Source organism: Aquila chrysaetos, chromosome 11, assembly GCF_900496995.4.
Source record: "Aquila chrysaetos chrysaetos chromosome 11, bAquChr1.4, whole genome shotgun sequence".
In the NCBI taxonomy this organism is placed as follows: Eukaryota; Metazoa; Chordata; class Aves; order Accipitriformes; family Accipitridae; genus Aquila; species Aquila chrysaetos.
Genome location: NC_044014.1, coordinates 12,643,861 through 13,220,576, shown reverse-complemented (window position 1 = coordinate 13,220,576; position 576,716 = coordinate 12,643,861). Strand labels below are relative to the sequence as shown.

General features: G+C 40.7%; 1 protein-coding gene across 1 annotated transcript; it reads right to left on the bottom strand.

Annotated features, from left to right (window-relative positions):
• Positions 1–261,614: 261,614 nt before the first annotated feature.
• On the bottom strand, positions 261,615–571,936 carry SORCS1 (sortilin related VPS10 domain containing receptor 1). Its single transcript, XM_030030553.1, is given in 29 exon segments — positions 261,615–262,003; positions 263,319–263,437; positions 264,783–264,943; positions 265,119–265,224; positions 269,981–270,080; positions 280,509–280,640; positions 283,763–283,875; positions 284,861–284,984; positions 286,942–287,075; positions 291,852–292,038; positions 303,538–303,709; positions 304,729–304,842; positions 313,090–313,220; positions 314,995–315,112; positions 316,135–316,242; positions 317,258–317,349; positions 318,580–318,656; positions 319,130–319,232; positions 325,942–326,088; positions 330,547–330,726; positions 335,712–335,801; positions 338,807–338,925; positions 348,302–348,366; positions 363,174–363,247; positions 380,901–381,059; positions 439,431–439,530; positions 478,271–478,338; positions 571,042–571,455; positions 571,457–571,936. Coding segments are annotated over 29 exon segments (3,795 nt in total). The 5' UTR covers positions 571,688–571,936; the 3' UTR covers positions 261,615–261,946.
• Between the last annotated feature and the right edge of the window lie 4,780 nt (positions 571,937–576,716).

Sequence of the window (576,716 nt, the reverse complement as noted above, 5' to 3'; positions counted from 1 at the left end):
AGGTATGCCCCAATGTCTTATTTACTAGTTGGTTTGGATTTGTGTGGTGGGGTTTTGGTAGCGGGGGAGAGGCTGCAGGTGTGTCTCCTGTGAGAAGCTGCTAGAAGCTTCCCCGGCTCCAAGTCTGACCTGCCTCTGGCCAAGGCCAAGCTCATCAGCGACAGTGGTAGTGCCTCTGGGATAACAGATTTAAGAAGGGAAAACCTGCAGTGACTGGGGGATTGGAATGTGAGAGGACACCAGTGCAGACACCAAGGTCAGTGAGGAAGGCAGGGGAGGAGGAGCAGGGGAGAAGGGGCTGCCCCTGCAGCCCTGGTGAGATGGCAGACTGTCCCCCCCCAGCCCATGGAGGGGATTGGGGGAGCAGATGCCCACCTGCAGCCCGGGGAGGGAGGAGCCCACGCTGGAGCAGGGGGATGGCCCCGAAGATGGCCGGGACTCCATGGGACTCCTGCTCCACACTGGAGCAGTCTGTGACTGAAGATCAGCCTGCGGAAAGGACCCACGCTGGAGCAGTTCACAAAGAACTGCAGCCCATGGGAAGGACTTATGCTGGAGAAGTTTGTGAAGGACTGTCTCCCGTGGGAGGGACCCCATGCTGGAGCAGGGGACGAGTGAGGAGTCCTCCCCCTGAGGAGGAAGGAGCGGCAGAGACAACGTGTGATGGACTGACCCCAACCCCCATTCCCCGTCCCCCTGTGCTGCCGGGGAGGAGGAGGCAGAGAAATTGGGAGTGGAGCTGAGCCGGGAATGAGGGAGGGGTAGGGGAACGGGTTCTAAGGTTTGGTTTTACTTCTCTCAGTATCCTTGGTTTGATTTGATTTGTAGTGAATTAAATTGATTTTGTTTCTTCCCCAAGTTGAGCCTGTCTTTTCCCCATGACCATAATTGGTGAGTGATCCCTCCCTGTCCTTGTCTTGACCCAGAAGTGTTTCTTTATATTTTCTCCTCATCCCACCGGGGCCTTGGGGGAGGAGTTGAGCGAGCGGCACGACACTAGTGAACAGTAGAAATAATGCAGAGCCACTGCCAAAGAGGAGAGCACTCCTAATTAAAAGATCTTTTCTTTCTTCACCTAAAATACTTTTATCCAAAAGTTACAAACTACTGGGATAGTTTTGGGTGACCATACACCTGGGACAGGCTGGGTCTCCTTAGGTCAGTCTAGGCCTTTCTACAAGAAGATGACACATTTCATAATTCTCTGAGGCCTGTCCTCTATTTCCTGGCTAACGTCAGCTGAGCACTTCTCCAATTCCATTCCTCTGGAGTTCTTTTGGAAGAGGCTGCTCTTTACTCCATATGTCTAAAGGCAACAGATATATTCCTGGAAAATCATCCAGAATAATCTTGCTTGCAGACTGCCACTATTGGACAGTTTTGGTTTAAATAATTATTCTTCCTTTCTTGTATCAGCTGTCATCTCCAATTGTATTGAAACCACTAAAAATTGTCATAAGATTTTTAATATATGCAGATTTATCTTTTTAAAAAACCCAATATGTTATTAGAATATGTTATTCTAACCCAGCAGATTTCACAAACGTGTTGAATTATATCTTTTCTACTTTCCTGGACAATGCAGCTGGCAGTTCAAGTGGCTAAAGTGGAAGGGACTGTTAGACCACCACAGATTCATCATAGGCATGAAAACTAAATGGAGTTGTTCTTGAGCTGAACCCACTAACCAGCTCTAATTTGAGTTAATCTTGTCTGGAAAGATACCGAAGTCTTCAGACAAAGGCTTTCCAGAACTGCAGAATGTATCACTTACTTACCTTCATAATTTCTACAAATGGCTACTCAGTTTCAGTGCTCAAAATCTTTGCCTTGCATCTCATTCAGATATGTCCAGCTTTAAACTGCCAGCTCTCAGTTCTCATTAGACTTTTTTTGGATAGATTAAAGAGCCCTTTAGGACCTCGTGTTTTCTCCCTACAAAGGTATTTACACAGACAATCAACACAGTGACCTCCCAATTTGGGATGCACATTTAAAAGTTTTACTGCTTAATTACTGGAGACAAGCAGCCAGGGATTTCATTGACTCAGGTGACCTTGTCATGGATCAGAGGCAATGGTAGTACAGCTGAAAATAGAAGCAAGCCTTCTGGGCTCTACTTATGTGCATTGATCATAAGCTATCTGCCCGATAATATTCACACTTTGCTGGAGTACACAATCACCAGTGTATTGCATGAGATGTAATATGTTGTGGTAACTAATGGAAGATAATTTCAGGGGGATGCGGAATTCAGCCAAGAGGAAACTTAGAAGGAAGTTTGTCAGTTCTGCATTGAATTCCTCCGCTGCAACAGACTTCTGCTGTGATCTTGGACGTGTCACTTAAATTAGTTGTGTTCCACCTAAAAAATCTAGCCCTGACAGTCCGGTGTGGTGAGAAGAAAAGAGCATGAGACACTGATTCACCCTGCTGTAACAGCAGTAGTAACTTCAGAACAGCTTCAGTGCAAGGGAGGTGAAATAGCCTTTGTAATCCAAATTCATGTCATCTGGCTGGATCAAACGCCACTGCTCTGAGTATTTGCATCACAAAGTCTGGGTTGCTGCACGTGCATAAATATGAGACTCTGCTTTTAATTAAAAATAAGTGTTTCAATCCTTGTGTCAAGAACATGTGAACCATAATAGCTTAAAAACCAAAGCAATATTAATAAATACAGTTTTGTAGTTTCATTTGCTTTTTGCCTCTGAATCAATTTTTGATGGATATGTTTGACTATGCCAATCCCCAAGTAAAAAAACCCTGAAGCTCACCCATAAGCAACAATTGGTTTTCAATTGACTGTTACTGCTGAGGGTTTGTTCCAAGTAAGGACTTGCAGTAGTACATCAAACTAGGGGTTTTCAAGTGTTTATTTTATTTTGTGTATAGAGATGCTGTTAATATTTAAACGTTTCTCCTTTTCTTAAATAAAGCCCATAGATTTTTGGATTTTATTTTCAGATTGGTTTTGGCTCATTCATTGTCTCTGAGCTTAGAAGGCATTACCTTCAAATTCATGTCATGCACAGGGCAGATAGTTCTGAAAATGCAAGTGAAAAACATATAAAAAGCAGACCCTGTGTTTTAAAAGAAAACATATCCTTATTAATCAGAGATGTATCTATTTTGACGGGCTCAGTCTGAGATAGTGAAAGAGGCAATGTTTTTTGTTTGGGTTTTTTTTAGTGTTCTTTTTTTTAAGAGTGCCCAACAGTGAAAAATAAGCTTCTAAGATGCTAAAGCTTGCATTTAGAAAAACATAGCTATTTTTCAGATACAGATATAGATGCTCCATGTTAAATCACATATTTATTTTTCTATCCAGATTAAGCTTTTGAATATCCTATGCTTTTCTAGTTTAACAAGCCCTATGCTGCATTATGCAACTGCTCAAGCATGTCTCTTTAATGGACAAGATTTATTTCAAATAACGACTTCCTGGAGAAAAACAGCTTTAAACAAACCCTGATGCAACAGCTGCTTCTAAATTTCAGCTGAATTGTGTCTCACACTCCACAGCGCTGCGTTGCCAGGCGTGAAGGAGCGACTGCCTTCTGAGTGAGAGCCGTGCAGTTTGTCTGCTGCCTTCACATACATTTGTATATCCAAGATCATATTTCAGAAAAAATACTGAGTAACAGCTTCCCCTTCCCTTGTCTGGGTCAAGGTTATGCCATTCCTGCACCTAGGCAGAATAGTGACATGTTTTTTAGGAGGATTTTGTTACTCACAAGCTAGTGTTTATTTTGTGGTGGTAGCGGCACAGCCACTGTCACCGTGGCTTCAGCAACCTGCCCTCTGGACGTGTTTCAATTAGAGCTGTGCATGCACACAAGTATGTGCATTTGCAAATTAGTCATGTTAGCTAAGAATTACAAAGCGCACTAGGTATCGGATCAGCTAATTATCTTAAAATAACCATGAGGAAATCTCCGTGGAGCAGGGCATCCCACCAGCTGTGTCCCAGCCTGGGCTGATAGCTCACTGCTGGGGAGCATCAAGGCCTTTTCTTCTGGGGACAGGAAAGTGCTTTACAAATGATAAGTAGCTGCAGATCACAGCCATCCCTAGGAGTAGCCAGATATTAACATCCCTGTTCTGAGCTCTGAGTAACAGGAACAAAGGTCTTCTGTAAACTTGATACGGGTCAGATAGAGGGCAGAAGCAGGAATGGCCCCCACTGCAGGGTACTCCAACTTGAGAAGATGATTGCTCAGCTATAAACCAGTGGCTCTAGAGATGTTTGAACTTCTCAAAGTGAAATGTGTACGCTGTAAGAATATAAGATGCATTACTGGAGGAGCACAGCTCAATGAGCTATCACATGTATGCCAGTGTGAAGCCACCGAGGTAGTATGTCGTAGTTTACATCTGTGACAGGAAGAAAAAGGACCCTCCATCTACTAACAGTGTCCAGTGGGTATCTGATAATTCACAAAGCTGTAGTAGTGTAATACATTTTGAATCCAAAGAAACAGCTTTTGTACCACGGGGGCAAATGGACAGTTATCACCTTTACCTGCAGAAACACAGCCAGCTGGCAGCACAGCTAGGAGCAGAAGTTTCTGTTTCCTACACCGGTGCTCTGAGGAAAGGCATGTACTATTTGCAAGTACACAGCAGAGGAAAGTAAGGATTTACATCGATAACTCAACTGTTTAAAGTTGTCATTAGGTCACATGGGTAACAACTAACACCATTTTCCTAGTAATGGTTTGTGTCCAGTTGAGTCTCAGGGCACTCATAAGTATTAGTAACAGGATATTCCTCTTACGGTTTTTCCTACGCATGTTTTTTTCCTGGTTCAGAAATGGAAAATATTTGACTTCTGATTTAGAAGCACCTGCTCTCACACTGGTCTTGACAGCCTTGTTAGCTGTACCTGAACTGCGAGGAGATTATCAGGGCTGGAGCAGACCATTGGGGTGAACCTGCCCTGTGCTGCAGACACAAACGTTCATCAGAGCTGAACGGGGACTGACCTGAAATATAGCACTGCTGTTGTGATAGTTTCCCTCCGATCTCATTTCCATTCATTCTGTGATCAAACAGATGAAGACATCTTGTTTGTTGTTAGAAAAAACCATTAAAAAAGAGCAGAAAATATCTTAAAATTTAAATACTAATCTTTGCCATGGTCAGAAACCTGTGATAAATTATAACTTTGTAACTCTAGTTGCCTCCATATTTTCATCCATAAACATTTATGTTTTCTTGAAGCACTACTAACAGAGCAGGTTGAAAAACAGTAACTTTTTTCACAAAGAGTGCTTGCAATTTCACAAGATGTTCCAGTATGGAAACTGGGAAATGTAGTAGCTGTTAATTCATTCAGATATTCTCCTGATTATTTCCCTATGAAAGTATAATTTTTTATTATTTTTTTATGGTGGTAAGGAGAAGGAAGAGAGATATGGTATGCATTTTTCTCCCATGATTCTTCCATTTCTTCTGTCATCTTTCATCTTGCTACTGAAAACAGAGGAAAAATGATAGAGAATATGCAGAGACAGCTCTGAGGGAAAAAAAAGAAGTGTTCCTTGGAAGTTTTCAATCTAGGGAAAAAAGCTATTGCTGGGACGGGGCGGGGCGGGGGGGGGGGGGGATGTGGAAAGGCCCTAAAAAATGTTAAATGGCTGTTTCACAATTTGACATTTCAGATTTTTATGTCTATTGCTGTAGGGTAAACACTCAATAAATAATGCATTGGAAAATTTGTCAAGCATAAATCTTAAATTAGTAGTATGCAAAGGTCATGTATAGATTTAAATAGAAGTGTTAGAGACTATTGAAGGGGTGATTATTTGAATTTTAGGTTATAATAGTACTGTGACCTACACATGAAAAATTAGGCACAGAGAATTATTATTGTATTTAACTGTAAAAACTTTGTAACTTGCTCAGTAAAGGTAGAGGTCAGAGTTAAGGCAGTTTATAGGATATTAAATTAAGAAAACAATCACTTTGAGGTCAATGGGAGAGAAAGATCTTTTCAGCCTGGGATTGTGTAAAAAGAGGCAGAATGAGAAACTAAGTAGATGAAAAAGAAAAAAGAGTTTATGAAATCCAGTGGGAAAAACACAAGGGAAATCAGTATGAGGACAGCCTGCGGGATGTGAGCACTTCTGTTCCTGCGTGCAGCCATTGCTTTGCTTGGTGATCACACTCTGCAGGTTCTCAAAAAATTAAGGTTGGAGCTGGTTAGCCTCAGAAATGCGATTATCAGTAATGGGAAAGCATTAAGAAAGGACTACATGTAATGAATAGAAGGAAAAACTTCCAGATGGTGAAATTAATTAGAAAGTGAAAAATGAATGTGGGGAATTTATAGGAGCCTCATAGCAAAGGTCACTGAGTATAGGGCTGAACCAAGCATGGCAGATATCTGCTGAGGGATTTTTCGTGGCCAGCCATTGTTTGCTCTGTTACTCCTAAAGAACCAGTTTTTCTTTGAGGGGTGAAAAATCTATGCAGAGTTGATATTAATAGTCTATTTCTACTAACACTACTCAGATTCACTGAAGGTCCCATTTTCTTTAAGTAGCAACATGTAGGCAATTCGAATCATTTATATACAACAGCTGATACATAAGCATACGTTAAATGCAAGGTGGCAGAAAGGACTTGATTACTTTGTATGTATAACAGGATGTTTTCAATTGCCAATCATTAGATTGCTGAAACATGAGGAGAAGTTAGATGTTAGTCTCCCAAAGATCAGCAAAATTTTTCTTTGAATTATCCTTTAGCAGAGGCAGTGATTTTCCTGCAGTGTAACCTAGAGTATGACCACAGAACATGATTTATTAAGAAACTTGTTCTTGGTGCATATATTTGTAGCAGGTGAGAAGTATCTGAGCGAGGCAAGGTGCTATAACATGAATAGAGTGCTTTTCTCATTCTGCAGTTAAGCTCATAATAAGCCCCGGGCCAGCTCTGCCTTGAGTCAGAATGATACCCAAAGTCTTCTGATGGCAAATGACACTGCACTAATGCGCTGCATTATTTACTTTGCAGGGGGCAGAAGGGAGATTTACAACAGCTAAATATGTTCATGGACTAAGAGGATATCCATCCCTTTAAGTACCCTGTGTTTACAGGGACTTCTGGGAATGCTTCTGAAATACAGTGATTTCCAGCATTTGTTTCCTGCAAACTTACCTATGTAACTTACTTATGTCTCACTCTCTTTCTAAAAAAACCCACAGAAACAAATGAACTACACCATGAACTTTAAGTGAAGAGTAAATATTTCTCCACAACCAGAAACAAAGATTTTGGGGGAGAATCTAATGATCCCAGGAAAAAATCAATCATTTCAATTTAGTTTCAACATGCACTACCTTTATTGTATATTGATTTTCTACCTTCACAATCAGCTTCACACCAGAAAGTGAGACAGGATGGTGACCCACGTCCCTGCTTTACCACTATCACCCTTTACAAAAATCCATGCTGTGCCACATTACTGAAACAAATGTTATATATGCATGCTTACCAGAGAAACTTTATAACTAAAAAACTGAAAGACTTGATATTTTTTTCCTAGGAAAATTTTCTCTTTAGAGCACTATGGTTTATCTATATGGTGAATACAATAGTGGCAGTGTTATGCTTCTTGGTGAAAGGGTTGATCCATTCATGATTTTGGAGCATGACAAGGTGACAGAAAATACAGTGTTTCTCATTCCTGAGAAACTCTCAGAGGTGAAACTGGAAGTGCGAGTGGATGGATTCTGTCCTGCTTAAAAAAAAAAAAAAAAAAAAAAAAAAAAGCTTTCCCCAAAAGTCAAGGTTGCTCTGAATCTGGGACCTGAATTTGCCCTGTCAATAGCTTCAAGAGATGCAAACCAAATTTTGAAGTAATTCTGAGTGAGTTAGCAAGAGCAGTGTTACTTCTTGCTGGCTTGTAGATTTAGCCTAATCAAAACAAAATTCTTTACCCAGGAAGGCATGTGTAAACCAAGCATGGTGAGAAGTCACCAGCCCAAGAGAAATGCTGTCTTGAGAGCTGAGAGATAGAGTATTCTAACACTGCAGGCTGCAAGGGCAGTCAAACTTCTACCTCTAGAAGGAAAAAAAAAGGTGCCTGCTGCACATTGGAATAAGTTTTAAAAGGTTTTAGTTGCAATACAAAAAAAGCATTATGTATTATGTAATTACATTACTTGGAAAAAAGCAACTGCGTAGTCTATATTTTATGATCAGAGACAATGTGGAAAGAGAAGCAATTAACAAACAGCCAATAAAACTGTAAGGCAGAAAAGACAGTTTTAAGTGACGTGGTGGCCAGCAATGCATCCGGAGGGACACAGGGGTGCTCCTTGAAAGCTGATCTGACTGCTATTGAGTTGTGTCTAGAACTGAGAAGTCAAAGCTAAGATGTGATAACAGCAATTGTGCAGGGTGCCTGTAGTTACATGGAAAAACTAAAATTAGCTTCTGACACCCATAGCAAAGGACATAGTGGAAGCCAAGACAACTCTTCTGGTCTTGGTCAAGTTATAGCAATAACGTGAATCAGTTCATGAAAGTTAGTTCTGTTATCAGCTATCAATCTTTTCTATTCAGCTGCAGTACACAGATATAAGACCAGACCAGATTCTCTTTACATTTACATCTCATTGTATACCAATTTTTTCATGAACTGACTTATGTGTAGAGTGCGAATGGGAAGAATCAGCTGGTGCAGCTTGGTCTGGGACACAACTGGCTGAAAACACAGTGCCTGAGCGCCTAATTCCTAAGTTGTTAATCAACCTACTGAATTCATAACCACTTGCCAGGTTTTAATAGTATTTTGGGGCAGTAACTGCAGTAAAAAAAAACCCAAAACAAAAAAACCCACCAAACAGACAAAAAAGCCAACACAAATTTCTCTAGCAAGCAGTTCTATGCAGAAACAGTAAATCTGTGCTGCATTTCTGCAGAACTTGACAACAAGATTTGTTGATGTCATGCCGAAAATCAGATAATCATTCATTATTTATTGCTATTTAACACAGTGAAAGGTTTCCATCAGCCACATAATAAAACTGCTAAATTAATGGACACATGCGAAACTTTGCCAAAGATTTACTTCCTTTATGCTCTTAGTAAACTTTCTCACAGTTTTCCCAAGCTCCATGCTTTCCTCCTAAATGATCATGACAGAGGTTACTCTTATTTCTAACAGCCTTGTGCCTTGTAAATCACTTCTTTACGGAAGCACTATACAGTCTGCTCAAAATCTCCACAAACTTTCTTCTAACCAGAACAGCACTTTGGGAGCCAAGTTAGTTTTCTGCCATTATTCCTCTCCTATCACAATGCCTTTTGAGCATTAAAAGTTAGATGAAGAAAAAACACAAAACCTATCTAAAACTACTGATTTTTAAGATATTTGTACTTTAGGGGCTTACAACATGATTGTTGAAAACTGAGGTTGGCAATGTTAACTCCTCCAAAGGTGGATGATTAAAATAAATGTGGCTATAAATAATCTCTGTATGAGAGCATGCCAGGATTAGAAAAAGAATAAGAATGAAGGTGTGCAGATATGTAACGTAACTAATGGCCTAATGCAAAGTAAATTTTCTAAACTCATTTCTCAGGATATGAAAGTGAAAAGTGTTTGAGTATATTAAAGTGTCATGAATTTTAAGTAGTAAAAAATAGGAAAAACAGATATAGTTTATGATATTTATTATGTGTACCTAATATATGTGTGTGTGTGTATATATATATGTACACAGACATATGTATATCTGAACAGACATTAAATTTGGAGAAGTTGGGTAAAACACCCTAGACAGACAACAGGCAGGCAGATTTCATGGCTGATGGGAAGATTTTTCCCTGTAGCTGTGAATCACTTTGAGTTTGTTAGAGCATAAACACCCAATCTATTTTCAGGGTGACAAGGAAGAACAAAGGATGGAAAGAAAACTTGCAAACATGAAAAAATTAAATGAAGCTGACCAAAAGAGAATAGAAGTCTGGGGTAAACTTCAAACTTTCTGTCCTATGAAGCGTATAAGACACACTTGCCCCAGGCCTCTCTATTTGTGAGACAGACACTTGTGTTGCTGCAGATTTTGGAAGCGTTACAGCCTGGGGTAAAATCTTCCAGTAGGATGAACAATCACTGAGCAATTCTCTTTAAGGTTTGCCAGCCAGCCAGATTTGCTTTCAGCAGTATGTACAGGGATCTCTAACTTACCTGTGACTGTTTCTAACTCTTCAGCTTTACAGTTTTCCTTTTAGCAGCTGGACTTCTCTCATTTGAATTTCAGCCTAATTAGGCTACAAGATTTTGGCAAGCTCTGACCATTCTTATTATTGCAAATGGGCCTCAGTGTATTACAGAAGCCTGTCTAAGTCAAAGAAAGGAATATTTGCTGTATTTTCTTTACTGGAAATTTTACAGGCTTCTACATGATCTCAAGATTGGCTCAATTAGTAGATCACCCCTACTCTCTTAGCCTGAAATCCACTGGTCAGCTTTATGCTTCTGGAAGCCTTGTTGAACGTTTGGGCAGGAAGCTGGCTTGATCATTCAAAAATGTTCACCTTCCAGAGAAAATTCACAATCTGGATTGCTTTAGAGCCATTTAGTATAGTTGAAAATTAGAATCTGGGTGGTGATGGATGATCCATAATACTGACCTAGCTGTACCAGCAGCACCTTCTGCAGGCTTTGGATCAAGTTTGTGCCAAAATTCTCTTTGGACACTGAACAAAATTAAAGGTGGATGGATGTGGGTTATAGCAACAAAATGGCAACAGGAAGCCACCTAGGATGTGGTTTTGATTACTTATCGGAGAAAGTTCTTTCCTGAGGAAAGGTCTATTTCTCAAAATAAAGAAATGCTAGTTGATCAAATGAGAATGTAAACAGTATTATGTGGCCTTTGATAAAAAACACTAATTATTATGTATTCAGAACAGGATGCTGAGATTTACCTAAAAGGAAAACCAGACAAAAAAAACAACAGCTTTGAGCCTTACACTAATAGACATGTTTTTCTTCATAATAAAGAATGAGACTAAGCTCCTTTTCAACATGAGTGCAAGTGTTAGCCAAAAAAAAAGCTCTTTTGCATAATTTATTACATTCCATTATTAGTCTTTAATATTATTCTGATTTTGTAAAACAATCACCTTGCATTTGCCCAAGTAAGTGTCTAATAAAGCAAGTGCATAATATCCCAGAGTGCATGCCTTTGCTTAGTAAAGCTTTTTTTTTTTTAAATGCTGAGTTAACCACAGTAGCCTGAATCAGTCTGTTGGCCGCTTTATCCTATCCAAGATTCCAGCACTCCTCCCCCTTAAAACCCAGCCTCATTAACCTGCTACATTTGCATATAAGGGAACCCATCAAGTCATGTAGCTCAAAATAAGAATCACGTTTTCATGACAGATCACTCAGAGCAAGTATTTATGTATAGTAAGTGGGAATACAGGCAAACAACCTCAGAGTACCCATGAGGGAGAGTTGTTTGGAACAGCTGTAACTTGATTATTAAAAAAATAAAATTTAATGGGTACAGAAACATAAAAGCCACAAAGGCTACAGTTTCTTTATGCATAAACAAACATTGGCAGCCTTGACGATTATGAATAGCCTTCCATGCCTAATCTGTTCTGTTTAACAGGTGGTATTTCATACTCAGACTTCATCAATGGGATAATTTTCTTGTTAAAGAAAAAAGATATTATCTTAACAAATAACTGCTACTTCCATGCATAACTGGCTTAGTAGGCTAAGCAGCAGGGGTGAAATCCTGGCACTATCAATGCAATACACATTTACTCAGTATGGTGTGTGAGAAAGGCTGTCATGGGCTGCATAAAGGAAAGCTTCCGAGTGGGCTGTCTCTTATGTTCCCAGGTAGGTGTTCAGCAGCAGACTAATCTAGTGATACAGATGGCCAAGTCTTCATCCAACAATGCTGTCTTTTAACTGGCTGGAATTAGAAGAAATACAGAACAATTTTTAAAGTCATTTGCAGTGCAGCACCATCTCTAAGTCCAATCTAAACCTCAGAACTCTTTGCTGTCAAACATGTAGAAAAAGAGTCAGTCTCTTTCCCAGAAAGTTTACTGTCTGAATATGCAGGAAAAAGAATGAGAAAAACATATTTGGTGTATTTTGCAGGTGCAAGAACTATGTGGAATACTGAAGCCAGATCTGCTGAATGCTCCTCTTGTCTTACAAGAGCAGAACACTTTTTCTTACCTACTATACTGTTTAAGTGACATATTTTGATTGAAATGATTGTATCAGATGCAGACTTAGACTCAAAAGCTTTGCAGAACTCTGCTTAGAGCTAAAATGCTAAGCAGTTTAACCAGAAGGATCACCCATCCGCTTGTTTCCAAGTTTCAGATGACTCAAACCATCATCCTAAGAAGAGAGGTCCGCTCTTGTGATTACTGATTGTATATAAATATTCACAACTTCTGAAAAGGACTATCAGGAGGAAATATTCTTTTCATCTCATGTTGCTTTGCTGCCTGCTCTCTGACAAGCAATAACATTGTGCTTGAAAAGCTCAGTGATCCCCCAAACAACTAGATAATCCCATGAGCTAGTTGCAGCCAGACGCATGATCCTCCCACAGCACCTTCATAAAGGTCTTAGAAGTCCAGCAGCCAGCACTCAGTGCTCCTGATACCAGAGTCCCTTCTCTTTTAATACTTCCCCTGTCACAACACCACCCACCCACGCAGCTCTGTTCAAAAGGTCTTTTGTTGTAGAAAAATTGGAGTCAGCAATCTCAACAGTTGCTAATAAAGCTGCTTGGATGGACTTGCCAGAACAACCAGTTGCTTCTGTTATCCATCACTGAGCTCATTGGTTTTAGCTAATCTTCTGCATTAAAACTGTTGATGAAAACTCAGCGGTTGCCAGGGAACAAACATTTGGGAGAAAGTTGAGCAGTTTTATGCTGTGTGTTTAAAAATAAGGGGAAACTTGGACAGAACTATGCATATGTAGCAGAAATCCCCAAGACTGCATAGATGGCACACAGTTGCATCATGCATGTGCTATAGCAGCAGTTTTTTCAGAGACTGCATTTATTTATTTACAGAAGAGGAACATGGAGAAACACCTATTTCCAAGGGTATTAGGAGGAGTGGTGATTCAATTTGACATAAATAGGTAGAATAAAATCAGAGATTGTTCATTAGAACAGTGACCATTAGCAGAAATCAATTGTTGCCCAGTCTGCATTTTCACTGCAAGGTTGTCTGATCCTCGTAATGGGAAGGGCACTGGAAACCTAAGTGCCTCTGCTAATTTGAAACCCAGAAGTGTAAAGTAATTGAAAACAAACAAATACTGTCGTTAGCTGATTTTTTTTTTCCCCTAGTTCAAGTCTGAAACATTGGTTTTCTAGTTTGGCTGGAACTTCAAGGAGGAATTAGGAGGTAAAAGAAAAAAAAATCGGAAGATAGCATAAGCCTGTTCTTAGTGGAAGTCACTCATGATTTAAGATGTCACCAGTGTATCAACTACAGTCTTCCCACATAATAGAATTACATCTAGTTTCTTTGTATTCTACCCAACATAGGAGCTATACGATATTTCAGTAGATGTCTTTTAGGTTTTGGACTGGCACAGAAAACAGGTGAGAAAAAAAATGTGGAGGGAATTTTTAAATTTCATAATGAATAAGTGTTAACTTCTAAAGCGAAGATATCAGTTTTGCTTTCCTCACTACTGATGAGGTGGGTGCTTTTTGCTTTATCTTTTATGTCACCTTTCCAGACCAAACACTTCATGTGACAGAGAAAAAAAGGCTACAGTAAGCAAACTCCCTATTGCTTCTAAGCAACACACACAGATCGTAAAAAGAAAGCTAGACTTTTACTTGCTTTGCTCCTCTTCACATTGTCAGAAATGAAATTTTAATTATCATGAAAATGGGAAACTTTTATACCAAATGAAGTATAATTGTGTGCTTTTGTATTTTGGTAGGAAAGAAAACATAGCAGATTTTTACACCCACTTATATATCGTTCATTCTTTCCATAGACACACACGCACGAGCGAGTGCGCACATATGAACAGATTTTTCCTGTTTTGTCCTTAGTCAGGTAAAGGGATATACCTTCTGCCTCTCACCCAATTTTGCCCATTATTCACTGTGACCTGTACTTTAAGGATGGAGAAAGCCACAACTTCATCACTTGTTTTACCAGTGCTATGAAAGCAGCTGATATACTACAATCCCAAAGGCACAAAGGTCACTTCAGCACTTCCCAACAGAGCAGTTAATAACAGCCAATACTCCCCCAGTTCCCTTCATTTTCAGGAGACTGCAGATAATCTCCCTGACCGTCAGATCAATACCTCCTGCTCCACAGTGCCAGCTCCACACCAAACAGGATGTGTATGCCCGGCATGGGTCTCGGAGCTTATTGCCAACTTCAAGCTAGGAAAGTTTAATTAATTCATCTCTGAGGCCACAATGTAAATTAGGGACTGGCTCGGTTTGACTCTACAGGATGTTCTCACAGCTGTCTCCCCCTTCACAATCTGTTTCACCTCAGAACAAGAGAAGTGCAAGGCTAGCCAGCGTGCATGCTGAATTATGCATTCAAATTGCTTGTGCTTAAACCCCTAAAAAAATCTTAATGGCTTAATTAAGCCAGAAACTGCACAATGCATTTCCTTAAATCTTAACTTTCAGATTGCTCTCTCTGAATGAGCCAGCAGTGTGACAGTCAGTCCAGAGCATAACTAAGATGATGGGAACCTTGGTGACATGTAATTTCTCACTTTCCCATTTAAATAATCTAATCAGACCTTGGTCAGGGAAATACCTTGACATAGCAGACCATAGGAAGCACCCACTAGATTAAAAGAAATACCACTGTGTATTCCCTGTGTGTGTGTGGTAGGAGAACAGGCTTTAGCTAAAATCTGTGGTCCCCCACAGGTCATACTACCTTGCTCAGAAGAATGGTAAAGTAGAGGTCCTGCTCATTAGAGAAGTAATGGCCATTTTCAAAAAAAGAGCATGAGGTCTTGGTTTCAGAACAAAGTTACAAGTCAGGAACCCAAGATAGCATAATTCCCTAGATTTTTTTCTTGTATTTTCACACAAAATTAAGAATTTCTATTTTTTCTTTTAGAATACCAGTTTGGGTCTTTTGTTTGTTTGCTTTGGGTGTTTTTCCTTCTGTCCAGACACAAGAATATGACTGTCCTATGTCAGTGCATGTTCTGGAACTGAACAGGTCATTCCAAATGAGAAACATATTTTTGTTCTGTTCAAAAACTTAAATTTGTGTATTTATGTAAAGGTTTGCTCTCTACAATAGATCTACTATATGCTGTGTTTCTTTGGCTGCTCAAATTTGGTGAAGGATGGGGAAGGAAGGCAAATAGTTCAACCTTTTTTCAGTGAAATAAAAAAACATATACTCAGAATGTTCATTTTGTGGCTATAACTCCCTCTCTCCTAACACTTCTCTATAGTAGGAAAAACCCCCACCCAACCCAAAATTCAGCAGTTTTCTGTCATTTATATCACACACCATACACTTATGTGTGTTCATAACACACATACATGAGTTGCAAAGTTTATTGTGTGACAATGGCAGCTGTAACTAGCATGAGAGTGTGAGCTCCATCTTGTTATGCTTAGCAGCTGTACTGAAGCAGTCGTAACATATATCTGTCTGTCTTGGCATCAGAGCCGAAGGTTGCCTCATTCCCAGTGAGTCTCAAGGGAAGAAAGTGACACCACAAAGTGCACCATGCAAGAAATCAGCACATCGCACTTCAAGAAGGGAAGTTTGCAAAGTGATGTTTTGTTAAGATCTGGCTCTTCCTCCACACATCAGGCCTGTCCTGAGAACCACAGTGTCGAATGGGACCTCTTGTTTTTCTTTCTCCCATCACACCTTTGCCCAGATCTGATGCTAATTTTTCTCTCTTCTGGGATTTCAACTGCCAGCTGCCCAACCCTTTTGGAGGGTTTCTGGGAAAGAGACCTTGATAACTTGTTATTGCTGGCTGAATATGCTGTTAGAGGGTACCTTCCCCAGACACAGCTGTCTCTGAAGTCCTCTGCCATGACATCTTTGGCACCTGGGTGCTTGGCTTGGTTGTCATGACATCCCCCACATAACAGTATAGCCGTCACATGACTGTATATTAAGGTTATATAGGACTGTCGTGGTTTAACCCCAGCCAGCAACTAAGCACCATGCAGCCACTCATTCACTCCCCCCCCACCCAGTGGGATGGGGGAGAAAATGGGGAAAAGAAGAAAAACTCGTGGGTTGAGATAAGAATGGTTTAATAGAACAGAAAAGAAGAAACTAATAATGATAATGATAACAGCAATAATGAAAGGATTGGAATGTACAAATGATGCGCAGTGCAATTGCTCACCACCCGCCGACCAACACCCAGCTAGTCCCCGAGCAGCGATTCCCCGCCCCCACTTCCCAGTTCCTACACTCGATGGGACGTCCCATGGTATGGAATACCCCGTTGGCCAGTTTGGGTCAGCTGCCCTGGCTGTGTCCTGTGCCAACTTCTTTTGCCCCGCCAGCTTCTTCGCTGGCTGGGCATGAGAAGCTGAAAAATCCTTGACTTTAGACTAAACACTACTTGGCAACAACTGAAAACATCAGTGTTATCAACATTCTTCGCATACTGAACTCAAAACATAGCACTGTACCAGCTACTAGGGAGACAGTTAACTCTATCCCAGATGAAACCAGGACAGTTCCATTTACATTCATGACTATTTCCTAATAATATAAATTATGTGGCCTAATAATTGAGTTTCAGGTGTCAAATTTCTGGGTATTTGATGGAATGAGAATGCTCCCCAAGGGGTAGCTTGTAGAGGAAAGGGTCTAGGATCAGACTGAGCTTCTTAGCTGGATCTAATCCTGAATTGCCTCTGCTCCCCCAACACATGCTTGCGTTACTGAAGCCATTTTCTCCCTCTTCTTTTCTAGCTTTAATAATTTCTCTCAGAGTTGTTTTCTCACAAGAACACAACAATCTGACTTAGGCTCAGAGAAAAAATGTGGTGATGCTTGTGTTATCCGTGGGAGCCTGCATAAGGGGAGACAGGATGGGACGGGATGTGTGTTGGAGATACTAGCTGTGAATGCAAAAAACAGAAGAAAAATAGACAGAAAGTCCTTGGTGGAGAAGAGAAGCCATCACAGGCTAAGAACTGAAACTCAACATTTACCCAGTTCCCCTGTTGGCTTTTTTTTAAACTTGGATTTCTTTTAAACCATTGGTTCAACCCCAAAGTAGTTTATTAGAGAATTCAAAACATGCTCTTGGGTTTCAAGCCTGTCTGTAGTGATTACCTAGGACAGCAGGGTCAGGGCCAGGACAGGAAGCCCCTGGTGGCCACCTGAACCCGGCTCTCTTATCCCATTCAGATGTTAATGGGATGCACAGGACGTTAATCTGCACTCCTATATCAAGTTAGCAAATCAAAATGCCTTGTGACAACATGAATACCCCATAGTATTAGTGACTTTCTGAAATGTCTCATTAGATCTTCGTAGCTGTGTAAATTAAGCAGGGTCAGGTCTGGCAGAAGTGGACGTGGCTCCCCTGAATGCTGATTGCCTGTAGTCACAGCAGCAAGGCTGGAATGCAGCATCTTCTTTGCAGCCATTTTGCTGGTTTCCAGAGCTGTCTTATCCAGGTCGGATAGGTACGTGCATGCAGGCACTGAGCATGTCCATGCAATGGAACGAATTTAGGGAAGAAGTGAAACAGTAAGAAAGTCAGTCTGCTGGATGAGAGGCTAGGCCTGTAACATTGTTCCCCCATCCTTTGCAGAGATCTGCCATGACCCTTTAAATCAGTCCCTTCTTGTTTTCTTTATTTCCCCCAATCAGCTTTGTCTTTCTAAAAGTCTTGACAACTCATTTTGCAATGCAGATCCCCCAGCATTTTATTTACCCATCTAGCTAACTATCTGTTTTGACAGTTAAATATTCTTTCCTTGTCAGAGCAATATTAAAGGATTCCCACAGAGACCAGGTTGACTTCAGTACTCTGAACCTACCCTGGACTAATCTAATACTGATGTGCATCAAGTCAAAAAGTTCTTCCAGTTCCAGGACCATGAAGGGGGTGGGACACCAGCTGGAATTGCAGCCACTAAACCTGAACCATCCTGAGTAGATTTCAACCTGAATCTCTTGCAGAACTGAAAAGCAAATGCACTACATCAGAGACTGGGCTACAGGGAGGGAAAGGGTCTGAGTGAGCCTAGGGGATGGTTTCAAGTCCAGAGAATGGAATGTATCAAAGATGGTCCAGGGGCAAAGGAGAGGATGGATTCAGTCACAGTGTGGAAACTGGGAGTGAAGAGAAAGGATAGGTAGATGAGGCAAACACATGTGTGATCCATACCAACATACTCTACCTCTCTTTCCCTTTCTAGTGACTTAAAAATGAGCTATGGACAGCCATAAACAGGAACAACTTATGAACACTTGTATACTACCTCAACTCATGTAAGTGTGTGTGTCTTATCTTAAAAGTCACAAGTTCAGTCCCCTAATAATACTCCATTATCATGATACAGGAAAACACAATGGGTTTTTTTCCTACATAGGCTTGTGTCATTCTGCAGCAGGGAATATATTCTAATAGGAATATCTACAGCAGTCCTGATAATTACAGTGTGTTGCACAATGTCCCAGTGTTTCCTCTTCTATCATTGCTTTGGTGTATTCTCGAGAAGCAGCCTCTCCCTCTTATGGAAAGTGTCTGGCATGAACTGCATGGCGAATTACATGGTGTCAGTAGGTAGACATTTTTCATAACTCTCCATTTAGTAACCAAGGGCTCAGCAAGTTTGGAGATAAATAATTCCAGGGTTGGTGGATTATTGATGTTCTCCTACCAAGGAGACAAGCAGCTCGACAAGGTAAATGGTCCTGGGCCTTGGCTGTGCTGCTAAAGATAGAAGAGAAATGTCTCAAGAAAAATGGGAGTGTCCTGCTGAAAATGGCTACCACAGCAGCAAGTCATCATGAGAGATGAGCCCTTTCCTCTTGTCAACAAAATGAATTGTGCAGGTGGCTTGGTTTAAAAGGGAATCTGCACCATAGGGTGAAAGAATTTCCAGTTGAGACACCCAATTAACAGAGGTGACTGAATCATTTAACATATTTTAAACATGGATCCTCTGTTTCCCTTTTAAAAGAGTTGACAGGTAATTAACTACAAAACCACTCATCTTTTTCTATCAATGTAGATTGTGACATGGTAAAGTTCTTGTTTTAAATTAGGAAACAGATATAGACGATGGGGTCATGAAGTACAGATCTAGACCTACACATTCAGTTTGCCAGCTCAGGCAGGAATTTGGCTTGAAGGATGAATCTGAATTTTGGCATCTTCTTTTAAATGTAGAGGAAAGCTGTGTAATTCAAGTCAGTTGCTGAACTTTTACAGAGCTCTGTAGGTGCATGGATCCATCTGCCAAAGGAGGGCCACCTTTATTTCAAGCTCAGAATAAAGGTATGTATATTAAAATATTAAAAGTGTAACAGCTCTGAAATTTGCTTTCCTGAACTTAATGACACAGTTTTACACATTCAAATTTAAGTTGAATAAGCCTGAATATTTTCACTGAAATCAACTCAGGTTGGTGTTTAAGAATATCCCTTAAAACTTCCCAGGACTGAAGTCTTGTCTGGCAATTCCAGTGAGACTTTCACATCTCCATGCATTAAGCCAGAAAATTCATGGAAAGGCCAGCACAGCAGTCTCCTGTCCAGAGCTGTGAAGCTCCTGTGAAAGCTAAGAGGTGTCTGAGCCAGGAATGAAAAACATTTGCTTAAATAAAACATAATTTCAGAAACTGGTAAGAGCCCATACTGTTTTTTTAATTTTTTTTTTTTTTTGCAAAGTTGGAGCAGAGTACCTCATATATCTGTCAAGACTGAACAATGAGGGGAATGCCCCAGATATTTGCCAGAACTGAACACTGCATCTTATGTCCTTGTCAGAAGCTTTGATTCCTTGAAACAAGTGAGCTCTCTTAATGCTTTGATTTACCAGATTTAGCTAACTTACAGACCTTTTGCTGGTAGAGGCACAGGAATCTCTACAACTTCAGCAATTGACTCAGAAAAGTACATTTAATACATTACAGTAATGGCTTTCTTGGTAGTTGTTTCTTTTTTTCTCAGAGCAGTTCTTCAGGAAAGAGCTTAGGTGTAAAAGCAAGTACATCCATTGCACTTATAACTGTATGCAACAAACAAAAAAATCCTACTCTTCTGCTGGACTAGCACTTGAAAAATGCCACCTAGGAAACTTGGTACAGCATCAGCACAATGAAGGTGTCCCTGTTTCTGCGACCTGTGGGTATTAAGATATCTGCTTCTCTATTACTGCACTGTCCAGCAAATGAAAATCCTGGCCAAGTGACCTTTTTTTCCTTTTATCTGAACAAAACTTTGAAATAAGTGCCTGCCCCACTCTAAATGCTCAGGTAAAATCTAAAGCCAGCAGAACATTTCTGCATTAACTAGAAAAGATCTCCTTTAGTACCATAGAGCTTTAAGTGCATCAGTTAGGAAGGGGAGCTTTGCACACACAGACCAACACGCACTGTGAGGACAAATCCTAAAAAGAATGATTTCTTGAGGACAGCCATCATAATACCAATAATTCTTTATACATTTGCTTTGGTTTTTGCTATGAAAGTGCAAAGTGCAGCAAAAATAATTCTGCAAAAGTTGGGTTCTAGTCTGATTCTCCTAGAGGTGCACTGGACAGTAGACTGTACTGTGTATTTTGTTTCCTTGCTAAACAAAATGGAATCAGATTTTGGTAGGGTTAGTGTTTATAATAGGAGGTCTGAGTTGTCACTCACCTCATACAGCATTGGCCTGGCTGCAGCTAAGCCCTTAACCTTTCGAGCAGCGTAACTGTGATTTGACATATACCCTTTCACACACACATGGAGGAAGGTTTCTAGTAACTGAAGGAACTAGATGAGAATCATGTATTGCAAAAAGCACGATGAGATCCAGCTGGTAGATCCAGCTAACAGACGTTTAGGCTAGGACTAAATTACTGATTTTTACAGTGAGGCTGGTTAACCAGTAGATCAACTGACAGAGGAAATATAGCAGCTTTTCCAGTGCTAGGAGCCTTTAAATCAAAACTAAGTGCCTAGAAAATGCTACAAGCATAAGAACTAGAATCAACAAAGAATTTCCCTAATAAAATTGAAATGCCTGTTTTACATATAGTAGCTATAGTAGTCCTTTATGGTTTTAAAATACACAACTATTTAAGAGGAATCATACTTCAGGCCCTGATTCAGCAGAGGGGATATTTGAACTGCCCTTAAACTACATATTTCAATATTGGGATGGCCCATGTAGAGCCCTCTTTTGCCTCAGCTAGTATGCTGCTTTTGCTTAATCCAAAGCAGCGATTCTGCTGGCTCTGGCCCAGACAGACTACAAGGGATTTAGAAACCTAGCTCCCCTGATGTTCAATTTTGTTTCAGTGTCCAGTTTCCTAAAGCCCATTAAAAAGTTGCAGACTAAAATAACTTGGTACCTACAGTGGAGGAAATAAAGGAATAAATACTTCCAAATAAACTGCGCACATCACTAGCTTCCAATCTCTCTCATGCTGACTTTTTTCCTTTGTCATTCAAAAAAAAAATCAGAATCTGGCCCAACAGGTCTGTAGCAACAAACGCTGTAGCAGACAATTCCTGAAAACACGAAAGGACATCCCTGCTTGACAATATCATTTCTCATCTCTATCAATGTAGTTTAAAGGCAGCTTGATCTTTTTCACTCACCCCATGGCCATTTAATTGTTATGAATTGTTACAAGTTGCTTCAGCAAGCCAAGTTTTCTAGATGAATGTGTGTTGGCAAACATATTTAAAGAAACTGCAGCATATTCTGAAAGGCACTAGGCAGAAATAAAGGCAGTGGGAGGTCTGTATTTGACTCCCCGTTTCAGAAATCTTTTGGTGCACAAGCTTACAATCAGCTCCCTATAAGTTTTCATTCAGACTGCAATCTCTGTCCAAAGTCTATCATGCAGAAGAATATTTGGCATGAGCAAGGGGGTTTCTGTTGACCTGTGAGGATTTTACTGTGCATAGAAATTAAAAAAACAGCTACCAATGCAGTAACTAGCAATATAAATAAAACTGAGGATAGAAAACAAAGCCAGGGTATCTAATAATTTCAAAGCTTTGTGACAGTCACGTCCTGAAATGAAAATTACTTCAGAGTAATGTGTCTCTGTCTTGTACCAAAGCAAAATTTTGGAGCTGAACCATCCTGAACTCAGGGTCTCCCCTAAACCAGGATGTAACTTTTAGATGGTTTGGCACTCCGTAGGGTAGTAGATTAAGAAAGCCTTTCTGTGGTAGGAGAGGATCCATGAATGCAGTCACCCCTTCCTGACAACTGCAGGTAATGGGACTCTTCCAGTAAAACATTTTTCATCATCATCTGGCTGCTATTCTGGTCCCAGCTGTGCTATTGCAGCTGCTGTAATAAAAAGTGAATAGATTGGGGGAAGATTTTTATTCCATAATATTGTATTCCAGCTCCAGTCTTGAGCGTCAGTATTTAAAGTGGTATCTAGCTGCAGCCCTGACGTTCATTTTATGACAGCACAGCAAGTTACCACCCATCAGCTGACTGCAGATACCTTAACTTACCCCTAGGGTCTCATAAAATGCAGTAGTTTCATGGAGGTTGCTTATACTTTCAAGAATTGAACTGTACTATAATAACCGCAAGCATTTGCTGATGCTCAGCTGAGGATAACATGAAAGTAAAATGTTATGTCACAATAACTAAACTTGACCACACTAATCCTTCCTTCAGATTCCACTTTTGACCATTGACAGAAACAGGATACTGAGCTGGAGGTGCCTTTGGTTCGGAGAGTTTGAACACAGAGAGGAGTCAAGTCACTTTGCCTAAAATTACAGGTACACACCCTAACAAAGAAAGGAGCTAAGACCACTTATGAAAGAGAATATTCACTGGGAAAGGGGAAAATGTAAACATAAATTATTTTAAAGTTGCTAACTAACCATCTGCTGATCCATCTTAGCATTTTCAGTTCTCTCTGCTCTAGGTCAGCCCTGGGCTAGAGAGCTCATTTAACGCTTCACATTTGTGATGCTGCTGCAGACAGCACTGCACTGCTCTCTCAGTCCTGCCGGTTGGAGCACAGGATTTATTCTGTGCAAACAGATGGGTTAGAGATTTGTTGGGCTTCAGTGAGACTGCTATTGCTATTCTGTAACAGCATCAGTTAAATAAGCATTAAGGCAAATGGCTGTGTTTTAGAGAGGAAGATGGGAAAGGCAGTCATTTAACACTTGTTAAGAAAAAGTCTCCCCCCCCCCCATATTCTAATTGCTAAATCTAGCACAAATATCCTAAGAAAGTCTTTTGGCCTCTATGGGGACTTCACTGCCCTACATGCAAAATGGAGTTTATGATTTGAAACTCTGCTATGAAAGGTGGTAAATCTAAGTCTCTAGCTAACACTCCTTTCAGCTTTCTGAGGTCTCATCACCTCAAGTGTTTAGCTTAAAGCAGTCAGGGCACTCATTACACAAATATTAGATTTATGCTACACAAGAACAGTGTGGGAATACAAACTCTTTGCCCTGTGCATAAAACAGTTACATGAAGTAGGGGTCCAGGTTAGCTAGAGAATTTTCCCCGAGTTTCTTAATGGGATACGATGGTTGGTGTATAAAAGGCTTCAACTTTGCCTTTCCAAATGCTTCAACTTTTGCATTTCCAGATGCTCTAGGACTCCCAGGCTGATTTGTCTGGCTGAGATACTCAACCTGGCTCCACCCCTTCATGTTTAAATTCACTCCCCATAATTCTAAAAATCCACCGACATTCATCCAAAGAGGAGAAAAGAACAAAATCCTCCTCCACAATTTTTATCAGCTAATAAGGCCACACTATCTGGGCACTTGCAACCACCACAACCCAGTTTTGGGATTCAGAAAACACTGTTACCCCCTTTATTTCTTATCAGATCAGCTTCCAGAGGATTTGTATTAAACAACCAAGAGGAATCCTTGGTGCTAGGGGCTGTATACATGCAAACTGTCAACATGGAGAATTTACAAGTCAAGTATGCCACAAAAGACAGCTGGAGACAGTTTCAGCTATTTCATAATCTGGACATTTAGGTAGAATAAACTCACCCTTCTTCATTCCTGTCAGTGAACTGGCAGCACCTGTGGATTTTGGGCAACATTCAGTTTGAAAACTGCTTCTTAACTAGTTTGTATTAACAAACTAGGTAGATGCATTTTTTTAAACCAGGTAGAAGAGCTCACTTTTAGGGGCAATTACTAGCATATATTCTAGGCATACAAGCTTGTTCCAGGCAGGGGAAAAAAATTAAGGAGGAGAAGCAGGCAGACACTGTCTGAGATCCCTGGCCACTCATGGAGTGGTCCAGTGGACATCTCCGACGTGACGGCATGGGCAGGATTTGTCATGACCTCTGCTTCCCACGGAGATGCATGGACGTGCAGTGTGCAGTTAGGGCAAGAAACGTCACGTTTCCCTTTAATGTTTATTTCTATTTTAAAAGGAGGGAGGGAAAGAGAGAATTATAGGTTGTATGTTATGTATTAGATTTAGAAATTTTATAGTCAGTGAGCAATCATCAAAATCAAGAAGGGTTAAGACAGCCCAGAACACCTGCTTTTCTCAGTCAGAAATTCATTCAATAGGGAAAAAAACTTTCGTGCACCCCTCTGTCCCATATTCTGCCATAGAAACTGTTGATATTTCTTATGTAGCAACAAGCAGAATGTTAATCTGATTCTTACTCTAGCTTTAAAAAGTCTTGTGTTTCAAGAAAAACCTTTGCTGACAGCTCCCTGGCTGAACTCAGCTTCTTTTTTTGTACACTGAAGTCTCATAAAGATGCTGGCATTTCAGAGGAAATTTAGCTCGCTGGGGGTGCATTTCATCTTTCTATTATTTCATCTCACTGTCTCCTTACTGGATTCCATCTGCTGCACTCTCTCTCTCTTTTTGTTTTCTCACCGTGGCCATCTTTTGCTCCATTTTTCATCCACATGCTGATTATTATATGATTTTGCTTTTGCTTAGCCAAAAAACCCAATTGCAGTGACCCCAACATCCCAGAAGTCAAGCCATCAATATAAGTTTGGAATGAAAGCAATATTGACTGCCAGCACTTCTATAATTCCTAGCAATCAACTCCAGTATCTTCTCTTTTAATGATAGATGGATAAACCATTTGACTTCACTTTTCCAATCTATACAGAGGCCTTCACCATCCTTTATAACCCTCAAATTCAAGACAATTAGGACTTGATTAAATCCTGTCATCTCTCAGGTCTCTTAAGCCGAGTAATGGCTTCTTGGAGAAGCCAAGTAATTTTGCAGCTTCTCCCATTCCCTCTCTCTCTGTTCTGGTCCATGTGCACTTCTGGCTCTAAGCATGAGTTTAATTAAATGTACTTGACATCCAAAATAATTAAGGAGATGATTCTAGACCTTCAGTACAGAAGCTATGTTTTGATTAGCAATTTGGCTAGAAAAAATATATACATACTTATACATATATTTATATATACATTTACATTCATATTTGCATTTATATTTGTGTTTGTATTTATATATACACTGTATATATAGACATATATATACAAGTAATACAAATATGCAGGTCTCCTCTTTGTGTTGGTTTACATCTCTACACTGGCTTCATGCATGCAAACTAATTTTCCTGAGAAAAAAAACTAAATAGAAACCTTGATCTAAATGTGTTCTGTGCCTACTAGGGTATGCCCCAAACTATGTGGCAGACATACCACAAATAGCTAACACACATGCACCTTCAAAAATATGGGTTGAGATTTCCGACACCTTCAGGACACAGGCTTTATAAAAGACTGAATACGTGAGTGCTTGCGTCCCTAAACTGGCAGCTCCCTACAGACTTTTCACTCTCTGCTTCTTTGACATCCCAGCCTTACGTCCTCAACCTTCCTTACTTCTGGTTTTAATCCATTTCTACTTTTTATTCATGCTATATTATTTTGGCAGCACCCTTAATAGACAACTTTAATCTTTTCTCTCTTTACACCTTTTCTGTTTCTATAGTTCTTTTACCCTTGTGTGCCATGTTAACACTTGCACCTTACACTCAGCACCAATATAAGGGTGGTATGAGCTCAGATCCTCAGGTAGTAGTCTTATGTGATGGTTACATTGGGATGTACAGGATCTGTCTTTTCATCATGGCCAGGTACAATTTCCACATCCTAAAGGAAGAGCAATATCTGCTCATGATCTTCAAAACCTTTGTCAATGGCCATCATCATGGCTGTTGATGGTGCCCTGGTCTTGCTCATGCTGAGGGGAAAATAGGTTCTTCTATGAGCTCTGCTCAGGTAAGAAAGATACTCAGAGTTTTGATCTGTTCAGAACTGTGCTGAAAATGAAGGCATAGGAGGGGAAAGTTGGACACAGGCAGCCTCTGAAATTGCGATGAGAAAGAGCACATCAGTTCCCAGGTCCTTTTGGCTCAAATAGCAAGAGGACAATTTTGAGGAGACAGAATGATACACCAAGCCTCATAAAAATGTGATCTTATTTCTGTTGCATGGAAATGAAGAGAGAAAGATAGGCAGAATTAGTTTCAAGTTGTGCCCACATAAACAGAGAACTTGGTCCTCATTAATCTGAGAACACGCTTTGATAAGAAAAGCTCAAAGAGCCCAGCTGTGCCTTGTGTTTGCCCTGCAGAACAGCTGTGGGCTTCTCCCCCCTGTTCTGCTCCTGAGAGCTCCCCACTGCTGAAATGTGGTCATTTAGGGCTAGCCCAGCAGAAAGAAAATATGGGAGCGGGGCTATTTTTAGTGAGCAAATCATAGGCTGTTGGTCTGCAAGGTAGAGGCATCCATCTAGAAATCAGAGGAGCAACATTATCAGACATGAGAGTGGGTCAGTTTACAGTCAGGTTCCATTTATAAATTGTTCAAAAAGAGCTGACAAATGACTGAACAAGGTTTTAATAAGTGATTGTACTTCACTAATAAGATTAAGCAATCATGACATGGGAACATTAGTAACAAATACTAATTGAATCTCTGACATGCTCCTAACAATATGTATTATAAATGGGATAGACTTAAAGGGATTCAGCATTAAATAACACCTGGTAAACTACATGTTGCTCCTCACTTCTCCAATAGGTTCGGTGATGTTACTGTTTTATCCTATTAGGAATACACAGCAAGGTAAGAAGGTTGAAGAAATTCCTTTGTCTGTCCTGTACTGTAAAGGAGAAAATCTTTGCTGGCTTATCTGCACCTTGAGACACTTTGCTTTTCCAATAGTTATCATCTCAGGGACAAAGTGTGGTCCAACAGTCAAACGTGCCCTTTCGGGTCATTGGAAACATAGGTCCAATTCCCTGCTCCCCTATAGACCACTTGTAAGATCTTAAGAAGTTTGTGATCTTTCTGTAACATCTAAGATACCATTTCTCCCAGGTGAATCTGCACCAAGATTTTGAAGTGGGGACCAAAGCAAGGATCTTGCTCGGATGCAGCACTATGAGTATCTGTTGAAGAGAGCACCTCAGCAAGAAAAAAAAAAAAATCTTCATTTCAGGGGGAACTGTGTTGCTGTTCTTATTTGAATAAGAATCAGCATGCCATATTGAAACCAACATTATATTTCTTCTTTTATCTTTGTTAAGAAGTGACAGAACTATAGCGGTAAAAAAGTGAAAGAAGGTGCAAGCTCAGTTTTCAGCATGTCAGAGGACTGTGGGATGATTCTTTAAATAAAAGGTCAATTAAAACCAACCTGGGTAAGAACTATAAGCAAGTCTGTTGTCTAAAACAATTCTGCATTGTCTCTAGCTGCGCCTTGGGACCAGATTATGTATTTGTTCTTTTCCATCTCTGGTTACTGTGATGCTATAGAGAGTCCTGAGACAAAGCTGTGAAAGCTTGATCTAAAGCCAAATTGCTCTGGGGTAAAAAATCGCCTTTCTCTTTGACGCAAAATAGATGTCTCTGAGAAGACATAGGAAAGGATGAAAAAAACATCAGTAATTGCTGCTTTGCAAAGGAAAGCTCCAGGGCCAACTGACTTAATTATGCTAATCACCCTATCAATCTTAATGGTAGAGAGACTGTAATCCTAAAAATACAGTCAGTGAGGTGCCAAGAAAATTCCTGGTTTTCTTACATTTGCTAAGGCCACTGATCACATGGCATCATTATAAAGGTATCACCTTGCTCAGAGACAAACTTTAACTAATTCAGATCCATTCAAATGGTCAGGTAGGTGTCAGTGGAGATGGCTTGTACTGACTGCCACATGAGATAATGAGACTGTTCCTAAAGCTTGTTATGCAAAAATCTCATGGAGGAGAGGAGAGCCAGAGCCAAACTTTTGTTAAACTTTAAAAAGGCTGTGAAATCCCTCTCTTCTCTTAGTTTTTTGTCACTTTCTGGCTCTCTTGTTAAGTTTTTCCCACTTTTGTGCATCTTCAGGTAGTAATGTAGTTCAGATCATGGAATGAATATGAAGCCTGAGCCTCTTGAAGAATGGTGCTTTTACTCAAATCACAAACCAAGAATTGTTATTAATAATGGAGGTGGATTTTTCTGAAGGGGCAGAATCTCAGGTCTCTTGCAAGGTAAGAAATAAGGGAAATAGCTGTGAGCATGGAGAAGTTGAGTGCTGCTATTCCCACCTAGTACTGGAGGAGGAATGGGAATCTGATTTCACATATGATCAACCTTGAGAGATATACTATAGCTAACGTATATTCATTCTCCAAAGGGATCACCCAGGTTTACTACAAATACTTACACAGGACAGTATCTCCCCAATGGAGCCTATACAAGGGGGAAAGAATCTCCCCCACACTTTGAAAAATATATTTCCATCTTAGTCGCTTTCTGCAGCCGCCTGATGAATGCAGATGGTACATGAAGCTTTCGCATCCAGCTGATTTGTTCCTTTTTCTTTCACCTTTCAGAAAAAAACCTACGGCTTCCCATCAGCTCAGATTTGGTCATGTTACAGACTACAACACAATTTTAGCAAAAAGTGACCCGTCTTTATAGCTTTATAGTCTGCTTTGGGAAGCAGCACAAGTCAGTTAAAATGGAAGGTGACCAGAGAGTATGTGGATGAAGGGGTAAGTGATAGGTTATGCTATTCTTCTCTCAACATGTTTCAGATTGGATGTTGAGCAGAAGCTTCCTAGCTCTTTTTCCCTGGAGCCTGTTTTCCCAGATCTGTTTTCAATGATGTCGATCTTTCCCAAAACAAAATCATCCAACAGCTTTATTTTGAAATTTGAGTATCTCCAAAATTCAAGTCCCACCTGGGTGGGAAAACTTGGCATTTAAGCTAGAGCACTGGAGTATGTATAGGAACACTTCATTTTCAGGTTTAGAAAATGTATCTGCATCTCCTACTACAATGATGATAATGTCATGCGAACTGCTCACAAATACAAAGAATTAAAATTTAGTATAGAGTTTTCTGAACAATTAATATTCTGTTTGCTGTCTTGCTCCACCTACATGAATCAATTTTGTGCCAATTTAAAACTAAAATAAAAACCTTGGTTTTTTTAACAAATACATCCTTTATTTATGTATAATAAACTCCAGTGACCACATTCTCATTTTAATAGGGAAGGCTGATGCTTTCAGAAATGTAGGGTGATTTCTAAACAAAGATAAATTTTAAAGTAATTCACATTTTTATACTAAAAACCTCAATGAAAATATGAATGAGAAATATATTGATATGGGCTGAAACTGTTCTAAATTCTGCACAAATTAATGAATAGTTTTAGTTGTCTTGAAATGGCTCTTTATTGAATATACAATTCTGAAAAGAAACAAATAATGATGGATAGTATTTCAGAAAAGCACATTTTCTACAATGTAAATTCAGAGATTAACTAAATATGTTATTTTAAATTGTGCGCTATTGCATGGATCTGTGGAGAAGATGTAAATCATAAACAGATACTTGATTTTACTTTCAATTGTTTATACTATTTTTTAACTTTTTTCAAGTTGATATTAATTTGCTGAGTTTGAACCATTTGACACAGCCCAATCAGATCATCCTACCCTGTTATGTAGGATGTGCCAGGGTAGCAAACAGCAAAAAGGGGTTTTTATCTCCAGTCGCAGGAAAGACTCGTTCCTGACTGCTAATGCTGATGTAACATCCTGAAGGCTGGTATCAGGTTATTTGATCTAAGGTACTGAAAAAGCACAATGATTTCATGAAATTGTTCAGTACTTCAATAAATCTAGCCATACATTTCTGATTAGATGGTAATCTAACATCCTGAGAGCTACAGACACCTCTATACTGTTTTAAGTAATAGATAAATTTTCTACTTGTTCTTAGCTAGTTTGGGTTTTTTTGGAGTAGATCAATTGCTATTATTGCAATATGTGACACTTTACTTGTGTCACAAGACAGCATAGCAAATAGAGAGCATCCAATTTCTATGTCCTTTGTGGTGCAGAGTACTTAAATCAAATCTCTACTTGCAAAAGTCCTCTTTGACTACCGTGTTGAGGTCTGGATGGAGAAAAGAATATGGTTACTGGAGTTTATTATACATAAACGAAGAACATTTTTTGTTAAAAAACAAGGCGTTTACACCCCACTGTAATATTACTCTAACTTTAAAAATTCTATGAAATCCATGATAGGAAGTGTCACTGAAATAAAAAAAAAGATATGAGACATTGGATTGTGGAAGGCATTTCCTATGGCAGGCCTTCTGCTATGTCTTCAGCTACCTTTCTAAATATTAGTCATACTACAAGCTTTGCAGGTAACAGGGCTTTTTGTCACAACAGAACAAAATTAAGCGATTAAAATTCACACATCTAGCAAAAGAAAAAAAAAAAGAACATGCCTACTTGCCTACTTAAGGAATGATTTATCTGGGTGGATTAAAGCTGATCCCTTGGAGGGTGTAACTAGCAGACAGCTGCACATGAGTATGAGACAGAAAACGATTTCAGCAGGAAATCAAACTGTCCAGGGCAATCTTTGCTGGGGAGATGTGGGGAATGCCAAAGAAGCTACCATTTAACTGCTAGGTTGATTGTACAATGGAAGAAAAATATTGGACTGTATGAAGCTAAATACAAACCCAAATAAATACAGAAGTTAGAGCTAGACTGCTTCTGAAGTTCTTCCAGCTCAAGCCTTCCCAAACAAATATTCTGAGTCCTGTGCCCCCCCAGAAGAAGAAAACAGTTCTGCACAAGTTTGCACCCCCTTTGCACGGAAATAATTGTTTTATCCCCATCTTGTAGCTGAACCCAAAAAGCAAGTTAGTATCATGCTAAGAAAAGTACAATTGCAGAGGAGAGATTAGTACAAGAAAAGCAAAAAACAAACAAAAAAATAGAAAAAAAGGAAGCTTGTAATACTTGAGCACGTTCCTGCCTACAAATATTTTATAATGGAGAAATGTTGGGTTAGTGAATCTGCATATGGCACACACATATTGATTGCCTGGGGATTCACGTGTGCATTTGATTTTCAGTGTCATCTGGTAAGGGGAGAGATCAGTGACTGGCAAGCCAGTAGACCTGAGTAGGTGGGGAGAGGAGACATTTGGCAAGCTGACTTAATTCCCAGGAATGAAGGCACCAGCGGTGCGCAGAAGGATAGGCTGCAGGGCGCAGCCTGGAAAACGGTTTAAGAATCAACTGTGATTACACTGAACCAGGCTACCACCAGCCCAGCTCTGAAGGGGATCAGGGCTAGGAACGGCTTGTAAGACCATGGTTCCTGAGCTGTGCAGGGACCCTCAAGGTGCTGGGAGGGCAGGGGCAGAGCGCATTGCAGGGCAGTTCTGCCACCTCCTGTGCCGTGGGGCTGGGTGCAGGTGGCAGTTTTCCAGGTGGGGTCCGCAGAGGTGTCTCTGTTTGTATTGTACAAGAGAGAATGTAGTAGGGGAAACTGAAGCCAGCGGAACTGAGGGTGCAGAGATCTTTTGGCATAGCCTTAATAATACCACCTGTGTGAAGAGACTGTACGTAGCTCTAAAAGAACTGTGAACTCTGCAACTGTCATACATGTCAGCTAGTAAAATGGATGTTAAAGCAACATTTATGAAATCCTGGCTTTCAAGTCTCAGGAACGGCATGTCCTGATCATGCCTGTCCTGTTTGGATCCTTTTCAGGTGGCTACCTGCACATAAAGCAGGCCAAACAAAAACTTTGGTGAGATTTACAGTGGCCTTTGGAGCAACAAAGACATACACTAAGTTCTCATCCATCGAGTACTCTGAGCCTAGTTAAGTTAGATCTGCAGAGCACATAGTCCTATACAGGATATATATAGAGAGAGGAAACACCTTTGTTTCCTTTGGTGCAATAGCAACAAGTTCAAGGTATGTTTTACTTAAAAAGGAAGAATATTTTCAGAAAGCAACACCTCTAAGAGAGCACTCTCAGCAGAATCCACTTTTCATGTATAGTTGTAAGCTGTGCTGATGTGCTGACCCAAACACCCTCATAAATTTAGACTATATGGAAGGCGCTGCATGTAATTATCTGAAGCAGCTAGAACATTTATTATGATAATTAAAGTCAATTACATTTATGACAGGATCAAAAAATAAACACCACCTCTAACACTTCCCTCGTTTTCCTATCTCTTGCACAATATTGCCACAGTAATTACTGTATCTCACCACCCTCCTAGCAAATTCCAAAGGCAGAGACATCTTAATTCACTTGGCTAGGTTCCTTCCACATGACTGCTTCACTCAGCAGCAGTAGATGGATATGTTCCTTAAAATGTTTATAGCACTCCTGACTTGGTTTGCTTTAAAAAATGAGTAGTTTATTGTTGTCAGAACACCTCTGGATAATGAAGGACATGGTTTGAATTATTGCTAAGAAATTATTAGCTCATAAGCAATGCTAGACACATCCTAATGCACTCTGAAATGGAATGTTATTATGACTATGGGAACAATACGAGACTGAGAATATCTTATACCATTCATTTCTGTGTAAATGTCTGTTCTGTCTGGAGCTGGAGTAGAATGGAAGTCTATTAAAATAATCACAAACTACTTTTCCTCTTGGGATTATATTCAGGGCCCAATTAATAGATTAACAAAGTTATTGACAGTGTTTAGGAAGTTTGATTTTCAAACTTCTACTGAAATTTATTTCAGTTTTAAAGCAAAGGATGCTCCATTTAAGTCAAACAAGGTACCTTAGGGAAACAGAATGATGCAATTTGTTACCAGCTATCCTGTTCAACAGCAGCTGTCTCTTTCTCTTTTCTTTTCTTGGCTCCTCTTTGCAGTAGAAACAGTAGTTATCCATATCACAACAAAGCCTTTTCCAGGCCTCATGTCTAAGGTCACAGATCTTTTGTGCTCTGGGCTGAGCCTGCACTTTCTGACAAAAATTCCCTCTCTCATATTGCTTGTGTGTTAAAAAAAGACATCTACAAAAAAAACCCCAAACCAACAACCCCTCAGTACAGTGAAGCTTAGTTTTGATTCACTTTCAAATAGGAGAAACTGAATAAAAAAAGAGCTATTATAAAGAAATGTTTACGGAAAAGTTCACCCATTGCAATGGGACGAAACCCAGGAAAACTAATGGCTGTTCTTGCAGCTCTCAAAAGTAGTTCAGAATCATCAAAACAAGTAGGATACTGAGCAAATACTTGCAGTTCTTAATGGCATACGTCTTTCAGGGAAAACCAAACAAAAATCTGTGCCAATGTTGAGAATGTCTTGCACAGCACCACAGAGGTGTTTGAGTTCTCCTGGAAGTCAAATAATAAAATTAATAATATGACTCAGACAGGATCTCAGGCTGCTTATGTTATTAGTACTGATATAACAGAACATAGTTTAAAAAAAAAAAAGTTGCCTATTTTAACTAAACTAAGCTGAATAACCAGCCAAGACATTGAAATATAGAAACATAGAATGGTTTGGGTTGGAAGGGACCCTTCAGGGTCATCTAGTTCCAACCACCCTTGCCATGAGCAGGGACATCTTTCAGTAGATCACGTTGCTCAAAGCCCCATCCAACCTGACCTTGAACACTTCCAGGGATGAGGCACCCACAACTTCTCTGGGCAACCTGTTCCCAGGCAGTATTTTTTAAGACTAAAAATTTGAACTGTTCCTTGGCCTCCTACCACCAACACCATATCTCACACTGCCTCCTCCCCCACCATTCATGGTAAGCAGGGCCCCTTTCTCACTCTCACAGGGAGTCAGTGTTGGCTAGTTGCTGCTTTGCACAGGTGGTGGGGCCTTCTACTGTGATGGGCATCTCAGGCCCCGAGAAGCTTCATGAAAAAGCCTTGACAGTCTCAAAGGTGCAGCAGCACCTGAAGAAATAGAGAGAGAAAGACTCACTCCACTGATCTCCGAGGGCCTTATTTTAAAAGAGAAATGGACACAAAAGGCTGTGTTGTCAAAACTGGCTGATGTTTTTTTTCTATAGCTCCCTCCTTGCTTTCAGCAGGGAGTATAAAACACATTGTGGCAATGATGGCATGGACAGGGTATGATCAGGAGCTGGAGATATTTCTGGGGAGTTGGGTATTGTCGTGTTCTTACAGGAGACTCACACTGGGGCAGTCAACAAGCCCGCCTGGCAGCTGAGATATGAGAATGGGTTCTACTGCAGCTCAGTGTTGGTAGCTAGGATTTGATTGCCAGAAATTTAATACCATCCCTGGGAGCACTGGATCACTTGCAGAAAGAAAAGCATGCATTTCCATAAGGTCAGCACAGGAGGGAGAAGATGCATACCCACCTACCTTGCTATGGTTGCACATTATTAGGGCACAGGAGTGAGGGCCTTGCAGAGGGTTGTGGTGATGTGGGGGCTGGACCAGGAAACCTCAGCTCTCTGCCCCAGCAATGCCACGGGCCATGAACAAGAGCTTGAACTGAGATAAATGTATTGGGTGTGTGGAGAACCTTCTCCTCCAGGGGTTGGGCTGCATTTACAAAAAAAAAAAAAAAAAAAGTGTGTAAAAAATATTGACAAGGCCTGGGATCCTGGTGCAGACAACACCAGGAATATATGCAACTGCTGTGAGGCCACGTGAGTTGCCTACATGTTACACAGCAAAAATTGGAGTGGGGTCTTCAGGGTCCAGTGCTAATGTCCAAAGTTAACCAGCGTGTCCTCCTACAGGTTAGTCTATAGCTTCAGTGATGCCTTAATGTACTTCACCTTGTGGGCCATTTTGAAGACAGAAATGAACATATTGTAATGGATAGTGACCCTTAAAATTCTCTCTAATTGAGTCCATGTGTCATTCCACAAGCATCCATGCAAGCTGAGCTGAAGATAAAAATAATTGGGTAAAAGTCAGTGTGCAGTGCAGTAACTGACATTAGATGATGTAAGATTCTTTTCTTCCCTTGACCATTTTTCTCTTGCTCATACCCTGTTAGTCTTTTGGTCCCATTATGTTCCATACAGGGGTGTCTTAATTTGAGTCTGTTCTTCCCTGAAACTCCCCAGCATTTCTTAGGAAGAACTTCTCGGTGAATTAAACTATTCTTTGCTTATAGATCAATCATTTTAAAAAATAATAGGACATTAACTAAATATATCTATGTCTCTATTAGTAATGCAAGCATGTTGAAAAAAGGTTTTCAAACACTGATTAATGAATTTAATCATTTCCATAGAAAATGGCATAAAGAATGAAAATAGCTCATTAGAAAAGAGTCTGTGAAAGTAAATATTTAGCCTGGTAAAGTTTCCTGAGAACACTCAAGATGTTAAAGACCAAAAAAGTCATAAAATATACTTAACTCCAATTACAGTGCTGGTTTTGTTTCTGTTGTTTTTACTATTACAAAGCTGTGTTATTCCAATGAGTACATATGGGAAAAGCTACAGCTAGAAAGTGTTATTTATTTCATCATTGTAAACTTGTAAACCACTAAGGACAAACCTGGTTTGACTCCCAGCTGTCAAATATTTTCAGTCAGTCACAGCAAAATGGTGAAAACCACTCCCTTTTTACACTTACTGATCTCCTATATTTATCACTGTTCATGGGGACAACTAGCTCAGGTTCAGCACTTCCAGCAGTCAGCTATTACTACAAGGCAACCACTCTAATACACATACCTATCTATCTGGGGAATTCTCCTTCATATTTGTGTGTTTTATTCCAAGGTAAGTGAAAAATTAAGCAAACTAATTAGGGTAAAAAGGAAAGCAACTATCATTTCTATATCGAGTTGTCACTTGCTGCACAGCAACAAGATAACAAATTGCATGCCAAGGATAAGAAAAACCTGAGTCTTTCATCCTTCACCACATGGTGACCTGGACTTTCTGATTTCAATGAGCTGAGCCAAAGAGAATGTACGAAGTGGGGAGTATCCACATTCGCAAAAAGTTTTCCAGGTGACAAGGTTATGGAGAGATAAGTAATAAAAGTTTGTTAGGCTCCTACCATGCCTGCACAGAGAATATTTTGCCTACTGCCTCATTCCACAGGAATGTGGTAGATTTTTGCTGTTTCTCAGGCTCATTCTTTTTATCCCTTTCTTCTCACATTCAGGTTTAACATTTACGTGGTTCTACAGGGCAGTAACAGTTCTAACATCAAGTAAAGGAACAATGTTCAACACCAAATGGCACGTTAATACCTGGTCAAAATGCAGTTATTAGAGAAATTAGATCCTTCCTGAAGAAGTTGCAAGAGCACACCAAGTTCACAATTTACAGTAGCAGCTTGATGGAAAAGGTATCATGAGTTCAGCATTTAGCCAATAGTGTTGCCAACATTGTACCCTGTCAAAAAACAGGTCATCTGACCCATTGCAGTTCTTACTGCTTTTGGACTCCCTGTTCCAAGACATTTATAATCCATATCCATGGCTTTAAAATTAATCATCACTGATATTATTTTGAAGACAATTAGAACATAAGACGATTGTAGAGTCCTAATGGATTTTAAAGATACTTTAGCCCCTCTCTATTTACAGGGGCAATGCTTGAACTGAGCTAGGATACTTTTGGCAAAAAAACCTGAATAAGTAGAGGGCTGGCAATAGACACCTTTGAATTGCATGTAAGGTTTACCCACATCCCTAGTGAGCTTCATCATTGAACTTCCAAACTCTCTTTTCCCCTAGGACAGCAGTGGTTGTAATGGTTCATAAAAAAAAATCACTGAAGGTTGATCACTCAGTCTTAGACATCAAAAATGGGAAGAAGAGACTGCAGATGGCACTTGGCAATGTGCTGTAGTTCTAGTGCTGTAAGAAAAGGTTGTAATAACATCAGGAACCTAATTTTCTACTTAACTGGTCATTGTCTTCATAGGCATTTTTAGATACAGTAGATCACTTTATCATTCACTCTAGAGGAAGACATTCACTATGGAGGAAATTTAATTCAGATCTTCAGTCACAAGGATGGGAAGATGTTTCCCAGGTAATGGGGAAACAAAGGTATTTAGGGGACATATAAGTAGGGGATCTGCCATGTTTTGAAGGCTTTTTCCCCTCTTCAGCACAGAGTGGGTTGTACATCCTCAGTGCAAAGTGAAACATTTCCCCTCAAACATTCATCTTGCCTGGATTGAGGCTCAAGCTGCTCTTCACCAAAGAACAAGACTTCTGGTGCAGCCCAAAACCTGAATAGTGATTAGCCTGTATAAACTGGTAAAAGTCTTTTCTGATAAGAAATTAATTGTATAAAAATCACACTAAAAAAAAAAGTTGAAAGAGGGGTAAAATTTCACCCCCCATAACTTGAGGGGAAAAAACCCCAAACTGCAGGGAAGCTAGGCGGGGAACACGCAAATAATTGGTTGGCATTTATGCAGGATCCTGGGATGAATGTCCTTTTCAGGGTCTCTTCCAGTACTGTACAGGTTATTTCTGTTTGAAGGACTTCATATTCACAGGGGCTGAGAGTTTTTTTTTTTTTTACCATTTTCATGCAGTCAAATAATGATGACAGAAATGCCAAGAAACAAGATCAAATGTATTGTGGGTCACTACTGCTCTTTTACCAAAGTGCTTCTGGTGTTTGGCACCTAGACCAGCTCATCAAAACATGTCAGAGGTTAAAAAAAATAATAGCCTGGGCACTGTAGAAAATGATAAGAAACAAGTAGCAGGGAGGCAGATAGTGCTGTCTGAACCCAATGTTATTTCCAAAGGTTAGGAGAGAATGAATATTTCTCCTTTTTTAAAATGTCAATTTAATCTGAAAGACACTGAACCTCAAATAACATTTCAAACTAATGTAGAACTTCTGAAAACAAGGTAATTGCTGATCTAGCATCCAGGGATTTCATCTTGAACTGACTGTTACTTTCAATACCCTTGTTGCTTTACAATGTAAATACATATATCGGGAGGAGAAAAAAAGGTGTAGGAAGGGAAAGGGGAAAAACGATTCAAGGACAGCTGCTGAGTCCTTATTAATGGTGAGCTACTGAAACTGATGTGCTGAGATTTAAAGAAGGATGTACTACTATCTGTCTGGATATTTTGTGATCTTTCCTCACCAAACATAGAGGCTGCTACAGTAAACACTTTGTGCCTTTTTGATAGAAAATCAGTCACTTTTAAAGGTGAAGGGCCTTGCCCAAGGCTACACAGGAAATCCACAGTACATCTGAGGAATCCAAATGCAGGGTTTTAGTGTTGGATGTTTCTTCTAAATGTTGTTACACCATAGTCAACAATCATATAACTTCTTAAATCTCTTTAAACATACTCTGCACCTGGCTTAAGACACGGTAATACGCTTCAGGTTTTGCTGCCTATGAATCAGAACATGACAAGTTACAGGAAATTTTACTAGCAGCTGATGCAGCCAGAGATTTTCAGCTTAAACATTACAAAAAATTTCTTGGCTAGAGGACTGCTGCAGCTCAGGGACAGGCCACCCAGAGGGACTGTGGAGTCTCCATCTGAAAGTTTTCTAGACTCAGGTCGACAAATATCTCTGCATATATACCCAATTATTCCTACAGGTATGGACAGGTACAGTAACGGATCAATGGATGGCTCTTTCAAGTAATAGTAATAACAGTACTCTGGGAGCAGAGTTCAAAGTGCTCACTGTGTAACTGCATGCTCTAGATACCTGTCTAGGATTTAAAGGCTCTAGTTTTTTTTAAAGCTCTAGGCTTTAAGATCTTTCTTTGCAGAACTGCCATCTGATTAAGCCAATAATTTCTTTTCTTTTTTTAAAGATCCAAATCAGTACAGCGAGGCTAATATTTAATAATTAAGCCTGGCTGTAACTTAATTGTTGGAAAGGCTTTGAGATCACAGCACAAATTTAATATCAAATCAGTCGTTTAAAAAAAATAAATTAGCTGCTGAGAAAAATGAATAACATACTACCCATACAGCTCTGGTGATGTTGTAGAATGATGTTTATTTTGAATATGATCTACAAATTAATGGCTTGCAGTAGAGAATCCAGGATTCAGAGCAGTCTACTTGCAGTGATCTTTTCCTTTTCCACAAAGTAAAATGACCTTTATATGAAAATTAATGTAACAGTTTCACCAAATTGGTCCTGCTGCTATTTATGCCAATAGCGTGATGAAAGGAGCTATTTCTGTTTAGGAGTATGGGGGAAGGCATGTAAAGAAGATTCAAAAGAGAAGAGAGATGCATAATGCATTGTTAGAACTTTGATGTATAACTGTGCTGCAAACTCATCTGAACTTTTTTTTCTTTCTGTATTAATTTAAGTGCTCTGGAAGTGTTGATTGTCAGCTTTTATAGAAAAAAAAAAAAAGGCCCTGTCTTTATCCACAAATCAATGCTGTGAGAAGAGTAACAGTGCAAGGTTCTGCACAAACCATTATCATTCAACATGGTCTAAGTCCTGAACATCCCAAGAGGAAGAAATCATCTATTGCCATATTTTAAGAGAATAATCTGCATAATAAATGTGGCAAGTGATGATGGCATTTTGTGATGTATGCACTCCCTCAACAGGAAATATGCTAGGATTCCAGATCCAAAATCTCATATGAGTTTTTAAATAGTCCTCACTCCTTCAGGTACCCTGCGCTGGATTTAGAATAAAAATTTAAAATGTAAATGCAACTTCTCTTGCATCTTCTTTAGGTCTTTGAAGATGAATTTTCTTCTGTGTTCACATGCTTGCGAGTATTGTTTTAGAACTGCACATCCACTGAAAAGAAATCCTGATAATCTCCCTTGATCAGAGATGGCAGTGATACACTAAAACCCTTTGAGAAGTAAAATGAGTATAAGATCATCCAAACACTCACCCTTCCCTCTTTTCTCCCTCCTACATGCTAAGTAGTATGAGAAAGTGAAATACTTGTCTTTCGGTTAGTTGGTAAGACTAAAAACACTCCTGTGTGCTGTCAAAATGCGCTTTTTTGCCAAAGACATTTTCTAACAAAGACTACATGTACCTTTTCAAAGTAACTGGTGGTCCTCCAAGAATTATTTTGAGGACTGTTTGCTCAAGAATAAATGCACATTTGTCAAATCTGAAGACCAGGAACCTGATCAAAGTTCCACAGTATCAGGAATCTTCTTACTGTCTTCCACCGCAGTTTGGAAGTTGTCCTAAGCACATGTCTCCTAGGCATGGCAGCCTACCTGTAAAGTTTATGGGAGCCTAGATTCATTCAGAATCTAGTCTAGATTCATTCAGAGTTAACCTGAGCATTTTTTGGATTAAATCAGGAGTGATCTATTCTTTTACACTTGGAACAATCTTTACTCCCAACCACGTGTTTAGGAAAACTGATGCATCAATTTTGGCCACAGGTAGCCAATTCTGAAGAAGACAGGCCTTCAGCGAACCACAAAATATAGATTGCACAAACAAAATAGGAAAACTCTTTAAGGTGAAAAAAATCTGATTTCCTTGCCTTCTAAACATGACCTGACTTTTCTGATCAAGAATTCACCATTATAAAATAACACTTGTGACAAGAGTAAATTAAATCCATAAGTGAGTCATGAACCATACGCCTACAGACAAGCTATGCAAGAGAAGTACACACTTAATCAGATAGAATCAACTGTCAGCAACTGGATCCCATGACGGGATTTTAACAAAAAGGCACCTACACTGTAAGTAGATAGTATAACACATTGTGTAACACATGTTACAGTTCACTGTAGGAGTCAGGGAAGTATTTCTGAAGGGATAGGAAACATCGCCTCTGGACCCTGCAGTCTGAAGAGCTGACGTTTGATAGTACATGCCTGACATGACTAGCTCAGACTTAGATCAGATCTTTAACCATGTTTGTGTTTTGTATCCTATGAGAAGCATGCTTGCTAAGTACTTTATTTACACTGTACAGCAGGATACAATGCGTAATAAGAATTGGATATACTTGGCACACATTGATTTGTGAACATGCTGTCTATGCAGAATATAGCTACAAAGTCTGCACTGTTGTATTTATACCAAAGAAAAAGCCAGCTTCTATTTATTACTTAGGCTGACTACTGAGAGCTTCCCAGGTTAGACCCACTCAGCTGTAAATTATAAAAGGTACAATGGGAATGAGTTAAAGCATTATGCCAGCACTGCAAAAACTTTATTGGAAGTGAGTTAGCAAGATGTCTTCCATACATAGTTTATTAGATGTGTATCAATGACAAATGTGTACTGCTGATAGACTTATAAATGAATCCAGCCTGCAAATTCTTTATCTCTATTGAGATTAGCATATCTCATCAATACTTTATCCATGTATACGTACGTGCTCATTAATAACTGCCAGGAAAAGAATTAGATTATGTTGTCTTTTTGTACAGAGAAAATATTCCTGGAATTAGTCAGGTTTGTGTCAAGCATTGGTCAAGCATTTCCTGCTCCTCTCCATGTAGAACAAACTCAGCAGCCGAAAGGACATCCAGCAATGTTACCAAAAGCTTTCTTCCTGCGTGAGAATGCCTGGTGAAGGGAGCAGCTGTTTGCCCTTCTTTTTGTTTTGAACACACCCCCTTCATGTCACAGGTGCTATTTTTAAAATCAAACTTCTTCTCAAAATACCCGTTTTCTGGTTAAATAATCCACATCTCTCTTTGAAGATCAGGCCAAGGAGCCGGGGTTCCAAAGCATTCACGTTTCAGACATCTTAGTGAACTACTTTTTCAAGGGCTACTTCAACCACAGTGAGGAAGTTCTGATAAGCCAAGAAAAAGCTTTACCCACATATGGGTTTTTTGGACGCATTTCCAACAGAGGCTCAGAAGTTGCTTTTGTTCATTGTCCTGTCCAAGACCTGAACTGAGAAGTAGCAAACGTCAGCAAGTTCCTGTCTCCAAATCCTACAGGTATTCGGCAAACAAATCAGAAAGAAATGTTTAACCCACAGGCAAAGGTGTAGTCCTCCATGAAAGTTAAGGAGAAACATTTTATGGAATCGGCAAGTAACTATTTTTCCCCTTTGGAGTTTTACTTACCAGTAAGAAGTCTGTAGAGTACTGTTCTGTTTTTCACCCATGCCCCAAAGCTTAAATCTTCAGCTAAGAGGACTGGATATAAAGCTTTTAGGAAAAGCTGTTTCTGTGGTTTTCCTCAGGAATACCTTTGAAAATATTCTTTGCTTATTGGTGACTTATACTTACAAATCTTCATCAACTCACTTTGCCTTCAAACTAGTGTTAGATACGTTTGGTTTTTTTTCCTTGGGACAGCTTTAACTCTATCTTAGCACTATTCCTGACATCTCAGTTTTCATTATATTTTCTCAAAATAGTTAATAAGGGCAGGTAAAGGGAAAACTGTTCCTGGAATGCTACATCTTTCAGTGTAGCTCTTGGATGAGTTACCAGTTCCTTCTTCCACTGCCTATCCATAATATTATTCCAAATCCCAGTCACCTCCAAAGAAATAGGGATTGGGACAAGCTATGCCTTCATTCTGCAATTATTTTGAAGAATAGATGATAAAAAAAGAATATAATGTTTATAGGGACTATTCATTTTTCAACTTTTGAATTATTTTACCCAGACTGGAAGCAGGACACTTAAGAGCCACCCATGAGCAGATTTCATTTCTGTTTAGACCTAAGAAAAATAAATACTTATGCGAAAAAATACCTGGAGGTGGCTAGTGGATTTCTGACAAACTCCAAAAATACATAAGTGCTCATATACCCCAGAGTTCTTGTTGCAGATATCTCCCATGGACTGCTTTCACCTGTGCTTAAAGTTATTAATCTTGGCTCTCATTGCCTTGTTTCAGAAGGACATAGAACCACCATGAAGTAGTGACTGGCTATAGCTATGTCTGACAAAACTTCCACTCACACTGCAAAGGTTCCCAGTGTCTTCTTCATAGGTTATATTAACACTGGTGAACTGTCTGGCCAGAGAAAATAGGTGAAGCATGAATGTAGGTTGTTTAGATGAATATTTACACATCTGAGCGACAACAACAAAAAAAAGAAAACCTATGATCACACAGTTCTATTTATTTCCATGGTAAATAATGGCATGAGAACAAGCATATCTAGTATGGCTATCCAGGAACAACATACAGAAGAAATATATTGAGACCAATTGCGATGGGTTGACCCTGGCTGGTTGCCAGGTGCCCACCAAAGCTGTTCTATCACTCCCCCTCCTCAACTGGACGGGGGAGAGAAAACATAACAAAGAGCTTGTGGGTCGAGATAAGGACAGGAGAGATCACTCACCACTTACTGTCACAGGCAAAACAGACTCAACTTGGGGAAAATTAACTCACTTTATTACAAATCAACCAGAGTAGGGTAATGAGAAAGAAAACCGAATCTCAGAACACCTTCCCTCCACCCCTCCCTTCTTCCTGGGCACAACTTTACTCCCGGATTCTCTACCACCCCCCGCAGCAGCACAGGGGGACGGGGAATGGGGTTTACGGTCAGTTCATCACACGTTGTTTTCTGCCGCCTCATCATCCTCAGGAGGAGGACTCATCACACTCTTCCCCTGCTCCAGCGTGGGGTCCCACCCACGGGAGACAGTCCTCCACGAACTTCTCCAACGTGGGCCCTTCCCACGGGCTGCAGTTCTTCACAAACTGCTCCAGCATGGGTCCTTTCCACAGCGTGCAGTCCTTCAGGAGCACACTGCTCCAGCGTGGGTCCCCCACGGGGTCACAAGTCCTGCCAGAAAACCTGCTCCGTGGGCTCCTCTCTCCACAGATCCGCAGGTCCTGCCAGGAGCCTGCTCCAGTGCAGGGTTCCCACGGGGTCACAGCCTCCTCCGGGAAACCCACCTGCTCCGGCGTGGGGTCCTCCACGGGCTGCAGGTGGATATCTGCTCCACCGTGGACCTCCATGGACTGCAGGGGGACAGCCTGCCTCACCATGGTCTTCACCACGGGCTGCAGGGGAATCTCTGCTCCGGCGCCTGGAGCATCTCCTCCCCCTCCTTCTTCACTGACCTTGGTGTCCGCAGAGTTGTTTCTCTTACATGTTCTCACTCCTCTCTCTGACTGCCGAATCTGCCTGTCCCAACCTTTTTTTCCTTCTTAAAAATGTTATCACAGAGGCGTTACCACTATCGCTGATTGGCTCGGCCTTGGCCGGCGGCGGGTCCGTCTTAGAGCCGGCTGGTATTGGCTCTCTCTCTCGCGAACACAGGGGAAGCTTCCAGCAGCTTCTTACAGAAGCCACCCCTGTAACCCCCCCCGCTACCAAAACCTTGCCACACAAAACCAATACACCAATTCACAAGTCCTTGGTGGTAATTTCTTCCTACATGTAAAAGGAAAGTTTGGCTAGAGGACTTCCAAAGGAACAGCACTGAGGTGATTAACAAGAAAACAAAAGTAATTTTTTGTCTTTAGTGTTGGTATTTTTGTGACAGCTTTATGGCCATTCTAGACTAATGTGCCTGATTAGTCTCTTAAATGCAATATAGTCCCAGTCCCCTGCAATACTTGTGTAGTAGATTTTGTAGGTAGATTTTGTTCCTGTAGTCTGCATAAAGCTGAGAAGTCATGGCTGAATGCAAGAAAATACTGCATCTGAATGTTAAATGAACTGGAAAAAACCATATTTGAACCTACTGTCACACGGTAGGAAGGTAGGCACATTTACTTTTTGTCCTGTTATTCTACAAGTTGTTGCATTCATGTTGAAAGAAACAATCTATACTCCAGCTAGCTTACAAAGGTCAGAGACTGGCAGATGAAATAGTGGAATGGAGACAGCAAATTCTTTTACTCTATGACAAAGAGGACTCTTGAAGAGAAAAGACAAACTCGTGTTTACATACCTCGTTGAAATATAGACATTGATATTTGAAGCTCTAGAGACTGACTTTAGGAACGGAAATTCAACATGGTAGCACATTTCCTTAAGAAAACCCACAACACCAATTCTTGCATCACAGCTAGAAACCCGTGCAAAAATCCTAGAAGTGGCAACCTGCCTATATACGAAATAACATCTGACTTTGGATATTAACACTTGCATATTTTCATCTATTTATAACACTATCAGAAGATTTCCCTGGTATCTCATTAGCCCTTTCATCATTATCACAGAAGCATACGCTCTCTGCTACTCTGTTTAGATCAGAAAACCAAATGAGCTACTTAGAATTCTAAGAAGAAAAGAATTTTTAGTAAAACTACTGCCTAAAGTTGCCCTCTGCTACAACAAAAAGAACAACAGATAAGCATATTTTTTTTGTTGTTGTTGTAGTAGTAAACACTACTATAGGTAGCTAATTTAAAGTTAGCAACACACCCTGGATCCAAGTAGCAAGAAGAATGAGATGTAAATAAATAAACCCAGGAGGCCAACTGACTGTGTCACTCTAGGAAATTATATGATTTTCAGAAAGAAATACCTGATTTCAAATTAATGAGGTTATTATCCTCAAGATAAGGATCCTCAAAGACATCCACAGCTTTCTTATCTCTTATGAAAAACCATAACCAGTTCAGAGGGTAGATCACACAATACCAATTAGGAGAATGGAAAATTTCCAGGTCTGCCATAATTCTGTTAGAGTTATGAGCAACAACCCTATGTATTTCATAGAACTATATAATACACTGAGGACGATCCTTTTCGGCAATTTTTATGGTGCCTTTTCATCATGGTGGCTAGCCACTACTCTTTCCCTTAAGCAAAGAAAGCTATGTCATTCGATCCATTTGCAGCTGTAAGTCTGGTTTCTTGAGAGGATTGTGATTTTATCCTCTTCATCAAACACTGTCAGCACCTTAATTTCCCTGGAGTTTGACACAAGTAGCAGCAGGCAGGCAATGAAAGTTTTGATTCATTAAACTCATTAGCATTTTTTTGAGTTTCTGTTGAGCCTGAGCAATTACTAATAAAAGCAAAATGGCTGTCCTTGACCAAAATTCTCCTGAAATACTGATGCAGCGAACAAACCAATCGCATGGATTCTATAATGGTACTACATACAAATAGTCTATTCTGCCCACTTCTTGAAATTCTTCCCATAATTATTGTTGTGGAAGCAGTCTTGTGAGAGATACATTTTTGGAAGTTGGCTTAACAACCATATACCTAGGTTAAAATATCTATTTAAATGAAAAAAATCACAATAGAGAACTAAATTCAGGCAACCAGTAAGTAGGTATTGCATTTGAATATAATTTTCAGAAAGCTGGATTTCTGTGGGGTTTAAACACGTAAACCAATTCATAAAGTGCACATAGAAAATGGAAGACACTTTATTGAATCAGCTTTTTCATGAGCAAGAGACAAACATTTCTGGATTTTGATAGGGAAAAAAAACACAAGATATACCATGTCTTGCAATTTGTATAACTAACTACTACCTGTGAATTTGCTGCTTTGGAAAAGGGGCTAGCACACCTCACCACCCCTTAAAGTATATGGCACCATACAGGCAGCTCTTAATCAAGCAAAGACTTCTGGCTTTATGAGGATTACCTTCTTACATGAAGGTTTGCAGGCCCAAGGCCTTTTAGTTCTGGTAGACTTTAGGGCACAATAAGATCCATTACCTCAGACTGATGTCTAGCCTTACACTTGAACAAGTTCAATGATGGAAATCCTACCCAGCTCCCCTTGAGAGCATCATACATTGTCCTGATTGTTCTTCTACCCAAAGTATATCCTAATGTTAAACTGACATTTTCCCTGCAACATCCTAAATCCATTAGTCTTGTTCTGCCCTTGATGACTTGAGAGAATAATTGGTCCCTGTTCTCTCTGTAATATCCCTTTATGTATGTATAGACAGTTATGTCTCCTCTTCTCTAAGTGCTAGATGGTCAATCCTCTTTATCACCTTTGCAATTTCCATTTTCCAAGTCTTTTATCATTTTTCTGCTGTTCCCTTCTGGACTACCCTCCATTTGTCTGCAACATCCCTAGTAATCCAGCATGAAGAAAAGAACAGCCCTGACACCTTGTTCTTATATCAAGCGATGGCTACAGGAACACGCAATCTTTCCCTTGCAAGATGGAAACTCCCCTCAAGTGGGTATTTTATCCACATTTTTTTTATAAGCCATAAAGATATTCCTGTGGAAAATAGAAGCAACACCTCTCCCCAGAACAAAAGAAACATGTTGAAGAGATTTACTGACTTTCTCTCTTGTCAAACAGAGGTACTATGATGATGTCCAGGCAAGCCAGCTCAGGCTCACAAGCCCTCCTGGTACAAAATGAAGCTTTACAGTAAGCAAGAAAAGAACAGGAGTGATGCTCTCCCACTGAAAACAGAAACACTGAAAGCAAATATGCTTTATTAAAGAAGCAATTCTGTTTTGTTTGTGAGTGGCTAACTAGGAGTTTTGGTGCAACTCTTTCCCAGTTCTGAAGTTCAAAGTCTTTGGTTCAAGTTGCCATAGCTGAGAAGTGCAAGCAAATGCATTAACCCACATAAATGAGTTAAACTGTTCACATCATATTTCATGATCATACCATAATGAAAAGCAACGGGATTTCAATTTTAAAATATTACTATTCCAGCATTATTCCCACCATTTTCTCTAAAATAACTCTAATCCTAGGAAGATGTTAACTTCTAATTCCTCCCCAGTGTGAAATACAAGTATTTATCTGCCATACAATTAACAAAAAAAGACTTTTCTGAATTGACAGTGGTTTAACTATTGAACAAATAGGCAGAATGATGCATATTTACAAGCTATTCTTTAATTTCAGTGAACCATGCACTAACAAGCCATTCAAATGATTAGTAACACCCACCTATTAGTGGCAAAGTTATGCTAGCATGAAAATATACTGTTTTACTCCTCGCATTCTTATACCAGATCTCAGAACACACTCTCCATATTTTCCAAGTCATGTTTCAGTTCAAATGTCATGGGATCTAAACTACTCCAATATTATCTTTGGTTATGTTAGAAAGGCAACCATTTGGAGCAAATCTTTTTTGAAGAATCATTGTATCAGTCAAAGCATCTGTAGCATCCGAAGCACTTAGTGAACAACCAGCCAAGACACAGAAACCTATTTAAAAACATTTCAACATTTTCCTCTGTGCTGTGCTTCTCCCCCAATTCCCCCAACACCCTGATTTGCGTCTAGATTTCTCTGTGCTTTGTGTTGTAGGCAATGATTACCCACCAAAAGGGTGGCTTTCAGCATTTTTTCAGATGTAAAGTTACAGCAAGAAGAATTTTTAGAGGTATATATCAAGGTCTGTAGGGTCTTTAAGCATTCCACTGAATATGTACACCAAACTTCTCAAACCTTATTTCAGTGTGCATTCAAGGAGAATGTCGTTCCCTAAAGCTCATTTGTTTACTGATGGCATGTCTTCACATTTCCTTTTGTACTACCACCCCCACAGGGGCCAACAGCTTCTTGGTATTTTCCATGTGCAAAATGTGAAAGGTGCATCTTGCTGTACTTCAGGCTGCCCAAAATAGCCTTGACAAGCTGTTTGGGTGTCCACCACTGCTCCTGTCAGATTGTATATCCATAGCTTAGTCCAAAGAGATGAACTGCTTGCAAGGAGAAAAAGCTACTATCTGGTTGTGGAACTGCCAGGTGGACTTAACTGAAAGTCCACCTCCATCCCCAGAGTCTTGTAGCAATGACGTTATCTCACATTTCAGGCAGGAGGGCTGAGTGTTTTGTTCATGGGTTTTACAGATTCCCAGAGGCTCTGAAAAAAACAGTGTTTTGCCATGTGAGGAAGGACTGCTAATCTCAGCCTCCCGTTCAGCTACAGTGATCATTGCTACTGTAGTACATAGACATCAGAATAACATAACAGGGGCGACTGAAGCATAGAAGATGAATAGCACTTGCCAAAACACATAGCTTCTCTAGTCCCTGTTGGACAGTGAATTCAACAATCACACAAGGAATGATCTGCAAAGCTATAAATCAACGGAAGTTATATTCCTTTAAAAGAAAGTGAGAGATTTGCCTTCCAGCCACAAGGAAATAATGGAGGGTGTCTCTACAATTTGCTTTGTATTTTATAAAAGACATTTGATGATATAAATAATACATTTGCAGTATTCTGAAACTGGCCAATATTCACAGTTATTGCAATAGGCTGTGGCAGGACATTAAACATGGTTTAGCAAAATACAGGAGTGCAGTGGGACATAGCATTAAGAAACTTGGTCCCTAGCTAGTTTTGCTCATCATATCTCTATTAACATCAGTGGAACTGCTGCCATTTTCACAAGCTGAGACTCAGACCAATGCAAATATTTCCAATGTGTTTTTCAGGGTAAATGGTCAATGAAATTGACACTAATATTGAAGAAAAGTGTTGGGAAAAATACCAGCTGTGACAACTGACATTTACTCTCATATAGCACTAGTAAAAAATATCTGCCAGTTAATGTTGTAAATTGGTGAGCTTCTCATTCATGTTAGATGAGACTATCAGAGAAGAAACTTCCTCAGAAGAGCTGGGGACTAGCTACATTTTTACAATCGCTATATCTTCAACATTTTCCTCCTCCTAAGTTCTGCAGAGATTCCACACTTCAGTATCAACCTTGCAACTACATGGCAGCCAGAGCTGAGAAAGTATTTGCATATATGTTAGAGTTCTGCTGCAATGACTGGAGTTTGAGTGTTACAAGTTTTTTGCTCTGTTACAAACAAAAAAAAACCTAGGTAATTTTTATTTTCAAACATGCTTATGACCCTCAATTACATAGGATTTTTTTTACCACAAGAGTCCCATCAAAAGATTTAAAGGCAGTATCCAATGATTTTTCTGATACTTTCAGAGCCAAAATTTATTGCAAATAGCTTAATGTAAAATAGTTAAAGATACTAGATTTTACTCTCTGAACTTTACTTACCAACTCAGCTTTTCAATAGTTTTATGGGTACCTGGTTTCATAACTTTCCATATCCGTAGGCAAAAAGTAGTGGAAAATATAAAGCCTCTAAGTTACATATATGAGGAGAAACGGTCTGCTTTTCTGAATAGATTCCGTAACTGATGAGCTGACAAAATTCTATGACTAACAAATAGCATCATAATTTCACCACTAGTTTGTTGAATCTAACTACATGGTTTTATCTGTTATGGACTAACCTAGCACCCCTTTTCCAGGTCCCTCCCAGTGCTGACTTGTTTTAGGTGTGGATTGAAGCATGTGCAGCCATCTACAGCATCAACTATTTTCAAGATTTTCTTTCAAATTACAATGAATAACTTAAATGGAGAGCGTTACCTTATCAAACACTTGTGTAAGGCCTTCTGAAGCCTAGAGCTATGATATGTTTGCAATATGTTTCCAGAGATGGCAATGTGGCCTTTGAGGCTCAGATTTTACACACTTATTTCCAGTTAAAGGGGTTTGGTTCCAGAATTAAATATACAAACTAAAAAAAATAGGGCCACTATATCCTGTATTTTGTGTAGTCAACTCAGCATGTCATACTTTCAAGTTAAGTTCCTGCATGTTTGACCTTCATATTAATTTTAATTGCATTAAAACTGCAGGACAACTGAAGTTACCATACCTCAAACGGTCAATACACACAGAAATAAAGTATTCTGAAAAAAATATAGGCTGTTTGTTTTTTTTTTTTTTTTTTTTGGTAAGTTGCTTTGGCAGAAGAAAAAAAGAATTGCTAACATAACAGTAGAACTTATGAACCTTGCCAAAGATTGCTCCTTGAGTGAGAGTTTGTTTCTTTGGGAACATGTGTATATTTTCTTTACTGCAAGCATGGCAATAAATCATTTTACACTGAATTAATTTATACATTTGTGGAATAGCTCGTTAACGAGATGCTTTATCAGAGGCAAAGAAATGAATATTTTTAGCACATTAGATTGATAATAGCACTTCACATTTGTAATAGCCCCTTTCCTGCCAGAACCTCCAACCATGTTGCAAATATTTATTAAGCCTTACACCATGTATGGGAGGCAGGTACAGTATTTTATATCCCTCCAGGCTAATCCACTACAGACTACAGAGGATTCCTGTCCCCAATGAGTGCTTGCTGAGGATGCTTAGACTATTATTGCTAAGCAAGATACAAGTGTAGTTTATCCTGCTGTCTGTACAAAGTCACTTACCTCAGTTATGTTAGGCTGTGGATTTGTGTTTGTCAGTTTTCCCTCCTATTTCTCCAAATAATCTGGTCATAAGCAATCTGGCACTGCCAAGTGGCATATGTGTGATAGAGATTGCAGTCACTGGTCTCATTATGTTTCTCTGCCACATGAAATTTTGGTTGTGAAGAAGTCATGAAAATGGAGACTCTGATTATATGGATGGACATCTGCCAAACCTAAACACACAAAATAAGTCCCAGAAACCCTTGGGTTCAAGCACAGAGGAAATGAGTATGACGATGTACTTACAAAATGGGTATTACCCAGTCTCTCACTTTCAGCATATCACTTCACACCCTTGAAGCTAAATAATAAAGAAAAACAGCATGAAGATTCCCAAAGTTCTGCCAGATGCAACCAGATACCAGCAAGAGTAAAAGGGCTCTTTTTTTGCCTCATGTACTAGAAATGTACTTGCTAAAGCTTGAGAACCAGTCCTTAACCCCTCCACAGGGAGCAATATTCCTGACAAAGATCCCTGAGGCTCCTCTTGTGAAAAGAAACTGCAACAAACCTAATAAGAAGAACCAGTAGAAATAATCAGTGATGAACATTTCAATTCCCTAAACATAGAGACTTTTTTTCTAAGCCATAAAATACCAATTCTTAAACAATCACAGCTGCAACCTCACTACAAATATCAATACTCTTTATAGGAAGCTGTGAGAAACCCAGATCACCGCTTTTCCTGCAGTAATACACTACTATCTCTAAGGAGAATAGGCAGCATCAGTAGTCTCTAAGGATAAGACTACAGATTACCCTGCTGCTAGGTAAAGCACCTTTCTAGTAGTAACTGGTATGTAAGGTAGATTCTAGCCTAAACTGTGAGATTTTCAAAACAAGTTGATATGTATTTATGAGATCACTTGGTACCCTAAAATCAAGATTGAGCTTTTCTGAGCTGTTCATCTCTTAACATCTTACAGCTGAACTAAATAGCTTCTAGTCCTTTTCCTTTCCACCATCCCTTAACTTACTCCCTTCAGCATTTTCTGTAAAACCTCATTGTCTGAAGTGTTGAACTTTAAAAGATCCTACAAAACTTGCTGTAGTCTTAACTCAAAATAACACATACCATTCCTTCAAACATACCTTTCTCTCTAAAAATAGAAAAACACTTAAGAAAGGAGACTTATATAGCTTCCTTGCCTTGTGTTCCAGTGTATTATGGGAACCAGGAGGCTATAAGTTTCAGGTGTTTCTACCTAATGCCTTTTGTGCTTGGCTACAGCTGAGGGAGGGAGGAAAGAAAGAAAGAAAGAAGTGGGGTAGGTACAAGCTTAGCTAGTCATAATTCTAGGTTGGGAGAAAGATTGATGTCTGTTAGAGTGCTGAGGTTTTAAAGTAAAGGAGATAGGTAAGGGTAAGCAAGTGGATTTGATAAGTAAGAAATATTCATAAAAGGGACATATGTGCTTTCATGTAATGTCAAGGGACTGTTTGATCACTTATTGTTCTTTGTAAGCTTGTGTTTCAATTTACTTCAGAGATTTATGAACAGTCTTACCAACACTGTACAGTACTGCTAAATCTTTGAAAATAGATGGATTATCTTAAGAATCAGGGCCATAAAAGAAATGCACAGTGATGTCACTTATACATTCTCAGTCATAGCTCAAAGAAGCTGGAATAATTTCCCCCTCAAAAGAGGCTTTATTATAATGAATGTTGAGGAAGCAATCTTAAGGAGTTTTATTTCTATTTGCCTTACTCTAAGCTATAGCTAGAAGTTGAGGTTGGCTCTTCACTTTCTCATTTATACACTTTTTACCTTAGCTTTCCTGTCTATACAATGTAGAAAATAATATGTTTCTCTCTGAGGACCAGCTCCCAGGTGCCTGGTGACTGCTGCTCCCAAAGCATATGTTTTGGGGTGCTGCATTGTGAGCAGGAAACAAAGTGTATGCACTGTAGCGTGTTGACTGGACTATTTTCTTTTTTTAGAATAGCTAGGTGTGCACAGACATTATATATGCAGGTCAACTGCATAAGATGTGGGTAAGTTTGCCACAACTCAGCTTGAAATGGGAGCCTTTCTTTCCTGTGTGGAAATGGTTACTTAATGCTATTGTAATAAGAAAATATTTGCCAGGTGAGATGTATCCTTTGGAAAGCTGATTTGATCAGGCTCCCTGTAAATTTACCTTTAACAACTTTTTCAGCAGGCAAGCATACAAAGGAATTGGGAAGAAGAGTTAAAAGGAAAAAGGCAAATTCTCCAGTTGATGGCTCAGAAAAACAAAGTTCACTGTATTCCTAGCATAGCAATTGATGCTGCAGAAGAGTTAAAAGGCAAGCTGCTACAAGAAAATAGCTTTAATACACAACCGCCTATATTTTCTGCAGGATAATTGCACTTGATATTTCACCCGTTCCACTTGAAGCATGATTTCCTGTTCCACAACCCATGATCAATACCTTTTACAATGCAAGAATCAACAAACCCTAAAATGCTCCTTTATTCTGTCGTGCAAGATACTGTAATTTCTGCCTTGACTTAACAAGCTATCCTGAACTTAAACCTCCCTTGCTAACTACCTGCTTAACCTTGTCATAGGGATGGAGTTTGGAGGGAACGGCAGGATGATGGAGTGTGAGGTGAGAAGGGAAGACTCGAGTGATGGCAGGAGCCTTCCAATTTATAAGTGGTGGTGGTCATTTCTAGCCCTGAAGCAATGTATTTCTGTAGTAGTTTATTATTACCTGTATCTATACAACCTTTCCATTATCACAGTTCTAGGTGGTTACCCTCAGTAAAGGTGAACAATGCTCTTCTGCAGGAAAGAGCCCCGTTCCCCCAGTGTCTTGGAATGGAGCAATCTAATCTTGTTACCAGAAACTACATGCTGCTCAGAAAATATTTATGCAGACATGATTTCCATGGCTTAAGGAAGACCTCTCTGTGGTGCTCATATAATTCCCATTGTATTTCCCACCTGCTGTCTCTTCTCTGACATTTGGATTGCAAACCCCTGCGGACAAGAACCCACTCTGGTTTTTGGTGTTTGCACCAGCTAGTGCAAGGGGGCCTAGTCTTTAATTAAGTCACAGGTGCTGCAGAGACATAAGTATATAAATACTTGGCCTATTTCCTTTTTGGATATGTGACCAAACTTAGAGTTAACAGTGGTACCTGATGACTTTGATGAAACAATAATTGTGTGTAAATATATTAATTTTCAGACAGGACCACAGCTGAATGAGCTGTAGCATGAATGGAGGGGCCGAGCTACTCTTCCTGGAAGCACAAGGAAAGGGAAGGATTGATGTGTCCCAAACTCTCCCTTCCAGTAAGCAACAAAACAGGACCCCCAGAGCTTTCTCAAATCAGCTTTTTCTCCATTCTCTTTACAAAAGATCTAGTTCCTCTTGTCTCATCCACTTTCTTCTGCTAAAATAAGGACGTACAATTTGGCTGTTGTCTTCAATATCTGTTTTTAGAATAAACCCATTATTATGTAAGTTCTAAACTTAAGAGCTGTTTCTTTAAAAGTTTAACATGCTATATATTCCACTTTGAAAATCTAGCTGCAGCTATTGAGATATGATGTGCAGAGTCTATTGTGGGTGGGGAAATGAAATTTTAGTTCATCTTTGGAAATCTGGTTTGGTTTTAGAGCGGGATGGGGGGAAGTGAAAACAAAACCCAACAAAAATTTCTGACTTTATTCTGAGGATAAAAAACAAGAGACTGACTAAAGAGATGTATTTTGTCACTCCATCTGCCCTAATCTGAAGCAAAATCATGACTACCCTGAGAACTCTTGGATTCAGATATTTGTCCCTAAGATCCATTTTTCTGAGCAGCAGTGCCAGAATGCAGAGATCGCTGGGGTCGCTTGGTGGAAGAACAAGGCTCTGGTACACAATGTAGATCTCCATGTCTACAATTACATTGCATTTTTAACATCCTACAATGCAAATCTTTACTGTCTAGCTTGACAGACAAAGTTAGAAGCTCTTTCCCAGAAACATAAGTGAAACAGTAGAAGGCTTAACAGAAATGTTAATGCAGGTGATCAGAATAGTTGGGCCAATGCTGGAGGGATGCACTGGAGATACAGCTCTGAGACTAGCCATCAGGAGTAATTTCTGCAGCATCAAATAATTGCTGTGAAATATTTTCCTGTATGTTCCCCAGGGTGTATTTGCAATAGCAAACAGTTTAGCGCAACAAGAGGTATTGTAGAGTGAAGCAGTACAGTTCAAGGACCTGTCATCCCTAGTGATCATTTTTGTCACCTAGGACTAGACTGGTAATCTTATTTCAAAGTCTGATTTTACAAACGGGTTTGGGATATTGCATTCATGATCTTTGCCTGACTGGTAGGTTTGCTGGTGTGTAGCTTCCACATGGGTTTCTCTGGGAAAGGTCCAGCTGGGGGAGCTGCAAAGCACGATCTAAAGCACTTCAAAAGTAGACACCAAAAAGCTTTGTGTCAGAAAAGCACTGACATTACACAATAAATTGCTAAGGAAGATGCACCCTCATTCTGACAGTTGTTTCAGTTCTTTTCCTGGCACATTGTAAGAAAAGTATTTTATTTCATGTGTTTTAAGGCTGTGTGGGGGGCCATTCATTTGATGTGGTAGTTGAAACTGCAGCTATTTTCTCAAAAGCCTTTTAAATGTTGCTTGCTGCTTTGACTGATCCTCTGGAGCTGTGTCAGCTTCTTTTATGCAGCTACTGGTTCTCCCACTCAGGCTCTCTCAGTCCCAGGAAAAACCTGTCCCTCGCTTCCATATGTGTGGAAAGGTAAAACTGTATCCAGGTCTTGACACTGTCCCAGATCATATCAGAAGAATATAAAAGCCTGTATTGGCTTATAGGTACAACTCTGTATCAGAGGCTAAGGTGCAATTGTGTATTAAATCCCTCAGAACAAGTGGAAGTACTAGCAACCTACTAAAGACTGAGGTGATAAAATGCTGTGGAAACATGGTCATACCACTACGATAGAAAAAGCTTCTTTGAAAAAAGCCCACACTATTTGTTAATACTTCTTTCAGGAACTGCACACCCAGTAGTGATGCAGTTGGCTATAGTACCTTGCTGAACTTGGGCCTTATTTAGCATTATTAGTGGCTACTTCATTACTTTGATGTTTAATTCACTTGTCATTATCACTTAGCTTAGAAAATAGCATGGACTAAACAGAGAAGACTGATTTTTGTTTCCAAACAATGAGCTATGCAGTGGTGAGCTGTATCTCTTTAGCTATTCAGATGTTTGCTGGGTAACTCTTGACATGTCAGCCTCTTGTTCTGCTTATGGGTGCAGATCTGTACTGCCACGTTACACTCAGATCAGCAAATGCTGCTATCATATCACAGGATTAGTCAAAGGAAATATTCACGACTGCTTATTACTTTGTAGATTTGCAAGCTGCTATTTATGCAGGGATGGGTTATCTGTTACTGCCAGAGCGGGGACATGGTGATGTGGGATGCGCACAGAGTTGCCTGTCAAAAACTGTTGGGCTGTGGCAGTGTCGGCTAGTCGCTGGGTGGCCAGATGGCTGCTGCTGTGCTGATGAGTCCACATGTTGTCCAATTTGAGAGGTGCTGGCTGAAACCCACTCTCGCTTTTAGCCGCCCTGACAAATTTTTCGTAATTGCATGCTTGGTCTGATTCCTGACTGGACTTGTTAACAGACTCTCAGGCAAGACATTCAACGGTCTGTTATTTTGTCATGGTCTTTTTAAGAGCTGTAGCTCTGAACCTGCACTTTATTGTGCTGACTGCTGTACAAGGAGACCAAAGGAAATTGCCCATACCTCAACCAATTTATAGATTACATATAAAACAGGATGCCCCTTGAGTCTGTGTATAATATCAAAATGCAATTGCAAGTTTAGGGGTTGGGGATTAAAAAGAATAGTTTATCTTGTACACCTTTTCCATGTAACTTATCCTCCACAAAAAGAACTGATGTATCTTTAAAGTGCAGTGTGTATTCTACCAATACACGTATTTGACTATGTGTCCCTTTATAAGCACTACTTACTTTCATATCCTGTGCTTGGCATTTGAAATCTTAATCTATAAAGTTAATAAGAACCATTGCTCCACAAGGCTTAACTGAATACTGGTTGTAGAAGCTGAAGGCAGTAGAAAGGATGTGAAGAGCCAAATATAAAGCGTGTCACAAGGAACAACACTTGTTCCCTCTCTCGTCCCTTCCCTCCCTCCCTCTCCCCAGTATCTCCTATGCTTCATTGAGCCCACCTGGAAAACTGGGTCAGGTCTATGTGATCAAAAGGCAGATTTTGCTCAGGTATGGGGAGATCAGAGGAGTTCTTGCTGAATAGGCTTGACAACATGCAAGACTGCTATGAAGCTCAGACAGAAAATGCTTGTTTTGGTCTGTCTGTGCCCCACCTTGGCTTGACTGCATGTGTAATTCCCCGACTTGACTGATGAGTGCTCTCCTAAGGCCAGACCCTGCTGCTTTGAACCAAAAGCCATTGCACAAATGAAGTCAGTAAGACTCTGATGTGCTGTGTTTACTCCAGCAGTTACCTCATACCTGCCTGTACGAAAAGATGCAGCAGTTCATTTTTGGTATTTTTAGGGAAGAAGGGTCAATCTGTATTTAGAATTGCCTACTGTGGTGCTGTGCATTTGCAGTATACAAGTGGTTTGAAACTTGTTTAAATGAAGCTATCCCACAAACTTTTGCTTCCGTAGCTGCAAGCTTTGCTACGAAACCATGCTCTTTTATCTCCAGTGCTTGACAGTGCTGGTTCTTGCTTTTCTGATCAGGCGGGGAGAAGGAGAGGGAGACTGCAGTCACTTTTTAAAAAATACAGTTTGAAATTCCAAAGCAGGATGCTTTTAATGACATTCCTTGCCAGGGCTAAGCAGACTCCAAGATCAAAGTTATCCAGCCACCCATGTCTTTTTAATAGCAAACTATAACCACTTTAATTCTTCCCTGAGCATTGATTAGATGCGGTATAAACTGCAGTGACAGCCTCTTGCCTCGTAAACACTGGCAGAAAGCGCAGTCTTAAAATTCACATAGGATTTGTCTCTAGGACTCTGCAAGATGAACTGGAAAGAGAGTGGCATTCCACATACTCAACAATATGCAAATGCTGACTTTGCAAGCTGTTTTTAAGCAGAAATACAGACCAAACTTCAAAAAGATCTTTATATCCAGATCTCACTACCCCAAGTGACTCCCAATTAGGCCTGGAAATAGGTGACCAGATGTTGCATTTGCAAATGCTGGAAGCTGATGGCTTCTGGGCATTTTGAAAATCTGCTCTGACATAATTTGAGAACAGTTTCTTCACTCACTTCTACCTGCCAAGGGTTGTGGTTTTGTTTTTTCTTTTTTTTTTTTTTTTTTTTTCCTTTTCATGGGCTCTGTTTATCACTTACCTCGATGATAGCTGAAACATAAAGTAGTGCAGAAAACTCAGAAATAAAGTCTTCACACAACTGCTGCTTTTCAGCGTAGCAAAGAAAACAAATTTCCTGAGCATCTTGTTTTGAAAGATGAAAAACTTTTTAAAATACTCATTTAAAAGGAAGACTAAACATTACTGAGAAAATAATTTAAATCAGTTGCTTGCTGTACAATTCAGCTCCAGAAATGAGATGCAATTAAAAAAGTTTAGATTTTAGTATTTGGAATAGATTAGCCATTTAAATTAATGGGAACTCTAGGACTAAATTTTTCAGCTTTGGAAATCTGTGTTTTGGTTCTGTCAGTTTTTAAAATTCTGAGGTTATGAGATCTGGGAAACTGGTTCCTTAGGTGGGATGCAGAGATGTAACTGAAATTAATATATCCTCCCCAGCAATAATGAAATCCACTAGTGATGGGGATGTTCTAGTGAATATATTTTCAAGGAGTGGAGGGAGAACGATGTTCTTTTTTTGTCCTGTTAACAAGACCACTCCCTGGCCCGCATTTGCAGAGTACGTGTAAGGTCAGGCAGATTGCTATTCACTAAGCAGAATAAAATGTGCAGTTAAATAAATAAAATCTGTAAGTGAATTTTTATTCTGACTGCATAAACAACATGAAGTTGATTTATGTAACAAAGGATTCATGCTTAGCCAAATCAGCATTTGTCATATGTGGTTTCCTTCTCAGTCGCCTGCATCAGGAGAAAAGCCATCCATCGTGACTCCTTTCTTCCCGAGGGTTCAGCCATGCACTCTGAAAGCTCTTACACCAAAGACCTAAGGAGAGAGAGGAGAGGTAACTTCAGTACATTGCCAATAAACTAATCAGCTACGCATACCTGACGTTTGAGTTGACAAGCTTTTCATCGCCTTTGAGATTGGGAGGGGTAGCGAGAAATACAGAGGTAGAGTACAATTCCCACAAAGGCTGCTCACAATTATGGCGAGCTTTGCTGATTATGCACTTGGGGTGCCCGTGTTCTAGGGTTGGTAATGCTTTGCTGACGTTAGCTTAGTCTTTCAACCAGGCTAAGCCTGGGGGCCGGGGAGGGCGGTGCTGTGCAACCAGAATGCAATGGGCTGCACTCTGCAAAAGCAGCGATGCTATTGCTCATTGCTGTACGGTCCAGTGTCTCTGGTAAAATGGGTACGAGAAAGAGAGGACTTCAGGGCGGACTAAACTCTGACCTCAGTTTTTATGTTTTTCTTTCTGTAGATAAAAATTCCTGTTGTGTTCAATAGTCAGCTTGTAATGTTTTAAATACTGTGCTTTAACTTAAAGTCAATTTTATTGAAGAGAAAAGAAATACAGACTTTTAAAAAGTATTCTGTTGTGATCCCAAATCTTCTAGAAGATCAATTTCTGAAGGCATAAGTTTGCCCGCAATTATTGCGCTACATGGAAATTTCACATAATGGCATTTATATGGACTTTTCCTTCAAACACAAAGAAATAAATTAAGTAAGTAAATTACTTGGATCACTAAAACCTGCCAGTTAGGATGATTCACAAAGATTAATCTATTGCTTTAAAACAGCAAGCAGCAAATTAAAATTTTCATTCAGCTATAAGCTGCTGCAAAATTAAAATTTAGCAATCCTAATTCTGTGGATAGTTCAACCAGAAAATAATCAAACAATAACGAGTTTGTCATGACCATGATTATGTTAAAACAAACAAACAAGAAGTTCTGTTTAGCAGCTTTTTTTTCCAGCATCACTCACAAAGTAGGGGAAAAAATGCAGGACTGTAAGCTTAAGCAGTAATTAGCTTAACAGATGCCTGAAGGAAATATGCTGGGCCAATTATCAGCACCTTCCTTCCAGTGACAAAAACATTCCTTTAATATTAAAGCAAAATGGACCGTGTCTATTTACTGCAAGCATAACAATGCTCCATATTTTAGCTGAACAGAGATGCATATGTTTTCTACTGATATAAATAAGTTCCACTCTTCTGGTTAGGTAAGAGGAGTAAGAAATCATTGTTAGGTAAGAAATCATTATGTTATGTTGGAAGTGAATGGACATCAGGACTGGGTTAGAGGTGGACCGAAAATGCTGACTGAACTCCATGGAAAATACAGATGTTCCAGATATTCCAGTTAGATGCAGAATGAAAATGAATGACAGTCTCATTAAAAAAATATATAATAAAAAGTTCTGCCTCAATATGAAAGGTTGTCTGATGGTTAGGTCACTCTTCAGAGATGACAGATTTTAGAATTAAGTCATGAATAAGGTCTTAAAAAGTCATTAACGTTGCATGTACCTAAAATTTGAAAGGAGGTCTCCCTCAGCCTGGTTTGGGCAAGTCTGTATAGATGCACAACTTGTTACACCGTGAACTCCAGTACTGTTTGTTAAGCAGAAAACCCCAACAGGTTCTGGGGACAAAAGCTCTTTTATGGGATCAGTGCTTTTTGCTTTGCATATAAAGGCTTCAGCACTTTAAGTAGCAGCAGGAGTCCCTTATTTTGCAGCAGTATTTTTATCCTATTGACACGTACATGTTTCTGATCGCGCCTGAAATACAAGTTTATCTGCCTTTGGTGTGTCTTCCTGCGCGTGATATCAAGTGACGTGATTGTGGCCCTGTTTCAACTCCCCGTGTCAGACAGCATGACAGGATGGGGCTGAGCACCAGCAGACCTCTCCTGAGTTCTGCTGACTGAGGAGGTCTGGGAAGGGAAGGAAAGAACGTGCTTGCTTTACCTGGTGGCAGAGCTGGCCCGCTGCAGGCGCGGGGCTGGCTCTAAGAGGGCAGGAGCTCCCTGGATTTTGCCATGGCTTCACCCTTCCTACCACAGAGGTCTCTGTGAGGGTTTGCTGCATGTAACAAGCTGCAACACTTAACCCATTTTCCCGGGTATACTCTTTTTTGCTAATGCTTAAACACATTGTAGAGCAATGGTGCATTCCTGCACTTGTGCGTTAGTCCTTAGCGGGGATTTCTCTGGTCACCCTAAGCTCGCAGATATGGGCAGGTGGTAGTTTATGCTAAACAGTGTAGGAAAGTCACAAAAGTCTTTTGCAAGGTATGATGTGTTTTGGGTTTTTTTGTTTTTTTTTTTTCCCCCACTGCATAGCAACTAAATGTTCTAATTTTCTTAGGATAGTCTTTATAATGAATAGTTTCTGCTTTCTTTTTTCATACAATATCATTCTCTTAAATCTCTGTCGTGCTCCCCACTGCCCACAAACATGTCTAATACAAAATTTTCTGTTTAGATCCCCAACAGATAAAAAATGTGGGAGTTGCCACCACCTACAAGTTTATGTATTCTGCAATGGTGTGATGTCGGTTGTTATAGGCAGATTGCATGTTCCCTACATGGTAAAGAGAAGGTATCTGAATCTGTTCTACTAGTGGGTGGCTCTGAGGAAAGCATTGTCCCCTTGACCTGTCTGGAACCTTGCAATGGATTTAATATGTGGGTTTTTTTCCTAACAACTAATTGTCAAATTAAGCTATTCTGCATTTTCCTATAGTAGTTATTTCCAGTCACTTTTAAACTGGAAAAGAACTTATTGTTGGGTCATTGGCTCAGTTTGAGTTTCAGCTGTTACTTGTGTTTTTCTTTGGAATAATCTCTAATTTGTACACATCTGGGAGCCTTTACCAAAGGTCATTCCTATCCTTATTGAAATCCACTGCGTATTTTTTCCACTGAGTTGTCAGTGACTTATCTCCTTCATTGCAAAAACATATTTTAATTCTGACTTCAAAAGATCAGTGCACTGATCAAAATAATTTTCAGCTTCTGTGGTAGGTGGCCCATATAAATATAAAATGGTATATGATGGTGGGAGAATACTGGCTAAGGAAAAATAATGATGTTATCATCTTGTAAAATACTCTGATGTGTTTTTCAAACAGGGGTGGGATTGGCTGGGGTGGAAACACTTTCAAAATATTTTTCTCTAATTTTTCCCTATATCCTGCTTAAAAAGAAAAACCCTAAGGAAGCTGAGGAAAAAGGGAAGCTTTTCTAGGGAAACACTGCCTTTTTATTTCAAAACAAAGGCTGAGAATTGCACATGGTTTAGAAACATTTTACACCTCCCAGAATTTTTGACCAACACTGAGAATGTGTTTTCATTGCCTTGTTTAGCAGAGCAAATAAGTGTCTTCCTCAGTGTGCTCTGATGCAAAGAGCGGTGTGGGGAGCCATGCCAGGAATTACTTGCTTCTCTTTTCTAAAGAATGCCTTTTTTTTCCCCCTTCTTTTTTTCCTGGTGTGTGGTTTTTGGGGGTTTGTTTTGTTTCCCTGAACAGAAGGTTGAAGCAAGCTAACCCCACTTCTGCTGGTGGGAAAGATTTCTTGATTATTTTTCTGCCTTTTCATCCTACTGAGTGTGACCTTCCTGCTCTTGCCGTGGAACTGTGAGCCGGGACCCTCTCCTGCTGCTGCTTCCTTTGCTTTTAAGATATTCACTAGAAATTGTAAAATTCAGTTTGTAGCTCCCAGATCTTTGCAGTGATCTCCATTTTGCCTTTGAGCCATCCTTCATGCCTTTGACATATATTATCTTTGCAGACTTGCATACGCTACTTATCTCTCTGGGAATCCCTTTAGGTATGATGGGGACTAATTCTAGGTGGACATAATTGTTTGACTCCAGCTGCAGCGGAGCCATGCAGAGCTGCTGCCATTAGGAAACACCATCTTACTGTCTTTAGGGAAAAAAACAACTGTTCTGAAGAGCTGCTGCTGCCTTGGTGTCCCTTTCGTTAGAGAATAAACAAAATTTGCTCTGGATTTTGGAAGCCTGTTGCTCTTTTACATTGTTTCTGCTCACCAGGACTTCTTGCCTAAGGTCCAGGAATTAAATGAGTTTCTACTCAGTGGTTGATACTTGATAAAAGCTCTTCCAAATGATTGCTGCAAACCAGATAGGCCAACGGCAGCAGTCCATCCAGAAGTGACTCAGTATGTCACTCAGAAATGACCTAGCAGGTGGAAAATCCTCCCAGGATCAATGTTGTATGGTGGCTGAGGAGCAAATAGCACTGAGTTAGGTACAGCAGGATTCAACCGTAAAACGAATTAGTTTAAAGCACTGTAGAGTATTCAGTGTTGGTTATGGAAAATGCCATACAAACAGGGCAAATCTATTTTTATTTTAGGAAAAGATCTTTGTTTTTCTTCCATATGGAGTATTCTTTCAAACACAGTACTTCTCCCCGTACAGATGCATTTTTAGCTGACAGTTCCACTCTCATCTGTTCCTAGTAGACTTCACCCTCTGGTTTGTATTTATTTGGGTTGCATGGATGGCATAGACAATCTAAAGGAAGGGAATACATCATCATACCTGTTGCTGAGTGAAGGAATAAGGGGGGTTTAGTCTTTCCATGTTTTTGTCTATCAAGAAGATAATTAGCTTCTAATTGGCTCCCCCTTGAGACAAGGTGGAGAAAGAGCAAGAGCTGTAACACCTTCCTGCAGTCCCAGGAGCCTGCTAGTTGCGCAAGAGGTGGAAGGTCTGTTTCAGGACCAGTAATAATTTCAATATTACAAGACTGGATGCATTTGGGGAATCAGTTTGACAATTCATTCCTTGCTCTTTTCCTGGGGTGTTGCAGAGACGTGCATTCTCTTTAGTCATGGTGGATTTCAGCTCAGTTCATCACCAAGTCAAATAATAAAAAAGTGACGGTTTGCAGAACTCTTTAGCATCCAAATCACTTTTTGGAGAATAAACCATGTTGATGTCTCCTCAAGAAAAAAGAGATTTTGAGGTGAATAAATGTGCAGGGAAATTTTTGCAAAATACTGTTTGATCTTCCAACCAATTCTCCATAGACCTTTATGATTCTGAGTAGGATTGTGGCTGCTAAAAAACTCTTGTGTTGTGCCAAGGTCTGTTTTTCCTTCCTCAGGACTCTTGATGTCATTTCACAGTGAGTAGGAAACTTTTGAAATTTGTATGACTTTGATATCATTGATTATCAGGCGGAAAGATTCTTTTTTGTCTTTTTGGTTCTTCCTGGGTTCGTGCTGCCACAGGAGCTAGCATATTCTTGTCACTGGTACTGTAGTGATCAGAGCTCTGCTTTAACCATGGAATGTAGTAGGAAGATGTTATCCAGGCAATTAAAAGAAAAAAAAATAAGCCCCTTACTAATATTCTAGTTAGCAGACCAATTACTCTCTTTTTAAACTCAAGACTGCAATTTTAGTCAAGGAAAAAACAACAGGTAGCTTGTCTTGTCACACAAAATTAATTGCAAAGTGTATATATAGAGAGAGATGTATATTATATGATATTTGTTCTGGAAAAAGTAAAATGAATTGGTAAAATATTTATTGTCCCGTTCTTCCACTTTGTGTTCACATAATTCCCATTATCATTAATTGATAAATGCTTATATTCAATAAAGAGGAGATTCCCAAGGAAAGTAATATAATTTCTTTGTTTTTCATTGAAATTCAAGGTGGTATTTTTTTATTAAGATAGATACATTTGCTTTGCATGTGTCACCAACAGGTCTGAGTAATTGAGTCATTCCTCACCACTGTACTCTCAGATCACTGTTTCTGAAATAGCTGAAAATGGGACTTTCTATCTTGAATGACTGAGAAGGAAGAAACTACAAGACTACCAAAGTCATTATCAGCTCAGAGGAGGTCTACAGCTCTGCTCAGCAAAGGGCAACAGGTATTAAACGCAACCTTTTCATATCCAGCAAATAGTGAAAGAACATGTTCCAACTTTCTTCATGAGTTCTATTAAGAGGAACTGTTGTTTCTACTATATACCCTTTCCCCACTGCTTGGGGTACCTGGAAAGCCCTATGCACTCACAATACCTACTCCACTTAAAGCAAAAAATCACATGTAAAGAACCCACTAAAAAGGTACCAACCAAAGCAATCCTGGCAGCCATACTGGTCCTTTTCAACAGCTTTTTTTTCTATTGACAGTAAAATTTTCCATGCTGGGGTAATGAAGATTTGAATGCAGGGATAGTTTATAAAGCAGTACCTAATTCCGACTTGCCCAGCCAAATGTAACAGAGAGAGTTTGTGAGAAACTGGTTTAACCTTTTTCTGCTCCACTTAAAGATCCACAGTGCTTACAGCTGGGAAAAATTAATAATGTGATATCAGTGAGCATGCCTTAAATCAACAGATAGGATTTTGGCAAGATTTTTTAGGTCTGGAATATGACTACCTGGTATAATTTAGCCAGTAAGCTGTGTCTTTTTTTTTTGAAATGTTATTCATAGGAGACAAAGACATGCTGTATAAGTATTCATATTTTCTTTACAGTACATTTTTGGAGGGAAGAAATCATAAGATGAGACAATCTGTGTTACACATTTGATAGGTCCTTGGAAACTTTGCTCCTGTTTTGGTCCTCTAGCACAGGAAAGACTATTTCTTCCCATCCTTTCAAAATGTTGACAATTATGTACTTTGTAGTAGAGAGAGGCAACAAGCATGATATTAGAAAGTGTTCCAGGACAGCTTGTAGGTCTGCCCGAAGTTATCTTCAAGTTGATCTGGAAAAGAGGTGTCAATTCTTCCTCTGCCCCGCCAGGTACCCCTGTGTCAAGGAAAGAGAGTAGCAGGGGTAGGAAAATCTCATCTCCTCCTCTCTGCTGCATCTGATGTATTTATTTGCCCTGGCAGTGCTTCCCTCTTGTTTAGGGCAAATACAGGGAGGCAGTGTACTGGGAGGCTCTCAGCATCCCTGTTTTGTTCAAACTGAAAGCAGCCCTCCTGCCAGTTGAAAGTGGTCTGAAGGTGATGAGCAGGGGCCAACACTACCAAATGCTTCCCAACTCCCCTGGAAATATCCTTGTCCAGCTTTGCTGAGAAAATGATGTGTGAGTGATTCTCTCTTTACTTGAACACCTGGTTCCTGTTCAAGTTGCTTCTAATTTTTTTTTCCATAGTCTGATCTTTTGAGATGAAAATTTTTCAGGAGGTTAGTTTTCAAGTGTAGCAAAAACCAGTTTATCAATTAATACAAAAGGAGCCAATTGTGTGAAAATGTTGCTTCCCAAGATACTAGTCTCCACCTCTGCCCAGGATGTTGCCTGTGAAATTAAAATCCTATTGCAGCTTTGCTTCTGACTGCTCAGGTGACGTATGGCTTAGATATGTCCTTCAGTCCTTACTTACCCACTCTGCTATTCAAAATAACTTCAGCATATTGGGAAGATGTATTATCCATTGGTAGCCCAGTGTCCCTGCCCCAGAGAGCAAGAGAAATGCCAAACATCATGTTCAAATGATATGGTACTTTGCTGTCCTGCTTTTCCCTCTACATCTCCAGCAATTCCCTGTTGGGTAAAAGGAGAGCTGCATATGTTACCTCTCTCTTGTAGTGTTGCAGATTTTCCCTTCCAGTTCCAAACCTACCAATACTACAAGCAATACTTTTTATATAGACATATTCCCCTGCCCCTCCTCCCACCCTTTTGAAATACTCTTGCATGCCACCTTCCCCCTCTCAAGGGTAATTTGCAAGTGCTTGCAAGCACAAGTGCAAAACGAGACTATTTGTGAAAATGCATTTTTCTGGAGTGGCTGCTGGGCTGCACCTTTGCGTTTCTCTCGTGTTGCCTTCATTTGGCTGTGAATCTCTGCATCCAGAAAGACAGCTATGGTCTGTCTTACAAAAATGAGAGTTTTCTAAAGACATTCTTTCCAGTGTTTTTTCTTTCTTTCTGAGCTCATTGGGGAAAAGTAGGTAGAAAAAGACTGGGCATTGTAAGTTGGTGAGCTGTCAGCGGCAGGTGTGCTATGTACACATGTATAAGCCAGGGGTCATTCTTATAAATGCTGTTTCTCCCCCTTAAGTCTTGCATTCATATTCAATTTCCATTGTTAACTTTCAAACCTTTTTGGCTGCAGAGAGAACATTTTCCTGCTGATTTAATGCTAGCACAGTAGAGACTGCTCTGTGTAGCACTGCAAGCCTCTGCAGTGCACCCCAGCCAATCTGTCTTTCCACCTTTGGGATACTTACTTATTTCCTCATTTTTAAGAGTTTTTTTTATCACATGTTTCTAAACACATGCATTTTGTGGAAGATTAGGTTGCAAAAGTACCCCTTTTTGTTTAGATTTTCTTTTGAAAAGGAAAATGTAAATTTCTCCATCCAGGAGTAGCTGCTGCCATGTTGCAACAGGATAAGCCTTCAGGATCCTACCTGCTACCTTCTCCAAGTGGAAACTGGGAAGAAATGGTCTCTTTTATGAGTTAAAACAGCTTCACCATTAAAAAGAGAGAAGTGGGATGCTAATCTTATTCTGCATAAAGTGAAGATTCAACAGAATTGAGAAATAAAAAGCAAGGACTTTTCCTGTGTTTTGCTCATAGAGTTTTCCTTTTTTTGTCTGTTTGGATTTTTTTAACATTTAAAATGCTAGAAATAATCTCTAGCATTTCCACATATAATGTTGTTCATGCAGGTGCATGAGATCAAAGCAAAAGGGACATGCATTTTTTCAGAGTTTTGAAACCTCATGGCCTCTTTTTTTTTTTTCCTCTGAAGTTAAGAGGTTGTTACTGAAAACAACAACCAGAAATATGAAAGCTAGATGTGATTGGATCCCTTTTTACCAAAAATAAAATTTCAAGAACATGCTGCTTGAGCCAAATCGTGGAACCCTGTGGGTGTGAGTTCGGGATTTTGAGAGATATTTTTGTCAATGACATTTGAGAGGCCAAGGACTTGGTGCTCACTTTTGCCTATCAAAGAGATTTTTCCAATTGCAAAAATCTTTTATGCTTTTTAGCAAGAAAACAGGTGTTTCTGACATAATTAACTCTCATGGAAACATTTGAATGAGAGTTTGAAAGACAACTGCTCCAGTGTGGGACAAGAGCAAACTGACATCTCTACACTGTCATAATTTGGGCTACCTGGAGATTTTCATGAACTTCTCCTAAACATTTTGGCTTTCCTGATTATTATTTTTTCAGAACTCTTTTTGTACCGTTTCGCACAGACTTACTCTTGGTAAGTTGGTGAAGTCTCACTGCAGTAAATGAAAGAAGATAAGGCTGAGTGAAAAACAGGCTGTCTTAAATGCAGAAGATTTTGTTTATTAATTAATGAGCACAACAAAAAGAACTACAAAACAGCCTGTGAAAGGTAAATGGATTTATGCTTGAGTCAGAAATATTTGAAAGACAGTTTACTCCAGTAGAGGAAAGTCTCTCTTTTAATATATAACTAATCCTTCGAAAAGTGCTGGAAGGACTTTTCATAAGAAGAGAAGAAAATTGCTGAGATTTGAATTGCAAATATTTGCTGCAACCATTGTTTTCCTGAAATATATGTTAAGGTGGTTTCAAATTTTGACTGTTCCTATTTATTTCCAGGTATGACACATCAGCCTACCCCTCCTCCTACCAAGTCTAAACAATGCAAAACATGGTTTTTCACAAAACCTGTATGTTTAGCTGTCCTAGGCTATTGAGATTAGAAAACCCAAGGGGTGTGGTTGCTGAAACTCAGACAATTATAAATTAACTCACAGTACCTAGTGAGAAGAGACAACTGTAAAACATTTTTCAGAACTAATGATACTTTATTTGTTCTCACATAATCCCTTTTTTTTTTTTTGGTCACAATTCACATTTATTACACCTGTTCCATTTAACTACAAATAAAACCTGACGAGCTGCTGTTCTGCTGCTGGATTTTTTTTCTTTTTTGCCAGTGGGCTAGGTATGGCTGATGTTTACTTCTATCTGAATCCAACAGTTTCAGTCGTGTTATATTCAAGGGATGTCATCTTTATTTTCATGATAAATGAATGAAAGCTAATTTAATCAAAGCAACCAGACTATGTGACATGGGAGCTGAAGTGAGCTTGCTACATCCAGTTTTATTTTGTCAAAGTCAATGGGCAGCCATGAAACAAGTGGGAGATACTAATTTAATTAATCCCTTACTGGGGAACAGGTGATTGATTGTGTTATTTTAGATACTACTATTCACAGACCAGTGGTATTCACTTAAATACCCAGTGATTGAGGTTTAACAGGCTATTACCTTGGAAAACAAGGCTCACTGGGGTAGGAACCGGTATTACAGAGGAGGAACAGGGATGTGGACATTCAGCTCAGTGACCTGCAGGCTGTGTCTTGATGAGCAATTTGGGTTGGAGTAGTGTCGCGTCCCAAAGTTGAGGCGACTCAGGTTCGTGGATTTCCTTTGTCAGAATTAAGGTGAAACGACACCGGGGGAGTTCAAACAACAATTAACATTTATTCAACCTAGATAACCTTGCCCGAGTACAAGTGAACTTATCAATACGAACCTTGCAACATGTCTTTAAGCTGCTGTTTGAGAAGAGAAGGGAGGTGTAGAAAAAGAAATGGAAAAAGGAACATGAAATGTATCAGAAGGAGAGCCCTCCCATTGAGTCACGAGGTTCAGAGCAGACCCCCTTGCTTTCTGGATTCCTTCTCAAAGAGGAGCCCAGGGGCGGCTAGATCCACTCCTAGTCTCAGACTTGGTCAACGGTTTATGTTTAAAAGGATGAGGCGTAGGGACTGTGGAAAAGAGAGAAGGAAAGAGGGAGAGAGAGAAAGAAAGAAAAAAAGAGAGAAGAAAAGGGTTTCACCAGTCCTGGGTCCAGCGTTGGTCCAGCCAGCGTAGAGATCCAGTTCCGGAGGGCGCGTGCTGAGAACTCGTTCTCCCTTCTTTTATAGCGTGTTAGTTGATGGTCTCGACATGCGCAGTCCCATTCCCGGGGTTCTCTGGAATCGGTCGGAGAGCTTTGGGGGGGTTCATCGCAGAGTTGCCTCTCTTTTTCTGCTGGCATGACCGCTTAAGATAGAAGCACAGTCCCATCCTCTGTGGGGCCTCCTCCTCCAGGCTCATATGCTGTGCTCCTTCTCCTGGTCACTTAAGATAAGGAATTGTGGCTTTGGAGAAGCGCGGTCCCACCCTCTGGGGGGGCCTCTCCTCCGGCCACATTGTCCTGTTCACAAAACTCCAGCATTTTTACAGAGGCCGTTTTCTCCACTAAAGTTCTTTAACGAATGTTTGAGACATTGAGTATAATTTGTCAGACCGTCACAAGTAGGAAGGTGTTTTGGGGAAGTGGCTGCTTCGCCTAGGAGATAATACTGAACCAGGATGCCAGCAGGGACCAGCAGCAATTTCTAGTCCACCTAGAGACCAGTAGCCACCAAATCTTACCAGACATGAATTGCTAGAAGAGAAGGGGAAGTACCCAAGGAAACATGGGGTTTGTGAAGCAAAAGGTATGAACAGTGATCTGCAAGGTGGAGAGCAGGTATGGTATCAGTGCCAGCTGGGCTTATTTCACAGGCTGGATTTACATGATAAGCCTGATGCTAATGCCTTCCCGTTACCTGGCCACTTACAGCTTTTGTGACATGAAATCTTGATTTTCCATACTGAAACCAAAGTCCATGAACCATTCAGATAATGACCAAAGTGTATTGGTTTTGCTGGCAAGGTTTTGGTAGCGGGGGGGGTAACAGGGGTGGCTTCTGTAAGAAGTTGCTGGAAGCTTCCCCTGTGTTCGAGAGAGAGCCAATACCAGCCGGCTCTAAGATGGACCTGCCGCCGGCCAAGGCCGAGCCAATCAGCGATAGTGGTAAAGCCTCTGTGATAACATTTTTAAGAAGGAAAAAAAGTTGGGACAGGCAGTATTCAGCAGCCGGAGAGAGGAGTGAGAACATGTAAGAGAAACAACTCTGCGGACACCAAGGTCAGTGAAGAAGGAGGGGGAGGAGATGCTCCAGGCGCCGGAGCAGAGATTCCCCTGCGGCCCGTGGTGAAGACCATGGTGAGGCAGGCTGTCCCCCTGCAGCCCAGGGAGGTCCACGGTGGAGCAGATCTCCACCTGCAGCCCGTGGAGGACCCCACGCCGGAGCAGGTGGGTGCCCGAAGGAGGCTGTGACCCCGTGGGAAGCCCACGCTGGAGCAGGCTCCTGGCAGGACCTGCGGATCTGTGGAGAGAGGAGCCCACGGAGCAGGTTTTCTGGCAGGACTTGTGACCCCGTGGGGGACCCACGCTGGAGCAGTGTGCTCCTGAAGGACTGCACGCTGTGGAAAGGACCCATGCTGGAGCAGTTTGTGAAGAACTGCAGCCCGTGGGAAGGGCCCACGTTGGAGAAGTTCGTGGAGGACTGTCTCCCGTGGGAGGCACCCCACGCTGGAGCAGGGAAGAGCGTGATGAGTCCTCCCCCTGAGGAGGATGAGGCGGCAGAAAACAACGTGTGATGAACTGACCGTAAACCCCATTCCCTGTCCCCCTGTGCCGCTGCGGGGGTTGGTAGAGAATCCGGGAGTGAAGTTGTGCCCAGGAAGAAGGGAGGGGTGGAGGGAAGGTGTTCTGAGATTCAGTTTTCTTTCTCATTACCCTACTCTGGTTGATTTGTAATAAAGTGAGTTAATTTTCCCCAAGTTTGAGTCTGTTTTGCCCGTGACAGTAAGTGGTGAGTGATCTCTCCTGTCCTTATCTCGACCCACAAGCTCTTTGTTATAGTTTCTCTCCCCTGTCCAGCTGAGGAGGGGGAGTGATAGAACAGCTTTGGTGGGCACCTGGCAACCAGCCAGGGTCAACCCATCACACCAAAGGAACAAGTAAAAATTTGTCAGCAATTTAAGTGTTTGCTCAGTGTTAATATCAGGAGCATTAAGGGCGCTTTCATTTACATTGCAATGTTAATCCAGCTTCCCAACCCGTACAGTAATTATGTTTCTTATAACTGAGTCTATTACATAATTGCATTTAAATCGTAAAGTAAAATCCAAAGAAACTGTATATTTAACTTATAACAAGATGCAACTTACAATATAAATAGTCCTACGATTAAACAGGAAACAGTTACTCTCTGTATGAACAGACTTTTTTGGATACTGAGAAAATGTAATTTTAATGCATTATCATTTTATTGTTATGCCCTTAATTTTTAGGGACTTTGAAAAGTCTGTTAGCCAGGTCTGACAGAAATGGATGTGAATGTTAAATAAAATCCTGTTCTCAATAACAGTGCAGCAGCTTTTGGACTTCTGCTCCAGATTTTCTATGCTCCCTTCAGTATACCTGTACTACGCTTGAAGCAGCTGTGCCCTAATCCAGTGAAAACAGAGAATGTCCTCAGCTGCTTCACAGTTCTTTTAGCCCACTGCTAATTTTCCATTAAAGGTATCAATACAACTACTTCTCAGCATGCAGTGATTTTCACACCTATTTGACTTAAATTGGTATTTATTTAGGGAGGATGAAATCTACTGGTAATTCATTTTCTGAGTGTAATTGGTAATCTGCTGCTGTATCCCAGCTATGGAGTTGAAATAGCTTTAGTTGTTATTTTTCATCTACTACCCTCAGGATCCAAATTAGATGGCTAATAGACTGGTCAAAATAATAGAAAATTGGTCATAGTTGCTTAATCAGATTAAAAATCAGCATATTTAAACCCAAATAAGCAATTGGGAAGTTATTTAAATATTATATTATTATCTAATTATATCTAAAAGCATAACCTCCTCATTTTTAGAGAGAAGTAGTATATAATAGATTCATTGTACAAATATTAGTTTATGAAATTATCTAAATGCAAAATTGTAACTTCTCAGGTACAAGACCACTGCTATTTAGAGACACATTCACTGTCATTAGATCATATTAGAAGAATTAAAGCCTGATGTTAAAGTTTCCTCTCTTTTATTGTTGCTTTGCAAATGCAAGGATGTTAATATCTGAAGTGGTGTAGACTTAATTCTGTTATACTTGTGTTCTAAAAAATTTTAGTTTCTCTCTAATTACCTTATTTTCAACTCAATCTCTGCTTGCTAGGGTTAACACTTTTCTTTGTCTGTTCAAGTCAGCTAGCAAGAATATTTTCTCCTTAAGCTTTTTAAATCCTTTAGTACTTCAAACATATATGCAGTCACTGATAATGGAAAAATGTAGATTTCCACCACGCGAAAGAGCCAGACTGAAGCTGTTTGCTTGGCAAAGGGACGTTGAGTTAACGTAATTGGTGTTAACAGTCAAATACCAACAGTTAAAAGCATTCTCATTAGGACCTAAAAATGATTGACTGAGAGATGGAGCTATCAAGTGTTTACTGGAATGTGTGAAGGTTTATTAACATTGGCATGGGGATGGTCCTATTTGTCTAGACACTTACAAAATCTAGTGTGTCTGGACTGTGATTTGTGGGAACCTTTCCCTTTTGTAAACAGTATTTTGTTCAAAGTGATAGACACAGCTCCAAGCACACTGCAATATTGGCCTGGAGCATCAACTGGCTTTGACAGAAACCTGCTAGTCACAAATAACAGGGTAAAACTATTGCCTTTTTTTAATTCCCTTTGAGCTAGGGTTCTGGAATGGTGTTTCAGAAATTTGCTGCCTCCTTTATTCCTTATAAAGCATTGCTTTTCTGATGGTATCATTTCAGAATTTTTTAATTTTTTTTTTTTAAGAGTGTTTGGGATAGCAGTGTCTGGAAGAAAGGGATGTGTATACCTGAGGGAAGAGCATTTCCTAAATTATTGCAGAACACTTTGTGTCCTGGGCACAGATGTTTCTAAACCTATCTTTTTCACAAGGTCATAAAAGGGTTAATAAATACAGAATGCAGAAAAAGTCCAGAACGCCTTGTTCTTTGTCATTCATCTTCTTCCTTGATTTAAATTCTGCATGCGTCCTCTTGCTAGTCTTTACCAGAAAATGACTGCTTTCAAAACTTCTGTACACCAAAAGACTACAAACATATACTCTCACTTGCTATGTAGGTATTTAATGCTATTGTTCTAAGCCAGACCGTAGGACAAGTGCTTTCCGGCTTAAATATAGTATCCATGATTGATGAATGTATTGCCAGTGCCTATTAAAGTAAAGTCATAATGTCATAGCAATTTTGTCACAAACCAGTACGGCTCATTTGACAGCAAACCTTTGACTGCAGAAAGCTGTGATGTAGGTTTAAGCCTGGCTTGCACACAGCTTGAGGGGGATAGTCCCGTAATAAAGCAATGCAGCCATCATTCTAGGATGTGTGTCTCAAAACAAGATGTGATCTCAAATAATAGGGCTATGCCTGTTGCTTGCTTTCCACTTTGAAATCAGCATGGAGATATATAGCAATACTAATATAACTGTATTTAAATATACATAGGCCAGAAAAACAAAAAGCAATTTTCCTGTGATAAATGGACCACTTTCAGAGCTGTGGAATACCCATCACTCACCTTACCTTTTGCTGTACTCAGGTGGGACAAACAAGAAGGAGGATTTTACTAGGTACCCTATTGCATCGATTTGGAAAACAAACAAACAAACAAACAAACCCCAACAACACAAAAAAAACCCCAACCCTTAGATGATTTAATAGATAAATCTCTTTAAATGATGAAAAGAGGTCATCTTAAGTTTTTTTTTCTTGCTAAGCTCCCAAGAGAAGTAAAAGCTGCGGATGATTTGTGTTGGGTTTGTTTCTGGAAGTTTTTTTGGTTTTTTTTTAATGCAAATGAATAGAATTTTCTCTTAAACACAAAACCAGGTTTCAGAAAATTGGATGTTTTCTGGCAGGTTTCTCCCTCCCCACAGAACTGGACCCCTTCATTCACTAGAAACATTTTCAGTTGCTGTGTTTCAGCCAGCCCTACTCACCAGCTTTTCCATCATGCATAGACAGGAGCATGCTCCTGTGCCAGTAAGAGACTTCAGCAAGCTTTAGGGAGGCCTTACGTCATGATGAGTTTCTTTTGCTGTAACAAAAGCTGCAAGTGTTAAGGAAAGATCATCAGAGAGATTTTTAAAATGGCCACTTCATTACAGCCTCCATTCTTTGAATGACACCTGGTAACACATTGTGCTTTTGCAATTTTGCTGTCAGAATGGATGATGGTTTATGGATAGTATATCTCATGGAAATAGATTGCATAGCTCGCTGTAGCAGCAGTTAGTCAACAAAATGCACTCTGGCACTTGGTGTAGAGACTGTAATTATTTGACTGGTGGCCAGCCTAGGTAGCACTTGGGAGCCATAAATAGTATTTAGAGGTTGCTGTAAAAGCTTTTTAATTTGTTACACCAGAGTTCATTTACATTGTACACCATATGTCATGGCAAAAGCACCCTCTCTTTGTTGAACATTATGCGCAACACAGTATGTTATAAACACTACTTTTTAATGGCCTCCAGAGTAGCTGTAGATAGCTCATCCAGGAGGCTGTTTAAAGATGAATCTGTTACATGGCTGGAAATCCGAGGTCACTTCGTTTTAGCTAATGAAATGAGTCAAGATTCACTCTGCATTTCAGATGAGAACATGGCACACCAGCAGTTTAATCTCAATAATGTGAAGCCATTTGTTACAGGCTAATGCAGGAGTTGTTACTGTACTCGGAGAACACATCCTCTGGAAGCAGAGGAGAAAGACCTTGGTTTCGAAGGGAGGAAGTCTCTGGATGAACCTGAACCCGCTGCTGTACAGCTGACGTGAAACAAGACAAACGCAACTCCAGTAGTGTACTGGGGAGAGGTTACCAGCATGTATAAGGTAATTAGCTGTTGTCCAAGGCTACATGAATGTACTGTATAATTCTGTCACTTAAGTTCAAGAAGCTGAAACGGGGAGAAGGGCAAAGAGATACTACCAAAGAATCGAGTGCGTGTTTTCAGGAGAAGATGAAAAGAGCTTAGCTGGCTTAGCCTGCAAATTGAAGGCTGAGAGGAGATAGGATTATTCTAAATAAATGCATCAGAGAGGATTAAGCATGGGGGAGGAAAAAGAACTATATAAACTGAAGGACAATGATGGTAGGAAAAAAAAAATATTAGGCACTGTACATTAGCGAACTAAGTCTGGCAATTGAATGATTACTAATCATTAGAGGAATAATTTCCACCTGCCCCCCCACACCCCAGAATGCTGATTATGTGAATGAGATGGTAAATTCAGAGTATGCACTAACCTGATAAAACACAGGTGGCACAGTGATGATCAAAACCTGAAACAACAGGGAATCTGAAACAGCCCTTTGCTTTATAGTCCAAACACAGATTACTTTTCTCTTTCTCTTGCAAAAGAAATTCCAGTTCACCCAGAAACTCTGGACTACTTAGGGTCTATTTCACTCATCTGCATCACCTCAAGCCAACTGAGGAAAGAAAGAGTTAGAGACTTCACTCTGGAAATTTGATCTCAGTTGGTTTTCTTTTTTTAGGATCTCACATTGGTTTTGTGCCTTTTTTTTTTCCTCCCCCCTTTCTGCCCAGTTATTTCTAAGCTTTTACAGGCAGAAACAATCTTTTTTTTTTCTTTTTTTATGTATTGGTGCAGGGCCCAGACTTGGTTGGGGGCTACTATAATGTTAATAAGCATCCTTCTTTGCTGTCAATATGTTTCTATGTACTTGTATTTGTCTCCATCTTTGTTAAATGACTCTTATTCTCAAGTCAACTTGATTTTCAGAAGATTGGTAACTTTCTGAAGCACTGAGGGTAGAAAGAAATATTGTTCTTTTAAAGTCAGTATTTCTTTCTTAGTGCAATTCTGCTGTGGCCTTTGTTAGAGAGAGAATCGTGCTCTTTGGCCCTGCCAAATAAGACATCAGGGGGCTAAAAAAGAAAATTATGTCCAGTTTACACGGAATTACATCCCTCCATGAGCTTTAGCAGTTTTGAGGTTCTTGCATATGAATTGCAGCCAGACTCATGAAGCTTGTAAACATGCTGTATGTCTCAGAAAAAAATAAAATCTGTTCCTGAAGTCAACGCACTATGTCAAGATGGATATTCTGGTCTCAATGTCTTTTACTTTGTGTTTTAGCCTTGCTATCACTACTCAGCTTCAAGTTTGAGCGTTAGCTGGGTTACTCTAAGAAATGGTGAGAATATCATTCTCATTTGCCATCTGTGGCACTGGGCAGTATCTCCATGGAAATGGAACTGGATAACTTCACTGGAGAAGCTGTCTCCCTGCCTCCAGTCTTACATGTTTGTATGTCTTGCCACCAAAACTCTTGCTGGCTCCTGAGGTGAGGTGATACCCAGAAAAGAGAGGGGAAATGCGCAGACCTGAGACAGTGACAGTAAACAACCTGAAGGACCCATGTTTGCTACTCTACAGTCTCCTATATTGCTTAAATCTTCCTTTTAGAGGGACAGACTCTCTACCTTTCCAGAGCTGAGTAGGAGGCAGCAAAGGGAAGGCTGTTTCTATCAGCCTTAGTGTCTTCCTATGGCTAGAGGTGGCCCTGCCTATGACCCATCCTCTATTGCAGAGTGCATGTTACAGCCATTATAGCTTTGGGTTTGGATATTTCTAAAAAAACATTTACCAGGTGGTAGAATGAGGATTTGTACCATAATGCCTCGCCAGGACTGACTGTGCCTTCAAAGGTAGAAGTGGCTCTGATCATCCTGGTATGTTAACCAACTTATGCTTGTAAAACTTCCCTCCCTGTAGAAAAGGCTTTTGTTGAAATGCAAGGACTCCCTCCAGGGATGTGTGGCTCTCTTCTTCTGAGGCAGGGAAGTAATTAACTGCCACGATCTCTCACCCATGCTGTGCTTCTCACAACACTTCGAAGGAGCTTGTTAGATGCACATAACTTACCGTGCTCATCCCGTGTTAAACCCATCAATTGCTAAATCCACCTTTTCAAGCTGGGGCTGGAGCCAGTGGAGTGAGTCAGTCATGTGGAGCAGGTGTGGCTTCCTGATTTCATTAATTTAGATAATTGCAGCTCTTCTTCAGCAGCATCAATCTCTTCTGTGTCTTATGCAGTAAGTCCCTGGTTTATAAATCCGATTGCTGGGGCTGCTTGTTGATCAGTTTTAAAAATTCTTCTCTTTCCCTCATGCATGTTGACTCTGTCTGACTGCCCACTCGACCAATCAAGTCCAATTTCTGTTATAATGAGCTTTTGGAGATGTGATGAAGTTTGAATGCCAAGGGCTGGCAGAATTACGGTAGTTCCCAACTTTACTCAGTTATTCTTTCCTTCTCCAAAGCCCTTGTTGCTGCAGCACTGCAAGTGGGATCAGCTCTAAAGAGATTTTGATTGTGTAAGGAGGGAACATGTAATTTATAAAAGTAAATAAATAATTACTGGGGGAATATGAGTGTTAAGCTGATTAACAGTGGTGAAAAGGGAATGTTGCGGTCTGATTTGGAAAAAGGGGAATGGTATATTTGGGGGCCAAGTGCATTTAGATCAGGTTTATGGATTATCAAATAACTACCTCTGTTTTCATACAGGGCACAGGAACACCTTTATACCCTGGTTTCTCTAACAACTTCAGCAGTCCTCAAAATTCACAAGCATGGAGACTTTTGATGGATTTTTTTTCTTTTTTCCCAAATACTTATGAAGTCCTGAAATACTATACTTAACAAAAGTTCTCACATCTGTAAATTAGAATTCTGAGCTGGAAATCCTGTAGTGTCAATAGCTGAAATCTAGCTGTTGAAGTCAAAGGATTTGTGTATGCATAACCCAAATGTGTGTTTGTTTGTGTATGTAACATCAAACAATTTAAAAGGAAAGTATGATCTTATGTGAAACTTTTTGAGGTTTTTTGTGCCTTGGAACTCCTGATCACTATACAAACATGTTCATTCTAACAAGTTTATAATTTTTCATTGCCGGTGTTTAATTTTGGACTTTTTTCTTAGTCTTTTTGTATGGTTTGCAAATCATCTTTGTGGTTTTTAGACCATTTTCAGAGGTATGCCTACATTATCTGTGTGCTTGGAATCAGGCAAATCTGTTACATAAATACAATTCCTGAGTTTATTTGGAGCAATTTAAAAATAATAATAATTAAAAAGCCAATAGATATACGGAACATTTTTTGTAGCTTAATGAACTATCTCTTTCAGTGACATTATTATTTTATCATTTTTAGGATTCTTGTGTCATGCTATAGCAGTGACACAGCCATTCCAGAATTCAGCCTTTATCATTGTTCTATTTAAAGGTGAATCTTGCAACCTCTCTGAAAACATACAGATATAATCAGAGGAGATTTAATCTGATAAATGAAGTAACAGACCTAGGAATATTTTGATCAATATGATTAGCTATTCCCACAATAAATAAATGACAAGAACTTAACTGTCAGCTGTCTTTGCCAAGTGTCTAATTTCCAAGCTGGTGATTTTAGAGGTAAGCACGATGTTCAGAAGTCTGCAGCCCTGCTTACCACAAGAAGCACTCCTTCTCCATTTCCATGGATCAAATTATATGCATTGAAACCAGCTGCAGTAGTCTCATTGCAGCGTAGTGGATCGTGCCTTACGAGGCCATAGGAAAACTTCTACTGACTTTAGCAGCTTTGTTTACCGCTGGGGTCTGATCCAGACAATGGTGAGTAGCATGGCTTGGTGAACTGCACTGTTATAGTGAGAAATAACAAATCCTCTCAGGTGCTCGATCAGCTAATGTTCAACTCGGGGGGTGATTTCACAAATGGAGGCCAAGGCCTTTTGCAGGCGATATGACAGGAAGCGAGATAATGTAATGTGGCAGATTCTGCATGGAGGAGAATTGGGGTCATTTGGTATGCCCATGTATAATGCAACCTTATGCCATAATTAAGATGCTGAATAGAAGCTGTTGAGAAGGATTAGCTACTGATCCATACATTTTATGTTTCTGTTTATTTAAGATAAAGCCTCATGCTAGAGGGCTGCTTTTTTTTTTTTTTTTTTTTTTTTTAATATTAACCCCCTTAAAAGCTTTAATTTTCTTTATTTTCTTCATAGATTTCTGGGGGTTTTTATGTCTTTGTCTCTGTTTAGGTGAAAAGAAGGATTTCTAGAAGGTGGTCTGGCTTTAGAAGCTGGCCTATAAAGCAGGACAGAGATCCATAGAATTGAACTATAATTCCCATGATTCATCACAGCACTACCCAAGGGGAAGTATGTCGCTCATTTTCAGGGAAAAGTGGAGAAATCTCATTTTTCAAGTATATGGAGGTGATTGTGTGTGCTTTCTTTTTACATAGTGAAATTCCCCATAAAAACTGGGCACTCCTGCTGAAATAGTCTTTCCCCAAAAACCCCTATTTTCTATCAGTAGACAGCTATGACTGAAAAATATCACCTGCTCAAATTCTGGAGAGAGAGACAGAGAGATGTGAAATAATTCTGTAGAAGGAATTTGTGGACTGAAGGCCAGAGTGGACATGAGCTTTTGGACCCCTGTTAGAAGTCAGCTTTGATAGCGGAGAGGGGGGACAGGCAGAACCAGGTTACGTTCAATTATTCAGTTCATTTCTACCACTGTTTTTTTCCAATCTTCAAGCTGGTGCTTAGGAACAAAATGTTGGGGCAACCATCTGCTTCGAAAGTGTGCCAGTGAAAATAAAACAATCAATTAGGATCAAAGGTAGACTTTTCATCTGACATGGAAAGTGGAAAAAATGCAATGGTACAAAACCCTGTGAACAGATCCCTTAAAGTCTAAGGTGTTTGAAAAGGATCTGAGTTTTCCTAGCTAAAGAAAAATCATCCTGCTTTTCTCTCTTTGCTTTTCTGTGTTATTTTCTTGCTCTCAGCAAATCTTCCAGTTGATTTCCAAGTTAGATTTGTCAGCTTTATCAATTTTATACTTGTTAGGCCCTTTGCAATTCCCATGATACTTCAGTGGAGCTGAAGGTCTTTGAAGGCCATTTCTGCAAAGTTCAGAAGACAATTATTTCAGGACATTTAGCCTGGAGATGATCTTTGTCCCATTTTGGAAAAAAATGGGGGAAGAAAAGTCCCCAGAAATTGTGTGAATCAGTTCTTGAGGGCTACATCAGATCACTGCCAAATTCCCAGATCAGACAATTTCTACTTTTCTATGGTGGGTAGGACCAGAGGCCCATCTGCTCCATAGAAGAAGATGAGACACAGTACCCCCTTTTTCATGGATGATTTACCTGTAAGGGAATTAAAAGTTTGCCTATATTATGGTATATGTTTCCTTTCGGAGGTTGCATAGCTATGGTTAGGCAAATTCACCATCTGGGGAAGAGTCCTTCTTGTCACTCAGCTGAAACAAGGCTTAGGAATACAAACACACCCCAGGGTTCTTCCACTGGGAAAACTGCTCTCAGAACCAAAGCTGTGACCAATAATCTCACATGCCGTATAGATTTCACCAAGAACAAGCAATAGGTACAAAATGCAAGACTTCTGAATTTAAAAAAAAAAAAAAAAAAAAATCTTGTCTGCTGAATGCATTTGTATGTCTCAGTGTCTCCAGATCACAAAACGGAACATAATTCATATTTATGAGGAGTCATTTGTATCAATTTATAATTATCTTGTGTAAAATTAATACTCTCAGTGCATAAGTAAAGTAAAATATCCAAAAGGCAAAAGGAAATGGCCATCATAAAAACATTTGTAATAGACACATGCACACTGCAGTCAGTAAACAATTTTTGGATCCTTTTGTAAGACAGTGGCACCCACCTGAACATCCTGCTGCTGTTCAAAAAAGGAAGCCTGGTCTTGTCTCCATTTGCCCCTCCTCCCACACTGCAGGGGCTCATCTAATCTGGACTCTTGAGCTATAAAACTAGTAACTGATTTTCCTATGGATAAAAGTTCAAGGTTTGGCTCTTTCCAATGTAAGCCTTTTCCCGTTCCTGGATCCTTAAAATCATTTGGCATACAAATTTCTCTCAGTGTGATCTTGAGTCCACTTTTTCTAGGAAATGCAGGCTGAGAGCTTCTGGGATCTGTGTAAAGGCCAAATTTGAGAATAAGCAAGCAGATATACTTCAGCTTTTGCATCTACTCTTCCCCTTGTCTCTAGTGTAATAACTATGTCCTGCCATGATCACTGTTTCCAAGCACTACTGCTATTAGTAGTGTTTTCCAACAGACTAACTCATTTCCCCACCCTGGTCATTATGGGCAGTCAGTGACCTTTAACAGATGAAAGGCTGATGCAGTGCTGAATGAACTTGTACCCTGCAATCAAAGCAAATTCAGAGGAATAATTGCTGCATTAAGCCTTAACTAATGTTTTTAATGACGAATTTACTTTGTTGTTGTTGTTGTTATTACACCCAGTAGCACCAATGAGAGAAATGTTCTGTTTCGAGCTAGTAACAGTCCTTTTTTTTTTTTTTTTTTTTTAACTCTTCACCTGGATCCCAAGGGATGCTGGACAAGGTCCACTAAATTTGGTGGGTTTTTTTAAATTGAATTTAAATTTTTCTCACCTCTATCCAAGTCATGGAGTTGGCCCTGAAGAGTTGAGTAATTATATCAGAGTCTGTATTAGTTTAGTAACTTGGGGATATGCAGTGTGTGTTATGCATGCTATAAAAATGGGTGTCTCCCGGTATGGGTTACTGTACAATAAGATGTGCAAGGAGATGAATTTATGAGTATGATCCAGCTGGGACAAATGGCCATCAACAGGTAGAGTGTGCCAGGGCATCTTTCTCTGGAGACTTTCTCTGGGGATGTGATGAACTCACAGCATTCTTCTGAAGTAGAAATACAATTCTGTACCCCTACCATTCTTGGCAAAAGCAAAAATTAGGGGAGTAGGGAGTGGAGAGAATGCTTCCACAATGACTTTGTTCAAATGACTGAGTACCTCCATTTGTAGATTATTTTTTATGTACACCTTAAAACATCTTGGCATATGAAAGCACACATTCAGACAACTGAAGGCAGACAGCCCCAGAAGGAAGGTCCTTAAAAATCAATATGGCCCATTGGAAAGCTCAGGCCACTTGGTTGCTTCTAGCTGAGTCAGTGGCTAAGTGGGAATGGAAATGGAGATTCCCAATTTTCAGTGACAGTAAAATGACACTAAGTGGAAGTTTACCTGACAGGGTGGTTTTACAGCCAGAACAGAGGAAATGTTTGCAGAGGATTCTGTATTTTTGAGAGTCAATGTGATGCACTGAGATGTTCATAGTCTCAGTCCTTCAAGATTGTTCCTAACATTTAAAACTACTTTGTTTTTAAACTGTTACAACTACGAAGTTAAGCCTGTGTTTCAGGCACTCTCCTCCTAGCCCACTGCCTGCCAAGGTAATCTGCTTAACATTTTCTTCTGGGAGATGCCCTTCCTCCTCTCAGCTGGCCAAACAAGGTGTCTGTCCCCAGCCAGGACATTGAGTGTCCTGAAAGTGTGACTGTCTACTGTTGGGTGTATTTGATCCTGGTTTAGGGAGTTTCATGTTCAATGATTCCTCCTTTGATAGGAGTAAGGTGCATGCAATGTGCCATCTCCAAATTATTTTTAGTACCAGGCAATTTAAGGTAAAAATAAAGACAGCATTCATTTCATCTTAATGCAATGACTATTTAAACAGTTACTATATTTAGTAGTACAAAATAAGAGACAAATGTTTTATAACTAACTAAACAGTAGCTTAGCTCCAAGAGGTTTGCTGTCTGGTTCATCCATTTAAAAAGTTAACAGGATATTTATATCACTGTCTATTTTCCTCTACACAGTCTCCAAAGAACAGGCTCTTGATATGGGGACAAACCTATTTTCCATATGTATCTGTTTTTCTCTGGGATTCCATTCAAATCAAATTTCTCCTTCTCTGCTTAGGGATATACATAATACAGCTCATGAATTACTGGAATAAAAATATCAATTGTCATATTTCCCTAACAGATTAATGGTTACCAGTTTGTAAATGTTACTGTTGTCCCTTGTGTGTTGACAGATAGTAAACAAAAACCTTTACTGAATGCAAATGCAAAGTCTAAGGACTGATTTTGTAGTTAAATGGACTATAAATGGGTAACTGATCCAGAGTAAGTGCAGTGCTGTATACTACGTTAGTGGGGCTTAAAGCTCCTGTAGCCGGGCAGGAGTTTTTCAGAAGAAAATACAGTAAGAAAATGTTGATTGATTAAAGTTATTAATGAATCTGGATATGTTTTGAGAACTTTGTCTGGAAAGGTTTCTCTCAGCTCCAGGATGGGAAGAGTATTTTGAAAAGGAATACAGCTCAGTAGAAACAGACCAGTGATTTTTCTCACCAGCTTTGTAGCAGCATCAGGTTTTACTTCCCACTGTGCCACATATCTTACACTTTTGGTTATTCCAGACCAATTCTACTACAAATGTTCTCACTCTCTGAATAAATACATATTCAATGGAGGAGAGAAAAACCCTGCAGGATTCCTGTAACCTTATGACAGTGACTGGACATGCCTTCTATGTCATCGTATGAAAGACAACAACAACAACAACAATAAAATGTCTTTGAAGGAGGAGGAATTCAGACACCCCAGCTTTGGTCATGTGGTGAAAATGCATTTTTCCTCCACAGATTGAGAGGCACCTCCAGAAACATATTGAGAGTATGAGCCTGAGTTGTTTGCTGAACTCCCTGGCTGCTGGCGGTGCCTCTATCCCCAGGGACTAAAGTCAGCTTTGATTAACCTGCTCAGTTAAGTTCCTAAAGTCAGATGGATTCAGTCTTCTTTTTACATAGCACCTACTGCGGGAGAGCACGAGGCTCAGATCTACAGAGAGAATTCAATATCTAACTTTCTTGTTTAAAGAGACAAGCCCATTGATACCTGTAGGAGCGGGGCACATAGATATCTCTGGATCTTCAAATTTGCTGGGTAGTGCTAACATCAAAGCAAATGACAATCATCTGTCTCCTCAGATTTTTGTTAATCTATGAGCTGTCTTTATCACATGAATGTAAATTCATTGTGGAAATAGATGTTCCTCATTATTTCTTTTTCTGATTGAAATGCTAAAACATTAGGTGCCTGTCTTGTCTGACTTCCACAGATGCCTTTTAGGTGCTGCTGTAGCTTGCTATCCCTCTTCTTTATTAGCATTCTGTTTGTCTGTGTTTTCTCTGGACCTCCTTGTGGCTCTCCTCCTTGGCTAATAACAGTTTGGGAATCCAACAGGACTCTTCCTGCCTCACGGAGTCTTGTGCGTGGCAGTCTGCTGCCAATGTACCTGCAATTACCCATTGCCGATGCACTAGCAGAGAAAAGCTGTCTGGGATTATTAGCTCAGGCATTGCTTCCCCTCCTGTATTAATTTAAATGTAGGTGTTGCATTGAAGGCCCTGAAGCTGTGCTGACAATCCTTGTTTTGTGAAATAATTCATTCGAATGTTTGTTGTTGCTGTTTTTCAGGGATGGTGGTGATGTCAGTTATCAGGTTAGGTAAGTAAATTGCTGCCACCTCTCCAGAAATATTGGATTCTTAAGAAGTGAATTGGGCTACTTCTATTATTTACAAGAAAGGAAAGTGCAGAGACTCCGACTCTTTCACTCTTGTTAGCAATGAGTGCCTCAATAAGGAAAGAGAATGTCCTGTTTCCAAGTTAATGGGTTTCCCTAGCAAATACAGCTGTTGCTAGGGGAAAGTGAGGAATGGATTTCCTAACACAAGGCAAGACTTGTGCTTTTAAAATATTATTTTGATCTAGAGTGAATAGCTATTTTAGGAGAATGTGTCCTGTGAAATCAAACTTTCACCCATGAAAACCTGAAAAGGTTTTATTTTGATAAAATGGGGATATTGAGTTTTTGTGTCCACTTTATGGGCACGTGCACAAAAATATAAACGTGTATAATCATCTAAGCATTTTACTCAGAGAGGTTGTTTTATATAACATGAAAAAACATTTTGGAATTTGTAAAGATAAGGTGGTGTTACATTTTTTAAAATGCTGTTTTAAAAATAATCAGAATTGCTTCTAAAACATTTTGTCAGGAGGAAAGCTGAATGGGTTTTGTTATATAAGCAGTAATGGAATTTTCTGTCTTATACTCTAACTTGTAGAAACTTATCTAAACAGGATGAATAGCATGTCCAAGGTAACATTAGAACCTTTTGGGTAATGTCGAAACTATGTTAAGATATTGTGAATTTTAGTCCGTAACCGCTATAATCAGAAAGCTTTTTCTTTCCTCCAGCACCTGCTAAGGCATTTATCTGCCTGGCAGAAGCTTTTCTAATATTTTCCCCTTCTGTTTTAGACTGGTCCAAACCAAAATTATATAGATATACACGCAGGAGATGTGGGGCAGCCCAAATTCCAGGCTCAAACTTTGCAGCTGGGTTTGCAGTGCTTAGAAACAACAGATCTTGGACTAAACACCCAGAATGTTGGAAATATTGTGCTTTCAGTGAAAGCTCATCCCTAGTTCTTCTTTGATGTCAGCTTCACTCGGAATTCTGTCTCTTCTTTTGATCCTTTCGGTGCTCAGATTTGAGAAACTCGGTGCAGAATCGCCAATTTGGCTAGAACTTCCTGCTAAGGTGGCTGTTAATTTTAACTAGTAGATGCAACCATAAATCACCAGGAAAAACAATACTTGAAAAAATCAGACTGCATCAGCATCTATCATTAGTTCTACTACATCACTGAATTAGCAGCCAATCCCAGCTCTCTTAGGCAGATCAATCATACTGTTAGCAGGTTCCCATGATACCATCCCACAGCAACCAGTCTCTATCTGTTATATCTTGCACAAAATATCACCAACTTTTCCCTTATCTTCATACTAATCCCCAAACGTTTAGCACACCAAAATCTCTAGAACAATCTGCCCAGAACAAAGAGGGACACCACCAGCATCAGGGCTGCTTTTCAATTATCCGGACAATCAACACTGGCTCGTTTCAACACATGTGAATTGGCTTGGAAAAAGAGAGACAGTCTTTGCTCCCGGGCAACCAGCACTGCTAAAGCCATCATGGGCTGATTGGTAGTGAATCTGAGACTGTCCTGTCCGTTCCCATTCTCAAAACATTTATATGAGATTGTGGCCATCTCACATCTGGCCACTTAGGGAATATGCAATAAGCTAAACCATTTCCCTTGCAGATGACAGATGGGACTTGGGGAGAGGGACTGACGAATATCACAAAGAGCTCTCCATGACTATCCTTACATCTTATTGATTCTAGAGGTAAAGCTGGTATAGCTTGAAGCAGAGGAAAGGCTGTTTCTGAAAGCATTAGGGAAGCAATATGGAGGGAGCAAGATATTTTCACCTTAAACAAACAAAAAAAAGAATTTAATAGATTTCAAATAGGGAGAGTTGAACAGCCTCTTGAAAGAATTTAAGGATGATAGAAAATGCTCAGATATCCTTGGGATGCCATTGAGAATAACAGACACAGAAGGGAGGAGTTAATGAGTGGCATATCCATTTTCCTGATCAGCAAGAAGAGAGGCTCTCCAAAGTCGTGGGTCCTAAGTCTGTAAGGACTGATGCTGAGGCAAGTGAATAATTAAAAGCAATTACCCTGTGCAGCATCAAGGTATCAATGCCTGTTTACATGGTATGAAGGTACATTTATATCAGCTGGGGCTTGGACTCAGTATGTGTCAGGGGAGCGTATCACTCCAGTGCTCAGAAAGCTTAGACCATGGACATGGTGGCTTAGGACCCTCTATTTTTACATGCAAACACTGCTTACTGTCTGCACCATCAAACCGATGCACTGTTAAGGTGGTAAAGTATTGCAGTTGTCCTTCTCTCTTGTTGATTTTTGCTCCTCTTCATCTCCTGTTTAGCCATCTGGGATTCAGTCTCTTTCCAAGAACTGAGTCACACTGAATAACTGGGGTGTAGCTGCCACTTTTGCAGCCCCGAGGACTTCTGCAGCCTGCTTGAGGCTTTGTGATCAAGTTGGCAAAGGAGGCTATCAAGTGGATTGCTTCTCTGTTCTCACTGAAAGTCAAAGTACAACACTTCACCCCACTGGAAGGTGGTAAGTCACTGCAGATTCAGTGAAATAAACATTCGTGCCCGTGAGCCGAATCTCCTCTGGAGTTCCCCAGGTCTGGTGGTGGTCTGCTTGGCTTTTGCAAGGAAGGATGAAAAGCATGAACTCTGCTCCTCCAGAGACAGAAAAACTGGCTTTTTTCATGGACCTGGGAGCAATTTTTATTTTATTTTGACACTGAATTCAGCAGGGTTCTGCAGAAGCAATTCCTCCTAGCCTCTCACCCAAAGGCAGGAGCTCAGAGCCGATGGCTGATTTAGCTGAGGCTTGCAGCCTTGCCCTCGGCAAATACAGTTCAAGTTCAAAATGCATTTGCTCTTCTGTAGTCTGCTGGAATGGCAGGACTCCGACTCAGAAAGCTGTCTGCAGCTTTAGAGAAAGTTTAATGCTGAATGAAATGGGTTTTAAAGGGGAGAAATGTGGTGTTGCTGGAATATCTTCTACTGTACATCCACTGTGGGGTTGGCATCTCCGTGACTAGGTGATTAAGGGTGCCTGGACGTGCTACACTGAAGTTCTATCAAACCAGATCTCAAACTGAAGACATTCTTTTCACATGTATGTTTTCTCCTAGCAGATGAATGTTGTCACCAAGACAAAAAATGCTATAAAATTTGGAGGGAAGGTTGACATGTAAGGAAGAGGGTACATCTCCTATTTGCATTCTGCAGTTGTCTTGTCAATTAATGTTGCTGCAGTTAAATTCACAGCAAATGGACCTTGGGTCTCAGCTAATGCAACAGTTCTTGAAGTTTTAGCAGTTCAGTTTTATCTGAGCAAATGCAGGCTCAAACCATGTGAATCATCTCTGAGTTTTTAAAAAGCAGCTTTATTTAAAAGAAATGAAAGGTAAATGACTTCAGATGGCAAACTGCATCAGGAGAACTAAATAAGGAAAAAATATTGTTACAGTGACAGTAATATTAGCTGCCACAAACAAAATCAGTCAATAAAAGCACTTTGGAAATTTAAAAAGCCAAATGAATGAATAAGCCTCTCCCTAAATTCAATATTCCCTTGTATAAAATATTAGCACTCGGACTAAAATCACCTCCTGAGTATAGTATTTTTTTCTGTTTTATCAGCAGTCTCTCTCTTCCACCTAGTAAATTCATTTATTTGTTCAAAACTGCAGTGTGTTGCCAGCACTTTCCAATACACGTATATAAGATAATGCACCTTTCATCCACCCTAAATCTCTCATTCCACAGGTTATTGATTTAGCCATACTGCTGTAAAGACAAACAGCCAAATCCTCTGCCTTTCTCTGACTCAAGTGACCAAAGCTTCTCTTGCTTGATGAAATCTGCCTCTGATAATGAGGGCATTGGGGACTATGTTTGCACGTGGCCAAGCATGGAGCCTGTGTTGAGAGTCACTTGCCCACCACCCCTGTGGCTCACAATTAAGGTTATGCTCTGATGCAGGCTCACTGCGAGCTGCAGAGGCTTTCTGAAGGAGGAAAAGCCAATCTTTGGCCTTGGTCTGTAGACCCAAGAAGTTCATCACTAAGAACATGTAGAGGCAGGGAAGAGCTCTTCACCTGCAATCTATCCCACCTTGCCTTTTCCTAAGCAGCTGAGCTAATGAACTCGAAAAATCTGTTGGCTAATAGTCAGCAATACGGGTAATGAAAAACACCCCGGGGACTGAAATGCTTACATTTGGGTTTGGGTCCTGTGTTTCTATTAGGAACATAGAAATCCCAGCTAAACTATCAGTTCTGTGAAGAGTTAACACTGTCTACAGGAAGATGAAGATTTTCTGTCATAACAATGGGGAGTGATATGTGTGACCCTTCATGTTGCCAATGGCTGTCCAGGACTGTGAGCCAGCCAGCTCATCTCCTTTCTTGAATAAAGCCTCATAAGTTTCATTACCCTTAATTCCTGGTCTGCAGGAGATTATGAGGTCTGTATTTTCATGCACTTTTGAATGTACTTGGATCAACAAGGCTTACCCTGCACTTTCTGTCTGCAAGACACACTTGAATTTTGAGCTAAGTTTGACCTAATTGATTGGGAAATTTTGGCCCTGCCTTCCAGTTAAGAAGCCAGGTCAGTGATCCAGGCTTCTTCCACCTCCGGGGAGGGTTTCTGTGGCTCAGTGTGTCAGAAAGTAAGTTCAAAGAAGATGCCCAAATCTCAGTAACAGAGACTGTGGCTGCTTCTGCAGGGCATCTTCCTTTTGTGAGCACACAAACCCTGCCTATGTTGTCCAGCCAACCTCTGCTGCTACTTACAGACTTCTGTGCTAAGCCTTTGATTTACAAACTCTCCAATAGTTGCCTAAAATTGTCACAAATGTGTAGGAAGAAGTAAGAACAGAACAGTTCCTAGTTGGCAGCTGTGGCTGTGGTTGGCCTTTTCCACAGGCAAACATATAGCCTGAATGTTTAAGAAATACCTGCACAACGTTCTGGGGTCAGGAGGGAAAGCCGGGAAGATAAGAGGCCATGGCACTTTGCTTTTGCCTCTCGGCATGACCTTTTTCATACCTCTTACAAGACAAAATTCAAACGAAGCCACACAGGAAAGGTTGACTTTTGACTGAGTAGAAGGAGCAGCAGCTGGTCCTCTGGCACACACCAAATGCCCTGCTGCCCAGGTCCTTCACAACCAAGGAGATGTGTTACTTTCCTTTATTTATCAGCATGTCTCCACTCTTAGATCCAGTACCACATCAGCCCATTCCTGCAGCAACCCAGCAAACAAAAGGGAAACTGTTTGCAGTTCACTTCCAAATACCAGATAGTACCAAATTTGATGGGTTTTTGTTTGTTTATTTTCCCTGACAAGGACATCTGTTTACTAGAATTCATCTCCAGCTTTAGTGAACATCAAAAGGGATGTCTGTGAGACTGCAGCTGGATTTAGATGGTACAAAGCCCTTCAAGTGACTATTTAAATCTCTTTTTCTCTTCTGCATCCTTGGTCCCCAAATAGAGATGGGTTAATTTTAAATGCATCTCCAGCTTTTGCAAATTAATTTGATGTGACTGTCCTAACTTGTGCTTCAGGAGCACCTTTGCGGTTAAGTGTAGCATTTATTGATTTAAAAAAATACAAGCAGAAGAGAACATGTATCCTAAAATACATACATGTATTTTTTCTTCAATAAAAGGAGGTATCTGGAGGTGGGGTGAAAGTGAGTAAATTGGGGAGCATTCTCCTTTGTTATTCCTTTCCTCCTAATAAAAAACCAGCATACTCGTAATCTTAGGAAGATCTGACTTAGGAGTACTGTGCTTTCATGTTGTATGCCTGTATGACTGTTTATTTAGTTGTGAGTTGATTGATTAGGAAATAAGTGCTTTTCAAGTTGACAGTATAAATAATGAAACTTTATTAGTGATATATGTGACACATTTAACAATGCTAATTTTCTGTACTGCTCTGTGTAATTCACTTGCCTTTTTCAGTAGGCTGTAAACAATAGAAGGTTTGAGGGAAATCGCTAATTTTTTGGCTTTTTAAAAGCCAATGCAAAGGAATCCAGAATTTAGAAATATTTCCAGAGTGCCACCTAGTGGAAAAAGAAGTGAAGCCACAAGAAAATTGAAAAATACAGCTTTGGAGAGTATGTCTTAATACATAGAACTGTCTCTTCATCTTCCTCTACAGCTAAACACAGGCAGCTACTAATGGCTTTTATGCAGTTTAGTGATAATTGCAAAACTTTATTTATTCCTTTTTTATTTGCATTAAAAATATATGTGTAGAAATAATGAAAATAAATGCCTTCTCTTCTTTCAGCTTTTTGAAAAAATAACAAACGTCTGGCCTGAGCCCATACTTAAGATTTGATTTAATCATCTCGTGTTCTCATACCTCAAAAGCTTTGCCATTAAATCTTAATTTCATTTTCACTCTTCTAATTAAAATATAGACCTTTATATTTAAAATGGTGATATATATAAATTGAAGACCACTGTTATGAAAAAGGCTTTAAAACAAAAGACCTTCAAAAAATTGGGTTGATGCCTTGTTGCTTCCAGGTGTGGTTTTATCACAGGCGGCGCTTGGTGCCTCTTAGCAAAGCCACAGCTCCTGTGGTCCTGTGGTTATAGCAGACTCAATGCTACCTTTAAAGCAGGTTTCTGCTACTACTTAACGTCTCATTATACAGGTAATCTTGAAGATGTGCAAAAACCCCCAATTCTGCTGTCTCTGTGGATGCCAATTTTGCAAGCATGGCCCTAGGTTTTATGGGGGAAATACCAGGAACTCACCAAATTCTTCTCGCTTGAAGGTGGCTGGGTGGTGAGCAAGGTTTGGCTGGGGCAGGCTGGCATGGCTAGAGGGCAGGGGAAGCAGGGCAGACCAGCCTGTGCATGCGAATGTTCTTGCATCCGTCTACCTGTCCACTGTGGGTAGATTGAGTGTAGCATTTCATAACCCAGACAGCCCCTTGTCATTGTTTTTGTGAGATCCCAGACTTTTACAAGTAAGCCTTACAAATTTGGCAGCCTGAATAAACCTGGGGCTGCAATCTCTACTGCCTTTAGTTCCGAGGGTATGGAGCAGGGCTGAAGGAGGGATCACATCTGGACAGGTGTGTGCATCTCTTCTGTTGTTGCTGCCTCCTGGGAGGGGAGTTTGGGCATCTTAAAATAACAATTTCTGCTCCTACAGTTTACTTTATGAGCAATTCCTGCCAAAGGATGTTGGTGGTGCGTTGGAAGTGTCCCCTAGCTTCATCAGTTTGGTAAAGATTTACAGCGATATAACTTCTGAGAAGTGCATTTTGCACCAGATACTTCTGTGGCAGATGTTTTTGTCTTTCCAGTCAAGAGCAGGAAAATCAAGTCTACTTCACTTTCATTTCTACCTGCTTCTTGATTAACATTCCTCAAATTTCTCTTCTACCTGTGGCATATTGCAGGGAATAACTTACATCAGAGAAGAGCCATAGTTACATTCATAATGTCTGGCTTTGGGATTTAGAAATGTTTTCAGTAAGCATGTCATCTGGGTGGGTTGTGTGGTTTTGAGAGAGAGATATTTTTTGACTATGGTAAAAGTAATATTTACATTATGGAGGCTAAGTGTAGTGTATTGTTATGCTCATTTGGTATACAACACTGGTAAGTTTATTGATCTCAAGATAAGATGAGGGGAATGATGAGAAAACTCTGATGAGAAAAGCAATGTGAAACTGAGGCAGGAAGATTTGGGTTTTTTTTTAATTCCTCCTGAATTTTGTATAAGCTGCGAAGGTGAAGACTCTTACAACAGTGCCAGTGAGCAATTAGCAGGGAAAAGGAGAAGGTACAATGTGGTGTGCAAAGTACTGCTTTCTGCTCGCTTTAATCCAAGCTCTGCTTTTACCCTTCTTGAGTAAAATAAACTGCAAAATTATGTAGAGGCCTTCCTTGCAGCTTGCATGTTTACAAAGCCAGAAGAAGAACAATGTGTCGACTAAAATGTTTAATGGCAGCATAGAGAGTCCTCTTTCCAAATGTGCTTTTAAGCTCTTGTTGTCAATAGGGGGAGAGAAACAGGGGTGGAAAGGGAAGGAGCAGAGAGGAAGTACTTGGGTACTTTGATACTAGGGGAGGCTGGGTTCTCTAATGAGGTCAAAAAAGAAGATTAAGTGTTGTCTGCACTAGAGTATATCATCAGCTTTACAGGTAGGTATTTTCCTGTACCTAAGGGCTTTTAAATTCTTCTGAGAAGAACTTACTAATCATCTGTTTGGAGATGTAGTGTAGGAGATGTTTTCCTCTAGTGGTATTGTTTTCTGAAAGAGGAACTTTAGCATAAATACTCTCTATTTTTATGGTTCTCAGTATTGTGTAGAGTGGGTTTGAGGTGTGTGTGACTGAAATCTGGAAGGAAAGAAAGGGATTGGAATGGCAGCCATGAATGGTGCAGACCTGTATCCATGAGATACCACTGCAGGAGTACGGATAAGCAGTAAGGATCATGAACTTCTGAGAGTCACAGGTTGGATCCTACTTCCATGACTGATGTGTCTGCATGCAAACGACTGCAGGTGGGCACCATAATAACTTCCATGTCACAAGCACAGCTCTCAGAGACAGTGATAATCGGTAAAGTTGCACTTTTCCTGCATTTTTTTTTCTATTTCACTTCTCTTTCCCCACTGAAGTTGATTCATTCTGCTGCAGTTTCAAACCGATGCATTAGATCCTTTTAGGTTGAGTTTTGAAACCAGCTTGTTAGAGAAATGTTTTCAGTTTTCACTCTTACTGCCAAATCACTCCTACATGGATCTTGCCATATTCCCGAAGGAGTTGTGAAGGCTGACAGACAGTGGTCTTGTAGAAGCAGGAACTCAAACTTTATGCCCTTGAAAAAAAGAGAAATTTGTAGCTTTACCTTAGTGACAAACAGTTCCTCAAACTCTGGAAGATCCTCTGGTGTTTGACTCAATGTATTTGATGTTTTTTCTATAGAAAGAAAACATCCTAAATCATGTCTGGAGATGTCTCCAGTTGATTAGTTGTGGGTATTTTTACTCCCTCCGAGCCCAGTTTTATTTCACTCATGGGAACCATTTATACAAGCAGAAGAACACACATGCTCTTGAATTATTTTTGTTTAGCTAATATCTCTAAAATATTTTTTTAACTGTTTAAAATATGTGACCCTCACAAAATACATGTGCGAGCACAGTGTGATAAAAAGGTTTGTGTGTTATTCTTGCATCTTAAAATAACCGAGCAGGACAGAAGACGCTTTCTATTGCATCAGATATTCTTACCTTCCCCCTTCACCTCGTTGGTCACTGTCAGTGCAGATCAGTGCTACCTCACTAACTGTTGAGCCTGGGATTTCACTTGCACCTCTCAACATGTTGCTTCTAATCTGGTATTTTCTAACATCCTGTTTTTTCTTTTTCTTACTAAGGTGGTCAACGTTGTATTTAAGAATCTGTTACTGACTTGCAACTCTTCATAGTTGTCATTAAAGAGTGATAAGTTCAGGCCAAAATACTGTGAAGTTAATGAAAGTCTTTGCATTGATTTTCATACTTTCCAGTGCCTGTGCTATGTATTCATTTCACTGGACATTGGATCAATCCCCTCAGAATGCTCTCTAAGATTAGCGAAAAGTGGAAGTGAGGTACCATGGAAACAAAAGGCTCAAACATAAGCCATAGATGAGAATCTTCTCATCACAGGTGAATTTACTTGGTTAACTTTCATACAAACACAAACATAAGAGGTGGCACATTAAGCTAGGTGTTAATATAAGGGTTGTATCTCTTTACTTACTCTATAGTGTGTAAGAAAATTAGTCTGGTAAATATTTCATTAGCAACTGTAATAAAATATTGATTCCAATTTCTCCATTAATCCATATTACTCTGATTCTGTACCTTTTTCACTTTTAATAATTTAGCAAAATCTTCTGGTGGGCACTTCCCCCTCTAACTACCCCAGGATGGGGGAAAAAAATCACTGTGGAAACATAATTTCCCCTATCCTGTGCCATGTCTTCTAATTCAGTTAATTACACATCATGTCATAACATCTGGTTGGTTTTTTTTTTTTTTAAGATATTAATATAAACTAAACAGTTAATCTTTTCTTGAAGAAAACCTTCCCCACACACTTTTAAGCCTCCGAAATGACTGTTCATAACATGAGGCAATTAGCATATAGTAATATTTCTGAATGGAGGGTATGCAAAAGAATCCCAATCCCTTTTCATGGGGAAGAGGAAGGCACTCTTATTTCAGAGAGAGGCTGGCCTATTTTGGTGAAGCTAGAAGCTTGAAAGAAAAGCCAAAGCAACAGCTAGATACAAAGGAGGATACAGAAGAAGTAGGATATCAAAAATCTTGTTCCTTTGCCTGTTACCTTGTAAATATGGTTATGCATTAAGGTTAACAATCATCTATCCTCATACTATAATAACTTAAGGTTAACAATAACTATCCTCATACAAATCTTTCCAATAATAAATAGATATTTTCTTCTTTAAAGCAGCTGAAGTCAAAGCAGTGCTTTGACTAAATATGTTAACCATTTACCACTATTTGTAATTGCAAAGTATGTGTTTAATCTCATAATATTTTCAGTAGTACATTAACACAAAATCTGCTCATGGCTTCCAATTTCTTTTCTTCTAGAAAGTCAGAGTACAGGGTGGCTCTACCAGTTACTCAGTCGCAACTGTGTAATTGCATGTTAATAAACACATAATGGTTAAATACTGAGTAAACGCCCGGAAAACACATATTCAGCTTGATCTCCTAAAATCTGGTCTAAATGACCAGTGGTACTTCCCTTGCATTTAATTTCCTTAGAAGTATTGAGCTTGTTCTTTAATTCCTCTTAGTGCTGAAGAAACCTGCTGGCATCTGAAGTATTTCCAGTAGAAGCTTCATAAATATGGAAACAAAGACATTAACTATACCAACGTCGAACTGGCAGACTTTTGGCACAGTGTTTATGGCACACTCTTGGTCATCAAACCAGCGAAGGTAGTAGTTAATGCCCAATGTAGCAGCTAATTTCTGTCACATGGATATTTGTCTGAGAAATTAGCCTGGGACTGAGCCAGCCAGTATCGCACAGTTTCACTAACTTTGCAGCTCTATTAGTTTGAAGTCAGGAGTGCAGACATGGCTTTGACAAGCATATGATTCCATGCTGCACTGCCTGTCCTGGGAAGCTGTTCAGTTTTTCTATATTTAACAGATGAAAATGTCTCCAGAGTTCATCAAACACATACTCAAGATATCACAAGCTGCAGCTGGCAGCTGTGAGCTCTGTAGTTCAAGGTGAATGGGACACTAATTAGTAAGTATATAGGGTTATCAGCATGTGCAACACCCACTTTTTAGCAGACAAGGAAAATGAATTAATAGTCAAGAGAAGGAGGGCCCTTCTCCAGCTGCCTCCAGCTCCGCTGCGGCTCTGCCTACCCACAGACTTCCAGGGTAAGCATTAGAGCGAGCTCCTGCAGAGACAGCTGTGAGCACCAGGGGAGCCTTTCAGGGTTGGTTGGCATGGGGGAAAGCCAGGTTACCCCTGGAGAAGGTAAGAGTCAGACTCTGGATTGCTTTGTCCCTTTCCAACTACGTCAGACCCTGTGAAAGCCTGGTAACGTGGCAGGCTCCAAAAACATGCGACAGCCCCAGGTTATGGGAACCATCCTAATGCTAGAGAAAACCAGCAGGCAGCATCACCCAGCTGACAAGCAACCTCTCTTCTGGTGTCAGCAGAACTTGAGGGTAGAAGAGAAGATAGGACTGAAAATTGCTGGAGCACCGAGTTGACTAATAACCAGGGAATGATCCTTCTTAAAGTGGGAAAGAGCAAGATTAATGTGCATTTTACCAAGAGATAACACTTTCGCAATTACTATTAAGTATCTAGAAGTCCCTAATTCAAAATACAGATAATTTACTGTAAATGTTTCCACTGACTGCCATATTTTCAGTAACTCTTGGCTGTAAATTTAACAGCTGCAGGAAAAATTCGTTTCAATGTATGTAGAATCACACCCTTCTCAAATCTTTTCTTCAGGACTCAGAAACACATTTCTTTGGGTAGAAATCCCGTCTGTATAATTTTGAATTATCCAAGATAAGCTTAGGGGATAAAATTAAAGTCAAGTTTGATGAGGTTGGTTCTTAACTTTCTTGTCATTTGGCTATCAGGGACATTGATTCTTTAGATGCCTTTAAGTCTGACAGCCCATATTCCTAGTAAATCCAGAATTAGTAACTCAGTGTTCACAGAGATCTCAAACTAATTTTTGTCAGAGACTTTTGAAAATGTAGGTTACACAAACTCGCGTAAAGGTTGACCTCTGGAAAGGACCACACCTACGTTCTTGTGGCGCTACAGCACATCCACATGCCTGAATTATGGAGCAGCTAACACCAGGTACTCTGTCACAAAGAGATGAAAGGGAAAAGAAAGGTCAAAAAGGGTTTCATATGATCACAATGAGCCTGTCTTAGGATACACAGTTCTGGATCGTGAAGGTCCTCTTCAGCTGTGCCTGTGAGCAGTACAAGGTAGTGTGCAGAGACTGGTGGTACTGAGGCCCCCACCACTGTCTGAGGTCTCAAAGTCTCCAAGGCTGCTGATGCAAATGGGAATCCTGATAAATTGACAGACATGCCATAAAAGCTTTATTCGTGGACCTTGCATCTCACTTTTAGTCGCAGTCAAAAGTACCAGAAGGTCTGTCTCTCTTGTGGCCCAATCTTAGCCTTTCTCACCTTTCTGCATCACTGAGGATTTTCACTTTTGTTGACTGTCTGATAAATCGATTTATACAGTCATAGGCAGGAGCAGAACTAAACACAGGGACTGTTATCCTGCTGGCATCCCAGAAGCATGGTGAACTTCAGATAGAGCCACGCCATTCTCTGTGGGATGGATGTGGCTTTGAGCTTGAGGTGAAGATGACTTTTAGTCCAGTTGTTGCAGTTCAAGCTTTATCCTACTGAGGTTTAATTAGCTTCGCTGAAATGCAAGCAGTGAAACTGCAAGCCTGAGATGGTTGCTTGATAAACCTTTGGGATGCTGGGATTCGATAACTAGAATGACCCAGCGACATTACAGCAATTTTCTTTGTTAGAAAAACACAGTCATAGTATTCTCAACTTATAACACTGAGTTGCTTTTTAGAATGTCTCTCTAGTTAATACCAAAGTGCAAAGTGATGTTAACCATGATAATAAGATAGCAAATACTGATGGAAATTTGATTGCAAATGAGCGATTTGTGTAGCAAATAAGAATTAGATACCCTAATGTGTTAACCAAATAAGAATCAGGAAACACTTGGGAAATTAATGTGTAAAGTAGACAAAATAAAGCATTCAAAGCATGCTGGTTCCTGGAAGTTTCTTTTTCTTTCCCAATTGTCAAGCCATAGGATGAAGGTTATAAGTAAGGGAAGAGAGCCCACTTCTTTTGCATCAACTTTGTTCACAGGAAACGGTTTTTAATTTTAGAAATCAACTGTGCCTGAATTTCCAGAGTAAGCCTGTGGTTCTTGTAACCACCTCAGACAGATGTATTCATTCATGCACTAGCAAATGTCAGCCCCACAGCCCTAGCTGCTTCCACAATGTTTCCAGCTACATTACCCAGTCTAGTTTAAAATACACTGTCACATCTGAACACCTGAGAAACTCTTCACAAACACGGTGTTCTTGGTTAGAGATTTCGTTACCTGAATATTTTCTTTGATAACCATCTTTTTTACTAACTTTGTCTTGTTTATGTTATGGCTATTTTGAACCCTCTGAAGTACCTTTTCTCATACTGTTATTTGTATCTTCAAATAGCAGAATCCTGTCATCTTGGTAGCTAAGCAAAGCCAATGTCCTACTGCTGTAAGCACTGAATAAATGCTTGAAATGAGACCCTGACCTCCCCAAACAGGCTGCAATTTGAAGGGACCAGCAGAAAGTAAATCTTACCTTTGTCTTGTCGGGTACAGGATTAACTGCATGAATACATAGACTAACCGCTTCACTGCACATACGAAACCTCTGGCAAGACAGACACTGCATGTAAACCTCCTGAGCCCCAGTCCAACATCTTATCTATTCTTCCGTCATGCATCTCATGTTGCCCTTTATCAGGGGTCTTTGTTCCTTAGACAAAAGCTGGGAGGAGTTTACTTGACAAAGAAGGCAAGTCATAAGGTTTAATTTGTAGTTTCCCATTCTTTTCTTCTTTTACTTAATAGTATATAAAAATTGTTTTAGAGCCCCTTAATGAATCTGATACTTTATATAGTGCTGTAATTACTTTGATGTAAGTGTCTAAAAACACAGCCAATCTGTCTTTTACATGGTTTAAATGCAAGTGAAGCACTTATTTCTCCAGTAAATCTTCTGCTCCTCTAACAGAAACCGATTTTAAAATAGGGAGGGGAGGGAGAGAAAAAAAATCATTTATATTCTTACAAGCTGTCTGCAAAGTATTATTTAAAAATAATTGCATTTTCAGCTAATCAAAGGTGTGTTTAGGAGTACTTGGGCTGCAGGGATTACACATTCAGAACTTAGGCGGAGCTTTCAATAGCTGTATGCCTGAATCTTTCAAAGAGGTCAGGATATGCTATTCAGTACAACAGATTCTTATTTTCTGAGCATGCTTAGACTGAAGAGTTGCTTTATGAGATAACCCAGTCCTTTCTCCTCTACACCTCTCTCCTCTCACTGCTAGTATTCAGGGTGCTGGGGGAAGTTAGTGATGGATAAACAATAAAATTAATTTAATCCCATATGATGTCTGGCAGATGTTGATCAGCAGGTAGACAACCCAAATTTCACACTGAGTGACTCTTCCATTTTTAATGTTTTTTTTAATGTTCTAGATGGTAGAATGATGTCCTCCCAAAGCCACCAAAAATGATCTAGAGAATCTTCACCCAGAGTTGTTTCCTTTCTCTCCTCCTGGGACCAAAGAGATTATTTCAAAGGAAGGGCAATCAGTTCATTGACAAACTCAGCAGAAGTGTGACAGGGAAGTACCATGGTGCTGGGCAAGGCAGAACTATGAGACCTATCTACCTCATTGTGTTTAGCTCCCTCGACACTTGCACACCAATAAATATCAGGATAGTCCAACAGAGAGAAACTCTATGTTTCCTGGGCCCATCTAGTCTTCAGGATCATGCTGCCACAGGATTTTCATGACAGTAGCTCTGCAGTTACTTGTTCATTAATATTACTCAGAGATAAAAATGTAATATATGCTGATCAGAAGTTCACTTCCCTGTTGTTTGCTCTCTGGCAGTTTAACAGCAATGATAATCCTAGTTTAGGCAGGCATTACAATGGAAATCCTCCAAATGAAACACAGAGATTAGTGACTCCTCAACAGATAACAGTACAGCTATTTCCTATGATCATTAAAGCGACACTTTCTATGTAAGGGGGAATATACATTAAAGTGCAGTATTGCAACTTGCTTCCCTCAACAGTAAGCTTTGCTGACAATTTGCTCAGTCTGAAGCAGTAAATTTTATCTTTGTCATCATCATCGTCAAATTAGCTTCCTTAAGCAGTCTTCTAAGATTTGTGTTTTGCATGTCTGAAGGGCTTTGGAGGTGATGTCCTTTGCAGTGCTACTGGAGCTTTCTTGCTGTGCTGAGCAACACCCAGTGTTTCAAAGAGGCTGGAATATCTAATTATTGAATTGGAAAAACCCCTTCATGTGGTGTTAGCGTATGAAGCAGGTTCTTCTTCAGAGACAATGTAATTTAGCAGAATTTGAACCTCTGGACTGTTACCTCCTTCTAGTACAAGAGGGGAAGATTCATATTTTGTCTTCCCTTTCACATGAGGCAAAATATGAGGGCAGTGAAAAACAGGGTGAGCATTTCCCAGTGCTCTGCTCGCAGTATTGTGAGAACTATAGAAATGCTCCTCCTGGTTTTGCAGGAACTATATAGCCACTGGAATAATTCCAGCTGAGACTGGTGCCTTATGGAGCCACACTTTTCCATGAGCTGCAAAGGAACCATCAAACAATCCTGAAAGGATGATCCTTCCTTTTCTTCTTCATGGATAAGGCAAAAGTCACCTCTGGAATCAAAGAACTGAAGACTAAAGACATAAGGAAGTGTTAAGATGAGGGACTTCTGCACCCTCTGAAGTGTCTCCAGTGTGCTACCTTGGCACGCTGTGTGTTGCTGGCACATCTGGAGGCACATGAGCAGGAAGGGACACACGCAGGGCTCTGCCCTGGTGAATGTGCAGCCCCATGCGCACATGTCCTGGCTGTACCACCGCCCTGCCCTGCTCCGGTCTCTGTATGGCTGTTTAGTGGATCTGTTGATCCACTGGAACGTGAAGCTGTGAAGCCCAGGAAAGAAAATAGAAACAAGCAAAATTTCAGGTGGTCTTGGGGGGAAATCAGTTGTGAGCCACTTCTTTAACATCTAAGATCCTCCAGGTCTGGTTGTTGGCATTTTTGGGGTTTTTTTGGTTTTTGGTTTTTTTTATCATACAGTTCCTTCCATTGCAGAGGGACAACATCAGACCTCAAAGACCTGCTTCACGCAGCTAAGCTTAAGGAAGTATCTGCATGAGTGTAGATATCTCCTTACTGGTTTTCAAGACACATTTAATCAAAGTGGGTGGCAGGAAATCAGAAGATTATCTGTTCCAGCTTTAATGTTCCAGCTCATCTCCCATGGTATGAAGGATTTTATAAAGAACATTCATGAGTCACCTTATTCACATTTCACTTGTACTTGCTTATAAAAATACAGGATACATTTATTGCTAATTAATTAACAATGACTTTATTATATAGAGCTAGTTAAAATTTACTAGCAGTCCAAAAATATATTTTGTAGATAATTATTGAATAACTATTTTCTTTAGTAAAACTTAGCTAGAAATGAATTTCAAGTGCTTTACTTGGGGGGGGGCAGAAATGGAAAGACATAATGTTCTCTTTGAGTGTTCTGGTCTCAAGATAGCTTTTTCAATAGCAGGCAATAGTAAAGAGTAAAAAATTTTGAAAGTATTAAAAAGCTATGTTCTTTTTTACCGTATGAACTCACCCACAGAGGCTGTATAAGGTTATAGCAGGAATGATGAATGATCTTGCTTTTTATTTCTATATAATTATTTTTTTTAAAAAAGAGATGATTTCCCTTTGTTATGAGTTGACCAGCATTTAGGGCTTGCAGGGCTATTTCTCTTAAGTGGAAGCACTGATGATATCAGTCAAATAGCCTTTAGATATTTCTTTTTTTATTAACCTGAGTACAGCATGTGTGGAAAAACAATGGTAGGCAATATCTTTGTGCAGAAATCCCCACCTGTGCGACTCTGGTGAGCTCTGTGCCAGACAAAGCATCCTCCCTGCTTCCTGTAATGTTCTTCCTCACAGCTTTTTCTCTGTCATCCAACCTGTTGCTACCTCCGAGATGTTACCTGAACATTTCAGCCCACCCACATAACTAACTGTTCACGCCTTGAGTGATGATCTCCTCTTTGTCTGTAGGTTTTTCTACTGAACATGGGCTTTTTGAGCCTGAAAGCAAGAGCTTACTCAATTCTTTGATGAGTTAGTAGGATCTTTGATTCTCCAGCTGCTGTCTGCATAGAGGTAAATGACTCTTATTACTGAATAAAAAGCAGTTGTTGTATTTAGCACCTTCCACCATAACAAGTTTTTTTTATGTATTGGCTATCCTACCTGTGTAAGGCAGGGTTATAGATCTGAAAATATTATTCTGATCACTGAATGTGAAAAAGTTGGTTTGAAGGGTGTTACCAGGGTACCACAAATATCTATGGGACAGTTCTTGGGTGTTTGATTATTTGTGCTGAGAAATAGAACTGAATGAATAAATGAAACAACAGTTATTTTGATAATGGTTATCTAAGATTTGAACCTATTTGATCAAAGACTAAGGTTAAACAGGGTGGGGCATGACCATGTTGGACGTAGGTCTGGTTTCATATGGCAATAGAATGTCTCTACTGATTTCTCCTGAGAAGTCTTTTTGTTGGTGGTGCTGCTGGTGTTTTGTTCTTATATATTTCAGTTACTGCATCTCTAAATTTGCTGATCTGATCTATAGTTTTGGAGGGAAGCTGAAAGTTTACAGTTCTCACAGAAAGCAATGATTTTCCTGGTGGGCAAAAAAAAAAATAAAATAGCACAGCAGCTCTTATGACAAACACAAAAATTTCAAATTCAAGAAGAGCTTGCTTTGACCTGTATGCTCTTAGTACAGTTTAAGAGCCTTGGAAGCAAGAGAAGAGGCCTTTTCTGAAAACTAAGCACCTGAGTTAGCTGAAATGCCTTGAGTTTTGACATTCTCAAGTAGAAGTTCACTGCAATACTTTTCTCAAGTCTCAGTCAAAGGAACATCACAGCATAACACTTAGTCTTCTCTATCATCCAGTAAAAAAGAATCTGTGTCATTTTATGAGTGGAAGAGGTATTTTTAGCTTTAAATTATCTGCCCCTTGTATCCCCTTCCTTGTATATGAATCAATAAGTAATTTGAAAACTAAAACACTAGATCTGGTTGAATGGTTTGTATACAACAGCTGTGACAAAAGACAAAGAGAAAATGGCCTGGAAACAGTCAGCTCAGAAAACCCTGAACAGCAGTTGCACCTAATTGATTCAGCCAGGTCTGTATCTGATATAGGTTAGCACTAGAACTGATCCCAGGGAGTTTTTCACCTTTCATAGCATGTATTTAACCTTATACACATGATTAGGTTGCAAAAAGACAGGCTGATGTGCAGAGGCTGAACAGCAGGACAGAAGAGGAGTTCCCTTCCACAGGCAGTTTCATCCATTACCTGCTCCCCAATGCATATTGCATTTGTTACTGGCAACCTTTAGGTCACAAGGCACCTAAAAGGGGCAGGGATATGGATTAGTTCTGGGACTGCAGCTGTAACACTTTGGTGTTGCAAATCACAAACCTTCCAGATGATGGAGGAGCTTCTATCATAAAGTGGCTTAAAGATCATGAGTTTTAAAATGTGACAATGGATTCAAAGTCTCTTTTAATTTGTCTCTGCCCAGTATAAAGTGGATGAGCCTTCTGCTGATACTGTTTCTTTTCAAGTGTTTTTTTCTACAGGTCAAGCAAGCTTCAAAACACTTCAGTGTTTTTTTGTTTGTTTTGTTTTTTTAAAGAGGACAAGGTTAATGTATTTAATCACATAACTCAAGGAACTATTGCTTTGGGGAAAAAAACACAACAGAAAACAGAAGACCTCTATTTCACAAAGGTAATAAAAGTGTTGACTAGATTGTGGCAACTTTAGCTCATGCCAATCTGTCTCAGTCATATGATTCAAACATTTTTACAAATAACAAAGTAGGAAAGTACATTGCAAAAACTTCAGTAACACAGAGGACGGAAAAAAATAAATTAAGCAGAAGGGATTGCAGTGATATTTCTGTGTTTAACCTGACAACTTTTCAGAATATCGCTGAAGTCTCCCATAACTAAAAGTGATTTGAATTAGCATAATCCCATTTGATCCGTGAGTTTACTAGTCTTGTTACTGTCAGCCTGTCATTCATTAGTTCTGCTTAGAAAGATCTGAGTTTGGGACACCTGATGCTGGGTGGTGTTGGATTATGCCACTTTTTCTTGTTATTTTGGTCTGCCCATACCTTATGAAAAAGAACATGGGCATGTGTGATGACAGAAAGTAGCTACCATCCTTGCATGGCCCCAAAGCTCTGCCAGTATGGGGTGGTGGTTAGCCTTGCTTGAAAGACAGGGCATGGATATTAAAGTTTGTAGCAGTGTGGACTGCCTTGAGAGGTTTCAGGTAAAAAGCTGCATAGAGGAAACCACATCACATTTTTATCTTTTGTATTGCTCCTACAAAATCCTGTAACTGGAATATACAATCTGGAGTGGAGTCTATTGGCAATTCATCTGCAAATGAAGTACTTACTTGGAGAGATACCTCTCATGCAGACCACACTTGTGCCCTGTGGCAACAGTGAGTACATTTTTTTTCCTAAGCTTCTGTGGAATTTTCTGAGGCTTGTAGATTTTTTTTTTTTTAATAAAAATACATCCTGAGCGATATTAAAATGTTGTCCAGAAGAGACTGGATGTATGTGTATGGTGCAGGGTGTAGGCTGCTTTCTAGTCTCTCTGTTCTTCGCTGGGAATCCATATGGTAACTTGCAACATTTAATACCAGAGCTTTATCTATGCCTTGACCAAGATGGTGACAGTACACATGAGCATATGGCTGAAGAGGTAAGAAGTGAATGCACCGCCTTGATTTTATTGAACTTGAAAGAGGTTATAAACAACAAGGTTGCGATCCTCATTATATATGAGACAGAGGCTGAATTTATGTAATAGGAAAGCACTATCAGAGACTGGAGATGAACATGTTGGTCTGCAAGATCACCTTTCTCAGTTTTTCTGCCTTCCTGTGACCTTCCCTAGTCTCCTCCTTTCATACAGGAACATACTCAGTTCAGAGGTTGACTGATGGGGAAACAAAGGTAGGGGTTACAGAGCTGCTAATATTGCAATGGCAGTAAGCACACATGTAACTTTGATATGGCCACCCGAAGTCAAACCCCATCTTTGGACTGCAGTGGTCACTGCAGCAGAAAGAAGGACTATATTTGTCTAGAATGAATGGAGTTGACAGGTGGAGGAAATTTATTCAGTGATATTTGTCATTAGTGACCTTGTAGAACTGTGTGGGGGACCATGGCATTCTTATATTCTCTAAAGAAGGCAGTTGATGCATCCTGTTGGTGTGATGGATTCAAGGGACAAGGAATTTTCAGAGACACTTCAGTTTTCTCTGCTGTAAGAGGTTTTAAAGAGCCTAGCTGAAACCTGGCATAGTTCTTGATCTGCATTATTCTGGGGAGGGAGTAGAAAGGGATGCTTGATCTGGTATTCTTTATTGTAGGAAATATAGGTACTGTAATTTCAAAATGAGCTAAAAGTGGATTTAGGGTGGTAAAAATAAATAATGCTGTTGTCCCACAAGCGGGGGTCGGCACCTGGTGTGCAATAAGCCGATCTTACACGCAGAGCCGAGAAATTTGTTTATTTCATGTCTGCGCAGAGATGGGTGCTGGGGGGTAACTCCACAAAGCTGGCACACCACACCAAAGAACTACAACATATTTATTCTGTCACGTCGTTAGTAAAAACCCACCTAAATTTACGTTCATTGGTTAGTAGTCACTCTCTCATCTACTATTGGACAGTTATATTTAAATTAGCCTCGCTTGCTATGTAAATTAGCACACATGCTCCATGCAGGTAGGGGAGCAAGTTCTTCCAGCCTTGAATTGAGTCGGAGGTCACGATCTCCCCCTGCTACCTCTCCCTTAGTTAATGCTTCTTTGGCAATCATCCGGCCTTCGGTGCCTTCTGGGGCTGGAGGTTTCCTTTTATCAGTCTTCAGTTCCCTCTTCAAGAGCATAGTCGTTAGCAAAGCCTGCGTAGTTTATACAAAGTAATCAGGCTTGCATAGTGAAGCTATGGAGTACTGGTCTTCCTTAAGGACAACGCATCACGTTTAACCCTGAATTGAGCAGTATCCCCACGGCTAGGCCGTAACTCTATCATATGGCTACAATGAGGGTAGGCTGCTGTTACTGCTTGTGTCAGTCTCATTCCCATTTCATTTTCAAAAGAATCACATTCTCTTTGTGTTTTGTTTTCCCTCTTCTGTAAGCTTTAACATACCATTTTTCTCAGGGTCCAATTCTGTCAAGATCTAGGGAATGATTATGCATGTAGAATTTCCCTTCTCATGGTTCAAATATAACAATTCACAAGAACCATTCCCAAAAGAGAGGACACAGCTGGGACACATCAGGATGCATTTAAAATAAATATGGGGCAAAACTCCTTTGCATGGAGGAGAAGGAAAATAAATCATGTAATAACAAATTTCAGGTGTTATTAGAGTGTCCACAGACTGCATTTGTTTTCATTTTGTTTTTCCCAATCAGTACTATTCTGTGAATCCAGGAAGCACTTATGAGACAGACTTGCTGTAGCTAGAAATCACCTTCTGTTAAGTGTACAAGTGGCTACTCTTTGCTAACAGGGATGGTGATAAACAATTGTACTTCTCCCCAGGGAGTTTAATTTCTCTATTTATTTATTTTGCAAGGAATTAGTATTTCAGTGGCTTCATTATAAACACAGGCCTGTTTGAACAATCCATGCTGATTAAATGAAACACTGGGAAACTTATTAGCATAACTGGCATATATTAGTTGTGAGACTCTTTTGGCTTTAGGAACCTGGATAAGTCTTGTTTGAGGTGATCTGTTGTTCTAGTAGATGAAATCTTTCCCTTTGTAAGGCTGATGTCAGAAAAGATTAAATCTGTGAACAGACTAATGAGGTTGAAGAATTATGACCAAGATTAAAACCAGGTCAGAAATGAACCTCTGGCTCCCTTTAAAAAATCTCCTTGCAGAGCAGTTGTAGAAATGTGAAAATGCTCTTTGTTACCTCCTATGTTGGATTTTGTTGCCACCTGCCACCATGAAGTGGTAAACACTTTTTTTTTCAGGAGGAGAGTGTCATGGTTTAACCCCAGCCAGCAACTAAGCACCACGCAGCCGCTCACTCACTTCCCCCCCACCCAGTGGGATGGGGGAGAGAATCAAGGAAAAAAAAGTAAAACTTGTGGGTTGATATAAGAACAGTTTAAGAGAACAGCAAAGAAGAAAATAATAATGATAGTGATAACACTAATAAAATGACAATAGTAATAATAAAAGGATTGGAATATACAAGTGATGTACAATGCAATTGGTCACCACTTGCTGACCGATGCACAGTTAATCCACGAGTGGCTATCCCCCCACCCCCACTCCCCCCAGTTTATATACTAGATGTGACGTCACAACGTATGGAATACCCCTTTGGCCAGTTTGGGTCAGCTGCCCTGGCTGTGTCCCGTCCCAACTTCTTGTGCCCCTCCAGCTTTCTCGCTGGCTGGGCATGAGAAGCTGAAAAATCCTTGACTTTAGACTAAATATTACGTAGCAACAACTGAAAACGTCAGTGTTATCAACATTCTTCTCATGCCTAACTCAAAGACATAGCACTGTACCAGCTACTAGGAAGACAATTAACTCCATCCCAGCTGAAATCAGGACAAGAGATCTGTTCATGATTTCCTTAACACACTTATCCTTCATAATCATATATTCTTTAATCCCTCACACTTTGCATGTCCACCTGTATTCTCCATCTTGTTGAATTCAGCACAACCATGACTGGAAAACAATTGTTTTGGGAAAAGACTACTAACACTTCCCTCAACTCAACACTTGGATAGCTCTTCTTCACCCACAGTCTTCGAAGCCACAGAAGTATGTCATTGTTAGGACTTTTGAAAGCCAAACTCTTCTCCTGGGTAGGCTCTTTGGGAATGACTTGGCAGCCATCAGTTTCCAGAGCTAACTGAAACCAACATTTCAAGGGTTTCTGTGATTACTGCTGGGGCAATGGAGGATGGACTTGGTCTCCCCAGACTCTTGCTTCAAGATGCCAAGCTTGAGGATGAATGTTAACATTTTGCTTGCTGATGTTAAATCCCGTCTTTGCTTGAGGATGGAGTTACACTCCAGAAAGCATACCGTTCAGCCTCTGAGACTTGTTTGCAAGCTTGCAGCCTAACAAAAGAATTTTGGTCGGTGAGGAATCCACAGGCATTACTCCAGCATAATTTATTTTAAGCACTTCTCTCTCCTTACTGTCCTTAACTCTTAACACAGGTGGGCAGCCCATCTTCAGTTAGATCAAAGTCATTGTAACTGAGGCCATTTTTTCTTGTCCTTCCTTTAGTTTATTCCCCCTCCCCGCCTTCTTTCTTCCTTCCCCAGAGTTACTAGCTGGCAGCCTGCCTCCGCTCCCTTGTGCTCTGGGTTGAAGTTCAAGAGTGCCCTAGAGCTACTTAGCTGAATTAATGACATCCAATATGACCTGTTAGTTTGAGGGTGAGAGGGGGAATTTTCCAAGATGATGTATACCAAGCAAGCTCTGTTCTTTTGTAAGTGCGTGCCCCATTATTATCTTAATTAAATGGTTATAACATCCTGGCTTTAAAAAAAAAAAACCACCACCAAACCACAGTACCCCATTACTGTAACTTAAAGATTATTCCTTCTTTATATCCCTACTACTGGGAAATTCTCAAGAACTTCACTGTTGTTGACCTTGTAGGTTTATAATGTGGAACTTCTCATGACTTAAGGGAAAAGGTGTAAGCAGTGAGCCAAGGAAGGAATTGGTTCTGTCCCATTTTAGCATGTTCTTCTCCTCTGTGTGAGGTGATGACATATTGTACATTTTCAGTATGACAGGTTAGGCACTGGAGAGGGGTGCCAGGTGTCAATCTTAATGTTCAGAAATGACATACCTTGTAAAATGTAGGAAAAAAAAATCAGTAAAAAGAGAGAGGGAGATAACTGAGAGTTTTAAAATACATGGCATTCAATGCAATGGCAGTAGATGATTAGGAAGCCAAGACTTCAATAGGAATCAAGGTCCCAGCTTTAGAAGAAGTATAAATCTATCAGGGGAATGCTGATCTGGAGTCTTTGCATAGACATTAGTGACAGTATGATGGTCTTGCTCGGATAATATTGCTGGCAAGCTATTCCACCTCTACTGATAACAGACAATTGCAACACCTACAACATCTACCTGCTTTCTTAAACAAATTCATGTATGAATCACCCCATGCCAACATCAGAGGAAAGGCTTGTTATATTGCTGGCTTTGGGGTTTTGGGAGATTGGGGGCAGGGAGGTGTTGTTTTTCTTCAGTCACCTTTCCTCCCTAAGAGAAGGGGTTTTAAGTGTCTTCAAAGCTTGGGACTCAGTTTTTGTTTGTTTTTTTAAATTTTTTTTTTTTTTTTTTATTCAGTTGGGGCCCTTTATATCAGACTTCCGTGTTGGGAGCTGTAAAATCAGTGGTGAAATGGGTTGGTGGAAGATACTACACCAGACTCTTCTCAGAGCATGCAGCCTATTAGCAGTTTATGTGATACCAATTTCAAGATGCAGAGCTTTCATAGAATTCTAAGTTTCCTCCTGGCCAGTGTATTCACAAAAGGAAGGAGTGTAGCGTTGCTACATATCAAGGTGCCGCGATTAGATCACTGGTCGGCCCGGACCAGGGAAGAGACGGATAACACACACAGTGCGAGTGCCAACTTCCTCTTTTATTGCGCAGTTAATTCCTTTTATACTAACAATGGTAGGTGGGATCACTGGTACGTCACAGGGAGGTGACGACTAGCCTTCTACCTTTCCGTGACATTGTGAGATCTTCTGAATGCCGTACCCTACAAAGGAGTTTCTTTCAAAAAGACTGCTTCTATTTGTTGCAGGGATTTAAATAGCCTCATCACAGAAAAATATCAACATATCAACAATGAAAAAATAAGAAAATATCTCTGAATAGTATCTTTTAGCACCATCTATATTCTGCCCCAACAAGATTCTCCATCTTATCCCATCTACAAATGAGAAATGTCTTTGTCTTCAGAAGAATGGGTATCACTCCCCTGTGGTTTGAGACTGATCACACAGTGCCTTTGCAACTGAAAAATCAGTCCTTCAAGGCTTGTTGTCACAATGCGTTATAAATATTCTGCATGTGTTTCATGAAGATGAAGATCATCATGAAGATGTTTGCCTATGACACCCTTGGAAGGACTCTATGTGCAGCATTTGGTCAGTGTTGCATTTGGTTGTATATGATCCTTGTTTCCACAGTGCAAAAATTACAATCTTGGGGTACAGGCCAGTAGACCACCTGGTCTAATAACTTATCTGTAGCAGCGGATGATTTCACTGGCTTCCTCAGATATTCAGGGAGAAAATATTGACCTAGCGTGTGCACGAAAGACGTAACCCTGATATGCAGTTAGGATGTGAGGGGTCTTCAAATCCCAGCACTGAGACTAGCTAACTGTGAAATATGCTGGTGGAAGCACAAGTCATTCTTTTCAATCCTTCTGGTCCTACTGTGTGTTTTGTACTTGAGCTAAGCTACAGCTTAGCTACCAGTGCTGGAGCACTCTTTCTTCCTGGTGCAGTAGTTCTGCTGCATGACTGCCGCTAAAAAGTACTGATCCCAGCTATCTAACACACATAAGAAAGGGCTATTCAGTGTATGTATTCATTTGCATGACGATTTGTAGAGCTATTAATGAGTCAGTTATTTCCATGGGAAAAATATTTCCTCATAAAAATTCCAGTCAAATCTAAGGATTTTTTTCTTCTTAAGACTTAATTGTTCCTTGATTGAGTCCTTTTAATAATAGCATCAAAAATGTATTGATCACAGGTAGTATAGAATTTCAAAGAGAGATCAGAGACTACTCAACTTAAGCTGATAGCACCAAGCAGCTGTTAAATGTCCAGGTTGTCTCAAGCTAGTCTGTAGCTGTTCAGATGAGAAGAATCTAGAAAGACAAACTTCTGCCCAACTTTAGATTCTTTCTTACAATGCAACATTAAGCTGTGGAAATCATGGATGCGAGACATCCCAGAGAAAAAGAACTTGAAAAGGAAATTGGGCTTTTATTTGGGTAACGAAAAGTAACACAATGAAATATAACAATCTGATTAACCTATTAAATCAGATAAGTCACAGATTCACTGTGTCCCTGAAAATTTTTAAGATGGTGGGGCAGACTTTGAGCCTGACACAACAGGCCCAGTTTTATCTTCCACCACTTCCTGTGAGACCTTTTTGCAAAGTCACCTGCAACTTATTGGCGGTTTGGTTCTAAATCTTTAGAAGTGCTAAGATTGATCAGTTACATTTTTCTGTTTGGGAGGACGTTAATCAAATCTGCTTGTATCAGGTGTGCATGAAACAAAAGAACATAAAAACATGCTCTGGGTAGGCAGGCATATGGCACTTTTATTCAATTCAGCGGAGAAGGACTAGAATTTGCAGTTGTGGAAGAGACCTTTTGTGAATTGCTGACTTTTTCTGTGTGGTCAAGTGACACAAACTCCATTGATCAAAGGCAGTTTCTGCTGCTTGGAAATGCTCTTTCATGTCCTGAGGAGGATGAGCCGATGGCAAATCACAGGAGTGGAGGAGGTAGTAGAGTGCTGCATATTAGAAGCAAGCAAATCCAAAGTCACTCCTACTTTTATTTCTTTATTTTTTATTCTTTTTTTTGTGTGAGTGAATGCTAACAAATTATAGTAAATTGAAGAGGGTTTAGTAGGTCACAGTTTTCCACCTGGCAGATAATCAGTCTTCTACCAGGACCGTCATGCTAGCAAATCTTTGTTATTTTAAGTGACAAAGATTTGATTTGGTACACCAAGAGGTTTACACTATCTGCTTAATGCACATGTGGAAATAACATGGTTAAAGAGCAGGCACATGACTGAACACAGTATCTCACATAACAGATACAAATTTGATTCTTTCTTTTTGTAATATCTAAGTTCCCTGTGTCCCTTTGTTTTAGTTATTTCAAAAGGTATTGAAGTAGTTCTGGTGATCTATCTTTTCATCTGCCTACCTATATTTTCTGACTCTCATCACAGTAATATTTGATTATAGGATCTGATTCAAAAGCTCCCTGATATTAAGAGATCTTTCCCTTGGCTCAAAGGCTTCCTGATCAGCTCCCGCAGCCACCTCTGAGGACTGCAAAGTCCCGATTCCTGTAATTAGAGCAGAGCCAGGGAAATAGATCCACCCAGAGTCCCACAAAGCTCAATGTCAGTCAGGTTGTCAAATTCAAGCATGGGAAAGATTGTTAAAAACCACCAAGCTCTGCAGATCTCAGGTGAGCTCACTGTTTGTGTGACGGTGTTGAGGTTTCCATATTTCCTATTTTCCTATCCTTAGTGGATAAAAAAGGATTTTTTAAAAAATCCTTTATAAAATAAAATTGCAAAAAAACCCCTATAAGAAACTCCACGCTATATATCCAAACAAGCTTCACTGACCTGCTTCTACCCTCCCTTCTCTTTTTTAATCATATAAAGTAAAATGTAATGATGAAAATTAAATTCAGCAGAATGTTCTTTTGATAAAGCAATCAAATTATTTAATGTCAAAACTGCTGAAGCAGGACACCTTGAGATTGTTAGACTATCCTCTGCAACACACACACAAACATGCATGCACATCCTTATCCAAAATGCAGTTCTGGAAAAAATCTAGCTGATTTTGCAAACCATTGTTGTGTTTAGCAATAGTAGATAATTCCTTTAAGGAAAGTGGGTTGGTTTGTGGATTTTTTTTCTCCTCTTCTAACTAGCTCTACTCAGACTGTGCAGGAAAAACTTGTCTTCCCTTTCCCTTGAGTAATTCAGGTTGTTCCATGAGATCAAGCCCAACATTTCTGAAGACCTAACATTTATCATCAGTTTTAGACCTCAGCATGGATCTGTGTGTCATTTCCTTAGAGAAACAAAGCAAAGGGAGATCTGAGGAACTCACGAGAAGTATAGGCAAAAGGCATTAACATTTCATTCACTGGCATGCATGAAAGGTCTGACCTCGGAGGTGTATCTCCTTGCCCAGCAACCAAGGGACATTCATGCTTGTCCTCTGGGGCACAAGGGCTCCAGAATGAGCAATAACATGTGAATCCCTCCACCTTCTATCTCCCAGTGCAGCAAACATTCACTCCCTACAAATTTTCCTTAGAAAGCCTCCAATGTGCATACTCTCCTCAGCTCCAGTGGCAGAGATTTATTTCTTCATGGCAGGGAGTTACGAGATGCATTTCCACCACCATACATGTATAGCTAGCTGTGGTCTGTAACATCTTTTTTAATGCATCCAAGAATGATTATGTGCCATGGCTTCCTTGCCAGCTCCATGGGCTGGGAGTAACAACAATTAAAACATGACTAATAGGTGTTTCATTTTACAGCTTTTTGGTCTCAACTGCATGATTGGGATGACCATCTTCTTTTCTTCCTTTTAAAAATAAGTCTTTAACTTGCCCTGGACTTAAACAATTTTATTTCTGAGGTGCTATGTATTTAATGCATGCTGTTAAGTGCTCAATGCAGAGGAGTGGCAGTGTGTGTCCCTGGAAGGTTATGGTGTCATCTATAGGGCTTCTCCTTTTACTCTCTGTGTCTTGTGATAATTTATAACGCATATGGAAAAGCTTGGGGAACAATTAAGCTACTCCATTAAAGTAAATAACATAGATTGTGTTTGTGTATCTTATTTAAATCTTTGAAATGTAAAATAAAGTGACAGCTTAATGGTTACAGTGTAGTTTGAACATAAAGCTCAACTAATAGTACATCCCCTAATCTCTGATTTTAAAGAGAATTACACCTGGCTATTAATAAAGTAAAAGAGACTTTAACCTGGCTCGATGTGGTAGAAATCACATTTTGATGGCAATCCAATACACACAGGTAATTTTTGCTTCTTTTCTTGGATTTATTTTGAGTAGCTGAATGAATTTTCTTTTCCTCTGATCAGAGCATTCACATTAAACAAAGCAACTTCCTGAACTCCAGAATTTTGAATCTGTTTCCAAAAGAATTGATTTTTTCCAAACCAATGCATTTAGTCTGACTGTGAAATCGAAAGATCATTTTATTCTTGCAGATCTAATTTGGGCTGCTGGTTGTTATTACCAAGGTATCTTATCACTAATCTGTCTAAACTGGGGCTGATATGGTTGGCAGCTGTTACAAATGTCAAGAGCTTCCATACGTACATATAGAATACGGGGTCCTGAAAGAAGTCTTAGAAGGAAGCTCTGACTGCCTCATTCACTTTCATTTCACCTCAGAAAAGTTTTTAAGTACATACTTCCCTGTAAATCAAGGGAGTCATAAGCACTTTTTTTATTACGGATGGGTTTATAAGCATACAGTTGCTTTCCCATAGCATGGCGGTTTTGGGGTCCAAAAAGTCCATTAGCATTTCTGTTCTTTCAGAGGCATTTTCCTCTATAAACAAGATTACTTCCCTATCTCCTAGTGATTAAATAAATATGACTTAATTCACATATGCCTGAGATTTGGAGCATATTAAATAAAAGATGCTGTGAACTGCCAAATATTATGGGTTAACGCTTTCAAAATCTACAAAGGGTTAGAATAAATAAATAAATAAAAATCCACCAGGAACTAAGTTCTTTGCCACCTTTGGTTTCTCCTACCTGCATCAGCTCATCCTGGGGACAAGCAGAGGGTTGGCCTTTTTAAGACCTGAAGTGGCTGGGCAAGAGTAATAAAGGTTAGAAATTAAAAGATTAGCCAAACTCCATGAGAACTGTGATGAGTCATGCAGATCAATTTTATTAACAACCAGCTTTGCTTTGCCATCCAGGTGTACCTGGTGGGTAAACTCCACCCTTGTTTCCATAGCCAGCCTGATGTTGAAGCTTTAAAGGAAATCTATTATAGAGAAAGGCTGAATAAATACCTCCTTTGCCTTCTGTGGATCTCAGTTTATGTCCAAGTGAGAGGAGGCTAAGTTCGGCCATTTCTAATACATTACACGTTGTTTTCAAGTGCCCTTGTGATCACTCACATTGCAAACAAAATCTAGGCATCATTCCAGATTGGTATAAATCCTGAAGTGCCTCCTGTTTAGCTAAGGTCTCTGTCTCCTGATTCCCTCCCTCCCCATCCCTTCAGAGGGAACGCTGCTCCTCCGATGAGCCTTCTGCAGGTCTGGCGAGAGCAGGACTGCAGGCAGGGCTGGGGCAGGTCCCTCCAGGGACACAGGTCCTGCACCGCTACGGTGGCCACCAGTCTGAGTGTCCTTTCTGCAGAGAAGGAAGCAACATCTAACGAGAACCTAGGGAACTTTAACTTTACATATCTGAGATGTGCTGTACCACCAGACAGCTGGAGTCAGTGGTCCTTGAGCACCAGGCAATAGCCCTGAAGTTCTCGATGGGCTGGTCCTGCTGAGGAAGGGGTGAAGCAGGGAGGGCATACAGAGAGACGTAACTAATCCCTCACCCACGCTTAAAATACTGCCTTGAGAGGGGATTAGAAAAGTTTGGGGCTATGTTTTCCTCCTCATGTTAAAAATCTCTGCACTCTTCCACATAACAGCATTTTCTCCATTCGCCTGCATTGCTTCTCTTCTGCTTGGGTGTTGGTGTATTTGAAAGTTAATGGGATGTTGGGTCTGAAAGAGAGGAGGGGGAGGAAAAAGAAGAAAGGAAATAGGGCAAAAAAATCCAGGGACAGATTTTGAAATCCAAATCCTGTTCTCAGACTGATTTTTCTCTTTGTTTGCTCAGCTGCTTTTCACAGCCGCCTTACTGGCACAGACAAACCTGAACAGCTTGCAGAACAAAATGACAGGAAGATGGAAGGATAATGTGTGTTTAAATATCAGTGACCAGCCTCTTTCTTGGCACTGTCAGCATGGGGAAAGCTTGTTATATACTGCCTCCTTTAATCATTTCAGACAGGGCTTTTCCTCCTGCCTATCTATCAAGAGGAGTGAGGATCTTCCTCCAATTGTTAGTTGGAGTGACGGACAGGTGAATTATTAATATTGTTTGCCACTGACTTTCCTTGTTATTCTTATTTGTTAAGTCCCCAGCCGATGTGACCCCCATTTTTTTTTAGTCTGCTGAAAGCCTGACCCACTCAATCACTTACAAACTGCACGTGATCACCAAACGGATTTGAATTTGAGAGGTTTTGAAAAAGCATGGAAAAAAGGAACAGCTTTGGTACCTGGAGCCTAGTGAAACAGAGTGGAGAGGAGCTGGAGGAAGGCTGATATTACACAGCCTCCAGTTAATGAACTTGCTGCCAAGAAATTCAGCGTCTACAGTCTCCCTGGGACACTGATGTGTGTCAAAATAAAAATCATACACCTTCAGTAAAACCAGACCTTTGTTACAGCTAGCATCTGAGATGATTAAAATTTAAGCACATCAAGGATTGAGATAAAGAGAAAAATGGCTCTACCCTTAATTGGACATTGTGTTTGTCTCTTGCTTCCTGATGAAGGAGGTTGTTTATTTCCTTGGGCAGATTTTGCTCTGTGTTATGCATGTATGTGTGTGTGTATGGATATACAAGCTTACTTGTGCAAACATATACAGACAAAAAAATCCTATATGAAAAGTCGGAGTGCTTGACTGTAAATCAGGAACCACTGGCTGAAGGTTGCACAAACAAGTATAATTTCACTTCTTTCAGACCAACATGAAGGTAGGGTTTTTTCTTATTATTTAGTATTGGAGCCAGTTAAAATTATAAAGTGCTTATTTCCGTGTCACATTTCTGGAGTAAGAGATGCTGTAACATCCATTTTACTGAAAAGAAATTGAGGCATGGGGAAATTGTTCATAATTTCATTTTTAAAATAAATGAAGCTACCGATTTTGAGTGCTTATGCATTCAGAGCTGGATTCAGCCTGCCTACCTGTAACTTGCTTCTGAGGCCCTGGTCTGAGCGCTGAGGCTCTGTGTTTACCAGGAAAGTGCTCCAAGAGGATGACTGGTTTTGCCATGAACTAAATCATCCTCCGTCTATCCCAGGGGAATCCCCGGCTCCTCTGGGCAGGAATTAAGGTAACTGTGCAAAAATACAAGTGCTTTTCCAGAAGTTGGGGTCACCACAGTTTCCTACCTAAGTGGTTGCCAGAGTTACTGTATTTTATTTTTACACTAAAAGAGTGAGCGACTGTGTGTATGTGCATGTGTCTGTGAAGGGGGAGGCATTTTTTCATATTCTTTTTTTAATCAAATAATTAATCAATTTTCCTGACTCTTTCCCCAAAAGGATCAGTTCGAGGTAGATGCCCAGCCTTAATTTTCAACCTAAAGCACTAAAGCAGCTGAACAGAGGTTGTTTTACCTCTGTGTACACTAAAGCAAATATTTTAGATAAAAGCATCAGCCAGCTTTAACAGCTATCTCCATTTAGAAAAGCACTTAAGAAGCCTAATGTTAAGCATATGCTTATGTAACTTGCTGAATAAGGGACCGTATGCTGTTAAAGGCATGTGGAATAGGGATGTGGAGTGGGTAATAACAATAATGAACATTTACATAGGCTTCTGCACTTTCAAAGGGATGTAGGAGCTGTAAGTACAGAGCATCAGGGACAGGAGGGAGATATGAAAAGGTAAGGTTGTATATTTAAGCTTCCCTTTTTGCCTGGCTAAATCCTACCTTCTGTTACAAAACTTCCAACCTCAGTAAATGCAATCAAGCTGGATTTACTAGCTAGGCAGGAAGAGTAATTCAGCCCAGGGTCTAGTAATGTTGGCAAAGAGCTGTTTCAAAAATGAAAACCTCCTCTCTCTTATTATTAGTTATTTCCATTTTCCTATTAACTTACTGCAGAAAATATTGCTTTACCATGATAGTGTTCTGAGCTCTAAAACAGATCGATCAAATCAAGTCAACCAAAGATGGTATTCCTGGCCCTGGAGAGTGATTTACACAAATCCACAAAAGAAAAAATCTGGAAGCAAAAGAGGGAGAATAAAAAACAACAGAGATTTTTAAGGATATAGACACATAAATTAGCTCTCTTCTGGACAAGTGACTGTATGCACCAAACCTTAGAATCAGTATTTAATTAACCTCTTTAAAAAAAAACATTAAGCTCACTGGTGTGTGACAAAGAGGCACAGGAATGAATGTTTGGCAGGATGCCAGGCAACATCAGAGAAGCTTTAGGAAGACGAGGTTGAAATTAAAGGGAGAAGTTTGCTTTGGGAAAGTATCTCATTCATGGGTCCTATTTCATGGGCATTGTAAACAGGAGCCTGGGAGGAGTTTCACTGAGCCAAGCCCTGGGAGGTTCATAAATTGCTTCTTAGTCTAGCTGGATGCTGTGACTGACTCTCCTTACGGAAATTAAATGAGGCAGCTCACAATATCTGCTGCTGGCCATGGCTGAAGGCAGGATACGGCGTGGGTGGACCAGTCAAATTTATGTGAAAGCAAGGGCAATGAGGGCTTGAAACAGAGGGACCAATTCACATGGCTCCTGTTAGGAGGAGAAGCTGAGCTCCTTCTTGATCCCCTATCAAACTTGCCACACTCCCTGGTGGTAAAACTGCTTTTGGAAAAATAGAATGGATCTTTTAGTTTAAATCATAGTTTAAATTCTTTGTATGGCTTTCTGGAGCAGCTTCTGCTTCTCTCTCCCATTCTGCTTGAATCTGGTTTCCTAACCTACCTCCCCAAACTATATGCTTTAAGTTCAGCAATACCAAAATGAGGTAGTATTTGCACTTGAGGCATTAAAGTCTCAGTTGCACAGTGGAGCAAAAAAGAGAGTCAGACCATTGCTGACAGCCCACCTCTCTGCCCAGCATCCTTGAGGGCAATGAGGCTTTCTGATGTGTGCCCTGGCTCCTGGTTGAAGGACGCTATGGGAGGCGAAGGACTACACAGATTCATGCTGTGCTGGGCAAGTTCATGAAAAATAAATCCACTGATTGTTATTAAATACACAGAAACTATCTCTGGCTCAAGAAGGCTCCAGCCCTCCAGTGGTTAGAGACTGGAGATTATTTTCGGAAAGCATTCTATATCCTTACCTTGCTCTTTTGCTCTTCTCTGGGCTTCTGGCCAGTGTCAGCGACAGGAGAGCAGTCCGCACGGACCCTTGCATTTGAGGGCTGCTCTTTCCTCTTTCCTGTTCTAGCCTTAGGGTCCACCTCAAAATACTACATTGAATTTATCAAATAAAATCTGTTTTCTTTTGTAAAGAACGGGCTGTGTCTATTCTGAACATTAGCCTGAGGTGTTACTCTGGAAAGTGAAAGGTCTTGTAAGTAGAGACATCAGGTTCAGCAAAAGTGTGAACTAAAGTCACGTCTCTGGGGGAAATTCCCCCTTCTGGACATGCCCTGGGAAAGAAAGGGGGTCAGCAATTGCACAGGAGAGGAGAAATCTTCAGCTGCAGACCTGTAGCTCTCCAACATTGCTGTGAGTGAAGCTATGTAGTTCACAGCAACTGAGCAGAATGGAACGCAATGCCACGGACTCCATGTCCCCAGAACAGGCTATTCATCCAGCCACTGCTATGTTTTAGATGAAACCACCACCAACTGCATTTGACACATCGACAATGCGCTTGTCCCTGTCGAGCAGAGACCCTTTCTGCTGTGATTTGATCTTTTGTCAGCATGGAAGGAAATTTTCTAAAGGAGGTAAATTAATTAATCAAGTTAACCCTGAGACGTCTAACGAGCATTATTGCGTTTAACCACCAGTGAATCTGGCAAATACTAAATAGCACTTGAGTTCTGTTTCTTTAATGACTGTTAAAAAAAAAAAAAACAAAATAAGCAGAGTTGATTATGTCAGGTTAACAACATTTAATTAAAATGGAGGGAAGGGGTAGCTGTAATTTGCAGCCACCACAGAGGAAACAGATAGGAGAGTATTGTGCAAACCTGTGAAGTGCTCCAGCTTTTAATTAAAATTGCAGTTCTTTAAGATAGCCCTGTGTCAGATGGATTCTGGTTAATTGCTGTCACTCCTATAATATTGCCAGCACGATTCTTCAATGGCTTCATGTCCTTAATAGAAATCTATGTGTCAGGGGACATTTTTATGTCAGGGTACATGCCGGATCTGTCATGTGAGGTCCCCATCCCTCACTGTGGGTGATACTGCACATAAGAATAACGATACTGCAGCTGACTGTATCTCTCAAGAATGTTCAATCTATAGATGGGACTAAAGAAATGCTGCTAGTTAAGCAAGCTCCGTGTCCCTTCATTTGAGGACCAGCACTTTAGTTTGTACTTTGTTCTGATACTGATGCTTATAGAGCTATTGGAAAGCTTTTGGCAGTCATCTGGGAGTCAAGAGACCTCAACTCTGTCATGGTTGTTCTATTAATTAGCTGTCAGCTCTTGGTCATCTCTCTTATCCACATCCCTGTATTATCTGCTGTGAAATAATGATCCATACAACCTTATAGTGGTGTTTGAGATCTACGCGTAAAACTATCGTATTGGTAAAACTGGCACATCTGCAATGTCCTGCTGGCACATACACACACACAAAATGTGAGGTAATCAGGTAAATTCACTGGAGAAACAAATAGTTCATGAACAATTTATAGGGTCTAGAAAAGTCAGAGATGACTAAGGTACTTTTCAGAAAGATATTCACAAAGCAGTAACAAAGTGCAACCAAGCAAGAAAGAGATGACATCTACTTAGTGCCAAGAAACAGAAAAATGACAAAATTCACTTGTTAAATTCACTGTCATGCACATATGTATATACTTACTTGTACTAATACAGTTGGGTTTGTTTCTTAAACTACAAACATACACAAACACACACAAATATATTTGGAAAAAGTTAATTTGGGATTTGGAAAAGAGATACTCAATTTGTTAATATGATTGTGCTGATTCAAACCGCGTCAGGAAAAATTTGAATTTTGGCTCATGGTATCTTCCTTTAGAGGTGACTGCAGCCTCTCTTGAGTTGTCCTCGGTAGTTTGGTGGGGTTTGACGTAAAATCTTGTAGAAGTTTTAACTTTAGCTGCCCTAAACCCTAGTTCTCTGTCTGCTGTCTCTGCGCTCTCACAAGTTTACCTCCTTGGTGTCCAGTTATGCCCAAAGAAAAGAAGGTGGGTTTTTACAAAGTTTCATACTCTTCAAACTATGCTGGGACAAAGGAATTTTCTTATTTCTAGAGACAGAGGATACGTGAGAAGTATATTCAGTCATTGCACTACCAGGCTGACTTAATTACTTTATTTCTCTGGGAATCAGTCCACATCTGTGAAACTATGATGTTAGGGTTACCCCCATATTTTCTCTTTTGTCATTCTAGGCAATAAACTCTTCTAGGCTATTATTATATACAGATAAGATACTTAGCTATTGTGGCCTTTATCTCAGTTCACTGCTGCAAAGAAAATGAGTATTTCCTACCGGCTAACGCTTTTTGTTTAATAAACAGCGAAACAACAACAGCAAATCTAATGATTTTTACCTGTCAATTAAATTATGAGAGCATAAACCATAAAGAAGTCTTCAGCTGCAGAAAATTATTTTCAGGTGTACTATTTCACATGTTTTCAAAGCTTTTTTTCTGTTTTTAGAGCAAATTTCTTTGAGGTAAACCTAGGCCTTTGTTGTTTATCATAAAGAAGCCAAAAAGCAAAAATACAGCCACATCTATCTAAATTTAATTTGCTTGTCCCTTTCTAACCAAAGATTTTATATATATTTATTTAAATAATACATTTTCTAAGGAGCTAAAAATTCACACACTGCTCTGGGATAACTTCATTAGACTCCACTTTGAAATCCCTTGGTCAGATTCTGCTCCCACAGACATGGCTGTAAACATGCTGTAAATCCACTGAAGTCCCTGTTCGTTTAACTCAGTCTCAGAAAGGTGGAACTGGCCACCACATGATTTATTTATGGATATCACAACCCCATCGTCACTTAAAAGTAGATGTTTGTATTTCATGTTCTTGATTTTCTTGACTTTTAATCATTCATAGGACATCATCAAATATTGATGTTCTGTCTATTAAAAATGCCATAAATAAATAAGCTATGTACACAGGCCAGACCAGAAACAGCATGGTCCAAGATACTCCAGTTCTGTACACCAGAAACTGTCTTCTGTTTGATGAAGTATTCAGCTGAGCCTGGAAGGTTGTGGGTACATAGCAGACCTCTACCTTCTTGGCTGCTGTACCATAAACGTAAGAAGACATTTGTCTTGCTTCTTGGTTAAAATAACCCAAGGAATCTCTGGAAGGGAATATGAATAAACATACCTGGTTTTCATCTCAAAAACAAAAAATGAAAAAGTACTAATGACCTTTTCTTACTGCCTCCAGACTAAATGCTGTTTCTTGACTCACATCTTTGGGGAAAGAGAAATCTAAAAGCAATTAGATCACTGAGGCTACTCGAATACCCAATTCTGATCTGTTATTACTTTCTGAAATTGAAAACAGAGAGGAAAATAAAATCTTAGTTAAAAAGCAACCTTTTTACATACAGTCTTTTTACATCAAATGATCCTCTTTTAAGGAAAAGGTTTATTCCTATTTTCAGTTCAGAAGTCAGCCTTTTTTTAAAAAAAAGACTAATTATACACTCAGCACAAACATGTAGGTTAAGTTCTTTATTCCTTGAAGGGGTGTTAAGAAAATGGATCCACTCATAGCCCTGGTGTTTTATTATTTGATCGAATTTTTACGTCCTGCAAGCGGCCATAAGCCAAAGGACCTGCCTGCCTCTAAACCAGCTCATGTCAAGGTGTAACAAAGTATGCTGACTCTTTTTCCTTCTCCCTAAAACATGTTTTTAAGCAGAGTTGGCTCCATGCTTCTTAGAAGAGCTGTAGGAGAAGGGAGATGCTGTTTTGTCAAGCACATAGTGCCTGGCCTGGGGAACCCCTGCCATAGCGAGGGGCTTGGGGAAGGTCTGGTACAGTCAGCAGGGCCTTGCAACGTCTGCTGGCACTATGTAATGGGGGTACATGCTCACCCGTTGCAGTTAGCAGGGGAATAAATTGTCACCTAAATGGCTGTGGTATAGCTGCTCGCTGTGCCTGCATCCAAGAGGCAGTACAATTTGAAGTGGGGAAAGCCCATCGCCATGGGTTCCCTGTTATTTCAGACATGGGAGTCAGTCACACCCCACCATTCGTATGAGATCACCTGAGAGCCTATGTTGTTGGCTCTTTTGCTATTTGATGTTTTAGGTAAAGCACAGGCTGTTGGGGGAAACTTTGTGGCTGCTGGGTCTCAGTTGACCTAAAAAGGGTCTAGATCAAAGGAGTATCTACGATTGCAGTGATCCACTTGACTTTTAGGGTTTTGGCCATGGAGTCCTCCGTCCTCAGTGGTGTGCCCGTGGTGTGCCCAGGACCATTCTGACAGTGCCCGTGGTAAGTGGGCATATGGGGACAGAAGACGGGCTCAGCTGAAGGGATTCACCAGAGAGAGCAGGCTGATAGCCCCGTTTCCTAAAGAAGGAGGCTCATGCAGTCACTCAGTGCTTGTGGGTATTGTTGTTTTGATATCTTTCTTGACTCTTCTTCCCTCCTGCCCTTCATTTTTTATTAATGAAGCTGCTGGGCAGTTCCAACCATGCTTGACAAGTCTCAGAGAATCAATTTCTTATAAGTTTAATGCAAATAGACAGCTGGGCAAAGAAGAAAGTCCACAATGTGTCTTTCCATCCCCTGCCCCCAAGGTGATCACAAACTGGGTCACCCCTGGAGTGGCACATCTGCTGATACATGGCTTCATGAAAAAGCAGTGCCACAGGCTTTGATGTGCCCTCAGTTTCCCTCTCCGTGGGCTGGCTCAACTCAAATGGTGGTGAGAAACTCTGGACACTGGGCTTTTCTCTTCGGCAGGTTCTCTGCCTTCACGAGAAAATAAATTAATAAATTCATTAAAATCTAGGCAGCTGGCTATGTGGACTCTGGTTGTGCCCTTTGATCTATGCACCCATGGCTCTGTGGTGATGCTTACAGCTGCTGACAGGCGATTTGCTGGGGTGTCTGTTCTTTGCCGTGCTTGGTCTCGGCATGAAAATTTCACAGCGGTTAATGAGATCCATTGGCCACTGCAATCCATCCCCTGTGCATCGAGTGCTAATTAGTGTCAGCCTGTCACAATAGCAAGAGGAGTTGCAAAATAAAACCATCAAGTGCACTCTGATTCTGATTTATTACTTATTTTCCTGTCACTGTGGCTGAACAATAATACCAAAAAAAAAAGTCAGTCTGGCCTCTTCTTTGGCTTCATGTGCTGTGGTGGTGATTTCCCTGTAATTAATGAGGTGCATTATCTAACTCCCTCACCTTGCAGTAGGAAAAAAAGTCCTTTTCTCACTCTTTCGTTGTTTCCAAAGAGAAACTCTCTGAAAGCCTTGGGAAAACACAATCATGCGGAGCAAATGGCCTAGAAGGCAGGCTCCATTCATGGTTCTGCACACTCCAGGGTCCTTTTGTTCATCAATTTAATTAGATTTAGTGTGGACTCCCTACCCACACCAGTAAACACAGCACTGATGTTTCAGGTCGATGCAAAGGAAGTTGTGAGATAGATTTTGGGGGCCTGATTCTTTTACATCTGGGCCCCTTTCCACAGCTCTGTCCTTACAGCATTGAACGAACTGCTGCAGTTTTCTAAGGTGGCACAAATTTTCTCATATTAAAGGTAGCTTTAGAAACAAACTATGTGTGTGGAAGAATTCTAGAGAATGGATCTTTATCACAATTTTACCTGGAACAAGCCTGGTGACAGCAGTCTTGCTCTTTCAGACTTGAGATACTGAGGCTGAGATCCATCTCCCTTGGTCTATGCATTTCTGTGCCAGACATTTTTTCTCTAGGAATATTTATCCACCTCCAGCAGTAAATTTTTGCAAATGGCTTGATTCATATTTATTGTATTTTGTAGACTCTGTCTAGAGAGTAGTGATTGTGATTAGAGTAAGTATCCTACTATTAATAATGAAGCAGCAAAATGAGAGTTGGCATAAAACTCATGTATGTCCATTCATCTGTGTGTGACTTGAATTATCCAGTAGTAGTGGGAGAAATACTTTCTTTAGTGGCATCTCTTTTTTTTTTTTTTTTTTTGAGCAGTATTTATGAGGTGATAAAGTTGTACAAATGTTGTAGGAGGGAAAATAAGAATTATCTAGGTCAGGAGAAAATGGTGAATTATCTTTTAATACCTTTCTCTAGTCTCTCCCTCAGGTTTCTTTCCAGTGGGATTATGCTTAGCATCATTGAATAATCAATGTTCTGGCTGCTAATTATACTCATAACTGAAGACCGCTTCTTATATTGGTCAGTACATTTTACACCACCAGCTTTTGTACTCAACTCAGTAGGACTAGTCACCAAGGTACTTTCTCACACACTAGCTTAGAATTATCCTGACCAGCAGTGCTTCAGCTGTAATACACTTGAAATAAAGCAATAATAAATTATTGTATAGGATAACCTATTTCAAAGCAGATCTCTTAGACTAGGAAGCTTTTGACTTCCTCACGGCATTCCAAAGTCAAAACTAATGCTACTAATTTTTTTACTTCAAGTGATTTAATTTGGTGTGGAGCCTTTTCACTTGGATAGAATCAGGCTTTTTGTTCAATAGTTTGCCTTCTCTGCTATCTTCATTGGGTAATTGGGTATGATTTAGACCAGTAGCAGAGACACCATTCCTCAACTATTGCTTTTTTGCAGTTTACTGGTCTCTTCTTTGCAAATAGGTCACTTCTCAGTCATGCATCAGCAAGCTGTCAGCAGTAGCAAAGGGCTGTGTTGAGCATCTCACATGTAAACTACGGAGACTGTTGAGAAACCAACCTCTCTGAAATGAAGAGATTAAATGAGCACAGCAGAGTGGAAGATCCTCCAACTCAGCATACTGTTTCCACCTTGCTCCCACTTCCCTCTTTGGTCTCCTCCAGCTCCTTTGTGTTTTGTTCTGGGTTTTTTTTGTCTCCAGTTCTGATCAAACAACATTGGATGCGCTGTTCTTGTTGTTACTGATGATTTGGGAGGGGTGGTTTGGTTTTTTTGTTTGTTCATTGTTTGTTTTTTCCCCACAAAGTGCAGACTCTGTTAACAACTTAACATCTCACATAACAAGGCCGTAACTGGAAGTGCTAGAGTGTCCATTCGCTTTTTCTTTAATAAGTTATTTTTCTTCTTCATGCTGCATACTGCTGCTACAGTAGCAACTACAGCAGAGAAAGGTTTGAACATCTGGAAGCTCTGTTGCTCACTGCTGTGTGTCTCTGCTTTAATATGGAGTTTTATTTATTTAAGGACCTAAATGCCTTGCCGAGTTCCTTGAGTTTTCCTTGGTGTAGATAAAGTTCTTCAGGAAAGTTTCCTAAAACTTCCTGTCCCCTGCAGGAATTGGCTTGCGATGTGCTGTCTTTTGTTTTCTTTTATTAATTGTTTTATAAATAAATAAATTGGAGAAATTATTATAAAGTGGGAAGGTGAAGTAATAGGTGGAGTAATTGTAGAAGAGGCAGATTGGAAGTTGAATATAATCATCAAGATCAGACAGTTTTTATGTAACCTGATGTAGGTAAGGTTTCAATAGGATTAAGTTTTTAAATTTGTTTTAATCTATTACCTCTTAGCCTTAGAAAAATACCATGACCAAGGTCACACAGGATCCTGTACCATAGCTGGGTCATGAACAGGGAGCTCTTGTGTCCCTCTCCAGTATTTGATCTACAAATTCACCTGCCTTCAACTGTATTATGCTATTATGCAACCCCTTACGATCCTAATTTTTAAGATCTCATTAGATAGATAGTTAGGTTTTAGTTTAGGGTGATTTTGTTTGCATCATCTTGAGTCTTAAAATGCTCCCTCAAGTGTCCCTCTGAATCATGATGACCCATGTGCTGAAAAGCCTACAAAATGGGAAGTGAATGACAAAAGGCCCATGCCTTTATTTTTGTCTGAATTGGGATATATTTTAAATGAAGGTCTGGTCACCCTGCAGGTTGCGTGTACTAGTTATTTTATATAACCTTTCATATTCAGAGCTTCAGGGTGTGTGACAGATAGGTAATTTTATAGAAGACATCTGTGCAAAAGCATGAAATGATACTCATTTTCCCCACAAGTAGGTCAGAGTAAAGAGCGATCCAATGTGACAGTGTTTGTTTGTTTAAACGTCTAAAAACAATCTAACTGATTAAAAGAATGACAGCATACAACAAAAAATTCCACATGATGGAATAAACAGCATTTGAAAGAAGGCAGTTTGTTTTCTAACATGCGCTTTAGTTTTTATCAGTTATGGCCCCCAAAATTGTGTCCCTTTGAGTTAATTTAGTTTTGAAAGAGCATAACTTGTTTTGTTAATTCAGCATGGAGTTAGTCTGTTTACATAAAACACTCTAGCAAAAGAGATTGGCAGAGTTTGTGTTGTAAATACAGGGATCTTTTCAGTTAATTATATGCAAATCAGCTTTGTTAACAAACACCTAAATAACTCTGCCTTGTCTTCATTAGCCTGGGAGATACAGTACATTTCTCAAGGAACTAGACAAGGAATATTAATCAAAGCAGCTTGTAAGTTTTAATGAGCTTATTAATTGTTGACCTCTGTATTTCCAAGAAGTGGTATTAAAAGTGAAAGATAACCGAGATATTTTTGTGGGGAAATATTTTGCAGATACATATTGGAAAAAATGTCATGGTCAAATTTAGGTCATGCAAAATAAAACCTCAGTCTAGCTGCTAACATATTGATAACATGTTTTTCTAAAAAACTGTATGCTGGCTGAGAGTTTAATGGCAGAAATGTCCTTCTTGTGCTAAAAGAACATTCAATATTGTAGAGGAAGACAAGAGACAATAGAATAAAGTTCAGTGTTGTAGTTTCCCAGATCAGGTTTTTTAACTTTCCAAGCCAATAGAGATGTAGTTCTGAATTTGCTTTCTAAATGGATCTCCTGAATGTTAGGTGATTCTAGCTATTACTTCTGGGTTTGGACATTCTCTTAAGGGAAAAGTAATCTTGAAAAATAAATACAAACAGAAAATGAACATGGGAGCAAGGCTGGGAAAGATGTCTGTCCTCCATGGCCGGCTGACCTTGTCACACTGTGCACAACAAAACCATTAACGATAAGTGGGAGTGTGGTGGTAAACTTCATTGATGCCTTCCTTGAGGGAAACCTTTAAGTCTGACCCTCAGCAGTGATCAACCCTCACTATCATCCCTCCTAAACAGAGGAATATACTGCTTCACATGGCTAATTCTAATCTTGTGGAGAAAGATGAAACCCTCTTGATTTTCCTTCTGCTGTTTTTCTGACCTCAGCTCTGGCAATAGTCTTTAATGCTGTGTGCAAGAGCAGACTTTGGTGTAATTAATCCTCTAATTCATTTCTAATAGCTGTCTAGCCATGTGTCAATAAACAAGGAGGATACATGACAATAAAAACATCTGTCAGAGTAGCATGCAGTGTTGTTTCAGAGAGATACAGACAAGATGGGAGGGAAATGAGTAAAACAAGAAAGAAAACAAGGCAAACCACGGACTGAGATTAAATGGAGTCTAAGCAGGAGAGACAAATTTTGTGTTGCCAGGTGATCTTCCCTAATTTGATTCGGTCATTTCCAATTCTGAAGGATAAGTGAGTTTCCAGGGTGGAAGGATGGATAGCTGATGATGACCTTCTGGTACATGAGTTGCTCTGGTCTTCAGCTCTGACCCTTCTATGGCAACAACAGTTGATGGCATCTATTTACTTTCTACCACTGCTGTCCACATGAGGCCATTGTAAATCTTTATAGATTCACTCATCCAAGACACTGTACCTGTGTAGCAGTGAGTGACAAAGCTGGCCAATGAAAATACTGGAAACTAGGCTGTACCTCATTTGGTGCAGCAGAAACAAGGATGAAACTTAAGAAAATGTTCTGCTATCAGTTGTAATCTGTTCCAGAACTTTTCCACCCAAACTTTTATGAGGTGGGAAAGAAATTAAGATCAAGCAGTTCTTATGACCACATTTCAGTTTTGATGAGAGATAATGTAGTTGGGAATATTTTGACCACTTCTACTAGGCTCTTGATAGATGAAAGGAAAAAAGGATTGAAGAGAATTGTTTACTGAGACATTTCTAAATCCTGGAACATTAGAGACCCACGAAAGCTCAGATGACCGTCTGTCCAGAGATCACACTGCTCAGGGGGAACAGAGCTGCAATACAGCCCATCATATTCTTAATTGGCCTTTGTCTTCTGTATTCCAGTTCTCTCAGGATTTAGATATCTCCTTGAATTTTTGAGCCAGACAGTCATAACAACTGCAACCCATCTCAGTTTCACATCTGCAAAGTGCTTATGGCAATGCAATAACTCTGAGCGACAGAAAACAAAGCAGTTGCATGTGGTGGTGGGCTTGGGTTTTTTTTGTTTGGTTGGTTGATTTGGTTTGTTCTGTTTTTCCCCTGTGAAAAAACTTTCTGCCTTCAACCAGTCACAGACTCTCTGGAAACTTTAAAAGGGCAATTCAGTCTCTTCTTTTCCATTTTAAATCTCTTCAATCAGCTCTTTCTTCCTACCATCCTTACCGCCATTGATTTATTTCAATTAGGATTCTTCTGTTCAAGTACCATAATTAGCCCCTGTCACTACTAATTCTCATCCCCTTGGATTATATAGATAGAACTAAAATCCATGTGGACTAGTTCAGCAACATTTGCTCACCTGCAAACTAGAAGAGAAAGAGCCCCAAAGTCCCCAGTGAGGCATACTTGGGACCAGAAAATGCTTCAATACCTATCTCACTGAATTAATGGGTCTGTGTGTTTTGATTGGGTTTATGTACTTTCTTTCCGATGTTATTTTCTACAAATCTTCCTGCAACCTTCTTTAAAGGATAGAAATTAACCAGAAAACAGCTTTTTCCATAAGGCCCCAAAGGGGTCTAATATAGATCCATTACTCAGAAGTGGCTGTAAGTTTCCAAAAAGGTGGTTTTAAACTGAGTCATTAAACATGCTTTTATCCTCAGAAGTAAAGAATATGAATAATACAAGTTACCTTGGGTAGTTGTTTGTTATGCTACGTCAACTTGACCATAACTTCACTACATGCCAGACCTTCAGTAGTGCTATGAGATACCCATCACATGCTAGATTTCTCTTGGTAACAGTTTCCCTGCTTTCACTCCTTGCTTTAGGGAGTTGCAGTTTGATGTACCCATGCAGCTACCTTAAGTCTCCTGAGAGAGGTGGCTCCTACTCGCCCATGCAGTGTGCTGGAGTAGTGTTGGTATGCAACCACATCAACCAAAGCCAAGCCAAAATAGAATGCACACTAGTATGATGTGCAGAAGAAACACACAAAATTTGATGGAAAAAGACAATAGGTACATGTCTGCTTTTATTTTTTTTTTCTGGGATATTTTTAGAGCTTGATGTCCATGTACTGGTTCCACTAGTTGGTGTTTATCTTCTTTGCTTACAAAAGCCAAGAAATAACACCTAGAATGCCATATTCAAACAAAGAGGCAGGAGCTGGATGCCTTGCCTGGTGTGAAAGCCCACACTGTTTGAGATGAGACCTTTTCACAGTTAATATGAATACATTGCCTCTCCGGCCCTGTAAGGAAAAGGCAGTAGAAGGCAACGTGGGAAAATATGTACCTCAAACTCCTCGTACTCATACACACAAAGTTCATTTTAAAATCTGGAGTAAGTTGTTGTCAAGCTTGTAAACATGGAATTCAACACTGTTACATCCGAGTCTTGCTTAAAATGCTTGCAAAAGGTTCCAGTAGTCTTTAAGGGGAAGGCTGTATACATTATAAATGGTTAATGGTTCATAGGATAGAAACTTAGTGAAGCAGGAAGGTGTTTGATTACTTTTTGTAGGTTTTTTGGTTTGGGATTTCTTTTTTTTTTTTTTTCGTGTGAGGCTCTGGAGGCTCATTCTTTCTGGGAACTAAGGAAACTAGAGTTTGCTGAACAGGAACCTAAGACCTTGAACATTCAGGTTCAGTGCTGCCAGGGTCTGGGATGCCTTTTACTTTAGCTGAGCAGGTGGGACGAGTCTTGCACCTCAAGATATTTTTCCAGACCAGTGACTCACTAAAGAGATATGGAAACCTGTAATATTGATTAGATTAAGAAAGCGTCAAATGACCTTTCACCTCTATCTGATCAGCTTTCTGTATCAAAATGTGAACATGAAAATAAGAGCATTAAACTCTGAGCCTTTCCATGCATGCACTAAAGAGGCATTCTGCATCACAGAAAGCAGCTGTGTTTGAGGCCTGGGATTAGGCATCATTTGGGAATATTTTAATCCAGGACAGAATTTTTGCTTCTCTCAGTGTACAGAGATCTGATTTTCTGATTCGGATGAGGAGAAAGACTCAAATTTTTCCCTAAACACAGCAATCTTTAAACCAAAATAATGGAAAAGGTTCTCAGTTTGACATGTTTCAGTGTAGTTTTTCAACGTATGAAATAAACTGAAATTAACTGGAAAATTTAGTCAGGCAAGAGAGGTCTAAGTGCCTGTACTGCTTATATGCCAGTTTCATACTGAAGTCTTTTATTAAAGTGAATACATTCAAAATATACATATTATACATATACACAAAATATCTCACATTTTAAATTGAGAAGTTGTCCATCACAGTGAGTCAATAGGCACAGGCTAGACTGGGCTTTGATTCAACCGGAGTCCTTTTTGTGTGAGAGCAGTTCAGTGGTTAGAAGGGAAGAGCAAAGCATGTCCTTAGCCATGTGGCCAAAGAAGGGATTGAGCTTTTTTTGGTGGCTATGGTCAAGTGTACAAGGACACGGGGGTTTAAAAGGTATCAGGGTAGCCACAGGTGAGAAGCCAGGAGATCTTCTACTAGTGGGAAAGATGGAAATCAATTCCCTGGGAAGGCTGGAAATCTCCTTCATTGCAAGCATTAAAGAACTACTCGCAATGATAACTACCCAAAATGCGTTACACAGAGTTGATTCTTATTTCCTGAAGCTGGGTGGGTGAGGTAGTCATCCTGAAGTCTCTTTTGACTCTATTTTCTATATTTTTCGTAATTATGTTATAGAAAACGACTCATTTTCTGACAGTTAAATGTGAGTCCTTCTGCGTGTACACACGCACAGGTGCACAAACACGAAGAACGTGAACACAATGCCTGTAGTGTTAATTGTTTGAAATTTAGAATGGAAGAAAAAGCAAAACATCCTTCAAGATGATGATCAAATTAGGCTGTCTCATCAAAAGAGCAGCTTGGTGTCCTGCATCAGCAAACTACTGGTAGGAGTAAGTATTAATAAAGGAACCACGGGAACTCCAGGGCTACTTAAAAGAGTTAAAAAGCCTTGGAAAGCTCCTACTTTTGCTCTGCCGCGTTGCAAACGAACGCAGTGAGGAAGAGGGCAGAAAAAACTCTATCTGCCACAGCTGCGTGCAGTTCTTTTTGAGCGAATGCCCGGAGCTGCAGTTGTCGCTGGCCTCTGGGGGCTGAGGGCGTGCGTTTGCGTCCTGGTGCCGGCACAGCGTGTGCCCGGCCCGGCCAAGGGAGCAACCTCCGGAGCAGCCCGGGGCACAAGCTGCGCTACCGCTGGAGTCGCTCCCCCCCCGGTAAGGTTCATAGCTCAGCCCTGTTCTGCACCGGCACGGAGAGGGAGCACGTCCTCCGTGGCACTCTCCCGGGTGGGGTACAAGAGGATGTAACACGTCCGTGTCCTTCTGGCCTCTTCCTTAGTTTGTCTCCATCAAACCGGGCGGAGCTGCCAAGCCGCCCGCGGCATCGCCCACCCGCGCCCGGGGCTCGCACGGCGCCGCGCCTGGCGGCCGTACCCGCGGCTGCGGAGACCCCTCGTGGAGATGCAGCATACACCAGGAGAAGGAACTGCCGCCTGGATTTTTTTACGTGGTAGTGTTTAGCGGTGTTAATTCCTCCATGAGCTTAGTGAAAGGGGAAAAGCCCTTCTCCCTGGGGAGAGAGCAGTCCCCCGGGAATTCTGCAATGTGACCCCGTGGGTGGGGCATCGCTGGGTTTTTTCTAGATTCATCGTAAAAAAAAACCACACCTGCAGAAATGTGTTGTGAAGGGGAATTTAATTTTTGCTCTCTAGCCCAAACCTGGATCTTTTTTTTTTTAGTCTCTGATGACAATGAAATTTCAAAGGGAGCACCTCAGAGCAAGCAGGTTTGCATTTTACAATACAGGCAGAATTTCCAGCATTTCCCATCACTGCACCTGCCTCAAGATTGTATCTTTAATCCTGCCGGTTTGGAAGTAGGACACAAAGAGCAGATTTCTCCCATTCATGGAAGGTTTGATGCCTTCTTCAGTCTTTTACCTGGTTGGAAACAGAAGGAGCTGCAGAAAGCTCAACACTGGCTCCAGACAGTAACAAAGCATCTGTACCAGGACTTCAGGATCTCTCTCCAAACTCTTGCCCAGAGTATCTGAAGTCCTCCATCTTCTCCCTCAACCATATCCTTTCCTGCAGCACCATGGCACTGATTTACCACTTAAATTTTCTCTGTAGTGTAAGGTATGAACAGATTCTAGTACTGGCTCCTTTTTCTATTTAATCACTCTTGAAAAGAGTGTTTATCTGAGTCTATGGGAGAGGCAGTCAAGGCTAATTAGTTTGATGAAAATTCAAACCCTGTCTTTCATGCACAAAATCTGTTTTTGTCTGAGCCTGGTATAAAACTAGAAGGTGCCAGTTCAATGATGGCTTTTGCCAGTTATGGACCAGTGCTCCACATGTGCTTTTCCCTCACTGTGTGTTGTGTCCTATGCCCTCTCTGCATGGACATGTACAACCCCGATTCTTAGGAAATCTGCTTTTCTTTGCTGCAGGTGTTGACCTGTGAATCCCTTTGCTTCCAAAACAAAACAAAAAAACCCAAACAAACAGTTCAGTGCAGCAGTCCCAAGCCTGATGTATGCAGGTGCCTTGGGCTAAGGTCCACATGTGAAAAATCCAGAACACACCAGTACCCTATATACAGCCTTTGGTATAGCATCTGCTCCTTTCCAGCTAAGGAAACTAGACTTGTTAGTACAGGACGCGTGTGTTCCTGTTTACCTTTGAACTCATGGGCTAATTTTGATCAGATGATGATGGAAGCGGGGTGGAGAATGTGCTGGTTTTGGCTGGGATTGAATTAATTTTCTTCACAGTAGCTGCTATGGGGCTATGTTTTGGATTTGTGCTGAAAACAGTGTTGATAATGCAGAGTTGTTTCTGTTATTGCTGAGCAGTGCTTACCCAGAGTCAAGGCCTTTTCTGCTTCTCACCCCATCCCACCAGCGAGTAGGCTGGGGGGGAACAAGAAGTTGGGAGGGGACACAGCTGGGACAGCTGACCCCAACTGACCCAGGGGATATTCCAGACCATATGATGTCATGCTCAGCATATAAAGCTGGGGGAAGAAGGAAGAGGGGATGTTCGGAGTGATGGTGTTTGTCTTCCCAAGTAGCCATTAGGCGTGATGGAGCCCTGCTGTCCTGGAGATGGCTGGACACCCACCTGCTGATGGGAAGTGGTGAATGAATTCCTTGTTTTGCTTTGCTTGCATGTGCAGCTTTTGCTTTACCTATTAAACTGTCTTTACCTCAACCCATGAGTTTTCTCACTTTTACCCTTCTGATTCTCTCCCCCGTCCCACTAGGGGGGAGTGAGTGAGCAGCTGTGTGGTGCTCAGTTGCCGGCTGGGATTAAACCATGACAAGGGGATATCTTAAATACATCGATTTTTACCTGTTTAGATAGTACAAGCAGCCACAAAGAATACAGGAAATTCCTTTCAAGATGTGAATCCACAGGCCACCCAACTGCAATAGTTCTGCCAAATCACAGGAACTCCTCTAAAACCTTTGGTGTTATATTTGGTCTATGTTCCTTTGCATGGGGGAAATAGGTTTCACCCTAACTACAGAGCTTTTGTGATAAAAATAAATATAAACTCTCATTGTAAACTCCATATTCTTTGCTACCCTGCCTTGGGATTTGAAATATATGCATACACAATTTCCAGAGGAGTTTCCACAAAGCTGATGCAGATGGGCACCTGTATAGATCTTCTGGTCTTCTTGGAATATAAGTAACTGTCACTATTGCCTAATAACATCATAAAATCTGCCAGACAGTGCTGTGAGAAGAAGCAGAAATGTTGTGGCGTTTTTGGTTTTGTTTTTTTTTTTTTTCCCTAATCTTATTCTGAATGTCCTGTCTGGTTGCAGTGCAGTTAAAGACAATGGGAACCGTGAAAACTGTGCATATCTGAATTTCTGCCTTTGCGGTTCTGAAAATAATAAATAAAAGGTTAGCATGACTGAGTGCGATACCCCAAAATCCAGAACAGAAAGAGAAATAGCTCTTCTGAAAGACTGCTGGACTGAAATTAATGTCAGATTCCCATAGTGAATCCTTAGTAAAAGGTAACATGAAAATCTGTACTTCTGCCTCTAATCCACGGTTACAATAGTGGTACACTTTCATTTCCTTCTTTTCTCTTCTCTCTTGGCTTGGACCTCAAGAAGATGGTCCTGTCTGGGATTTACTGGCAATTGTAAGAGGTGAAAGTGTTTTAATTAGCTATTAAAATGCATACTAATGTCAGGGCTTTAGAGTATGTGCTCCTGTGATGTGTTAATTCATTTTTAATGTGGAAAATTAAGGTTGGTTGTGTGTGTTTTTTTTTTTTTTTTTTTTTAAAGGGTCTGTGGAGCATTGCCTAATGAGTTGGCTGGATCTGCTTGGTCATCATATCATTTCACCTTTCATGTTGCTGGACCCTTTTCACAGGGCTGAATCTGAATGATGGAAGTTACAGGTGCATTGCCCTCATAATGCAAAGTTCCTGGGTTTTATTCCCTGACTCCAGCCCTGTATATTGCAGGCCAGGTTACATGAACTGACCTAGGGTTTGTTCTCACCCAGGTGCCACTAGTTTTATGTGATGAGGAAGAAGTGAAAAGATCAATCCAGGCTTGTTAGAGGTGTCAGTAGCAGCCAGAGAAAGATGAAGATTGATTCAAACGTTATGCCTTGCTTTAAGTGCTTCTTACCACTGCTCAGTCCACAGTGTGGATCTCTTCTCTCTGAGGTTTCTATCTGATCATGATAATGATTTAAGTAACAGCAGAAGATACTTTGCACTTTCTCAACATCACCAAGCTCTGCTCTCAAGATAGGCTACTGCAGCTTGATTTATTTTTCTTTTTTCTTTGTTATTGGGCTTTAGAAATGATCCCTATAGAACACCCAAGCAATTTTTGTTGTCTTCATACTCGTGAAGTTGAGACTCCTATATAGACCACTGAAAGCCATAGGCAAAGTCTGTCCTTAGGTGAACCTACCTAGTTGATGCTACATGCAGTTCTTTCCATATGAAAGCAGCTCTCTGGAACAGAGAAACAACATGCCTTCAAGAATTGGATACGGCAAGTCATAAACGAATAATATAACTTTGATTGATGCTCAGTGTTGCCCTAAGAGTATGATTGGGTGCATTTACAGCATAAACTATGTTTGATTAGGTTTGTACCCTTTCATGCTATGTAAAATTTCTTTAAACTTCAGTGTTGCAAGAAAAATGCTCTAAAATATTTCAGTAGCATGAAAAACAAAGCATAATGTACAGAGCTTATAACAGAATGAAACCCAGTGCTATGGCATTATTGGTTTGATTATTAGATTTGCTCCATTTTAACTCATGTCCTATTCCCCCTCCCAGTGATGCATCCATTGTCAAATGTCAATATTAATATTGTTTCAGCTGAAGTGATACAGTTGTGCAAAAGGATTATAGCTTTGTCAATAGAACTGGAATTTGCACTCTCATTCACATGCATGAAAACCTCAGAGATTTAATTTTCAGATCACATGTGATTCTACTGATTGAAGTCTACAAGGGTGAAAGAGTAATCTGCAATTCGTGTCTCCTGTGCCTGTGTTAGAGGCCTGTGCACTGCAGAGACGATAGTGGGGGGGGGAAATAAATACAGCAGCTGGTGGCAAATTTGTGAGATTCTTCTCGGAGTTTCTTGTTTGGTTGTTTTTTGTATGGGTTTTTTCACCCTTAAGTTTTATCAGTTCCAACTCTGAAACTGGGAGATATCGATCTTTTCCAGGTAGGTAAGCTTTCTGATTCTTTCAGAACTGTAAATGGTTTGGTAATAAAACTACGTATTTAGATTGGCCTTGTGTGAAGAATTATGTCAGGCAAGAAAATTATTTTCTTCCTCAACAAAAAGACTAAGTTACCCTCTGAGGCTTTAAATCTTATCTTTGCTATAGCAAAGATGCAGACCATAAAAGTTTAGATTCTGTAGCTCTAATTGCTCCTGCTGCATTCTCACCCCGTCTCACATGTTTAAGTTGAGTCAGAAAGAGTCTGTTCCTTGTAATGGAGGAACTGAAGGGAAAATCTAGGTGATTCAGAGGTTGTTTCTCTTCTCTCAAGCTGATTGCTGAACTAAGATATTAGCCTGCAGAACTGGAGGCCCCTGCAGGAAATGGTATTTATCTGACAGACAGATGTAATACTGCACCCCTGCCTACCTCCAACTATGATAATCTCGCTCCACTATCTTCTTCCCAAACTAGACTTCTGCATTTGGGGTAATGGCAGAACTAATTTTTCTTTCCCATTCAGTTTCAGTGATATGTCTTCATTCCTGCTACTTTTTACATATACTTTGCTACTTAGTTCCACCCCAGCAATAGCTGCATTTCTGTTTCAGTTAGAGCTTTGTATCATGATTTTTCCAGTAAAGACTGTGTATCTATCAGTATCCCAGTGAATAATGTGACTCATTGGTTCTGTGTTGTTTCTTCAGCCTCCTACTGGGTTTATGTCTTATTGTCCTATTCTGATAGTGATTTGAAGGAAAAGGAAAACTCTTTTTTTTTTTTTTTTTTAATGAAAAACATCCATGTGGCTCTCAATTTGTGTTACAGGATTATAGTGTGAGACAGACAGTGTGAAACTGGAGGAGAAGAGGGGATTGTTTCTGGCAGTCTTCAGTTTCTAGTATAGTTCATTATGCAGTCTTGGGACAGGACCTAAAATAATTAAGTTCTGTGCAACAACAACCTTTGCCCTTTTGAAAGAGTCATTGCACTAGAGGAAATGCTGCTGTAACTGTTTGTGTGTGACATCTATTAGCTGTTTCTCTCTCTTAGAGCTAAAGTGGTGGACTGAATTGTGACTTCAAAGGATCAAAATATAGGAACAGCTACCCGATTTTCCAGGTGCCAAGAGAAAGCCAAGTTGGAGAGATATTTATTTGGAGTTGCAATTTTACTGCGTCCGTAGTATAAGTTAAACTTGTAGTATCAAAGAATAGACTAGGACATGCCAGCAAAGCTTCAGTAACTTTAATAACAGGGACCACAGTAATGAGTGGGAAATCTGGAAAAGTGTTTGTCTTTGTAGATTTCTTCCCTGGAAAAAGGAGGTCTTAATGATTCAGGTATATTCATTTGATTTTGCTCTGGGAAATGAGAAGGAAGGAAGACTGAAAGGTGGTGGTGTACCTGGGGAGGAGGTCTGAATTGGATACTGGTCTTCTATGGGTTGGAGAAGACTGGAGCTGGAGGTCCCTGTCATAGAAGAGATAGAAGGTTCTGTGGCAGCTTCCTTTCTGCTAAAACATAACGAAAGCCTCATTTCATCTTTGAGAAAATGCATTTTGTTCAGTTTCCAGATTTTAAAGTTGTAGAGGTCTCAGAGTCAATGGAGGTCTTGGCCCTTCTGTTCAATTTTTTTGTTTCTTCGAAGGGGTAAGGAAGAATGAAAAGGAAAAACAGGGATCTTGCTTTGTTCCTTGCTGGTGCTGTCCTAGTCTTGGGACACAGTGGATTGAGGTGGGATTCTTGAAGCATGGGACTAGTCTGTATTCCTATCTCCCCAAAATCAGAGACAGCTAGCCTGGGGCTGAGAACATGTTTGAGCTCTGCCACTTCTTTAGAAATAGATTCCCCTAGCTCAGTGAGGAGATGCAATATGAATGTACAACCACTGATTAATATTTAACAAACTACATTCCAAGACTGGAAGATTAAGAAAATCTTTCCATATCTTTCCCACCATCCTTAGCCTTAACTAGGAAATAAATAACTCCAGAACATATTTTTGGAATGAGTTTCAATATGTTTTTTGCTTCTTTATATTCTGAGTCACATCTTCATGAAAATGTACCGTCATGGCATTCTAAGAGACTCTAGTGGCTTATCTTATTTAATGCTGCTCCATCAAGGTTGCCACATGAACATAATCTTGTAAATGAAGGAACCAAGGCAAAGACGATCAGTGTCAGACTTTGACATACATTATATGCTTTTCTGATCATCTTTCCCCTATGGAGATCAAAGGCTGGAATATACTGCCAGATTAGCAAGGACCATCAACATTTTATTCATTTATTTACTCACGGAGATCAGCAGAAAATGAAAGGTTGCTTAAAAAATGGCTATAAAAGTAATTTGAGTATATTTTTTTGGTTGGTATTTGGAGTTTGGGTACCTCATTATGAAATGCTAATACAGGAATCCCAAGACATGGGGAATGTTGAACACGAAGATATTTTCTCTCTGTATCAAAATATTTCTTCCCTGTGTGCAAGAAAGTGCTTCAATGAGTAACTGCAAGAATCATGCAGCAAATGGAATCTGTAGTCCTCAACACTCCAGTATTTGCTGGCTCAATTTCTTTTTTCATTAGGGATATGAATGTTATTTTTGCCAGCATGTTGACCAGTCACTTCAGATTGGGACTTGCATAATGAACTCTCACCTCATACCACTGTGTGTATTTGTAGTCCAGTTTGTTTCTCCGGGAGGAAGAAACACAACTGGTCAGTCTGACCTGTGATCTGGTGACCAGCTCTGTTGAGGGAAAGTGTGGATAATAGTGATGGTGAGACCCCTGGGGTGCTCATCTGATGAAAACATCACCTGCAAAGGTCAGTCCAGCCGTCATCCTGTAACCTGATGTTACAGCTGCCGGCTTGCTGCAGGATCTGGAAGTTTTCTTTGGGGCACTCTCTGACATATTGAAAAGGAATATACTTTAAATACTTGGTTATATCTACACTGGTAAATATAATAAATTTCTTGCAATTATGTATGCAAAAAAATTGCATATATGTTGCACGTGTAATGGCAAGAAAATCTTTTTACCGGCACAGCTCAGAGAAGTGCTATTAGCTGTTTCTGTAACAGAACAGAACTGCTGACTTGGATTGTCTTTCTCTTCTTGTTTTCTTTCTTAGGATAAATTTCATCTATGCTGAGAGAGTTTTTTAGCATCACTTTCTTTGCAAACCTTTTAAATTCAGATAAGACCTTAGAGATGCATCAAAACTGGAAACTGTGAAATGTACAGCTTGTCACGAAATCAGATAAATTAATAACAATACACCCAATTTATACAATGTCTCAGATATTCAAAACTCTGTACAGACATTAACTCATTAAATGGGACAATGATTACAAGTTGCCACAGCTTTGATTTGTAGAACTTGAAGCCACACTCAGTTTAAATCTAAATAGATTAGCATTTCAACTTCCTTGCTCTGTGGAAAAGTTTTGTGTGTGTGTATATATGCGTGCGTGTGTGTGTATGAAGGATACAAACAACACATGATTGTGTGTGAGAAATACGACCAAATGTTAGTAGACTATGAAAGGGAAAGCTGTAAAAATAATATCCATAGCTCTTTATTTCCACATCCACACATAATTGTTGGAGGGTCACAACATAAGAAGCCCAGAAGTCTCTCTCTGCTCACTTTCTGTGACTGGAACAGAGGAAGAAGTCAAAGCACCATGTTCCTGAATGATCCAGAGCTGGTTTTGGGGGGAGAACTTGATTCTGTGGTTTGCTTTTTAAGTTCAGTTGGTTGAAAATTCTGAAAATCAAAATTCCAAAATGTGATCCCAGGACCTGTTTTAAAAAAAAAAAAAGTGTGGGAGGAAGTCTCAGATGAGTTCTCTCTCTTAATTTGGTTTATTCGCAGTACAGATATCTCCAACTGAGCTAGTCTCCTCAGATTCATTGGTAGTCAATGAAATAAAATAATGGATTCTCTGGACTCTTGCACGGCTTCATCTGGCCTCTTAGAAACATCTGTGTTTTTTGGTTTTTTTTTTCCAAAGAGTTGCTCCTTAGGAGATTCATTTGTCTATTAACTATAAATGGATCTTGGAAACGCTCAGGCAAATGTCTGCTTATCAACCTCTGATGTTGGGTGACACTGATCCCACTTCTGCTTAACAGAACTTTGAAGGTTATTCCCTATTTCCAGTGAGACCCTAACATGAAGTGCACTGAACAAAACCAACCTGTCTTTCAATGAGTTTTGTGACTGTTGTGTGGAAATCCCAATAAGCCTTCTTCTCCATGTTGTTTATAAGCCTGACTCAATTACCAACACAGAACAGCACCTTCACCCCTGCTGAAAAGTTACCTGGTGTTTGAGAAGACTAAGAAAAGTAGCATGCGTTTTTTCCTAGTGCCAGTGGTATTGCTGAATAAGTGGGATCCTGCCGGATGGTCCCTGTTAGCCACAGACTGCCCTTACCTGCCCTGGCAGCTGTCATGTAGAGATCTGGAGGCCGTAGTGATAAACCCTCTATGGTGCTGAGGTCTGTTGAATGACCTGGGGCAAGTCATGTCCTCTTGGTTTGTCCGAGAGAGCTGAGCATATCCTGCTGGTGACTGCTGCAAAGCAGGTTATGGGAGAGGTGCCAAGAGGAGGCGAGAGATATGGCTGAAAAATGGAGGTGTTTGGGTTGGGGGCTGAAGGGCATGGGAAGAGGGAGCAAAACTCAAGATTAGTCAAACTGAAAGGCTGTTGTCCCTCAGGCAAGAAATCAACAATGAAAAGAAACAAGGCTGCTTCTCATCACAAATCTGCTGTCTGCTTTCTCCAACTATAGGCTCTTCACAGCTACTGGCCTTTCTCATGCGCTGTCAAAAAGTCAGTGAAAAGATGTGTCCACAGTTTCTTAAATCCCACTATCTCCATTATTGTTATTATTTTTAACCTAGTGACCACCTAAACCTTTCCTGGGAAATAATAGTCATCCTGCATGGAGCATCTTGTGAAACACATCCCTAGAAATTTTCACTTATAGTTAATTTAATTTTTCAACATTTGATTCTTCCTTCTGTTTCTTCTCTTTATGTCTGTAGGCCTACTATACATGGACATATGGTTCCTGTGACAGCCTGATGTATTAATCATGCAATCATCCTGTGAGCAACTTCTTAATGTCTGACAGGCTGCTGGTTGTTCAGAAACTGAGCTGAGATAATCTCTAAATAAGCCTCTAATACAAATAAATGACAAACATTGACAACACAGTTTGACCCCAAATGGCAGGAAGACATGGCAATCTGTCTATGTCTTATCAGGATTCTTTTTTTCTTGCCCTTTTGCTTTCCAGTCTTTTATCTTCAGTTGAGAAATCTCAGGAATATTTGATTTTTAAAGAGGCTTGAATGTTCATGTGAAGAGTAGCTTCTGACTACATCTTTCTTCAGCATGTTAGGCAACCTGAAAAGCATTAAAAAGTAAAACAGTCCTAAGACAACTATTAGCACACTGTCTCACCAGAAGCTTCCCACTGTATTTTGTGGGGAAGCATTTTTTGGCAAAGACAAGTACTGTTCCCTACTAGCATCACATGCTTTTGGAAACAAAGCTTTCTTATCAAGCTGCATGTGATAATTTCACAACTGGAGAGTAGCTTCTCTTGTATGTCAGTTTTGGTTAGTGTGGATCCAGCCATAAAATACAGGATTTCTATTCTGCCTGATGAACAGTCAATGTGACAGTGTTGTTTGAAGGAGCCAGGGGGGAAAAAAAGTGGTTTTGTCTGTTCAAGGTATACCACCAAAAGTAGGTTTTTCTGTGGGTCTGCATCCTGAAAAAACATTGTGATCCCTGGGGATTATTCTATGAGAAACAGGAAAATTATAAAAACCAAACAGTTACTGATATTGTTCCTATTGAAGAGAACAGATGTGTATTTCAGCAACATCTGAGAAAATAAATATGCCTGATACAAATAAAATAGCTTTTTTCCTTCTCCTGCTCAGCTCAGTCAGGGAGGACTCATCTACATCAGACAGGACCCATCTACATACTCGTCTTGAAACTGCTTTTCATTTCCTTTTTCCTGCTTGGAGGATAAACTCCTTTAACTGCCTTTGTTTCCTGAGTTGCTTTCAGCAGTTGATAAGAAGTCCCCTAATCTCCTGTTTTAAAAGCACTCAACACTGCCCATAAGCAATGTGATTCCTCTGAAGTTCTGTCTTCTCATGTGCACCTCATATCTCGGCATCAGTGAAGGGGAACGTGTTATCTGTGTTATTTTCATCCAGATGACTTTGAAACTTCTGGCTATAGGGCACAACAGCTCAGATACCATGAGATGCATCCATTTTACTGGGCTTGTTTTGCTTTGAAGGAATAGCAGCTTTGTGATCATTTTAATCCTCAGAATTATTTGTTCCTCCTGGCTGCAGGAGAATGTGGCAGTGGGGAATACAAAGCCAGGTTCCCCTTGCAGCAATGAACTGTTCGTGATCACTGCTATGGAGGAAGGATTTTTCCCTCATATTTACAGCAGACACAGGAAAGATGGTGGAGAAAGGTAATTCATACTTTTTGATTGTCTCCCCGTTTCTGCCGATGATCCAGAGTGTTACTGTGGACAGGTCCCATGCAGACTCTGCTCTGCAGCTCGCTCCTGGCACCGCAGAGCTGCTGCCCTCAGCCTGCCTGACAGCCTTTCACCCTGCCCAGAAATGCCCCGAATGGCACTGAAGGGAATGGACAGTGTTACTCCTGGACTGGCCCTTGCAAGAAGTGGGGAAAAAAAGTGGTGAAGGTGAGGAAAGGAAGTCTCAGATACGTAAACAGGGCCAGAGACTCCTCCATGTACCCAACCTGTAAACCCTCCAGTTCAGTTAAGAGGAGTAAGATTGTAGTGTGTTTTGGTGCCTAGCTAGTCCATGTTTTCCTTGCCCTTGGGGTGAAATGCACAGTAAAGTGAATTTGCAGTTCTTCTTTTTCTGTCCCTTTTGGGTGATGATCACTCTTGAAAATTTGCTGTGTAACTGGTTGCTTCAATAAAGTCATATGTGTTTTGAATATCTGGCCTCAGCAGTGGGATTTCATAATGTGGAAAGCTGACCCTCAAGTTTTCAGAGAGGTCAACCCTCTGTGCATATGTCCATTAATAGTTCATTTGATCTGTCTGTGTTCCTTCATTAGGTGTTTAACTGCTGGCTATTGATCTGTGGTCCGTTCATAGTTGAAATTGAAATAAAAAAATAAAATGAAAAAAAGAGAGCAAGTAGGGGAAAAGAAAGGATGTGCTTATATTGCTCTCGCTTAACGTGCTGGAAGTTTGTGGTGCTACAGGGTTTCCACACCATTTGACCTAGCGGTAGGGAATTGAGATGACTCAATGGCCTAAAAATATTTACAAAAGGCTGCCCTTGCATTTCAGGCTTCCTTACAATAATATTAAATATTAAAACATTAAAGCCAGAGTACAGCAAAAAAAATGAGTTCTCCCTCTCTCTGCTACATGTTGTCAGACCCGTCTGTAGTCTCTCTCCTAAGCTACCCTGACCCCTTCAGGCGGCTTTCCACAGCCACTTGGCGTTTGCAGAATAAAGCGAAACATATTCCTGCTTCAACATGGGTTGGTCTTTGAATATGTATGTGTGAATGTGTATGTGCCTCTCTGGGGTATAGCAGCAACACACAGCCTTGAGTGTTTGTTTGCCAGTGATGCCTGCGTGCTGAGAACTGAAAGTTCCCACCGCATTCATTAAAATACATGTTTTGGGCTGAGGGCATCATTAACAGCTTGGTATTGCTTGTGGCTCCGAGTGGAGCCGTTCACCGCCATACGGTGTGTCAGTGGGGATCACGCTAATGATCTGGAACAGCAAGGCGAGCTGGGCACTTGGAGGGACGTCACGCTTTTCGGGCAAGGCTTTGGGGAAGACTTGCTTAAAATGGAAACATCGCTGCAGCAGGACTCCTTGAATTTTGATAAAAATATATACATTTCAGAAGTCTGTTTTATTGATATTTACTTTCTTTTTAATATGCAATATTGTGATTCGTATATGAAATGTATACTTTTCTTAGTGTAACAATTACTTAAGAGCTCCTTACCTTAAAGTCCCACATTTTCTCAATATTTTAATTTTGATGGAAAGTGTCTTATAGTGTTCATTTACATAAGTTTTATATGAACTGGATTTCTTTGCTTCCAGCAGCCTAGAATGATGGATAAAGCAAGTGTGGATTTCAGTGTGGCTGTTGCCTGTCATTCAGGGCTCCTACGAGGAGCCCCAAAGATCAAAGCTAATATTTCCCCATGTCTTCAGATGTGTAGAGTTCTAAAGAAAGTTACTTGATATATTAGAAGTGGAGATGGGGAGAGAGGAACAGTGCCAGGGAAAAGTCTGATGATTTATTTTTTTTCTTTCTTTTTTTCCCCAGTAAAACTGATACTTTTCAACCAAAAATTTAAAATAAAATCCAAAGTATTTCCACTTTTAACCTATGTCTTCTATCTTTTTGTGGGTTGGGTTTGTTTTGTTTTTCCTTACACACTAACAGGAAGAAAGCAGAACCAGAAAGAAACTTTCCCATTCATCATTTCCTGATTTCTTGCTTTGCGAAAGAAAATTTCAAAAGCATGCACATGAGCACACACACAGACACTAACAAACACATATGTACAAAAATGGCGCATTTCTGGAGGGTTGGGTTTTTTTAATTTTCTCTTTTTTTATCAATGAATTTTTAAAAATAATCTTGGTTCTCAGCAGCAAATAGTTAGCAACTTCCAACTATCTCTGTGTAACTGAAAAACTCATCAAATTCATACCTGTCCATTGCAAGCCAGACAGTGAATCGCGTGTGAGGCAAAGCTTCCCTGCTCCAGCCTTTCAACCAGGCCAGAAACAATCAACTCCAGATTTTTCTGTCCTGTTCTCTCCATAATGTGAAAAGGCGAATGGGGAAATAATGAAACAAATGCCAATTTCCCCTAAGCTGTGTCAGCCTGGTTTGAATATGAAGCCAAAATTTGTACCAGAGCTAGCTTCTGAGGTAATGCAAATCCAAATAGCTTTAATGAGTTCAGTTTACGATCTGGCCTTCAGTTATTATTTAATCTGGAGAAGCCAGCTTGTCTTTACTAATTACACGTTACAAATACCTTGCCATGCTTTGTTCATTAAAGCAAAGTAAGAAGTTCAATACGTGTAGGTTAATGACTTTTGGATCTGTTCAAAAGCTTGTCCCACAAATGCTTCTAGGTCAATGGGAAGTTTCTCCATGCAATCAAATTTCTTGAGCTTGGACTCTGTGAAGCAATAAGCAGGAAGAGTAATTAACAGATTATCTAAACTAGCAAAATGGGAGCAGGTTCTGAATCTGTCCTTTTCTATCAGACCAGGAGTGATTTGGCAGGGGCTGGAGGCATCAGAAACTGGTTCCACTTTGTCATCCTCTGCTGACGCTTTGCCACATCAGACCTGCAGAGCAGCAGGCTTGTAAACAAACATGTTTACATTGTCACCTTGCAAAACAAAATGCTACTGGCTTCAATTTAGATACCATTAAATCTTCAGCTGGAGACTGCTTTGTGACACTTTTGATTTTGCATGCATAACATACTGTAACTCAATGACAATGTCTGCTCTCCATATCATTCCTGAGTAAAATAGCTTTCTTAGCCATGCGGGTGTTGATGACAGATGTTTCAGATCAATCACTGGAAAGAGATAACAGGAGTGTCTTGGATCATTACAGGACATGAATCTTTAAAAGTAATTATAGGTGGTAACAACCGGTATGACAATTGAGTCCCTCCAGCCTGTGTTTCACCATAGAAAACAACTATGTGTGATATTTCCCTGTAGGAATGTGCTGCTGACTGCCAGATCCTGCTGCTTTTTGATGTGAAGTCACATTGTGCATGCTAAAAAGAAGACATGTTCTTAGTACAAGTTTCTTGTTAGCATACCAGATCTAATTGGAATCTAAGGAAGCTGGCAAAGCAATTGGATGCTAATTTTCTCCTTTTTGCATAATTAAAAAAGAAATAGTCTTCTCTTTGTGTGCTATGCTATTGAACTTTCATATTTAGCACATCATACACCCATGGTGTATTTTATATAATCTTTCTTAACAAGGATATAATCTGTACTTATTCTTTGAAGAGCTAAATTCTTGTGGGCTTCAGCTGGAGCTGAATATAGACAGATTAAACAATAAGGAAAGACTTTAGGCTTTGGCCTTATCACTGGAAGATATAGAAAGATAGTACTGAATCAAAATGGCGCTTCAGATTTTAAATTCAGAAATTGTTCTACTTCAGTTTGATCGTTTCAATTTGATTGAAATACTGTAGCATCTAGTTTGTTTGTGCACCTCACTAGAAACCACTTATAAATCCTGGTTTGAAAATGGAGGTATCCTGGTATACCTCAGGGCAGGTAGAAGCTATGGCTGGAGTCTTCTGTTCTGCATCCTTCTTTTCTTATAAATACCAAGTTCAAGCAGAAGCACCTTAGGGTAATGAGTTTGCTAGAAGATGTCCATTGCTCCAGCATCTCTGTAATGGGATTAAACTAAAGTGAAGATGCTCAAATGTAGAAGTAGATGTCAACTTTCAAAATCACAGAGGGATTGGGATTCACATTTGAACCGCATGGGACAGGGAAGCTGCAGAGATATGTAGGAAGTTTGGATAGTAAAGAGAAACATGATATTGCAGTGGGGGTGTATGTCTTAGCTGTGAGACCTACTGTCAAGGAGTAGTGCCTACAGCAGTTTCCAAGCCAGTATTTTTTGCAGAGACCAGGACCAAACTGGTGAGTGTTACCTTCACTCAGAACGTGGGTGCACACACCAGTACACACCACTTGGAACCGAAAATGCAGAAGCTGATTTAGCATCTAGTAGCTCAGCTACCAACCCTTTTTGCAACAAAGGGGACTTTGCTGCATTTCATTATACTAATTTCAGCTTAATTTGCCCAATGGTTGAAGTCATTTTGGATTTCAGTCTTCCTGAGCCTGGATGCATCCATGAAAGTTTAGTCTATCTTCTGTTCAAGGCATTTAGAAGAGTGTCACGTGGCACTGGTGGGACAGATCACTTTCTGTTCTGTTTGCAAACCTGTCATAAGTGCTTTCTGAGAAGTATTTTTTAACTCTTTGTGCATCTGTCTCTTTATAATTTTAGTCTGACCGTATTTCCTTAGGTCCCCGATGAGAATGTCATATGATACTGAGAAAAGAAACTTCATTAAGGTCCATGTGTATTAGATATACTGCCTGCTACTTTTTCACTAACAAGAATATTCCTGACAAACAAGGAAATTAAACTGGTCTGATATGGTCCAGTTTTGATAGAACCATTAGGACAACAAGGTTTATTTTATTATCTTCCAGGTACTTGCAAATAGATTGTGTAATATTTTGTTCCAAAACTTTTCCAGATTTTCCAGATTCTACCAAAAATATCATAACCAGTTCCCTGAAAAAGTTACTCAGTTGCCCTTAATCAGTCTTGTGAGATCTTCTCTGCTATCCATGGTCTCTCAGGGTAATTGCTGAAGATTCATTCAGTGAGTCCCCCAGATAGTTTAAGGTTATTTTTTGAAGACCTTGATGACATGCGTGACTGCCAGTTAGCTAAAATGGTCTTGAATATTTACTGTCTTCTGGCCTCTCTTCTTATCTGCTTCCTGTAAATATATGATGGGCAAACTGCCTTCTAAGTTAGCCTCAGTTACTGTTAGCTAATATCCTCCTTCTCTTTTCATCTAGCTGAAGAGTACTTTAGCTTAAGAAAAAGTTTTTGCCCTTTCAAGAAGTCTGCACGTTATTGCAGCCCTCTTCTCTTGTAGCATGCCTAGCATCTGGAGCAGCCTTGTTTCCATCTCTGCTTCATCAACTCTTCTTTCCCTTTTTTCTTTTTTTTTTTTTTTCCCCAGCTTCCCTGGAAAGCTGTTTATTGCTTCTCTGATTACTCTTTGCTTTATATCCCTCTTTCTTTTATTATGGTGCTTTCAAACAGTCTTATTTAACATTACAAAACACAATGGATTTTTTTTCCTCATGACGGATAACAGGATAAAGCTGTACTGCCTGGTGAACACTGTCGCTGGGGATCTGCTGATGTCTCTCCCTTCTACTCACATAAAGCTTAATGTTAAACATAGAATATATCAGACAGATTTCACTGAAGGAGCATCTTAGCTGAATTAGTATAAATATACCAATCTTCTCACGAGACAACCAGAATGGGCGAGAGAGCATAGTTTGGGGAGCCCTATGCCTCAGAGAGATGCAGAAATGGGGGGAAACTGTTGCTTTGCCCAAAAAAGAAACATTCCTGAGAGAAGAGACAGGCAAAATAACCTTACTCGAGTTGCAAGGAAAGGCATTCAGAACATGCTGGGGATCAGGGGAAATCATATACAGCAATAAAATACCCAAAGCCAGGGGCACAGCTGAACTTGCATCTTAAAGAAAGCTGAGGTAATTTCAACTTCTGTAGGATAAGGATAAGCTGGATCTAGTGATTTTTTTACAATGGAGCATATGCTGGCACAGGCTGTTTGAGTAAGGAAAATCCTGAACAAAACAGAAAGGGGAGATGCTCATACAATGCAAATTGGCCTTGCTCTATAGAGAGAATGGGATCTATGGAAAGAGGCACAGCATAGTCTCGAAGTGAAATCCCCCACTGCAACAGGTGCCACGAGCACAATGCACACATTCTCTCTTATATTGTCCCCTTCTTATATATGCCTTATGGCCACAGAAATCAAGGTGCTGTCTTAGCTTTCTCTAAATAAACAGGGTTTCTTCCTCATGTTTTAAAAGCCAGTTTAGTGTCAGTCAAAAAATAGACTAGTTTCCTGGAAATTTCCCATGTATACATTTACATGTGTGCTTTTTCCATTTTCAGTGTTTCCTTACTTCCTTCTGGACTTGGATCCATGTCCTACAGTGAATCAAGTTTAAATCATCTACCTAGTTTAGATTAATTATACTTCAGTTATCAATGCCAAGCTTTTAATTTAAATTAGAAAAAGAGAAAAATAAAGTACCTAGAAGAGAAGCTTTGCAGCAGGCTGCATACAGGCAAAATTGCTAAAAGGCAGCCAGAAGGCTTTAGAAAATATGTCTGGGCCTAAATTAATCAATTCTGCTCATTCCCAGTGAATTCACACCATCAGGAGTCTGATAAGGGGCAGTTTTTTAAGTGACTCCTTAATGAAGTTCTTCAGCAAGTGACTAATAAGGAAATGGGAGAGTGCTGCCTTAGCTTGCACAGGCTGACATTCAGTGACACAGTATCTGCAGGAAAATGCACTGGTTTCAGGTCAGGAGAGAAGAGTCTGTGAATGTTTCTGGAATGGTCTCTATGCATTGACCTTATCCTGAATAAATGCTGTTGTTTAACATTAGCATGCAGGAGCAGTAGAGGTATCCATGGTGCTCTCTGCATGCTGAGAAAGACAAAGACCCTTCCCTTAATAAAGTAAAGTGGAATAAATTTTTGGGTGCTGGGCAAACTCACTGTGGGGCTGGATTTAGTACTAAATTACCTTGTCACAAAGGGCTTTATGTGTCAAGGTTAACACTAAGTGCCAGGCTACTATAGAGTTGAATAAAAAACTTGTAACGAATAATTTGTAAACCCCCTTTCTTTCTGGCCTACCGGAAAATCTCATAGCTTGACAAATGCCTCAAGCAGGTACTATTAATTTAGTCATTCTATTCAGCCAATAACATTGTCCAATAACTTTTGTTCTGAATCTAACACCACCCCTGGTAAAATGGTCCTATTTTTGCTCGCTGACTAGACTAAGGGGATTTTCAAAGTCCATATGAATACTTATGTTTGCCAGACTGATGTTTATGTTCTGTGAGATCTTTCTGTAACTTAGCTTAAATGCTGTAAGAGAGGTTTTGCTGTAAACCCTTTACCAAACAACAAAAAATCAAGCCAGCTGGGTAACCAACAGAAAAAGCCCACAGCCTTTTAATAATAATAAACTATAGTTGAATGAAATTAATTTGAAACATGTAGATATAGACTGTAGAATGTAGGATTCCCTCATTGTTACACATGCATATTTTAATGAAGTGTGAATCAAACACATATTTAGCAAGTCATGTTGCATATTCTACAAGAAGGATTATCTGTATTTCTGGCTCTTATAGAGATAGCAAAACCAGTTTGCCTACAGTGAAAGCATTCCTTTCCATATCTCCTGTGGTGTTAAGAAGTTGTTTTGATGTGATTTTCCAGGTGCTATTTACAGCACAGGTATCACTAGGAGGGAGAGAGGAAAAGCAAGAACAATAGAAACAAAGACAGGAGACAGAATACACAAAGGGAGAGAAGAGAGGAAGAAGACATAGGGATGGAAAACACCATGAACAGAACAAGGAACTAAATTGGGATACATTTGCTTCTGAACCCAAGCAGAAGGCAAACCTCAGTTTCATCGCTTTGTGCATTGATAGCTTTCGAAATAGAAGGGAATATATTTCCTATCTATATGGGAATGTCCACTCGGAGTACTCTGGAAGACTTCTTGCCACTTCTCTAATTTAGACTACCTTTGAAATCTAATGTTAAGTTTCTGCCTGGAAGTGGTGCATTTTTTTTTTTGTTTCAGGTGTCATTTGTTGTTTTATTTGATTTTTCCCTAACTCTAGATTATGTCTACATCTGTGATAGGTATCTGGTGTACTCTGTGAGAACGCTGTACTGTGGTTGTTGTTAGCGCTGAGTGAGAAACAAGTTTTTTCTAGTTCCCAGCAGCCATAATAGTTTAGCATCATGTGTTTGAGTTCAATACAGCATTGCTTAAAAGACAGTGGCCTTATAATTTCCACACAACATGGCGACAGACAGGGTGTGGAAAGAGCAGCAAAAGTTGGTTTGAGATCCCGGCCTCCAAAAATGTCAAGGTGTTCGTATTCCTGTTCAGGTCCGTTTCTTTTTACCAGATGCACTGTCCTTGGAAGATAAGGAAAGATGATGGTGGGCATGTCATTATACACCACTGTGTTGGTGGTTATGCAGTAGCCAGGTTATAATGGCCAAACTGAAACAGATCCCTCAAAGCTGGCCGTTCCCCTCTGGCCAAAGAAATTAAATAGGAAGAAGGATGGTCTTAAATCAGTCTGATTCTGCCCGACATACAAGCGATTTATTCCAAAACTCAGAAAGATACTTTACCAAAACTCTGTACCAAATCTCTTCGGTCACAGTACCCTTTCCTTGTTGCTCTCACAGTAGATACATGTCACCTCAGGATATATTGTAAAATAATGAGTTAGCCTGGAAGGAACAGTTTCCAAGAAAATACAGCAAGCTGATGATGGACAGCAAATCAAGCCTCTATTGGCAGCACTCCCCTGAGGTGCTCTGAGATCTAATTGTCCTAAGGGCTGATCTCTAATGAAAACTTTCGAAGTTCTGTGAGAATTTTCCCTCTCCTTAAATGACATTTTACAAAACACTTCTTTGGGGTGTTATGTCCAAGTTTGTAAGGCCACACTGGCCATAGACCTGCAACCTCAAGCCTGTTTACGGCTGTCCTTGTGAGAGAGGTTTCCTGAATTTCACTAAGGTAGGGTTTTCCTTTCACTAAGTTGGGGATTTCCTTTCTTTCTTTGCTGATTCCCCATGATACGTAAGGTACAGAATCTGTTAAAATAATCAGTTCCATGTAGTTTGGCTCTAAAGCTCAGTGGATATTTTATTTTACCATTCAACCAACATCAACTGAAGATCATTAGTGACCTAATACAAAATGCAGGAAGCAGTAGGCCATGGAATAGCAGTTCTTATCGACTTTCCCAGCCTCTGGCTCAGTCTGCAGTGCTCACCCTTTAATTTGCTTCCTTGTTGTCAGAGTGAATCTTCTACTTTCCATGTTCCTGGGTGAGCTTTTGTAGAATCATGTTGCTCAAAACCATCCCCTCCTCCCCCCCCCCCCCCAAAAAAAACCCCAAATAAGCAAGGACAGCTGGTAGCACAGCTGATTGGCTCAATGTCAGAGAAGAGCTCACTGTCCATTTCATTTTCCAGGAATTTGCAGACACTATGACCAGGAACAGAAGCGCTACAGAAAGGTTGTATCTGGAAATGAAATAAGTCAGCTCTGAAACAGGATGAAAAAAGTGTTATTCAAAGTTGAGAGCATATTTCTGGTTAAGTTGTTGAGGGAACCTGAGTTCATTTAAATTGATTGCCAAGTTCCAAAGGCTCCTATTATGGTGTCTTCGGGAGACAAGGATAGGGAAAAAAAAAAGTGATATTGGATAAGTAAATTAATCCTAATGCAGTAACTTACTTACAAAATTGGCTTTATGACATAGTCAATGTTTCTTGCCCACTCAACACCCTGAGTCTCTTGGTCATTGAGGTCAGGGCCTGATGCCTTTTATTTGTATTCTTGCTTCCAACTTCCTTGTGTCTTACAGAATGAAGTCCTGTTTGGCTAAAGATGTGACAAATACAGACTGCACTTAAATTCAGTAGAAAAGCATTCTGCTTTGACATCTGATTAGAAATTAGGGACAGAGACAGAAGCACAAAATATATTAATGGTAAAATATAGGCTTTTCACAGCCCAAGACCATCTTGTTCCATCCCCTCTGGGTGCAAGCCATGTTCCAGGTCAATGTCTGGCTACTCCCTTCTGTGCTGGACTTGAGTTAGTCAGCCCCTGGGTGTATTAATTTGTGTGGTTGAGTGTATTATTTGGGGATTAGCATCGGATAAGAGTAGGTTTGTACATTGGGGCTTGCAAAACAGGCAGATCAAACACAGGATTAGAAATAACTGGTCAATGTAAGAAGCAGGAGCTCCACAAAACAATTTCAGGGATAAAGTCAGTGTAGCATTGAATTATTCTGTAAAATGAATCTGAAAGCCTCAGGAGATTGATAGTGAAAGGCAGTCTCAGCTTAAGTTTTTAGAATTATTTGAACATATTTTGTTTCTTTTGTTCTCTTTATTTGAATGTCTGTTTTCTAAAAATAGAGTTAGAAGAAGTCATTATGAGACAAAGAACAGTATAATCCCTTTTATTCCATATTTTTTCCTAAATGAAATTTCAGTTACCTTTTCACATCTAAGGAAAATTCTGATGTTGCTGGTCAGTTCTCTCCAACAAAGAATAACTGAATTTAAATAAAGGCAATTTTGACTACTTTAGAATTTAAATTCCTGTTGTAAATACCATGCCTAACACCTGTTTGGATGGAGCGCGTGACAACACACTGAACAGAAATGCGAGTGACTTTTGGGATTCATGCCTATTAGTGGGCTTCATTCCTTTTGTTTTTGCTGAGCAGTTGCAATTTCCTAACTCTATTAAGATCTAGCGTAATCTTCAAATGTGAAGATCAGTGCCAATAGGGATGTCATTTGGCTTCAGTGTAAGAAGTTCTATTGGATTTTTAAAAATGCTATGAGTCTGTTTAGTATTTATAATTAGTTGTGCTCCTGTACATGCACTTCTTTATGGAGTTGTTTTAGAATATCCTTGTTCTGTGTTTGGTTATGGACAGAGCGCTGTAGCTCATTGTGGCATCATGTGTTTCTGACAGCTCCCTGGATATGCCCTGTTTTGTTCTACTTAACTGATAGGTGGGTAATTTACAGCCTCTGGGTCATCTGTGGCTTGCAATTTTGTTTCACAGAGCCTGTGGCAGATGATCATTTTATTCTGGATAACACCAAGATGCATATTAATGGAAGGTCTACCAAAGACATTTGAGAGGCCCGTCTGGATGAGGAAAAATGTCCTCATCCTAATCCAATGTAGCATTCAAAGGGGTAATAATGACAGGAAAATAAAAAATTTGTTTTGTGCATCACTGTGTTTAGATGTGGACCAGGAATTTCCAAGTACAATCTCCATGGTAATTTAGTCCAGCTTTCTTTCTGCTATGGGACTAGAAATCTGCCATTAAAGGGAGTTTTGAGATGTCCTTGAAGCTATTAGCTGGTATCATAATGACAAATGATAATGACTCTGATGGCTCTCGGGTTGTGTTGCCATAGCTGTGTCTCTGGGAATGTCCCTTCTGTGGACTAGATGTGCTGTCACTGCTATCTGGTAAGGGAGCAACGTGTTTAGCATAAATGCCCCTCTCTTTTCTAATTGTCATAGCACACGAACTTCCTGCAGATATAAAAGGTGCCCAAAGAGTCTACAGTAAGATTTGTCCCCGATGGGGTGAAAGGATAAAGAAATGCCAATTAGCTCCTTAAGTCAATACTGGGAGAGCAGGGCCATGAATATCTGTGTTAATCCCCATGAAAAGCACATGTAGGAACAGTCAAATACCAGTAACACCACAAGGAACAGTCAAATGCTGCGACACTTTACCTGTTTCACATACCCCCAGACCAGGCTGTGGTCAGAGCGATATCAGCTCTTCACGAAGTCACTTGCCCTCTCAGTTTTGCCTATTTTCTTTTCCCTGCCCCCACACTTCTCCCTCCCAGCAAACCCACAGAGGGGAAGCTGCATCCTCTGCACAGCCTCCTGTGTGGGTTTCAGGTGACAGCAGAGCAGTAGGAAAGAGCTCTCAGGACTGACACATGGCATCTTCCCCCACAATGACCCCGTGAGAAGGTATTTTTGGAGCAAGTATAGTGATAAGGACAGGAAGACTTCAGTTCAGTCCTCGCTGCTCAGAGAAGGAATGGCTATTATTTTTTTTCCCCAGCAATTTCTAATTGTAGTAGCAGTTACAACTTCAACAGATGGTTTGGCTCACAGAAAATCTCTGAAGAAATTAAAACATCACAGGTTGTTGAAAGAGGTAACTGTCACTAGCAGATGAGCATTAGGAGACTTAATCAAGTTTTTTTTCCTAGCATTCGTCACAACACTTGTTTTGTCTATTGCAACAGTTCTAGAAGTTTCTTAATCTCCTGGCTTTATCCATTTTCCTGACCTGAAACCCTTAGAAAGACTGGCACCTCCCTTTCTCACACTGGTCTTGTTTTTTCCACAGTGGTGCTGCATTTGCCATTGGTGGGTTGCAAAGCAGAGTGCTGTAACTATCTGTGCTCAGGGCCTGAAAACAGACAATTTGGTGCATTGCAAATCAGTTTCAAACTTCATTTCGTTAGCAGCACCCTTGGACTGCAAGTTATAAATAATTCCAACAATTCTAAACATCAAGAATGCTATGAATGATGAGCTTTTCATCAGAATAACGTGTAGGATCAATAGAAACAGAAGGTGTCTAGATAAGCACATTTCATAATTACTGCTTAGATCTGCATAAATCAATTTACTAGCACACTTCAGGAAAAAAAGTTCATTTTTTTTTAAGATGTATTAAAATAATGGTATCTTGATGGAAGGTTACATCCCATCTCCCTTTTAATAATACCTCTTAAGAAAATTTAATTTCAACTTCAAAAGGAGCTACATTAAATATCAATCCTGTATAAATGGATCTGACACATTTATGTTTCATTATTTTATTTTATTCCCTCCCCCCCCAAAGGAAATGAATCAATCATTTTGTTACTCTTCAGTTCATCTTACTCTTTCTTGTACAAAGCTATCTCCTTGAAATAATCAGGCCTCTTTGACAATCAGTTAATAAACAGACACTTAAATATTCTTTTCTTGCAGCCTAGTAGGCAGGCAATGAGGTTGAAAGACATTGCATAGTGCACATCGTACTTGTTCCTTTTCTCAGATTAATCTAATAAACCCTCAAGCTCTCTAGTACTTTAAAGATTTATTTCAACTCTAATCCATCAGTTAAAAACAAGATATGAAAATTTAGTAATTTAGATGCAAAGTTTCTTGTGTTGACAGATTTGATCGTTCTTTCTTGGGAAAAGTTCCATTTGATTGTGTTCAAAATGGGGAAACATCACTATGGAAGTGGCCATGAATAAGACTAGTTTTTCCAAGGAATTTTAATTTATAGAAAGTTATTTTCATTAGTCTATTGTGCTAGGAGGTGGTAGTGTAAGACTGGAGAAGAACAAACAGTGCATATTTATTTAAGAAGTGGGAAATGATGCAGGCCCATTTGTCAGTTCTTTGTAGCCTTCAAATGTTTAAAACACTTTGGCAGAAAGAGTAATTCAAGACGTCAGAGTAACTGAAAAATGGGCTCAAGTAAAATATGGGTTTTGCAAAGGTACATCACACAAGACTAACTCAATAACTGTATTTGATAAGGGAATTTCCCTTCTAGGAAAGACAGGTGTTCTTGTCTTAAAAAAAGCATGATCTATGTTCCAAACGGGGGAAAAAAAAAATTAGAGAAAGGAAAGAAAAGGGGAAGATTAAAAAAGAGTATTATGATGGAGGAGTAAGAAATTAGAAGATAACAAGCAGTGTTGAATGGAGGTATATGAAACTTGAAAAAGGTAACTAATACAGTTCATAAATGACACATTTTGGAATTGATTGTACCTAATATTTTCAATAATAAACTTGTATTAACACACTCCCACTTCTTAGGCCAATATGCTGATGAAATGAAGATGAAAAGTATTGTTAACACAGATGGTCAGGTTATCCTACAGAAAGAATTCAAGGACTAGAGTCTTAATGTTGGGATGGAATCAAGAATGTGAAATCTATTAAAAAATACATATGAAATGTATGTGTTTAGAAACAAAGAATGGGAAAAAAATCGAGATTGTCAGCTGGAAAAAACACAAGGAGGATATGAATACACTCGAGTCAAGTATGACTGTTAGCCAAAGTGGTGCTGCACATTAAGAAGTCAAACACAATCCTAGGAAGTATCGAGCTAGGTATCAATGATGTTATATAGAGATTGCTATCTAGTCCAGGATATAAAAGTAGTTCACAATGTTTTCCTTTTTCGCATATGCAATATAGAAAAAAAACTGGGGTTTTTTCTTCCTTCTTTCATTCCAGACTCAACAAGTGAAACAAGCTGTTTCACTGATGCTCCTTTGCAGCTGAATTCACAACTGCTGACCCCCTGAAGGGAAAGGATTGTGAGAGGTTTTTGGTGTTAAACCAAACTTTCCCTCCTTGTACAATACACTTCACTACTAGAAGTGAGAAATCCTCTGAAGAGGAAGAAAAAGGTCTCGGCCACCATATTTTGTCCTCTGGCTATGATGCCCTATCGGTCTTTGGTTTTGGCTTGGCAAACAGTTCACTTGGCCCTTTGAAGTGTGCTAAGTGTTTCTCAGGATCAAGAAAGAATCAAGACCATACGATAAATGTCAGGCAAAATATATTCATTTAGATAATAAGAACAGAGGAGAAAAAGGCCCAAAACAATTAGTTTTTCATGATCTTTTTCTCTTTTTGTCTTTGCCTGTCTGCCTGTCTGTCTTTCTCCTACCTTGCACATTAACTGCTTGGAGTAGGGAAATAAGAATCTTATTAAATCTCCCCACAGGTATATGCCTATGGTTTATGACTAATATTTACAGGTACATATAAACTAGGACTAAGAGTAATAGTTCAGACTATTCTTCTTCAACTTATGCCTCTTGGCAACATGTTGTCCTGAGTCTCTCTGACAACACCTATGGCATTAAGAAACAATCAAGTTAAAATTGAGATTGGCAGGAAAAGCAATGTGATACTGCCTGTGGGGTTATTTGTTCAGTATTATTATTCCAGTGAAGGTTGGCAAGCAATTGGATTAGACTTATTTCCAGTCAACCAAAGTTGAAGTACAGTTTATGAGTTGCAAGGCCCCAGTTCAGCTATGAGCTGTATGGTTTTTTTGAAAGGCTTCTTGAGGAAACTGCAAGATAGAGATAGGAATAATTAAAACTTGTAGTTAAGTCACTTAGAAGTGTGCATAATGAGGTTGCTCCAAATCTGAAAAGATTATCTTTAAATTATCATTCAGAAACTTCCTTATCATGCAGTAACAGCCTCTTCTCCCTTACCACTTGGAAAGAGCTCTTGAAAAAATGCACCCCTCTCGAGAATTACACACTCCTTTCAAATAAGGAAACACCTTGTGTAACTGTGAGTGTATCTTGGCACCCTTAAAATGCATACATTTCCACATGACTGCTTTGAGACAGACAGAAGGAACACATCCAAGGCATTGTTCATGAGGCTCTGGTTGTACACTTGCAAAGTCACAGGGCTACTGTGGTGTAAGACCTATCCCATTTTGACAGTCTATGGCATCTTTCTGCCTTTCTCTGCCACTCTGCACAGCCATGCTGACATTTCCTGCCACAATGGAATCCACCTCAGTGGAATCAGGACCACCATGCCCTTCCCATGGACACCAGCAGCTGTTCCTTCTTTTACACCCTTAAAGCACTTCATTTTTCATGCCTGACCAAAACACATCTGCTGCCTTTCCTTTTCCAGCCCATAGTGCCTGTAAAATACTGCAGGCTGGGGAACATAATCTTCCAAGACCTGGATTTAAAGCATATTTGGTAGGAAGCTTTCCCTCACAAAGATACAGCCTGTCTGCTGGTGGTGTCCCCTTGATGTATGTTCACCTCAAGCTTCACCTTTGTGACATTTGTATATGGGTGCTTTAGCAAGACAAATTCTTTTGAAGGCCCTCTTGCAGGAGGACTCCTTGAAGGATGGCTCTGGTTGGGACAAAGCATGTCTGCAAGCCTTGGGGAGGCTTCCACATGCATCTGCTGTAGGAGAGTCTTTTTGGTGTTACTGCCTCCCTGCTGTAACTCTTCTGAGCACCAAGTAGACTGAGAACCACATGGTGCTTTGGGTACTGTCTTTGAAAGAGTTGATCCAACCCCTGTGCATGGTGAGCATTGGGGGAAGAGGACTTGGGGCTAAATCAAAAGTACTCTAATTTGACAATGTAAACGTACCTGAAGAATCATGTCCAGAGGCACTAGATACTTTGGTGTCCTTAAAACAGTGGTATAAATTATCTAAATACATCTGACAGTCCCAGTCATAGGATCAGTTTGGAAAGCTTGTGCTTGTCTCACAAACTCAGGCTACTGCTCAAACCACAGGACTGTTCTTCCTCTTATGAGTCTCCTTTTCTACAGAAATCATGTTTTTGTGGACTGGGTTTTATTTTTCTCTTTTTTTCATTTGCAGTGGGCAGAAATGGAACCCTGTTTTACTCAGATTTAAGAGTGTAGAAAGGCCATTAATTTCCCCATGGACTGTAGCTCAGTGGCACAAGCAGTGAACCTGATTTTCAAAGGCTTCATCACTAGTATTGACTGCCTGCAAGCACTACTCAAAATCAGTGTTCTTTCTTGTCATCTATATCATAAAAAACGCACTACAGAGAGAATTGTAACTGTTCTCTGCAGGTGTGGAAATAACGAAACTGGGCACTACCTTTCCTAAAAGGGACATTTTCCCCAAGGATTCAGCTCCCACCATATTCGTCAATGGGCAGTATGTGATAATGACATATCCTGTGGAAACTAAAGTCAGAGCAATTACAGAACAAAGAATTTATGCTCACTTCATGTCAGGCTTTGCTGGTGTTTTTTCTAGGGAAGGATGATTTTTTTTTTCATTTTAGCTCTGCAGAACACATGTTTTATTTGACTGGCATTCAGAGCAAACCAACAAACATCATGATGCCTTCACAAGGGGAGGGAAATGGTGGAGATTCTAGTATGTCTATTTAGGGGGGGTCATTTTCAGACAGACGGGGAAGTTTGCATTCATGAAACATTGCATTGCTTCTCTCCTATCACCTAATGTTTTCCTCATTCCATGTGGAAAACGACCTTCTCAAATAGCTCCTGTTGATGACTTTCATGAAAATCACACAAAATGGGGGAAAGGGGGAAGTTACTTGCAGCATAGCCAGGGAGGAATACATTTGGTTGAGACTTGTTGGCACCAGTGTGTTTTGAAAATATTCTGGCTAAGCAGGTCTCAGCCTCCAGAAGACTTGAGAGATGGAAGAAAAAATTGAATTTTGACTCTCAGACATTCTGATACCAGAAATTGGGGGTAGGAGGAAAGAGGAGAAGGAAGGAGAGATAGGGGAAAATGAATAAAGCTGAATAAGAAAACTAGTAAGGTGATGAGTGAAGCACTCAGTGTTAATGCACTGAACCCCAGAATCCTCAACCAAGAAAGAAATTCTGCAAGCCAGTCAACAAGTTCCTTCTCTGAAACCCTGTTTATGTCAGACAAGCCCATCCATTTTTCATCAGCTACTTCAGGCATCTATTTGTCAGGAATGATTTAGTCTTACTGAAAGACATGCTGAGGCGGTGGTCTCAGATTGTAACTATCGGCACGCCAGGATGTGCCAGAATATGAAACTCTATAGCTGATGCTGATTTGATGTAATATCAGCTGTGGTGACTAGAAAAAGAAATGCCTGGATCTCTGTGACCCAGGGCACAAAACTGACAGTCAGGGAAGGCTGTTCAGCTACTCTGTGGGATGGCGATGCCTAAAGGGGTAGGGGGCCAGGCTGGATAAGTGTATGGCAAGGCCTCCCTTGGAATTGCAGCCCATCTAGCGTCAGCTCCCTGGGGACAGAACATACCTGGGGGAGTGACCTCTCTGAATCATTTTATGGTTCATCGACTCAGGACCCAGGAGAAAAGCATGGTTCCTTGCCTGTCTCTGCTGATTTAGATTAGGTTAAACCTTGTGGTCCCTCAGCTAGCTGGTTTCTCTAGTATCAAGCAGAAGTAATGTGTGTACACCTGTGCATGCTCCTATGTATACATTTATGTGTATGTGTATATGCATGTACATGTGTATTCCCATCTTTATTTAGACTTCTGGGATACAGACTGTTGCCTACTGTGAATTACCAACAGTATTTTTAATCCAGTGTTTTCTACAAGGTCCCTTGAAAGTCTGTGCAGCTTTAAACCTATTCTGAAACACAAATGACTGTTTTGAAATGGTTTCATTAAAACTGGTTCTTGAATATGCTGTGTCAAGTAGAGGCTAGTAGCAATGGTGTCTGCAGATGGTATGCTCAGTGGGTGGAAAGAGGACTTGAATCTCCAGCACTGTTCAACAGGTAACTTTGATTGCAATTGTGAAGCATCTGGAGAATTTGGATCTCCCAATTACCTGAATCTTAGCTTTGTCTGGGACTGTGTTCATCCACAGTTTTATGAGGATGAGCAAGGCAGTCACTCAGCCCTGGGATTGAGGCCAGAAGATGCCTGAAGAGTTTTATGGAAAAGGCACATCTATCCTGCATGCCCAGCCCAGGTCTGAGCCAGAATTTGTGCTGGCTGATCCCGCTTTTATACAGTTGCTCTTCCCTTAAGTAGGGTCGTGGCACTGTCATGATCTCTGCAGTCAGAGAAGCACTAATCTGCTGAGTTCAGTCATGGGTCTTCCTGGGAGTGAACAGGTTATGCAGACCAGAGCCCTGACAGGGCAAGTAAAATTTCTTTTAAGGTTAACGTAGATTTTAGCAGGTCATTCACTTCTTTGAGAGAAAACTTCAGACTTTGCCACTTCCCAGAATAAAAGTGCATTCCTATGTCCTTAGTGGATGGGACCACGCAGGTTTTCTGGCTCCTGAGGATCAAGGCCAGAGGTGAGATGCTTGCTACAGCTGTGGAGTGCTCATCCCCATGACCCTCTCTGCCTGAGCATTATCCACCAGCAAATACAGACTTTTGCAAATAATTGGGCTTTCAGATAGGCATCAAGTCTGACAAGGATAAATTTACCCTTTTCAGCTGACTTCTGCAGAAGAGAAATTCTTCCTGGCAGAGAAATTCCTCCTGGTGTTGCAAAAAGCTGCTGTCTGTGGGCGGCTAAATCACAGTCAGTCCCTCGGACTTGATTCCGACATGGGGACTGTTATTACACAGATTAGAGAACTCCTTTTAGCCTTAAGAGCATCGCTGTATCTGGTTCTGGCCAACATTTTATCCTGAGCATGAGGACATAATCAGAACACGTGTGTAGTAGTACTTACTAGCTGTGGCAATGAGTCCTTCTGAAATCACAGGAATGTTCCTGCAAATAAAGGTAAAATGGCTTATATTGTTGGTGCAACCTGTTGAGATACCAATGATTTTCTATGACCAGATGAATTTTAATTTTTATTAGCAATTCAGGTAGATAGATAACTTCTTGACTATTACAGTTCTACAGCTTTTTCAAAATGACACATATAATATATTTTATCTAGGCACATGTGCAAAATACTAAAATTTAGAGTACATATCCAGTCTAATTTCACTTGAAAATTATAACCTGCTATCTTTACACTAAGACAGAACTGTCACTGAGGGAAAAGTCTGCAAGGAAAATGTGTTCAAATGAAGCACAAGTCTTTTTTCATCAGCAATCTTCAATCCAGACACGAATTCTGCCTGCCTCTTAATTTTTCTTTTATTTATTTATTTTGCCCTTCAGATATTGAGGAAGGGTTGCCAAAAACTTTGTTAATCGTTGGAATGTGAGGAGCTAACCTTATCAGTCTGTTTCCTGTGTTCAGAAGAGATATCATACGACTGAAGTAATGATGTGTTATAGAGTCCATTTCCCTGGATTGAAATATGGTATATAACCACTGAAGCAGATCAATAAAAACATAGTGATTTTGAAGAAAAATGCCTTTTTAACAAAACAGATTATTGCTTTTCCAGTAAATCAACTTTTTAGCTAGGAATTTTCTAGTTTCAATCAAAACCCTCACAACAATTCCTCTTCTTCCCTTCATCCAGAAACCAATCTTTATGTGAAAGGAAATGTCTTCAGAAATTGTTGATAATGAAAACTATCTTTGGATATAATTTTAATGATGAAAAATCACAACAATTGCTCAAGTAGTTCTAAGGAATTCCCTTTATGCATCAATATTCATGCCAGTGATGTAGGCAGTAAGGAGAAAGCAGTCAACTTAAAGTACAACCTGAATTCAAACAGTTACTGAGCTGAATTTCCAAACTAGGGACCATATTTTTCAGCTACAAAATTATGATTTACATACAAATACAATGCAATTTTTTTGTAATTTAAATACCAAAGTGAAAATTCTGTATCAAGAGGTTACAAGACAATCCTTGAGTGTAAATGAGGGAAAATTTTTGCCCATTTAAAAAAAATATGAAAAAAGAGTGTTGATAAAGTCCAGCTGAACTGTTTAGTCTGAGTTTCAAGAGCAGTCCAAGATATTTTTTAACCACATGTCCAAAAGAGTTTGGAAATAAAGGTAAGTGTGCAGTGTCCTTGATAAGACACATTACACCTGTAATACACCCAGGTAACCTCTTGAATTACTGCATCAGTTATTCTGCCTTTTTAATATTGGCTAGTCCATTTCAGCTATGTTATGCTGTGTCCTGAAGAGATTACAAAGACATAAGTTGTCTATGTTATCTTTTGCAACAAACTGTGGCTCATCAAAATGCTGATTTTATAATATGACTAGCAGAGGCAGAGGCAGGAGCTTGAAAGTCAGCTCTCCCTTGCTTGTGGGCTACCACTAGCAAGAACGAGCCAAAGGCCTCCATTGTCTCTTCTGTAGTCTAGCAGGACAACTCAGGGCCTGAGCTCTGGCAGCCTGATCCTCTGTGAAGATGAGCACATTTCTGTTTACTCTGTTTTCTGCTGTCCATCACTGTAATGGAAATGATTAGGTTAAAAACCATCAAACTAATATTGTTTTCATTCATTCTTGGACTGGGTGGAGAAGAAGATCGCATCCAGTAGTTTTTGCACCTGTAAGGCTGAGTTCCCTCAGAGGACTGGCAGAGAAAAAAGTCTGCTATAGCTACTTTTTTTTCAATGGCAGGTGAAAAATGACTTACAAGTGAGATGAGTGGGTTGGCATCATCCCAGTTTCTTGCAGCTTTGTGTTTGTGTAAGAAAAAGATGTAAGAATATCAAGGTGTGATTCATTATCTCAGCCAGGAAATCATTAGCTAAGGTGCATCAGTCTAAACGAGCTCTGAATAGCATTTCTTAATACTAGCTCGCAAGTGTTTCATCTGTTTTTACTGATGAGAAATTGAGTTAATGAGAAATTTTTGTTTTCCTCTATCTGTTTCCCCCTCTGAAAAACTGATAATATGAAAACTCCTCACTGGGTAAAACATAAAATATAGATAACATTCTTTCTTTCAACAGACAAAAGACATCCATGGCATGTTCTGATGATGGTGACAGTGACAATTCTATAAAACACATGTCAATAATTATAATGCAGCGTCTTTAGTTTACATGACATGATATGGATAAATAATGACCCATCTTACCACTGTGACCCTGATATAGGGCTCAACTTTCTGTGAATATAGTGCAGTAAGGACTAAGATAATTCCAGTAGTGGTATAAGAAAAAGAACACAACATAAGAATAGCTGCATTAGGTCAGGCAAAGTCCCAGCCAGTCTCTTCCTTGGTTGCTAACAGCAGATGATGCTGGATGCTTTTGAAAATATTTGCGTTATACCCCTCTAGTTTCTGACAACACTCAACTAGAGGTTATATCCCAACAAAAGAATTTAACAGGTACCAGTGCGGCTATATCTTATTTAACTTCTACTTTAATCCATCAATACTTTGACCATCTACAAAATGCTGTGTCAACAAGGTCCATGATTTAGTTGTGTGTTGTTGGGAAATGTTCTTCTGTTCTGAGTTTTATAAGCTCTGACACCCAATAATAGTTCTGTGTGTGTCCTCTGCTCTTAGACTGTGGAAAACAGCAACTCATCATCTCTTTTTCACTGTCTTTACATAATATGTGATTCTCGAGAATTGACTGTGTACCCATGGACCCTGTTATCTGTCTCGGAAGCTGAAAATTTCCATGCCCTTTATTGTCTCCTTGCATGGTTGTCATTCTAACTTTCCTGGTCAAGTTGTCATTCTGTTTTGTGCCCCTTTGAGTGTGCCCCTTTTTTGGCATAGAATGAGAAGAGCTCCTCTCCGGAGTCAGGATGATGGTGCACCATAGATGTATGAAGTCGCTTAATAGGGTTTTCTGTTTAGTTCTCCATGGTTTTCTTAATAATTACTCCATTGTTTTCATCACCAATCTGATGTTTTCAGGGAAATGTTCACACGTACTCCATAATTTTTTTGCTGAGTTATGAAAAATTTTCATTTCAGCAGATCTATTTTGTTACTCCCTTCACGACCCCTTTCCATCAGTTTTCATTCACCTGTACTAGAAGTTACCTCTTGTTGGTTTTGCTGCCTTAATTATTCTTCTTTCTGTGCTCTGACCCAGGTCTATGAAATACTTGCAAGTTAAAAAAAGTCACAAAAATTCTACCATTAAACAAGAAAACATAGGTTTTTAGACTGACAGAAGTGAGGAGGTGGATATGATTAGCTGGGGGCAGGCTTAAGGCACTCAGATTTGCCACAGCCAAGATAATTTGTCAGAAGCTTCCTGCTGAGCCCATCGCTAAATATATATAGCTAGAATTAGTGTTCCCAGGTGCATTATTTTCGCTGTCTGTTTTATCGTCTCGCTCACTATCATGATATACTCTATAGTTCTTCCTGTTCTGCTCCAGTTTTAGCTACCTTAGTTTTGTCTGTCCAAATTTTTCGTTGTCAGCAAACTTTGCCCCAACATTATTCACTCACTTTTCCAGATCACTTATGAAATTGTTAAATAATGGAAGTCCCAGCACAGATTCTGATGGGAATGACAAGGTAACTTCTGCACTCTCCTTCAAAAATTAGCATCATATTTATTCACTTGAATCTTCTCTTGATTAATATAGGAGAATTCCCTTTCTTATCCCATGAGAATTCAATGATTTGTAGAGGACTGAAAAGCTTGATTTAAGCCACCAAGGGTATGACCTTCCGGGTGCTTCCTGTAGCCATAATGAAGAAAGAGTATATAGGTGGACTCGATGGATCATGGACTCAATGATCCTTATGGGTCCCTTCTAACTCGAGATATTGTATGATTCTAGGTTTAACTAAGTTAAAGGATTAATGTCCAACCTAGAATATGTCTTTGATATGAAGAGTCTATCACCTAAATAGGCATGCAAGATAAAGGAAAGAGAAGAGCCATCACCAGTTCTCTTCTGTAGAAATGGAAATAAAGGAAGTGATTTAACCAAATTCATCTGTCGTGGTTTAACCCCAGCCAGCAACTAAGCACCATGTAGCCGCTCACTCACTTCCCCCCCACCCAGTGGGATGGGGGAGAGAATCGGCAAAAAAAAGTAAAGCTGGTGGGTTGGGATAAGAACAGTTTAATAGAACGGAAAGGAAAAAAAATAATGATGATAATAATAACACTAATAAAATAACAATAGTAATAATAAAAGCATGGGAATATACAAGTGATGCACAATGCAATTGCTCACCGCCTGCCGACTGACACCCAGTTAGTTCCCAAGCAGTGACTCCCCCTAGCCCCACTCCCCCCAGTTTATACACTACATGTGACGTCTCATGGTATGGAATACTCCTTTGGCCAGTTTGGGTCAGCTGTCCTGGCTGTGTCCCGTCCCAACTTCTTGTGCCCTTCCAGCCTTCTTGCTGGCTGGGCATGAGAAGCTGAAAAATCCTTGACTTAGTCCAAACATTCCTTAGCAACAACTGAAAACATCAGTGTGTTATCAACATTCTTCTCATCCTGAACCCAAAACATAGCACTATACCAGTTACTAGGAAGACAATTAACTCTATCCCAGCTGAAACCAGGACATTATCTAAGACATGATCGATACCTGAAGCCTAATCTCTCTGTTTAGATGTCTCTCTCCTTACAGCATGTCCTAAAAGTACATCCTCAGCTAGCTCAGGTATAGATGTCTCCATTATCAATATCTGGAGATAGTATGTTATATAGTGTGTGGTAGGTATATCTGCACTTGAGACTCATGCTATATACTAGGCAATAGCAGAAACTAATGGATTTCAGGAGGGTTTTTTTAGACTCTTCCTACAAATTTTCCAGGGGAGATTCAGATTTCTGGATTAGGTAGATTTCTGGAGAAATTACAACTTGTTTTTAATGTCACCTTTCATGAATTGCCTAGAAATAATGGATCATGGGCTGAAAGTTCTTCTAGAGAAGACCTATGGAAAATGTCATAGAGAATGGAGTATTACTGCCTCTTGGGTCATGATACCTTGAGACACCACATTTACTGTATTGCAACACAAATCTTTATAATATAAGCATAGAATCTGAATATGGGTCAATGATGAACTACAAGAGGTTGAGAACAAAAAGGGATGTTTAACTCCCACCAAAGCTTCAGGGCTTCAATACTGACAATTGTCAGCATCCCTAATTTTATTTCATTTTTATTGTTTAATGAAAACTAGAAAAACAGAAGGAAGTCTAGCCTGACAATGCTATCTGAATGCAATTTTAGGCAGTGACATTTGTTTATCTGCCTCTCAAGACTTTTTAGTCTCTTTTTTCCCTCCAATATTATTTCAAAGATACAACAGAAACATAACTTCCAAAGAGAGGAAATTTAATTAATGTACACAGATTTGCTAGGCCAAGTATAATTTCATTATGTACTTCCAAATGCAAATTTAAAATACTTAGATAGAGATGGATGGCCAGATTAGACACATGTGACAGACAGACAGATAATTACTGATAATGACTGCAGTGTAGCAATGAACAATTTAGCCAGCCGCTGTGTGACAATTTTGCAGATGAAGTCCTGAACTTGCTTTAGAAAAGTAGTTTTCTTGTTCCCTCTCCCCTGCTTCCACCATTGCCCTCCAGTTTAGAACCAATGGGCATGAAATGATGTTCCTTGTCTGAAATGAAGCCAGAGCAGCTTCATCCTGGAAGCTACTCAGAAGTAAACATTTAAGATTTAAACTACATTTACCTTGAGAATTAGAAGTAGTTAACACAATTTAAAGACTTGAAATAGAAACCAAAATTAAATGTACTGCTTAAAGGATTAGACAATCATCTTCCTGTACAAACAGCATAAACAAGGAAATCGTATTAGCTCTTAATGTAATTAGCTGAACCCAACAGTCTATGGATAAAACCTCTCTATGCACTTCTCAGAAAAACAGGGCAATCTTGGGAGGATTTAGAACTTGACAATTTGCATGAATTTCTAATGAGGCAAAATTCATTGAGCTTATTAAATGAAATTCTTCCTATTATCTAATCCACATAACTGCTAGCCCAGAAGAGATGAAAGCTTTACCTGCTTCCACACTGAGAAAAAGCAGCAAAAAAAGAACAAAAAATTCATAACCACAGCATGACCTCGTTTTTTTTTCCCCCTTCTGCTAAGCTACATAATATCTGGAATTGAATTACTTTATTTCTCATTCAGGGCAGCACAACCTTGGGAACATTTTCAAGCTAGATAAACACACCAGGGACCCCATCCAAAGGCCACTGAAGTCAAAGAGAATTTCCAAAGATTTCAATGAGTTTGCATCAGAAACACATTTCATGATATTTCCTCACTTGTAAGTTGGCATCATTCATTAATTGTTATAAAGAGATTTGTTTGAAGAGGATGATGTAGGTTATGAAATTATAAATAGGCAGATATAAAGATGTGATTTTTAAGTAACTATATAATCACAGCTAGACTAATTCAGAAACTGGATATCTCCTTCCATATAAAATTCTAATATTTTGATTCATGTTTTTATCCTAATTGGGAAGAAATGACAAAGCACGGAACCTCTTTCCTGGAACAAAATTTTTTTACATAATTCCATTTAGAAATGTTTAATTTTTTGTTTGGAGTAAGTCCAAAAATAAATTGTCTTAGCTATAACAGTGCAATATGTGGGGACATCTCAGGAGCACTGACTATTCATGAGACAGGTAGCATGGCCATAAAATTAGCTCCATGGAGGAGAATGTGAGGAGCATTTATGTGAAATACACTTTCCATTAGCTTAGGCAAATTTAACCCAAATTAAAAAATGTTTTGTTTCCATTTGGCTCTCCTGCCCAAGGGGAAAATTGAAAATAGTCGTAACTAATAACATTGTCCAAAATGAAACAACAATTTTGCAGAAGCCAACATTTGTAATGAACTAGCTGTTCCTATAAGCAATAGACCTAACAAGGTCTGTTTTTCTGAGCTTTGTATTTGATTGTATTACATTGGATTTCCAACTATGTTTTCTACAACCCCACATCCTCCCCAAGCCAGCAGCTTTATCTCCCTTTAGACCATTTGAATGCCTTTGGTTTCCCTACTTGATATGAAAAAACTACCTGTACTAAACAGATTTGTATGGATGTTCAGGGCCCACATAACTGTCCCTTGAGAGTATTCTTGACCCCACACCCTGTAGGAGTGCTGAGTGTAAGAGTCCTATGTCTCATCAAATTAAGTTGAAGTTGGCCAGCTGATCAAAACTTAGGTAGGAACAGCAGAAGTAGATGCTCAGTCATATAGTCTTCCTAATCCCTTAACCCTTATCAGGTTTGGCGTACTGAAGTAAAAAACAGATTTTGGTGAAAAATTCCTAATCCAACAAGACAGTATTATCAACTGCTATCCACTGACTTGCAGAATGTACACATTACTCTTCAGGAAATACTGAAGTGAAGAGCAGTACTGTAACTCAAAATAGTGCTGAAACAAATATCATTGTCTTAAACAGGATTCCTTCCTCAGCAGAATAGGCTGGAAACTGCATGAGCCCAAATTGCAGGGAGACTGATGGTCATTTTGTTTAACTAGACAGTTGTTGAACTACCATTGCCTAATGCATTGCTTTTGTAAAGTGCTTGGAGTAGGAGTGAGACAAGGACCACTCTTGTTTTATAGGGTTGGGGATGTTTATTACCCACCACCAGGTACAAACATCATATTTCAGGAAGCCAACAAGTAGCCCAGTGTTGCGTGAACACATGAGAGAGAAGAAATAAAGTGATGGAAGCACATTTTGCCTTTACAGTCCAGTCTTGTGTATTTGACTGTGGACAGTCAACGTGACACAAACAAACTCTTCAAATTTACTTCCACTTCCAGTGTATTATTTCCCTTTATAAAGTGGGGTTGGACTTGAATCAGCGTAAGGAGGTTACTTCTGCATCTCTGCAGAAGCAGAAAATGAGAAAAATCAGTAAATTCCTCTCACAGTGGTAAAGTGGTGCCAGGGGCTACTGTTACATCTTTGGATGAGAGGGAACATAGCTGGTGGTGGCTTAATGCCAACAACCCCAACATGTCTACCTAAACATCCTGGGCTGGCCCAGATCGGGAAAATGCCCAAGGTAGTGGAGTAGTCAGTGAGGTGGGTTTGCCTCAGCAGGAAGGGGGATCTGGGAGCAAGGGAAGCAGGGAGTAGAAACGAAGCCTGGAACAAATAGCCAAACATGATGTCTGACACTGAACAGGGAATCTGTGGACATTGCAATGTCTCTTGCAAGGTGGGAGAGAGGCTAGGCAGAGCTGTGGCTGGGAAGGATTGCTTAGTATAGCAACTGCAACACAGGGATCCCCTGAGTCCAGAGACTGATGTAATTGCCCCGCTGCCATCAATCCCGCTTGGGGTCTGTAAAGCTCATTGAGCCCAAATACAAGGACTGAAACCACAGGGGAGCACCTACCATTCCCAGGTTTGCTGCCTGGCATGCATTTGGCCTGAGAGAGTCAAGTAACAACTAGCAGCTTGCTCAATTGCTATGCAGAGCTCAGTTCCTCACTCAAGAGTGACAATGTGTTACACTTCACTCTTTCATAACAATTCAATTCAGCCCATAAGATGGAGCTCTAAATAGACTTGACACTATTATTACATGGAGGTGAATGTCTCCCTCTTATTTATTAACCCTGTTGAATTTCCTAAATTTGATCTTAAAACTAGCATGATAAGGAGCCTCTTGTTATGACTCACTGAAGATTATTAGGTACTCTGTAGACATATTACAGGGCAATCCACACAGTGCTGACTGTAGCACTGAGCTATTGCCAAGCAGAGTGAGATAAAGTATACTGTACCTCCTGGATACAACCCTATGGCTTGTCATAATCTCAAATCTAGCATGGCTGGGGACAGCTGCTTTTTCTTCCAGTGAAAATCAGTCTCATCAAGTGAAAGAACTATTAAAAAAGATTCCATTCCAATGAGTAATGACTAATTAAAAGCATTATGACAAGGGTGTAATTCCAATTGCTAACTTAGCATTGAAGTAATTTTATGCTCTGTGGCAACTGTTGTGTGAGAACAGTAATTCCACATCTAAAGGAAGTAAATACATATATTTTAGAAGGGCAGGAATCTTCCCCAGTTGAAGTGCCACTGTTTTTTAAGTAGCATTACAAATTGGATTCCAATAGGAAAAACACAGAGGGATAAAATAAAATAAAGAAATCAAATGGAGTCCTTTGGTATAAAAGTATGTAAAATCACAAAAGATGCAGCAGCTGTCAATTGTGATGGAAACATAAATCTTTGCAAAGATTTAGCTCTGAGCAAAAGCAGAAAGAAGCATGCACGAGCACTCTTCTGTCTGTGGGTAGCAAAACATTAACTTGCATGATTATATCAGATTTTCCATATTTCGTTCTTTGGGGTCCTTTCCTTCCTCTCTGCAGAAACACATAATGGGTTAAAGAAGATTTTAACAACAGTGAAATCTTGTCACTGCATACCATTAAAGAAAGACGTTGGGTCTGATAGGCAGAAGGAATCTCCTGTGTGATTTTCCTTCATGATGCAGAGTAACAAATTTCATCAGGTAATTTCTCCCCTCTCCCATGCCGCTGAAGCATGATGCTGCCAGCTTAGTAAATACATGTCATTGAAAAAACACTCAGACTTGATTTAAAATTTTCAAGTGATGGAGTAGCTGCTTTGCTCCATGGTAAATTGTGCAAATGATTAGTTATCATGACTGTTAACAAAAAATCAAGGCCTGTTATGAGAGTGAATTTGTCTGGCTTCCACTGCCAATCTCCAGCTTTTGCTCTGCCTCTTCCAGGATATCTTAGAACTCTCTCAGGTATGAGAAATATCATCTCTGTATGTGGCCCAAATTCTTGAATACTTACTATGTGACCTAGCACTCAGATATACCAAAACCACACAAACTTTTAAGGGAGTCTAGCCTGTCTTGCAGTTCAGATCAGTCTAAAGAGCAGACCCCTTTGGAACTAAACTTGTGATTTTATTTAATAAAAAGAAGAAAAAAAAATATATCAATACTATTTAACTGGGTTTTGTTTTTCTCCTATGAAATTATTATTGAACTAACAACTGTTTCTTTCCCAATTGAACTTCTCCTCAAGCTCATATTTCTGCTCTAGGTTTTCCCTACTGTTCCAGCTAAGAATATCAATTGTTCCAGCTAAGAATATCAATTCTTCTGTCAATTCTTTTAAAACTCTTGAAAGCAAATCTCCAAAGCCTGGAGAGTGAAGCAAGGATGAAGCATTAGGGTTTATCTCTTCTGTTACTGGATCTCCCACAAATATCATCTATAACCTTGGACTGATCATATTATTCCTTGGTCTCCTCTGGTGTATGAAGATAATAATTTTTCACTACCTCCTGAAGTTGTTATGAAAACATTTCTATAATTAATCCAGAGCTATATATTAATGAGGCTCATAAGGGAATCTAATCAGAGATGCATTAAGGAATATTTCAGATTCAAACAAATAAGTAGTTATTATTGTATACATTGTATTGTGTACAAACTCTTTAAACTGTAATTTCTTCATAGCCTAGGTAATTCTGATGAAAATGGAATAACTATTGGCTACACATTCAGTCCACTGGCAAGTCTTGGAGAGGTTTTTTTGCTTCTTGCAATGGATTAGCAGTGGAAAGCAACTGGAGAGCTACAAATTAATGTAGCTCAGATGCAGTAGAACAGCATGTCTAAGGACACCCTTGAGCCCAGTGTCTTGTCTGAACTAGGCTGAACAAGGCCACGAATTTGGGTTTCTCCTACCCTGACCTCTCCCTGAAATTCTCTCGCAAATCCTAGAAACCCTTCTGTCCAAACTGAAATGAATATCCTTGCACAAAGTTTTAACTTCAGTGGCTTTGCACACTCCAACAGCTAGAAAAATGTTCCTAATGGAAATTCCCAATTAGCTGTATCCATAGACATACAACTCAGAGGGAAGGTCTGAACAAAAACTACCTAGAGACTTAAAAATTACACAAAACCAAGTTTCTACTCCTTTAAAGGTAACTAATGGGAAAAGGAGAAAAATCTACTTCTGACTGCTTTTTTTGAGAAATATTCACATTTTGTCAAGCTCATACTGTATTGTAAGAGGATTCTCATGTTATCAGAATTGAATAATTCACATCCTTGTTCAGCACAAGTAGTGAAGAGTACTGTCTATAAATCCCTTTGGATTACCACATGGCTTTGAGCATGCAATAAATCTTTTCGCCTATCCCATCACCTCCTAATCTGCTAAAAGTCTTCCAAAAGATCAGAACCATTAAGATGTCATTTTATAATGGAGGAATTACAGCCTAATTTTAAAAACCTTGTCCTGAGGTCTATAAACTAGGATTCAAAAGTGAGAAAGAAATCCTGTGCTGAATTCAGTCACTGCTTGGGATTCATTGCCATGAGAGCCCATTCATTGGCTGACTAGCTGCCAGCCTTGCAAACTGGCTGATTTTCCTTGCCAGGTTTGAACTGTTCTGTTCCAATAACTGTTGTTCCTTATCTTATTGCTTTTTCTTTTTTTTGGGGGGGGTCCCACAAGTGAGCCAAAATGTAGAACCTCCTTGCAAATTCATTTCTATTAAAAATTAATAATAATTCCCTGTGTAGGTTAGATTTGTCCTTTCTCTACAGGCTTCAATGTCCAAAACTTGTACACAAAGGTTTGTAATTCTAAAAATGGCTGTTAAACCATCAACAAGCAGCCTTCCGGCTTAGAAATTCATAAATCTGACCTTTCTTCTAGTGCTTTGTCACTTGAGCAGAAGGAGGTACATCAGTTCACATAAAGGTATTTGTATGGCATACAGTGCTGGCTGAGCCCCAGATACATTTAGTGTATGTAGCACTCCTTACAAATAATTAGCTGGGCTCGTACGTACTTCTACACACTGTGATTTTTGTGCAATCTTTACCTCTGTCCACCTTTCATTTTCATTAGAGTTAGTTGACTGGATGGGAGTGTAATTAGGATGAAGGTATTAGTGGCTAGTAAGGGGGTTAGCAAGCCCCTGAGGAGCTTAGAAAAACAGATTGCTCCAATATCCTTTTCCGATACTCAACATTTTCATGTACACTGGCATGTACAGTCTGGCAATTGGTCAGGTTTCCATGGAAATGATGGAAATTGGACCAGCAATAGCTGCTTATCAAGTCTGATTTCTTGCCATTTACAGATGCCTTTGCCTAAGGTAGCAGAACAATAAAGGTTGCCCTTTTCTTCTCTCTCTCTGTCCTCCTGTTCAGCACCTCCCTTGCACTTCAAGAGCCTGAAAGAAACATGCGCATGTGTGAGAGGACTTTCTGCTTGAGGAAAATCAAAAGAAAACCTTTGGTGACTTCATGAAGGACTGGGTCATGGCTGTGGAACTGCTTACCAAATCGGAGGGTGACTCCGTTCAACCCTCAGCATCAGTAGCATGGAGGAGGCAGTTTTAAATGCCTTCTCTTTACAGTGGTAGCTTTTTTCTCCAAAGTATGAAAATTGATTGCTCATACTTAAAGTCTGCATAACTGTAAGCTATGGTAGGGGTCATATATTATTAGTCCCTTCCCAGATTTGAGCTACTGTGTTTGACTAGCTGACCTCCCGTGAGACAACAGCAAATTATTACAGGAGCCAATGACACACGGCACAGCAAGTCTCTCCTGTTAACCTCTCCTAAATTTCCCAGCCATTAATTCCACTGAATAACCTCTTTATTACAGTATAATCTTTCCTTAAATTTGTAATAAAAAGTTCTAGGAGCAAAGGTAGAAAATGAAATCACAGCTTCAGCCTAAAAGTAGAAGTGCCTGCATTCCTGCAATCTCATTTTTGTTCAGGTCCTGAATGAAGCCTTACATTACTTTATACCCACTTTAAGGAGGGAAACTAAGGAACACTACTTAGAGAAATAGCTCAGGAGCTGAGGATCCTTGGAGTAATTCCTCTCTGTCCCACTGGTTTTTCTGTGGTCTTGTGATGTGCCAAAACCTTTTATAAGACCATGGGCCAAATGGGATTAGTCCGATACGTTCCCTTTAGAGATGCTTTCTCTCCACCTTATTGATGCTAGGGCACTTGTATCCTGGTGACACACCTTTCCTGCAGTGCTTTGCACTGTATGACACTGAATCCTTCCGTATTGGAGCACGAATAACTGGCATGCCCAGTACAGGCCATACAAAGTAAGAGCAAAGCATCATAGGATTTACTGTATGCTGTCAAAGCAAGGAATGCAAATCAGAACCAGGTTTTGGGCGTGGGAAGCAATGGCATGGTCAAGTGTATGTGAGGGGGCAGTGCGAAGTGTAAAGGGGGGCATGATACGTAATTCTGTTTTCACACTCAGGACAAACTGCCAATAGCCACAGGAAGCTGGAGCCACCTTCTCTGCTGTGATCAGCATGGGGGGGCTTGGTGGCGTTAATGAAAGTCTTATCCATACAGCATGACTGGGTGGTATTTTGAATTTATTGTGTGCTCCCTGTCTCCTCTTGATTCCATCATTTCCTTCCTTCTCCCAGAAGCTGTCATCAGGAATTGTTAATGCCCATGAGAAACTCATTCACTGAATGATGTCATTATAATTTTTATTATTTTCTGACAGGGACTTTAATTGAAGTTTATGGATCTAGTCACCATATTCTCCTGCCATGTGGCTCCTGCTTCTCTGAGTTCATGCTTCTATTGTTGGTGTCTGGGCAATTAATAAGAAATACCATGTATACTATTTATTCAGTATTCTCAGTGCAGCTGTCTGGCACTGCTTGATGAAATGCCGGTTACATGAGACAAAAGTACATTTTTTCATGCAATAAAATGCTTATACCCATACATATATATTTTATATATATATATATAAAATTGTAAAATAAACATTACCAACAACAGGTGGTTTCATGCAATTCCATTAAAGAAGTGTCACTACAGTGTAGGGTTATTTTACCCAGTGTCTGGAGTCATGTTTGTGGGCTTAACTCTTGGGAACTATTTCCACCTTCCCTATAGGCATACATGCAGTTCAAATCTGTTTTCCACCACTAGTTATCCTCAGCAACAGGCTTCAGAACCTTTCAACCACTGTGTTCAAACAGGACTCGCTCTTGTGATGCGGTCATAAGCTTGGCTCTATGCACTTTAACCATAAGAGTAGTTTCTTGCCTTCAAAAAGCACTTCTATATTTTCCCTATTTCTGTAAATATCTTATAAATTTAAAAAATCTATTGGAGGGCAGATACCTTCTTCAGTTTGATTCTTCTTCTTCAAAACACTTACGTGTATCTGCCCTTCCCTCAGTACCACCCTTAGTCCTGCAGATATCCACTCTTGTATTAGATGGGGAAGTCTAATTGAATAACTTCTGCAATGGTGTTTTAACTTGAGGTACACCTTCTGTCTCACACTTCCTTCCTGCATCTCAGTATCTGAATAATTCTTGTGTATTATACTAGACTGGAAAAAAAATCTATGGGTATCTACAAAATAATAAAGGCACTTTCAAACAAAAGCTCAAATGGGCTAAGGCAGGTGCAATAAAAATTTAGCATTTGCATTTGATTCCTTGATTTGTTAGCAAACACAAATTATACCTCCTCTTCAGGAATGAGGTACTGCCTTTGAGAGAACTGCCCACTAGGTTTCTTGGGTTGCCTGTGTCAATCTTCCTCAGCTCTTATAAGGCAAGTGAAACAATTTAGATTAGCCATGTCTGAAGGTTATTTATGCTATCCTGCATGACTTTAAACACCATCACATTAAAAGCATTCACACAGTCTGTCCTTTTCAGGTTTTATAAACCAATTATCAGCAGAAGATGACAAGAGCATAGCTGCTCGTGAAGGCAGAGTTAAAATTAATGAAATACACAGAGTAACTGGGTGAAGTGTGGTGTCTTCTAATGTACAAACAGCAAACCTAGAGTTGACCTTAGATATAATTTCTGAATCTGTCCTATAAACTGTGCACTATTTACTACCTATGGAAAGATCCTACCAGAGTAGTGGGAAAAGCAGGTTTACTGCTGTGTGTAGGAGAAAACCAAAAGTAGGCCACAATTGCAGCATATCATGAAGACTGGTGAGAATTACAGAGCATGAGAGACATCCTTGCTGATCTTCAAGGATATGACATGCCTCCCAGGTGAATACATGTTGCCAGCTGTTGCACGTCTCAGCAACAGTGCAATAGTCCCTAGGCAGCAAACTCATGGTACATATTAGAGGGCTAGGAGGATGGCTGGCAATTGTATGCAAGTAAGGGTCTTTAAATTGGGGTTGGAAGGAGATATTTGTTCCATTTTCTTCTCTACATTACAAAACTCACTCCGGTACTTCTGTAAAAGTTCCTGGAAGCCACCCATTATCTCTTCATTTTCAAATTGGCCTTTAGGTCTTGAGAAATCTGATTTTCTTCCTATCCCATGGATTTCAGCCTGGCCAGGAGTATCATGAGAAAAGACCATGGTCCCAGTTCAACTGCCCCGTACAGAAATCAGCAAGCACTAATCAAATTAAATAATCTGATTTTCCACAGTGAACTAAACTGACTTTCCACAATGTCTAAAAGAGGTTCAGCTTTAGTCTGAATCTTAACTAGAGGTCTTGGGTTAGTTATTACTGAGAGTGGTCTGACTTATCCTGTTACAAATAATCACTTTGCTGCTTCATTGGAAAATCTTTAAATTTCTGTGGAAACCCTTTTGTTTTCCTTTTGCCCAACAGATGACAGCAGCAGTGCAGCATAAAATGTCACGTGAACTCCAGGCTCCTGTAGTGAAAATAGCATCATAAGAGATGATGGCAATGCTGAACTCGCCTTTCAGATAGGTCAGAAAGGGATGGCAAAGGCAATATTCCTCTCTCATTACACCTCATCAGGTCACACAGTACTTAGCTTGCAGGCTCTTTCTGATAGCAGCAAACCAGGTCCACCTCAGAAACCTGAATTTTGATTGTGAGGAAATCTGACATACTGCGACAGAGGTAGGTAACCCAAGAGCACTGAAGTCTTCCAGCTCAGCTGCGCTGCTGGGACATTTCTCTCCATGATGTCTCGTGTTCTTTTTCTGACTTCTGAGGTTTAATGATTTTTGCTTTGCTATTGGTGGATTTTTGGTTTGCTTTTTTCTCTCTGAGTCAAAAACATTTGAGACATGAAAAAAATTTACATTCTGACAGCATTTTCTTCCCCTTTTGGTGGCACTGACTATAAGAAGAAATGAAAGCAAAGCTATTCATCCCTGTGAAGAGTTTTCAGATGAGGATATTACGCAGCAGGATTGCCAGCAGGCTGTGCGTGAGGTAACATTCAACAGCCGGATCTGGAAGAAAACGGATCTTCCAGGAGATGGAGTTCATCTTATGCTTTCTCACAGGACTGAGGGTGGGAGAGTCTGAGTTTGGCAGAGAGTGGAGCTAAGGGGTGGGTGTTCACAGCTCAGGAATTCCCTTTATCTTCAGCTCTCTCTAACTTAATCTTTCCCTGGCCTGGACCACTGGAGCAGGATCCCTGGAAGCCAAAGACCAAGTGCTTTTGCAGAGCACAGCACCCACAGACTAAAGTCCACAGGAACTGCTTTCCTCTGCCTCACTCAAGGTCCAAAGAAAGGAGAAAAGCCAAGAGCAATTTTTGCTAGGAGAAAGAGAAAGGTGAGGGACTGGGCCACTCCTAAAACTATTACTTCTCTGTGTGCAAAGTAATATGTTATAATTAGGACAGACACCATTTTGCTCAGTGCATAGTGAAAATTCATGGGAGACAACATTCACATCACAGCTTACTGGCAAGCTTTAAACAAATGCATCTAAAAAATAAAGACAAGAGCTTGTAATACTCTTCTTAGCAGTGTGAAGAGTAGAGTCTGATCCTGTTTTCACAGCAGGAATTTGTGCAGGGCTTTGTTTAATTATTGTCAGGAGCTGCAGGGTTGTTCTTCCAGAGAATTAGCAAAAGAAATGTCACAGCCGGGGAGTCACATTGAGAGTTCGATGAGGCTCCTTTCACCACTCTAGTCTTGAAAAAGTACATTTACCATAATGAACATAGAATGGCTGAGAACGGATTAGATGGCAAGGGGTAAGAGAACCAGATTTCCTCTTCCCATGGAGAGAGTTGTAGGTCTATAAGCTTACTTTTTATTAGTATTTGAGCAGCTTCCTAAAATAAAGAGTATTAGCCCTTCCCTGCCTCCCTAGCTGTAATGAGGAATTCAGTCTGCAGAAATGTACATAGAAAACTCTCTAAGATTGGGTATATGGCATATGGAAAGATATGAGGGAAGTCACAACAAAGAATTAATATAAGAAAATCTTCTCTAATGTGGAGTTTTCAAATACTTCCTCCAATGTTGGTTTTAATGTGAAGTTGATTTTTCTCATGACTTGCAGAAAATTACTGCAAAAATTGTCAGTTTTCTGCAAAAAAATCTCTTCCCCTTAAAAATTCCTTCCCCAGATTACTTTTTTTTTTTAATTTAAAATGCTTAATGAAAATAAAAATCATTCTTGGGTACATCTAGCAGAATGAAATGAAAAAGACAAGACTGATCCATCTCCCCATCTTCCTAGCATCTTTATTTACTCAAAATGAGCCAACTCATGAGAGAAGTTTGTAAACACAATCTAGTTAGTCACCTTACTAGGATTCTCCAAATCATGAAATAAAATTTTCCAGTAACCATTCAGGCCTCTGTCTTTCATTCCAGCAAGCAACTTCTTTCTTCCATGAGGATGTGGAGGTGGATCTAGAGGCTAAGTGGCTGCGAGTAGAGAGATAAGACAGTCCCTTATCCTGAGCTTCCAGCCTCGTGTTAGGTCATAACTAAAATAATATAACAGTAAGCCAGTTTAAATTGCCCCACAGGTGGCATGTTGCCTGTAGAACATCCTTCTGGTGCAAAGGCTTAACAGGAGAACAGTCAAAAGGGCCTATTTTTTCATATTCTATACAATCTAATACATAACACTGTCCAAATTCTGCCAAAATAGCTTTACTAGAAGCATCTCGGTAGTGATAAAGAGCAGCAACATCAGCTGAGAAATTGCAGGGGAATTCAGGAAACATTTCTGCAGCAAAGGGTGGAGGTACTCTCCTTGTTCTGACCTGTTCCATAAGTATCTAGAGCACCCATTAAAAATAAGTCTCAAACCTGGGAGTGCTGCATATGCCTAGAAGTCTTTGTCTTATAGATCTCTAAACAGACAGGACAAAAAAAAAGGACTACCATGCCTGTCTAACAGATATCTGAAGGATAAGCAATGGCCTGCCTGTACCACCCAGGGAGTGCACAAGATTTGAAGTGAACCTAGACTGCCTCTGAGTCACTGTAACCACAGGACCACACTCTGTACATTTGAACTCAGGGGTGAACTCTTTTTGATAAACAGGAATATGATGGTTTGCATTTACTCAGGCTGCTGTCCCACTTGCTGGATGATTTTTAGGCCATCTAGGAAGCCCAGACCATGGAAATTCCTTGCACTGGTGACAGATAGATGAGAAGATGTTGTACATCCAAGACTTTAACATTTGTGGCTATATTTTCCTCAGTGGGCTGGTGGTTCATTTTACCCTGGACCTAAAGAGTAAGGTGGACACTTTGTTAATTTTGTTATGATTACATGATGTTATTTAATCGTGATCCCACCAGGTCTTCCATAGCCTATTTTAGAATTAGGAAGCTCACAGAGAACAATCAATATCATCTCTCAGAAAAGGCAGATGAATCCAGCTGATCTCTGTATCTCAGGGGACTCAGGGACACACTGGAGAAGTTCCAAATTCCTTATCTTTTCCTCAAGCTTTCTTCTTTTATTATTTTTTTTTAACCTTCCCATTTTGCTGCTATTCCAGATAAGAGATTCTGCTATCAGATATGTGCTGGGCTGAGATCAAATGGTGTTTTCCCTCATCTGTCAAATGCTGAGGTAACGTGATTAAATTATTTCTTTTCTTTATAAAAAGACTAGTCAAAAGACTTCCAGAATGATATTATTATGAAAACTAGTGGGAACCAGGATGAGAATCTGTTTAAAATTGGCGGTGATATGAGTTTTGCATGGGACTAGATCCAGCCCTAGGGTAGAGGATTCCTATTTCCCATTTGTGCATGTACAGTGCTGAGGGAGAACTTGTTCATACATGATGATGACAGAAGTCCTGTGACAAACTGCTTTTACTATGCTGCATTTGCCTGAGGCAAGGAGTGTCTTGCATTGTAACCACTTTTTCCTTACACCTCTGTACTTCCAGAGATTAAAGCAGTGTTTAGGGCCAAGCACTGCTCACACAGTTGAGACATGAGTGTCTTTACTTCATTATACCACCAAATAAATGGAATTTCCTAAACCATAGCAGCTAAAACCAGTAACTACAAATATTCCCATAATCCCCATTTAAAACACCCCAAGTGACCTCTTGCTGCCACTGCTCATAAAAGGAAATTAACATGGAACTGTCTTCACCCTACCCTCTGCTCAGACACCAGGAAGACTCCTCTTTCATGGCTGGCTCAGTGCCATTGGCTGGGATTATTTATTTGGCTGTCTTTGGCATTAGCCAGTGGCCATACCTCCTGATAAATATCCTGAGTTTGTTCTTTTCAGCTGTCTTGATCAAATGTTCAGAAGAAGAGAAAGGGAAAGCAGCACTTTCTACAGTTCTTTAGGTCATTTTGTAACATTTAGGTACTCACCTTAACAATATGAGAGGAGGATGTGTTGTTGGATCTCCTAATGGAAGGCAAACCAGCCTCATCTTTTCCTATGTAATCCATGTTGTAGAAGTATCTGGATGAAGGTGAGCGCAGGGAGTGCCACTTTCTTTTCATGAATACAGGGCCTCTGATATTGAGACTGTGTCCATCTAACTCCACCTGCTGTCATGAAATTTGTCTTGAAAATAGCAATAACTGCAGTGGTATATCAAGCAATTTAAACTGCTCTTAACATGGAGTTGTAATCATGTGACTCCCACACTGCAACACTGTCAGAGGAGAATTTGCATTATATCATTGTAGATACAGGCCAGGCAGTGAAACCTCCCTCTTGGAAAGAATTTAATTCGAAACAGGTCCACTATGACTCTTGTGGGGCTTTGAGATATCCTAGACTGCCTTTTCCTCATTGGAAACTGTACTAAATGTGTTAGTACAGTTCAGCTAATCAAACTATTACTCTCTGAGAAGTTTGAAAATACATTCTTTTTTTTTAGTACATTAAGTTTAAAAAAAGAAGAAAAAAAACCCTTTTCTGTAGGAAAATACTGACTTATAGAACCTTTTCCATCAAAATTTATTTTGTCTCAAATTTTCTAGCAAGTTCTATTGCTCAAGATCATGATTTAGACTCTTACCTAAGCCTTTCTCAGCAGTTGTAAGGTTGTAAATTAACTGTGAGTTCCTCCTGGAGAAGGTCCCATTACGAGTTTTACTCTGACAGTACTTTGTTAGGAAGGTATTTTGAACCAGAATCCTAAGTGGCATAAATCAGTGTAACTCCAGTTGGGATCCTACTAATGACGTGAACTTGGGCCTGCTGTCATACACTACGCTTCCTGCTTTAAATTCTTCGCAGAAAGCTGTTTTCACTTGTTTCTCTCTTGCAGAAGCAATAGCATCATCTAAGTGCCTTGACCAGAACATTTCAGTGCATTTATCCTAAATCCTTAGTCTCCTGATAGTACTACAGATGTAAGCAATGTGTCCACAGATCATGAAGTCATTTGCTGGGATCCTCCCTCTTATCCCTTTTGCTTGTATTTGAAATCTGGAGTACTTTGTTCCCAGTTGCAGAAGAAAAAATATGTGCTGAGAATCTAAGCAGCTGGGGTAATACATTGCAATGTTTGTATCCAGTCAAAGCAAACTCCTCATTGCTACATGACTGCTTCTTGTTGATCAAGACTTGAGCGTGGTGATGGGCTAAATGACCTCTCAGAGTCCTGTTTGTTAGTGGTCTTTTGTGATTCTAGACTACTTTCTGCTTCCTTTTGACTTTATATTCCTCCTTTTCTCTCCTTTGCTACCATATTTCTTTAATTACTTTGCACTATTCTATATAAATGATATTAACTATAACAGAAATTTAAATATTTTTATGCTGTTCCTTTGTGGTAAACACCCAAAAATAAGTGTTATGAAACCATCCTCAGACTCCCTCAACAGCCAACAGACCAAAACAAGGACTTCCACCCTAAGGTCCTTGTTCAAGACAGAAGGAACAAATGACCCTGTAGGGATTCCTAGTACCCTCACTGAGTATGTAGGGAGTATAGGTGTTTAACTCCTAGATAGCTATGGTTAGATGAAATGAATCCTCACCTAAACTTATCCTCTGCACTTTCTCTGTAGCTAATGGAGGGGGAAAAGGAAGGGAATATATGTCAAATGACTCAGTCTTAAGTGAGTCCTAAGACAGGAATAATTGCTTTCTGCATGTGCTCTCCTCATTGATTGTAGAAGCCCAGGTCTCTGGTTCAGACTAGCTACTCCCTGTTTTGGTGGCTGAGCTAAAATGAGGTGAATTGTGTCTGAAGAGAAATACAAAACCACACAACAAGCCAATTACAGTGCTTGTAATTGAGCCAACAAATGTAACTCTTAAATGGTTGTAGGTACTGGACCATGACTTACATTGCCTAATACTTTTTTTTTCTGCAATGCTGACTCTTAAGGACAAGAGAAACTTTGTGACTCAGAGAGAGGTTGAAAAGTGGCTACCGAGGGCTGTGAGAGAAGAAAGTCAGATAAATCCTCTGGCCAAAAAACTGAGACTGACAACTGCCTTTAAAGGCCCCTCAGCCCTTCATGAAACTCGATGTTTGACTCTCCATCCAGGCAGTGCAGCAGAGTGAGAAGTGCTGATAATTTCACTGCTCTGCAGTGGTAAGCGGGAACACATTGAGTGGCTTCTCCCTACAGCCCCGCAGATCTCAATGGTGTAGAGCTGAAAATACTTTATCTTGGGGGATTAATGGTTCCCTCACTTTTTAATGCTGGTGAACCCAGTTATTTCAGCTCTGTTCCTGCTACTTTACTTATTGTTCTCCAAGGTATTATTCATTCATGGCTTTCTATAGAGCTATAATGCAGTCTCAGAAAGCATTTCAGGAGGATAGGGATTTGATTAGGGTGATGCATTTGAAATGTCAGAGGTCTCTCCACCTCATCTAGAAGAAATGGATAGAGTTGACAGATGTGCTCTGTGATAATGGGAACAGCATTATTCTTACAACATTCTATAAACTACCTCTGTTTATTCTTTTCCTCCCCCTCTCCCTTTATTTTTCTCTCTCCTGGAATAAACACTAGAATAATACAGGGAAATAAATAAGGAAATAGGCTTGACCTGGGTCACGTAACTTAGTTTTTATTATTATTTTTTGTTATTTACATAATCTTTTCCCCAACCATTCCTCTGGTAATTCCACACAAACATCCACATGCATTTTCTGGAACATTTGTTGAGCTGCATAGCCAAAATTCTAAATTCTTCATGAGATGATAGTAATATTTTTTCTTACTGTTCCTCTGAATAGCCAAAATCTGGCTAGAAAGTAAAGTATCAGGCCAGAAAAACTGGTACAGTTTTGCCAGAAAAAGATGCAGCCTGGAATATCTGTGGAGAGTATAGGGGATGGCTGGAATCTCAGAGACGAAAGCCAATTGTTGTGAAAACTATGTTGCCAAAGCAAAGGGAAGTTTCTGCAGCAAGAAAAGCTCTAAGGAGCTCCAGTTTTTATTTTCTCATTTGATTTTCCAAGGGGACTCCAGAGCCCAGCTGATGGCTCTGAAACTTCTAGTACAACAATTTAATCTGCAGGACCAAAGCTGCATATACATTTAGACTCCTAATTCCCTCTGATTTTTAAATATCTACATACCACCAGGGACCTGGGCTTAATAGTCTAGCACTAATTCTCTTAGTAGTTTATTAGGCTCATTTGTCTTTCAGGCACCTGCCAGTGGCTCTAGGCTTCCTGCGATTACTTGGCAAGGTTATGTCTGGGCTTCGGCAGCATGTCATTCTCTGCAGCCCTGCAGAGAGGACAGTCAGAGGATACCAGTGATCAGGGTGAAGGCTGAGACTCTTACCTTCTCTGTATTGACTGATACCATAAAGTAACATTGCTAACTTTTTAAAAGAGTAGACATGGGACCAGCTGGTTTGTCTTTATACCCTTTCTTCCTCCCAACCCCGGGGACCCGTGCCCAGTAACAGAACATTTTCATGTCATCTTGAAGCCTTTAGGTAGCTCAGAGGAAGCAGGCTTCACTTAGGTTCAAACATAGTGGGGGGAGTTGAGTAAACGTTGACTAATTTCCAACACTGTGTTGCTGATATAACTGCTAGCCAATAGCCTTTTTTTAAGGCTCAGAATTCCCCATAACACTGTGGCCTGCTTTTCCGAGTCATTTCTCTGGTACCATAGAAAATAAACCTTAATTATTATCTGTTTTCATAGATTTGCCACATCAACTCTTCACTTTGAATGCTGACCATGATACAACAACATTGTAAGAAGTGGGCTACAAACTGACCAGACATAACTGTTTTGCATCTACATTAACCAGTTCCATAGGTGTGTGTTATATGAGAAGTGAAAGTCTTAGGAGAAACAACCTTTTATTAAGGCAATGAACTTTCATTCCAGACTGATGTATAAGAGGGAGCCTCAGCCACTAGCAAGGGGCTTGGTAAGGACAGACACTTACAGGCAAAGTAAAATGGAGCAAGTGTTTTAGAGAAGAGGGACTTTTTAGGCCACCAAGTAAGCAATAAGCTATTGTGTAGTCCTCATTTTGGAAGGTTTCTCATCTATTACTGTGGACCAGCCTGGCTAAAAGCATAATGTGCTGCAGCTGGAGGCTGTAATTTGTTTGATAATCAAACAGATACAGTCATCCTTTCATCTTGCTCAGGAGGAGTTCCTTATAAACATTTGCAAAACTGCCTTGTTAACCTTCCTCAGGCTCTTTCCTAATCCTTTCTTCTTGGGCTTTAAACAACAAAAATATAAAAGACTTAGTTCCTAGATTTTCATAAGCAGCCTGTTTTAGTACATCACAGTGAATCTTGATTTACATCTAATGTTTATTGCCAGAGCTGTAATAAAACATTTGGGCAATGATAGCAACATTTATCCCTCTCCACCTGCTCCTTCTGCCTCTCTCCTTTTCCTCTCTCTCCTTTTATTAGCTTGGCTACAAGCACCTGTTGTAAGAGGGATTTTTAAAGCCTAGGAAAAAGAGCACTGTCTTCCCTGACTTGCTCTGGTGCTCTGTGATTGAGTTCCTGTTGCACCCCTAGCCCTTATGGGACTGAGACTTCACTCTGTATTTTATTCCTCTCCTGGCTACTATGCTATATTCTGGTGGTTGGGGGAGTGGTGTTTGGGTTTGGTTTTGTTATGTTTTCAGGTGAGAACTTCAATTGCTTTACCCAGACATGAAGTTTGGGTGTGACAAGAAAGGTATGTTTTCACCTTCCCTTGCTTCTATCTCTTTAAGTCTGTCCTGAAAAGAATCCTCTTGCCTTGTGTAGTTGTTACAAATCTGTGAACTGGAGTCTTTTATAGTTTAATATTTAAAATGCTGGGGTTTTATTAACACAGTAGATGACAAGATTTCAAAGGGAAGCACATTTCCTCTCTGGAAAGCAGGGTGGTGATAGATGCCTTGCATTCAACTACTAAAATACAAAGACTCAGAAATACCTATGTACATTTTCAATGTTATTTTAAAATGGGTTTTGACCTGTTCTTTGTCCTTGCTTTGACCAGCTTTCCAAGTTAGTAAGAATCCTGTACTATACCTGGCACAGAGACTATGTGTTGTGATAAGATGGTCTTTTCCCTCTCAAAAGTCTTTTCCCTCTCAAGATTTGCTTAACTTAGCATAAAATTTAAGTAAATGTAAATATTCTAGGAGCTTAAATAATAGTGTTACTGTAGCCACGATCATATGATGGTATAGGCAAACAAAGTCTGTCAGTAGAAGGAATTCTGCTGTTAGACTACCTGGTATAGTTGAAATAACATACAAACATTTGGGTGTACAAGCATTTCTTCAGGCCTTCTAGAAATTCAGGTATTTATTATGATAAAATGTTTCTTAATACTTGTCCTGTATTCCTTTCTTCATTTATTTACATTGATTTGACTTTGGGGCAGATGCTGTCTGTTGGCACTGAATCTTACAAACTGTTCAGCAGCGGTGTTGGTGAGGTTCAGATAATAACAAAAGCTTGTACTTTATGTGCCACTATACTTTCAAAACTTATGCTTTCCCTGGATTTTCATCTATGTGGCTTGGTAGTTATGCAGGCTGCTTTAATTTGTAAGGTTTTCTGGAGGTTTGTTGCAGGGTGGGGCAGGTATCTGATACTTTAAAATTGAAGGAGATTTTTAAACCAGGAGTCAAGCTGCTAGGATGGTCCAGAAAAATGTGCAAGGCTGGTCAGAGAGAACATTTGCACTTCTCTATTCCACCAGAACATACAACACTTCATTAGATAACTGCAGCCCTGGGCCTTTCACTCTGCCCCCTTTGCACATTAAGTGCAGCTTGAGCGTGTGCTTCCCCCCTACTAGAGCACATAAAATTGAGCAACAGTATGTAACATGCAATAAATATCTAGTAGCCATTTCTGAACTAGCTGCGGGCCAATTTAATACATAGTTAACAGGCAGGAAATGGGAGAACAGTACTAGTTCCATATTTTAAAGGCAAATTTGGCTTTTTTATTGGTCTCTCATGTGACAGCACTCTAATTATTTCTGTACCACGTGATCTTTGGGGAGGCTTACTTACATAGTGTTTGCTAATGGAAAACAAACATGAAATGCAGTGACGGGAGATGACATAGTGACAAATGAAGGATATTTCCCTTGGAAAAGGGGGGGGCAGGGGGAGAAGCTTCTACCCCCTCTTTTGTCAAGTGACTCCTTGATCAGCCTCCCATCTTGTCATGTGAAGCTGACTTTGGAAAAGGAAATCTCTTCCTGCGGCAATATCCAGACCTTCATCCAAGAAGGCTTTGGAACAGAGGACCCTCAGAGTTTAATGACCATATCTTTTTAGCTGTTTATCATCAAAGGCATTTGAATCTGGTTTTGCCTCCAGAGTGGAGGTAAAAAGACAGCTAAAACCAGAGCTTAATATTAAGTCTAAGACAATTTACAAGGAACTGTTTAGAGCAAAGGGAGACTTTAAACTGGGTGTGTACTGCATTCTTTTGTTACCACTGGGATGACAGATTACTGTGGTTACAGGGTTACTTGTGGGGTGTTAGAAGGTTATCATGCACTAACCCATAGTGGTGCAGTCTATGTGGGGCTGATGAGTGGCTTCTCCAATCTCCCTTAACTGTAGGGAGCAAAAGAAAGCTAAAAAACTCATTTAAATGAATATCTTCTGGATGTTAGTGGCTTGACAAAGATATTGGAGTAAGCCCTATGGAACACACAGAAAAACAGGTATGGAGTGTTTTAGGACACCAAAAAATTGGTTAGATTGGAAAAGGAACAACTAATAGGCATTCTCAGTCTCTGAAACTCCCACTGTGTACAGGTCAATACATTTGAAATGAGATTTTTTTCTTTTTTTTGGTTCGGATGTTTATTAGACAGGCCCAAGTCTTCCTCTGCTAAAGACTAGAACAGAAGAATGAGCAGAAGACCATTCTGCCTACAGATAATCAAATAACCTTTTTCACCAATCCAGCCTCCAAAAAGCAGGAAAGATTTTTTTGTTTGTTTTGATCATCCCTAAGATGCCCATTAGTTAGAAACTCTTTTGAGAAAATGGATTTAGGATTTTTAAATTGCCTAAAGAGTGCAGCATTTCTCAGAATGAGAGTGTAAGTAGAGCAACAGGTCAGCCACTGACACAAACAGCTACTATCAAAGACAAGCCCTAAATCCCTTCATCCTCTCAGGAGGTGCTAGGTGGACTGCGATCCCTGAGGGCTAGATCTGGAGGATGCTTAGTATCTTGGTATAGTATCTGGAAAAATGATAACATCAAGCCCAGGGAGAGCTGGCTATACCGCAGCTCAGCCCGCTTAGCAGTGGTCAGCTCTTCCACTGCACTGCATGGACATCTTGAGCCTGTTCTTCAAGCAGGACAGAGCTAATAGCATGAGAAGCAGATGGACAGTTGATGGGATACATTACACTCAGTTCCTCTTTTCAGAACAGATTTAATCTTAGTGTTCATATAAACATTAAGGTAATTCTTCCAGCACATAGGAACTGATTAATTTTGCCCTAGGGGAAAAGAAAAAAGAGGAATAATGCAAGGCAGTTTCAGAAGGCTTGGCTTTTAAGACATGAGGAGATATCTTAACTAGATGGATGAAGGCTAAGAAGGCATTTTTGAATTCCCATCAATGAACATCATACTATATGTAAAGCCAGACATATGGAACTGTGCACCTAAATCATCCTGTGAGTGAACTCTTCAAAGGTTTCTGTGGTCTTCCTTTCCTGATTTTTGTGAGCTGCACAGTCTGCTGTGCCTCATACCCTGGTTTGGGAGTGCAGTTGTGTTTGTAACAAAATGGGAACCATGTAGGAAGCTAATCATAACACCTAGCTTAGATGTCAGCCAAAGACTTTCTGACAGAAGGGAAGCACAATGGTTTGGGTTCTGTCATGATGTTTTTCTCAGCCTGCATTCGTGCTGGTCAACAGACACTAAATGTAAGTGTGAGCAAAAGGTGCAACCAATTCTAGATGTAAGTCATAAATGAAAAGGCAGTTAATAATGTTTCTGTTGCTGATCTCTGTAAAAGTGGTGGTCTTTCATCCATGTCCCACTGTACTTTTAAACTTATATGTTTGGCCCCTACGCAGATCCCAGATACCAGAGAAGGCAACCCATCAAATTGAATTGACTGAAAAAAGTGGGTCACTTGTTTGGGTTTTTTGCTTAACTGCAACAAACCAGCTGCAAAAAGGAAACAGAACTTACTCTGTTTGAAACCTCCCTTATTTTTTTCCCCTCCTACACAGGGAGTCAGATGGCTTTGAAAAATATATTATTCAACTAGCTACAGTAGAAACACAAATGAAACCAAGCAACTGTCAGTTTTCTAGCAGAGCAAAAAAGCAAAATGTCACAGAACCAGCATCAAGCCCGATAAATGCATTAGTTTGATTACATCCTTTCTACTGGGGTAATGGAAAATGATGCTAGCGTAACAGGAATTAAAATAATTTAGGTCTGATTCAATGATGGATACTACTGGGGATGATAGAAAGTAAATCTAATAGGTGTGTCTTCAGAAAAAAGAAAGGGATTTTGATCATGCATATTTTTATTAAATGTGTCTATTTTCCATGATTTTTCATTTAAAAATCTAAGTGCCCAAAAACTCTAGTATTTCTTTTTATATGTGCTTCCATGGATACCATCACCAGTTTCTTAATACTGAGCAGTTCTGTGGCCCAGCTGGTGCTGCAGCCCCAGAAGTAGTTGTGCTCTCACAACTGAGAAGGCAATAAATGTTGGGAGAGTTGCCCTGTTGGTTAGGGTGATGGGGGGTCCAATATTGCAGGTTGTGAGATCCGAGAGCTGACAACAGCTGCCTGCAGTTTATAGTGAGCTCCAGTACTGTAGGAGACTGTGACTAAATAAGGGTCCAGAATACCAGGCTTCTGTGCCTTGGAAAGACGGACAATGTAGATGTGAGGAAGCGATAGACTTGAGTTCACTATAAATTCAGTGCTTGCATCTTTTGGTGTGCTTTGTGATAAATATGTCTCTTTAAAGCTTGTAGACCTCTGTTCATGGTTGCCAACTGAGGATTTGCCGTTGAAAATCTCTGCACATCAACATTTGGAAGTTAGAAAATAAAATCTGCTGGACTTGAAGAATACTGGTGTTTGGATTTCTTCAGGCACTCTGGGACCAGCAAACTTAATGTACCATCTCTTACAGCTATAAAGCTGGATAGATTTATTCAGCTTCCTAAATGGTCCTATAGGTAGGAGGAAGATCCTAATGATGTATGACAAAACTTTCATTACAAAATAATTTCATTTGCTTCATGTGTGTTAAAGCACCTTATAACTGCTCTGGAAACTTGAAAATGGGTTTTAAGCAGGTTTTAAATTAAAACAGATGGGGGCATGGGTTATTTCAAGTGTGGAGGTTATAGCCCTAATCCCAAATGTCCTGAATTTTTCTTCAATTGATGGAATCCCTTATGCCAGGAAAGGAGAAAACATTTGCATTAAATACAAATTGCAGTTGTACTTACTTACATGTAGTATACAGAAGGCAAGTTTAAGCAAAGATAGTGTGGAAAAATATCATACTCGGCTGTAGTAAAATTTTTTCAGCATCTTTCAAAATAGTCCATGAAGGAGGCAAGTGTAGCTGCTACACCTGTTTAACTGAAAGAAAAGGAGAAATGCAGGGGTCTGCAAACTCATGTTGGAGACTAGTAGCAGCACCAGGAACAGTACTCAGGTCTTACTGCTGTGAAATGCCAGCTCCGCTGCCTGTTGCACACTCTGCTTTGTGACGTTAGTACGTGCCAGGGAGGTGGCGGTGGGGTGTCATTGCACAGTAAGTACAGTTAGGATCCCATACCTGGTCCAAAGAGCTAAAATCAAACAATCATGTAAGCAATAAAGAACACTTTGATCCAGTCTTACTAAGAGACTGAAAAAAGAGCATTTTTTAATCAAAGAAAAATGGCTACTTCAAGGGATGATGATGTCCTACACTGGGTAGGTTTTATAGGGAAGAGAAACATTTTGGAAAGAGGATGTTGGCCTAAGAACAAGCAAATCTAAACTGTCCATAATGAGAGATTATTTTTTTCCTAAACACTGGACCAGAGTATACATCCCATAATGCAGGAAAACACATCTTTAAATTAAAGATGAAGTTGGTCCACAGATGTTACCTGTAACTGCAGGAACTAGGCTAGGTGTGCCATGAGGTGATCTTTTCTCTGAACTTAATTGAATAATTGCAGCCAACATATATATGGTGCTGAAGAAGACATGTCCAGACTATCCATGAGGGTGACATGCCTCATCTCTGTTCCCATGGCTGCCCAGCTAATATAGCCCCTGTGGAGAGAAATTCCTAAGATGTTAACTCACCTTGTGGGGTTTGGGTATGTGGGACCCAGCTGCTGCCCTAAGCATGTGCTCTGGAGGCTGGATTTTTAGGCTGGCTGACTGTTTCCCGTGAGGCTGGTCCAGAGTGCCTTTCTGCGGCTGTCCTTGTGAGCCAGTGGGGATAAACCTGAAAGGAACTGTACTGATCCAGCATTTCAAGACTGCGGGGTTTTCCAGTCAAATGCTTCGGAGGCAGGGAAATAATAACCTGGCAATGGTGTCATCTTGACTAAGGAATCTCATAGACAACTACTAGTTAGCTTTCTACGTACAAGCTCTGTGTGCTGTACTAGATCAGCATAGCAGGAACAGGCAAGCCTCAGTTAGTCACTTTGGGGCACTCTATTATGCCCTGTAAATTGTCACAAAGACTATGGTGACAAGCCAGAAAACTTCAAAGTCCTGCACATTTAGCTAATAATGGTCCTGACTCTGCTACAACTTCTTGCTTAAATGCTTCTGTGGTTCCAAACCAAACTGAATCTCAGCCTCCTTGGAAATGAGGGGGAATGATGCTGTTACACAGGTGCTTGAAGAGCAATCCAGGACAGACCTAGGAATATGTTTTCACTTATAATGAAGCTGGCAAGTTGCTGCATCATCAGTCCCATGATTGCTGGAGTGCTATCTTTGCTTAATTAAAAATAGCACTCAACAAGCAGTACTTATCTTCCAGTGAGCTGACACCAAGCTGCTCCAGCAATCCTAAATGGGTTTATTTAAAGGGCAGCTTTGAAGGCATTGCTCCCTCTGGTGGCTTTCTTGCAGGAAGATCCAACTTGCGTCTCATGGTCAGGATAGTTCCCTTTCCCAGAGGCCCTTCTGCAAGAGTGGCGGAACAAATTGCTTCTGAGCCTACAAGACACCATTTTGGACCCCCACCAGAGATGCAGCAAAGGATGGTCCACCAATGAAGTACAGACAGGGAGGAAGAGAGGGAAGGGGTCTCACATGGAACTTGGGTTTTGTGCTTTTTCAGGCCTGGATCTTCATGAGGAGGAGCTATTTAAAAGCATCAGCTTGGGATCATACACTTTGGGAAAGAGAGAGGGATTTACAATGTGCTGTGAACGTGCAAAGAGAAGGGAGCTTATCACAGCCCTTTGACTCTCTGAAATGGGCTGTTCTTTTTCTGCCCATAAACCCATGTCTTTTTTTCTGGACAAGAATACCACAAGGATTTACACATGGAGTTCCAAAGAACGCTACTTAAATGCTCAATTTTATTCATCTACTTTCTGCATCAGTCTTAAAACTTTATGCTTATGTGCACTTCTGTATACTGCCACTCCTTTTGATCTATCGTGTATTCATTTATGGTGCCATCTTTTCAACACTAACATAATTATGAAGGTTATACAGTTGTTATAGTCAGGCTTTCCAGGTATCTTATCAAAATGCTCACTGCTCTAACAATCTGGGAATAAGTCCATTTACACAGCAGTCTAACATAAAAATCACATCCTTATAATCCTATTCCCCAAATAGTGTCAGGTTATGCTCTATTTCTTAATTAACAGAAAGCTACATTACACTGTATGAGTAAAACCAAACTGAAATCAACTTACCCATAACTCATTTATTTATGTCATAGAGCTCTCTAGGAGGCGTAGTAAACGAAGAGGTTGTCTGTTGCTCTTCTGTTTTGTTTACATGGTTTGGTTTACTTTAAAAATTCTCAAATGCTGCCTTGGTGATACATGTGCTTTCAAGATTTTTCATGTATGGCCAGTATATTCTGGGGTAAAAATGGCAACAACATTGTCTAGGCTTGAGCCTAGACTCAAGTATGCTAAATATTCAATTGAGAGCTGTTCTTATCTTCTCTGTGACACCTTAAAGGAGTTCTGGTCATCAGCAAAAAGCAGATGTTGTAGAAAGTTTTCTGATCTCAGGTGAAAAAAATCCAAGGAGGTGGCCTTCAGTATAACTCTGAAAATATTGTTTGCAAATTGCAGATAATTTCTTCTGAATTAAAAACAAGACCAGGACTGGTCCCAGTTTGCATAGGTAGTCTATGTCAGAGCTGAGATGTCAGTTCAGAGCTCTTGAGAGAAAAGGCATGAGATATTGATGTTACAGGAAAATTACAAAATGGTACAGCTCTGGTCTTGATTTGAGGCAAGGACCAACATTCATAGATGAGCTGTAATTTTGCCTGAGACCATTTCTCTCTTGGGTAGTGTGACTGGCAGGATGTCCCTCTTCTCTTGGTAAACAAAAATAGTATTTTTCTTGTCAAAAAAATGAGTACATTTTGAATCAAAATACTTCTTTTTTTTTTTTGAGACATGTTCCATTCTTAAAAAAAAAAAAGTTACATACTTAAAGCTCAAAACCAAAAGGAAATATTTTACTTGGTATAAAATACAAAAACATAATTTTTAATTTTCTGATTTAAAAAAAAAATAAATATTGTTCTAACATGAAAACAGCTTTCTCTCTCAACTGAGTCAGTGAACAAGTCACACGTGTTACTCCACTGCTTATAATGTTGGAACAATTTTATTTTCAGATTTTGAGTTATTTTTCACTTTGCTTTTTATTTTGTAGTGGAGTGAGTTTGCCAGTCATAGCATATTTTCATGAACCTGAAACTAGTTTCCTTGTTTAAAAAAGAAAATGGTTTCAGGTATTAAAAAAAAGAAAAATAATTCAGCAAATGCACAATGAGAGCTTCAAAGTTTCATGCATCTGACCCACCTATAGCTGAAAAGAGGAGAGTTTCTGCCAGACCTCAGATGCAGAAACTGAAGTCCCCCAATGTCATTGAAGTAAATCAAAGGAAGCCTTGAAAAGCTGGCAGGGAAAGTTGGGCATCTTTTCATGCCAAATGAAAGCCTGGCTCAAAAGGGACTCGTGGAAATGAATAGTTCATATTCTGAAGGCAACATATATTTACAGAAAATGAAATCTTGGTTAAAACACTTTTTGAATCATGTTGAAGTGTTCATTGTAAACTCAAAAGGTCTTTCTTGATTTACTTGGCTCAATTTCTGAACTTTTTTTTCCTTCTGCTAATGGCAACCCATTGATCATTGGAGCTGTAATCAGATTTTGCAGAAGGCCACAGGCATCATTTTCAATCATTTAAACTTTGCCAGCCTGCCTCTATTTCTTATGAATCATGGGGATTAATGCCAAAGGATTTTTTCCCCTCTAAAAAAATTAGCAAGTGTTGATTGCATCTTTCTTGTTACACCTGACCCACTTATCACCAATTAACCATTTCACTGCTTGACAGACAAATGGTTGCCTGATGTGAGAAACAGTCACATCCAATTCTAGCCTCATCTCCTGCAAAATTATCTATGGGTCAGAACCTCAAAAATTGTTTGGATGTCTAAATGCCTTTCAAATTAATAGGAGATGTTTGCCTGAATTATGAATGTGGTAGCAGACTTTGGTGTGGGTGAACAATCTGAGTTCATAGCCAGAGGCAATGTGATGTGCTGCATAAAATCAAATCCCAGCAATATTTTTAGCAGTAGTTGTAGCAGTGGAATTCGTTATTAGCTAACTAAGATGTAATTTAAATGCTTTGCTCACACCTTTGTGTCAGTATAAACGTATCCCTGGAAAATTACAATTCAGTTCTTTGTTCACAGATCAGTATAACTTCATGCTGCTACTCCTTCTAGATTTGTTGTAAAACCACAGTTAAGCCATCACTGGCTGTTTGTGTGTGATGCTCATGTCATGCTCATAACAGCGATGTTGTCATCCTTCCTTAAAATTCAGAAACAGCATAGTTAAAATAACACTGTCGGATGAGACTGGCTCTCTCTCTCAAATAACTGATACTGGAGTAGTCCATACAAATGACTGTGAGTGGGGAGGAGTAGCTTTTGAATGTGCTGGGTAGTTCATTCAGGTAGTAGTGATGCAGCAAACAGGACCAAAACACATGTACAAAGTGCTTCCTGAGATAAAATGGTGGCTGACACTGACTTTTCTCTGAGCATGACTATCTGAACCCAATGTTGACCCAACATTGCTAAGATTTGGTCGCTGGTGACTTCTGGCCAGTTTTAGTGGTTACATTTTTCCCAGTTTTATCTCTGATTTGGGAGAGTGATGGCAGAGAACCGGGTGATTTATATTTCTCAGAAAAAAAGCAAGATATAATCTCTGTTTAATTAATAGAAAATACGAGGGAAAGATATTATGCTCTATTCCCTGTCCATTGCCATCTTCATCTGTTTCATAGAATCATAGAATCATTTAGGTTGGAAAAGACCTTCAGGATCATCGAGTCCAACCATCAACCATGCCCACTAAACCATGTCCTGAAGTGCCTTGTCTACATGCTTTTTGAATACCTCCAGGGATGGTGACTCAACCACTTCCCTGGGCAGCCTGTTCCAATGCCTGACAACCCTCTCAGTAAAGAAATTTTTCCTAATATCCAACCTAAACCTCCCTTGCCACAACTTGAGGCCATTTCCTCTCGTCCTATCTCCAGCCACCTGAGAGAAGAGACCAGCACCCACCTCACTATAACCTCGTTTCAGGTAGTTGTAGAGAGCGATAAGGTCTCCCCTCAGCCTCCTTTTCTCCAGACTAAACAACCTCAGCTCCCCTAGTCACTCCTCATAGGACTCGTGCTTTAGACCCTTCACCAGCTTCATTACCCTTCTCTGGACACACTCCAGCACCTCAATGTCTTTCCTGTAGTGAGGGGCCCAAAACTGAACACGGTACTCGAGGTGCGGCCTCACCAGTGCCGAGTACAGGGGAACAACCACCTCCTTGCTCCTGCTGGTCACACTATGTCTGATGCACACCAGGATGCTGTTGACCTTCTTGGCCACCTGGGCACACTGCTGGCTCATATTCGGCCGGCTGTCAACCAGCATTCCCAGGTCTTTTTTTCTGCCAGGCAGCTTTCCAGCAACTCTTCCCCAAGCCTGTAGCGCTGCATGGGGTTGTTATGACCCAAGTGCAGGACCTTGGCCTTGCTGAAAGTCATACAGTTGGCCTCGGCCCATCAATCCAGCCTGTCCAGATCCCTCTGTGGAGCCTTCCTACCCTCGAGCAGATCAACCCTGCCTCCCAACTTGGTGTCATCTGCAAACTTACTGAAGGTGTACTCAATCCCCTTGACCAGATCAGTGATAAAGATACTAAACATAACTAGCCCCAATACTGAGCCCTGGGGAACACCACTTGTGACCCTCTGCCAACTGGATTTAACTCCACTTACCACAACCCTCTGGGCTCATCCAGCCAGCTTCTTACCCAGTGAAGAGTATGCTTGTCTAAGCCATGAGATGCCAGCTTCTCAAGGAGTATGCCATGACAGACAGTGTCAAATCCTTACTGAAATGCAGGTAGACAACATCCACAGCCTTTCCCTCATCCACTAGGTGGGTCACCTGGTCATAGTAGGAGATCAGGTTGGTCAAGCAGGACCTGTCTTTCCTGAACCCATGCTGACTGGGCCTCATCCCCTGCTTGTCCTGCACATTCCATGTGAGTGCACTCAAGACGAACTGTTCCATAATCTTCCCCGGTACCGAGGTCCAGCTGACAGGTCTGTAGTTCCCTGGATCTTCCCTCCAACCCTTCTTGTAAATGTTGAAAGACCTTCTCCCTCTTCCAGCCATGGATCAGCCCCTAGGTGAGTTATCTGATGTCCTTTCTCCCAGCTGTCTAAAAGCACAAGCTATTTCCGGTGGGTTTTCTTCCATTCTGCTTAGGACACACCATTATGAAATAACTTTGATGTCCCCTGCAGAATGGGAGCTCACCAACATTCCTCCTTTGTGGGCCAGACCCATGGCAGGAAAACTCTACCTGTGCCTTGAACCACCTTCTTCTGGGTCTTGTCCCTGGACACAGAAGTCACTGTATAGAAAGGCTGTTTCAGTTATAAAACAGTCATCTACAGGAGCAGGCTGGCAGAGGTAGGGACAATAGAAGGTTTATTTTCACTGTATTGTGCCAAATAATTTCCATTCAGATCCTGAGATATAAGACTGTATTTAAGCACTCTGAATAGAGATGACTTCTTATATCAGGATTTAATTCCACCAGTCCTACAGGGACAGTAAGTTTCTGCCCTGAAACATAAAACTCAATCTTGTTTATATCTGGTTACTCAAGGAAAATTACAAGCTTTTTAAACTTCATTAATTAACAAGAACGTCAAAAAATCAATTATGTAATCCCAGACATTTTTACCAAGTCTTACCTTTCCAATAAGTGGTCTCTCTAGTCAAAATCCACATATCCTATCCTTTTAAACCACATTGCAAATACAATATTAAAATGATTACCCAAAATGCTTCTTTTCAACTGATGTGTCTTTAAAGAATTTGAATCAGATGGCCTTTGCACTAGTGAAATGAGAAAGTAAGGCAGTCAGCTAAGACATAGCTCTTTTTTTTTGCTTTTCTTTTGTTGGTACGTGTAGAATTATGATTGCACAGGTAGAATATCAGCTGTATGTGTCAGGGTGATCAGTCACACAATCAAATGCAGGATCATTCTTTACCATAAATGCATTAAAAGAAAATCAGTCACATAGATTCGGCTTTCAACAGAGCAGCAGGCTGAGTTCTATTCATAACAAATCAGCTCACGCTTTGGGGGAAACTACAAATCACTCCCACAGCATTATTCATTGGATTGTCCTTTGCATCCCTCCAAGGAAGACCTAGTTTGAATTCTTATGTATTCTCTCTGCTGTTAAGCTAACAGTGGTGGGCAGAGGAAGCAGAAAGGAGGAGCAATCTCCTTGGAAGGACAGCTTGGTTTCTTTTTTTTTTTTGGGGGGGGGGGTTGTTTTTAGTAAACAGGGGTTTGTATTTGCTTTTCATGGCAGGCACGCATTGTAAATGAATGCGCGGTAGGTTATCCAGGTTTAGGTTTACTGAATTTATTATGATTTAGCTGGAAATCTCTGCTTTCTAGCACTGTGAATTCATTAGTATTGCGAAGACATAGTTTGTATTAGTGGTGGTGCATAAAACTCCTCACTGAACTTAGGACCAGTTGTACCAAGCACTAGACATCACTATATAGAAAATAGTAATAAATATTCTGTAGGAAACTGAAATGGTCAAGTCTCAGTCTATGCCTTAATAGAGAGAATCAAAAGAGTTTCAAAATTCTCCCAAAAACATTGGTTGCCTAGGAACATATATGCGTCTACCTTGGACAAGCAGAAGGATTATATTCATTTCCATCTTGTAACCAAAGGGGCTAAATTCCTTCTCTTCCTCTGCCTGCTCTGCAGCCTCAGTAGGGGAGTGCTGCCGTGCCCAGGCCAGCTGCAGCCCCACACAGCTTAGAGGAACTGAGGAGAAAGATGAAGGTTTTGCTAGTTGGTCTCTGCTGGGCTCTTGCTGCCTCAGTTATCACTCTTGCAGTATTTGGTAGCTACTTTAAAGCTAGCTCCGGTGCGACGTCCCCTGAAAACATAGCATGCAGGACCGGGTTGCGGCACAGCGGGCAGAGGGTCCTCAGGCATCAGGATGGGCTGTGGAGAAGGTGCTGGCTCCACTGCTGAGGCACAGCTCCAGAAATCCCTGCTGGCTGCTGAGCGGGACTGGGGCGTGCAGACCCCTGGTTATGCCAAACGTGGCTTCTCACCACCTCGCTCATCCCACTCTCAGGAGACCCGCAAAAACAGGCAATGCAGCTCTCTGAGTCTGTAACTCCGCGCCTCCACCTCAGCCCTCCTTCATCCTCCTTCCTCTTTGCTACCCAGGACAGGAGGGTACTGGCATTAGTTTTTAGCCCAGAGGGGTGACATTTGCTTTTGCTTCCACTGCTGAGAAAACTTGAGCTGGTCCTGTGAACCCTATTCTGTCCATTGGAAGGATGGATGTAACCTCCACAGATTTGGGCACCTCTCCAGGTGGACCCTGAAGTGAATACATCAAGCTTGGAATTGCAGTGGCTCTGAGGTGGACACACCATTTGTTCTGCTGCCTCAGCTACGAGGGTGATGAAGTCTGGTAGAAAAGCAGAGTGGGCAGCAGTCAGCACTTCTCTCTCGAATTGTTTCAGTGCCAATTGCTAGAAGTTGCAAGTCTAAATTCAGCTGTGTGTCAGCTACTTTGCAAAAAACTTTGGGTCAAGTTATTGCATGGAATTTCTTTCCCTGCTTTCTTAAACCATGCATCTAATGTGCTCTCCAGGTCTTGACCTCAGGTTTATGAAGTGATCCTCAGGAGGCAGCCTGACCACTCTTTTCATCAAATCTGCTGGCTGAGAAGCCTCTTCTCAGTCTACACAACTCCTAGAGACAGCCACCAACAAGGGCTTTTGAATCATTGCTGTTCCATCAAGAATCTGTGAAATGGAAGGTGGCAAATAAATATCTCCTTTTATGAGTGCCTTTACCATGAGACCATCCTTTTCCAAGCAGCTCAAATAACTTCTAAAGTGAAGATCTTGCACTTTAGATTAATGACATGACGCAGACAGTAGATGAAATGAGTAAAGCTATAAGTACCTCATACAAGAGGATCTGACCCATCAAATATGTGCCATCTGCACCGAGGATGCAGCTTCAACTTTATTTTCTCATTAACTCTCTTTATGGCCACAGGGAAAATGAAGCTAGAGCAAAAACATTGTTGACTGACACAAGGAGACTATGGGTTCAATTATTCAGTAATGCCCCCTATGAACTTCTGGAATCTGAACTTTATGGAAAGTAACTGATAGATCTGGTAATGTTAGCATAAATACGTGACATAAATCCATGCACAAGAAATGATCACCATCAAGCATCGAAATATGGATTTTCTTCCAGATGGTTCCTGACACATCAGGAAAAATGGTAGCATCAGAAAATCAGGCTACCACTCCAAGCTGATAAAGTTTTGCTAAAAAGGAAGGTAGTTAAATGTCAAACTGCCTTAAAAGGTCAATTTGTTGGATCAGCAAATTTAAATGATAGGTCTAGATTTGGGAATATCAGAATGTTTAACTTTTTTGGTAAAACTGTTTTGTCATTTCCAAATGTATCTTTTCTACATATGCTTTTATCGGCTTTGTACAGATACTTTAGCTTTTATCAGCTTTGTACAGATACTTTAATTTTTATACCCCCACATATAAGCATACACATAAATAAGAAAAGAAAAAGTTTATTTCTATTTGTTCCAAATATTAGAGGAGATAAAATGGTGATGGTTCAAGGAACAAATGTTTCAAGGAACAAATGTTTCAAGGAACAAAAATTTCACTTTCTACCATAGCATTAGATCAACATCTGGCCTTTCTCTATGGAGGCAGCTGATAATCTCCAACAGAAGAAGACCTCATATGCCCTCCTGGAATTCACTGGCATTACAACCAGAGATGTTAAATTAATTTTGTGGTAAGGTCTTTCCCCCAGATATTTAGAACTTTTAGATAAAAGCCAAATAGATTATACCAAACATTAACATTTATTTGGTACAGCCCTGCCTTTAGAGCCACAAACAGGTGAAGACTTGTCTACTTGACTCTATCCACATTTCCTACTGAACAAATAGGAAATGCCTTATGATATAAAAATGTCCAGATAGAAGTGTAATAGAAATGCTTGGGCAGATAATTTTGTTAGTGTCAGGATTGCTTTTCAATTGAATCTTTTTTTGTGATTTCCATTAAACATCTGGGAATCTTTAAATTTCTTTCCCCAGGCATTGAAGCAAAATTGATCACCTACTGTTTTAACAGAACTAATCTAATGTTGTGATTAGTTAAAAATCTTTCAGAGGAAAGAAATGAAACAGAAATAGATTGAGAGCATTCTGGCATCTATAGGAGTTAATATAAACTTGCTTCCCCTCCCTGTGATTCCTAATTGAATTTGTATGAAGTAGGTTGTAACCTTTCTTCGAGCACCTGATGGAAATATGTTGTATCATTGTCCTACCTTCAAGATCAAGACACCTACCTTCTGCTCCATGACTCAGTAGTAACAAGGGGAATGAGTTATGAAGCCACAAGAGCTGGCTTGACTAATGAATTCTGTTGTTGTCAAAGTGATCCTTCAGATGTACAGTGGGAAGTGAGAGGGACATTAAAGGAAGAGTGAGAAAGGACATGGAGAAGGGAAATGATGTTTGGGTGATGAGGAATCAAAATTGTTTTATCAACCATATGATGGGCATGTTTAAGCTATGTTGCATGGGCTAATATGTTACTGCTTTGGAAATGAGGTAAGAGAAATCTTAAGAGGTCCTGAATGGTTTGGTGGAGGGAAAAAACAAAGAGATGATGGTACCATTTCTGATATGAATGAAAGAAAAAAAAAATTCTTCATAGGCAAAGAAACTCCAGCTAGCTGCTTAATCTATATAACTTTTTTAGGTACGTGCATAGCTAGTAATACTTGTCAGTAGTACCTGAAGTAACACCTTCTCCAGTATCTGAAGGTGTTATGAGTAGTGAAGAGTCAACTTTATAATAGTAAAAGTGAAGAGCACAATTGCCCATTCAGTCTACCACCAGTCATGATCCATCTGTTTAAATCCTGTTTCAGTTGCATAAATTAAAGGAGAAACTGAGCTCTTAGGATACTGTCTCTAACAGGCTCAAATGGTTCTCAGAATGGTTTCGGCCACTACAGGCCAATGCTTTATTAAGTCTACAGATAAGAGTAAAGTTGACTTGCCTGAAATACATTCCAACTTTGCCCACGTTATGAGTAATCCCACACAGATGGACTTGCAGCTTCAGTTGCATTAATGCAGACAAAGCAGCCAATGCCAACCTCTAATGAGGAAGACGGTAGGCTCCCAAAGTCTGTCGCCGGGCTGTCCTGGCCAAGAGCGCAGGGATTCATATAGAGTTCCTGTGAAGTCTGGCACAGTAGGAAGGCTGCCAGACCCCACACACAGAAAGACTGGATGCTCTGCAGGACCTTATCTTTAGTAATGGATTTTGTTGGAGATTGGGTCCCCAAAACATAGTCAATGTTCATTGCAATTCTGTATGGCTAGGTAGTGGTGTGAATTTAAATGAAGTTGCCTCATTTTTGCTATCCCTTTGTGGTAAAATAATTTGAGAACTAATGAAGACAAAGAGGATTGTAGATTTAATGGTACTGGACACGCATAGGACAGATAAGCTTCTTTGGCTTCCGTGATAACACAAACTATCCCTGCAGACTTAAATCAACATGTAGGAGTTCCAAAGTTGAGTTGGATTTGCCTGTTTCCTTTCCTTTTTTTGCCAAGTAACCCAGAGGCCAGAGCACTGGAGATGCGTGGTCAGCTCTTTCCTATCCGTATCTCAGAAGTTCATATGGGTAAGGCTGCTCAAATGCAGTATGTTTCACTTTTAGTGAACAACCTTCTGAGTTTTGCATGAGTGCTGCCTAAACAGTACCAGTCCTTTTTTTGAGGAGGAGGGCCTAAAAGAGGAACAGAACAATGGATATCAAAGCAATTCAGATGGGGATTTTTCCATCTGTTTCACAGAAACGTCAGGCAAGTTTCTGATAGCAAAGTGTAGCAGCAGGCTGAGATGCTCACATTTCTTTTAAGTCTCATACATCATACATGTTTTTAAAACAAAAACAAAACCAAAAAAACCCAACAAAACCCCCAAACTCCCACAGAGATCTTGTCATTGAAGTTCATATCCTGCTAAGTACATTCATTATCCTACAAAAAGTGCCGAGGACACTTATTTGTGTGCTGAAATGAATAATTGATTTTTTGTCCAATACCCACACCAACAAATCAAAGGAAAAATCAGCTCTGATAACATTTAATTGGGGGGGTGTTATTACTGAAACAAAGACAAAAGCATTTCTTCTGTATTATACAAAATGTTCTGTTCAATCTGAAATATCTTTTTCTTATTCTATGCTCACAAGGAAAGCATAGGAAATTAGGGGCTATATTAATAATCCATTGGAGTTCTCTGACCTGGTAACACAGTGAATAGTACAGCCACATTGTAAGCTCTATTCCTGGGTTTAATCCCTCCCCATCCCCTTCTGGGAACACTATAGACAGGAGGCTATCAAATCTGGTAACTTTTTATTTATAGTAGACAACCTACTTCTGAGTCCTATTTGAAAACCCATGGCCAGGCAAAGGCTTCTCCCAAAATAAAATGGGAAGAACTCACCACTAAGGGGAAACTAATATGGGTGGGTTGAAAACCTTGTCCTTAAATTGCTATGTCTTCTACATCTCTTATGTCTTTGCAACTTTACATTTCTAATTCTTATCAATAATCATCCCGCATATCTTAGCTATTGAGGGCTAGACCTATACTGTGTAAGACCTTCTGCGGGACCAAGCAAGGTCCCAGACATCCTTTTTCCCAACTAGGCAATTCCGCACCTCTTTCTACACACCCTGTGGCTGCATGTGATGTGGTGCTAAGCAATCCTCCTCTTCTTTTTAAGTGAAAGTTTTCTGTTTTCGAGGGTATTTCCACTTTAAGGAGGGGGAGTTTTTCCAAGCCGAACCCCATAGCCAGATACACAGTATATTACAACTAAGTCAGGATATTTTCTGTCATGTTTACTGTTTGGCAAATGTACGCCCAGAACTAGTATTGTAACAGTGATTCAGAGCAGATCAAAAAAGATGATGTGTATTGACCTTATGAAAGGGAGTTGAGGCTTGCTGTTTCATAATGCAAAAGACGTGTAGATGTGGCACTTAGGGACATGGTTTAGTGGCGGACTTGGCAGTGTTAGATTTATGGTTGCACTCAATGATCTTAAGGGTCTTTTCCAACCTAAATGATTCTATGATTCTATTCTGTTGTTGGTAAATATTTTTAAGTGTCAGATTCTCAGCTCTTCCATCCTGTTGAATCAGACCACCCAGGTCTTCAAATTACTGACACAAATTGCTGTCTACAGTGCCTTTCCTATTAAATACCCACTAATCCTCAAAATCTCTTGAGAGGTTGTCCTTTTCCCTACTCTCTCAGAAAGTACTGCTGAAGCCAGTAATTTGATAATTGAGGATTTTATTTCTCTTTGGAGGGGGGGTTTAATTTTGCCATCACAACAAGTGAACTTTTTTCATAAGTGCTGGAAACAAACTTCAGTCAGATATTGACCAGGAAATTCTTTCAAATGTGCTCCACTGTAAGCTAGATCTTTGGCTGGTACAAACTGACATGCTTCCTGCAAAGCTTGCAGAGCTGTAATAGCTGCAAATCTGGAGCAGAGCTAGCTCCCACCCTTCTTCGTGAGTGAAGAATTGTTCTCCACAGTGTGTTGTGCAATGTTTTAGCTGCAGCTATTCTTCAATGTCTGTTTTGTGCTAAGACCAGTTTGATTTTTTTTTTCTCCAACTCCCCCATTGATCAGACAAAATGTTGCTTTTAATTAAGTTTTGTACCTACTAGAGATATGTTGCAAGTATAGCATTATTTGTTATTTCTCCTGATAAGGTGCAAACGTATGGGGTTTGGAGACAGTCGTAAGTAAAGGACAACGCAAAGATGTACTGGAATGCTGAAGGGGCAGAAAGAGAAAAGGTCAAGAAAGAATTTCCTTTCTAGAGTTCATTGGCAAAAAACATTTTCTTTTTGTGTTTGCCTTTTTCTGTACCTGATGCTTACATTCCTTCCATGTATCACCATTTTCAGCTGTTTCTTAAGGCCCTAGGATTTCAGCAATAGCTTGTTCACCCTTGCTCTTTTTTTATGATTCTCTGGGTTTGTTTGGTTTGGTTGGGGACTTTTTTTCCTTCTTTGGTATTTTGACAAAACACTCAATTTGCTGTAGTGTGTATTTGCCTATGTGAAGGGCATCTGTTTCATTGCTGGACGTAAGTGGAGTGGTTGGGTTTTGTAGGCTTATTTTAAATGATGTGTGAACCTGCTAATTCAGTTTCATTTCCTCTGTGCTTATGTTCCCGTATAATTCTTCAGTATATACAAGAGTCAGCTATTATTGTTCCCTTTTGTATACTTTCTCCACAGCAGACAGGAGGTAAAGAAAAGTTCCTGCCCAATGGAATTGCTCTTTCAATCATGTATTGCTTGCCCATGCTAAACCCAGGAGGTTCGAATGAAGGAGAGCAAAGGAGAGATGACATTCTCCCTCCTCTTCCTTGACCGAGCTACAACCCTGAAACAGACACTCAACATGCAAGTGTCCTTCGTTGTCTCCTAGCTCCAACCACAGGCAAGGGATGATGATGACTTGCCTTCTCTATCATGCCATTACACAGAGATTTCTGCAGGGTGGGAGGGAAGGATTTTTTTTACAACTCCTTAAGTCTTGGGGAGCCTTTAAGATTTCTCACCTCTGCTGAAAAACAGAAACTGTTTTGAACGGGAGGCAACTTTTCATATCATTTGCCCCATTTGCAGTGAGCACGCTAAAGGTTTTCTTACTAGGACCATTTGTAAACGTCAAGCATAATCACATATCAAAGAAGACACAGTTTTGCAGGTCAAACCAGCTTCTTCAATGTTTTCAGTAGGATCCCAGAATCGCTTTGTTTGGTGAAACATCAGAATTCTTTTGTTCCCTGGCTACATTTATCTAGCAGGGGGTATGTGGGAAAGCCTCAGAATTTTCTTATCTCAATTTGTATTTAGGGTCTTGAAATTCTTCTTCATTAAAAGCTGCATTGATCTTCTGAATGTAATTACATCTGTCTTCCTGTAATTATTAATTTCTTAATAGCTTTATGAAGGGCTCCTTATTCCATCTTAAGTGCCATTTGGATGCCCTTTTTCCTCTTACACAGATTGAATCAGTAATAATAAAGCTTACAGAAGTTCAGCAAGTGCTCTACAGATATTGCATGCGGTGATCGTTTCGCTCACCTGTGAAATGCAGCCATCTCTGGAGTGGAAGGCACTGAATATTTTAACAGGATCTTGTGAGTACAGCATGACTTTATGAAAGAACAGAATTAAGACTATAGATAAGCAACTCATATTTGTACAAAACTTCTGAGTCAAAGAATTTTCTGGATTTTTTCTGTTCCCAACTCTGGAACTATGAGTTGGAGGCTCCTTTTCAGAAGGATTTGCCTCATGATCTATTATTCAATGACCAGTCTCATCTTGGACATCCAAAACTTGAGACATTCAGGGGTATTTGTGTCTTTGTAACTATGGTGACCAAGTCAATCTTTTGATTTTATCTAGCCATTAAAGATTGATTCTTTTCTGACAGGAAAGACCACCAAATTGGACCACTTGGCAACTGAAAAGTGCTTATTCTCTGAATAGGGAAAGGGGAATTGCTTGTGACCCAGCCAGAGAGGAATGGCTGGTCTACCCTCTGCCTGTAATATATAGGTGCTCTTTCTCTTATCAAATTGCCTCTGTCAACACCCTGATGTAACTGGTATTTGTTAACCCATGATTAATGGTCTATTGCCATGCCACATAAAAGTTCTTTAGGGCACCTGGAGGATTATTGTAGATGTTCGGCATTGTTTGATAGCAAAACACCTATGTATTGATTGAGAGGGTCTCTTACTTTCTTTTTCCTTCCTCAAATTCCCTTTTAGTTTTTACCTTCTCATATTAATTCCTTCTGATTTCCACTTCTGCATGTTGCTGCCCAAGGGATGAAAGCAATCAGAGAATCTGTGAAATTTCCTTCCCCTACGTGGATACAATATGTCTCCAGTCACTGAGAAGGGGTGAATTTTTCCCTTCTCAGGGGGTGACTTCCCCCTTCCCTTGCTATCAGCAGGAGGGTAATTCCAGTCACTGGCAAGCACAACCACAACTGGCAAATACACTGTGCTGTGTCTGCCCAACCCCCCCCAAATCCTTACCTCAGGCAGCAATGAGGAGAGGAGCCTCACACCCTGCTGACATCTGGCTCCAGAAAGCGCCCGTGAGTAAATCAAAGTGACAGCGATCCTCTGCCATGGCACTCCCTTTGCAGCACGGTGTCCTTTGGCATCAGGCAGGCAGCTTGGATGGGATGTCACAGGCATCAGGAAACCTCTGGGAAGAAAGTAAAGTCTGAAACAGAGAAGGCAGTAATCAGGTCTGGGTTAAGCTGCATACATGTGGTTTGCGGGAGACAATTAATGTTACATTTTAGATGGCAGTGGATGCTCCATCTGGCCATGGATGCGCTCACCTTCCTGCTGAGAACATATGTTTGCAGTCAGTGAAGGTTTAACAGATATTTCAGTCCTTGGTCTTGCAGTCAAATCTTCATTTGTGATTGCACTTCCCAAGACACAGACTTCTCTCAAAGCTCTCTTGCGCTAAGAACCCTACTCTACCTTTTTTTCATGAATGGTATGGAGGGCAAGAAGATGATAATAAACCCATCACACCTTCATAATTTATTAGAGTGAACAACACTGGGTTTAGTGCCAGCACTATAGACAGGTAGCATCAGCACAGCCACAGTTACTTGAAATTATTTTGGTCACAAAACACTAACAAACTACTTGCAGTTGCACAGGTCCCAGCAACATCCCTGAGAAGCTAGACCTTCTGCCTTACCCTGAGATCCACAGTGTGACAGATGAGTTGCTGTGTTGCACGTGGAACTTGCAGCTCCAGCACGAGGCTGGGTAGCTCTACACTACAAAACCATCACTACTGTCCAGGCTAGGCGTAGAAATAGAAAGCAGCTGTCTCTGCTGCCCAGCCCACTAAGCTTTTGGAAATGTAGCTAATGCGTATCTGTATAATAAATACCAGCCTTAGTGCTTTGAACTGGTTCAAAAATGTTGGCGACAAAGAGTTCTTTGAAAGTTTCTTTCTTCTACAAGCTGCAGTAATTACACAAAGCCATGACAAACCCTACACACAAAGGAAAAGTGCAAATATTCTTTGAAAGTTCTCGACCTACTCTGGGACAAATGGATTTCCTTTTGCATCCCTACAGCCTTTAAATAAACAGAACTGTTGCCTTGCCTTTGTTTAGCTTCCCCTGCTGATATCAGCTAGGATTTAGTCTGACTCTGGTTTAATTTCCAGTGAGATTCTTTCTCTTTGTTTAAACTGTAGTGATTGCAAAACCCTAGTCATTTACTGATCCATGGAAGAGCAAAAGGACAGGTTTCTTTTGCCATTCCAGTGGCTCCCACTCAAGTGACTGAGGTTACGATTGCTTCTTAGGATCCTCTACCTGTTTTTTTCCAGACAGATGCTAGGTTCTTTGTCTATGCTCTAAATACCTGAAAAAGCAGTGCAAATCAGCTTTAGGGAAATGGCACACAGGTGAGCCTGAAGTAAGGCATCCTGCCTTTTGGGAAGGCTTATTAGCTTAAGCATACAACAACTATTCAGCATCCAAGTTCAGAGTGAACACAGGGAGAGCTTATGTCTGCCTGCAAAAAGCCTTTCACTCTATTACCTATTCCCAGCTGCATTCTGTCTTGCCGAAGCTGATGGTCTTTTTGGCAGGGATTCAGATAGGAGCATAGTCATACTAGTGTTTCTTGGTGCTAAGGTGTCCAGGAGAACTGGCAGCAGTTTTGATATGTTAAGAAACAGATTAAGAGCCTGTCCTTGAAATGATGTTCTGTTCCATCCCACTGACCATCTCTTAGCTGGCAGGAATTTACTTTTTTGAGCTTTTCTAATAAATTTGGGCTTATTTTTAGTTTGAAGGGGGTTTTGTTGGGTTTTTTTTGTTTTTTCTTTTCAGTGGAAGACCATTAAGCAACTGCAGTAAATAGTGTGAGGCTGTTGCTGAATACTGAATTTTTGGATTCTCTTTTTATTTTTTTAAACTGGGAATACACATAATATTTTTTAGGGGGGTTTAGGTGCTTTAAATAGCCAAGGTTGACACTTAGGTTGACATTAAAAAGTAGGTATTGCTCTACTTTTTGTCATGTATATCAATATATTTCCATAAAAGATAGATGCTTTCTTTTGTTTAGATGCAGTAAGGCATTGTTTTCACCATGTATTTAGATTAAGAGTGTGTCCCTGTGTGTTTGAAAACAAAATGAGTCTGGACCCAATACAACTGACTTGCTTGGAAACATTTGATGGAGCTCAGTGTGAGAATTGCTCTAAGAGAAAGTTTGAAAGAGGGTGTCCCTTTTCTGAACACGTTGTAGTTGAAGCACAGGAGAGGCAGTAGCAGAAAGATGTGGACCTTAGGCACTAAGTATCACAGTAACACTGTTCCCAAATATGACAGGCATTTTAAATCTTTCAGCTGTCCCCTAGTGAGAGTGAGTTATTTCCCTGTTCATGTCAGCTCTGGTGCAGTATTGCAACACTGGACCTTGACGAGTCCTGGTCCTGTTTCTGCCGTTGACCCACAGTGTGTACATGTCACCCGGCCTCACCCACATCCTTCCTCTGTTTAATCTTCCTAACTTTCCACAGGGAAGGACTGAGCAGCACTGTTACAAATGTGTAAAGAGGAAGGGTTTTGAGGTAATGACATTTACTTTTCTTCTGATCAAGACTAAAACCAGAAAAGCCTGAGGAGAAAGGGGGGAAATTATGTTATGCTTGGGTGGATTTAAAAATGCAAAGAAAAAACACAAGGCGTTTTAGCATTCAATGTTACATTTAAAATCTGCAGAATATATGCCTAGAATTCAATTTGAAATGAAAAATCAAAGGTGCTTTGTTATACATTTCCATTACATATTACCAAACCCTCCCCAGACCCTCTTCCCCAGTGAAATCTCAGCTGAACAGGGCATGGGGTATTTCTGCACAGATAGAAATTCTATTCCCACAAAACCACATTTTCCAATACAACTTTACTTTACCTATGTTTTTCTTGAGCAAAACTAATCTAATCACAGCACTTAGATTGACAGGATCTGTAAGTATTGTCATAATAGTAACTAGAAGGACTGCATCAAGTGTCTCTGCTTGTTTAGCCATACAATTCTTGTAACGTGTTTTAAACCTTTTGCTCCTATTTTAATTCTTAACAGTACTAGAAGGCAGCATCTTCAACTACATATTTCCCAGCCCTAAAATAAACTTCATGAAATGAAACAGTAACCCTGGAGATAGCTATTCAGGTCATTCTTCAGGGCTCTATAATTGGTGTTACATCACAAAGCTTTTTGTATTTACTCCCAATATTATTTTGCTTGATTGTGCTCTTGTCATCTCAGTTCTTATTCCAGTATGCTTCACATATTTTCCTTGGAATATAATCCTCTTCTATGTGGATTTGTGCAAGCAGGCTTTTCAAATGCAATTTGTTTTTCAATTGGTTTCTCAAAGAACACAGTCATCTACCTGGATTAAATGAGCTCATTAGGAAATTAAAACTTTTAGCTGCTTTTAGAACACAGTTTATATTATTTTTAGTCAACCCTTTTCTTCTTCTTCCATGCCAAACTCATTGGTCTGTAACATAATAAATTATGCACACAGACAAATGAACTAGAACAAAATTACCTTTCTTCTGTGTAACAGATTAGTTTTACTTTGTGCATACAGTGGTCTGTCTTCCTGTTGATGTATCCTGAGGATAGGGAAGAAATTTATGACAGTCCTACTGAAAAGGCTAATGGAAGTCAGATGCATTTTCCTGCCCTCTGGCAGGTTTCTGGGAATTAAGAAAAAAATTGGAAAGGGCACCATGTTGTGATGCTGGACATTTAAAGTAAATTCCTAAGAATTTTCAGCCAAAGGACTATACTCTCATCTCTGAAACTTTGATTGATTTCAACTACTCTGGAACAGTGACTCATATAAGGGATTTTTACCAAGATTTAGGCAAGTGGAATTTTGGAATTAATTCATTAACAGAACTCATCTAATTTAGGAGTTTATCATATTAATCAACTCAACATTTTCCCTCCATTTTTTTCTTCTATCCATTTCCACTGTGGTATCAGAGTACTTTTGAAACTTTCCCTGACTTATTTTTATCTTCTTAAATTTCTTCAGCTCTGAAGAAAAAAATGTTGGATCATCAGTTGTAATACTGCATTTTAAAACAAATGGTACACATTTTTCTCCTTAAAGTTTCTAGATTTTTTTAATCTCTTTTTTTCTTTTAATGACACAAGCCCACTGCATCTTATTATATCAATTTAAGTGGAGTTTGAAATACTTTGGCAATGATGTCATGACTTAATCTGTGTATAATTTTACCTGGTGTATTTTTCTGGACCGAATTCAGACTGACATCTAAGCACCTGACAGTCTGTGAAGGACACCTTGGTGACAGTCAAAACTGAAAGTTCAGATGTTAAGTATTTTGTTTACCATAACCTTGGTAAACATGGATATGTTAGATGCATGGGTAAGGTGTCCTGCTCTGCATCAGGAAATGTGAATTTAAGTTTCACTTTAGCTTTGTTTGAAGAGGAAAACTCAGTTGCTCTGCCATGCGTCTACTATTGGGATCACTGGGATCCCAAGGCATTACAAAGCACCTTTCAGGATTAGGACCTTTGGTCCACATTTGCTAAAATAATTCAGTGTACTTCGCTCCTAATGACACTCACAAAATTGTTCAAGCATATTAGGTGTCTTCACATTATCAAAATCAGTTGGGTACTGAAAGGCTAAATAATTTCATGAGCTTAGTCTTTTTTCTCCTGTTCCTCAACTCCCTGTTTGGATTTTTAAAAATGAAGATAATAGCAGGTTTTTCTGTCACAGAAGGATTGTGAAGGTAGATACATTAAAGATTATGAGATGATCTCTGAAGTGGGCCCTGCAAGTTTCTTCTCTGAATATAATTAACATATTATGCAAGGCAAGTATGCATATGCTCACTGTAACATGTTGTGCAGTAGAAGGAAGAATTAAATGTGTGCTTAATCTGAAGCTCATGCTCAAGTGCTTTGTTGAATCAGGCTCTGTAATAACAATCCAGCCTCTTCTAAATAGTGTTTCTCTATTCCTATGTTCCTGACTAGATTGAGCAATGTACTGTTTCATTACCAGAGCCACTGAATATTGGCATTCGGCTCACTTAAAGGTAATGCTTCAGATTTCACTGTCCCCTTATCTAACGGATGTGACATCTTTACATTAGAGTATCTTATCGTCTAAATAACAAGCCTCCCTTATAATTAATTATATATGAAAAAGCAAGAAAACACAGCTCAGAAAAGTGTTTTGCCAATAAAGCTGCAAAAAGAGCAGAACTGCATTTTTAAATCAGTCTGAAATTAGGCTCAGAATTATGCAACTTCTCACTTATGGAGACACTTCAAGGCAAGTGGAATGAAATTCATAAGAGCATAGCTCTTATGAAATTTCATTAAAATCAGTGGAAAACACAGGTGCTGAAAACTAGGCTGACTTGGAGACTTATATTTGAGTTCGGACATCTTATTTTGCAGGCATACAAGTAAGATGACTGCTGACCCGTCTCTGTGCAGTGAGTAGAAGCCAGCTCAGAGAAGCCTCATGAGCTGCATGAGGCTTTCATCTGAGAGATGCCTGTTGAAATATCACCGATGTCTGATAGTTAGGGAGATGATTAAGGACTGGGTCCCTTCCCCTAGCAAGGATTTCCTGAACTGATCCCGAGCCGACAAAGGCTCAGGCTCAATTCAGGGGAGTAGGGGCAGAATTAGGAAGGATTTCATGGCTGCTGGTAGGAAGAGTTACTACCCTAAAGAACAGAGGGATTTGGAGGTCAAATGGAGGAGAGAAGTATCAGCCGAAAGAAGGGACAGGAATAAAAATGACACGAACTTTTAAAGCTTACTATGGAATTTAGATGCACAACTCTTGTTTGTGTCATGGGCTGCATATCTCAGGCTATATGCATGACTGGGAGATGGCACAGGCGTTAGGTCTCTCATCTGCTGTAAAAAATCCTCTAATTCTACCTTAATTCATCTTGCAGAGAGATTAGGCAGACTTCTCCAGGGCTGTGAAAAGATCACTACTATAGTAGTGAGGTTGAAAAACTAACCAACCTGCAACTTCACCAGTTGTGCGAGTCCTGTACAGACACAGAGTAAGTGGCATTACTGTCTTTTTAACTTAAGTATTTCAGAAAACATTTAAAAAGGAAGAGAAGGGTCTCACACCTGTGCCTTTAAAACTCACCAAATAGAATAGGGAGTACAATAAAGGCAATATGAAAACAGGGTTTGAGCCAGCGGCTTGACTCTAACCTGACTTTATCTGCTGATGGATGCAAATTGGCATTGTCCCCTTGATAAATTAAATCAAGCTTTGATGAAATACACAAATGAATCAATTTGTGTATTTAAGGTTTCTTGTATAAGCAATGTCAAACAAGACAATGTATCCAGGCCCACTGTGATCTTTATAAATCCTTTAGCATGTTCTTACTTGGAGGTATGCATTTTATAGGAATTGATGATTTGGAATAGGTTCATCATTCATTTCACTACAAAAGAGTGCAGGGGGTAGATATGATAAATTAGTAACTACAGGCATCAACATATTTTTAGTGCTCTTGATCAATTGCTTCCCTCAGACTTTGTCTGCAATGCAGGGTGGTTATGGTAGTTCATAGGCTTTAATAACACAAAAGTGTTTAAACAAACAATTGTGTTTTTTTCACACATTTTGCTGGGTAGATACAGTATATTTTAAAATGCTATGGTATTCTTAAATAGCCCATAAAGACTGCATTTAAGCTGAGATAAGACTGTACTGTCAGACTTGCACAATGGTAAGTGTCTGTCACACTGTTCAATCTTGCTCCCCCAAATCATGTAGTAGTAATTCCTGCTTTGAAAAATCTCTCCAGCAAATTAAGATGCTCTGTGCCCAGCTTATGGCTGAGTGGCAAAAAGTTACAGGTATGTTGCCAGACTTGGTGTTGAACTGTTTTCAAGTTTTTAATTATTTTCCTACAATGAAATCCCATCTAATGAATCCCCTCCTCCGCCAATCTCCTGGAGATGTTTTCAGAGATATTCTGCTTTCACACACACTTCACAAATCTTTCTCCTAAAGGCTTGGAGTAATATTCACATACATTCCAAATAACTCTTATAAAAAATGCATCCTTCTCTGTTTGAATCACTCCATTTCTTTTTCAGATCTGCCCTCAGCTGGATTTCTGTTACTGTTATTAGGACACAAGGTTCATTGAAGTGAACAGACATTAAAAGGCTTTGCATTAGCCCTTTCTCCTTTGAGATAACATTGTCTTACCTGAATTAGGCCATGTATGCTCCAGGCAATGAGACATGATCTAGGGTAACAGTGACACAGGAGATCATACAGTCAGGTTAGGAAAGCAGGACTAATTAGCCTTCTGCAGAAACAGAACAGAGTATTTTGGAGACAGCATCATGCAAGTGCCCCTGTACTACTTTAGGATGAAGTCTGTATCTCTGAGCAATGTTAGGCTGTTGTATGGTGTGGGTTATTTCTAGTTCTAGCATTTGTACATCACATATGCCTGGCACGTTGTATATGTCCATGAGGTCTTCAGAGGCCCTGCTACCATAATGATCTGCTTAACTCTCTGGAGCAAGGACAACAAAGTAGTGAAAATACTGAGGGTGCTAGGTCCTGTTTCTGAAGTGTGATTGTTTGGAAGACTTTAGGAAATGGCAAAAGTTCTTTTGAGTAAACAGTCATAATTACAAATTTTGATTGTCTCAGTTAACATTATAATTTAAACAGAGAGGTAAGAAAGGGTACTGTGCACACAGGGGAGGCTCAGTTTCCCTGTGATCCCCAAAGCTAAAACCTCCCTTGGAGCAGTTTCAGCCCAGCTACATCAGCCATGTTCTGTCGTACCCCGTTGCTAGGGATGCACCATGTTTAAGGCGTCAGTACTACACTCAATGTGATGGAGAGATGTATGTTACTAAGAGGTCTTGTGACAGAGGTAGATACAGAGAAAAATAAACATCTTCTGTTGAGGTACTCTCAGTGGCAGTGTTGTGATGGTAAGAAAATGTTGCTCACATCATTGACTACTTAAAGATTGATCTGCAAACAGTCTGTTCTTTACAGAAGAGCTGAACAGATAACTTCTTTTAGAAATAAATGTGTTTTAAAGCTCCTCTGCCATTTACCTGTTCCAGAGCATTGTATCATACATCTTGTGTCTGCCTAAATTACCCAAGTTTGAAAGGTGAATGGCTATTTTTCTAGGAAGCTAGGAATTAAACACGTCTCTCTTTCCTTCATCACAAGATCAGCCTTTAATTCATCTTATATCCATTACTAGTCAGGTACATGCCAAAGTGAAATGCTCAGTTCCCACAAATACATTTTATTTCATAAAGTCATGTGGTTGGGAAAAATTTCAAGTGGTCATTTAATTCATCCATCTGTGCTAGTGTTAATCCTAATGAAGAGTTGTCCAGTCTGCCCTAAAAGACTTTCACCGTTGTCACCTTCCCAGGATGTCCATCCCAATCCTTCATCTTCCTTTCTGTTAGAAAGTTCCTCGCTAGATGTAACCTGAATCTCACTCAGTTCACCCATGTTAACCTTCAACATGAAGAATAAACTCTTCCTTTTTTTTCTAACAGCCTTGTAGAGATTACTACTCTATTTCCTCCTCAGAATTCTCAAACCTGCTTTTTCCTTTAGAACCATGTTTTAGGGTTGTGCCTTGTGGTTTTTATATGGGTCCTTGTCAGATGATAAACGTTTTTTTCATTCATAGCTGGAAACTGCTCAAAGTATTCCTGCTGAGAAGCGTTCCTGCTGTGTTGAATGAAGGAGAATGCCTTCATAAATGGTGGACTTTGTGTTTATATGTGCTGATATGATATTTGTTTGTGGAAGGGGCAGATCATAAATGATCTTGGAACTGTATCTTCCTCTGAACTATATTGGCTGTTCAGGGAGCTTTTAAATATAATCTCATTTCCCCTATTTTTAAGTTATTAGTCATCTGCAGTTTTCTGCAAGATGTCTTGAGTCTCTGTCCCTGTCTCTCCCCCTCTTTGGGGACCTGTGTTTGTTTGGAGCTTTGCTAATTGATTATGTTAGTGTCCTCCAGGATGGGATGCTCCAGCACTTGAAAACTCCTGGGATTTGTGTGAGAATTTCTCAGTCTGAAAAGCAAGGGTTTAGGTGGATAAAATACAACCAATCAACATATGTAGGAGATGTCCCTGTTTCTCCAACAGTACTTTAAAACCAGCAGAGTTTTTGAGTCTATAACTGTGACCAAGACAAAGACAAAGTCTGAAGACTTTTTCCTTCCCACAAAGGGTGATCACTGTCCATGCAGATGATTTATTTGTGTCTGAGGCGGGTGCTGGTTTCTGAGAGGAAAGAGCTCAAGGAATCATCAACAGGCCACCAGTATGCAGTGCTTAAGGGTTTGCCTTCCATTGTACCACTGCTTAGGTTTTACATATGCAGCTGAAGTAATACATGTTTCTGGTGGCTCTGGGATTCAATGAGGGTGGAAATAGTATTTGAAATTTTGAATGCAAACCCCAGCTGAAATCACATCCCAGTCTGAAGCAAACACATTTGTCATTTTTTACTGGCAAGCTGGATACCTACTTCCTCACAGCTTTGACAATTAATGGGGAGCTGCTTAACTGAAACACGACATGCATGCGAGGGGATGTCAGTTTTCTTTTCCAGTGTGGAAATGCCAACATTTCCCTCAAGTAATTTATCTGGCTGGGTGAGTTTACAACTTAATTTATGTCTAGAGAACAATCAAATTTAGATTCAAAGTGCTGTCTAACTTCTTCTTTCTCCTCCCACTCTCTGTAACTCTCCACTCCTGACAAAGGAGGAGATATTACATGAATTTCTGAAAGTTGTACCTTCTGTCTCCCCAAGATGAGGTGTTGTTGAAGTGCCCCACTTGTTCTCTGCTTTGTCCTTTTGGCTCCATCAACACCAAAATGGAGATATCAGGAGTAGTTATTCAACTGGAGGGTATATCATGTCCAACAGTACTGGCTTCAGAGCCACTGAGAGTGGAGCAGAGGATGTCAGTCAGTGGCTGCAAGCCACTGGTCTGAGCACAGAGCAGCCCTGAAAATATTAAGTGTGGGCAGTTCAGTTTTGCTTCAGCCTGTGATGCCATCCCTTCCCAGCTGCATCCACACATGTTCTCCCCTCCTAAAAGTCTCCAAGAGCACTTTCCCAAGTGGGGAGATGTGGGGGAATAAGAGTAGCACACATAGAATATGCCTGGGAAGGAGGAAAAAGGCCCAGGAAAGAAAATCTTGGGAAGGTTTTATGAAGAGAGCTTGTGTCACATCCCACAGTCTGCAGGGGCACCTTGCTAATTTTCATGCTTTCATCTACATAAATTAATACAGCGTACATCCAGATCCCAGAATTTTAGGAGCACATCTAGTATTCTGTATCCATGTGGTGCTAAATCATTATTTTCTTTCGCTTTTCTTTGCAGTGAAATTAAAACTCAGCAATGTGTAGAAGTAATTCCTTGTACTCTGCAATTGTGATGTTTGCCTTTTTGACTGAGACAGGAGATTGAAATAGAGATGTTAAGGTTTGTGCTGAGGAACGTGGTGTTTGCAGCAAGGAACAGCTAGGGTCCTCTAGGGTTCATTGTCGTGGAGGCAGGGTTTGTAATATGTCACTACTGGGTTTCGTATTCATTAGCGTTTGTTTGCATTGACATACTGCCTGGGTTTTTAAGCCTGTCAAGTGTTTCTCAAGTTTCAAGCAATTTTCTTTCACCGAAACACAAGAGTTGTTCACCATCTGTAGATGTTGCTAGTTCAGTATGTGATCTGTAGAAGCACAGATTTTAAGTCTGTTCTTGTTGCTCTCCTAAGTTGCACAACCAGAAGAACATCACCTGATAATTCTTGCATCAAACCTTACACTTGGCCTGGAACAATACATGTCAAGAATGTGTCATTGTGATGTAAAGATCTGAATTGCTGAAGAATTGTAATATTTTCCCCAATATTCAGTTTTTCACCAAAAGTGGTAACACTTAACAGCATCTTATTAAACGTCTCATTTCACTTTGAAAATGTTATGCTTCATACAACCTCCTTAAAAATACAACATACACTGTTAAGCATCATGTAGTATGATAAATTTTAAACACACCAGATTGACACAAGATATTCTTAGTGCACATCCGATAGAGTTTTCTTGTGATATAGTAGATAGTGAAATTGGTAGAGAAAGACTTAGATTAATTGTTACTAAGGGAATAGTCTTTTTCAAGGGATTTTTAGATGTTTCTTATGCTTGGGCTGAAAATACCATACAAATGTCCATGCTTGGGAATATTGAGACCTTTTCTTCTACTTGCAAAGAGGAATTCAAAGTACAAAGGTTCTGCATTACAAGAAGTGTTGCACTCAAAAATCTTGTTTTATGGACAAAGAGAAAGCACACCTTATATATATATATAAAGCCCAGAGTTTATTGTTAATATAATAGAAGCTTAACAGTCTTATTAGTAGTAGTCTAGATCTAACCATTACCAAAAAAGAAAGAATAACAATATAGTCGGAATTATTATACACACACTTTCCAGTTTCTACCCTTTTCCTGGTGTTATGCTTCCCCTTTCCCTGCTCCTCAGGGTGCCAAGATCAGTGGTTTCATTCTGGCACTGGTGCTGGTGGGATGTTGTGGAGATTCATCAGCACCTGGAGACCTTTGCACGGTGCAATATGTTGCTCATGTTGATGGTTTCTCTTTCCTCAGTCTAGGATCCACTTGGGGTCATTTATATGTTCTCTAACACACTTTTTACACCTCTTACACACTTTTACAGATAATACAGGACTGTACAGCTGCTCATGCCAGAACGCTTGCTCAATATTCCATTTCTGCATTGGCTGGACCATCCTTTCTCTGACATGAACGCAGGAGGGAAGATGCTCTCACAACCACTTATGGAAAGAAGTAGCTTTTTCCTGGCCAGACTGATGTGATTTGCTCACACTGGCATGATGAAAACAAGCTCCAGAGCTACAGTCAGGAAGAAATTAATTCCTTAGGCAGATTTGCAGAGGCCATTGGAGGTTTTACCTTGTATTTGTAGTGTGGAAAATACTGCATTTTGCATCTACATCTGGATATATGCTCCTAACAAATGTCTTCATCCTGCAGGCCTAAAGCATTGGTTGTGCCTTTGAGATCTCATGTGATGCACAATGCTGGTGGAGGTCGTCTTTTTCTTTTTTTTATAATAGCAATCTATCATTTTATAGCATTAGGAATAGGAGGAGTCAGGGGTTGCTCTGGGCTCATGGGAGGAGAAACCGATGTGTTATTGGCCCTCTGGGATTAGTTAGTGGATGACCAGAAGCAATAACCCATGTGTCTGATGTGCTTATATCTGTGTCCTGGCTAGTAATTACAGTCATTCATTGGTCAAAGGCATGAAAATTATTCCAACAAGAATGTGAATGGTCAACTCTGAGGCTATATAATGGGTGATTTTAAAAAAGGAAGAATAAGATTAGAATGTTTCTATGGCAAATAACAGACCATTTCCTTAATATGCAAAGCATTTATTTTTGTGCAAGCTGTGCTTGTGCGGTTTCTCTGGACAGGAATCCAAAGCAGCTGTGCTTTTCTATTTGAATTCCTCCACAGGTTATAATGAAGCACGCTCCCAAACTGCTGAACAGCATTTAAGGCTCTATTTTTAATCTTGTCACTCTTATCTTGTTCCAAACTGCCCAGGTTTTGTACCTCATGGATTTTAAGTCGCCAACAGAATTAATAAAAAGAAGGAAGTGAGGAAAGACAGAATCCTGTTGTTCCATAATGCGGCCAAGCTCCCATTTTTTCCCTCTTGTTAACCACACACTGGAAACAACTGCCCTCTCACTTTGCTTAAGCGTGAAGGGTATAAAAGTAGAAAAGTTCTCACTAGACCAAAGAAGAAATAATAGAGATTGAAAATGCCCAGAAACCATATCTGTGTGGGTAGAAAGAATATGTCCTAGATCCTATTCTGTGTGATTCCAGTGTGTTTGCAAAAGGCTGGAGTTGGGTGAATAATGAGAGGAGTTGGTTCATTGCCAGACTGAAAAACTACTGCTATGAAGGAAAAGTCTCCTTTCTCAGAAGAGACATATTCTGAAATTAAACATGCCATTTTGAAAGAAAGAGTCTGAACGCTTCATTTAGAAAGCACTGGTACGAGCTGGTCTAGCTTTACCAAATCTGAATGTCTGGGTGTGAAAATACACAAAGTATACGGGCTGGTCCTCAACACAAAATCACGGTAGGGTTAGTGAATAAACCAGCTGCCTAAAAATTAAAAATAAAACCATCACCCAGCTCCAGCAGGGCCGGGTGCAACCACGATGCTGATGAAGGAGAGCTGGAGGAAGGGACTCCGCAGTCCCCTTCACCTTGCAGGGAATCTGTCCCTGTGGTGCCCCGCTTGCCTGCCCTGCCTCAGGGTGTCCTAGGACTTCTCAAAGCTCCTTCTGTCCGTTTTCCAACAGCTTCAAAACAGGACTCTGCTGCTCTGTGCTTTCGCGCTTTTTCTCTCTCACTGCGGGTCTGAACTTGCAGGGAACTAGGAAGAAATGTCAGCTCTGTGGAGACCACTGCAGCACGTCAGGATAAGTCCTGTGGGAGAGAGCAGCTAGGGACTTCCTGAGGGAGAGGCACTGGGCTGATCAGACCACTTCCAAAAGAGGTATGTTCATCACTGATGTGGTACCTGGTGCCGTCTGTCTCCAACATTTGCTCTTCTCCACTGACAGAGGAAGATTAGTTCCTGCTGTAGCAGCAAGGACTGTACTGTGAAGGATATAAATTAGCATTTCATCATGCTTACCTGCCATACCTTACCTCTTAAAAACTCCATTTCTTTACAATGCTTCCCTTTATTTTAGTGGCACTCTTCCCTTCAACAGATACAGGTTTTACCATCACAATATTGCATCTTATTCCCTGCAGCATTTATAGAGTATATGTCACAAGTTTGATGGATCAGGAGCATAATTATTCTTATCATATTAAAACTTTGACTGACGGCACTTTTTATTTATTTATTTATTTATTTTAACAATGAATTGCAATACAGAAAATATTTTAAAACTCACCACAACCCGACAGGCCAGAATTCTCCTGTCAGCTACATCTCAAAATACCAAACTTTACTGACATTTTGCTAGAATTTCTTGCTCGGTGAGAAATGCTTGGGAGCAAACTGGAATGATCTTCTTCTAGCAGAAAGGGCTAGTTCCCTGCTAAGATTTGTACTTTTTTAGGGTGTTGATCTAATACACTGTATAATCTAACAATATGTTTCCATGTGAATGTAGAATTTACTTGGACAGGAGGAGAGGAAGATTACTAATATGTTTTGTACAAATATGGGACCAAACTAACTGACACTGTGTAGTTTCCTTGACTGAGAGAGAATATGTTGCATTGAGGTGGAAATTTTTCTTATTGTTTTTTTTCCAGAAGATATTCCCTTTTAAACTGCAGGTTTAGGCTGGTTGAATTGGTGACACCGAGTAATAACGAGAGAAATCTTTCAGATAATAAAAGAAAAAAAATAATAAAACCTGAAAAATCAAAACAGTTTAGCCAGACATTTTCAAGCAAATAAATAAATTTTCAAAAATTTTTAGATTATACCTTACATTGAAAATTGCCAGGAATGTAATTCAAAGGAGGGGTAAGAAATGGGTTAAAGATACATCCCCACAAAGCAGAGAACAGAAAACTATTTCTCTAGAGGTGGTTATAGCTGTCACTTAACTGACATTTTTCAGGTCCTTTTTCTCTCACTGCATAACATTAAAATAATAATAATTGGGGATTAAATCCAAATATATAGTTGGGGGGGGGGGGGCGGTTCTGGCATCTGATCGTTAAAATCAATTATTTGCTGAGTTTCCTTGGGAGATCAATGGATGCTGCAAGCCCTACAGTGTGGCTGTGATCATGATATATTCTTTAACAAATGAAGTTAATAACTATGCACTGATATATCGAGATTTTTCCTAAGAAGGCAGCCCCACGCTGTTGCCTATTTTCTGTATGTGTTGCCTGCATGATTGAATATTGCGTTAGTCCTGAGATTTGCAGGGATGAATTCAAGTATATATGATAAATACTGCAGATAATGTATGGCTATGGGCAATACTTCACTACCTGAAGGATATCTACTAGCTAGTGAAGGGCCTGGTAAGTTGAAGTAGAAAGCCAAACCCAGAGGAAACTTTCAAAATAATTTAAGAGCATTACATGCATTCATCTGTGTGCTCAGAAGACATTTATTTTTCCCCCATGCCTGCTGATACAGTTCAGGGGGACATTTCATTCTGGCTAACCAGGTGAACCCATCTCAAAGGAGGTGGATACTGTTTATGAGTAGAAACTCCCTACACACCAGCTTTCACCTCTGAAAAAGCCGTTGTCAGCTTCCAGAAGGAAGATGTACCTGGAATGTGGCAGTACTAAGGAAGAACGGGAACAAGGAAGGCTATATATCTTCTGATTGCAAATACAGATGTGAAATTAGAATAGGAAGAAAAAACGCCAGATTCAACCTGTCACTGATATCAAATGCAAATGGAGCTGACGGGTTTCTCAGCTTTGATTTTTATCAGGTCTACAGAAACTTCTGACCTTCCCTATTTCCCTAGGGGCAGTGACTAGGGATGCAGTGGATCATCACATTATACAAAGCAAGGAGCTTTAATTCTGGTGGGATGTATCAAGGTATAGTAATATTAATAAGCTTCAAAGGAAGGGAAAGAAGCGGAAGGAAAAATAGGTCCCCTTACCCTACCTCTTCCCATCTCAACATGATTTCCTTTTATGGCTTTTTCATCTCAGTGTCCCTATTTGTCTGCCTACAGATGAACCTGGGTCTCTAACAAACAGTATTCCAGGAGGGAGTCAATCGCTTAATATTTTTTTATTTCCCATGGTCCTGGTGGCCTCACCACAGCTAAGGGACAGAAAAGCCTATTTCAGTTTTCACATCCCAGAAAATTCTGAAACGTTAAGTGTCTGAGTGTTTTCATTGTTGAGTTTGGGGGGTTTTTTTAATGATCAAACAGAACAATCCTTTTTGCTTTCCCTTTTGACTTAGTTAAAACTTTCAGACTGGGATTAATTTCTTCTCTTATCTGATTGAGAAACTCCTGTTCTAGTTCTCCTCTAAATGGTATTTAAAGGTTGTGTAAACTCCATGTATAAAAGCCTGTCACAACAAGGCAAGGTATTCCAGGGAAAATTATGAAAAAAGAATATCCTCACACGGAGTTACATCTGTCAAGTGTGGTCATTCACAACAGCTAGCAAAAGATTCTGGCTAGCCTGCTCAATTCATATGCCTATCACCTACTGCATAAATTATTTGGGACTAATTTTTCCCTTTTATTCAATAAGATGGTCAAAATGTTTTCATCGCATCTATTACCTATGATTTTCCATTTTTAGATTTCAGAATTTCATTTGTAAATAACCTTTTTTCACTGCTTGAATAGTTCTGCGGTCAGGTGGCAGTAGCTGCAACAACAGTATAACACAGCTAATGAACTCATCATTATTTCTAGCTGCTAAGCAGGATTCAGAAGCCTCTTCTGCTCACCTAATACACTCATTGAAGAACCACTTATCTAATGAAAGCAAAAAGTGTCTTAAAGTTTTCCTGGAGCTCTTCCCAGAAAATGGCCTCATCTTGCAGCTTCTAAGTGAGCTTTGTTCCCTCTGAACAGGCTGTTGAGGGGAGGACTAGGTTTCCCCTTGAGAAAAGAAGACTACACCGCTGTGACGGTTACGCTTTAGCTGGCAGGCTGTAGAGGAGTGTGTCAGAGCTAAAAGCATAAACTACTGCTGCTTGAGTTCAAGAGAAGCTGCTGCAGCTGGCCTCAGACTTGGGAAACGTGTTCTTCTGCTCCTCTTCCTTTCCATGAGCGTGGTACATGGCGGGCGTAGAGGTCCTCCAGAATTTACTCTCCCCTTGTTCAGCTACCCACACACCCACAACTACCCACTCAATCCTTACAAAGAAAGAAAGGACCAGCTTAATATAACTGCTGGAGGTGTCTAAAGAAACTCATGTGCCTAAATTATTGATAGGGGATTGCAGACCTTTATGTAAAATAGACACACATACATTTTTAAGTTTTATTCCAGCTGTTAAATATTAATGATTTTTTTATTAAAAAAGCTTTTTATCACTTTAGCTCTGGTTATAGAATCCTGTAGGCAGGAAAAAGGAGTACAAAACTGTTAGGATTTTCTGGGTGATCAGTGATGCTAGACACAAGAGACAATAATCCTAGTCTCAAATCTCAATCCTCAGAATAAGGGAAGAGGGCCAAATTCTTCCTTTCCAGCCATGGCATGCTGCCAGAACACCAAACAAAGAGGGTATGGGGTCCTTTACAGAGTATCTTCAATGGCTTGCATACACAGATTAAAAATAAGGCAAGCTACAAAGAGCAGACATTTCCAGAGGGAACAGAGGACGTACTTCTTGCTGTCCATCTCAGTGCTGCGGCACTAAGCTATAGATTTGGGCTGGCTCCATTCAGAGAAGGACTGATCAGGTTCTTTGCCAGTCTAGCAATTGTCAGGAACTTGTAGCTCCAAACAACTTCAAGCTGACATTAATCTTTTTGAATGGTCTGCTAAAGTTTGCAGCAATGGCTCCAGAGTATTCTAGCCAAGAGGTTTTTTTTCTAATGCAATTAACACAGCTATCCATTTGTCCCTGGAATGCTTTTCAGCATTGTACTGTCCTGCCATCCTGGTGTTTTTACTGCAGAGTCTAGTTAATTAGCACTCGGTCTGTCTTCCTGATACTTTGATTCCAGTCTCATTACATTATGCAAATCTGCATCTTGCTGAATCTGCCGCATTTTAGACCACATGCTGAAATAATCAAAACCCCTCTGCATCCCATTGTTGTTGTCCTCCCTATTTCTGGGTTTTATTAATTTCTGTGTATGTGCGCGTGCATGTGCATGTGCGTTTCCTAATTTAGAAGCAATTGAAAACTTAATTTCAGTTCTCATATAAACAGTAACATTGCCATTCTAAGTTGATGGCATAAAATGACCAGGCTTCATTTCCTAAGCCTTTCTTCCTGAACCTCCTATTTTGCGATATATATTTATCAGCCTAGTACTGAGTATCATCTCCCCCTGTTCACTGGTGCCAAATTTTTTCTCCCAGACAGAAATATCTGAAAATGGACTGTGGGCCTAATCTTGTGAACTGAAGTAAAAAAACAATATTTCAGCATCTGAGAATTAAATATTAAACTGAATTATAAACCTGAAGCTTGGGGCTTGAAATTTAAGCTTAAATAAACAACTCAGGGAAAGCAGGCATATGCTGTCCCTCCATCACCTGCATATACTAAGAATAAGAACAAATAATAAATAATAAAATTATTTACAGTAAGTTCTCCAGTGTGCTGGGAATGTTTAAAATACCTGAGAAAATGAATTCCTCATTCAAGGACTTTTTCAGTCAGAAATGCTTACAGACAGACTGTTGCATACATATCCCCTGAAAGACTGAAATCTTGAGGAGGGCTTCATAACTGGAACTGGGTTTTTTTTCGTGAAAAAGTTGAAACCAGGTTCTTGGCACTCTAGTGAACTTTAGGAAATCCAACATTCAGCTGATTTCTGGTTGTCAATCAAATGCCATAACAGGATTGGTGGGTTTAGGATCCCAGCAGCATAGCTGGGATTGCAGGTAAACTTGCATTTTATAGTGCCACATTATTTTGCTTTATTAGTAATGATGACTGCACCTAGAAACCTTGAATAGTGAAAACAGACAACTTTAGAATGTGGTTAATGCAGAAAAAAATCTGACCATCAGAATTACCTCCTGTGAGTTACACCTGTTTTCTGGCCACTAAAAGCAGATCTCTTAATTAGCTGTTAACTAGCATATTCTCTCCTTTTACCCTTCCACCCTTTGGGAGTCCCTTACAGAGCAGCAGATGCTGGGTGAGAAGGTCCTATCTCTTCTCCAGGCCAAAAAGAGTAGTGTTGGAGGGTAGGAAAATAGGCAATGCGATTCACTTGCATATAGTCAGGAAACATGTTTGCCATCAGTGATGCCGGTTTTTTTTAATAGGTGAATAAGGACTACAGGGACTTTTGTCGTCTTTACTGTGCCTGTTAAAGAACAAACACTAATTCTCCTATTCTCTGGACCCTGGCAATATCAAAGTAGTATTTCTTTCCTTTTCCTTCTCCCTTTGAGATGCTACAAGAGAAGCAACATTTTGAAGGCAAAGATGAAACAGATTTCATTTCCTTATTTGTCTTACTAGAACCTCTCTGAATAGAAAGGATCAAACCGCTAATTATAAATCAGCTTACGCTCAGAGATTAAAGAGAAATTGTGACTGTGAGAGGAGACTTTTCATGCATCTCCCCTTTCCAGAAAAGCTGGAGGGCACACCTAAGTGAGTAAATGGAGTGAAATGACACAGAACATGCTACATGTTGGAGATTTGCAGTGATCTATGATGATGAAAGCAACAAGATCAGAGGCAGCCAGGCAAAAATGATGATTTGCTAATTTTCTGAACTGGTATGACAGCATTTCCAACTGCACAGCAGACAGTTCAGATATTTGAATTCAAAATGTATCTATGCTATCTCACCAGGGGAGATCAGAAATTCAACTCTAAACAAGAGCTCATAAGGTCACCCTGAGTTGGTCATGAGTAAACTAAGATGAGATTTGATGGAAAGCACCTGTAAGAATTTCTTTGAGTAACACAAGTTCAGCTTCTATCTCATGTAGCTCTCTAGGAAAGCCTAAAGTTTTAAGAATAAATAAGCAAGATGAGAATCTTATTTATTGTCTCCAACATAGCTGGAGTATAATGAAAGTTTGAGAGAGAACATAGATAGAGCAGTTTCTTAATAGGCTGTATGCAGGTGCCTGGTTAAAAGTTTTCAAAGAGGACAGTGCTTGCTTTTCTTTTGTGTTCAGTCTTCCATACAGAGGAAAGCGCTTGGAACACTTGTACATCTTTCTGATTGATATAAGCAGAATCCACATTCAGACATCTCAGCACCTCAGTTGGGAAAAAGGAGCAATGTGTCGCTCCTTACTGGTCAACCTTTAACCACAGGTGTTTTGGGGCATACTTCAGACCTTTGCAAATTACCTGCAAAATCACCCAGACCAATATTTTTTTTAACTATCACCTGTCTTATTTCAAAGAGAAGAACAAGCAACCAGAACACCTGGATTCTGCTCCCAGTATTTTCCTCACTTTTTTTTTTTTTTTTGGTGTGTATCCTTTCACGCAGGTTTTGATCTCTCCTCACTATAATTCCATAAAGCACTACTGACTTTTCTGATGCATTAGGAATATGAGTTAAAACTTGTAAGGCATTTGAGATCTCGGGTATCATTTGCAACTGTCCTGAGAAGTTGTTATTAGGCTGAACTGAATACCCATGACTCCCTTAGAAGCATCTCTCAAGGGTAAGAATCAGAATCCACTTTCAAGCATTGTCACCCTGTTGTTTTCAGTGACTTTCTGCAGCTGTGAACTTGAAAGAGATGTAATCGCTGACAGTACAACTGACGGTATGTATTTGCTGCCATGGTCTGGGCAAGACTCCTGTTGAGATGAACAGTTTCTCATCACAGGAGATGATACAGCTGAGGGGGAAAGGGAAGAGATAAATGAACTCTTGGCCAACTCGTTTGTTGAGTGAAACTGGGATTCTGACAGAAGCAGTTAATTAAGAAATCATTTATGCACTGATTACCAGCACTGCCTGCCTAAAAACACAACACAGCTCTTGTATTAAAGCAAGCAGAGTGTAACTTTATAGTATACTTGTGTTGTCAATTACCTGCCTAATAGGCTTATAATTGAAACCACTATTATCATGTAGTTTCCATAATAAGCAATAAACACTGTAAAATAATGCATGCAGCCCCTCCAAGTCTATAGAGAGCATGTATAAATCATGTAATCAACAACAGCTTACCCTGTGAATCCCCAAAAATGATTAAAAATAATGACACTTCCCCAAGGTACTCTTCAAAGAGGCATCTCTAAAATTCAGGAACTTTTGGATGAGAGTCTGGATCTTGAAATAATGGCTTTAAGCCAGAAGTTTTAAAGCCTAATCCCAAGCCTACGAACTCAATGGACAGTTTGCCTTGACTTCATAGAATTTTGGACGAGGCCTTTAGAAGACAAAGCATGACCAGGTCTTGTGCAGTACTTCACACACTGAACTTCACTAGCAAAAAAGAAAAAAAAAGTCTGGAGCCAGCTTCACAGGCTGCCTTACCAGTAGCAAAGCAGTGTTCATCTTTCTGGTTTCGTCTGCTCTATAACTTTTCCTCTCAAACTGCTTGGAATAGGAAGAAAAGTCAGGTGGCTGGTATTTCTCTCACTCCATCTATTTCTAGTGAAGCAATGGAGGTCAGGATGACCTGAGAAGTTCAAGGAATCACATTTCTTTGCATCCTTCCCACAGCATAATTGAGTTGAGAAAGCAGTCACAGGCCAGGTAAAACAAGAAAGGGTTAGGATACAGAGAGATTTAGGCATCTTGCTGACTAGAGGACTACAGTTCTAACATAATCCTCAGAAATTCGGCCACTGACCATAATTAGCACTTAAGGTTCCTTGAGGGGAATAGTATCGCACATGCTTCTTGTGATTAACACTTGAAATGAAGTTTTTCCTTCTAGCAGACACTTCTCCTCCCTCGAGATAAGAATTATCTCCACTTGTGAACCGACTGGCAAATCAAGCACTTATTCAACTTATTGCTAATGTCACTAAGAGCATATACAGATAATCCATTCTGGGAGCAGAGAAAAAGGAAACATACTTATCCCCCAGACAGAAATATTGACAAGAAATCCTGACCTTTTTTGGTTTATATAAGTCATTTATCTAGCCAATTCTTGCACCATATAGCTGTTAAGTTAGCTGCAAGAGAAGCTTGAGCCATTTTTTCTCATGAAAACCCCTATGAGTTAGTGACTAACTACTTGAAAGTAATCCTGATGAAACAGTGTGACCTCTTTCACTTTCTTCACTCCAGCTTAATACCTTCATTTAAGTGAGGAGATTTGGCTTTATAGAATATTCAGTCTTGCTCAAAAATAGAAGACTTCCACACCCCAAATCTTTATGATTAAACAGAATGCCTTATTCTGCCTTGGTCTAATTTGTATAATAAATTAGACATTTCACTGTAGATTCCTAAATGATAGTTGAGCCAGTTAGCAAGTTCTACTTCTTACTGCACAACTAATTCTTAGCTTCAAATAACTCCTGGGTGTATATATTAGACTTTGATTTTTCCTGTTTCTCTTAATAAAATGTCCTGCATACATCTCCTCCCTATAAAATAACAATTTTATTTCCTTTTTGCCGCACTTAAGTCAGTATCCCTTGCTGTCATCACACACCTCTTTCGAGGACATCAGCTGAGTGCCAGCTGTTTTCAAGTCAGTTAGGTCTCATCAAATCCTCAATTCTAGTTTCTTCTGTGGGCCTGCAGAGCACAGGACTATGCTCAGACCTCTCAGATGAGCTCTCCCTGGAGATGTCGTAATGAGGTTGTAGCCTCTGGCCTCCAGAACCTGCCTTCCACTGCACCACACTTCTCTAGCTTCACCATCAACTTGGAAATTTCAGTTCCTGTACCTCTCACAGCTCCTTACAGCCACCTTCAAAAAAAAAAGTTGCTCTTCCTAAGATGTGTCACAGAAACCAGTAGGGAAACTCCTGGGGCTAGGGCAGCAGCCTGCTGTTTTTCTGATGAAGTGTGATGTGTCTTTTTGAGGGCAGGTTGCTTGCAGAAGTACAATGTATAGCAGATGTTCTCAAAGCATCATGAAAAGCAAATGTTCTGTGTAATCCGATACAAACATATCAAATGCTGTCACAGGATGTTTGCTTAAATTCTTGATATTTCAGGGCTTTCCACAGTACATATTTGCATGACCAAAGAATATCTGGACCCTGATCTTGGCTGGGTCTTGCATAGTTGATTTAATTCCATTATTAATCTTGTTTATTGTAGGCCATTCTTTGATTATCTTGTGCCAAATTCTGATGTGAAAGTGGGAAATGGAAATAAGATAGCCCTTTTACGTAACCCATTTGTGGTGTTTGCCTCTCCCAGCTGTGACAGGCAAAGGAGTGGACTGAACTGTCCCCAGAGGTCCAGCCTGTGCAGCTGGGCAGAGATTACTAACCTCTGGCAGATGGTCTGGAGCTTTGTTGTTCTGAGGGTAAACATTCTGCCTGCAGACAAGGAGGAATTTGCTTTTGTGGCTTGGTTGTCAGAAAATTTAGTTTCAGAAGGCTTTATCCTGAGGGAATAGATGAAGGAAGAGGTAGGATGTAGATGCAGACCGGCGGTGCTCTGACCTTCCTTAGAAGACAGCTTCACACCCAGGTCCCCATGGCAGCGCGTGCTTTGCTCCCAGCTATGCTGCTCTCTGTCCTGTGCTGCCCAGAGGAGCACAGCTGCCTTATTTAGCTCATTTAAACTTTCCTCAGTAAATCAACTGCTACAGCACTTCTCTCTGAATGCTCATTTGTCGATACCTCTCTGGTGCCTGGACTGAATACAATATTCCAGGTGCAGTCACAGCCAAGCTGTACAGAGGAAAATTATTGGCTTTTTTTTTTTCTCCATAATGTAATGTCTCTCTGACCGTAGCCTAAGATTGCATTGCCCTTCCTTTTGCCGCTGTATCACATTGCAAATTCAGCTATGATTTCTCTATTGCTAGCCCTCAATCTCTTTCAACAGTACCGGTTCATTCCATTGAATATAGAATTAATTTGTTAGTGTTTATAGACCAGCGAGTGCTATTGTGTGAGAGGTTGGACTAGACCATGTAGAGACAATACAGTATCGATGGCAGCCAGACAAAGAGAAAATTGACGATTCAAAAATAGAAGGGAAAGGAAGAACACGAGATGGAATTTGGTGAATAACAGATCTTTCATTTCTGTGGTAGACTAAAAAAGGTTTTAAAAATTGCTCACGGCTCAATGGTAACAAACTTTTAAAACACAAGCACAAAATCTAAAAAACAATACAATACTGGTTTTCAATTTCACTGAGGTATTTTGTTTAACTTGAAATTAAAAGTCTTGAAATTTTTCTCTTTTTTGATTTGTTTTGTTTTATTGTCATGTAATAATTTAAAAATCTCTTTTCAAAGGAAAATATTTTTTAGCTTTAAAAACCCTTTTTTTCATTCTTCAACAAAAATGGCACTTCAAAGCCACAATTTGTAATATTTTTTTTTATATATATTTTCAAAATTTCTTCTTCTTTTTCGTTGGCAGTATTAACCAAATCTGATATTGGTGGCCAAGTTCCAAACCAGTTTTTAGTTTCTTCAAGACCAGTTTTGGGAAAATTGACTGTTGATTCAATGTCCAATTAAATACATAATACACAATCAGAGAGAAGAAGGAGCTGAACAGCTGAGGGTGTAATGAGTAAGAAAGGGAGAATCAAAGGGAACAAATACTGTATACAGAGAAAATGGGAGATGGGAAAAAGTTAAGTAGAAGAATTTGAAGATTCACAGGGAGAGAAATAGGGATAATATGCTAGAAAATGGGAATTAAGCAAAAAATACAGACTATCAGTTCCCACCTGCTTTTAGATAAGAACTGAGGTTTCTAATTAAGTCAGGTGCCCAGATGTCATGCACTTCCACTGCAAGAAACAGAGAAAAAAGCCTTGACAAGAGGAGCCGCACCTGAGATCAAAATATCTCTTCAGATCAATGTGTGTTTGTTCACTGAAGACATAAGGTGCTGAAGATGACCAGACTCCCTAATCAGTCTTTCTGCTTAAGTGCCTACACCTAGGTGGGATTAAACCAAACCAAGGTCTTCTAAACAAGTGCACTTACATTCTTTTGTTTCATGGTCTTTTCCTCACATGCATCTGGTATCTAAGGTTGGGGAAAAGGCTGGTGAGCAGGGACAGTTTATTTATAGTATTATATAGATAGTTGCATCACAAGTCACAGAAGAGAAGGATGAATTACATAAATCCCGTCATGGTTCCTTGATGAATTATGGAATTTGCTGTCAATAGCACTCAGGCTATTGGCATAGATATCTGGGCCCTCCACCAATGGTATGAAAAGAGAGTGGCTCAGATAATCATACAAAGGAAAACAAGAAAATAGGTCTGCATGCCCTAAAGAATCAACCACCCTTAGTTCTGCTGCCTTTTTGATCCTGTCAAGAATATTAACCCTTCTTTAGGGTTTTGCAGTGGGACAGACAAGCCAACATACTGACATCTGCTCGTTTTGGTTGTGCATCTTGGTGCCTAAAGGAAGACAACAATTATACCAGCTCTTTGTTTAGCTCTAGGTTGCAGTGTCGTCCTGATTTGACTTAACTGCCCTGGTAATCCTTATATTTGGGCCTCACTGGTACAAAAGCCCCTTCACTGAGCACTGGGTTGACAACAAAGGTGTTCCAAGCTCCAGGTTATTTTCCATATCCTCTCTTTATTAGCTTTATGCCCATGATATTGTAACTGCCATTTTCCAAGATCAATGATTTCAAAATATTTATTCTGTTGTTTACATCTTCTGAAAAAGTCATGTGCCGCCTACCACTGACCCCTCTGCAATGCATGTATGCAGTGCATTAATGCCACTAAATTGGCAATAGAAGTAAATGATAGCTATTGTAAGATTGCTTTGTTTGATCCTTTTTCTGTTCATGTTAATACTCAATTGCAGTAATTGCCAGATCCTTTTTACTTCCAAAAGAAAGCTGATTTCCAGAATAACCCTTCTGCGTTATTCCAAGTAAAATCAGAGCCAGCAGGCTGCAATAGAGGTTCAACATTCCCTGTTTTGAAATAGAACAAACATTTGTGTGGTATGAGGTGTTAGGTTCTTTCTTTTTTGACTGCCACAAGATTAAATCCTTAAGTTGTATTGACAAGAGCTAATGAATGATAACCCTGGAGTCATTGCATTCTTGGATGCCAATCAGTGTCAGCGGCTCACCAGTTATCTCATCAGGACCTATTACTCAAAAGCTGCAGACCCATGCTCACAACCGCAGCATAAAAAGCTGCAGCGGCAAATTTCTGGAGGATCAACCTATACACATCCCCAGGGAATGCTTGCATGAACATGCTCTTACATGAAGGAATCTTTCGTCTCTGCCACTGAATCACACCATTCTCCACTCTCTCTGCAGTGACATAATGCCCATGAAGAATACTTTCCTTTAACTGATGTTGGGCCTGAAACAAGTCTCCCTTGTGTCTGCTCTCTTAACCCACTGGTCCATTGCCAAGAAGAGTATTTTTGCCAACAGATATCTAACCAGCTGATACTGAAGCTTTTGATTAAAATAAACTTAGACTCATCTAGCCATAATAATTAAATAGTTATTTTAGTGGTTATTATGTCTTTACTGTGAGATATCTCATCACAGAGGCAGATTGCATGAATCAATGTAATCGTACATTGTGGAGACTGGCAATGATGACTTTATCTGCCTTCAGTAGACAAAATTCTCTTCTGAGCTGTCGTGTAAAATACGGAGGGAGAGAACATTTCTGTTGTGGCTGAGGCACTCAGTGAAAACTTTCTGTCTAGTGTCTGCTCTTCCCAGCAGTTCTCTCCTCAGTGACTACATTTACTGCTTCATTTAAAAAAAAAAAAAGTATACAGAACATCAAGGTATTTCTTTGTATAATGTCGAAAAATTAGAAAAAAGACAAATCTAGGAGTCTAAGCTCTTAGATCCCCAAAAAGCAGTTAAACTTCTCCACTTATCACCATCTTTAAGTCAGTTCCCTGTTGCAGAGGAGTCGAAACCTCCTTGCTTCTCAGATGGCAGATTACAGTCAGGACATGAACTTTGCCTCGGGCTGGGGCTGAAGTTTGGCTGCCTCACTGGAGCGCAAACAATAAATGAGCATCTCCACATTTCACAAAGCAGTTTGGCAAGAAACGGGGCAGGGATCTACAGGAAGTTTATAAAAATGGATCCCACTAGGTAAATCATTTTGGTTTCAACAAATCATTTTTTCCTGATAACAATGTACCTACTTGATCATCCTTACAATACCTTACCTATGGTTTTCTGAAGTCTTTTTTAAAGTGGTGCATCTGCAGAACTGACATCCAGCTCTCCAAACCACACTATTTCAAAAGGATCTGTAACTGCATAATTACACACAGGATCAGATCCCCATCCTGTGGTGATAATATATTAACCTATTACAAGGCTGATTGTCTTTCCCCTATCCATACATTTTTCAGACTGCTGCATCAGTATATTAATATCCACCAGTGTCTATAACTTCTAGAGAGGGTTGCCAAAAATTTAAAAATATGAAGAAATTCTTCTTATAACCTTATAAGATTCTGGGGTAGCTATTTGGTATCACAGGGAGTCTTAATACAATGTGATTCCATAAAATTCAGCCATGAATCTAGTCTAGAGTCATCAACTAAAATAAGACTAGAAAAAAGTACTAAAAGTTTTCCTGAGTCATTCTTTCCTTCCATCAATATATCCTAATATTTTTGGAAGATGATAAAGCTCTTGTTGAACTCTGGATCAAATACAGCATGAGCTGTACCTTTCTTTCTGAGCATTTCAGTTCTCTTTGTTAAATAATGGATCTGAGCAAACCAAACATCTCTCATGTGAGAATGTTGAAATTAGATATGGTCCCTTATGGTTCATGTTCAGGCAAACCTTAATGGCAATATAAAGTTAATATTGAAATGAACTTAGATGAGAGTATTTTAATCTATATTTTTATGATTGAGCTGATTTCCTTTGCAGCTAGAGGAAAGAAAATAAGTTCTCCAGTGGTGCTTTTCTTCCATTCCGAGTCTTTATATTCAAATGTCAATATGCAATGTTGCAAGATGGGTATTTATAATTACTCTGATTTCATTAGCTAAAAAGCCAGAATTAGATGGTAAAAATTAGATTTTAATGAACAATTTCAACATGAGGAAGTTATGAATTGGTGTCTTGAGGATATCATCATGACTTAGAAATGAGGCAAATTAGACAAGTCCAATAGGAAAAAAAATGGCAAGGTTGAGAGGAGATTAAAATAACTTCAAACAGAGCAGAGGGGTAGAAAAAGTAGAGAAGAATATGGAATTAGCTTTAAAATCTTAGTTCTTGCTTTAATATTGCAAAATAATTCTGAACAGCAGTGGTAGAAATTTGGGAAAAGACTTCAACTGGAGGCAAACACCGGGCTGGGGAGAATAAAGGTACCCAACAGAGCAACACATGCTGTTATTTCACCTATCACTGTTCTGAAATCAGAGAGGCTGCCTGCACTGAAAAAAGCATCCGTGCAGACTGCATACATAATACACACTTGTGCTTCAAAATAGGCCCATAGTGGCTTTGCACTTTTGGCCTGTGAATGTGTTGACCCTCATCTGTGAGTGACTCTGGGCTTAGGCCAGTAAGAGAAAAAAATCTGAAAATAACCAAGGTTTTGATGATTAAGGATGAAAGGCAGCTGTTTACAACATACTAAATAAAAAAATAAATACAGAGATCTCTTTAGCATATACTCTGCAGGTGTAATGTGGATTACAACTGTACTGTGGTGGACATCTGAGCTGGACAGCTCTTGGCTGAAGTTTTTATGAACTGAGTGGATGAGGCTGAGAAAGAAAGAGGAAGGAATCAGTGGAATCAAGAAGTCATCTGACTCCTTAAAAGGTCAAACACTTGGAAACAAATCTGTGGTGTCCTGAATCCTGATGCAATATCATCCTCATTAAACTGTGTCATGGCCTAAAGCAAATGCTCAGTATAACTGCATTTTTACTGCAGCCATTTTAAAATGATGGCTCTTGTGGCATACGCATGTCTCATTTGTTATATACAGTCATGCAAGCCACGCAGATGACTGTTAATGTTATCCTCTCTCCCCCTCAACTATTAAATAAACTCAGAAATTACAATGACATTAAAAACACTTCGAGTAATTTTATGTGATCATTAAGTCAGAATATTCCACTCTGGAGGCTTCTGCTATTCAGCAGCCTTGAAATTACTTAGATCAATTAAGTGCATTATATTTTATATGGAATATAGGAATGTGGTTTTTTGCCACTGTGGGGAAATATAAATAATGAAACAAGGAGAATCTCCAGCAACCTCTTTGTAGTCCCATGCTGCTTTCCTCACTTCTGAATGTTTTCCCTTGACTGGGCTTGCTTTCTCCTTTCTTAGTGAAATATAGTCATGTACCTCTATAATCCAAACATTTTAGCAGTAAGAAAGTCTAAAAGTCTCCCTTACTCTGCCATCCCTTTTTTCTTAGGTGGTGGAGAAGAGAAATAAGCATGCGTAAGCCAGGATCTTTTAATGAATTGGAAGTACTTAACCAAATCACCAAAACTAGGAGCCTACTTACTCTGTATCCTGGAGAAGAACTCCCACAGGATGCTTCATTCTACTGTAGGTCTGAGGTACCCCCTCACAATGCTCTCTGTATCTACAGACGGCACAGAAACAATCTGAGAGTCACCTTCATGGGACGGGTCCCTGTGGGGGTGTTGGTGTCAGGATACTGAACAAAACTACTTTACTATCAACATTGAAAAAAGTAAAAAAGAGCTGTAGGGGGATCAGGCAGAGAGAGCCTGAGTGATTCATTGAGGCAAGACACTGCTAGACCCAGCAATATAACCCAGGTCTTTTAATGGACAACATCTATGGGGTGATGCCTCTTTGGAGAGAATGTTGTATGACAACATCACGCTTCATCATGAAATTGGGACTATATTTATTTAATTACTTATTTATTTATGCTTTTAATCAGTGTAATACTGTTTTTATTGTGATATGTTCATTTATATTTTATTCAGAAAGTGAGCTGTTTGTTGTTAATCATAATCTTTACTACCAGTCATTACGAATTTAGGAGAATGTTTATAGACTCCAGTGTCATCTTGGGATATGACCTTGCAGAAAAGGTCATTAGTCATTAGCTACTAATAATAATTAGTGTCCAGGTAGAGCAATGAGCTGGTCAAGTACAATGCAAGAGTGGCTTCAGAGAAAGCATTGCTGTCTGTAAAGTGAAAAGGCTAGAAGATAGTTTTCTGGCTTACAAGAAAGCTGATTGAAAGCCTGTGTAATTAAATTTGTTGTGTGCTGTGCCCATCCTGCAGAACATAATAGGACTTACCCAGAAAATGAATCTGATAACCTGGTGCCCAGTACCATGCTAATTCTCATGCTGTTGTGTGGCCCAGCCACTAAATTATAGTTATGCAGGATTAATTAGTACCATTCTCCACAAAGCTAATATTCAATGTAAATGAGGGGGATTAGCAGGGAGTTATGCAGTGACTTATGAGAAAGGAAACACATTTTTAAACAGGGATCTTAGGACATACAAATTAAAAACCAAGGGATTTACTTTCAAATATCAATGGCCCATTGCATCAGGTATGGTTTTGCTTTGCCTTGGCACTGAAATATGTTTGCAGAGATAGAGTTGTGCTCTGCTAGGTGCAGCTGAACATCCTTAGGTATTTCAGGCGTCATCAGCTTCTACATTATAAAATCCAGAAGGGACCTGAAGTGAACCTCTAAGGGATTACTTGTATAATGTGAATATTCCAACATGCCTGAACTACATCCTGTTTAAGCTTTTTTTTAAAGAATATTTTTAGGAAAGAAAACAAAATCAAGCAAAATCTATAAGCATTTGATGGTAATCTAAAATTGCCCAGTGATACTGTGAAAGTTCTTGTTGCATTATTCTAATGATTAATATCTTCCCTATTAAAAAATGTGTATCTTATCACACAGATTGTTTGTTCAACTTTGGATTCTAATCCCTGGGTTTACTGTAGCTTTATCGGCTAGAGTTTCAATAGTAAACTTGTCCTCCCCACTGAAATCTATATGCAATGGGATGAAGCTACTCCATCTCTTTTATAAACTAATAGGTTGAATTCTTTAAATATTTGTCTTTGGGGCATGTTTTTCAGTACTTCACTCATTCCTCTTTTCAAAACAATTGGCAATATCCTTCCTGAACTGCAGAAACCAGACCTGGACATAATATTCCTGCAGCGACTGCAGCATTATCAAATGCCAAGGAAATACAGCATCTTGATCTCTACTCAGAATTCTCTCGTTTATACCGTAATACACATTTTTCACCAGAGTCTTTTGTTGGCAGCATCATGTTCACTTGATTCAAGAATGCTTATCCTTGTTTCAAATTCACTACAGCAGAATCCTTCTCTTCTGTATTTTGTAGGCTGTAGCTATGTCTAGCACTCTTCGTTCCCCTTCTGTCTCTGCTGGGATACATTAGTTACATACAGATAGGTTTCCTTAGGAGGCTAAGGTGCAAGGACATTTGCAGCAGGAACTAGACTCCTATGTAGCACATACATCAGACACATTGGGTGACTCCGCAACTTTGTGAATGCCTGATGGCCCAAGAAGTGACTCTAAATACATTCAAGTGAACAGAAAAGAGGTAAACTCTTTGTTTGCTTTCTCTTCAAAAAGGTGGAGGAATGTACAGCAGATGACTGAATATTTATGTTGTTTCTTATATTCTTCCCTAAGAATCTGTAAATGGATACCATCTGAGATAGACAGGCATTAATCTGATCCAGCACAGCAATTCTTATCTTCTTCAGGGGGGGAGGAAAAGAAAGAACAGGAAAGATAATAGGATATGGTAAATGACAATCCTGTCCCAGACTTAAGCAGAACAAAAAAAACTACAACCGAGGAAGATGTTGAGGAGTCACAGAAATACACAGACGTCTCTGCAAGTGATAATGCTCACTCTCCTTTATTTTGCCCAAGCCTGGGCTTTGATTGCAGCCCTGCTCTCTCCAGCTGGCAGAAGCCTGCCCATGGATGTATATGTATCTGTGCATAACACTTGCCACCCTGGACACTACACCAGGGCTCGAAACGAAGATCTATAAGGCTGGAAACTTGAGTCTGCCCTAAGACTACATGTGGCAACTATCAGAGACAGACACTTTCTGTGGCAGTGGCAGAAAGACAAGCGTGGCAACTCCCACAGACCAAGGACTTGCACAGTGCAAGCTTATTCATGCTCCCTAGACCCAGGAGGCTACACAGTTTGGAAGACATAATTCTTCACTTTGTGAAGAAGGATCGTAGAAGGATCAGAAACAAGACAGAGCCAAAAACTTAGCTGACGCTGCGATCAGCTTACATTTATCTCCCTCTGTACCCTGCTCTAGCTTTTTTCTGAACTGGTTCAGAGCACTTGCAATCAGAATCTCCAAATATCTCTTTCTCCATGCCTAGGTGTATTTAGCAATTACATTGCACAGGGTTACTATATTTTTCTAATGAGAAGAGGTGCTATGAAAGCTTTTATGTTGTTTTCTTTTTTATTTGGTCAATACACTTAGTGTGTGTGAATGTGCGTCTGTGTAAATGTTTTGTTAATGTGGCATTTATTCTCCTTTCCTTCCAGCCCCTCCTCAAGCATGTCTGCAAATCAATCTGGTTTTGTGTTTAATGCAAGTTATCAATCATCTTTTCATGAGCAAATGGTTTCATATTAAGGGGAAGGAAACATTCTAATGTATTCATTCTATTATTGTTCCTTGGAAAAGATCCAGATTTGCAATAAACCAGTGATTGGAAATGCACAAAGTATTTTAATATCCTAATTATTTTGATTTAACTTCCTCTAATAGTTTAAATTGATACTGAATTTATTTAGAAGCCATTACAAAGGGATTCCCTCCACCCCCCGCCAAGTAGTTCAGAAGCACATGCTGAACTTAAGCTGAAGACAAAACACATTGTTCATATTCCAAGCTGCCAATGGTATGCGAAGGCGAAGCTTTTGTATGGGAAAGCCAGGTGGAGAGAAATGAAAAAAAGAAAAGCAAACAATGCTTCTATATATACATTCAATTATAATTTAAAAATTCATCTGATTTTAAAAAAATTGTTACAATGGCAATTTTTCTGTCTTCAGGAGATGATAATCAGACACCCACTGACTTCCTACATTGCTGACACTAACACAGACTTGACTATATGAAAAGACCTACTCAAAAATTGCATCTCTTCCTGACTACTTTTTTTTTTTTCCATGTTATCTGCATTTTTACCCTACTGTTACTGTCATCCTTTGCACTTTTCACATAAATTTCATCCGAGGTCTGCACAGAAATACTTTGCTCATGTCCAGGATTTCTCAGCATCCTTTCACTGAGATGGACTGAGAAGACTTTAAGGTGATAATGCTCAGTCCTCCAACAGATATCACAGAAACCTTAGAAGCCGTCCCTAGCAGGCTCATTGCTGCAATAAAGGTCCATGGGACACTTCCTGCATATGTACTAAGAGCTTTGTAAGGACTTTGTACAAGAATGAAAATGTTATTGCCAGGCTCTTCCTGAGCTGAAGCCAGCAATGTAGACAGAAAGTGTGTCAGTCCTAGTGTCCTACGTCTTTTCTAGATCTTTCATGGCTCTAGAGATATCAGTAAAACTATAGACAGGATCAGTGGCCCGCCATGCTCCTGGTGCTACTGACACAGTAAGAAGCCATCCTTGGCTTGATGAGCTGATGGCTTCAGGACTGGATCCCCAGAGGGACTTTGGACTACAGCAAGCAAAGCTGCCACTTCTACATTTAGGAGTCTTATTCCAGTAGTTGACTGACCTGTTCAATCAATTCCTTTTCAATCTCCCTCCAACAAGAAGTTACTACAGTTTTACATCCTTTTGACCCTAACAAACAGAATCAATAGCATTGCATTAGCATAAAATCAAAGCAGTGGAAGACTGAAAAAAAAAATTAATAGGATCTCTATAATAAGTTAAGAATTTATGCCCCATGATAATCTTGAAAATAACTAGCTTGACAATAGCTATTGCCTGTAAACGAGCATCCATGGATACCACATTGCTTACGAAGCAAATTCATGATGGCACAAAAGTTTCTCAAAAGATCTGGCAGAGCCTTTCTCATTAAATTAATTTTGAAGTGCTAATTTGGCACCATTTTTTAATGCACATTAATTCATGATATAAATTTTGACACATTCAGATTTTTAAAAGTTTAAAAGGCATTGGAATTTGTTTGAGAAATGTACTCTATATAAATATACTATAATTAGAATCACCATACTTCACTGCTTTAGTTAGTTGCAAGTGAAGAGATGAGTGTTTCATGTCATGCTATGTCATTTTATAGAAGCATGTGGATGAAGTCCTTGAAACTATTTAACTGTATCATCTTGCCATGTTTAGGGCAATAATCCATACTGTTTGCATCAGCTTACCTTGACAGTGAATGGTGTGAGTGGAAGAAACAGTCATTTCTGAAAATAGTCAGGAATGTTCTCTATGCTGAAAGAACAGCCGCTTAGAGTTAGCCAATGGTGATCACAAGGCACTACTCAGGACTTCTAGAAAGAAATCTACTATTGTTGTATCCTTTCTTTTGAATTACATCTGATTTTAAAGTGATTACTCTGAAGATGGGGAATTTGGGCTCTGGCCTAGGAAGATTCAAAATCTTGATCCTGAATTATGACCTGGAGTACTCTGGAAATGGGGTATGCGCTACCCTCTTCTTTTTGAAACAGGACCACTCTGCATCCTGAAATGTAGAATTCGTGGTGGGGGCAAATAAGAGGAAACCTGACTATGAAGGGCAGTGCATAATGCGCACAGCTAGGACATCAGGAATTCAGATATTTTCATCCCTATCTAACAAAATCATAAAGGAGGGAAACTAGAAAGCAGATCCTCCACATCCTTCATGCATGCACTAATCATCAAGGCAAAGAGTAGACTGTACTCAGAGAAGCTGGGGTTTTGTTTGGACCAGCATTTGCAAGACTTTCTCAGTTCTTCCTGGATCGGCATCTTTCTGCAGGACTTTGGCAGCATTTAGGCAGCACTAAGCCACTCTGCTTCAGTCATGCTGGCAACATCTACAGGCCAAATGAATGTGCTCCTGTATATATGCAGTGCTTAAACATATGCGTATACAAAGAACTCTTTTTTTTTCAGGTTGTCCAGGGCAGCAGTCTGTAAGCTCTGAGGTGCTTGGACAATACTTAGCAATCTCCCACCTGGACTGCAGACTGGGGTTAAACCACACCTAAAGCCACTTCAGATAGAATAGCTGCATTCTGGATTTTGTCGTGACTATTCCTTTGTCTCTGATGCAGTGAAGGGAGCAAAGTATAATTTGCTGATGCTGTGAAAGACAGTGATGGTTGATCACAATACAAAGGCATTTAGTCTAGCAGTGATAACTTAGGGGTTTTTGTATATTTATCTAGCTATCTACCTGTCAGATAAGCAAGTCTATGATTATCTGTATTTGTTTGAACTACTGAGCTATGATCTGTTTTCTATTGATGCAATCACCTTTTCCCAAGTCACCTAACATTTTCTGAATCCCTCAAGATGTTTTAACTCAGTTTCTTAATGCAAAATTTTCCTCCTTGAAATAATCAGTGAGTTGGAATGTGTCTTAGTCCCTCTGTTCAGTCCTTTATAAGATATGACTAATAATTGCAGTATTTTCCTTTGACTGTTGTAACAATGTCTCATGCACTCCACATTCTCTTTGAAGTAATCCACCCTCACAAATGAGGTTGTTTCAGGTTGTCTTTTTAAATTCTATTGCCTATCCAAAAGAGTTGCTAGATTTTACAGGTGTCACATTTTCATCGGTAAAAAAGATGGAAGCCACTGGAAAGTGTCTGGCCCCTGAAGAAAGAGATGCCTTTGACTATGCATGAGTAAGACAAAATTGGCGATTCAGTGTATAGGAGGGTTTCTTTTTAAATGCACATTTGTAACTAAACATGAGCCTTGTGGTTCTCTCATTAGCACACCACTTCCGTACTTGAAGCAGTTTCCCTCCTCAGAGAAGCAAGGTTGAAGCTACTCACTAGAACATCATTCAGAGCATCCTGCCTTCAAAGCAAATGTAAGGTTCTCCAGATGGTAGCAGTTATCCTTGCCTGTGAAAATAGGATGTGGATTTATGGTCCTAGAACCATAGAAGATCACAGGAAATGTGTTTCACCAGTTAGTAGTGTAGCTGTACAGTATGTATACCCATAAGAGATATCCAGCTGGAGTTGGTTTTTAGCTCTTTTATACAGCAAACGGTTATCATTTCTTTCCAAAGAGAGTCCTTGGACGCATGCCTAAAACAAATTTCCAAATCCCTTCATCTGACTGTTCCTCCCTCTCTCCTTTGTCTCTGCCCCTCCTTTTCCTTTAATAATAATGGAAACAATTTGCATCATAACCTAAACACAACTTAATTTCCTTGTACCTTATAGGAAGAAAATAATTTTGCAAACTAAATAAAGTAAATGAATAGTGCGTGAACTGCTGCCATCTCTTGGTTATATTCATCACTCCAAGTATTCTGGGTGTATTCATCTAAATCAAGAATATTAGGACGTTTCATAGCATTATTTTGCCTTTCACCTCACATCCAGCCTTGCAAACACACAGCAAAGCACGATTTAATATTTTGGTTTTGCTGCTGCTGCTGAAATTATTAGTTGCAACTATTAAGGTAATGTTTAAAGGTCTTCTATCAATATTTTTTGTGTGCTTAAGCTGAGTCCTTTGTCTTACTTTTCTGGGATTTAGTTTTTGTTTTATTTTAATTTCTACCTTTGTTAAGCTTCCAAGGATTCAGTTGTAATTTTTGTACTACAACAAAGAGAGTTAACTTTATTGCATTGGCATTCTGATAATGAAAGGCATGAGGACAAATGAAGGGAAGGGCAGTGGTGGTGAGGAATCACATCTGCCTAAGTAAAACAAAATGAATTTCCAATATAATTTTTTTCCATGTTTAAAGAATAACACTAAGTTTATGCCTTATCCAGATGTGTGCTCTGATTAGAAGCTTGTTGAAGGTAATGGCATAACTCCAGTGCACTTCAAGAGCATTTGGATGATTTCTGGTGAAAATCTTCAGATTTCTATTGAAGTTGTCAGTGGAATGACATTGGTTTTTCGCACCCAATACCATTCACCACAATTGCTGCATGTTTAATCAGTTCCTGCTGATTTCAGTAGGACATCAATTGACCTTTTCTAGGTCAATTGCAATGTGTGGACAGCTAAAATATCCTGTCTGAGCAGTCATTAGATGCCCTCTAAATGATGATTTGGATGATGAATGAGAACAAAATCCTGGCAATCTCCCAATGACAGCCACAGAAGCAGGGTTTTCGCCTGTTCCTCGCTTTTTCCCAGCCCTCGGTCCCATTCCTGTTCATGTCACACTTGCTTATTAGCACATTGCTGTAGCCATACCTCACCAGGCCCTGTGGCTGCACCACAGCCTATCACTTCAGACAGCAACAGAGAAGGATCAGCAATTTGTACTGAAAATACAAATGCAGAAGGTCTGAAAGCAACCTAATTAAAGCACTTCTGAGTTAGGCCAAAGGTTACATTAACACCCAGGCTATAATTAGCAGATCCTCTCACTTTCCTGAGTGAGGAGGCTTATCCACAGTCTGTCTGTTGGAGTAGAAGCAATTAGGAACCACATGAATGTGACAAGCAGACACTCATGTCCTACTGAAAAGACCTTGTTGAACTGAGGCCTTACAAAAAAAGTTTCTTTATCTGGAAGACCAGAAATTTCTTGGTCTTCCCTCAGCTGGCAAGATACTATATTGGGTTTGCATGGCCAGGTTTTGGTAGCGGGGGGGCTACAGGGGTGGCTTCTGTGAGAAGCTGCTAGAAGCTTCCCCTGTGTCCGACAGAGCCCAGGCCAGCCGGCTCCAAGACAGACCCGCTGCTGGCCAAGGCCGAGCCCATCAGTGATAGAGGTAGCGCCTCTGGGCTAACATATTTTAAAAGGGGAAAAAGTTACTGCATAACGCCAATTACAGCCAGAGAGAGGAGTGAGAGGGAAACAGCCCTGCAGACCCCAAGGACAGTGAAGAAGGAGGGGATGAGGTGCTCCAGGTGCCGGAGCAGAGATTCCCCTGCAGCCCGTGGGGAAGACCGTGGTGAGGCAGGCTGTCCCCCTGCAGCCTAGGAAGGTCCACGGTGGAGCAGATCTCCACCTGCAGCCAGTGGAGGACCTCATGCTGGAGCAGGGGGATGCCCAAAGGAGGCTGTGACCCTGTGGGAAACCCACGCTGGAGCAGGCTCCTGGCAGGACCTGTGGCCCCGTGGAGAGAGGAGCCCACGCTGGAGCAGGTTTTCTGGCAGGACTTGTGACCCTGTGGGGGACCCACGCTGGAGCAGTCTGTGCCTGAAGGACTGCACCCCGTGGAAGGGACCCACGCTGGAGCAGTTCATGAAGAACTGCAGCTCATGGGAAGGACTCACACTGGAGAAGTTCATGGAGAACTGTCTCCCGTGGGAGGGACCCCACGGTGGAGCAGGGGACGAGTGAGGAGTCCTCCCCCTGAGGAGGAAGGAGCAGCAGAGACAATGTGTGATGGACTGACCCCAACCCCCATTCCCCGTCCCCCTGTGCTGCTGAAGGGGAGGAGGTAGAGAAATCAGGAGTGGAGTTGAGCCTCGGAAGAAGGGAGGGGTGGGGGCAAGGTCTTTTAAGATTTGGTTTTATTTCTCATTATCCTGCTCTGATTTGATTGGTAATAAATTAAATTAATATTCCCCAAGTCAAGTCTGTTTTGCCTGGTAATTGGTTGAGCGATCTCTCCCTGTCCTTACCTCGACCCACAAGCCTTTCATTAGATTTTCTCTCCCCTGTCCAGCTGAGAAGCGGAGTGATAGAGCAGCTTTGGTGGGCACCTGGTGTCCAGCCAGGGTCAACCCACCACAGATACACCCAGTCATGGCTGAAGATCTCTTTCCTATGGGAGGTATGTGACTCTGCAGTTCTGGGCCCAATGACTCTTTTATCTTTCTTCTTGTTTCATGACTAAATGGTGTAATTATATACAAACTCAGCTAAAACCCCCGGCATTAAGTGTAAAAGGACTTCTAGAAAGGAACAGCATCTCCCCATGTAGCAGGTTTTGCTACACTGGTTTTTATTCATGACAACTTACCGCAGCCTGATTTTCTTACTTGCTGAAGTGATTAAAGCAATATCACCCCAGAGACTTCTTGTTTGCCTGCACATATCACCACAACCCTCTCAGCTTCCTCCAAAGCAAGGGCAAAGGCCTGGTGTGCTGAAAATTTGGCAGGGTGAGGTCTGTCCTCATTTCATAATGGAGCCATTCTGTTTTCTCTCTTCTCTCTCTCTTTGGCTTGCTGAAATTTCTTCCAGACGACTTGATTAAAGAATTTAAAAAAAAAAAAAAAAAGCATAGCAATTCTGATCTAGAAGAGCACAATATATACCATGAAAAGTGCTATAAAGCAGTGCTTCGCCCTCAGAGCAGTTCAGAGATAGGTAAATAAAGTGCTTTGTGCTGGGAGCTGAACTATGCTGTTCTGATGAGCAGATACTTGCCAGAGTGAGCATGACGTATAGGCATGAAAAAGGGTTGAAAAGCGACTGTAGAGGTACGAGTAGGACCATCAGTGCTCAGATGCTGTTACTTATGCAGTGCTTTTCTCATACTGCTTAGTGCACTGTCACCTCCCAGAAGGAAGGATTTCTATGGCTAATTTGTGGAACGACCTATCAGTAGGCAGTCTGCCTGAGGATGCAGAATTTGTAGTGATTATTGTAGACTTTTCCTTCCCAATGCCCTGCTCACAAAAGATTACATGACATTGCTTAAAAAGCAGGCAAATAGCCTTCATAAGCAAAACCCCATTTTTTCCAGCCTATATCTTAATTTTTATTTTTATTTTTTACAAATCCAGGACATTTAAAAAAAGCCCAACACTAGAAGCAGGTGAATTCACACTGATAGATTCCTTCTGGATGTGAATACCTGAAGTTTAGCTTCCAGATTGCTCTTCCACTGGTTTCCACTCCCCAACCCCCACTCCCCCGTCATTAGACTAAATGGAAAAAAATGTTATGTCATTACCATTTGTGTTCAAACTCAGACAAGTCCTGGTGGCTTCCAGACCTCCTCCGGGGACTCATCGTTCCTGCATAGCTGCAGTGGTAGAGAAAAGGGGAGCACCATGCTCTTGTTCATTATCAAGTTACTGAATGAGGTTTCTGACATGAGAAAGCTCCACAGAACCCTGTAGAATACTTTTTATTTTCTCGCATAATTCACTTTCTTCTGAAAGTGAATCTTATACCAAAAAGACATGAGTGCTTTAATTAAGAACAGATGTCTTTCTAAAGGAAATCTCCCAGGTCAGCTAGACATCACTAAGCTCAAAGCAGGAATTGGACTGAAATTTTCTGGTTTGTAGTTTTTTAGTGCTCAAGACAGTCCATCTTCACTCTCTCTTTGCTGGTTGGAAGCAGGAGCAGGCTGAGAAATGGGATAACTTCAAGAGCTCCTACCTCATGCCCTGACTGCCCTGGTGGATAAGTCTGAATCAGGATGAGCCTAGATTGCCTACAAAGTCCACTTGCCATAGGAGCATCTTTACAAAAAGGCCTTTCTTGAAACAATCCTGGACCATCCTTTCTGGATGATGTCTTGTGGTATAACCACAATAGGAGATGGAAGAATCGGGGAAAACGGAGCATCCATACAAGGGAAAAACAAAACTGTGGGAACCTACCTGGGAAAGGGAACTTTGGCTCCTCGCCCTGCCCGTGTCAGCACATTGATGCAGACCTGACCCCAGCGCATCCCACAGCAGAGTACCGCATCCGCAGGGCTGCATGGGCTCATCCGGAGGGGCTTTCCAACCCTAGCGCCTGCAGCACCGAGTTCCAGAAGATTCCTCCTATGGTTCATTATTTTGGAAAAGGTCTCAGACTGAGAGCTAAACTGTCTTTGCTGCACTTCAGAGTAGCCGAGAACGGTCCAGTCAGACTCTCGTGAGCTCTGCTCGGCCCTCTGTACCAAACACTGCTGGCTGCTATGAAAACCTCAGCAATAGAAATAGATGCATTTTTCACTGTTGTTCTGCTCTGGTGAATAAAAAAGCTCAGTGAGGAGAAATAGAGATGTTCCATCCTGGTGAAACCAAGATATTCAAAACTAAACTAAAAACTGGAGGGAAAAAAAAAAAAAGAAGAAAACACCTGGCAGAATTTCCCTCAAATGAGTGTACAGTGCGGTTTCTTTTCTCCCAAAACATCTTTGAAAAATACACTATTCATTGAAAGAGATAACACCAGTTTGGTCTCCCAGGAGTAACAGAGCATTTGTGAAAAGTAAAGACATAGGTGTTGCTAATTATGAGCTGGGTACATTGACGTAAGGATGTGAACAGGGTTTAGCGCTTACAGTCTGTGGGTAAATGAAGGATGCTGGTTTCCAAGGTGGCCAAGTGCTGAATTCACTTTTAGAAAAATAAATTAAAATCCCATTGAAAAGAATGTTTTATTTACTTTTTTTTCTTTTCATAGCTGAGAAGCCATTTCCCTAGATGAAATTATAATAATATTCAAATGTAATTCCCTGAGAAATATCCTGACTAAGATATTTAATTTGAAATTAGTTAAGTGGTTATTTGACTGAAAGGGATTGTAAAAACAAGATCTACTTATGAGTCTTTGGGCTAAGGAAATATTGTAGTGAATTTAATTAAGAATGGGATTCTTTACTAACTTCAGTCCAGTAGTAACCTGCAGGTTTGTCTTTTGGTAATTACTATGTCTGCTGGTTAATATGATAATCATGACCACATTTGCAACAACTGAGAACTCTAATCAAAGAAACAAAAAAATTGCTAAGAATCACTCTCAGTGTTCAAAGAATTTTTTTCCTGGAGGAACCTTCTGGCTGCATTTATACATATTATTTATAGTGATGGTATTACTTACCTCAAGAGCTTCAAACTGTTAATATGCTGGTGTTTTAGGATTGAACAAGATTCAGAAGGGGAGGCAGTCTGGCAATCTTTATCAGTAAAATCTTCTAATAAAGGAACTGGGCTTTTATTTTTCCTTTTTGTTGTAAGTGTCTTCTAAAAGGGTTTAAGATGCTGTCTTAGAAAAAACAAAAATGGGAACGAACTGTTTTACTAAAAAAAAAAGATACAGTTTCTGTTTTCTTAATAAAATAGTAATACTTTTAAGAAAAGACTGTGACATTGTTTGGGGCTTTGTTTAGTTTTCTCCAATGTCACTTCATTTTTGAAAAACGAAGATATCTGGTCTTAAAAACACAGCAATGAGGTATCTCCAATGTATGCTGAGAGGGTTTTGCATAACGCTCTTCAGTGTTGCTGTCTTAGCAATTAATCAGCAAAGGGTGGCAATAAATGAAGGTCAGCTTGGAAAGACAGGGGAGGAGTCTTCTGGGCAGGAGCCTTTGGGGACAGCTTTGTGGAGGAAAATTTGTAGCAGCGTGAGAAATTAGTGACACAATTTGTTAGCTGATAGGGTTTCTGGTAGGTGAACATGGGGTGTTGAACTCCAAGCAGCGCTTCTAACAGGGAGCGCACCTCTGAGTCTTCCAGGCTAAAGGAGCTTTCCTGAGAACCATTTCAGCTGAACCTCCTCAGCTGGACCTGGTGCTGTTCTCTGTATGATTCACTGCCTTCACCACCTCACCTGAGCCGAGGGTTTGCTTCAATGCAATAGTTACCTAAAATGGCATCGGTCCTTCCCAAAGCTACCCATCGACGCAGCTGCCTACGCTGAGGCTGGAGGAATGCTGAAAAGGTTCACACAGAAATACAACTCTGATACGAAACTCTCTACCCTCACCACGTCTCTCCATGTCCCTCTCCCAGCTGAGAATTGTTCAGCTACAATACCCGTGACAAAGGAGGCTGGAGAAGATAGCGTAGGGGTATAGGATGGGAAGGGACCACATGAACCACTACATCAGGTTCCCTGCCATCTCAGGCCATTGCGCGAGAGCAAGACCTGGCAAGATGATGAAGAAAGGGATTCCTGTGGATTACAGGAGGGAAAGGTAGCTCCCAGGATGGTCTCTTTCCCTGGAGGCCCCTTCCCTCCTTTCTTTCTGCAGATGACTGTATGCCAACATCATGCAGTACCTGAGTAGTGAGTTTATTCCTACAGTTTTTCCATCTCAGGTTCAAGCACTCAGGATCAGGTTGTAAAGAAGGTAATAAGTTCATGTGAGTGGAAATGCTCACAAGGTAAATACTTTCATCTTTCAGATCTGCTGCCAAATTCTGTATGACAATGGGCCTTGATAACTCTGATGGTCTCTCAAAGTTGGGCTTATAATGAATCTTTTAAATTCATCTGTTCTTCAAGAAAAAGAAAGCCTTTTTAGTTCTTTGAAAAATATGACTAGAATTCACACGAGGGGTCCTCTGTATGTTTCTAAAAGTCTCCTTTTAACTGTACACTTTACAGTCCATCGGAAAAGCACGTGAATATTCAAAGATGCCAGAATCAAAGGCCACATAGTGTCCAGTTAATCCAACCATCAGGTGTCTGTAGATAGCTGGTGGAGATTCTCTGTAGACATTATGTTAATGCTCTTTCAGACATCACGTAATAAAAAAGGGAAAAGGAGAAAAAAGAGAGCTTTTTATTATTTCCCCAGGTGCTCAAGTCCTAGCTTCTCTATCATTTAATTTGTGCATGATTTTTCATGAATACTAGGGGAAAGACTGTAAGATCTGAAAATGGGATCCAACTCCAGAGCTAGAAATACTCATCATCTCTCCTTGTTACCTATTTGTTTCTCAAAAGTTGAGGCTTTTTTTTTCTGTAAGTTTCAGAAAAATGCATGTTAGTATTTTGCTATGCACAATGCAGAAATCAGAATTTCAAAAGGGAGCCAATACAATAATCTATTTTTAGAATCTAGTTCAAACAAGTCAACAAAATAATGTTGGCTGCCTTCTGCATTATCATCTCAATTAAAAAGGATAATTAGGAGAAGTATTATATAGATGAAGGAAAAGTTCACGCAAAAATAAGTATTGGAGGTAAATTTCCTCTCCCTGAAACCAAAACAGTCTTTGAAATTAGAAAAAAATGGTGCAATAATTACAGGGAAAAGAATCATTGCTTTTAATTAATAAAAATGTTTAGATCAACAGGAAAGCAAAATAGATTGCTAGGGATGGATCATAATTTCATTTTTGTTAAAAGCTGCTAAATGTAATCCTCCTATACTATAATGTACAATGAGCACCTGAGGAGTTTCAGCAACAAAGTGTTGCTGAAATTAAACTAGTGTTTATTTTCCCCTAAAGTTAACTCCAATAACCCTTATTGTGCCTTAGAAGAAATGAGCTCTTCTTGTAACTGTATCAAAGGGCTGAGGAACCTTAAAAACCACTGTAAAGGAAATAAGTGCTTCTGTTTTACAGATAAACACCAAGGCCAGCTGAAGGCTGCGGGCTAAGTCTTTGGGTACCCTCGTAAAATGAGAGGAGGGCCCACAGCAGCAGGCAATGCTGTTAAGTTTTCAGGTCAACATGGCATGAAGACACAGGGAAAAAAAAAAAAAATCCAGTAATGAAAAATGAGTCAATGTGGATGGGCACGTCAGCCTTTCTGACGGGGCTGTGTCGGCAGCCTCACTATGGAGCTTTCCTCTGCAGCCACATCCAAGCTCAGATGCGCACACTGGCTCTAACCCTGGTTCAGGCTTAGCTAAATGTGATGGCAAGTGAGATTAACAGCCCGACTGCTGTATTTTAGGACTTCAAGTGAGGAAGAAAAGCCTCTGGACTCAGCCAACGTGGCAGCAGGGGAAAACCTATTCCATGAATGGCCCACACCACGATTTTGTTCAAGAAATCAGTGTCTCAGAGGTCAGTCAGTCTCTCCAGTCCTGTGGCTCTGCAGCAGGGTCTGAAGAAGGATTTGCGTTGTACATTTATTAGTGTTTCTTCTGGATTGAGCAAGCACTTTCCAGAGACACACATAGGTGCAGCTGGTTAGGGGACTGGAGCTCAGACGAAACAGCTTCACCTCACACATAAGGCCACAGAAGGAAGGGAAGAAACCTCAGGTCTCTATAATAGACTTGTTGCAGCTTCAGGGGAGCATGAAGGAGGATTACAGTGGTTTGAATCTCACACTCCCTGGGTGGGACTAGGCAGGTGCAGAAAGTGGGAAAAAGAGTTATTTGTTGTGAAACATCTGGTGTAAATATTCCATCTGATGTACAGCATCCACTTCTCTCCAGTGCTGTCTCATCCACTCACCTGAGGTGATATCAGGCAGGAATCACTTCAAATGGGCAGTCCATGTAATATCCGTACATGTTATAGAAGTTAAGGAAGGTTTCCAGCTTCAGCCAAAATGCCGAAAGCAGGACTCTGCACAGAGACTGCCTTAGCCCCAGGAGGGACCCTCAGTCTGGAGTGCACCGCACATGCAGAGAGGTGAAGACATGCTGCGTACCAGACCCTTCTGGTGTGGAGATAAGGGTTCAGTCCCTCAGTTCAGGCTTTCTCTGCAGTGACAGAATAAGGATGTTCCTCCCATGTAGGCAGGGTTAATAATCGAAGGGTTTCTCCCTTAAAGCACTTTGTAACACTACATTTAAATGTGCTGCATGCATTATTCATCTTTTTGCAGCAAGCAGTAAGAGTGGAGGCAGCTGTCAGTCCAATTAGCATTTCAGAGCTCTACCCTCCAGCTGCCTCTGGGGGGCATGATAAGGAATGACGAGGTCCATGGGACAAGTGGCCCACGCTTTTGGGCTGTGGAGCAATTATTTGCCAGGGTAGCTGCAGTCCCTGAAACACCACCATATCCAACTTTGTCAAGGGAAGGCTGGAGGAGGGTTTTGTTACAGAAAGGGAAGGTTTTTTCTTGCATCTATGTTGTACCGAAGGGAGGCAATCGTGACTCTCCTCTCAACAGCTTTCCTACATTCCTTCTCTTGCACCTTTGTCTCTCAGGGCTTCTCCATAAAAGATTATAAAAACTACAAAACTTCAGGATTGTAGCTTATTTTCTCTGTAGTTTGGTGGATACAGCACTTCGCATGTCAGACTAATGATTCTGGCTGGGATCCTTCTACACAATTAGTTTGAATATGAAGCACAGCAGAAGCAATATCCTGGTTACTGTTAGTGATACTTGTGTCCACAATGGCTGGATGTGCTATAGCCTCAAAGAAGTTGAGGAAATCCAACAGTTGTCTTGCTCCTATTCTGCTTACACATGGTTGGGCTACTACAGCTTGGTGGGAGGTCATTATACAAACCCAAGCATGGCCCTACTCTCTAAGCACTTAGAGTCAAGGTTAGATATTAGACTGGATGTATTTTAGTCATGCTACTCTCTATGCTAACAAAAGCTCATAAATTCCTAGAGAAAACAAGATAAATTAGCACAAACTTCAAATCTCTCTAACTTATCCCAGCAGAAAGCAAGCCTTTGCACAGACAACATCGTGGTGCTACTGCCCTGCACAGCTGGCTGGTCTCCCATATGTCTCTGTGCCTCCTAGGACTCAAGTCATTAATCTTATATTGAGTTGGGCTGTTTGGATATTGGACTGTCCATCTCATTCAAAGCTCTCATACACAGTGCTGAGGTTTTTTCATGTAGAGAAGGTTTGGTTAAGGTCCACTTGTCAAAATGACCCAAGATGACAACATGAGGCTCGACCTGCAATATAGAGGCAGTGAGAAAACTTGTTCCCTTATTTTGTTCATTTTATCCAGTTACAATGTCACCTCTACTGCCGATGTGCATACAGCACCTAGCACTGGGGTGGCTGTACCACAATGCAAACAACAAGGAAGACACCTTGAAATTCTCACATTGAGAAATAAGTAACACAGATTTAATCTACGTTGTGCTTTCAGCACAGTGAACAGTAATAGATAGCCATATTCCCCAGCAGGAAATAAGGGAAAAGAAAAAGCTAAAGTTAAAACTGCAGATGAAACATATCTCTTAGGCTGATGACTTGGTACATGATAGCACTTTGATCTTATCAATTAGAAAACAATTTGACTTCAGTCTTTTCTTCTGGGTATTATGGCCAGGATCGCACCAACACTCTAAACTAAAAGGATCTGTTCTAGCTCAAGTATTATTTATTCCATACTTTATTATTCTGTTTCATGGAGAAATGCAAGGACAGCATCTCATTAACTGAAGGAAAATAAAGTTTTCTTTTTTAACATCATGAACATGGTAGCTCTGCAATCAGGGGTAATGTTTAAAACACTGAATGTACCTAGAGATATAATGAGGCAAGGAAACTTTCCATGCATTCAATGAGAGATGACAGCACACAGATAAAGTACTAATCCCTTGTTATCACCTCTAGGTACCACACTAAATGCAATTGTCAGAAATTCTCAGCAGAAGTTGACAGGACAAAGACAGGGTTCACTCAGGGTCACTGGAAATTCCTGCTTCATTTGCATAAGCATTTCAGCAAGTGCTTCAAGAGTCTTGCTTTCCAGCAAAAGTTTAAGCAATTAAACATAGCCACATATTAATAGCAAGCAATTGTTTGAGGCCCACATCCTCAAAAGTATTTAAACACTAATACCTACTGATTTTGAGGAAAGGCAATCCAGCATCTTAGCCCCAATGTCCTGCTAGGTGGAGGAGTATAAATCTCTTTGAAGCCAATATGTCTGTCCCATCCATATGTCTGGTTTATGGCAGTTAAGATGATGGTAAAGAATCAACATCAAATTAAGAAAACACTTCGAGTTTTTAACCGTATTTTAACTCCCCGCTCTTTCTGACAAAGGATAATGAACTTTTTTTATTCTCTCAGGGTATGATAATGTCCTCAGAGAAAATTCATATTGGATTTTATAAATATTTGGTATATTCTTTGTTTATTGTCTCAGTGTTCAGCCATTAGCAGTGAATCGCTGTGGTGTTATACAAACCAGAAAATAACAACTACAAATAGCAATCAGACTCTGCCTCAGGACACACAACAAGCTGACAAGAATTATCTGAAAATGCTTTAGAGATGCTTGCCAAAACCAGACTTACTGTTTATGGCCAGAACAGATGCCTGCTAATTCAGGTGGGCATTTAAACTATAAAAGCAGATTATGTCTACACACACGTCTCTGAGTCACCTGCACTATGGCCATGGCTGCGCCAGCCGTTCATCCAGCCTGAATGAAACGTGAAGAAAGACTGCACTGTCCGCTTTAACATTTTGGGCTGGTAATTGTAATTATACTGGGATTTGCCCAGGATGTGAAGACTGCACACTCCTCCAACAAGCAAACTCGTCATTCCTGGACTTGACATGTGATACCACAGCCTTGGTTGTTGACAATGCCTGAACCCCAGATCTTTGACTATTTATGGACTTATATAAATTCTTATGCCGGGGTACAGAAAAGGCTAGAGAACTGAACCAGGAGCCAGTTATAAGAGGCAGAACAATCTGATGGTTGCATGCCAACCTGAAAAGCAGAGAAAGAGTTTTCTTTCTTTTTCTCAGCAACATGCATCCACTGTCATCTGGCAAGTTCTCAGAAACCTCCTATGCTTCATTTTCTTCACATGAAAAACCTGATTAATCAGTAATGCAAATAATTTAAACTTTCCTTCATCAGTGTTGGTAAAAGGGTAGTCAAAAAACATATTTTAAAGGAACCTTTAACAGAGAGTGTGTATGGGGAAGGATAACCATGGGCAGGGAATGGAGCTGGAGTTCCAGGGAGCTGCTTAGAGCTCTACCATTGCCTGTTTGGAAACCAGAAAAACGGCTTCACTTTATAAAGCACTTTGACTGAGGACTGAGAAAGTTACCTTCATATTGGCATCTTGCTTCTAGAACAATATTTTCAGAAGTGCACTACCACCACCCTCTCCCACCTCTACTGAACACCCCCTTTTTTTTGAAGTCATCAACTTGCTACTGTTTTAATGTTGCTAGTGATCCCAGTCAGAGGCGGAGAGCTAAAATGAGCAACAAAAACAAGGGCCTTCCTTTAGAGACATAATCTGTTTAATAAATATGACTGTAAAAGCAATAAACAATAGCAATTATACATTACACTACATTGTATTTAACGAAAGGGAAAAAGAAGATGAAAAAGTACATCAAAAAAAGTAATTTTAAAATTAGAAATAGTTCCAACACTATAAGAAAACTTTTTGATTGGCTTACTATAAAAATAAGTTGGCTAATGTTGGACTTCAGTGGGGAGTATTATACAGTTGCTGCCAAAACTTTCCCATCTTTCTTAAAGCTGTAGTTGCAAAGACAATAGCAAAGCCATACAAACTGCTGTGTTTCTACCTGTCTTCAGACAAACTACATAAAAGAGGCAGAGGACTCTGTACTGTGATGATCTTTTAACTACTATGGGTCTAATGTTCTTACACTTGGTATCACTTTTTCTCTTTGCCAGCAAGTAGGTTGATTTGGGCTCATGCCCAATTTATGACAGAGAAATTCAAACCCACCACCACCACCAAACCCCCACCCTGGGACTCTGGGCAACACCAACAACGCTGCTTTCTCCTGTTTTTGACTCAGGTTGCCATGCACAATGTCTACCAAACAAAACCCACTCATGTCAGGAATCAGGGTGCCTCCTAAGCGGGCTACACTGATTATGAACTGGCCTCTATTTGCCTTCATCTAACATAGTTAATTAAGTGTACATTGGTTACTGTCTTTCTCTCTTTGCACTTCAAACCAAAATCCTGGTGCTAGGTTTACCTGAGTTGGGTTGGAAATCAACAGCTGTAACGACCACGGGTTAGGCTTCAGCCAGATATCCAGTGTCTTGGGAGGACTTGTTCGAGGTATGTTAAGCCTGCTTTCTTTCTCTTCCCTTGCATAGTCTACGTGAACACATCCTGCAGCCTCATTTCTAGTTGCAATGTAAGATACAAGCTTATGTTATTGGTAGGACATCAAATCTTGTACAATAGTGGTCCTGTGGTGCTGGGGCTCAAAATGCATGGCAACAACCTCAGGCCAAATCCTCTTTTACTCTCCTTCCTCGGCCCAGAGTGGCAGGAGTCTGCAGATCTGCAACCAAGCAGGGTTGCCAAGAAGGCCATAGGAAACTGTTCATAGACCTTTCCCTGCTCCCCATTCTATGAACAAGGTGTCTTTCAAAAAATTGACAGGCCTTAGGGTGACTCCCAAAAGGCAGAGATCTCCTGGGACTTCCCCAGAAAAATCCAAACATCAGCACTAAATGCAGCTGAGGGTGTTAGTAGGGCTTTCTCTTAGCCAAAATTGAAGGTGTAAGGCTGATACAAAGTACAGTGTAGGTTCATGCTGGCAATAACCTCCTGCAACTGCAGTGTGGACAGGCCTCCCTGCCTGTAATGCATTCTAATTCTGTTCCATTCAAGGTTAGGAGGCAAAAAGTTATCTTTCAATGGTGCTATCAGTGGGATGCCTTGGTGTGAGTCGGCTAAAAAAGCTGTTTAAGAAAGAGCCTGGCCTTGTTGGGATCACCTACACTCGCACTCGGCCTCCTCACAGCCGTGGGGCACAGGCAGCAGCTGCAGCTAGAGGAACGAAGGGCAGAGTCCAAACAAAGACATAAACCAGACTGACCAAGAATATTTTCAGTGCCTTTAAACTCCAGTGTGATTTTCTGTGTGTCCTATGAAAGTCTGCTGGGGCGGCTAGCCCTCCCGCATCCCAAAGTGCTAAAAGAGCAGTTAAATCTAAAGCCAAGAACCCTAAATGACCCTCCCACCCCCCCAACCCTTCTCCCCCCACATCCCAGCCCACCCCTCTCCCTAAAGAAGAGACCCCCATGCATATTCTTGGCCTATATCATTATGAATTTTCTACAAATTAGAGACAGATCAGAAAAAAGAGAGTGGAGGGCTGAGGGGAAGGGCCGCAGGAGTCAATAGTGGTACCAAGTTCCTCTCCCCCCACCCCCCACTAAAATTGAACACCTGTACAATGCAGTTCCACTATGGTCTCAGTATAATGTCCACATGCACAGGCTTAAAGCTAAAAACCCTTTGTCATCTGAAGAATTAAAAAGTCCAAATGCAGTGAGCTCTCCTCTTTTTTTAGATATAGATATATATCGGTGTCCTCAATTCAACCATTTACATAGGTAGGGATTTCTTTTGTGCTCTGGGGCTCAGCAGCTGTGGAAATACTTCCTGTGGCAAAGAAAGAACAAAATAAAAGAGTCAGTAAATAACAAATGCATTTAGCCAAGGAAGATGTTTGAAGGTATCACCTTGCTGGCCTTTGGGATTCGACTGTTCCAGACTGACAGGTTCTTCCCAGAAATGTTTTCTTGTCATTCAAAACACTGAAGGTGATGTCCTGTTCTTTTGCTAATGAAGATGATTCACCCGTGTTGAACAGAAGAGGGAGAGGCCAGAGCAGAGGGGTCGAGGGAAGGAGGGGTTGAGGTCCTCAGAGGAAATGTGTAACTCATTTGCAATGATAAGGTTTTGGAGATTTCATAAATAACTTTAAGCTTTGCATTTGCAAAAGAAGAGCCTAAACCACTCACATCCAAAAAATATGTTTTTTCACTGCCAGAGTGGAGGGAAAATTAAATGATCCAGGGACATTCATTCAGATTCCTCCAAGGAAGGATCCCTGAATGTTAGTCAAAGGGGTTGAAAAAACCTAGGTTCTGAACAAGCATACAAAAGAGAAACACCCAATTACAGTCTTGCTTTGTTTTCCCAAAAGAAAGAAAACTCATTAAAAAAGAAATTGCTGATTTCCAGAAACAGATGAGGTGGTTGTATAGGAGAGTGAAAAGCCTTTGCACTTTCTATTCTGTTCACACCTAGGTCCAGACCTTTTCATTTTGTCAATGAGCTCTGATGCAGTTTCCTCATTCATCTTACTGACAGGATGGAAAAACACTCTTAGGAAGTTTGTTGGACTGATTCCTTTTGATAGAGAATTGAGTCTATGTATGCCACACATTTACCTTTTGTGCTCGCTAGTGCAGTTACAGGTGCAAACCAAGGAGTTATAAAAGGCGAATTTCTGGTTCAATACCATGTCTGGTAGCACAGCTGAGAAACACAAGAAATGCTGGCTATTGTAGAAAGCCAGAAATGTCATAGTTGCACCAAATGAAAACCTACACCAAAATTGGCTTTCGACTGCTCTTATCCTAGAGTCTTCAAGGGATTAGTTTCCATCACCAGCAAGAGCAGTTTTGAAGATACCTTGAATACAGCTAGCAGGTGACTGACTCCTGCCACTTCAGTCTGAGTGACCTGTGAAAACATGTGTTTCCCTAACCCTGGAACAGCATGAACCATGGTCATTACATTCTTTTAGAAAGGGGGAGCTCAAAGCCCATCTAAGTCTAGAAAGAGAGTTCCTGTCCTGAAATTGGGTGTTTCTCCCTTAGCATCTTATATCAATTTTGACTTGGAGGCTTCTGAGGGAAAAAGAAAGAAAAACAAATGAAAAAAAGAATTGTTAAAGTTTAGGACCCACCGCTCCGGGTCTTGGCTTGAAACCTCTTGGTGATCCACAAGCCTTTTGGAAGTCCTCTGTCCAGACTACCTTGGTTGCATTTCCTTTCCTTGGGTTCTGGACTGTGGCCTGGGGTTGCTCTGTATGGGGAACACCACATGGGAAGGTTGGTCCCCTCACGCCATCCTGTGTTCTGCTAAGCAGGGATGTCCAGGTCTGCTGATGAACAGCTGCTTAAAAGCTTTCAATAGCTACCAGATCTCTCCTTGGTGAACAGGTGAGGAGAGATCAGTATTGATTGCAGCAGGGCTTCCAGCTTAGACCTCAGTTTCATCAAGAGACTTTCTTCTTTTTCCTCCCAGGTTGTTTCACAGGCCACAATCTTAGCACATCACATTCCATCCTTTAATTGCCCTTCCCCTTGCTCCCACTCTGCAGTAGCTATGACACCAAGACTGCATTAGCAAACACTCCCGTACAATTTAGAGACATCCTCAGGTAGGGTCTAAAGTTTGGTTAAGCTGATGAAATTGCGCAAATAAGGGATCTCAGTTACGACTATGCCTCACTCCTGTCTGAATCAGAACAGCTATAAACTTTAATTCCTCTAAAATAGGTCCATGTCCTTATTTACAGGGGTCCTGTACAGTACCTCTGGTCTGGGCCTGCAGAATTGTCACCTCACAAATGAAGTTGAGCAATGCCCGAGCTATGCTAGCTTTAGCAGAACATGTCCCCAGGCTGAAACCTCCCTGCTCCATCCCAACACTTTTACTATAGTCAGGGTATAAGAAAACATATAAGCATGAGCAAATGTGTGACTGATCCCAGTATGCCCTCTTCAAGTCTATTCACTTTAGGTCCTACGAAAGCCTGCTTTGCAAATTCGCAACCACAGAGGCCTGCGGGAGAAATCAGCCTGAAGGCAAACCCAGCTGTGCAATGCTGAGATCCCAGGTTTTGCTCGATTTCCCTGGGAATCAGCCAGGCTAGAACTGCTGCTGGCAACAACGTCTGGCACAGCACGAAGGCCACAGCAGTCAAAACATCAATGAATATTTAGCTTTTAGATCTGACTTACCGAATCACCTGCTCACCTCCATGTTCCAGGTGAGGGTGGCCAAAGTTCTCCTGGATATGCCTCAGGTGTGGGGTTTAACCCCGCAACTACATCAGCCCCAGCAAAATAAATTAAATTGCCTTATAGCGCAAGTTAAGTGCTGGCAGGATTTTTGAGAAGGGGAGGGGATCTACATAGAGCAACTAGGAGAAAGAAAAAGCCTAAAGTTGTTCCCCTCCTTTTCATCACATGGCAGTGAGAGAGAGGGGAGAGTTAGCAAGGTTTCCTGTAGCAAAACTAATGCTGCAGCAGAAGAGGATGGGAGGAGGAGTGTGCAGGAATATGGGAAGGGGGGAGGCTGAGAAAAGGGTTAGCCAATTATAAGTCAGAGTCTGACCAGCTGCGGGATGCTGCAAGTTATTTACCTATGGGTTGGACTTCCACCTTCTCATCTACTAGTTGCTCAGGGCTCATCAGCTCACTTTGAGGGACATTAGGTATGCTTTCCCTCTGACTGACTGGACTGACCATCTCTTGATCTTTTTCATTCTGCATCTGTGCATATATATTAAGGCCAGGAATCTTCCTAAAACATTAACAGAAACCATCATTGTGGGGTACTCTGGCAGATGATGTAGCATCAGCTTTTACAAACCAAGAAACAAATCACTGCAAAAAAAGAAAACCCAGCAAAACCAAACCCAAACACCTCAGTGAAAGGCGACAATGGGGAGAAGGAAATGGCTCAGGGAGGGTCATACCTTTTGAACTTGTAGATTACAAACACGGCTAGTCCCACAAAAACGACAGAGAGGAGCATCAGCATAGCTGAACCACTGTGACTGGGAGTGAGGTCCACCAGGGGAGCTGCAAGAGAGGGAGAGAAGGTTAGAGCTGCCCCCAGGCCTCATCTGTCCACATGTCTCCAGGGCTTCTCTCTCTTTCTAATTCAGCTGGGAAGAAACCTGAGTTCAGACCACTTGTGTTTCTCAACCTACCCCTCGATGTGAAGCCCCGTAGCTTTCTCCTTAGAGACCTCTTCTTTCTGGCCTATTAGAGTACTGCCTGAAACATACTCTCTCATATTGCAATTACCTAAGGTAGTTGCAAATGAAGTCACTTGGGTACCAAAACTAGGATTTTCTGGATGATCCTGGAGCTACCCATGGGCTAACTTGTCATGTTGACTTTCTATTTTGCTTAGAGCTAGTTTGGGTAGCTCCCAATGCACAGTGAATAATGAGCAACTGGGTCCTCACATTTACTGAAGGAACAATGCTCACCATTGTTCCCTTCCTCCCCAACCAGAAGTCCTGTCCCTTTCACAGACACTGCCTCAGCATCCATGCCTTACCATGGCAAGCTCTTCTCACACCTCTGACATTTTCAGTTTCTTCCTTTATCCCCTTCCTACTGTTCTGAACATATTCTACCCTCTTTCCTCTGGTGCCCTGTTCTCTCTCCCACAACTTTTCCATGCCAGAGAGTGCACAGGTTCAAGAAAAAACAAAACTAAAATCCCATATCAAACAAAAAGTCCCTCTGTGCTTCTTCTCAGTTTTGCTCACCACCTCTTCATAGCCCCTTGCAAAAGAAGGCCACACAAACAGCCAGAAGCGTGGTTTTCCCAGAAATACAAAGTAAATTGTATTACAGACAGTTTCCATCACTCATACACACACACAAAGACATCTAGCATTCAAAAAGGGATACACATAGGTCCAGCAGTCTCAGCTGTTCATGCAGACACTAGCAAAACATACTATAGACAGACATGCAGCTGTAGCTGTGCCGTTACACAGAGCTAATGCACACAGCCGAAACATCCTCACTGACAGTCTCTATCTGGCGTTACACATGAACGAGGTAGTAGTAGGTAGTAGGTAGTACCTTCCTCTGCAAAGCAATGGAAGTTAACTTGAACTGCTGCCATACACATCCTCTTTCTCTTGCCCCTCTTCACACGTACTGAACAGACCCATCCTAAACCAGAGCCAGAAGACACAAGAAAACATGCACACACAAGCAAATACTTACTCAGGCACACACATCACACGCACACATGTTTTCAGCTGTTCACACTCAGCCTGATAAAGCCAACATTTACAAAGAGAAGTGAAAAATCTTCTCCTTCCCATATCAAGCAGGCTATCCTCAGGAAGGGGAGGCACCAGGGTGAAATGATCCATTGTTATGAATACCTCACACATCTCCACTCTGCCCCCTTTGCCTCTGTATTTCGTGGGTTTCTGCAGTTCTGTGGGATGACAAAGTGGCTCTCTGACCAATTCAGGCTCAGCATCACTCAATGTTCTTGTTATGATGCTGTGCTGAGAGTCTGGTAATAAACAGCTATTTAACTGCTTTGTGAGGAATATTGGCATATTTCACTCTGCCTTAGAGTTGAGGTTGTTGTCTGTTGGGTTGGGGACATTGGTCTGGGGTTTTTTTTCATGAGAAGAAGGAACGAACATGATGAATGGATTGCAATCTGTTGTCCATAATCGCCATAAATTAATTCTTCCTCCAGTGTGGCCTGAACAAAAAAGACGGAGGCGTGAAATGTGCTGAGGCCAATGCCTGTCATTCTTCTGTGTTCCAGGGAATGCACATGCTCACTTACAACACACACACACACAGAGGCTCATTTCTACAGGTTCTGCTTGAATAACCACACCAAGCTAGTTTAGATACCTGCACTTTTTTCCCCTGCAGCTCCTCTGCTGCAGAAATTACTGCTGTGCATGACCAGGCACACACACAGGGAGGAATGTACATGTCCACTGAGGTATGGGAACATAAATGTAAGCGTATGTATACATATGTGTGCACTTACAAAAACACATGCTGAGCTTTGTGGTTCAGTCAACTACAGCCCATAGCTGCCCGGAGTCCAACACAGAGTCACAGTGAAAAAGTTGGGAAAGAAGGGATACCATAGACCAAAGCAGCACCTCTGGGCCATATGCATCCCCTTGGATTGTGTTTTCTAGGGAGTGCTGCCAGTGCTGGCTTGTGTTCCAGGTTTCCCTGCTTTATTATTTATTTTTTTTGGCTTTCGAAAGGACAATTCTTCTTCTTCCTTGACAGCCAAAACAATAGTTTTCAGCAGAGAAGTAAATCTCTCTTTTGGCATTTTGTAAAATTCTAAACTAATCCCAGGTTTTGATGTTATGAAATTGGGCCTTTTATTTAGACAGGGAACTGAGTCATGACCTCTGCAGCTTGATAAGGAGCCATATTCCCTTGAAGACCCCACAGTGGCTGCTCTCTGGGCTTTTTAATATCTAGTTTGGCAGTCCAGGCTCATTTTGCATTCTTAGTGAATCATACTTCTGCAAGAGACAAAATCCTGTAGTGTTCCTATAGGACTTTGTGGAGCCAGTTACAGCAATCACTCACATCTCACCAGCAGCTTTGTAGAGAAGTACAAAAAAGCCTACCTTGCAGGACAAATGAGTATTTGCATCTATAATGGACAAGAAGTACTCATTCCTGGTGTTTGTGTAAATACAAATAAAAACGTGTATTTTCGGCGAGCACGAAGATCATGTATTTACACAGCATGTCTGAGCCAAGCACCCTCTGCTCGAGCCTGAGCTAGCAAGAAACAGGCCAGCACATGCTCAGAGGCCAGACTGTTATGCAGCATGGCAGTATGCCACACTGATAGACCCTGCCTTTTCGTTCATTCAGGGCAGCAGACACGGTTTAGTAGCCCAGAAAAGTGCTACAGTACCTACACTATCTGGCTTCGGGACTGGAGCTACCCAGCTTTTAGCCAGTTCTGAGCATGGATGGAGCAGCTGGGGACCCTGTGCACTCCCTCATGCAGAGATGCCCAGAATTCCTCTCCAAGAAGCTGCAGGAGGCTCCTACATACAGCACAAAACTGGGATCCAGATTAATCTTGTATTAAAGGCAGGGCTGGATATGTCATTTTCAGTATCATCTGTTTCCACTACATGAAATCAGGAATGTCCCTTCAGCAGCAAGAGATAAAGATGAGCCTTTCCCAGGAATATCTAATGTGATTCTTTCTAACTATAATTTTTTAGAAAAGGCCTATGGTATATTCAGGGCCAGAGCAGTCATGTCTAAATGTTCATTTGGGATTTGATCTTGACTTTAATGAACACTGACCAAAATGGAAAACAGCCATGTACATTGGCAGAGTAAATGCCCAGAAACAAGAATCAAAAATGATGAGCAATTGCAGGTAACTCATGTTTGAAGCTCACATTAAGATGCTTTCAGATGTATTTCTTTTAAGAGATGGGCACTAAGCATTCATTTTCTGAAAGTACCTATATTATCACCGGTCACTGTTGAAAATTCAGGCCAAGGATTGATTCTCTGGTAACAACTATTATGTAAAATGTATATGAATTTAAAACTTAAATGTAAAGTCACACAATTCTTCTGTGTCATATGTCTGTTGCATTTCTTTTTACAATCTACAGGAGAAAAAAAATCAAACAAACTGACTTCTCAAGCTGTTGTGTTTTTTTTTCTTTAGAGATTACTCAGCTGCACTGTATCTCTGCTTTTTTACACTTTTGGTTCTAACGTGTAGAAGTAAGCAGCTGATCATCTGTTCCACAGCTAGTGGAAAGCAGAAACATGCAGCAAATATTCCCAGGGCAGATATTATAGCCAATTCTGCTTAGGAAAAATGAAATATTGCAAACACCAAGGCTTTCTCCTGGGGGGATTTAAATGCAGTCACATTACACCCCTTCTTAACAGTCTCTTTTTCCTTCCTTTTATGGACAAGGCAGCACATGGACTGACACCAGCTTGGGCAGGCCTGTTCACACCATAAAAAGCTTTTTGGAGAGCAGCTTGCTGGTACAAGTGAACTGAGGCTTTTAGTTTGTTAGTTAGCAAAAGAAGCTGATACCAACTGACCAGAATTATCAGCAACTCCTGGAGAAAAGGAATTCCTGAGAAACCTGAGCACAGATTTGTTTGTCCCACCTCTTGTAATAGTTAAATAGGACCTGTGCTGTGAAATGAGGGTTTAGCATACAGAATAGACAGAGACGCATGTAATTAAATATCAGGACTTTGGAGATGGCTCACTTAGAGAGAGGATTAGTTAAAGTCCAAACTGCCTAATCTTATGTTTGTGCATATGTAAATTGATTCTAGTCTTTCAGACTGCTGAACAACTTCTGAACTGTGCTTAGTTCCTTTGAATGTTCATTCACTCTAGAATATCTGAATATATCCAAGGCTAGCTGGTAACCTTTGCACCGTGTGATCCAGGCTGAATATGCCACGATGCTGCTCAGCTGTTGAATATTTCAGAGAAAGCCAAGAAGTACACATTTCTGCTGCTACTTTTACTGCATTTCCAACAACAACAGCAAATTCTTGCACAAAAGTAAACAAAAGGATTAGCTGTAAATGCAAAAGCCACTATATCTTTTTAGCATGATAAAGAAAGGGGAGGTGGAGCAGGCATTTTAACGTCTGCCCATACACCGACTTGTTATTGTGACATAAAAATAATAAATGTTTAAAATACAGCTGTTAGCACACTGCTACCATCAAGGAATATATTACTTGCTGTGCTACAGAGCAGCAGGGAGGGTGTACACAGAAAGAGGATACTGACCTGCTGTTAAATGGGCAGCATGGACAATGATTCGAACCCCTGGCTTCAACTCAAAATGGACCAGGTTTTGGTTCAGTTTCTGGATCAGTGTTTCTGAAATCTGGAAAAAAGGAGAAAATAAGAAACACATTTGTTTCTTGATCATTGGTTTAGATTGCCAATAGGTGGGTAGGAAATGGAGCCACACACAAAGCAAAGATTTTGCAGAGGCACCAGACTTTCCAAGCACAATTTCCTATCACCTTACAAAGAGGCAGTTTGTGAAAGCTTAACACATCTGCCAGTACTATGTCCAGAGTGGTTTGTGTACAGTTAGCAATGACCGATAGCAACAAGTTGCCCTGTCACACCTCTGCAGGAGCAGTCCAGCAGCAAAGGACAATTGAGCCCCAAAGGAACGTTACACTCACGTGTGTAAGTGTCTGCAGGACCAGCCAGCAACAGTACATCAGTGAACTCCATTTACTATTCAAGCAGAGAAGCATTTCAATTGCTAACACTCATTTGCTCATTACAAATAACTTTTTGCTAGCTGAGTGGCCAGCTCCATGATCTTAGAGCATGTTTATAACGTGATATACTTGAATCGAAATGAATAGTTTAAGTCCTTATCCCAGCTTGTACTTCAATTTCAAGTCCTAAAACCAAATTTCATTTCATCCAGCTCTGAGTTTCAAGCCAGCTACTCCCTAATCCTTAAGTATGTACCAGAACCAGCTCAAATCTGAAAGTGTTTACTGACTACAGAGTGTGGCTTAAACAAATTGAATGTTCCATCTATTCTTCTGGGTTACACAGAGAGAGACCATACTCTTATATGCTCTCTTTCATGGGAGACATTCCACAGAGCTTTTAGATCACTAGATTATCTTGCCACAACTCTGATGACAACAACGGAGCTCTAGCAGAAATGAAGCAAGCTATTCCTCCTTAAAGGACACAACAGAAAAGATGAGCATTTGTTTAGATAAGACCCCATGAAATCTCTATTTCTACAGTGAAGAAGCCAAGCTTTGGTCCAATCTGTTGGTAAACATTCCTTTTTTTAAGTCAGTTTGTCACAATATGCACAGAGCCACTTTCTCCATATCACTGTTAATTATATCCAAGAAGTTTCAGGCAAGTTGCCATTAAAAGCAAAAAATCCAAATAGATTAATCAAGGAATGGAAGCCTATAGACATGGTGTTGATAGTTTGTTGTGTGCCTTTTGCGTGTTCATTTGCTAGATGTTTCATGTATTTCACATTTTCTTACAACAGTGAGCAATTTTCCAATTGAACATAGCCACTGTTCTGCATGCTGGTTTATTAGGGAGAGGTGGTTGGAAAACTGCAAAAAAACACCCCCACCCCATAACCCTTAATATGCAGTTGCCGAGAACGGTGTGTTTTTATGGCCATACCAAGATCAAGAGGAACCATATTCTAGTGCTCACCATTTAATTTAATTTGTTTTAAATAAATCCTTATTTCTTCTTGAAGATTAATGAAAAACTGTCAGAAAAAAGAACATTCCAATAATTTTTACACCATCTTTTTCATGTTCTTCATTTTTGTCTGGTTGAGTTATTTCAGTAAATGCTACCCAGATATGATTAGATGTTCTTCAGCTATCATTCATCACGGTATGAGATTTATCTGCCTCTTTCATTTTTTTTAACATTCTTAATGGTTCTTTCAATACTCTTGGCTTATACACTTCATTTCTGGCTGCTGATCACTTGAATAGGTGCCTTTGATCCAATATCAATTTGGCAATAACTCTTACAGGCATATTATTTATATTTTTTAATATAACTCTTTAAAGTTTACAATTTTTTCATGGGTGCCAGAATGAGCAGTAAATATATTTCTTTCAATAGTAAGGAAAAATACCACCTGCTTACAAAGAGCCATCTGCTGAGCTCAGAGCACCAGGGATGGTGACACAAAGATGTGCAGTACATGAAGAAAGCTTGGGAAGCAAATTATATCCCTCTTTAAGAATTTGAGCATATTAATAACCAAGATTGACGACTATAGTGCTTCATCTCTAAAACTGGAGCAACAGATGCAGATCGATATGCTGTAAACCAGGTACATTAATGGGAATAACAGGAAAAATATCATCCTGGCCATTTCCAGTCCCAAACATGACCTAACAACTCTCCTCCATACCCCTGTGGGAATTACCTTTCTTTGCGCTCTGAGATTCTGATGCTGCTGGGGCAGCTGAGCCTATGAAAAAAAGCAACCACAAGACAGTAAATGGAAGAAAAGAGCCAACCACATTGTGTCATTCCTCTTCAACACATTGTGACAGCTGCACAAAATGGTCAGGGAGACAGTAGAGGTAAAAACCATACATGATGCCTTCTACACCAAAAGAGGCTTAATGTGATATATGACTGAGAATGCAGCTAGCAAATCATGCTGTCTAGTATTGGAGAATGGTTTCATCAAGGATTTGGGCAAGAAATGGAAGAACAGAAGAACCTTGAGAAAGTCAGCCTGAGAAGGGATCAGAGACTTTGCTGGGCACCAGTGACACGAAGGAACACTGAGATCTGATCTGGCCTGCCTGAGGACTCTTGCGGTGCAGAGTGAAGAGGGAAAAACAACAGCACCAGCAGGGACATTAAAGCTGAGAGCTGTCGTGGCAGCCTCCTAGGAGGCAAGCTGAGCGTGTGAGAGAAAGCTCAACCAATATTCTTGTCTGGCAAGCCGATGAAAAGGAATAATAGGAAGGGGAGAGGCAGTAAGAGTGAAGTAGTAAGAAAAAGGATGAAAGGCAGAGAGAAACAGTCACAACTGAAGTTTATTATTACTGTATTGCATTGCTACCTGATCATGAATGAGGACCTCATTGTACTACATCCTGTACAAATGGAACTCAGAATAAAATGATTTCTGCTTGAAACTACCAGTATCTCAGCAGAAGCTTGAAATAGCCGTCACTGTTCCAGGACTATATGTAAAGTGTCAAAACAGGCAGCAACTGCTCATGCTGCTCATAGCATACAGCACATTTCCTTGGCTCAATTAATTATATGCTCTCCTAGTGGCTTTCTGGGTGCAGCTTTTTTTGCCTGGGTCTTTATGGAATCTGAACAAGTCAAAAAATGAATGACAGCCTGAGACCTTCAAAAGCGCCAGAAGTTCTTGTGACAATCAGACATCTGCCTTCCTCAGGGAGCTCTGGAGATTCCTGACACACACTTCTGAGGGAAGCACAGATGTATTCAGATATGTTTTTAAAACGTTTGCTTGCTTAGTACAATGTTTTCACTTCTCTTTATGTGGAAAGTCAGATTCTCTTCGAAATACACATATAGACAGTAGAGAAAGAGGGATAAAAATGCATTCCTGTACTTCTAAAAATTATCTGAAATAAAAACCACACACAATGGTTTACAAATATCAGTATTTGAGGTCAACGAGCAGGTTACATACAGCTAAAGGGCTAAATTCACATTGGGATTGGACACTGCTCTCCAAAATTGGACCTGACAATGTTTCTCGTCCTCACATGGTCCCACGAGGATCTGTGAACTGCAGATCACTCAGGACACTCACTTTGAGATTGGAGAAGCGTCTCTTCCGCCTTTCTTATTCTATCAAGTCTATTCCTAGCTCAGTGGATCACAGGTTATCAGACTTTAACCTAGGAGTGGTTCTGACTCACATAATTTGTTTACAACATTACTAAAGTGTCTTTGCAGTAAATCTCCACACAAAGGCTGATCTTAGTCACCGAGGTAATGAAAAGGTTTCAATGGGAAACATTTTGGGTCTTGTGCATCCCTTTATTTCTGCATTCAAAGTGGTACCATGGATGCATTTTTGTTTAAAAGCAGTTAAGGAAAAATCAAAGTACATTGCCCTGTTTGAAAAAGAGCCATGCAACTCCAATTGAACAGATAGACCTTCAGCTGGGGAACAGGTTGGCCTCAGGCCTATGCCTGTTCCTCTCTCATTTCTGGAGATGCAATAAACTCAGCTGAAGACAAAACTTCTTAGAATAGCAACCTCCTAATTTATAGTCTTCAAGAGTCTCCCTTGTGAAAATAATTAGCTTTCAGAATTAGTTTTGGTCCTTAACTGAGCCTCATTGACTTTATCTGCTTCATTTGCAGAATTAAGCATGATGTGCAAAAATAATTCAGTAATAGAAACCATTCTTCATGTATCATTTTTCATCAAAGGACACATAATGAATAATAATAACAGACAATTTGTGAAGGAAAAAAAGATATTCCAATTTAAAAATGGAACAAAACAAAAATTAATTTGGCTTCTCTTAGCATTTTGTCAGAATTAGGACTGTGAAAGAACCATGTGCACCAAGAAACAGAATTATCACTCAGAAGGGCATTTTCCCATACCTTTATTGAATTTTGAAACCTCTGGTGTAAATTGGTTTAGGCTAATTGAATGTGATTCAACTATGCCAGTACGTACTAGCTAAGAATCTAGATAATTTTATAGATACTTTGTAAGGATCTCAACTAATGAGTGCTACACTTCTATTCAATTCATTGAGTAAATCAATAAACAACTAAGGAAAGAATTATGCACATTGATTGGTAGGAAGCAACTTGAACCAGCATTACAAACGTGAATCAGGAGTCAAGGCAAATGTAGATTACTTTAAACTGTGCCACTCGCCATGCACAACCTTGGTTACTTCACATGAGGCATCTAAAGCTTGCTTGCCTTAGCACTGAAAAGAGCATAATCACTGACTTACAGGGTCCAGCAGGATTTTCTCGAGATCTTTTAATGAAAGATGCTAAATTCAAGCTGCCATTAGTATCCAGAGATACTGTGAGAGCACAAGGTGGAGGACTTTCCTGTGGTTACTGTGGGACAAGAACTGACCAGCAGATATGAACCCAGAGAGAACCTGGACATAAAAGCCATGATGCGCTTTAGATGAACAAAGGTGACCAGAAGGAGTCTTGAGAATCAAGGGCTGCTCTGTACACTGAGCAAAAGATGAGAAGGCGAGAGGGCTGATAGTCACATGGCAGGAGTTAACTCAAAGACATTAAGACAAGGTATGTACACAGCCTCTTCTACAGCACACAAGCAGCTGATCAAGAAAAGCTGGCTAAGGAAAAAAGCCCTTGGTACAAGGTCTTCTGGTTCATATTATTCCATTCTCTCCCCACCTGCCTTTACTTCTCAAATAGTGACCCAAGCTTCGCTAAGCACCCAGTGGAAGACTTGGTCTGCATACAAAGGTACAGATGTTAAAAAAAATCTCTCCTAGTAAACACTAAGATGATTTACCCCTTTTTCTGGAACTTAATATCCAGGACTGACTGGCACCATTTTCTGTAAGATTTGAAGGTGTTCACTATCATGGTCTTGTTGCTAAAATATTTTGTTGACAGGCACAGGTGAAATACATCAGAGGAAAGAAAAGTAGTGAAAGTAAATATGCTGAAACACTAAAGCCTAAGAGGGTGGGTGAAAAAAAATATTAAAACAGATAGAAACTCCATCAGCTACAAAGAAGCAGAACTAAAACTAAATCTGCTTTAAGGAAAGAATCCTAAGACATATACACATACAGGCTTCCTGAATGCCACTCTCCATAGTGTTAAATTCGCCAGAGGTATTTCATCTCCTCAGTTCATCACTGCCCATTTGATATTCAGTCATTCATGTCATTTCCCATCTCTTTGGCTGGATACAGATACTGGCCACAGTTGCAACATGCTGAGCACAGTTGGCTACCAGCCAGCTAGTGTTGCCATTTGCCAAAGACTCCATCATGCTTGCTACATTGCTGATAGCTCTTTTCAGAGAAAAGATTAATGGCCTCATATGTCATTAACTAGTTGCTCCTATACCTATTTTGCATTCTGCTTTTATGGCTCTTTTGAATAGGCCAGATAAAAGCATGCAAATGGAAAACTAAAGGGAAACCCATGAAAACACTGAAAACTTTACTTGATACGAAAACCTTACTTTAAATTCTCATGTATATTCTGCTTACATCTCATTTGATTAACAGGAGACATATTTGCTATGTTTGACAAAAAGGCTCCACTAGCAAACAACGTGGAGAGAAGATAATTTGTGAAATGCATAAATAAAAAGATAACCCTTCAGAATCTTCCTATAGAGTCAAACTCTACACTGAAATAAATTGAGTAATCATATCTGTGTATTTGTACCACTGCCCTCTACTGAATTTTAAGTAGAATATCCTCCTACCGCAAATTCATTCTGAATTGGATTAGTGCTAAAAATTACTCAAAAATTACTTGAAATGCTACTAATTAGAGGGTTGCCCTTCACTGAAGAGAAAGAATTTGGTGCTTTTGAAGCGGCAGAGCTGAATTCTGTAATCATCACATTCACCGAGCCCGTCCATAAAGATGGTGTAACAACTGCATGCCAACCCAAGTGGCCAATGGCAATTCTGGGTGGCTGTTTTTGCAAGATTTGGGATATTTTAGTGGTGTTGCAGTGACAACAATGCAAATTAAACAGCAGTGTTTTACAACTGCCAATTATTTCTACATTTTTAAGCAGGTTGGTAGTCTGTCCTCAGTTACTGTGAAAATAAACAGGGGAACCAAGTGACCCAATTTAAAAAAAAAAAAAAAAAAAGCAAAGCACAACATTCTGGTCATAAATACAAGATTTTTTGAATACGCAAAATATTTTGGGATTCTGCACGATGAAAAGGCTTTTGATTTTTATGAAGCTGTGAAAAATAAGTTTACAATGACTACAGAAAGTGGAGTGGATCAAGCAGTCTGAGGTCCTCAGAAATTCTGTATTTATGTATTAGGTGGAATTGTCCCATGCTGCACATTGAGAAAACTTCCCCAACCTCATATGTAGTGGTTTTTTTCAGCTGTCGAGCAGTGAAACTTTTTAAAAGGTACTTTAGTCTCCAATGGGAAATATCAGGAATGCAGAGTTCACATTTCTAAATGTAATCTGCAAACAGATATGACAATGATTGGTACTGTGTGTACACAAAAAAAATTATTTGGGGCACTTGAATGACAGTGGTACGTCAGCTCAAGGAGAAAACAACATCTACCATCTAACCACATTCTCAAAAAGAGCATGAGACACAAATGTGCCACCCTAATGGAAAACTGCATAGAAAGGTATTTTTATCAAGTGTGATGCAGCGCCTAGGACAACTTCCACAGTCCCACTATTACTCTACCAAACAATCCATGGCTTACTGTGTTTAGACTCATAAAATATGAGTGGCACAGAGTAGTATTATAGACTTTGACAAATGGGAAACTAAGACCTAGATTTTCAAGGGACCATGGACATGTAGCTGCCTCTGAAGCCAATGAGAATTTTGTACTTAGGGACCACAGAGCGGCTGGACAGAGAGACTCAAAGGTGTGCTTAAAAAGCCAAATGACTATCTACCAGATAAAACCAGACCAGCTTAATCTGCCTCAGTGGGCAACAGCAAGAAAGTAAGACCCCCACGGTCATTAGATATGCATCAGATTTACTGGTAAATGTGGAAGTCCATGAAACCACATTTACCCGTCATTGTTACCCATGGCAGAATAATGGTCTAGCTCAGGTGATGAAATACAGCTCAGTTAAGCAAGCTGCCCCAAAACCTCACAGTGCTCTGTGATAAACATGGCCTGCAGCAACTTCAGGAGTTTCATGTGGGGAGATGTAGTTTGAATTCCCTCTTCAGCTACTGTTTCTATCACTTTTCCCTGCCTCCCACTCCATCAGCTGTCCTTAGCCTTGCTTGTCCTAGCTAACAAAAGCTAGCATGCACCACCCACGTGATTTACATAGCTTCTCCCTTTCAAACCGAGGTCGGATGAGCAGAACATCAGGACCACAGAGTGTCCCTGTCTCTGTTCTGGTACCTGGCATGTGAATATGGTAGATTCAGGGCTGTATCACCACATCCATGTCATATGACCGCAAGTATACATGCCGACTTTAGGAGGCTCTAATAGGAGGGGAAGAGAAGAAAGGGGCTATAGCACACTTCACTCTCCTGGTAAATCTGTGCCTACAGCGTGCGTGGTGGGTTCTGTGCCCTTCTGTGGTATTTCACTCAGTTTCATCAACTTTTGATTTTGAGAATGAGTTAGGATATCCCTCCCTTGGGTACTGAAACAAGGGCTTTTGCAGAATAAAAACATTAATTTCTGTAACTCCTTTCCACCTGATCTACTCTGACTGCAAGTTTTCCAGGGACAGAAACTATTTTCACTGTGTCTCTGGACAGGCTTACCATGAGTCTCAGGTTTGGAGAGTAGCTTCCATGTGTGATATTACACCATGAAAAAAGGAACCTATATAATTAAGTGCTTCCTTAAGAAACCTTATTCCATTGCAGTGTTTGTGAAAACTATTTCCATTTTGTTTCTGTACACTCTGAAGTTTCTCTTCCAAATTAGAAAAATCATCCAGAACTATAACTCCCTTGGGTGTGCACCTGCAAACACACAAATTCACACACATGCTTTTGAATAGCTTGTTGCTTGCTCATGAACACAAAATAGATTTCTGTTCCTACCAGAAAAGAAGACTATACAAGGTACCTAAGAAGCAACTTAAGCTGTCATCAGCAAAACCATCTGCTCCCAGTACTCATCCCAGTGACTTCAGGTACAGGGAGAAGCTGTTGAATGGCCTCTGAAACACTTTGGGAAAGGGATAGTGAAGGATCACAGGCCAAATGGATGACAAAACAGGAAGAGTATCAGAATATGCTTCAGAGCTGAGGGCAGAGACACCTTTTGGGGCCCTCCTTGGGCAGTTCCCACTGAAAACAATGCCATTTTCTACTGGAGTAACTAGGAAGGGGAATGCAGTACCTGCAGGCTAGTAAGAAAAATATTCTGATCATCCTGATGAGAGCAGGGGAGATACTTCTCCACAGGAAACAGCTGGCTGCAAATGGCAAATAGTTTCTCTCTCTTCAAAGGTTACCATTTGGACCCTGCAGGATGCCAGAGAAGTTGCTGGAGTCCCACTGAAAATGACATTTCTTCTTGTCCATAAAATGGTCATGAGTGCGCTGTCAGGGCTTCCTTTCTCCACAGCCACAGAGACTCCGTTTTAACGGGGGGGGGGAAGAAAGGGACAAAGAGAGGGAGTAACTGGCAAAATACAATAAGCTGCTGAGTGCCAGAGGGGAGCTGGGTCAGATGTAAATTTGAAAGTTTATGGACTGGCTTCTTTGCCAATTTGTGATGGAGGAAAGGAGAAGGGGGATGAAGGAGAAAAGTGAGGAAAGGTTTTGCAGAGCAGTAAATGTCCATCTTTTTTGTTTATTACATGGGTGGTGAAAATTGCCGAGGAAAATAATTTGTCAAGAAAAGATGATGGCTAAGGATGCTGAGCAAGGGAAAGCTTAAGAATATGGGTGACCTGGTGGTTTGAGGCCCACAGCTAAGTTAACAAGGCTTTAGACCACTGCAAGAGGCAGTTGCAACAGCCACTAACAGGTCAGGCAGATGAAAAGGCTGTTAGAAAACAAGAATACAAGAAGGGAAAGATACTGTTGATATATGTGATGATGGGAAGACTTCACTCATTCACAAATTGAGGGACAAATCCAAAGAGAAATGCTAAAACCCTTGAGCCATCCAGTGAGTAGCAGGCATCCCATAATGCTGAGGATTTCACCATAGCACTGAGGCTGATATTTGTGAGCTGATGACACCCTCTACCCCAATGGTCATATAGCCCATACCAACATGAGGTATGTCTGCTTGATCCACAGACATACTATATGGAGAGGCAGAGGTACAGCAGTGCTTCACTCAGGGCTAGTTATCTTTGCTCCTGGAATCTGAGGTAATAAGCTAAGAGATATTTCAGGATTTTTGCCCAGCACAGTGTTTTATCTTTTAGTCACAGTATGCTAGGCCCACCTGGTGGGCAGGACCTTTTGGGTCTGCAGGGAGATATAGTTCTCCAGTTGTCATAACCTGCTTCAGCCTTGCACAGAGAAAACAACCTATAGTGGCTGAACCCCACTGCCAGCATCATGAAGAGGGCAGGCAGATAATCCAACCCCATCCCTGTGCCTTAAAGTAACAAAGTTCTGATCTGCCCAGGTCTACCACTCAGCTCTGTCCTCCAGTGCTTTCTAGACTCTTGACAGCCTCATAAACTTTGCCTTATGAGGCTACTCCAGTTCATGTTGGCAGGAATCATCCCCTAAATCCTTCCTGCTTTCTTCCTACTTCCATGAAACAGAACAGAACTTCTAAGGGATTTACGACAATTTAACATTACTGAGGGAACCCAAATGGGAGTCTCCACTCCTAAATACAGCTCCAAAGCCTGTTTCCAGTGTTTGGGAGAAAAAAAGAAAAAAAAAAAACCAACACCAAAAAAACCCAACAAAAAAACCCAAAGAGTATGTAGCATGTACCACAGTCGTCGTTTAGACCCCAGTGAATCAGATGCATTTGTACCACAATTATTTGTTCTAACCTGTCTTGGAAATCCCATATATATACACACAAATGCATAAACATACACTTTTCCAAGTAATGGACACAATACCTGCTCTAGGTCTGCTGCTGTTCTTTTATTTTCTCCTGTGGCATCTTGATATGGTAAAATGAAGAGTTCAGCAGATGTGGGCAGACCGGGGAGCACTGCGACCAGAATATGCTTGCTTGAAATACCTGTTGCCTGACACATAGACAAATAATGCACAGATAAACAGTGGGGATGGCACTGAATGCTGAGAGCTTCTTGGCTAAGGCATCACAGTACCTCTACAAACGATGTAGGGTGTATCTGGTACAACAGGGAGAATCTTGTTAAAATCCACTGCAGGTAAAAAGTCAGGGATTAATAATTTCCTGATCTAAGCTATTTTACCATGTTCTCCAGTAAAATATGCAGGGTCCTAAGGCAACAGTGATAATCAGACATGCTAAAAGGAGCTCCTAAATAATAGTTGCATAAGGTATGATTTGCTTTGTCTAAATTTAGCTATTTTAAAGTTATCTGACTATCCCAAGTTAATCCCTGAGGTTCTTCATTTAGTCAATGGTAAGAAGCTGCATGTTAAAGGGCAAGGTATGTGGGCAGAATTGCACTCTAGAGGTGTGATTAGCCAAAATATCTTAAAAGCCTTGTGGAAACTCAGGGAGAGAGAAGATGATGAATCAAGTTTGAATCCCAAAAGCCAAACAAATTCTTATAGTTCACATCCTGGGTCAATTCCACAAGTTAATGAGGACCTTTTTTTTTTTTTTTCCCTTCAGGTGTTAAAGATTGTATTAGTCTGCAAATTTTTTTTTTTTTTGTCTTGTTGGCTGAAAATCTTAAGCAACCAGTTAAAACTCAAATCTCCCTTCAACAAAGTTAGCCAAAATTCAGAAGAAAGTACCCCACAGACATCACTACCAGGGTCATCTCTGGTCATGGGTTTCAGCTGCTGTTACCATGACATTACACAATCAGATTGCGGAGTTATTCTCCAGAAAAGGAGCTAGTTTTACCTGCAGGAAGTTTTGTGAGCCAAAAGAAGGAGAACCATAGTTTGCTGAATCTTCTTCCATTGCCTCTTTGTCTTGTGAATTATCCAGCAAATGCATTTAAATCTCAAGGTTTTGATTTAAACCTTAAGTTTCAAAGTGCTGAATTTAGTAGGTCACTTTTAAAGGAAAAACAAAAATGCCCTCAGATATAAGGACAGACCACTGCAGCTGGATGCAACACAGAGATTCCCCTGCAGTCAGGACTTGCAACCCTCTCAGCCATTAACTGGACCTAAAACTCATGAATCCTTCTCCCTAGTAGTTCAGGAGCAAAGACTTTGAGCAGCTGCTCATTGAAGGAAATGACGGATGGAGGACAAGGAGTCAGTGAAACTGATTACAAATCACCATTACCTGAGCTAATTCTGTGGCTATCCCATGCATGACTGCTGACAGTCCAGGGAATGCCCTGTGGAGCTATGAAAAGGGAACCCTTCCCCTCCACTGAACACCAAGGAAAAGCATGTGGTTTTGTTGCTGTTTTTTTTTTTAAAGTCGATTTAGAGAAAAACCTATAACAATATAAAGGTCTCATATATTCTTTCCAAGTATTCTGTGATACTTGCATTACTTGTGCTTGCTTAACAGGTTGTTCTAAGATGTCAAGAAAAAGACACAGTATTACCAGTTAATGGAAAGTCTTCATTTTCAGAGGCTGGGAATGATTTTTTTTGTCTGGAAGCTTTTGGCTGATCGACTCAGTTCATTCTTGTCTTCTTCATCAAAAGTGGGAGACAGGACTCAGAAAATCAATGATGTGAGCAAATAATTATGTTCATAATACAAAATAGGATACTTTGTGATAATATGAAATTATCCTTACTTAGAGAGAAGATCAGATTTTAGTAGAGAACTATAATTTCTTATGCAGAATTTTTATCCAAGTCTATGGTACTCTGTAATAAGAATGTAATACTTTAATAAAAGTTCATAAAAATTCTATAGCACAGCTATAATTTCCTATTGAATTATTTAGTTATTCAACTCATTTTTACACAGTTTACTTAATTGCTGTAGAAATCTATTGGTTTTATCTTTAATTTTTACAGGAATTTCTCACAAAGGATTGTTTAAGGTGAATTATTTAGCTATATAAAGAGGGATAATTAGCTATCAATTTTTTTTTTTTTTTTTACTCAAACAACAAAAAGACTCTTTGTGTTTTCACTGCTCTGCTTTTGGAATGTAGCCTTGGTACTGTAGTTTTATAATCCTTCTTTTTATGGCTTGATTTTGTTTTATTGAGTTGTTTATATTCTGAAAATTCATCCTGAAGATAAATGGATCCTTGAATACTTGATACAGTAAGTCAGAAGAACAAGCTCCAGAAAAATGTACTTTTTTTTTTTCTTTCCTCCTCTCCTCCTGTCTTTTGAGGAAATTGAAGAAAAAAATCTCAGAAACGATCCAGACAAGTTTGTGTGCACCTAATTAGTGCACAGTGTCTTTCAAGGCTTTTTGCACACATGATGCCACGAATGAACGTATAAGCTTGCTAATAACATTTACAAACCTTGAATCCTTTCAAAATCTGAGTATCTTTACTTAAAAAAAAAAAGCAGAAACCCTGTTTCAAACAGTTCCTTTCACTATTTTCCCTTGAGCTGCAAAATCCCAGCTGTCTCTTCTAACTTTTCTTAGCCTCTCAGTTTGAAATCCAAATCTTCAGCCACACAAGAATATTTTTATGACATTCTGTTCCACAGTTAAAGAAGGAACTTCAGAGCTTCTCCATAGTGTTGACGGGAAAAATAGCATCCAGTCCTGACCCGTGATCCTCACGCTATGTCAAAGACAAAGCACTTACTGTGGTGCTCTTTTTCTCTAGTAAAAATTCTTTTCTTTTTGGTGTCCTAAGTTTCCTACACCATATTTGTAATTCCATTAGAATAGCACTACGTTACACTGCTGTATAAGAATAGCAGTAAAAGAAGTAAGAATTGCTATGCAGTAATAAAGACATTTGTACGGCTATAGGCAGGTGTAAGTAATGTTTTCTATATGGCCTTTATTCAGAAATATTCCGCATAATCCACTGTAATTAAAAAGAATAAACTGAAGGCTGACTCCGAGCACCAGACTGTCATAGGATAGGGTAATTTCACTTGTCTAAAATTTAGGAATCTGGCCTCAAACACTAGTCTAGTCTCCTTTTATAGTTGGTAGAAACAGAGAGACACCTTGAGAGAATAGCTGATCCAGTCCTAATGTAGGCACAAAGCAGAAATTAGAACCATTGTAACGCAGGTTATGTACATTGCTTACCTCCACCAGGGCTCTCTTGACTACTCTGCTGATGTCCCTTCTCCACTCTGGGATATCTGGATTGTAGTCATCCAGGTTCGGAGAGAATGATAACCGCAGGGACTGAAATTGCTCTGCAGATACAATGACATGGTGGTGAGTAAAGACTGTGAAATGCCTTAGTGCCAAATGAGTGGGCAGAACCTAGTGAAACCTGCTGCAGCTCATGTTTTGCTTAATCAATCTGCAGGTGATGCACAGACTGTCAGAGAATCCAGCAGTGTGTCTGAGAGATTCACTGGGAGATTTGGAGAATCTGAGAGATTCACTGCTTGAGTGTCACAGAACTGAAAAAGGTGATCAGTCCTTACTTCAGTGGATGAACAGCACTGGAAAGGGAGCTGTGTGGGGAATGTAAATGAAATGCTGCCTTCATCTTGACTTCTGAAGCAGGCAAGCCCTCTGAAAGAAGCTGTGGTTGTACTCTCATAGATGTGCCCCAAACACTTGAAATCTTAACTGGAAGGGGACAGGGATAAAGGTGGGGAGAGGACTGGCCTTGAAAAATGTATCTCTGTTGCACATTGATCACTATGACCATGTGCTTAGTATAAACATCTAAAACTGCGATTCCCAGTGGTTCATTCTTAGCCTCCACCTACACTATATGATATTTGTGTGCCCTAACTGCTTCTGAGGCCTGAGTACAATATCAGATCAGTACAGATTTCTGTACAGAACTGCAGCACACAGCATTGACTTATCTTTCAAGCTAAGCAGCTTTTGCATGAGTTAAGAGGCCTCTACTGGCCAAGAAGGGGGAAAACCAGCTCGCAAAATGACCTAACATTTTGACAATCATGTAGGATGACCAAACAGTGATAGAGCAGATGCAGAGGGCTCTGGGAAGGAGATCAATGCTCTGTAATCATCTCAGTCCTGACTAATGTCAGTCAGTGGCCTTCAGAGATGCTTTGCTGAACTGATAACATGGGAACCGAGCTTATAATCTCACTAAAAGCATCCTGGAATAAAGACCTCATGTTACTGCCAGCTAACCTGGCTTTCTAGGTCATGACTATGGAGAATCATATGTGAAATGAAGGGGGAAGAGCTCACCATACACAGCAATAGTCTTCGTGTCCTGAAGAATGGTATTTCCTGCTGAGACCTGAACGGTGATGGTGTTCATCCCTTCCACAGAAAATGTGAATGTGATGCTCCCTTCCAATGTGATCAGTGGCTGCAAATATATCAGAAAAGGAAAAATGAAGTTAATTCGGCTGGAAAGGAAAAGCAAAAATGAGTTTGGCTCTCTAGCCTACTGGGATGGTTTGGGGTGTCAGTTCCAGCTTGGAAACTTAAGACTTAGAAGGGGTCCTGTGGCATGGAAGCCAATTTTCTGGAGAGGACCCAGGGATCCAGATGGGGATGTCCTTCTGAAGCTCTAAGTAAGGTACCTATAACTTCCAAAGGAGCTAAATTTTAAGATCCAGTATTTCCTTCCCACTTAGCATACTGGCTGTTCTGGATTCCATGTTAAAGTGTCCATTTTTGCTGCACTCCCCAGAGAGGCACAGATCCTAATACAAGGGCCTGCAAAACTCATTGCTCAGGTGCCACACTCCTTTCACAGACCTAGCTGTCAGAGATTTGTTTAAGGTGACTCAAGGAGGTTGTGACAGAACCAGGGGGCAAATTAAGATTTCTCAATTGTTCTCCCTTGTTAACCTTAGACATAGAGATACTGGTTTTGGAAAGTGATGGTGTTTAGAAAGGACACAGATTCCCTCAGCTTGCTTTGTTATGCAGCCAGTTTATCAATGAGTTGTGCCTCCTTTCAGTGGTCTGTGCCCTAACTTCTGGTTTTGCTTATTAATGAACTCTGGGTGAGATCTTCAAAGCACCAACTATTAAGTCAAACTCTGTTGCCATTGTAGTCTGTAGTAAAATTCTCACTTCAATGAGAACAGAGTTAGACCAACCCTGATCACTTATGAGCTTAGCAGATCAGAGGGAAGGGTAAAAGGTGACAATCATAGCCTGTAAGTACCTCTAGGGGGAGATAATTTCTGATAGTACAGAGAGTTCTTTAATCTACACACAAAGGCATAACAAGATCCAACAGCTTGAAACCAAAGCTAGATAAATTCAGACTACAAACATAGTGCATGTGTTCAATGCTCAGGATAATTAGCTGTGGGGAAATAGTTGAGGGAGAGGGTAAGAAAGAGAAGCAGTGAATTCTCCATCATCTGAGGGAAATTATTAACGCAAAACAACAATAACAAAAAGTCAGGTTCTGCCTTAATCACAAGGAGTTAAATAAAGCAGAAGGTACTGATGAAACCCTCCAACCTGCATTACACAGAAGATAATCATGTGTAGTTGAAGATCCCTCTTGGCTCTTCAAAATCCATGAGAATCTCTCCCCTCAGAAACTAATTAGGGTCCCTGGGTACTTCAGCCACAAAGATATGTAAAATAACAGTTATAATGCCTGTCCAGATTTACCAACACTGCAAGCATAGAGGCAACAGAATGTAGTGCATGCTGTCCTCATATCTGAGCAGAGCCCAGAGGCAGGGAGATGTGTTGGGAACCATCTTATCCACTGGTAGCACATGATAATGGGGTCTTCTTGCACATGTGGTTTAGCATAGAGTGTGGGGGCTCAGGATTGGGCTCAGCATATTTAAGGGGGGGCACAGAACTGATGGCAGTCCCTTCTGCTGTTAGTCACCAGAGAGGTGAGGTTTAAACTCTAGGGTTATGTAAAGTCAGTTCCAGATATGAAAACAGCTTCAGTTTGAGAAGTTAGTTTCCTAAAAAAAACCCCAAACCCCAGAGTCTTTTTGTTGTTATTAATGAAGAAGGGAGGGTGGGGAAAAACACACTAGAAGCTCTTCTGGATTTTGGTTCACTACATCCACCTTGTACGTAAATGCAGGGAGAAAGCTATTGGGCAATTTGCATGAAACGGCAAAAAACCCTACAGCTAAGTCACAGCAACAAACACAAGGCAGTTCTTAGATTTCAACATTGGTACGTCAAAGAACCATTAGTCTCTCAGTCTCTGGTTTATAATTTTCTTGTGTGCGTGACTATTTGGAAGCATTCCCAGAACCCTCTCTCCCTCCTTCCTCAGTAAGAGAGCTCCTCCAGGATTATTTTGATCTCAGTCCATAGGGAATACAAACCTCCGTGTTGTTCCCAAACCACCAGACATAAGTAAGTGTTCCCACTTGGCTTGGCCACAGTACTGCAGTGGCATTGACTTCCTTGTTCTTTGTGGTGACGAAGGGTAGAGATAAGTGAACATGTTCCAATGGGCCTGCAGAGACAGAAGCAGCAGGTGAGTCCTCCCTCCATCTGAAATGTCAGCCTGGGGAAGAACAGAACTGAGGGGATATCCTTTGGTTTAGGGGAGAGAAGTCCTTCAAATCACTGTGGGGCATGACAGTTAATGTTTCGGCTTGGTGCCACTTCTAGAGACACAAGCTTAAATCTGTTCCTCACAGAACAGGAGCTACCCCTGTATCTGGAGCCGAATAACTTTGACTCTCTACTGCATGAACGTCATATAATCAGGGACTTTATATACAACTTAAACAATAGGGGCAGAGCCCTGTTATTTGAATATGTCCTTCACCGGGAAGACATAAGAATGCGCAGGACAAATTGCTTCAGTGGACATGAAGCATCTCTCCTTATGCAAACTGCTACAATTTGGTGAACTTCAGCAATGGTATATCTATTTATATCAGCTGAAACTCTACCTGAAGGCAGCTATTCACTGAATGCCTTCATTTTAATGTTACCTTATACTTCCTCCTTTTCCTCAATAAACTCATATTTCTTTAGTATAAACAGAACATAATTCATTCGACAAGTGATGTTATGCCCAGGGTTACACATTTCCCATCTTCTGGAGACAGATGGGCCTTTGTTGTTACATCTTGTCCTGTAGATTAGTTTTTAAAATGTGTTCTGACTGTTCACTTAGAGAACAAAGCAATTGTCCTGAGACTGACAGAGAACGAAAAAGAAACTCCAGGTGACATGGGGACATGGGTTTCTTAAACAAATTAAAGCCACATCTACATGTCCTACATACATCTGTAAGCTCCCCAGTAATGAGAAGCAGAGACCACAGCCTGGGAGGATTGACTACATTGCCCACATGGAGTTAAGATACATTGCTAGAAGATTTTATATATTTCAGGAGAGGATTTTTCAGGACATCCCATGCACATATCACCACTTAGACCTTGCTTTTCAACCTAAAGGAATACCACACATTTTGGAGCAAGTACTCTGTACGCCTATACAGCACACATAGGCAGAGGGAGAGATGAAAAAATTCTCCCAAAACAGACTGTATAAACAATGCCACAATAAACAAGGACCAGTGTTCCTGACTTATTACTGAAATGCAGCTCTCTCTGGGCTGTAGGCACAGCTGCTGCTTAACCTGAAGCAGTCCAAGTAGGAGTTACCCATGATCAGACTGACCAAAGCCTGCTATAGACCAGATCATGACTCATTTTTCCTTTTATAATCAGCAGTCAACACTCCTCTGGAAAATTCATGAGAATCCAGAATTTCACCCTTATGATTTTAATGGCATTCCCCTTCTCAGACACATTTCCGTGACCAGGCCGTGCCTGCTTTCAGCAAGACCCTGAGACCTGAAAAACAGCAGCTTCCCAGGCTAAATATTTTGCAGCTCTGGTATACTTTGGGATGTTTGCCAAATGCCCAATGTCAGCACAGCCCTCTAAAGGATTACATTTCCTGACACCGGATGCGGTGACAGCAGTGACAATGGAGCCCATATAAAGTCTAATACACTCTAATATAACTGCATAGCTGCTCTGAATACATCTCAAATGATCCTGCACTGCAGAGAGTGCCCAGCACCTCCTTGGGCCTCCACCATATGCTGGCTAGGAAAGAACATGAAAGAATGGCTCAGGCAAGCCAATTCTGCCTGAGTATTTCTGTGCACATAGCTGATGGGTCAAAGTGGCTGAAATGCTGAACTATTATCTGGCCAGCAGATGGGGATAGCTCACTCCAGATAGGCCCTTAGCTTGGTAGGAGACTGCTATCTCCCAGGTAAGTTTGAAGAGAGTTCAAGAGAATTAATTTCTGAGCTTCATGCAGGGCCATGGAGACTACAGACCTTCACCTGCCCCAGGAAAAAACTGTGTACAAGTCCCAGACAACAGAAAGGGAGAAGCTTCTCAAAAGGTTCACTTGGGCAGGTGATGTTCTTCTGAAGCATTCAGGCAAATGCATAACTAACTTTCCAGGGGAAAATTTTGACCTGTCAGGACAGTTCAGAAACAGCTTGTTGGCTGGAGAAGCAGTTTATCTGCAATTTACTGTCCATCCACCCCAAAATGCTCCTGACTCACAATAACCTGCATTTCTGGATCCTTGGACCAGCTGCAGCAAAGGCACTGCTGCACTGGCCCCATGGCTGCAGCAGGATGAGGAGGGCAAGGGTTGGAGGCTTTACGTTTATCTTTGAGATCACAAGCACTGTGGTTCAGCGCCTGCAGCCTTCCCCTCAGCAGGGCTGCTGGCCACTGGTAGGGAAGGGTGTTGGAAGGGCCAGACCTGGCTGCACACACTCATGTATTAACCCTGTAACAAGGGGTCACCCAGTTAGTAGCCCTTCCTAAAACTCTCTGGATGTTCAGGCTGCACGCTGGTTTTCTGTGGATCTTAGCAACACAGTGTGTGTGTGTGTCTATTGTAAGGACAGATATTTTTAGAAAACTCCCCAAAGGCCAAGCTCATGCACCCCAAGTAGAATACTCAGCAGAGAGCTGCGTGGCAATGCAAGCATTTAAATAGGATTTAGAAGCTTTTGTGGATCTGGGTGTTAGGCTCTGGAGGGGACTGGATTTACTGTACATCTCTGCCCTCAGCAAATCTATTGCTGGTCTGAGTGGCACCATGCTTGGCCTGCAACCTGTCTTGAAGTCCCTAATTCTTGGTATGGAGAGAGAGGTGAGACATATCCCTTAGAGCTGTCACTTCTCCAGGGGGTCAGGCACGTATAACCTGGGCCTGGCTGCCATGATCACGCAGTATTTAAGTCCTATGCTGACATTACCTGCGCAAAACACAGAAACATAAGCTATCAGCTGCTAAGTCAGAAGAACATATCGGAATATTGCTTATTTCTTGTCCTGCTTAAACAAAGTGATTCTTAAGCCTTCGACATCTCAAAAAAATGGATTAAAACAGCTATAAACCAGAAAGCCACTATGAGTGAGAGTGAAGGCTGGACAGCTCTCTTCTTCCATTTTGTGGCTGTTGCATGAGGAAGCAGTTGTTGCTTCACGTGGCCTCATTACTTTGCAGATAGGCTGAGGGTTTGCAATGGTCCCCATGGAATCGTCTCTTGTCAAAAAGCGAATGATTACAAACCCCGCTCGCACAAGGCTGTCAGAACCTCCTGCGAAATATCAACCACCAAAACACTTCTCCGTTTGTTTCCAATGACCTTTACAAAGAGTAAAAAAAAAAAAAAAAAAAAAAAAAGACCACAGTCTCCTGTTGAGCTGTCTTTCATAACCAGCAGCAGTGGGAGGGGGATTTCTGCATTCAGAGCCTGCAGCAGCTCCCATGATAATTACCCAAGCACATGCAGGGAGGCAAACTAGAATATGACTCCAGAACTGAAGATATTACACAAAAGTGTATACATGCCTATTCTGAGCATAGGCCCTTTCCTCTACCCTACTTAGGATGATACTTAAATAAATTAAAAAAAAAATAAAAAAAAATCTGTAGCTGTCCAAAAGCTGGGAATTTACCTTGATTCACCAGTGCCTCAGCACAGAAGTGATACAGTCTAAGCCCCCAAATCAATACCCGAGCTTCACAATAAGCTAATTTATGAATACAGTTATTTTTGCAAGGTATTATGAGTTTTTTAAACACTTGGTATGCTGAAGGATTATGTGACATAAAAGTTTGCCACAGACCGGAGTCTATCAGGTTAGGGAATCATAAATGGTACACTATGATCGTGAACCGAAGGTCTTTTTGAAGGGAGGCAATCAGGGAGATATTTGCTCCTGCTTCTCTAGTGCTCCCTCATAAACCTCCTATCTCCCACAGCTATACCTCCCACCGCTCCCATCTGTTGATATGATGGTGCACCATTAAAGAGCTGCCCTCTTCCCCTGAAGAGGCAGCTGCTTTCATGCTGTATGAAGTAACTCCAAAACTACAGTTAAAGTATATGGAATATGCTAAATTATCTAGGCAATATGTGGAGTTAATTTGGTAGAGGGTAAGTGGTATTTCTGTAAGCATAACTTTAAGTTTTGGAATTTCCTTTTTTTTTCCAGTAAATCTGGCACAGAGGCACACAGCTGAAAACATAAATAATCGACAAAAAAAAACCCCACTGTATAAAGAAAACAATGGCCCCAAACAAAATTGATTGGGGATGTTACAAAATTTCAATAAGTTGACCCTTTGGGTTCATAACCACATGCTAGAATAAATATGAAAGAACACATTGCTGGTTTTGTGCAAGGACTTGAGATACATTTCAGTTGTAAATCAGACAGCTGAAGTATAAAAAGGTTAAAAAGAACAGCAGAAGAGCAATGTGAAGATAATATTTTTTCTTGTAATACTCTTTAACACCAAGATTTTGGTTCCTATGACAACAGAAAGACTGAAATGCATTGGTTTCCATCCCAGAGGTGGTTGTATTTCATTAGAGGGCAATACACACATATGAAATAAAAGTCAAGGCTTTTAAAAGTGATTAAAGGTCCTGGATGTCTTTGTTTTTCTGGAAGTGTAAACATGCTAATGAAGGTGCATGTCAGAAAGGGCTGGACAGTCCTTTGAAGTGTCCTAAAGTAGACTACCCAAAATTAGAGGTGGAACATGGTTTAAAAAGCAAATGTCACTATTGCCTGTGGCTCCTCTCATTCTGGAGTCCTCTGCTGGAGGACAGACAAACACTTATCATACCCCATCACTCTGCTCCCAGCTGCAAAGCCCCAAATGTCATCTCTAAGGACAAGTTTTAACGACAGAAGCTAACAATGAGTATGAACATACATACATGTTACATGCAGGTAGAGAACAGCGTTGTCAGAACCCAGGCTGTTTTCCACCAGCACGGTCACTCGGAATATGCCCACGTTCTGGTAGATGTGCTTGATACCATCTTCTGTCGAGCTGAGATTGGCATACGACACAGCGATACCGTCTCCAAAATCCACCTGGATGAGGGATCTTTGGAGGTCTCCCTGTGGTGATAGAAAAGAGAAAGGGTCAGAATAGACTCTGCTTTTCTTTTGAGAGACTGGATCAGTGGGGTGACCTAGACTAACCAGAGGATAGTCACAAGGTCTGATGTTACCAGAGGAAAGGTGGTCATTTCATCAATTTGCTCAGTAGTCAGTGGAGAGAAAGTGACCCCCTCTTGAGGCTAAGCTGCACTGTGAAGGACGTGTCCTCCATGGTGTGTACTGTAGCCCTGCTTTCCCAATCATCAGGAGGACTAGGGGAGCTTCTGGAAAATATGCTGGCTCTTTCCCCTGCGTTTCCTTATGGTGAAGAGCAGGGTTGTAGTGGGGAATGGTGCTCATCTCAGCAAGCACCCAGGACATGGGCAGCTACTGAGGTTGCCTCAGGAGTCTTTGGGACAACCCACATTGTAAGCTTTTGTATTTAAAACCATAAAAAGCAGAAAGATAAAACTGAGAAGTCATCAGGGAAGGGTCAACTATATCAAAGTGGTGGGGGGTCAAAAGAACCGCTTCAGCCTCACATGATAACGACAGCTTACAGCAGCTTATGACTTGCTCAGTGGTCTGATTTAAAATGAGCTGGATTTGTATTTATTTCAGAACAGCTACCAATACTACTGACACTAAGTGGGACCCTTTGTGCCTGCCTCAGAAGAGAAGGGCTAATGAATTAACAGAGCTGATTAAACTCTTCTCCTCCTGCCTAGAGATAATCCCAGCAGAGTAGGTTTGTGGTATAACTCAGGCTGCCACCTTGTGATGCAAGTCTCCTGGGCTGCTAATCTAGCACATTTCAAAATTGTTACAATAAATTACAATAAATAAATGAAAATCACAGTTGGGAAAGAAAGAAAGAGAGATAGAGAGATAGAGAGAGAAAGAAAGAAAGAAAGAAAGAAAGAAAGAAAGAAAGAAAGAAAGAAAGAAAGAAAGAAAGAAAGAAAGAAAAAAAGAAAGAAAGAAAGAAAGAAAAAGAAAGAAAGAAAGAAAAAGAAAGAAAGAAAGAAAAAGAAAGAAAGAAAGAAACCCCATCACAAACCAAAAGCCAAGGATATCAGGGATCTGTATTCTCCATGCCAGAACAGGGATCCACTAATGTGAAACAATCCTGAAACAGGTTTCAATCTTCCACTCCTGAAACTGAATCCCAGCCTGGTGCATGCAGCTTCGTCAAACTCTACGTCAGAGCCACCCAGCTCAAAAAAGCTCATAAAACCCAAAAGAGGGAAGTGATGTCACTTCCTTATTCTGCTTTACAAACAAAAAGTAATTTGTTTATTTTTCTGGTTGCAAGCCTGTTTAAAACACAGAAAAGTGAGTCATGCTTGCATTAAAAAACATCCATATAACCTATGTCACACTCACTAGAAACACCTGTAAGATTTTCTCATATCACAAGGCAGTGATACATCTATGGTAAGGGCAGTTTCTGACAGCCAAATAGTTACACAGCCTGCTCTGACCTGTATAACAACTGTGGCTGCTATAGATCCTCTCCCTTTCAGGTAAGGTGCAGTACCTTGTTTTAACTTTAAGCATTCTTACTCCTTTTGAAATTCCCCCTCAGTGGCTCTGCATGATGCTTATTCTGGGTATGTTCACGCTTGTTGGCTGTTGCTATGGAGCAGCTCACTCCACAGCCTGGCATGCTGAAGCAGCTGCCACTGTCTGGAAGAATGCTGGTAAATTAATAGCTCAGAGCAGTTCATAAAATTGGCTGAAAGGACATTTAATTTACTTTGGTTTGGTTTCCTTTTCCTTTTTTGGTTTTCTTTTGTTTTTCTTTTCCCTTGAGAGAGAAACAGTCCTCTAGATGCCCAACTGGAATGAAAGGTACCCATGTAAATGGTTGGCATCAGGCAGGTTTCCACACCAGAAAGGGAAATGTGTGTGTGTGTGTGACTACAGGAGGGAACTGTAACATAAGCTTTATATTCCTCATGTTCTCTCAGTCTTTTTATAACTTGTTGTGAGGGCAGAAATAGTGGAGGCTTGCCTGAATGGAAAGCGGGAGGGGCAGAGCTATACCTGGGGATGGCAAGAGAGACAAATTTTCCCAGATGTTCTCTTTATCAGCTGAAGTTGTAGTCATTACACTGCCCTGGCACCCTGCTGGAAGCGCCGTTGCTTCCAAGTGGATGAGACAAAAATAACTGTGTTGCTCTGTTCTGGAGGATCCCAGACTGAAGGTGTGGCAGGAGAAAGACATCCCTTGACAGAGGTACATGTCTGGGGATTCCCACAGATATCTCATGCCATTTCCCTCCTGATGTCTTGAAGGTAAAGACAGCAACTCCCTGTTCTCCTCTTGAGAGTACCAGCAAAGGCAAAGGAATCCTGAGGTGCTGAGGCATTACTGAGAAGGCCAACTTGAACATCCTTTTAGAAAGAAACATGGGAATCTTGCATGTTAACTCAGCTCCAGGTTGCCCTTGGGTAGTTCTTAACTAAGTTTCTCTTAGTAATCAACTCGGTGTTGTGGTTTAACCCCAGCCAGCAACTAAGCACCATGCAGCTGCTCACTCACTTTCCCCCCACCCAGTGGGATGGGGGAGAGAATCGGAAAAAAAAAAAAAAGTAAAAGTCGTGGGCTGAGACAAAGACAGTTTAGTAGGACAGAAAGGAAGAAAATAATAATGATGATAATAATATAATAAAAAAATTGGAATATACAAGTAATGCACAATGCAATTGCTCACCACTTGCCGACCAATGCCCAGTTAGTTCCTGAGCAGGAATCCACCCCCAGGCCAACTCCCCCCAGGTTATATACTGGGCATGACATCACATGGTATGGAATACCCCTTTGGCCAGTTTGGGTTAGCTGTCCTGGTTGTGCCCCCTCCCGACTTCTTGTGCCCCTCCAGCCTTCTTGCTGGCTGGGCATCAGAAGCTGAAAAATCCTTGACTTAGTATAAACACTAGTTAGCAACAACTGAAAACATCAGTGTGTTATCAACATTCTTCTCATACTAAATCGAAACATAACACTATACCAGCTACTAGAAAGACAATTAACTCTATCCCAGCTAAAACCAGGACACTTGGTAACATCTGGAGTTTTCAATGACATATTGTCAAATCTAAGAAAGGTGCTTGAGCAATGCAAACTACTAAGGCCTCCATTCAGCAAAGCACTTAGCAAATTCTCCACTGGATGCTTTACTAGATGTTTAAGCACCTGCTTACACTCTTTGAGACATGCACCACTGAGGCAAGGGCTCCTACCTGTGTTACACAGAGGATCAAACTAGGGGGATCATGCCAGTCCTCATGGAGAGCCATCAGGAACACAGGAGATGGTCTTAAGTTCGGAGTTACATCCTCCATTGAGCTGAGTTATTTGAGACAAGATGTGCAGTTTCAAACACGATGCAGTGTTTCGGGCACTCCTGACTGTTTGACGGAGCCGACAGAAGGCATCAAATAGGACATGCCTCCACAGACAGAAGTGAACATACACGAGCTCCTCAGGTCTGAACCCCTTTCAGAGGGAGAATATATTCTCTCAAGCACAATGCTGGACTCAGACCAAAGACAGAGATCTCTGTAGTACCATTAGATGCTCTCCCAGTTCCTCTAGGTCCATCATCACTAGGGTTTTAGTCATCTTTTCTTACTAAGAAAGAGAGGATGTCTTTGACCAGTAAAGCCATACTGCTGGGACAAAAGCTGTTCACATGGTTAAAACTGCACCACCACAGTGACCCTGCTGGCGTTATCATCTCTGAGTATATCTGAGGTCATGCAGTTGAAGTCTGTTTCAGGTTGAGGCATATTCCTCTGCATATTTGAGGTAGCAGGGGAAGATGAAAAGGGTGACAGCATTTTAGAACAGCTCTGTTTCTGCAAGTGTCAAAATTTGTGCTCTAATGAATGTTTTTTCTCTTGTCTTCATTTTGTCTATAGCCATGAAACCCATGGTGTCTACAGGTGTTGCCAGGGACAGGAGCCATTTCTAAGGCATGCAAGATTAGATTTCAGTTGTTCTTCCAAACTCCCAAGGGAGAAAAGATGCTGACAGAGACACCTGAAAATCTAATTAGAGAAGAGCTTCAGCTGCTATCCCCCAGTCTTTTTCATTTGTCTTGGCCTTTCCTGTTTTGTTTTAAAACCCTTTGAACTGGAAATACATTTTCCATTCAGTAAGATCCAGGCTACAACACTTCTCTGAAAATGCCACATTTTGAAAAGCTGACATTTAAAATCCTAACTTAGGAAGTGGGAGAAAAAACACCAGAAAAACAAAGAGATTGTGTTTTGGCTTCTTCTAATGTTTTATCTGTGCCAGGTAAGAGCACAGGCAGAATAAGACAGGAAGAGAAAGCAGGTGAGGCAAAATCAAAACATTTCCCAAACAGCCCACACCTGATCTACATCAACCCCGGCTGTCTGTCTCGGGCAGCTCTCCAGAGCCACTTGCAAGTGGCTGTTTTACCAAGAGAAGTTTTGTTTTGCAACAATTTGATGCATATACACAGACCTTGCAAAAACCTTTCCTGTTGCTTTTTCCTTGTCATTTTGACAAGCCCAATACTATGTGATAGCATTCTTCTGAAGCTTTTAGCTCAATTAAGGCAGACAGAAAACTCCCTGTATTACTTCTGCACCCACAGTGAAGCACTTGGATGCAATCAGCACCGAGCTATCTTTGGGCAGCCTCTCTGGCCTTCATTGTAAGAGGTCTTTAACACCAGTGCTCTTAGGCATCATGGGAGAAATTTGCCAAGTTGGCTACTTGTGGTGATATCTCTGCATTCGGTTCTTGTATTTTAATCATGCTAAGCTAGTCAGCAACCAATTACAATAGCTGAAAAAATATAAGTACTTTTGATAGATGTTTTTTACCTTGTACTAGGTATATGCAATATGCACAAGCTTGGATATAACCTGAAGTACACTGTGATCTTGATAAAGGCTTTAGTCCAGCCAAAGACTTAAGCATATGCTGAACTTTAAGCACGAGTACTCCTTTTAGTTTGACAAGAAGCCCTGGGAATTAAAAGCAAGTTTCCCAAGGCCCCGTATTAAGCCCTTTATCTATATAACATTTGTTACTAAAATGTAAATCAGAAATTTACTGTTTTCTAATGGATTTTCTCATTAAATGTCTAGGGGGTTTCCAAGCATACACAAAAGACTCCCCTCCCTCCTTTGCCTCCCTGCCCCCCAAGCCAAATGCACATTTTTCTTGTATCTCGCCAAAAGAATAGAAGTCTAGAGAGTACACGAGACCTGGATGCTTCCAAAAAACTCTGTGAAGCTTCCTGCCTCAGGGTATATCAAGAAACAGCCCATACAGTTTGCAACAGTATTTTTACATTTTGATTACTTTTATGCAGCTCTCAGTATTTTGGTGTATGTGAGATGTGAGACCCACCTAGCAGGATTCTCTCTCAAACGCTCTGTCTGAATCTTGCCCAGAAGGTTGTAATAATGAATTTTCCTTATTGACTTCCAGTATTTGTATCTAAATAGAAGTATTAAAACCATGAAACACAGTTCAAGGTTTTTCATTTTGGTTCCCATGTTTCAGATTTAATTTTTAAGTCTTCAATTATCCACTGACTTATGTGTCTTCCATACAGATGTTGATAATGGACTTAATTATCTTTTGCAAGAGACAACACTGCTGCTGTTGGATTGTCTTCATGGATTAATGTTTTGTGCTTTCTTTAGATTAACCCTTTTGCCTCTTCGGTGTTTTCCTGTCACCATCAGAAAACATCCATCAAAGATATTTCCATTGCAACTGAATATCTACGCATGAGATACCTTTAGTGTAGGTCTGTTTAAAAGCATATGCTTCATTTTAAAGTGATATTCAAGTCCAACTTGATGAAGTACTGAAAAACATGCTTTCCTGTGTAAATTCCTGCTTTCAGACAGATGCTCTTAACTTTTTAAAATCAGAAACTGAATAGAAATGTGTCTTTTATCAGAGCAAATAGCCTGATACTTTTCACACGTACTTCTTTTTCTACACCAAAAAAGTTAATTGTACTAATCAAATCATTCGTTCTGACTGCTGGTTGTGCCAGCTCAACTCAGATATGAGCATTTTCTACAGGACTAGATCTGTGCTCCACAGGAATCAATAAGTACAGCCTCTCAGGATTATGCAGAATAATTCAACTTGTGTGACTGGAAGTGCATTAGAAGACTGTAGTGCTGTGTGCCATCATGAAGGCGAGGTCAACTTTCATACATTTTCATGGAATTTCAGCAGTGAATTTAAAAATGCATGAAAGGCTCTGATTTCTCCCAACCACCTTGGCATCACTAGTAACACAGAAAACGCAATTATAATTCAAATGACAGTGGCATGGGGGAGGGGATGTACTGATCTTTCATCTGGGTGTTATTAACAGGAATGTGGTGGTGTTAGTAAGATAAACAGCCATGATTCAGCATGTCCATTGAAAGTTAGGATGAAGATTTCATATTTCTGTAATCATTACTAACTTGTGATATCAAAAGAGGGAACACAGTAGGATACCAAGAAAAAAATACAGACTGTGCTTTTAAGTACTACTAGCTTTGAATCTTTAATTTGAGTACATCAACAATCAAAACAATCCTAATGCTAAGTTCATCTCCAGAGGCTTCAGCTGAGTTGAATTCTGAATTGCACCAAATGACAGTGCTGAGGTAGGAAATGCTAATGGTATTGTCCCCCCAGCAGGGTCTCCAAGCTCATTAAATGCACCTGAGAGACAATGTACCTCGTACAGCCATTTATTAACATTGTCATTACAGAAAACCAGAGTGGTCTTTAGGAAATTCACAGAGCTCCATTTGTATATTCACATGGTAAGAGAGAGTTCTCCAGCCTTATGAGCATTCAGCACATAAACGAAAGGCATGGAGGGCATGAGGGAGAAAGCAAAGCTCTATTTTCATATGAGGGAATAAAAAAGCAGAAAGGTTAAGTTTCTTACTCAAGGTCATGCAGAAGGAGCTGAGCGCAGTTCAGGAATGAGTTCAGATTGCCTGAATTCTAGCCCATGGCCTGAACTGTAGAAACAAATGAGCCTTCCCTACACATTAGTCTAATCCAAATATCATATAGCAGCAGCAAGTAGTCAAAAGCAAGCCAAAATCTACTCCCAGTGGAGTGACTTTGTCAAGTGAGAACTGAGGGAGACCTGGAATGTCAAAGACTTTTGGCTGTCATTTTATCAAGATAAAAAATAAATTAGAGGCGGCAGTTTCTCTGTGAATTATCTGTAATGAAACAGCCAAAGCCCTGAATGTTTCTGCCCTGAACGTCTTTACCGTCCATTTCCTCGGCAAAGATGTATGAGCAATCAGACGAAACAAGTTTGAAAGCCATTGTGTTGAATAACATTCTGGAGGCTGCAGCTTTCAGTGCCTCTGCTGAAGCAGTACAGCAGGCACAAGTGTCTGATGTTGATACAAATAACTCAAACACATAAATAACAATTGGGTTTGTGACAGGCAACAGAACTACACGACCATGTGATGAGCAAGGCACGCAGAAACAACACCCACTTAATAAAATTCCTCTATTTTCTACAACAGAGCAGCAAAATATGTCAAGGACATTGGGTTGAAGAACTTCAGTAGGAAAAATGGCTTTGTAATTTTTGTTTTTCAGTTTCTTCTGTTGCTGTGCAAAAATAAAGTAAGGGTTCAGGTTGTTTAGGCTGAGAAACAACTCTGTTGTTGAACGCTGCAGTGTGAGAGGTACAAGCCTTGGGTCTGTGCATACAGCCCAGGCCAGGGCAAAGGATTAACCTTTAAACTGGCAGCATTTTGAGGCAATGGGAAAATTTGCTTTTAAGCATAACTAGTTTTCTCCTGTGCTGCCACTTAGTGACAAAGATGCTGTTGCTATTCTGCTTAGCTCAATGGAAATTTAAAAGTAAAATTACCAGCTTAAGTATGGTGCTCGGCTTATTAAACACTTCCATAATGCTTCACACAATAGGACATACGCTAATTATAAAAGGAAATATTGATGCTTCCTGGCTGTTGGCATCCAATAAGAATTTCATGATGATTATACCCAGCTTAATAGGAGAACTAACCTGGACAAACCTTTCCAATAACGGGACCAAAGACATTAAGTGCAAGGTGACTTTGCAAACAGTTTTTAAGAAGCCATACAGAAATCCTAAAAGGTGACAGGAAAGTTAGACTGCTTTGGAAAGCATTCTTACATTCAGATCATTTAAGTATGAGCTGTTGGTTGGTTTTGCTTTTAATGATATTTATATGCTGCCAGATATAAATGCTTTACAGGAAAATTTTATGTGAGTCAGGGCTAGAGAAACTGGGCCAGAATCCCAGCTCTCAGAAATCAGCAATGCTCTACACACTGCTGGTTTTGGTGCCTGCCTCCTCTCCACTTGCACAGACTTCAGTGATTATTTTCCTTTTGTGTCTTCTTCAATAGCAGAACACTTCTGAATGCCTTGGCCTTGTTTCTCTTCAGACATCTTTTACTGACATTGTGTTATTGTCAGAATGACAGAGTCCCCGCCATGAGCATCAGCACAGGCACAAGCAGGCTGTACAAGAAACCCCTGTGCTGTGGTTCCTGCTCCTGAATCCCACACCTGAGTGAAAACATCAGTTTTTTACTGCTGCCATTTGCCTCTCGCTACCCTCTTAATAATCCCCTCCACTACAGAGATGCAGTGACTTTTCAGGTCCTCCAGTCAGCCTGCCTCTGCAGTTTGTTCTTCTTTTCAGACCCAGGTGGCTCCTTAGATGGAGCAGAAAGCCCTAGAAAGATAATAGAAGTATAAATCTTAAACGAACTCTTGTACCTTGGCTCACCAGCTTCTTATCTTTTTTTTTTCCTGCAGGTCAAGTGGAATATAGGCATGAAAAAAGATTGCTGGAAGACTGTAATGTATGGAACAGCTCTGCAGATCTGAAGGCTTCAAACAAACTGTCTCAGAGGGATACAGGAGATGATGTTAAGATGCAAAGGGACTACAACATAAGCAAAGGCTGCTAGTTTTTTTACATCCTAAAAGATATTAACTGTGACACAGGCTAAAGGTAGAGTCCTCACCAGGGTGCAGCACTTGAAAATATTGACCACCACTCCAGGGGGCAAAGGTTAAATAGGACACATTTTCTTCATATGTCATTGGGAAAAAACGTGCATGCATATACAGACATATCCAGCCTTTTTTAACTTGCCTGATGCCTTCTCTTCAGCAAAAATGGAGTGGCACAGATTCTGTGGATGCTGAACATCCTGGTTTGTACTATGCTGTATACCTGTGCAAGGCAGAACTACACAGAAAATGGCAAGTTCTTGTTTTCTGATACCTCTGCCTTGATTGCAAGGTTTCCCTTTGAGAAGTGGGGTCGGACTAAACTATCTCCAGAGATCCCTTCCAACCTCAATTATCCTGTGATTCTGTGAAATGAATATCTATTTTATAAAAGGGTGGTTGTTCTTTTGCTGGGTTGTTTAACTTCTCTAGTGAGTGGTGTGATTTTTGTTACTGAAAGAGTTAATTTGGTAAATGCTTTAGTGTATATACAATTATGCTGCTATAACCACAGTTTATACTCTTTGCGCATAGCTGGGCAAATTTTTTCTTTGCTGAGTATTTCTTTTGCTGCAACATCAGCCCAAAGTCATTGTCAGATTAGGTGAAATTCACCCAAAAATTTTGTTGGTTGCTCTGTAAGCTCTTTATATTGACAAATCCAGGAGCGGGAGGTCAAGATTCATCTAGCAGGGAGAGTAATCAGAAAGGCTGGAGGTTGATCAATACTGTTTCAGCCCTCAGAGCAACTCCCAACCTCTTCCTTATCAGGTATACTGAAAGAAGGGCCCCCTTTAGATCTCCTCAGAAGCTGACTCGCTCATCAAAACATACTTTATGTACTGGATACACAGCATGAGAAAGACACCATCTCCTAATGGAGAAGGGGTTGCTTCCACACTCTGGTGAATACTGAAGCAGGGCTATGAAAAAAGATCAGAATCAACAGAAAAGACCAATTCATAGCAGATCCCTGTAGGACTGAGTGGTCAGGGTATTCTTACAGGATATGAGAGTTGAAACACTCATAGAAGGAAGAGCAGGTCTTCAGTTTCCAACACTGTGGGTGATTGTCTCTCCCTCTGACTATTGGCATAATTCTTTGATAGTTTTGTGACTGACTTCTCAGATTACCCACCTCCTTCTCTCAATCTGTTTTAAAATTTTGCTGAGAATAGAAAGGCAATGCAATGGACAATTTTTGATTTTTTTTTTTTTCTATAAAAGCCTGAAGACTTTGAAACTTGTTTTGGACTTTTTATTCTTCATTTTTAAAGACAGAAATCAATAATTTATCCAGATGAAATTATATGTTTATACTGTTATCACAGCATCTACAGTAGCAATGTTGTATGACTGTCACTACTGAAATAAAGTGACCACATTTTGGAGAAAATGAACATTCAGGTCAAACAACTGCTTCAGGTTAGACATGATTTATTACATGTTATCGCCTTTACAAATCAGGACACCTGTTTGCTGGGGAAAGCATCAATAATAGAGAGGCAAAAACCCCAACACACCCCTACAAAACTCAGCTCCAGAGGTCATCCTCATTTCTCTTTCCTCACTACAGATGACATTTACTATGGAGAGAGCCAGAAGTAATTTCCATGAATGCTCTAAGCTGTAAAGGGATGTACATTGTCCCCTAGTGTAAAAGCGTAGTTGTTTTAGGATTTATTGGCCAGCTACACAGGAAAAAGGGTAGAAGTTTAAATAAATCAAACTGTATTAGGGAAAAAGAGAAAATAGTTACTTTGTGAATGTTATTATTTGGGAGCCTACAATTAAACATAGATAAAGAAGTGCTGAGGAAAAAAAACAGGTAAAAAGATTTTAAACATTTTTTCCTAAGGATTCAGAAATAGAGGGAGCAGAACAATGAAATACCAAGTTAAGTTACAGATGTAACAAAACCACAGACTCTGATCAGAGTCTGAATCAGCTTCACATTTGCAATCAATTTCAGACTTAATGCTGCTGATGAGATCTTGAGATTTCATCCACAAATGTCTAAACAATATGTACTAACTTGTGCGATGGGGACAGATCTGCACATGTACTTTTAGCCATGTTTGGTTGAAAGTCGGTGGCAAGTAAAAATGGAAATACAGTTTCAAACACAGCAAGACGTCCAAAGCACAGTTAAGGGTGGGGATCAGGATTCAAACCTGCACTCTCCAGTTCCACTGTGAAATATGCAAACCAAACCAGTTCCCACTTTTTATCAACTTCTCCCAGCTATTACTCTATGCACCACAATACTCTTACAGTCTCATCATCTCCACACATCATCCATTACATTTTAGAGCAAACTCTACCCAGCTACATCATGGAGCTGACTGACTTTATCCCACACTCTCTTGGTTCACTCCTTCACCACTTTGCAATCTTTGTCTGGCATGACTCAAACACACCCATGGGGCCTGGGAGGCAACATATAAATAGAGCCTACCTCTTCCAGCTGCACCAGGAAAGTGACATTGTGTCCTTGCTCGGCTGTCAGTTTGCCATCAGATGTGATTATACGAAGGCCCTGGGGGGCTTTGCCAGGACACTGCTGTGGTTTTGCTGTGTACCGTTCTCTCACACCATCCGTGCAGTTATTAGAAACAACTTTCCGGTATCTGAAAAGGAAAAGAGAAATCTGCGGGAGATGCTGACAGGGAGCATAACAGGGTTAACTGGAACAAGGAGGCATTTTTGAGATTTCTTTAGACTAAGGAGATTGGAAGGAAACAGATTCCCAAATATATTTTAGCATTTGTCTCAGCCAAGCATTCCTCATGTGCCTAGTGTATAAGTAGTTAATACTGTTGTTAATAGCGTGTAATGTTTTCCTGCATAGCACACCTATATACCGCATATTAATAAATTGCCTAAAACATAAAATTATATGACGGTCTATGTTACATGTTAAATAACTATAAAGTTATAAATAAATGATGTACACATACAGTATGGAATTGTATTCAATTATTATACTGTTAGGCATAGTTTAACAGCTTTTCTCACATGCTCTCCACTTCTCATCAGTTGTGAGGCAACTCTCTAAAGATGCAACCCTTGAGAGCTACAAAAATAAGAGAGTTGAAGAAAAAAGCAAATTCTGTCTACCTTTGAGTGTACAAAATGCCAAAACACAGCTTGGGTTCCTTTGTTTGTTTTAATCGCTTGCATCAGAAATAAGGTTTGAGGTCAGTATCTTAACTTAAACTATGTCCTTCATTGACTTCCAAGACAGCCAAAGAATAATCAGCATTCGGGCTAGCTACCCATCCATTACTTCAGTTCACATATACATTAGTTTCACCTCTTTCCTTTAATTTTTTTTCCACCGTTTCTGCCTCACCTGATCCTACATTATTTTAAAAGGAGTCTTTTCAGAGACTTTAATGATTTGGCCTTTGCCTTATAGTTCCCCCCCCCAAAGTTTCTTTAAGGCATCATTTTTCAGAGAAAGGTCTAGACCATACATGGTGGAGATCTGGAGTGCCAGACTGTGCACCCTAACAAAGTCAGTGAAGAAGAGGTCCCAAAGGCTTCAGCCAGCTTTGAGACACCTATAGTAATGCAATCTGTAGTTGTCATTGAGTTAAAGTCCATAGGGGTGCTCTAGCTAAATGAAGTCTGGTGTGTCACTTACCCAGTGCTGTTGAGATAACTTTGTCCAAGGCTACAGTCTTTCGATAAGGAAGATGGGTTATACCAAAATGCTGGCAAACACTGCCCGTTGCTGTGACGTTCATATCCATAATCACTGTTTTAGCATTAAAAGAAACCATCACATAAAAAAACAAAAGAACAAATACAGGTATTAGCTCATGCTCTCTGCTATTGATACAAGTTTTGATTTTCCTCAAGCTGTTTACTAGGATTTCTGATTTTTTGTTGATAAACAGATTCTTCACCCTACTTCAGCTTTTTTTTCGCAGGTAGAGTTACCTTGCATATATCCCAGTATAAACAAGCAGAACCAGACCAGGTAGTTTATGAGCTATTGCATTAAGTGTTCTCTGTCCACAGTCTAACAGTGCTTCTCAGGTTGAACTCTAGACTGAAATATAATAAAAGCTAGAGATCTAAGCTAAGTTCAATCACTGCTGCCTCAATCATATCTTAGAAAACTGAAGTGCTAAACAGTTAATTGTATTTGGAAACTATATCATATGAGCTGTAGAAGAAAATTTAAAGCCCTGAGAGAGCTCTCAGCTGAAGGCATTAACAGCATATTTGGTAATGGAAAAGAACGCCAAGATCTTCAATTCTATTTTTGTTTGGAAGAGGAAATGCTACGAAAAATCATGTGTTAGAAACAATGAGTCAAACTGTAATCTTTTGTCCCAGTTTGGGTTTAGTTATGACTGAATTTGCTTTGGTTCCACTAAACAACAGTTCAAATTGGGTTTGATTCCAGGTAAACAAAGACTTTATAAAAATTGTTATTGTGGAACAAATAAACAAACAAAAAACCTCTTTGATCAGTATTCCATTCACATGTGGTTTTACTCTCCAGCCGTTGAGTAATGATGACTGTTTGGTTGGAAAATCCTTATTATTCCTTTTACTAAGTTTTCTCCCTAGCCCATAATGGAGATGCTAACGGGATGTCATTTCTGAGAACTGCTATGCGAGTCCACCACCTCCATGCCAATATTCCAGTTGCAACATGATCCGTGATCTTAAAATGGCACTTCTTTGCAAAGCACTTTTTTTGTTTATTATCTTTAGTGTCTTGGAATCAGGTAGCCTGATATTCTAAGAAAAGAGGATTAGGGCAGCATTAGATTATGTGCTTAAAGATTTATCTCTGTATACGTAAAGAAGCAGAGAGAAAAAACAGGAGGCGGAGGAACCCCAATAAGCTGATCGGAGCCAGCGGAGCCCCTGCCCCAGCTCCTCACAGGGCTGCCACAGAACAGCCATCAGCCCACGGCCAGGGTGAGACCTACCAGGTCATCAACAGGAGAGGCACTCCCCAGATCACTTTGCAGATCACTGCGAGGGGTTACTGCACACAGGGGTACAGGGCTCATTACGGCATGCCAAGAAAGAGCATCTGGCATCTCCATTTCTATTTTCCTGGGTGAGCGGCTATCTGTTCTGTGTGTGTGTGCGTGTGGTGGTCTAAGTCTCAGCAACTGGACTCAGACCATGAGTCACAGCGGTTCATGTGCCCGCACTGCCAGGAACTGCACCGACCGGGGTGTGTGCAGACTGTGCAGGTAAGCACCGAGCCAGACAAGCCAGTGAGTAAGATAAAAGACTTGGGAGCTAGGTGCTGAGGTGGTCATAAGTCTGGGCTGGACATTGGGTCCATGAATTGGTTATTGGAAAGACCAAGAGGTCTGGGGGAGTGACTACTGGTGTAAAGCCATATAGGTCTGGACCTGCTCGTGAGACCTATTACACGTGTGCATGTGTGTGCGTGAGGCAACTGGGGAGACAAGGCATCCAGGGGCCAGATACTGGACAGACCTGGGTTTCTAAGACCAGGTACTGGTGGGATCAATATTGTATGTATGGTTTTAGTGCACATATTTTCCACAAATGGGATTTCATCTTGATTAACCAGAAAGGGGAACAGGATGAGGCAACTGATGTTTGTGCTAGTGCTGTGTTTTCTGTTTGGGCTAATCTGTGTCACCAGATGTGTACATATGCATATATGTACTGTGCGTACAATGCACATGTGTGCCTACCAGGAAAAAAATGCTCAACCTTGCTACCGCTTGGGTCAGGGGACACGGAGCTGCAGCAGCCTCACCTCTATCAGGCTACTGGATTCAGCACGTTCTAATAGGCAGCAGTACAATCAATGATATTTGTAGAATAATATTAACAACAACAAGAATGTTTAACATAATGAAGACTTTTTTCAAATGTTTTAATTCTTTCTGGATGAAAGCATGATGGCTTAAAACAAAAATTTAATGAATCACTATTAAACAATTTTAAGAAGTCTGGTACTTATGTAAAATATGAGACAAAGGAAAAAAAGGAGAGCATATTTTTCAATTTATTTTTGTTATATTTCTTAAACTTGTTATCAAAAGCAGGACATTGAGAAGAACTTTGTCACCACTTTTTACTCCTGCCTGCAACTTTTCCTTCTGAATCAAGAAAATAAAATGTTTTGAGGTACTCTAAAAAAGGAGAAATTAAAAAGATGACATTAAGCAAAAGAAAATTAAAGCTGCATATCACTCGGGAAAACTCCTAAACATCTATTAGACTGCATGACTGTTCCAAAGGAACATTTTGGCAGCTGTGGTACTTGGGGTATCTACAAGTAATTGAGAACATACTCTAGGAAACAGCAATGAAGTAGATGACCTAAGTGGTCTTTTCCTCAGTTTTTGATTGAATTTTCATCAATCTATTTACTCAGATGCTAGTGACTGAATGTTGCTTAATTGCTTTGGAAGCATCAGTCAGCCTATTCTCACCCTGCCATGTGCTTCTCTAATCATCCTTGTTGGAATAAGAACACTATAGCTGCAGAATACACTTTATAATGAAGAATAACATTATTCTGATTTGCTTAGAGAAAACAAATATTTACCTACAAGTGGGACTCCTATATTTTTGTAATTCATTTGTCAACACTCCGCAGCACTGTATTTCTAAGTTATCGTGTGTCACTAATTAAAAAGCTGTAACACTGTACACACACAATGTCCTGTAATCAGTTAGGTGAAAACAAAGCAAAACAATACAGTGAAATCTGCCTCAGAGGGGATCAGCACCCACAGTCCAATTTGATGCAGTAGTATCAGTCTGAGATTTCCTACTATACACGTGTCTAGACTCATGCCATAATTTTGGTTCCTATTAGTACCTGCACATCTAGACAAGCCAAGCTTGACTTAACTAAGTTTGACTATACTTGGACCATATTTCTCAAAGTCAGGAGAATGAAACCTTAGTATTTTCCACACCAGAAATAGTTCTAAGCACAGAAGTTTCATGGTGTTGTTTTCAGGCTTGCAAATCGCCTGGCTCATTAAGGCCCTACAGAAATATCATCCCAGTAAATGACATGAATTGCTGTTCCGCATCTCCCTACAGATGCACCAGCCGCTCGTGCACCTCCACAGTCTTGGAATCTAATGAATTCCTTGGCTACAGGCTGGTGCATGCAGAACACTGATGCTGACAACAAATTGCTGCCTACAATTTGGCACAACAGGCTTTGTAGCAATCAACAAGCATTAGCATCAATAGGATTGCCATAGCGCGAGCCAGTATAGCAAAATCTGGACAGAGGGAAGGCATCAGCTTTAGACTGCAATCAGCTAGCCGAGTCATTGCCTGGTAACTGGGAATTGGAATTTGCATATATTGATGATATTTTGTGTCTGCCTGAAAAGAACTCAGGTGAAATAGATAATATACCTATCAAAAAAGAGTGGAGCATTTACCAGCAGGGATTGTTTTATCAGCAGCCTATCTTGTGGTTCTAACTGATGATGGTTTTACCCTGGCCACTTTTACTGGTTTAAACCAGAATCCTATATGTCTTAGTCAATAGGATTTCAAGTCCTTCTCTGTATTGGAGACAGATATGAATTCATTCCAGAAGTTCTGTATCCCTGCTCAAAGCTCATGGTAAATCTAAGATTATTTGCAGCACAGGTGATAATCAAAGGAAAAGAAATCCCTTAAGGAAGCTTGTAGTTTGAATACAGACCTGACAAACATACTGTCAGGGAAGAACTGTAAATGCATGTGAAATTATTAAAATCCCATTATTTTAAGATATAGAAAAAAACCAGTAAAGTCAGATGAGTGACAGCCATGCTCATACCTTCTAAAAATGAACAGATGACTTAACATGTAACCACAGGACTTCCTTAACACTAACAGCTTCACCTTAAGGTCAACTATGCCAGCAACTGAAAATGCTACTTGTGGTTTTGTATGCTGTGCTTTGCAAACTTTTCAGACAATAAATGGGGTAGAATTGAGGTATCTGTGATTATAGTCACCTTTGTTCTGCAGTTTCCAAAAGCCCTTATGGACAAAAAATAACTGCGGCCACAGCTGTGGAAAAGTCTCATCACCTTTTTATTCAATTAATACCATTGTCTAATATTGAACTATGATGCAAGGGTAGATTTGTGTTAAAGGGGAGCTGTGCTTGCTTCCTAGTTCTACAGGATCTGACATGGGATTTATCTCAGAGAAGGATGGATTCGGCTGCAGTTTGAATTATGGTTCTATGAAGGCATATGATTATAATTGCATCACAGTATTTGGAGTCAAGCTATACCAGCTTATGTTAATAGGGAACCTAAAATCCCCAGAATCTTTCCAGTAAATCCATGCCCGGTAGATATCTAGGCCCCTAAAGATGCAGAGATGCACCATGGACTTTGCATAGTGAGTCTGCATTTTCCACAAGCATTCAAAATGAACTAAAAATTCATTCAAAATTACTACTCGTTAGCCAACCAAGCCTACCTCAATGACAAAGCAAAGTTAGTTAACCTAAGGGTGCAAATGTATGTGTATTTCAGAACTGGCACCTGCATGATTGCCTGAACCAATGAGTGGTAACACAAGAAGCCAACAGAGTCTAATCACATTCAGAATCTGCCTTCTGCCTCCCTGCAGTTTGTCAGGACAGTTTCTCATAACGCAGGACTCTGATGTTTTAGCATAAGTACTAAACCTATCAGGCAGGTCTGTAATTTAAGTGCCAGACAATAAAAAAGAACTAGCCAGACCCTTGCTGATATCATCAGTGAAATAAATAGACCTGAGTCTCAATTGCACTAAGGCTCCTTTGTGCCTCTCTGGCTACCCAAAGTCACTAGCACCATTATCAACAGGCTCATACTTCCCACGAAGGGTGAGGTATGGGAATACTGATAGAAGAAGCCCTCAGTATTAATGACAGTGGGTTCAGAGGGAGGACTGACAGTGAGACACCTAACTCAAAGTTTCTATTAAAGGACCTGGGAGACAGGTAGCTGAAGGATGAACACCACCAAAGATTTCCATCTGTGTCTAGGAGGTGTTTCTACTGAAGAGATATTGCCGTAATAATGCTCAAACGGCAGGAAGGAACGCAATGTAAGGAAACCAGGTAAATTAATGCTTTAATAACACACAAGTATAACGGTGTCATCCATTTACCCAAATCAATTAAATGAAGAGGGACATTCTCGTTTCTAGGCCGTTGCTAGGACAGATTTGCCTAGGGCTTCTGCACATTTCCACTCCCCCCTATTCCTGAAGCACTATTGCCCTCTGGCTGTGAGCCTCAGCCCCTGCACGGAGAACAAATGCTTGCTGCTTCAGCCCTCCGTCCCCACTAGTTTTGGTTCTAGCCCATGATAAAAGATGTCTACTGTCAGAAGAGTTCACGTTCCCGCGGCTAGAGGAACTACAGTCATTTCTAATGTCACTCAGTTTTGTTGCTGTGTAAAACAATAAACAAATGTGCCCTTTTCTCTGAGAAAGAACTACCATGGGCTGAATACAGATTGGAAAGGAACCTGGAGTTCTATGACTAGGAGAAAAAACATTATAAAATCTTTATGCCTTTTATAACTGGCATTTTTTTCCCCTGAACTGATAAAGAAGCACTTGCAGGATTAACAGCAATAATACTTTTTTTTTTTCACTTTACCTGACCACAGAGATACATTTTTTTACTCCAAGCTCTGACAAGCTTAGATAATAAAATTTTCCCCATACAAATTCAGCGTTTGAACAGCAAAGAAAGTCCTACTCTGATTGGGGCAGGGATTGTTGTCTTTTTTAATTCTGTATACAAGACTGGGTCCTGTAACCGTTGATGTTAATATAAAAAGCTGCCCAGTTTATTTCAAGATTGCAAAATCAAGTGCAGTCAGCTAAGGGGTTTCTCCCTGCCTTGGGAATACATGTCCCCTTTAATCTCCTTCAATTAAGAGCCCTGCCCAGCAAAAAAGAGAAACAGAGAATTCAAAAGCACTGCTGAAATGTCATGAATGAGGATGATGAAAGTGCTTCTTCCTTTTGCAGGAAGGACCCCACAGAGGACATCCCTCCACAGAAGAATTCACTCACCAATTTTCCTCCAAATGTCTCTCTGGACCAACTTCTGCAGGGTGCAGAGAGAACTGGAGGGGATCACGACACTCTCCTCTAACCCAAAACTGATTCTGTCAGAAGTAGGAAGGCCCTCCTAGGTCAGGAGGGCTTTCTATCAGTCAGCTCATCACAGAGACCTGCAGTATTTTTAAGGGTATTTTTCTCAGGCTACTTTTAACAAGATGACTTTCTCCAAGTCCTAATTCTGCCTCTTCCAACAGATTTGAGGGGGTCTTCTTGGTACGTGTAAACTGTGAGCATCTGTTGTACATCCCCAACCACCCAAGCTTTCTTTTAGAGATTCTCTCACAATTCAGCAGACCTTTTGGAGAAAGTTTCCTCGAAGTGAACATAAAAGACATAAAAGCATGTTTCCCCAGCAAATGTCACTGTGGTACTTTTGTTCTGTACCTAGCAACAAAGTTTTGTAGTAGCAAATCACACAGTCAATTGTAATGAAATAAAAACATACATTCTCAGAGAGAGAGAAGTTCTGGAAGGAAAGCGTATTTTTATCAGAAGTGTTTCACGAGTGTGTGTCCTTTATGAGTGTAAGGGATTTAACAACTAAGGGACTGACCGCAAGTCAATCCCATCAGTTATTTTCTTGAGCCTGGGCATGAGCTTGGCACAGCTTTGTAACTGCACGCTCTACAAGAAGGTCAAAATCCTCAGGGAATTTCCTTCCTATTCATGTTTTTTTCTGGTTGGCTGCTATCTTTTTTACATTACTAGAGATACGTTAAATGGTTGAAATCCAGGACCTTTGGGCACCTAAATGATGAACTACACACAGAACTGAGGTATCTTCTCCCTAACAAAGAGTCACTGGAAAATTGGGAAATCATCAGGAAACCATATTCAGAGAATCAGTGGCCAAGTATGCTCATAATTTTTACTGTTTGGTGCAAGAGGTTTTACTTTTTTTGACACATGGAAAAGCCTCCTGTGATTCTGTGATTTTATATAGAAAAATCGATATAACTACAGTTACGTGAGGGTGAGAAGGGAAACATTGTAAATTTCCATGGTCCTGGAGTGAACTCACATAGCAAGAAACATAATATTTATGAGATGAACCTCTTCAGGGTGCATGCTACAGACTTTGGGTTTAATTAATAACATGGCATAGATCTAGCTGGGTGAGGCACAAAGGGGGTTTATTGGCACTGCCAAAGAGCCACCACTTCTCTCTTCTGAGATACTCAGGACTGTCTCAGACTTGGAGAAAACAGGTGATAGAGAGATTTCAATAATGTGGTTCCCTGACTTTTTTGTGCAAATTGCTGTGAGTCAGCAGGAATCTTGAAATGAAACTAGAAGCTGAACATTTTATCATGCCATTCATAACTCACCAATGGACACTATTTCCCATAGCATACAGCAGAGGAGAAAATGAATGCAATGCCTGTTGGATACTATCAAACATGATGGTCCAAGATCTAATAAATGACCCAGGAATTCCCTTGATATTTGATTTCTAGAAGCTGAAGGCCTACTTTGCATACGCCTGTATTTACTTTTACACATATATACATCTGTGTGTGTGTGTGTGTGCATATGTATGAAGAACTTACTTTATTTTTTACACACATCACATATGCCTTACATACTACTTTCAGAGCCACCCCTGGTCATTGCTGAGGTTAGATGTACTAAATGGACCTTTCATCTTAATGCTGCACAGAGCTCAGATGTGAGCTGGAAAATGGTCTGTTCAGCATCAGTTTTGTGGGAGACTTAGCAGACTACAGATATCTATTCCACCTCTCCTTCTTTTGACATACCTGCACTATTGGGGAGCAACCTATTTGGCTACTTCTATGTTTATTAATTTATACTCTCTGCAAGCCTATAGCCTCTCTAGTGAGCTCTGCATTGGTGTGGTAGAGAGCATACAGTTCTTGTGCCTATTGCTCACCAATCAAAGTCTGCCTCTGTGCACACGCATGGCTCCGAGGTCATAGCCCCAGCGTATTTTCCTTGCATGCATTTCTTCTCTGACTTGCGCTTCCTGTAGATCCTTTTTGCTCCCATGATGCAAGCTTCTCCCTGGAAACAAAACCAAAAATATCTTTCTCTGACACCCACCAGGCTATTTGTATCACCCAGTTTTTCCAAGCCTGTGCAATGGGAGCTGTGACTCAAGGGAAGAGGATGAGAAGTCAAATGCCCTGTCAGTACACTGGAGCTAATTAAAGCTACTGAAGCTTTAACTGAAACTAAACCAGCTTTTCCAATACACACTAAGAAATGATCTGAGGTTACTTACGTATCTGATTCAGCTCTGAATTTGTTCCAAAGCCAATAAGCAATTGATCCAGGCCCATTTCTCATTTATAGATTAGGTTTCACAGCAACTGAAAACACAGTCTGATCCCTCTGCAATCTGAGACACAGAGCAGGTCTATTTCTTTGGTCTGATCTCTTTGGCAATATTTTGTTAAGTAGAAACTAGTAATCTGTGTATATGTAAATACTTTCCACAGACTATGAGTTCCAGTTTTACAGGGTTTGACTTGTTATGTGGATGCTAAAACGTCTTTGTTTTTTCACTCCTGTCTTCAGCACCCTGCTAAATATTTCTGTCTAGGGAACAAGGTTCAGCCTTGTAATCTCAATGGAAAGCAAATCAAATTTGCTGCAAGAACTAAAAATAGTTCTGCAAGCTCCAAAGCCAACATCCTCAAAGATATACTGCAAAATCCTTGGCATTTTTGCTTATGCAAGCACAAGAAAGTAAAGAACAAAATACAGTGGGGTCTCACTTGTTACCTTTTATGCTGTTAAAATTGCTGTAGGAAAGAGAAACTTTTCATAGCTTTGATTTGCCCATGAAACAGAAGGGCCCAAATGGCAACTGGTGTAAAATGCTGTGCCTCCTTGAATTTCAAGGAAGCTGTACTGATTTTCAACATCTAAAGATCTAAGTCCTAACTGGTATTTTTAGTGTAGAGTTCTGCCTTGTGTGAGCAGCTAGTCTGAGTCAAGCTACTTTCATTTCATATTCATTATTAAATTCTTGCCCAGCAAGATATATACAGAAAGACAACCTTTGATGATATAAATGGGTGCTTCGCTTTAGACTTCAGTGGAGCCTGTGGTGTTTATATAACCACAGAATTTGGGCCATATTTTATTCTAACCTGATATAACACAGGCTGTTGTGTCAAACTTGGCAGAGCTGGGAAGGTGCCCCAAGGCAGGCGCAGGCATTGTGCGGAGCACGTTACCTTACCGGGCACTTAAGCAATGGTTCCGGGAGTGATGCAGCAGCTGCATCCAGGATGCAAGGGACAGGGCATGGGAGCGCAACGAACTGGGGAATAAAGCACCCAACACCCACAGCAGAAGTACCATTGCTGAGAGAGCTAGAACAAGGATGAAACCAAGTGAGTAAGAAATAAGGCTAAGAGGGCAGGAGTTTGGAGAAACAAGTGTGAAAGTAACTAGAAGGGTCTTAAGACAGTAGCTCTGAGGACACAGAAAGATGAAGGAAGAGAAAGGAGGTAACAACAGGGAAATTGGACGGGAGATGTAAGAGTGAAGGAGTTCAGGCCCCTCTCAGTGACAGTGCTTCTGCTGTTGTTGCATTCTTCAATTCTGGATAAGTCTGAGCTAATTGCCTGCATGGAGACTGAAACCCAAAAGGCAGCTGTTCATCCTCTGGGGCTCACAGTGCGCAATCCGAGGCTAACACACCTATGTTACAAAACAGACCCATCCAGTAAGGGACACTCTGATACACCAAACTAACAGGAAAAGACATTGGATCATTCTGATCTTTAACTACTTCAGGTCAGATCCCAGCCTCCTTGCTTCTCACCTGGCTATGGAGTTGCCAAGGCCTGTAGTCCTCTTCCGCACACCTCCGATCAAAAATGGACTTGTAGTCTACTTTCACCAGCTGCCACTCTGAGCGGTGGCTGAAATGTCCAAACACTCTACAGAATACAGCAGAAAGAGCATACAGTAAAAGGTAGCACCAGATGGAGTCTGGTAGTTACAGAGGTACAGTCACCTACGAATTTCCAACAGAGATTAATTGTTTTAGAAGTGCTGGTCCTACTGATTTTCACTTGACTGACATACTGGAGGTGAAACTTAGGCTGCTAAGTATCTACAACCCTCTTAAAAACTGCAGGTAGCTTTTATTCTGTGGATCAAGATCCTTCCACTTACGTCAATCCCCAAAATGACTACACAGAGAAGACTTGACGTGGGGCTGGAGACAGTTATACCTATAGGAGTTTGCTATCTCAATTATAAGCTTTGGGAATCCCTTCCACACAAATGAAAATCAGAACCTGAAGGGAACATTCTTCATACATCTCTATTAACTCAGGTTAGTTTCCAAGCCACATACTCTGTTTATTACAAGTCAGTCCGTTTTTTACTGACCGAAACTGAATTTTCCTCCTGTTTTTGCAAATCTGATCTCATGTAAAATGTCACAGTTTCTGGCAGGGTGAATTCAGATTTATGCACTATGCAGAACTGGGCATACCACATTGAAACTAATCATAATTTTTCATGAGTCAGCCTCCAGGCAACATTTTGTCATTCATTTTTACAAAAGAATGTCTTCATTTTTCTGTGTTTCAGTTTATAAAAAAGAAAGTAGCAGCAAAAACACAGTTATAAAAACACCCCACCATTTTTCTTTCAAATATTCATCTGTCAAGAGTCACTCTGCTTTAAACCACATTCAGTTTGAGGAGTCAGTTTTCATGCTTATAAGCTAAGTGATAATGTTTTTGCAGCTTGCAAGGAACCATGTTGTCATTCCCTCAATCATATCACAAATAAACATTGATGATTTAGCAACAGAAGACTGCATACTCCTGCCTTCAGATAGTACTTGGTTTGGTCCCAAACCAGAAATGCTGTTATGTAACGAACAACCCTCATAAGATATTTATGGTGCAGTTTCCATCAACAGTAGCATGATGGCATGCTCACTTACGTCATGATGAGAGTTTCCTCTCCAGGTTCCCCTAAAACTCCATCTACAAACAGTGGGAGGGATGTGAAACTGTACTTGCTCCAAGATCTCCCTTCATCAAAACTTAACCTAGTGGAGAAAGCAGAATTAGTGTCTTCTTTCCTTACTCTCCTCCTACTTTACTTGAGGAGACTCTCTAGTCCACTACAGCTGCTATGGAGAAGTGGGAAGCAGCTCCTGTTCTTGGATACTGCATGTTTAGTCCTTTAAATAACTATTTTGGGGGGAAGCATCATAAATCAGAGCATTGGTCAAGCTTGTCTGGCATCATACCACTAACCCATGGCCAGTACTTAAGTGGTAGAAACTAATAAAGTTGTTAGAGATTGATGCTTTAAGGGCAAAATGTAGCCTAGGGCTAGGATTTTTTAAAAATAAACAAGTGATTTTGACCATCTTATTTTTGGGTTCCCAACATAAGACATTTTAAGGAGGTTAGATTTCTAGAGTACAAGAGCTTTGCCTCTTCTGACCAGCAGTTTTCCCTGTGGTGGGTCTAAGTGAAAGCTTAGAACCACTCATCACTTCTTAAGACTTGCGTCTGTGTGTTTCAGATATTGATATGACACTGACTGTAGTGGAAGTAAATCATGCAAAACAGCACAAAACTATATGCTACCTACCACACAAACTCAAGAGTGCTAACTAGCGGGGACACCTTTGTCTTATTGGCTATAAAACCCTGAATCTATTCAACAAAATTCTCGTTCGTAAGTGCTGCCTGCCACATAGAAGACAAGTTCACCAATAATTTTGAAAATAAAGAGTACTTTGGTAACTTAATAAGAGATAAAGTCATAATCCAGATATGTATTACATAAATAACCAAACTCAAGAAGCCAAGTTGTGGTAAACCAGGAAAGCTGTGGAATTACATTGATAATATCTCAAATCTGGCCAAGCTGAAACTATGTAAACTGGAATCGCCAGGATTTCTTAGCTTTATCTGAGTGAATGTTTGCCAGTGTCTTAACTGATATTTTCTAGATTGTAGCTACAGAAGACTCTGGATGCAGCCTAACTGCCTACTTCCTGGCATCTGAAAAGAGGGACAGCAGACATTTAGCACAGACAGAGTCATTACCAGAGATGTCTGATAGGCAGAGACGTGTGTTTCATGGCAACCAGTACTCCACCTTGATCCAGGTACAGAACACTGTGCTCTTCCTCAAAGATCTGGAATAAAAAAAGCATATATTTAAATCTATTTTCCTTAGTATCAAGAAAACATTATAGTTCTTTAAGTATGATCATGACAGAGGATAGCTATGTTTTAAGGAAGTTACGGAGTAGAGGAAGACATTCTGTATCGAGACAGTTCCTGGTTGGGTTTTTTTCTTGTTTGGCGGGTTTTGGGGTTTTTTAGTTTTTCCAGGTCCTTGGAAAATGCATTCTGCCTCTGCTTGACAGAAAGTTAGAAACATGAATTTTTGCAAGGATTAACAAGTTCCCTCCTTTCGATGACAGATTTTTGTTTAAAGAAGAACTTCACGTGTTTGCATGTATCTGGCCCTATCTCACATAAGTGATGTAGACGGAAAAATGAGGGCTGGTCAAACACTGTAAAATAATTAGATTCTTGGAATATCAAAAAAGATTTTCTTTTCCTGTATCTTTTTTGTATTGGGTCTCTGCAAACATCTGCTCTCTAGTTTATATAGCAGCATTTGTCAGTCTGGGAAAGTTACTCTTTCTCTCCACGACTTGATATCCCGTCCAGAAAAGAGGAATAATAGAACTTCCCGTTCTGAGGATAAACACATTAAAGGGTAGCAATGCTTTGTAAACAGATGGGATTCCACTAAATATTAGGAACTTGATTTAACTTCATCATCCAGTCTTTTTCCACAATTAATGGAGAGATAGGTAGCTTTGGAACAAGATGAACTGAATTCTGTCTTTTTCTCCATTAGGTTAAGAGCAAGGCAAAATAATTCGATTATATGAACAGTGAACTTTGGACAACTGAACTTAGGTGAAATGAGTCCCACACGGAGTGAGGGAAAGTAGGCCAGTGCAACTGCTGATTCTTGGGAAAGTATAATCGTGGATGAAGAGAAAAATGGTTTGATCGGTACAAGGGATGTACAACAGTAAAAGGGAACACATTCTCTCTTCTTAGTGTTCATATTTTAATCTGTTCTCCTTGCTACGGAGTTAAACTGAAGTCAAACTTTGAGTAGAATTATAAAAATAATTTTCGGTTATATGAAGTCTAACTACATATTCAGTCTTTTTCTTTGAGCATCTCTCTACCTCTCAGAAAGGAAGAGAAATTCACCCTTTTGTAAAGATCTGGAAAAAGCTACTCTGAACCAAAAGAAACAAAACCCAAGTGACAGTTTGAATCTACTTTTATGACAATTTCCTATGAATACTATTGAAACCTGTGATCCTGTCATTTACCTTTCTCCAAGTGTTCCCAGCATCAGAAGAAACAAACATGCTGATGTCATTGTCTGATAGTTCAGCGCCTATATTACCTGTAAGATGAGCATTGATTAGTGATGCAACACTCTAAGAAACAGTAGAATTAGCAAATCAGGGGAGTAAATGTATTTATTTACCTTTTGCAATTATAGAACTTCTAGTTTTGGGAAGAGAAAGAGGGGGAAGGGAAAGGAAAGACTTTCAGTTTGAAGAAAATATATATAAAAGATCCAATCCATACAGCTCTACACACTTCCATATGCAAAGGAAATGCCCTGATTTGAATCTTATGTTCACAGGAGTAGAGGACTAGAAGTGATCTCCTTGGTCTTGAAGGCCAGTTTCCTTAAAAAACATATGACAAGTGAAAGGTCCATAAGGACTTCTGATTGATAGCCTGCCTTCCTTCCTAATACTGGTGGTGTGACACCCCACAAGCCACTCAACACCCTCCACACCCATCAAAAACTCAAGATTTTGTTAGTGTTTGCAAAGCATACATAGGCAATCTTTAAATGTTTCATACCTGAAGCTACAATAATACTGGGGGCAGTGTCTCGGCTGGCGATGTTTCCTGAGGTATAGGGATTCTCTGAGACCTTCAGGTGAAGATGAAGGGAGCAATAGGGCTATGGAGAAAGGGGAAATAAAAGTGAAAAGCAGACACAACATGAAATGCATGCTCGTATTTCTACAGGGTTAGAAATATACAGTGTCTTTCTGTTTAACTTCCTAATCGCTGCATTCAGTCACCCTTAAAAAGACAGGGCCGCTGTCCTGGTTCTGTTGCGAGAGAGGGATCATTTTCTGACACAACCCATTCTCACCGGGAAACCGATACACTAGGCTGAAACCCTCTCACAAGGACAAGATCTTTAGGGCTGTACCTACAAAGGAGGCAACCAGGTTTGCAAGGGCAGGTAATGGTAAGGACTACCTAGCTCCCCTGGCTCCTAGCTCTCTTAAGAAGCAAGAAAGGCTGCAGATATGATGAAGTGACTCTCAGAGCAGCAGTGTCCAAGCTACCTCTGCAATGAGAAGCAATATTACCCTATCAAAGCAGTGCTGAGTCACCACTAATTAGCCATGAGAAACAACTTAATTCAGACAGTGCCATACTACTTCTTGACTCTGAGTATTTTTGACACATGACTGTTCTGCACTGCACCAAGAAGAAATACCAGGACTGGAAAATGTTAGTTTAAAAGTTGTTTAAAACAATGCTTCATTGCCCCATCTGGATGTGACCTCTGAGATTTCAATACAAACACATCCATGGAAACCTCACCTGTTTGTTATTGATTTTGTATGTCAGGTACTCAGATAAGACAGGAGTGGTACAGAATAAATCAGCTGAGCAAGAAGGTAAGACAGAGAGGCAGATTTCCAAAGTTGCCATTACAATTCCCTCCAAAACTGTAGTGTGATAATTTCTGAAAACCTCAGATAAGTTTTGCGATCTCTTGGGTTTTATTTTCAGTATTTTTTCTTCCAAACCTCATGAAAAGCCCTTCATGAAACATGCTAAGGGAAAGGAGGTGGAAAAATACTGGCAAGAAAACCTGAAACAAACTGACCCAATTGAGGGGGACATCACACAGGAACACAAGTACAGCAAAGCCCATGCTTCAGCTTGCATGGCTCTGTAAGATGAGCAAGAGAAGCTATACAGAAGGACCTTCAGGCTCTAAGGAGGCAGGTCTTTCTGTCTAATTTCAGCTGCCTAAAGGCTAGGTCTGCAGCCCCAAAAGTTTTGCAGGCTTCCTCTGCAGAAGACCTAGCCCCACAGGTCACTGGAGGAAGATCACTTATCCATCCCATCTCAGAGTAGGTGTCTATGACTCTGAAATGAAAATCCCCCTGTGGAGAATGGCAGGGGGTTTTGGCAAAGGCAAATAAGGGTGGTGAGGAGGGATGGGAGCTCTCACTCATGTGAGACAGGAAAAGGGGACACGGGCTGCGCAGAAGGGAACACAACCTGCCAAGGGGAATGCACTGAGCAGCCTAACTCTAACTGACAGGCTTGCGAGGGCAGCCGCTGGAGGAGCCTAGGGGCACAAGCAGGGAGTGGAAACCAAATCGAGCTGACATGCATGCAGGAAGTGGAAAAGCACTGCAAGAGCATGAATTCTTTCCTTTTACATTTTTATACGTTGTGAAAAGACTAAATACAGAACATATTTTTTTAAACTAACATAATCCAAACCCACTTCAGCATTTTGAAGACAGTAGCTAATGGCAGCAACTCAGCCAATTCCCCACTCTGACACAGATTAGACCCCGTTAGACTGAAATCTTTGTGCTATCAGAGGTTTTCTTTCAAATTTGTCTCATTTCACAGATAGATTACACAGAAATGGAATAAATATCTGAAATATTAAAAGCCAGGTCACCTGTCTAAATGGTATTTAAGTGACTTCATATTGGTTGGAGTGCAGCAATGTCTCTAGTCTGCGTATAGTGTAAAAACCAACCTCTCCACTCTAGCCAAACACCTAAAGTTACTGCCCCAGCCATCTCACATCCTTACCATGGCAGCATTCTCTTCTCCATCCCTGATGTACACTTTCTCCATCTGTATCCTTATATAGTTCATTGACAGATATTTTTCCAGACTGGTTTGTGTTCCTCCTCTATCTCCCACAGCTTAACTTGTATACAGACATCTCAGCTTTGTTTTTTTAGAATTTCCATCAATTGTCTCTATCCTTCTTCTTGTTACCAACAGGATACTGAAATCATTATTGGCATCAGAATCACCAAATTTGGGTTTCCCTGTCATTGCCTGGTACCCAGCTGTGCTAGCTGCTGCACAGATACCAAGGGAAAGACAAACATTGCCATGGAGCATATACAACCTAGGTAGAAGATAAAGCATGAGTGACATAGTCCATTGGTCTGTTCACTGCCATAGTTCTTACAATCATGCTGGAGTTCATTACTTGCTTCCTAATATTTTCAAGGCAGCACTTTCATGCTTCCCTCTCAGGAGGCTCATCAGTCCTTAGTAAAATTTCTCATAAATACCCACAAACCCACTTCTTGGCTGTTCTGCAAAGCCCACCTGAACTGCCTCCAATAGCATGACACATACAAAACAGCTCTTAGTGGCTGCCCCTGATCAGGAGTGGGGCAAAGTATTATAACACAAGGATGATACTAGATACCATTCACAAACCTAGGGGTAATCACCGTATTTGCTCACCTGCAATAGCAAGGAGCAATGAAGCGAGATAAACAATTCCAGGAGAGATATTCAAAACAACTCACTCAGATGCTTAAATTATTCTGTAGCAGATGGCATGAATGTCCCCCCTTACCAGAAAAGGGTCTTTGTCCTGAAATCCCTATAATCCACATAGACAAGACAAACAAAATGTGGGAGGGAATAAACAGATGTCTGGGGAAGGGAGGCATAGAGAAAATAAATAACTTGCCCAAGGAAATGGGAGATAGGCTTAAAAATTGAATCAAGATTCTCCTGAGATTCAGCCCTGTGTTTCAACCACCAGACCATCCTTGAAAGCTAATTGATTAACTCTCCTAGACAGATGCCCATAACTTGCAAGATAGAATTACTCCTCAGTTAACCACTTCACAGCACAAGATAAGTATCAAACAAAACCAGCATCTTTGGGATATAATACCTTGGCAGCTATTTTATGAAGATTAAGTGTATTCAGCTTAGAAAACAAGTGGTATAAACAAGAAAAATAAAACCTTGGGATTAGATGGAATTTCATTGTTTTCCTCCATGTTCATTATTCAGTGCCATCTCACAAAAAATGCAAAGAAATTCTCTGAGTTGCTTTGAGAAAAGAACACCTCAAGCGTACTGTCAGTAGAGAGATGGTTCCGTCTGGCTCGCCTTGTGTTTCAAGCAGATTCCCTCTTAACCTTCTTAGCTGCCAACTTAGCTGCTATGTACCCATTTCTGCATTAACTCTCCCTTAGTTTAGGTTGAAAGACCAGATGCACAGAGGACACAGCATTGCACTTGCAGGCCAGGGACCATCCTGTCACTCTGGGAAAGGGTAGATCTCATTCTGCCAACAAGCTGGAACATACGTCATTGCTGTGCCCCAAGCTATTGCTAGAGACAATTATGCTGAAAACCAGCAGCGTGAAAGCATTAGTATCTGCCATGGAGTAAGGATGGGAGCTAAGCTAGATGTACAATGGACTATTAAGAATTCATTTAGCTATGCCAAGGAAAAGCAGGATCATGCCAGGAACAGTAATATGTAGAAGGAAAAGGAGCAACTGACCTAAGGAGGTAAAACTTCTGGTGATGCAGGGGTACACAGAGTGTGGCTAAAGAGGTGAGTGAAGTTTGTGAACAGTTTAAATACTACAGCTACGTCACATTGGCAAGGAACAGAATTGCCTCAGAGCAGGGGACAATTCATTTTCTCCATGTTTTCCCTCAGCAGAATGCCCTTATGGATCCCTGACGTATTTCCAGACATGTACATTTCCAGTGCTTTTGCTTTGAAAATTTGCCTACCACTCCCAACTTCTGTGGTCTCTTTTCTATCATTTCTTGAATTCTTGCATTCCATATTCTGCCTTCATCTTCCCCCACCATTAAGTGTGAAGTTCAAATCAGATTTTTAAATAGCTTGTCTCTCTCTTGCAGGATTGTTATTTTACTTTGTTGATTTGGTGCATTTTCTGTACCCCTATCCTCCCTTTCTCTTGCAGGCAGACAGCCTGTTCCTGTAGAAGACCTAACAAGTCAGTTTAGTTCAGATTTCATCTATTTGCTTTCTTGCAAATTTGCAAGTTGACCACCTGAGACCCTGTATGCTCAGCTGATGATCTGTGCTCTGCTGCCATTCCTGTAGCTTGTGACAACCTAAGCATGAAGGAGTACTCAGACAATGAAATAAACCTCTTGCCTGTTTTACCTGATGTAAAAGGGAAGAGGAAACATAAACATGGCTAAACATCCCTCTGGTCTTATCACAGGGAAGGGCTGACTAAGTTCCTTTCCGTTCTCCTTCTGGAAGGGCAAAGACTGAGCAACACAGTTTAAGTTCATTGAGCATTTGTCCCTTACCACCCTGAAATCATGGACCAATTTCTACGGATGCCCACAGATCTGAGATGCCCACCCCAGCCCAGTTCACAGTGCATTTAAGAAGTGGTTGCTTTTCAGTGCGAACAGGATGACAAGCCTACATCGAGCTTGCACAGGTGGAAGCAATTCTCAGAGCAAGTACATGGCCGCATAGAGAGCAAAATAGAAATGAACCAGTATTTAAATAGTGGTTTGTGCACAGTGGAGCTACAAGGATGTAAATACAAACCACAGAGAACCACGAACTTCTCTGGGTCAGTTATCACCGTGTCCCTACAAGTGCCCACACTTCTGCCCTTGCTTATGACCCCTTGCCTGGCTTGTTCAAGTTTACCACCCTCAGGGGAATTCCAGCTTGTCCAGGCATACCTGGTCTAATTTTAAATGAAATGAATTGTGTTCTCAGGTGCCCATGAGTATAGTAGTAGATACAGTATGGATGGGAAGGCTTAAGGGAGCCATAATCCCCTCTCTCCATAAGAACCATCCAGTCCTGGTTTATACACAGTCATACGACCACTTCCACTATATCGTGGATAACTACAGTGGCAGCATACCCTTGTATATAAAATACGCAGTTCCTGCAAACGACTGTTCCATAAGGACCCCACAGAGCAGTACCTCTGGCTCATTTATACCCACAACAGCAAGTCAGATCTCTCTTGATCAGTGCACAACAATACCAAGAAAGACCGTTTCTCAGAACTCAAACTTAAAATTTATGGAAAAATAATAAAGTTTACTTTGATTATTTTACTTGGCTGCATGGTTTTTATTTCTTCTGCCTTGCCAGCCCCCTAAATTATTACACTATCTTATCATATAATAAAAATCTTGGGTTTCTGATAAAATTAGACATAATTTAAAAAAGTCAAGGTGTGGGTTTTTTACCAAATATGTTCACTTGAGTTAAAACTAGATTACAATCTATTTGAAACACAAAGGCTTCTACACATAGCTCCTGCCAAAAAATTCAACTGTTTTATGTCTGCAAAGTTTTCTGAATACCATCTTTTTGGTTTTCATCACATAGAAAGATTTAATTTAAAAATGCCCTTAGTTAAAATTTTTAAAAACTTGGAAGAAGAAAACAAACCCAAACAAATTTAGTCACGCTCTGAAATAACTCTTATGTTTGGCCCCCAGTCCTCCCTATTTTTTTTTTTTCCAAACTGGACAGAAAATGAGAGGCTTGCATTTTGGCTTAATCAAAAAATCAATTATTTGAATTCAATATCAAGTTATTTATTCTTTGCTCTTGCAATAACGCATGGCGTTCAGTTAAGAGATTAGTGCAGCATTCAGATACTTAGCACAATGCACAAAATATAATACTGATTAAGATAGTAAAAAACTTACAGCCTCAAAATGAGAAACAACATTTTTTTTTTCTCATGGGAAACAACATGCAGGTACCAGACATCAGGAGGAAGAGCAGTCTAAATAATTCCCCTGATTCTGCCTGTAACTATGTTAGAATTTGCGTAATATAAAAGCTGTTGAGAATCCCAAAGGCTGGGGTTCTGAGTATTATCCCACTACCGTGTATGGATTATATTGGTTGAAAAATATGTTGAGATCAGTCTAAGCTTTCTAATTTGAAAGAGATCTCCAATTCTATTCACACTGCTTGTATTTCACTTTCACCCTTGGAAACTGTTTGCATATAATTATGATTAAAGACTGATCTATATGTTGAACTATATCACTAAGTACAGAGATAGATACAATATACACCCAACACATAGCTACACATATATTTGGATGAACGTGTCGATTCTCACTTCTAAGCTCAAAGAGAAAATGATAAATATTAATACTGCCAACAGAGCAGCCTGAAAGAAATCAGAGCTCTCCTTCCCTTTGAGCCTGTCTCAAGTTATTAGGTCCCTGAAAGTTTCTGAGCTACAACAGCTCACTCCTCCCATCTAGTGTCCAGAGAATCAACTGCGCAGAAACGGCATCCAGCTTCACCTGCTGTTTAAGGGGAGACCATTACTTGTGCAGAAGGAAGCTGATCTACGATGCTTCCTTTTGTTCCAGAAATTAAATTAAATTAAGCTAAATTACAATGCCAGCTCTTGCAATACCAGCTGGCAGCCCAAGCCTGATGTACTGCACTTTTAATATGCAGTATTCCCTCCAAGAGATACACCACATGGAGAGAGGAGCTGCGTTCTCCTTCTTGTGTTACCTGGTAGAAAAAGATTGTTCTGGGATGTTACCACCCCCCAAATTCCCCCCCAGGTACTTACTAGGAGACAGTGAACAGGGTTTCCTCTCAGATCAGTGTCCGGAGCCTGCAACAAACTCCAGTCTCTCCCTTTATTGTAGGTGATGAAAGTTTTCACTTGGTTGTCAATCTTCTTATTAGCCAAGAACATTCCCTTTATCCCTGCTACCTAGGAAAAATTGACATGGCTGAAAAATAGATCAAGCCAATACAGGTTCTGTGCATGTGTCTCTCTTGCCCTGTCAAACCCAACAGGGATCTGGTGACTGTGTCAGTGTGGTAGATGTCAGGGCAAGAATTGCCAAGGAGCATGAAAGGAAGGGAAATTGAGGTGCTGGGGACAAGATAAGACCATCACAGGTGGAAAGGTGACAATTGGAAAAGCAAGCTTATGTTTCAGAATAAGCACGGGAATATGGTAAGATATCAATGGCATTATCCGTAAAGTGACAACCTCTCAACTGTGTAGGCATCCTTCCCCCTGAAAGACAAAATATGCACAGGGCAATTATTTGCCTCTTGCACTCCAGTAGCAGGAAACAGCAGAAATTATGGCCTTGCAAAGAAAATCACAACACACACATAAACTTGCAGTTCAGTGCTTGTATTCTCATACAGCCTGCTTAAGACATTTCATCTAAGGATCCCAATGTGTTTCACAATCATCAGTGTTTCAACAGGATAACTTGGGCCACAGAGGTATTTTTATTACGGTTTCGTGTTTTGAGGAAACCGAAGCACTGGTGACTCAAACAAGGCCACCCAGAATGCTAGTTATAGAGCTAGCAATGAGATTCTCATTCTTTTATTTTTCCTGGTGTTTTACCCAACAGCTTTCCTCCATAGACCTGCAGGAGGATTTTGTAAAGATGTGATGCTAACAGACTCACATTGGAACCAAGCCCAAAAGTGTCTTAGTGGGGAGAAAAAAAAGTCAACCTCAAACCACAACTCACACTGCAGTATGTTCCCATCTTCTCAGTGCACTGAAAATCAATAGCCCAATAGCTGCTGCAGCTTGCGAATGAATTTGTTAGGCTGTCATTCTGCAATGTGAGTGCTGCAATAAAAAGTGAAGTGAAATCGGGAGAAGGAGGGGGAAAGTGAGAAACTTTTTGGTTTACAGCAAGTCTGTTCAGTCAGCCACCCCATCTCTTCTTATGATGTAGAACTAGTACACAGAATCATTCATCAAAACTTTTTATTCATAAAAATTACTTAAATGGCATCATGTGGCAAATGGTTACACCGCAGATTCAGAGTTTGTTCCAGCTCAACTGATTTAATTATGTGGCTGGATTTGGATGCTACAGCTCCCAGTGTGTAGGACCTTACTGCACTTTTAGTCACATGCTGTGGGACTACTAGTGTACAGTGCATTGGTACAGTACATTGGTGTACTTAGTCATTCCGAATAGCACTTCCCTGCTTGAGCAATGGCACTGAATTTCATTTGAAGTTATGTAAAGACTTAGACATGACTTGCTATAATGGGCAATAGACTTCAAATTAAGTAGTTAACTAATTTATTGTTGATATAAGCATAAAAAGATAATCTCTTCAATTTCTTAGCTGGATTGTTTGGTCCCACCCAACTAAATATTCAGGATTTCTTTGTTGTAGTAGAAAGGCACCCTGAAAAGACAAGGGTACTCTGTTTCCCAGTGATACTGCATGAATAGAGAGGGCTGGAAAAATAACATAGTTCTGCCTTTACTACCAGAGGCCAGAGCCTATAGCTCCATTTGTACTTTTCTTTGTTGTCCTGAAATAGTTGTATTATATAGTCCCTGTGAAATGCTAGCCATAAATGATTAAAGAACATTTTATATATCAGGTGATAAATGTGTTCTGAAATCCTGTGAATTTTTCTTTTTATGATTCTAGTCATGGTCTGGGACTCAGAATCCTTTCCTGAGAAAGCAAAGTGTAAGTTATACTGTCAGTCTCAGACAGCTTTATCTTAAAAAAAAGACCACACACACTAAACATGTTTGTGTGCTGTCAGTAGGAAGAGATACACCTATTGCATATACACAATCATGACACACACAATGATCTGTTCATCCCTGCTGTTCATGCAGTCATAAGCGAGAAAGACATATGCAAGTAAGTGTATGACCACCAGTGGTCAGAGAGAAAAGCACTCCATCAGCTCCCACACAGGCATTGTAGACAATCCTCACTGCCCCAAATGCATTGTGTGCAGTTGCAAATGCTATCTACAGTTTTAGAAAGATTTATACAAAACACTCACACAACTCAAAACACATTCTTCACTCCCCATCACCAACTTCATACGTCAAACATACTTCCCATCCAAGATGCATACTGCTAAAAAAAAAATAAGTCCCAGAGTGACAGGCATATATACCATAGCTATAGACACATCTCCTTACAGTCTGTTATCGCTTCAGGCATGGATTCCCACAGGCAGGATTGTCTTGCTGCGGACCAGTCCAACTACGGAGCCAAGCAGAGCCATACCACATCACTGGAGAGATGCAGAAACTAGAAAGGGCACTCAGACCCAATGGCCAGTGATTCTTGCTCTTCCCTTGCTCTAGAAGATGGTCTCTAGGACAGCCGTTTTGTGACTGCAGACCCACTGAATGCTGAGTCCAGTGTGCTACTGATGAAGTGGCACTGGAAGGTGGTGGAGATGAGAGCTATTCTCATACCCTGCTCTGTCCAACATCCAGAGGGGGAATAGCGTCCCTCTAGGAGTGGTCTCCTCATCCTCTACAAGGTCCAGCAGCAGAAGAGTCCACACACTGAAATAACAATCTCTGAGTGAAAGGCTCCTGATGACTTACAGGAGAAGAGAAGGGAGAACATGACGAGGCACCATAAAAGAACTTCTATTTTCTCTTCGTGCCCAATGCAATTCCCCGTTGAGCAGCACTGAGCAGATTTATCCTTGATGTAAAAACAGTTTAGGAATCTACGCACACAAACACATTCACTACAATGCAACCAGAAGAACTTAATTCTAACACCTGACAAACATACACACAGACACGTGCACATTAAACAGGTCTTTCTCTGGCATCTTCTCAAATAATCTTGCTTTTCTAAATATTCCGCTGTCACCACAGAAGGACTCATTTTGCAACCTCTCCACTTCCTTTTAATTTATCTATGCATTTTTTTCTTCTCTCGTCTTCATTTCCATTTACCCCTAAAGCATTCATCATTTGCAACAACCCTACTGGGAGAATCACGCTGGATGGCTTTCTGTTCCCTTCCAGCTAGAACATCAAATTGAAAGGAAGGTTTGTGCCAGGTTCAGTGTCAGCCAATATTCTTTCTATCTAGATAATCAGCAGATATGACGCTACAAGTCTGATTCCATCAATTTCAATCCAGGTTACTGTGTGGTGTCAGCCTAATAAAACAAAACAAAGGCTTTTCTTCCCCCCTGGGATGTAGGACACCTTTACATAATGCAGTGAAACTGCTTCTCAAGCTGACAGTAATAAGAGGCAACAGTTTTTCCATGGGCTGCCAGTGCTGCAGAGAGATTAATGGTAAAAATGTCCAAATGACTGAAATGCCAGTGCCCATCCTCCTACAGTTCATCTGCATTTATGTACAAGACTTGGGCTCTCTGTTTGGGCAATTCAAGGTGGTTTCCAAGTAAAGGGCAGCTGAAGGCAAACTACATAGCAGAGCTAATATTCAGATGGTGATGGGGAAATATGGGAAGCATCTTCATTTTCAAAGGAACTCAGATCTAGTTCATTGACTTTATTCTAAATGGTAAGAAAATCCCACGAAGGAGACCTGAAAAGAGAAGCTGACCCTCAAAACAGCAGCTGAGGACTGAATTTCTACTTAGCTGAGTGCTGTCTCCAAGAGTAAAATAGGCAGCAGAGCAAGAGAAGTACAAGGGCACATTAAAAGTCCTATTCTTAGGATCAGTTGTCATAAAAGACAATGTAAATTGGCCTTTTTACAGGTACCTCAGGCAGAATGTACTTGTCAGAAAAAGGCTCAGGGGTAAAAGGGACATCGAAATGAGGTAGGAGAGTGCCCATGCTCATGAGATAGCCCAAGATGGCATATCTAAAATCACTTCAGGTCCCAGAATAGTCCAAGCTGAGAAAGGTCACAAAGATAGCTGAAAACTGTTGTCTCTCCTTACTTCTAAAACAAGAGATTAGGCTGTCAGAAATGCAACAAAAATTAGAGAATTATGTTATTCAGAGTGTTGGGAGCTTTTAGAGCCATAGGCTGGACCAATGTGGGTCAGGAGGATTTTGGCTGAGAAACTTAGAGTTCCTCTTAGGGACTGAATGAACTATTCCACTGCATTTTCCGATGCCTATCTTCCTGTGCATGAAAGAGCTATGAGCTCACCTGAGAACCTACAGGAGAGTACAGCAGTGAACCTGTTCATAGTATTAGGCTGGGCCTAAATTCAACACCTGTGTAAAACCTGGCCTTGAAACTCAGCGGATTGCACTGAGGCCCTTAAGTAAAAGGAGGGTAAACCCATGTGTTTAGTCACTTTTTGGCTCTGCTGTTCATATGCATATTGTGAGACTGATGTGCAAGAAGGAAATGGTACTGGCATCACGTGAGCTCCTGAGATAGCAATGAGATATTTGGAGTCATGACATACCTCATAGAGGTCAATCATCACATTCCCCTCCAGCCCTTGACTACTCTTGACATTTTCCAAGGCCAGGGTGAAGTACACCCCTCGGGTGTCAGAGATATACAGATTGTATGTGTCATTCTGGTTCCACTCTTGTACAGCTGCAAACACCTGATTCTCATCGGTGCTGATAACATGCATGTCCTGGGGAAAGAAAAGAGAGGAAGGTTACTAGAGGGACCTCTGCTCCATCATTTCCAAGGGCACCAAAGCAATTGTGGTGGAGCAAGGGATATATTTAAGGCTGGAGTTTAATCGGAAACTGTAGACAACACTCCTGTAAGCGGATAATCCCATCCAGGAATATTTTACCCTAGCTATCTTCTGCCAATTTTCAAAGCGGTAATTAACTCATGAGGTGTTAATTGAACATTTACATTGGCAGTACAGTGTTATACAGCAGCACTTTCCCCACCTTGCACCAACACTGTCATTTTAATGAGTACTTTGTTGGGGGTGGTGGGGGTGGTGTTTATTTGGTTTGCATTTTTTTTCTCATCTCAGTGATTCCACTTGTGATTGTGGAATCACAGATATTAAAAATGTGGGGTTTTTTTTAAAAGAAGAAAAACGCAGCATCTGAAACACCTGCTTCTTGCCTAGCATTCAGAAACCAAGTTTCTGAACTGATACAAGGAGAATCTGATGGGTTAACATCTGCAGCCAGTACTGCTGTTATTTATTATTTCTAAATGACAGTGTTGACTAGAAGCCAAGGGCCTGGACCACTGTGCTGAACACTCCCCCAAGAAATGTAACAGAAAGACAACCCTAATCCTCACTAGATGTAAAGAGCAGAATTGTAGTTAGATCACTAGTGTTATGAGTGAGGTTTTGTTTTAGTCTGTTTGTTCTGTGTGTTACAGCAGGCAGGAAGGAATGAAAAGATTGCATAATTAAAGAAAAAACAGAAACTATTAAACCTGATTCCCTCTTTCAACGCCTGGAGAAATTATTACCCAGTGGAAAAAAGCCACCGAGAACGACTGTTATAATGAAATTCCCAGGCTCTATCTGCCCAGCACAGGCATCCCGAGTTCTTTTGTGCCATAAAAATCTGTGGAGGTAGGAGAAGAAATGCAGATTTCTTAGCACCAGGTGATTCCCAGAAGATTCAGCTGTTCTGTCTGTTTTGGGCAGATATCCCAAAGTTATTCTGCTTCCACGAATCTCAGCCAGGGCTTTCTATATGCAAAACTGGGAACTTTATCAGAAAATATACTCTTTGGAAGCTGATGCTACTTCTTCCTTATGTTAATAATAGCCTTTAACAATTCACTTTCTCATGGTTTTGTAGGGGGAATTAACACTTCCAGATGGAGCCTTGTAATGTAAAGATGAAAAATAATGTAATGAAGAAATCCAATCTATAAATTTGAAAGTGGATTCACCATGAAGTTAAGATTCAGAACAGTTGTTTGTTCATCCAGATCCAGATCTGAGTGTGGAGTGGATAAATATTCACTTGATTTACTTGCTTCTTTGCGCTGGAGAAAAATGTATCCCAGAAGATGGGCTGGTTTTGTGGAGGAACACATTGGCTTAAATCCTGAGGCAATAGGAAAGGCAATATAAGTCCCACTGCCTTCTACTAATTGTGGTTGTGTATAGATATCCTCTCTTAGCTCCAGCTGTGCTAGTAGAAGTTAATGCTGCAGCTGTTTGTCAGAGGCTCCTTATTTCAGACTGTCACCCTAGTCAATCTGCTGGTAGATCTACATGAGTAGATGTTTCCAATGTGCTTCAGGCAGCGTTGGCTAGCACAGCTCTAATCTCAAGTTTAAACTTTTGCATATGTGCATATACACATGGGTAGACCTCTCTATAATAAGTAAGACTATACCAGAGAAAACTAAAGGCAATTTCATGAATGCTTAAGAAGCAAATAATTTATTCACTAGATGCTTCCTGAGTTTTGATCAGATCATGCTGTTAGATGCAAGTCTAAAGAAGACCCCAGTAAGGCTGAAGGAATTTAAGCCTGGAGAAGTGGAGATTGAGACAGAATTGGCATAATATACATACTGCAGAAAGTAAAAAATGATAGCGTTCCAACTGTTTGCCTTTGGGGATCAATTAACTTTTCCTTTTAATATGGCCTTGTCCAATAGACGCAGTAACAATGCAAAGCCTTGATAGAAAGGGATCAGTAAGTATATGGGCATCAAGCAGGTCTTTGACCAACATCAGGAAATTTTAGTTTCCTCATTGGGAAAATTAAAATTAATCAGCATATCATATTCACTTCTATTTTATTTTTTTCAGAGTGGGGGTTGCTTTTTTGGGGGGAGCAATAATACAAAAATACAGCCTTCATCTTGATATGGAGCAAGAGCTTCACTGCATCTTCCACTACTACAACAGATGTTTGTTTCACCTCCCTACAGAAAGGGAAGAGGACAGGAAAGTGAAGCCAGGCATCTTTCTCAAACAGTCGTTGTCATCTTCAGTGGCTCCCCATGCATCTGCCTACTGAGAGCCTGAGCTTTCCTTTCTCTGATCCAGCACATACTGGAAGTACATTAATATGCAGTTCTACTATCTGTCCCTCTTGCCCTTCCAAAGACAAAAGTAAGAGCATGATGCTGTGCATGGGTTTGATCAGGCATCTACTCAAACGACTAAAGGCCAAGGCTTTCTGAATTACTAAACATGCTTCAATTGCCCTTTTTGCACTTGGTCAGGGAACTTTTCTTCCTGGCAAGATAAATAGCAGGGATGTGTAATGCCTGTTTTATCCTGTCAATTACTGGGACTGTCAGCTCTTTTTAAGGTCTGTATTTAAGAATTTTTTGTGGTTATTGCTTCTTCCATCAGGACGTGTATCCTGAGGTTGAAAGAAGGTGATGAATTTAAAACAGAGGTACTACATGCACCCATCCCATCAGTATTCAGCCCAGCACCAGTTAAGGACAGGTCTTTTTAAAAGAGAAATTGCTTGGCTTGCTTCAGTATCACAGATGTCTGCCCAGTGCATTGGTCTAAAATGGAGTGAATGTACCCTGTGTGTACATTTGAGGTGATTATCATGAATGACATTACGGAGTCTGTGACAGAGCCCACATTGTGGTGCTGTGGTACAGAATAGGCAGTACCAACCCACTGGTCAACATCACTGCAGAAATTAACAGGTCTCAGTAAAGACCATTTACAGGGTTAACACAACCTGTATGCACATATGCAGGCATCTTCTTGTATGGGAGAGAGTTTGAAGTTCATTTAGGCTTTTAATCAAACTGGCTACCAGGCCAACAAGAAGAATACTTTAGTTTTGATTTGCTGCAGGCCATTTCTGCCTGAGCAGCAGTATCACCTGCCAAAGCTGCCTGCCTTCTCACCCCTCCAGTTGAGGAAGAGTGACATGCAGAAACAAAAAGCTTGGTATTTCCGTCTTCAATTTCAGAAGTCGCATAGTACTGTTTACCATATTTGGCCCCTCTTTCTTAGCTGAAGGAGATAAAACAGAATTTAGGCATGAAAGAAGCTGTTTGTTTCAATTCCTTGAACAGTATAAGGCTTTGTGCATTTTTAATAAAAACAGCTATCCTGCTTTGCTAGCAGCCTCCTAGACAGCCACAGCTCCACTGTAGCTCCTTCCAAGCCAAATGTAGCTCTTTGGTCTTTGAAGATACTCCAAGATTGTGACAAAGCATCTTATCTCCTTAAATATCTGCCTTTTTCTTTAGGTCAAATAACATGAATGTATTGCTCCAATTCTTCTTCTCTGAGAACACATTGCAATTTAATTGTAGTGCATTTTCCCTGGCTCTCCAGAGATCTCTTTGAGAAGGTGGACAGCTGGAAAAGTAAGCGTGGGCTAAAGGAGACAACCTGTTCAAAGCAAGCAGTTTCTCTACAGATGGTCAGAATCAGCTGTAAATGACAATTCTGATTTGGGTGTTACAATAACCATGCTATAAAATACAACTCCTCTGCTACGGGCTACTTTAAATAATACCCGTTTAAATTTATCTGAATTGACAGAGTAATTCCCTCCTGCTTGGACAGGAAGTTTCAAACCAACCTATCTTTAAACATGACTGAAGATTTTGGGGTAGACCACAGGTCTCCTGTGTCAGAGCCAAGAAGATATCATGGCTTCCGGTAGGGTACTCAATGTCCTCTAACCTGGGTTTTCAGGCGATGTAAATAGGAGCAAAGGGTACAACAGCAGAGTAGGTAAGGTATGGCATTGAAGGCCTGGGTTTGAGTTGCAGTCTGGTTATATGAAAGCCACCCAGTCAATCCACTATAAACAGGTCAGTTGGGTTGAGGAATCAAAGACAGCCAGTTGTGATATTAGCCAAATTGTCCCTTTTAATATTTCCACCTACAAAATCTGGTGCACTTTCAACTTCTAGGAACAGGTTGACCTTGCACTTTCTTTTTTTCCTTTTGACAATCCTTGCTTGATTTCTGTTAATTGTCTCCAGATGTTAGACCTTACATAGAATCCACAAGATCATTTGCTACCTTTGAGCTTAAATTTCATTTAAGCCAGACTATATCAAGAATGAAAAGGCCACAAAAAAGAGAAAAAAAAAAAAAAATCCTCTGTCTTTGTTAAGAAGCTATTACGAGCCCAGCTGCAAAATGGTGATTTCTTCAAAATGGAACCAACTTTTTATATAGGTCTTCTTAAAAAAAAATCAGCTCCAGAAGGCAGCAGTAGCCTTTCAAGCTCCAATGCTAATTCACCATTGTTCTTAATTAGGGAAGATATGGAGCAGACACACAAAGACATCTCTTTGCTTGGTTCCCATTAAAATCTGCTAATGAGGCACAGCACAAAAAGCAACCCACACAGGATAGGGACAGGAGAAGGGCATTTTAAGACCAAAAAAAAGAAAAAAAAACAGAGTCCTCTCCAAAACTTAATTAACTAACCATAAAGAAATGGTAATTGACAAGGACTGTGGTATCTGTCTACATTTCATGCTGATGTCCTTGACTAGCCAAAGTGCTGACTTTGTTTTCAGTCCTTTCTTGCTTGCAAATAGTCTGTTAAAGAAGAATGACATTTCCACTCATTGCATGTCATCTTGCAGTTACTTGTGTTGGATTCAAGAATTTCTGTACAATCAAAATATCTGTAGGTTCATATGGGCATTCCAGCAACAACAACCTACCTTGGGCAAGGAGTACTTTGGCAGCTTCATCTGTGCAAATGCATTCCTCCTGTAAGAAACGTAATAATGTGGTCTTCCTCCTGATGTCAACTATGAGAGAAGCAGGAAAGTTATCATGAGGATTTTTTAATTTTTTTTTTATTATCAGCGAAAATATAAAGCAAAACTGTCAAGGGAAATACCACAATATTAGCAGCAATGGCTTAAAACTGCAGCACTCTTACAGCTAATGAATAAACATTGATCCAACTGACAGTGGCTGAAAAAGAAAGCAAGAGGAATCCCATTTTGTGCAAAGAGAGACAAAGGCCAGAATTTCAGGTGAAAGTCTGAGGAAAGCAGAGTCCTGGCTTCACTTGGGCCATTATGTCACCTGCTGATACCACAGCTTTCCTCTGCCTTACCATAAAACAGTCAGTTCTTCGCTATCTGCAGAGCTGCTGTGTAGACCATTGGTTAGATCAGCAGGTTGGCATACATGACGCTTGATTTCTATTTCTGCCTCTACCTTTGGTTCCTGCATGGCCCTGTACAAGCCATCATATGTATCTGTTACAACATGGCCCTGTACAAGCCATCATATGTATCTGTTACAACATGGCCCTGTACAAGCCATCATATGTATCTGTTACAAGATCAGCTAAGCATTCCCAGCTCCTCAAGGCAGGAGAAGCTTAGTCAGTTTGGTATTTCTGTGGATCTGGCCATTTATTTAAGTGCCTAAATACTGATGGCAAGACCTTGAAAATGCTGCGTTAGAGCAATGTGAGGTTTCATTTCCTACCACCTATTAATGGGGGGGGGGGGCAGAAATAGAAAGAAAAAAAGCTGTCAATGTTATCTGGCTTCCAGTGCTGCTGAAGTATAATCAATGTTTGTAAAGTATTTTGAAAACCTTGGATGAAAGATACTGAAGAACACATATTCCAAGGGATTCTCCATGCAGAACTTTGCTTTCATTGCCTCATATCTGGGCTTATCAAGACTTTTCTTTAGTAGTGTTTTAAAATGCACTGTAGTAGTTTAAAATGCAAGATACACAGAGGCTAAGTTCATACCAGATTAAGTAAAATAAGAACTATTTCTTATTCTAAAGCTCTTCAACAATTTTTTTTTTAAGGGAATTGGGCAAAAGTTAGGGGAAGAGAGGTCAGAAGCATTGTTCATGAGAGAGTGAGAGTTTGTAAATAAAACACAGTGTAGTGGGAGAAATGAACCCACATTGCCTTATCCTCCTGCTTTTGAGCCTACTAATTCTCATTCCAAATGCCTTAGTTGCAGAAGAGCTAGATGGAGATCAAGGAAGATAGGGGAGGCTAGGGTAGAATGCTCAGTGTTCATCTATTCTTCTAAGCCTTTACTGTCTGGTATAGGGCTATTCATTGTCTGAAGAACAGCGCCTGGGATAAAGCAGGGTCCAGCATCAGCCACAGCGTGTTACTTAGCTCTTCCTTGCCAGCCAGATAGATCCAGATATAAACATAACCTCTTGAAGAATCCCATTTTAAATTACCAGCCAACAGTGAATTCGACTACTTTGAACAAAGCAGAGGTTGCTTCCAGGGATTACAATATTATTATTTCATACCTGTAAGTGTTAACTATTAATTATAGGGAAGTACTATCTCTTTGACCTGTTATATTTATTTCTGTTTAAGAATCCTAAGAAGTTTAAGGATTACAATGGGAGCTTTCCAAATCCAAATATTACATGATAACTTCTCAAACTGCATTACGAACATGAATATATGAAGTTGTGCAAAGTCCCATTGGGCATTAAGGGGAACATCGTAAGAGGCTGCCTCTCCTCACATGCTCCTCCTTACATGCTCCTCCTTACACCATGCAGCTAGCATGGAGGTAGAACAAAGCCAAAATTTGACAGCACTGGGAACACTATACAACAGTTTATAGACAGAAAGAGAAATGCATCAAAATACAAGGGCTGTTCAGAAAGGTAGACAATCTCCCAAGCAGTGACTTCAGATGACGCAAAGGGGTTGGCTTCTCTCCAGTGTGTAATAACATCAGGTCAGAACAGAGAAGACTAACAATCTTGAAGAGCACAACACCACGGCATCAGTGATGAAGTAATGAATCAATTCATGTATGTAGAGAAATACCCCAGCTCCTGTGTCACTCAAGCGACAAACACACAGTCATTCTGAAAGAGAGAGCATGGCTGAACAGTGATGCATGCCCCTGCTTTCCTTACCACATAAACATTTCATTTATGCCTCAGACACACTAGGCACAAAAGCTATTCTGGAATGTGCATCCCAGATTTATTTATGGGTGATTTAGACTGGTGTTTATGACTGAGTTCATTAACTGAAGGTAATTAGCAATCAACTCACCCAGTTTAAAATATCAGTCCTCTCTCTTCCCTCCATCCCCAAGCATGGTAGAATATAAACTGGAAGACCAGTTTAGTCCTAATGATTTCCAGTTCACCTCCATGTTCCCTGCAATTCTGTTGTTATTTTCGTCCTCTTCAGCTGTTATTAAATGGACACTGGCGGCAGCCTAATGAAACCCATGGTAGTTCAGATCTATTCACCAGCTCTCATCTGGAACACAGCTTGGCTGAGTACATCTCATCTTCAGCCTTTTCACTACAATCACAACTGAGGCATAACAATAAAGCCTGATTACTCCTTCTTTGGTTCTTCCCCTGACTCCCTCCCTCCTTTTCTATTTCCCTCTCATGCTCAAAAACGCTTTGGTCTACTCCCCTGTAATAGCAGATGACTGACACATCACTTCAAGCTGGGGGGTTACAGCAGTAATCCTAGAGTGCTGATGAGATTGCAGGGAGTGGCACAGAGCACTCCAGTACATACGGTGGATGCTCCAGGCAGGAACTCTATGACCCTGCAGTGACAAGATACTAGAGGTAAAAGGAACACTATTAGCATTGTAAGGAACTGCAACAATACACTCAGTGCCTTTATTATTTGGATCCAGTATTGTCTGATTAGTTGGGAGCTAACACACATGCACATACGTGCAAAGGAATGGAAGAGAAAATAATGAAATACAGAATAATATAATCTAAAATAATAGAATAAATAAGAGAAGAGGGTGTCCTGTACCTGAACGAAGACATAATCATCCTGGACGATCAGGGAGTTATGGTCAATATAGCCCGGAAAGGGTTTGCTGCGAGTAGCTTCGCTGCAGTTCTGCATCTTGCAGGTGATGTATTGGGCATCTGAAAGGAAAAGAACAAAACCAAGACACTTGAGATCCTGAGCACAGATTCTTCTTACTGTCACAAACCTATTTGCTGAGGCAGCATTTCTGCTTCCGAGCCTCACGTGACATAAAGCGACACCATCCATTCAACGCAACACAACACTTCTTTCCTTTACACCCCTCATAAATACACTCTTGATTACTTTCTTCCTTTAAGTTTCTTCCTTCTTCACCTGCCTCAGCCTCCCGTTATTCCTTTCATCCCACCCTATATCATACATCAGAGCTATACATTGCTCCTTTATACCAAGAGAGAGCTCAGGATAGCTGATCTGATTACTGCATGCCACTCTTGTGGTTCCATGCTGGAAGTAGACCAGAGGCAACATTTGAAGGTGGCACAATGTAATGTTTGTGGCTCAGGTCTGACAGAAACCTAGTCAAAGACACATCATTCAGCACTGTTACCTGTCCTGCTGAGTTTACTTGGATGATACTCAGACTTAAGCTTAAAGCAAGGAACTGAGTGAGGGAACAGAGCTGTGAAGGACCCTTTACAGAGGCAACAAACAGCCTAAGTCCTGTGACTCTCAAAGTAACTATGGGTCTGAAGAGTTGTGTCTATGCTGCAGGGCAGATACTCTCTGTGCTGAGCCCCTACAGTTTTCCTGTCACCCCCATGGTGTGGGATTTGCTGTAGAGCATGACAGCTTCTCCATGGTCACACGCTGAGTTTATTTAGAACATGGCCAAGGTCCAGAGCATACACAAGTATGAGGACACCAGAGGACGTCTGACCCATAGTGTCACCACTGAGAACCCCTTCCACAGCACACCTCTGTATTTCCTACAGTCCTTGCACTCTGCAGAGTAATTCAGATCACCTTGGAAAGTAATTCAGACCACCTTCTGCTCAGGGGTTTTACCTACTTCTCTGTTGACAGTGTGGGTAGATGCGCTCTGGCAGACCTGGGCAATCATTCCACCCTCTCTTGAAACTAGAGGCCTTAGCAGTTTCAATCAGTCATATGGTTCAAAGTAAATGGCCTAAATGCAGCCCTAAAGCCATCTCATCCACTGTCACTGTATGGGATGTCCTCATCTCCTATTCTGAGCACTGCAGGGTGCTCACCTCATAATCCATCACCTGAAGAAAAACAATTTGAATTTCTTCATGGTGGTAATTTATCCTACAATACACAACCAGATTCTCAGTATTCAATTTGGGCTCTTTCAGATCAATTAAGAAGTTGCACTTTGTTTAATGACAAAGTTCATTTATAGGAAGAAGGATTTTGGCATTTTAGCATTAGCACTTATATGACAGAAACACTACATGGCATTTAATGTTAGAACTACTTCTAATCTTTTTCCTCGTTGGAGAAGCACAGGCCCTTATTTGATATAATTACCACCTTCTGATCAGAGAAGTAGCATTTTACACTGAAATAGAAATGGCTGGATTTTTACCATCTCATATTTAATCTTGGTTTTAATTAAAATCTATCATTTGACATTTCTTTCCTTGCTTCTAAGGGCTGTTGACTTCTGCTTGAAACAGACATGCAGGGTAACGAGCCTTCAGGAAAGTTTGATGAGGGATGATTTTACCCCGGCATTTGCAGAGTTCTTGGAATATATAAAGTGCTAAGTATTATTAGTCACTGCAGTTTATAACATTTTATGCTTTCGCAGCTCACTGCAAAACATTAATTAATACAGCCCAGACAGCATGATCGAAATGCATTTCCCTTCAGAGGGACATGATTTTTTCCACATTAGCCACGAGAGGGCAGGGAACAACTTAACTCCCAGCCTGCTCATTCCAGTGAGTTCAGGAAAGTTCCCTTTCAGAGCTGTTCAGCCCTCTGTCCCTCTGCTCCCAGGAAGGTGGGGGACAAGGGGGCCAGAGCCTCTTCCACCACCCAATAGTACTGTGTGGTGCAGCATGTCCCCTCCTTCTCGTAAGATGGAGAATGAGCATGCATCTTTTCACCTGCAACACAACCAATTCCCACTCCTCCTGTTTAATTCAATCCATTGTATCGTGAATGGCAGCCCCCACATTCATAGAATCATAGAATAGTTTGGGTTGGAAGGGACCTTTAAAGGTCATCTAGTCCAACGGCCCCTGCAATGAGGAGGGACATCTTCAACTAGAGCAGGTCGCTCAGAGCTCCGTCCAACCAGACCTTGAATGTTCCCAGGGATGGGGCATCTACCACCTCTCTGGGCAACCTGTTCTAGTGTTTCACCACCCTCATTGTAAAAAATTTCTTCCTTATGTCTAGTCCAAATCTACCCTCTTTTAGTTTAAAACCATTACCCCTTCTCCTATCGCAACAGGCCCTGCTAAAAAGTTTGTCCCCACCTTTCTTATAAGCCCCCTTTAAGTACTGAAAGGCCACAATAAGGTCGCCCCGGAGCCTTCTCTTCTCCAGGCTGAACAACCCCAACTCTCTCAGCCTGTCTTCATAGGAGAGGTGCTCCAGCCCTCTGATCATTTTTGCAGGCCTCCTCTGGACCCGCTCCAACAGGTCCATGTCTTTCATGTCCTGAGGGCTCTGGAGCTGGACACATTACTCCAGGTGGGCTCTCATTCTGTCTCAGTGAGGTTCCTGAGTCAAAAGCCCGGCAATCCCAAGCTCAATCAAAGCAGCGTCAGTTGAAATGGCTGGCCCCACCGCCCCCTGAGCTGTTGGCAAGACTAGGTGGCTTTTCATACATGGGATCGAATCACCCAGCATAGAGCTATGTAGGATCAGACCTCTGCTTCCCATCTTGTTTCCTTTTACTTCCACAGGCACACCGGCTGTCTGGGAGACACTAAGAGGAGACTGCAGGGCTGTCTTACTGTTACCTATCCTGACAGCACCAGGAGGTAACAGGATGGGTGCTGCTGGGGCCAGCCAGCAAAGAAGATTAAGGAATCTCCTCCACAAGAGATTTTAAAGAGCAGGTCAGGTTGACATCCATTAGAGGTCACTGAAGTTTTTTCTATCCTGTTTTAATGGAGGAATGGGGACTACGTCTATTTCTGCTGTGATCGCAGGAGTCTGTGCAACAGTGATTGTATCATTGATGAAGATTTACTAAGGCAATTCCTGTGAACTTTTACAGTGCAATTCTCCATGGCTTCAATTCTAAAATGCCAGTAATAACTACTAAAGGGCAGGGCACTGAAATTGCTTAAGCTAATCTCCCAAACAGCCAAACCCTGAGATGTACACACCAAGAAAAGCTCCCTCTGCTATGGGAGACAGAAAGAAGGAAAAACAGGCTTCTTGCAGTGCCTGGATCCCTCTTTTTTCTAAGGGAAGTTTTGCTGTGCTCACGTTGACTCAAGGATTTTGTTTCAGCATTTGATTCTCATGGACATTTTATGTGATTCCATTGGCAGAGCTTTGTAATTTAGCATTAATTAATGTCAATTAATGTATTCAGTTGCTAAGCCCTGGAATTAATTTCATTAGTTTTCCCGCACAGATGTTTTCCCTGCCATAGGTAATTAGGACATTATGCTTTTCATTTCCAGAACCCTCACCTCCAACAACAGCTGCTGTTTTTAATATACAACAACAAAGTCATGCTGTGCCTGGAGAGAAGAACATAGCAACATGCAGCTCTTACACCCCCAGACACTTTGATTTTGACAGGTTTAGACACCTAGAGTAGGATTCTTCTTGGGGGATGGCAGCTATTTCTGAAGAGGAAGCAAGAAAAGTCACAGAACACAAGAATGGAGGAGACATCTTGTAAGGGAAACCTCTGACAAAATCTGTTTTCAGTGGTGAAAGAGAATTGCAAATGCTAACACATAGCAAAAGTTAAGAGCCAGGGGGACCCTGTGCCATGAAATATTTTAGTCTCTTCTGTTTAGCCTGAGCTCCACGCTAATATGTTCTCAAGGGAAATGCATCCAGACTGTCCCAGAGACATTTCTTGGCTCAGCTGGTGGAGATGGAAGGTCATTGGTGGATACTGGAGGTTGGCGAGCCTCTGCAAAAGTACACAGGACAGTTTCAAATCCCTTCCTTAAGCAGAGTAAGACTTTCTTCAGGATACTTTGTTGCCAAGTGGTTTTTTGGATGACATATCAAAACCTAATACCCACTGCTTTCTAGTCTAAGCTTGCATGTATATCATTCAAAAACCTTATTTGATCAGAAGGAGAGTCAGAGAAAATATTCACTGTATTCACTGCAAATGTATCATTTTTATTCTTCTTGTCTTTAACTCATTGAGGAATGTGTCCTTCTTTCTACAAATAAATCCACTAAGGACAAATCAGGAGTTTATGCAAAGAGCATCCACATAATCTATGAGTTGTTTGTCTTCCAGATTTACTATGAAGTATCCCAGCTCATTACTGAGCAGCTTAGACATTAGGGATAGCTTCTGCCTTTGAAGGATGACTGGCATCCTGTAACTAATGAACCATAAGAACATGGTAGAAACATATCTCATGGAAAGACCCAGGCCTGTAACCCCTCTCCAACAGTGACTAATAACAGAAGCCTAGGAAAGATTATAAGAATTTGTCCCAGTATCTTGGTAGTCCAGGTACACCTTCAGCATCCACAATCTCCCATGGCAATGAGTTCCACAATTTAATTAAACGTTCTCCCATACTTTAATCTTTCTACTCTTTTTTTGAGAAACACACAAAATGACGGTTTTTTATCCATTTCCATCTGGCCTGAATGTTGATTTGTGAAATGTTTATGATACAGGAATATATTCACAACTCTCCAGGACTCAGCAACTGCAAAGCAATTAACCAGTAATGAAGATCGGTGAAATGAAGCCATCCCATTTACTAACTACTCACAAATCTGTTTTTATCCTGCTGCTAATCTTTCTTCATTGCATGTCAGAGTCAGGAATCTTTCTTTACATGGGGAAGTATATCCTCTGCCATTTCTGGCATAAGGATATAATTAGAGAAATTAACAGATGTCATTCTCCAGGACAAGTACTAATCATGATCAGGAAAAAATACTAAAAACAATCAGGAAAAAAAACACTTCACAGGTTTAGAGCACTATGGGAATTAATTCACCACTCTAGCTATGTTAGCAAAAGACTGTCAGGCTAGGTTGCCTACTCATTTTTTCAACAGCAGTGATTATTTTTTTCTTCCTAGCAATGGTCTGTGAAAACAGAAATTAAAGTCCTAGCACAACTTTCTGATTCAAACACTGTTGGCCAGATGCTCAGTCCCTCTTGATCAGCAGGCAGAGCATGCCTGCTGACCCTAGGTGAGGCTTTGGTCTTACCTGTAATCACAGCAGCACTTAAATTACCTTTCAATAAGAAAAGTTGCTGTGTAAATCAGGACAGCAGAAGAAAAGCAAAGGAAACAAAAGTACTTTTTTAAATATCAGAAGCTCTCTAAATTTTTGCCAGCACATTAGAAAACCCCTTAGCTTCTTTCATCCACACAAAAAAACCCCAAAAAACCCATAAATTAAAAACTCTACTCAAAATCAATTGGCATCTATGTACATAAGTGACTGCGTATCTCATAATTTTAACAGTTGGTTTTCTTGACTTCTATCTATAGAAACTGTCACTTAGACATTCTCTGAGTCAGCTCTGCCATTCTCTGGAGGGCCAGTGGGTACCCAGTTAGTGTCCAAATGCCTTGTAGGAATCCAACTTTCTAATTCTCACCAACAGTTTGGATTCCTCACTAGGCATCACCTGAATAAAAATTACCTCCCATAGCAATTAGCTTGGATCAGGCCTTACTAGTATAACCCTCCCTAGCTCAAATCAGATAAGCCCATTAATTAAGGATCTTTTAGGCCTTGTGTATTCTTTACAAACCTAAAACCCACATGTCATTAAGTTTATACACCTTCTGAAAGCACTTCAAGCTGCATTTGAGCAAACCTAGGTTTAACTCCACTAGTCACTCTGCCTGCTGACTATGGTGGTGAATGTAACAAAGAGAAGCTTGTCGTGTGGTTAAGAACTGTAGGGGATTAATTGTCTTACTGGGGTGTTGACCTGAAACCAGGCAAAAGAAATTCACAATTCCTGCTGACTTTGCCGGCTTGCCTTTGATCCTCTTCCAAAATCAAAGTGGAACACCAGGGACACTCAAGCATACAAATGGAAATGTGAGATAAGGTTCATATGAACTTCTTCCAACCAGAAAAATCAGTTTTACCACTGTGCTCTCAGTCCCAGCTTGACTTGGATTGGGCCTGAAGGCTTTAAAAAATAAACAAAACCATCACATTTGACAAGATGAAAATTTGCCTGGTGCTCTCCAAAATTTACACAACAGGATTAAAAATATAAATGGCAATGATTAGCCCTGCAAATCTGCCTCCATCAGTACAACTACATTGCACAGTCTGTACTCACTTTGTTCATCATTACCTACACTCTAGTTTGATGAGACACAGTGTGTTCAGAAAAAGTCCAGATTTTTCTGGATCCCAAGGAAAAAAAAAAAAGGTAGGGAGAACGTGTGCTCAGGTACAACATTGCTAGCCAGATCCTCAGCAGGTGTAAAGCAACATGCTACTGAAGTTATACTGATTTATGCCTGCTAAGAGACTCCTATTTTGGTCCTTGTAAACCTTTTACATTATGTATATAAACACAATAAATAAAACGCACAGACAGACCATAATCAGGGAGCAGAGAGAATTATTGGTGTTCTAGCAGGGAAAGCCCAGTACTAAGGTTGTTGCTGATAGATGTTCTCAAACATCCCTGCCAGGGAGACAGGCTAACACCATACTCTGCTGACATTTCTACTTCTTCTCACCTAAAGCTGCAGTTGTACTACTCAGCTTCTGGTGGAAAAGATACCAGCACCAGAGTGAAGTGGGTTTTCTTATTTGTACTGAGTTCAGCAGGTTTTTGCTTAGCCCTTGTATTTCCACTTCAGGATCTTTTATTTTATTGTTTTGGCAAGTATACTTTCTCAAATTTAATCCCTTTATTGAATTTTTACACTTGGTTAACTCTCAAAAGAGATATTCCAAACAAAGTATAAATAAGTAAATGCAAGAACATTTTAAAAAACCCACAAAAAAACCCAAGAAAAATTATTTGCAAATTACCCTCAGCTTGAAAAAAAGGTGTCTTTCTCACTTCAACACACTTCACCCCATCACCCCACTGGCAGTGACACACCTGCTTCATTCCAGAGAAGAAAGGTTTGTTCATCCATTGGAGAGTCATGGTTACTTCATCCAGGAAAAGGAGACTGATTTAGTACTTAGAAGGCGTCTCTAGTAGCCAAGAGACCTGAATATACCAAGTTGGTCATGGTAACTATAGTAATGGACCATGTGCACACTCTTAGCCTGTCTCAGTCTCAAAATCCTGTGACCTGCAGTGCTACCAAATGTCTTCTGGCAAAAAATGCTGTGATATGTTCCAAGGTTTCTGCTTCCAGCTACCCACGATAGTCCTCTGCCAGAGACCAACACTGCCTGGAACAACGGGCAAAACAGAGCATGCACTTACTGAAAATCCAACACATCTTCTTATATTGCCAATGAGCTGAGCTGGGCATGTCCTGAGTCACGAGCAGAAGTTTCATCTGAATGACCAGTTTGCAAGAGGGGTCACCACTGGTTGAAGGTTTGACACCACCGCTATATTTACATTAGTAGTTCTGTCACCACCTAATCAGAAAAATTTAAGTTGTGCTGCCTCACAACTAAGCCAATATAAATGCGCAGAAACAGTTACTAGAGCTCAGCTGATAAGCAATAATTTGTTATTCCACAATTCTTTACTAATATGCCTCATTCCTCAGTAAGGCCAGTTTTATCTACCTGTTTTTTGGTTTCCACCTTAAAAGCTGTAATACAGCTTACTAATTTGTTAAGCACTCAAGAAGTCTTTTGCAGAAATGTGCTATAGCTGTGCAAAATGTTCTTGTTACAGCCTAAGAACTCAAACAAGACCATTCAAGGCATTTGGAGCATGGCACTTTCTCTGCCCACTGTGAGCTGAACATCCCTCAAAAGCATCACCAGAATACAGCTCCTTAAACATCAATTGTAGTGCTTCATCTCAATAACCTTAAATTCTTAATGCTTTATAACAGTAATATTTTGTGCTGAAATAGACACTGTCCTGTTAGAATATTTCATTCTCATTTACCATGTCCCAAGAAATAAAATGCCTCATGTTCCCAGCCCTGCCGCCATGTTCAGGTAAGTGGAATTGAGAGGAGAAATAATAATCAGAGATCACAAATGATAAGAAATAAATTCTTTCACTTTTACTAATCTTGCATATCTTGAAATGGAAAGACCTTTAAAACTTTATGGTTTCTATCGCAACTGTTTCTTTTCAAAATTCATCTTCCAAAAAATTCTCTTTCATGCTGCATTTCAGCAAGTTAAAAAACTGATTACCTTACAGTTACCTTTTCAGACAGTTTTTAAATTTCTGATGACAAAATACACATTTTAAGTAACACCACCGCATTTGAGGGTACAATTCAGAGGAGAATTTTATCCATTTTTAAAGGAATTAATTGATTGGTAAAAATCTGCTTGTTATGTTGCAGCAAAGCTGCTATTTACAGAAGAAACAATATGGAATTACAATGACGAGATCTATGGCAACCAGGTGTTCGGTGTGATGCCTGCCTGAGGCAATCCAGTGTTGTGGAAAAGAAATCCATGGAGGAAGATCTGCAAAGGCAGTGGAGCTCAAAGATAAACCTTGAGGAAGCATGGGTGGGAGGAGAAAAGGCCAGCGGGTGGCTTAGGGTGCCTGAGAGAATTTATGGACAATTAGGAGAATATTTTGGAGTTGCAGGTAAAGAAGGCTCCTGGAATGGAGAAAAGCAACTCAAATGGCAAAGCAGGGAGGGAGACGAGCTGATGAAAGCGAAGGACAACGACAAGCGAAGGACAAGCAATAACAGTGGAGTATACACTTAGGCTGGTCATTAAAAGGTTTCTAATACAAGAGAAATGAGGTATTTTCACAGGTAATACCTAAGGCAGAGTATCCCTGGTCTGTTAAAACTGTAAAGCTACAAACAAGGTGATATTATGTACTGCATGAAACAAAAGCAGCTAGACTCTGTGACCCAGGAACTTCTCTCCAATGCCTTGTTCCCATGAACAAAAATCACATAGGAAGAAAGAAAAGTGCTGTATATACTAACTCCAATTACTGCTTATCACCTATTCTTCCTTACCATGTTCTCGGCTCCTTTCACAGCCTGTTAATCCCAACTTTTTGCCTTGCTGGAAAGACTTCTCTTCTAACAGACCTGCCTTGGAACAGTCAAACCTCTCATACTAAAAAGAAGTCAGATTTCCATCGTGATATTCTGTGATTACAAGAATATGAGGGCAGTCTAGAATACCACAATATTTGGAAGCTAATGTACTTACGACCATCCACTGTCTTTGCCTCCAGGTGGACGAGATCAGGCTCTCTACCGGATCCCATCATAGACCTGTAAAAGACAGATGATACAAAGGCGTTAAAAACAACAGATACCATGAATGTCTGAGATTTTAATTCCACAGGAGATCCTGTTTAGCTGGACCTAAACTCATACAAGTAAGAGCTGGTAATTTTGAAAGCATTTTTGAGTTTTCCCTAAAATAAACTTGAAAACAAACTTGGAAAGAAATTCTACCATTTTATCCAATCGATGCCATTGTATTTATGAATTCTTTATTTCTGACTCCTTCACTTCTTTCCACCTGGAGACTTGTTTCTGTTCTCGTTGGTGCCTAACATTTTGATGTGTCACCTGGTTTGGTCAGAAGGATGCATTGCAGTTCTGGGTGGGATACAGAAGACTTTAATTGATGTGATAATAGTGTTTGCCAGCATACTAATTATAGCTGTTCCTTTATATTGGACATTTTATGCACATTGCTTAATTGACACTCTTAATGATCAATATTACCTCATTAATTAAGAAATTTAAAAAACCCATTTCATCCTGAGACATTTTATCACTTCTAATCTAATAAAAACAGTGTTCCATTAATAAAAGAAATATCAGATTGACTCAGAAAATGACTGTTTGTTCACTCTGAATTAACAAGCAAGAACATAAAGACATTGAGCACTGCATATCAGGGGTTTATGGATTCAAGCTTTGCTTCCATTGTTGAGGTTCCCCTGGACTGACACTGCTGGCCTCGACAACTCCCTTGGACAGTTCAAATGGCCAGTAGTTTGATGGACAGTCTGAATTATGGCAGTACTGACTGCAAGTATGTGCCAATCCCGTTGTACAGCAGCCTCGGCAGCATCTCTGACAATCAACCTTGTTTCTGGTCTTGGTCCCATCATCCAATTCATAATCCTAGATTAAGGCTAAAGGTTAAACAACCAGTTTCTTGTTAGATGCCCGACCTTCACGTTAATAGATGCATGAGGGAAGAGAAACATTCATTTCCAGCGGTAGACAAATTAGATGCTGTTCTGTTCAAAGCCTCATTATTTTTCAGGAAATCAAAAGTGAGGTTCAAACAGTGATTTAGACCTTAATTCAGTTCCCACTGACTGCAATCAGAGGCAGCCCCAGCCTTTAATCATCATGCGCATTAACTAATAACCATTATAAAAATGTTAACAATAACAAGACTATTTGTGTTCTGATTAAACCTTAGCTTTGCTTGACAAAATCTGTAACAATTCTCTAGCTAGAAAAGGTTTGAATTTGTTGTTCTCCTTTGCTGGGGACTGGAAGTTTCAGAAAAGACTCTGAGCCAGCATTGCTTTCACCTCTCCTCAATTTTTAATAACATTTATGGCAAGGTCTTTTTCTCCTAAACATTCAACTTCCATTTAAAATTCTTTCTTCCTGATAATGGACACCAAGTGGGTGGGAAGGGAGTACCTTCCTAGGGCATTTTTCCTTTACCTGCTATCATCAGCAGATTTAGGGCCAAAATGCTGGGCCTGATAGTTACAATTCAGTTTGAGATAGATAGATGCCAGTGGCAAACAGCTCTAAAAAACTGCAGAAGGACTAAGCTTGTAATTTGGCATATCTCCTTTTTATTCTTGTCTATTCAAGCGGGCTTTAAGCACACCTGGAACTGAGTAATTGCAGAAGACACAGTACAGCTTTGTCAATGCATTCCTCCTCCTGACCTCACACAGCCCCATGGGGATGTGAACTCTCCAAAGAAACACGGATTATATTCCATGGATTTGAACGCTTTGTCTCTTCAGAGGCACACAACAATGGTATTCATCCAGCAAAGAACTTGTTGCCCTAGTTAAAGCCTGTGAGTCTACAGCCAGGTGCTTTGTGAGTTTGCTCCTCGCAGTGCTATTCTGACCCTAAGAAACACCTCTGTTGCATCTTCTCAGACAAAGACAGCTAATTCAGAACGAGATGTCTCGCTGATGGATGGGACGTAATTGTCGCTGTTGTTTTCACTTGTGGTATGAGCCATAATTTACATCAAACTCTTAAATGTCTTAAAAGAAGCATATAAATATCTGGACCCACCAAGCCCTGAAAGTTAGAAGGCTACAGCTGTAGTGACCTGCATATTACTTAGTCTTACACTACAAAAGCCAGTAGTGGGACTGCAGAAGCTTCAACTCAAAGTAGAATTAAGCCATCAATTGTCCCAAGGATGTACAGAACAAGGATGGCTGAAACATGACTGGTGATAAACATTATTCATCTGCTCAAGGGCTTCCATTCTTTTGATATCTCTTAACCCCTGCAAATTAGAAATGTGATGACAAACGAAGAAAAAAACTAATGCGCAGGGAATCTAAGGGAGTTCCTAAAGTCAAACAGGACATCTGAGGTAGAGACAAGAACCATATCCAGGTCTTCCTATCTGCTACATCTTTCTTCCTACCTTAGAAAATACACATTCCATTACTTTGATATATAATAGGCTTAATTCATTTGTGACAGCACAAGGTCACAGTCAGGCCCATAATATTAAATGATAACATGAACAATCAGTTGCAAAGGACAGGCAAAATACAAATATGTATCTGCTCAAATCAATATTAGCTGTACACAGCTGACATCTAGAAACATATCACTCCCATCTGGATTCTGCTGAGAGCTTACTGACCAGAATTTTTTTTAATTTTTAAAGCCCATGGCATCAGTATGAAACAAAATGAATAAACCCAACTAATTACAAATAAATTCCAGTCCTGACTGGAGATTTTAAGGTTCTTATGCCAAAACTAGATCCCTCAATAAATACAAGCTTCACACATGGAAGAAGGATTTGCCACACACATGCTGGATTCGCCATAGATAACACCAAAGCCTCAAACTCAGTGTTTCTAAGTTGATACAACTGCCCGCTCTACTTCATTATCTTTTATGCACATGGTCAATGCAACCTGGTCAATGTACACTTCAGAAGCTAATCAAGGAAAAGTGCTGTGCATTTGATAGCTTATAAACCAAGCACCCTGCAAAGAACTGGGGTATGGAGGAACAACTGATTTCTCAGAAGTTTCTCCAAAAATAAACTAGGGCAACAAATAAAGGATTTTAAAAAGCCAAGGGGAGTGCAAGGCAGTGATCCCACTGCCTTTATGTAGAAGATGCTCACATTATGAAAAATGTAGGACCCCCACAGTCCTATTACAAAGTTGCTTCCTAAAATTTTAATCACATCAAGCCTGCTAAGTAGTCATTTGCACTTGAGAGCTTCACAAATCGATATCACTGGCTGCAGCGCAGTAATTGCTCTGAATGCAGATTCTACATCCACCGTGAGAAGCAGCACAGGGAAAAGACCCCAAATCATCCTCTGTTTTAGAACTAGGCTGAACTAAACAAAAGCAGCCTGGCACTGCCCATTGCACAGCAAATGCTAGTTGGCATATTTCTGTAGTGACCAACCCCTTGCCATCTCTCTCTCTGAAACATTTCAAAAACCTTGGCTTCCTTGGCCTGTCAGCTCTTCTGAGCCAAGGAAATTCAATAGAGACCCTGTTATCCTGAGGTTTCCACCTCTTCTATCTTTTTTCACTTCTAGGGACAAAAGCAATTGTTTATGGATGCTGGGAACTGATGAGGCTTGCAAGGCAGTCAGACCACTCAGAACTGCAAAAAGGCATCATTGTGAAGACAGCAAAAGCTTCCACTTGGTATACTTAATTTAAAACTACCGTTTTTCATAAACAAAGAACCAGACAATAAGGGCTCCATCTCAAGGGTTTATGCATTCTGGAAAGTAGCTTTGGGTGCCTTTGGGTTTGGATGCTTGACTTCAGACACAGTCACACCATATCTGGGATTACATGCACAAGAAACTTGATGGCAAACTTTTCATATGTATTCCTTGTATCATACATGCTCACAGCAGCCAAGATCAAAGGTCTTTTAACCTAAGCAATAAAAGACAACATTATTTTACAGAATTTTCAATGCAAATAGCCCAGAATGAAAGGTTGGAAGAACAGAAATGCTATCATGTCCTTTTCACAGAGAGAACTAGTGCAAATGTTGTTCATTCTTTACATGGGGACAGAGGTGTAATGCAGCTTTCCCACGTCTCTGAGGAAATTAACAAGTGCAGAATCGGGACTCCTACGACCATCCCTCACCTTCTTTTGGGGGAAACAGGTCTGATTTCTTCATGCAGTGAAGGATGGCAGATAAATGACAGATAACAGCATGACTCTACTAAGGTGGGTGGAATGAGAATCCACACAGTTCTGGCCATTTTGAGCTTATCGACACTGACTCAGAGTAGGTTAGAAGTGGCTGCAATGTAATACCAAACAGAAAAGTAACATATCGCTTGGAAAATCTAGTTAGATCCCTCATCACTAAAAATGCTCATTTGGCTCTATGCCCTCTCTTCCCCTTTCCACAACCTGTCCTGATTCTCTTTCTGGACAATAGACTCTAGTTGCATTCTGCAGATGACTTTGTGCTTAACGTGCTATTTATTTTGAGATTTCTCCTGACCTTCAGCATTCCTTCTTCCCAGTCCCAATTTGAGCACACCTCCATCTCCACATATACTGCATTACATAGAAAGACTAATTAGCTGCAACAGACAGGTGGAAGAGAGAACATACTCTCAGAGATCCTTATGCCAAAGTTGTCCTATGAACATAAATATTCTAAAAAGCTTTATCCTGTCACAATAGAGCTATAAAGTTGCTCTGTTCAGCACATGATAATGGCTTTGTAATTCAATTATTGGTAGAATTTGCCTTTGGGGATTTATCTTCCTTTAGCCTCAGCACTCATGCAAATCCCTTATCGTAAATCTTGCCAATGCAAAACCAGCTCCCCCACTGCCTCTGGGACACATCCTGCCACTTCACGTTAAAAACCTGACAGCTTATTCCAACTTAGTGAATGGCAGGGTTTTGGTTTTGTTTTAAAGGACAGAAGGAAAACAACAGTGGGTGATGTTCATGGAGTCCTCATAGCATCAGTTTTTTGGTTCCACTGATGCCTCTGTAATACTCTAAATCCTAATGGCCATTCATAAAAATAGGAACATGTAGCACTGAACAGGGAGCTTTTTGTCCAAGATACAAAAGTACTTGACAATCAACCTTTAAGAACCTTCCCTGCATGCTACTGATTTGTTCAAGACCTATGGAAAAGTACAGGACCAGCAGACCAAGTTAGAAATAGGGGTTGAGGAAAATTTTTGTTCTCAGCTTTATAGATAAACTCCAATGATTAGTCAAGAGCACAGGAACCTCATTGATTTGACGAAGATCACACAGTTGTTATGTGGCATAGACAAAAATAGAGCCTGAGAGTCCTCCAGGCTCCTTTTTCTTTTACTACTATACTGACTCCATGAGGACTTTGCAGATACTCTCTGTTCCTTTTTTTGCTTGCAGAGGTCAGTGAATCTGCCCCAGGGAGCTTAGTGTGGGAGGAAATTCTTGTGGTTTCTTTAGTTCAGTCCCTATTATGTGAAATTTTACAGATTTTACTATTCCTGGAACATACTTTAAAGATTGCTTTCTAGCTTTAACATCTCTTAACCATATTCTCCTGACATGTTTTAGAAGCAAAGGGCCAGATTCCATACAGGCATAAATCAGCACTTCATTTCTTTATATCTGGCCAATAAATCTCCCCTGACAATAATCTAATCAGATTTTCCCTGCTACATCTCTGCACTATTCTTTCCCACATTGTCGAATTAGATGAAATGATATAATTTTTTGCAATTCAACTGGCAGCCACTGGGCAAATCCATCCTATGGTATGCTTTACTCGGTTTGTCACCTTTTCTCTAGAACTGATGGAAAATAGCAGTGCAGTGAGTAAAGCACCTCACAACACTGACCCAGAAAAACAGGTGGCTGTTGCTGCTAACACTAAAATAGATGAGTAGGTAAATGGGGGTAGTAGTGTGATTTCCAGGCCATAGGGAGTCTCTTCTACTCTCACTACCATTTTTTACAACCCTAGGCAGGATTATCCACAGCCTTCCACCCCATGATGTCCACATACCCCACAGCTTCGAGGACAGTAGCAAGCCCAGCCTTCTCCCCCACTGCAGTAACACCACAGCTCTGTGGGAAGCTCCACAGAGGAAACTTGGCTAAAACTCTGAAATAGATGGATGCGAATTCTCAGGGACGTAGGTATCTATTGCTGGTAATGCTGCGCAGGAGGAATGTCTTAAAATGAGGATCTAAACTAAGAGGATAAAATTTAATTACCAGGACTAGATCCTGATTTTAAGATAGTCCTCCTGTTCTACATCTCTTTTTCATATATTGCAGGATACTTAAGACATTGTACTGGCTTGAAGGGAGAAAAGGAGGAAGGTACCCTCTAGTTATAGCCTCCAAACTCAGCTCCCTGATATAATGGACCAAACGTACCTGATTTACTGCTTCTCTGCTGGTACCGTCTAATAAGATCACAGTTTCCCACTGTGTTAAGATGCGTGTTTCTGCCTTCTTATAGTGCTGTGGCCCAGTCGGTATGCGCTGGAGGAGGCCGGGAAGTAATTTACAGCAAGAGTGAAAAGTCAACTTTGGTAACACAGTATGCTGCTCATTAAACATACAACAGAAAATGGCAGTGAAACCTTCCTGACGTAGATCTAGACAAATCCACAGCTAACTACTATGCAACTGCCTCACCTTCTCAAGGGCTGCCCTTTATAGGTGCATATGGGGAAAACAGTTTCTTAGTCCAATGCCCGTTGAAGACCGACACGTTCCAGGGTCCTGCGTAGCACTGCAGGCTTCTGCTACTGAGTAACCCCAAAATCAAATTTTGAACCTGGTATATGGATGCCTGCCTACTTCTGCAGATCTTTAATGGTGGGAAGTGGATAATGGGAGAGAAGCTGAAGCTTGTGGGAGTCTGTACTCATTTATAAAGTATCCCTGCATAATTTTTTAAGATAAATCAGCTGAATTGGGAAAACCAAAATACACCAACCTATGCATCAATCAGACTGGGGCCTCTCAGTCCCAAAAGGCTTATTCAGGTGAATATACTTCTTCTCCCTATTCGCAACTAGAGAACAAGATTCTAAGGGGAGGAAGAGGTCAGAATCAGGTAAATGGTCAAGATGCTATTCAGTTATGACTTTTAGGAGAACATTCAAGTTACTATTTAACCCCCATCTTTAGAGTCCCCATGATAATCAAATAGGGTTGAGAACACTTTTTCTCTCACAAAGGGGAACTCTGCCAAACTAAGGATTTGGGACTGAGGAGTTAGATTTTGCTCTGACAAATCTTCATTTGTTTATGAGTAACAAGTTCTCTCAAGAGACTACTGGCACCAGAGGATCTGGTTATTATAGACTCAGAGGACCAGAGGGCTATCAACCTCTGCTGTGTGACTTTGGGCATTTTTCTCAGCCTCATGTAGGGAAGAAAGATATGTATTTTGGATATCAGTTTCTTAAGAACTAAAACTTATTATAAATCCAAAGAGTCTAAATGAGCTTTTCACAGCAACAGAAAGACGATGCTGCATGTCTTTTTTCTGTCCTTGCTGACCCAGATGGGGCTGGCAAGTTTGTATCTCTGGAAGCCAGACAGGAATAAAATCCTAATTCCCAAGATACACCTGAGAGATTTCAGCCTTCATTTGTTCCAAAAACATAGAGCTACATCAGGGTCCAGCTGTCTGAGAACTGTAAGCAGAGGTTTTCACTAAATCCATAGAAAAGCCAGTGAGATCTTTAGTGAACACTGCCAACTCACAGTACGCTTCCTTGCACCCTGGCTGGGCAGGATGTAACACTGACCCTTCTGGTGAGAAAATGGTAAATGTCAGGGGCACTGAATGGTGACAAAGTGCTCTAATGTGTGTCACTCACCATCAGTAATGTTAGCAGCAGCAGCATGGTAAGGGCCAAGGAAAGGCCCAGTTTCAGACTTGCTCGTCACTCGGGTCCCTGGCAGCATTGCTTGCCTGTAGCTCATCCGTATCCTTAGGCTGGCAGCCATGAAGCTGCCTAAAAATATTAGCAAGGTAATAGCAGCCTGTGTTATAGAGGCTCGGACCTTCAGTCTGACTTTCTCCCAAAGTCAAACTGGAAGCAAATGTGTGGTGTTCAATTCAGAAAAAAAAAAAAGGATTTAATCAGTCAGTTGCTTAATTCGGGTCTCCTGAAAACTGTCATGGGTTCCTCTGCGATGTGCCCCTCTCCACCATATTTAAGCTATGAAATACATATATGTTTAATTACATTTCTAGTACACTTCAACTCATCGGGTATGGCTTGTGTGTTAGATCCAGCGGTTGATTTTCTGGACAGGCTGTTACAATGGCCTTTGATTGGCATCTTCCCTGTCAGCCTCCAGCAGTTGCCCTGCAGTGATTAAAAGGTCTTGTTCAGCAATACACAGCATCATTTGTAAACAGCCCAGATACCATGCCATTTAAATTGCCTCAGCCCACCTGGGTGGGCGTGCAAATCTCACCAAGCCAAGATCTGACAGGAACACTGGGACAGTTCTCCCAGCTTGCTCCAACTGCTTGAATATAATGAAGTTTTTAAGAGGGCTTTGACACTTCTTTCCCTTGATTTTCAGCTCTTTCAGCTGCTCCGATGAACACAGTCAGAGCTTTTAAAATACAGTCTCTAGCCTCCTCTGCAAAAGAAAAGATATATACTCTATAATTCTACTCTGAAGATTAACTTTCTTTGCCATTGCTCATAAAAGAAACACAAATATAGCCCTATCTACTCATCTGTCCTCCCAGCTGCTTACCAGTTTATCTTTTTTTCCGTTCAGTGTGTGTGCATATCTTTGTATTGTTTGAGGGGAAGGTTGGTTGGCTGCTTTTTTACAATGTTTGCATCCATTCTCTTCTCCTCATACTCAGAAAAAACAAGACAGAGTGGAGACATAGCAACACCTCTTACCAAACTGACATAACTCCTGTAATTTCTTCAGGGAATCATTAACATCATAGACACATGACCCTACTGGAAATGAGATATGCTATGATATGTTTTTACTTCCAATCAGCCTGCTACACCTATGAAGTGCAGGAAAACCCTGAGCTGTATTTTTTGTCTAATCAAGACAGTTACCTCAGAATCATAGCAGCGACATCTTTCACTACATCTGGTTGTTCAAAGCCCCGTCCATCCTGATCTTGAACACTTCCAGGGATGGGGCATTCACAGCTTATCTGGGCAAATGTCTCACCACCCTCATAGTACAGAATTTCTTCCTTATATCTAATAGAAATCCACCCTCTTTAAGTTTAAAACTGTTACCTCTTGTGCTATGACTACAGTCCCTGTACCAGTAGAGTCTCTCCATTTTGATTGTAGGCCCCCTCCAAGTACTGAACAGCCACAATATGGTCCCCCTGGAGCCTTCTCTTCTCCAGGCTGAACAACCCAAGCTCTCCCAGCCTTTCTTCATAGGAGAGGTGTTCCAGCCCTCTCATCATTAAAGCTCTCTGATCTTCTCGAAGTATGTATTCTGTATTTCTCCTACTTGCTTGCCTGGGTGCAATACCCAAAGAAGTAAAAAAAAAAAAAATTCAATAGCACTGATACGGTTAATGATTATAACTTGATAATATAATTTACTAGCTGGGCTTTTCTATTGTTCATTTTATGCTAGTTTTTAAGACACTGCTGTTATTTTGCTTTATTACTCCCCCCCCCCCCCCCCCCGCTTAAGTTTTTCAAGGTTACATTATGATTAGAATTAGCTGAGAATCTTTTCAAAAAGTGTCTCATTTTGATTAAAAACCATTACATTTTGCAGACATTTTAATGAGCTTTTTAACCTCTTATTTCTATTTTTTCATGGCCAGCTCTAATTGTGATACCTTGACTTACTGACTTTTAGAAAATAATTTCTGGTTGAAGGCATGACTTGATCTGAGGACCAGAAAAAAAATCTAGCCTTTAATGAGCAATTTCTGCATATGTATTTTGGCCATACTGAACTATATGCACTTTGACTACTATTTTTGCAACTACTGGTCACAAATATTTGGATTTGCAAGTCACAATGTATCACTGTTGAACTTTGACTAGATGACTGGACCACTTTAAAAAAGCAAGGAAAAAAGTAAAGTAATTCCCAATATGACTGATTGACCAATTGTGTTCACATCTGTATTCACTATAAACCAGCACCTTTGCCAGCAAAATTCCTCCATAGGAATATATGCTGAAAATCACCAAGTATCAGAAAAATAAACTCAGAAGTATTTAAATAAAGCATTTATCCAACTCTTTTAACTAACATCTACTGCTTTCTCTTCCCCTAATGCCAACTACATTAGTAAACACTGTGCTATCAGCAATAATCCATGTATATTAACTTGCTGTTTCTGTATTACCCTGCTGAACTAATACTGCTTAGAATACTCCTTCCTAGTTAATCAGGGTATTTTCATAGAGCACAGTTCTAGAATTGCTAAGCACCTTGATAACTTTCATGCATTCTTCTGTCACAGTACATTTAACAGCAAAATCTCAAGAACCTGCCAGAGGAATAATAAAAACCATGAAAACCGTTGATACAATGTAGAACTGCAGTGCCTTGGGGTTGTATGCAGTGTGGATTCTTTTATGTTTCCGTTAGACACATAACATACAGTTGTCTCTCTGAGTGGATTATGCTTTCCTCAGTATACCACTTTCACATACCTAGATTATGCAGATATGTGATGATACCTGAATTATAGCAATTATTAGAGGTGTCAGTTTTACAGGAGCCCATCACTAAAGCCTGCCCAGCACAAATGTGTCCTCACAACCTTTTAATGAGGTAGAGAATTACAGATCCCTTTTTCCTTCTTGGTTTGTTTTTTTTTTTTTTTTTCTTAAGATAAGAAAATTCCAGTCACCCCTCATTCTACAGGATTAAGTTTATCTGCTGTCGTGGTTTAACCCCAGCCATCCCCCATCTGATATCTTCCTCCACAGAGTGACATAACAGTCTCTTTCATCACAAGTGTGGATGTCAGGGCATCACTTAGAGCTGTAGGTGGAAGAATGAAAGGGGGAACAGAGGAGCTCTGAACAAAGATTCTATTTTCATGTTAATGACTCCTCTTAATGAAACAGAGGATACAAGAATACAAAATACATATGAGCTACAAGGAGCTGAGATGTCTCTACACAGTGTTTTCCCAGAGTTATGCAGTAGGCATCAGTAGATTGCTTTGATGTTGTTCTTCGGGGGATTAAATTTCTCTGGGATGGTAGTAGGAGGGGGTGTTTCACAGAGCAGCCAAAAATAAGTGAATAAAAAAGAAAATTCTCTTGGAAACAGATGTAAGAAATGCAGCTGTAAAAGACACTACAGTTTCTCTGACATCATTTACAGGCAGAGCCTTCTCAAGACTAAAACTAGCAAGCTCGGTGGTGTTTATTCACAAGACTTAGAGTGACCCACAAACTATTTACAAGACCACATAACAGAGTAAAATGGCAATTAAAATATCTCCGAGCAATCAGGAAAATGCACCTTTGCTTTCATCAACCATTTGAATCTGTTTAAGTGTCTTTAAAGTCTTCAGATGTTCCTTCCCTGTCAAAAGAAGCAGCGTTAAGTAAACACAGCCTCAAGAAGGCCTGATGCCAAAAGCTTTGCTCTGTGTCTTCCTGATCTGTCCCAGCGTCTTCCTGAAAAGTCCCAGTTTAGATAGTCCTAGAAGCAGTCTGTATTAAAGCAACTTCTCAGCCTTCCTTAGATATCGGAATATAGCCCTCATACACAATACAGCTGTGTTGTATCTCTTCAAAACCATTTGATTTAGAGAAAGCACCACGAACAGGAGAGAGTATCTCCACAGTCGTCTTTCCTTGAAAAGTTGTGACTTCAGGACATTTTCCTTCACTATTCCTTTCTGTTCTTAAGAATAACTGGAAGCCAGTCATCTGACTTTTCAGGTTGATTAGACTCTGCATATTTCTAAGCCAAAATGTATAATAATTAATTTAAAAAACAACAACCACAGGGCACTGAGCAAGGCTCTACCCAACTTGCACATCAGCACTGGCTATAGAGGTGTTGCTGTAGAAGTTTGGATTTCAACTGTACATCTGCACCCTCTTATGTCCCAGTTCTCTTTTGCTTTTCTTGCATGGGGAGTCAGCAGTGGCCACACTCTGAGAGCAAAAGGCCGACCTTCTGATTCAGCACTACAGTGCCTATTTTGTCCTCAGGTACTTGGCTGCACAGAAATGGAAATGCATAGAAAAGCCCAGTGTTGCTCTCTGTGGTGTACATGTTCTCAATTACACATGCACAGCTCTGTTTTCTACTATGGATGGTTTTGAGAACAGACAGTGTCCATATAATTGCAGCTAACAGTATTTTTTTCCAAGGTGGTGACAATCATAATAAATAAGCCAGAATGAGATGCAACACTGTCTCCACAAGTTGTATTATTTTTACTTTTGATAGCAGAAGTACAGTCTAGCTTACACTGAGGTGTGTTATGCAAGGGACATTTTGTTCAAGGTGAAAATACAGGCTTGCAGTTTCATGTTTTGTTTATGGCTGTAGGGAATTAGATGGGTGGTTGGAACATCTTTTCATCTTTTCAACTTACTCTTTGCCTTTGAAGCTCCATGCCTGAGTTCTCTTATTTGTTAGGTTCTAAGAGGCCTTCAAAGTGTGAGCTCCATGGAAAGGGAAAATGAACATTTTCATCATTATTCTAATTGCAGGCATCCATCAGCTCAATTCACAATAAACCACTACTGTAAGTAATGATGGGAAATTTCAAGAGGTTTGGAGTGCAGTACAGGACACAGGGATCCGGGAACAGGGACATTCTTTCCAGCTTTCTAACCTCTTCAGTGAGTACAATTTTGTTGGATGTCTCAAAGACTGGGTTCCCAGATCTCTAGGACTTTCTGCTTTTATTAGCCCAGAAAAAAAACCAAGAGATATGTGGGGCTGTGTGTTTGCATCTGACATTTTGAAACCCTGTTAGGAGTCCTGGAGGAAAGAAATACGAGTGACATAAATATATATGCGCCTATCTATACAGACACTCGCACAAAACCAAGTTTAAGTTAAAAATGGAATTTAGTTTGCAAAAGCTTCAGCTAACACAGGTTCTGAGAAAGGATTAAAAAGCAGGAGCAGCAAACAAAATCTCTGGTATATCCTTTGCAGACCAAATATAAATTCAACTTTGGAAGTAAATTTGACCTAGAGCTCTTACTTCTTCCATAAATTAAAAGAAAATATTTGACTGAACCACTCCTGAATCTTGATATGTTCAAACCCTGTGGTTTTGGCACAAACTTATAGTTTAGAAGCTACCATGGAGGTCTCATTTTAATCACCTGGTTCAGCTCATCCTGATTTCAAGATGACTATTTTATCAAAAGCTTCTCTTTTAAAGGCCAGATTCATAGGACACGGGCCAACTTCTGCTCACAGGTGGACTACTGCTTCCATAAAGAGCTGATGAGAAGTCTCGCAGATTTACACCAGTGTAAGCAAAAAGAGGAGTAAGCCAAAATATAAAAAATTAAACTTATCTTTGATTTAGACTATGACAACCACATTTGCAGGAAAACAGTCCAGTGTCTCCTTCGCTCCTCAGCTTTCTTTTCAACATAAGTCGAAGTTACACTAATTGCTATTGCATGACAGCATGGAGGTGTTTCAGATAAGTATTTTACTGCAAGCATGGTTACAGAGCTTTACACTGCGTACGCAAATCATTGGTACGGAAAGCAAATGCAAAGAGTTCTGCCTGCAATCAGAACATGAGAAGAGAATCAGTACACCAGAATCACTGGGTAAATCTGTGATTACTAAAACTGAAGGAGATGAGACTCAAAATAAAGAAATTTGCTAGTAGTGAAGAACTGCAGAATAAAGTTTGGACTTATATCCGGGGTTATTTTTCAGTGGTGGTGGCTACTGCAAGTGTTTGAATCTGAAGTCAAATCATCCATTACAGACACCCCAAAAATTAAAAATTGTGAGATGCTCAGATTTAATCATAACCATGTAGGCTATGGCCCTAAGTGAATTTAGATACAAAGTGTATAGCATAAGTTAATGCAGCAAAGAGTTAAGCCTGCATCAGTGACAAAGAGCTATGATACTTCTTTAAGGTAACTTTGGCATCAAACATGCAAATGTTTTGCCAACACTGTAACTGACTGACATTCAAAGATTCAGCAGGAGGAACTTACACATGACTGATTCATACAGCCTGAAATCTGACTGGAAATCTTGCACTGCTGCTTAGAAGCAGTATTGCAGAGTGATTTAAGCTCATAATGAAGAACTGTGTGTGCCTAGTTGAACGGTCATTAACTTGCTCACTTTCAAGGACTGAAGCAGGTTTAACAGCAGTTAAAAGCATAACACCAGCCACTGGAGGATGTCCACTGTTACCTGTGGCAGAAATGCTAGTATCCTCAAAGACTCCAAGACTTCAGTCTTTGGCCCTCACTGGTAGCAGGACCAGATTGATCTCTTCTTTATACTTGGTGCAAAAGCAAACAAGCGTATGCTGAACAGAGTTGTGTTCGAACTCGAAATGTTCACAGGAAATTGCAGAACTCTCCCCTCCCAAATCAATGCTTTCTCCAGAATATTATTCAGTATATTTCAGTTGTACATCATCCTTAGATCAAAGACTCCATTTCCAAGTGCTGTATAAACACAGTAACAGGAGGAATAATGCCCCTTTCATACCAGTTCTAAATTAATTTCAACAAATCAGCAGTGCAGATTGCATTCAGCCATATTGCCTTCAAGCCCCCATTTCAACATCTCTGTACGTATTGGGAAGCTGTGTCTAGGAAATGAGGAAGAGGTTTTTGCTCTTACCAGTAGAACCTGTTTGGTGCAACTCCCTCATGAAGAAGCAGCCATCTTCTGCCAAACTCCACTGAACTGAATAACTGGGGACAAAAACAAACAGTCATGAATCACAGTAAAACACAAAGATAATAGAGAAATTAATCTGAAGAAGCCTCCAACACTTCTGAGATAGTGACTTGGACTTTTACTTCTTCCAGTCTCAAAGGCACACACCTGAGGCAGCTGAAAAGTGTCTGCAGTGACTTTTATTGGCAGAGGCAATACTGTGCTGTGTGACATGGGACACAAGTGGTATTACCTGAGACATCACTGTATGGGTACACCCAACAACCTGCCATGACTGCAAACTCATCATCTAGCTCTTTGTGGCACTCTCAGGTAATAAAATCATGTGGGAACGCTGCCTTTTCCTTTTTTGAACTTATGGTGGATACCAAATGTACAGCATCACACAGCAGTTTGATAACCTAGCCTAGCTCTGACAACAGATATACACAGTTGCCTTCCTTGATACCATGTTAGAAGGTCATTCTTTTTCCAGTTACCTATAGCCATCCCGAGAGAGCTTGTTCAATCTGGCACCAAAAAAGTGCTCAAACATGTCCAGACTTCTCTTGCAAGACTGAATGAGTTTAAATAGCACAAGTTACTTGTACCATGGAAACTCGCAATTCTCCCTTTGGTCCTGTCCTTCTGCAAACAATGTGACACCTTCTCCTAGTCTGGTTACACAAACAATATCCAACTACATCAATCATTTCAGAAAATCTTTCCATGATAAATAGCAAACCAGACTAAGAAAGGTCAGCAAAAAAGTATATTACAAGTATTATAAATACTTTGACGCATCTCTGTAGAATGATGTACAAATGTTACTGTTACAAAGCACTTACAAACAGCTGTTCTCCGTAAATGCTGCCATCAGGTAATCCTCGGAAGGATAGTAGAGGGAAGGATCACTTGGGTTCTGTCTTTCTTATGCTTTATTTAACTTCAAATTTCTCATATGGAAGCACTAAGAGGCAGTCAGCCCTATATATTTTTTTTTTTTTTTTGCAGATTCATCCTATTTCCCCTCTTTCCCTTGCTTGATAGACTTGGTCTGTCCCCTTTTCTGGCAAGGAAGATATTGGACCCCTTTTTTGAACTGTGAGCTGCCTTTTCACGACACCACTTTAGGGATCTTGCACAAAATGCAAACAATCTGAATCTTTATGTGTAAACCTTGAAAAAATTTTTTTGAATGAGTCGTGGCAGTAGATTGGCAGGAAAGAGAAAGATGGATGCCTGTGAGAATGACTGAGAAGGAAAGAAGATGATTTTAAAGCTTTGTGTTGATCAGAAAGATGGTTTGAATGTATTTTAAGAATTATGAGACTGGGATGTAAGAAACCTTGAGATTTACTTCTTATTTACATTCCCAATGCAAACCCCTATATCCCTCAGCTTCCCTACTGTAAAACCTTCAAAGGACATGGAGAAATTAATTACAACAGCTTTTTAGTAAACAGTAGACTGGCATATGTTGAAATCTACTTTAAAATATGAAAGCTAAAAATTCACCTCTTTTTCTCTGAACACTATCAAAGAACAGAGAGGGAAGAAGGTAGACGGGATGGAAGATAACAAGGGTAAGAAAAGGAAAAACACTTTAGCTTTGTGGATAGAAATGCATTCCCTTTTAAAACTTCATTGGTGAGTCCGTTATTCTTCCTTAAGTAGAAGATTCTAGTAACATTTTTATGTGAAACTTTAGGAGACCCTAACTATAACTAAGGAAAACTTTTATTTTTGAAAATTAAAGATGATCTTTAGGAACATTTAACAATGACTTTTGTAAAGTGCTTTGAGGTCACCTAATCAAGAACTTTACCACTGCAGGAGGTATTTTCCCCCCTTCACATTCAAAATCCATTTCTAGATCTGCTTTTGTAATTGCAGCAAAACCAAAACCATAATAACAATAAGCTACTGTCAATTTATCTCTCAGATGCCAATGTTTTCCCTTTCGTGGAAAAGTAGTTTCTTTTGTGCCAAGTAATATGTCTTTGACATACAGTAATTGAAGTTTTAATAAAGTTCAGATCATGCTTTAACTAAGAACAGGGAGCAATCCACACAACTCAGCAAACACCTCTGTGTTTCCAGACCAGGGATATACTGGATGTAACCTTTCCAGGGACACTGATGTTCAGATGGCAGAAATCACCGCAGTGAATCTTGGTTTTCCCCTTTTGTATCTCTCACTCTACTCCCTCTCCAGTTTCCCTGAGCACAGCTTTCAGCAGGTTATCCCCTCTCTGAATTTAACGGTGATAGTAACAGTATCCAGAATGAATTAAGTACAGCCTGCAAAAGCTTTCTCTGTGCTTGTGTAGCATCCCCCCTGCCATGCCTGCAGTCCCACTGCAGTGCCAGGTGGTTGAATGGCCCCAGTGCCACAGCTTCCCTCTGGCTCTTTCAGCACAACTCTTCGGAGGGGCTCTTCACCTGGCGCATCCGACAACTCCCCCAGCAGAACAGAAGCTGTGACGCTGCACAGCACCCAGGGAGCCCTGCTTACTCTTGGTGTGTGCTCTGAGTGAGACATGTGATTCAGGTAGTACGTGGAGAAATGCAAGACTTTACAAGTTTGTTTCAAAGGGAGGAAATGGGTATAGCAATTCTACTGTCAGGGTTGGCCTTTCAAATTAGAAGCCGGTGCCCAGTGACCTGGAGACAGTGCGTGAGAAAAGGCAACAGCTCTCAAAAAGAAATATCAGCTCTCTGGGAACCCATGCCCAAAGCTCTCATTGTCTTTGATGAGACACTTTAATAACCAAGCTTTAGAAGGTTTTTCCTCCTTTGCCGTTATCTTGGCACCAGTCTCAGCCTTTACTGACTCATAGCAGCACAAGCAGCATTAATATATCTTTAGCAAAGAGGGAATTCCCCACCTTATGTGTCAGCCCCCCAAAAAAGAAAAAAAAAAATCCTTTGCAGTGAGGACTTTTTCAGTATTTTATTCTAAGTATCATTCATTTTAGACTGAGTTTATTTAGTTAGACCAGAAAAAAAAAGAAATATTTGGAGGCTTTTTGTCAAATATCAGTTATGATACAACTGGGATTATTTTTCCCCATTTAGCAATTATAGTGCTCATATGGATATTTTTTAAACTCAGCATCATATTTTGTTGTTGTTATAAAAGCCCTCTCTCTCCTGGGACATCTTGTAATAGACTGATGCATGCACTTCTTTCAGAGATGACATTTTATTTTCTTTGGCAAGCACTGCTGTCTTGATGACAATTTTCATCATTAGACTGAAATTAGGTAATGTTCTTTGCTACACTTCTTTTTCTACCACAAATAGAAAAGGAATCTATTACAATTTCAATGTTTGTTTTCATCTGAGGGCCAAGCAGTGATCTGACACTTCTGTTTATACTGAGATAAAACTGTTATGAAGTACAAACCTTGTATTGATCTCTCAGATTTGACCCTTGTTCATCAGGGAATAGTTCTCTACTTGCTTCCACTTCTCTTGTATATTTATTTTTCTCTGTAATACCCAAATACTTAAGAATAATTAACAGTCTGGTTTTGCTTTGTTTTTCTTTTTTAAATCCTAACATTCTGTGAAGTAGAAACCTACCTCTTTTATATGGGAAAACAGAAATGCAGAGGAAAAGGAAAGGCTTACAAGGTTACAAATACCTTCTGAGGCTGAGCAGGGATTCACATAAACCCCCTGAACTGCAAGACAATCCCCCAGCTATAGAAACAGCCTCCTTGCAACATGACACTACTGTCTTCTGGAGTAGAGAAAGCTGACATCTGAAAACTAAACTTCTTTCCTTATCTACACCAAACAATATCTGTACAATACTCACTCTGTTATTTGTTTCCCAACCTCTGCGAGAAGCGTAAGAGCTGCTCATGTATTTCATAGCAATAGCGTAAGCTTCACCTTAAAATGCTCTGGGAAATCTGGGTAACAGCAGGATACAGTTGCCACATAACCTTCTCTTTCCCTTCTAATTTTCTGATCTTTCCAGCATTAATTTTAGACTTGTGTAATTTTTTTTGCATTTTGGGCTATATTCTTTGATAACATTTCCAATTTAAGACATTCAAAACATTCTTTAATATATAGATATTTTTAAAAACAAAAAATATTGTTTGTAAACAAAGGATAACTTTCCTATAATCCTATGAAAATGCAGAAGAAAAATAAAATATTTTAGAAATGTCTGTAGTTATAAAACCAAGCATTTGATGAAGGGGAAGAAGCTGTACGTATAAATTCTTAGTGAAAGTAAAATATTTAACGGAAATTAGTCAAACCTGATTGGCTTATTTACCTTAGTTCAACAGCTTGCACTATAAAAAATAACAAAATTCCAGAAAGTGTAGGGAGAAAAAAAATGATATTTTTCTAAAACGTTCCACTAAGAATAACTGGAATTTTATTTGACTCAACTGATCTAGACTGCAACATCACTTCTGGAAGGGAAAGTGTGCACTAGGGAAGAAGAAAAAGAACTCTACACTTCTCTCTACTTCAGCTCTGGAAAATCTCTCCAAAGCAAAAAGCTCTCAAGATCTTAGCTTCATAAACCCCTCTATTTTTTGGATGGTTCTGGATACATTCTGCCACGCATCTTTCTTTGCCCTTCTGCCCTGTCTTGCATAGAATGAACGCTTGTATTGTTTCATAATCTACCCATGTGCTATGGGTAGCTGTAAAAGAGCTCTGGCCCCTTCCATCGTTTGACTACATCTATTTTATTCTTCCCTGGTTCGCCCATGTATTGTACCTCCTACACATCTTCCCTTCACTCAGATTTCTAACCTTTTTAGAGTAGAAATCACCTGTTGTAGCATGTGTTTACACAACATAAAGATTGCTGGGGCTCTCAGTAGCTTTTATAAATACAAGGAAATTTTAAGTGTAGATAAGTGTAAGGCCAAGTGTTCCCCATAACAGTTATTTCAGTAAAAGGTTCCACTATTCAGAATGGTGGAAATTAGATGATTATCCCATATTTTTTGTCATACTTTTGTTTTCATCCACAAAGCAACACAGCAATCCAAGAGTTTTGTACTTTCCTCTGGAACAAGGTGGCTACTATTGGAAATGTTGGATAAGAAAAACAACAGTTCTGCCATAAGATTTCCATATTAACACTGGCTTCAGAAACAGCTTTCAATAATTCACAGGACTCAGAAAATATTTAGATACCATTGATTCCATTCTTCTCATTGTTCATCAATGTCTTATGTTTTACAAGTCTCTGAACTGAAATACTATCACATTTGAACACCAGCATTAATATCAATGAAGTTGGTATTAACTTGTATGTTATATATATAAAACACGTCTTATACATAGCTTATATAACTGGACTATCAAAAAGGGATTCAGAAGGTAACCAACTCCTTCAATAGTTCTTCCAATGGACACACCTTAGTGAACAATATCTCTAATAAACAAATACTTACTGTAAAGAACACAATCTTCTCACCATTTTAGAGATAAAGGTTGCATATCTCCACTAAAAAAACTATAGAGAAACTTGAATGTGTAATATACAGACCCATCCTTAAAACACCTCTCCTAAAGGGATTGTGTGGGAGTCACGAGTGCTATAAAATTTCAGACCTTCACTCACTTTTATGGAGCTAAACCAAATGACAGTAACTGAGGATTCATCTCTCTCTAATTTACTGGCAGTCTTATTTGGCTTTGTCTTTTTTTTTTATTAGTCTATATGCATTTTAAAAACTTGAAAACAAGTAGTTAAGATATGAGCTTTGAGGGCCTGATGCTGTCTACACATCAGACAAATTTGATTCATTCTGATGTAATCACTGATGGTACGAGATTATGTCCTACAGGACCCTGCTTGTCTATTTGGGTTTGACTGAGTTATGAAGTTGAGATCTTCTGACATAAACTCACATCTTCAGGACAAAAAAAGAAGAGCTGTTAACAGTTTCATAAAGTATTGTACCTGGACACGCACTTTAATAAAATTATACTGTGCACCACTTGTTTCCCTTACAAACACTGGATTTTCCCTGAGATTTTCCCAGCCAAAAATCTGGCTCTTATGAAGCGGTTGAATTGTTTATTTGGCTGTTGAACCTGACAGGTAAGAAAGCATGGCATCAACCAGATGTTGCTAGTAAACACAAACTTGTCTTAAAGAGAGCAATCCTCATACCTCCCCAGTTCCAATAAGCTCTGTACTCCCCAGAGCCAGTGGGTAACTCTGCTACCTGCATACTCATCAAACTCACCATAACAAAAACTTACACTCGCAGTAATCTATATATCATCTAAGAAGACAGACAAACATTTCCTCATTTAACATCTGACTTTGAAAGCAAAGTTACTGTGGTGGGTTGACCCTGGCTGGACACCAGGTGCCCACCAAAGCCGCTCTATCACTCCCCTCCTCAGCTGGACAGGGGAGAGAAAATCTAATGAAAGGCTCATGGGTCGAGTTAAGGACAGAGAGATCATTCAGCAATTCCCATCACAGACAAAACAGATTTGATTTGGGGGAATTAATTTAATTTATTACCAATCAAATCAGAGAAGAGTAAATGAGAAATAAAACTAAATTTTAAAACACCTTGCCCCCACTCCTCTCTTCTTCTCAGGCACAACTCCACTCCCGATTTTCTCTACCTCCTTCCCCCACAGCGGCACAGGGGGACGGGGAATGGGGGTTGGGGTCAGCTCGTCACACGTTGTCTCTGCTGCTCCTTCCTCCTCAGGGGGAGGACTCCTCACTCGTCCCCTGCTCCACCGTGGGGTCCCTCCCACGGGAGACAGTCCTCCACAAACTTCTCCAACGTGAGTCCTTCCTACAGGCTGCAGTTCTTCACAAACTGCTCCAGCATGGGTCCTTTCCACAGGGTGCTGCCCTTCAGGCACAGACTGCTCCAGCGTGGGTCCCCCACAGGGTCACAAGTCCTGCCAGAAAACCTGCTCCAGCGTGGGCTCCTCTCTCCACGGGGCCACAGGTCCTGCCAGGAGCCTGCTCCAGCGTGGGCTTCCCACGGGGTCACAGCCTCCTTTGGGCATCCATCTGCTCCAGCATGGGGTACTCCACCGGCTGCAGGTGGAGATCTGCTCCACCGTGGACCTCCCTGGGCTGCAGAGGGTCAGCCTGCCTCACCACGGTCTTCCCCACGGGCTGCAGGGGAATCTCTGCTCCGGCACCTGGAGCACGTCCTCCCCCTCCTTCTTCACTGACCTTGGGGTCTGCAGGGCTGTTTCTCTCACATGTTCTCACTCCTCTCTCCAGCTGCAGTTGCAGTTGCTGAGGTTTCCCCCCCCGCTTCTTAAATATGTTATTACAGAGGTCCTAGCACCATCCCTGATGGGCTCAGCCTTGGCCAGCAGCAGGTTCATCGTGGAGCTGGCTGACATTGGCTCTATCAGACATAGGGGAAGCTTCTAGCAGCTTCTCACAGAAGCCAACACTGAACATCCCCCGCTACCAAAACCTTGCCACACAAACCCAATATAGTTAAACACATGAACTACCAAGAATCTGAATGACCCACCAATTCTGATACAATGCCATTTGAAGGGTCATTATGCTATTCAAGACCTACCATCACCCCTTCTGTTCTCAAGAGTTTCATTTTCCCAGCCAAAGCTTTCTGTCACACGTGGAGTCCCTCATAGCTTCAGTTTCATTTTAATGCCTGTACAAATTGCTGCAGATATGACTGACTCAGAGTGCCCATGATGTTTCATCATTCAGTGTTTAAACTAATTAGGTATTCTGATTAAATATTTGGTTCTGATGCTTCTTCACACACTGATCTTGAATCATGTGGTAGTTCCATGTGCTTCCTATGCTGATGAGGATATTCAATTTTATGCACTGATTTCATCTCATGCAAAAAACTTTATGCACATGGAAATTCAGAATCTGGCTACAGGAAAGGTGATTTAAATTGCATGCTGGAAGTGACATGAGGGAAATACCTTGAGCAAGTTAGTAGTTCCCATTATTTTTCTTTTACTTAAGAAATTTCCCCTAAACAAGTTATAGTGGAATACAGCATGGAGTCTAAGTTCATTTGTTGATTGGATTTACCAACTTTGGTATTCTTATATTCACAAAAGAAAAAGCTTTCTTTCTCTCACCTCTAGTTTCCATGAAAGCTCCACTCATTCTTCCTGGACACAGATCAGACCAAAGCAATTCAACCTACACTACAGTATTGACCTAAAAAAACATACACAACTGGAAAACTAGCTCAGATCTCCTTCGAAAACACTGGGTTTGATTCAAATTCACCACTAATTCCCTGAGAAGGTCCCAGAGTCAATCCCCCTGACAGTTTCTTCACATATGCTGACTTCTTGCCTCTTACACTTCCTGGTGTTTCTATGAGATGATTACAACTAACCCTGTTCATGGTGTTTCACCCTCACCCCTTCAAATTTAATCTATTCACACACAAAAATCCCCAAAACACCATGTCGTGGTGTAAGAGGAGCGTAGGGGGGATGGGGAATGGGGGTTGGGGTCAGTTCATCACACGTTGTCTCTGCCGCTCCTTCCTCCTCAGGGGGACGACTCCTCACTCGTCCCCTGCTCCACTGTGAGGTCCCTCCCACAGGAGACAGTCCTGCACAAACTTCTCCGGCACGGGTCCCTTCCACAGACCAATCTTCAATCACAGACTGCTCCAGCGCGGGCATGGAGTCCCGGCCATCCTGGGGGGCATCCATCCCCCTGCTCCGGCGTGGGCTCCTCTCTCCCCGGGCTGCAGGTGGGCATCTGCTCCCCCGCTCCCCTCCGTGGGCTGGGGGGACACAGCCTGCCGCCTCACCGCGGGCTGCGGGGGCAGCCCCTCCTCCGGCGCACCTCCTCCCCTCCTTCCTCACTGACCTTGGCGTCTGCACAGGGGTTTCTCTGACACTCCAATCTCCCCCCACCACTGCAGGTTCCCCTTCTTAAATACGTTATCCCAGAGGCACTACCACCATCGCTGATGAGCTTGGCCTTGGCCAGTGGTGGGTCCGACTTGTAGCTGGGGAAGCTTCTAGCATCTTCTCACAGGAGCCACCCCTGCAGCCCCTCCCCTGCTATCAAAACCTCACCACACAAACCCAAAAAACACCAGAGCACCTAAACCACAGATTTTCTACTGATGAACCATATAAAGATTTTGAGAGATCACATTTTCCTCATCTTCAGAATCATTTTTTTTTAAATTTATCTCAATTTCACCAAAGAATACAACATTCCAAAAGCACAGTTTAGCTTCAACTACAAACATAACAGAGTCAAACTGGATAAAGACAACTCTTTCTGAAGATGCAACACTGTAGTTTGAAATAAATGCAGGCAAGTCCTTCTTCTTATTCCCATTCATTTATACTGAATAATTTTATTGCTGATAAATTGTACTTTACTACTACTGCAGGTGTATTTGAAGAAATTCTAGTCTTCTACAAAGTTTCAGTCATTATTCTCATTGTTCATAGGGGCATTATTCAAATGTTATTCAACTGTGAAAGACCATATTTAGAACTAATCTAAAACCTTCAGGAAAGCAAAGAGCAATAGGATAGACATCACATGGATTGCTTCAATTCAGTGATGTACTACTTCAATTTAAGTTTCTCTTGCATTTCTTTTGCTTTCTATGCAGTCTGCAGAAAAGGATGGGGTTAGTGCATCAGGTAAGGACTTGAGATTGAACATGTTTATATAGGTATACAGAGTAGTCCTTTATGATCTTTCAGGCCCTTATGCCCTTGGATCTACCTGCTAGATGCTACCTGGATGAAAAGTTATCACAGTGGGAAAGAAGTTTCCACGGTGGTGCTACAGACATCTCAAACAGTGAAAAAGAACGAGCAGGGTCTTGAATGCACACATGTTCCCAACATGCATCCAGTGCAGCTTATTTGGGTATCAAAGTACATTAAGTTTAAATAAATTACTGCACAGCGCATTTCTTCTTCAGAGCAGTCAAGGGCTGGGAGGTATGCTGTTATTCCATGAATCACACTATTTTTCGTTTAGAAGAGCTATGGACCAGGCTATTCTCTTCCAACACTGAATGTAATAGAACAGTATGTTTTGTATAAACAAAGAATCTGAAATTGTGCATGGTACTTCCTTCCTAGAGTGGAGCGTAAGACTCATGATCCAGGATACAAAAATGGGCTACAGGGCTGATACTCATTTACTTCCCTGATCTCTGATCTAATTGCAAATTCTGGTGTTAAGATGCTTGGATATCCTTGAAGCAATGAAGTTCATAGGACATTGCATAGACTTTGAACATTTTAAGTTGCAGCAATGCATTAATCATGCCACACAGAAGCCATCAATAAGGTTACCCAATAATTGGTGTTTATTGAATTCTGATGGAAACACATCAGAGTGATAAAGCTTTCAGATACCTGCTTCACAGCCCATTCAAACACCAGTGAGATCTGCAGCTCTGCAGCTGCTTTTGCTGGTGAACCGCACACTACCGTCATGTAGACTTGTTCAGTATGATCACAATAAAGCAATTTCTTTTGTGCGTGTTCATCAGATCAAAGCATCCTGGAGATGACCCTCAGCTTTCTTCGTACCTATTCCTCAATAACTCCTCACACATTCTCAGATATGAGCGACATCAGCTGGTGTTCTGGTTTTGTGGCAGTTTGCAAGAAACTGTATTAGCATGATGTCTCCAGTGCATTCAATTTGTATGCTAAAAAAGTGTCAGGAAACACATCTTTACCAGCAGATATTTAAAGGAATCTGCCTGGCATATATATTTTAAAGCCAGAAGGAACTACTAATATCATCAGTCTGTTATCCTCCTAACAGATGCTGCAGAATCTTTACCACTATCTCAAGCAGCAGAGAGAATTATTCAGGCCAACAACTGATGGCTGAACTAGATTGTATCATTTGGAAAGACAACCAATCTCAAGTCTAAGGGATGATGAATTTACCGCTCCACTTAGTATGTTGTCCTCAAGGTTAATTCCCTTCTTTGTTAAAAAATACTGTCTCTGAAACAGGTAACAGGATATCTTGCACTTGCTTTGTGTTGTGTTGTAAATTTACTAGGTAGGTTCATAACTGTTTAAATAACTGCGTTAAATAAATGCATTTTTGTTTAAAAAGTGTGTTGTATTAGAATGAGAACAGAACAGAAAAGGCTTATTACAGCAGAACTTAGGGCAAAGTGTCAGAATTTTCATGCACACATGCTTAGCTTTAAATTAAAAAATAAATTATTGTTTATCATTTGCATTGTATTAAAACCTATGGCTCCAAGTGAATTTAGTGTTGACAGGCACTTTGTATAATAAGAAACGGGAGACATGTTGGAGAGTACAGTCAAAACAAATGACAGGTAGAGAAGGGAGAGGTGAGTCATCTACAGAAAAGGGAAGGGAGTTGCTCAACACCACAGAGATCAGTGGCAGACCTAGTGATATGGAGTACATTTCTTTATTCCTAATCCAGTGAAATGTCCAACTCTGATGAAAAGGAAAAAAGTAATTTTTTCATGGAAGTAGGAAAATTGGAGTTACGTAGAGCACAGAAAACCTTGCAGAGAAACAACAGATCTACCCATAGCTATAAGTATGCATCCAAGGATCCCAAAGCAGCAAAAGAACAAGTTCTCTAGGGGTACAGAGGGCTGATGTTTACACAGATGGATAAGCAAGGACATATTGATTTGCCTAAAGATGAGTGAGTCAGTAGTAAAGAGCACAGTGATTACTGCTCAAGAGTCTTTCCTTCTGTTTCACTGATCACACTCCTGGCCCAGAAATGTATCTTCCTCTCTGGACTGCCAGGCTGCCACTGGGCTCTGCCAGTTGATTTTTTATTTTTCTTTTTTATTATTTATTAGAGGAGAAAAGAATGTTAGAGATTCCTCCTACTTTTATTCCATTCTTTATTTTTAATTGTTACCACAGCACACTATGCTTAGTGAGGTCTGTAAAAGACTGATGCGTACTCTAGGAAAGCATATTTTACGACATAGTTTGTACGCTGGCTTATGGCCAATTAAAAAAAAAAAGATACAATCTGACACCATTATTCTTCTGACTGAGACAATGCTGAGGAACTGACTGTATGAGAAGAAAGGAGGAAAACTCCTAACAAAGTAACAGCCAGATTAATAGTTTTGATGTCCCTTCCTTGTTCATTTTCAGTATGCTAGTTACCACCAAATGCTCATCAGTTTGCCTAGAAAAAAAAGGCACATTTGAAAAGAGTTGTGTGCAAGATGTGTTATCAGCATGCCTGACAGGTGTCTGTGCTTAAGCTCCTCACACAAATGGCATGCACAGCCCTAGCTACAAACGTGGCTGTTTCTGTGCATGACTGATCACTTGCTTAGAAACATAACCACATGGAAAGTCTTAAAAATAGGGACTAGTATTCACAAGGCCTTTGTGTGGAAGGCCCTTTCCATCCCTGGCACAAGTGCTGGTAACCCAGAAAGGACATCTGTGATCGTGCAGAAAGTGCAACGTTGCAAAGGCTGGGACAAACAACTTTTAACGTGCAAATTCCTTATTACTTTTCATCTTCAACAATCTGCGTCAAAGAGAATCAAGTCTGCTGGAAAACTGGCTTGGTTGATTAGCGGTGCCCCATATATTAACACATGTAGAGTAGACTGTTGCAGGAGTAATGCCGTAGGGAAAGTGGGTTATTCACATAGGCTAATGTTAGCTTTATGCAAACTAGCTCCCTGGTTGTGTCTGTAGTCTGTCAAAAGAGATAGGCTTTTCCAGAGGATGATTCAAAGTGGCTAATGCTTACCACTCCAGTGAAGCTTTTTACCTCTCCATTAATTTTAGATGTGATTAGCTTCCCTCAGCTAACACTAGTCCAAGTGAATAGCCCTCTAAATGTTGTCAGCAGTGTGGAAGAAAAAACACCCCAAAATGATGTCGCCTGATGTTAATGGCAATTTAAAAAAATCCTATGACGCAATTTCTGATAAAATAAATCTGGTTTATGTAGGCAGTGACTGTTACTACTGAAATTGAGAGGCTGTAAATAAAAACAGAATAATTTAGGTTGAAAGGAACCTCTGGAGGTCCCTGGTCTGACCATTTTCCAAGCAAGGTCACCCTCAAAGTTAGATCCTAATACAGGGAAATGAAAGGCTTTAGAACTATGAAATGCATCCAAAATAGTACATTGCATCTTCAAGGGCAAATACTGGCTACATCTATGGCAGATACTCTGCTGTCAGACACAGGCATTAGACCAAACACATGGATAGATAGGGCTGAGGGTACTTTTAAGAGTTGGCCTGTTCCCTCACACAGACATCCTGTGACCATATGCATCCTTATCTCTAAGTGGTTCCTCTGTTTCCTCTTCCACTTGAACGCATGAGAATTGGACCTCCTTTACTGTAGGAAACTGAAGAAGATGACGTGGTTTGATGACAGATGTTGTCCCACAAGCAACAGAATACTGATTTGTTAAACTTCAGCACTGTAGCTATTCAGCCAAGTAGGTAAGCGTCCCTAACTCATTGATCTCCAGCATCACACACAGAGTAAATAAAGGTAGACAGATGGAATCAGATATTTGGGAAAGGCCAAAATGAAAACAGTAAGAAAAAAAAAGGAAATGTAAACCTCTTCATTTACTAGTGCTATGTTGACAGAGCTCCTTTAGTCTGGGGTACCTTGCTTTTCAAGAGTTCATTTAAAATGAAAGAGGAGAAGCAACAACAACAACTCCATTTTAAACCTGCTTTTTCAGTCTCTGTTGCTGCCTTCCAGTGCTTGAGTGCCTTTGTGCATTTATTCCTGACCTGGGCAATTACGACCCTGCATTTCGCCCATCTGACTTGTGTTTCCCAATATCACCTGTATTTCATGTCTCCAAATACCTCTGTTATTCATGGCTGATTACTAACCATTCCTCTGTGTGTCTGAGCCATCTGAATAGCAGAAGATGTCTCCACATGAAGCAGAGGCTCTTACATCCCCCCCTCTGATTACACAGCAAACCACTTTTGAAGATTACATAGTAATACATAAGCAATACTGCCATAAAATACAGCCTCTCATCCTACAAGCAAGCTGATTAAACCCACGAAAGCTCACACATACAAGACCTCCTACAAGCTTTTGCCTCATAAGCCATGCTTTACTGTGTCTGAAGTTTCCTCCTGAATTGTAACTCCTCTTACACAGAAAATGGAGAAGCATGCAGTAGTTCCCCAATTACGTGGTAAGAATCAGCCATGTAACAACTGTACTCTCAGCCAGAACAATGAATGCAATCATGAAGCAATTAGTGCAGGCGGCAGATGGTTTGCTGCTCCTTTTTTCTCAAGACTGGCAGGAAAAAGTCATGACTGAATAAGGCACTTGTCTGTCAGCAGTGGTAATTTAAGTCTGCTGCCCAAGGCAGAGACACAGGGGAGAGATATGTGAACGAAAGCAACCGAGTCACTGAAGCTTAATGAGTTATTGCTCATCAGCTGAACCCCAGTAATTAACCACATTCACCCACACACAACACCCAAGAAACTGGGACATAAAATGACTTCAGTTAACACAGATTTCCCTACCATTGAGTAAATCACTATTCAACCAAACAAAAAAAGATCTGTAGTACTTATCACAGTGATAGACTCAGTGGGCTGTGAAGAGATTGAGGGATGATGCTATGTGACCCATTTCCTGTTCATTACAGCTGAGCAACAAGAGGCATGCACTAACTATTGGCTTTGCCCTCATCAGTCCTGAATTGGATGGACAACTTCCGAAAACCAATCCAGTCCAGACCCAATGTGATTCCTGTCTCTCCAGTTCTTGCTCTATTTACCACCTGATTCTCCTGGTCCCACCTGCTGCAACGACAAGATGCAAATGGATGGCAACAATGATGTTGCTTCCTAGAAGGATGTAAATGTGTTTTCTAGTTGATTCTCACCTCCCTCCTGAACATCAACAGCAAAATTAAATGACTGTGACAATCCTAACTTGTCAAAATCCAACTAACTCCTTACAACCCCCATCAACAAAACCTTCACAGCCTCTTCAGTCAGTGGCATCAGTGATATCAAAATGTAAATTTCTTACCATGCAGATACGTTTCCCTTGCTTCCTCAGGTGACTCTTAGTGTGTACACAGTGCCTGGTATCCAAGGAGTAATGGGTTCTCTTTCCTTAAATACGGCCTTAGCACGAGATCGCGAAATAGCAAACGGCAGTGTCGTTTATTTCAAACTACCCACAGTTCCCACTGCAATTATCTAAATACCTGCAGGGCCTGTTAATTACTCTGAGAAAATTCTGCCTTTGGATATACAAGCACGAAACCAATGGGAGTCATTTACACTTAGCCACAGGCTGACCTCAACCCTTAGAGTTACGTTTAATTTAGTCCAAGCTGGTTAATACTCTTTGCCTGTTGGTTACCCTCTACGGTTCTTGGCCAAGGCTTGCTGAAGTCAGAAAATGTATCCATTAGACTTTAAAGTAGAAACCAGGCCTGCAACTCACACCCATACAGAGTACTTCAAAATTCTATTTTAGAGTTAATTGGTACAGATCTACAGACCTTGTGCTACATGATTTTTCTCTTGCAACTACAGTATTGAATTACCAACAGTTATCCAATTTGCTAATCAATGTCATAACACAAAGAAATTTTACCGTACAGCCTGCAGCCTCTCACCCAAAACACCCCATACACACAACTCTGACTACAACCCCATAAATTCAGGTTAAGGCACAAAAGGGCCCTTTGTTCTTATATCCGGATTGTTTTTTAGGATTCTGTAGAATAAGAGTGGGAGTTTCCTATGGAATAGAGACAATATACTTGCTGGTAGCATTCTACCATAAATTAGATGAGCATTAGCTGTATGGACTCTAATTCAGAATTATTTCCTGAGCAGGCTGAATACCGCAAGAGCTGAAATTCATTTTCTACTATTTACTACTTTTATTTGACAAATTTACCACTGAAAGTTTCATTGATCCTCATGTAATAAATTTCCTGCTACTAACACACAGTAACTTTCATTCCAATGGGTCCTAAAAGACAGCAGAGACCAGATTCTGTTCAGTTTCATCTCAGTCCAGAGAATTCAACAGCCACAAGGGAAAGGAAACATTTTGACCTTGTCTAATTACATACTGAACACCCAGAAATAATTTAATCTGCACCTTCCTCTGAACAGATTATAACCACAGTACACTCTACAAAATGCTGTCAGACAGGTGAGTGAAAAATATTGCATGTAATTGACTCTACAGGAAGAATTAGGCAGGCAAGATGCATTTCTCATAGTTGGAAAGGATAGTAAGCTACAGTCCTGGAAGGATACCGGTTTTGAGTTTAAAGCACAGGACTGAACTTCTATTCCAAAAATTCCCATAAGATTATTTTTTGACCTTACCTACTTATTTAGCTTCCTTATGCCTTTATTTTCTCAGGCTTACAGTAAAAGTAACAACAAGCCTGATTTAGGCTAAAGGAAAATTAGTTAATGTTTGTAAAATGAATTCAAGTACACAAATAGAAAACATCATAGAATTCAAACTTTTATGTTGATATTTACATTAGTGTATAACCTGAACAATTCAGCCAATACTTTGATTATTGATTAGATTCAGATTCTCATAGATTCATCATACGTAAAACAAAAAGAGACCAGTAAATTACTTTGTATAAAGGCTTATATACTAGATGCCAAGATATTTCACCCTTTTACCTCTGTTGGGAGCTCAGCAAATTGTGTTTTGGTATTTTTCCAGTTTTATTCAAAAACATCAAAATGTCAGGATGTGAAATCCGCTATTTCTCAGAGCAGTTTGCTCCAATGGCTAGTTACTTCACAGTTGAGTTTATCTGCCATTCACTCCTAGCCATCAATTCTTGTTAGAAGTTTTTTTGCTAGATCAAAATGCTTACTCACATGTTTTGTCTTCGCCCATGGAGGTATTTATGGACAACAATATAGTTTCCCTTCAATCTGCTTTTTGGTAAACTAAACAGATCGAGCGCTGTGAAGTCCTTCACTGGAAGACAACTGACTTGTGAGTATTGATGTGCCTGATTTTCAAAAAGTTCTAACAATGAGGCCTCTTACAATCAAGTCTCGTTCTGCTATCTCAAGTAGGCCAGCAAAAAATCAAGGCAAATCTCACAGCATATTTATTCGACTGATGGATTACCCGTACTGAAGGAACTGGACTTCAAAGGAAATTGACTCACCACTACTTTTCTCTTAGAAAATCAAAGGCTACTTGAAAATATGCCAACCAGATAGGAACAAGGAGTGTCTTATACTGTTCTTGGAGCTGGTGCTAGGCTGGAGCAAAAGAATTGTTAAATAAGAGGACAGAAAGCCTCATTAGAGGTTTATTCCTATCGTGAAGGATCCTAGCTGTCTTCTCTGCCCATTAACTGTCACATGATATTGCCAAAAGGCCTGATGAATAAATGCAGACTACCAGGTCAGTCTTAGAGGGCTAGGCCCCAAGAACACAGTAGGTGCCCATGTCCTTTACTTTGCCCTTTACATTGAGACTTACTCAATGCTTCTTGCTTGGAAATACCAGTTTGGTATTTCCAAAGACTTTCCTGGTATCACCCCAAAGACTGTCCTGAATGCTCTGCAGCAGTTACGTAGAGAGATGGAGAAACCCTAGGTTCTTCCTAAGCAAGCAAAGCAAAATGCTGCCAACGATTCTCACCTTCTGATCTTGGCTGTATGCTAAGATCCAATCTTCCTGCTTGGGGTGGAAGAGCAGACTGTGGATGTAGAAGTTCAGGCGGTATTTTTGATAGGTGGCCCCTTCATCAGAACTGATTAATAAGCTGCTTTCAACTTCCGGATCAGTCAGCAGCATTATCTATACAGAAGGAAAGATGAAAATACAGTGGTGAAGAGAAGTCGGATGAAAAAATAAGTAAGCAGCTAGGAACTTCAGATAAGCTTATTAAATATGTCTATTTCAAAAGGTTTCAATGTAATGTCAAAACTAAGCATAGCCAACCTTTCAGTAAGGAAACAGTATATTTCAGCTATGTATATAAACACATAACATATGATCAAATAGGAAGAATTACTTTACCGGTAGTTAAAATAGACCTAAATGAAGCTATGCTTACGTTATCCGAAAAATCAAACCTGAAATTTGTAACGCCAGAGTGCAAACTTACTAAGTTACCAGACAGCCACAGTGGGCTGCTAGGGTCTTCATGAATGATCTATTGGAGTGGCAGACAAGAAGTTAGGTGTTAAGAAAAAAAACAGAGAGAGAGGAGACACACACAGAATGATTTCTAATGATGAGGATTGTTAGACTCTGGCAGAATTTTCAGAGAAGATGACAGTTTCATTGCCTGAAATGTTATAACCTGGCTGTCTGCAACAAGCAATCTTGCTTTGGCAGGAGAACACATTTGATAACGTGCTGGGTTCTTTCCATCTCCAGTTTCTATGATGCTGTGAATTATAGATTTGGTAGTATATAAAAAATAATCTCTGCATAGTAACGTTGCTTTCTAGCTTTGTCCAAGAATGTTAGTTGAGGAATGACAGAAGATATATGGCTTGCAGCAGTAGTAGTTACTTCTCCCCATTAACTGTGGTATTAATTAGTCTGCATTGCTGGTGAATCAGAGAGAATAATGAGATACTCCTCTCGTGTCTCTGCATGAGAGAATATATAGGTTTGAGCAGTAGAAAGGGATCATTCCAGTATTTCAGCAAGCCACAAATACCCCTAAGGAATAGGAACAAGGCACCATGAATGACAAACATGAAAAGTTCTGAAGAATATTTGCCTGGGAAGGTATTAAAGCCTTGAATCATTAGCATTTTAATTTTTTTTTTTTTAAGTACTAGTGCTGCTGTTGCTTTGCAAATGGCAAACACTGATCTGTTCTTAGACAAGCCTGAAATGAAAGGATCCACACCTGGCATTTCTCAAAGCAAATTCCTACCTGTGTTTGGGCACTGCAAAAATCACACACTCCATTTCCTTCTCTTTCTTTCATTTAGGTAGGCAGAGTTAGATATAACTTAACTCACTACCTACGAATTATAGGGCACCATAAGTCTTGATACACACCAGATGCTAAAGAATTGTTTGTATGTGAAGGTGTAAATACACACATAATCTCCACAGGAAATGTCCTTCATTATTGGGTAACTGCCAGAGGTTTTTATCTTTCTCTAGAAAACCTGTTGGTAGCATAACAACTTGGCCTGTGACTTGGAAGTCTGGGGTTCTTCAAAATCTCTGAACTTTAATATCCTGAATGATCGTAGACCAGTTACATTACCACACTGTATCTCTAATGTAAAATAGGGTGATGTTTCCATTGTAGTGTAAAGTACAGTCTCCTTTTGTATCTCTGATTTACTTTTGAAATCTTGTGATGAAAACATGCATTATTAGATTTAAAAATTCTCATTTTCATTTAACACTTTCAAATACATCAAGCATATCATTAATGTGACTTCTAAACTGAAGATTGCATGACAAAAACTACACAGAAAGCATTAATAATCAAAATGTGAATATATAGACCATCTACTGTCACTAAGCAGCCTATCCAGCTTCTGATGCCAAAAATTAATTGTGATGTTTATCAGTCGGTTCTTTTTTCTTACCAGACTAACTTCTGGGACAATGTTCCTATGGTTAACATTTATCAATTCAGTACGATGATTCAAGCATTATGATTTTCCTATTTTTATGACTTCCTTCCTGAGTGGATTTTGTTTACGTTGGTATTTGAAAATATCACAGCACAGCATTAATTTGGACTACAGCAACTAGAGCAGAAATAAGCACAAATCAATGGGCTTGATCCGAGCTCCCTGAAGTTAATAAGAGTCTTGTCATTGACTTTGGATTGTGCCTCTAAGGCAAGTTGTTAATCAAGATTCAATCTAGTCTCACATATTTCCTTCTACCTGCACAAGGAACCCATCTGATCTCATCACTGTCACATCCAAGCACATCACTGCCTTAACACATTTTCTGTCAGGCCACTCCTCTGAAGTGTAAAAGTGCTCTTATCTCCATGTCTTAGAAAGGGAATTGAGGGACAAACTGTTGAGGCACTGAAGCACCTAATTCCTCATTCAATCAATAAAAGTTAAGTACCTAAACAGACTTGCCAGCACTGCTGACTTTGGCTTTAATCTGCTAACTATCACCCTGGGCTATTACTACTGTGTTTTCAGGTATCTACGGTCTCCAGAAACCTTAGCTGTTGCATGGTGATAACCAGCCATTCTGTACGTATGAAGTGTTTCAGGACACATCAGTTTTGCGACATATGCCAATAGCAATAGTGTCTTAGATGTGGCGGACCTGTGCAGAACTGCTGCTGATTTACACAAGGGCATACAGAGAGTCAGAGATGGGAGGGAGTTGACAGATGACTCTCTAGCCACCAGTCAGATTGTTAACTATGAGACCAACTTTCAGCGCTGGGACAGCATTGTCTGCTCCACTGTTGTACCCTGCATTGCCAATCACTTTGCTCAGATGCCATAAAACAAAACAAGCTAGAGTTGACTAAGCAGTCACTACACTCGTTACAGTCAGAGCACCACATTTCTTACAAGATAAGAAAAGTATATTTAATTACAACATAACTGCATGTAAATAATCAGCTACAAGCCCAAAAGATAGCATTTATTGGATAAGAAGCAGAAATTGATACCTATATGAAAAATCTGTCAAAACAAGAGGGAAATGCTGTGTGTATCTACATAAACCTTTCAGATCAGATCAGAAGTGTGCTTCTGAAATGAATCCCCCAAATTCTGGGGGGAAGCATCTATAGCAAGTCCTTACATACTATGTTCTGGCTCATAGCACAATAATCTTGGGGCACAGGAAATTAATTCCCTTTCAAGGAAACTAAATCAGGATATATATTTCAGGAGTGCATCTAATGTACTCCAACCACTACTGGATATTTAGCTCAGAGTATCAGGTTAGCACTCCTCTAAAGTCAGACCCTCTGTCTCCAAAATGCCCATACTGCAGATAGATGTCATCTCAACATCAACCATTTCCTTCTACAAACCCACTTCCACTGAGCTGCACTACATGATAACATAGTTGCAGCCACATTAGCTTAGTTTTATTGCCTAAGTTGCCTGGAGCATAAATGAGAAAGGAGGAAAAGTACAATTAATTTTAATGTTTTTGTTGTTGCAGCATATGAAATATAGAGTAAATACATTTTAGAATTTTCTTTGAAATAAATGAAGCCAATTTCTGCTTTGAAGTAGTCTGTTACCCATTGACTTGATGCAGTTGCTTATATAGAAAATAAAAGCAGACGCAGATGTGTAGATCAGGAAAAGCATAGAAAATAAAACCAGCAACAATAACAAAGTGAATCTAAGTTTAGAAGTCATAAACTTTGATATCTATAAATATCTAAGATAAGAGATTAGAAAGAAACTATTTTTATAATTTCTAACTTCACTGTAGAAAGCATTCTGGATTTCCTTAAATGCAAGCTCCTTAAAGAAGTGATCTTCATGCTCTGTTTCTACAGTGCCTAATACAACATATTACTGCTTTCCCAGCTAACACTGGTTTCTGGACAAGTATATTCTGGACATCACTGAGGACTCAACATGACTTTTGCGCATGAAAATCACACCTTAAATCTATCCAGGTTCTTAGAGCCTGTAGGGAAAGACAACCTAGCTGATGAAGTCTAATAGGATTTTTGAGGGGTTCCCTTGCCAAAAGATCTGAAATTGTCATGGGATAAAAGGCTTTTCCATAGATTAACTTATGGTTAGAAGATCAGCATCACACGTTAGGGAAAAATCTTTCAGTTTCCACAATGGAGAGAAGTGTTCATCTGGAATTTCCCTAATGGTTTGTGCTGTTTGATTTATTCATTAATGATTTGGAAAGAAGGAAGAAAAGACAGATGACAAAGTTTGCTGATGGCAGTAAGGTATTCAGAATGATGAAAACAAAAGCCAGCTATGAAGATCTGTAAAAGGATTTTGCAGTACTGAGTACCTAACCTTACCTGAGCAGTAAAATGACAGGTGAAATTCAGTGATGATGTATGAAAAAAAAAATACAAATGGAGAAAAGCAATAGGATCATAGAATCATAGAATGGTTTGGGTTGGAAGGGACGTTAAAGATCATCTAGTTCCAACTCCCTGGCATGTGCAGGGACACCTTCCACTAGACCAGGTTGCTCAAAGCCCCATCTAACACTTTCAGGGAGGGAGCATCCTCAACTTCTCTGGGCAACCTGTTCCAATCCCATGGCAACCTGTTATGCAATCCGAGCATAACAGACAGAATAGGCTCCGAGCAGATAATTCCTTTCAGGAAAGGAGTCTGGGGATTTCTGTGAAGAGGTCTGTGAAAATAAAAGCTCAGTTCTCAGATCCTACCAAAAAATTTCCATTACAGAAGTAGGAATTATTAGGAAAGGATTAAACAGCATAACAAATAATGCTATTAGCCCACTGTAAAGTGGTCCCACAACTTTAACACTGGGTGCTATTCTCACCCTCCACCTTAAAAAAAAAAAAAAAAAAAGGCTATAGTAGAAAACACAGAATAGCTATAAGGGTAGTCAAAGAAAACTATGAAACATTTTTCATACAAATACAGCAGCAAATAAAAGAACTATTCAACTTCCAAAAGAGGTAAATGAGAGGCAATTTGACCAAAGTCTACAAAACTATTAATGGACTGGAAATGTTTAGAGAACAGTTATTCACTCTGTCATAATACAAAACTCATGAGCATCAAATGAAATTATCAAGAGTGAGAAACAAAACACAGGTGAGGCCATGACAAGGGAAGAGCTACAGATGTTTTCTATCTGGACTTCTGTAAGACCTCTGACACAGTCCCCACAACATCTTTCTCATTAAATTGTACAGATATAGATTTGATGGGTGGACTGTTTGGTGGATGAGGAATTGGTTGGATGGCCACATCCAGAGGGTAGTGGTCAACAGCTCAATGTTCAGATGGAGATCAATGACAAGTGGTGTCCCTCAGAGGTCTGTATTGTGACCAGTACTGTTTAATATCTTCATCAATGACATAGTGCAACCAAGTGCACCCTCAGCAAGTTTGCAGATGACACCAAGCTGATATGTGCAGTTGACATGCCCGAGGGATGAGATGCCATCCAGAGGGACCTGAACAAGCTTGAGAATTAGGCCTATGTGAACTCATGAGGTTCAACAAGGCCAAGTCCAAGGTCCTGCACCTGGGTCAGGGCAACCCCTGCTATTAATACAGGTTGGGGGATGAAGGGATTGAGAATAGTCCTGCCGAGAAGGACTTGGGGGTACTGGTAGATGAAAAGCTGGACATGAGCCAGCAATATGCACTCGCAGCCCAGAAAGCCAACTGTATCCTGGGCTGCATCAAAAGAAGCATGGCCAGCAGGTCGAGGGAGGTGATTCTGCCCCTCTACTCCACTCTGGTGAGACCCCACCTGCAGTACTGCGTCCAGCTCTGGAGTCCGCAGCACAGGAAAGACATGGACCTGTTGGATCAGGTCCAGAGGAGGGCCACAAAAATAATCAGAGGGATGGAGCACCTCTCCTATGAAGACAGGCTGAGAGAGTTGGGGTTGTTCAGCCTGGAGAAGAGAAGGCTCCGGGGCGACCTTATTGTGGCCTTTCAGTACTTAAAGGGGGCTTATAAGAAAGGTGGGGACAAACTTTTTAGCAGGGCCTGTTGCGATAGGAAAAGGGGTAATGGTTTTAAACTAAAAGAGGGTAGATTTGGACTAGACATAACGAAGAAATTTTTTACAATGAGGGTGGTGAAACACTAGAACAGGTTGCCCAGAGAGGTGGTAGATGCCCCATCCCTGGGAACATTCAAGGTCAGGTTGGACGGAGCTCTGAGCGACCTGATCTAGTTGAAGATGTCCCTCCTCATTGCAGGGGCCGTTGGACTAGATGACCTTTAAAGGTCCCTTCCAACCCAAACTATTCTATGATTCTATGATTTTTTTGCCTGGTTAAACCATGAAACTCCTTGCCACAGTTTGTTGTAGATATCAAAAGTTTATACGAATAGGAAAAATTAACAGATAACATTCCTGGAGAAGAAAAAAATAAAAATCCATCATTCAAAAATATCACTGTTGGCTCAGGTATCTGAACCACAGATTGCTGAATTCTGGGAAAATGTATAGGAAAATATCATTACATACTTGCCCTGATTTGATGCTTTCCTCTCAACAGAGAGTGGGATTGGTTAAGATTCAGTCTGATTAACATGGTGGTTCTCACTTCATGAGAGTGAATGAAAATGATAAATAATAGCAACATTATGAGCTCAGGTCAGTTGATCTAGCAACTTCTTATGTGAAGAATTGGGCCCATCATTTTTACCTTGACAGTTTTTAAACTACCTCTGATTCCACTACTACAAAATAAAGTGGACTAAAAAGAGGCAAAAACCCTTCATAAAGGGCTACCAACCTTAGAGTGCCTCTGGTCTGGTTTATTGTTGTCTTATGTTAAACAAAAATGAAAAGTGAGGATAAGCCAAGACTCGACTTCTCCCCAGCAAAACTAATTGCTCTCTGTTCAGATCAGTGCTCAGCAATGATCAGAATCTGCTTACTCACACCAGGCACAGCAAGCACACGCTGCACTTCCTGATGCTTCAGACGGATTGGGTTTTTTCTCTGTAAAAAAAAGTCAGTAAAGTCAACACAGGCTTTTGCAACCAAATGCAAGGCATCCATTAATCATCCACCTCCTGAAAAGGGAGAAACTTGATTTGCTTTTCCTAGAAGTGACAAATGAACGCAAAACATAATTTATAGATCTTAAACAGTCCACACTTTTTTTACCCTTTTTTTGGTGCTAACTCTGCTCATGGCAGATTGCCCTTGAGAGTTGTGTGGATTTTTGCTGTCCTCACAAAGAAACCCAGGAACGCTTTGCAAGAGGATTCTGATTTTGCTTCTATAGATGGAATCGTGATCCTTATACAACCACCCTGAATGCTAGATTCAGTGGCTTAGTCAAAACAACTCCAGAACTGCTTTCAATCTTTTATTTTAGTCCCTCATATCTCCACTTGGATCAACTTTTCTCTAACATTTTGTTGGAAAGAGCATAGTATCAGTGAAAATAGAACAGTATGAAAAAAATACAAATATGTTTCATAGATTCACATGTTCTTTCATTCATTTCTGATGTATCAACAGATCTGAGTCATACCACCTGACCAGAAATAGGGATGAAATGCAAATCGGGTGAAATCTACTGAAAGAACCTTCAACTTCCTCAGCAATTACATACTTCATGCACAAACCCAACACTGGTGACCCACATGGAACAAGTAACAATTCTCACTGGAAAACATAAGAGTGAAGTACAGAAAAAGAGGAAATGAACAAGGAAGAACAGAAATGTCCTACTCTTAACAAGTAGTAGGCATTCCCTACTTAAATTCTCTAAACAGTTGCATTTTTTACCAGCTTCTCTGCATGCCAGTTACATAATTTTAGAGGGTTGTGGGATTTGTTTTTTTTACATGGTAACTGACTGCAAGAGCATCAGTGCTATGGAGTCTCAGCATAATGAAATGTAATTTCTGCCACTTTACATATCACTTCCAAATTTGGATTACCATTTACAAGGCACAAAGATTGTGTAAAGAGAGAACCTGATTCTCCAGGTTCAGCAATTCACACATGCATTTCAAAGCAACGTGCCCTGCTTTTAACTAATCCAACTAGCTCATTGCTTACGCTTTTTCAAGACCTAGAATAAGAAATAAAATGAAACAAGACAAAGAAAGGAACTGCTTTGGCCATGACATTCTGAAATAAATGTAACACTACTGTAAAGCAAATTAGACCAACTCCTTTTACAGGACTGAGGTGCTGGAAGCAGTAAGTGGTTGCAAAAGCAAATAAATTAGAGACAAAATTACCAAAAAGAAATAACTCAAGCGTTTATTTGGATATTAATAGAGAAAGAGGAGACTGAAGCCTTTGAGAAATTTAACAAATTTTACTCATTGGCTGACATCAAGTGCTGTAGTAGTGCGCTCATGAGTAATGCCACCAAAATTTGGCCCAAGTCTCTGCTTTAAATAAATTGGCTAACAGTATTAGCACCTAAATGAAAACATAAAATGAGCTAGAGCTGACAGTTTTGAAGCTGTCTCTAACGCCAACTAAAAGACAAGGTTAGTTGCTGAGCAATTTCATTAAGACACCATTAAAATAATACACCAATAATTCAATCAAGGCACTGTGAAGTGTTTTATTGCCAGAAGTTCTTGTTAACTCAGAAAGTGCAGTAATTTTGTAGGGAAAGAAAAGACTTCAGTGACAGAATTACGCTTTCAAAGCTGAAGGAAAAAAAAAAAAAATATTGCCTTTGAATGATGACCTGGTTTGGAATAGTCTCAGAAATAAGTGGAAATAACCACTTTAACACAACGAAAAAGTCTGTGGACAAGTTATTTTGCAACTATAAATCAGTGACTTAAGAATAAAAAGGTTCTTATTCATACAAAGACGTATAACCCAAACTCATTAAATCAGTCTGCACTTTGCTGATACGGAGGTCAACATTCTCCAAGTCTCCCCCAAATAAAACTATACTCATTATTACTAGACAGTGTAATTCAGATTCAGACTCAATCCAGATCTGGACAGTGGAAACTATAGCATTATTTCACCCAAGAACACACAGGAGGTCCATAACTGGTTGGATACTACCGTCTTCCTCAAGTCTTGGCTGTTTAAAGGTAAGAGAAATGATGTGCTGAAAGGTTCAGATGGTGAATTCATCTTGTTTGCACACATGAAAGATTTAGAGCTCATTGAGTTATAAGACAATCTCTTGTCAGCAGAATACTGGATGGCAAAGGACTATCTTTTAAGAGAGAAAAATTATCACCTGCCAATATTTTTGAAAGCTGGGATTGTACAGTGTTCCTAATAGAAGAATTGTTGAGAATTGCATTTGGCATCTTGATGAATGTGGTTTGAAATAAAAAGCTGGCTAGCGGCTGGAAAAAAGAATCCATTTACCTGTTCTGTATTAGTGAAGAAGTTCATTTTAGGCCAAAAGTGACCGCAAAAGAAAGCAGCCAACAAAAGTTCTATTTTTTTATTATCTGTGGGAATCATATATGGTTGTTTTACCATACAGAAAAAGTGAATGTATGCATCAACAACAACTTACAAAAATAAAAGAAACACTGCATAACTCCCCCTTATCCAAGCTTCACACAGGGACATAAACAGCCACTTCCAAAAACCTGCTGATTGCCTCTTCAGTTATACAGGATACCATAATTTAGTGAAAGTCCAAAACAATCTCAAAAAGGAAGAGAAGCAATTTTGGAAGAAATTATTACCTTAGGAATATGTCTGCCTCTCTGTTTTACACATAGCCAGAAAACAGCATGCGTCTACATGTGGAAGTTACCACAAAATACATGAGATGTCAGTAGCTCCTCTGCACAGTGTCCTGTTTAAAGGTTTTAGAATACTAAATGTATGAGAGATTTTACTCATTTTTACAGCATATATTAATAAGTGGCTAAGCAAAGAGCATTGAAAAGCCATTGAACCCCACCACACACATATGCTAACCAGAAAAAAAAACCAAATAAACAAGAAAAGACATTTTATCTGTTTTTAAAGAATATTCCTCTATGCATCAAATAGAAAACACCACCAGCTGTCTTAGCAAACACACGCTTTAAAATTACATTTCTAGAAACTAAAGCAGTCCTGTTACCCTATGCACCGAGTAAGACCACTGATTGGCTACCTTGGCTGAACATGATGTCTTCCTTCTGTTATGGGATTTAAGAAAAATATGGCCTTAAACATTTATATTATAAATTGTCTAATCCTCTGCTTTTTGTCTCTAGCCCATTTTTGGTTGAGCACAGTATTTGGAGTCCTATCCAGATGTTTTTTAATGGACTTGTTTTAGTAATTTTTAAAAAGTTTTTGACTAATAACTGTGAGCTTTAAAAAAATTATTTCTGATTGTTCCAGGTGAATAAAAGGTCATTGCAGCTCACTGTTCCCCCTTCCCATATTGACTGAAATAATTAATATTTTGTAATAAATGAAAAAGAAAAAGCTTTAATTCTCTCAATATCTAAACATTCAAGTTAAACAAAAACTTATTTTTTCGTGTTTAGGAACACTTCCAGAATTGCAACTACTCTTATGATATTCAGTGATAATCATAATCTTAATAGTCAGCTGGATTTCAATGTTTCTTTTTCAAGCACGGTACGCAACAAGAGATTTGCATTAATATGTGGCTGTTGTCTGAATGCCAGTGAGTAAGTACTAGTGACCTTCTCTATTGTGAACATAGCAAACCCAAATCAGTATTAATGTATTAACTGTATTAACGAACAATTGCTGTTATTGTTGCTTAGCTTTCTCTACTGTGACTAATCCCAGTTTAATGTGGTTCCTCCACATTATCTGAATTTTCATACCACCAAAGTCCTAGGTATAGGGTTTGGTCAATGCGATATAGACTCATGAAAAGCAAACATGAGGCTGAGACATCTGTGCAGATGTGATTTGGTTGTTCTCTCCACTAATCTTACTTGATATGAATGGAGATATAAAAAAAGTCCAGAGGGGCGGGGGGAGAAGATTTTTCCTAAGAGAGAATAGCATACAATAACAACCGCTCCTTATTCTGAACTTTAGTTCAGAAAACATCTGAAGCACCAAGTGGGATGGGACTGATCCTGTTTCTATCAAAATCCAAAAGAGGGCAGTGCACCCACGCACAGCCTGGTTCATTACTCCCAGCTCATCAGCGTGGGGACATTCATCAAGTGGACAGGTTGCTACCTACAGCCTTTTCTCTCTGTAGCTGAGCTTTGGCAGAAGCACCATTCTCAAAGTGCCTCACCTGAGACCAGATCTGAAAAGATTCAACTCCTTCTTTTTCCATTAAAAGTGAAGAAGTTGCCACATCTTCAGTTTTTTTGTGTGCTGCTGAGTCACTGCTTGTGGGCTGGACTGTGAACAGAGAGAAACATCGACCTTCACCTTCCCAAGAGTATGCAGCAGCTAGGGTGAATTCTTAAAATATATGCCTTTGCTTTGAGGTAATAACTTTTAACTAAAGGAGGAAAAAAGACGAGATGGGGGAGAAAGGAGTCCCTGAAGATTAGCATCACTTTTTAAATCTTAGCTTTTAAAAGTGCAGCTTCCATTTCCATTACTCAAGAATTAAATGAAAATAAAGATTCTACATTTCGTCCTTACTTGAGTTAATGCGCCTAGTGTCTTAATGAGAACTCTAAAAAAGGAAACAACCTCTTATTTACGTCATCCTTATGCAAAAATAGAAATGTAATCCTAAAAACAATAAAGAAAACTTTTCATTAATTTAACTTAATAGATTACTGTAGGATGTTTCAGAGCTACTTTTGCTTTATCTGGAATTATAAAGTGATTTATAATTTTAATTATTTAATTTAGGTAGGTAAAGACCTCTGGAGGTCTTTTACTCCAGACTCCTGCTTCATAGTGAGCCAGCTTCAAAGGTACAGATAGATTCTCGGGACCTTGTCCTGTCAATATTTAAATACCTTCAAGGATGGAGGTTCCACAAACTCTTTGGGCCTATCCAATCTGAAACTGTTTAGCTTTCATTCAGTGTTAATCTTAATTTTAAATATCTAGGGTTATAATGTCAATTTTAGAACAAACAAGAACACCTTCGATTTTACATTCCTTTTACCTTACAGGTCCATCTTAACTTAGCAAGAGCTTTGGAAGCTAGCAGTGCTGTATGAGCCCAAAAAACCAAGGTTAGTTTCACCTATCATGATCCTGGAGCGGTGCTGAAAATAGAATTCATCAGGCTCAGCTCCTAATCACACGCATAAACATTAGCTCTAGAGCAATCAGTTCTGGGGGAAGTAACATGAAAAGATTAAGCTTCTCCATTTTTTAGATCTCCCCCAAATCAACTTCTAGATTCTTATCTCTTCATTTCACAGTCTGTTTGGATCAAATTTAGTAACCTGACATAGAATCAAATTTTCCTATTCCTGTTTCATTATTATTACACACTGCTTTATCTTCTTTTACATACATTTGACATAAAAAGTTTTATCACCGAAAACAGCTTGAAAAATCTATTCCTTAAGACTCGAGTAAAACACAGTAGAAACTTCCATTCTGGAATAAAATCTAACTCATAACAATGATTGTATTTGATTATAACATTTTGAGAAGAACTAAAGACAGACAAAAACCTCAGGAAAGCTACAGTACTAGAGCCACTTTATTTTGGACAGTGCAATCTAGTTTCAATTATTAATCATCTGCTCTTTTGCAACAGATGTTCTGCATTGTACTGAACAGGGTAAAAAAAAAAAATTAAGCTGAGAGAGTCTTACTTGCTCAGAGGAGAAAAGAAACCTCAGCATTGTAGAGATCTGGAATGAGTTGTGTTCATACATATTGCCTGTACTTTGTTCTGTTGCTCAGTAAGGCATTCCTTTCATTAAGGAATCTCGTGAGATTAATTAGTTAATCTTCACACCAACTTTGTGGTAGAGAAGGAAAGTGCATATATCAAGAGGGAAAATTACTTGGACAAACTCCACTAATCAGTCAATGGCACAAAAAGAAAGCAGCCTCTTGCACTGTAAGCATATTACAAACAATAGCATCTTCCAGCCCCAGATATTGGGCTCTAACGGTCGTTAATCCTAATCAAAGCAAGAGGAGAATCTTCGCCTAAAAGTATAGTAACTTAAGCAGAGCTACAAAAGGGACAGGGAAAAGAGGGACACTAAGGGAGCAATTTTTCCCTGAAGGGCGAGTTAGTGATAAACTCCAAGCTACGTGATCTTCTTTCCTATTTCTTGTGATATCCCCCTAAAATGTACTTGAACTTCAAGTGCTTTGAACTTAATCCTGAAAGGCATTGAAAACAGCCTAACAGCATGAGTGACTGACACACCCTGAGTTGTAAAGTTTATAGACACATATTCACTGCATGTAGACAGTGGGGTGCACCCCATTATCGGATTATAAACAGGGATAGCTTGGGGCAGGAAAAATCTCTAGTACATTGTGAAGATGGATGAGTTGACGGCCAGACAGCTGCTCAATAGGTTTCAACCCCTGGCTACAGGGAATCAGGAATTTACCTGGCCGGAGAGATTTATCATTTCAAGAGTTTCTGGTCTGTTTTTTATTAGGCCTCACGAACACTCAAATCTTTGCATGAGCTTTTATCAAGCCTACAAGTGAGACTACTCCAAAGTAAATAAAGCTCATTATAAATGAAGCTTCTCATGATATGCATCTTTTATGTCCCTTTTTCCATGTGATGCCTAGTTTTCCATTTCCCCTAGTTATACCTCTTTCATACCCCTGTATAGTAAGGTTTTCTTCTTGAGAGAGACATTCTGGGGTGGTTCATTGTCTTCAGTCAGTCTCTATTCCAAGACATATATACTTGCTCTGTACGTGCTCTATAAAGAATGCTGTATTAAGGATGATTATGCCACTACAAGAAAGACTCAGACTTACCTACACACAACTATTATGGTAGGAAGGAAGATGCATGGAAAAGGAGGTGCAATCAGAGGAAGAGTCATACCACGCTGGCCACTGGAATGAGGATAAATGGGCTGACTGGTAAGGAAATTGTACATTTTTCAGCCCTTAAAACAGAAGAAGAATAAATTATCTCCTGCTCTCTCTTAGCCTGCCACAAATGAGAACAAGTGGGAGGGGCAGAAGGGAGGAACGTTACACTCTAATGCTGCCACAAGAGGCAACGAGACCATGGTCTCACCTCAAGCTTTTTGGCACAAAAAGACCTCTTGCACCCCCAGTGTTATGTCAGTGCACGCAATGATAACTAGAGATCATAGAATCATAGAATGGTTTGGGAAGGGACTTTTAAAGATCATCTAGTCCAATCCCCATATCATGGGCAGGGACATCTTTCACTAGATCAGGTTTCTCAAAGATCTGTTTCAGTTCTCCCTGGCCTTCACCCTGCCTCTACCACATGCAACCATTACTTCCTTGTATCAGGGATATTTCAGAAAAGTGAGAGAAGAGATGGGAACAGTGATGAGTTGCAGCCATGAATTTTAAAAATATCTTAATGGAGTAAACAATTTTAAATAGCAATGTTGATGGTCTGCTGATGGTCTCTGCTATAACAGTTATGCCAAGCTTGGACAGATGGTTAATTCACTAAACACTTTGTTTCATAGCCAACTGTTTCCAGCCATGCCACTTGCCTCTGGCCAGCCCTGACACCTGTGTGGCACCGTGCTGTTTAATATTTCAGAGGCTCTTACTCTTGCCTGTGTTTCATAGCATACCCAAAATGAAGAAACAACGGGGAGGGAACATCACAAAGCTACATGCACCTCAGACTGTGGGCAGAGGTGCCCTGCTGCTCCCAAGGACATTATTATCCGTACCTGCTCATCTCCGTCTCTCTGCACAAGGTTCTTATCCCTCCATTCCTTACAAATGCTCTCATCTTATTTCACCTAAAATCCACCAGCTGAATCTGTTCAATAAACATGGCTGATTTTATCCAAAGCACTTAAACCAGTCCATCAGTTCTCAGGTGGGGGCTGGTGCCTCCAGCAAGAAGAGTGCTTATGAACTGCTGGAACCCAGTAATAACTTTGAATAGTAGCTGTTTGAACCAGGTAGAGCTGGTAAGAAACTACTATTTTTCCTTCATCTGTTTTGCCCTAACTGGCAAAATTCTCGGGACTGACTTCATTGCAGCTGGTGACATTATACCTGTCTAAGGCAAGTATCAGATCCTTTAGTGTCTGCTGCTTTCATGTTCTGAAAGTAAGAAAGTATAACCTTAATAGAAAGTATAACAAGATAGAACTTGGAGTATTCAGTTGTTCCCAAAGATATATGTTCGGGGTGATAAAAGGGGGGCAAAAAGTAAAAGTACAGTTTTTCACAATAGTTATCAATAGTTTGAAAAAAAGTAATTCACATTTCAGACTTTTCTTTTTCCCTGAAATTATAGGGAACCTATGTGAAAGAAAATGAAAACTTATATACAGTAAAAAAGCAGCAAATTTACTGAATTGTCTGCAAAAATAAATGCCATTTTTCAGCTAGTAGAAGAACTTTTTTCATTCATTTCACTTACATATTTCATAAAGACTCAGATGGTATTTTCAGACTTAACTACCTGAAAAACAAGAATCATGGCTCCAAAGATTCATTAATAAAAATCTCATTTAATTTAGGATTTTTTTTTGACCTTTTGGCTGTTCTTGGGGTGAGGAAAGGAGGTTTCATTAGGTAATGTTTACATTACTTCTTAAAGATTTTCTATGGAACTCTGATATGTAGAAACTTTATTTTAATAAAATTTAAATTCTTTCCCATTTAAACTTGATCCTACCAGCTGACAACTTTAGAAAAGACACATATCATAAGACTCCTGACAAAATCATGAGAATTGGCACCACAATTCCTGCACTGAGAGTTAGACCTTTTTTCTCCTGGGAGATAGCTATACAATCTCATTGTTCTTAGTGATATTTTCTGACTAGATTTAAATAGAATTGCTTTCAAGTAATTACGTATCTTTCAACACACATCTATGCAACTGATGATGATAATAGCTGAGCATACATTTGCTGGATCAATATAAACTTTGGCATTGTACAATCTGGTTCTGCTACTTCTTGATTTTTAGGCGTGGAGATGGAAAAAAATGAGTGCAGGGACAGGAATTCAGCATGAATGAAGTCTCTTGCTTGAGGGTGTGAGTCAGGATAATTTTCCTACCCTATCATGGTCATCAAAACAAGGTGGGGAGGAAAACCAGAAAGAAACTACTTTTTGGTGAGTTCTCTGGCAGTGGTGAGAGTAAGCAATGAAATCCCCTGTAATTTTAACAAACAGGTTCATTAAACCAGACCAAACATTCAAGCAGCATGTTGAGCCTGTCCTCCATTGAAGTTAATTTCAAAAGACTGTTACAGAATAATCAAAGATTCTACAAATAAAGTTGGTGCAATGTGGGAAAGGTAAGCTTAGACTCTGGGCTGTGAATGAGGACAGTGGAGGGTGGGTTCTTTCTCTGCCAACTACGGTAAAGGAGACAAGCATACACTTAGAGGACAAAACATGAAAGACAGCACAGAGTCTCCCAACCTTGTCTGGTAGTTTTCCAATTCTCACCATTCAGTATAAAGTGTCTTCAGATTCATGGCACACAGTTCTGTTCCACCATTTACCTGCTTCCAGGTTTTGAGTCATCTTTATCCAGGATATGTGCTCAGGCAGCTAGAAGTTCTTCCTTAGTCACATAAGCAAGTGCTCCTTTCTGAAATATATGGCATGACACTTTCTGTACCTTTTAATTCCAAAGCAGTCTCTATGCGTTGCTGAAGCTCCATGCTTTGTTTAATTTTGGTTTCTTACATGGTAATTCTGAAATGTTCTTTAAAATTTCTCCTTAGTTTAGTTTTAATTTTTCCCTCTGAGAATAAAGCACATCTTCACAAATTATGTCTACAGCTAGTTCTTTTTATGCACATTTATCTGATTTGCTTCTCTCTAAAGCATTTTTTTGTATTAATGCATTAATTTCATAATCACTTCAAATTATGTTCCATGTTGCATGAACAATTGGGGAATTAGCATCTGCTTGCAAATTGTTAGCTTGGCTTTTTATTTTTGTTGCTGCAGTTGATGAACTCAAATTATCCATACCGAATGTGCCTGAAAAGAATTCCACCTCCAACAATAAATAATTCTCTTTACTTTCTGTATTGGTTTTTGTTAACGGAATTCAGTGCAGTCTGTTAAGCAATAACACAAAACACTTTTTTTCATTACCAGTTTTGGTATAATGTTGAATTACTATGTAGAGTCACTCTGTAACACTCTTACACGGTCTTTCACATATGCACGTAGGTAGCCACTGTGTTAAATTTTTCAGTTCTGCTATTATCCTCTGGTTACCATAATGCTGGGTCTCAAATGGAACTACAGTGTCACAGACCACCTGTGATATCCAAGCAACTTTAATGTGACTATTAAGCTCACATTAAGCAAGGACACCGTTGTTCAGCTGACAAAGGCTCAGTATAGCTGTTTTTCACAGAGATGACTTCCTGAGCCTATTCAGACACATGTACCTGAAAGCTGTTCTGGGTCATATCGAGATGTTGAAAGATCATGAGGGATAAAATATTCACAAGGAAATGATGCCCCATGCCTCATTTCCCTCCTTGTCCATACAATATGACATCCAAGATGGATGACAGTGTAGAAAGTAAGGTGCTCTTCTACTACTACTCCATTCCAGAGTTGCTGATGCTTCTCCTCTTTGACCCTCTTGTCTTTCCCTTTTCTTTCCATGCAATTTGCCCTCTTCTAAAACAAGTAATTTCCTCTAAGCTTTTAAATAAAAGTGACAAAAGGAGTACGATACATCAGTCTGCTGGGATTTTGTTACTACCCCACCTTCAACTCATAATCTAATCTACATTTACAATGTCTAAAGCAAAGGATCAGCATTCTTGGTTTGTCTTCATATACCATCATGGCATGCATGATCACTTAGTCCAATACAGACAGAAAACCAATTTTTAAAAGAGAACCTCAGCAGGTGCAAAAGCCTACTGAGGCTAATAGAGCATGATTAGAAGTTAATGGCATTATCAGAGGTTGAACCAACTGAGGCTATACCTTTCTATCTTCATCACCCAGTGCATAGTTTCATCAATGAGAACAAAAGTAGGCTCCTTTTTTTTAAAAGGACTGATATTGCAGAAGTACTGCAGCAAGTTACATGTTTTAATGTTGTCATCTCCAAATAGAGCCTTCTTTAAGACTGAATGTCAGCTGCCTGTATCTCCAGAGACATCCTGAGACATCCTGATGGAAAGTTCAATCTATACTCCTCCTTTGCTTTTTAATAGTGTGACTGAAGCTTTTAGCAGTCACACAGCTGTGGAACTTACAAGAAGGCTTTCTTGCACAATAGACATTATACTTAATTGCCCTTCTATAACACTTACTAACACCAAACCAGTGCAAAGCATTGCTGGATTTATGTATGAATATTGCTATAACAGAACTTATCTTTCTACTTAAAATACAGCATACAAGGAGGGGCATAAAAACCTACTCTCATTTCAGTTTTTTTTAAAAGGAATAAAAGATGGTTGGTACTTTAAAGTGACCTTCCTAGCTGGCAGCTGATCTTGCTAAATCAGAATCCTACTCATTATTAGACTCATTGCCAAAACCGTACAGAAGTAATTCTGCAATAGCAAAGAAAGAAAGGAATCATACTTAGCAGCAGTTTTAAAATTGACTGTTTGAAGAGGACACTAGAATTTATGGTATTTTTGCTTTAGTGACTTGATGTCATTCTGGAGTCAAACTCAAAAATCACCCTCTGTTTTTACTCTTAGCAAAGTTCTTTGAGAGCATGAATTGTCCTTCTGTACCATACTTCCCATCAGGTATTTGGGTGTCTGTTCACCAAACTCCAATTAATGTTTGAAAGGCTGAGGTACTAATGACTTCAAGCAGTGCTATTACTCATGAGATGACAAAAGAAACTTGGACTTAGCCTGTAATGCTTTAATGGCTTCAAACAGCTGGGGATGTTAAACCATGTGAAAGCTCACTCCTAACTTTGGAGAGTATGGAACAAATTTAACTCAATCAACTAGCTAGCTTCAAAGAGGGAGATGCATTTTTGTTATCAGAAGCCAACGATCAGTATCAGTTTCAGCAGCACAGATAACTCATGCAACAACGGCTGTTGAGTGCCAATGACTGCTAATGAGGACTTGATCAATAGTATTTCTAATGACACAATTCAGACTGTAATGAGGCTGCTTTTGGTGATAGGGAAAATAAGTTAGGAATGATTATATCATCAGCCACAGCAAGTTCCTGTGTTGCCCATTTCTTGTTATTCCACTTGCTGCTTAATATCTAAAATGTATTTCTTCAGTTGTCTCTGCCCTGTCCAACCCCTACATTAAAGACTCTGAGGATAACAATGCTTAGATGCTTACAGCTACTATGCTGTAGAACTCTTGAGTTGCCTACTAATAATTTGTTATTTCTATAATGCCTAATAGATACTATGTGAGAGCAAAGCTACCATTTCTTACTACTCAGGCAGCCTCAAACAGGATCGTACATTACCAGCATTTTCTTGCACTACTTCCTAGAAGATATACTCCACATACAGACATGTATTAACGTCCAGATCTGTCAGTTGCTCAGTGATGCAGATGAGGTTACTTGATTGGATGCTCCTAGCAATAGTTCTACATTTGCACTCAACATGTAAGGTAGCCTTTTCTTAAGCTTTCTCTGGTCATGTTCAATCCACAGGCAAAAAACAAATGACAGGCCGTTCTGGCCACTGGGAATACTATCCCCATTGCCATAGGGGGCAATAGCATAATACAGTGCGACTGATTTCTTTGTAAGATCTTTTGTACATAAGTTAAAATAATGTCCCAAACTTACCATTTCAGATGGCAGTACACTCCATAAGTAAAGAAAACAAGATGTGATAAGCCAGTGATGGAAAGAACATGTTCCGGACACACCTCAGAGAGATCACACAAGCACGGGAAAAAGTGGGAATAGGATCTAATAACTTTACTACAGAAAGGGTTTAGGTAAGTCAGAGGCCAGAAAGGAGAACTGCATTTTCAAGTAAAATTTCAGAACAGACTTAGACTCAGTTAAGACAAAGGTACCAGAATTACATGCAGTGAAAAGCCTTTTTCACAACAAATGCAGTGGGTGTGAAAAACAGGGAGAACAGAGGTTAAGCCAAACAACATTGTGAAGTCCCTACTATGCTGGATCATTTGCTGTCATAGTCAGCTCGAGTCATAAAAGTGTCAATTATATTTTGTTCATGCACTGCACATTCTAAGGTCCTCAAAACATAGCAATCACACCAATGAAACACACGAGTTTAATTCCACTCCACGCGTGTGGGTGAATGAAAAAATTGTATGTACTAAGAAGGCTAGAAAAGAAGTAAAAACTATGGCTATGTAAGTCAGTTCCCACAAGGCAAGATAACTGTCCTTTATTTATCATACATTAGTTGCCCCTGTGTACACATTTCTCCTCACTTTCACTAAGGAGTAAGCACCATCAAATTTATCACACTGTAAGAGTGAGCATATGGATAGTTACTATGCAGTAGTTAACATGCTAGAAATCGACAGCCCAATGTGCTTGACAGTAATTTGTTATGGAGACATAACCAGAAGCAGAAAACAATCGAGGACTGGCAGTCAGAAAGAAACACAAAGGCAAAAAAGTCAAGAGTGTTAGCGGTCTTGGCAACCAACATTAACCACAGCCCCTACTCATAAATATGTTATTAAGCCCAGTCGTTACAGATAAATGGAGCATTTAAAAAAAAAGTATCCTTCTCTAGGTGATCCCCTAACCCTGCTAAAGGAATACTTTGGCTGTGAATAAAACCAAAGCATACAGAGAGAGAGAGTTCATGCTGAATTTTCTGCTTCCCTTAGTCTACTAGCAGAAGAAAACTTGTCTTGAGGCTACATTATGTTCTAAGGGATAAAAGAACTGCCTAAAAGAGCCACTAGCATACACTGAACATCCAGGTCCCTGAAAACAAAGATATGATAGATTTATATTGTCACGTCAATAAACTAAAAGATGTTCTTCCTGACTATAGTGGGTCATCAAATACTGCTCAGGATTACAAGTGGTGTGATTTTGTAATAATTATTGAATGTGGTGAAGACATTCTTTTTCACATAATTGCTTAATCTTCTTGAGTCTCCAACAAGGTATTTGCCATCCTCATCAGTTGAAATGTCACTATAAAAAACAGAATTCACTGAATTAGAGCTAGGAACATGACAAATAGCAGACTTTGCCAGGGCCTTCCCTCCCCATTCCCCAAGTTCTAATAGATAATGGTGTGCCCAATTGTTAACATTCAAAAGCAGAGAAATTATTAACATTTCTATAACTAATTTGCAAAGTTTAAATTATTTTTACTTTAGAAATAATTGGCATAAAATTTACATCAATCTCATAAAGATAATTGCATCTATCTACCATTGATTTCTATGGTACAAATGATCTCCAGAAAATCTGATTACTTTACATGCGTTCATTCAGCTGTCCTTTGAATATCATAAGCACAGCAAGTGTTCTCACCTTCACTTTTAATCGTGGAAAGAGAAGGCACAAAGCAATTAAACAGCACATTCATTAAAACACTTAAGAAAGCCTGTGCCAAACCTCAAATGCTTGAGTGCAGTATCTTTAATAGAAGACTATCCTTCCTCCTATCACATATTTATGGGCCAAGTATCTTCTCTGAGGGACAATCAACCTATAGACATGCTGTCAACAAAGAAAAGAGTTGTTGACAAACAAGAACTTTATGACATTTCAATCCCAATCTCTGAATAGCTTTGAATACAGTGATTCTCTCCTTTTAAAAAGAAAGTTAAAATTCATCTGCTGAATGTCCCAGTCTGAGAAAAAAATCGGAGCCAGAGATTACACATTACTAGAAGTTGAAAGTGAAATGGTTCCTTCAAGTCACCAGCTCCATAGCTATGTTTTTAAACAATATTTAATGTGTTTGATATACTTTTCATCAAGTTCCAAAGTTCCCGAATAACAGGGACGTTTGCTGTTTCTTTTCACACACTGTCATTGTCATACAGCTCTCTCAAACTGACTTGCACAAAGTCTTTCTGAACAGCTTTACAAAAAACTGCCAAAGAATCCTGCACCTTCTCTGATGTTTGATCCAAAGCTCCCCGAAGCCAAGAGAAATCTCTCCAGAGGATGCAAGCTCCTGGAGGCCTTAAGTTATTTATTAATCCACAGAACATATAAAACAGAAAATGGGTATCCCCTCGCCTCTGTTCAAGTGCCTTAAGTATAAATGCAGAGAGACTATTAATTTCAATCACACATGTAGTTTTTAGCCAGCGTAACCTGAGGACGTCGAGGTGAGCAGCTCTGATGCCAGCACGATCTGCAGCGGACCACTCTAGCACAGTGCACAGGGGGTTTCCTGAACTGGGGGAACATACAGAGGAGCCTCTGGGAGAGCTCAGAGAGCCACCAGGAGCCCACAGCTTGCTCAACAGCCACTGACAGGACCTAGACAGGGCCAGGAGCAAGGGCGGCCAAGCCCCCACGCATACAAAAGAAGCCCTTGGGGAGCACGAGCCACCAGGGCATGGCACGGCAGTTAGCGCAGGAAGGGTGCTGAAGCCCTGCTGGCTCGAACAGGGAGCAATGGTATCCACCCAGCAGAAAGCCACGGCCTCTCTAAGCTCTGCACCCACCACGACTGATGCAGCTGCCCAGACAGAGCTCCGGCAGGAACATGCTGCCACCCAGGTGCCAGGCTGCGGGCTGTGCCCTACTCTTACGCCAGTACTGGACAGCAGCAGTGAGCACACCTGTGGGAGGTGTGCCCAGGTAAAGGAACTCCTCCACTCAGTGACAGAGCTCTGGGAGGAGGTGAGAAGGTTGGGGAGTATCAGGGAGTCCAAGAGAGAGGTAGACTACTTGAATCACACCCTACCTTCCCTGAGACAGGCCCAACAGGCAGACAGGACGCATGATACGGAGGATTACCTGTCCTCTCTCTGCCTGCCTGAACTCAGTGACTTAAGGGATAGGGGACAATGGTGACAAGGTCCTGCCCAGGGCAGCAGGCGCATCTCCTCTGTGACTACCCCAACTTCCCAGGTGCCCTTGTGTAATAGGTATGAGGCTCTGCAAGTGGAACCGAACGATAATGAGGACAATGGTTCATCTAGCGTGAAGGTGTTGCCAAGGTTAAGCTGGCCTACACCCTTCATCAAAACTGCTTCCATAAAGAAAAAAAGACAGGTCATTGTCATAAGAGACTCCCTTCTGAAGGCAACAGAAGGCCCCATATGCAGACCGGACCCACTTCGTAGGGAAGTCTGCTGCTTCCCTGGGGCCTGGGTTAAAGATGTGAAGAGAAAACTTCCTACCCTGGTACGGCCCTCAGATTATTATCCATTATTGATTTTTCAGGTAGGCAGCGATGAAGTTGCAACAAGAAGCCCAAGGGCAATCAAGAGACACTTCAGGGCCTTGGGACTGGTTAAGGGATCAGGAGCACAAGCAGTGTTCTACTCTATCCTTCCAGTTGCAGGGAATGATGACGGAAGAAACAGGAAGAGCTAGCAGATCAATACCTGGCTCCGAGCCTGGTGTCACCAGCAGAATTTTGGGTTCTTTGATCATGGGTTGGTTTGTATGACACCAGGCCTGCTGGCAACAGATGGGATACACCTGTCTCAAAAGGGGAAGAGGATCTTTGCACAGGAGTTAGCAAGGCTCATTGAAAGAGCTTTAAACCAGATTTGAAGGGGTAAAGGGATAAAACCAGACTCGCTACAAATAAGCCTAAGGGCAGCACACCAATGTTTGAGGGACAGTGTGCTAGCAAGGTCCTTCAGTCTGCCATCTCAGTGGAGGTAGGGGATAGAGATCCATGCAGCAACAAAGATGCAAGGGTTATTGATGCGTTAGAAACCATGGACAATGCCTGAGAATGGTCATGTAGGGATTAGGGCTTCTCCTCCCAGAAAGGTGACAGGATCAGTAGGCCAACTGAAGTGCATCTACGCCAATGCGTGCAGCATGGGCAACAAACATGAGAGGCTGGAAGCTGTTGTGCAGCAGGAAAACTATGACATAGTTGTCATCACAGTAACATGGTGGGATGACTTGCACAACTGGTGTGCTGCAATGGATAGCTATAAATTCTTCAGAAGGGATAAGCAAGGAAGGAGAGGCAGTGGGGTAGCCCTGCATATTAGAGAGTGTTTTGATTGTCTAGAGCTTAATGATGGTGATGATAGGGTTGAGTGTTTATGGGTAAGAATCAGGGGGAAGGCCAACAAGGCAGATATCATGGTGGGAGTCTGTTATAGACCACCCAACCAGGATGAAGAGGCAGATAAAATATTCTATAAGCAGTTGGGAGAAGTCTCATAATTGCTAGCCCTTGATCTTGTGGGGGACTTCAACTTACCAGATGTCTGATGGAAATACAGTACAGCAGATAGGAAACAGTCTAGGACGTTCCTGGAGTGTGTGGAAGAAAATTTCCTGACACAGCTGGTGAGTGAGCCAACTAGGGAAGGGGCCCTGCTGGACCTGTTGTGAACAGAGAAGGACTTGTAGGTGATGTGGTGGTCGGAGGCTGTCTTGGGCATAGTGATCACAAAATGACCGTTTTTGATACTTGGAGAAGGAGGGGGGTCAGCAGAACTGTTACCTTGGACTTCCAGAGGGCAGACTTTGGCCTGTTTAGGAGACTGGTTGACAGAGTCCCTTGGGAGGCAGTCCTGAAGGGCAAAGGAGTCCAGAAGGGCTGGACATTCTTCAAGAAGGAAATCTTAAAGGCACAGGAGCAGGCTGTCCCCATCTGCCAAAAGATGAGCTGGTGGGGAAGATGACTGGCCTGGCTGAACAGAGACCTTTGGCTGGAACTCAGGAAAAAAAAGGAGAGTTTATAACCTTTGGAAGAAGGGGCGGGCAACTCAGGAGGACTACAAAGATATTGTGAGGTTATGCAGGGAGAAAATTAGAAGGGCCAAACCCCAACTAGAAATTAATCTGGCGACTGCCATAAAAGACAATAAAAAGTGTTCCTATAAATACATTAGCAACAGAAGGAGGGCTAAGGAGAATCTCCATCCTTTATTAGATGCGGGGGCAAACAAAGTGACAAAGGATGAGGAAAAGGCTGAGGTACCTTTGCCTCAGTCTTTAATAGTAAGACCAGTTGTCCTCCCAGTACCCAGCCCCCTGAGCTGGAAGACAGGGACGGGGAGCAGAATGAAACCCCCATAACCCAAGGGAAAATGGTTAGCAACCTGCTACATCACAAGTCTATGGGGCAGGACAAGATCCACCCAAGGGTACTGAGGAAGCTGGCAGAAGTGCTCACCAAACCACTTTCAATCATCTGTCAGCAGTCCTGGCTAACCAGGGAGGTCCCAGTTGACTGGAAGTTAGCAAATGTGACACCCATCTACAAGAAGGGCCGGATGGAGGATCCAGGAAACTACAGGCCTGTAAGTCTGACCTTGGTGCCGGGGAAGGTTATGGAGTAGATCATCTTGAGTGCCATCATACAGCACATACAGGACAATCAGGTGACCAGGCCCAGTCAGCATGGGTTTATGAAAGGCAGGTCCTGCTTGACTAACCTGATCACCTTCTATAACAATGTGACCTGCTTAATGGATGAGGGAAAGGCTGTGGATGTTGTCTACCTAGACTTTAGTAAAGCCTTTGACACCATTTCCCAGAGCATTCTGCTGGAGAAACTGGCTGCTCATGACTTGGACAGGCATATGCTTTGCTGGGTAAAAAACTGGCCAGATGGCCAGCCCCAAAAAGTTGTGGTGAATGGAGTTAAATCCAGTTGGCAGCCGGTCACAAGTGGTGTTCCCCAAGGCTCAGTATTGGGGCTAGTTCTGTTCAATATCTTTATCAATGATCTGGACGAGGGGATCAAGCCCACCCTCAGTAAGTTTGCAGGTGACACGGAGTTGGGCGGGAGTGTTGATCTGCTTGAGGGTAGGAAGGCTCCACAGAGGGATCTGGACAGGCTGCATCGATGGGCCGAGGCCAATTGTATGAGGTTCAACAAGGCCAAGTGTCAGGTCCTGCACTTGGGTCACAACAACCCCATGCAGAGCTATGGGCTTGGAATAGAGTGGCTGGAAAGCTGCTCAGCAGAAAAGGACCTGGGAGTGTTGGTTGACAGCCAGCTGAATATGAGCCAGCAGTGTGCCCAGGTGGCCAAGGTGGCCAGTAGTATCCTGGCGTGCATCAGACATAGTGTAGCCAGCAGGACTACAGGATCACAGGGAAGTGATCATCATCCCCCTGTACTTAGCATTGGTGAGGCCGTACCTTGAATACTGTGTCCAGTTTTGGGGCCCTCACTACAACAAAGACATTGAGGTGCTGGAGTGTGTCCAAAGAAGGGTAACGAAGCTGGTGAAGGGTGTAGAGAACAAGTCCTGTGAGGAGCGGCTGAGGGAACTGGGTTTGTTTAGCTTGGAAAAAAGGAGGCTGAGGGGAGACCTTATCGCTCTCTACAGCTACCTGAAAGAAGGTTGTAGTGAGGTGGGTGTCAGTCTCTTCTCCCAAGTAACAAGCAATAGGACAAGAGGGAACGGCCTCAAGTTGCAGCAGGGGAGGTTTAGATTGGATATTAGGAAAAAATTCTTCACTGAAAGGGTTGTCAAGCATTAGAACGGCCTGCCCAGGGAAGTGGTTGAGTTACCATCCCTGCAGGTATTTAAAAGATGTGTAGATGTGGCATTTAGGGACATGGTATAGTAGGCGGACTTAGCAGTGCTAGGTTAACAGTTGGACTCAATGAACTTAAAGGTCTTTTCCAACCTAAATGATCCTATGATTCTACATTTTCTAAGACCACTGACCAATTCATGTAAAATTTTATCAATAATGACATTTGTCACTCTAGAGTTGGCTGGCTTACTCTGCATAGCCAAGATGTAATGGATAGTATGTCCTATTCTTGGTCCTCTAGACATCCCTCTTCTTCAGAGAGATTCTGAAAAATACGCTCTCCACAGCCTAGACCAAATGGCATGGAAGCCAACAAAGTCTCACTACTATATAACAACAAATAATGCTTTTCTTAATATGACAACATTTACTTCTTCACATACCCTAATTTCTTTACTAAGCTTGAACAGAAGTTCCATCCAGAAAACTTTATCAGTGACTCAGATTCAAACAAAAAGTCACTAAAGAGAATAATATTGCCCAGAGCATCCTTTCAGCTTTAGGTTCCCCTTAGGTTTATGGGTCATTTGCAAATCTGTTCTGACAGGAATATTAGGCTGCTATATAGCTATAGCAGAAAATTCACCAGAGATTTAAACTCCAGTGAATGTTCAAGATTTGCATGGGCCATGGATGAGATAGCTTTTTTATCAGAGCACTTGGTTAGTTCTAAAATGTCAGCCAGCTCTTCTTACCCATTAAAATGAATTTTAAAAACCTTTAAAAAGAAAGTCTACTTTGTGTGCTAACCAGCTCTCTAGGAAGTTTGCTATCTGATTATATACTCTCTCTCAAACAATTAAGTTACAAGTGTTTGGTCAGCAGTTGTGAGCATGTAGATTTTCCCCCTAGTTCCAGAACACTTGCACAGAAAAATGTAAACCTTATAGCCTTCCAGCTTTGTAACCCTACTGACACATTTGTAGTTTTTTGTAGGCATGTATCTGAGACAATTATGTAATTTTTTTAGCTGACAAGCAAAACAGATGTCACACAACTGAATTCTTCGATTTGGGTGCCGATTTGGCACAGCTTTCCCCCTTTTATTATACTCAGATCTGCCTTGTCCATGTTCTCCTGCATAATAAAGTCACTGGAAAATTTAGATAGTGAGCAAAATGGCAGAATTCCAGAAAACTCAGTGATTTCAACCTTCTTATACTAAGGCTCTGAGAAGAGCCAGAGCAAAATCCAAGCATGAGAACAGTGCCAGCTTCCACATTTAGCTGTGTGTTGCCTAAAAGGCACAGAACTACGCTGACCTCTGGGAATGTAGTTGCTAGACATGCTCTTCTCTCCAGAGTCTTTCAGGGAGTTGGCAGAAGGCTAATTAAGGAGACTCCAGCTCAATGTGTCCTGTCCATATTGACATTTTTCTTCTCAAGCCCCCTCACAGCAGTGACATCAACTAACAAGACAAAACAGGTATGGAAGAAGAATAAAGAAACTTGAATCCTGAATTTATTTTGGCTTCTTCACCTGTTTCTCTGATGGGAGATGATGGAGAGAAGAGTAGTCACATTACTTCACATCAGATATCTCATATACACAGCTCTGACCCTCTGGACCAGCAGAGAAACAGGTTTTTTAGATACTGCCTCAGAAAATCTAATGCCACAGCAATAGAGTTTGACACAAGTCACAGGTCTTAGGATCCTCCTGTCTCCTCTGTCTCTAGCTGCAGATTTTCTTTCCCCTCCTCTTGTGTTATCATTGGCACTCATTCAACTCAATCTGCCTGCTGGTTTATCAACTTGAACCAGCTATTGCAGAGGCACATAACCTTAATGCTAGAACAAATAGGAAGCACGACTACTGAGTAGGGTGTGAAGGGGGACACAGAGGACCTGCAGTAACCCTGACATAGACCGGCTTGGCTGCAGTGGAACTTCACCTTTCATTTGATTGCTGAACTGTTCTCCTGATGAGTCTGTGGTCTTGATTACAAGAGAGAGTCAAGAAAGATAACCTCATAGCTTTGCAACCTTAATAACGGGTCTATACAAGGCAAGCTAAACATGCTTTGTAAGACTGTTTTGTCCCTTACTTGAAAGGTTAATGGCTAGCTTGATTCGTATCAGAATAAGGTTTTATGTGGAAGCAAATCATCGTGTCAGGTTGCATCAATACTGCTTAATCTTCCCAAATTCTTTTTCAGACCCAGAAGAATTAGCTCTTCTTCAGATCAGAATTAGGGGCTTTTCAATCTAACCTTGTTTCCTTTCTGCTCTAACTCTTACTCTATACACCAAAGATGAGAGTCTTCAATATCAGAAGGCCCCAGACATCAAGCTCTAGAGTAGTGCCAAAAAAGCAGAGCTAATCAAAGGGGTAGTGACAGATACAGGATTCGATACCTCAAACGGCATCCAGCCTAGAAGTAAAAGTTTTATACCTTTGGAAACACAGAATTCTCTGCCTTCCAATCAGAGCAGTATTTATACAGTCTCAGAGGCACCATAGTTACAAATAAAATGTGAGGTCCTTGTCCCAGAGAGCTTAAATTATTTCTACAATGAGAGATGACAACAAAGAGACCAATGATGCTATACAAGAGCCAGGATTACAGAAGTGAGAAATTTTTAGATATTCTGTTAGATACCCTTAATATTATATTCAGGCCTCTTGCTTGCTATTTTTTGTCCGGCTTCAGTTCCCACCCAGTCCCCTGCAAATCCTGTCATATGAGATCCTTAAGTTCTGCTACCCTGAAGGGGAAAATTTTATACTCAGGCTTATTTTAGTGGTCCATTCTCAAGGATAACTGGTTACACTAAAAATCAATACTTCATAAAACCTAGTCACAATTTCCATGTTTTTTTTAAAGAATCATCACCCAATTTTCATTTTGATTAGATAGGATAAGTCAGGAGTAAATCTTCAGACTTGCAGTCAATTCATCTCAGCTTAAGAACTTACTGCATGTTACCTGAGGCATTTACCTGTCTATGCACATACTTTTATCCCTGGTACATGCGGGATAATTAGTATAAGCATTTTTTGCTTTGACATGAACTAAGTTCTGCCACTTTGCATCGCGAAATTAAGAGGACATGCATGGACACTGATGCCAATCAATTCATTAGCATTTCACCTATCAACCTGCTAAATTATTTTTATATACTTGTATGCCTGAGACTATAATTCCATATTGTCACCCAAGTATAAAATCTGTGTAAAGAAGTTTAAAGTCAGCATGTAAGGGAGAGGTTCAGGCTACAGTCATTGTGAAAGTTAATTTCACAGTATCTGTAATCACGTACTCTAAGTCATGTAGCTGATGATCTGGCCCCCCATGTCTCTTTCTAGAATATGCTTTATGAGTTTTGGTTACTGAAAACATCGTTGAGGGAAGCCAAACTGATCTCATGTTTTAATAATCTTGTTTCATAAAAAGCAAAAATCTAATAGAACAACAAGAAGTTAAAATAATTTTAATGTATTTTGTATAATAGGTATTCCCATATTTAGTAGAACGTGTGTGTGCAAATACACAAATGTTTGTGTGCAAACACAACACTTTAAGAAGAAAATGTTTGTTTTACAAATTGGTCAACATTTTAACATGTAAGATGTTCTAACTTGCTAGGCCTTAAGTACATTTCCAAGTCAGTATAAATAGCTTCAGGGTATTTTTCTCCTTTTTCTTTCTTTTTTCCCTTTTTTTAAAGAGGAAAAATACATGACCTTTCAATGTTAATGAAAAGAACCCCTCCAAAAGCAGGCACTATTTGCAGCACTAAGACATTCCCCCTGAGCATTCAACTACTGAAGAAATAGTTAATAGTTATAAGCAATATTCGAAGACATTAAATTTAATTGCTCTGAGAAATTCCTCCAACACTACCTGCAAATGAGCAAGACCAGCAGTACACAGAACTTGAAAGAACCAAGCTGCATTTTAGAAGTCAATTTTAATTTTTTTCCCTCCATTACAAGTTCATCAGATTTCATCTCTATCCTCAAATTCTAAACAGCCTGTACAGGTTTGGTAGCCCACGTCCAGACATATTAACAAACCAGTCAACAGAATGTATTGCCTATATGCCTAAATAGGGTGGAATTAGGAAAAGCAGGTGTAGGATTAGCAGAGAATCCAGAGTAGAGCAAAGATTGCACAGACAGGATTTGAAAGACCCTGTAATAATCAGCTCTCTGACAGAATTTAGAGCTGGTTTGACTTAGCAAATAATGTTTCATAGGGTTTTCATTGGAGTCGCTTTTAAGAACATCTGAGGGAGTTGCAAGTTTTGTTTGTGTTTGGTTTTCTTGCCTTTTCCTTATAAAAATAGTTGGATATGGATGAAACCAACATGGATATACGAGAGATTAGAAGCTGAGAGTGCACAATCCTCCTGAGACAAGAACAATCCTGTGTCATATGACACAATAAATCACATACGGTCCTCTCTTTAGAGTAAAGCCATATTGCTCCTATAGATAAACATAGGTATACATGGAAGGACAAGAACAGCAGCTGGTAAAGAAAAAAATCATCAAATATGATGGTGACAAGTGACTGCATTCAGACCGGTCCCCTGACTTACTAGTCATTTAGTTAATTCCCTATTTTCCTTTCTGTAAAAATTGCTCACAAAGCAGGGATAATGCCACATATCTAAGACAAAACCAGGAAGAAAGCAGGTGAAGTGACAGATTCTCAAAAAGCCACATGCAGGACACGGTTTGTTCAAGACATCCAAGGAAAAGCCTATGTCTCATAACTATGCTGATACAAGGTTCTGGTTTCTAACACACAGAAATAGACTTTTTTGTGGCAAATATTTTGTATGTTTCAAAAACCTGAAGTTTGAGGAGGACCACTGTAAAGTCACGTATCCTGGCAACCTCAGAAACTAGTTTCACCTGAAACATTTTCAGGGGAAAAAACATCAGGAAAGCCTAAATATTTTATTTTAACCACTTCAAAATGAAATGTTTAAAAAATGTGTCCCAAAACATTACTTTCTTTTGCAAATTTCAGCAAATTAATAAAAATTAATCATAAAATCTTTACTTCTCCCCAGAACTGACAGCCAGGAGGAAATCAAACAAGTTTTTGGACCTTAAATTATGTTTCCTCCATCTCTTATTTCAGGCAAACAAAATATCAACCTTCCATAAGTACAATAAAAAAGAACAAAGTCCTAACTCCACAGAAGGCTAAATATTTAAGTCCTAATTAGGTGTGTAACTCCCACCACAGTCAAAAGAAGAAAAGAGTTGGTGCTAACCCTCCTTGTAGACCTGGCCCTAAATTCTTTAGAGAATTTAATCCCCCTCAATCAAAGAATCTTTCAGAACTGTAAGGATTAAGCTAGAGGGCCTGGGAATGTTATGCAAATGATTTAATGCATTGTGCGCCCATCAGACAAAAAAAATAACTTGATTTGCAAGAACCCCCTACCTGTGATGCTGTAAATCCCCTCTTGTTAATCCTCTCAATCCCTCCCCCACCTCGACTCCATCCTTTTTTTTCTTCCTTCCTCTAGTTCCTTCACTTTTACCATCTTTTTTTCCCCCTCTCATTTTTGTTCCAGCAGGCAGATGACTGTCTGCTCCCTGTCTGGTTCATTACTTCATATAGATCTTTCCAACTACTTCATTAATTATTACTTGTGTTAATTCAGCACGTCAGCAACCCAATCATAGTCCAGGAGTCTGTTGCACTAATTAACATGCAAATATCAACAAAACAGTGGTCTTTGCCACAGAGAACTACAAAGTACAGTCCTGCAAAGGTACAAACTAAAGTGAGCTCAAACCCAACTATGATCAAGGTTTGTGTCAGTGACAGAAGAAAAAGCAAAAAAAAGAAAGAGGAAAACCCCTCTTTTGTTTAAGGAAAGTATTGGCACAGGGTAGTGGATATTCCCTAGAAAGCATCTCCTCCCATGCATGATGGCCACACTGAGAAACCAGGTAAAGACACTTGAAAAGGCTGCAAGCAGAAGTGGAGACTAGCATCACAGGTGAATGGGAGGCAGCAGTTAAACTCCTTATATGCAGTGAGGTATGGCAAAGGTAGTGAGATCTGGAACACAAAGGCTGGAAGCCCTATTTTTAGTGTAATAAGCTGGAGAGTGTTTCAAAAAGATGCGTCATATGGCTGAAGCAGAAAGCTAGGTGTCTGATTTCTGCAGCTACATTCTGAATGAATCGGAGATGGCCATGCCACATTTGTCAGGGCCAGGGGAAAGGACGTTGTAATAATTGAGATATGAGATGCTGAAAGCCTGAATAAGAGCATTAGCCCTGTAGACAGCTAGGAAAGGCAGCATGTTAGAGTAGGAATGCAAAAAGAATTGGTCAGGCTTTGACACAACCTGTATAGAAAACCTGGCCTGATATAAACCAGCTTTATAGCTCCCTACAGCTGCAGGCATAGGATGGATGGAGCTGTTTCTCCTTTCTAATGATCATCACCTACAGAGCCAGTCATCTGGATCAAAGAGGAGGTTGCCATTCTGCCCTTCAGCAGTCCTCTTAATCCACAGCAACATATTAAAATAGTAAACAACTTCCTTAAGGCGGCTGAGGAAGACCTCCTCCTCCTCCTCTCTAGTATTAACACTTCAAAAGCAAATAAATCCTTATGCACAGAAAAGGACTCAGTGTCCCCATGCACTGGCACTTGCAGTGACTTACTTGGAAATCAGCAAGGCAGACACTGAGTTTTGCTGGTTCAGAACATCAGGCATGTGGCTTACTCCACAGCAACAAAGTGGAAGCCAGAGGGGAGCAGGGTTCAGTGCACACCTAAGTGTGGGTGAACACAGGCAAACCACTACTAAATTAATAGCAAAGAATATAGCTACTCATTACAGCAGTATCTGAGTAACTACTATAGCTGTTAATACTTAGCTACACAGCTCTGATGAGAAAAGCTACAGTTCCCAAACATTGAGAAGAGATAAGAAATGAGGAGACCTTCAGAGCACTTTCCATCTGTGTGTCCCCCTTGTCAGAAATTTAGGCTGGCATCAGACTTTGGACCAGACTGTAAAAGAAAGAAGGAATCCAGCTCCTATTTAACTCTTGTAAAGCCAGGGGAGCTAGGTATCTATAGACCTTCATAGATCCTGACTTCAGTGACTTCACAAAAGACACAAATGAAGTCTAAGATAAAATAAAACAGTAGCAAGCAGGATAATACATTTAGGTCTCTTAATCTGCAGGTTAGAATATCACCCAGTAGACCTGTGATACCTGAACGGTGACAAGCAATTCAACTGCAATAAATTCAATGGCATGAAGTCAGAAATGGTGTTATACTGCTTCATGGTCCAGTGGGTAGTCTAAACCCTGACTAGGAGGAAACGAGCAAGAAGAGACTTTTCTAAAACCATATCCGTGCTGTTGTAGAGCCTGTCAGCTCCATCTTGCAATGACTTGGAGCCATTACCAAACTCACAACTGCAAAACCATCCCAGAGCTTCCCTCTCCTCTACTCTGCAATGTCAGTGGGATGGAAATTTGATATACCGCTCAGAGGGCTGGGATAGCTGGTCATTAGGCAGCCAAATGCCTAATGTACCCTTTCTCCTTTGGTACATATATATCTGTATATGTATGATTGTATGTATTCGTGTGTGTGTGCGTGTATCCCATCAGTGTCACACTTTACTTACATATACCTCTAGAATGCACTGGGTAAATTACTTACATAAAGAAATTATGTTACCATTGTTGCAAGTCATGCCATTAACTATTAATATACATCATCCACAAATACCCCCTTCAGCTGAGTTTGATAAAAAATAATTTATGATTTTTAATTAAAGGAAAATTAAGCACAAGGAATGGCAGTCACGTGATTCAATCTAATCACAAGTGTGATGCTCTCCTTTGCTTGGCCTCCATCAACCTCCTATATGCTGCTGACCTTCCAGTGATTTAGCAAATGTACACGTTCTCAGCAGCATTTTAACTGAATCAGAAAGCTTCTGAGGAAAAAAGCATTGTCAAATTCATAAGAAAAAAGGCTAGGATTTACACCGGGATTCAGATTCCCATTTCACCAGTGGTCTTACAGATGCAGACAAATTATTTAATGTTTTTAGACCTTTTTAGTCTTCCTATCAGTTGTCTGATCTTGACTATTCAGACATGGATGTTAAGGGCAGAAGAGACCACAGCAGTTCTCTTATCTCATACATAACATTGGATGTAGAAGACAATAGCAACTTTGAACTTAATACAGACAGATTTCTTTCAGATGTAAAAGAAATTCTAAATACACCTAGAAAAATTAGATAATTCAATACACACACACAAGCCAGTAAAAAGGTACCTAAATGTGTGAAAAGGCACACAGGTAAACAGGATAACACATTGAATACTTGGGTCCAGTTGCTTGGCTGGCCAACATTTTTAAAGCTCTCATTTCAGATGAGAGTTACCAGTGTTTTCTTTTGAGCATCAGCATAGAGATTATTCTGCAAGACATCATAAATCCTTTTTGCAAACGGTTACCCTTGACTAAGTTTTATGGTGGATGTCAGGTGTACAAGAACAACCTAGGAATGATATACAGGATATTAATTGTTGTTGACTGCAGTACTAGTTGCCTGATATGCGTACATTGTTGACTAGAAAACTACCAGGAGGATTTTGTATATATTTCTTTTTATTTATCTTTTTAATACAGTAGATCAGGCACCAATCTCTGGTAGGGAAACCACAATGGTATCTGAATAGTATATGAAACTAATACATTAACTACATGTTAAATATGTGGGCTTATATATACTGGGCTTGAGTACAAATCAGCATGAAATGTAAATAATTACACTTACTGGGGTAAGTAAAACACCTCAAAGGTTTACAGGTTCTAACACCTACTGAAACGACACATTAGCGGATCTGATGAAGTCTGGTACATTGCCTGTGAGCCCAGCTCATCTGCAGGCTCATAAAGAAAATCTCACCTTCTTGCCAAAAATTTTGCTGTGCTCTCGTTTTCCATGCTGCAATGGCGGGATACTGCAAGAGGAAGTTCTTCTGACATGCTAATAAGAATAATTTAATTTTGCATTCAAAGTGAGTCTTTTTATTGACTTTAGTAGATTTTGGATCAAGATCTGAGACTAGTAAAATGAATGTTAACCAAGTGAGAGCCTATGTGGCTGATTTTCAAACAGTGGAATAGCGATTAAAAATGAGATCCATGGCTTATGAAAAGCTTTGATATATTTGCATTTAAAAGCTTGTAAACCATTCCCAGGACAGGCTTGGATTCTTTTTTTCCGAGTTTTCATTCCAATTCACTTAGTACTCTTCTCTGTACATCCTTATTTTTAATTTATAATGGACCATGTTCTTATTTTCACCAAAGACCTTAATATTGTACTAAATTAGTAACTGTAATTTAAGAAGGGTAAAAGGATCTTGTTTAACATGATAATCAAATGTATATTTTTCAAATTACTCCAGCTATAATCACAATTAATATCAGAGCAAAACACGTTAATTATTCTGATTATTACTCAGCTTAACAAGGCTATAGTCTAATAATCAGATCTTATTGCATAAAGGACTTTTGGTTTTCTTATTCCTTTTTGATTTTCCTGCTTTCCTACCCTACCTTTTATTGTAGCTATTTTAACTCTATTACATGACATCATTATATAGCATAGGGACATTTTAAGGCCATAGAACAAACAATTTTTAAACAGGCATATTCTTAATACTGCAAAAAGCAAGATCACCTCAAAGTGGTGGGGTAGCAGAGATGAAGCCTCCCTTTCCTTCTTTATGTTCCTGAATCTGGAACAACACTGGTGGGCATATTAAAGTAGTTTCTCTCACATATGCAAAGTTCTGTCTAAATGTAGCCTTTAAGACTCAATAAATACTTTTACTAACTGAACACCGAAGTATAAGCAAATTTCCCTTTGAATGACCAGAAGATATGTTTACCCTCTGCAGATATTCTAGCTGTAGATTACATATTTATAACAAATATTAAAATAAATAAGCAAAGTCCTCTCCCCAAAAAGTACCTCTAATTTTGTTTATAGTTATTGGGTTTAGTTGGTTGGTGGGTTTGTTTTTTTTTACTGCAGACCTCCAGACTATACTTAAAACTACTGTGCTGACCACTTGCATTCATTAAAGTTGTCAAAACACCATGCAGGAACAATGCTGGTAATTTCTGTTCTTTCAGGCATTTTTTAGCTTGGCTAATTACATTATCTCTGCCCAGATTTCCCCTGCAGCTTCAGAAAGAGATGATTTCTTTCTTCCTTTCCTCACAAACATTTTTGTAGTTTCACCACATGCTGTTAAATAGACCCAAGTACATTCTGCCCTAGAAGATGTATTTCAGGTACAATGAAGAAAGGAAATTGAGACCTTTTTGTTTATTTTTATTTCACTGCTTCTTAGAAATGTTCATGATTAAAAAAGAAAACTCTTATCTTCATCAGAAGGAAATTTCTGAAATCCTTCACTTTTTTTCCTAGCTTTAGAAAAGCCAGTCTGGTTATCATTGAACACATTTACACTGTATAAAATCCATAATGCATGCCCTTCAGAGACCTTGATTTGACATTATCTCTTCCCTTAGGATTATCTTTCCTACCAGATCCTTCAGATTCCTTCATTTTCTCTACTTTTAATTACTATTTCTGTTCTGCATTTAAGTTGTCTTTCCCAAAGACTCTTGGAAAAGCAATATTTTTCATCTTCCATGCCTTCCCTCTGCTAAAAAAAAAAAAAAAGTCCTCTAAAAATACCTATACAAATCTGATTTCAGGAGCAGATGAAGTAATCCTTGAACATACAGATTTAGATAATTAGTCCATAAAACACTTTGCATTGTTAGCTTATACCAGCTGAGGCTGGATACCAGGTGTTTTCAGATCTGCTTGCATGTGTTTGTGTGTGTTTGTTTGGAGGACACACCACTGATCAAAAAAGAATTGACAGTGAAAAGTCTTTCAGAAAAATCCAAGCTACAGATACTTTGAATGACTCTTTTCAATCTAAAACCTTATTAGTAGGTTTAGACTCTTCTCAATCCATATTTAAACAAATATGGAAACAAATCCACAACACAGCCCATCAAACACATCCACCCTCACAAATGCATGTTCTAACCCCACGGAGCGCTCTCACCCCAGCTTGCTTGTCTAAACAGCAGCACAATTTGCTGTATGCCACCAGTGCAGGCTGCTTGATGCCAACCCCCTTTTAAATGCTTTTGCTACTTGGGGGAATTTTCAAAAATTACAGTCAAACTATGTAGCAGTGATGAGCTATAGCTCAGTTCTTTACTTACGGGTTTTTCTTTTTTCCCTTGGCAGGTCTTTGAAGAGAGGAGCAATTGGCCATTAAAAACAAACAAAAAAGATGCATAAAAAACCCTGGGCTTTTTTTTTTTTTTTCTTCTCTCTGTTCCCTGAATGATGCCAAGAATCCTCCCTTGCTTTCGAAGGAAAACACCCAAGACCACTGAGAAGGACAACAGAACAGACACACAACTGGGTAAGTGAGGCCTGGAGGGCAGTAATTATCTGTGTCTGGAAAATATTAGGTTTGAAGCTCTATTTGCTTTTATGCTAAAGGGATGCAGGGAGTTATAGAAAAGGGGAGAATCGTGAAGAAAAGGAGTATCTTATAGCGGTTATTAGTCTAGCTAATGCTATACCTTCAACACTTCAGCTGGTCAACTTAAACTAGGCTCATTATGATCTGTGATGCTTTCATAGACCTCTGGTACTTTGGACCAAGGTAGTACGATTGGCACTTTCCAAGAAGCACATCTGAAAAGAGATGAAGACTATTTTGAAGAACATGAATAAAAGGCCTTTGGAGCTAATAACACTGGGTAGCACTTAAGAACACCTCCAAGGCCCAGAATGATACGAACAGTCATTCTCCAATGTTTCACATGAAATAATTTGGGAAAGGGTCTGAATCCCTACTATGCATGTGCCTGTCACAGCACAGACTACACTTGGAAGTCAATGAACCTCTTCTTACCAACTGTGGCACCTTTTCCTGATAAACTATTCACAGGTGGCTATCAGCAAGTGAAAAAAGAAGTTAGAGATGGAGGCTGAGCTTGCTCTGTGAACACTGCACTGTTAAAACCTCAAGGATTGCCTGCCTGCAGGCTCCCTACCTGCCCACACTTACGAAAGGAGTGCGTCTGGATATCCCTTCTCTGTGTTGGATCCTCCAGTAGTCTGAGAGAAAGAGAGGCAGCTTCAGCCAGGGTGAACCTAACCTACAACCTCTGTACCCACTGTATTCTCGCTTACTGGGTGACAACTACTGGAAGCTTCTCACCCTTTCACTCCCCTGCAATGTGGTGGTGACCTGTTTAACCATCAGGTCCACAGATTTTCCTGGCCCCAGACACTACCAATGATCAGGCTGATGTACAAGAAGTACAGTCCAGAGAAGGAAGCAAGACATGATCCTGTGCAGTCATGCATAACACCGTCAATCTGGCTCAGAGAGATTCATTGCTCATTTGGGTTGCCAAAGCACCAAAAATAGCCAAAAAACCACATCCACCTGCTAGTGACTAAGATAATTATAAATATTCACAGACTGAAGGGGGAAAGGGGGCTCTTCCATGTGTTCAAACAGCAGAAAAACTTGTCTTTGCTGCTCTCCACAAATCAGTGAGGTAAAACATTTTATCTGGATTGAAACACATTAAAAAGGAGACTTGCATATAAAGAGTATTCACTGAAGGCACTCGCTGAGAGCTGGGTACCTGCCTGACCCTCTGTGCCTCTGAAAAATCACTTCTCCCATTACATATTCATCACCATTAATGCTGTCTCTGATCATGACCACCCTGTCCCTGGAGAACCCCTGGGAAAGAACCTGCATGGGATGAAAGTCTGACCCAGAAGGAAGAAACATGTGGGCTAATTTCACTTTAGATTAAACTCAAGCTGGATCACAGCAGCCTTCAGTGTGAATGATTTGATGGATTACCAAGTAATATTTTATGACATTTAGGGATGGATTTTTCAAAAGGATGAGACATTTTTTCTGAAGGTTTTGCATTTTAAGGAGAGAACAGCTCTTCCGCTGCTTAGAATTTGAAAGCAGATAACCTAGAGAGATGCTGTTTAGGGGTTTTATTTTTATTTTTAAACTATCCTCCACCCCAGCAAAAATAATGTTGTTTTCTCATTATCCTTTTGATGAATCTGCTTCACTTATTCATGTTTTCATAAAATATTGGTGCATCTAGTCTAGGAAATGTCCTTTTACTGAAAGACATGTTTTTCCCATCCCAAGTGGTACAGACTGTATATCTCTCACAAAGTAATAATGTACAAGAGTATATAGTATAATGTAGCACCTATTCATATAATTCCAAACAGAACCTATACACACAGCTTTACTGTGGCTGTAATTTAGATATATTGAATAATATAACCTTCTTTATAGTGGGAACCTATTTTTTTTATTATGCACATGAATTGACTATTAATAAAAATTGTTTGCACTTACACACCACCTCACCCTAAGAAACTCTGGGAATTTCTCAGTGAAATACATTTCTGTTTTGCAGAGGTCAAGAGCTAGCACTTGCAAGCGCAAAGCATCAATACAGCTTTTTTAAAGTTATGTGGCAAGTAGGGAAACAGGTAAAGAAATAAACTCAGATTACTTAAATTCTAGATTATTAAACATTCTTACACTTCTTAAAGTCACCTCCCTACTGCTTTGGGAAGGTAAGACTCCTACAGATATGAATATAATTCAGTTAACTTGAATACTGACATCAGTTGAGAAGCAGTGACACAGGTTTTAGCCACATAAGGAAAGCACTTCAAGTTCCTGACAGGCTGTTGTAACCTATTGTCCTGGTTTCAGCTGGGATAGAGTTAATTGCCTTCCTACTGGCTGGTATAGTGCTATGTTTTTGAGCTAGGTATGAGAAGAATGTTGATAACACTGATGTTTTCAGTTGTTGCTAAGTAGCGTTTAGACCAAGTCAAGGATTTTTCAGCTTCTCATGCCCAGCCAGTGAGAAAGCTGGAGGGGCACAAGAAGTTGGCCCAGGACAGAGCCAGGGCAGCTGACCCAAACTGGCCAACGGGGTATTCCAATACCATGTGACGTCACATCTAGTATATAAACTGGGGGGAGGGGGGGTGGGGGGATCGCCGCTCAGGGACTAACTGGGCATCGATCGGCAGGTGGTGAGCAATTGCACTGTGCATCATTTGTATATTCCAATCCTTTTATTATTACTCTTGTCATTTTATTAGTGTTATTATCATTATTAGTTTCTTCTTTTCTGTTCAATTAAACTGTTCTTATCTCAACCCATGAGTTTTACTTCTTTTCCCAATTTTCTCCCCCATCCCACTGGGTAGGGGAGGAGTGAGCAGCTGCCTGGTGCTTAGTTGCTGGCTGGGGTTAAACCACGACACCTACATTGAAGCCTATGCCCCTTTTGGTGGTAGCTGAATCAGCTGAAAGCTACCTTAGGCTGTGCCAGCCTATCACTTGTAGGAGTCAGCTACAAGAGAGACATACTCCAGGCCTAAGGTTTGCTCATGTTGGGATCCTCCTCATCAATGGGTGGTTTTGTGATGGAGATGCCCTAGCAGGTTATAACTACATATAGCTTTGGCTATACCTACAGTGTCTTCAGGGAGCTAGATAAAGAAAGAATCTAAACCTTGAGGCCTCCTGACTTAGCTCCATGAGGCTACATTGCTGAATATGCAAACTTGTCATACTACATCTGTTGTCGAAACAGTGGAAGAAACAGCCAAACTCATACTGCCTGCAGATCCTGCCTGGTTGCAAACACCATCAACATCCTCAAAGAGCCACTTCATGGTTGACTTTTCTGATCAACATCAACCATTCAGTGATGATCAATCACTTGCTATTAGCTTAGAATATCCTTGCTGAAAGCAAGGGAATGCTGAGGCCCAGACAAAGAAGTGGTTTGTTTTCTCCCTAAGTGTCCTTCTAGCACACACTCAGCATGTTTGCAAATCTCACCCTTGGAGTAGGCTTAGGCTCATTCTTGAAATACACTGAGGAGGCAGCCATACTTACATAAGAACAGGTGTATGTAGCATGCTTTTAGGGGCTCTAATATCACAGAAACGGACTGAGCAGTGGACAAGTTTTGGAATCTGGAACGCTCCCAGAAATGACCTAGCCACCTTAGACATTTTTTACTCACCTCTTTACTCATGACTCTGCTAGTGCTTTGCAGCATTTTCTTTTCTTTTATTCATAGCCCTTGCTTATTACATCTGTAACCACAGCCTCGATCTGAACAGCTAATGGCATGATGCTAATTACAGGGTCAAGTAAAGAGGCAGGTTGACACAGCTAAAAAATAATACATACACCTTTTTTTTTACTTTGCTGCCTCTGGGTTTGTGGGTCTCTGCTGTGACAAGCATGGTACACGCTGCTAGCCAGTTAACATACACTAATTGATCATTATCAACCACTAGGAGAGAAAGAAATGCTTTTATAAACCTTCTTTTTCTGTTTATTTAGAGGATGTGAGCTGCAGAGATACCGTGGGAAGGAAGGTACACCTATCCAGTGTAACTAGTGATCATAGCTACAGGCTTTACCTGCATGCCAAATTTATGTCAGATGATTTTAATTTTCTGTCCAAATTCTGCATGTAAGGATGACCCTTCCAACTTTATTTAGTTGTGAAGGGAAAATGTTTATTGCCATACAAGACCTGTATAACAGATAGCAAAAGGATCAGGGTTACCCATCAGCTTAGATATGTGATGTCAGTGAGTTAATAGCATATACTTGCACTCATGGTAAGGTTAAAACTGAAGAGGGACTTTTTGATTACCTAGAACTGGAATTAATAGCTCATTGGGATATATAATGCAATTCACACGTTTCAGAGTTACTTTTCAGGCTGCCTGCAAAATCAGGAAAATGGTACATACACTCCTAAGACATTTAAAAGTGCTTTAATGGAAATATGACTTAGTATAGCACGAACGCAGGTGCCTAGTCCAAACCTCTAGTACCTGCTACCTCCCTCCTAATGCAGGCAATGACACTACCTGTCACAGTTTGCAGTGTGAAGACAGGGTGGGAGATTTCTCAGAGTAAGGCAGTTGTTTCCTGTTACACACTGGCTTTTCCTAGCTGTCAGAGCAGTAGCTTGGTATCAGAGAAAATGATGTAGAAGTTAAGCAAAAACCCAAACTCAGACTAACCCAGCTAGAAAGGCTTACAGAGGGTAAAGACACTGCTTTGGTAACAAAAATGTGATTACAAGCTTCAGTCCAAATTCAAACATTCTTTAGACACCAATAACCTTAGCTCAGGTGCTACTCAACCCCATAAAGCTTATGACATATTTTGTTCTATTATTGTTTGTTAAAAAGAGGTTCTTGGACCTTTTTTTTTTTTTTTTTTAACTCTACCATCATCTTCAATGGTTCTCTTCATCTATGAAAGAAACTTCTAGCAAGTGAAAAGGCTGAGGTGAGTTCTACCTCTAAGCCTTCTCAGGAAAGCCTGAATACAGGAAAGCCTCAATACTTCAATTTCTTTTTATGTTGGCTATAATGAATCAAGGTTGGTTTTATCCCCCATATAAAAAGACTTAATAATTAACTGATGTTGCTTTGGATTTGTAACGTTAAAGCACATAATGGCACAGATGATAAACTGCCTCTTTATCAGGCAAACCTAGTTGCCTCCTGCTGGCTTCAAATGATAGAAAGTTTGCATTCATCCCTGGGGGGTTGGCTCCCAAGTCATAATCTTTTACGTACCTCTTCCAATGGCCAGGAAAGAAAAAAAAGGAAATAGGCAGGGGTTTTAGTTTATCCCAAGGGAAATTTCAAACCCTTCTATAAAATACTTTTTATTTTTACTTTTCGATATATTTTATTTCCCCATAATATATGAAATAGTATCTAGCAAGGCTTGACAAATCTGTTCCTGCAGTTAATAAAAGCCCCCAGTTCAGAAAGTTTTATTTTTCCCGGTTTATTAGACGTAAAAATCAATCTTGAGCCAGATTCACATCTAAAAACCTTCTGGAACTAGCAAAAGCAAACAAGCAAATAGAAAGAGCGTTAGAAGTCCAGAATGCTGTAAAGGACTGTCAGTATTTCCAATTATTGTTAGCTTGTTCTAGGGAAGATGATGAAAAAGTGGTTCTCAGAATCTGCAAAGAGATGGAAACCTTAAGATAAAAGGTACATGTGAACCCAAAATGCACAAGCAACTCTTTCCTAACACCTGGCATCCTCCTTGGACCAGAGAAGGCTGGTTTCTCTCTTGTTTCTTCTTAACAGTGAAGCTACTTAGTGGCTGTTCACAGGTTTGGTTCATTTAAATCACATCTAGTGGGGGGAAGAAAAGGACAGTTTCAATCCACCATGAGGAAGGAAATTTAATGTTTCATCAAATTCCACTAAAGGAAGAATATGGGCCCAGGAAAAGCATTGTTCATAATTCTAGTTATTCAAGGTACGTGTCCTGGTTTCGGCTGGGATAGAGTTAATTGTCTTTCTAGTAGCTGGTAGAGTGTTATGTTTTGGGTTCAGTATGAGAAGAACGTTGATAACACACTGATGTTGTCAGTTGTTGCTAAGCAGTGTTTATACTAAGTCAAGCATTTTTCAGCTTCTCAAGCCCAGCCAGCAAGAAGGCTGGAGGGGCACAAGAAGTCGCGAGGGGACACAGCCAGAACACCTGACCCAAACTGGCCAAGGGGATATTCCATACCATGTGATGTCATGCCCAGTGTATAAACTGGGGGGAGTGGGGCTGGGGGAAATTGCTGCTGGAAACCAACTGGGCATCAGTCGGCAGGTGGTGAGCAATTGCATTGTGCATCACTTGTATATTCCAATCCTTTTATTATTATGTCATTTTTATCATTGTCATTATTAGTTTCTTCCTTTCTGTTCTATTAAACTGTTCTTATCTCAACCCACGAGTTTTACTTTTTTTTTTTCCAATTCTCTCCCCCATCCCACTGGGGTGGAGGGAGTGATTGAGCGGCTGCGTGGTGCTTAGTTGCTGGCTGGGGTTAAACCATGACAGTACCACACAGAGTTTTGTAGGTGAAGTAAAAATTAATTCTTGGTCCTACCCACACACATTCCTAGAACCACCTGTGACTTATCTAAGTCACCAAGTGTAAATTTATTTGGTGCCAGCTGGTAAATGAAGGTCTCGATGATTATTTGACTTGGACATGAAGGCATGGAAATCCTTCTGCACAAAAATGTCGAAGTATGGTCCACTAACTTAGTAGAATATTAAAAGACTTGAACAAAACAAGTGAGTAAGCAACCAAAACAGACTGCCTTATACCAAAAACACGAAGCAAAAGGAACCAGAATTTGCTCTATAGTTATCAGAGAAGGAGATACTGGCAGGTATTATACTGGCTTATACACAACATGGCCGTTTTCTAAGCAAGTCAAATTCTCTTGGAATTAGACTGGTGCAAACTGATAGACGCTATATTTTTCAGATTTCTTTATCATCATAACAATTTAGAAGCCTCTGGACAACTTACTGATGTCTGTTTTATACCCAACCATCTATACCATATGCCTGTATAGTATGGTGGTCTTAAAACTGAATTGCCTTCTGTGATAAATATCAAGATAACATATAACTTTATCCTTAAGAAGGGTTGAGGGTTTGGCAATAGATTGAACATACAAAGTTTTCATATAACCTCAAAGATCCCAAACAAGAAGAGATGACAAAAAGCAGACACCTGAACACATTTTTCAAAATCCTGATTTTTCACAAAAAACGTAGTCTGACAAATGTCTGGCTCTCCAGACAGACATCTTCGGTAGAGGAAAAAACCTCCATACTCAATCAGCAGTTGCTTCTACCCTTACAAATTTCAACTAAAAGAGGAAACATAAGTTGGTGAAAAGACTTAATAAGCACGAAAGTATAATATTACAGCAAGAATTTTAACCACAATATGCAGTTTTGCTACTAGTAATACAGCATTTACAGTCTTTGTTTCTAGTGGTTTGTATTACAAGAAAGGACAGGCCTTGAGGCTCAAGACACTTGACAGGTATAGAGCTTTCCACCTTTCTCCCCTCAACTTTCAGAGCACAGTAGTGAAGTACTAGCAAGGCCCACAGCATGTTTGCTCTTCAGTTGCTGGCAAATCTCTGCTGTAGAATAACTGCAGCACATTAGTTGAAGGAAGAAAACAAAAAGAGGAAGCAAGCAAGCCATGCCATCACATGAAACATATCTATTCTTTCACTCGGATTTTTCTTATACTCCTGATAAGTGAGATTGATTTAAAAGCTTTGTTAAAATCATGTTGTTTTCCCCAAAGAATATACGTATGTTTTGGAATTTTCACTTTTGCTATCTTTAGCAAAGTTTCAGTAATAAAGAAAAGGAGATGAAAATACAACAAGTTCTACCTGGCAAAGAGCCGAAGCTCCAATTACAGCAAGCACTATGGGAATAAAAGTAATAGATTTTAATTGGTGCCCAAGGGGAAAGGTCAGTCTCCTTGGAACAATGGGAGTCTTTGGTGGTAATTGACTGAATGCTCCTGTGAGAGCTTGTAAATGTCAGTAACGCACTTGAAACAGTAGCAAGTGGAAAGGTTTGGCATCCTGGAACATGTGGAAGAGTTTTGCTGGTAGAGGTATTACAAAAAAAGAGAATGGTGAAACTCTTTAACAGAGGACATGACTTAGAAGATAGCTCTCAGCTCCAAGGTTCAAAATGCCAGATGTTTCAAAAGGTGTGGGAGAAATGTATTTATTTTCAAGATAAAAAAGGAATATTGCAGTCACACTGGTGTTAGACACACAGGGGTCTGGGGCAGCAGACAATTTGTGAACTTTGCCCAGTGCTACATTGGATGACTGACTTAAGCTTCCTCTATCCCTCTGCAATGGCCTAGTACTACTCTTCTCCCAAACAGGCTTTGAATAACGTTTCCTTCTTTCCTTTCTACAGTTTTTTTGTGTTGAAAAGATTTATTTTTTTCTAGCAATACAAATGAAGGGTACAAACTTGCATGGATGGGATGGATGCGGTTTGGGATTCCCTACCAGAAAGGAATGGTATAAAAGGAGATCATATCTTCCAGAATTACATGAATTAGGAGAAAAGATGATTTTGTGGCTAGGATTTCAACCAAAATCCTGTGTTCAGTTCCTGTCTTTGCAGCTGATGATTTTCTGACCTTAGCAAAAACATACATTTGATCTCATTCATAAACTAGGACTGACAATATTTCTTCTCAAGTACCTATTAACACAAAATCCATAAATGACCAAGGGTCTCAAGGTGTAGACAAACGGTTACACTTTCTTCCCCAGTTGATACTGTCTGGCTGCCTTTGGTTCATCTGCAACTGTTCTTTACTTTCTGGGAGCTGAACAACATTACAATAGAGAGGGCATACTGATGTGTTTGCATTTCTTCCATAAGTGCCAAAAGCTAAGCATAGACTGCTGTCCTTCAGGTTTGCTATGCTATCGCATTCATTATTTACCATTAGTAATAGTAATAAATGGGAGACAAGTTGTGCACCAGAACCCAAAGGAACAGGTGCTGTTCAGACATGGAGGGAAAAAAAAAAAAAAAAAAAATCTATCTCCAAAGTTCTTAACTTATAAACAGGACAGAAGAAACTTGGGCTTGATGAAGAAGGATGAGTCACAATAATATGACATTAAGTTCTTAGTCCTGCATAATATCCAGGAACAGCTGTAAGCCCATTGCCATGCCTATTATTAAGGAACTCCTTCCAGTGGATTGTCTTCATGAGAAAGCTACATGCAGAGTAGACAACATGCTTGAGAGTAGAGTTCACAAAGTGTTGAACCTATGAGAAAATAGACAGAGCCCAACATCCACACCACGTGCTCAAGGCTAAATCATCTAAAACATATTCTGGCTGAAAAAAACCAACACACCAAAATAACATTCAATCTTCATGCGAGTTCCTGTGCAAAGGAGCCCTAAAACAGGGAAAGGTGATTTTTTTTTTTTTTTAATCTTGTCTGCTGAAGATACACGTCCTAATTTTGGAGCAAGATTAGTTATCAAAAAATGAGGCAGGTTCTGTTGTTAACTGTGCAGTTTCATGCAGAATATATCCCATTGGTTTCTATCTGTATCTTTGGTCTGTGTGGAAAAAAAATATTGATACCAGCACTTAAGCATCTCATCATTCAGCAGGAGAGACAAAACCCTGAGAAATGCCTGCATGTAGGGAATTTGGGATGCAAGGAGCAGATCACAGTGTATTCTCATGTTTCTTTGCACATATTCCTGAAGATAGTCCTCCCAAGGGACTAATGTCTGAAAGTTCTTGCTCCATCTAAATTGCTCAGCTATTGTAAATTACTTAAACTTCTAGTATCATTCTCCTCTCCTTTTTCAATTGCCATTTGTTGTCCACTGAATTCCCTTCTAATTCTCCTTATTTCCTCTGATGAAGGAATTAGGTATATGAGACTGGAGACTGTGAACAGGTTTTTTGTGTACGCAGAGGCATACAGAGACCTAAATACAGAGAATTCAGCATTTTACTGTATTGAAACTGTTAAGGGCAGACTTTTAACAACAAAAGAATCAGTAAAGTGATTAAGAATGTAATTTAAGTATCATTATTAAGTTCCATTGTTTTCAGTAGGATTTATCTTGGTAAAACTCTTAAGAATTTAAAAGTGGAAATATTTCAAAACAAAATTATTTTAGCTTTTCACCCCAAAAATATTTTCAATTTAACACTAATCTCTTCAAGACAGAAAAGCCTTGGATGACCTCAGCAGGAAAAAAAAAAAAAAATAGTTTGAATAGGAATAAGTGCTTTCAATCAACAAAATTTCTTTCTCTAAATAGCAAAATCCATTATTCATAATGTTCTACATGTAATAGAACACTTTGTAAATTTGATTCTTTCTTGTCAAGTAACGTGTTAATTTACATGTTTCTTATCTTTTGAAACTACTCCACCACCTCCATTTTTTAACTGCACTTGCAGATTAAGAAAAAGCAACAAAACAATGTATTCATTCCCAAAATTATTGGAACAGTTGGCCATACTCAAAATTTACTACCAAGTATTTCTCTCAAATCCTCAGATGGCGTTCTTAGCAAACGTACACAAAAACACTGCGAAGGTACAAGTGTGCCCTGAACATTCACCATGGTCTGACTACCCTCGCCTATCAATGAAAAAATGCTTGGGAAACAGTGGTCTACAGCTTGATCCATTGTATCAGAATACACAGCAAGAACTCCTCTGATACTTCTTTATGAACATAATTGGGTCTTTCCAGTTAATGTCAATCTCTCTACACTGCCTCCAATTATTGCCATTATCACTGCTACACTTCCTCAACAGCTTTCTCTCCTTTGCTGTCACTTATCCCTAAAAAAATCCTACCTTTATCCTACCTTTAAAGAACCATTGACCACAATTCAGTACTTCTGAACATGGTAGAAGAGACTCCTCCACAGGAAAACTGGGTTTGTCCAAATTTGTGGGAGACCTGTAACCATGTGAAAGCCAAGTCATGGTAAACAGAAGAATAATTCTGTGTGTTCCTACCCCCAGCCTCTCTATGCCATTATTCTCCAAGTTGTAGTAGGCATTCTATTTTCCTTGCTTTCCAAGCTATATGCCCCTCCTAAATGTTTTAATTCTTTTTTTTGCTACTAATGAGAAAAAGGTGGAGAGATGGGAATCAAAAGACTCAAGAGACAAAAATATGGATTATAGCGCCTTATTTTCAGTGAGTTTTGACCCTTGAATTCTGTTTTATCTTTGACTCGATTTTTTTTTCCCCTCTTCTGGCTCTGGGAAATCTCTCTCTGTCCCTGCAACAAGAAACCTAAACCTTTCACTTAGTAGCACTAAAAGGAAAAAAGCTCATTTATGTTTTTTGCAATGTCTTTTCCATATCAGACACTGAATTATTTCCATTTTCTCTGAGAAGTTTGGATGCTTCCACAATGACCTGTTACTCTCGATATGATATATCAAGTCATCACTTTTTGGTCTCTAATTCTCATGCTATCTGCATACAAGTCAAATTCAACATTTTCTTAGTAGTAGACAACTTTCTAATTACATACATTAATCTTTGCCACCACTCACCTCTCTTTGCATTTACCAGCATTTATCTGTCAGAAGTTTCATAATCAATAATATTTTTCTAATTTATTTTCTTCACTTTCTTCTCCTTGTACTCCAAGTACAGCTAGACAGAAGGTATAACATTCAAGTATCCTGTCATTTAGTCATTCATTTCTTCATAATAACGTATCTAGACTACAGAAGGAGCGAGCAATTACAATCTGCTGGAAAACATGCCCTACAGATTACACTATCTGCTAATTAAGAGATACTCCATAAGACTTTGTTGCAGGCCTGGTAAGGGAGGGTTGAGTTCAGAGCTTCTGTAGGCAATATTCATACATTTGTTATTTTTTACGTTATCAGTTCCAGGCCCCAACAAACCAGCCATCATATGGTTATGCCATAGTATCGTGCTATTTTTCCCTTTAAGGCCAACTTCTGAAGTCATATAGTAACAAAACAATTTCCACATTTCATGACCAAAGAAGTATGTTCCTACCACAACAGAGCAGTGAAATGATATAAAAGTGAGATGTAGGTATGTATCTTTAATGGCTGAAAATCCAGGAAGTAAATGAAAACAACCCTGCTGTACATATTTTTAGTCCAAGTTCACAGGACACTGAACAAGCTGATTTTCCACTGCTTGGGACTAGTTTTTCGGGGCGGGGGGGGGGGCGGAATCAATATTATGGCAACTGGCTTTTTTCCTGGTTTAAAAAGCCTGTCTTACAGAAATGGATGGAGCTACAAGTTTGACAATAAGACAGGTCTGCTCTGTAGTTAGAAACATTCTTGCGCTACCATCAATCCCAGCCGTCTGTATTTAGGCTGCAACTAACAACATATCACTCCTCTGCTCTCTAAGCTGCTGGCATATATCATCCCTTGCCAAAAGGGATATCATCTGTTCCAGAATATTTGGTAAATCACTGAGGAACTAAAAAGGGGTAAACGAATTGAAGGATATTTAACAAGATATTATCTTGCATAAATTTTAACTGTCCAGTTTGTAGAAAACAGGAGTCAGAATGGAAAGAACACCTTTGAAACCCTCCTCAGCCTGGGTGAATCTTGGCTCTAAAGCTGAATTCCATGGCTCATACTTCCCCATCATTAGTTTCAACACTCAGTGTGCCCTTGGAGACTTCTGTGAGATACAACGGCATACTGTAGTACTACTTTGAGTGGGAAAATGTCAAAACTGCCACTATTTTTGATAGGCTTACAAGAGCAGCAGCAGAATAAATGGGCTTTGATTTCACTTCATATCCAAGAAGAGATATGGATGTAGAAAAACGGCAAGGGCTTTGCGTGTAATGGCTATTGTGAGAGCTGTCATATACTATAGCCATGAATCAGGAAGTTTGGTAGTGAATGCTGCCAGACACTTCAAAAGTCGAAATATTCACTTTCAAAGATGAGACTCTGCCTTCACTTTGTTAACACAGACCAAATGCTTGTTAATTATTGGTTTCCCATTAACTCAGTATTACAGATGAACAATACAGCGCCAGCTCTTCAGTTGCTGACATTTTACAGGTCTTCATTGACTCCAGCAAAACTCTACCAAACTACAGCTCTGTTAGATCATATCCAAAAGATATGAGGAACAATCTGTTTTTCTAAACTAATAAAAAAAAAAATTTGGCTTTATCCTTGCTTTCATATGGAGTGGGGGGCAGAAAAGACAGTCTTCTGAAATGGAAATCAAGTCTATTCTTCATTATCTGGTACACAGGTAGAAGCATTGGTCTTGAATATAAAGATATTACAAGCAAAAGTGAAAATTGTAATATATGTATTATCATAAGGATAAAAGACTTTCCAGTCACCACCGATAGTGGCTCGTAATAGCAGTGGAGTTACTACATCATTATTGCTGAACTGCAGAAAATGAAAAATTTCTTAATTTGAGCAGTGAGACAACCCTCTTCCTGTGGGTAGTGAACTGTTTACACATGTATAGTGTTATCAGAAGTCCATTGAAGCACCCCTGCAGTCCAAGATAATAATTCTGATCCTTGTAGGTTCAGGATTTCAAGTCTTTTCTGATCAGGAGGTGAAATCTTAAGCCAAAACTGCTGAATGAAGCAAATTTAGACTAGTGTATTTAGAGAAAAGATACAAGTGAGAAAGAACCCCTATGTTCTTGCACTGGAAGACCATTAGAGAAAAGGCATGTGTAGTGCTATCTACGCCAAACTGCCTATCAGATCAGCAAAACCAGTGGATGAATCCCACCCCACATTCTCTTGACTCCCTCCCTCCCAAATATTCTCTCTGAAGTAAAAGATGGGGCTATGAAGAATCATTACCTGGGGCCCTAGCATAGAAGACATTTAAAACAAATCTGGGGGCTTCTTCATATACCTTCTTATGTTATATGGGGGTTTAATCCAAACAGACATTTTCCTTTGATGAAATTTATATTTCAATCTGCAAAACACTTCAGTACAAGGTAGTTCCTGCCTTTCAAAAGGTAAGAAAAGGCTTTCATTAGACAACTCCTTGAAATCTCCTGGGCACTAGCTACATCATTTAAAAACCAAACCCAAACCAAAAAACAACACCACACCACCATTCACATCTGTGAGACAATGCCTTTTTGGTACCTTATGACTGTCTCTTTGAGGGCTGCACTCACAGCCTGCAGCTAACAAGGACCTTTCCTTCCAAATGAAGAGAGCAACAGAATAATTTATTTTATCTCTGCAAGAGTGGACTGCAATAGCACTTTAGGCTATTGGCATGACTGATCGACCATAGACCCTGGGTCTCCCACTGTGCCTAATTTGCTAAGGATGCCATCCCTTGACAGCCACAGGATCTGGCTCAGTCTACAGTGAGGTGTGCTTAGAGCTCTGCTGAGCTCTAACCTCTCCCATATAAATTGATAGTCTTCACACTAAGATTTGTAGAGGCCTACAAGGAGGACACCACTGGAAATAACTAGTTTTCCTTGACTAAAAAAAAATCGAGACCTGTCATCACGTCAGACTTCTGAAAGCTTCCATGGCGAGACAGGTCAGAGAGAAGATTTTTAGAAGTGTTCCCAGTCTGATTTTAGCAGCTAAGCGTAGCAGCTTCTAGAGAAACAGAAATGTCAGGTGGAACTGTTCATCTCTACAGACATTTTCCCCAACTCTGAGGAGAGCAGGTGCAAAGGCCAGTGTAAAGTACGCAGTTCTGGATCTTACCCTTTATACAACTGGGCAGTTTACGTTCCAAAACCAGAACCTCCCTGAAGCAAATTAACTCCTCTAATAGCACAGGATACAAAGTAGTACTCAATCATTCCCATTTCAGCTAATAAGGGTGAATCTTCTTCTGTCTTGACTGATAGAAACATTTGCCAACTATGCTTTCCAACACCACTACCCAATACCAGAAAGAACAGAAGGCTGGGCCACCATTCCTTTCATTTAAAACTCATTAATAGAAGTGAATTTGGAGTAGTTAAGGATCTAGACAGCATTGAAATCCATGCAATTATATTTACAATAAATATCTGCTATCTTGGAGCTACACACACACCAGGACAGTGCTTAACACGCTGTGATAAAGGTGCTAATCGCGACCACTAAATATAAAAGAAGAGGAAGGCATCTGTAATCCATTCATCTTTAGAGAGAAAGAAAAGAGGACACTGTACCTCACAGCAATTAAAATCTGAACAGTTGGAGGAATAAAGGGAAAATTCAAGGCAGGCTTGCAGAAAAAAAGGGAGAAAGAAAATAGAACAAAAAAAAAACCCTAACACAAAAATTCAAACCCACAGGAAATATCTGATGCACTAGTCCTATTAATAGCATAAATGTTGCTAGCAGATACTATCACCCAGCATTTTATTAATTAACTGGAGATACACAGATACAAGGGGTTTGAAAGTAGAAAGAAGGAATGGGCTGCACAAACTGGCTCTTTGCAAAGAACACAGTGTGCTTTGTACAAGGATACAGTGTCTAAATTAGCCAGCAGCACTTCTTGAGTCAAAGAAAACCTCTAGTTAAACCAATTGTAGAGTCCCCACCACCACTCATTCACTTTTTATTTGTATGGGTCTACGATTTTGCATGCAATGCTTAAAAACAACCTATCTGAAAGGCTTTTATAAAGAAAGACCGTAAAACAGTGCGTGTGAGTTTCTGGGAAAGTGAATGACAAACTTTTGCAAAAATGGATTTTCAAGATATCAGCTTGGATTTCTATTTTAGTTTAATTTTTAACCCACCAGTGCATTATTCCCAAACACTATTTCTTCATGTAGAAACATTTAAATAATTTTATTTCCCCTCACAAAAGGCTCTATGAACCTAACAAATAAACCAATGTTGACATACCTAAGCCTAGGGATTTACTGCACATTGGGGATTCTCTCTTCCAGAGACTTGTTGACAAATAGTCAAACAGGCTTTTTCTCTTTGGCAAGATCCATGCGTTACAATTTTTTTTTCCCCTGATCTGTGTCATCAGTCATACCACCAGGTAGTAGAGTAATTCAGTGAAAGGAGAGAATACTGAAAAAACAGGGTTTCCACCTCTCTTACTGCCAGCAGTTATACATCGCTATGTTACTCACCATTTTCTGTAATTTCCTTAAGAAAATACTGTAATTCAGAAAAATACCAAGCAACTGCAATAGGTCATCAGTTTAAATTGTAAATAACAGTTGACTTTCTTCTCATTTTTATTTTCAAAGCACCCTTTTGTAATACAACATTGCCTGAAATGTCTGGTTAAAGGATTTAATTTTGTTCAATAAAAAGACAAGAATTGGAAGTCGGAAGCTTTTAGAAAGAAATTGGCATTCACAGACTGTGGGAAGCTCTGCAAATCCTGTGTATTTATAAATTTTTTTTTTTCTAGATGGAGAAGAGCAAATAAGTTATAACAAACAATTTATTCAACACATGTTGCTGTTTGTTCTTTTCCAGAATGTGAAAATCATCAGAAATTCATGAACAAATCTATTAATTATTTGAATAAATCCAGTTACGTGCATTCTACACTTCATTGTTCCAACTGCTCTGCTTTGCAAGGAACAGACAAGACTACATACAGGATACACTTGGTTTTTTCATTAGAAGCAATCAGTCTTGAGTCAGCAAAGTTCAACATTTACCTTCTGTTTCAACAGGACTATTCTTAAAAGTTAAGCATGTGCTAAAAGGATTTTTTTTTGAAAGAAGGCAGCTTCAGTAAGTTAATTACATGCTGGCCCCACTAATGAATCACTCTTGTAGCAAGGTCACTCGTCCAATAGCTTCAAGATAAAAAAATGGACCATTTCATTTTCACTACTGAAGAGGCCTTTTCTCTCTCCTAAGGAATGCCTTGCAGAACAAAGAACATTGAAGGCTGCAGGTGCAGTCAGAAAAATCACTTACCACATATAACAAATATTTAGGGAAAACACGCTGTTAGCATTTGCCCAGTATTAACTGCAGCAGTGTATAAAGCCTTCACATGAACTGTATGAGTATTATAAAATTCATGGATATTAGAGTAGTTGAGTCCATTTTAAAAAAAAAAAAAAAAAAAAAAAGTCTGCAGCTACCCATCCAGCCCACATTAGCAAAACAAGATGCAACTTTCAAAGTAACCAGAGTTTCTCACAGTGTTATCAGAATTGCGGGGAGCAGGGGGATCAGGTCTCAGGATCCATAGGTTTTTGCTGAAAATGTTCTTGGTGGCAAAATTTATAAACATTTTTCCTTCTGCTTTTCACTCCACAGCAGGTATGATAAAGACCCTGAGTTTTAGTATTTTTGCTTTCACTGCGAAAGTATTTTTAGTGTGGAAATACGACATAGCTCTGCACTCTCTCCCCCAAGCCCTCTTAATCGCGGAGGACTAGCTAGATGCCCAAAGTTAAATGTTTATTGTAGGTATGGCCTGATGTTCTACAGAAATAGACAGCATAAGCAGGGCCTCCAAAAGCTCTCCCTGCAAGCCTAATTCTGCTCCTGCTGAAGTAAGTTTTGGAAAATTCAATCTTAGACCCTTACATAGGTCCTTTCATCCCAGGTGTCGCAGCTTTCCTCTGGCACTGTCCCATATTGATTATAGGCCAACTTTAGTACATTCTACTGCCAGAACAGGCGGTTCCACCCTTCCACCTGAAAGCTTTTTCCTTTCATGGATTTGGTTTTTGAGCTAGAAAGGGATTAGTTTTCAGGCAGATTAGTCCTCGATCCAGCTCACCAGATGGCTACACAATCAAGAGTGGCAATGCGAGGAAAGGAGTGGGAATCTGCAGCCAGAGGTGGTGAAGGATTTTCAGAGCCCGCCTGCACTTAAGTGGGCTTAACATGTTTGCAAAACCCTTAGTTTCTTCTTAGGTTTCTCTGCACCACAATAGCTAAGGGATTTTGCCCAGCTAAAACCCTTCTTAGTTCTAGAGAACAGTATTATTACTCTGCAACAAACAGCAGGCATGATTATATAGATACACCCTCCACAACACAGTCTTTGTGCCAGCAGACCTATCTTTACAAACCTCAAGTGTGATCTGATAATTTCATTCTTTAGCTTCTAGTGAAAAGCTTCATATCTTCATCAGGGGTCAGCTGCAATGAGATGACATCTCTCCACTAATTTGGGACTATTTAATCTGACTTTCATAAGGAGACCTGAACCCATATTTTTTCTCATTTGTTTTTGTTGTGGTTTAACCCCAGCCAACAACTAAGCACCACGCAGCCGCTCACTCACTTCCCCCCCACCCAGTGAAAATTGGGAAAAGAAGTAAAACTCATGGGCTGAGAGAAAACGTTTTAATAGAACAGAAAAGAAGAAACTAATTATGATAATGATAACACTAATAAAATAACAACAGTAATAATAAAAGGATTGGAATATATAAATGATGCACAGTGCAATTGCTCACCACCTGCCGATCGATGCCCAGTTAGTCCCTGAGCGGCGATCCCCCCACCCCCACTCCCCCCAGTTTATATACTAGATGTGACGTCACATGGTATTGGAATACCCCGTTGGCCAGTTTGGGTCAGCTGCCCTGGCTCTGTCCTGGGCCAACTTCTTGTGCCCCTCCAGCTTTCTCACTGGCTGGGCATGAGAAGCTGAAAAATCCTCGACTTGGTCTAAACACTACTTAGCAACAACTGAAAACATCAGTGTTATCAACATTATTCTCATACCTAGCTCAAAAACATAGCACTATACCAGCCAGTAGGAAGACAATTAACTCTATCCCAGCTGAAACCAGGGCAGTTTTGATTATGATCATTTATCTCTCCACCCCTACACCTTTTTCTAGTCTTGATAATCATAGCAATGTAGGTAGATATGAAGAATCAATCAGGTGGCATTACAAAGGTAAGTGGTAGCCAACTTCTTTTTTTCTGAGAGTCTTCCAGCAAAACCTAAATTCATGACTCGTGCCCAGAAATGCCTGTTTCTTTTGAACGAAGAGTTAAACATGAATTAAAAGAGAACAAAGCTAAGCATTATCCTCTCTGGTTAGGACAGCTCCCTCATCCTTTCATAGTTTGTCCTAAAGAATACATAAACATTTCAGTGTAATGAAAACAGCATCATAGTGACCTCAGCTGCCCAAATATACACAGCCTCCTTTAGAGGCGAGTTTTCACTAGCATTTTATGCTGATGCAGTTCAGTTTTGCCTGTAATAACTCGAACTGTCCACTAGGACAGAAAGCAAGGAGAGAAAACTACTCTAGCCAGGTTCGTATTCCCTCTGGTAAAGAGCTGGAGTTGGGCCTTCCACCCACTGCATGTGCACTGTAACCTCACAGCTAATAAGTCAAGAGAACAATGGTGTCACCACTGCCATTTATTTAATCATGTTTTGATTTTATTTTCATTCATTTTTTTTCTGGACCAACATATGAGGAAATCTGAAATGAAACTGCTAGTAATTTCAGGATGATTTAAACTACTTTTTAGTTTTCACACCAAAACACCAGTAGTAATGATTGCCTATCACCAAATAGGAGAATTAAACCCTTTTTTAAACAGCATGTGAAGGAGAGTGTTTAAACACAATATTGTCTACTAGCATATCCATATGTTAGCATATGTGAGAATACAAGTCTTCATCATCATTATGAACTGTGCTTCATCAGTTCCTGTTGCATACCTCCAAATTACAAAAATTCTGTCAAAAACATACCTCAAAGAAGGCATCAGATTCCTTTTATGAATATGTCAGTGTTATAAATTCTTATAAATTGTTAGTCAGTAGGGTGCTTGCATGATTAAAACCTTCTGGGCTTCAGAAGGCATTTTCTCTGCAGGAATTTGTCAAATCCTGTTCAGTTCACTATTGGGACTGCTTAAAAGACAAATAATATTACATACAATCTGGCCACTGTAGATGTACTTCTGCCATTTTAATGAGTCTCTCTCAGACAACAAAATCATCACTATCCAGAAGGTAAGCAAACGATTAAAGGCACAATACCTATTAGGCCTATCCATTTAATGGCCATCTTTTGCTAACGTGTATTCCCTAAAGTACACTGGTAGATAGTATAGGTGATATAAGTTGGCTTATGTTTTGGTAAAGCTACATATTTTTTCAAGGGGAGGGAGACAGAAGGAGAGAGAGAGTTTCCGGTCATTTAAATAGTAACAGATACTGAGGAAACTGGGAGAGATCACCAGGACAGAAATTGCATCATAATGTGGTTGGCTCATTTTGACTTTATCACCTACCTTACGTTTGTTTGTTGGACAAACATACAAGTAGCTCAAAATAGTCTTCAGACCAACTTTATCATTCAGTTTCTCATATGTTGTCCCATAATCTGTTGACCTACAATTTAAAGAGAGATTTCGTAAGTACAAACACTTAATCACAAAACCACAAGTCACTTGGCGGCTTTTCAATAGAAGTCATGCTTTACATATCAGAATGGCTCTCTAGAGCTTTTTGAATGATTCATGTAGTATATAATGATACTTAATTATATACACACAGCATCATGTGAGCACTTATAATTTGCATTTAAATTAGATTAGGAAAAATTAAACCAGCATCTTCCCAAAGCATTTTAAAACAAACATGTACAATAAGAAATGCTAAATTCTGTGTATAGAAGATGATTGTCAGAAATGCCAAATAGCAGACAGCAAGAGACTAAAGTTATCAATTCATTGTATACTCCAAGCTTAGACTAATTTTAAGAGTCTTTTCTCAGCATATTCCAAAGTAGCTGCTCCAGCTGATTGTTCAGTGAAATTGGAGTTCAGTTTTCTGCAAAAAACATCGATGTCCTTTTGAAAACTTAAGTACATGAGCATTACACCTATAATTTATATGGGTTTTTCCACATGTACTAGCAGAGAGCATGGACACGTGCTTTATTCTTGCTTTAAGAGCCATCATTCAGTAGAGAAAATATTATATTTCTGATATGAGGGTTGCCCATAGATACACTGACTTGGGGAAGAACAAAACAAGTGAACAAACACAACTGTGCAGAGCTCCTGTAACATCTACCCTTAACATGTGACTGGAACCAAGATCAATTATTAACAGAGGTTTTGTTCATTACGCAGCTCACGCTTGCCTGAACTACGTCCTAATATCCAGGGGATTTAAATAATCAGACAAAACCAGTACAGTTGGTATCCACAAATTACAGAAAAGTGACATGTATCTGGGTAACAGAGACATTTAAAAGTACAACATATTCTTGCAGATAGTAAGTCTGCATCTTGTCTTTAAAATGTACAAATGGGTCCATATAGAACTTCACTTGCAAGCAGTAACATGAATTCTCCCTTCTGCTAATCACTCCAAAACCAGTCATTCTAAAGTAAGCCCTAGGCACCTGTTATTTCCAGGTTCTCTCCTATCTGGGAAACAATGGCTAAATTCACAAAGGTATTTAAGACACTTAATGTCTACAATTTTTTTTTTTTCTTCTCCCCCCCCCCCCCCATTGTGTGGAGGGTGTTCAATTTCTGGATGAGATTCCACAGCTACACTCATACCACAGCTTCTGAGATTTCAGATTTTGCAAGCAGTACATGAATAAAACAAGAAGGTAGCAGCTTGGGGTTTTACCCATTAAGATGCATTGCACTAAAATGTGGATTTGCATTAAAGTTAAGTCTTTTTATTCAGGAACTTCATCAAAGCATTTGCATGTACCTGCCCTGATCCTATAAGAATTGACCCATGGTTTACGACCATAGCTTTTTCCTTTCTTTCCTTTCCCCCCAATAAACATATGCACCCCTGTGCACATATATGACCTTTGCTGGTCAGAACATTAACGTCAAATTCGCATCTACTGATTGATCTTTCCCTTTACAAAGGTCATCTCTCTCAGGAGCACATATAAACTAACTGAGCTATTTGCTCAGCAGACTGAGAAGAATAGTACTGTTATGGTTATTTCTGTTACTGAATATTTCAGAGATGTTCCAGCATTCCGGTGAAGGGAGCCACAGCAGGATGCTGAACATAGACCTGCCAAGGACTGCTGGTTCACTTTGGTTACTTTGTTCAGCTCGCCACCCGGCCTTCCCAGAATTAATATTTCTGTTGCAGTCTGCCTAAAAACCAAAACCTATCCTTTGTGACGTTTGGGCTGATAAAGACATGTAAAGAATGTAAGGACTAAATCTGACCCGCTGAGGTAGGAAAAAAAAAGGTATTAAGGAAGTAACACAGCTCTTCTTTATATCAGTGACAGTGATTTCAAAATGCGACCCTTCAAAAGGGGATAGTAGTGAAGAAAATCTGACACATAAAACTTGCTTTGAAATTGTTAAAGAAAAGCAGCCAGTACCCTGCCACAGCACAGGCAAACAGGTGCTGAAGGCCTATTGCAAATGGTAATCTTAGAATTGCCAGCCATTTCTTACTTCAAATCTCTAGGCAATTATTTTGCATTCATAGCTTTATTTACAGGTAACGTTATATACAGATGGAAGCGTGTGCTTCTGTCAACATCTATAAAAGCAACTGAAAGACTGGAAAGCTTAGAAAAACATCACTTTTTGCAGATGAACAAATACACAAGCAATCAAAGGAACTACTATTAGATCTTACTCATTATCATGTTCTGAACTAGCAATAGCTAGTCCTTCTACCTGCCCAGTTACAGTTTATCTTACACCACTTTACAATTACCCTTAATTTTAACAGGGAGACAAATGATATACAACAGCAGATAGGTACCTAGAAGTGCTTTAACACAAATAAATGGTGATAGATAGACACACACAGAGCAGTAAAACAAGGGAATTGTATTGAATGAAACACTGTGTACATATGAAGCCTCTGTTGGGATCTAACCCAGGGGTATCACCAACCTGCATTCATCTCATTCCTATTATATATATATGTATACAAGCAGGCATTGATTAGCAGCCTAGATAATGAGCTGTTCGTTTGTCTTATTAAATGGGTGAATAAAGCAGCACAAGACTCGTAACCCATGAAAAACCTATCAGCCATTTGGTGATCCAGCAAGCCAGCCTAACCTGGAAGTGTTGCAAAAGACAGATGCACCTCAGCAGGGTGTAGGCAGTAAAGACAGTGTAGGATCAACAAATTCAATCCCAGTTATCTGAAGGGGAAGGGATATGTATCAACAAACATTTCCCACACTTTATGTGGTAGGCTGCTTCTCTGAAGCTCTGCAGAGAGAACTCAGCGCATCTGTGTAACATGAGCAGAGCAAAAAAAATGCCTGGATAAATCACCTGAAAGCACTAAACACAGAACCTGTAGAGCTGAAAACACAAAAATGAAACTTCTATACCTTCTGAACCATCTGCTGAAAAGCCACAGCTACTGAAATAACTATATGTAAATGAGTGAACAGTAAGCCCTATTCTATTAGCTCTTGTGTAGACATGCATGTTGCAATGGTTTCTCAAATTGTTGGGAGGGGAGGGTGTTTATACACATTTCATCAAATTAATTTAAATCCCTGTGTAAATTGTTTCATTTTGGCTTGATTTGGCTTGGTACAGTTACAGGCTAAGTCAAAATTTAAGTCCAGATGAGTTTGAAATAGTAAGGTCTGCAGAAAGATTTGATACATGTGCAAGTCTGTCCAAATACAGGAAAAAAACAGATATGTGTTAGGACATTGTGGATGTTACTGAAATGCAGATGATACTTAGTAAAAGAATAATATTCAGAAACAGAGTATTTAGACTCAGTTCTGAACTTCACACCTGTCCCACCATTTTAGTTGTAATTGCTTCCATTAAATCCATCCCAAATTTTACCAGTATCTGTTTAGAATCAGACTCCCTATTTTTTCAGTAAGGCAGAATGATTTCTGCAAACACCCAAGATAAGCATTTTAATTATTACCAGTTCATTTGACAGTATAAAAAAATACCAGAACTGTGGGACTGAAGCTCTGATTTCCCTGAGTAATAAATTAAAACAAAACCAGAAACACATAGAATAATTTATATTTTGCGAAGTATTTACAGGAAAGTTGACATTTAAATAACTTCATTATTATTCATTGACAGGGCTTTTCCCTCTCCTCCCGTCAGGGTAAATGACATTTCTATTACAGTATTATAATAAACTCCTGCACATTTTAAATAAAGTCACTGAATTCCATTAGTCCACCTACTATCATGAATATATCTCAATCCTTTCCTACCAATATTTCACAATTATAATAGATATTCTGAATCAACCAGTAACATGAACCCTATGGAAATTTTCTACTTTCTCAAGAAGCGCAGACTGAAATTCAGAGGACTGTCAGTTTGAATATATAGATTAAATTCCCTAGCAAGTTGCTGTTTACTCTCCCCTTTGTTACAAATTTAAGGTTGCCTGTACTTATTTTACATAAGCTGCTGAAGACTTGAAGAATCAATCAGTTGATTGTTTGGGAAGGTTTCTTTTGCAGTAAGATCTTTCTCGACAAGAAAAAAGAAAAACATTACATGCAGACTTTAAGCTGTGTAACATCAGTCTCCTGCCTATTAGAGTGCAGCTTTCTTCCTGTAAAAGGCACATGTTAACAGATTAAGTTCCTTGTTATAACACACATCATTGAGAAGCAGTCACTTTAATTGGCCCCATTACTTTTTTTTTTCTTTTTCTACCAGTTATGCCTGGTTTTCACATATTAACTTGACTGCTTCCCCCACCTCCACCATGAGAAGACTGTCTTTGTATCGTGTCCTCACCCTCCTTCCTCCACAGTTTAATTTGCTGCTCTAACTGCTGTCCGAGTGGCAGCCAGCCCTGGGAGGCAGGACCAGAAGCATCTGTAATGTGGTTTACGGAGCAGGCCAGCCTGTCATGACCGGGAGCAGTGGGAAGAGACGGGCTCTAGCCTGTTTCTCGTTCTGCACATGAATTCACCCCTGGCAGAAGTCAGGTATTTTAAGTAAGAAACAGCAATCACTATTAGATCATCTGTTCCAACCTCCTGCATAACTACATTTGCCACCTGGTTTGCCTCCAAAGGGACTGGCCAGTTGAGCACAAAATTTGCCAGTTGCTATCATATTAATCTCAATATGAGCAGATTTTTGGATAGAAGACTTTCAGATTGCAGAAGGCAGACCGTGGAGTCACAGGCCACACTTATAAAGGGCTTTCACTGAACAAATTTTTGAATAAAAGAATAATTAAGACATTAAAAATAATAATTCACATCTGAATATGAAAAATACTGGAACTGGTAATTCTGGAGCATATTTGTATTCCTGTGTGCAATGTTTTAAGCCTATTTGTAAACTCTGCTGTAGATTTGTTGACTTTTGCATTCTTTCTTTCCAGGGATCTTTCTAGGCTGACGTGCTATTCCCTCATCACTTAAATTGAAACTCTTTCCTTTATGGTTTTATAGCCAAGTACTAAAGTTTCCCATTGATTTTTGCCATGCCACCATGTTTCACAAAAGCTAGTAATGTCAACGTTTTCTTCAACAACTAACCATTTAAGTTCATATGTTCCTCCTATTAAGCCTTTCACGAGCCACTGATAGATGTCACTTTTGGTCTGATGCCTGTTTTGATTTAATTCCTTCATGTGTGACCCTGGTATTTTTTCCAGAAAGTAATAATGTCTGATCTCAGCTGCTCTCTCGCAGAGGAACTGGGTTTTTTATCCTATTCTTTATTTTCATAGAAAGTTACTCTTGCTTTACAAATTACCCTGCTTCACCTGGATGCTTCTCACCACGGGCTAACTCAAATAAATAATTTCCCAAGGCCTTGCCCATTTCTAATGGGAACTGTTTGCCTAGCTTATAAGATACTGGCATGTTTTGAGGGGAGTTCTACATCTCCACATTGAAAAGCAATTGCAAGATGTAAACACAGTGAATCCTGTGTCCTTGGACAGAGTTTCCATCCAGGAAAGAGGCAGACCTTGCCCTCATTTGTACAAGTTTCTCTCCTGAGGTTACACTCTGAACAGCTGTCAGTCCCCCCCTGCCCAGCACATAGGTTATCACATTAGAAAATCTGGGGAATTTTTCCCATGGACTTTTTAAGGCAGGACACCGGATTTCTATTTAAAACTCCTGTAGCGCACTGAGCAGCCCAGGCCTTTCAACACTGAACTGATTTGCGTCCCTGACACACTGCCTCTGCTAAAGGCCTTTCTGCAGCTTGGGACCAGCCATACTATGTCTTTACACCTTCCCTGGTGTCCTTTTCCTCACTTTATTAATGAATCTTGGCTAATTTTTAGCTATAGTTCATTTGCTTTAAGCAGGGATTAAGCTAAAGTGAAGCTAGTTCAGAGAGGCTTTTCTTGCCTTCATAAGAGTTTGGTTCAAGAGGGCAGTGTTAAGTGGTCTGACAGCAGTGACAAGCCAAAAAGTTGGTTAGCATTTCTTTAAATGTCTGTAATGGCACTGCACACGTCACAGCATTAAAACACTTCAAATTTACCCTGGCAGGTTGAAATTAACTTTTAAAGACATCCCCAGGGTAAAGAAAAAGAAGATATTTCAAAACTCAAGGGACCCACATGTCTCGCCTCCCTAAGTGAACACATTTCTGATTACTTTTTTCTCATGAGACCCTCAGCAGGCTGGCAAGTATTACCATTTCCACTTTATAGGTGGGGGAAACAGAGGGAAAGGCTAGATAACTAATCCTACATTTGAAGAAAGTCTGTGACAGAGCCAAATGCAAGTCCCCTCAGGCTCCACCAACTTCCCACTCCATCCTGACAGTGTAAGTTTTCTGGGGTTTTGTGTGTGTAAATAAGGATTGGAAAGAGCCTTAATATCAATGTCAAAAGGAAGAAATACAAAATTAAATATAGTTTAAATGTGCATTTTAAAACAAATTTGAGCCTCCATTTTGGAAATGTCTTGCTTCCTACTTGAATTGTGACTGTAGATTTTACTAGAAATGAAGTTATGAATTTTTGTACGAGTTTACTGAAATGTGTATTTTTTCCCTTATGGAAAGAATTTCCTTATCACAAAATAAAGTTTCCTACCTACAGAAGCCATCCAAAAGACTTGGAGAACAAGAGGGGGTAAAAAAGTTACAAAGAAACAATAGGAAACTCTGAAATTGACATTTCTCTGCATAATCAGTTAAATTAATTCAATTTTCTTATCCTTTTTAATCAACTTTTATTTGGAGTTATCTAAATGAGCAGAAATATATACACTCAAATTTCTTGCAATTTTTGGCTTAATCTAGTTCAGCTGATTATTGCTATAAATAATTTAAAAATGTGACAAGCAGGAGAAGCAGCTCATATTTTATCATCCAATCCAGAGTTTACATATTGCATTAGATAGTTATTCAAAATCGTACCCAAACCAGAAAGAAAGAAAATAGTGGGGTGGGAGGGCCAGGAAATGTTACCTGTAGGTGACCCAGATGAGTTATTTCCCCTTAAAGTAACAGTTGAAGAAAAATAAATTTGGCTAAATTGCCTTCACTGCTATTTCAGTTGAGAGTTAGTAACTCAGGTTAGCAACCGAACTAGAGAATACCTGTCCCTCTGTCTCCATCATATCCAACATAAGGACCATCCATCCCTTTGCATACATTTAGTAAAGGGCCTGCCAGAATCTGCAGCCACATGGCTAAACCTCCATCTGCTGATGCAAGCTGTAGGTATAGGTCACCATTTCATAGCCATCCACACTCCTATTATCACCTGGGGCTGCGTTGAGCACACACCTGGGTTTCAGTACAACCCAATCATTTCGGCTTCAGCAAGCCACACCTTTCACCATACAATGCATCTTCCATACCTTTCAAAAGACCAAAGAGAAGGAAAAATCTTTGCAATTTTGAAAGCTTTAGGAAAACAAGTAGTAGTTCAATAAGTCTGAGGCTTTGAATCCCTCTGTCAAGGTTAACTAGAATTTGGTCAATTGCTTCAGAAGTCATGGGATGATGATGGTGGGAATCTTCCAACAGAAGACAGGTTGTATAGGATAAGAGGAAGCCATGTAATCATGGTGAGGTTATTTCTTACTCTTAGCTATGTCAGGGGAGAGGTGAAGCGAAACAGTCAACTATGATGAACACACAAGTGTTCCCAGCTGAAAAAGACAGAAGAGCAAACCTACTAATACCACCATGCATAGCATTAGGCAGCAGCAAGACTTCTGACTGTTGAATGCAAAGACAAGGAAAAGAAGAATTCTTCTAATAATCTGGGTAGCACATGAATGCCGACCAGGCTGGCAAGACTGAAAGTTGACAGAAACTTAGAAGTCTCTCCAATTGCCCAAGCAGAGCGCAAGGCCTTGTAAATCCTGTAAGTGGTTTTTTTTTAAACACCTGAAAGCTTGGAAGAATTGTGCTGAATGGGCTTAGGCACTCTTGTTCTGAAATCAGAATAATCCACTTGGATTGATCTACACCGTCCTTGCAATGATGCAAACCTTGTACCTCTGTGAACTGCTAAAGACTAGTTCACATCTATTCTGCTAAAGTGTAATATTCTTTGCAGAGATCAATCACACCTGTATTGTCTATGGTGAACAACCCTTAGAACAAACTAGTCCATGTTGCTCACCCAGTTTCTTCTTGGAGACATGTAGTAAATTCACTGGAAATGAAAACCTAGGGAACAGAGAGTCTGTGGTGTAGATCATCAAAAACAAAGAGAAGAAACAAAAGTAAAATGAAGTAAAGCCGAAACACCGATGAGGACATATCTAACTGCTTCAGCTCTGGTAACACATGTATCCCATTGCATAATATCTCTTCAGATCCTCCCACCTGAGCACACTAGCCACAGGACAGCATAACTCAGATCAAACTTTCATGTTTAACTATCCAGAGGCATCTTCTGCTTGCAAGCTGGCATTAAAGGGCTTTTTTATACCAGTTTCTGATGCCACTGCCTTTTACAGCAGAAGTAACATTCCACCGTGCTGTGGAGATGGGCTTTTTTTACCTTCAGGCTTCAGAGAAATTGCTGCATAAAGGTTGGATACCCAAAGAAAAGAGCAAGATTGAATACTTTAGCAGAAAAAAAGATCAAATTTGGATTAGATGGGAATGATGGACTTCCCCCCCCCTTCACTGCTTCTCTAATTTTAGATGTCTGTCCTGTCTTGTTTGACCAATAATCCCCCTTTTACTGCACAGTACAATGGTTTCTCCTGCCAGCAGGCTAAGAACAGAAGATTCTTGCAGCTCATAAAATCCATATTTGGATTCCCCGCTCTGTGCCTGCTGATCAGAGGTCAGATCCTGATCACACCGTCATGTAAATCCAAAAGTATTTACTATGTAGATGTACCACCATAAACATGGAACGGGACAGCATCAACAATCAACTTGCCCTGGCTTGGAAGCAGCTGCTTCCAGGAAATCAGAAGGAGCTTTGCTGTCAGAATGCAAGACACGAAGATTTTTCTTTCGAGAGTACAATTCCCAACTTTTTGTGCAAAAAATAATGTGCTGAGATTTGACGGGACTCTGCCCTGAAAGTGTTTTCTAGGCACTGTTTTGCAGGAATGGACTGTAAATCCAGGGGGTTTTGCCATGGACAACCACATTTGGGGGGCCAAAGCTACATTCTGGAACTCCTCTTAAACACTGCTGTGCTAAATGACCACTTGCAGGATTAGCTCTAGGAAAGGAGACAGGATATCTAGGGCAGAGGACTGCATTCATGGCAAAATAACTGCGGACTTACCACCTATTTTGCCTGACTAACAGACCCCCAGCAAGACTGGCTGTTGCCCAAGGGCAAGGTAAGGTGGCATTAGAAGGAACTGGGTCTTTCACCTCCCTTGCCTCAGCAGCAGAGAGGATGACTCTCCAGAGCTCTCCCCCTCAGATCTCCCTTCCAGCTTCTTATCTTCCTGTGGCCTGAAAGACTCATCTCCAGTCCCTCACTGACAGAAGCAGCAAAAGTCAAGAAGAGTGTAGGGAGGCTAGTAATCATAACCACTTTAACTATTCTAATCCAATGCTAGGTGAAAGCCTGCAGTGAGAAACAAAGGGAGAGCCATCAAGCAAGACCTCCCCATGACCCTCTCAGTGAAAGACTCAAGAGGATGGCACTAGTGGTGCTTTGGCTGAAACACTAGGGCAATCTCTCATGTTCTTTTTATGAGCCTTTTGTGCCACGGTGCCTGGATGCATGCAGGAAGCATCAGTAACTTCAGTAGAACCACAAATTTTGGGGAGCTAATTAATATATACCAAAAGCTGATACGTTATTTACACTTGTGCATCTGACTACATACACTCCAAGCATTTTCTCCTTCCCTAAATCCATAGTACTGTTTTTCAATATTTTTTCCATTTGCCATCACAGCATTATTTTCAATGAAGGAGCAGACCCCGAAGGAAGGAATGAAAGTTTACCAGCATCAGGCTTGTTCCTCAGGGAAATTTTTGGGGATCAGTGGACTACCAGTCTGGAAGATCTTCTTGTCCACCTGACTTGTTTGTCAAAACAAGGAAGCAGGCTAGGATGCAAACTTCCACTCTTCCTTCATAAGAGTATTCTCCACCAGGTAACACCACAACTCAGAACAAAGCCATTCCCATAAGCCCAACCTGACTCAAGGTTTATGGTCATAAACAAAACAAAAAAAAAATCTCAGCTTAGCTGTGATAAATATTAAAGTTGTTCTTCCATACGTTTAAATTAAAAGATGCCTTTTAAATTATAAGAATTGAGAATGACTAATGATTCTTCTTGCCGTATGTTTACACAGGGCATACCTACATCACTGCACCCTTAATGTCAAATTCTTTCTTCTAAAGTAGTTCTTTGAGTGTTGCATCTCCCCATTTCCACCCCAGTCTGGTGTAAATCACACAAATAGCTAGGACTGTAGCCCAGTAATCATCACACTATTAACTTTCTAATTGATGGTAATGGCCAGAATAAATTTCAGGCACCCCAAAGGGTGGTTAATGGATTTTGTAGCTTGAGGGCAGAGCACAGGAAGCTTTTCCATTAATCAGTGAGATGAGACAACCATACATGTCCTAGACTCCCCACCCCATCATAACACTGAGGTCATTGCAGCTTTGTTGAAAAGGTGGGTGTTGCCAGGCGAAAAAACAACCCTCACAGCAGGCTGAGCTGAGTTACAAGGTTTGATACACTAGCGCAGCAGACCTATGTTAGCATCCATAGTCACATTATACATCCAGAAAACTGCTTTAGCCCATCTCCAATTAAGAGTAAGAAGGAGTTTTATTGTGTCATTAAAATGTTGCAGGTCTTCTCTGGCTTTTAGTACATACCCTGTAGTAGAGGCTTTCTAGCTAGCACCATCCAAGCATTTGCAACACAATATGCAATGTTCATTCTAAACTGCCAGTGCAAATCAACAGCTAGAAAGCTTAAAAGATCCAGACAGCCAAAGACGTTATTTTCAAAATCATTGTCCAAGCCCCTTAGTTGTTATAATGGAGTAACTCCCAAGGACCAGTAGCATTTTAAAACCAGCTAAAAATGTTCCTCATGCATTAATTTATATTAAAGTTAGTTGGAAGATAGACTTCCCATCCATTAAGCAATACCAACAGATTTTTTTTGCCCTGTTTTAAGCTATCATGATTCCCAAAATCTGGATAGAATAAGAATACAGGGGAAAAAGAGATTAAGTAAAAATAAACAAACACCCCCCCCCCCCAAAAAAAAACCAAAAAAACCCAGAGTGTTTCATCCTACTAGTACCAGCGTTATCATTATCCATTCAGCTGAATATTTTATAATAGTTTGGCTGTCACCCCACAAGAAAAAAGCTCAAATGAAACAAGGAGAAAATCAAAATGAAACACTTTTGGTTTCGAATCATTCCAGCATTTTCTGTCAAGATTTCATTTTTAAAATATTGCAAAAGATTTATCTGACTAATGCTGCATTTCCCAGCAGAAAATTTTTCCTCTGAAAAGGTTTCAGTTAGTTCTCTGAGTCCTGGTAGTAATGGGCTAAGCTGTTCGCTAGACTGTTACTCTACCACATCACCTAAGAAACAATTTGTTGTTGCTGGATTTCAAAGATGGGCTAGCAGATTACTTAGATTACTGTACCCAAGAATCACTAATTAATGCTTCAAAGCAAGCAAATACAATGAGTGTTACTTTTTTTCTTTTTAAAACCGTTTGAATGATGCAGCTGTACCATTTGTGTCAGTTTCAAATAATATACATCACCCAGAGCCACGCAGCTTTATTTTTTCCTCTTGGTTGGTAGAAGCATATTTATCACTATGTATCTCAAGGATCAGTGGGGTTATAAAGCTTGCTATTTATAGCTACTCTTGGGGTATCGAGCAAGTGACAGTAATTTGTTCTTTTGACATCTAACCTTAGGTAACACCAGTAGCATAAGATGGATTTTTACAGGAAATGAAATGAAAGTACACAGCAGAAGATTAATACCATTTCCTAGGCCCGAGGAGAATGCATGTTCCGAATCACTCTGCAGAAAAAATCGTCAGGAGCATGTGCTATGTATTAAGAATAGAGCAAGATGTGGTCAAGGTGAGGTGTTCAAATAGTCTATTAGCAAACTGATACGCTGGCATTTGTGCGTAGAGGAATTGCAGGCTGATAGTCTAGAAATGAGCTCAGCTCTTCTGGTTCTTTGATTCTGAAAGTCGTCTTTAAGTCAGTGCCAGCTACAGATAAAATGGGATCTTGCTTTTATGTTACTGGTACACAATAAAAGAAAGTTAAAGCTAGGCTGTAAATTCCATATCAGAAACATCTTGCACAAGGATCAAGTTACCATTTTGCCCTGCATTGCAAAAACATCTTGTATTAATTATATTTTCTGTTTGTGAGAAAATAAAGACTGCAGATTAAAACATCTTGAAAAGATTAGTTGATACTAAAATCCTTAATGATGGGCCATATTTGTCCATTACTTACAACTTATATTCAAGTACCTTAAAAAAAAAAAAAAAAAAAAAAAAAATTTGATCAGAAGATCTCCCCCCCAAGACATCTGTTTTCAATTTATTTGGAATTAAAATTATAAGAAAGGTCTTTCCAAAGCTGTGGGTGCATAAAGACATTAATTATACAATCCAGTCATTAAAATAATGCTACCAACAGGAACTCAGCCAAGTACCTGAGAAGTCCTTCTACCTTCTTATAACAGACCTGTCATCCCCAGCCACCACTAATTCCCTTAAAAAAAGGTGTGTCTTCCAACACGCTCAGAAAGTCAGCAAATTTCAGCTTTGCTGACCCCCAAATCTTACATGTGACCACAAGAGCCATGTAAACCCCCAAACTTAGGTGTAATGCCACAATCTACCTCCAACACAGCCCATCATTTCAGGCATACTACTGCTCTATGCTAACACAATCATGCAACTACTAGTGCAATGGACTCAATTAGGCTGCAATATGTGTCCCCTACTGGACAGTAGGCAGGTAGTGGTATATATTATATGTGCCCACTCATATTCCTATCATAGGAAGTGGAAAAGAAAATAATCCGTCATATGTTGGGCAGATAAGATCTTAGTGTTTACTTTCAGGCTGTGGGCAATGCAGCCTACTTAGCTCCTAACCCAAAGAAAGGCTTATCTGGCTATATTTATGGAGCATTATTTAGTGCCACATGGAAGTACTCTATATCCCAAAACAGCTGGAAAAAGCCATGCTAGTTTCACCTGCACAGAAGCCAAGTCTAGTAGAACAAAGGTTGTTAATTACAAAAGGTTCAAATTTGCACTTTGAATGACAAAGGTCACATAGCTACATAAAGAGAAAACCCGCAGAAAGAACCTTCGTGTAAGTCCCTGGACGTTTGTCTGGGAGATGCTTGCCAAGTCCTGTCCTTCTGCTTGATGGAAAGCCACTGATAAATGCCCCTAAGTAGAAGGTCTTCAATTTAGTTTTAATTTGTTAGGGCCCAATTAGAACAGACACTTTAAGTGACAGTCACCACAATAGCCCAACGCTGGAACTGTCATGCTGGATGGTGAGGAAGGGGAAGAGGCAAGAACAGGTACAAGATTTTAAATGTGCAGTTCAACTGGAGAGCAGGCATTCCTGTATCACAGGTATGCCCAAAACCCCACTTTCAGCAGTATCTACACACACAACCCTCCACCATATATCAAACAGGCTGCCAGAAATCTAATAATTTCCTGCTTAAAAGGCCCAGTAGCAGGTGAAATAAGACCAGACAACTGTGACCAATTCTTCCAGGTCTCCACAGATAAAAACCCCTACCAAAAATGCACTGAATCACCCGTCTTCAGTGGATTAGAATTGGAGCACTGTAAATACACAAAAAAGTAGTCAGTGATTTTTCACTGCTTCAGAATAAAGTTCTCTGTTCAGCCCATCTAATCTTTGGGTGAATAAGGCACCTTAACCTTCACATCATGTGTGGTTTTTTCTATCTCCGTCCTCTTCCCCCTGTTTTAAAATTTATGGTTACCATTTAGGATGATTTCAATTTCCATTAATAATATGTGCAACTGATGTACATTTAAGTGAATTTAATCATGTTGCAGTGACAGGTTTAGCTTGAAGCAGGGCTTCACTTAGAACTATCAAGTAAATTTCTCTTGAAAAGGTCAGTTTAACATTTAACAGGAGGGCCCATTCCAGACAAATTAGAATTCGCTCCACTTGAAACAAGTGCAAACACTTTTCAAGCCAGCTTCAACAGAGGCAAGTCAATCAAAAAGTGTCAGGTGCCCAAGGGAGAAGGTTCACTGATTCCTCCCTACACAGCCAGCCCAAAGGCTGCTCAGACACATGGGCAAAACTGAAATATTCCTGCCCCACTGTTCAAGGACTGGGGCTGGACTGGAGCCAGACCACACCACAGAAAGTAGGTATGGCAGAGCTGGGAGAGTTTAGGCAAGTCCTTGACAAGTCAGACTTCTCATTTCTAATTGCTGCAGCAATAGGAATGCAGTGGGAACAACCTTGTGTGCTACAGAGAGGGATTATTGTGCATGTGTCCCATAAGGATTTATTATTGCTTCTGTGCCTGTCAGAGGCAGTTCAGCTTTCTAGGACAGCGGCACGGTAAGCAGAGAGGTGACATCCATAATACTGTCTCAGTGGCACCCTCAGCAGTAGCGCAATTCCCCTGTAGCTGGAGTTGGTCCCGCCTCCAGCCTAGGAAGACAAGTGCCCTGCAGCAGTCACTCAGACAGCTTTTCCACAAAATATTTTCTTTATTAGGCGGCTTCACGGTAACGTTACCACAAGTCCTGAGTGGACCACATGTAGCAGGTACTGCCTTCCCTGGTCTGGGTGGGACAGAAAACCAGTATCCATTTTTGTTTGTTTGTTTTGTTTTCACCAGGACACTTCTCCAGAGTTCTGGTTAAGCTGCTATGTGGAGACAGGAAAATTTTCTATTCTTGCTGGAGCCAGTCTCAACAGCACAATGTCTCAAGTTTGACGTAGTCTTTGTCTGAGGTGGTCCTCTAAGTCACAGGTTCCAGCTTTATACCATGTATTGGGTCTGGCTGAGATGGAGTTAATAGTCCCCATAGCAGCCCTCATAGAACTGTGCTCTGCATTAGTAGCTAGAGAGGTGTTGATAACACACCAGTGTTTTGGCTACTGCTGAGCAGCACTGGCACAGCATCAAGGCTGTCTCCCCAACATTTTTGCCCCCTCCCTCAATGGCAGGCTGGGGCAGGGCAAGATCTTGGGAGGGGACATAACCAGGACAGCTGACCTAAACTAACCAAACAGATATTCCATACCATATGACGTCAGCCCAGATATAAAAGCTAAGTAAAGGGAGGCGGAAGGGAAGGCATTTTTTTTGTCTTCTGGAGCTTCCCAGGAAGTGGCCAGACATCGCCTGCTGATGGGAAGTAGAGAATAACATCATTTGTTTTTCTTTGCTTTCGCGCGCAACCTTTGCTTTCATTTTATTAAACTGTCCTTATCTTGACCCACGAGCCTTTTGTTATATTTTCTCCCCCCTGTCCAGCTAAGAAGGGGGAGTGATAGAGCGGCTTTGGTGGACACCTGGCACCCAGCCAGGGTCAACCCACCACATACCACTGCAACATATAATGTAGGATCAAGTCAGGTAAGTTTCCCAGTTCCAGTCTTACATTACCACTGAGAGTGCAAATTGACAGTAGCATAGGCAATTAAGACACCTCCTCTGCCTTGGATTTGCTTTCCAATATATTTATTTTATGACGTCTAATTCCTGTAACAGAAAAGAGAGGGAACAAGCAATCCCTACCTTCCTTCTTTGAGAGTTTCATGATTTTACAAGTCTCTGACATGTCCCCATTAGTTGTCACTTTCCAAAACAAAGATTCCTGGTCAGCTCAATCATTCCTTCCACACAAATCGCTCCATACCTTGCCCCATCCTTACTGCTCATCTCTGAACCTTCCCTACTGCTAACATACCCTTTTTAAAATAAAACTGACCAAAACTGGACACAAAACAGTATTCCTGCTACTGTTGTATGGTTGTTGAATCAAGACCTCTGTTCTTGAGTTTCACTACTTGGAAGGGCTTCAGGATGAACCTACTGTCATGCAAAATTGGTGCACAGCCACTTAACTGATGTGAATCACACATCTGAGCTTTGAAGTTGCTCAGCAGACTCAGATGTCTGCTCCCATGCATTCAGCAGAATCTTGTGCTAAAAGTCCCTGTGTTCACACTTCCTCAGAGGTAGCAAGACTTAGCCTGTTGGGAGACAGAAAAATACTCTGCAGGAGCCCAAAGCAAGCTCAATGCAAAAAGGGGAGAAAAGCAACCCCTCTGCCATACACCCTCTGTACCCTGCAGCTGGTGACAGCTGGCATCATCACAAATAAAAAGCAAGAAATAAGCTGTAGCATTTGAATCTTTGAATCAGTACTTCTAGAGAACACAGTGACACGAGATCTTGTACCATCTCCACATTGCTGATGAGCCTTTCATTAATAACAGTCAGCAAGATTAAGACCTCCTGTTACTGTCCCACCCATACAAGAATGTAATGTATCCTAGTAGATTTTTTTCATTGAAAATAAAGTTTTCCCTAAGGATGTTTTACATCAGGTGACAGTTTCTGGATAGAATCAAAACATCCTCCAGGGACATATGCAACCTTCCTAGCCAGCTGGCTGGCTGAATGATATAATCTGTTTAGTGACAAGTTTCACAGTCTTTTTCGCTATCATACTTTTTCACTATCATATTTTACTACAGTTTCAGAAATGCAAAATTCCTCATAAAGCAGAAATTCTATTTTTCCAGCCAGCTAAGTGGGTTCATCATGGTGTAAATTTCCCCTGTCAACTCCCAAGCTCTCCAGGAGTCCTAGAGAGGCCTCAGAGTATATTTGACATCTGTACTGTCACTGCCTGAACAATCTTCATTATTTCACAGGCTTGTGCTTCTGCCTAGAAGGGGTGGTTGGGGGGGGGGGGGGGGCAGGGGGGGGGAGCGGGGAGGAACAAACACAAACACACACCCGCCCCTACATTGAAAGTTCAGGGATAAAACAAACTCAATTCAGTCATCTGCAGGGTCATTTGGAAATGTTTCAGACACATGTTTTCACTTCAGAAAATGCCAACCTGCCAAAGCAAAATTTTTCAAAAAAGCTCCTGAATGGAATTTCCTGGCAGAACAGCAGAAGGAGCAGATTAGTTGGTTCTGGGAAGATATCCACCTGAGATGTGAAAGGTCCAGGCTTTGGTGAAAGGAGAGGACAGCGTATAGCAAGATAATCAGCTAAAGTACCGATGCATTTGTAGCTGCTTAAGCTTTAAAACAACAATTGGGGAGGTTATTGCAGCAACCACCAATACACTGAAATTAGCTTGAATCAAATCTTCTTTTACAGCAAGGCAAACACTGAGATACAGCTATTCTCGAACGATACAAAACTTCAATTTAGGAGCCTCCTCCATCTCAAGGGAGCTTTCTGAACCACTGTACTAATTATTGTGGGGTGATGCTCTCCTTCAGCCCTTTGAACTCTGGTTGTGTGTAGGACAGAAAGATGTTTAATAATGCAGCTACAGTCATGATTATGGAGGAGAGTAATAGATTCACCAGCAATTTGACTAATCAAGCTGACAAAGTGATTGGGTTCAAAAAGGGAAGGACTCTCCCAGCAGCAGTTCATTAAAATAAAAATGAAACTCTGCACATTTCCAGTGTAACAAAAAGGATTTACTGGTCCATAAAAGGGAAGGAAAGGGAATAGCCTAGATAATCTCAACTATCAGCAAGATACAAATAATAAAAATCAGGTATAGGGTGCAGCTAAGACTGGACTGGCCCTTCTAGCTTCACCACAGAGGACCAGCAAACAAAATCTGCAAAGAAGAGGTTCTGCAAGGAAAGCCCTTGTACCTATAGCACCATTTAGGTCAGGTGATTGCAAACAGAAGTTGAAGATGACAGGTTTTCTTGTAGCAATGGAGCCAACTGTGGCTCTGAGGGAGAGCCATGACAAACCTCAGAAAATGAGCTCGGTTTTATATGGGAAAAGTGTGGCTGTGAGAAAAAAACAAAGCTGCTTTGAAAATGGAAAGCTGACTCATCCACACACAGCGCAGCAGTGGTCCCATGAAGTTATCAAAACTGCGTGAGGTTGCTGAGAGTCAAGAAACTCAGTCTGGGTAGCAGTGTGAGAGTATATTAAAATAACTGTATTTTTGTAGGAATGTTTTATTCATGAGAGTAGAACAGAACTGTTGGAGAGAATGAAATAAAACTCCTGTGATTTTTTTTTAAATTTTATTTCATGTTAAGATTTAATGGGAAAAATACTAAAGTTATTAATGGTTAAAAAACTACAGGTTTTATTGGATTCCTGAGCTGCTAACAATTTTTATAAAGGACAATTCAAAATGATACATAGGAGATGTGATAGATGGGCGGCTGTTCTGTAATAGTTTGTTCTGGCTTGGTTTGTGGGGTGTTTGCTGTAAGAACAGACTAGTGGTATTTAAGAGGGAAGCTGCTAGTAAAGAGAACAGAGGAAATAAGCAAGGAGAATATGGCTCAGGAAAAGCTACCTCTTAAATGGCGCTTAAGGATCATTAAGGGACATTGACGGAGTCAGGTACAGGAAGGGCTTTGACCCAAGGGTGAAAGAGCACTTGTGCCTGCAGGAGAGGAACTGTGTTACAATCCAAACTAGTTCAAACCACCCTGAAAATCCCTCAGGAAGGCATCTAAGTGGGACAAACATTCCCAAACCCTGTAAATGACAGCCACCAAAGGGACTAGTGTCCCAAGACTGGCTTTATGGCTTGGTCACTGATGTGGGACAGTAGAACAGGGAACCTAAGGGTGAGAGAAACTGCAGATTCAAAAATTTCTTGTTGCAACACCAGATACAAAAAACCTTGCTACAAAAAAATTGCCCTGAACTACTTTACCATTGCATATGCCAGACATGCTTTCATCACTTTGATACTTACAATACAATACACTTTCTAAACATTTCCTCTTACTGTTTAAACAAAAAAACTTCAGTTTGAGGAAGATTACCTTTGTATTCACCAGTGGTTTACAGACACCAAAAGAAAAGAGCATATGTTACCAAATTTCTTCAGCCACATTGATAACCGTAGAAGAGTACAAACTGTATTTAGGCCAAGACTCAAGAAGATAACTGAATTCTGCCAGACAGATGTAGCCATCAATGCTAGGAGCTCTTATTGGCCCGGAAGTGGAAATATGGCTAGTCTTGGGACCATGAGACTCTTACATTCCCACTTTTACATTACAGGTATTTATAGTCCTTTGAGAAATTCCTGTGTATTAGGTCCCAGTTCGGCTTTACCGAGTTTCTTTTCACAGGGAAGGAGATGTTTAACTTATGTCACCATTCCCAAATGTGATGTTGCTCACCTATCCAAAAGAAATGGACAGCCAGGGCAAAATGCCTAGTGTTATATCTCTGCATTTGAGTCTGAAGGAGCTCAAATGTATCTTCTGAGGGCTGTGGCAAGGTGAGCAGGAAAAGGAATCTTATTCTGTAGGGAAAAAGAGAGAGACAAATGGAAAACTCTAGTGATTGCATTGTCACCCCTGAAACACAAGGCCTCTTTTGCCCCTGTGAATTACAGCTATTGTGCTAGATCAGAGGCTGAACTCTTTTCAACCCCTGGACTTGTGCATAATGATTAACTCCTATCTCATCTAAATAAAACCTTCAAATAAAAACATCTCCTTTGGGTATTCAGGAAGGGAGATACCAGCTCAACTAATTAGACATAGTTGTCATAGCAGCTAATCAGCATACCTACATTCATCCCAGTGATTGGTACCAGCTGGGGAATTATTGCAAAATGAACCAGGGAATTAAGAAACCACACCTTTGGGACCTGCTGGAATAGAAGTCTTTGGCTGACAGAGCAAAAAAGATGCAGGAAATGAAGCAGCAGTTAAGAGTAAAGTTTGCTTTAGAAAGTTAGGACTGAAGACAGGCAGAAGTGATTCTTGTGGCAATCGACAGACAAACTGATCTGCAGCACTGGTAGGCACCTCAGTAGTACAGAGTCTATTTTAGGGGAAGCACTGGTAACTAAGCATAACAAATTATTAATCCCTGAAAGTCAGCCTAGAGTGCAGCAAATGACAGTGCTGGAACACAAAACAGTAAGTAAATCACATACAACCCTGCCTGGGGACTGGGACTAGATATCTGTTCTCTATCTCCAGACAAACCCACTCTTAGTCTATTATTTCAAGTAATGGAACAGTCTTTTTATGCTGAACGAAGACATTATTACTTGTCTACTCTGTGACTCTGGTAGAAAGGCAACACTAACAGTGCATCTTCCTTACTGTACCACTGGGCATTAACTCAGCTGATAGTGCTGATAAGTCCTGTCCGATTCAGAGGCTGGCAAGTTCAGCTCCTTGAGTGTAACTACCTCATTTTTGCAGGACTGTGTCAGTAGAAGAGTTATGCTGCCAGCCCTGATCCTACAAAGAATCTAGGCCTCTTGGCAGTTTATCCTCTCTTTACATTTTTTTTTTTTTTTTTTTTTTTTTTGCATTTAAGACATTACAGAGCTATATTTAAGATATAGCTGAGTTTCCAAACAAGCTGTTCATGAGCTCAGTGAATTAGCAGCAGCAAGCTTGGGCCTTTTAGCAGGACTACTACCAGCTCATGATCTGAGCAGATGAGATTCGTCTCCCACAGGTCTCTGCCACAGCTGTACAGCAATGTTACAGCCACATACCAGGCACAGCTGGTGAGTTAAAAATCAGGGCAACCACCTGCACCCACTACACAGAACCAAAGAACAAGACAGAGGCCATGGCACCCTGCTGCAGAGCAGCAGGAGCTAGGCTTAGTCAGGAGAATCTAACAGTTACTGTGGGATGCCTGATGAATTTTTTTCCTTTTTTTCTCCCAGAAAGGGCATGGTGATCCCAATAACACATCAGTAAAGACAACAGCCTTAGCTGGCCATTGATCAATTTTACCCACTTCCATCCATTTAATCTCTCTGACACAGCACAGCAGCTGCCAATCAGATATTTAAAAAAAAAGAAAGAGTCCTTTAGCCTCAGTAAAATTCTTCCTTAGAATTTACCTCTGCCTTAGCATCTCCAATCCCTTGGACAATAAGTCTATTCATACTACTGAGGCAACTGAATTTGATTCTCCATAGAGCCCTCTGGGTTCACTAATCTCTGTTATTAACTTTAGCCCCTATTCACACACTTCAAATCTCTCCTACGAATCAGATGCCAACAGCAGATAGTGTGATCTCCTCCTAGAAGTAGGGCAGCAAGCTGTGAGTCATTGCCTGATGTGCCAGCAACACTTGCTTCCCCACTGCATTGGGCTCACCTGTCTGCTGTATCCACCCGATTCACTAGATACACAGCTGCAACAGTCCTAGTGCAAGGGCTGCTTTCACAGGAGGTACATTACTGGTAGGTTCCCAAACAAACGGAAAGGAGCATACCATTTTACAAATACTAATTCAATTTATAAGAACTTTGTGTACTTATGGATGGCGCAGAAAAGACAAAACAGAGCAGAAAACAACATTCGGCCTCTTTGGATAAGAAAAACTGGTAATTAACCTGATCCAAAGCTTACTGAAATCTGTACAAGCCTTTCCACAGACTTAATGACAGTTTACAGGAAAGTCTGTGTAATTATCATATATAATTACATAAAAGCCTGTTAGAGATTTAGCGATTGAGAAGACAAATGTTTATGACATCGACATTCAGAAAAGTTCTGGGCTCTTATGTGGTGCTCCATAAGAAAATATAAATGTATTATGGAGCTTTCAGAGCAAGACTTAAAATTTCTTGAAACTAATAAAGGAAGTGACAGAAGCAGGGAGGCCAGGGAAATAGCATTTTAGAAAGGAAAGGAAGGGACAAACCTATGTGGGAGGACAGGATGACAATGCCTAGTGGGATATTGTCAAGGAATGCACATGATGACTGTCATGTGTAAGCCAAATACACATGTAAATTAAGGCTCCAAGGCATCTGAGATGTTGCTGATTCACTCAGCATCCTCCCCCTTCCTGGATGGATTTGAGCTCATTAACTGCAGCTGGAAGACATCAGTTCCTATGTGAAATAAAACAGGTGCCAAAATGAATGGAATTATGCAGCCAGATTTGCACCACATATCTCATGCACTTTCCCTATGTGCCAGACTGAGCTATGGCCTTTTTGTGTTTTCCAATGTAAGAGAAAGCCCTCCATCGAGAGTAGATCCTTAAAGTTACTAACATAGGTGTCAATACTCAATCTTTAAGGAGAAAGGAGGAGTTCCTGTATAAGGGCAGGTAGACACAGTGAGTGTTGGTATCATCCCATGCATGACCTTACCTGGAGCCACTGAGACTAATGCTGGCAACAACTACATGATTCTCCTTTTCCCCAACTTTCCTCTCCATCAGTGAAAAAGATATTTTGCAGCCAGTAGAGGCTGACTCATCCTATCAGATGGTGAACATCTAGGCCTTACAGATGCTGAGCTACCTTTCAGCTTTCATTCTCAGAACAAAGAGGACACAAGCTTGCTCGAATTTTTAATTCCCTCTGCTTTTTCCTTTCTGACCAAGATTCCTACAGGTACTTTTGGAGGGGTTCTTTCTCATGGGAAGTCAGATGTATCAAACAGGGAAGGAGGAGGTAGATTCAATCCTTTACATCAGATTCAACCAGAAGGCAGCAGGGCACGAAGGTCATTCAGAAAATTAAATTAACGAGCCAATAAGGTCCCCAATGTAGGTTCAGGCACACTAATTAAATAGGAGTCACTGATGTGTTGAATCATGTGTCCCAAGCAGCTGGGTCTTCAGATTCAAGGTCATTGCCACCTCCGAAGAAGAAAAAAATATTTCTGAGGCAGTAGGAACAATATGGCCAGCCTGGGAGCAATACAGAGCTGAAGATCATCCAGGACCACCACTACTTTATTCTTCCATACTTCCATTTTCTAGTAAGCAGCATGGTACAAATCTATACAGCACAAGTTTACCAAAGAACCAGAATTTTTCCTTATGACTTAATGGAGCTTTCCAAAGTTATCCCTTTTACTTTGTCCATTCATTAAAAGGATAAGGCAATGCTTAAAGAGCAATCAATAAAACTCAAAGTCATTCTGTTCTCCATCTGCCATATGGAGCTCCTTGCCCTAAAGGCTACACACAAGTGCAGTATTGTGTCATTTACTACTTTTTCACTTCCATAGGGTACTCCATCCAACATGGTGAGTGGCAAGTTCATTTTATAAGATAAAATACAGCTGGGTGAATTTGCTTTCATCTCACAGCAGGACTTCATATATATAAAGCAGTATAGGGAAAAGAAACTGGATGTCTAACAGCACAGAAAAAGAAAACTTCTCACTTCTCAAGCATTAATTCAGCTCTCACTGCAGTTGACACAGGCCAACAACCTGGTGCCTTTCAGCTGTCCACCACTCTGGATGCTAAAAGTTTGTATTAGATCAAATGATGGATACCTTCTCAGAAGGAAAAATAACTCCCACATAAACACACCCACCAAGAGCTAATACCTCTGTTAAACATTTCTGATGTTTTATGAAGTCCCGGCGCCACAAGTCAGTATTAGCTGGAAGGCTACATCAAGCAAGTACCACACATACTTGGCCTTGTTCTTATACCCTTTTTTCTTTATCTGCTGCAGGTTCACATTGAAGACAAGGTACTGGGTCAAGCGGATCTTTGGTTTGATCCAAAATAGCCATTTGTACAACTGAAATGGACCTCCCTTATTCAGTGATCAATTCTTACTCACTTGATGGGATTACTTATAATAAAGAAGGCTAGAGTGCTAGCTATTATAACAGGAGTAAATAGCCTCAGACCCTCCCTCAGCTAGAAGAGACACACTTGGATTTTGGGTTTGGTTTGGAAGAAAGTTGCAACACGCAGCTCCTCTGTCACTGGAATCCATTTCATGAATAATTCTAGATATTTCATTTTATCTCTTACCATAGGCTATTATATCTCTATACAAGTTTTTTTTCCAAGCAATTTCAACAGAAATTCTGCAAATTAACAAGCCTTGTTTACTCTGAGATGTTTATTCCATCTTCTTTCTAAACCAATTGACTCAGCAGGTTTCTTCTGAAACAATAAAGAGCAACTGAATGTAAGAGAACCCAACTGCCAAACCCAATGCCTTTTTAATTATGTTAATAGAGGGGCTGGACAATGAATTTATACTTATTACAATACTGACAATTATTTTCTAATAGGACATAGATTGAATAGACTTTATAGCTACATTTACTGTATTTTCAACCACCTTTTCTATTTACTTTGCATTTTAATAATGCTAAAAAGCTAAGCAGTAATAGCAGCTATCAAAATAATATTAATAGTAAGAAGAAAAGCCTAGCAGGAAGGGTGATGCTGCTTTTGTATCAGTGGCCAGAAGTCATTTCTAGACCAAATCAACAGCTAGTGGAAAGTGGTGCAGTTTGACTCAGGTCAGTGAATTAATACCAGTTTCTACAAGCACAAGAGCTGACTCCTCATGGAATCCCTTTAATCTTAACCATGTCTAATCTTTGCTTCAAAAACTAGATTTCCTCCCCCACCTCTCTTCAGTACTTGTCATCTTTTACCTGGCCTAAGCAATCTTTTGCCCACCTTATTCCACCATTCATATTTTCTATCCTTCAATTTACCTCCCAACTCACTATTCTTATAATAGACACCAAACTTGGTTCACTTGCAATTTTAAGCATTTGCTATATGCATGACCTTAGGGGGATGTTTCAAATCTGTTTAATTTTATGTCTATTCTTTAATTCAAATCAACATTTCGCCAAGTTGGCCTTGTACTGAGTTGGATAATTTGGAATGAATTAATGTAAAATAATTATCTCCAAAAATGGAAATTAACAAAATTAGCTATGAGATGCAACTACATCACAATAGCAACACTTCCAGTGAGTACATTTACCTACACAGAGTTCTGTTCTACCACAACATCAGGGTGGGCATCTCAGAGCAGAAGTTCATTTAGCTCAGTACCCCGCCTGATGATGGTTTACAACAGATATCTGTGTAAGACCTTAGGAAGCATGAATTAGTATTTCCTCTAAATACTCTCCCAGCCTCCAACAGTTGGGATTCTGTGACTTTCTGGGGCCACAGATGGCATCCTTCGTAGGCATATTTAGATTGTTTCTGGAGCATAGAAACATCCTAAACAGTGTGATGCACTGTTGCACTTTCCATTTCTCTTTTAATTCTGCCCAGATATCCCATCCTGGGTGCCGAGTTTTGTTGAAAATTGTACGTTGTCACAAAAAGCTTTTCATGCCCAATCAGTATCTTAAAATAAACATTTTGTAGTTTTAATTTCTTTAAAAATTCAACTCCTGGCTCCGAGCTTACATAGCCATTGATCAAAGCAGTCTATTTTGTCCCTTTCACAATGGGACATGATGTCCAGTTCTTTGCCTATTCCAGTCTCTATGCAACTGTCCAATCACAGCTATTCTCCATGCTGTAAGTAGATATTATATAGTACTGTAAGTACAACCTTCAGTCCTTGTCCTACTATTACGCTTTGTTAGACTAAAATACTTTTCTTCAAGTGAGCTCAGCTTACGAAGTAATCCATTTGCTCACTATGATTACCTCAGGTCTCTTTTTGATTCACTACCCTGCCTGTCTTAAAACTTGGAAATTATACCAGATTTATTACCAGACTAATGGCAAAAATACCCTATATCACTGCACCTAGAACTAACCTTGCACAATGTCATTAGAAATATCTAATCCAGGAGAGGATTCCTTGCAGCTGACTTTTGATACAGATGAATTTGCTGATTCTTGATTACGCCTAACCAAATATTTCACTAATAGCCACAAACCCATAGAGCGACAGAACACAAATCCAACCCCAGCCAGTATCCTGTTCTCTGAACCATGCAGTGCTCTCATATCACAGTAAGTTCATTCATACTCCTACTCACTCAGATCACAAACTGGGCTGATTAACTCACAAAGAAACACTAAATAAGAAGTAGAATCCCTGTTCTGAATCCAGGGCCCTTCTGTCTCAATCAAACAAATTACTGTGTTGAGGAAGAAAAGTCAGGAGATTGAAAATAACTCCTCCAAGTATCTCCTAAGACTGCATTTGGCTTCCAAACGCTGTTGTGCATCATCTTAATAAAGCACTTAGGGAAATAAATCAAAGGCTATTAAAACGCTTGTGACATCACACTTGCTTCTTTGAGTAACATCCACGTCTTGAATTTACAGTACATGTGTGCTGAGTAGCTGGTGGACTTTAAAGAAAAAATAAAAATAAAAAAAAAAAGAATGTATTGGCTTCTTCCTCCTTTGGCTCCTTTACCAGAGATAAAGCAGACTGGGATTGTAATGTGCTTTTCTTACAAAAGAGTTAGCATTGTGAAAGCTGTTAACATACAAAGAGATTACAAAGAATAAGACCATTTACCTTTGAAAAGGGAACACTTAGAAGGGAAATTTACTGAGGTCTTTAAGTTTCTTTCTTACTACCTTCATCGTGACTAGCCTCTAAATTTTATGCTGCCTCATAACAAGAGAGCACATCGCCACTCGAGCATTGGCAGGGAAGTGAAGAGAAATTATATTTCCACAATGCCTGTAGTCAGTGCACACTGCTCAGCAGAAGGAGGTCAGAATCTTGCAAGCCACAGATGTGCTTACTGGAAAGGGCCAATAATTTAATAGCCTATAATATATATAACTTACATTTTTAACTAGGTATTAATGTTAATATAGCAAGTCATCAAAACTCATGTTTCAGGGCATAAGCTGATTTCTCTAGCGGGGCAAGAAAGAAAAATTATCCCAAAGGTAGTAGGTTTCTTATTGAGAGTTTAACATTGATAATAGCTGTCATTTATTGGGCACTGCTGGAGGCAGGCTAGGGAAAAAAGCAGCCACCTCTTGAAGATTCTAGCAAGGAAAACTCATTTTGAGGAAGAACTATGCAAAACCTTCACATTCTTACCTACTCCATAGTATGGAAAGGTGTTGCTTCCATTTAGGTAGTGCTACCATGGGGTAAGGAAGAAAAAAGGCTGTAGTTTTGCCTCCCTCACCTCCCAGAAAACACAGGAACAGAGGAATTGAGAAGTTACAAACAAAATTACGAAAAAAGGTTGCTTTGTATCTTCATAAAGAAACAACTATTACAAGGGAGGTTCATAAAGACTTCATTTTGCTGCTGCCTCTAGTGCTTCTCCCACCTACTTGTTCTTGCCAGCAATGCCACACCACCCATGGTCATAAAACATCTTCTGTGTCAACTTCCCTTCCTTGAAAATAGAACTGACTATTTAAAAGGAATGGTTCTGAACCTCATTTCTTACCCTTCTGCAATTAGACTTTGTTTGGGAAAAATCCAAACTAAAGATGTCATAAATTGACCCGAAGATGACAATCCACCCTGCCTGCAAAGATAGCCAAGAGTTTCTCAAGGTCCTATTAGGTATTGGATGAGAATATACCAGAAGTTTGGCTTGGTAAAGCACAGGCCAAATCTCTGTTAGGCTTCAGCCATGGATGGAGACTGTAGGCTTATGCAGCTGTATTTCTGCTCCAACTCTTTCAGGACTGGTTTTTATTAACCAGTTTCATCCAAAACTCTCAGCTCATTTACTGCAGATGGACAGGTAACATAACCCCATTACCCACACATACAATGGTGAAGAAGCTTCCCTGAAGCGGTATGTAGGAAGGCTAGGACTCACAGCTGTTGTTCTCATTCCACAGCTCTAAACAGAAGATATGTTGTCGCCATAGTTTAACCCCAGCCAGCAACTAAGCACCATGCAGCTGCTCTATCACTCCCCCTCCTCAGCTGGACAGGGGAGAGAAAATATAACAGAAGACTTGTGGGTCAAGATAAGGACAGGGAGAAATCACTCAACCAATTACCATCACAGGCAAAACAGACTCAAACTTGGGGAAAGTTAATTTATTGCCAATCAAACCAGAGTAGGGTAATAAGAAATAAAACTAAATCTTAAAACACCTTTGGCCCCACCCCTCCTTTCTTCCCAGGCACAGCTTCACTCCTGAGTTCCCTACCTACCCCCCCCCAGTGGCACAGGGGGATGGGGAACGGGGGTTGGGGTCAGTTCATCACACGTTGCCTCTGCCGCTCCTTCCTCCTCAGGGGGACGACTCCTCACACTGTTCCCCAGCTCCAGTGTGGGGTCCCCCCCACGGGAGACAGTTCTCCACAAACTCCAACATGGGTCCTTCCCACGGGCTGCAGTTCTTCACACACTGCTCCAGCATGGGTCCCTTCCACGGGGTGCTGCCCTTCAGGCACAGACTGCTCCAGCGTGGATTCCCTGGGGGGTCACAAGTCCTGCCAGAAAACCTGCTCCAGCATGGGCTCCTCTCTCCACAGGACCACAGGTCCTGCCAGGAGCCTGCTCCAGCTTGGGCCTCCCACAGGGTCACAGCCTCCTTCAGGCATCCCCCTGCTCCAGCATGGGGTACTCCACAGGCTGCGGGTGGGTATCTGCACCACCATGGACCTCCATGGCTGCAGGGGGACAGCCTGCCTCAGCATGGTCTTCCCCACAGGCTGCAGGGGAATCTCTGCTCCGGCACCTGGAGCACCTCATCCCCTCCTTCTTCACTGACCTTGGGGTCTGCAGGGTTGTTTCTTTCACATATTCTCACTCCTCTCTCCAGCTGCAGTTTCTGTGGCCCAGCAACTTTTTCCCCTTCTTAAATACGTTATCCCATAGGCACTACCACTGTCACTGATGGGCTTGGTCTTGGCCAACAGTAGGTCAGTCCTGGAGCCAACTGGCATTGGCTCCATCAGACATAGGGGAAGCTTCTAGCAGCTTCTCACAGAAGCCACCCCTGTACTGCCCTGCCTCCCCCCATCCCCCCCGCTACCAAAACGGAGCCACACAAACCCAATACAGTTGCTTCCTACAAGCAAGGACAGAAACAGAGGAGACCAAAAAGGTGGTGGTTTTCAGCCTCCTAGATTGATCCTTCTGGGCTGAGACAGCCTGAGACAATGTAAACACACCAGAACTATCAGTAAAAACACAGTGATTTGTTGGTAAAGCACAATGGGAGCTTAGACCTGACTAAGGCTTCCTTTTATCCTCCTGTCTTACGGAAAGGTTATTTAGCACACAGTTCTTCTGGCCTCCTGCTTCCCTTTTAGTTTATTTAAAAAAGGGTTTGTATTCAAATGTATAAGGACAATGCTGGCCCGATTTTGATTGCAGTCCCTTTTTCCCCAGAGGTTACAGTGCCCATCAGACTGGCAGCTGAGTGCTGTGCAGATTTTAAAGCCTGCAGCTTAACAAAAGTCTCTAGGAGACTCAAGACCAGCAGTCACAGCCTGCTGGGGAAGACTGGCAGCTTTTAATCAGTAACAAGGAACCTGCCATCTCCTCAGACTGCTTTTCAGTGTCTGTGTCCTTTCCACCCCGCTGTATTTCTCCTTCATATATGGGAAATACCTGGCTCCAGGTTAACTCTGATGGGGTGTCTCCTCTCCTCCTGTTCTGCCTTAGGGGAGAGCGTAACTTTGTAGCATTACCACCATGAAAGAGCAAAAACCTCCAGTTTTATCAAAAGTAAACAAAATTTGCTTTTGTTCACCAGCAGAACAGAAACTTGGGGGTTTTTTGGGTTTTGGTTTTTTTTTTAATTGCTGGACAGTGTAAGCATATAAGCCAACAACCAACATTCAGCTGGTTTGCTGGAAAGCCAGACTCAAGGCTCTGCTTGGCCTCATCAGAGCTGCGATCCAAACCTCAGCCTCCGGTATGACAAAGCAGCATCTACAGGTCCAATTCACAGAGGAATCCACTCCATTCTGATTCCCCTTCCATCCCATCCTGATTTGTCTTTCCAGCCAAGATACTTTAAGCAATGAAGAAAAAAGCTCTCAGGAACCAAGTGCGAAGAATCTACGTTTGGGCTTTCCCATCTGTACAGCAGTTGGGGCCATTCAACTTTGTCATCACTATGTGAAAACCAGGAAGTGGGGCTTTCTCCCACCACAAAAAAGCTGAGATTGTGAGCAGCCACCTGACTCCAGCAGCTCAGGCTTGAAAAAAAAACAGAAGGAAATGAATGGGAACACATACACAGATATGTACATAGAGTCTTGAAATACAGCAGTAAAGGCACATTAGTAGAACGAACAACACTTTCTGCATGAATTTTGCCTTGAAATAAGACAGGATATCTGTCTCTATCTCTCCTTATAAAGTCATTTAATACACAATACATGTGGCATATCTGAATTTCTATTACTTTTCAACTCAGCGTCTCTTATAGATACACTATCTAGATTGCAGGATCACTGAAAAGAGGTTTTATCTTCACTCTCAACTACACAGCACACACTAAAATGCATGCTAGGGAAATTCCTTACAGAAGAAACTCATTGCAGGGGTAGTGGGAAATAAGGAGTGAAAGAGAAAAGGAAAGCTTTTTACCTCCTGTTGGTAAAGCACTGTATCAGTTTAGAGTGCATTACAACAGATGTATTAAGTGGTAGGTGAAGAATGTGTCCTGTCAATTATGAACATCTCGCCAGTGAAATGACTCGGCTCAATAGCAGTGGGAGGCTGCCAGCTAGGATAGAAAAGTTCCTGAATCCCCACATGCCTCCTCCAGGCCTTCATAAGGGGAAGTCAAGCTGCAAACTAATTCCTTGCTCACCAGGGATCAAGCCTCCCTGAAGTTGTCCCTGTCATACAAGCACAAACCTCCTCGGTGCTCAGTACCCATAGGCCCTCAACAGTACATCCTAATGACAAAAGGCAAAATGAACCTTCCTTGCTCTAATTGTTCCATCTCCCTGCCAAGCACAGCATTCACTAACAAAACTGGACCCTCACCCAGTGGCCCTGGGCCTTCCTAATGAACAGCTCATGCATTGATGTCTACTTTCCCCACCATCACCACTGAGCTTTTGACACAAGAAAGAAAAGCCCGCTGCTGCCGAGAACTACATCGTGCTCTGAGACACAGGAGCCACTGGCAGGATCACACTCAAAAGCTAGCTTTGCTATCACTATTGAAGACATGAGCTGATTAATTGTGGGCTTTATTTCTCCTTTTCTGTTTTGTCCAATTATCATTTGGTAGCTTAGAGAAATCAGAAAAAAAAAAAAGGACACTTCCAAGCAAGCCACTATGTTTTGGTGTAAACAGTAGTCAGTTTATGTTGCACAGCAAACATACCACTGATACATATTTAAATACGTATTTTTACAGCACATAGTTTCCAGGTGTTTCACTAAGTCCTACAAGAGAAACCTATTGACACGTCTGGCTCTTTCTGTAGTAACGGTAAACTTTGAATGTTTGCCTGGATTATTCCCAAGGTGCAGATGCAGAAATATTTGGGAACTGGATCTGAAAACCTTAGAGTTCAGATCTCAAGCTAGTATAACTCACTCAGCTGGAGTAGTTTTTTTGTTTACCCAGTCCCAGCCCCAAATACATTCTTTCTTTTTTGTGATTAGTAGAGGATATATCCCTCTGAAAAAATAAGTACAATTTTACCCAGCTTTGCAAAAGGAAGAGTGACTGCATAGATACAGAAGGGATGGAAAAATCAGAACATGAAGGGTGTTTTGCTTTCTGTTTACAAACTGGTAATTACCGTGTTGTTTGTCCTTCCTCTTACATATCAGCTCCAGTCTAGCTTGTCTGCAGTTATTACACAGCCACAACAGACAGATGAACCCTGTGGACTGGAACCAGAGGTAGTTCTGCCATGTTTTACCAATATCATTTGCACAAACAGGTACAGTGTAGGAAACAGATGTGCAAGTTCATCTTCTAATTTGCAAAACAAGAATGACAAACTGCATTTAAACACTGTATGACTATGAAGTGGCATGACCATTGTGCATCTGTTATTTACAGTATATTGATAATATATGTCAGCATTAATATTCATTATCTTGATTTACATGTTTTTTCAGGCAGAAAATGGATTGGGGTTCTTTTTGATTTACTTGATAACACTCCTACATTTCATGACTGGCTACAACAGAGAACACATTTTTAATATACTTAATAAATTTGCATTGTCATTAGTGCTGAATATTTTATCCACACAGACCAGGCGATGAGGAGCACATATCAAATCCTCAACCAAATCTGATCCTTCAAAATATCAGGGTATGATTCTTCAAGCTATGTCAAGGCAGAACTTGAGATTGTTTAATCAAACACACATTAGGCCACAAAACGCAAGGGTTGTACTGACCGTCACTCTTCAGGGGAAGGTAAGAATGTGGTAAAGTTCAGTAAGATTTAAGTTTCCTGCTAAACTAGGATCTATTTAAGCATCTGCTGTGGGTTGTTTCCTAGGTAGGTCTTTTCTGGGGTTTTGGGTGGGGGTTTTTTCAGTTTGATTGGTTGGCTGTTTTTTCCCCCCTCTCTCTAGCTTTATCGGAGCTCTTTTTGATAGCAGGCAAAACATCCCAGGAAACTTTGGCAACCAGCTAGAAGAGTTGACTGTAATAGAAGTTATTACTGTTAGTCACCAAGGTAAAATGAGCACTTATAAAAAATTGATAGCTATAGAAAATTGCTAGGTCCCTAGGGGTCTTGATGGCTGAATAGTGTCCCATCACACAGGAAGAAGGCTGCACTCAGCTCCACACTCAGTCAGTACATGAAATCCATGTTCTAAGCCTGCTTCCCGTGCAAGCAGATCTCCCACTGCGATGAAACTGTAAAAAGATACTGCTTCCTACATGAATAGCTGAGTGTGCAAACTCATTCTTCCCTCCCCGTCAGATGCCCTCCAGCATCTACACACAGAACAGCCAACGGTTCATATGTTTGCAGGAGCAAAAATGAAAGAAATTAAAATAAAAGACACAAGGCAATGTCATTGTTAAGATTTCACTAAATGCCCATGGGAGATAAAGTAGCAGCATTTATCAAGCTCTGATATTCAGTTAAGAAAAGTGACTTACACTGAGCAACTGAAGCACCATATTTATAGATAAAAGCATTTCAAATAGTCCTTTTCAAGTTCTCCTTTCCCACAAAGCTGCTGGTTAAAATGTGCTTAATGAGACTTTCCTTCCCCTCACTTTGTCAGTTCCTCTCATATGGATTTGCTTCTCCTACCTACTTCAGCTAAAAGGCCCTAATCTGCTGTTGCAAAGCACACTGTGTCACTAAGCCACAAGTTATGACCTTATTAACGTGGCTCAGCAGGTAGAAAATAAATGTGAGTTGAGAACAGCCCATCTGCAAAACAGAAGGAACCAGCATAAAATGTGCAGGAGAATGATGAATACAAAAACAGACATATCCTGGAAATTGCCCTCAAAGGAAGTAAGCAAATACTGACAACCTTTCAAGTCTCCTGTTACAAGAACTCTCTAGTCTAGAGAAGAAAATCTCCACAAGCACATCAACAATACTGAAAACGACATGGGTGGCTATAGCTCTGATTTGTAGAGAGGGCATTCTTACATAGCAAGGAGCCAGAAAATTGCATGCAGAAACATAAATATGTGAGGCTTCAAAGCATCTATCGCATTTATAACCACATAGCTGGGGTCAACTCACAGCCAAGACTTTTCAAACAACAGGATTCAAGGGAAAGAAAGATGTATAACAGAGATCATCTGGCTAATATTGCAAGGTTTTAGTCAGGTATGACCCTCAATCTACATCTACCTCTCTCCCTGAGGCTTCTATCCTTAGAGCAGCTGCAAGAGAAAAGAACACATTCCTGTTGTTCCATTGCTCCTTCTCATTATCTAACATACTAATGCAAACCCATCTCCAACAATGAGTGTTCTCACCAAACACTCCCATGCATAATGGTGATTATGGGACTACCCAACATACAGACATAACACAATGGTACTCAGACCTTAGTACCAAGTACCTTGGTTTACGTTAGCCCAATATCTTGTCTCCAGCAGTGGTTGAGAGAAGAAGAGGATAAGAACACAGTAAGGACAGTGAGCTCTTTATTTCATCAAGTTGTCCCATGGAATAAATGAAGGTTATTTCTATACCAAGAGGCAGAGATGTTCGGACTATTCCAATTCTTCTCTGTCTTACATACCCAACTTCCCTTCTTGAAAGGACAGAGTTGCAGGATGATGTGCAGTGGTGGTGTTGGAAGGTGGGGATAAGTAAACTGATGAAGGGGTTAAAACACTCTTTGTTTCAAGGTTAAACAAAAATGCCATGAAAAAGCTAGAAACAGAGCCTTGGAGTTCTGAGAATTTTTATCTTGTGACTTCTGTAATATTTATCACTAGGCACTCTTCAAAATATTGCAGATGCCAGTTAGCTAAATCCATTCTAAGCTCTCTAGGGCCAGGGGGGAAGCAACTATTAATGTTCCTTGCTTTACATATGGGAAGTTAAAGCTACATCTATATGAGGCATAGGTATTTTTCAGAGTCCTTGGATTCCTTTATGGCATATGCGCTCAAGCTTCCTTAGTGCAGAAACCAGGAGCAGTAAAGAACAGGCTGGAAGTGTCAAGCACTCCTGAACTGGGGAGCTCAGAGTTCAGGCACAGTGTTGGAGTGTCAGAATACCATCAATAACTTCCAGAACTAACAGAGCAACAGATCATGATTTAGAACATAAATGCTCTCAAACCAAGCAAACGCTACATCTTCCTACTTTCTGGCTGAAAAGCAAAGTTTAATTACTGCTATTTTTACAGCAAGTTCCATGAAATTACTCATTCCTGACCAATTACAGAGCTATAAGAAGGCAAAGAGGTGAATGGCAGCACTCATTGCTTGTCAGCCTCTCAAGGCCCTGAGGGAAAGTGTCCTGCCACACACATCTTTCCAGAGCATCATATTTACACAAACAGAAAAAAGATTAGTCCTCCTGCACAGCTGTCTGCAGCTCATGGATACCATAGTCACTATTCTGACATTTTTATTTATTGGAAACTTAAGCTTATCTTACTCCAGTGGTAAAAAACCTCTTCTCCTAACTCTCGCAGCTTAATCCTCGTTGTGATCTGAGAGATATCTAGGAGAAGAAGAGAAATAAATCCAATACACTCAGTTAATTGCTCAGTGACAGATAATCTTTTCTCCTCTGTTTTCTTCCTCTTCTATAAAAAGAATACCAAAAAGTAAATAAAAAGCCCTCAACTAAAATGTGGAAAAAGTCTGCTGAGAGGATAACAGCGTAATTAAAGTCAGGCCCAGCCTGATGCAAAATCTCATTTACTGTGTACAGAAGCAGCAGCTCACTTGCCATCCAAAGCTCAGTGAGTACAGAGCCTTAACACTCTAGAAGATTGTATAGATTCTTCCCATCTCTCTTTTCTTATTGTATTTCATCCCTTCATGTCTGTCGCCAGTGGTCTCTTAATTCATCAGCAGTTTTAGAAGGGCGATCTCCATCCATTAGTGCTGCAGCCAGCTGTAGTTAAACTGGCTGAAAAATTACAAAGAAATGCCATCCTAGCAGGTAGTAGTGTGTTTATAAAGAAGACAGATTCATATCTTGTAGGCGATGGCACAGTTATGTTATAGATGGTTACAGTCCCATCAGTCACAAGACTGCTTAAATCACCCAAGTACACCTTCAAATGACAGATGCGCTTATAACCAGCTATAGCATAAATGACTCGTGTCTGTGACATGCTTCTAAACAGCCCCTCATCATTCATCAACCTTTTGAGAATACACTCAGCACAGGAGGAAAGAGTGGTATTTCTTTGTCATGTATTCAAGACAAAGATTCCTCTTCACTTGTGGGTACCTGCAGAACTACCTTTCTCTTCTATCCTTCAGAAACAGAACTCTTGACATCAGAAATCAAACCTGACATGAGATCATGCTTTCTTCCATTCCCCAGCATCAAACCTAGAGGCATGAAATAAATTAAAGTGCAAGATATGTTTCTCCCCTTCTCTCAATTCTGGTTTTTTCTATCCTTTCCAAACAAGCAGGGAGATTTAAATTAACATGTCACTTAAGCAGCCAGGAGGAGCAACAGCTAATAAGCTCTCTATCAGGTGCATTAAATAATAAGATATGCCCATCTTGTCATTTCTTTCCATCACACTAAGAACAGAGAAGCTGTCCTGGGATCTTCATAGGGATATTTATTAGTGACCTGAAGGAATGCCTGCATGGTGAGCAGGGATCTAACAGCAGAGCCAGACTCAGGACAGAGCATAATGTAACCACCTGGGGCTTACGTAAGGCAATAGGATCAAGGAATGACAATGAAGTGCACTGGCAACTTTCAGAGCAGTCATGAGCACTGAAAAGCTGATCAAGAATAATGGAGCACTGCAAGGACAAGTGGGTTGATTTTAGCTATCCTGGTTCTTCTTCAACATCTCCCAGTCCAAAGCATTTGCCCAGGGATTCTGGATAGTTGGCCATGCAACTGTAATCAAGTGCTGACAAGTGACATGTGCCAAGTGAACCTGAAGCTGGTGGGTTCAAAGTAAGACAAGTGGTTCCTCAAATAATCTGTGGAATTCTTTGCTCTAAGATGTCACAGGTACTAAAAATTTTAACACATTCCAAGAGATATTAAGAAAGTTAACTCCTGGGATATTAATCCCTAATATATACTAAAACCAAAAAAATTATTCAGAACCTGATAGACCTTAAACTGAAGGTTGAGGAAGGACCCTAAACCTCAACCCTAAGAATGAATGCTAGGAGAATACTGGAAGGAACTGTCAGATATGATAATCCTGTTCATATATTCTTTCTTAGACTGTTTTTTGGTAATAGGATACTGGGCTAGAGGAAACAATCGGGCTATTACTACGTTGTTAATCACGTTCTGATATTAGGACTGTCTGAAGTCCAGAAAAGTGCACTGCACTCGCTAGCTCTAGGACTGCTACACTGCCAAGGCCCCAGCTTCTGGTACATCCTCCAGTGACATCCCCACAGTACTTTCTCCTTTAACCAGGGTAAATTTTATGTCATTGTGGCATGCTCCACAGAAACCATTTCTGAAACAGACAATAGCATAAGGTCATCAGCATGATTTTGTGCCCACATTGATACACCTCAACAGGAAACGTTTTCCACTCTGGTGTGGCTGTCCTATCTTCAGTCCTAAACCATTCTCTCAACACAATCCTGCATTGCATCATATAAGTAGTTCTTCAGCACTGTCAGCAATGGGGAAGGAGGTGTCTCCACATACTGAAATGCCATACCTTCCTCAATAACTGAGGTTAGTAACAGGAAATAAAAATAACATATTTCATATTTATGGATATTCTTTCTCAAAACCATTGAGAATTTAAACAATCTAGCCCAAACTCCCTTCAGAAAAATATTGCCAAAGCCACAGTCCTGAAAGACCCTTTACTACAGCGTGCACACCATAGTAAAGACAAAGCTAGTAGAGACAATAGGATCATTTTTGATCTCAAGCCGTAGCAGCAATGCATATGAAATGGACAAATCTGATTATCCCCCCACAGCAGGATGAGAAACCATTTATCCAACCCCACAAAATACTAATACTTTTGAGTGTTCCTGTTCAGAACAAATCCTAGAAATTTTGTATTTCTTTAGGTTTTGGGTTTTTTTTGTCTGAGGGTTTTTTTTGTTTTATTTCTTCAGGCCAGTGGGTAGCTGAGTTCAGAATATACTCCATGTCAAATCCCTCCTCTGTCATTCTCTTAAAACCCTGCTCAGTTCCTTGAACAGAAAGGTTATTTGTTCTACTTCTGACCCAAAATTCTTCCTTGGAAACAAAAAACCTTTCCTAAAGAAGTTTATCAAAACAAGTTCATCCTTGCAAGAAGTTTTAGTTTCAAACACCCAAAGTTTTCTTGTATCAAGACAGTAGCCTGTCCACCTCCATCAATAACCTGCATACAAAACCCCTAGACTTCCCACCAAAGTTTCACAGATGGAACCACAAGAAAACCTCCCTTTCATCTGTTACAGCTCATGAAAGTACCACTAGGGACACGTGAAGTAAACACCCCTTAGATCCATTTTTCATAGAAATAAAAACAGGCACCATCTGCTCTCACTGAATCCAAATAACAGCCTTAAGAAATAGACCATGGCCCAGCTCTTTCCCTTGGTTCACAGAGTGCATGATGTGCTTTCAAATCATGAAAGTATCAAGGCATTCCCTATAAATCAGTCCAGTAGTCAACATCACACAAATGGAAATCAATTATCTGGTACTAATACTATCAGTTCTGAATAAACAGGCATTGAATACTCGTTCACAGGTATTCTCCCAGTCTTAGTAGCACTGACTTTTCATAAGGATCATTTGGGCAGCAGACAGCTATTAGATCCTTCATATAAATAAGGACTTAAAGCTGTTGAGTTGTCCTAAAAATAAACCAGTTGGTTGATTTGATTCTGAATAAGATGGGAAAGGGGAAATCAAATGATAGCACATCCATGAGGTACATTATCTAGCTGAAATAAGACAATCAGACTTCAGTCTCTTTGTCCTTGAGTATGAAAGAAGTGAGAAAGAGAGAGGCGGAGGCGGGGGGTAACTACAAACCTTCCAGCACATTTTAAAAAATCCAATTAAATTCAATAAAAGAATTATATCAGGTTCTTCCTATTTAAGTAAGGTGGTAATTATTAACTCAATTTATCTCCATACCTCCAAAGAGAGCTCTCTGTGATGCTTCCCAAGTTGTAGTCATACAGCTTTGTCAGAATTAGAATCACCTGAAGGCAAAAGAAGAAATCATGGTTAGTCTCGAACAATTACAATCTCATAGAACTAAAATGACCCCAGGGAGGGCTTAGGATTCCTTTAATGGGTGCTTAACATAATTGAATGCATTGTTAAAAGCATTTGCCTAAACTGACATGGGAAGTATTTGCAGAGATGTATGTTGAGCCAATCAGACCTTTTCTTGCTCAGCTCCTCTGCATGGTATCACCAACAGGTTCTTCCCTTAACCCCAGGAGGCAGAGTGCAGTGGGAAGGAGCTGACATGCTAGACAATGTTTCAGGAAACAAGATGAGATCTGCTGTATACAGTAGAAATAGTGATTACTTTCTGCTCTGTTTCACCAGCACTGAAACTGCTGATCTTTTTTACAGCTGCGGTACACAGATAACCCACTGGCCTGTCTCCAGTCAAACTCTTTTTGGTTGTAGAGGATGATATAACACAAGCAAATGATCACTAGTTTTGGCCTAGGAGGCTCAGGCTAGACACCAGAAAAAAAAAAAAAAAAAATCTCCATGAGGAAAAGAGTTCAACACTGGGACAGGCTACCTGAACCTCTGGAAAGCCTCCATCCTTGGAGGTTTTAAAGACCTGGCTAGACAAAGTCATGGCTGACCTGATCTATAGCTGGTGATAACCCTGCTTTGAGTAAGAGGTTGAACTACAGACCTCCAAATGTCTCTAACAACCAACATTTCTATGACTTCAGTGAAAAGTTTTAGATTTAGCCAGAATGGAAGTGTTTCCAGATTTAGGAGTTTTATTAGGTCTTTTGATAAACAGCTTTTCCCTCCTGCCAAAACAGACACTTCTAGAATAAAATTATCTTAGCGGGGGGGAGAAAAGCAATTTTAGCAAAAAGAATTTCCAGCAAAACATTTCAGCCTGCTCTTTTGTTAATGTCTTAAAATAATTTCTAACTTTCAAGATGATGGGCTCCTTTAACAAGACTGACATTTGGGACATAAACTACCAGACCATTACTATTGCTACTAATTTATTTTGCATTTCACCATGCCAGGTCACTGTATATCTTATCCTCCTCTCTATCCCATTAAAACCACAGTAAATTAAACAGGCACAACACTTCTTATCTGACAAAAACACTGATCTATATACCTCTTACTATTTTCAGCCTGGGTTCCTATGAAATGAGGCTCACAGATACACATTCCCCTGCTCCCTTGATAACATCACCAACTTCAACCAATTTGGCAGAGAAGCAAAGCACTGGAGGAAATTCAGTCCCTGTAAGCCCTGTGCAAGCTGGCACCAGCATGGCAGAGGAATAGCCACATGGCTGCTTGCACCAGGAGAGCGGAACAAACCTCACCACCGCCATTTCCAAAGCCAAAAGCCATCCTACCTCTTACACACCAACGGCCCCGAACCAGCCACTCCAGGAACTACCTCTTTCCAACATGCTCAGCATGCGAGACAGCAGAAAAAGCATGGCTATGTGGGAGCTGAGGGCATAAGCGAGCACGTAGTTACTACAATAGAGAAAGGTATAGGGGACAGAACACGCACATCTGACAGACATCTGTTTCTACAGCACAACTCTGTTAAATCCCTCACAGCATGGAGAGAGGCTGCCCAAAGCATTTCCTATCTGCACAAACACAAGTCATGTGCAGCTGGCGGGGGAGACAGGAGAGGCACCTGAAAAAATGGTGGTTTACCAGGGCCAACCATCACTAACCATCTTTCAGAAGAAAAGCAGCCTCCCTTATTATCTGCTCCCATTTTAATCTCCTACCTCCCGCTATGCCCACTTACTGCTTTGTGTCCAAAATGAGAGCCTCATCCTGCTATCCATAAATAAGTGGCTGCAAACTCGGGCTATTAAAATGCAAACTCCATCAGGCAGAAGACAAGGTGGGGGGGAGACACCCCGACTTTCTATCTCAGCAACACCGCACAAACGACTCCACAGAGGAATAAAGACTGCGGAAGACCATCCCCAGGGAGATGCCCAACGCCCAGGGCTGCCCCCAGCCCGCCCCGCTCGCCGGGTGTGGGACAGGACCCGGCTGCGAGGCCCGGCCCTGCCGCCCCGCGGGGAGCCGCCGGCCTGCGCTGCCCCTCGCCCCGAGGCGCGCGCGGGGCCTGGTCGTGGCCGCGCAGAGGGCAGCCCTGAGGCTCCCTGGGCAGAGACCAGGGGCCTGCCCCAAGGCTGCCCTCAGCACTAGGCCCGGCCCTGAACTCCCGCACGACCCCCCCCGGTCTGTCCCCCGGATCCCGATTTCCTCGGTGGCTCCCTCACGTTTTCCCCCGCCAGCCCTGCCCCACGGCCCTGCAGTGGCAAGCCACCCCCAGGCCCCTCCAGGCGCCCTGACCACCAACCCCAGACCCCACCATGTCCCCCAGCAACACCCACCCTGTGGCAGCTGGGGACCAACGCACCATGACCCCAACCCTCCGAGTGTCATGTCGCCCCACAGTGACTCCTTCCTTGGCCCAGGGCCCAGAGGACAACACACATCCCCCGGAACGATGGGGGACGTTCACACACAACCGCCGTGAGCCCTCCTCTCTGCTCCCCAGGGCACCCCGACCCCTCTGCTCCCCAACACACACAACCCCACTGCTGTCCAGGAGGTGCTTCCCTCCAGCCTGGAGGGTCCCTCTTTGAAGAGGCGGCCAACGTGAGAAGCGCCAGCCGCCTGCCAAGGCATCAGATGGCGGAGCTGCAGCAGGCACATATGCTTCGCAAAGGCTTGTGCCAATTAGGGCTTTGTAAGTGCTAAACTTCAATCTCCACCCTCCCAGGAATGCTTATCAGTGACAGCAGAGCAGCTGTCTGCTCCAGATACAGAACCATGTCACTGCCATCCCTCACAGCACCCTCTGAATGGGTCTATAAATCCCCTACTTAACAAATAAATAAAAATTAAGGGGGTGGGGGGGAAGGAAGAGGAAGGGGTGTGCGCATAAAGCCTTTCTGAATAACACCTCTCCCAATGTAAGGTAGCAGTGAACTCCGTGAGGTTCAGTGCCAGCCTGCGTGGAGACCTGCTTGGAGACCTTCATTACAGCGTGGGAGTTGCACGTACCCTCAGCTTCAAGCCTCCCTTGGATCTGCAAAGCAGCTGGACAGTTGCTTATATCTTTTTCCAAGCCTTGTTGTCTTCTCTCGGCCCTGTCCTCCTCTGCTGGCCAGAGGAGCCAGAGATGTAAATGACTAATGAATATTCCCCCTAATGAATATTTTGACATCTGGTAGTTTTAGAAGCAGACCTGAAGACAGCAGGCATAGAAACTGGGAAGAGTAAGTAGGAAAAACAGTGAGGTTTTCCCCCCATTCTTTGCCACTGGATGATGTAATCTTGGGGAAGATCATACAAGAATCAAGAAACACTTTCCCCAGCTGTAAAACCCAAGAATTAGAATCAGGCTAATTTTGTGGAATACTAAGATTAGCAGTGTGTAATTACTGGTGCTAAATAGACAGAGAATTATTTTTCACAAGTTACTCAGATTTTAATTTTTTTTTTTTTCCAGCTGAGGAAAAAAATCACAAATCTCAAAGCTCCCATGAAGGAAAACTCCATTGAGAATTTTAACCTCCTCACTTGAGAACAAAAAATTGTAACTGACATCCCAAACCAATATGCACTTACAGAAAATTAAAAGTGCCAACATGAGAAACCAAAATATTTCACTTCCAGAGAGCTGAAATGTCTCTCTTGTTCTTTCCTCTTCCCCCGGAAATTTCAGTAAAGCCCACACAATCTCACTTAGACTGCTGTAGTTCTCCTGGAATTGATGGGGGGGGGGGGGAGGGGGCAAGGCAGGGGGAACCCAACTGCATATTCCATCATACTTCTTTTTGATATAGTTCTAACAGTCGTTCTGCAGAGGCATCCCTGGACCCGTCCAAATATGCATGTTAGTTGCAGACTAGCTACATCTAGAACCCTAAATAATATTGCTTCATGCTGGAATTTAGGATAAAATCTTAGCATTTAACATTTCCAAGCTAATATTTTGTATTTGACACCACGCTGCAACATACGTATGCACTAGTTTGTTGGGTAATAGCTTAGATATCTCCACTTGGTGTAGATATCGTATTTCCAAAACACATAAGGGCTTTCCTGTAGGAAGCTTTCTCATTTTTGTGGACCTGTATCAGCTCCTGAATATCTTTAAGCCTATCCCTAGTTTCAGCAATTTCCTTGTGCCATTTACTGTCGTTCAAATACTAGCAATAGATCTGCTCAAACATATGTGTGCAAAACAAACAAGTCATTGGGCAGAAAATTAGTTATTTCTGCCCTAGAGTTCAGTATTCTCTCTTCCCCTTAGTAACGATATTTGAATAACCTATGCAAGGCCATGATTTTAGTTATATTTACTTTTTCAGAAAACATATTTCTCCTTTGCTGTTCTCATTTCTTTGTTATTTAGCCTGCAAAGGTTAGTTCATGTTTAAGATTGTGGTTTGTTTTTTTTTTTTTGTTCTCTGTGGCTGTCACTATGTAGTACTGAGGAACCTAATGAACAGAGACATGCATATTATGTTCTTCTAAATGTCAGAATGGGGGCTGTGAAGAAGCACGGTAATGAAATGAAAAATATTATCTCGCTTTTTTTTTATTTCTTCCTTTGTTTTTGTTTTCTGGGACTGTGTGTTTTTCTCCCTCTAACACTTACCAATCAATGCAAGCTAACAAGAGCAAGAAGAAAAGAACAAGCAAACTAGAGATACAATGAAAAGGAGCTGAAAATCCAGTCTTATGCCGGCTCTCCCGTGAATACAGATAACCCTTCCTATTGCATAGAAATGCAAGGCTTCAGAAAGTCTGTTCTTCATTAGGATCAGCAGCTGAAGTGGGCTATTCTGCCATAGCAGGTAGGGAGGAGGAGAGACAAAAGTTCATCACTTCTGCATTGATAGCTCAGAGCAAAAGGTATTTGATCCTGGGTTTACCACATCCCCAGTGAGTACACTAACCATGAGGTATAGCACTAAAAATGATTTGAGTTACTTATACAAAGTGGAAAAGCCCCAGCAGGCAAGAAACAGACAGAAGGCCTGGTGGGTTACCACACTCACCTAAGAAAAGGCAGACTGACAGAAGAGGTACTTAAACCTGTCTCACCCATCTCCCAAAGGAGACCAGTTCCCAGTGGCTCTTCTAGGAAGGACAGGATATTTGTGTCTTGGACATCATTATGGTTTTCTTCAAACCAAAACAGCATTTTCAAGGAAAACGCACTTTGTTAATCACTCCTGACCTGTGATTGCTTTTTAAGACTTGGGATGCGAAGGCCCATCTATAGGTTTCAAAATGAAAATCAGTGGCTGGACAGAAGATACTGCTCTGTGAATTTGCCAGTTTAGGCCTTAGGAGGCTCTTTGCTATCTTGGGAGAAATTCTAGGGTAAGCACGGCTAAATTTTTGCCAGACCTACCTTGGCTCATATTCAGCTGGTCTATGCTGTCTTGCCACACCCTTCTTTGCACTTCTGACCCAGGTTTAGTACTGGCTTAAATCTTTGTCTTGACCTTGTTTTCAACTGCTCTACAAATGCATCTATCCAGCAAGGCTCCCAACAGGGTATCAGCCAAAGTTCGTCCTTTACTGCAGCGCTAGTTCCAAATTTAATGCAAGGATTACTTTTAACCTGACTTTTCTCCCCAGCAAAAAATATTTAGTCTCATCAAAGAGTGCTGAACCAGCTGGCCAGGAAGGTAGCAAACAGAAGTCTGCACACTGCTGCTGATCAGGTTCGTAACACATTGGGAAGGAAGCAACAGGCTACACTCTGTGGCTGTGTAACTCATCTGCTGCTAATGATGTGTCTAGAAAGCAAGCAAGCCCACACTGAGCTGTCTTCCGCCACAGCTACACAGAAACCAGTACCTAAGCCAGCTAATAGCACACTAGGTCAGGGATCTGTAACACTCCACACTACTCACTGACAATTGCAAATTTACTCCTGGGAACACTACGTGAGCACTATGTTAAAACACGTCCACACTTATTCAAGCTCGGCTAAACAAGGACGTGGACTGGAACAATGGTGTTCAAGGTTTGATCACCATTATTAAAGACCTGCTACACAGCGTGGTCTGTGATAATCCAACTCAATCTCATTTACACCAACAGCACTCTCATCTTGGATACATTTTATCAGCTGTATTCCCACCACCACCCCCAGGTCCTCTCTGCAAATGCTTTCCACTTTACACAGCACAACAGGGTACTAAATTCAAGCAACTTTTATTTCTCCATGGTGATAGACATTTTTCAAACAGAACACAATCAAATTTTTAAAGGTGTTCACTATAACTTCTTGGGCTTTGATTTTTACAGCGTTACCTCTAGACTGACCTAAAACTGTGCCAGAAAGATTGGCCCTACAGGATTCAAGTGCTGATTTCAAAATCGCAACAGACCTTTGCTTATGAAGATAGAAACAGCACCTCTGCTTTAATGTTTTCAGACTTCTATGCTTTGTACGTATGCTTGCATCTGTGTCAGTCAAGAAGAATGCAGCTGTCCTGGGATAAGCCACAGTACTAAAAAAACATTTAGTCAATAGTCCACTTTCCTGACTTGCACACCATCAGCTCTCAGTATTACTTGTGTACAGACTGCTCCTTGTTCAACATTTTGTTGAAATCATTGAAAAAGTGATGCAAGTGGTATATTTGATAAAATATTTCTAATGCCTGACTGCAAACCACTTACAGCAGCTTTCCGAATCAGTTTGAGAATGAGTTTCTTCTGTAGACTGTTAGTGCAGTCATCAGACATCTCTTTGTGACCACTGAAGTCCCAGAAAAAAAGGAAGGTTTCCCCCCTTGCAACCCAATGAAAGCCTTCAGGATGCTATTCTGCTCCGACTTCTTGTCCAGCACCACTGATTTTTCTGTCTCAAGCCACAGCCTTAGGAGCATATTAATACCTAGCATAGGATAACTGAGATGGGTCTTCATGAACTCCAATGTTAGTCCTGTATTAGAACTAATAACCTGATAGAAAGCTTCTAGTTTCAGTCACCTACCAGCTACACACTCTACACTACAACCTGATCTTCAGGATGTGCCACAATTTGAGAAAAAAGCAGTCTCAACAGTATTCCCTCTCCTGTGATGCTCTCCACCCCTGCAAGGAACATGGGACACTTCCAGAGCTTCTGAGACTCAAAATACAGCACGTGCCATTTGGTTGCTCTATTGTTATGAGCTGCAAATGTTTAGGTATAGGGATTGTCTCACACAGGCACAGAACACAAGCAGTCTCCAATGTAACTATTTTGTTAATAAGGTATTGTAATACATATAGCTATGTAAAAAATGTTAATGGTGTAACTATCCTTTACAAGACTCTCCTGATGAAACAGCCACACTGCCTTTTAATTGGGAAGAGAGAAACAAATATCCAGCCACAATCAAGACAGTTTAATGAATCCCTTATTAAACTCTAGAGATCCTGTCCATCACCTACTTAGCAGGAACATAAGTCAATAACAAAGCAGCACTAAATTAAGTTTTCACAAGCTTGTTGGTCTGCTATAATTGAGCAGGAAGCTAAGGACTTGAAGCTTCCTTATGCATTATGTGTTAATAAACCATGTTTCTCAGGCTAGACTGCAGTGTTTGAGAGTATGCACCATTCAATCAAAGACCGGAAATAATTGGGCAACACCTATCTGTTCCTTTCTTCACCTCTACTTTCCCAATACAGCACAGAACTTTAGAACTGGGAAAAAAGGGGGAACACAACCAGAACAGAGGAATATTCTCAATGAGCTGTTTGGTGAGGCAGGTATGTGAGGAAATGTTTTCAAATAAATCCACAAATAAGTCTGAATAATTCATGACTGAGAATTTTACAGGCTGCTTATTAATAAAAAAGACAAAATCAAGAGAACTCATTATTTGGGGCAAATTACTTGTACAAATCTTGTTCTTCATATGATTATTGTTTAGCAATTTTATACCAGTCAGCAAGTATCAGGGTCTCTAACAACTATGCGAGTACCAAGAACTATGGAGACATGAAGACGTTGTAATTTGCTTTCCACCTGGACTGCAGATCAACAGGCTTCCTTATATAAACACATCAGTAGGCAAAGGAAGAAAGGAAAAGTGTGACGATAGAGAAGGACAGCCACATGGTTACACAGCTAGACTACAAACTCCCCATTTCACCACAGTTTTTGTTATGATGAATCCATAAAGGAAAAATCCCTTCATTTTTCTGCATCCTTCAATGGAGAGAAAAAAAGGTCTGATATTGCCCACTATCTCACCTGTGACAGGAGACAATAGCAGAAGTTTAGAGAGAAAGCATTAAAAATTGTCTGTGTAGAAGGTGATTCTTCCCCTTACTTTCAGCAATCAGCAGATTACACTCTTCCTAATTCAAAAACTATTGCAACTATTGTGCCTAATAATAAAAGGATCAGAGAAAGCAAGCAAGTATGATCTAAGATGTGGAATGGCCTTTTTAGTGAGAAATTACTCCAACTCTCAATCCAAGAAAGAGACCACAAAAGGAGATATGAAAGACATCTGTGAAGTCGTAAGTGTCCTGAATTGATTATTCACTCTTTTTCAGTACACGATACCTAGGACAGCAAGTGAAACTGGGAGGTTCAAAATACTACATATACATGAGCTGGGAAATTCCTTCCCACAGTATTTTGTGGGTACTGAAAACTTAACGTCGGTTCAAGGGGAGACAGGAGAAGTTCAGGGAAGAGATGTGCACTGAGGTCAATTAAATAAATAAAAATATATCTAGCACAATATTTGTGCAAGTTTTCCCAGGCATGCAATTTTAGCCACTGTTGGGGAGGGAATATAGCCAAGTATGACAATTCTTTTGTTCTTATAGCTACCATAGGTAGCTCTATCCCTCATAAATTTGTTTAAATCTGTTTATAGTTATTCATATTTTTGGCATCTATAAAAACCACCTGTAGGCAAGCAATTCAATGTTTGCCAAACATGGATACTAGTATTTCCTTTCTTAGTCTTGTATAATTCAATCAGTAGAGCAAGATGTATGGCAGTTTCTATTATACTCAGCTTACAGGGGTCCCTGGCATGGTGACAACTTTTAGAGGAGACAGCAATACAAATTATGATAAAGAGAGGCAAAACGAGGCATCTCTCTCCCTCAAATCTTTTAAAGATAGCCCCAGTCTTCATGCTTGTCATCAGCATGAAACAGAAATTTGTTACGGTCTAAAAAGAATTTAAAATACTACCACCACCAAATCAGAGAGAAGGAAATTCCGTTTCTGCAATAGATAAAGCCCAAAGGTCAAGACACTGAGTTACTGCTGCTCCTGGCTCCGAAAGGGACCCAAATCTAGACCTACCCCAGTCCAGAAAAAACACCTTAGCCACTGACATGCTGAATAACTTAAAGGGGAATTAATTCCCTGCTTTGAACCCTTTTTCCAACACTGAAATTCATTTTCACAAATTCCCCTTTCATTCAGTGGGAATCTGTTTCATGGATATATTTCTGAGCAGCTCATGTGCTTAATGAACTAAAAAAAAAAAGCCAAACCCAATAAATTACAAGGAGTAAAAGGAAATTCCAGGGAGTAAATTACTGTAGGAAAAAAGAAGAGATATTCAGGTTCTGAAGTAAATGTAATAGATTTTCTTCCAGCAGCAAAAGTAGGCAGGAAAGAAAGGAAGGTGGACAAAAACAAGCGGAAAAAACTGCCTGTCATCTTGAAATGTTTTAATACAAAGGCAAATAGTTAAGAAAGAGACAAGGTTTCATTTCAGAAGACGAAAGTTGTTATAGAGAAAATCAATTACACGCTATAATTGCATTGATGCTTAAAAGCCATTAGCATGAGAGCTCTGTGCATATTTCAAGAGGGAAATGCAGTATTCTGTTTATTCATTTCAGTGAATACCCATATAGGCCTTTGGGGGATTATTTTACAATTAAGACCAGAGGAGGGTGAAGCCCCAAACTACTTAGAAGGAAATTTCTTCTCTTACTCCCTATTATATTCGCTGTCAATCAGCAGCTCTTGCTTAAACGTGAGTTACTGCCAGTGATTTAGAGTGGACACCCAGAAAGGGTGAAAGGGTCAACTGGAGAAAAGCACTAAGCTGTTCTGTGCCTGGCCTGCTCTTGGGCTTGCTATTGAATCACTCGGAGACATTCCGGAGGCTCTGGACTTTGCCAAGGGACAAAGATTTTAAGTGCTGACAAGCCATTTCTGAAGCAAATTTGGAAAGCCTGCATATCTACAAGTAAAAACTTGCTTCTGAGGAGTTTCTCAGACACCTGATCTTACGTGCAAATTAGTGCTCCAGCATAGCCACTGGCAGCTAAAAGAGAGCAGCATACATCACTCTCAGAAAAAGAGGGAGAGTGCAAGAAGAGACTTTGTGAAAACATGCCACTCAGCCATTAGGCTCCTATTTTGCAAGCTATATTTATGGTCATGCCTTTCTGGTTAAGACCCAGAAGTTTCTGAACGATTTGGAAATACCCATAAACTCCAAACACACACAATATTTCCCAAACCAGTAATCTAAACCTCCCCTTGAATGTAATTCACCCAACTCTGAAGAAAGAATGAAGAGGAAAAACATCACAAAAGACGTCTTTCCTTGGGACAGGAACCATGTCCTGGGGGAAGACTGGCAGGGGGGCGAGGGGGCAGGGGCAGGCAAATACACACAACCAAAAAAAAAAAAAAAAAAAAAAAAAACAAACCGGGATTCATGTGGTATATACAATACCCAGATTGCTTATTCTGGAGCTCACTACAGAATATAAAAGTGAAAAATTAGCATGCAATGAATAATTTATTTAGCACTTTACTGTTGTTTAAACAAATCACTTTCATGAAAGCAATGTGTATTCAAGCAATAAATCACTGTTTAGCACTCTGTCACAAGCAAAAGATACTACTTGACAGAATTATTGAGTGATGTTGCATGGCCACAAGGCAACTACAACAGAGATAAGGATGATGTCCTTGAATAATAGACTGCCTCCCTCTCACCCCAGAGAAGAAATTGAATCTTTAAAGTAAAACTTTCATCCTGGGGCAGCAGGGGTAGCGAAACTTATGACCATAAGTGCCTTTCATCTTTAGGTCCCAAAAGTGCCCTGAAAACATTAATTGATCAGTCCTAACAACAGCTCTGTGGCGTAGGTTGGTTTTATGGCACACATCAAGCATGCAGAGTTTAAGAGAGTTTGTTACGGAAGGCAGGGAGGGAATACTTACTCTGATGAACTCCTGGGTCTTCGCTCTTGAAATCATTCTTCCCTGTCCTCTAATGCATGGAGAGATGGACTTCATAAGGTCCTGACCTGCTTTAACTTTAAATCACAGCTTCCACCCTGTCTAGCTCTAACAGGGCATGAGTCAAATTCAAGCTTTCTACTCCTCTTCCTGTAATCCTACTACTGTCTTTTTGCATCACCACAGATGGCAACATACACTTTTTTAACTGATCTTCAGTCAATGATGAACACCACTATGCTAACGGACACAAGGTATGTTTCCCAGAAACTGAGAAAACAAACAAGATTGGTGCAAAGAAGATTTTTATTCAGCACAGTCTTTTGTTACACTGTGTTGGGGATATCTATTCTGCCAAATATGAGTTCCCCCGAAAACACTCTTCTAGCACTCCCTACACGTCTTACACTAACAAATGACAATAAAAGGCATCACTCCGTAGACAAATGTGGTAGGTCTCATCTTACAGCAACCCTTTGTTAATGGAGTTAAAGTAGAAATTAATTTGGCTCAGGCCTAAGATTCAGAAAGTGCCTTATGAGCTCTCTGGCTGCCAATGCTAATTTGGTCACTTGTTACTCATCAATAGTGCTAAGAAGAAAGGATGCAAAATCAAGTCCTTGTGTTCTCAGCTTCTCCCAAATCAGCAGAAATCTCAGGGCCAAATTCAGCACAACACTTTAGTTTGTGTGTTAATCACATGAACAACAAAACAAAGCCATAATTTAGTGCCAAAGCCATAATTTAGTGCACTTGGTTTGCCATGAACAAATGAGACAAACCATCCATTCAGCTTGCGCTCACTGGTCACCACAGTCAAGGAAATGGGAGGAATTAAGAGTAACATAGGACTTTCTAGCATCTATGAACAGAATCATCACTTGCTCTAGGAAAGAGACAGGGCAGAATGTAAGGAGAACTAAACTTAACTAATTGGATGTCTTTACTACTGAAAATTAGGTGCCCCAAAACTCCAAAGGAGTGAGCCCAGTCTCAAAAAGAGACATTTCAGCCATCACCCAGTACATTTTGTCATCCAAGATCTGTCTGATAATACAAGAAAAGTTCTTCAGTTCCTTGCAGTCTTTCACCCACTCCAGCTGCAACAAAATATGCCAGCAGCAGCTGTTTGTAATAAGCTGGAAGGCATCTTGAGACCAATTGTAATGCAAAGGTCATATTTTTGGAGCTGTTTATAGGCAGTAATTTGTAAGGTTGTAATGTCACATGTTGTCAATAATTCAAGGTGGGAAATTGAAACAGTTAATAGGTCATCAATTCTTCACTTTCCCACCTTATCTCCTTCTCCCCAAAGAGCTGTTAAACCACATTTTATCTGAACATATTCCTTGAACCTCGGACTCAAAGGTTTCATTTGTTTATGGAAAGAAACTTAGGATGGTAAGATGTAAGTAATCCCTTAACAGGCACCCAGGGATCATAACAGATATAAAGTGCACATTTCAGACTTGGGATATAAATTCCTGTTAAAGGTCTATTCTCACTGGGGCTCTATATTCTGTAGAACAGGTTGATGCTGTCAGAATGAAAACTGTTGTATTTTAGCAAAGAGAGGAGGACTTCGTGAAAAACAACTTGTTAAAGGAAGCAAGATATATTCAAAAGTAAGATCCTTCCCCCAGTTCTTTCAGGGGAAAAAAAACCCAAACGACAAACAAAAAAACACCTGTCATTAAAACATGAATTACAGGTTGTTTCTTTTTCTGTTCTCCCCTGTCCCCCAACCAATTTACAGCCACCAGCTAAAGATGAACTAGCTCCCACTGGTGTCATCAACTCCCACAGCCAGCCAGGGCAACCCTGGTAACAAGCACAAGCACTGACATAACAAAAATGTATAAAGTCTGCACCCTGGAAAGCTGCACCCACTGAGTGGGACCTCTTGCTGCATTCCCACCTAGGATCCCCATGAAACTAGTGCTGGCAAAACAACACTTTGGGAAACTGAGAACATCTGCTGACCTGCAGCACTGATGCAAACTTCCTCAAGCAGCAGATCACACAAACCTTAAAATGGAGCTGCATGGTCATATCCCCATAGAAAGACTAAAATTGCATCTTTTATGTCAAAATAATGCAAGTGTCCCTGGTCACAAGATAAGATTCATAGTCCATCATCCGAGAAGCCTGCAATTAGTATTGTGATGGGGAGACATATCCACCTGATTAGGAAAACTTCCTCCAGACAAAAGTTAGACTATTCTCATTCTCCTGATCTTGTTTAGAGCACAGCCACACACACACTGTAAAAGCTGAAGAGAGTAACAGGACTGGAGGAAAGTAGAACCATGCAGGACAGAAAACCTGCTAGTGAGCCTCCAGTCAAAAGATCAAGTCAGCTGCACATGAGCTAGCTCATGAGATACCTGCACCAGCTGTGGCCTGAAGTGCAGAGACAGCTGTTTGTATTAAAGTACACCCTCCATATATGAAGAGTGTATCTGATATTTAACTCCACAGAGTTCAAAGCACATTCAGCTCACATTCCCATGCCTTTGGGAAGGAGTCCGACAAAAACGAATGGTTCCATCTTTTAATGGGCCATACTATTTATAAATACTGTATCAGTCAGGACATATTAACACTAAATATCTTTAGGGAAGGTATTAGGCCTAAGATACTTTCAGCAGTACTGTGGCCAAAATGACAGTCCACTCAAGTTAAAAAAAAAAAAAAAAAAAAAAAAAAAAGCCCAAGGTTTTTACCCTTTAGAAAGGCCCTCATTGCCCTCTACACCTTTCCCTCCCATGCAAACTCCAGTCTCATACTTCTCTTGCTATATTTTTTTTTAACCATGCTGGAGAGGAAAAGGGGGAGAGATTACATCTGGTGGAACAGGTGGAGGTTTTCCACCAAGCAATGAGGGATAAGAACAGCACCCCTTCAGGACTCTGAGCAAGACAAGGAAGGATGAGGGGGGATAAAAGGAGGATAAAACAATCAAGACTTTGTAATTACAAGACATTCTGACCTACGATCCTTCCTATGTATCAGGAAGAGAACTTGCTAGATTTTAGCTGTCTCCTAGTTATAAAATAAAGGCACATACCTATCTCCTGCAGAGGGTTCATCTCTTAAAGTTAAGGGGCAGGATGGTAACTTGCACCTCACATCTGTCTTTGCTGGCACACATTTTATCAGGAAGCTAACTCAAAATGACGGGGAAGTCAAAGCATATTAGAAACCAATGCACAAAAATCGTATTAACCCACTAAGATGTGTGACTAAGATCCTATTATCTGAAGGATAACAAACCTAAGCTGCCTTCTGCTTATATCCTGAAGGCTTTGGCAGAAAGTGTAGGAGAGGCACAGTAGTCCCAAGTGACTGGTGACCTTCATCTTCATTTCTCTTCCTCATTCACTGTCAAGTGAGATGTAGGGGGAGATAGTCTCATTTTACTATACATAAACTATTTAAGTTTGGGGTTTTCATGCAGTCTTTTTGGAGTGAAAAAGCCAAGTCAGTTCCTGACTTCCTCTCTCAGCAGAGGGCAAAACCAAGAACAAAAGGCTACTGGGTGGAAGCCCATTACCCAAACTGCAGCACCCAAATCACTGACCATTTTTTATGACATCTGACCAGTGCTTTCTTCCAGGTGGAACAATGATAATTATAATCATCCTGTGGAAGCAGATGACCTCTTGGACAGACATGATGATAATAAACAACACTGGTTTGGTCATTCCCACTAGTGAGAGTATCTTTGGTCTCTAAAAAAGCGTAAGCTCCTGTCTGTCCCTCCATCACTTCCTTCAACTCCTTTAGCTATGATTTGGGCCAAACCCCCAGCTCTTACGTTAAACAAAAGCAGACCAACACACAGATGCAAAGAGGATTTCCTTACGAGGTATCATCTTGATCCTGGAACTAGCCCACACATCCCAGTCTCTGTTGGTTTTGCCATATCCCTTAAGGTTGTTAAAAATGGAAAGCAGTGTATTAACTGTCAATTTCAAAATTCCTATAACGTAATAAAAATTACTATTAGTGCTTATCAACAAAATTGACCACCCTGCCTGAAGGGTGTAGCATAGAAAAATGGCCCGTTCCTCTCAACACACTGCAGAGAAGTGTATTGTTTCATCAGCTGTATCAATGCAACAGTGAAAGCTGGAGGAAACATATTTTGAGCTCTTCTGAGAAGTTCAGACTCTGTAATATAAATGTTTTAGACTGAAAACTTTGGGGCTTCAGGATTTCTGGGTGTTCTTCCACAGCATGTTAACACCATATGAGTTCCTTCTTACAAATACAGAAGTATTGATTCCCAAGCTCTATGGGCAAGATTCATCCCTTAATGTCTGACAAGGGATCCAAACACTTGAAGCTCTGGCAAATCACATATAATCTGGGAGCACTAGAGCATTGGTTTAGAGATTTAATTTCAGGAGCACTCAACAGCTTGAAAATTATTTCTCCACCCTCAGATACTCCTTTCCTACAAAAGGAACACTTTATTTCTGAATGCAAACCTACAGCCAAAGAAGCATCTCTCTCCTACTTACACTACATTCCCAAATTCTAGTCCACTGATCTTTCTGCTCAACCTTAGACTTCATCCTATAGCAAACCAGTCTGCCCTTGGCCTTGACAAATAAGGGGTTTTAGAGATCTGAATTTTGCCCCAAAGCTGAGCATTGCTTCCATACCTCTCTCACCTGCAAGCCATTACACCCAAAACCACTAGAAAAATATCATGGATTCATTTACTTTAGCAGAGACTCCTCCTGAATTATTTCTTTATTTCTAACAGAAACTTTCAGCCCTGTCAGCAGTTCATTGACCCACCTACTAAACTAATTTGTCTTACACTTACAATCAGCCATTTATCAAGACACAGGTATGGAATGAAGCTTTATATTCCACTCCCTTTATGTTTTACATTTGATATGTGTGCCTCCATGGAATCACATACAATTTTTTCCCACGATCTCTTGTGCTTGCTCAACACCTGTTCTCAGGGAGAATGGTATTTCTGCCTTTGAGCTACCCAAGCAACTAAATAAATAGGCTTTATGGAAGAAGAATGTTCTCATGGTGTCACCTACCACCTTTATCCTCAGCTGCCTGTTCCATAAAGCTCAGTAGGGAAAGTAGATTATTAGCCTTTACCCTTGACTCGCTGTTAATCAAGTAGCTCAGTGTTGTACCATAAGCACCACTAGCAGTGTATATTCCCCAAAGAGATTAAAGAGGTAGGAGACAAACTGGTATCACTCTATAGGTTTCCAGTGGAGCATTGATAATTTCCACTAGTTGGGGATATAATTCAGGGAAGGCAAGATATTCCAAGAAATTCCTACAACCAGGGTAATGCACTCTGGGGACCAGATCTTTAGCCAGGAAAGCAGAACATCATGAATTATTGCCTCCAATTTCCTCCACTGAAAGATTTGCCTGACTAAGAAACACACACAACTGGGAAAGCCCAAATGAAAGAGATGACATGCCCAAGGGCTGCAACTCTTCTGCCCTACAAACTGCTCTAAGCCCAGGAGACCCAAAAAAAGTTTATAAGCTGCAGGAAGCTCAGCCCTCCAAGAGCTTTCCCTTTTTGATTTTCCCCACTGCAGAGAAAGTTTAATGCATACATTTGAAGGCTACCCCCCGGGGAGAAAGGGGAGAAAGGAACTGTCTTAATACTGAACCTAGTAAAATTAAGTTTGTCAGAAAAGCTAATGAAAGCCACTCCCTGATTTGCAAAGGACAACACTGATGCTAGTTGCACCATGCTCACAGAAAATGCATAACTGATAGTGGAGGGTGACTGGGGAAGCAACACTGTATGTACCTTCACTGTGAGAAAGCTCCCTCAATATCATCATGGGTCTTGCAATATATCTGCTGTACTAAAAAGAGTTGCTATGATTTTTTTGAATAGTGAAGATGTAATACCAAGACACAGCATTACCAGACAGTGGCCTCTGCTTTTTCTGGGGTAAGTTACAGCCGGTGTGAAAAGATATCAGCTCCACAGATTTACTTGTGACAACCCAAAATAAAATTCAGCTCTAAGTAATGAGCTTCCTATCATTTTAAAAGGGATTATCACTGCACAAATGCATCTAAAGATTAAAGACTACTCAGCTGTAACTGACTGACATGTCGTTAAACCAGTAAAATCTTTCCATAAAAACTGTCTTATCCTTATTCTTTTTAAACCATTTTCTTCTTCAATAGAAAAAAGAATGTTAAGCATTTTAGAAGAAGATTAAAGCAAAACCAGGCTGAAAAAGAAAATGTCACATTATTTCCCAAAGAAAGAACTCAGGTCCTTTGGCTTTAATTTCCTTCACAGAGACAACATGTTATTTAGTGTTAGCTCCATGTTAAATTTCTAGCACAGTTTGAAAAGGCGCAGAAAATACCAGCACGAAATGAACCAGAACATTTTGCTTGAGAACAAACAGATGAAGAGGCAATAACTGGTTCACCGATACCGATCTCACTACAAAAAAGCAGACACCCTGAAGTCAGAGCCAAAGAGGTTTTTGTTGTTTGTTTCCTCCTAGTTTTCCCTGTTCCTTCCTCCCTCTGTATGCAGAAAGCAAAGCGATTGCTCATGTCAAACTAGTACCGTGACAAGGAACTCTATGCCCGGCAGAGAGAAAGGCACAAATTGAACACAACCCTTGCCGTCGGCTGCGCAAAGCGCAGCTCAGCCCGGCTGGCCGCAGCAGCGCTGGAAACATGGGATGGCACAAACAGCACCCTGATGCTGCTGCACCCAGAAAACCCCCGGTAATCACCCCCAGTGCCTCTGCAAACCCCTGCCCTGCTCCTCCACAGGGGGTCCGTTCTTGTAAGAACTGCCAGGAAAGAGAGCTGCAACACACTGATGGTTGTCTTCATTCTTCTTCAATAGGAAGCATTAAAATGCCAACATCACTCACAGGTGAAAAGTTACACAAGCTGGAGTTACTCAAGAGAACACCTTTCTCTCTCAATTGGGAGGATGTCTGCAAAAATTCAGGAGGGAACAAAGCAGCTCCTGGTTGAACAGCAGTGACTGTGCAGGGGAAAGCCTCTCCAATATTCAGTTGTCTTTTCCAGACCCACTGTGCTTGCTGTCCTTGGACTTCTGAAACCACATGCTGCCACAGCAGAGAGCAATCGGTCCCACTGAGTTCATCTGCACCAAAGGATAACCTATTGTGGAAAAGGCCACTTTAAGTAAATAAAGCGCAACCGATTTTCATTGCAGCTTCCGCAGATGAGGAAACCATGGCCGTAATTTCCACACCCAATTACCCAGCTTGCACTGGCAATTACACTAATTCCATGCACAAATTAGACATGGCACTGCACAAGCACGTTGTTTATGCAGTGATCTGCATTTTCAATTATTATTATTTTTTTAATCTGGCCCTAAAGCTTTTAGTGGCTGATATTGAAAGGCTGGTAGGCAGGAAGGGCAGTAGAGCATGGCTTTTCTGGAGATGCACGTTCATTTCAGAGATACTGCTGTTTCACTGGAAAACAATTTCACTTTGTTCTTTTTCACTTCCTGAGGACCAAAGTTCTGCCTTCAAGTATTTTAAAAAAAGCAGTGTATAGGATAGCAGTAGGACCTAGCCTTAAGGTGACAAGCACTTTGCATTAGTAGAGGAGCAAACTATTGCTTCAATTACAGATGACTAGCAAAGGTGATTAATACAGTTCCTCCTTCCATATGTACAACAATTCACAGTAAAGATTTCAGTAGTTTTGGGGGTTGTTTGGGGTTGTTTTTTTCTTGAAGGGAGTGGCAGAAGGTCAAGATGATATAAAAAAAAATTTGTATCTCATCAAGTGACAGTCTCACTACTCACAGCAAATACAAAAGTTTTACTCACTATGCTTTGCCCTTCAAAAACTCCTCCCTATATTACTTGCTAGAAAAGAATAGAAGATAAATATAGGAAAATGGAGTAGGAAGAGGAAGGAAAGTGCCCAAAGGAAAACTAAAAAACCCAAACCCATACAACAGGCAGAAGAGCTTTCAAAAAAAAAAAAAAAAAAAAAAATCAAGTGTTACAATTCAGAACTGAGTGTTTGTTCGGGTTTTTAGGTGCAAATCAAAACAAATACATCTGAATTTTGATGGAAAAATAGCAGTGAAAAATACTTTTTTCAGTTTAGCTTGAGCTCTGATCCAGAGTCTCAGATATGTTTATCTTTCTGCTTGTCTGCCTACACTGACCAGCGATGTGACCCTGCATGGACAGCGGTCCCCAAGGAAGCACTTAACAGCTATATTGACTGTGTTGGTCAAACTTGGTCAAGGGACAGCAGCGCTACTTCCATCACAGCAGTGCAAATCCCTGCCTTGTCAACACAGCCATATATGTTTAGAGAGTACCTTACCAGCACAATATATAACCATATCTATATATGCAAAGGACTTTTTACATAGACTTATAGCCTCAGTTATGTAAGTATCCTATCAGCAGTCTCTAGATTGAGGGCAACTGCTCTGCAATTAAATGAAACACTTTCTACTTAGTAAACAAAATGCCATATTTAATTTCTTTTTTTCTTTTTTTCTTCTTAAGTAAATAGACTATTATGACTGCAGGTTCTTAAATTGCTTTTAAATGCTGATGATTTGGCTAGAATAGAAATAAGCAATCTAAACTCCCTTCAAGTGTACTGTTCAAGCTCAGCTGAACTTGTCTATTTTTACATTAAAAGCACAGTCTCATTCACTATTCCCAAAGAAAATCAAATTGAATTATTCAACAGCTTTAAAAATCTCCAAACACCTGTTTTCTCCACTTATCCATTTTCTTTAGAACTGTTCCATCCTTCCCTCTTCCCCCCTCCAGATAAAACCCCAAACCATCAAAACATGAAAATACACAGCGAAAACCCCTGCAGCAAGGGGTTCACAATCGGTTCTCCTGTGAGCTGTTTAATTCTTAACATTTCAAACAGTTGTCTGTTCCAAGGTATCATTAGTTATTCCAGCCACCACAGTAACAGAGACCCAGACCCTTGGTAGGATTTCAGTTCCTAGTTCTCACTGGTGTCTAGGTGAATTAGACAACTAAAACCATTTGTGACTGGAGAACTGAGTTTTTCCACCTCACCCTAATATGTTAAATCAGAAATGATGTTATTCTCCTTTGCTTTCTACTAACAGGACAAGTAATCTCATTTTATGCAGGGTACTAAAGAAATAAAGCAAGATCCATGAAAAAAATAGGTTCACCTTTCATTCCAACTATAAGACAGTGTCAATTTTTTTTCTGTCCAAATCTAGCTTCTGCAAGCTTGTCATTTGCGCTTATGAGTCACCTGCCATTGGCAGCTGTTGTCTTTCTAAGGGAACAAAGGAATGGGGTCCCAGAAATTTGTTTCGCAAAGGAAAAAAAAATACTAAAAAAAAAAAGTCAAACCTAGTCAAACAGTCTTTCCTTTCTCCCTTTTTTGAAGGGATATAGCTTTAGATATCTGGAAACAAAAGGATGGAGATGTCCATGTAAAAATATAAAGCGAGTAAGAACACAGCATATCATATCTCTGAGGTGACTTTGAAGTCTTCAGGCATCATGCAAAAGATAAGGTGAGATGAAGAGTTTCTAACTGCTGGTGTTCAAGGAAAACAGGGGGCAGCAACATCAAACAGAAAATTAAACTGCATTTTTGGACTGTTCCTTTGTGTTTCATTCCATGATATTTTCACTGGCTATAACACTGACGTTTATTAGCTCTTGGCCTGTAAAGCAGACCCAAGACTTATCACAGTCCTAAAATCAGATATCAAAAGTAATTCTTCTCCCTGGTTTAGACTGAAGTCACCTCAGAATCTGTGTAGCAGTGCCAGAGCCCCACCTTCTTCCAAAAGCAAGTTTTGAGACGGCAACTGTCTGTAGGAAGCAAACTATCTTCAGACCTGCAGCATCATTCACAGGGCCATTGGATTAATGCAACACAAGGATGCTAGTCATCTCTTGTCTCACTTTTAGGCAACCTTATAGTCTAAAATCTAAGCAATGAAAATAAAAATCAGCCCTACAAAAATCAATGATCAGCACCATAAGCTGGATAGATGACTTATTTCCATTAACTAGCAAAGCACTGAGTCTCTGTCCTGGTTTCAGCTGGTGCAGAGTTAATTGTCTTTCTAGTAGCTGCCATAGTATTATGGTTTGGATTTATTATAAGAATCATGTTAGCAACAACTAAAAACATCAGTGTGTTATCAAGTAGTATTTAGACTAAGTCAAGCATTTTTCAGCTTCTCACACCCAGCCAGCAAGAAGGCTGGAGGGGCACAAGAAGTCGGGAGGGGGCACAGCCAGGACAGCTGACCCAAACTGGCCAAAGGGATATTCCATACCATGTGATGTCATGCCCAGTATGTAACCTGGGGGGAGTGGGGTTGGGCAGAGTTGCCACTTGGGAACTAATTGGGCATCAGTTGGCAAGTGGTGAGCAACTGCATTGTGCATCACTTGTTTTGTATATCCCAATCCTTTTACTATTTTTATTGTCATTCAATTATTGCTATTATCATTATTCTTTTCTTCCTTTCTGTCCTATTAAACTGTTCTTATCCCCCCCCCCCCCCCCCCCCCCGGCAATTCTCTCCCTTATTCCACTGGGGGGGGGGGAATGAGTGAGCAGCTGCGTGGTGCTTAGTTGCTGGCTGGGGTTAAACCACAACAGTCTCATGTGCAAGATTCTGCTGAAACCTTAGTTTGAAACACAGTAGTGGTTAAAATGCAAGCCTATGTTTCTCAGAAGGGGCTTTATACTTCATAGTCTCAGAGAAAGAGACATCCGTATCATCTTTATGGCCAAATATATTTTCACATGCACATTAGTAGTGCTTAGCTCCGGCTCTACTTTATGATCTGTAGTCTTACATGCACTAAGCAATAGAAAGTCTCCTATAACCTTTGGCTATTTCATGTAAAAGGTGCGTGGAAATAGTGCTGGTTTGGGGTGCTGCCTGCATGAAAGGACGCAGGAAGGGACTTCATATTGCTGCCTACTCAACCTACCGCTTACAAGACAGACATGCATCTGACACCTGCTCCCAGTTTTCTTTTAGACACCACAGTGCAAAGTAGCACATTATCTAACTGCCCTTAGTTATCCGGCATAATTGACTTGCCCATGGTAAGCAGCTCAGAAGCTTCACTGTGAACTGGAAATCTCAGGCCAGATGTTCCAACCCTCTGCCTTACAGCCAAATCATGCCCAGGTCTCACACCAGAAAACTACATTTCTGTTGTTACATAGCTCTGTTGAACAGGTGTCTCTTAGTAACCAGCTTTTTATTTTCTGCACATCTGTTTCTTAGCAAGCTCACACCTTACCTACTGATGTTATTATTATCCCCCTGGCCAGAAGAGAAGCAACACAGTTTGTGAGTGCTTTATATGAAAAGTCCTTAAGTTTTTCATAGAAATTGAAATAGACAATTTCTAGAAATTTTAATATGGTGGTATGTAAATAAGTTAGTTTAAAATCTCATACAATTTCAGAACTACTTCCTCTGGACTGAGTCTTTGCAACCACTATACAGAAACTAACTGCATGGACAAAATCTGATATTAAATTATTGGTATTAGTTAAAATACAAGTCAGCTTTTATGATTTTTCTTTCAGTTCTTGATACTTACGGGTTCATGTTTATCATAGGATAACATTGATGTCTTTAATAATTCATTAAATTGCATTCCAGTGTGCAAGTTTTGTAAATGTTGTGATAAACTGTAATTGAGGTAAATTGTTTACAAACTAGACACAAATTCCTCCAAATTGTTTGTTTTGATTTGGAACAAGAATAAAATACCAGGCGCCATTTTATTTAAAGCAAGCAGCCAATACTCAGCATGATGCTATGACCAAGGAGTAGTATAAAACCAAGCCCTGCTATGCTTTCAGGAAAACACGAGAAAGTATTTTGTTGCAGTCAGAGAAGGAAGACAGGTCCATAAAATAGTGAGAGTCTAATGCAAGCACGAGACCATGTCACACAGGAAGAAAGGCTAAACAGGTCGTGGACATTGAAAAAAATCTGGTCAAGCTGTTACAAACGAACTGTTTTTTCCCCAATACAGCATCAAGCTGGGGCACCAAATCACAACCAGCATTTACTTCAACACCTTTTATTAAGCTGTAAATAAGAACAGACCACTCATCTCTGGACCTCGTCAGTGGGAGATTTTCACACACTACATCTCAGCACATACTTTTCAGCCTCCTTTTCTGGCAACTTTCTTCATCTGCACACATACAAGTACTTACAGAAATCATTCACACACTCACAGAGAGGGCTTTTATCCTGCTGGCAAAAACGTTACTCAAAATGACAGTTTCTCAGTAACAGCGTAACAACTGCTTTAGCAACAGAGGTGGGAATCAGCATCTTGAGAAGGAAAATTACATGATCACAAGTATTCCCCCGGGAGAAAGTGGCAAAAACCCTGTGCTGACTGGATTTGGCACATCACACAATACAATACCCTCCAAAGCCAAAAGGACTATTCAGATTCTCAAAGCCCACAGCATCTCTTTAGTCAGAAACTAGTGTGGTATGAAGGTGACCAGCTGGAGGTGAGGCGGATGAGACAAACACACAACATGGTACTGGGATGAGTGCATCCACACGGCTTATAGCTCAATACCACACAGCTACATTTGTTCACCTGGTTACCACTGGTATTTCTAAGCTAGCATTGCCCGAGAGATGTATTCTAAAGGACTCTGAACTGGGCTGTCAGGTATAAGCTGGCAAATTTTTCATTGACAATGTTTTTTGGATGAAACATGCAGTGACAAGAAATTATTTCATTGATCCATTTTCAGTTGAACTGTTTGCTCTTTTTGTGTTCAAAAAAATACCAAAAATATAGGAGGGATTCCATGTAAATGGCATACATTGAGTGGGTTTTTTGTAATAAAAGTTACTTCTTTGGCTTGAAAGCTCCTTCAGTTTTGGTAATTAACACGATGATGAACACTTCATGCTGAGTCTGGTGGTCCATCTCAAACAAAAGAATTTAACTGGATATCAAGTATTTTGAGAGAAGGACAATGCAGCCTTTTAATGTCCCTGTCTCAGTCAATGCATAAAATGCCCTTCTACCTATTGTTTGCCTTTAAGATGACTAAACAAAAATATCAGTTACCCATGTAGCTGCACCTCTGGGTGGAACTCTCACTACTTTAAAAATAAAAAAACAAAACCACCAACACACCACAAAAACCAGACAACTTCCACAGGTTCCCATGGGCCATGTCCCAGCAACTCAATCATTTCAAGCAGAATTTGATTCTACTAATGAGAAGTACATAACAGGTTTTATTTATCGAGTTTGGTAACCCTTGAAAAGAACTCAGGGGATGAGAATCTGGCCCTAACTTTGGGCTTAAGAGCCTCATTTTAGGTACCACTGTTTGAAAAGACTAGCCATAATACATAGGTAACACAAAACATACATGGAAGCACTTCAGGTTCCTCAAGCAGAAAAGAGTAGTTGATTTATCTATCAGTGACACATTTGCAACCACACTGGATGCTGCATAAAACATTACCCTGGGCACATGTAACATACCAGTTCCTTCCCCTGAATTTTGTACAACTTTATGGCAAACAGTGGAAAAAAACTTGGGGGGGGGGGGGGGGGAACACAAATAAAAAAGCTTGTCGGATTTCCTCAGCCTTGACACTACAAGATGTAGTTTGAAGGTTCAAAATCCTTAAGGTCACATTACCAAGGAAAGAAAGGAGAAAAAGCAGCAACTGGTATGTGAAAGCATTAGATCACCGGAAGATTACAATAAAGTTATCTCTGTGATGTAGCACAGCACTGCCAGAAGTAATTAGTACTCTATCTGGAAGATGTATATTACCAGCAAGAGATCTGTGATTACTTTTAGTTGGGCTAATGAAAGACCTGTGCTTATCCTTATTCCAATTCATTTTTATTCTCTCCTATCCAGCTTTATCAGCATTGGGATTAACATCAGTAATAGGGCTGTGTGCATATTTACACATTGTAATTAAGTGCTGGGGGAAGACGGAAGGGAGCTCTTTAAGATCATTTATTAAAATGCAGGCACATTGCTAATCAGAGTCAAAATTCAGGGAGAAATTATTAGAAAATAAAAACCCACTCCAGGATAAGAAAACAAGGAGTTCTCTGGAGCCCTCCTTGGGTAGATGAATTAAGCAGGATTCACTGTTGGCATCAAAGGGACTCTACGGAAAATGCTAGAGTACCCATCTGAAAATCTGTGTTACAGTTAAGGCTCGCTCAAAAGCTCAGTGTTTCAAGCAGAGTAGTAATTCACCTGATAGATGCTACCCATCACATCAATGAAAGGTGAAGATCTTGGCCATTATGGCCTGGATTCAGCAAAGCACTTAAACACATTCTTTACATTGAACATCTCTTTGATATCATCCCAATCTGACAAACTGCATAAAAATACATTTAATTCCAAAGGCAATTTCACTTGCACTGACAAGATTTAAGCCTCTGCTTAACTTGACCTGCTGCTAAAACTGAGTATTGCTGGTTGCAATGCACAATTACCTATGCAGTTTTGTTGTCAGTAGGGCCCTCACACCGTGAATTTTTGTTCAACATTGTAAGGCAAATAATTCACCACAATATGTTTTTCTCCAGGATCTTGTTCTTGTGCAGATTTACATAAATTTGCTTTCCAGAAAACGTTCTGAAGGCTGTAGCATTTTATCAGGTTTCACTGGATTTATGTAATTGATAGAAAATAATTTGGCAGAGATTACAGATGGTACAGAAATCCAGCTGAAAAAAATCCTCTGGCAATTACATCAAGATAGCCATTAAATGTTTGTTATATATCTATTTATATGATTTTTAGCATGTCTATTGATATGTTTTATAACATCTTCCACTTGCTATCATACTGTAAAATAAGCATTTGAGGTTCAATCAGGATTTCAGTTTCTTCCAACAAGTTAGCACTGAAGTCAATCAGGTAACCAGATTTTTCAGTCACTCATATCCATAAGGTTTCAGGTGAGCTATGTTCATTGTTCTAAAGATGTCATTTCACTAAGGGCTATCCTTGAGGGCCAATATTTTTACCTCTCCCATTAAAAAACACCATAAGCCTTCTGCCTTGTTATTTACCTTATTGCTTTCCACAGAGCAGTTACATCTCAGTAGCAAAGCCAGTACTAGCTGTATTAATGCTTTAAAATCTTTAACAATTAATTGCATTTATATAAGTGCCAAGGAATTTTATTCTTAAGACTGCATCTTACTACCCTTTCTGCTGGAGCCAACCTTTGTATGCCACATGCACACACACAAGCCAAAACCCAGAAATAACTGTACTCTGCAACAGAGCTACAAACCTCATCAGGAAAACCAAGTACACTATAAACATTAATTAATTTCAGCCACATGCCCTCCTCTGAAGTGGGTAATTACTATCCCCATTTAGCACAAGTGGAAAAACTAAAGGAGAATGATTTGCCCAGGTCAAACAAGGTGGACAGCACAGAATAGAGCGCTCGTAACTCCAGCTCAGCACTCTAGCCAGAACACCACCCTTTTCTTCATATAACCCACATAATTATTTCAGTCCACTATGCAAATTACTAGAAGTCAATACAATGAAAGCAAGGCTACAGTTTCTTCCGCAAACATAAATAATGGGTCCATCTTCTCACTTGCCTACTTTTAGTATTCTCATGAATATTCACATCAGAGTTCCTCAGAATGCTCTGGAGAAAGAAAAAAAGAGTAATGACCTACTAAAAAAATCATCTAATGACCTACTACAACTCAGAGTCATTTATTGGCTGTAATGTGATTAACTGCTTACATATAAGCCTGAAAGGCAAAAAGGAAAGTCTGTGGACTAAGCCAAAAGTGAGCAACCAGGTTCTGATGATAAAGAGAGATCTGCCCACCGTAAGTAGGTTTGAACTGGCAACTTAACAGGAGCTTAAGTGATTCACTTCATTTACATATATATTTGGATTTTTTCTTTTTAGAGGGGGTAAATTATAAACAAGCCTAACTTCCTTGCTACAGGAATAGAAGCAGTTTGTTAGCTGAGGAATTCAGCTATATAAACCTGCAGCTAATTGTTTCTCTCTGTACCCTGGGGTTACAGGAACTAGTTTTGCTGATGGCTTAATTCAGTAGGAGAATTAACCCCCATAAACAAAGCTAAGTGAGGGGTCTGCAGCAGAGCACGCCCAGCAGAGGAGTGCCACATTTGGGTTCTGCCTCCATAAACTATGAACCACCTCAATTACAGAGACAAGAGTGCCTTGGGAGAACAGATCAGAGGATGCTTCTCCCCCTCCTCCCTTCAGGGCAGCGCTTCCCTTCAACCTCTTTCAGCTCCCTCATCAGTTAAAGCAGAAGGCACTAAACTTTCTTTTATAGGTCTGGGTGGTATCAGGAAAAACCTGCCCTGAGCTCTCTCTGAAATCACTAGGGGAAGGCAGAACCTGCAGTACTGACACCGACTCTGCCACCAAGTTTTTCCATCAGCCTCAGGAACCTCACTTCATACTCCTGCATCACTACTTTTTCCTCTTCACATTTTGTCTTTTTTTTTTTTTTTTTTTTTTTTTTAACACCCACACCTCTAGAGAGAAATTCCTTCTGTTCAAGTCTTCTCAGAGATTACTGCACCATTTCATAGCTGAGCTGTGGATCACTTGTTACCTCAGCGATACCATCAGATGTGACTGAGGAATGTGGTGGTCATGCCATCTTGGCTCATCAGTCCCCCACTAATACCTTCACACATACAGCCATTTCTTATTTACAATATACCCTTGACACCATTTCTGTTTACATTGAATTAATCAGTCGGACATTTGCCACAGCAGTCCATGTAACTGAGCTTGGCAGCATGACATTATCACTAGCTAAGCAATATTAGCTTTGTATGATTAGGATCTCCAGGGAACTCGTTCCATGAGAGGACTTCAGGTGCTGTAGTCATAAACCATTATGCTCCCTCCTAAGCAACTATATGACAGGCTTTTCCAAGGACAGCATCAAAAACTGGAACAGTGACTCAAACTGATTTATTAGTGCGAACATCAAGGGTATGCAAGTCCTTAAATTATCAGCTCATCCTGCAGCAGGAAATCCTACAGTACATTAACACTTTTAGTAGGTGTCATAGTGGTGGTACCCTTACTGCCTACTGTCTGACATCAGACTGTCTGTGGACCACCATCAGGGAGGTTTTCATTAACACAGCTTTTTCCCTACTTATTCCACCCCAAGTTCAATTCTCCAAAACTTTGATACAAATTATCCCCATGTGTTTACTAACATTTTAGTTCCTTCTACTGTGGGAGGAACCCTACTTTGTTATCACCAGGATAGTTGCCCACGCTGGGCTGCCGGGTAGTACCTTGCTAGGGCTGACCATAACATCTGCTGGTGACCTGCTTGTTTACTAGAAGTACACATCTGTTTACTCTGAACACACATGCCAGAGAGTTCGGATAAGGCACATGTTGCAGGGCTCACCTCTGCCAGAATCATGCAGGAGTGAGACAGAGACCTGTCCTCCTCCCCCTGCCATGTCTTTCAAGGGCTGGCCAAAAAAAAACCCATTCCTCCAAAGTTATTTGCTGGCAAGCCCCAGCAAACAAGTACAACAGTCACAAGTCTCTGGGTTGTTTTTCCCTTGTCTATCATGGCTGGAGCCCAAACTCAACTCTTGACACACTAACGCTGGCTTTGGGAAAGGGGTCCTCAAAATTTCCCAAAATAGCTAGAATGTTCTTTTAAGGAAATCTTTGGTAAATCCTGAATACAACTGTCTTCCTGACTAAAAGGTCTGCCCATCAAGGAAGAACTGCCCTGAGCATCCAGTCACTAGCAGATGGTAGCCTTCAACAGAAGTGGCTTATGTGAATCCAGAAAATTAATTCTTGCAAATTTTAAATGCATCATTGATACAGACAACCAAGTTGGGAAGGATTTATGTTTCTGATGTTGGCCAAGTCACTGGGCCCAAAAGCCATTACCCACATAATTAATTTGGGCACTACTTTTACATCCATTAGGGAGGAAAAAAAGCTACTCTTTTTATACAATGCACTGCTTTGCAATTTGTCATGGGTTTTAATCACAAAGATAATAGATGTCATAATATTAATAGCAAGAAAGACGTGTTAGGCAACAGGGAAACAGTTGCTCAGATATCCCCAGTGTCTGTCAAAGACTGTCACAAAACTAAGCAAAAAGACACCAATGCATAAAATAAATGGTTTAAAAAACTAAGTTTTCTATTTGCACTGCAGTCTTAAGGATTGGGATGGGAATTTCAGACCCTGTTTAATGTGGTATCAGAATGGTCAGGATAAACAATGACAGGCTGCATTACAGACCCAGACAAGCAGATTGCCCCAGCTACAGGAAAGGTTGCCTAAAGGTACACTTTTGCCAGAAGAGAGAGAAGCTGTTGTACAGTAAATAGAATAAACTTCACAATTAGACTACAACCTACATGACAGGGTTTTATTTTCATTTTACTTTGTTAGCCAAATAATGTTTTTGCAGTTATGTTTCATCCCATCTAATGGCAGGCTATTAACCAGGATGATTTCTCAGGAAAAGAGCAAAGCACGCAAAAAATTATACATTTTTCCTACTGCTAATTTCAGTGCAATCAGAAGAATAAACAAAAACCCACACCAGCCTACGCATTAATCCTTTTCTTATAAACAGATATTGTTGACCTGCAAAATTACTAGATTTTCTAGGCAGTTATACATATATATGTATATAAAAACATTTATATAAATTTATATGTGTGTGTGAAAACCAGTCTTGTTAAATCAATGCAAAACCCAGTGACATTCCCCCTCAATTTTTCATGTATTCTGCTGAGGCAGAAACTTTGTGGAAAAAAGTAATTTGGCCACCTGAAACAAATTTTTCTCCTCATGTTCAAACACTATTTTTTTTGTTTGTTTTTAAAGAGAGCTTTTTGTTTTGCTGATGTGTGGGGATTTATAAAAATCTGGTGAAAATTAAATGAACTTGAGAAACCTTGGAAGTTGCCAGATCACCATCATTCTTGCTGGAAAAATTCAGGAGAAGATCAGTATTTTCTTCCAGCTTTACTTGGAAGTCTGCTACTTCCTTTTTTAATTAGTCATATTGCAGTAGGTTGGATTAGTCATGGAATCTCCTAAAAGCTGCCAGAAAGAGCCTTGCAAATTTACTACTGATTTTACACATAGGTTCGAAGATTTGAAGAATTTGATATTCATAGTCCATATATTACAATGCTGAGTAAAACTCAAGACATCATCTGCAATCTTTAAGAGGATCCTATACCTGAAACAGAACCTATTCATTTGAGAAAAATCTGTTAATTTCAGTTAAATTTAGCAAAGGAAGACAGATGTTAGAAGTGAATTTTCTGCAGGATCTGCAGAGAGAAGGGCCAAATTCTGTGCTTATAAAAAACAAGTGGTTCATAGTCATTATTAGGCATCAAAAAATCCAAAGGATGACTTCATTGCTTTCACAAAGGTCTCATTCAATCACATCCAGTGGAACTGCAGAGTTTTTTACTGCTGCTTGTGCCACCATGACTGTACAGGTACAGCAGGGAACAGGCTGAGGCTACGCTCTAACCTGAAAGGGATGTGCCTAAAATCTTCCACATTTTTTGCTGTTATCACAGGAATATCAAGGACTGAGCCAGTGTGCTGCAGGTACTCTAAAATAAGAATTTAAAGAAACACAAGCAAATCAAGCATGGATTATAAATCACTCTGCTCAAAACCAAATACTTTTATTCCCACTGCCAGAGTCCTTAACAGCTGGATCAACTCAGCAGATCTTTCAGACCACCAGCAGGAATGGTCACAGCCATTTTTATTGTACTTTAATTGCAACACACACAGGATTTCAATAAATCATCCATAAGCCAGAGCTGCTATCAAAGAACAAAATGCATCAATGCATGGTGCAATGACATAGGAAGGTCAATACAAGGAATAGGAGGTAACAGTGATCACCTATCATGAACCATGCTGAGAACCCTTTATTGCTTCCAGATTACCCGTACCATAGTGGTCTTTCCTAGCCATATTAAGAGGACATCAGAGGGATGATGAACATTAAGGTATCCTCTTCATTCTCCAGCTCAAGCATTCTCTCAAGTATTTTCCTAAAGCAATTATCAAGACAGCACCCTCTGCTGTCATGATACTTCAGTATATTGTTCCTCTAAATATGTGTTTCAAGAATAAACCTGCTAGTACCAAGATCATGTGGGTAAGCAGCTGTGGGGGGGTGAGAGTTGAGGAATGGCAACAGGACCACAAACAAATAAAAGGCTTCCTTTTTGGAATCTCAACCTATCCGTCACTGATTGTACTTCGTGAGAGTGATAAAGTCCAATAAACTCAGTACCAGCAGGCCAGATTCCTTTAAAATATTAAAATAGCAATGCTGCAAGTACTACAAACTAGAAGAGGATGTAAGACTACAAGCTGACTGCATTTAAACTGGAAGAGGAAAGAAAGCCACTTGTGTTCGTTCTTATTACTGTGCAGAAAAAGAAATATAATCAGCGTAGCACATCCAAAGCCACTGCATTTTATAATCTCAGCTCCATTTTTGCAACCAAAGAAGGATTTATGCTGATTGATTGAAAGCATTACCTAGAGTTTGTGCTATGCTTTATTTATTTATTTGTCAAGGAAGAAGGCTCAGTGCTCATTAGGTATTTATGGCATTGACCAGTTTTATCAAGGCTTTTGAAATGCTATAAAACAGGCTAATCAGGTGAGCAACATTTATATTCATGCTTACAGAGGTTACAAATGAATTGATCAAGTGCAAGGAAGCTTTCAATAGAGGAGGTTTTGCAGTCCAATGCTTACAGCTAAGGCTCTTCTACACATTACCTTCTTAAGGATATTAAATGGGAACTTCCCTGGGTGAAAATAAGCTGCTTCGCAAGTTTGTTTTTACCCACAGAGGGCTGGAAACTTGCAATAGCACGATTCCAGTACAGTGCAATGTAACTGGTGCATCTCTGTAACCTGTGGACAGTGGGAACAAATTAGGTTTTACACTGATGCTATGGTGGTAGAAGTCATCTCCACAGCCACTGAGCATGGACAGATCAAGGGTAATGAATTGCACATGTGCAAGCATGAGTGTGACCAGGTTTGGACACATTACAGAATTTAGAAACAGGCCCACAGGGAATGTTGCTCTTAAGAACACAGCACAACAGTGAGCCCAGGACAGAGCAAAGACACCATGAATGTCATGCTCCCAGCTGAGACTAGAATATGTCAGAGAAGGCATGGATGGAGCAATACTTCATTTTGTGCACCCTTCCAGAACTCTGCAGTGTATGTATAGCCAGCAGAATACAAAATAACAGGGCAGCATTTTTTCATTCAATACTGAACCAAAGCCATCTTGTGCTGTGCTTCAGGAATTGTTACCTTTCAGATCAGATGTAAAGCCAAGGTCCTAACCCCAAGAATCATTAAAGATCCATCCCACAGCATTTTTTCATTAATGTTAATCCTGATGCCCTGGCCATATTCCCATTGAGGTAACTGCTATTTGCTTCTGCAGATTCCTCCCTTCGTTTTTAACAGGGCCTAAGCAGACCAAATTCATCCCTGTGTAACACCACCAGCATGTTTATCCCATTCTTCCCCCAGGTTCTGTGCCTGCTGTACCAGGACATAGCGTACTCGTGCCTCTCAGCACCAGCAGCATTGCGCTACGTCGTTTCAGCAGTGGATGGTGCAACCACACATGCACAGTGGAAAGAGAGGTTTTTGTGAACACCTGGATTGAATATTATCTTAGTGCTAAGAATTTCCTAAGTAAGCTCAGACACACATTATACAATGTTAAGTCAGAATCTCCTCAAGCATAAGAAGAAAGAAAAAAATCGAAACCAATGAGACTTTTAGCAAACAGACCGCAGAAGCAACCTCCTTGATGAGGAGATTGGCAGATTGAGAGTACAGACATCAGACTCTGCATTGTGCAGGACTCTGGCACCAACCCCCAGCTTCAAGACTTAGGGAGATAGTATACTTACCATCTCCTCTCCTTCAGTCTAGTTTTTAAGTGAAATTATTCTATGTTCAGGAAGGTTATTATTCACTAAGGGTAGGCTTAATCTCTTGGAAATTAAGTTAAACTTCAGGAATATAAATTGGTCACCCTCACACTTTCTCTGGACAATGGTAAGAGAGGCACTCCTAGAGGGAAAAAACATCCATTCTTACAAAAATATTTAAGACATTTTCTGGCTCAGCCTTTCGAAGTTGTATCATCTCCTGTCTGCCCAGCAGGAGCTCAGGCACTAGCTTTTACAGTAGGGCAGATTTTTCTTGCCTAACTTTAAACACAGAAGAGGTGTTTTCATTTAAAAGGGTATTTGTTCAAAGCAAGTATAGCAGAGACTGATCTCTCCATTCTCCAGAGCTGACAGCACAGTCCCTCCAACAAGCATGAGAGGTGTGGGAAGTATTTAAAGAAACCTTTAGCCAGCTGCATACAGCACATTGCAAGAAACGGTATTCGTCAAGCTCGCAAAAGTACTTCACTCAGAGCAATCAATTGTACATACTTTCAGATGATTTAATCACCCACTTCTGTACCCTGAGCTTTCCAAGTTCTCCCTAGACACTGATGCTTGCCAGCTATTCATCTTCAAACATACATCATTAAATACCCAGGGTGGAACGGCCTTTCCTTGACATTATTGTTTAATGGCACAAGGTAATAACCATCAAGTTACTATATGAAATCCCAAAGTATTCAAAGAAGAGAGGAGGGGCAAGCGAAGAAGCCTGCAGACTGTGACATGTTAAAAGGATATTGGCTTCTGTTCAGGATTCAATAATCCATAGGCACAGGGGTTTCACTTTTTACCACTGTGAGCTGGCACAGGTCAAAGAACCCATGTCCTCACCCTCAGGTCACCAGGCTGCAGATGCCAAATACTTTTCAGTTGCTGGGCAAGAAGCAGGTCTCTAATCTGCATGCAGCATACTCAGATTGCTCAGTGCATAATGAAGTACCTTCTTTTTGCAACCTCATCTCTCCATTAGGTAAAGCATGGACAATTTTAAGGAGCAATCATAAGATTTTTTTTCTCTCAGTGCTGAGCTAGCACAGCTAATGTATCATCACTCACATTTTCTTCCTTCCCATCATTGCTTGTCAGTCACAATTAGAATTGCTGCTCAGTTCCTGGGTTGTAGATTATGAACAAAGGCAACTTTGAAAAACAAAAAAAGCCAACTCAAACCATTTGATCTCTCCTTTCATCCCCAGCCAACAGCAAACAACACTAAACCACAATAAAAAACAGATGTTCACGCATTCAACAGAAATGATCAGAGCATGTCACTGTCTTAATCCAAATATTAAAAATGCAACAATCAAAATGAGGTATTAACAAGGGACAAAAGGACTTACAGAGTACCCAGGAGTGTTCCTATCATTACCCAAAAATTACTTTTAAGGTTATTTTGCTTTTTTAAAGTTTAGTAGCAGATCATTAATTTGATACAGAGCAGAGGCTTTCACCCAGAGACACCCTCTTATGTTTCGTATGGTACTAATCTAGCTATAAAGTTTGTCAAAATTTTATCAAAATTCATCAAAACAAATTCTTCACTACGTTCCAGAAGATGAAAAACACTCTACAGATTGAACACTGGATATAATTCAGTCAGTAAAGATATTCATGCTCATCAGAAATCAAAGGTAGTAAATGAGGTTCAGCTTTGCACAGGATGAGTAGAAAAACATCACTTGTCTAATGGGAATTGTGTAGCGCTCACTCCACCTAGAAGCATTTGTGATTTGAACATGACAACTTGCTTTTCATCAGTTCTCATACACATTCCTGCTGAGGGGACTACAGGATTTTCAGCAGCAGCTGATGGTAATACCTGGCCACAGATTAGGCTTCACATCATTACTGCTTTAACTTCTGTCTTAGAAACATCCAAAGAGGGACCAGAGATGCTAGAGCCTAATTTCTGAAACTGAAGCAGGACGAAACTCCACTACTGATGGTGCTCACACTGCCTCTGTACTTTCACAGCAGTGGCATTAATCTCAATAATTGTTTCTGGCCGATGGTGGTTATAAGGTCACAATCCAAGTCTCAGTGGATACCTTGTTCTTCTTCTCTTTCCCCTTCATTCTCACCAAAACATTAGTCCATGCAGGTCCCAGGCATGGTCTACCAGTTCAGAGAAAAAGTTAAGAAAGAAATTAAGCAAGGAAAACATTAATTGTTAGGAAAAAAAATTTCCTTACATCCTAACAAACTGGAACTAACATATCAGGGATAAAGCCCTGAGCTACACACTGGTGGCAACCAGTACACCTATAATTTTAAGGTTATGAATATCTAAGATCTTAACTCAAAAAGGGGAAAAACCCAATCAATGCTGAGGGGAAAGGGAAAGAAAACCCACCCACAAGATCCTTGAAAGCAAATCAGTCTTAATGCTTTTGCAGTGGGTAAGATTTTGAGATGAATACTGTGTTGATGGGCAAACAACATTACAGGTCAGAGACACTCTGTATGCATATCATTACCTGCAACACCATTTCATTGCAGCTGACACATCTATAGCAAGGACCTCCAGCTGCCAATGTTTACTGAGCTGAAAAAGGTCAAAGAAATAAAACTGACCTTTTCACATGGGCCTGCTGGGTAGACATGAGGCATTGCTAGGCTTGAAAATGGATTAAAGAGGGCAGGGGGAGGAAAGCTCTTGCAAGAGCCTCTGTGGGCAAAATCCAGCAGTGCCTCCTCTCCAGCTAGTGAGATCGCAGCCGTCATGTGGGCTCAACTTCCTTGGCTTTCAGAGTAGGGGTTTTTAGCCAAGTGTCATATCTGACAGCAGAAATCAGTCTATGCTAAAGACTGGAAAGCTCTCCTGCTCAGTCACCTAGGAAGCCAGATCCAAAACAGGCCCGCAGGGATATCCTGTATCTTGCTGCTGTCACCACTCACGAGGCACACAGGAACGGGGGCATTAGTTTTGCATTGGGTCCCAATTTCCCCACAGTCCTCCTTTTAGGGAGAAGGGAGCACTTAGTCTCTCAAGGTTAGGTACAGAGACCACCTCGGCTTTGCACAGCCAGGCTTTTGTAAGTGAGCTCTTCCCCACCCCAACTCTTCAGCGATCAGAATTACCCAGGCACTAGCTCTCACTTCAGCACCATGTTCTCTCTTCTGCCCTTAACACTGCTAAGACTTCTTTAAAAAGCATCAGTGCAACAGGACTACAGTGTCATATTTACCAGATAGACAAAACAAGCCAGATCCAACATCAACATGCTGCTTCTCTGGCTTTCCTACAGAAAACACTGAGCAACTCCAGAAAGCTCAAACTATCTAGAGGCAAGCTTAGGCCAACCTTGAGCACTTCTGAAAAAATTGCAGCCCAAGAGTTAACATCCAGATTTAAGAACTAAGCACCCACAACATTAAAGACTGCATGCAGTATGATAGCAACTGCTGGATGATGTCCTCCTTCAAAAATCCTGACAGTAGTTAGATATTGGGAAAAGAGCACAATGCCAGGAAAGCCTGGCCTTCGGATACAAAGCAGTTTTGCTCTGTGCTTTCAGAAGCTTTGTCTCATTGCTTCCAGATTGTGCAGGGTAATGCACAGGGTAGAATTAAGGTCCCTACATGAACACGGGGCCAGCTGCCGTAAAGCAGCAGGTTCGGTGCTGAGCAAATACAAACCCTGTGCTTTTGAAACCATAGCAGGATTTTTAGAAGGACAACTACCCAACTTGTTGTGGTCATATCAGCATGAAGCAGGTATTGTGAAGCCACAAATAATCATGGACAGCAGCCAACAATATGGAAGTTTCATAATCCCTTCTATTTTTTTTTTTTTAAAGAGCAAAACACTGACTCAAAGTTTATTCATCATAACTGTGCCGTTCTTTAATATTATTGTATTAAAGTTCATATTTTTTGTGACTTAACAGCTTGCTGATGCAAGTGACTGTCACCAAGTCAAATGCACAGAAAATAAACAAACAGGAAGAGAAATACAGGCTGACCAGTAAGGCATTTACCTTTACAACTGTCTTGCCATTTGAAGAGCATGTCCTTTCACAGGCCAGAGCCGTATTTCCTTTTGTGTGGATTTTTTTTTACTTTTTTCCTAGAACATTCAAGTGCATCTTTAATGTATTATTCAAACAGAAGCAATGATTAATTAATCAAAACTCCGTTGTATAGGGAGAAGAAAACTGGGCTCTTTTGCAACACCCGGCCAGATGCTCCAACTTAAAGGGAATCATAAGGGAGGATGTGTCAGCAATAGTGCTTAATTATGCAATAAAAAATGATGGGATTTCAGAGACAGCTTTTAGGTTTTTAGCAGTATCTCTTTTCAGTACTTCTCTTCACCAGATACAAGCTACGTGCCTCCTTCCATATCCCATCTATCAGAGTTATCACAGCAAAGAGCACTTGCTCAAATCTCATGCAATCTGGCTTGCATAGAACACAAAGAACCTGGATTCAAAACTGACCAATGGACTGTCCCTAGAATAGGCTGCTTTAGATGACAGGTTTCCTTCATGTGTGCCTCAGTACTTTTTGGGTAAGGAAGACAGACCTGTGTACAGGCAAGGAATCAAATCTGGAGTCAGGAGGGCTGGTCTCTACTTTTGGCTTTGTTGAGCTATATGAGCCAGCTCATTTCTCGGTGGTTTTTTTTTTTTTTTTCCTCTCCCATACTACATCTTTTTAAGGCTGTGAATTTAAGACTTCACAAAAAAAAAATTAAAAGTTTTTAAAATGTTTAAAACCGTCCTAATGCATTATTCTAATCCTGTCTAGGAAAGGTTTGAGCAGGGCTGTTTCAAAGAAGGAACAAACTGTTCTCCAGGTTTGTGGCAGGCACGATAGGAATCCTAATCTGTAATACCTACAAAGCAAATACAAGCTAGATATTAAGAGAAGCATCCTTCCAGCAATAGCAATGAAGCATGAGAACAGGTTATTGAGACTTTCTGTGGAGCATCTATTCTCAGTAGCCTGGCCATCTTGAAGAAGCTGGATGCACTTCTGTCAGAAACAGTTCAGGTTGAGTTGTTCTTGCCACAGGGCAGAGATGAGCTACATGATCTCTCATTATCTCTTCCAGCTCTACTTTTCTACAATTCCGTATTTTTTAAGCAGCGAAATTTAGAAATCTTAAATTGTCGTATCTTTTCTAAAGCACTGAGCTCTTCAGTGTTTCCATTCATGAAAGTATCTATACTTGTCTTAATTAAACTATACATAAGAAATAGGGTTTTTTCAGGTTTTTTTAATATTTTGTGCAACATAATATTTTTATCTTCTAGTTAATACTTCCAAATCAGTGTCCTTCCCAAGGTCACACCCTTCTGCTTCCACAAATCACACGTGTTGTCAAAACGCAACATCATGACATAGTAATGACATAGACAGCAAGGCAAGTAGACTCAGGGAAGAGTTACCCAGGAGTAACAGACCACCATAGCAAATATGGAGAAGGAAAAGCATAGCAGTTTACATTTGAGAAGCACAAAAGGAAAAGAAACTGCAAAAACACATGTAAAACTTTTAGCTGTCATCTACTATAATTTCATTTTTTAGATAAGAGCTGACTGTTCCAGAAACTGCCATAGTATCTTAGCCAAGCTCTCAGTTGTACCAGCACTGGACACACAGAAGACTACTGAGATTCCACCGTCTACTGAACCATTGCAATTTAATCAGACCCACAGCCTTTAATGTTATTGTAATGGTGGTAGCTGCCTTTTTCTGTAATGCAGATCAAAGAACATCCTTCAGACTCACATTAAACCTAACAGCTCCTTTGGGCTGGAAAATCTCTTGTAGAGAAGTACCAATCTTGATGAAGGCTTCGTGAGATAGCGAATCTACCATATCCCTTAGATAACTTGTTCCAATGCTTACTAAGCCATACTGTTAAACTTGTTTCTAATTTAAAACTACCTAAATGGGCAACATGATTTTTGCTTTTCCCAGGAAACCATACACCTATATGCAGAAACAGGTCATTACCACAAAAAAATAAATTTAAAATAAATGCCCAATAATACATAATATGAGCAAAGGTAACTGCTTGTTGGATACTCTTTCCAGCTGGGAAGTAATTGACAAAGACAAAACATCTCCCACTAAATATGCAGCTAGCTGTCCGTCCTGAATTTAAAGAGGCAAGACTCAAGAGACTGCCCTTACAACAACAGCCAGTGAAATCAGAGTCTGTAGAAAAATGAACCTAATTACATGTTGTTTGTTCTTTTCCTGAAAGCTGACAATTGCTAAGGGCAATGTGCAATGATACAGAGGTATCTGAACCCACTCCACCTGAATTAGCCAATATGTCCAAATGGCCTCAGGTGAAAAGAAGGTACCCAAGACCCTGGAAGGTAGGTAGCCCTTCTGCATGACTCCACTCTTGAGTTAATTAGCTCTTTCAAGAAGCAGGAATAATTAGTGTAATTTCAGTATCATGCTACAAAGGGCACACTACCTCCAGGTACCTCTGCTTGGCACTGCAGTAGGCATACCTTGAGAGCTGGACAGCTGTGCTCTTACCAGTGTCTGTAACATATTGATGCCAGCAACTTGCTAGATCCTTTTCAGAAACTTAATTTCCTTGCTTATTGCTACTCCTTCTGCATTTGCTCTCTGTTGTTATAGATTAAATATTTTAAGACTTATGCCATAAGGGCTTTGGCTAGTTTCATTTTTAACACTCATGCTGACAGTGTATGATGATGCAAATTGGGTTGTCACATCATCCTTCTTCAGATCTATGGAAATGAATTTTACCCAATTCTAGTCATAACAAAACCTACCCTACAGATTTACCTATAACCTGATCTTTTTCATGCCAGTGAATTAGAGATGACTAGTTAGCAAGTGCTAGCTACACTGGTCCTTTGGTTGGTTGTGAACACTAGCATGGCTTAATTCAGATGGTCTAAACCCTTCAAGTTTTTCAGCAGTTGGGATCTTCCTTAAAGCTCTCTCCTTCACTTCCCTAGGGAGAGAGATATGGAGAAAAGCCTAATCAAGTAAGTATATGATTCTGTCCTCTCTTCCAAGCATCATCCCTGCTGCCCAAAGACATTGTGAGGACTTAGCATGAGAGTCCAGATAACCTTCAAACCATTATGGACAGTCCCAAGAAGCAGCTTGAGCTGATTTTCTTTCCCGTACTCAGTATGTACAGCTCCTTTTACATTTCCTCAGGCACCTCTGTGAGGTGTATGACCAGGAGGTATCTGACCTACTCGGTGGGGCAGCTCTGCAAAAAAAAAAAAACAAAAAAACCCACAACCCACAAACAAAAGAAACCCAACATGTTTTCCCTTCCCAACAGAGCAAGGAAGAGGGGAAAAAAAAAAAAAGAGCCAGTAAATAGTCATTACAAACCCAAGCCCTGCTTTCCACATTTGCACATCAGATGTTGGTGGTGAAGATAAGACGACAGAGAATCTGCAGCATTGCCACTCTAAGAAATTCAGTTCATGTTTGGCATCCTTTAAGGGAGACTGAAAAAGGAACTCTTTTTTTCCCTTTGTGACATGCTCTTGATGAAACAAAGCTATTTAATTTTAGAACAAAAATCTCCTCATAATTTTCATCAAAGGGCAGGCAGAGGAAGGTTCAATTACAGCAGTCATGAACTAATGTCCAGAACCACAGGCAAAACCTTGGCTGTGTCAGTCATGTATGCTCACAGATGGGCCAGTGCTTATCACCAAGGAGGGGGGGACAGGTGAAAGTTGAACCCACCTCCACCAAGCCAGATACATCCCCAGCCTCACCACATCCTCGAGCTGGCTCAGTTAGCACATCTGCTCCTAAAACTGCCAGAACATACAGCAAGGTGCCAGCTTTGCTCTAGGGTACCTTTGGCTCCCTATGCACACTTCAGTCAATTAGGAATGACTTTACACTTGAATTCAATTTCTGTTGAAACTCCTCCTTTTGACACAAAATCATGTAACTGTCTCCCATATGGATAATGTAGGGGCCCAACTCTGCATATCCAGATGCAGGGGGGTCACAGCTGTACACAGTCATGCTGCCAGGTGTCTACCATGGCCAGTTACCAACCAGTGATTGATTCTCTTAATTCAAGTGCTTGATCCCTCCTATAAGAGCTCCTCTTTCCCTTGATGGCTCCACAGCCCAGCCAGCAGATTATCCTTCATTCTGAGGATCTAGTATGGCCTTAGCCAGCTGCACCCAGTCTTGTACCCATTCTTCATCTCCATTTCCACTACCAAAGTACTTAAAGGTAATGGAAGTGGTCCTTCACACTGGTAAAGGCTGAATGTTTAAAAACATATCACTTAGGAGCTCTTCTTCTAGATCTTCCCTTCTGAAAACACCAGATGACCTCAGTATCTGATTTCTGAATAGAGAAGGGTACCCACTTCCCCAGATCTGCTGACTGTGCTCCTGTTAATACAGCCCAGGATGCTGTTAGCCATCCTCATTACCACAGCACATGGCTGGCTTACGTTCAGCTCACTGTCTACCAAGACCCCCAGGTGCTTCTCTGCAGACCTGCTCCCCAGCCAGTCTGTTCCCAGACCATATTGCTGCAGGGGTTTATTTCACCCCAGGCTCAGGAATTCACATTTGCCCTCACTCAGTTTCATCAGGTTGCTGTTGGCTCACTCCTCCAGCCTGCCTATGTCCCTCTGAACAGCAGCCCTGGCCTTGAGCTATTGACTGGTACCCAAATCTGATATCATTTGGGAAATGTTATTTGCAACAGTTTTTGTGTCAGCCCACTTCTGTTTTCCCTTACACACATAGCTACTGAAAATCCCATCCTAATCATGGCTTAGCTTCCTCCTGTACTGCCTGACCATATAACAGGAGCCATTCAAAGTGTTAAAATACTTACGGTTGCGCACTCAACCTCCAGGAGCATGAGTGAAATAAAGCCCAAAACACTAACTCATCTGTCTGAGGCAGAAAACCAGAATTTTATACACTGCCTTTTAAGGTAAGGGCTCACTTTCTCTCCATGCAACATCCAACCTGAGCAGACAAAGAAAATTGGATGCAGCCTTGCTCAAAATTTTTTGAACATTCCCCTCAGTCAGTGGTGTGTAAAAACACAGCCTTGACATGCCACATTGGAAAGTGGCTTTAACTGTCAGAAGCTTCTCCTAGAGAGGTTTGTCAAAAATGCCCTCACTTTGTTCATTATCCTTTTGCCCTCATTTCCAGTGCACCTGACTACATCACCTTTTCAGCATTTAATTATTCCCTTTTCCACCCAATCTGAAGACTAAGGTTTGGCCTTGGACCCCTTTGTGTGCTCCACACTAGCTCATTAAAAAGTTGGTGTTCTACGAATGTGAGAAAGACAGACAGACAACAGGAGATAAAGAGGTGCTAAGAGATAAACTAGAAATTATAAAACCATTCAGCGTATGCAAAGAACAAGATCAGTGTTTATTTCTAACACTTCCAGACCAACATTTTTTTGCTCATCTATCTTGAAATGGTTAAGTGTGGACAGCAATAGTGTTCTGCTAGTCAGCAGCATTTCATGAGCTTCCTAACAGAGTTTAAAAAAAAAAAAAGACAGTAGTAGCAGTTCTGTTAAACTCCGTTACGAAAAAAAGCCTGAACTTTTCTCCATTTTCCACCTATTTCTTCTCTAAAATGGCAACAGGAAGCACTCTGATAGCTCTGAAAGGACCAATACTGAGCTTTCTCAACAAATGCTTGTCTGTCACAGTGAAACCAACTTCCTGAGCATAAATTATTCATGTTCAAGGATAAAAGTATCAGAGTGGATAACCCAAAAGATTAGGACACTTCTTGTGTGGCACTTTTCTCCTTTTGCAGAGCAGGCTGTTTCTGTTATTTGTAGCTAAGATTTGTCAAGAAATTTAAAACCTTCCAAGACATCTAAAGGCCTTTTTGGATCACTATTTTCCATCTCTCCCTATTACTGTTCATCATGCAAAAAGCTGCTTTGACATTTCCACATCATTCATTCAGACCAGGGACACAAATACAGAATTTGAGGGTTTCAGATAATCAAACACCAGAAGACTCCAGACTAGGATTTCCACCAGATGGGAGATAGGCACTTGAACTTGCTTAGGACCTTCTTAAAGGCCACTCATGAGTGGCATGATTGAACCATCTTTGGTTTTGTTTTTTAGGGGGAAGGACAGGGTGCTTTTTTCATCATCTGCAATATTCTTTGGGTAGCTTGGGAAGTTTTTAATACTTCAAAATTGGGTAATATTATCAGTTGCTCACAGTTACACACAGGGGAATGGAGGAAGAAATAACTGGAAATGAACTATGACATTTTTTTCCTAAAATAAAAGACAGCATTTGAGGGAAGAATAAGTTACAAGTTCTCCCTTTATGTGAATTGGATCGTATATTTTTAGGTAAAACAGTGAATTCTGCTTTCGCTTATATGTTCCTATTTAAGATGCAGATCCACTAAAGTACCCACAGAGCTGAATCAGTTTCCACTCTGAATTAGGAGCCAGATTCACTCATTTCCGCATTTTCTATAAATCTAGAAATTTTCCATGTATCTAGTCTAACCCCTGGCTGAGACACGCTCTCTGTCTGCAGCTAGCCTCTGGGCTGCTTTTTCAAAGTCTCCTGTTTTGTATTTTGATGCATGATTCATACAAGATATGATTTACCCCTTCATTAACTTGCCTTGAGTAGAGATGGTTGGACCCTATTAGGTCAAAAGCATTTGAAAAATTTCCTTCTTTTTGGTTGATCTACTCAGTGAATCAATATTCTTCCTACTCTACCAGTTCTACTCTCAAGGGAAGTCACATGTTCACGGCCCTGACCTTAGATATTGGCCCTTAGCCCATCACTTAAAATGATAGACAGTAATTACAGAATAGGTGGACAGAACTGTCAGTTGGGGAAAAAAAACAGGGAAAGTCAAAGATGATTGGAAAGAAAAACACAGACACACTGAGATCTGGCTAACAGGATCTCACTAAGAGGGTGATACATTGTAGCTTGCCTCTGATAACAAATACACTGGATCTGATATTTTTATGAAAACCTATGTATGTTTCAGGCTGGAAATTCTGAATGTAAAGAACTTTGATTCAATTCCTTGTGTGTTAGACACATTAGGCCTCCCCCCCCCTCAACTCTGCTGGTCAAATCCTTGGAATCTCAAGATCTCTAGTGGTACTGCTTTATTTATATTAGTGTCACCAAAAAGATACTGCTGGTAGCTAGTATGAATTCAGACCCTCTATACCAAGAAGAGAGCCCTTTGTAGTTAGCACTATTGCCTCATTTGAGATGAACAGGACTGTTTTGGTTTCCCCTTGTTTTTTTCTTCAAGAAAACAAGCCCTAGAGTAGTCACCTGAACTCTTCAGTATCACAGGAGACACATTCACCCAGTTCAAGCTTCAGAAATCTTCAGTGCTACCCACTTCATTAAGACCTGAAAAGGACTAGGCTTGCATAGGGCAGGTGCTCATACCTTCTGAAAGTCACAGAGCTTCAAGATATTTCCTTCTGTGCTTTCAGTCTTTGCTTTTGAAAAATTAAATTGCAGCTACAAATTTCTAAACCAGAATGGAAAAGCATTCTCCCCCAGCATTTCTCTGCCTGGTAAACATTTTGTTGGCATAATGCAATTTGCTGAAAAGAGACCCTAATCCAGCCTACAAAACAAAAGCTGTGCCTCAGTACTGCTAGGAAGTGCAATACTGCTACAAGCATTTTAATATACAGCAGTTCTTTTATGTTGCTACCTGCCTCTGAGACCAAAAAAACTAATCAAAGAAAATATGAAGCATGTTCAGTATGTATTTCCTCCTCACCCCCAACAATGTATGCCATGAAGTGCCCCTCACATAATCCATGCCAGATAAACCCTTTGTTTCCTATTGGCCTGTGAGCTTTACTGTCACACCAGCAAACAAGGCTTTGGAGCAGTATTTGAGTTAGAAGCAGAGGCTTTAGAGAGGTCTATTAAAACATATTTGAAAACAAATCCCATTAGCAACTTAAGTGGGTTATTTCAATAGGAATGACCATACCTTGAAAGAAGATAGCTACAATTTCCCAGAACAATGCCCCCTTTTCCAAGACATTTTCTGCACATTCAAGAGAATCTCTTAATAAAAGCAATTACTCTGAGCTAAGTATTGGTGGCCTAGTAGTGCTATTCCTGGTCAGATATGACCATGGAAAACTGACAGTTTTCAGTATTCAGGTGAAGAGACATACCTTTGTGATCATAATGTAAAGATGTCTGGTTTTGCCATAATTATCTTTTACTAGGAGCAGGGAAAAGGTACTAGTCTTCTAGTATATCTGAAAAAAATCTGAAGGTTCAGAAAATTCTTTGAGTTGAAATGGCCCATTGGTTCTTATGGGTTTTTCACTAAGCTTTTAGTCGTGACACTGTATTGGGTCTGGCTGAGATGGAGTTAATAGTCCCCATAGCAGCCCTCATAGAACTGTGCTCTGCTTTAGTAGCTAGAAAGGTGTTGATAACACACCAGTGTTTTGGCTACTGCTGAGCAGCGCTGGCACAGCATCAAGGCTGTCTCCCCAACATTTTTGCCCCCTCCCTCAATGGCAGGCTGGGGCAGGGCAAGATCTTGGGAGGGGACATAACCAGGACAGCTGACCTAAACTAACCAAACAGATATTCCATACCATATGACGTCAGCCCAGATATAAAAGCTAAGTAAAGGGAGGCGGAAGGGAAGGCATTTTTTTTGTCTTCTGGAGCAACCACCACGCGTACTGAAGCCCTGCTTCCCAGGAAGTGGCCAGACATCGCCTGCTGATGGGAAGTAGAGAATAATATCATTTGTTTTTCTTTGCTTTCGCATGCGACCTTTGCTTTCACTTTATTAAACTGTCCTTATCTTGACCCACGAGCCTTTTGTTATATTTTCTCCCCCCTGTCCAGCTAAGAAGGGGGAGTGATAGAGCGGCTTTGGTGGACACCTGGCACCCAGCCAGGATCAACCCACCACAGACAATAAGAGCTACAACATTGTGAACCTCTATTCACATGGACATCACCACCTCATTCACCTTTTCCTCACCTCCCATAAATAGATTTGTACAGAAGACATTTTGGCAATTAAAACAAACATGAATACAAAGTCCCAAAACCCTTCTTGACCCTTGCTGCGGGAAGAATTTAGTGACAGTGCATTTAATTTGCTCTTCCAAGTACTCAAAGTGAATTGAGGCTGACAGGCAGGGAAAAAAAAGATACTGCTTTGCTTAAAATGGTTCCCCTGCCACTGCTGAAAGCTCTTCCATGGTACTTATCTCTCTGCTTTGGAACTAAGCAGAGAGAGCAACACTGGAGACTGGAGCACTCGGTCAGCACATCAAGTATTTCTAGGCAAAGCACTTGTCATGTGCCTTCCCTGAGGTGTTCTCCTTCCACCTTTTCCACAATTTGAGCAGACCAGCTTTTTCAGATAGTCTGCAATGCATTCACCAAGTGGCCATGCCTCCTTCACCTGCCTGTCATTACCATGTGATTTATATAAAATAATCAGTCTGAGTTCTTTTGATTGGACAGGTGTGTCCTGTGGTATACCTCCATACCCTTGGCTACATAAACACAACTCCAAGGTCTCCCCTACACATATAAACAAAATTATGATGAGATAAGACAGTATAGCTAAAGTAAGAAACTCCCTGCGGATGTCATTACAACTCAGCATAAGGGTGTATTTTACTTGTGTATCTCATTCCAATACATCTATGAAACTATGCTACACTAGTACAGATACCTTCTGATTACTATAGATAGTAATTTGAAATATTTACCAGGGCAGGGTGATGCTTTTTGGCCCAATGCCAAGTTTAATTTACCATGTAAATCCTGACTAGCAGATACAGTATTTTTATTTCAGGCAGCAAGGGCTGGGTTTTTTTAAATTAAAAAAACATATTTAGAGAGATGTTGGCATTGATGAGTTAATTTTTACAAGTATACAGTTGCATGCTTCAGATACCAATTGTAATCTTTTCTTAAATACATGGAATATTGTAACTCTATGATTAGTGCTACATTAAAGATTACCTTACCTGGGCCACGTTTTTACTAGGTAACATCTACTAACAGAGTAAACAGCAGGGTTAGCACAGCAAGTTTGTGCTTTTTTTTTTTTTTCTTTTTTTAAAGTCTTTGACACTTGTGACAAGGTTTATGACGGCTCCAGTTTTTCAGCAGAGAGGATTTTTTGATTCAATATCAAGCAAGTCTATCACAGGTCAGCTCAAGCATGGATTTGCTTTTGAAAAATGAGCAGAACTGCTTATTCATAAGAAGTGCCAACTCTATTTCAAATATCTTTAATAATTACCTTTACATGGCAGTGTTATGGGATGCTAGAAAAGTACCATCCTGTCATGGTTTAATCCCAGCCAGCAACTAAGCACCACACAGCTGCTCACTCACTTCTCCAGCCAGCCACTGGAATGGGGGAGAGAATTGGGGGAAAAAATGTAAAACTCATGGATTAGGATAAAAACAGTTTAATAGAACAGAAAGGAAGACAATAATAATGATAATAATAAAATAACAATAATAAAAGAATTGGAATATACAAAACAAGTGATGTACAATGCAATTGCTCACCACTCGCCAACTGATGCCCAGTTAGTTCCTGAACAGCAATCCCCCCCAGACCAACTCCCCCCAGGTTATATACTGGGCATGACATCACACGGTCTGGAATACCCCTTTGGCCAGTTTGGGTCAGCTGTCCTGGCTGTGCCCCCTCCCAACTTCTTGTGCCCCTCCAGCCTTCTTGCTGGCTGGGCACAAGAAGCTGAAAAATGCTTGACTTGGTATAAACACTGCTTAGCAACAACTGAAAACATCAGTGTGTTATCAACATTCTTCTCATACTAAATCCAAAGCTTAACACTATACCAGCTACTAGAAAGAAAATTAATTCTATCCCAGCCGAAACCAGGACACATCCCAGCCTGAACATGTACAGCCTGCTTCTGGACTGCTGTCAGCCTTAATAGTGAGAGCAGGAACAGAAAATCTCATTAAGGTGGTAGATTTCTGATGACCTCTCTTCCAACTCCCCATGTAAGTGGGTGATTTAGGTTGGACTCTGTTACAGAAAGATCTCCAAGGATCTAGATATGACAGTGATTGAATGGCCCTTTCTCAATCAAAGAGTGAAGTAAAACTCTTTCTGTCTTTCAAGCAGTTGATTTTCCTCAGCTATCCACTACATGAATAAAAACCTTTGAAACAGCTGGTCCAAAAGGAAGTACATCTCACCGGTCAAGACAGATGTGGCAAGAATAGGTCTGCAGATTGCACAGGCCTTTAAGTGTTCATGAGCTTTTTGTGCAAGTATGAAAACATTACCTTCGGTTTCCAGATCAAACTGCCATACAGAAAAATGCTATCTACATGAGGGAAATCATACCTTCAGATTTTAAGAAGTCTCCCCTACCCTTTAAATTCAGGAACAAACAAAAAAGCATGCAAAAATTCAGAGTTAACAGAATCATTGATAACAGTCTGTCTCCAAGGACTGTGTCAGCAGTTCAGGGAAGATCTGTGTGGATACAGTCTCTAAGATGTCTTAGGTCATTTGGAGTACAGAAGTCACTATTCATTTTCTACAGTAGATGCTACTTGTTACTTAAGACAGAATTCATCAGAGATCATTTTAGTTCTTTAAATGCTCGTTGTCCACTCTGAACTCATTGCGCAGACTCCCATTACACTCCATGTAGAAAGACAAGCAGCTCCAAAGGGCTCCCTCGCATGTCTGTTGGCATAGTGTCTGCAACAGACTCCACATCCAACCTACAGCTAGCTAAATCTTACATGTCCCACTTGAATACAGACTGATATTAAATACTAAATGAAATACTTCTAAACAAAAAACACTAGCACTTTTGCATTGCAGAGCCATTGCTGGATTTTTATACCTGATAATTACACTTGACAGGTTTTCCTGTTGTAGGATTAATACTTCAGCCAGCATCCCCCCCTACTATGTAAAACTCAAACCCAGTTGCACATCAGCAGAAGATAGCAGCTTAAATATACAGTTTGGTCTAGCAACAACAGTACTTGACGACCAATAAAATTTTGAGGCCAAGAAAGAGCAAGACCCCAGCACAGGACAAGGAAACAGACTATTCTGGATTTGATCTCAACTTGCTTTTCTCACAGCCTTGGACAATTCAGCAATATCAACATTGAAGCAAGAGTAGAATCAATGAAGTGTCAACATACACAAGCCAAGTTTGAGAAGAATTCCCAACTCCCACTGACATTAAGAAACTTCTCTTACAAGTTTAACTCTTACTTCAGCACCTAACTGCACAGAGTTATATTAAGGCCTCATTACCTCAACTAGAAAGTTTTGATACACCTTTAGCTTTGTAATCAACATAATGAGGACAATTACATTTACTTCATGCTTTTTAGGGAGCTGTGTGGAATCATTAATTGCTCTTCAACGTGAAGATGAACACTGTTCTATGCAAAGTTAGAATACAAGCAGAAGCAGCCTTATTTAACACAGCTGTAACTGATCAGAGTAGAAAAAAGCAGCAAAAAACAACCTCCCATTGGATTACTAGAATAGGTGCAAACATTTGCAGAAGAAAGAAAAGAGACTGGAAGACACTTAGAGAAACAATAGAAAGAGAAGCCAGTCATGCATTAAGTCAAAGACTACATGCCAGTCATGCATTAAGTCAAAGACTACATGCTCTGGAGAACTTGCCTCAGTTCTCTGTTTAGCTACAGGCTTTCCTGTCAGAGTTTAGTGCATCTAGTTTCCTCTGTACTTCTGTTTCACCTTCCACTCCCAGAAAAATGACAGCACTGCCTTTGTGTTATCCCAACTACAGGGGAGGATAAAAATGATCAGCCTGATTTCACATGAACTTGGATACTTGTTGCAATCTAGCTATGGCTACCCAGAACTCTGCGTAAACTCATTGTCTTGCCATAAAACTCCACGGTGAAGGTGCATCATTACTTTTTCCTTTTGAACATTACACACTCCTGGGAGAAGGAGGAGACCTCTGGCATCTGCAGAGCCCAGGACAGCAAAGCTGCACTTGCCCAGAAAAGGCCTGGACCACAACCACAATACAAAGAACAAATCCAAATAGGGGCCTTTTGTGCACCAAGACTTATGTCCTTGAAACCCAAGTGCTTAGTGTGAATATTTCATTCAGCAACACTTAACTCAGCAGCAGCTAAGAACACAGTAAGTTTAACTCTGAAAATTAGACAGAACTTTTTATTATTAAGTGATAAAATTACTTTTTGTCACACTTTGCTCCCATTACTCCTGTCTCTGCCAAGACTGAATCCCTTAGAAACACTTCTCATGAAATGTATCCAATCTAAAATGATTCTCCCAAGGAATAAATACTACAGAAGAACTTCCATCTATATTTAAAGCTGAAAAACATCTTACTATAATCAAAGGTAATTGAGACCTTCCACCAAGAACTTAGTACATACCACCAATGATAAATTTAAGGAAGTAGCCTGGGTTGGGTCCATCTTCTTGACAAATAGAAGTGTGAAAAACTTTCTACTGTATTTCAAGAGCTTCAAGTGAGAAGCAGAGTCAGGAATGTTTCATTCAGTCTCTTAACCTAATGAAGGCCTGATCTAAAGCTCATTAGGAGACAAGAATCATTCCAATAATCTCTGTGAGCTTTGTAGCAGGCTCTCTGAGAAAGTGGTGATTTCTTTTGATGCCATACTTTCAGACTAGCAAGTGGAAAACCATGTTGCCATCAGCATCGACAGTAAAGTTTAAACTCCCTTCAATGAGGACTGATTTCAAAGGATACTTGTTCCTCACTCAAACTTCAGATATCTTTGTAGAAAAACAGCAGCTGGTGATACTTGGCATAAGCATTGTGGCAAAAGTAGTAACTGACTTTGAAAATGCTGGTCTCATCATAAAGGGTAATGGCTAAGTGCCATAGCGAGGTTAGTGCCATGTAGTGGTGGAAAGTGTGATAATGGATGGAAGGAGGTAAAATCACATACAGTGCAACATGGACTCAGTCCAGCTCACAAGCCCATCCTAGGGGTGAGCACTGCAGATCTCAGGAGAAGGGGACCTTAAGGCACAAGAACTACAAAACTCAAGGGGTATTTTGGCATTCTTTCAAATTGCACCATTTTTGCCAAAAATGTGAATTTTGAGGGCATTTGTTTCTTGTTATGTTTGGGGGTTTTTCCCTGTCTCTTTTTTAATTAAGCACTACATTTTTCTTTGGAAAGAGCACTTTTCACATACATTGAAAGAACAAACCAGTTACAAATGGCTTTGTCAAACATCAAGTCAGGGTCCCATCACTGCGCCGAGTTCCCTACTGCTCCAATAGCAAGGCAGACCTGGTTCAAAACCATTTACTGAGCAGAACTCCTGAAATATGCACAAATACCTTTTTGCACATTTCCCCACATTATGAGTCCTTCTCCAGTAAGAGAAGTCCAACATGTGATGCATTCTCTGGGCTTACTGTTGTCAACTCACTTATTTGCTGTTTTAGCATTATTCAGCACCTCATGCTGAGCTGCCCTTTCTTACTGTGAAGTGCTGCTGGATTTGTACTGCAGAGCTATTTAGTTTCCATTTAAAAAAAGAAGAAAGTGGAGGGTTCATTCTGTTTTTAAACAGACAGACTGCTTGCATCTTCAGAAAATGAATGCTTGAACACCCTCTCAGAAGCAAGATTGTTGTTTTCTTTTTAAATAGCAAAATAGATTTTAGTATTTTTTTTTCCCCAGAGTTCAGAAAGAGCATTCAGTACTGTAGTGGTGAATTCAAACAATCACCTTGCAAGCAGGGTGGACTGGGTGCAGAATGGGAGAGCCAGGGAGTAAGGGACTTCTCACAACTCTGCTGGTAACCTGGGTACATTGCTTTCCCCACACTGCACTGCTTTTCTTGACCTCATCTGAACGCAAGTCCTCTGGGACAGGTTGCCTGGGATGTGGATTTTCATCACCTCAAGGAATTGCTCCAGTTGTCTGACTCCCCCCCAAGGAGTTTAAAGCCATCCCTTGAGGTACAGTGGAAACAATCTTTATTAATCCATGGAAATCTCAGGGTTTGGATCCCTCCTTTTTCTTTGAAATTTCACCCACTCTGCTCATTCTCCCAGACCTTTTTGTTCCCTCTGTCCAAACATCCCCTTCCCTCTTCCTTCTGCAGATTGCCCCCCTGCATATGTCCCCTTAACAATTCCTTCATCTCCTGCACACACCCGGGCCGCACACCCCTTCAGTTCCAAAATTTAATTTTGGTGGTTCTGTGTGGGCAGGAGTAGTGATATTTACAACCCAAAGGCCCACAGCAAGGCACAGCCAGGCCACCAGTCTCTGGAGATTGTGCTCCCACTGCACAGACTGCTCCTGTTTTATTGCCAGCCATGGCTTCCTTTTAAATGGCTACAGCAGCTCACCTGCAGCAAGCTGAAGTCCCACCTTAGACCGGAAAAGCGCACATATCACATACAGCATCTGCAGATCCCTCGTCACATTCGGTAGGTGACATTTATAGGCCAATTTTATGAGCAGTTCTTTTGTTGGTAACATTTTGTGAAGTAGATTGTACTTTCCAGGTAAAAAAAAACAAGCACAAATGCTGCTGTAGCACCACATTACATGCTTTGGATATAGGATTTGCAAGACAGCTGAAATGGTAACCTCTGCTCCTCAGCTATTCCATTAATTCAAGCTGTTAATGCTGCACACGCGTGAACAGAATCCAAAACTAAGGCCAAATCTGCCAGAGACAAGCCAACTCCCCCTCAACAGAGGTGGGATTTGTAGCAGCTTAGGATCAACAATTTGAAGGTTTAGTTTGAATGAGCAAGGTTTTGATTTGGAAGTGCTGGAACTCAAGGGGACATGGCAGATTTTCAAATCAAACCCCAAATCCTAGCTCTAGGTTAGGGATGGTCAGCGCTCATATTAAACTTGCATGACTGTCCAGGCAGAGGCACAGATTATGCAGTGTTGCCTATGCCGACCCATATGGCGATGTCTTCCATGGCCAGCCAACAGCAGAGCTCTCTGCAGTGTGAGGTCCCAAGCCAAGTAACCTGGCTCCTGTCCTGACAATGCAATACACTGCTTCCTTAAACTGTTCTCCTTCCCACCCACCTTGCAGGGACCATCTTCATGGGTGATGATCTGATGGGCCACTGAATGCTTAAACCAGCTTCTGGATGGCACATACCTCCATGGGCTCCCAGTGAGCCTCAAACCCCGCTGATATTGTCATGGGGGTGGTACCTGTATGAAGACATCTCCTGAGGTGCGAGGCCATGGGGGCCAATACTGGCCCTGCAGGACCTTAGCAGTGGTCCTCTCCCAAGGGTACATTTCAGTCCCTGAAGAGGACCAGACTAACCTAGCTGAGCACTTTTACAAATCCTAAGTTCATTTGAAGATACACACACAGCAAATAAGCACCCTGTTCTGTTCCTAAACATGGCTCTTCACTGGGAGTCCCAACATACTTCAAGGCTGGGTCATGGCCTTTTGCCATAGAGAGAAAACGGAGGTACAAACCAGCTTGTCTTCTGCCATCAGACATGTAGAACTGGAACGCAGGTGCTCTGAGCACTACAATAAACCTTCATCCAGTTAGAACAATTCAGAAGAAAGTATATTCGGGGGGGGGGGGGGGGGGGCGGAACGACAGAAAAACAAGACCCAACTGTTTTTGAGGGATGGGGCATTTCTTCTACCAGAGTGCAGCAGAAGCTTTACCATGAGTGGTCTTGACTTCCCTCACAACTGACCTTCATTTCTTTATTCGAATATTGGTGAATAATCAATGGTTTGTTTTCTAATTTAACTGGCTGAGGTTTTAATTATTTATTCAGCCCATCCCAAACTTCCCTGCAGGATAGTTAAACCTGCTGAAAGGGGTCCCACTCAGGACACAGCTGAAAGGAGCAACACGGACAAGACCAAGCTCACAAGCAGCATCTGAGAAACATAGGGCAGTCAGGGCAGTCCAAGCACCCCTCTCCCTGCTGACCCCCAGCACAACAGCACACAGGTATGAAGCAGTGCCCTTGGGGCTGCAGTGCAGCTCTAGACCAGCCTCTGGATGCTCTATTCCTCTCCAGGATGGAGTGCAGGACTCATCCCCTGCAGGCAGACCCTGTACTGAACCATACTGAGATTGCCAGCCTGGACAATCTCTGCTCCACAAGGCATTTCTTAGGATAGACATACCAGTCAATGTCTGCTTTCCAGTGTTTTGTAAGGTAACCACCCTCTGATTAAGGTGACCTGGAAGATATGACAATTTACCAGGTAGGCAAAACTAGTTTGTCTAGAAAGACCTAGTCAGGCACTGTCACAGGCAGAGATCTGACCTCACCTAGCTTCCTTCCCTGCAAAGTAAAAATGCACGGTTCTTCTGAGACAAAGGCTCAAAGCAATCTCACTCACAGCACAGAGCAATTAGATTAAACACAACAACCAAATTATCTGCAGATAACCTGCATTACCCCAAGGTGCAGACTGGGGCTACATCTCCCCAGCACCACCGGCTCAGATGTACATTTCCAAACCAGGATTCCTGCATTAAGCCTAGTTCAGCAGTTATATTAACACAACCAGACAATGTAAAGGCTACTGAATTTGGAGAAAAAGTTCCCAGGTAGGTGTACAGCTCTGAGCTTAGGGGAGACCTGTTCTGAGGCTTCTGGTTATTTCTATGATGTAACTAACACCACCAAATGCAGCTATTCCTGCTCTGAGTATAACCAAATTCAAATTAATACAAAGAGGTTTCTGCTGCTTCCAAGGCAGAGACACTGCAAGCAAGTCAGAAGGCAAACTTTTCTGCCAAATTACTGGGTTCATTTACAAGGAAAACTTTTTCCCCATTCATCTTTCCAGACTTGGTGGGCAACCTGGCACTCTCCAATCCAGCTGTCCATCCTCCAGAGCCAAAGGGAGGCTCAGCTGTAAGACAGCAAAGGGATTTAATAACCAATTGCAAAATGCTTCTACCAAATAAAAGCCTGCCCCTTAAATGGCTTGAAACATTTTTCATGTGCAGCTTCAATCCAGGAAATTAATCAAAACACAAACAAAAGGAGATTCAGCTTCTGAACAGTAATACAAATATATGCAGGCAATCCAAATAATTCTTGCTGCTTTAATTCCCTGGAGACGCAACTGCATATATTACACAAAGCTTAGATATTAAAAGTCCGTGTTTCCAAGCAATGAAATTGCTGCCATAAACATCCCTGGATCCGTTTTTAGAACTACTCTAAATAGCCCATCTCTGTCTTGTTTTCCTGTCAGGTTTCCAGCGTTTTTTTGAGCATCTTGACACTTCGTCTCACCTCTCCCCTTACGTGGAGCATCACTCAGGATTCCTCAGGCTCAGCAGCCAGGGTCACGTTCCCAGGACACCTTGGTCACCCTGCCCACATTAGCTCCCAGCTCGCTTCCTTTTACATCCTTCATGGCTTTACTTGCAACCATGAGTACCTTCCAAGTATAAACTACCCCTTCTCTAGCATCTACCACATTGGGTCCTTGTTTTAAGTCCTGGAGACTTCTTCAATGTAAATACCAATGCAAGTCTATGCTGTGCTTCCGGCATTTCTGAAGCATTTGTTAGCATGGTGTCCAGATATTAAGCAGTTTGAGCTGTTCTAAACTTCCTCATTGTGTACTTTGAGCCTCATTAAAGCAAAATCCTCTCCTAAGACACTTTTTGTGATTGACTGCTCTTCAAATATTTGAAGAAAATTACTAACTGGTTTGGAATTTTGTGTCAGAATAATTTGCAGGTGGAAACACTCTTAAAATGAGTTTTCCATAGATCATTTTCAGATCCTCTTCCTTCTCTCCCTTCTGCATCTAAAAGGGATTTTCTAACAGGGAAATAAAAAATAAAAATCAAACCAATACCTGCCTAGTGAAGCTGACAAGTGGCACCCAAGCAGGCTGATGGAAGTAGAGTGCCCCCATTTCTTCCTCTCAGCTATACAACCTTCTTTCTTTTAAGTATACTCCTGCATTTCTGTGGGGACAGCCCTACCTGCCTCCATCTCTGGCAACTCAGTTGGAAGGCTCTTCTTGGCCCCACTTTCTATCTGTAGACAAATTGGGAATGGGACATGAAGCTTCTAAGCAAGCAGCAAGAGCACTATATTTCATTTCAGTTCTCCCCCAGATTTTTTTAACCCTTTGGAAAAAAACTTTTCACATACTGCTAATTATTTTAATATTAATGAAAGAAACGCCAGCCAGATTTACTGGCAACTGATCCCAAGCAGTTCCTATATTGGCAGTGTTTAGGATATTGTCAATACTGTATCCACACTCAAGCCAATTATCAGGGCTTCTGCTCGGTAATCACATTCTGCATTTAGCTTATAGGGAGCTTTTAGAGTCAGAGGCCATCAGCAGCTACATCATCAGAATACTAAAGTGTTGTTGTGCTGTTTTCTATAGCCTCCCACATGAGAAAACTTCATCTTCTCAGTCAAATGCTTTCCTGTTCTACACTTTTGACCAATGTGATTTTCTAAATGAAAGCATTGACACTACATATTCATAAGACAGTGTATTTAAATATGAAAAAGCTGAGCAGGCACAAACTACCAGTCAGCAACTCAGCCGGTAGGAGCATTATTATTAACCACATTATTCTTTCAAGGAATGAACCCCTCAGCCCTGCAAAGCATTTAAGCAGACTTAAGTGGCCCCATTCAACCAATGAGATCCCACAAATATTTACCTCTTTTCCTGACTCAACCTTTAGTCTAGGTATCCCAAAAGAGTTGTAAAACTCCTTTTGCCCAGACCTGTAAACCCTTCTTTATCCAAGTAGTCCTTCTTGCATCCATATTCTCTAAAGTTGCAATTACTTGTTGAGCAAAGACTAGCAGGCTTTAACTGGCTCAGTGAAAGAATCAGTTTTCCACCACTGATGCATAGCAGCAGTTTAACAGCGAGGATCAACAATACAAGCAGCTGACATCAAAAAAAGAACGAAAAAAAAAAGCGTGGCATATAAATTCAGCTGGAAAAGGGAAAACAAACAAATATTGGAAACAAGTTGGGTCAAAGAGGCTGACTTCAAGTGATCTCACACAGATTACACATAGGAGAAAAGGGAAGACTATACTGTCAGTAAATAGCTACTTCAGCTTTCAATTAACTGCCTATTCATCGCTCGTTCTCTCTGCAGCTGCAAGCCCAAAAGCCAGACTCTGCATCTGCAGTGTAATACCTGCACCCATGGATGCACCCATCCTCCACCCGTAAGTGATGTTACTCTGCATTTACACCCTACAGTCAGTTTATTCCCAGCTTCAGCTGAGCAGCACCCAAGGAAACAGAAATGTAGCTCAGAGGAGTTTCTCACTGCGCTTCATCCAGACTATGACTGTAACGGGGAGAAAGTGTGAACTCCTGAGCTGACTTGATAACAAGCTTATCCACAGTAGGAGTACTGCCTAAAGGGTACAGATGTAGTGATACATGTATTCACATACATTCACATTCAAATAGAGGCCACTAGATATGTTCCTCATTCCCTGATCCCCATCTCGAGCCCTCTCTTCAGACAACATTCTTTGCAGTGAGCGATTCGATTCCCCAGCTGCTGTCCTAGACTTGCAATGCATTTGTCAGCCTAATTTAAAATGGGGTGCCAAGGTGCATCTGCATTATCTCCAGTCTGTTTGTGGGAGTCCCAGAAGGCAGCATACACAAAAGCTGGGACAGCTGAAAAATCCTACAAAACTCTTCCCAATCCAGCAGCCTGTCAGCAGGAAGGAATTAAAGCAAGGGGAGCTGCAGCAGAACTATCAACACAGGAGTCCTGGGATCAGCTAATTGGTTTTGACAGGCTCTCCTTGGCCTTAAGCACTGAGGAAAATCCATAAACCACACTTTCCTTACAGGAATGTGTCCAGATGCAAAGGGAATGATTAAAAAGGAGACAGGGATATAGGCATCCTTAGGACAGCATCACACTGGAGCAGATAAGCCAAGTGTTCAAGTGATTTAGGAGCCTTGATCACAACTCCTCTTTCTAACAGTGCCCAGGTTCAACACTTAAACCCCACTGCCTGTCTCAGCTCCTCCATCATTTCTAAGCAGTAACTTTGTGCTATCATGCTCTTGTTTCCACACACTTTCCAAAGCAAGCAAGGCTTTTGCAAGCTGCCCTGTGAGTTTGCAGGTGAATGTGTCTGCAAGTCTCCCTTCCTGCTGCACCACTTGAACCTACCGGCTGACTTAGACCAAGTTTTACAGCTGCAGTATCACAGGAGGAAAAAAAAAGAAATCTCTGAAGAGGCCAGGCAGCTGGGCAGAAAAAAGACATCCAAGAAACATCCCCTGAGAGTGCCCTTTCTACAGAAAAGGCCAAGCCTACCTCTTATTGAACACCTGTGAACCCTGGAGAGAGAATTAGAAAGAGAAAGAAAACCCTCATGAAGTCCTGGCCCGGGGGAAAGTTTCAATCAGAGCTGGCAATGAACCACAAGACAAAGCCATTGGAAACCAAGCTCCATTACTTCTATTGCACACAGAACTACTTGTTTAAAGTATCTCTTATCTGAAGATCTCAGCAATTCAATTAAGGAAATGGCCCTCAGAGGCAGGTAAGTATCATGATGCTTATGTTACAGATGGCTTGCACTGAAGCACTGAGCAGTCAATTGAGCTACCCGTGACCACACAGGAGGAGTGGCATGGGAACACACAAGCCCTGCCTCTCTGGTCTTTTTCTCTGATAAAGGCACTCAATTCGATTCATATTTGCAGGTCTTTACAGCAGTTCCACAGCACAAAACCCAGGTAGCCCCATCTGCACAGGAAGCCTATTGGCACGCTGGCTGTGATGAACCTGGCAAGTCCTGACTTGTCCTGAACCTCCTCCCACTTTGGCTCAATCTGAACACTATCACATCTCACAGCAAGTTTGCTCAGCTGTACCTGTGCTCTGGTTTTGCATGAAGGACCACAGCCATGTCTAGGCTAGGCTAGAAGTTGGCTATAAGTTGGGTGTAAGAACAGTTGTAAACATTGGGCACTCAGGAGCTCACCCACCTCTGACTGTGAAGCCTGTGCCTGGCAGCCTAGCTTCAGCCATCCTGGTGCACAGGCTCTGGAAAGCAACCTCCAGCACCAGCCTTTGACTTGCTGTGCATATGGGCAGCGAGTCTGGCCTTGGATGCAGTCCCAAAACTCAAAGCAGATGGAGGTCCTCCTGCAGATGTCCAGGGAAGTGGTAACAAAAGCTTGTCCATCTTTCAATCAGCTGTCCTTGATAATTAGGACTTAATTTTCATTTTAAATAATTCCATCATGTCAGGTCAATTTATTGCCAAATTGTGTTTTTCCGTTTCCAGCCCCATTATTTTTCTTGAGCTCCAAAGCACTCAAAGCTTAGATTTACCTGAAGTCACAGCATTGCTTCCCAGCTGGCTAGAGGTAGGTGGATAGCACCTTTGAGACCAAAAATGAAAATATAAGAGAATGAAAAAATAAAACAGATCCTCCCATTCCTAACTTTACATCTCCCAGTGCTATAAAAGATGTTAAATGTTAGTCACCATCTGCCTCTCTTAGCATCTGGAAAGCTGGATTGTGCTTAACTAAAACAAGACATCAGATATGTCTTCCATGGAATAATTTCAGTCCCCATGAGAAATCAGAATCATAGGAGGACACCTCCAGCTATGAAATCTATTGTTCATTAAAATAGTACTGCTGGTTACATCATTATGGTTAAATAATAGTTTTAGCAGAGAAAACAGCATGGTATACAAATAGCTAAGGGATGAAATCAAAGAAGAGGGTCTGTGTATTGAGTAGATATGGGAGTGTGACAAATTATAAAGATGAAACAGGTCAGAACACATAAGTGAAGACATACATTTTGATTCTATTAGACTGCATAAATTTGTCACTAAAAATGGAGTCATCTATAGCTGGACTAGGCAAACTACGGGATGACTGACAGTAGAGAACAGACTCTTGCTGAGCTATTTAAGTATTTGTGCTCTGTGAGGCCATAGAGCTTCTGCAGCCCACCAGAGAAATTAACTGCTGGGTTCCAACCCTGCACACAGATCTGGAGCTAGAGACATGTCCATTCACCCAAAAGCAAAGCACAGCACATCAGCTTCATTATCTGGTCCCATGACAGTATGTGGGGCTCTTCTGATGGGAAGACCCCATTGCTAACACTGTAGCAGGGCAACTGCCACATGACAGTGTTTATAAAAAACCAAAAGAAAACAAAAACCACATTGAGCCCATTCTTAGCCTTGTATGGTTTTTTTTTTTAATTAATGCTTTAATAAAAATTAATTACACAGTAATAAAACCCCAGTTGGATAAGCCCTAGTTAAAACACCCATGGAGCTTTAACACTACTGAAGTGAAATTTGTTCAGTCTAATGCACCAGTTCAATTAGGCACAAGGGATGATGGTTTCTCTGCAGCTAATCCTCACCTAGCTCAGTCACTCAGAAGTTAAGGGGAAGATTGTTTTTTAACTTAAAGATAGAATTTTACAGCATCTTTGAGAAAAGGAAGGAAGCACATGCAGTGCTGCTTCCAAGCAACATCAGTAACAAGCAGATGCAAAGGAGAATTTCTCATTATGCTGAAGCAAATGCACAATCACACTGAGTAGCTGCTGTTTAAGACTCAGACACATCTCCTGGATTATCAAATGTGTTCTTAAAGACATCCTGTTCAAGAGGAGAAAAGGGGTGAATAAAAAACTCCCTGGACTGAAATTGTCTCTGAGCATAGAACATTTCACTGAGGCTGTTAAGAGGGGTCTTTTGCATTTTATTAAACCATGCTTGTGCTTCGAACAACGGCAAGTTGCTAAGTGCTGAGAGAAACTAATTTTCTGCATCAGGATGCCTGAAGGCAACCTCATCATCTGGACACATGTAACACGGGCGAGTCCAGGAACTGTGCTGTGTTTTTACGATCCGCTTCTTGTAAGAAGAGCCCAAATTCTCAGCAGAGGCTGGGGTCTGCCTGGCTGGGGAGCAGCTGGCCGAGCAGGCCCCGGGGCCCGGCAGGCAGCGAGCCGGGCACCAGCCAGCCCTGCACCCTGGCAGCAAAGGTGGCCGGCAGCCTCCCGGGCTGTAGGAACAGGAGCCCAGCCAGCAATCGAGGGAAGCGATTACTCCCTCTGCTCAGCACTTGTCAGGCACCCTCAGCGCAGGGAAGCCTTGAATAAAAGCGGAGCAAGCTCAGGGCAGAGCTGCCCGGACGGTGGGGCGGGAGCACCTCTGCAGAAAGGCTACCGGGGCAGGGCCTGCTCAGCCCGGGGAGGAGAGGGCTTTGGGGGGCTCGAGAGTCACCCCCAGAGCCAACGGGGAGCTAGGCCCTCAAGACGAGGAGGCAGGCTTGTCACAGCGCGGCACGGCGGGAGGGTGAGAGAACGGGCGTTAAGTCGAAACACGAGCGGTTCAGCCCGGACACAAGGAAAAAGCATTTCCCCCTGTGAGGGCAGCCAGGCGGTGGGACAGGTTGACCAGGGAAGTTACGCAGTCTCCATCTGGGGAGGTTTTCGAGATCCAGCTGGGAACTGCGCTTATGCACCTGGGCTGGACCTCAAACTGTCCCCGCTTTGAGCAGGAGATCAGACTAGAGATTTCCCGAGGTCCCTCCCACACGGAATTAGGCTTTTTTGGGGCACCCTGCTACAAAGCAGGCAGTCCAAGTTCAAATGTGCGAGTATAAAACTGAAACCTCAGGGGCCTCTCTTGGGTTGTGTATGTAGGCTGGTGGCTTAACTTATGGACTCCTGGGTATTCTTTGGACCCAGAGTTTTATTTGCCTGAACAGGTAGGCATGCACGCATGCATTTGTATCCACACGGCAGAAGGGGAAGCTGTTTCACATATGGGTTTTTTCCATTTTATTGCATGTTTTGCTTACTACAGTGCAGGAGAGAGCCTGCAGCACTGAAGTCCACACTTGTATCTGCTTGTTACAAGGACCAGACCCTGCATTAGCCTGCTTTGTCTTTGTTCCCCCTGGTCCACAGATGCTCAAGTCATTCTTTAGGATTTGTTTTTCTATGAATCCCAGAGTGCTGCATATTGTGCAATAACTGGGCTTGGTTCCAGACCAATTTTGTGATTACATGGGCACTTATCACTCAGCTCTGAATCACACAAAATGCAAAACTCCAAGTACGTCAGCCAAAAATGACAGGTAACTTTGAAGCAGAATTGATCATCTGGACTATCAACACATGTATACTAGTATCTACACAGACACATCATGATCATAGCTTGTGTTTCATTTCAAAAGGACACCAATAGCATCAGAAATGGCCAGTCAGTGCCAAGGAAACAAAACCAACATAGCTGGAGACAGCACTCCTCCTCTCTGAAGTGAACCCAGATGTTCTTTCCCCAGGATGCTTTGAATCATCTGCTTCTACTGATAATTAAAGAGTAGTAAATAATCACAAGTCAAACGTCTTCCTTATTATTCAACTCCTCATAGGTTACTTCAGTTCTCCAGCTAAATCTTTTCCCTGTCACAACCCCACTTCCCCTTTTCAGCATCACCCGAGCAGCCTGCTGCAAGCCCAACTGCCACATTCATATTGATCACTTAATACCAGAGGATGGAAAACATGCAAAACACATTTTATGCCTTGCCTTTTACTCCTCCTCCACTGCAAGTCTCTGCTTGCTTAATTTCTGCCTCTCAGTCCTTCACCCAATGGGGGGGGGGGGGGGGGGGGGGGGGGAAGGGAATAAGCCACCAGGAGCTTTGTGCAATTCACATTGATCATGGAGAACTGACCTCCCACAAAGAGCTCAGCTGCTCCATAGCTGGGAGGCCCATGCTCCTTTCTGCCCATTTCATTTTGATAGACCAAGACTCCCCAGAGTTTTACTAACATATTTATGCACCGGGTGAGTTATCCCAACAACCAACAATAGATCTTATTATCTTTCCTCCACAAGTCTTGATAGCACTGAGTGATTGATGCACTAAAACTTGGTATAAACATGGAGATAAACATCTGCCATTCCTTTCCTTCCTTGTCTTTACAGCACCAGCATTTTAGATGTGACAACCCATTGTTTTACTTCTAGCACAGCTGTTCTAAAGCTGCCTGAATAACAACAGAGACTATGCAGAAACATTAATCTTTACTTCTTGGGGGAAATAATGACTTTACAGAGCTCATCCCCACCACAGCCCCCCTTCTTTTTAAAGGAAAGTACATGGATAGCACTCTTAAAATTGGGGATGATAGATGCCTAGCAGCAGCATCTAAAGCAGTGGTACCCAACTTCTGGCTCCTGGAGATTGGTATACCAGACTGAGGCCACATGAAGCAGCCATGCCTTTCTTGGGAAGGAGGAAAAGATTTAGCCAGTCCAAAGTATTACATGCTCTGTATTTTTACATACTGATCAGCAAGGCATGCAGACCACTGACCCAGAGACTCCAGAAGAAACACAACCATCCCATGGAAAGCTGCTGCCTCAAAGAACTGGCAGTAGAAATAAACACCAGTGGAGCAACTTGCTAGAGGTTGCCTAGCAGGGTCAGCAAGGTATGAACAAAGCCAGGTCCCTTAATTCCATTCTTGGTTTCTATCCAAGAGAGATCAGTTCCTTCAGCATACAGGCATCTGAAACACATGATCACTTGGTCTGCTAGAATAGAAGTTATCTAGCAGAGAAAAAAAACTGAAGGATGTAATAAAAGCTATTGTTTCACATCTGAACACTTGTGTAGATTTTCCCCTGCCACTGAGGTTCTCTTCAATAGTTTCTTAGACTCTGTCCAACCTGGGCACAGGCAGGACTTAACATCCCTCTGCGCCCCCCCAACAGAGCAACCCATAGCTCATGCTTAGGAAAAGCTGCAAGTGTACACATAGTCCTTCAATGTCCTTTCTCAGTTAACTTACTCTGGTCCACAACACATGACAAAAGACACCCATATATTAAAGTGAACTCAAAGCATAACAGAACACAGAGCGAGTAGTAAAGACTAGTTTATGAGAAAGATAAATATATTCTGCCAGAGCCAGATGCTGCACTGCTCTCCATAGGTTTCAAAAACCTAAAGCACAGTAAGAAACTCCAGTGTGCTGGCTGTAGGATAAGTCTGGGTTAAAATATATCCCAGCTTGAGAAATTAATTTGTTTGATCCCAAACAGGAACACTACGATGGGACAGGAAATTGAACTAAAGCATCCAGAGTTCCAGCCCTGCGAGGCATCAATCATCTGACTCAAAGGACAAACACAAAAGTAGAAATTAAGCGAAGTATCAATATCACTTTTCCTTCTGATAGTCCCCTTTGTTATTAGTAATGAGAGGTGGTCAGAAAACCTATGGCTTGCTTTCACAGAAAAACACATCACAGAAAAATAATCCTTCTCTGAAAGTGTTTATTGAAATTTCGTCATTGAATTTTGATTTATTTGATTTCTAGACTGAGTATTCCTTTGACCTTGTTTGAAAAAATAAGGTTTCTTTACATTTCATTTCAAAACAGCATTTGAAGTATAGGTGGAGAACAGAGAACAAAGGGGAACAGGGACGCCTTTGCATTTTCTATTTCTTAAATATTTACAGTACAAAAACTGGCAAAGAGTAGGGGCAAAAATCCAGAAAGAACAACAGGGTTAGGATGATACTGTTTTTTAAGTGAGACTAGAAACAGGAGGTTTAGCCAAAATAAAATTAAGGAAATAAAGTGTTTAACCATTTTCTTCATTTCACATGACTAAAACATAAAATGCTGTCAAAACAAACATGATTTTGCAGTAAATATTATCTTCAGTTCCAAAAAGTATTAGCATTTGAAATAGTTAATATTGGAAGAAAAAAAATTTCATCATTTTTTAAGTCCCTAGAAATAATTAAAACAGCAATTCATCAGTTTAAAGGAAAGCAGAAGTCCAGTATGCCACATTAGTTTATCACATTGCAGAATGAAACATGAAGTCAATAGGAATTTATTGGCTAAATACCATTACCACAAATTTGCCTCCCCTTTTACCTTGGTGACAAGTTAAATATACTAAATTGAGGAGATTAAGGAGTGCATTGAAGTACACAGGAGGGCTAAGCATGGAAGTAGATTCACTTCACCTGACTGGCAATTTGGCCAAAGTCAGAAGTGCATCAGGACAGCAGGGGATGGTGTTGCATTTTGGTGAAATTCATCTCTGCTTTTCCTCTACCATTTTAGGGCCACAAAACCCGTAGCTATTTGCTGTAAACTAGAACAATCACCCGAAAAGCATCCCAGGATCAGGAGAGAACATCAGCTCCTCTCCCACCATAGCAGAGACAGATGACTGCTAGTAAGCAGCCAGCACAAGGCGGTGTTAGCCAGACAATCACTCAGCATCATCTATAATAAAACAAAACCAGGCATTACAGAAACCCAAAAGAAACTTATTTTAAAAACACCACATAAAAGATTCTCATCCTGAAGTGTTCATTTCTATTTAGTTGCTTTTCCGTTTTGCTCAGTTCCCGCCACAGACTCTAGAACAGCAGGGAGAAAGCACTTAAACTGTCAACTCTGATGTGTCATGCCACACTCACACCTACAAGAGCCATGGGGGTGCACAGCTTGCTGACAACCTCAGCAGAAACAAAAAGGGCACCCGAGCTGCTGGGTTTAAGGCACTGGTGGCTTAGGGGTCATTTCAGCAAGGCCCAATGGGTTTGTTTTGGCATCTGAAATAAAAGAGTTTGCCAGGTGCATCCTCTCCCAGAGTAATCATCCACAGCATTAGCAGAAAGTTAAACACTTCACTACTCCAACACAACACAGAATTTTAATCTATTAGTGGAAAATGAGATGTCTCCATCCATATTATAAGCACACACACACTCCCCTGCCTATATATAAAGCCCTTTCATTTTATGATCAGTACAATAGTTCTGTGACAGAGCAGGCTATAATATTTTATTAATGTTAAACTTGTCCACCTGGGAATCTATACAAATCACTGTAATTTTGTCTCACTAATGTTTGTTATCAATCTTCTCTTCTCAATAAAATGGGAGCAAAATATTGCAGAAGTCCCTCCCACTGAATTTTTTTTTATTATTATTATTTTTATTTTTCACCCTTCTCTCTCCCCCTTTTGTCTGGGCTTCTGTCCAAAGTCACAATGAGTTGAGAATAGGATGTTTGGAAAGTATTTTATAATTCTTTAATCACCACACTTTGACACACTTTAGTCATTTGGGCCAGAGCATTTTGATATAAGCAGATCTCATGTAGAGACAGAATCAGGTCAGCAAGGCAATTAATCATCTCTGCATTTACACTCTCAGCAAAACAATACAAAAACAAAAGAATGGATAGAGAAGAGGGGAGGAGGCACACCGTAACTTTGCTCTGATGGGCAAATAATTGGCTTGGCTTTGCTTCTGCAGTCACAGCAGAAAGGTGCACAGCTCACATTTATTAATATACTTGCACAGCCAGCCTCTGGGAACACACAGCAGTGGGTGGGTGGCTCAGAGTATCCACTAGCATTTCGGCAGCAGGCTGCTGCAATTTTCTGCACTTAGCTCTTCTTGCGTTGATAGGGGCTTTGTATCCTAAACCAGGAAGTTTGATACCTCCGCTTTTAAATACTGTGTAGTGCCTAAGGCTTGATTACTACAGTTTTGTGCTAGTGTTTCAACAAACCCAATAGGAGAAGTAACAGTATAGACGAGTATATGCTGGTTTTCCACAGAATGGCTGTATTTCCTAGCGTATACTACCCCAACACATCCTTCCCTACTTTCACGTACATGGGAAACAATTTCATCAGTGGTTTTGGTTTTAAAATCCTTATTAGTAGTGCCCCTCTATCCTGTTGATCTATTTTACTATGAGCTGAGAGAATTACGTACAAGCAGCTTCCACGATAGCATGAGCAGGCTGCCCAAATCGTCTTACAAATAGTCTTCAAATTAAATCCCACCAAAAGAAATACTATTCTCTCCCTTTCCACTGTAGTACCTCTAGGAAAGAGATTTCATTGCATCCAGGAGTAAACTGAGGCACAGAAAGGGTATGTGCATGGAAACTTGGGAATCCAGCAGCATCATTGATCTTTTTCCTGCTCAGCCACTCAGCTGGGCAATACCCCCAGGAGCAGAATAAACTCACCAGCACAAAGCTTATGGTGAGATAGAGAGCTACCCAGTACAAGGGAGATCTAAACAGGGTGTGATCAGGTCCGAGGTGATTATTCCCCTGCAATTCCTGGGCACTTGAGCATGCTCAGTGCTTCTGGAATATGTAACCTAGACTAGACATTGAAATGAAAGGATCATAGCATATGAAGTTTGGGGGTCAGTTCTCATGATGCCTCTCTTCCACATGGTTTCCTCACCCAAACACTTGCAGAAAGGCACTTTTGCCAGACATTATCCTTCCCCTGCCCCCACAAAACACATTCACATGCTGACTTACGGGAATCCAAAAATTACCCTTGAGAAATCTTCCAGAGGCCAAGGCTTCTGAGGTAGCTTCTGATTTCCCAACACCTGCTCCGACATCCAGTAGCCTGGATATTTGCACACATCATCCCACACACCCCCCAGAGCTGTGCAAACTCAAATATCTGAAGATTTAGGGAAGCTCAGAAATCACTTTTCACCACTCCATATGGCCATTCAGAAAGTTTACTGAGCAACTCCAGAATCTTTCACTGCACTCCTGTCTTCCAGCCCCATGGATCAAAGAGCCAAGAAACAAGCCCTCCCCAGTGCCATCGCTGCCCTGGTACTGCCAGTAGTAAGTTCAGTCAGTTAAGAATTACTTGTACAGAGCCAAGATCAATAAAGCTATAGTGCGGTAGAGGCAGCACAGGAAGGCTCACAGGGGGCATAACTAGGAGTGATGGGCTGAAATTAAGCAGAAGGAAAATTTTGGCTGAATAGCAAGAGAAATTTGCTTTGCTAATGGGTCAATCAATTAGACCGAGCACACGCCTCTCAAGGGAAGCATGCAGGGAAACCTGTCACTAGGATCACTTAAAACTGGAGTGAAGGAGCTCTGGAGGTTGTCACTGCATAAGCAATTCTGCAGTTTGCATTTCACGAGCGCTGCAATTCCCTCTAGCCCATGGGATCAAAGCTGAAGCTGTCCAGCTTGCACTACCCGCAGAGGTCTTAATAACCCTTTCGTACCTGTAACAAGTCCACATTCCCAAGTGTAATATAGCTCAGTTCTCCCTCCTCATATTTAATTCTCTCATACTCTCAGAATGGCATTCATCTAGCTAACAGTCATTGAATTTTAGGGTGTTAATTATCTGAAATCTAGCTATCTTATTGCCTATCACTGATAGAGCAAGCTACTGAAATACGAATTTATGATAGAAAGTACTTGGGTCTCTCCAATGGCCATCCAGAGAGTCTGGAATAATAATTTTCCAATTTTTAAAAAGCTAAACTTTTACTGATTGAGTTACCTGTGAGACCTTAGCTTCTTAAAATGCTAAGACAGTCAGCTGTAATCATGTGGCCATGCCATAAAAGACCTTTGCTTGTTTACCAAACAAAATAGAGACTACAAAAGGATAGGACTTTTGTTTTTAAATAGAAGAAGGCAGTGCAAATACCACAGACTGAAAATTAAAAGATTGTATTGGCAGAACAGCAAATGGATAAACAAGATCTAAATATAATTATGCTGGGCATTAAGGAAAGATTTTTCAAGGGACAGATCAGAAAGATTTAAGTGTTCTCCAACAAATATTGTAGGGCAAGCCATTTAAAACCAGCAGTAAAATAGATCTTGGTCCATCAGTGCAGGGGCTATGTGTTTCCCACAGCAGCAGGTATCAGACCTTGCTGTGTTCCTGCAGTATCATTGCTTATCAATACTGGGATTTGAACTTTGGCCTGCCAGCATGGTGCTCCCAGCACAAAATTACTTTATATTGAAGGAGGAGCACAGGGAAGACAAAAGCACACGTGATGTACAGCTACACAAACAGCACAAAAATGCAATGGGTGAGAGTACCAGAGAAACTCTGCTACATTATGGGCTTCTCCCTGTAAGTGAGAGATAGGAGAGAATTTCACACTAGATGTCTCAATAGGCTCTACATGTGCAAATTTCCTGACACATGCTAGGGAGACCACTAATCTGATCAGGAGGCACACTGATCAAACCATGCTTGCCCTGAAATTACTTTGGATCATGACTACTCTCTAGCCCTGAGATGTGCCTTGAAGTCAGTCTTCTGCTAACAATGACAACGCCTCTGCTTTTTCTTCAAGCTATAGAGTTTTCTTTGTCCTAAAAAGACCAAGAAGGTCAAATATCCCATTCTTCACCCAAATTTCTCAGACACGCTAGTCTAGATTGACTCAAGGCACTAGACATGCCTATCTCCTTGGCTGCAAATTGTTTCTCAGCTGTTGCCCTTGTCCTATTGATGTGACAGAAGCTGCCATGGCCAAGGTACCATTTTGACATTTGAATCCTTGTCTGCTTGCCCCCTTTTAAACAGTTCACTGCATTTCTTGAAGGTACCTTTTGAAATGAGGCACAATCCCCTAAGCACAGACTCCAGGCTACTATAAGTTAAAAAACAAGCAGGTTGTCTAGACAAATTTTCACTTTAAGCTATAGCTAGAAATCAAAAAAGCAAGTGAAAACCCACAAGATTTTGCATACTCAAATCAGTGAAGAAACCAATACCTCTGTTTCCCCAATAGATGGTGCTGATAATTTCTTTCTCAGATATTCGTAAGTGAAAAAGGTGGGTTTCTTTTGTGGCAATGCTGCAGTGAGAGAGCTGTGAAATGGGGCAGAGAAAGTAAAGAGCAGAGTCCCAGCAGGAGCCCTGGGGATTCCCATAATAAAGATGTGAAAAGAGAATTCTGGCTCACCCCAGCTGTGTTGCTGGTGCTTTCTAAGTTCTTTTCATTAAGTGTTAAGTTCCTGACACCTTTCCTGAGTCTTTGCAGCACCCTTTACCTTGTGTGAGTAAGGATGAAAAGTGTTAAACTGGTAAAGGCTTTTGGGGAAAAACGTACTGGCTTATCAAGGGAAAACAGCAGGAATAACAGCTTCTGTCTTCTGTCACTCCTCTGGGAACACCCAAGTTGTAGAAACAACAGTTGCTTAGCATTACTGATTATCAATCAGTAGAACAGTATGCTTTTACTAAGGACCCTGTTGGAGTTAAAAATATTTTCCAAATTTGCCTGTTCTGCCCCCCCCCCCCCCCCCCCTCCAGCTTCATAAACAAGGATCTGGTTAAATATACCCAAAAGTGTTAGAAATCTGTATCAGGGCTTCAGAACTGGATAATTAAGAAAGAAATTCACTTCCCTAATTTGGGCAAAAAGCAAGACAACAGAATGTGTAAGTGGAAAAGTACTTTGTTGAGAATAATTGCAATGTTAACAATTTCAGTGGCTTCAAGAGCTCTTAGGAAAACTATTACCTTGGCTGTATCCAATCATTTTAATATTTTTTAGTTCACCAGAGCTGTTGCATTTGTCCTATGACTTCTCATCCTAGGCTCAGGCCATTATCCTACATCCACAGCATAATTTGTCTCAACTTACATTCCCAAGTGGCCATCTTAAAACTTTAATATTCCTGCTGTATTTTCTCAACTACAGCTGTGTCAGCCACAAGGGCTATTCAGTTGTTCCAGACCCCAAGCAGTGCCAAAGCAGACGTTAAGAACGAATGACAGGGTCAAGTAATTTTTAAGCACTATATAGTTTACTCGGTTGCACTGGTTTATGCATTAGGACTAGAAAGTAATGGGAAGCCCAGGCAGTCAGACAGAGATGGGGTTTTAACAGCAGAGATGCCATGGTCTGAAATGTAGTGTTTTCTTCCAGGAAAGTGAGAGCAGGAATCAGGCAGAAAATATCCCTGCGGAGAACACAGCAAATGGAAACTGCATTCAGTCATTCATGTTCACTCCAGACAAAGCGGCACTCATGGACAATACCAGAGGGATCTACCCAAAGACCTCTTTGCAGAAAATGGTCAGCACAGGAGCAAAACATGGGACAAAAGCCATCCTTTGCCTGGCACTTCAGGAAGGGGTACTGTCTTGAGATACCTAGACAGCAGGTCTTCCCTACCCCATAGGAATGTGTTGAGCGCTTTGTAGCTGGTCCCAGTGTTCCCTGTACTGTGCAGTACAGAACAAATGGGGGCGGGGGGACACACACCAAACAATGAGTAGACCCAGACAGTCAGGGCACACACCTTGATACATGCAGTATTTCTCATACCACAGGAATTTGCATTTGCACAACTCAACCAGCTGTCCTTCAGCAAGTAAGGCTACTTCTTCATTAAATGCTCCACAAGATCCAAGTCTCAAGAGAAAGACACTGGGAAGTGCTGTGCACAGTAACCTTCTCTCACTATTCTGTTCCCACTCCCACAGGCAATGATCAGGCTGTGAAACTTAACTAGCCACATCAACCCATGGGCATGTTCCCACAGCAGCCTTGGCCACCCCATCCCCTGCTGAGGTCCAACTTTCCCTATTGTTCCCAAAACACAATCCTCATCCCTTCCTTGCACCAGGAAGGGACAGGACCAAGTCAGGACAGCAGGAACAATTGCTTAGATGAGCTTCATGGAACTAACTGCTGCAGAAATAGTCCTTGTCTAATTCAGTGGACACTTCCATAAATTAAAATTAATGCTTCTTGCTGAGCTCTGTTCAAGCTGACTGTCATGCTCAGAGGACAAAAATCAAGGGAGTAGAAGCAACATCCAACATGAGCCTTTGGAAAGAATTACGTATTACTAGAATAGGTGCTTTGCCAATGAGCACTAGGATCTTTCCCCTCTACCTTTGCATCTTATTAACAGGGTGTTTTAGTGCACCACAGCCTTCAAAGAGATTTAGATTAATGGGTCACATGGGAAGCAGGGCAAGGATTAATATGCATGCTATAACTCAGGAAACTGAGTCACCACAAGGCACAGGAATTTCCTGGAAAACACATTGGAACTCTGCAGCAGAGCAGATAACTGAACTGAGATTTCCCAAGCCTCACCTTAGACCTACAAGCACATGAACTGTTCTACCTCCCTTCTGCCTAGAAGACAGTTCTCCCAAATACACATATACCTGGGTATGAAATCAGATTCAAATCCCTTGCTCTACAGAACTCAGAGGTATTCTGAAATTAGCATGGGGGAAGGGAAGAATACTCTTCAGCTGCAAATGAATAGAAATCAAGCTAATGTACAGCATATATTGCCGATTCTCACATGCTTGAGTCTAAGCTCTGATCCACAGAGAAAATGGCTCTAAAATATTAACCACAGTCATTATGGAAGGCTCACTTCTGACAATGTGTCTTATGGTTCATTTACCAAGAAGAAATGGATGCAATTTTAGCCAGTGTTAAAATTAATCTGCTTTTATCAGAGAAAGGAAACTAATCCCACCTGCCCAGCTCTTCTGTTCTCTTTTCAGAGGAGATCAACAGAGAGGCAGTAGGCTTTAAATAACCAGACTTTTCACTGAACCTGGGATTCTGTAGGTTTTTACTCATCTAGGTTGGAAAAAATCTTCCCAAGAGTGAGGCCAACCACCTAGCCTAGACAAGCACAACTCCTCCAAGGCCAAGTTCATCACCAGTGCTGACTCTGATCTGACTCAAATTGGGTGCCAACAGCAAAACTTTTAATTTCTTCTTTGGGGAAGGTCAGTTCTCAGAAACCAGTCAAATCTGTGATATCTGGAATGAGTAAAGGCAGCCATAACATCCTACCGTACACTCAGCATCATCCACACCCAGTCCCCAAAGACACAGGCAACCCTCCAGCAGCTTTATAAACCCTTTTGCACACACTGACTTCACTCAAACTTCTCTCTAAGCTTTTGAACTCCTGCTCAAGACTGAGATAAAACCTCAGCTGTTGCATGTCCCCCAGCCAGAAGAGGGTTTCCTGGGGAAAGAGAAGACAGACAGGAGGGCCATGAGAAGGCAAAGTACCCCTTTACAGCAGCGCTCCAAGTCACACATCATTGAGCAGCTGGCATATGCCCATCAAAAGGGTCCAGGATGGAGTTGAATGACCCCATTCACACCACACAAGGAGCTGGCTTCAGAGACTGAGCAGGTCCCTCTAGTTCCTGTCTGTCATCTTTGGCCTTTTTGCATCCAGAAGGCATTAAAGTTTAGCAGAACTGAAATATCACTCGCTCTCTAGACTTGAGTTCTCCTTAGACTGTTGCTATTGACAGCAAACCCTGGGAGAATTATTATTTTTTATTAGTATTATTATTTTCCAGTACCACATGCATAACAATAGCTCTCTAGATACAGCAAATAGATACAAGCAAATGAATGGAACTATAACTGCCTCACGTCTTTCATTTAAGACAGACTCCAATTTTAGTCCTTTTGTTCAGAAACAAGTTTAACAAGAATTTAGGAGCTGTGTGTTGGGGCTGAAATAAATCGGGTGAATAGCAGGAAAGGGAAGCTTGCTATGACTTCAAAGTCCAGTGAACACAATGATGGGACTTGGTGGAATAAGAAAACTAAGGCTGAATTTAATACAAATGGCTCTATTGTTATCAAAGGTTCTGTACAAGCTCTAATGATAATTTAATTGCATTGTTCATTGGGGAGAAGGTAGATGGAGATCATTTAATGTTTTTTAATTAGCAAAATATTTCATCCCAGCTACAATTTACCTTCTGTGTGAGGGAACAGAAGTGGTGTCAATGGCAGGTCGCAGCTAGCTGTAGCTACATGGACAGACCTGCATTCTCCTTATGCACACATTAGGGGAAACGCTATTCAGTAGCAATGGATACCATCAACTGGAAGAGTCTTGTCAAGATTTCTGCATGGTTCTCATGATGTCCCCTCTTTGCACAATAGATGGGATTGCTGGAGCATTTCATTTCTGATAATAGGACTGAGCTGGGAATAAGCACTTCTCCCACACACCTTCAAATACTATTTTTCTATTCCAAAGCAAACACTTCTGATTTATTCAGAAAGTTAGGGGTATGCTGAATTGGATTAAAGCAGGACAAGTGCCAAGTCCTGTCTTGAAGTCAGTTCCTAATCTGAAGAGGCTGACAAGGAAAGCCTGACACCTCAATGGAAACGCAGCACAAGATACCATCCCAGACCTCCATCAGGATGGTCCCTTTATTCCAACATGATCAGAGCCAAACAAAAAAATATTACAGCTGCTTATTCTCATCTTTCTAATGCCAAAAAGTAATGGAAAGCCTAAAAACTCAAAGCCCAGAAAAGAAATAACAAGACCCAAATCAACTGATTTCTGAAAATTACTTCCAGGTTAGTCCAAGAGCTTATGCCAGCAGAGCAGCTAATGCCCCCTATTATATCTGCAGAGCACAGTTCTAGACAATAAAGCTCTCCCAGCAGATGAGCAGTAAGCAGACAGATGATTACTGTGACCAAGGTATCTGGAGGAGTTGCACCATTTGCTGCATGATGCTTTGGCCCATGCAACTGCTATGCCTTAACCTTGCTAGACTGACACCTACATCACCTTCACCTTCTGAGAAGACATGATTTGTCATTTTCTTACACATGGGTTGGCAATACCACTTGTCTTGTGACACCAACAGGAGTGGTGCTGGTGTAACAGGTGGAAGAAGGGGCAGTTGGGATGCTATCATTTGTCCATTATCACTCACCAACGAAAGTGGCCATCCTCACTGCCTTTCAACACACACAAACATGCCAGGGACTAGACTACACTAATAACCAGAGCGAGCCAAACACATTCTTAGTAAAGATCACCAAAGAGAGCAGTATATCTAAGTACGCATTTGTTTTCACATCTCTCATAATAGAAATCATGCAGAAAACTCAAACCCCCTTTTTAACCTCAAGGCACATATTTGAAAATCTTCTAAGCAGAACTATGAACAGCAGTGCAAGATCTGTCCCTTCTACTCTCCAGACAGAACTACACAGTATGAAGACAGAAGGTCTGCTGCCAAAACACTGGCTAGGAAGAAGGTACTTCTGGGTTAATGTGGGTGTTGGCAGATCTTCAAGAGAAGCAAGCCAAGCTGTGCTTCACTTTCACAAGTTAAAGAAGTTGGAATGAAGCGGGGGGGGGGAGGAGAGAAAAATCAGTGGGAATGGGAGAAACCACCTTTGAAAGAAACCAGAAGGAGTCAGCAGCTGATTGGGGGGGGGGGGGGTATGATTCTTGGTCAGACCAGAGACTCCCAGCTGCCTTGAGATGATATGCTGCAGGATATCAGGTGCTAGAAGCTGCTTCTTTGTGCCTTTTATAACATACCAGCCCATTTAAGATCAACCCTTTGCCACAGGCTGTCAACACCAGCTTAAAAAAAGCAGCAATGCCATAGTGCAAGCTCCTGTGGGCAGACATACAAAAGCTTCATCTGGAAAAATCTGAGGATTTAAATGAAGTATCTATCTCACACTAGTAGAACTTAAGGAGTTGCCACACATTAGCCAATCTGTGATAACTGTCCACATAAGGGCTCCACATCTTGAAAGAAAATTTAGTTTAAATGCCTCTCAGCATGAGCTAAGGTAAATACAGGTACACTTCAGGTAACTTGCTGCAAGCCAAGAGTATGTACAACATTGCCCCCCCCCCCCCCCCCCCCCCCCCCCCCCCAGCTCAACAGCCTACTGCACCTCGGGTCTAAGCCTCAAATCCAAGCTAGGCTGCAAACTTTCTGCTGCGACTGCATCGTCAGCCTCAGGAGAGCTTGTTTCTAAGGCTGCATGCTCAAAAGGCAAAAACGGACCACCAGAATCCCCACTGAGAACAGGGCAATCCCTTGTCCATATTGGCTTTTGTTGTAAAGATACAAGAGGGTATCAAGGCCTCTGGTTTTGCTTACATCATCCTAAAAACATAAGCTGCTAGGCTACAGGCTTTTGTAGTCCCCAATTATTTCACTCCTTTCTGAGCCCAGACAGCAGCTCTCCAGCTATAAGAACTTGTACCTCTACAAATAGCAAGGCCATTCCCTGACAAATTCAAGAAGGTAAACAAAATATATCTCTCTGGCAAAATGTCTTCACGCCAATTTGTGCAATTACCTATGTCCCTTAAGAGGGTCTTGTTCACATATTATAGCTCTGACTCCAAGCATTGAAATACAATTAAACCAGGTGCATCAGACACGACTTGCTGGCTGGCTCATGTCAAACCACCACAGGTGGTGGCTGAGAGAGATTACTTTCATTCAGAGATGCTGAGAACAAATAGCACAGTGTATGCATGGAAAGTCACAGCAGGGAAAACTACTTTTAGGTAAACTCCTCCATCTAGGTCCCACCCTCCAGCAACTGTCTCTGCCTACTGAGTATTAAATTTTGGCTAGCAATGTTAATATCTGCCAATTTATCTCCTTCCAAGTCAGTCCAAGTCCTCCTCCAAGCTGTTTCACCAGTAACACAGGATTCACCTGTGCATAACTATGCTTCATTGTTTTTATCCTGGCTCTTATCCCCATTCTGCCTCTTGGTACCAGCCAGTGCTTCTACATCAAAGTCCAAAATCCCCAATAGGAAATCCACACTCCTTCTCAAAAAGCTCATGCTCTTCTTTTTGAATGAAATCAATCCAGCTGTCTGCATCTCAACTTGTGAAATGTTCTTTCCCCTCTAAAGTCTCTTTTTAGCCAATTCTGGCACTAAAACCACCCTTAACACCAGTTGTTTTGATTACATTACCCCAGTCCACAAGCCCTGCCTCGTTTCCTCTTTTTTTCCATTGCCTGCTCTTTCACTTCTCAAGGCCATGTCCCACAAACCTAGTTTTCCAACACCATCACATTATTTTGCTCTATCAGCAACTTCAGTTTGCGGCTCCATTCTCTAGGCTTTCCAGGCAATGTCTTAGCACACTATTTCTCTAGCCCTACCCTTCCCTATTCTGCCAAGTCTTCTCTTATTCTCCAGTTAGCACCCCCACCACAACAGAGAGACTTCCTACCTGCTTAGGACACATCTCTTCCTTGGCATCTCTTCACCAGTAGAAAACACTTCAGACCACAGTATTTTTCTTCAGTTGTTGAGGTCACTCAGCATCAGGTTTTTCCAAAGCTTACCAACAACAAGTCAGCTTCTCTACTAGAAAAGCTATTCTTCAACAGACTACTTACAACTTCATGCAGTCCTACAAAAGACTGTTGCTTTTCTACTCTTACTCCCTCTTATCTCTTCCTCCTCCTTAATGACTTATTCCTTCCACCTGGGAAGACAGAGAATTACAGCCAGCTGAGTCCCCTGCCCTTCAAGAGCTAATTTACACCCTGAGGGATTCTTTCAACTTCCTTCAAATTGCCTTCTGCTGCCTCTCACCACACCCTAAAATCAATGCTCATCTGTTGTGTGTTTGTGCCTGTCTGTATCTTCTTTATTATTATTCTTTTCCTTTTAGAAGTGAATTATCTAAATCACAAAAAAACTTTACTAGGCTGAATCCAGTGATCACATAGTCGATGCATTTGTAAACCTCATGTTTCTGCTGCCTCTTGTTGCCTGTTCACACATTTAAGGAAGAACCAATTATCTAGTCTACCTCCTGCCTAAGGACGAGGCCATTGCAATCAAGTTATCTGACTCCTAAGTAAAGTAATCCAGAGCATTCCTTGTAACTGTTTCTGCAGTGGAGTGGCTGTATCTGCCTCCCCGATCATGGCTAACTGCCACTGTCAGTTCTTTGAGCCAGGAGTCAAATATTTGTCTTTAAAGCATTTCAGTGCTGTAAATGGAACATTGTACAGGATTTGCAATTATCAGGGAGAAGACATCTCTTTGTTCTGGGCTAAAACAACGTCAGTGATTAACACTTTTAGGAGGTTCCTGCCTGGGTGGAAATTGCATATCTTAGGATCTCAGCTGTCAATCTACTAGGCAGTGAAAGGGGTCAGAGCAGTGAAAAACAGCTATTTGGGTTTTCAAATGTTCCTCTTGCAATCTATTCTCCCCTTGAGTTTCTGCCTAGTTAAGAAACGGCTGACCTGCCAAACTTCTGACTTTCCACAGAGCCATCCTTAGTAAAGCTGAGATTGTTTCAGGAACAAAAAGGAATATTTGATATTCAAGTTACCTTCACCTTAACTTTACAGCAGCCAATAAGGATCATTTTACAGAAAGCAAAAATTGCTGAGATTCATTTAAAAACTACCTTCCCAGCTACATTCTCTATCTGAATGTGTCAGAAGCCACAATTTCTATTCTGTGAGGGATTCAGACAGGCTGTTTGGTTTCTGTCCCAAGAAGGAAAGGCGAGACCATGAAATTTCCCATGAAAATGAGTACCAGTAAACATTTTTCAGCTGATAAGCAATAGCACCAAAGCATTTCCTTTGGATAATGTCAGAACATTAAACATTAATGAAAACATGTATTTTAAGACATTTGAGATGTGGTTCCTGCCACTCCAGGGGTGTCAGTGGTAAAACCCCACAAGTACTAGCTCAGAAAGGAAAACATTGTATTGCCTTTGAGACTACCCCCTTAGGTATATATAGAGAGACTTGCCTCCCTGCAGTGGCCTCACTGCCCAAAGAACTTGTTACCTTCAGCAAAATCCTTCAATGACATCCACTATGTGACTAAGATGACATAGCAAAGAGGAGACAGCTGGAAACAAAATCTCTCCAGGAGGGAGAAAGAATACAGCTTGTTCATAGAGCCCATTCCCAGAAGAGAAGGTGGAAGAGGACGGAGGAGCAATGAACTTTTACACCTCCTGGGAATAAGATGAAGTATTAAGTACTGTCCCATATACTCCACATATATAGTCAGTATAAAAGATGCGTCCATGATATGGCCTTAATACCTTGTCATAATCATGGTGCCAAATCAAAAGTCAACTGGGAATGTTTCTCACTACACTTTTTGACACTATAAGAATGCAGACAATTTTGGTTGATACTTTAGTGTAGCAAATGTCATTGAAAATTACATACCTCCAAGAAATTTTCTGGTTTTGACTAAACTATATTTTCTAATGGAAAATTCTTCTGACAACTTTCTTTCCCCAAGTGGTTCTAATACTCGTGTTTAATGATTTATGTCTCAGTGGCGTTTTCAATTTACTGACGTCATCTGTCCTTTGTAAACTCAACACAGAAGGTGAATATTTAAAACTCTGTGTCATCTATCTTCTTTTGTCCTTATTGCGATACTGCATTCATTTCCCATACTTCGTTATACCATATATTTCTGTGAAGAAGTATTTTCATCTTCTATCAGCTGCTTCTGCATAACATATTTCTGGATCATCTGAGTAGCTTGTTAGAAGGACAAATTTACTAATGGGTTGAAGTTTCATTCATATCGTATCATCCAAATTCAGACGTCAACCACACAATTCCGTATATTTAAGCAGGAGCACCAAATTACAGACTTCTTTCCTTTTCTCTGAACTCTCTCCAACAAAGATCTCCATCTGTTTAATAATATGGTATGTCCTTATTTAAACAAAATGCTGTCTATATAGAGGATTAAGTATAAGTTTCCTGAGTAACGTTTCATAATGAGATGCTGATTCCTTTGTACTATATTTTCTGCTCCTCAGAAAATTTCTCAAGGTATCTCTTTGCCCTACTTGCTCATAAAGGTTTGTTTCTCACCAAAATCCACCTTGTCAAACACAAGATTTCTCAGAAATAACTCTTTCTGCCCGGTCTTGCAATACCTCAGCGTTAGAAAGGAACAGTGATGGATTCTCCTTCTGCTTGCCACAAAGCAGTTCTTGGCTTCATCTAAGTGACTCCTGATTTACATGAGTGGAAAAGGAGCGCAGACACAGACTCAACATTCCTCCTCAACTATTTCATTCTGAGATGGTGCCAGACGCAATGGAAAGACAGAAAGGATAGAGCAAGGCAGGCAATGAAATTTTCTTCTCTTTGTGTGTGCATGTTTCTTTCTCTTCCAGTCTGACAGGAGCACCGGTGATTTCTTAACTCTTTTTGGAAGGATCTTTGTAAAGTAGATTGGGGTTTGTTTTCTTATTTCCCTTTAAAGCCATCACTCAGATACCTCGGTGATAAGCCTGCCTTAAGAACTTGAACAGCACTGAAGAAAATCGGTGCTGCTGTACTAAGCACAGACATTGACAGGAATTTTAAAAGGACATGAACAGCCATCAAAGCATAGGTAGATAATCCAGAGCACAAACATTTCCTGGAAATACTTGCTACACTTAACATCACTTTAAAAGTTCAAAGAAACGTCAGAGTATCTTTGGTTCACTCTGCTTTAAGAGAAAGGTGATGTTCACCTGCATTGAAGCTATACCTTACCCCCACTGTTCTTTGTGGTGAAAATACAAACGTAGTGAACCTGTCAAGACAGGGCTATTTCCCTGAGGAGGGCTGAAAGGGACCAGCACCCAGACAGGACAAGAGAACAGCAGAAATCAGTTCCAACTTGGGATAAAACTAAAAGGGGAGATTGAGAAGCAAGTAGGAAGCACCAGGAACATGCATTTCCTCCCTCCAAATCCATGCACAAATCAGACAAACCATCAGTATGAATATGGTTTTTGCTCCATTGGATCTTGTGTGTATCTATATCTTGTGTGCATCTATATCTTGTGTGCATGGGAAAATCACAAAGGCAAGCTTTAACATTGGAATGACTCCTGGAGAGTGACAGCACTTAAGTCCCCTAGAGCCTGTTACGCTTAAGAACAAAAATTGGAAGGGATGTAAACCTACTGTTTCTGGGCTTCAGACAAGTGGTGGCAAAACCGGCCCACATCTCTGTACTGTGGGGATGCTGAATTTTGTCAGACCTCAGCTGTGATACTGTCCAACAGCTCCTCAACTATCGAAGTAGCCTATTGCAATCCCAGCTCCTCGCCTAATTCTGAGCTGCATTACAAGGAATGAAGTCGAAGCTGAGGAAAAAGGGAAACAGTGTGCTTTCTACAGAAGTTTGTCAGGAAGTTTTTGACAGTGTAAGAGGGAAGAGAGTCTAGGAACCTGGGTCTTAAGGAAACTTTAATGACTAAATCCAGAGCCCCAACCCAGTTGTTGCAGAACTGGCCCATTCATTCTCTGAGTTCATGAGTGGGGCTTTCTTAAGATTTCTCAACTAGTAGTGATCCATTTCTTCTGGTTTACCCAGTCTTTAATGTGCATCTGGTCTTGTTTTCAAATTGGTTCTGCAAGGACATTTGGTGTCACCTGGCTTTGGAAGGAAGGCTAACGGGGCAGGAGCCTCCCGGGTTGATGCTGGAAGTTGTGATGCACAATCCCCTAAACTAGGCACTCTGGTGGTACAGCCACATGCGTTCCCCATCAGCGCTGAGTCCACCCTGCATCCTTGTGCCTATACTGGTCTTGTCCATCTGGAAGGCAGGAGGAGAAGTGGCAGGGGGACCCAGCAGGACCACCACGTTCACGCCGAAGCTTAAGCTCGTTCCTCTCTGTGCAGAGGGTATTCCTGCTGGCAGTCAGCGAGGGGCTGCTGGCCAGGCAGCCACCCCTTGCTAACACCTGCAGCATCCCATTTAACTGCTGCCTTGGCCTGCCAGAGTAGCTGAGATGTTTGACAGCATCAATGCAAGCTGCATTGGCTCGTGGGCCGGCCTGTTCATCATGACAATTATTTGGGTTATGTTCACCTTTCATTAATAAACGCACGCATGCCTTCCCTCGCCCTTCTGCATCAAGGGAAGGCATCAGCACTCGCACACCTACACACACAGGTGTGTGCAGCACTTTCCTCGTGTGTTTATTGTTTTTTGGTTTTTTTAGGAATCACACTCCGAATGTGTTGCTGTCTCAGCTGTCACTGCTTGTCACATTACAATAACGATCGCTGCTTTCAGAAGCCAGTTCAGGTTGTTTAATCATCGCTTCCCTCCAAGCTGTCCATCACAGGGTGGTCGCCAGGCAACAGCATCAACAGACAGGGCCGTGGGTGGCTGGTGAGGAGGAGGAGGAGGAGGAGGATGGAGCACGCCACGGTTTGCAGGGAGGAAGAACAACTCACGTTCCCACAGGAGAGGGAGGCACGGGAGCTGCTGAGTCTATCTGATGGGATCCCAGCCTGCAGCACGATGAAAATAACAGGGATTTCAGTGATAGCAGAACCCAGTGTTTTGGTGGAGGAAGAAAAGATGGCAGGACCCTGGACCATGGCACAGTAACACAGAGCTGAGTTCCTTGCCTCAGCTCTCATAGATGTCCGTGGTCCAGCTCCCTCTATTACAGGTGGGATGGCACAGCCCTACCATCCTGCCCAGCTCACAGCCATGGGCACAGCCTGCAGTTAGAGACAGCTGGAATCAACCATGTTTATTCCTTTAACAACTTTAAAATGAGTTGTTTGGGAGTGGATGAGGCGTTTCTGAAGAAAAAAGAAAGACCAAATGTCAACTTATAAAATTTGAGAATAAAATAGAAGGCAAGACTGAGCTTGGGGCTTTTGATCCAAAAGATGAGCTGGAGAATGTTTTGGTTTGTTTTGCTTCATTTTGTTTTCCAGAAGATGATACACAATTAAACAGTCATTTGTCATTTAAACAAACAGATGCAGATCTGCATCAAAGCATCTTTGGGTTACAGTAGCCTAAATAGTTATTACTAAACTTCAGCAGCTCTTCTGCAGAGATGCTAGGTAACTGGATCCAGGCTAAGTCCAGATCTATATAGCCCAGATCTATATTCCTCTTTAGCCCAGGCTCTGTCCCCCTTAACATATTGAGGGGACTGTGGAAACATGCATACAAATGAAGTAGAGGAGGTGTAGTGCAGTCCCTTCCCGTGGTGCGAATACTATCTCAGGGAATAATTATTCTCAAAACTCCTCTACCTGGTGACATTTCACTACAGACCTATATACTATATATATTTACACTTACACATAGGTAAATTCTTCAGAAAATAAGGTCCTCAAATATTCATTTGAATATTCAGTGGAATTCACTTCTCCTAGGCCTGTTTTCAAAGAGTATTCAGTGAAAGGTACTGGCAGCATTCTTGGCCAAGGCAGAGAACATTAAGCTGTTTCTAAAGGTTTATACTGACCCAGTCACACACACAGAAAGGGAGGATACGACCTCTTTCATCTACTGAAAATATACCTTGGATTTAAAATAAAAATACTCCATGCAAAGTCTATTCCAAATGATTAAATGGGTTCCATTCCCACATTACTGAGGGATTTCCCACTGATTTCTGAATCAGGAACTTCACCAAAAAAAAAAAAAAAAAAAGTGCACCTGAGAAAATAACATATTGAGCAGGGACAATTTTATGAAGAGAAAAACAAGCCTACATTTGTTATATAAAATATTTCCCTTGAATTATTTCTTAACCTTAAATGTAGTGGGGGAGGTGAGAATGAGGGAGGAAGAGAAACATTTGGGGAAAGACATGGGATGTCTCTGTTGGGTTATCTAAATAGCCTGAGATTTTCTAAAGAGCCTTTCACTTCCTTCTGACGACCTGCATGAAAATGATCTGCAAGAGCTCTTGGCACTGCTGTCCTTAAATAATCACCAGCAAAGGTGATATAAAACCTAATACAAATAGGATGCGAGCACTGACACTGAGTTGAGACCCGGTGTTGTAAAGGATCAAGAGCTTCCCATGTGTGGCTGAACACTCTCCACCCAAAAAAACCCCAGCCCTTCCATGCCTTCAGAACACGTCTGCCTTGAAATGCCAACTGCAAATCATCCCTTTCCATCTCTTCTCTTTCATCTTTTGATTTAACATATTTGTGCAAAGCACGGAAGACTCTGCAAATGGGCTCTTAGGTTCCAAGAGGCAGCAAGAACCGATACACAGGGCATAGGGCACGTATTTCTGGTGGCAGTCTGAAAAGTGTCTTGAATGAATTTCAGATACGCTCTCTAAACACCATAAAGCCATATCTTTATGTACTAGATGCACTCCAGTATTTTTACCAGCCCAGACAGTCCAAGAATATCTTCCCTACCTTGCTGCTTCTGCATTAGGGAATGTAATATTATGGGGGGAAAAAAAGTTTGGGGGTTTATTTTTTTTTAATGAGGGCAATCTCTCTGGCAGTGAAGGTGGGTGGTGTTTGCTGTTGTCATGTAATTTGCTGCCTTACGTACACTTGGTGGTCTCCTCATCCTGCCCTGAGGCTCCTCAGCCGCACTGCCCACGGCACAGCTGGGTCAATCCCTTCATCCCGCTCGAGCCACTCGCTTGACGTGGGCTTTGTCACATCTGGGCTATCTCTGAGTTTTCCCTCCAGGAAAAGAGAAATCACAAGGCCTGTGACTCCCTTCACCTTCCTGCCCCTGCAGAAGCAGTTCTGCTCCTAACCACAGCACAGGGAGGCCCTGCCCCAGCATGGGCTGCTCACGGTGGGGACACTTGGCACCGACATCCCTCCGTAGCAGCAGAAATAGGTCCAACTTCTCACCTTCTTCGCCCGCACCGCCTAAATCTCCATCTCTTTCCTCAGCCTTCTCCTCCCCCCACGCCTCATGTCAGGAGCACCTCAGCACAGCCTGCCCTGACCATGTCCCTGGCATGGCAGCACACGGGGGAGAAGTTCAGAGGCAGCTTTGAGTCCTGGTGTGCTACCACAGGAGAACATCACTCCTCTCTTTAGGGACACGATGTGAAGTTCAATTAAGTTCTTGGAGACCCTCTAAAAGAAAGGAATTACATTTTAGGACATATCCTAAAATATCCTGTTTGTTCTCAAAGTACTTTCCTTTTATGTTCCCCAAGGAGAGAAAGTGCAGTACCAAGTAAAAGTATTATTGTGTTACCAGCACTGAGAATTAGGGATTAAGGGCTCTCATGTTAACTGTTGTTTGATTTAAGAGATAGCCAAAAAAATCGCAAGTGGCACAAAAATCATTTTACTGCATCAACTTTTATATGCATTTAAAATTCCAAAATAATTAGTCTATCACCCAATGCTGCCATTTGAATTGGAATCAAGACCCATTTTCATTTAACACAGAAATGTCAATTAGAGCTGCGGGAGTCATTGATTTTTTGGTTTGCTGGCCAGATATTAAAAAAAAAAAAGAGAGAAAAGAAGTGTCTTGTGTCAGTCTGACTTTTTTTTCTCCTCCTATGAAATGAAAACCTGAATGTAGCTTTGGTTCTGGATGAACAGGATCCAGTAAACACAGCTTTTATGATAATATCAGTTGCCCAGATATAGGCAAATATAGTTTGAGATGCTCTACCATTCCCAGGCATGGACGTCGGGTAGGATGCAGGACCCACAGGAGGCCCTTGCCCTCTGAAGCAGCAGGTAGAGGCAATATCATCTCAAACGTCACTAGATGCCTCTGTGTGGGACACTGAACCAAGGTTTCTGTATCACTGGATCATTTTTAAATACAGAATAAAATAATTGGAAATCCATTAAAAAAATGCTGCCTTGAAACAAAACAATGAAAAAGTGTTACTTTAAACTTTCACGATTTTGGCTTGTTTGGGGCTGTTTCTCAGGAGCCTTGGGATCAAAAGGAAATCAGTGTGAACCTATGAAATGCTCTGGCCAAGCTACAACAGCATTTTCCAGAGGAAAATGTCTTTGATGGGGCAGTTTCACTCCCCTCACTGGAGCTCTAAACAACGTGAGGGTTGTATTCAGTCTGGCATAGTAAGAAAGGCCCAGAGGACACAAGATTGTCCAAGGCCAATGCTAACCTTGCACCCCTTCACATGTAAAACCGTATCATGACTGAATGGGTCAGAATGGTCTCTAACCTCTCCAGAATAAATTGAGGACTACTGACCTCCTTGCTTCTCCCTCTGGACAGACCTCATCATGATTGCCAGGTCAGGGAAATACAAAAGTCTTATTTGAAGTCAGGAGGAAAGGGAGAAAATCCTTTTCTATTATAAAGTACAGTATTAAGAAGATTGAAAACTATAACCCTATTGCTTTATACAGTTTATAGCCTCTCGATATTGCATGAATGCCAGTTGCAACTGTCTTGAGCTCTTCCATTATTCTCCTTAATCTCCCCTCATGATGGGATTTGCATACCCACCTGTCAGTCTGGGTGGAAGCTCCTCATCATCTCCCAGACCCTTTCACAGAGACCAGATTCACACGACAAGCCTTTCTTCTAGTCCTCATAGATTCTCTTTCACCCACTGCTTTCTCTCAGTGCACGGCTATTCTTATTAACAATTTCCCACGTATCCTATTTCATATTCTGTATATGAAAAGCCTACATTTTATCCAGTCAAGAAATATATCTAGAGATGGACTGCAACACAGAAGTAAGAACTACTACAGCTGTTGATTCATTTTTGCCAAATCAAACACACACAAAAAAACCCAAAACAAAAAAACCTCAAAACCTTCTCGTTAAAGAAATAGTCATACTCAAAGTCACAGAATTTTTTGAGTATTTTCTCTCACTGAAGGCTTGTTTTTAAAGGAGGCTTCATATCTAGAATGGAAGTGAGTATTTTATGATCTACACAGTCGTAAATCAAGTTCAGAAGACCAAAACTTGAAACAGGGGACTTTCAGCAATACTTTAATTTGACTTGATTTTTTTCTGGTTTGAATCCCCATTTTTGTTTCCTCACTTTTTATTCCCTTCCTAAATACATTCTCATTAGCTCTAGCAAGAGACTAGCCTGAAACAGTCTCAGCATCTGGTGCATTATACTATTAATACTATTATATATTGTTGTAATATGTAAGCGATACATACTATGTCTCACTGAAGTATTTTAATGCAGGCATCCTTCTCAGATGAATCTTTTTGGGGACCTGTTTCCTGCACCCTAGGAACAATCTAAATGCAAAGCAACTGACAGTGGGGTCATTCCTTACCGAGGGTCTCACTGCGCATCTGGCCCTGGGCTCCACATCCATATTCATTTCCTTAAAATTCCTCCTCTATAATAATGCAATTGCCATGGGAGGAAGGGAGCAATGGGCTATCGCAGTGTCATAGAACATAATGCCGATCACTCACGGGATGATGTTGGCAGATTCTTAATCCATCCCTGGTAGTTTTTTACATTGGAGCCACAGCTCTGCCAGCAAGGGAAGGACAGAGGGTACCAACTACAGCCTGTTGCATGAACACAGCATCTGAGCAAAGAAGTCTCAGAGTGAGAACATGTGAAAAGTGACATTTTGACTATGATCCCCCATTCTGGTCTGAACAGAAGAGCACTGGCAATTTGAGATACTTTTGCCGTGCCTTTACTGTCTTACTTGTAAAAGGGAATACATTTGTTATCATCTGCATGGAATTGTGTTCATCAAAAGCAAAAATCTGATTCAAATTTGAGCTCTCGGGAACCTGACTCCTAGAAATTCACAGTTCGCTTTCCACAACCTGTCTTACAAGCAGATACAGAAAGAACAGTGCTTGCTTGATTTAGCAAACCAGAGGCTGAAAGGGAATATGATCATTGCCTGTAAAATAATTCCAGGGGGTGTAAGTGCCAGGGAGGGAAAATAACTTTAATTAAAAGGCACATGCACAAATGAAAAAAAAAAAAAATTAATCTAAATTGCCCAATGGCAATGTTAGAACAGAAATCAGACAGAAGTTTCCAACAGCCAGAATTCTGTTTCCAACACAATAAGGCTTGTAACAGCTACCCAGAGAGGAAGAAGGCAATAGGAGGGTGGGTTAAAAGAAACCCAACTGTTTTTAAGATGCAGTTTGATCAGTTTATGGCTGCAGGATGTAGTACCTGCTGCAGCCCTGTGCCATTCTTGAGGTTCCTAATTTACAAAGTAGGTTTGAATGCTTCAACTGAAAATCCAACAACATGTTATTCACAATTACTTTGTCCAGGAGGAAGTACAATGCATTGGAAATATATAGGTGCATTGTTATTCTGCCTTACCTGTGCCCAGTTTGTCCTGTCGATAACGTCAAGTAAAATCTTGCAAGTAATACCTAATGTAGAGTCTCATCTTGCCTAAAAGCTCTCCCATAAGAGACCTAACTCTTCCCCTGTTGTCTAGGGTAATCACCTGACAACAGCAATGATGACCTTGCAGGCTTCATCCTGCACTGGACCCATCAGTTGTATTGATTTCCTACTGTGGATGGAATATAAAACCTTTCTGGCCGTGGATGTTTTGCATCCGGTCCAGACTCCATCTCCATCAGTCTGTTGAGGATCTTCTATTGTGGAGGACCTATAAGAAGCTCAGCTTTTTCTTTCCAGCCATGTAAATCACAGCAGTTTAAACCAGCTGTTTAAAGGTACCGTGACCATGTAAAAGCCAATCCCCAGATGTACAGGAAGGTACGTGCTCGAATTCTTTGCCTGACACTTTGAGATCTACGCCAACGTCCAGCCCAGAAGAGCACTCTGTCCAGTGCAAAGCAACAGTAAACTGCCTTATTAAGTGAATGTGAAACCCATGCTGCCCTCCTTCACAGCACCACATTATAGCACAAGCTATAGCATCAAGGCTCTTGCTCAGACTCCCTTACCTTCTGACCTCCTCCAATTTTTTTGCTCTTTGTCCAGGGTACTTTCAAATGAACAGCTGAGGCACTAATCTCACTCCAAGCCAGTCCAGGACAGAAGCAGTCTTGGTTTCTTGTAAGCTCCAAGAACCATCCACATCCCAAAAGCTCATAATGGACGTCTCCTAGAGATTTGCTTCTCCCTATTAAAACCAAGTCTCTATTTTAGCTCCACACACAAATCTCTGCTAGCGGTTTTCTCCTAGTCTATAGCATAGCATTAAGAGAGCTATGGGGACTCCAAATCTACAGTGTTTGGATACACCACATCAGGAAGTACGTTTGATATCTCTGCGAGCTGGGAAACCTGCCAACTTCCACACCGATGATGAAATATCTTCAGTGGTGCAAAAAGGCAGAAGATCTCACTTGTGTGTCTTGTAGCAGAGATTTGAGAAAGATTTTATCTCATAGGATCATTTACTCCAGTTTCTACAGAGGCCAGTGGAAAGATTCTCAGGATGTATCAATGCAGGTAAATTAAGCAATACCAGGACCCATTCACAGACTCAATAGTCTATACTCTTATTATATTGTCAAAATGGTTCCAGGCAGGGTGCTGGCACAGGCCAGTTAACACGTTCCTAGATCATCCCCAGACAGTCTGGGACTTAGTACAAGCCAAAGACCATTTCCAGCACCCAATTTAGCTGCAGCCGCTCTTCTCCGTTTTGCAGACTTAAAAGAGCTCAGGATTGTGGAGATGACAGACAGCCTTGTGTGGCCTCGCTCACCTTCACTGGAGTCAGAGAAAGCCTGAGGCCCACCTCTGTTTTAATACAACACCTGATACACTCCCAGTTCCATCCTTATCGGTCATCTGACAATCCAGGCTCCCTACACCTATGCTCTCCTCTGGGGAGCTCCTGTTGCCTGCACCGGTTAAAAAGCCAAGGTGGACAGGAGTGATTACTGCCCATGTGAAGCATGTCCCGACAGATGTGAGCTGGGCACACTCCAAATGTCTGGATACGGATATTGTCCTGGAGGGTAAACTGCCCAGGGAGTACCTAAAGTCATTGGTGGGTCAAAATAATCCCTGATGTAAACTAATTTATGTTGGTGGAGTTATACCTGGATGACCTGGACTATTATTTATTATTCTTATTGTACCTGTGGCTGAGCATACACCGAGTTCATCCTCAGAGCAGAATGCCATCAGTTAGATGGTGCCCACACTCAATATGAAATCACAGCCAAGCCTGAAAGAAGCTGCAAACACTGAGAACAATCCCTTGCAGAAATCAGGAGTCTTTTCAGGGGTCCCTTCTCCTCCACCAGAAGCATTGCAATTGTATCCAAACCGCTACCAAAAGAAGGATACAGGGAACCACACTGAGGCTGACAGAATCAGGTACATTGCAATAGAAAAACTTGGTAGTGACGGTGCTTTAATTTTCCAGCTTTTCCATCTAAAGGAATCTCAAATATTTGGAGCTTTGTTTTGGATTTTTCCTGTACTCACACAGATGCTGCAAACAATGATCATCTTCATAGTGCCCCTGTGCCTGGGCGAAAGGCAAAAGCTGTTTGACGGCAGCACTCACAGAGCACATAAGAATGAAAATGTGAAGAGGTGTGTTGCATCCCCCCGCCACAGCAGGGAAACGCAGGCAGGAAGCTGGCAGCTACTGCTGCTGGAGTGCAGCCAGGGCACCCGGGTTACACAGCATCCCTTGCAAGCAGCACCATGGGATCCTCTGCGACCCCCATGCAAGCAGAACTACATACGTTGTACCCTAAAGGAAGCATTTCACCCCAACCCCCTCGCGCTCCCAGCTCCTTCACAGATGAGTGCCCAAAACCTCCATGCAGAGACATTGGGTGAGTGCCACTTTGGGCTACCTACTGAACACACGCCATTGCTTCAGCTGAGCCCGGACAAGCCTGTCATGCACCCAAGTCCTGCTGAGGCCCAGCTTCATTTAGTGTTGTGAAGGAGATGCAATCACAGCACAAGATAGCACAGCACTGCCAGAGCCGCCAACAGCAAGGTGGGAGCATAATCTTCCCATACACAATGCAACCCACAGCTCTTTGGGAAGGACAGTAGCAAAATATTCCCCCATAGCTCCCTGAAAACATTTGTACACCAAGACACTCAGAAAGTAAATCAGTCCTTGGCATTAACAGTCCACAGTGGACAGAAACATACATTCATGTATACGTATACCTAAACACATATATGTGCAATATATGTGCCTTGATAAATGTACATATGAAGCATAACCGCAGTGACAGAGCAGGAAAACTGATGCCTGCTGGATGACTTTTTATATCAAATGGGTCACTTTAAGCCAGTGTCAGCATCAATTCAATTTGTATGAACAGACCTGAGTTCCTACAAGGCAGCTTCTGTTCGCACAACTACGTAAGAGACAGGCTAGCTGAGTTGTAAAGAAAGGGGAAAGTCCTTCAAAACGGAGATGACAAGTATTCCTCTGTCAATTAATTGATTAAAAAGCTCCTGATGAGACCATAAAACCATGTCCCAATTAACTAGGGCTGAACCCCACAGTGAGGTGCTTATGACATCCGCTATAATTCTAAATCGGGTGGCTGTGCTATACCTCAATACAATCTATACCAAAAGGAATTCATAATGATTAGACCATTATTTCAAAACGTTATCAGGCTCCTAGTACTAAAAGCTGAAAGGGAGGCCAAGGATTTCTGCCAAGCAGCCAGAAACCTTCTGGCATTACAGCTGCAGACACCTGAGAGGAGAAGAGCCTAAGTCCCCCTTTCTCCTGGGAAGTTGTAGGGGCAACGACCATGAAGAGCCGGCATCCCTTTCTCTCTTATTAGCATTCTGCTTGCTGTCTCTAAGAGGTAAAGTGGCAGAAGTTGGAGCATTCGGACAGACAGATCCCCTGACTTCTGCTAGTCCACAAGCAGAGTTAACGGCAGGCAGAAAGCATGCCAGGCAACTCACTCTGCCTTCCCCAGGCCTCAGCCCTCTGGCTCCAGGTTACCTCCACAGCAGAGGCTGGAGGGATACAGGGCTCAAGTTAACTTGGTAACTTTGATGCCATGACTGTTGCTCCAGCCTGGAAACCAGTCACATACTTCTCCGGCTGGTTTTGTTCTGCTTGGCTCATGTCAGAGCCGCTCTGCTGCTATTCATGAGAAAGGTCCAGGTTACGGGGAAGAGACAAGAACTGTCCATTTTAACACCTTGGTGACACGAGGCAAAAAGCAGCTTTATCCCCTGCACAGAGGCACCGTGGAGATGAAGTCCTGAAGCCCTCCAGCATCTCCCCATCAGCAGGGCCTGGGGATGAGCCCTTGGGCTGACTGAGCTCTCAGGGCCGGGAGGAGGAGGAGGAGCAGCACCAGAGGGGCTTTCCCAGGCCTTGCTTGCAGCTGAGCCCCCCAGGCTCCCCGGCGGGGGTTACCGTGGGGGAAAGGCAGGGTGCAAGGCCGGATCCCCCGCAGCCCGACCTTTCCCCTCCCCGCCGCGGGCGGTGGCAGTGGTTTATCTCTCTCTGCCTCCAGGGTGTGGGAGAAGAGAGTTGGAGGGGGGGCTGTGCTCAGCGGGCGGGCGGCGGAAAGTTTTTTTGCTCCAGAAGAATGGCCCTTTTGAAGCACTTCTGCCCCACTGCACACTGCTAAGCGAAGCCAATCCCCGGCGCCCGGAGGCGCAAAATCCCCCCTGGAAGAAGAAAAACCCAGCACCGCCACCTCCACCCCCCCGAAAAGGAAAAAAAAAAAAAGAAGAAGAAGGAAAAAAAAAAAAAACGAAAACGAGGAGGAAAGCGAGCCCGCCGCCCGCACCCCGCCGGCCCCCGCGGCGGCGGTACTCACGCTGCTGTTGTGCCCCGACCAGTGCACCATGGCTTGGTTGTGCGCCGAGTCGCCGGCGAGGGCGAAGGTGGTGCTGCCCAGCCGCAGCTCCTCCAGCCCGAAGCGGGCGGCGCCGGCGTCCCCCGGCTCCCGCCCCGCGGCGCCGCCCGGCCCCGCGGCTCCCCGCGGGCTGCGGCCCCGCCGCCGCCGACCCCGGGCCGGCCGGGCGGCCGCCGGCGGGGGCCCGCGGTCCCGGAGAGGTCGGTCCTCGGCAGGAGCCGCCGCCGCCGCTGGGGGCCGGCTCTCCCCGGCCGCCTTCTGGGGCTCCCTCGTCAGCCGCCGGCTCTCCCAGCCGCTGAATTTCGTCCCCGCGGGAGCAGGGGCGAGGGTCGCTTGCAGCCCGGCATCCTCCGCCTCCTTCCCGGCCCCTCGCCCCTCTCTCGCCTCCCTTCTCCCCGGGGAACCTCCTCTGCTCCTTTTCTCCTCTGTCGGTCCTCAAGTGCATTAATAATCCCTGCTGCGGATGTTGCTGCTGCGGCTTCACCTGGGAATGGCAGGATCTGCAAGTTATTTCTGCACCGGTAAAGCCAAAAGTGAAGAGGAAAAGCCATGTCCAGTACAGGAGAGCAACGTGCCAGGCTGGGTACCAGCCAGCAACTTTTTCCATCGCTGCTGACTGCTGATGAGTGCGAGGGAGAAAGAGCAGGAAAGAGCGAGCAGGAGCGAGGAGAGCGGGGTGCTGCCGATTTACCCGCCGCGGGGTAAACACAGCGGGAACTCCATAAAGTTTCAGACTCTGCTGTATTAGATGCAGCCGGGGGTAGGGGAGATAGCTTTCTTCCCCCCTCTTTTCCCCCTCTTGTTTTCTTTTCCTTCTTTTGCACTTTTTCCTGTTTTCTCTCTTTTTTTTTCCTCTTTTTTCTCTTCCCCCCCCCCCCCCCCCCCCCCCCCCCAAGACTGGCGTTGCTGATCAGGCTTTTGATGGAAGGCAAAGCCACAACCACACGGGGGAGGAGCTGAATTGAAATCAGAGAGAGAGGGAGAGAGAGAGGAGCAAATCCTGGCTGGTGATTTCTCCCGGCTGCCTCTGTGGAAGTCACAGCTCGCTCCTCTCCCGCTCGCTCTCTCTCTGCTCGCTCTCACTTCGCCGCTTCTGCATCACACTCCTCCCGCAGCCGCCCCGCCGGGACGCCCCACGTGTGCTTCGTGAGTGATTGGTTACTCACCCCCCCCCTCACACACCCCCCCCCGCACACACACGCACTCCAAGAAGGACTTACCCCAACTTTGAAACTCAAATCATCCGATCCCTTCCTCCCCTGCACTTCCCATCAGCTCAAACCCCTAAAACCTGCTCCCCAACACGCTAAAACCACCGCATGTGGACTGGAAGCAAACGTGTAAAGTGAAGGAGCAATACATACGTATAAGCATACATACATGTGTGGATAGTCTTCCCAGAGGAAATATTTTAATTCGATTAATTAAGTGGCCTTAAATGTCTGAGCAGGCTCTGAAATGCCCCTTCCTTCCCCCCTGGGACTGATGTAAACTCACTGGAGTTGCTGGGAATAGGCAACTGTGCTTGATTTCACAGAGGGAAAGTCGCATTTCTACCCCTCCGTTCCCTCCTCTGGCTCTGCTTCGCTGTACCGTCATTTACAGTAGCTGCCGGTGTTTAGATAAATCACTCGGGCATGGCAGAGATGTATTCACATAAATGCTGATAGAGACAGGGACAAGCTTTTGGAAATGAAATGACAGCAGTTGGTGGCAGGAGAGAGGGAGAGAGAGATTTCCTCACCCCTGGTTTATCGGCAGAAAAAAACCCCTTTCTGCTCTAGCTGTTTTTCCCGTTTTCAGGACCAGCAATTTCTCCCCCGGGAGCTGTGCTCCTCTACTCGCTAGATCTTTTCCGCAGGGAGCACGCGCTAGTGGTGGCCAGAGAAGATCACCAAGCCCTGACTGCACAGGCTGGTGTCTGCTGGCCATGGGAGCCGCTGGTCCCTTACTGCAGGCAGCACCGTTGGTGACTGCCCATGCAGCGGGACAGGGGCCCGAGCTTTAACAGGCATTTCCAAATGCCCACGCGCTTTAAGACTGGAGGGAATTAAGGGCTCTTCCGCTGGAATTTTATTCCATCCCCATCTGCCTGCTCTCACTCATTCCCATTTGATTTCCAGGAGAGTTTATTTTTTAATTAATGTTTTTAACGTTTCTTTCCTGACATGGAAGACTTTATTGTATTTGGCAGGGCATTTCAGAAAGAGATTTACAGATTTGTTCCACATTCTTCTAGAGATTTCACTCAAATGCTCACGGTGACACATCTTGGGATATTATTAGCGCAAGACCACAGGCGAAGGGAGACTCACAGTAATTGAGGCTGGGCCTAACTTCATGCTGCTTACAACAATGATGGATTGTCTGCCATGTAACCACCAGACCTCAGCTAAATCTACTGTAAACCAATTAACTGCGTACCTGTTTCCGTATCTCCCAGTTAAATGGTTACTATTAGTTACAGCCTGTCGGTAATAATAATTAACAATTTGCACTTAAACAACTCCTTTCCTTTACTAACCCCAAAGCTCTTCACAAAGGCCACTGAATTTTACTCTTGTTGTATAAATGGGGGAAACTGAGTCACAGTGCGATCAGCAAAGCAGCAAGGATTGGAGATGGAGCTACCTTATTATCAACCCGATCATTTGTCTTCTATACAATAGATTGCTCAGATTGATCTATCACAAAGGATGCACTGAAGAGTGACACCTTCCTAAGACAAGTCTCTTAAAGAGGCTTTAATCTAAAGGGTTGAAATTCAAAGAGATGAGTAGGCGAGACAGAAAAAGAACTTGGAAGAACAAAACTAATAAAAGGTCAGAGGAAATTTCTCCTGGGATTGTAATGGAAATTTGCATGCCAATGAGTGGCTAAAGCTAATGAGAGAAACAATCTAGCTGTCTCATTTAGGCAGATGGTTATCTCTGGGTTGTTATGAGTGACCAGTGAGTGATATGGATGTGCCTGGTAGAGCACACCTTATACACTGTGAGTACACTACACCCGCGGAGCTCTTCAGCAAATGCACACAAGAGTCAGTCACGGAGAGAAAATACTGGATCCGACCTGAGGACGACAGCCACTTTTTCCGGCATAACCCTTGTTGTGGGTGGATGTAAGACAGAGATGTACAGTATAAGCCTTTCCCTGATCCCTATTTCCAGGAATCATCAGTTTAGGAGATTCCAGCAGCAGAAACTGCACCTGATCCCTTATGTTTAATAGCTACGGATGGACCTGTCTTCCCTAAATTTGTCTAATCTTTATTTATAGTCTTGATGTCTGAGGCATGCTGTGGTAGTCAATTTTACAATCTGATTATGTGTGCTTTTGAATACTCATGGTCTGCACTTATCTGAGAGACATTTTACATCGCCATAATCTAATCTTGTTGCCAGCCATCTTTCTGCCGCAGATGATGTGATGATTGAGCCATCAGAGATAAGAAGGCAGAGTCTTTGGCACAAAAGAATAATCCCCTGTCTTTTGATGTAAGGGATAGCTTTCTGAGTTGGGAGCTACAGTAAGCCCCTATGCTGTCATTGGAGAGAAGCTGAATTCATACACTCAGCCAAAAAGAAGCACTGGTGGGTAGTGACTGAACTCCATGGCCATCGCTCACGAGAAAGAAAAGGCTGCACTCGTGGGTATCCTGACCTGAGGTTACACCTGATCTGACGTTTCAATAGCACAGACTACACCACATGTCCAGCTCCAACCTCTGATGAGAATGTATTTTTCATCAGAGCTGCTACACTACCTGGTCGGGAGACTGCTCTTCTGTTTCACACGGCCAGTATTGCCTTCAGGGAGGGGAGAGATGCAAACCCTGGGAGCCATGGAACAGGAGAGAGCTGTCACTATAAAACATGATGCTGTGAGAGCAAATGAAAAATGCAGGTCTCAGCCGGCCTCTTCAGCCTCTGCCTTTACCAGGATAAGCAGTGGCAGGGGGTGTTCCTCTTTGCCAGGGAGGAACTACCGCAAAGGCAGAGATCTGCACAGGCATGAGAGGGTTTGAGGAGGTTCTCGCTTTTTGGGGTCAGGAAGCATAAGCAGCAATCTAGTGAAGGAGCAGATACCAGTTCTGGGTAGCTGTTGCAGTGGCGCAAGCTTCTTCCTAAGGATTTATATAGCCTTGAGAAGAGAAGCAGGAACAGAGTGAAACGCACATGAGTACACAAATCTTCACTGGGGACTGGGCAGGTTCAGAGACGGGTGGAAATACGGGCTTGGTCAAGGACATAAATCCTTACGACAATGATTGCAATAATCTGCCATCTGTAGGAACCCTTTGCTCCGGAGTGTTTCACACTCGCAATCAGAGACTACTTGTGAAAATGTGGTCCCAAGATACTTCCTGGCTCCACAGGATTCCTGTTTTCTGAAACATGCTAGAGGATGTACCCAGCATGATAGAAGCACCTCAGGGACTATGCCAACATTGTATGCACTTTGATGGAGCAGAAAGGGAGAAAGAGGAATGAAGAAGATGAAGAGAAAGAAGCAGAACTGTGTGGGCTTAACCAGCTGAGTAATATAGAGCAGGGGCATAACATAGCCTGATCTACCTTGCACTCAAATGTCTTTTAGGTTAAGCAGTATAATCTTTCCCTAGTAAATATTTGTATAATCTGGATTTTGTGAATCTACACTCATTTTAAGTCACCAGTTTTTTCTGTAAAGACTGTGTAATGAAGGGAGCCGAAGAAGAACACTGCTCCATTGATTCCTATCAAGCCACGGTGAGTGATGAATACTGTAGTTCGACATTACACGTAATTCCTCCAAAAGGAATCTCTGTTTGAAAAAAAATAATTACAAATCAGGATACAATAGGGCTTGTTGCGGTTTCCCTTAGGAAAAAAAAAAAAAAAAAGATGACTCTCAACTGTAAATATCACAAAGAGAATAGAGTCTAATTATATACATCAAAACAACTATTTCCAAGTGCCTCTTATTTCACTGAACAAATGGAAATTATTTACCTATGTGGCTTGGTTTGTAGCAATATTTAGATAATCGTTACGTAGGTATTACCAGAAGTAAATTATAGGACCTCACATAGGAGCAATGCATTTGGCACACAAAAATTATTCAAAAAAAATCTGGAACTGAAATAAAATCTGTATCTTCTTTCCACTGAATTTCATTTCCCTCACTCAGAATATTTTTGGAAAGGTGATTGAACTATTTATTTTTAACACTAATAATTCCTCTAAATTAATTAACATGAAAGCTCTCCTTTGTTATTCCAGACAATCAAGCCCCAAACCAGTGCCATCCCAAATTAAGCTGCTGCAGCTTTTAACAGGGGGTCCTATTCATCTGCAAATGTGATGCGATTTTGCTTTAGTTGCTATAAATATTAACAGCAAGGGCTTTTTGTTCTTTTACTCCCTCTTGCTGCAGCCTGTTGCAAAGACTGAGGTTTAAAGTAATCTCAAAAAAGTGCAAGACTTTGCCACTTTATAATTTAAAGAGCCATTTCGCTTTGCTAAATCCTCAAATTGAGATTTCAGATAGCAATTTATCTGGCAAGGAGAGCTGGGTGGCGAGCAGATTCGATCAGTGTGATTGCCATTAAGTGCAGGAAGGTACTCAGCACCCATACCTGGTGCCAGTTTTCC